Source organism: Lucilia sericata, unplaced genomic scaffold (genome assembly GCF_015586225.1).
Source record: "Lucilia sericata isolate MDLA Ls3-8-SP2 unplaced genomic scaffold, ASM1558622v1 Contig000118F_arrow, whole genome shotgun sequence".
NCBI classification, from domain to species: domain Eukaryota; kingdom Metazoa; phylum Arthropoda; class Insecta; order Diptera; family Calliphoridae; genus Lucilia; species Lucilia sericata.
Window position 1 is genome coordinate 1 of NW_023994150.1, and position 432,500 is coordinate 432,500.

Here is a 432,500-nt window from a genome sequence, read left to right on the forward strand (position 1 = left end):
CAAAAGTTTTTAAGACAAATTTCCATACTAAATCTGTTATTTGATAAATTGTTATGAATTTAGTCTATAGTCTAGTCGCATGTAACTAGAAGCGTGGAGGTATGACAATGAAATGTTTTAACGCGAAAATGCGTAGTTTGGACATCCAACTTGATTTTAGTGACGGAGTATCGAATCGATATGCAGAATACGAAAGTTGCCAAAGGGAGAAAATTTCGTTTCGAAATTCAGAATAGGGATAATTATTTCTTCGGTTTCAATTGCCTATACATACATATGTACATACATACATATGTACATACATACATATTTTCTTCATATTGTAAGCAAATCTATAGAACTTTTGAAGTCTTTTGCGCTTTAGACTAGGGTGGCTACAATTTAAAGTACATTACATCCAAATTTTTAACTCAACAGTTGCCTTAATGAAAATATTGAAGAACTGTTTATTGCTAAAGGTTAATGTATTATTTGAAATTTAGTGAGAAAATTATTATTCACATTTTGTAATTGTTTGTAAATTTTTCGATTCGGGAAACGTTCTTATAAAAAAGAATTCGTTAATATGTCTAGAAAATTTAGTTCAGACAAAATTTGTACATTATTTTTTGTATTTTTTATTATTTTGTTAACACTTTATTTTAATAGTGATATAAAATTATTTTTAAAATGCTAATAATAGCTTATAGTGGTTCCTTATTTAAGTAGTTCCCATTAATTAAAAATATTTCATTCATATATTTTTTTTTTCAATGTTTACTAAATATTTTTATACAAACTTTGTATACTCATCCATTAATGTATCTATGTATGTATGTGCTTATTGCTGTTGTCGATTAGTCGAGTTTAATTTTAATCGAATATTTTTTAATGTTTAAATTAAGATATTTTTAGTTGCATCAAATCTGAATAAATACACCGATGCCTCCATCCAAGTGCCTCAGGTGGGAATCGAACCCACGACACCCGGTCTGATAAACTTGATACCGCAGGTATTTTTAACTTTACGGGAATAATATAGAATTTTTGCAAAAGAAGTTTATTACAATTTGGCAAATCCTTCTATCATATTTTTATTTTTCTCAAGATTTTTTTAATATTTTAATCGATCATTCGAATATTCGAATGTACATACATTAGCAACCCTCTTAATTATGTATCTACATATCTGCACTATATTATTTTTAATCAACAATTTCAATGCTAATTAGATAATAATTTAAAATTATCAAAGTATACAATTAAGAACGATTATCAATTAAACTCGTATATTTTATAGGGTATTTAAAAAGTATGTGTATTTTTTTCAAATTAACTTTATTAATTTCGAAACTTTATTAACTATAAAATTTAGAGTAAGTGTAACCTTTGGAAAATTGTTTTTATATGGATCATGTGATTATGACAACAGCTTTTTCATAAAAAATTTAAAAGTTTCCAAAAAATATGAATATTTAAATTTGATTTTAAAACCGAATAGATCTTAAATACAATACGGTTCTCTTTATTATTGGTTTTCAGATCACCTGCTGTATGAAAGTTAAATTTTTTAACACCTTTAAATTAAATACAATAAGTAATAAATACATATTTTAAAATATAACAATAAGTTTAAAAAATTTGTTTAATACAGACAAACAAACAAACTGCTAGCCACCCGATAATATACGATTAATATTTACGTTAAAAGTCATACATTTAAATTCGAAATATTAAATGCGAAATATGTGTATGTGATACCAAATATTTATCAAATACAAACACGAACGAAAAATTCCTCTAGCTAGAGAACAACGTAACGATAAGTTCTATAAACAAAATATGTACATTAAGGCGGTACCGTTTTAAGGTGGTATATTTCAGTTCTTCCATTTCTTTTGAAAGTTGAGTTAAATTTTATTTCCCGGTTACACGGTTGTATGTAATGCCTATACTATAATTAGTCTATAGACTAAACTATAGAATAAATTCTAGACTATAGACTAGACTATAGATTAGACTAGACTATAGATTAGACTAGACTAAAGACTAGACTATAGACTAGACTATAGACTAGACTATAGACTAGGCTATAGACTAGACTATAGACTAGGCTATAGACTAGACTATAGACTAGACGATAGACTAGACTATACTATACTATTGAATAGACTATAGACTAGACTACAGATTAGACTAGGTTATAGAAACGCAAGTGCGCACTAGTATCAATTTTTTAGGGAAGGGGTTAAAACGATTTTTAACTACTTTAGTCAAGTGGTTAATCTTAATATTATTTTGTGTAAAAATGGTTAAAAAAATTATTAGAATTATTGATGCCCCGCTAATGTACATACCTTTCTGATAAATGTGAATAACTGTGCAGATAGAGGGTTTAGCAACATGTTGCTGACTAGTTTAGTTGTTAAATAATTAACAATATTGTAAAGCACGAGAATACGAGTGATCTTACTATAGTATAGAATTTTGTTCTACAATAGAAGGTGGAATTGCTCGAAATCGTCTTATTGGCGCAATAACACTTTAGTTGAATTTTGATATTGCGACAAACTAGAAGTATTTTTTTTTTTTTTGGTGCACTCTGCACAAGTGAGTAATTGTTATATTGAGATAGTATGCTTACGCTCGATTTATTTAATGTTGTAACAAATGAAATTAAAAATAAATAAAAACAAATAAAAAAAATAAAAATATAGAGAAACTTACATTGCATCGTTCGTAAAATAAACATTTGTACGCTCAAACAGATAGCACAGACAAAAAATTATATTTATTTCTAAATTAAAACGTTTTTAAGAAACAATAAGAAAAATTGCGGAACAATTGTAAAAAGTGCAAATGCAAAAATATAAAAAAATAATAACAAACCCACATTAAAACCAAGCAAAATTTAGTGTAATATTCACTCAACTATCATTACAACTACTATATAAAATAAATGTAAATAACTAATTTGAAAACAAAAAAAAAAATAACGACAACAATTTAATTTTAATAAAGTGTTGGATTTAATTTATGTAAAATAACAATAATCCTTGATATTAGTATATAAAACATAAATTTACTATTTATATAATAAATAGATAGATAAATAAATATATAAATTTAATATGTCTATGTACATATGTGTATTTAACTGTTTTAGCCAAAGATAATATACAAATGATAATAGATTCAAAATGAGCACAACTACTAAAAATTGGTTTATAGTATTTTGCCTAGTTTTAGGATTAATTAGCAAAGGTAAGTGTTAAAATTAGCTCTTGTATCATAATTAAAGAAAGAAAAAAATTATTTAAAATAAAAATAATAATGCAAAAACTAAAACAAACATGAATATTTTTACACTGCAATCAATCGCCATACAATTTAGAACATTTTCCACATAAATATAAAAAAAGAAACATCACATACATTCGTACATACAAAAGTACAAATTTAATTATTATTACATTTTATAAGAATATTCTATAATTTTTTGTCTGTTCTATATCATCAATTCACTCTCTCATTCTCTCTCACTCATTTTTTATCTCCTCTAAATATTGTTTGTTCACTTATCTGCGCATATTTGAAAACGAAAATGAAAATAGAAATACACGTTATTTAGCCGATAGTGTTTTCGACAGAAAAATAAACCTACTACTTGCCAACATCGTGCTTGTTTGTAAGTTATGTTATCTTATCAGAAAGCTTATCCATTATTTGTGGATATACATATGTACATACATTTATATGAACTTACGTTGTTGCGTTCATACGTCAAACTACGTAATATTTTCAAAATTATGCCATTTATTTAGGAAAATACTAGAGGATGTAATAATACACTGCAAAAAACGAAGGTCATTCCTAAAGTTTTTTGTAAATATTCAATAAAAGTTGGGTACAAGCTATTTCATATCATGCCACAGCTAATGTTTAAAATGTTATTTCAATATTATACAAAACCATGGATTTTAATAATTTTCAAATTTTTCGAATGTATACATATCCCTCATTTTCTACAAGACTGGCAAAATGACTTTTTTTATTTATAAACAAAAATAAAATTCTCTTAAAAAAGGTAGGCAAACAACTTAGGGGATTCACTGTGTGTATGTATGTTAGAAATCTGACGTTTTTACCCAAGAATGTTACAACGTTATAAACCAACTACGATATATTTAAGGATCCACGATTATAGGGTCAGAATTAAAAATGTAAATTTTTTGTTGTCTTAGATTTCAAAATAATTTTGGCAAACATTTTATAATTAACTTACTTGAATAATGATTCGAAAAGCCCTCTAAAATTCTCCACGTTATTTTCACAGCTCTGGATGCAATAATAGAATCATCACATACATATAGTATGTATATTAAGACAATTAAGCAGTAATTATTTGTAGTAATGAATGAATAGTTAATTAGATCTTTTATCTAAAACTCCAAAAGTAACATATTATTGTACCTGGAATAAAAATTTTAGTTTTAATTAATATATTGTAATATAATTTATGTATATATTTCTCAGATTCATACAACAAGTATGACTTAAAATAACTTATAAAGTTGATTGATTACATAGTAACAGTATAAATGTTCCTATTATCATAATTTATAATATTTTTTTGCACAATTTCTAACATAACATAATTATTCACCTTTAAGTCGTACGTTTTTTCGTTCTCTTTATTTTAATTAAGTAATAAGAATTATAAACTTTTGGAAAATTGTTATAATTTTTACTTTAACATAAAAAACCGTATATACATATAAAACATTTAATTTGTATACCATTATTTAATCATCATAATTCTAGGGTTTTGAGCTAAAAAATACGAACATATGTTGCGATATGCTGCTTTAACGAAAGGAAATTCATTAAAATTATTTAACATTCATTTTCTTTAAATCACTATTAATTCTCATTGTGCTTCGTATGTTATAAAGTAAACAACACGTATTTATTTTTGAACAAGTTTCAGTTAAATATTAACCTCTATACATATCCCTCGACTACTTTAAGCGCAATGTGTTGCCAAACGGGCATTAGAAAGTGAAAATTTAGAGGATGATGATGAAAACTATGATTATATCGACTATGACTACACTGGAAATTATAATGACAGTGAAAATGATAATAACGATAGCCATGATTCAAAGTCAGCAATGACATCAATGGGACACGATCCTCCGTATTTTGAGCAGACAAATGTTCACGTAACCGCTGATCCAAATAGTGATGTGATATTGAACTGTGACGTGAGAAATTTTCATGGTAATTAAAATACTTATTGTGCACATTCATTATTAAAAGACTTTAATATGTGTTCAATTTATTCTCTTTTGACAGTGAATAATGTTGTGATTTGGTCTAAAGATGAAACTGTTTACGCTAATGGTCAATATACTTTAAACAAACGTGTAGAGACTTTAAAAAACAATTCAATATTATTGAAAAATATTAAACCTAACGATGCCGGCACTTACTATTGTGAAGTTCTTCCCGAGAAAATACGCCTGGAGGTAGTGCTAGATGTTAATAAAATGTTAAATATTCAATGTGATGGTCGTGACGTTATTGATCGTAAAATAGTTTTTCGACAAGGCGAGTCTCATATTTGTGAATGTAAGTCAAGAGGATCAAGTGAAGCCAACATTAAATGGTCGGTTAATGTAAGTAGTTTTTATTAAAAAAAACTATTTTTACATATTTTCTATATTATTTATTTTCTATTTATTTAGGGCAATCGTTTCGATGAAACTCTTGGCGAACTAATGGATGGTTCTATTATACTTAGCGGTATAGAGGATCATCACAATGGTATTTATCAATGTCTGGATGATGATGGCAGTGAAAAACCTAAACATGGCATGTTTATTATTGAAGTGCTTTTCCCACCTAAAGTAACCACACATCGACACCATATTAATACAGAAATGGGTGGAAATGCCGAATTATATTGTGATTACAAAGGAAATCCTATTGCTATTACCACTTGGCTGAAAAATAATCAACCAATTAAATATTCCGAAAAATACATGATTTCCTATGCAATGGAAAAACATTTTAATCGCAGCACACTTACTGTTAAAGATGTGACCATGGAAGATTTGGGAGAATATATATGCAGAGCTGAGGTATTATTTTTCTCATTTTTAATTTAATCAATTTAAATTTGTATGTGCCTTTAACGTTATTATTTAGAATTCTATAGGTTCTAATGAACTTAGAACACACTTAATGCTCGAACCCGAGAAAGGACAATTGGAAAATGTGGTAATTGATGGGAAAAAAGTTACATTGCATTGGTTGGTACGCAGTCTTCAACCATTGTCAGAAGCAGTGCTTGACTACAAAATGTCTGGGGTGAGTTATAAATGTTTTGGTTAAACTTTAAAAAATATATAAATATGTAATAAGTAATTTCAAAGTCTTACACATGGAGTTCGACCACAGTTATACACACGCAGCGTCATGAGAATGGCATTTGGAAAGTAACCCATGAAATGGAGTTAATAGAGGGTGAATGGCAAACTCGTATGAAGACTAAGAACATTATGGGTTGGTCGAAATTTTCCGCACCATTTATATTCAAAATTGAAGATGAAGGTAGGTAAAAACTTTTACATATGAACTTTAAATAATTTACAACTTTTTCTTTTTATATTCAGATGATTTCAACAATGAGACCAGCAATGAAAAGTTGGCAATGGCTGGATTTGGAGTTACTAGAAGTTCTTCTACAACTGTTTTTAATTCATTACTTCAAAGTATTTTAATATTAACATTGGGCGTGCAAATCTACATGCTTTAGATTTTAGTTTAATAAATATGTTGTATATTGTCAATTATTTTTTCCAAAAATCCTTTAGAGAGGAATACAGGTGCAATCCTATTTATTATATGTATTATAGACAAATTTTAAATAATAAATTAAATTCATAATATTTATTTATGTGAATCTTACAGTACAATTGAAATGAGTACGATTTTGAAAACTAATTTTAGATGCGCATAAACACATACATATACATATATGTATTTTAAAAACTTGAAATTCTGAAAATACTTTTAAAGTATTTAACAAATTAGATTCGAAATAGGAAAGGAGTTGTTTTTTAAACAACTTTAAATTTTTTCAAACATAAACATTTTGTTTTATAAATGCTCAAGTTTGAGTTACATATTACAATTTTCGAACATAACTAAAAATTTAAAGTTCGAATAAATATTTCATTGTATCAGTTGTATTTTTCCAATCCTTTTAAGCCATTTTTACATGTAGATGTAGTTTTTTATAGAATAAACTTGCTGATTATAAGTTGAGGCACATTCACACCTATCAAATTTTTGCCGAAAATTACGTGATCCCTAAAAAATCGACATATTAATTTCCTTTAAATAAATATTTATTTCCTCTTTGAAAATATCACTTTAAAATGTCTAGCTTCGACATTATTTGCAATTAAAATAATCACGTAAGATCAAGAAACTTCTACAAAAAATAGTGGATACGTCTTTTTCGTCACATATTTGATAAGTGTGAACTTATATATTAATTTACTTTCATTACGTAAATTTACGTTTACGAACTATTACGTAAAATTAGTTTTTCTATGAATGCGAAATGGTCGTGATAATGAATATAGTTCGAAGAGAATTTTGTTAACATAAACACTGATAAAATTAAACCAATCCTCGTATTAGTTTTGAGTGGTTTTTGTAAAAAAAGTATGGTATTTTTTGGGAACAAAATAAAACCGGTTATCTATTTTATAAATAGATGGTCCGATTTTTATCAAATTTTGTTAAATTTGTACACATACTTAAGTATACTATATAATTTTTAACGCTACAAACATCTGCCACAAAAACGAATCCCTATTATTACAGTACGTAACGTTACGTTCCAGTAAATGTGTCATCAGCATAAAGGTTGGCAACAACTCAATCAGCTGTTCATACAATGTCTTTTTATTATCGTTGTCACTGCATAGGTACTTTTGCTTTCCAAACTTCTCAACAATAATTTAGAATAGATTTTTTTCGTATTCATTATACAACTAGAGAAATTTCGTCATAAATTTTTACATGTTTATTAAACAAGTTTCTTCAATAACTTTTTGTTGTAAATTTTTGAGTAAACCGCCTGCTCTATTCACACAACGCAGGTGAGTTCCACAATTGCAATGAGAAGTTGATCAAGTAATTTGTGAATGTATTATTTTGAGTGACTAATGAAATTGTTTCTACTTTGCTTTTTTGTTTAGCAAAAATCATTTAATTAAATTTTTGTCAACGAGCTATCTTCCATCAGTAGTTTTGAATCAAAGTTTCAGAAGAGGGATGAGTAGCTCAAGTCCTGCTGAATTTGCAACTGTTGCAGGAGAGTCTAGGGCGAATAAGATGCCTTCAAAAAGTGGCTTGGATTTAGAACCAATATTAAGGTAAGTTATTGTAAATACTTAAATTCAAGGCTAGTATAAAATTCAATAATTTTCCTTTAGGCTAAACAACATAGAAAAGAGTCAGCAAGATACACGCGACTATAGAGGGCTACAATTGCAGAATGGTATTAAAGTCTTACTTGTTAGTGATACTAAAACTGATGTGTCAGCTGCCGCTTTAGCAGTACAAGTCGGGTAAATTGAAAAGTGTATTATAATATGTATTAATATTAAATATAATTAATAATAATTTTAGTCATATGTCGGATCCTGATAATTTGCCAGGATTAGCTCATTTTTGTGAACACATGCTTTTCTTGGGAACAGAAAAGTATCCTCACGAGAACGGCTATACAACTTATCTTTCTCAAAGTGGAGGTAGTAGTAATGCAGCTACTTATCCTCTAATGACTAAATATCATTTCTATGTGGCCCCCGAAAAATTGGATGAGGCTCTAGATCGATTTGCTCAGTTTTTTATTGGACCCCTATTTACACCAAGTGCCACGGAACGAGAAATTAATGCTGTAATATAATTTAAAAGACTATTTTAGCAACTAATTGCATTTAATATTTCCTAACAGGTGAATTCCGAACATGAGAAAAACCTTTCAAGTGATGTTTGGCGCATAAAACAGGTTCAAAGACATTTAGCAAAAGCAGGCCATGCTTACAAAAAATTCGGCAGTGGTAATAAAACTACCCTATACGAAATTCCAAAACAAAACAACATTGAAATTCGAGATGAATTGCTTAAGTTTCATAAGCAGTGGTATTCATCCAACATTATGAGTTTGGCAGTAATTGGAAAAGGTATTTGTTTAGTAGATAATAGTATTATTTCAATGTATATTACAATGTCTATTACATTTTCCAGAGACACTTGATGAACTGGAACAAATGGTTATGGAAAAGTTTTCAGAAATTGAAAATAAAAATGTTGAAGTACCACACTGGCCCAGAGAGCCTTACGATGAAGATCAGTATGCACAAAAGGTGATGATTGTGCCAGTTAAAGATCTGCGTTCTCTAACAATTAGTTTCACAACCGATGATCTAACTCAATTTTATAAATCTGCCGTAAGTAGTTTTTTTATCAACGTAATTGTTTTGATGTAATAAAATAGATTTTTCTTTTATTTGAATATTATAGCCAGACAGCTATTTATCACATTTATTAGGTCATGAAGGTAAAGGCAGTTTATTGTCGGAATTGCGACGTTTGGGTTGGTGCAATGAGTAAGTTTGTACTGTATTTTTGCAATTATGTTTATTTTAATTGAAAATATTTACTAGTTTGTTGGCAGGTCATCAGAATACCTTGAATGGTTTTGGTTTCTTTGAAATTTCCATAGATTTAACTCAGGAAGGAATTGATCATGTTGATGACATAATTGAAATAGTATTTCAAGTAAGAACGAACTAAAAGATTTCCATAATTCTTATTAACTTATATAAACTTTAGTACCTTAAAATGCTACGTGAGCGTGGACCACAAAAATGGATTTTTGACGAGTGCGTGAAAATTAATGAAATGCGCTTTAGTTTCAAGGAAAAAGAGAAGCCGGAACGTTTGGTTACTGGTGTTGTAACTTGTATGCAGGTATTAAGAAGAAATATATTTTGTTTGTAGCTCATGAATTTCTAAATTTAATGTTGTTATTTGCCTTAGGTTTATCCTTTGGAACAAGTTTTAACTGCCCCCTATCTCAGTGATGAATGGAGACCAGATTTGATCACCAAACTCCTGGATGAGTTGGTGCCATCTAAATGTCGTGTTATAGTTATTGGCCAAAATTATGAAAAAGAAGCCAACTTAGTCGAGCCTTACTATCAAACTAAATATGGAACTTGTAAAATTGATAAAAACACCCTAAAGGTTTGTTAATTGATCGCATTTCAATTGCATACATAAGTAAGAGTATATATATTTTTGCAGAAATGGGAGAATTGTGCTTTGAATGAAAATTTAGACTTGCCCTTGCCAAATGCCTTTATACCCGAGAATTTTGAATTGGCACCATTCGATAGTGATTTATCAAAACACCCGGTTATTATCATGGATACCCCGATTTTGAGAGTTTGGCATAAACAGGATAATTTTTATTTGAAACCAAAAGCCTGTATGTCGTTTGATATGTCAAATCCAATTGCTTATTTGGACCCATTGAATTGTAATTTAAATTATTTGATGGTGGCCTTAATAAAAGATCAACTGAATGAGTATCTCTACGATGCTGATCTGGCAGATTTAAAACTGCAAGTTGCACCCCGATCAAATGGAATTGATGTGAGTAAAAGATAAAAACATTATATTTCAATTACTGAAACTAATAATTATTTACACTAACAGTTTACCATCACTGGTTATAACGACAAACAAGTTGTGCTATTAAAAAAACTTCTTGATCATTTGTTTGATTTCAACGTTGATGAAAAACGTTTCCATATACTTAAAGATGAATACAAACGTTCTCTAAAGAACTTCAGTGCTGAACAACCTTACCAACACTCCATATACTACTTAGCTCTGCTATTAACTGAAAATGCTTGGGCAAATAGTGAACTTTTAGATGCTATGGAACGTTAGTATTCGCCTTATTTATTTGTATCACAAAATTAAATGAATTTTTCAATTTCAGTTGTAACCTTTGACCGTGTTCTCAATTATGCAAAAGAGTTTTTCTCCCGTCTACATACTGAAAGCTTTATTTATGGTAATGTAACAAAACAACAAGCTCTCGAAATAGCTGGTCTGGTAAATAAACGCTTGGAAGGAACAAATGCAATGGTATTGCCTTTGCTGGCACGACAGATGCTTGCCAAAAGAGAATATAAATTATGTGCTGGTGAGTATCATTTACGAGTATTAACGATAAATCTAGATATATTTGAAAATTTTATGAAATTTCTTCAATCAGGCGACAGTTATTTATTCGAAAAGGATAATAATTATCACAAAAGTTCTTGTGCTCAATTATACTTTCAATGTGGACCTCAAACAGATCGCAGCAATATTATGGTCAATTTAATAGCACAAATTTTAACGGAGCCTTGCTATGACTGCTTGCGGACAAAGGTATTTGAATTCTAAAATATATAAAAACAAAACTCAACTAACCAAATATTAATATTTTTTCAGGAACAATTGGGCTATATTGTGTTTAGCGGTATGCGCAAGGTCAATGGCGCAAATGGTATACGTATTATTGTACAATCATCTAAACATCCATCTTATGTAGAGGGTCGTATTGAAACTTTCCTTGATAACTATTTGGTGAGTTTTTTATATTAAAATCAATTTGTGTTTCTTCAATAATCAAAGTAATAATTTTTGGTCTTGTGGTTTACAGAAAGCAATCGAACAAATGTCCCAGGAGGAATTTGATCGACATAAAGAGGCTTTGGTGGTGAAAAAACTGGAAAAACCGAAAACAGTAAATTCACAATTTAGTTTATTTTACAATGAAATTGCATTGTCGCAATATCATTTTGAACGCAGTGAAGCAGAAGTTGAAATCCTTCGTAATATTACCAAGGACGAATTACTTGAGTGTTATAAAGTAAGTTTTTTTTTAACAAATACTAACTGCCAATATGACAGATAGTAATAATTCACTTTTTCCATATAGACTTTTATAGGACGTGATAGTCCCGAAAGACGAGTACTGGCTATTCATATAGTCTCAAATCAGAGTCCACAGGAAGACAGCAAGGACGTTGAAAAACCAACGGATGATGATAATGTAAATGCTGTATTGGACCGACATGCTAAAATCACAGACTTGGTTGCTTTCAAATCAAGCAAAGAACTTTATCCCTTGTGTTCACCATTCCTTGACATAAGGGCCAAAGGAGCACGCAGCAAATTATAAATTAAGTTAATACGATACTTTAAAAATTGTATTTTAAAATAGAAACTTTTGTAAAAAAAAAGTAAAAAACTACTGTAATAAACTTTATTATCAAATAAAGAAACTGTTAAGTAAAAGTTCTACTATGTGGTAAAGTCTTTTTTTATTTTATAACTACACTATTGCAGATTCAAATCTTGAAGAAATAGAATTTAAAAATATTGAGAGACAACAAACAATTTTTTTCATGGAGGCAAAAGATCGAAAAAATCAATTTCTTCAATTTTCTTACTAAAATAAGCTAAATAAAATAAAGGTTATGAAAAAATAAATTAATAAAAATAATTCTTTAAACTTTTAATACTTTGTGGTGAAAAAAGGGAAAATGTCGGTAATGCTGTTCGAAATAATATGGCTTGGTGTAAATATCTGTTACCATGGCACTAAGAGAAATTGATTGCCACAACAATAATATTTATAATAGGAATTTTATTAAAATTTCATTGATTTAATAAAGAAACTGAAATTAATTGAAATATTCATATTAATTCCTTAAGATAAATTATAAATATTTAAATGTCGAAAGTTCTAAGAAGTGATCAATTAAAAACAAAAAAACAAGTAAGCAAATAGTGTTTGAATTATTAAATATACATGTTTAACTTGTAAAACATCATGACTCAATCGCCATCTTTTCCAATTTTTATTAAACATTTCTTAATAATGGTTCATTTAAATAATAATAGTCTTTATTAAATTCTACTCAATATTAAACTTTTTAGGATACTAAAGTATTACGATCTGATGTGGCAGCTAACAAAAAAGCTCTCGTAAAAAAACCAACTACATCAAGTACTTTAAAAACATCAGCTCAGTTAAAAGACAGCAAACCGACAGCTAGCGAGGAAAAGGAAAGAAGCAAAACAAAAATAACAAACGTTGCCAGCAGCACCACATCAAACAAAGCTAAAGTGGCAGTTAATAAAATACAACCACCAAGAAAAACAGCAGGAAATTTACCAACAAAAGCCTTGGCATCGCGAAAGGTCAGTTCAATTTCACAACAAAAAGATTTACCATTACGTGCCAAACACTTGACGACCTCAAAGGACATAAAAGAAATCAGTAAAAGTTATACATCACCTAAAACAAGCATAGAAAAAATAGATAAAAAACCTGTTAATAAAAAACCAAATGCAGTTTTAGATACTCCCCATAATGTTACTGTAGTCTCACCTCCACCCAAAAGGAAGAGTATCGAAAATGTTGAGACTGAACCAAGCTTCAATAAATCAAAAAGCAGCAACATCAAGTTAACCCGAAAAGGAAGTAGAACTTTAGCTCCCGATGAAATCGTTGTATTAAAAAGAGAATCGGCTAAAAAGAGAATTGAGGAGCAAATTCGAAAAGAAAATATAAAAACCGAGCAATCCGTAGAGACTGTTGTAAAAGAACCGGTAGCTTTTGAAGTAAAATTTGAAGAAAAAGAAAATGTCACAAGAGAGAGGTCAAGATCTCGTGTGAAAACAAATACTACCCATATAATAGACAAAAACGATGAAGAACCTCAATATTCAGATGACTTTGAATCCTATGAATCGGATTTTGAATCTTCTACACACTCTTTGGTCTCATCAGAACCATCAAGCGTGGAAAGTGAAGATGTATCAAATTCCACTGATAATGAATCTGATGAAATAGAACATCAAGAAGATTCTCTAAAAAATTTAACTACAGATGAAAGTGAAGACGAAGATGATGATTCAGAAGTGACCCAAAATCCCATAACAGTTATTCAGCGAGACAAAGAGCGAAAATTAGATTCCGGACACTATGACATGAATTCTCGCAAAACGATTGATCCCAAATCATTGGATATTTCTGCGCAATCTACACAGCCTATAACAGATAGCTTGGAAGCATTTAGTTTAGGTTTGTCGGAACAGCTCGATTCTGGTATATCGACATATGCAACTTCAATTGTTGCAGCTTACAGCGATGCAAATGTAGAAGTTATATACGGAGGTTATAAAAACTTTAATATCAAACCCATTATAAATCAAAGAGGCTCCGATCTGATGTCAAAAATTCAATTCGATGTCTTAAGTTTTACGTTGCTTGATCTGAAACCGATTTCTTATGACATATTTATGCAAATCTTTGGCAAACTTAATACAAATCAAAATTTCACACAAACACAGGGTAATCTAATGAATGTTGAACAACAGACAGACTTGCAGGAAACTCGTTCTATATGGACGCAACATCCACCTCAATATGATTTAAAAATCATTAAAACTTTCGATAAAACCGGTATATACAGTCAGAATTGTTGTGGCGAATCGATTGATGAATTTCAAAACCATTTATTGCCAGAATGTGAACTGGAGCAAAGTTTAGATATGTTAAAGCAACTTAATAGTCAAAGTTCTAAACGAACGTACCAAAATTATCAAAAACGACAAAGAAAACCCGTAAACTATGAACATTTAAATTCATTCCTTTTGCGATCGTCTCTTGTTATAGATCAAATACTGGGCTCCTCAAATAACACCACTATCAACAAACCAAAACCGAATTCTCCTTATGAAAATGACCAGGTTTTATCGCGTGTGTCTGAAAAATGTTTTTACATAGATTCAAATTTCCTCAATACTTTACAAGTTGTAAAAATATTCTCTAACAATAAATATAATTTACTTATAACGGTGCATGAATCATTACCCGATACTAATGTGTACAGCTCTGACTTTACGAACCTTCTGATGGTGTGGTGCACCAACACCTGTGATAAGCCGTTACGTCTTTTAACAACTTGGAGTCAGGTTTCGAAGGTGGAAATATCTAATGATTCGTCGGATATAATTGTTGCCGCTTTAAGAGATGGTTCCATAGCTTTATGGGATTTGAGAGAAACGCACTCATTTTGTTCTAAACTCGATGGGTATTTAACACAATTTGCCGCCACACAATCACTAGTACCTTCTTGGAGTGGAATTAAGGATAAGACCACCTTAGTAATGGACTTGGGGGCATGTTTAGATGTAAAAAGCTTCAGAAGCCAGTCTAATAACATGTTAGCTCAAAGAACATTCCCAAAAACACAGGTACATCCCATTAATACATTTCTTTTGCGAAATACAGTAGTATTAATCTATATTTTATATTTCAGTTTATTTCTCTTCATGATTCCGGATTTGTCACAGTTTGGACTTTAGTGGAAACGTCGGAAACACCTATCAATTTTTCACAAATGAAAAAATATGAAAAACCCAAAAATTCTTCAAAAATGTCTCAAACATTTGAATTTACTTCTCCGTGGGCCCGAGTAAAACTTATGCAAAGTACTATAGTTAATATCAAAGATTATTTGGAAACGAAATCTCATCAGATTCAATCTCGATTTGACAAAACCAAAGCATTCTTTCAAAAGGATATTTACAGTGACGAGGCATTAAAAGAGCTCAATGAATGCAATGCAGGTGTAGGACAGCAAGGTCTACGATTTACAAGCTTAGAATGTGGTTCAGAAAACGTATTTATCTGCACAAATCGAAATTATATATTAATTTGTTCAAAGGCACTTAAAATGGACAAACTACAACGAATTGTGATAAATGAAAGTCGTTTCTTATTTCCAACAGCTTTAAAAGTGCTGAGTAATGAGCACTTCTTAGCGGTGGGACTTTCTAATGGAGCAGTCATGATTTTAAACTGCCAATCGAATAAAATTATGCATAATAACAAATCAGCTAAAACATCAAATTTAACTGAATCTATACCTCCCAGCAGAGACCTAATGTCGGATATAAATCCCATAACGGGAAAATCTTGTGCCATACAGAATATACTATTGAATGTGCAAAAATCATACGAAGATATGGACTTTGATCCAGTTTATCGCCCGAACACTGCAGCATGTATAGCATTAATTGACAGCAATCAAAAACCATTTGAGTTAAGAATATTTGATCAACAAATCATTATGAACGGATCAGTTTTAAGAAAGAACCTTATTAAATCCTTAGAATTATCCTCAGATGGATGGCGTTTATTTGCCCTGACAAATGGACACATAAGGATTTATGACTTTTATTTAGATCAAGAAATAGACTATCAAGAAGCCCAAGAAACAGGCAAAATTATTGATATTGCAACTGCTAAATGCGGTTGCAAGGAAAATAATTTAATGATTCTAAAGCCAAACACAGAGGTCGAAGTTCATATTTTAAACAAATAAATATTACAATGAAAAAAATCAATATGTGATTAAAATTGTATATTGATAAATGATAAAAACAATAATTTTCATACTTTTCATATATTCGTATATATGTATGTACATATATACATATATGTACTTGTTGTATCTCTATCCAAAAACGCTTATTGTAAACAAATCAATTTGTTAAAAATACTTGAAACTTTAAAGATATGTTTATCATATTTAGACAATTTGTCATTTGCGTGTTTCAATTTTTTGGGCGTCTTTATCTGTAGAGTTTTCAAATGTTATGTGTATAAAAAGCCTTTATGTGTTTGGATTTGAACAGAATTACTTCGACCACCAAATAAAATGTTGAAATTAACATTAACAATTTTGGCCGCCGTCCTCCTGGTCACCCCAGCCTTTGGCAAAGTTTATACACGTTGCTCATTGGCTAGAGAAATGCATAAACTTGGTGTTCCCAAAAATCAATTGGCTCGTTGGACGTGTATTGCTGAGCATGAATCTGCTTACAACACCAAAGCTGTGGGTTCAATGAATTCAAACGGATCACGCGACTATGGTATCTTCCAAATCAATAACTATTACTGGTGCTCTCCACCCTCCGGTGCCTTTTCTTACAACGAATGCAAGATCAAATGTGCTGATTTCTTAGTTGACAGTATCGAACCAGCTGTTAAGTGTGCTCAATTGGTTTTGAGACAACAAGGCTGGAGTGCCTGGTCTACTTGGAAATATTGTGATCATACTTTGCCCAGCATTGACGATTGTTTTTAAAATTTAAAACCCAAGTTAATAAAGTTGATAAACTAATTGGAAAATATACATATATAAACACATACATAATTATCGTTTTACATACAATTATATCCCTAAATGATTAGTGCAAACACTACACAGTGTCCTTATAAATTGTAATCAAGTTATATTTTTTTAATTAAGTTTATATTACATAATTATAAAAATCAAATTGTTAAATTTTGAATAAAGGATTTTATTAAATCAAATTAGTAAACATTTTCCTAATTGATGGGATTTTATGGGGTGTTTACCGGGTGATGAAAAAAAAACAAAGAAGCGAATAATGGGTAAATTTGTTAACCTAATAGTTTAATTTTTATAAGATTTAAAAAAACAAATTACCTGAAAAATCTTACTTCTGTGCATAAATGGTTAAGATATGAGTAAAATTCCCAAAAACGTAAATTTTCCATAACATAATGCATATTAAATGAAAGGTCTTTCGAATATCTTCCGTTTGATAGACACACATATTGCCTATGTATGTATGTATGTACATTAGAGTAATGACCAAAATAAGACCCTATTACTACATGGTAGCCAGTAGTGCCTTTCTAATAACGAAAAACTTCCGCGGCAAGTTTCCTTCTACTAAATTTGGAAGATGGATAAGCCGCAGTGTAAGTGTGAGTCAAACCATTACACTTGTTTATAATAAAAAAATTCCGACTTTGTATTAAAAAACATTTAAATATGAATTTGCTCATATCTCCTCTATTTATGAGGCGATTTTGCTGATCATCAATAGCACACATCTCGAAAGTATGTCTGATAGAACTATTGAAGATTGGGATCCGGAATTTGTATATGTACATATCAAACATCTAGACGCACAACGCTAAATTGACTTCTATAAGAATTCCAAAATTTATAGAGTCGGAAAATTTTTATGGAAATGACCATCAAAAGGGGAAATATCTTAAAAAAATATTAATCTGCTATATATCTCTATTTTATCATAAAAAAAGAGTTTTAAACAATGTTCAACGTAATAAATAGTCTTATTAAATTTAATGTTTAACAAAAAAGTTTAATTTTATAACCGGGTTTCTTTATTATTTTCAAAGACATTTATTTAGAAGCAATCATCAATACTGTGCAATTTACCGTCGCAGTATTTCCAGGTGGACCAGGCAGTCCAACCTTGTTGTTTCAAAACTAAACGGGCACACTTAACAGCAGGTTCAATGCTATCAACTAGAAAGTCTTCACATTTAATATGACATTCATCGTAAGAGAAAGCACCAGAAGGAGGAGAACACCAGTAGTAGTTGTTAATTTGGAAAATGCCATAGTCACGGGAACCATTAGAGTTCATTGAACCAACAGCCTTAGTATTATAGGCAGATTCATGTTCAGCAATACAAGTCCAACGTGCCAATTCGTCTTTGGGAACACCAAGCTTATGCATTTCCCTGGCCAATGAACAACGGTTGTATACTTTGCCGAAGGCTGGAGCCACTAAGAGGAAAGCAGCCAAAATAACGAATGTAAACTTAAACATTTTGCTAATGTAGTAGGAGTGATACTATGAAAATACTGAAATTTTCGAACTTATATACAAAGTGTTAACTATATTTGTTGTTGTCTAATTTATATCGCAAATTAGATAAGAATTGTTATTAGTTATTGACAAATTATTTAATATAAATAAATTAATTGACATGCATTATGAGCTCTATATTAAAGTTTTTCAATTTTGAAGTCCAAAAATAATTATGAATGATTTCCCCGATAGTTTTACTGATAACAAGGTAGTCTATCAGTCTACAGGTTGCAGGCCCCAAATATTTTAAATTTGTTAAAGCTCTTAAGACAGATAAAGACAAATAATTCCTTTCTGTTTTACATACATATGTATGTATAAACATGTTTACATAATTTTTACTGTCATTATATATAGAACGATTAAATAAAATAATCTTAGAAACCAACATTTGAAAATTAAATCATGTCTTTCTATTAATTGATCAAAAATCAATTACCATTCTTATCTACTTAAGTACTTTGAGATATGACCAACTACAAATATATTTATTCAATTTTAAATATAAATAGGCTGTAAATTGTAGACTTTTATTAGTATTACAACTACTACTTCATCAAAATGTTTAAGTTTACATTCGTCATTTTGGCTGCTTTCCTCTTAGTGGCTCCAGCCTTCAGCAAAGTATACAACCGTTGTTCATTGGCCAGGGAAATGCATAAACTTGGCGTTCCCAAGGACGAATTGGCACGTTGGACTTGTATTGCTGAACATGAATCTGCCTATAATACTAAGGCTGTCGGTTCAATGAACTCTAATGGTTCCCGTGACTATGGCATTTTCCAAATTAACAACTACTACTGGTGTTCTCCTCCATCTGGTGCTTTCTCTTACGATGAATGTCATATTAAATGTGAAGACTTTCTAGTTGATAGCATTGAACCTGCTGTTAAGTGTGCCCGTTTAGTTTTGAAACAACAAGGTTGGTCTGCCTGGTCTACCTGGAAATACTGTGACGGTAAATTGCACAGTATTGATGATTGCTTCTAAATAAATACCTATTTGTACTTGTGAAGATAATATTTAAAAATACTTAATAAAGGTTCCGTTTATAAAATTAAACATTTATGGCAAAATTTTGATTCAACTTGATCGTTATATACAACTTGATCGTCATATACATATACACCCACGATTTTGCTACATATTTCTAACAAACAGAAAAAGCTATGATTTTATTTACCTATGTGCTTGTAAAATGTTTCATATATTCATCTCTGCTATATGCTTTTGATTCTTGTTGAAAATATATTACAAATGTTTAACAACTAAAGTCATAAAAAATAATTGCTTACAACAACTTACAAATATCATGCTCGTATAAAATTATGCCACTAATGTTTTATTGTATTTTTCTGAACACATAATTCATTAGGGTCTCTAACACGAATCATACCTAATATTAGGGCAGTGTTTACTGAAGGGAAAGTAAAGTAAAATTTTGAAATGTCATATGGAATCTCGTCCTATAAACTATCAGCTCATTCCCAAAATATATATTTCAATTATCAACTAAGATGTCACCCTAATGTTCGCTTAATTGTCAACAATATTGGTTATGATTCGCTTTTCCCCTGTTGACATTTTATTGTAGTTTTTTTGTTTCTACTTTGACAAAACCTACTGGTAATATAGTTTCTAATAGATTATTCTGCAATGATTAGTGGCGCAACAGAAACAAAAAAAAAAAAACGGAACATAAATAACACCTGCTCCAAATCTCATGCGTGTTTAAATATAGTGATGGTTTTTTTGGTTTAAGGGTTAAGTGTGATTTAGGTTTATACATGAATAAATATCTATGACACCAACGAATTGCTGCAATTAGTGATAATAAAATTATTTATACTGATTTTGCAGTAGGTCCATGTTATACTATTTATTTAACTCATTTCAATATATTGCAAGAATTCGAACAAAGTTATGGAAACTAATATTTATGTTTATTAAAATTTCGAAATTCTAAATCAGACTTCTTAAGGAAATATTTTTTCAAATATGTTACAAAACACTGGACCAATATATACTACATAAATCCCCTTTTCACGGAAAATCGATTTCTAGATTTTAAAAGTTCGATTTTTCACTAAAACTTTGATTTTATTGAAAATTAGATTCTTTACTAAAATTCGATTTTTAACATTTTCAAAATTTTTACTAAAAATTAATTTTTTACAAAAATTTCTATTCAAGACCCGAATTTTTACAAAAAAATTTATTTTTTTAACTAAAAATTTTATTAAAAAAAAAAATTAATCAAAATCTAAACAAAAAAACCTGTTTTTATAAAAAACTCACATTGATAACAATCGAGATATTTTTAAAACACCCCTTATATACATAGTATGTATGTAGACCACCCTTCCCCCCAATTTATACAACACACATGCCCAATTTTGTTTAGCCTCTAATTATAGCTTAAAAACAAAATAAAAACAAATTTACTCCTTTTTCGCTGTAGGGTTAAGTGTTAAAAAGGATGTTTCCTAATGTCTCGTCCTCATGTGTGACATAATTTAACCTACAAAGTAAATCACTAAAACTAAAAAAAGGACTAACTTAAAAACATATGTTTCATTTCCAAAAATAAAGCACGATATTTAATGATATCCACAGTCATCCCTTTTGATGGCCATATGTATATTTTTATGAAATCATAACCCTTGTATGTCCTTTAGCTTTTGCTCGTCAATAACAATTAGTCTAGAATAGCAGCCGCATAATAATTATGTCCTGTATTGAAATATTACCATTAATTTGTTTAAATATCCGAACATTGAGTGTAATATATTGCAGCAATTACCTGTTCGATTATTGTCTCCTTTTGTCTAGTAAATGGCTTTTTATATATAGTGTTTTAATATTTGTCCTTTTGTTCGGTGTATTTTCGAAAGTAGAGTGATTATTTGTCATAGAGTATATATGTGTTAATGTGTGGTAATTGGTGCGTATTATTTTGTCAGAGTTGAAATATTTTTTTTAATAGTGTAGGAGGTTTTCAAAATATCTCATTATAATTTTCACTTGAAGGTGCTCCAGCGTTGTTCACTATTTAAAATTACAATTCAAACAAAAATGAGTTACAACTTGATGTTTATGACAAAAAATATCTTGGTCTTACAGAAGATATTTTTAGTACTCAGAAAAAAAATTAGTTTTGTTTAAGATATTTGCTAACCACAAATTTTATGAGGGAAGTACCATTTATACAGTTGTTTTGCGATTTATCACACTTCTGCCTTAACTCTACTATTTAACATTATCAATTTTAAAGTCATCAAATTTGACCACAAATATTTTGTAAAATAATTACCGCAAAAGGTTTTGGGTTTTGTGGTAAAAGGCATTAAAAAAGGTAACCATTTGATAAATAATAGAGCGTGACCTGTAGTTTTTCTATATTTAACATGGAAAGTTATTTATATATTAATAAACTAGTACTTATTAAATTTAACTGCAAGAGCGCATAGAATATGATGATCCTAAATTCATACAATTAATTTTTTGCATTTTATTTAAACGTTCCCAGGCCACATTCTGCTGGTGTGGTGTGCGAGCTAAAGCTAATTTAGCAAATGGGCCCAAGGTGCGATATCCCTGAGAAACAAAACGTACAAAACCAATAGACATTAATTCCTTTAAGGCCATTCGCACTTGGGCTTCTACATCGCCGGTAGCAATATCTCTAAACAATTCAATATAAAATATTAAAAAGTAGTGTAGCCACTATCTCTCTTGCAACTTACTCTTTTTCTAATAAGCCTACTATATGACTCTCCTTTAGTCCACCAATATATTTGGGGTGGTCTTGAAATAAACGTATAACATCGAGCACAAACAATGGTGTATGTAAATGATAATCATTTCGTCTTAAGCTGGAGGTGGTAGGTTCCACGTCCCGTATATTACAGCGCAATATTGACATATTTCGAAATTTTGATTATTAGCGTATAAATATTTATATAAAAATAAATGCAGAGTATACGAATACAACAAATCAAGAAAAAATATTATTATTATTATTATTATTTATGAATGACAAATAAATCATGTGTTTAGAAACAACAAAATTTACTCTTACTATATTTACTACGGCAGTTTATTATTATGTTCTAATTATACTAAACTAATTTCATCTAATTAAAGGTGTCATTAACAACTTGTTTGTATGTAGTATGCACATCTAATAGTTTATATAGGCAAGAATATAGATAGGCAAATATTTGAAGAAATTACACCAGGACATACAATCCTTAAAATACACAAAAGTTGTAACAATTACTACGCTCGAACGATTAGATTTTTATGATATACATACGTACAAATAAATATACATACATGGGTGTAAAGCTACATATTTATAGTATGTAAATATTTATTTAGTAATAAATGAATTACAATAGGTTTCTCTATCATTTAATTTTCCAAATCAACATTTAAAAAAAATCGTTTTTATTAACCAAAGTAGGTATATGTACGCCTTTTACACTACTTGTTCTAATTTTAGACCAATAACCATGATAGTATGAAAAAATTTCTTTATACAAATCTCGATACTCGCGTCACTTTCTTTCGATACAAAAAAATTATTTTTTTAAATCGCTTAAAATTTTATAATAATAGACACTTTCAATTACTAATACTTGAACTATCAAAAATAAATTTAATTTAAGAAACTGTTTGACAAGGTTGAAAATGAAAAGCACTCTTTAAAAACGTGTGAAAAATATGTATTAGAAAATTATCGGTCAAAATTCTAAAAACAAAGTACTTTGAACTTAAAATTTGTGTCTAAAAAGTAGACAATGGGGCATTACATAAGAGTTAAAGTATACTACGATTATTATATTGAAATCCCATGTGAAAAAATATGTGAAAAGTTCATGATTATATATTATGCTCGTTTTTTCTCCAAACAATGCTTTTTGAGTTATGTCAGTCGTAACGTGACCAGACATTTCCCATTAAGAATTACATTTTGAATGTAAGTTCCACCTATAGCAAAATATCTCGACTTTTCAATCCTTCATAAACTCAAGTTAATTGAACCTTCAAATAGAGTATATAATTGCCTCGATTTTTAAAATAAATCAATTTTTGGACTAGTAAATTTTTCCCACCCAATTTTTTCCTTCGAAATCCCACTTTAAGTTAAAAACTATCTGGTCACGTTGGCCGTTACCCTCTGTCGAAAAGTAGTGATATGTAGTACGAATTTGTCAGTTCGTTTGATTAATGGATGATAAATACTTAAAAATAATTAAAAACAAAGCTAAAATCAAAACAATTTGCCATTATGTTATCATCAAAATTAAATTAACTGCAAAAATATTTTGTTAGTAAACAAAGCCACGCATATCTGTACAAAAATTACTTAATAAAATTAAAAAAAAAAATAACTAATTGTAAATCAGATATCAATAGAAATCAGATAAACCCAGTAAGATTATGAGCTAACTTAAATCTAACTCATGGTTAACCACAAATGAATCAGTAGTGATTCAAAATATAACCATTTTGCTTATACTTAAAACCAATTTTTCAACGTAATGTCATAAGAACGAGTCATTTCTTCACGCACTCTATATCAGTTACCTCATTATGAGTTAGCTTCTGGTGCATAAATTAAAGAGCAGCTATGAGATAGTTACATACACAAATCTATTTAATTCAAATTAAACGTTTACTAGTAGCTGTCACAGCGAACAGAAGGAATCGTCCCTAAATTCTTAGTGATATATCAAGTTTTTAGGATTTTCTATGTGCTTCTGACATACGCTAACGGTCAGTCTTCATTTATTTAAAGTTAACAAAATATAAGTTGTTGACAAAACCCAACAATTTCTAAACTTTGATAACAGGTGTAAAATTCTCACAATATGTATAATTTAATTTATTGTTCAATTTTTAGCATAATTATTTAGTTACATTTTTAATTTTATTAAATATGCAAAAATATGTATAAACTAATAAAATAACCAAATGCGTGATAATTAATTGGAAACTTGTGTAATATATTTGGTAAGAAAATATTTTTGCAAAATCATTCATTTTGATGTCTTTTTTACATACTTTTCTATTGTTTTGCAACAAAATAGAGAGTTTTATGTGTTAACATTAAGATGACTTCAAAAAATGTCAAAGAGGAATAATAAAGTTGACGCTTACTTTGTTAGACTAGATTAAGACTACTTTAGTCTAGAGTCTAGTCTATAGTCTAGTCTATAGTCTAGTCTATAGTCTAGTCTATAGTCTAGTCTATAGTCTAGTCTATAGTCTAGTCTATAGTCTAGTCTATAGTCTAGTCTATAGTCTAGTCTATAGTCTAGTCTATAGTCTAGTCTGTAGTCTAGTCTATAGTCTAGTCTATAGTCTAGTCTATAGTCTAGTCTATAGTCTAGTCTATAGTATAGTCTATAGTCTAGTCTATAGTCTAGTCTATAGTCTAGTCTAGTCTAGTCTAGTCTATAGTCTATAGTCTAGTCTAGTCTAGTCTAGTCTAGTCTAGTCTAGTCTAGTCTAGTCTAGTCTAGTCTAGTCTAGTCTAGTCTAGTCTAGTCTAGTCTAGTCTATAGTCTAGTCTAGTCTATAGTCTAGTCTAGTCTATAGTCTAGTCTAGTCTAGTCTATAGTCTAGTCTATAGTCTAGTCTAGTCTAGTCTATAGTCTAGTCTATAGTCTAGTCTATAGTCTAGTCTATAGTCTAGTCTATAGTCTAGTCTATAGTCTAGTCTATAGTCTAGTCTATAGTCTAGTCTATAGTCTAGTCTATAGTCTAGTCTATAGTCTAGTCTATAGTCTAGTCTATAGTCTAGTCTATAGTCTAGTCTATAGTCTAGTCTATAGTCTAGTCTATAGTCTAGTCTATAGTCTAGTCTATAGTCTAGTCTATAGTCTAGTCTATAGTCTAGTCTATAGTCTAGTCTATAGTCTAGTCTATAGTCTAGTCTATAGTCTAGTCTATAGTCTAGTCTATAGTCTAGTCTATAGTCTAGTCTATAGTCTAGTCTATAGTCTAGTCTATAGTCTAGTCTATAGTCTAGTCTATAGTCTAGTCTATAGTCTAGTCTATAGTCTAGTCTATAGTCTAGTCTATAGTCTAGTCTATAGTCTAGTCTATAGTCTAGTCTATAGTCTAGTCTATAGTCTAGTCTATAGTCTAGTCTATAGTCTAGTCTATAGTCTAGTCTATAGTCTAGTCTATAGTCTTCATAGTCTAGTCTATAGTCTAGTCTATAGTCTAGTCTATAGTCTAGTCTATAGTCTAGTCTATAGTCTAGTCTATAGTCTAACAGAAAAAATTTAATTTTTATTAAAAACACCAACTAGAGATCCCATATATAGTCTAGTCTATAGTCTAACAGAAAGAATTTAATTATTATTAAAAACACCAACTAGAGATCCCATATATAGTCTAGTCTATAGTCTAACAGAAAAAAAATTAATTTTAATTAAAAGCACCAACTAGAGGTCCCATATATAGAACTAACCTAATGTCCTTTAATACTTTTAATATGTCAATGTAGGGACAAAATGTATAATATGTAATGTCTGTAAGTATTTATTAAAGAAAAAATATGTATAAAAAAATACATGTATTAAAACATGCACACATACACATGCATGGAATAGTTAGTTCATATACCTAGGTATATTATAGGTAATATTATGTGATATTTAAAGCTCTATTTTGATTGGTTATCACACATTTTACTTTAGTTATAAACCCCTCCTTATATATTTGCTACACTGATTTTTTTCTATACCAGTATTGTCATGCATAACAGTGTGTAATTATTACCTCCCAATTCAAAGTGTAACAAAACAATCTACATACACACATACTTTAATAAAACGCTTACAGAAATGCGAGGGAGGGTAGTAATTTAAAAATAATAAAAGAAATATGTAAATTATAAATTAGGGTGGCACCGTTGAAAATAATTAGTTTTTTTAACTGAATAATAAAAAATATGTGCCATTCTAGAGTCGTTTATTTAGTTTTGTCTATTTTCTACTTTTCTACCTTAATCTGATTTCATTTTTCAAATTCCATGATTTCTTTAAAATTTATTTAAGAAACTGTAAAATGTCATTAAACATTTAGAGCGGTTTTTCTCGAAACATTCTCTTTCGGATTATGCCAGCCTTGTAGTAAATGAGCTATATGAACTACTGGCAAATTCTCGTAGATTGATTCTCCAACCAGTACAACTAAGTCTTATTAAAAATTCCTTTACATGTCACTCGAACAACCGTCCATTATTACAAGATATTTTTGTGTTCTTTTTTTTGTTTTTGAACATTAAGGGGTGTACATAAATGATAATTTTTATTGTAACCAGTTATATGAAGTCCTTATAATCGCCTGTGCCACACACACATATACTTACACAAAATAAATCAACTTATAAAATTCATGTCATTTTGAAAGTATGTAAAGTGTCATGCAATTTACGTGGTAATTACTAGTCAACATTGCGTGATTGGTTGAATCAGAGTCACTGGTAGGTATAGGTGGTTGAGTATCCTTATGGAGTATGTATGAAGTTCGATGTAATTATCTATATGTATGTATGTACAACAAACTCTAACTAACACTACGCAATAGGTTAGACAAACGAGGGAGAAATTCGTTTTATTAATAATAAAACAAACCAAATATCGCTACTATTTTTTAAATAATATTTCAATAAAAAGTGTAAGCGTTAGTTATTATTTTGACGTTATTAGTTTTGGTAACGAAAGACGGTTTATGTTCGTTAAAAAAAAAAATCAAATAAAATATAAAAAAATATCATGTGTAACACATCTTTGCATCCAAGAAATTTTAGCAATTTAGTAGAACCATTATCATTTTCTACATTTCAATTCTTACGCACACGTAATCGGTTAATGATTCCTAATGCTGCAGGTAATTCGAGATTTTTTAAATATACAATTTATTGCCAAAAACCTTTACGAAAAGACGTTGGGTATAAAAGTAAACATACAAAATACATATACATTTTTATAAGTCGAAGAAGTGGAATATGTCATTAAATTTAAGTTTCTTCTTAAATGTATGTGCATATATATGTATGTGCTCTTAACATTCAAATCGATGAATATATATGTACATATATATAAACTTTAATAATAGTTTTTGAATGTCCAAGAAAACTTTAAAAACGTTGATTCATTTTAGATCCAGTGCCATAACTTTTTGTTTAAAAATTAAAAAAAAACCATTCAAATCAAATGTTCCAAATTAATAAACAAGAAACATGAACATATATTTCAGATTCAACCACATCTTATCATAATTTAATAAAAAATGCACAAATTCCACCACAGCTAGATACAATTTTACCGCACAACTATGAAATGGAGAGAACGCCACCAACCTCTCCGATTTTGGATGTAATAGATAGCTCAACATTGGAACAATTACCGACGGAGTTGGAAAATACAACAAGTTCTTTAATACAAACAGAAACTGTCTCGAATAAATCACAACAGTTCTTAAAGTCAATGGAAGTTGACACTACGAAGCTGCCTTCAAATGATAATACACACCCCTTGCCCAATATAAACGTTTTACCTTTAACAGGAACTTCAACGACCCTACTAAATCATCAGACGACTTTGCCAGCATTTGAGTATTTGACGCCAGGAGTTCGTAATATTAGTCCAGTTGATTTTCCATTAATGGAACTAAATCGCGTCGGTGGTATGTTTCCATCATTTTTACACCGCCGTCCAAGAGGAGAAAAAAGACCAATACCAGACGAACAAAAGGATGATAAATACTATGAGAGAAGAAAGCGTAATAATGAAGCTGCAAAAAAATCACGAGATGCTCGTAAAATACGTGAAGATCGTATTGCATTCAGAGCGGCATTTCTGGAGCAAGAAAACTCCTTATTGAGAGCACAAGTAATGGCACTAAGAGATGAATTACAAACAATGAGACAAATAATTGGAAGAACCAATTTGAGTCAGATTTGAAATAAAACCAGTTATATATAAATATGTATGGAATTGTTGAAAATAAAGTCCTAAAAATGATTTTATGTACATATACATATCTATGTGAAAATATGAATACATTTTTTAGATAAAATACTATTATTTGATTAAAGAGTCTAATTTTTTAATTATAAAGATGGAAATCCTCCAATATAAGAAGAAAAATGCAAGATGAATATGGATAGCAGTCGTTTCTAAATATGATTATGTATGCAAATTTAGTTCATTCCAAATTTAACACATGAAAAATAAATATCTTAATTAATTTATATTAAAAAACAAAAATATTAAATTTTTTAAGAAATCGAGTTTAAATTATTTTCTATTATTTTTAACAACACTGTACATAAAAAGGAAATTAAATCCTACTAGTAGCAAAATAGCGAGTTATACTGTACTTATTATTTTCCCACATCTATAGAAAATTTGTCAGAAATAGCCACTTTGGGAAATACCTATCTTTGGAAAGTTAAGTACAAGTGTAATTCAACAAGTTCGTCAATAAGATGGAGCTAAAAGTAATCTTTAATATATATTGTTATGTGTCTATATTTTTTGCAATATTTTAAAAGCATTGTATTTAACACACAAAGTCGTACCAAATTTTCAAAATCTTTGAAATAAATAAATTTCACTTACCTTTACTGCTCTTATAACAAGTTAAAGCTGACTTTTTCACTAGTTAAGTCATTACAGTAAATTATTTGTTTATTTATTCACATATTTTAATTAAAATCAAAATTTACACAAGAACTTTTCTAACACTACATTTTACTAAACTTAAAAGAATGCACTAAAACAGAGTTGCCAAAATGTTATCACAATTGGCGGTTTTTATTATTGTCGTTGACATTTCATTTAAGCACATAATCACCCAACAAACACTAAATCAAAGGTTTTCAAACACATATAGTGGATTATTTCCAACAAATTGTCAAAATAACATGCTAAAATAACGTTATCCTGTGTTTTTTTAATATTGTTATTTTAGTGTGTTTATAAAATAACTGCCTTTAAAATTTACAACTTCTTTTAATATTAGATCATTTGCAATATTGATTTTTAACATTAAATGTTTGTTGGGTATGTATACATGCAATAAACAAAGCTGTCATTTTTTTGTTTATTTGTTGATTCCAGATTTTTGTTAACTGTGTTATTTTTTATTATAATAAATAAATTCAATATGTACGATAGACTGGATCAAATATTCCAACTTCAAAAGATGTGTCTTAATCAGTTGGAGGAAGCACAAAGGAATTCAGAACAATATTCATCGAACATGAAAATGTTGTCGGAGAATATGAAGACCAATTGGCAAAAAAGCAACTACTTTTTAACGGAATATGATTCTTTTGTTACCAACATAACAGCTATAATGGAAGTCACCAGAAAGTATAATCTTCAAATGTATTTGCATAATATAAAACTAACGGAAATGCAGGCCTTATTTACAAAAATAAACCAAAAAGGTGAAACACAAAGTGGCAGTATTAATAAGAGCAAGTTAAAGGAAGCCGGAACTCATTTGTACCCAGCTGAAGTATTCGACATAAATTCAGAACCACCTGATGAAGATTTCGTATATCCCCGATTCAATTTGTCTGAAGTTTATAAAGAAAATGCAATAATAAGTGGAAGAGTGACATCCATTAAAAGTTTAAACGATTTGACTTTTTACATATTTGACAGGTCCTCTAAATACCGGGATACTATCGTAGAACTTGCTAAATCCTTAGAATTGCGCCAATACCACGATATGCCCCCAGCCAATGAAGTTTTTGGATATGTATTAGATAAGCATATTTTCCGTGCTGTACTAAGTTCTAAAAATCTTTACGACGTTGAAATGGACGAAGAGATTTTTCCTGGCTATATCCTAGATACTGGAGAAATATTACCTGTAAAATCAAATAGTATTATGTATAGATTAACGTTTGAACAGAAAAGTATTCCAGCACAAGCCATACCATGTCAACTAATAACAACCAATAAAAACCCATTTGTAGCTCAACAAGAAATGGAAGAAAAATTAAGGTCATTAGAATATGCAAATTGCTGCCATTTTAAAATAGTGTCAATAGAAGACAATATTTTGCAAGTGGAGCTCGCCAACACTGACCCCGATAAAACTATTGATAATAGTTGCATAGATCCTGTAAGTGTAAGTTATGCTCCCTTAAATACAGGCCCAGACAATGTGAAATGCAAACAATTAACAGATGACGAATTAGAAATGCTGTATGAAGAACCGCTAAACACTAGTAATGCCATGAAAGCAGTAATGGGTTATGATCCTCAAGACGATAAGCGTATATGTCGTTTTTATGACCCTGAAATCGGAGGATGTTTTAAAGGTGTAAACTGTAAATTAGAACATACTTTACGTCAACCCGACGGCTGGACAAAGGATGTTATACCCGCAGCATCAATAATAGATTGCCGACATCCCACAACCATTTTTCCTCCTGGAAGTATAATCAATATAACACCCACCTATATCGGTCGATTGGACAGATTTTATGCAATAATCAATGATCCTCTCCAAACTGCAACTCCACTCGTATGGAATGACGAAGACATACCCTCTTGGAAACATTTAAAAAAACCTCCTCATATGTTTGAACTCGTTTTATCGCGTTACATAGACGATCTATGGTATCGAGCTAAAATCATGTCACACGACGACGATTATAAAATGTTTAAAGTCCTTTACGTAGATTATGGAAACTATCAGGTGGTACATTTACGAAATTTGGCTTCGATAGATATGAGTATAGCTCAAATGCCATATCAAGCTATTCTTTGCCGAATTGAAGGTGTTCGTGAAAAGCAATCTCTTTCAGTCGATGAACGCAAAAATGCCATAGAAATTTTATGTGAAATGATCCTTAACAAATCCATGGATGTTAAAGTTACATCGCACTATGAAGATTTATTTATTTCTTTTATAGACACTAATGAATACCCCATACCCCATAAATTTGTTGAGATGGGTTTTCTGGACTATAACGAAATTTAAATCAAAATAGCTTAAGTCTATTCTATTATACTATAATTATATATAAGAAAGTATATGCATATATACGTGAAGAATATGTATACTGTAATATATCTTGAAATAAACGTTTTTTATTTATTTTTACTAACTCCTTATTTTCTTTTAATAAAATTCACCTTAAAATTAATATTTATTTGATTATTGAAACAATTATACACCATCCTTCCGAAGCTGATTGCAGGGCACTTGGTAGTACTGCTCTGTAATTTTATTTGTAATATTTGACATCACTGTTTAACCTGTTGGCAATACTAAAAAGTTACAACCCTGTTTTTGTCACACCGGTTTATCTTCTACCAACATTTTTGCGGAAAAATTTGTATTATTTTATTTTTTAATTCTTGCTGAAGTTTTCTTTTAAAAATAGCACACAATAAGTTATGGATGACTCAAAAATTGCTGTTTTTGTAAGTAAATGTAAGTAAAAATGTTCGGCGATATTTAAACTTAAATCATTTTAAGGGCATTGTGGATCCATTAAGTACACGCTATGGCAACACATTGACGGGACAGTTTGTTGATGGTAGCAAAATATCATTGAACGCTTTTAGACCCATAACAGCCAGTACGCGGGATAAACCGACTGAATATGCAGGAAAAGATGTAGTACAAATACATCTCCTGCAACCAGAATTTATCTTCGATGATCCAATTTTAAGAAGCCTTATAGCGGAGGCCAACTCAACATTCGTAGCCCTACAGTCACTGAAAAAGAAAGGTTCAAAGGCAGACTATACTAAAATATCTAGAACATATCGTAGTATAATTAGAGCATGTTTGGAAAAATTGCAGGATGCCGCTGGAAATGCAGAACTTGAAATGCCCGAGAAATATGAAAAGTATCAACATTTTATTTCTATATTTTACTCCATAGAATGTATTTGGCATTTAAGTGAAATTCTATTTCTGGATCAGACGGCTTCAAATGTCATAGTGCCGCAATTACTTGAATGGGTTCGTTTCCACTTTCCAGCGGCCGAACGAATGGCGACCGATTTATTGATACTCAGTCGTGATGCCAGTGACAGTGAGGAATACTGGCCTGCGCTGAAAGGTCTAATAATGCAAGGTCAAGTTGATGTGGCTCGTGCCATTCTTCAACTTCACCCTCAGGCTGAGAGTACAGCATTTAAAATGGCGGAACAAATTTTTAAAGCGATGCCCACATACAATGTAAGTTTAATCCAACGACTTCCTATAAAGTTAAATGTAATGTTTTGGATTTATATTTACTTATTTAAAGGTGTATGGCGGATTTTCAATACAAAAATTTAGGTCTCAATGGCAGTACTGGCTTACAGACACAGAACGTAAACTGAGCGCCAACATTCTAAGCATCGAACCCTTATTGGAGGAACTTGTACAACTGGTGACTGGCAACACGGCCGTATGGAATACTCAAATACAAAATTCAGAATATTGGTATGAATATTTGCCCGGATATCTCTTTTACACGAATCCAGCTTGCAAGCATTTTGAGTTGGGTACCGCTGCCAACACCTGGTTAGACAGATGGGCACGATTCAAATCTCAACAGGGACAAGAGCCAAAACTTAAGCATTTGGATAAAGTCATATTGTCACTAATGGAAAACGAAATGCATCAAGTTATTCACTCAATACAGCTGATGGCTGACAACCAATGGTTCGTTACACATCTCACTGATTTGCTATATAATTGTGGTCAATTGCAAGTGGTCGGAGATCATCAAATGAAGTGGGTGCATATAAAAGTTAAAACTAAAATTGTGTTTATTTGTTGTTTTTTTTTTAATTTTAGTGACTGCATTAAGTTAAGAGATTCATTGCTTTTTGACTTCGGCAGTTGTTTAATGTCTAGAAATTCTTTATGGCAATTGGGTATGGATTATTTGGAATTTTGTTCGGAAGAAGGTAAGTAGCAAAATAGGTAAATTGTTTAAAATGATGTTAACTTACATACACGTCTGGTAGGATTAGCTGCTTTGGAATTATGTATAACTAAAATACCAATTAAAACTGAAAAACAAGCTATGAAGGTTTTGGAAATCTGCACCAAGAAAAACTTTGTAAATGCTGAACAGGAAATTTGCAAAGTTCAAGCCAAAAAGTCATTAGATGGTCATCGTTATGGAAATGCTTTGGAGTGGGCCATTCGATCAAAAGATACATTATATGTCACCTCAATAGCTGATTTCCTTTTAAAGGTTTGTTTTTGTTTATTTTGTATTTTATTATTACCCATCACCATTGACTTTAACAGCATTATTCTCGTACGGGAGACATGTTATGTCCGGATGTTATTGCTAATATTGGAGCCAAAATGTTTATTTCGCCGAGATTGGTGTTTTTAGTAAAATACTTCGATTTCTATCAGTTTTATCGTAAAAGAGACTTTTTGCCAGCTGCCGAATTGTTGGTAAATTTGTTGGAATCAAAAATAACTCCAGAATAGTAAGTTGAAAGAACTTTAATTTGCACAAATGGGGCTTAAAGAATTCCAATATTATTTTTTCAGTTTCTGGCCCTCATTACTAATTGATACCATTCCGCTGTTGGAGTCAAAAGATCCGAAAATACTTTCAAAAGAAACCAGCGCCATTTTACACCATTTGGAATCGGAATTGGTGCCACTGATTGAGAAGAAAAAGAAACGTTTGGAGAAATATCCTGATGTAATTTTTTACTATTCACTAGATGTGGCTTTATTTAATTATTATTATTTATTAATTGTTTTCTTTAAATTGCTCTGCTACAGGAACCTGTTAACATACTCAAGGACTATCGTATTGAAAATATTGAAGAAATCATAAATTTATTACGTTTGGCTTGTGCCCGCAATCTTTCACGGGCGATCATTATAGAAAACACTATGATGGGATGAATATATATATATATTTATTTTTAATAATAAGTTTTATTAATTATAGTTTTTATTTTTTGTAATGTTATCTTCATTTTTTTCTAATAAATTGTTCATATTACATTATATTTGTCTGGGTGGTTTTGTTCGAAACTACTACTCTCAAAACCAGCAAAAAATTATTTTAATACATTATTGGGATTTAAATTACTAATTTTGTTATCTCAACAAGGTTTCATCTAATTTTTAAACTTCTTTTTAACGTTTAAAGATAATTTTTATTTTTTATACATTTAGGAAATCATTTGCGCTCATTTGTCACACCTTTTCCTTCCAACTTATTTCGCATACTAATTTTCAGTAAAATTTGGAACAAATTTTGGAGTAATACCGTTACTTTAAAAAATCTTAAGAATAAAAGAAAATTTAGTTGAAATTTGTCGCAAGTGAGCGATGTCAATTTGTTTAGCCACTTTTATTTATTAAAGTACGGTTAATGAAATTAAATTATTATTTTTTTTTATAAAATTCAAATACTGTTAATAAAATTTCTAACAAAAATTATAAATCATTTTATCAGAAGTAGAATATGAATACTCAATCGGTCATATTCTATGTACATATGTATATAAATTGTAGTAAAAATAGATGTTTGAAAACGCAAATTAATAATTAATAAGTTATGCATGCCATATACAAAAACACAATATCAAACAAATAGTTCATTGAGATTTTTATGAGGTAAACTATAAATATGCGCAAATAGGGTTCACTAAACATGGGCTACGAATAAAAAATTATATTTACTAGCCATTCTTTATTAATTAATTATTGGTTTGTTTATTTATTTATGGTTTTCTATTTGTAATGTGTGTATAGATAGACTTAAGTAGGAAGATGTTTGCATGTACTCGTATTTAAGTAAATTTTAAACGAAACTAGCATCATTCATTTAGGCAGCTTAAGTTTAAACGAATCATACAAAAAAGGCTTAATCTTAAATTAGCTGCTTTTATATGTGTAGTAGTATGTATTAATTTTGTTTTTAAGTAGAATGTGTGTGTGTGTTTTTTTTTTTTTTTTTTAATTTTTGCAAAGGATGGGCAAAGATAGTTTTCATGTGATGATAATACTTTATAATCGAGTTTCTTTCTATTAATTTCGCCATTGAAAATTATGGTTAAAACAAAATATAAATTTTTTCTTTAATAGTTTTGAGATTACTTAATTTTTGTTGTTGTTTCTTGGAATATATTGTATGTAGTTTTTTAAGATCTAAATATCAATTGTTTATATCATGATTTGTATAAAGTAATTTTAGAGTATTATTGTTTATCGTATAATGTAGATTTATGTTTCTTTTTTAATGTTTTACTGATTATTACTTAAAGTAAATTTAATAGAATTGAATTAATTTTTTGCATTGGCAGCGGTAGAAGCTGATGAGGCGACAGCCGCTACACTTGCAGCACCAGATATAGATCCAAGGCGTGATAATGAGGGTTCACGCTTTGGTGGGACTATTGGTTTGTTAGGAGGTATGGGTGGAGGAGCACCTCTAGCGCCAGCTGGTGGAACAGTTACAGGCGGTACCGCTATGGGTACAGGATGAGGCGATGGAGCTTGGTCAAGTGAGTGGCCTGCCGCTGCAGCAGCTGCTAATGCTGAATATTTACCACCGGGGGCACGTTGTATTGTTGCCGTGGGTTGCATTTTAGCTGGGGATGGCGATGAAGGAGCTGCCGTTTGTGCTTTTTGTGCAACAGATGCCGAAGTAATAGGAGCCAAAACAGTTCCTGGTGTTGGTGTGCATGAAGTGGCATCATTACCAACTGCAGACGATTGCACAGCTATTGTTGCAGCTGCAGCTATTTGAGGTAAAGGTGTTAGATTTGAAGGAGCCGTAGCTATACCCGTACGTAAGTTTATTGCTGGGGTAAGGGATAGAGCTATACCAGTTGTGGGCCCAGACACAGGGACACTAGATACTGTCGCCGTAGGTTGTACAATTTTGGCTATATTCGCCATTGGTGTGGCACATCCATCTTCTGAAACATTGTTAAATATATTGTTTAAACTATATGAACACAGAAATGTGTGTATTTTCAAAATAAAAAACGAGGAAAGTATAATGTTTTAATAAATCTAAGTGAATCATACAAAATATTAAATGGTTTCATCACTTGAAAAATACTCTGAACAAATATTTATAACTAGTTAGATAATACGATGTTCGATTGAAATGTAGACAGTTACGAACACTAAAATTGAGTCATATAAAATGACATACATATTTTAAAACAATCATCATTAGAATTCAATCATCTCCGTTCGCCAATTTTTACTGTTCTATAAATTTAGTCCTTAAACCGTATAAAATAATTTAACTTTAATATATATTTTTCAATTGATTGTAATTATTTAATCGATTTTATTTAGTGTCCATAACTGTTGGTCAAAAATGATAAACAAATATGTGCGGCATCGTGTTTTTTGAAGTCAACGATCGAAATCTGTAACATTTTAATTTTACAATTTATAAAAAAGATACAATTTAATCACAAATTACAGATTTTGACCGTTTACATCTACACAAATACAAATATGTAGTACATCCATATGTACATATTATACTGAAATGTGCTTTTTTAATCAATAAAAAAGAAAGACAAAACAGATTCAGAACAAAAAAGTGAAATAATAAAATTTAAGAAACAAAAATCACCTTGTTTTCTATACATTTTTCAGATATCTTTTTAATTGTTGTTTTATGTAGTAGAATATATTTATTTTTTCGTTTTGAGGAAAATAGAAGGTGAAGAAGCATAAGAAGGAGATTTTAATTAAGGATTATTGATTTAAATTTTGTTTTCAAAAAGTCTTGCAATTTTTTTTCTAACAAAATATCTCTGTATTGAAGAAAATTAAAAAATTATAAATAAAATCATAGAAATATACTAAAGAAAAATTTGATTTCTGTTCATATCTTGCTTAAAGATTGAAACAACATTGACTTACCAGTAAACGCTCTAGATTTGGAGACAGTATTACTGCTCATAGTGGCATTTTGTTTTTTTAAAGCCTCATTTTCAGCCCTTAATGTCAGTAGCTCCTGTTCCAGTTCTTTGACTCTAAAGATATAACAAACAAAAAAGAAGTGTATGAATTAATACTTAAAATTCTACAAATGTCTATTTGTATTCCTTTACCGAAGTTCTTCTTTAGCAAGATTTGCTTTAATAAGTTTACGTTCTTGTTCAGAAGATGCTGCTTGCTTTTCCAATTCTTCCTCCATACGCAATGATTTTTTGCTTTCTTCTTCTAAACCCTCTGCTATATTGTCAGAACGTTGCTTTTCTTCAGCTAAGATTTGAGCCAAATCTTCCGAACGTTTTCCTATAAAATATAATCTAATATAAATATGTTTTTAATTCACTGGCTCTTAGAAAGCTTACCTTCTTCTATGTATTTCATCATAATCTTTTTCCTTTCTGCTATCAATAAAAGTACAATTTGCTTTTGTCGATTTCTCTCAAAATCCAAAGTTTCTTGTAACTTTTTTAAATCTTTTTCGAGTTTTTTCACCTGAGCTCTTTCTTCTTCCAATTCTTGCCTCAGCTTAGTTCGTTCCATTTCCAAGCCGTAAGTTATGTCGTCTCCTTGTGCAGTGTCGTGTTCGTGTTTTCGTTTCTCATCTTCCAATTCCTGCAACATACGTTGATTATTTTCCAATGACTCTGTCAAAATATTGACCATTCTTAAGTGTGTAGCTCGCTGTTTGTTGACCATTTGATACAGCTGTTCCATTTGTTGCTCGATAATTTGTCTGACTTCCATTTCAGCTTGTGCAGCTTGTGTAGAAGATTCCCTAGATATTAAGTTGCCAGACAAGGCGACCTTATCTCGAAAAATTGCTACATGTGGGTCACTAGGCTGGAGCCTTTTGCTTTTAAGTTGAGATATATATTGTTTGACACGTTCGTTACGTAAGGCCGCTATTACAACATCTCGAGCCTGCAGTTCACCTTCAAGATAGTACAACATTTTTACCAATTCACTGTGAGGTATTTCGGTGCGTCCGACTTGCTTAAAGTTGGCGCCTGCTCCCGGTTTCATTGTCTGAAATTCATGACCAGCATTTACAGTGCCAGCTGTATTGCTGCTTACAATAACAGAGCCCCCAGCTATAGCACCATTATCAAGGGAGTGGTCCCCGCTTACCACTCCGCCGCCTACAAACCTAGCAGTGCCACTATTTTCAGATGCAAATGGATCATTTGCATTTTGTTCCATCTTACCCGCGACCGATATTTTTCTTATTAATATATGTAACTGTTCTTTACAAATTTTCTACGCCGACTTGTTTTTAATAATTTACATGTATGATCCTTTGTAAAATTGAACAAATTTTTTTCGTTCTCTTGTACTATGTATGTACTATGTTGTCTCTACTTCGTCGGCTGATACAGCGAGTGTGTTCAACCCCTGATTTGATTTCTATTGGAATTTTTTCACGCAAATATTTTTAACCAAAATATTGTTTTTACATTTCATTTATTTCGCTCACAACTTGTTCAAGTAAATATGTTGTAACTCTGCCTCCTTTTAATTTTTTTTAGAAAATTATATGAGAAAAATTACAGGATTTTTTGCCTTTGTTTTTTTTTATTATATTTTATTGAACTGTCAATTTTTTTCATTCGTGGAAAAACAGTTTATACATAGGTGTACTATATAATACAACTGTGATTGTTAGGATATAATACTATTTGTAATCAACTCTGATTATTTATGACGATAACGAGTAATATTTCTTAGGTGATATCACTTCGGACAATATTATTGTTTATTTTTATGTACAAATGCAGTTTGACAGTGTCAATATTTTTTACATATAGAGTTTGACATTTTCAAGAAACAATATAATAAAATAATCAGCTGGTCACATAACATTAACTGGTTAATATAAAGCATATTAAACATTAATGTTTTTTAAGCACCGTTAAAATAAAATTCAAATTTTTAAGGTTTTTTAATCAAATGAAATTTTCATTCAAAATCATATTGTAAATACAAATTTAACACACTATTGTCAATTTGTGAAATCGATTGATTTTTGTATCAACTATTCTAGTAAACTGTGGACAAAGTTATGTACTAAATAGGTAGGTAAATAGAATTTTTTTTATTGTGCTTAAAATTAAAACAGTATCATTTTTTAAAAACAAACGGCTTCGTTGTATTATAAGCTAAAGAATTTCGTATTCTTTTGCCAATTATTCGTTCGGCATAGGGAACAAGTGACGGTGCTCTTAAGAATATACCTCTTGCATGTGGTGTCCAAGCACGAAAAACGCAATGAACATCTACCGGTGCGCGTATACCAACCCAACCAGATGACGAGAGAATAATGTCTCCTGAACAATTAAGTTCTTTAGTTTTGCTCTTTAAAACGTATCCTTTTACAATTAAATCTTCAGTGGAACACTGCAAGCCAGGCCATCTTCGTAGGCGCTCCTCATCACCCATTGGAACTTTCATTAGTGGAGTATTTAAGTATTTCTTATAAACGTCCAAGGCATGTTCGGTTTCAACAATCATTGTTGGAAGATCAAATGAAGCAAATAGAAATATTTGTACCCAATCCAAATCTTTTGAATCGCTCTTAATAAAGTCCAGTCGTCCTAAGCCACCTACAAATAAACTCATACCAAGTTTTAAACGATAAGATCGAGGAGAAATCATTTGCTTGGGTTGTAATTCTCCCAACTCTTGTGGTGTTAACAAGTTGGTTATTTGTTCAGGGTGTAAAACACCTGGTGTATCATAGACCCATCGTGACTTTTGATATTCTTTACTTCTTTCATTGAATGTTGTTATCGGTTGCGTTCCCTTACTCATAGCAAAGGCATCATCTACATCATCAATATTTTTTATGAAAGTACGTCTAATTGTGCCCACTGGTACTGCATCAGTTATATTTCCAGTTTTACGAGCACTTTCTATGCGGAGTTTTTCTTCTTCGGCTTTTATAAACTTTTCTGATTTCAGTCTTTTAAAGCGTTCATAGATTCGTATTTCCGATGGTCTAAATATGGGAAACTTGAGCATTTTAAGAGTTGTTCCAGGCCATGGACAGGTAGTAGCTTTTCGTATTAAATCTGATGTTTCCGGTCGACAGTAATCCGAATTTAAAAGAATATTAAATAATGAACTTTTGCCCACATTTGTACAACCCAACAAATAAACATCTCCTTTATATGCCCATATTTTGTGCAATTGTGTAATAAGTTCTTCAATTCCATAACCAGTTTTAGCCGAAATCAAACTCACATGTTTCACATTCAATCGATCGAAGCCAGATTTGAGGATTTCCTCCGTCAAACATTGTTTTACATGATCCAAATAGCTGTTACTATCCCGTGGCAAGAGATCAACTTTATTGCCAACAATAATAACAGGTCTTTTTGATCCTAATAATTCATGTACTCCAGGCCATATTGAACAAGGAAAATCTAGCAGGTCAACCATAACAATAGCCAAAGCGTATTTATCTTTAATACTTGATATGGTTTCGATATAAGATTCCGTTGTGACTTCGATATCTAAAGCTACATTATAGTTTTTTAGAAAATGACATCGTTGACAAGTTAAACTTTTAAGTTCATTTTCCGTTCGTCCCTTAAAGATTTCGGTTGGTAAAAATCCTACAAAAAGTTTGTATTAATTATAATAATTTTTAGTAGATACAATGTACTAACCTGGACTTGTCTGGTGTTTACAATGTAAAATGGCACCACATCCATTACAGGGCACATTTGAAGCAGGTATATTTGGATCAGCAGTTCCATACTTATTTTCTTTTAATAATCCATTTTCTCCATTTGTTTCATTGTAGTACTCATAATCTTCCATCCAATCTTCAGGTACATCTGAACTATAACAATTTAATGTTTTTTGTTCTTTACGGTACCGTTTTAAATCTTTTTTGATTTTATTTTGTATAGATCTTTTTAGACCGTAACTCATGTATTCATCTTGTAGCTCCAAATGAGAACTATAAAAAATGTGCTGGTGGTTTTCATATCTTTGTTGAGAATCCATCCATGATTTTTGACGCAGACTTAACTTGGTATTTTCTTTAAAATCTGTGGACAGGAAACGTGAGAGCTGTGCAGCATATTGTATATTCTTAATTCTAAATAAAGTTGAATTCAACTTTATCATAGTAAATTTTATTAATAATATTAAATACTTTTATTACTAGAAGTTACGAACATCTGACTAAAAAAATAAACACAGAGTAGATTTCAAAAATACTACATAAATTAACAACTATGAGAAATAAATTCGCCGCAATTGTGACAAAAAAATAAAAAAAAGACATTTTCACTTTAATCTATAAGCCCCAAAACTACACTGCTTTTTTAAAGCTGTAAACCAATTAAATAAACATAAATATATGAAATATCTAAATAAACATACTTCTGTATGTATTATTATTTCGAGTTAAAGGAATTGGTTTGTTTTTCTTAAATAAAAATCGCTAAAATTCCTGTTATCGGTAAAAGTCTTTTCCCTACTTAACTGATTTTAAAATCGCTAGATTTAATGGTCAAATTACCACCACTGTACACGACTTTCATTTCGTTTTTCTCCTTCAAGCTCTGTTTTGTTGTTATAAACAATTTTTTTGCTTCCAAAATTCCACTTTCTGATCTCTCGGAATCCGTTTTTATTTAAAATCGTTGAAAATTTAAAAATTAAACGTAATTGAAAACTTAGCCGGCTTACAGTCGATTTTAAGCCGCCACCGACATATTTAGTGTTAGTCGCCATTAATATTTGTCGGCGCAGGACTCTGATTACCACCACCAGGGATGGAAAATTAAATGTTTTCAGTATCAAAAAATATTTCAGAGGGTACTTTTTTGGACCTCAGAGTACTAAAATATTTTTTGGCTAAAAACTAAGATAAACATATTTCTAAATGACTAGTTTGATCAGGATAAAATTAGACATAGGTTATGTTGATAGGATGATGTATATCAAAGCCGAAGAAATACACCTAGGCCACTATCAGGCCTGTTGTGCGCACCTTTTCATGAAAAAATTGGACATATGTAGGTGTAGCCAATTTACACCACAAATTATACAGGGACGGCGCAAGGGGGGCTCAAAGTACGGTACCTTCGAAATGTATTTTTTTTTAAACTAGTTTCTCATCCAATATCAAAGATTTTTATATTTTTGCAAACCAAGGAAATGGGTTCATGGTTTCTCATAGCTACCATACAAATATTACACCGATATTTTACTTTGTAAATATAATAAATTTAAAAGTCATGATACATTTTGTTTTATATCAATATTTCAGGTCCTAATGAAAATCAGGCCACATATTAAATTAAAATTCGGCGTTCATACATATGTTAAAAAATCAATTGTTCTATCAAATTCCATACATTGCGCTCCATGTCATATATATATTCTAGTACATCCGATTCTGTATATGAAGCAATAATTTGCTTAAAATTCAAATATTTTTTACCAAAAACTGTGGTTAAATTCTTAATTTCAATAAATATTAACATATAAAATACTAGATATACATAAATTAAATCATTCGAGTTTTTATCATTTGAAAATCATATGTTTTAAAGTCAAAAATTTTTGAAAATTTTGGAAATTTTCTCATAAATTTTTGAGAAATATTTATAAATATGTATGTGCCAAAATATTCTTGGAATTTTAAATTTGAATATGATACAGGAGTATCAAATAAAACTCGGAAGTACCAAGGTACTTTTCAACATCAAATAGTATCAAAAAAGTACGATAGTACCAATTTTGCCAACCCTGACCACCACTGTACACGACTTTCATTTTGTTTTTCTTCTTCAAGCTGAAAGAGCCGGGACGGATTATCGGAATAATTTATAAAGAAAAATTCTGAAAATATAAAAAAATAAAACTAGACAAAAAGTGCATTGAAAATAATTACATAAAAATAAACATCAAAAGTAACTCCGTTTTACAAGTGCTAAACCGAAATAGGTTTTCTTTTGAAGGAAACAAAAGAAATTTCGAGTGAAAGAAGTGTAGAATATTAGAGCAGACTACAAACGGTGAAAAAAGTACAGTGAAATTTTTCTGAGTAAAAGAAAATTATTGTTGTGTTAGTGTGCATTGAGGTAAATGAATGCAAGAGACAAAAAAATTTATGTAGTATATTTCTTATAAATAATTAAAATAAAGAAGTATACAATATTGAAAAAGGTAAGAGTTATTTAATTGTCTAGAATGAATAGCAAAAAAGGTATTGTATATAGCTAAAGTACACACTCTTATAGATATTGCGAAAGAAATGAACCGTTTTTGTGTGACGATGTTTTATTTTTTGTTGGTGTACTTTGTTGTTATTAACAAAAAAACTGAGTAAAAAAAAAAACAAGTGAGTGTGTGTATTATGTGTACATATGTGTGTGTGCCTTTTTTGTAATTTGGAGTACGTACGCAAAAAAGTATTTTCATTAGAAAAAGGGAGCCCCAAATAAGAGAGAAAGAGAACAAGAGATCATCTTTAAAGACAAACATCTTTAAGTTACCAGACTTTAAAGGCAAACAATTTTCTTTTTTTTACTTTTTAAAATATTGAAAAAATTTCTAAAATGAAGAAAGATTTTAATAACAGTTATAATTTAAAATTAGAGAGCTTTATTGGAAGCAAATTTTAGAATTTACTTAACTATTTTTTGAAGGTTTAAATAAATGAAATTTTGTGTAAACAAAGATATGGTAGCCCAATTTTAACAAATACCTACAAAACACAATACAAATGAGACAGACCAAGGCGACCTAAAAAACATAATTTCTACTTTTGAATCAACAAAAAGAAGTTGTTTTTCTAGAAATGTAAGTTGGTTGGTAGATTTGTGTTAGCAGTATATAAAAAATATATAAAATATTAAAATCAGCTAGCTATGTATGTACGTACGTATGTATATTTGGAATGGAAATGATTTTTAAACAACAACAATGCATTAAAAGAGCCACTTAGTTTCTTTATAATTACTCTTTCTTTTTTACCTTCCACGTTTTCCTTTTTAATTTCTTACAATTTTATTTTCAATTGCAATTACATACAATGTGTACATATGAATGTATGTATGTATAGTGTGTATATGTTTAAATGTGAAGTAATGCCATTTGGTATTTTGCAGTCACTGTTGCGAAATACACAACAGAATATACAAATATCAGTGAAGAGAACTGTAATTGTTTTTCTTATTTTCTTTCTTAAATCCTGTTTTTGTTGTTTTATATAATTCGAAAATCGAAATTCGAATGCATCAAATTGCTGGTAGATAGATATGTGGGTGTATTTTCTTGTCTTTAAATTTATTAATGTTTGCTGCAATAACTATCGAAGTAAAAGTTAATAAAATATATATTCTTACAGTGGTCCGGTAAAGAAATAGTAAAAGTATTCCTTAACTTTGAAGAAGTTTTTGCTTTTTTTAATTCAATTCATTTTAAAAGAAACAAACTATTGGAACAAAAATATTGATTTTTTCTGCTGCAAGTGAGCCTCCTGCACATCAATTGCAAAAGAAAGAAACAAAGTGCAATTTAAAAAATAAAGCCAATACAAATATAAATGTACTAACTGAAAAAATTAAACAAACAAAAAAAAAATATACCTTTAAACATTTTATTGTTCATCGTCATCAGTATCACCTTTGTTTTGAAAATAACTTTTACCGACTGCATACATATTAGGGTATTCAGTTATTAAGGTGTTAATGTAAACGGTTATTTGAACATATTCGAGATTTTGAGTAATCAAATGATACAAGTTTTTGTTAAAATTTTGTTTTGTTTCAAATTAGATAAATATTTAATGAAACAGTACAATTTTGGTGAAAATTTCTCTATAGAATTAACAATTTTATCGTTATCTTTAAAGAAACTTTGAGGGATTCTTTTAAAAAACTACAAAATTAATCGGTTAATCGAATGAAAGTTAAACTACTAAATGCCCTAATACATACATACATATAAGATATACAAGTAAATAAAACATATTTTTCTATTACTTTAGATTTCGATGGGTTATTTCATTGAAATTTTAAGAACAAAGCTTTGAATTAGAAATGGCTTAAACATGAGAAAAAGCTTATGTTTTTCCAACAAGAAAATATTTCGGAATTGTATAAGGTTTATTATTTTGCGCCAAGTATACAGTAGCTTCTTACTCTGCGTACTCCCCTAATAAAGAAGAAAAAATCAAACAAAACAAAAAATAAATATGCCTTTCACTTTTCAAGGCAATTTCTGCACTTTTTAATGAAAACATTTAAATGTATCTCACGCTATACGAGAAATTTGATAGAAGCTCTCATGCAAACAACAATAATAATATTGTAATAAAGATATTATTTCAAATAATATCTGAAAAAGGAAATAAACATAAAAATTCTTATTAACAACTAGTTTTAAGTATGGTAACAACATGAATCGAAACATATTTAGTTATATTTTTAATATAGTTTCTATGTACAGAACTTAGATAGGAGATAGGGCCGTATGTATTTCTTGATTGAAAAAATAAAAGCATAAACAACTATCCAAAATACATATTAAAAAAATGTTAAGTTTTACTAAATATTACTTTGATCCAACATTATTCAACTAATACAATTAAATTACCCATTTCATTTTAATTGCAGAAGCTAATGTGGATTGTTTGTAACCAAAGCATAACCAAAGATTATTGATTTTTTACTGACTACCGGATGTTTCTGTAGGGACATATATTAAATATATATTTCCAGAAAATTACTACAACAAAAATAAATCTTTGGTTAATTCTCCTAACTGGTGCCAACCAATTATAACAAACAAGATCTTAAACAATATAAACTTCAATAAAATCTTAGGATCTTGTGTTTATTTTACTGAAGTTAATTAAGAAGAAAGAACTACTTTCACTTACAATTCACATATATATTTTTGGAATATAATATTTAAAGACAAATAAACGGCTTTTTAATGATGTCGTCCGATCAACAGTTCTTTTTAAAATGGAACGATTTTCAAACGAATATGGTGACATCGTTTCGGCACTTAAGGGATGAAAAAAGTTTTACAGATGTAAGTATGTAAACAAGTTAGAATAAATAATATTCTAATTTAAATCCTTTACTGATCGAGTAAATAAAGTTTTTAATAATAACAATACAATACATATTTAATAAACTATTAATATTTTTTAGGTAACTCTTGCATGTGAAGGACAAACATGTAAAGCACATAAAATGGTTTTATCAGCATGTAGTCCGTACTTTAAGGCATTGCTCGAGGTAATATTTTTCTACTAATTAAACAAAAATCATTACTTATAGTTTGTGGTATTCAATATTACGAATTTACACAAATCTAAGCCCGCAATAATTTTTCGTAATTATCTTATATTTTCTTGCAGGAAAATCCATCCAAACATCCTATTATCATACTCAAAGATGTTTCCTACATACATCTGCAAGCTATTTTAGAATTTATGTATGCTGGCGAAGTGAATGTGTCACAAGAACAGTTACCTGCATTCCTAAAGACAGCTGATCGCCTCAAAGTGAAAGGCTTAGCAGAAACACCCAGTTCTATAAAAAGGGAAGGTTGATGGTGGTAAATGCTTAAATTTTGAGGTCCTTACAAAGATCTACCTTCCACAAAAGAAAACAAAAAAATAAGCAACAATACATTTAAAATGCAGCAGCACACACGTACACCCGCAAGATTTCTTCACTATACAATAAAACATATTAAATTTATCATTGATCCCTCTTTAAATATATCTCCAACTTGATCTTCCCCTTCCTTTTATTTGTGAATTATTTTCCTGACTGTATAAGATCGTTAATCAAAACATCAATACAAAAAAACACCAGCAAAATTTCAATTAATTCGAAATTAAAAACAAAGTAATATGTATACTTAAATTTATGTGCAACCACCCTCCAATAACAATGTAAAAGAAAATCTGAAAATTTTATTAAAACATGAAACTGCAAAACGTTGCTCTTTAAGAAAAAATCAATATGAAAAAACAAAACATTTTATAAACATTCGATAAAAACAACTATGTTAGGATTCTTATAAAAAAATAAAAAAAAACTCAAATCCATTGCATTCAATTTTAAGTTTTGCTTCTTCTCAAATCTGTGAAGTAATTAGTTTATTTTCTCTTATAATTTAATATTTAATTTGACATATACATTAATATCTGTATCTTAATTTCGTATTATAAATATTTTTCATTTTCTTTTTTTAATTAATTTATATTTTTTTATAATATTCCGTGTTTTCAATGAAACGTTCTTTTTTTACTTTAAAAAATTTTCATTTTCTTCAAAAACAAAAAATGTATTTCATTTCTCAAAAACTTAAGCAAGTATAATTAAAACTTGAATATTATCATTTAAATATTAATTAAAAGCATAAATATTAATTTTAATTACTATATATTATATATAAAAATAAAAATGTGAAAAAATAAAAATAATTTAATAATGGAAAATAAACAAAAAATCTTTTACTGAATATTTTTCTCCTCATTCAAGGTTAAAAAAACAAATTTTCATGATTATTAACAAGATCCATTAAGTTCACTTTTTATATATGTTTATGGAATCGATTTTTATGCTCAATAAATATCCAATGTTTGACATATTTGACATATTGAGGATAAAATGGAATTCTTCAGATTTACAATTACATATGATGTAATTTGTTTCTTAAAAAGAATTTTACTTGACTTGTCTGTGATTCCACAGACAATAGTAGCATTCAATCTCCTAAAACACCCTGTTTAAGTAAAAATTTTAACTTTGTATTTTACTTAAAATTTTAATTAAAAAAAATTGTTGCTAAATAATACATTTTTACTGAAAATTCGAATTTTTGGTAAACAATTAAATTTATTAATTAATTTTACTGATCTAATGGAGTTCGTTATAACCAAGATTGATTGTAATAGTTTAAAATAATGTAGCTAATTTACTACAAGACTGGCATAACTTAAAATTTAGTGTTTTTCAACAGAGTATTAAATTCTTTGATAAACTTTGTGTTACAGTGATTCTTCCAGAAAACGTCAAGAGTAAAACTCTAGTTTTTTCATATATTTGGTACATAAAAAATATAGTTTAAGTTCAGATTAGAATCATAAAGGTCTATACTTTATATATTTGGTTTTCTGTTTTAACTCCGATAATTTATTTAAGAGCCATTTTACTCGGAACGGCGTTTTTTGAATTATGACAGTCTTGTAGTAAATGAGCTATATGATGTTTGACAGGCTGTGTAAAAATCAATCAGCTGTTAAAAATACACCACCATCCATGAATTTACAAAAGTGGCCATAGAATTGTTCATTAATTCCTTCTCAACACTGAAAACAATCTAAAAGATAAACAAAATAGAGCAGGACATGCGCGTATATATGACAACAACAATAATAACAACACACGAAGATTGGAAAAAACAAACAAAAACAAAACATGTTACAATTGTAGAATACTGTCAAAAAGAGTAAGAAGAAGTAATGTAAAAAAGATACATTCGAAGAAGAAACATTAATTCTTTACCAGGATCAATCAATACTTTTCGTACATGGTACAACATTATAGTGTATTCTGTTTTTTGTGGATTTTTTAATATTTTAACAATTAAGAAAAAAATTAAGTGAAAGTGTATTACATTAAAACTATTAAAAAGTTTAAACTACTATGGATCGTGAAGGATATGGGCCAGAATTTGGTAAGTTTGCCCGTAAACAGTTAATATTACAATAAGGGAGGAAATTTTATAAATGCAAAGGGGTGGTACTATCTATACTAATAAATATTAAAATAATTTGTTTATTTTAAATTCTAGATGATCGTTTGATAAAATTAGTGAAAGAAAATTCGGCCATTTACGATGTCAGTCATCCACATTACCGGCGAACCCCAGTGCGTATGGCAATATGGGATAATATAGCCAAAGAATTAGGAGCACCATGTAAGTAAAAGAAACGTACAAAAATGGTATAGTTTCTTTGTATTGACACGATGACTACAAATGTTTAAGGGTGGTTGAAATGTTTGGGTTGCTGCTTACTACTTTATGTTTGTTTCATTTTTATAATTTTGTTACATCAAATATACTTGTATTCCAGCTCGTTTTTTGCAAACAAAATGGAAGAATATACGTTACAATTATCTACAGGAACAAAAGTGTCTGGAAACGGGCACCGTTAACACAAACATAAGAAAGAGAAGATTCACAGAAGATTTATCCTTTCTAAAGTATACAGCTTATCGAAGAGATGGCACTGGCCCCATAAAATCCAATTGCAACGGATCGTAAGTGGAATTAGAAAAGAAAATGTGAATCTAATATGAGAACAAAAACAATATTCTATTTTTTTCAGTGATGACAGCAACAGTTATATGTATCCCGACAATTTAGCCCCTGCTAATAGTAGTAATACTTATGAAGTTATCGAACTCGACCGCAGTGATGATGAATGTGACGATTTTTTGCCGGATGTTTCGGCATTTTTAGCTCCAATGAATGATATAACACAAACCTGTCCACAAGATCCGTATGGTCTACCTGATAAACCCGAAGAGGCAAATGTTCAAACTAAACAAGAGCCTGCTGTAACAATAGATCACAGCTCAGGAGACAATTCAAAACGTTCAGTTTCGCCGACAAATTCACAATGTTCGAATCGGTCATCACCACTGCTAACACCAATTCTAACAACAATAACCAAAAATGGCAATGAAATGAATAGTATTAGTAATGGTAATACCCAATTATATTCTGAGGTTACAATCCAGCCTATACTACGAGCTCCGTCACCTTTAAAACGTCCCTTAACAATATCACCGACTCAAGATCAGATGTTAACAAATAGCGTAAAACGTAAAAATACTTCTGCACTAGCGACACTTAATACTGATCCAATTGAATTATATTGTCTTTCCTTGGTTGATTGTTTTCGAGCTATGCCACGTTCGGAGAGAGAGAGGGTCAAATTCGAATTTGCTAAAATCCTTAAAGATGCCCACTATAAAGATCAAATGTAAAACGCGACTTAACTATTGCCCCTTATTACAACTGCTGTTGTTGTACTTTTTTAATAAAACGACTCGTAATAAAGCCGATAGTCTTTAGTGAAATTTCTTTTATACTTATGTACTTTGTAACTCAACTTTCTTGAGATAATATTAACATTTAATAGGTTGCATTTAGACAACTAATGACGGAACTCAATTATAAGTTTTACTATAAAGAAAACAGTGTACATACATAGTAATTTTTATGTACATATTATCACCTAAAATCTATGCAAGAGACCATCAAAAAGAAAAAAATGTGGTTAGTATTTCCTTGCCTTTTTGAAGACGATAGATACATATGTATGTAGCAATTAAAAAGTAATTTATTAAATACAATATTATATAATTTATTTAAATAAAAGTATAAGAACCATAATGTTTAAGTTCTCGTGTATTTTTTGAATATAAGTATTCTGCATAAAATCATTTATTACACTCGATTTAACAAACTATTTTTTCAAAAAGAAATTAGTTGGTAATATGTTAATAATATTTACATATTACTGGATGTAAATATATGTAAACACATATGTAAGTATGAAACACACGTTGGACTTATTTTGAAAGTCGTTAATTTGATTCGGAAGAAAAAACTTTTCGAGTTATGTTAGTGTTGTTTGGATTCTAATATTATGTACACATTTTAGGGATTTTTTTCAATTATATTGTTAACTGGATTTCAAAAAGCACAAAATGGGGGCTAGGGGGGATAGATGTCTCATTTTTATACCGGGATAGCGGAAACGTTAGTGAAATGGGTCTCATATTAATACTTACTTTATGAAGAATCACTTGACATTATGAAATAAATTGTTTGTTTGCTTTTGATATAAAGTGATGTACGACGTCATACTTTTTTTATTTATTTTGTTCGGGTTTTATTAAAAAATACTTAATTATATAATAATGTTAAGATAAGTTCTTCTTTCCCTTATTATTATTTTTTTTGTTATATTTAATAGTTTATTGTAAGTTTTACTTTTGTTTTTTAATTAATTCAAATTCTGTTCTTACTTTTTTAAAGTATTTATTTAAACATGAGAGTTAAATAAAAAAGCGTCTGATTCTATCATTTGCAAATATTCAAATAAATGTATTTTTAGTTAAATAAAAATAATAGCGTTGTTTACGTAAAATAAGAGAAAAACTACAGTTAACAAAAAATAAAATACAAAATATACACAAGTATTGAAATTTATAACGGTTCATAAATTCCATAACTAAACGAAAATTTCTGTTGTTTTATTATTTTTGTAAAATACATATGAATACATACATACATATTTAATATAGCAAAAAATATTATTCAATTGTTACAACATAAGGCGGCCAAAATTTTTACTTTTGAAGATAAATTCTCAATTTCTTGCTTAAAACAATTGTATAAATTATTTCAATTTGTTAAACAAGTTTTTTTTAAATATTTTTTTTTTCGTCATTAATACAGGCAGCTGGCTGAAATTATGACGCCTCTATCAATTATAACATAAAATTAATAAAATTCAATAATAAATTAATGTTGCATTGATAATTGTTCATTTGAAATATTGGTCATCAATTCTAACATTTCAATTAATTGTGTTTAAAAAAATATACATATATTTTCATTTCAAAACATTAGATTCATTTATAATAACATTTCTTATAATGTGAAGCCAATTGGTTGTTATTAGTTTCCAATCATATTTTGCAATTATATTTCAGAAAGTATTATTTTAGTTATATGTATAATATACCGAATAAATGTAATACCTATTGGTATGTACCTGCATGGATACATATTATAATAATATTACTACCTTCTACATTCTTAATAATGTTTTGTTTCATATTTAAAACAGTCTTATTACTTCACTGGTTGTTTTTCTTCAAAGTGTTAAATAAAAATACATTCTTTCAAAAAAAAAAAAAAAAAACATATTAATATACCTATACTTCAAGACGGGTTTCCACAATTCACTTTAGATGACAACAATTTAAAGTCAAGTCTTTTACCTTAAAGTGAATTGTAAAATCCGTCTTTAGTATACATACATATTTCGAAAAATGTATTATCCATAAAAATTAAAAAATAAATCCTAAATTATAAACATATAAACAACAAAAACATGTAACGTACATCTCAACATATAATTTCCACCAACTTATAATCTATTTATATTATTAAATTATGTATAAAAAGTTACAGTTAAATTCGTAAATATTTTTAACGAACAAATAACTGTAAATATGTGTTTAGCCTATTTAGTTATCTAAACCTAAGTATTAAACATCGTCTGAATAATGTTAATTAAAATGTATTAATAAAAAAATTTAACATTAGATTTTTTCTTCTATTGTGTGAATCCAGAATATTTTCCGTCGTCTTATTAGTAATTTGTATGCTTTGTTATACACTGATTATAATATTGTTATTTTTATAGTGACTGGCATTGATAACTAACTGTTTATTACAAGGGTTTTTATTCATGATAGGGTGTATTCAGTACCGAACCATATTCCTGTTTAGGTTGTTGTTGTGTTTGTAATGCAGAAGACGGCGACATATTGACATCAGCTGAGGAAAAAAATTACAATTTTTGGTTTAAGGATCTTTTAGCTATAACAAAAAGAATGAATATAATATTTTTGTTGTTGATTAATACTTTTCCAACATAAAAACTAAACAAAACTTATGATGCGCCATGAGATCATGAGGAAAATATTACCGAAAGCCAATATAAAGTAGAAATCTTGTTTTTAATTTAATAATTATTATGAAAATACACCTCCACCGTAAATGGTTGTTCATTGGTTTTATACTTTATATAGATTTTTTTTTTGGAAAATTAGGACAAGCTTAACATAATTCCTCTATTAAATTTATAACCCCAATATGTATGCATGATATAATATTAAAATGTTATTTAAAACAAAAATGTTAAGAATAAACACATAAAAAAAAAAAGAATTAAATCCACTTACCCTCTAAATCATTTTGATCATTTATTATATCAGATAAATCATACATGGGTTGGTATGTCATCAATTCTGATCCTAAAATAAAAAAATATATATTTTTTATATTTTTAAGTATAAGGATTAAGTTTAATTGTAAAATATATATTTACCCTTTTTATCATTGCCATCATTGGGTAAATGTAAACCATATGGACCCAAAATATCCGAATCATTAAAAAGCTATATAACAAAAGATTACAACAGATATGATTTTTAATAAAAGTTCTTTAAATTAACATACATACTGAAATGAAAAAAACTTTTTTTGTTGCTAAAAATGTTTTATCAATATGTATAAATAACAGTAGTAAGTTTTAAATAAATATGTATAGAAGTTATTATCAGAAATACTTTATTAGATTGTAAACAAGAAAACAATGAATTATCTTCGAAGGTAAGAAGAAGAAGATTAAGTGACATTTAATTAAAATTTGGAAAACTACCGTTAGTTGTGAAAAAGTAATTGTTTTGTAGTTGAAGCATCACTTTGATTATTTTACGATTAACCGAATACTGATTATTTTTTTCAATTTATTTTAATTCATTGGTTTTTTGTTAAGGCTGACCTTATTTAGAATGTCCTCTTCCATAGCTGGCGGCAAAAATATACGATGATTATTGTTCTCAAATGTATTGAGATTTGAATTCTGTATAGAGTTGAGTCCGTTTAAAGGCATCTTTTTTATTTAATGTTTTTTTTTTTTATTTTTTATTGAAAATTTATTTTGGTTTACATGGTTTTTTAAGATTTAATTAATTAACATGTAACATAGTTTGTTGTTGTAATTATTTGATACGTGTATCATTTAGTTTGTAATTTTGTTTTATTGGGTTGAGAGGGAAGCAGTCGTGTTAGAATAATTATGTGGAATCCATTTATTTTAATTCAGTTATATAAAATGAAAAGATGAACGATTTCATAAAATAAAAAAGTATGGAAACAAGTTGAACAAAGAGCATGTGAAATTAACAAATTAAGAAAGGAAATTTATTCGTTTGTTAAACTTACTACAGTGTTTTTTCTTCTTTTTTTTTTTTTTGGTACATAAAATGTACATTTTTAATACGCACATACACTTGTGTATGTTAAAAATTGAAATTCATTTAAAAAAAAATAAGTAAAATTAAAGAGAACGTATAAAATTATTAACAAGAAATTTCTAAAAAAAAACACGTGCAAGTCTTCATTTGATTTGATTTGGTTTTCTGTTTAAACCTACTCTAGATCATTGAATAGTGATTCGTTTAAGAATTGCAAAATTTTGTAACGAGTTTGTTCAATGTCATCATCATTATCGTTTTGATTTGAATTGGAAATTTGTTTACTGCCAGCAGTTAAATTGTTAGCATCCTCATAATTTGTTTCTTCATCATCATGTGCATTTAAAATTGGTAAACTTACACCAAGCAAAGTATTGTGATCCAAAGAGTAAACATCACTTCGCAGTAAATCCTTCAAACCTTCCAGTTCGTCCTGCACAATGTCTAAATGACCGCTGACTTCATTACTGTGAAGTAGAAGAGAAAATAAAAAAAGAAACAGAAGAAACACGTTTAGTATTTTTATAATTCTTAAGTGCAACTAAGATTTCTCCCAGTTACTAACGCAGTACTCAACCGCATGACATCTTGATTATTCTTGTATTTAGCTATAGCCATGTTACTGCCATTCTCATTCTTCGATGTGCCTGCAGATTTTTCAGAACTGTTCTCGTTGTTATTGTTGTTGTTGCTATTATTTGTGGATGAAATGGCTGCAGCAGCTGCGGCAGCTGATGTAGACGGTTGTGAGCTACAATTTCCAGATGTTGAACCAGACAAATATGTTGAAAATTTGCCACTATTGACAGTAGAACGACCAAACTGTTGTTGTAGAGCCTGTTTGAAATTGTCATTGCCACCAATGTTACTATTTTCCCCAGCAGATATTAGGGAATTATCCTAAGAAAAAGATTTTATAACCAGCCAGTAGAAGGGAATAAAAAATGTACTTACTTCAAATATATCAGCGGGTATATCGTTAGTAATGAAACTATTTGGGTTGTACAAGTCAGAACTATTGCCTGCCAATAGGGCGTTTTCTGCTGATGAAGCTGTGTTTGCAGATGACGTTGGGGTATTAATCAAAAAACTACCCGTGGTGTTTGAATTCGACTGACGCGAATCTTCGCTGAAATTGGGTGAAATTAAATTTGGGTCCGGAGTCAGGCCACGATTTTCTGGGTAGATATTCAGGAAAAGCATGGGATCTAAAGCAGCATCTTGTTCAGATTTAATTTGTATAGGTTGAGGAATCTGCTGTGCTAATTGTTGTTGTTGTTGTTGCTGATGTTTTGGTGATGCTTGCGACTGGCTGGCAAGACGCTGAACTTTAGAACCGGAAGTGCCAGACGCTTTAGCGCGATTTTCCATTTCGTATTCATTTTTAATGCGTCTCTGGCGATTTTTCTGTTTTAACAATTGGTTTCGTGCCATCTCCTCACGCACCATCGGTGTTGTCAGCACGTTATCCTCATTGTAGCTAACGGGACTGATGTTTGTTTCTTGAGGTTGCGCATCAGGCACTTCAGTTATGTGATAAAATATTTTCGAGCCATCATTATTGATTGTATGTACAAGACCGTCATTCGCAGCAGCAGCTGCAGCTGTAGCGGCTGGACTTAAATAGCCAGTATCTTCTGCACTCTGATTGGAAAAATCATAGTTTTGAGAGATCATACTACCACTTGAATGGGGCCGTTCAATATTATGTGGCGAGTGGGCTACGTCGGGATCTGTAGAGGGAGTTGCCGGAGTAGCAACTCGAGCAAATGGGCTATTCGGCACCATTAATTCAGGTTCAACATCAGCTACTTCATCGAGCAATTCTTCGCCCAACTCATGAATAACCGGTCCACCATCCGATTCCGACTCACTAGTCTTGCGTAGTTTCGACTTATCCGGTATGTCGTTTATCATTAACTGCATGTGCCGTTTTACACTGGTCATATTACGTTGTGGCTGCACAATCGTTATTAAGAATTGTATAAGTTTATTTACAATCTGCTGCTGTTTGGCATGTTTCTGCCTTAATGAAGCAATTTCACGCCATAAAGCCTCATTTTCCTGTTTCATCACCGAGAAACGAGAATCCAATGAATCTTGCCGTCCGCGCATGGCCTTGACATCTTGCAAAACTTTTGTTACAGCTTCTGGCTTTAAGGCAGACTTTTCATCAACCGATTTGGTTGAAGCAATCTTGCGCTTAATGTGTTCCAATAAATATGGACAATTTCGTTTGAAACAGGGATGAGTAAATTCCATTTCATCTCGATCAAATTTTAAACCACCATTATCAATGGAAGTTATTTTATGAAATCCATCTGTAATATTTGAAGAATAAAATAAATTCCACTAGAAATTTATTTAAATATTTTATATAATGCTTACACATATTTAATTGCCTTATAAAGGAGGCCATATTATTGTGTTTATAGTTGAGAGGCAACAATTCTCGAGCAAATTGGGCCTGATTTTGGATAATAAAACTGCGTCCATCCTAAGTAATAAAAAATGATCAAATATATTGGAGATATACATACATATATAAAGTAGTTTCATATTTTTGTGGTTTTTAAACCATTTTTTAATATATTCCAAATTTAATGTTGTTATCAATAACAAATACGATTAAATGCGGTTAATTAATGTATTTATTTATAACCATAGAAACCATGCTTTCTTTAGATACAACAGACATTTTTCTATTGTGGATAACGAGAGTCTTCCAAACACACTATCTTAAGGTTTTTGAGAGAAATGCTTTGTAATTAAACTATCAACCAATTTCAACTTTATTTTAATTCATGATTATTAATGATTATTATACATACCTTACTCCAACAAATGAGATTATTAGTTTCGGGATCTTCAACTAAACGCCAAAGCTTGGCCAAAAATGCCGGCACACCGGCGCCCGTCTCACTGAATGTATGCATTCCTTTTCCCTTTAGACAGTTATTTTTTAGATTTTGCTCTATTTTGAAAGAGTTTTGTTATCTATTCACTTGGTATTTGTTTATCTTCAATAACTAACAGCTGAAAGAAAAAATAGTAAAGGCGAATTATTTACTCTGTGAAATAAATAAAAAAGGCAAGCGGTCAAGAATTTAAATTTTCAAAATCTGTAAAAAATCGAACTTATGTAGAAGAAACATGATTTCTTCAAATAAATGGACTTTGGCCGATCATAAGGCTGATATTAATATATGTACAATGCAAAGGTACTGGCGAATTCTGGTATGGTAATTATTATTCCATTTCATATATGGAGTTTAGCAAAGTCCGCTAACAGAAATTTCGTATACATAAGATTTGAGAGTCTCGTTAAAACGACAACTTAGACGAGTCTACAAAATGGCAACGAATTCCTTTTGATCGTGTTTAAAAAATGGAAGCGACTTCATGGACGAATCTATTAGCTCTATGTCGAATAGGGGCTTCACTGTTTTTTATCGTTTTATCCGGGTCCGACTGTAGTATTAAATTTCACAATATATGTATACACATGTGTGCATAACATTACTTACATTTAAAAACGTACATACATATGTATGTATGTATATGTTCCAAATGTAATTTATGAATTAGTAACTGTATACATTTAAATGTACAAATGTCGATGAATGAACGAAAATAATAATAATAATATAGTAAATGTAATTACGAGAGTTTTTAATGCAAATCAAAGTGTAAATAAAAATACAATACACAGAAAATGTAATACACATTTCTTAATATGATAAATAACTAATTTGATTTGCAATATTCAATACAATTTTAATGATTTAATAAATTATTAGTTCTTTAGTTGTTATCATTATAATTATTAAAAGTTTAACTAAAAATAACTATGAAAAATTTATGAAAACCATACACAACGAAACTAAAATGAAAAAAATAAGATTTAAGGCACAATCAAAATCCAAATGAAGCAGCACCTAAATTGGTTTTAATTTTTTTATTTTTCTTTCGTATATTTGTTGTTGTCAACTTTGTAGTATAATTATTAACAATATGCAATTTAATGGCTACTAAAATAAAAGCACATACACAAATGTCGACAACATAAGAGGCGATGATGAATATGACGACGAAATGAACAAACGAAGGGAAAATTTTTTTATTTGTATCAAGATAAATGGATTAATTTCTTACAATTTTCAGTATAACTTGATATAAAACACTTTCAATACACTTTATAAAGAGGTTATATTAAAAATTATTAATTTTATTAGCCTTGAATTAAGAAAATTAATTTTTTTAACAGCGTAGTTAAAATTTTCACAAATTCGTTTTCTTTACACACGTACTTTCAACAAATTAATACGGTTGATATTTTTAGTAGTAGAAACGGGTATAATTTATCACAGGAATTAAGTACTATTTACAATGTGGCGAGAGTATAGTACCATTTAAACAAAAGCAACTCTGTGTATGTACGGTGTGTGTAGGTCGACAAAATTTTTGTTACCATGATGTCATTTCAAAGAAGGTGGCCATTTTAAATAACCGTTAAATTTGTTTTAGTTGTATCTAGACTATTTGCTATGTTATTTCAATTTTTGACAAAAGTATTTTGAATCTGTATTAAAGGGTTATTACTTAAAACTTTATTTTTATTGTATTACAATACTGTTGTATGTGGCTACGAATGACCATTTTTTATTAATTTATTATAGTGATGGTAATATATAACAATATGCAAAGATTTTAATTTTGTTTTAGGTGAAGGAATTTTTAGGAATGTGCGCTTTTTTATGATACGGTAAATATAAAAAATAGCAATATGGCAACTAAAGATTTTTTGACAGAACTAATTTTGTTGTTTTTATGAATGCGCCATCTGTTTGCGGAAGAAACATTGTGAATTTCGATTTGTGTGCTGGTGAATTAAAATAAAATTTTGAAGTAAAAATGGTTTTCTACTTTAAAAGTAATGTAGTTGATCCTCCAGCTGTGTTGTATATGGGACGAGATAAATATGAAAGTAAGTAAACCAAAAACTTATTTCACTTGAAGAATATTTAAGTCTCAATTCATTTGCAAATTTTACAGATGAAGACTTGATCAAATGGGGTTGGCCGGAAGATGTTTGGTTCCATGTACACAATTATTCTTCCGCTCATGTTTATCTGCGTTTGGAAAAGGTAAAGTTTAAAAATGCCATAAATATAACATTAACAAATAAACTCTATTGCCATACTAGGGTCAGACCATCGATGATATACCCACCGAAATTATAGAAGACGCCGTTCAATTGGTAAAAGCCAACAGTATTCAGGGAAATAAGTTAAATAACATAGACGTCGTTTATACAATGTGGGAGAATCTGAAGAAAACTCCAGACATGGAGGCTGGTCAAGTGGCCTACCACAACGAGAAAGCTGTTAAGAAGATACGGGTGGAAAAGCGACGCAACGATATAGTAAACCGACTGAATAGAACAAAAACAGAGGAATACCCAGATCTTAGGCAAGAGCGTGAAAAGCGTGATTCTTTAGAAAGACAAGCTGAAAAGGCTCAATTACGTTCGCAAAGAGAGATTGAAAAGGAACTTGAGAAACAAAGAGAACAAGAGCGGGAGCTCCGAAGCTACACATCGCTACTAAAAGCTGAAAATATGACCACCAATTATGACAATGGCAACGATTCCGATGATTTTATGTAAATACATACATATGTAATAATAATTTTTGTTATCTTTTTATATTATCCCGAATAATAAATGAATTCCTTTTTCTTTTTTGATTACTAGATATTTACTTTTATTACTTCTGACACAAATGCGTTTTTACGTGTTTTACAAGATTTTTTTTTTGTTAGTGTACAGGATTTTAAAGGGATTATTTTGGTTTTCTATACTTGATTTTAACCACACATTTAATTGGCATTAATTTTGTTTTTCATTTTTTTCTTCTAATATTCTTTATATAAATTTTGAGAGAAACGGCATGATGATACCGCTATAATGTTCATATTTTTTCATTGTTGATTTGTGTGTAGTACTATGATAATTAATATATTTATATAATTTTTCTCGTTACGAACTTAAAAGTATAATTTTCGGTTGTTGTGTTGTTGTTTTTAATACTAAAGTTGATGCTAATTTGCGCCATTTGCATTTTTTTGCATTGAATTGCCACCACTTATTATGTACATCGCTTTGTTGCCATCACGTTCGCTTCCATAAATTTTTCCAGCCTTTTTCGCCATCGAACCTAAAAGTTCTTGAGACACTTTGTGCGCTGAACGTAAAGAATAGGCCCATTCTTTCAGACCGATTTCATCCTACAAGATGATTTTATTAATTGTAAATTATTACAAATAGTAAAACTCAATAAACTTACGGAATTTGTTAATAAAATGCGACCATCACGCGAGCCATCATTGACTCGTATTTGAATACATTGTTCACCCTTGTATGTGACAAAGTCTGAAGAAATATCTTCGATTTGATCCATAAATATCAATTCGGGCTTGTTATTGCCACTCTCTGAGTGTAACTCCAATCTTAAAGAACAAATTTTAACATTTATAGATTATTGAATACTTATGTTGAATATGGATTCTTACCGATTGGGATACAATTTGGCATATTTTGTTTGCCATAGAGATGCAAAAGAGCCACCATATTTCTTTATGTAGCCATGCAAAATACAATCGGATTCCTTTTCGTCGGCATCAAAGTGCATTTTTTGTTTGGCTTTTTTCTTCTGTTCAATTTTATCCGTTTCCTGGTTAATAGTTTCATAAACAGTTTCTATCACTTCTTGCTGCCATCTGAGAGAACATAAGACATTTAATATTGGAATGCAAATCATTATCTAACTGTTCCTTACCTTTCTGATATTGTTAAATTGAAATTCTTATACAGTTCCTGATCAGATTCTGTGAGTTTGATGCCTTTGGTATCTTCTTCATCAAATGAACCAATATCAAAGGCGTCAGCTGCATTTACCTCTCCACGAGGTGGTATTAACGGCGGTGTATATTTATGCATATACACCTGGTGCCAATCGATACCGGAAAAGAACGGGTGGGATTTCACTTCTTCAGCCCTGAAATCAGAGTAGTGGAATTATTAAATTATAACTTAAATAGGATAGAATTGTGGTATGGAGAAGTGACTAAAAGAAGCAAACATACCCATTGCCCATACAACCCAGACGTTTATCAACATCTCTCTGAAGCAGTAACTCTAATAAATTTTTCAGTTCTGGACTAAACGTATCGGGAAGTTCTACGTTCTATGTAATTAAATGACAAGTTAGAGGCAAGTATTAATTAGGAGCTAAGTTAAACACTTACCATGGTGAGAGTCATTTTATCGATTTCATGCTTATCTTTGGTTTTGTGCTGTCTAAAAGGGGAATGGCCTTTGAGCAATTTGTAAAGCATGCAACCAAAACTGAACCAGTCAGCACAAGAGTCGTATGCAGTACCTTTTGATAAAACCTCGGGCGCCATATAACCATGTGTACCCACTGAAGCATGAGGCTTCTTTCGCGAAAAATCACAAGCTAAACCCAAATCCGAAATACGTATATGACCATTTTCATCTAGCAAAATGTTTGCCGGCTTCAAATCTCTATACACAATGAAACGTTTGTGCATGTGTTCCAAGCCCAATATGACCTAAACAATAATCGATTAATACTTGAGCTTTCCATGATTCCCTACCAACATTTACCTCTGCGGCGTAAAATTTCATTTCGTCCTCATTAAAGACACCATGCTGCGACAAGTGATAATGTAAATCTCCACCATTCATAAGATCCAATATAAAACACAATTTGTCCGGTGTATGAAAAGCATATGTCATGCACACAATAAAAGGGCAGTCATTCTATAATGAGAGGGAAATTAAATTAAAATTAAAAGATACGTATGTATGTGAAGAAGAACTTTTATTTATACATTTTATTAATACTTACACCAGTACTAACAACCTGCAACATTGAACGTTCATTCAATGCTAACATTTCTCCCTGTTTCATTTTAATTCGTTTTTTATCCAAACATTTCATGGCATACATTTTCCCAGTATCAGCTTTACGACATCCATACACTTCGCCAAAACCTCCTCGACCAATAATTCTGTGAACACTAAAGTCATTCATGGTTAACTGTATATTTAGTTCTAAGTTCTTCCATTGACAAAAACGTGTGAATTTTTCACTAAAAAGAAGTAAAAATAAAATATTCGTTATAATATATACATATTATTCATCTACTACGTTTAAATATTATACCTTTCCAAGAATTTTTTAAATGGCTTGCCCTTTAGATAACTAAATATTTCCTCAATGTACGGCTAAAATATTTATAATTTTATTAACTGCAAACATTAGTTAAAACTTAATAAATCAATTACCTCAAATAAATTTGTGGGTACTTCATTTTTAAGCAAATACTTCTGTACGCTGCCAACTGCATCTTTTGAATAATCCTGTGCAATAATTAAAATAATATAAATAGGTTTTTCTAATGATTTCACAATAAAATGTTATAATAGATTTAAGAATAATTTCTGAAATTAATGAAGATATGTATGTAATCACAGGATTGTGAATAAGATGATGATATACTTACATATGTGTGAGTTAGCAATTCTTCCATAATAAAATTATCATAGATTTCTCGAGCCATCTTCTTCCTTTCTTCATAACATTCGGTTTTTTCAAATTGTTTTATCTAAAAATCATAATAAACCATAATTACTGCACGTTTTTAATGTAGTTCTAGTTATTTAACATTTACCTGTTCATAAAATTTAAATTGTTGTATAGGTTCGTCAGAATCGTTTTCACAAAAATCTTTAAACAGGTTGTAACCTTAGGAAAAACAAAAATCAATTACAGTAAATAAATCTAAAAGGGGCTTTTTACAATTGTTTACCTATAACTTGATTAAATATTTTGTAGAACTCCAGTTCACTTTCCTTTTCTAAATACTTATACATAACACTACGAACACTGTAAATAATGTGTAAATGATTTAGAATTATTAAACTAGCAATAGATAATTATATTAGATACTCAGCAAGTTTTTTGAGATATTAAAGGATTATAACGATAACTTAATTTCGTTTTTAATAAGGTTAATAGAAGTACTCTATGGAAGGAAGTGCTATAAAAGCATACCAGTAGCAGTGACTTTTATGGAGTGTTCTTTTTTATGATTCCTATTCAGTACTTTTGAAATTATGTAGGTAAATCGATGAGGAAATGTTGACGGTATTTGCAGTAATGAAGCTAATAATAATCCCCATGTAAGTGAAACATTTGTCTTTATTATCTTCCGGTTGAAAATAATTGATATGCCTTCATGTATATGAATTCGACTTTATATGTATTAAAATAGAGGAATAATCACAATAGTTTTACTTTTTGAAAAATTCGAAGATCTCGTTTCTTTTTTTGCTGGTTATTTTAAAATATAAACATTAGCAAAAAATATAAACAATTAGATTTAAAATGCGGACTCAATTGTTTCTATAATTTAGTTTTAGATATTTTTAATCTCTACTTATGATTTAAAGTTCTTTTACAAATAAACAACTTCGATAATAACATCATCAAAATTTTTTCAAAATAAAATATTGGATTGATAGGTATTTAAAGGAAATTTAAAAGAAGCTATTGTTACTTGTAAAGACAATTTTGTTTACTTTATTATGCCTACATACGTAAATACATACATGTATGTACATACACATGCATACATACATATATTTTGCGAAATTGTTATTACTGTGGAATATTAAAATACAAAATGTGATAAACCTATTAATAATATGATATTATTTCAAGAATTACAAAAATACTATTTCAGTTTAAATCTCACAGATTTCTTTGGTATGTATATTACGCCATAATAATGAGTATTTTATGATGGATCAACAAAAAAACCAACTGCGTCAATAAAAGTTGTGTTATTTCCAATAGTAGGTACATATATTATTATTGTTATTATTATTTATAAATAAACTGTTATTTTGTTTACTTTAAAGTCATTGATATTGTATTCATATGCACATACGAACCTTGGATCGGGCAAAATTAATTTCTTGCTGGCCCTAGCCGCTGGAGTACACTTGGACTTTTCCATGGCCATCAAGTAACTGACATCTGCCAAAACAGCCTCTAAGTCTGCCATCTTGTATTGTATTGGTAGTTTCTTCTTGTATTTATTGTATATTTGTTCTAAATTATATTAATATTTTTTATAAAGTCCATTGATACAAGTAAAAAAAAAATAATTAAAAGAAAATACAAATTTCCATCGTGAATATTACAAATAAAAGAATTATGATGTTCATTCAATTGAATACAGTAAATGTATCACATAAATATACACACGCACACACAAACAAATGTACAAAATCTCTTTTTTCGCTCACACTCCTTCTCTCATTCTCTTCATCTTTTTTATTGTTCATACAAATATTTATATTGTACATATATTCATACATATGTACGTATGTACGTACATATGTATATTCAATCAACACCTCAATGCATCAAATAGATTTTTATGTATATACTTATGTATGTATGTACTTATTTATATTCAGTTGAAATATTTTTTCATTTTATTTTCACTGTCACAAAACTTACACTTCTTACAAGGAATTCATGTAATTTATATTCTAACTTGTATTAACTATTATTATGTTATCAATGAGTTCTCTTTTATTTTAGTATTCATAATTAGAACATCCAATATATATTAATATTTATCTACACTAAACCATGAATAATACACCACTTCAGAAATAATAAAGTTGCTTTAAAATTGAAATTGCTGCTGAAGAATAAACATTTCATTAACGGGGTGACTTATATAAATTTAAAATAGTAACATTAACAGGATGATTACACAAAAAAAAATCGCTAAAATGGCATCTCATACATTACAGTTGCTGCGAGTGGCAATTACAATGAATACAGTAACACTTGTTTAAAATATTTTGTTTAAATTTTACGTTATTTGTAAATCTTCCCATACTGAACGTCAACAGAAACTTGTTTTTTTAATTTTTATACTTTTGTCTACCAACCAATTATGGGGCCTGCAGAAAATGGATTGCAACATAGTATTCTTTAATTTTTACTTTGGAATATTATAGTTAGTATACATTTTAATACATTTTTAAATGTTAAGTTGTCTACTTTATTTATTCTTCATTTTATTTTTTAGCATATTATAAGCTGATCTGTTATAAAATAAAAAAAAAATAATTTAAATCTTAAAGGCATCACAAAGTAGTGGACATACGAATTTATTTATTTATTTTGTTTTAATTGCAACTGTATAATATTTTTACAGTGATTCGAGAATTCACACGCCTACATCCTTGTGAAACCGTAATAATCTAAATTAGTTAAAAAAATAATAAAATACTTAATAAAATAAAGTGTGGAGTATATATGTATACTAATATTTTTGCAATTAATAATTTAATCTAATATGTTTTTTAATGTATGGTAAGTAAGTATGTAGATAGTTATGTATGTATGTATATTGTATGTGTAGTATGTAAAATATATATGTATGTTGTATATGCAAAATTATTAAACTCAGTATCATACAATATTAAAGTATTAATTTGTTGTGTATATGTATGTATGTTGTATATATATATAAATTATTATCGATCGATATCAATATCGTAAAATATGAAAATTTTAAATAAATGTATTTATTATATTTGATTAGTATGTGGTATTATGCATGAATAGATATATATTTATGTTTGTATATGTTAATATGTAATTCGAATTATGTTAGATTACGACGTTCCATTCCGTTCCCTTCTAAATAAATAAATCCTTTTATTTGCCAATGAGATCAGTTTTAACAAGTTAATCTCTCTTTTAGTTTGTTTTAAGTGAAAGGAAGCATTCCCCTGGCATCACTATTACTCTTTATCTCTCTATCTCACTACTGTATTGCACAAATCTAGGTATGTTGCTCAGAAAATATGGAAAATATCGAGCGTAGTGAATGTCACTGCTGATTTCCATCATTCATAAGTTGAGCACTAAAAGATAGCTCATCCTGAAAGTGGAAAATGTTTATATTTTGAGAAATAAGGAGATTTAAATAAAAATTACCTCGAACATGTCTTTAAAAGACGACGATTCATTGCCAAATGGACTCGGCGACCGAGATTCTGAATAATTATGTTCTGATTGCTGATCATGCATTGTGCTTTTTTGCATCATTCCTAAAAGAAATTAATTTTCAATTATAAATAAATGTATGTACATATATAAAATGTTAACGTATTTCCTTACCATTGTTGTGACCTATTTTAAGTTGCCTGAATTGTTTCAAAGAAGCCATATCAGGCTGTATCATACTTAACAATTGACTACGAGATTCATTAGGACTCTCAATGGATGTTGGTAAATCCAAAAGACGTTGATTCTGAATTCCATCCCCTGGACCCATATGCGATATATGATTAAAGTTTGTAGGCGCTGAAATCATTTTTGATCTTCTGTCGGTGCTATTAATTAGCAAGAAAACAAAAAATAGTAATCAAATAAGTGAATTGTGATTGATTTCAAAAAATAATAATTAGAAAAATACAAACTTTTTAATAGTTTTATTAATTTCTCTCATTGAGAAACGACGTTTAGTGTTAACGCCACTAATGCGTTTTAGATTTTTGGACTGGAATAAACCCTCTGTAAGAAATCAAAACAAAAATACCACTGTAAAACATCTAATGCTCCGCGTTATGTAACTTCGCTTTAAATCTTAAATAAACAAAAGAAATGTAAATTCAACTTACTTGTGTGAATATTAGCTAAATATACAACGTTTGGTGTATCATTGACATGTGTTAAAACTATATTTCCTTGTTGACTTAGTGGCGATGATCGTTTGAGACCAATCGATTGTACCCATTCGGCTGTCTGTGTATTGAATATATCCAGATGGGTTTCTGAGAAAACCAATAAGTGTCCTTCCGAGTATGCTACAAAAGAAAGGCAGAGTTTATATAGTTAACAAAAAGTGATTAATTATTATCTTCTCACTTATATTTGTAGGAACAGCGGGATACATAATCTCACGGTCACGCGACTTGCGACCTTGTAAATCAACATAAATGGCGAGAGTTTGGAAGACTAACAGATATTCTCCATAACCTCCTCCCGCACATTGTATTTCAATTACCCGTATAGCATCCACGCCAGAATAATTTAGAAAGGCACAAAGTTGATTTTCGGGATGAATTAACGCTGAAAATAAACGAACATGTTTATTACACGCTCGAATAACTTGACTTAGATTATTGACTTACACATGGCTGTTGCTTCTCCTTGTAATAGATAGGCGGTGAAGCCACTTTGATGGCCTATGACCAATCTCATATCGGAAAGTATTTGAACACATTGAACTGTATAGGCCACAGTGAATTCACACATTTTTTGGTGTCGCAAGCGATTACGATTGATTTCATAAACAATTATTTGGGTTTGGTTGGTTGGTTTCTTTAGGGCCACCACAAAGCAATAAACTAACGTCGGCATACGCTTGATAATGCCCGTGCAAGCAGCAACGCAATTCTTAGAATCGACAACTTTGATCCATTCTACATCGCTGCATTCGAGAGCGCGTATAGGAAGAAGACGTATGTGCCGCTGCTTGCCGCAAAGCAATACTAGAATGTGCTCCTCTTCAATGTACCAAATCTGTATGATTTTCTTGCTATCGCCAATGCGTGCAATTTCATATTGCTCAAAGTTTATGCAATACAGTCCGTCATCGGTACCCAGTAACAATTGATCTGGATAAACGATAAGAGCACTTAGTGCATTGCGCATCAGAGCCAAAGAACTATCTAGAATTTCATTAACTTTATATATTGCTGTGTTTGGAAGATTATTTCGTTTTAGAATTCGATGTAATTCGCTTAAGGCAACAACCCATTTGGTTTTCTCCGATTCATTATCCGCCAACATTAAAGTATTTAAGCATGGACCGCCATCAATTAATGATGTTTTTATCTGAAATTAATGTTATTTTAATTTACAAAACAAAAGGTTTCAAAGTGGTTATGGCGGGAGATACCTTAAATATACATGGCACATCCTTTTTAGCAGCATGAATGACATCGCTTTCTCTCACACTTGTTACGGCAAACTCGGTATCTCTCATATCCAAAACTTGCGAGACATTCACACAAGGTAAAGCACTGCGATCTGCCGAAATGTCGTATAGAAACAGCTTAAAATCACAAACTACCACAAACTGGCGTACCCAGCCGCGCTTAACAACTCCCTGTTTGGGTACCTTCACATAGCCCTCATACGCAGTTCCGATTCCGCGAGTTGGATCGATGCCTAACGGCCGTTTGGTTTGATCATTTGGTACTGGACATATTGTAGGAACCTTTTGACAACAGTTTGTATGGCAGGCAAACCCACAAATCTCACATACAACACCCTGTCTCGTCAGACCCACCATTAAAGATGTGCAATGGTTACATTTGGTAGGGCTGCTAAAAGTACGAACCAAAAACTGATGAATCTTTTGCTTATGCCCACCGGATGCTTGCTGTTGTTGCTGCTGTTGTTGATGAAGCTCTGTTGATTTACAACTCAAATTACTTTTTGAACTTGAATTACTAATACGAGTTTTACCCTCTTCCCCATAAGATAGATTGTGTTCCGGCGACAAGTTCATTGGATAACTATTACCACTGAACATTGATGACATTTGTTGCAACTGTTGCTGTCGTTGTTCATCATCCGAAAAGAATATATTCGATGAGGAATTCATCTAATATTTAAAAAAAATATCGAGTTTTTTACTAAAAGTCAACTAAAGATTAAAATGCTTTAAATATTTTTGGCAAACTATGCTTTTCTTTTTCTAATCTTTCTTACATTTGCTTCCAACTAATTCCTTAAAAGGTAAAATAGTTTAATTTAAATTTTTTGTTTATGGTTTTAAGTGGTTCAAGTTCGAAAATTATATAAAGCTATTAAAAAAGAAAATTAAGTAGTCATCTTTTATAAATTCGTCGTATTAATCCGAAATGGCAAATGTTTTCGTTATTTAAGAAAATATAAAACTATTTTTAGGGATATTTTGGGTCCCAAAATTTGGGACTTTACATGTTTGTTTTTTATCTTAAGTTTTATATTGGTTTACGTTAAATTAGTATGTATGTATAAATATAATAATTTATAGATGGAAACTTACCATTGTATCTCCTAGCGACATACCACATATATTGGGATCTGATTCTTTGAAAATTGCTGCTGCTTCTTTATTGAAATAATTATAAGATACCTGTGAATTTGATCTCTCCAAAACTGCATCATAGTAAAGTTTGGCGGATGGAAATGATTGATTGTATTGCAAAATAAAAGAAACACACACGCAACGTTATGTGCAAGCATAAGTTTTGTTATGTAGATAAATTGTTTATATAAAATAAAAAGAAAACATTAAACTTAGTTACAAGAGGAAAATAATAAAACAAAATAATAACAGATTAAGGGACAGCCACTTTTAGACATAATTAATTTATAGTTTTAATGACATATCCCAATGAAGAATGGAATGACTTTTTGGTATTTTTTTTTAGAATAGTTAAAATGCCTACAGTCATTGTAAGTATGTACTTATTAGGAGGACAAAAACAAGTAAAATGAAGAACAAAAAAATATGATTGCCAAATAAATATTAACAACTTGCTTGATTCAACATATAAAATAACTAGCGGACATGCAACGGGTCTCTTCCACGTTTGTTTGCACAACTATATTAATGGGGGCCAAACACACATTTATCAACATGAAGCAGCATTTGCTTTATAAAATAAGTTCACAAATAGGAATACAGCAATTGGTTATAGCCACAAAGTTGGAAATACATATTTAACGTTCGAACATTTGTAATTAAATAGAAATAGAATAGAAGCGTAGCAATAACAAAAACAAACATTTTAAATAACTAAATATGTATGAAAAGAATCGAAACCGAACACGATGCCAAAATTGAAATTCTATTTCTGTATATTAAAGAACAAAGGTACAATTAGCAAACATAAATCAGTTGACGTGTCAGTGCAGGATATAGACAATGAATGTTGTTGCTTTTGCTTTCAGTTAGGTTTACGTACGGTACGGTTCGATTTCAACCCTTTAAATCCAAATACATTACCAGAAATATAAAATAGTAGTCGATTTTTTTTACACTTTGAACCTAAGAAGACATTTTAGAAAAGGTGTTTTTTCGACCGACCAAAAATGAGATGAACGATTTGAACGATTGATAAATAATTGACGACAAAACTATATTTCTTTCAACATTTAAATATAGGTACATATAAATATAAATAAAGGTGTATGTGGTAGTAGTAGTAATAGGTATGAGTATTCACTATTGTACTTAAGTGCTTTTCGCCCAATTGTCTATTGCATTGCGTTATTGCGAAAGAACAGATACAACATGCCCAGAAAACACGACGTAAATCCAACCCAGGTGTAGACTTTATTTTGTGACTTTATATCTTTCATGGTATTTTTCATCGTCGTCGTTAGCGTTACATTCGAATCGTTCAATACAACATCGTGTTTGTTATTACAGCCGGAACTCGTTGTTTGTGGTCTGGTAGTGCTGTTGATGTTTGCGCTTTGACAAAAAAACTGTTGTTGAATCTCGGGTTCATTTTCTGATTTTAAAATGCTTTTGAATTGTTCACTAGTTCGCGTGTACTGATTGCACTTGGCACACCTAGTAAATTTTGAACGAGTTTGCTTTCTATCGGTTAAGGTGAAATTTTCCAAACCTTTAAATTCAGCATTTAATTCGTTGACATTAGCGTCTACAGGGGCTTTAAGTGAAGTTAAAAAAAATTAAATGCCATTTAATTTCTATAACGTAAGAATGTAACCAATTGAAATTGTATAAATCATGCAGCGTTGGAAAAAGACAGAACAACAGAACAGATTATGATTATTACATGTTATTAAATTTTTAGGTTAAGCGGTGACGCTTTAAAAACTTCAATCAAGCAAGCCATCTTTCTCATCATCTAATGCCAATTAATATTTCTTCATTGGGTTAAAATTAACGAAAATAAAAAATCAACTCGAAATACTAAAAACTAAAGGTAACAACTTGGAATTTGAATACTTACAGCCCTTTGAAGATTCCAAACCCTTTTGAATATCTCTTAATTGATTTTCCTTAAAATGAAGTTCGTACATTGCCGATTCGCAACGTTTGCGACATTCATTCAAATCCCTATAAAATAAATTTATATTAGTTTCAAATTTATTACTTTTGTGATGATAGTAGGGGAACTTACTTTTGGGTGCCAATCAATTCGGCACGAGTTTTACTTAATTCATCCGATATAGCTGCCTTTGCTTGTATTTCCGACTGCAATGATGATTGCAAATTAAGTAGTTCCATTTTGTCCAATTTCTGTGATCTTCTATTTCTCCAATTCTTATTGTTGTCGTTGTTTTTCTTATAGAAGGGACCTAAATTAAAAACATAAATTTTATAATTTAATAATAATAATTTTATAAATAATAAAATTTTTTAATAGAAATGTACTTACCAGAATGCTTCAAATACTCTAATTCTTCCGTCATCTTTGTTGCTAAAGCTTGCAAATAACTTCTTGCATCCTTTTCATCTGATACCCACTGTATAATTTCAGACATTTGCTTCTCCCATTGACTAATTGCCTGACGTTTAGATCTATTAATGCAAACAACAAATGCATTTAGATCACAAGTTAAATAAATAAATTGCTTAATACTTTGTACTTACTTTAGCTCTTCAAAGTTATCTTCAAATTCACTTTGCTTAGCCTGCATTTGAAGAGTTTTTTGATTTTGTAATTCAACTTCCATGAGAAGTCTCTGTTTTTCTTCCATCCATAAATTCCTTTCCTTGTCGTAGTCTTCTTTGAGTTCTGAGATTGTGTCTGTTGTATCACTAAACGTATCCAGTTTGCTCGATTCATATTTCTCTCGATTGTGTTGTAATTCGTTAAGGAGAGTCTCCTGATATTTTTCGGCCTCCTTTAGTTGCTCTCTTAGAGCTGAGATTTCCAGATTATATCTGGCCTGTTGCTGGTTTAACTTTTCGGTACATTGTATTTCAATGCGTTCGATTTCATAACGAGATGCGTCAGAATTGAAATTGGATCCAGCATATGAGACATCTGAATTCTTCTTTTTATTCAATTCATCCTGTAATTGACGACAAAATTCTTCCGTGCGTTCTCTTTGCTTTTTCTCTGTTGCAATGTCGGTCAGCGCATCCTCAATGCGCATTTCAAGCTCTCTACGACTTTTATCCGATTTTCTAAGATCCTGTCGCAGGCTGTCTATCTTTTTCATAACAGTCTCGAGTTCTTCTTCCTTATCTCGTACCTATTATGTTGAATAGATAAAATTTTTAGCGCAATGTAGTTTCATACTTATGTTTCCGTACAAGTCAGCTCTTAACCCGACTGGTATGTAAACTCGTCGAAGATTTCTTTGTTTTAACTTACCTGTCTTGAAAGCTTTTGTTTTTGACTTCTAAGTTCAGAAAGTTTGTCTGTTACCTCTGAATACTCCATCATTGCTAGATTTCTTTGGCTTATTGCATCTTTTAATTCTGAATCCTGTTGTTTTATGCGTTCCATAGCATCGTTATACTCCTTTATTAATTCTAATTTTTCACGCTTTAGTTCGATAATCTCCTTATCGAGTTCTTGCAGTTGAGCCTTCGATGTGCTATCGAGCTCTAGAGATTCCGTATTTAATGATTGGGTTTCTTTATCTCCCACAGATCTGCTGCCCTCAATTCCTTGTGAATTTTTGCTAAACATTTTGATTTCGTTCAAAATTTGTCGTGTGGATTCGGGAGACAAATTCTTTTCGCTTAGTAGCTCCTGTTTGAGAGTATTCAAGAACGAAATATCGATGCCTTCGCTACTTTCTTTTCGAGTACCAAGTATGTTTATATCGAGTTTACCTAAATCGGAGAGACAGCTGTTCTGTGTAAATGTAAAACCAACAAACGGGAGGTGAAAGCCTGAAAATGCCGGATTCGAGGTTGGTGGTACGCTTTCAGAATGCCTTATTGTATTGTCATCTACATCGAAATTTGACGTATCTGTTGGACTTGAAACATCGGGTACATATGGAGCTGGGCCCAATCTCAAGTGATCCCAATCGACTCCTTCGAACCAAGGATGTGATTTAAAATCTTCTAGACCATTTCGGCCTAAGCGAAATTCAGGAGCACATATAAGTCGTTTTATAAGATCTTTGGCAGAATCTGAGACCTTGTGCGTACTCTCTTCCGGCGGAAAATCAAAACAATTCTGATGATTCATAATTTTTCCATAAGTCTCGACTAGACTTTCAGCGTAAAAGGGTGTCTCGCCGTAAAGCATTTCATACATACACACTCCTAACGACCACCAATCGCACTCAGCACCATATCTACCCTGTCCATCCTCCATTGCTCGAAGAATTTCCGGTGAAATGTAATCAGGGGTTCCCACAGCCACATTGGACTGAACTTTGCCGTCATTTCCCAGACGCAAACATGATCCAAAATCGGCCAAACGTATGTGTCCATTTACATCAATAACCAGATTATCTGGCTTGATGTCCCGATGGACATATCGTAATTGATGGATACTGTGAATAGCCAATATTATTTCGGCAATATAGAATTTTGCCATGTCTTCTGGCAAACGATCTTCGAATTTGCTGAGTAGCGTTAACAGATCTCCTCCACAGTAGTAATCCATGACTAAGTACTAAAAAATAGAGCATATTTTTAGGGGATTCTTTAATATTCATCGGTCACATGTATATACTTACTAAATTCGTATCATCCTGGAAGGCGTAGTGTAAGTTCGTTATCCATTGACGGTCACCGTATACCAGAACATCGCGCTCCTCTCGAAAACAAGCTGTTTCTGCTCTTTTTAACATTTCCCATTTATTAAGGATTTTCATGGCATATATTTTTTGGGTACTGATCATACGAACTACACACACCTCCCCAAAGGCACCTCGGCCAATAATTTTTATAATTTCAAAATCATCCCGGGATAGGCGTAACTTTTTAACTAAAGATACCACAGGTTTGGCTATAAAAAAATAAATAAAATAATAAAATCAATTTAACCATTGTTATTTTCAATACTTAAACGCACACACACCTATTTTAATAAAATCGGATACCGTCTTTTCTCTTCTTAACGAGGAGTTTGAACATTCATCGTAGAGCAAGAGTAGTGCATCCAGCAATGTTTCAACTGAAATCGCTTTGCCATGCGGTGGTAAGATTTCATCTTCGCTATCCTTATTGTCAGCCACCAAGAGCATGCCCTGGGACATGCCATGTTCCAATATGACAGATTCGAGTAACTTTAAGCGCCTAGTACACGATTCTTCAAGAGATTCTAGGTGAAGAAACAATAAACATAAACAAAAACTCAATAACAGTAAGAAATATTGAAAAATAAGCAGAATGATTTTATATTGGAGTCTATTACTCATCAACCAATAACAAGACTAGCGGCTTTAGTTCGGTCCACTAATGGTTACATGTCCATCATATTGACAGATGTACACAGACACGCCTTTTACTCGTAAGAGCATATAAAAAAGTTCCAACGGAATCAGACATATTCTCCCACTCTTCAAGTCTGACGACTTGGATCACAATGTTTGAAAAGTAGCTCTCCATACGAAAGGCCAAAGCGGTGACCTCAATATAGTTCCCAAATCGAAATCTTTCTCTTTGTATAGTATAAGTACGAGGGTGACAGGGGGTAAATTTCTTGCCAATAATAGACATATTTACACATGTAGGCGTTAATCTTTTTGGCCCTAGCCATCGTACCCAAATGTTGGGCATAATAAAAATAGCTTTAATGATATTTACCACAAAGTTCAGACATTTTTTTCTTATTTCACATTTGTCAACTTTTTTCTTTTTTGTCCAGATTTTTAACACCAAAGTACAAAGACTAACAAAATAAATATCGCCGTCCAAGAATTGACAACAGAGTTGCAAAGATGTTTTCTTTTCATCAGAGATTCTAAACAAACACGAAACTAAATATGAAAAATATCCAGTAGATGGCAGCTAAATATTTTTAACACTTTTTAAAATAATCTGCAAAATTTAATAATTATTTTATTTACTCTTATTTTGAAAACAAAAACAACAAATAGTTAGTTATAGATAATATGTTATAATTTTTTAATAAAATTGTTTTCATAAAATAGTTTTTTTTTATTTTTTTAGTAATTTTACATATATTTCATTCGAAAGACATCTTATATTGTTTTATGGGTTTGAAAAATAAAAATTGTCTAGTATGTATATTGATTTTATAAAGTAACTGGCAGCTCTGGCAACATGACACATTGAAAAAAAGTGTGCTGCCAAGTTCTTTGTTGTTTTGTTAAATTTGTCAGCACTGTTTGGTTTTCATCTTCCCTCTCGCTTTCTTTGCGGGGTTCAGTTTCACCTCTGTCAACTCTCTGTATTCTGTGCGTCAGTCTGCCAGAAATTTTTTTAGCGTATACACGCTGCAAGTTCGTCGCATTTTTTAAATTCGCATCGTCTACACCCAAATTTTTTAAAAATGGTAAGGAAAAACTTTTGCTGGAACCATAACTTTTATCATTGCATCCACAAATTCTCTCCAAAATGTAAAAATTATCCAACGAAGAAAACGACCAAAAGGAAGCAAGAAATCGGTAAAAATGGCAATGTATATAGACGGCAAAAGTTACACACACATGCAAACAATATTGTTATACATACTGCTGCCGACAAATGGAAAAAAAGAGACATGCCTTTTAACAATGCTACGGTCCCATCGAAAAATGGCCAAAAAGTTGTTTAAAATTAATTTTTAGAGGTTATACCATCTAAAAATATATGTATATCCATATATATTTTTATATGAAATTCATAAATTAGACGACGACCACACGCCGTTTATAAATAGCCTTATAAGGTCAGAAATGTATCGCATCAAATAGAGAGGGAGAGAGTATAGTGAGAGGCGTCTCACCATTTTGCAATAATAAAAAATGGCGAAATTATCATTCACGGCTTTTGCAAAAAGCTTTAAAAAAGAAATTCTTTTTTATATCTTTTTGGAACCGAGGAAATAAATGATGTGATAAATGTAAAAAAGAATAAATTTGTTAGGTAGAAAGTTGTACATAATGTGGCTTGTAAAATGTTAATTTGCCAATGCCTTTAAAAAATATATATATGTACATATGTATGTATATATATTTGTACATATATGGTAGACGTGATCTCTTATGCGGCCGGTATATTTTTTTCTTTTACATTTTGGGGTGTATATGTTCTGCAGCATTGGGCGTGGTTTAACAGTATTCCGATATTTTTTTCCTTCCATAGGCATCAGGAGTCACCGTATCTGATGTGTGCAAAACTACATACGAAGAAATCAAGAAGGACAAAAAACATAGATATGTTATCTTTTACATTCGTGATGAGAAACAAATCGATGTAGAGACTGTGGGTGAGCGTAATGCTGAATATGACCAATTCTTGGAAGATATTCAAAAGTGCGGTCCCGGAGAGTGCCGGTAAGTTCAACAACAAACACTCAATCTTAAAAACAAGTAGTTAATTCATTATTTTGTTTTTTCTTAAAGTTATGGTCTCTTTGATTTTGAATACATGCACCAATGTCAAGGTACCTCAGAAAGTTCCAAAAAACAAAAGCTTTTCCTTATGTCCTGGTGCCCTGATACTGCCAAAGTAAGTAAACAATTTAACCAAACAGGTTGAGAAAAAATATAACTGTTTTTCTATAAAATTATAGGTCAAGAAGAAGATGTTGTACTCCAGCTCCTTCGATGCCTTGAAAAAGTCTCTTGTCGGTGTCCAAAAATACATACAAGCTACCGACTTATCTGAAGCTTCCCGCGAAGCGGTCGAGGAAAAATTGCGCGCCACTGACCGTCAGTAAGATGAATGCTTTTTTTATTAACACCACTCTACCACCCAATCCAATAAAATTACATCAACCACAACACAATATTTGTATTTTGAAGCAGAAATAATGAAACATTGAATTTCAGCTTTTTATAAATAATAATAAAAATTAAACAAAAAAACACTAAAAATTACCCCTTTACAAATTGTAAAATTTATTTTTTTATTTTTCTAAAATTTGGATGGTTCTCTCCCCAAAAGAGATAAATACGAATATGTGAGAAAGTTTGTTATTCAGTGACTCATTCAATCGTGAGTCATTTTCTTTTTTGTTTTTCTTTCTTTGCCCTATTATCAGACAATTAGTCATTTTTATAATCAGAAAAAGCAAACAAATACATTTATTAAAGTGCACTTGATTGCAAAAATCAATCAGTTTGAACGATAATGATAACGACCAACTTTCATAAAAACACCATTGCAGTAGGCGACTATTTCACCAGTGTAGTGGAAAGTTTCATTTGAAGCTTTTGCTATCAAAAGGCGTCCGATTATTGGTGTATGTGATGTTCGGAATCTTTGGAAGTCATCTAGTTCCAACAAAACATTGTCATTCGCATCGACTATACGCAGCCTTCTAAAATGATTTTTGGAGATAGTGTCAGGATAATCCTTACTTGTTCTTGAGTTTAAATAATCATTTAGGAAATCACATTCTAGTAGCGAATGTCCTGTGATCTCAAGCCAAGTAGAAAATATTGAAGAATTTAAAGACATTAAGCACGACATCATTAGACGAATATTGCGTTGACAGTAATCCTTTATATATTCTATCATTTGATGGTCTCCTGTAAACATGTTATTATATTCTTGTATCAAAAGTTGATAAACTTCTGGTTCGGCAATCATTATGTCGACACGCTCCTTTAAAGGTATATTTAGGCCTAAGATAGTGCTCCAAGCAGACTTGGCATCGAATGGTTCTAATATAAAAACATGACTCCCCACACTTAACGGAAACAACATATTAAATATGTATCCAACATAGGAGCTATGAGACGATGGGCAAATATAAAGTATTCTTTCGTTACCAGATATATTCAGTGCTTGTACTGCCTTTCTTATTTGAGCGTTTAAATGTTTATGAGACAGCAATGTAATTCTGGTGGTTTCTTCACTTTTATCGGTGTAGATACACAGTGCAGCCGAGTTATTATAAAAATCATTAAATAGAACTCCTTCGAAAAATGCCTTCTTCCGAGTAGCCAAAATTTTACTATTCTCTTGGTTTTCTTGATCAGTTTGAAGAAACTTGTGGTCTATTTTTATCAATGGAATGCTATTGTCACAAGCTATTTTACAACTACAATTTTCATATTTATCCGAAGATATAATAAGCCTTGTTTTATTTGTTTTAAATAAACTGACAAGTAAATTTTCTCCAAGATCACGCTTCAGAGCCATAGCTGTTTGTCCTGACATCCATATCGCCCATAAAATTAGCACCGTCAATACATCATTAGAATAAAAGAAAGCTATGGATGAACCGGAGCCACTACCTAAAGTAATAATTACTTAACTTAAAACAATTTTCCAAAACAAACTTATTACCACATATGTTGGAAATTTGCCTAGATAGTCTTTTCGAGTTAGCATATAATTGCATATAAGTGTATTGACCATTAAAATCCGTTATACAAACTTTATCGGCAAACATTAAGCCCTTTTTAAATAACGGAACTATTTGATTTAGTTTCTCTGTACAATCCTTACATTCATCTTGTAACGTTGACGATTTTATGACCTTCAAAAACATTTTACACAAAAAAAAAAAAAAAACAATTTTATATATTTTAAATACATCATAACTAATCTTATACATATTTACTTTCGCACAAAATAATCGCCTTAGATTACGATGTCCAAATAAAATTTGTTGCAACTGACGATAATTTTTCATTATTTTGTAAACGATTGACGTATAAAAAATTATTAGATATTCGTATTACGTGCAAGATACAGTAGTTTTTTTTAATAAATTAAATCAAATGCTTTTTTACGTATTTTATTTTTCGATGAATAGAAAATTATTATAATTACCAAAGAAGAGGAGGATAATTAGAATAAAAGTTATTCTCCGTAACTATTACTGCTTAAAATAGTTAATAGAACCCTTGGTGATTTTTTTATATGGTCTCACGCGAATACGTTTGGAAAACGATTTTATAAAACTCTTTTCTTTGTTGTACTCTAGTGGCTGATAAAGAGGTCCCTCTGTTTCGAGGAATATATCAAAGCTATACATAGTACGTAATAATTGTTTTGCCAATAGATTTAAAGATGGTGGCTTGGAATCATTTAAAGAGTTTGTATATAGTTCCATTATCTAAAATGTAAAATAAAAAAATGTTATTAAAAGTTCACAACATATTTAACAACCAACATGCCTTAATCGAGGAATTATTCAATGCATTGTGATGACCATTCCAATGCACTGTAATTGTCCACAAAGGTATGTTGACGGGGTATTTATTGGAAATACTAATAAGACATTCCATTTTTGCCGAACTCAGTACTATAACAGCTCTAAAAAAACTACAGGTTTCGTCAGCCAGTTTCTGGTTTATTAGTTGTTGTGTCGTTTCAGATCCTTCATATTCCTCCCATGAAATTGCCGACCACTGTACCAATGCACAATTCGGTTTTGTACATCCCACTTTAGTGTCAATATATTCATCGAGGTTTTTATTCATAAAAGACCGTATTTGTGTTATCAATATTAAACGAGAATTCCAATAACTTTTTATTTTTTTCACACAATCGGATGTGAAATCTTTTAATTTTAAAATCTTATTGTGATTGTTTTTAACACTGTTAAACGATGTATTTCCACATAAATGTTGAAGCCAACGGTATGGCTTCCCCAAATTATTTTTAGCTATTTTTTTATAAAATTCATCCAAAGTTATGTTGTGATTTTGAAGCTAGATATATATAAAATAATTTACAGTTAATTTAAGTTTTTTATGTGATATTCTAAATTTGCTAGAAAAATCCGATTTTGTTGAAAATCGAATTTTTTTAAATCAGATTTCTAGGAAAGAATCGTTATTATATAAGTTAAAAAATCGATATTTTGTAAAAAATTCAAAATTTTGCGAAAAAAATTACCAAAAAAATTTTTTTCTAAAAACTTAAAGAATCGAAATTTATTGATATGTATACATATATGTAGAAAAACTTACATTTAAAGTTGCAGTAGAATATGGTAGCGAATCGCCCATATCGTCTTCTCCTATAAACTTCAGAAAATCTTGTAAAACATTACTTTCCGAATGATTTATTTGATTTTCATTCAAATAGATCTCGCAATGACCAGTAACAATTTCAAGTAATGGCAAATAATATACTTTAACTGCAATATAATCATTTGGAAAACTTGCATCTGTGAACTGTTGTTAAAAAAGATATTACTAATACTCATAAAAAAATAATTTTGCAGACAATACCTTAATTTGAAGAGAAAGCGGATGAGGTTGAAGAAAGGACGATTGATCTTGAAGGGAACTTGTTTCATTTTTCTTCATTTCATACGTTTTCAATTCATCTTCTTGTCCCAGAACAACTAGATCAAATCCTCCTTCTAGTTGCTCTATTGCCCGTAAATTTACGTAAGCCAAATACAATGGTTCCGGCAACATGTGTACCTTCTGCTCCAATTTCCATTTTTGTTCTATGGGCATTTGTAATGCTTCCTGCAGTGGACGAGTAGCTTTCAAAAGCGTGCGCAGAGAAGGAGCAAATGTTGACAAATTTTCCATTTTTACAATAATTTGATTGAAGACCATATTTTTATCATTCAACAGTTTGTTGCAATCATCCGACAACTTTTTACGCAAATTTAATTCTCTTTCCAAACGCTCAATTCGATCTTTATGACTCAATTTTGATTCAGGAACAGAGTCAATTCTCTGCTCATAGATGTCAATGTCTTCATCTTGACTTTTAAACCTGTAGCAATGCTTTATTTCCCGTTTTAAATAGTTGACTTCGTATAAAAGATTTTGTAAATGCAAACGATTGCAGTCGACTAAAGTTTTCTGTGCTTGTAACTCCTCACGGCCAGAGCGTACTTTATATTTAACCAAACGATTTATTTTCTTTATTACTACAAATTCCAAGGATCCGATTTTCAACTTTTCATCCAGATCAACTTTCTGCAAAAACAATAGCATTATCAAACGCATATTCTCGTAAAAAAGTAAATAACATTACACTAACCGTATCCTTTATGTTGTTCTTGGCATTCAAACAATCGGTAAATAATTGTTTTAATAATTCAAAATTTTCATTTAGCATATTAGCCATTTTTCTATTATTATTATTTTTGTTTTATTTCTGTAATAATTATATTTTGTGGTCCACGATTTTTAAACAAACAATTTTGACATCAAGTTGTCAATATGGCGTTGCCAATTTGATTCTAGTAGGAAAAGTAAATAATTGTTGGAGGCTTGTTTACACGGTTAAACTTTTTGTTAGATATTAACAGTAAAAAATGTTTATAGTTTATTTCGGAAGTTCGTGCAAAATGTTTACAATTAGGTGGGGTGTATCTAAACTTGTTTTTAGCAACACTAATTCTTTTCTATTTATGTTGTGAAATGTGATTATAAGTAAAAATATCAAGTAAGTATTTTTGTAATAAAATTATCAAAAAATTTTAGAATTGTAATACGCATACTGGTATTATTTGTGAGTTGCCAACTAACATAATTTGACAATTTATTCTATTACTTTTTCTTTGAAAGGTAAAATAACCGGTAGTGTTCAGTTTGTCATCAATAAAATAATTGTTTTTATTGGAGAACAAGAAATCACAGTGACACTAAAATGTAATTAATTAAATTCTTTAAACTGTTTTGGAATAATATTTAAATAAAGTGTAAATTAAATTAAAAATTAACAGTTCTTTCTAAACCAAACCCTTAAAATAATGTAATCCATATTATTTTTCGCTCATTGGGTTAATCGCATACTTTCATTGCATTTATAACTAGCAAAAAATTTATTAGTATTCGTGCGGGAGTGTTAGAATAAATTAAATAATTTGATCAATTATTTTATTAAATAAGTGTTTATAATTTTTCTACATTTTAAAGTTGTTTAAAATAAATTTCTATGAATTACATAAGTCTGGCGTAATTGTTATTTTTATAAGTGTTTTATTTTTAAAACGTTATTTTGAATAATTACATAGAGAAAGACCGTTAAGATAAGCGACTGAAGGACTGACTGACTAACTAATAGACTGAATGACAATTCATATAAATTAACAAAGTCATGGTCGGATACTAGTTGATTACAATAAACAAATACTACAATGTTATCAGATATACTACTTAGATTATTTGCTGAATCATGATTGACCCTCAACTGAGAACTGTGATTCTCTCATTTCATTGATCCGCATTGTATAGAATTAAATTAAGAAAATACATATTACTTCTTGCGTACAATAAGAGATAATCCTCATTATCAATATTAAGCTCTAACAAAACTAAATGTACATACACTTATATTTTAGGTTAAAGCAATTGTTGCACATGCAACATTGTGTGGGACATTTAAAATAAGAAATACTGGATATTCATTCACGTTCGCTTACTAATCAAATATACATATGTATATATTTTTTCTAATTTCAGCCCGCACTAAGTTATAACAAAGCTAAATAGATATGAATTTAAAGGCTTGGTCCGCAGTGCTGGGTGTATTCATTGGGTGTTGTAGTAATGTGATATTTTTGGAACTTTTAGTAAAGTATGTTTTCAACTTTATAAGGTATATTAAATAATTCACTTTTTGTTAATTATGCAGACATGATGCCGGTGCTGGAAATCTTATTACTTTCTCACAATTTTTATTCATAGCCGTGGAGGGTTATATATTTACTTCGAAATTTGGCACGGTTAAACCCGTAATTGGCTTTAAGGACTATGCCATTTTAGTGCTTATGTTTTTCGTTACCAGTGTTTGTAATAATTATGCTTTCAACTTTAATATTCCTATGCCTTTGCATATGATATTTAGAGCGGTAAATTTTGAAAAATCATAACTAACCATATCATTTTAAAATCTGAGCTCTTTTATCTGAGTGATATTAAAACTTAAGATACAAATTTTGAATAACCAATTGAATAACCATTTATCAAGTTGTGTTGAGATGATATTTTGCGTGATATATGTTTTTACTTTTGATTTTTCTTTCAAGGGCTCTTTAATGGCTAATATGATTATGGGTATTTTGATACTTAAGAAACGTTATGGTTTTTCCAAATATCTATCGGTAGTCCTGATTACTGTTGGTATTATTACCTGTACATTGGTTTCAGCAACAAAAGTTGTAAGTAGAAGTAGTATTCGGTATGAAATCTCTGTTATTTTAAGATCTCTAATATCATTTTCTATATATTTTAGGAGGACACAAGTAATCCCAAATTTAAAGATAATACAGTTGAGGACAAATATTCGGTAGTGTTTTGGTGGTGTGTTGGCATTGGTATTCTAACAGTTGCTTTATTAATATCGGCGTGTATGGGCATATATCAAGAAGTATTGTACAAGAAATTTGGAAAAAGATCAAGAGAAGCTTTGTACTACACGGTAAATTTTAAAAGCCTTGAATATATTTATTCCTTTTCAAACTAATGTTTTTATTTTAGCATCTTTTGCCATTGCCCGGCTTTATGTTATTGGGCAAAAACATTTGGGATCATTTAGTGATATGTGCCACCAGCGATGCTCTTGTTGTAGCCGGAGTTAACACATACTTTCCTGAACAAATATTTTATTTAATCTGCAATATGATTACCCAGTATGTCTGTATTAGCTCGGTTTATGTGTTAACAGCTGAATGCAGTTCATTGACCGTTACGTTGGTTGTTACTTTACGCAAATTTGTATCTTTGCTATTTTCCATTCTCTACTTTAAAAATTCATTTACCCTTTATCATTGGATTGGTACAATTTTAGTATTTACTGGTACTATTATCTTTACGGAGGCTTATCCAAAAACTTTGTTCTCGGCCAAAGAACAGAAAAAATCAAAAACATCCTAGATCTAATAGATTTTAAATTATTAGTAAAAAATTAAAAAATATAATTTGTATGCAATCAGTAAGTCCGTCCTAGTCATAAATAATTACGTTCAAACTATATATTAACGTAATAAAACTGTGACTAAGACAAAACTTATTTTGTTATAATATATAGACAATAAAGAAAAGTAATTAAATTTTGTTAAAATTTCTGGTTGTTTTTTTAACTATGTACATATGGATTTAAAAGATATATAGAAAAATTTTAATGGAACGCAAAAAATAAATCATGGATCAGTATGTTTAGGCAATTTAATAATTAAAAACAAACGCACAGATGTTTGCAACAACAACAATAATACTAAACCTATTAAGTAAAATTATCTAAAAAGTGAATATGTACGTTATTTTACAGTAAAATAAATCAGATAATTATTAAAAACAATAGAATTTTGCTTTGCCACCTCGCAAATTTGTGTAAGTACATACATACGTATGCATGTATTTTATGCAAACCTTCTTTCCCTTGTGTTTTTGTTTGTTTTACGACAATAAAATTTAATTTGTGGGAAAATATAAACAATTGCATTTAGAGAAAAGCTTCAACTTCCAAAGGTTTTGGGAACTAAAGTCTTAAAACTTTGTACATATGTCATTTGCTAGAACTTATTTAGTATAATTTGTTAGTCGAAATGACACAGTCAGGGCGAAATATAAGCTTTAAGATTTTACAACTAGTACGTGTTTCCTAGACTTAATAATGCACTATTTATTATCATTATCATATTCTTCATAATTTTTTTCTTTAGATTGTGTGTATAGGAGCAATAATATTTAAAAAAATTACGGACAATAAGGCGCATATGATTTCGAAAATAAATCAAAAAACTTCAAACGAATGGAATCTTTTGCAAAATGTTACATGGTCAGCAGAGGGTAATGACTTTAGTATATTTGCTTATGCTGGCTACACCTTTATAATTGCGGTTTGTCTATTGGACCGGTATGTATATTGTGGAAAATTGTTTGGTGTATATAGTGTTGCTTTTGCAAGGTTATCTTATTATACAACATGAAATTCCAGAATGATCAATTTTAAGAAAGCATCAACTACAACGGATACATTGTTCTTGCGTTTCGGTGTAATTATATTTTTCATACAAGGTTAGTTGATATATGATTTAGACAATTTAAAATTATGAAGAATTTTTCAAACTCCGTTTGTATTATAATTTAATTCAATACATATTGAAGAACAAAATGTTTAGTGAATTTTTTTAAAAATGTTTTAATGTTGTGTTTGGTGCATGGTACATATTTTTGAAATTTCAATAAAATTTTAATCTTAAATTATTTTTCATTTTATAGGCATAATGGTATTCTATTCGGTAGAATATGTGCCAGAAGATATTAGAATCAATGCATACATATTAGGCAGCCTTTCATTTTTAGTTGGAATTTTATTTTTCCTTGAAGATTGTCTTACGATCAAGGGATATGAAACATCAAATAAAATAATACAAACAGAAAAATTGGTACGTTTAGAATACACACATATGTATGTATGTACTTGATCACAATCCCATAAATATGTACACTAGGGTGGTTCATTAATTAATTAATGACAATTTCAAAATTGAAAAAGTGAGACTACAATATTAAGATTAGATACAGTATTATTGCAAAATAAAATTTTTTTGAAGTGTTCTTAGAAAGAATTTATTGAAAAGATATAAGACATATAATTTTAATTTCATTACCATTAAATATTATCAATATTGGAAAGTCAAAATCATGAATTAACTTGAACCACTTTAATGTACATACACACATACATGTACATACATATTTGTATTGTTTTGATATTTTCATTTTATTTTAGAAACCAATTTCATCGATCCCCTTAAAATTGACAGAGGATAATATACTCCATACTTATGTATAAATTTTATTATTATGTAATTAATTTAATTAATTAATTCTAAATGTATATACAATAAATTGTGAAATATGTATATAAAGTGTTCATGGTTTATTCAATAAAAAGACAGTTTTTCTAGTAAGAATGAAATTATCTAACTTAGAATAGGAAAATAAAGAAACAGATTACTTTTTTATGTTTTTTTTTTTTTTTAATTTTTCTCATTAGTTGGTTTTTATTAAAAAGAAAATTAAATTTCCTTAATAGGTAATTTAAATATATATATATATTTATTAAATTATATATGTATATATGTACTTTATAAATTTCATTTGTATGTGTTTTTGTTTTTTTATGTAAATGCTGAATATGAGCATTTATGTGTGTATGTATTTATATGGTAATTTGAGTTGTGGTTGTTCATGTCGAAAAATCATTCCACGACTCCTTTTATTTCTTGCTCTTCTTCTTCTTTTTCTTATCTGATTTATTTTTCTTTTTGCTTGACTTTTTGCCGCCATCGCTGTCCGGGGACTCTGATCGTTTGCGTGATTTTTTGTCACTTTTTGAATGTTTACGCTTGCGATCTTCATCATCTGAATCGGAATTTGAGGAGGAAGGACTTCGTTTTCTTTGGACAACAGCGGGTGAAGTTGAGTGATGTCGTTTACGTGAAGTACTCTCGTATTCGCGATGTTCTCGCTCAGAACTATGATGGGCTTTATCAGTTTTCGAAGTTTTTTGATCCCTACTTTTGCTATTTAGTCTGGTGCGGTCAATATCGGTTTCATGACCGTGACGGTCTCGAGTACGTTCACGAATTCTATCTTTATCAAGATCTCTATCCTTATCTATGTTATCTTTATCCCTATGTCGCTCGCGTTCTTTATCTTTACCACGCTCCCTGTCCCTGTCTCTTTCACGTTCTCTGTCTCTTTCCCTGTTCCTCTCCTTATCTCTATCTTTGTCCCTTTCCCGTTCTCTGTCTTTATCTCTATCTTTGTTTTCTCTTGCTTTTTCCTTGTCATGACTTCTTTCCCTGTCCCTATCTTTTCCATGACGTTCACGGTAGTTTTTGTCGATTTCACTCTTTTTGCTGCTGACTTTACTATCCGTACTAATCTTCTTTCGCCGATCACTGTCTGCGTCGCGATCGGCATTGGCATAGCTCGATTTGTACGTGTGTTCCGGATCTCTTCGGGTATCTGCAAGCTGTGAATAAATCGGTTGACTTATCTTACTGCCTAAACGATCTTTAATTGATTTCTTCTTTTCATTGTTCTCAGTTTTTACTTCGACCGAACGATCTTTATTGATATTTACAGGCAAAGTTATTTGTATATTACGAATGCTTTCGTGATCGTCACTATAGCATTTGGAGGATCTTTCTTTAGATAAAGATTTTTTACGTACTTCTAGAGGACGAATAGCGTTAATAGCTCGCGCAAAAATGGCCTTTTCAGCTCGTACAATTACATCATTTGTTACTTTGTTGTCCGCATTGTTCTGAGTATGGGCACCGTCTGTGTTGGCTTCATTATACTGGTTTGCTGCACCAACCTGGTCTTCCAGTTCCCATTTGGATGCTTCGGGTACAAGTTTATTTGCGCTCTCCTGCAGTTTGAAACTGTTGTCATCAAAATCGGTTTCGTATTCGTGAATATCTAGAACAGCATCGAAACACTTTATATCCGATGACGTAGGAGTTTTCTCTTCGTATTCTGTCGTTGGTTGCTGGTTCTTAGGAGTGCTTTCACCCTGATGTACAACTGAACCATTTTGTTCAGTTTTTGGTGTAGAATTATTGCCTAAAACTTTTTCTATACTGTGATACTCGCCACCCTCTTCTTCGAAGTCCTCTTTCTGATGTTCCTTAAATTCCTTTTCTAATTTGTTTTCCTGCTCATTTTGGTTTTCAGCACTATTAGTGCTAGTATTATGTTCGTCGTTTTCATCATCTTTGCTCGCATCTTCTGACTTAAGCCTGTGGCGTTCCTTTTTGGATTTCTTTTCTTTTTTGACCTTTTTACGCTCGCTCTTTTCTCTTCGTTTCTTCTTACGATCCTTAAGTTTTTTGTCAGATTTTTTGCTTTCTGACTTTTCTTTGTGATCGGTTTCAGAAGATGTTTGATGTTGGTCACTTAGCGTATCTTTTTGTCTGGGTGGTGTCATACTGCGTCGCTTTGACTCATGGTCGTTTAGCTCCTTGTCCTTTTTACTGTGTCGCTCTTCGCTTTTACGCTTACTGTGTGAGTGACTTCTAGTAGTTAAAGTATTATCCTTTTCCCGTTTAGTGTGTCCATCGCTTGGCTTTCCTTTCGGTGTCATACTCCTATGAACCTTTCGACGTTTCTCACTTAATCTTAAGCTCGATCGCGAACGAGATCTGGAACGAGTGCGGGACCTGCTTCCCGATCTCTGATCACTTTTGCTGCCAATATTATACAATTTGTTTTCTTCCATATCTTGTGAGACACATTTTTCGTAGAGATCTGGAGTGTTGTTACGTAACGGTCGATCTCTTTCTCTTATAGCAGCCGGCGGCGGAGAAGTATTATTGCTGTGGAATGGATTACGTGATGATTGCACTTCAAAGCCTGGAGGCGGTGGTTCCGAGTTTTCATCATTTATGTTATAGGGTCTCCTTAAAAAATGCAGAATTAATAATTTTCAAATAACAAATATTTAAAGATCAATCTTACCGGAGTTCCATATTCTTGTCCTCGTGGTCTATATGTTGTCTACTTCCTCCTCTGGGATCCAAAGACTTTGGAGGATTTGTCAATGTCCTATTAGAATCCCTTCTTTGCCTAAAATTGTATTAATCTCTTAGTAACTGACAAAAAACTTTGATTTATAAAGTAAAATGTACCTTTCAAACCCTTCTTCTTGTTGTTCATCCAGTCTAAATTTCTGATGGTAGTGGTGTTGATGCCTAAATGTAAATGGGTGTTAGAATTGCTTGTTCAAATCAAATCAAATTTAAGGCCATAATTTCTACTTACTTTTCGTGAACACTGTGTGTTTTAGTGTTTTGAGGTGATCTATACCTTTTGACGGGAGGAGAAAGAGATCTTGACCTAAAATGGAAGAAATTTAAGTACAATGTTTTGATTTTTTGTATTTAATATTAACCTTGAACTTCTATCTAAAGATTTCGAACGTCTAGTTCTATAGCCTTGATCTTTATCGCGCTCTCGGTCTCGCTCCCTTTCTCTATCACGGTCTCTTTCACGCTCTCGCTCCTTATCCATGGGTTTTCCGTATCGTGGCCACCGTCGGTCATTATCTCGATCGCGCGAACGGCCCCTTTTATCGTGATAGCCATGATCTTTTGTGCGATTGTTGTAGGGGGATGTACGAAAGTTGCCCCTTACATGTCGTTCCTTTGATCTACGCCGACGGTCGGGAGAACGGCGTTCATCTTTCTTTTTTTCCTTTTCCTTCATAATGCGGTTAAATGCTTCCAATGGATCGTCAATTATCCTAAAGAATTATAATAGGCATTTCAAAATATAGTTTCTACTAATGAAAGTAACTTGGTAAAACCGTTCTTACCCCACTCCAACTTTAGCGGCCACTTCCTCATAAACAGACGCAATATTATTAAAGGGACGCATTTGATTAGGAGCTTCAGCCTCTCTAATGGGATAATTAAAGCGATTCGGCATCGCAGAGGGAAAACGTTGATATCTGTGAATGAAACAAAGAAAAAGAACATGCTTGGTGTTAAAAAGAAATGTGTATTTTTGAAACAAATTTAAAACACGTTCACAGTTTAACCAGGTTCCAAGCTAAACCACCATCGTCAGATCAAACAACTTACAGTGTCAATAATTGTTCACGTATTGGACTGAATCAGCACGAACTTACCGGAAAAGTCCATAAATTTACCCAAAATATCTCAAATGAAGTCCACAAAGACGTGCCCAGTTAAATTCCAGTTAATATCAGCTCTCTGCTAAACTACTACAACTGTGTATAGTATACACACATTCAATATGCATCAATTATATACAATAAATTAAGTTTTCTATTCGATTGATCAATAACAAATAGTAGTAATTATTATAATTCAATTAGAGATTTTTTATTATACAATATTTTTCTTTTTGTTTTTACTTTGTATTGTAATTAATGTTTCATTGATTGTTGGTTGGTTAATCCATATAAAAACAATGTTAAAAAAATTATATTTTATTAGCAAAACTTAAATAACTCTTAGTCTTTTGTAATCATCATGTATTCTTCGTAGTATCTTGACTTACACATTATTTTAAACGTATGCATACATACATATATATATACTACCATATACATGTGTTTATGTATGCAGATATACATATATACATTTAATAATATACATATTTATATTAGATTTGCTTAAAAGTTAATATTGGTTTCCACAGAATCACTATTTCTTTTAGTTTTTTTGTTTTTCAATTTCATTTCTTTCTTACACACAAATATTTATGTCTGTCTAATCTACGTTTTTATCAGTAGGCAGGATACAGTATTCCATCCAATTCCAATCAGGTTTTCATGTTTTTTATGCATTTTCTCATGGTACGAGAATTAAGTTAATAAACCAAACCTAATTCTACGGGAGTATAACGGTTAAGTTTATTAAAAGCAAACCGATTTAAACACAGAGACGGCCATAGTTAAAACAACATAAATAATATATGAATATATTTTATTAAATCGAAAAAAAGTATTGTTGGAACTACAAGAGAAGGCATTAATTATTATGTAAAAAATATATCAAGAAGACATACATATTTTAATTGATTGACTATTTCGTGGTAGATGTAAACGGACTTTAATAGACCATTTTATATACGATATTTGTATATATATCAAACAATAAATGTATATACTGACTAGATATTGATGGAACACTGTATGTTTCTTTTACATAATAAGTTTGTTCAAAATGTTCAAATATTTTCTTTGATTTTAGACTTTACACAGAGAAAGAGAAGAACTAAATATAGTCATAGTTTAGAACTGCATATTTAGACTCATATAAATTCTGAGACACTCCATATTGATGTACATACATAGTACATATGGATGTAGAATATTCTTCATTATGACAAAATGAATGACGTTTTCCGTATCGCTCGGAAAAGTTTAAAAGGAAATCAATCTGATCTACAAAGAAGAAGAAGAGGAAGCTCACTTACCCTGGTGCCACATTGCCAATTTGATTATAAGTTGGGTCGTATGAATTTATGGGCGGCATTGGTAAACGCATTTGATGTGGTGGATGATGAGGAGGCATATTTGGATGTGGATATAGAGGCGGTCGATGCATGTGATTGTGGAATCCTGGATGCATATTCATGGGCCTTATGGGTCGTTGTTGTTGCATATCATATGGTTGATGAGAAGGATACAAAGGAACTGGTACCGGATTAGCTCCGGGTGGTTGCACATTATCTATTGATTTAGACGGCGGCATTGCTCTGCTCTTTTCATACATGTAATGTTCGTTATTGGCATTTTCGTGATGGTCACGAACTTTTTCTCGAGATGAATTTTCCCATTCCTTAGTGGAATGGCTAGAGGTCTCACTGGATCTATGTGAATTACTTTCCTGTTGATAGGGAGATGCCTGAATTTAGAACAAAATCATATGCAAAATTAAATATTCTCAATCAAACATCCCAAAAAACACAATTTCAATCTTATCAAGCTATAATAATATAAAACAAATGACAGTAAATACCTGATGTTTATTTTTCGGAGAACTTTGCTCAATACCCGGAGGTTTGGGATGTGAAGTGTGACGCCGACTAAGATATTTTTCTGTACGAGTATCCGATGCCGATGGAACTGTTACAACAATATTGTCTTCAAAATCGGAATCTTCATGAGCTGGACTACTATTGACATTAGTTGATTTATGCCTAACTTCAATGCTTTCGATATTTGAATCGGCAGTTGGCTCCTCTATTGGTTGTGTCAATGCTTCGGTATCGACCTCTTTATTTTCTCTGCCTTTAGGTTCAATATTTACTTTTTCTTCTAATTCAGGCTCGGGCTCTTCTGTTTTCGTAGTTGGTAATTCTTTATCCTGCTCCTTATCATTCAAATTCTCAGGTTGTTTGACCTCTAATTCTTCCTTGGATTGCTGATTTAACTCTGAAAGAAACAAGTTTATGTTACATTTACATTCTTGATATGATTATTTAATAAACTTCTTACCCTTTTTCGCCTGACTACTGGCTTTGTAACCGGTACGATTTTTAAAAGCATTAACGGAATTTCTTAAAAATCTATTCGGTATTAATGATCCAGGTGAACTGCCCTTTTCTTTGCAATCGGGACACTCATTATCCTCAGATTCGAGTAATGCTGTTCGTACACCTGCATATAAGAAAATATTTAACATTAGATGAAAACTCATACGACAAATAACTTTTAAAAAACATACAATCATCACAAAAAGAACTGCCACAACAAGGTATCATTACAGCATCCACAAATAAATCATTGCAAATGCCACATATCAGGTCCTCTGGTATTTCCTGTTTCTTATCCTCTTCCACAACTGGTTCCTGACTTTCGATCATCAATGCCCTAAATTTAAAGGAAAACATTGATAATGGGGTTTATGGTTATGTTTGTTATTCTCAAATTACCTATCATCTTTGTCTCTAAACGATTTTGGAATTCCTGTCGTCCTTTTTTCCACCGTATGTTCCTTACTTATAATGTAAGGACAATTTTTAATCCAATGGCCTCCTTTTTTACACTTGTTGCAACGATAAGTAGAAGGAACCTCGCCTGTTTGCGAGTAGCCTCTAATTTTTTGGTAGCTATAGACAATAGTGGCCACGTGAAAGTAGATGTTTGTAAAATTTCACCTGATCATTAGTAACTTACCTTTTGGGGTCATACTCAGCAGTACTTTGTAACATCATAGCCTGTATTTTATCCTCCTCGCTACCTTCCATTTTCGATAAATCAAAGTCAGCTGATTCGACTTTAGATGGTATTCTAGGTTGCACTGGCCTATTCGTTGGATCCCATGACTTTTTTGTTTGATTGGCCACCGGCACACGCGATATTATTAATGAGGTATTTTTAGGTATCAAACTGGATTCATGTTGATATTCTGCAATAAAAACGTTTTATGCCAAAAAAAATTTTAACCAACTGCCACGCCATCAAACATAATCTATATACATTACCTTCCTTAGTTTGGGCATTAATAATTTGTAAATCAAAATCAGTAATTTTACTGAGACGCTTCTGTTGTAGAATGGCTTTCTTTAGATCCGCCACCGATATATGTAGACCATCAAACGTTATGGTGTCATAATCGAGAGTACTTTTGAATTTATAATGCACAGACATCGTGCCCGCACTTTATTTATTTATTTCAACTAGCACAAACTCAAAACTTTTCCCGAATTTTACAAAAATTTTATGGAAAAGAAAATTATTATGTAGCAATTGCAGCTACATTAGCTATTTTCGCATTGTGTAAAATGAAATTAGTATTGTATAGAGATACACATTACTCAGGTACTCGGTTACTCGATGAAAGTGTCAACAAATAATTTATAATAATGATGACAGTGAATATTTTTGCTTTTTTAGTTTAGTTGTTTTCTATCCTTTTAATGTCAAAAAAAGTCGATTAATTAAAAAATTATATATTTCGATATAACTAAAACAATTTTTATTTATTTATTTATTTATATTGGTTAAGTTATAAAATAAATGTGTCTATTACACTAATTACTACTGGAAATGTGTGCTTTTCAATGAAAAAATAATCACTGAACATCCGTCATAATCGTTACAGATTAAAGTAGTTATTTCTCTGCAACATCCTGTAGTCATATATACGAATCACCCTTAAAAATATACTAAATGCACAAGGTGATTCCGGATTAGAGTTATTGTATTGTTTTCTTTTTCGTTTTTTATAATTTTTTCAAGTTAAAATTTAATATTACATGCGTTTTCATTAGACGTACCTTTCTATATTTATTTTAAAAGAGAAACAGTACATACAGAATTTCATAAAAAACTTTGTGTTTTTCTCAAAACCTTGTGTTGCTCTGTTGTTACATTATTTGTGTTGCCACAATTTAAAGTTCATAGAATTTTACAGGCTTAACTTGTAGCGATTTTGTATAAATTTTTATTTTATTTATAAAGTCCGAGATATACTGTTAAAAAACTAGTTTTTAAAAAAGCAGAATGCGATTATTCTTATTTGAACCAATTTATTAAAAAAATAACAATTATATACAATTTGCAAATCTTGAGTTGTAAGCAATCATCTTTGATTTTATAATTATACTACTATTGAGTTCATGAATTCATTAGGAAAATGAAATACCTAGGATTGAATAGGCAGTTGTATTGCTGTTGAGTAGGTTTTTATAATCAATATTTGTTAAAATGTGCATTTTTATAGGATTCATTTTATTAATGATTACATTGGTAAAGAAAATATTTTACGAAACCTTTGAGATCTGATGGGAAACCCCAATTTTATGGTTACACAAAGTAATTTTTGAAAAAAATCAAGTAAATTTCAATTTTATATAGACAACTTTTGTAACTTTGCCAAATGTTTAAATTTACAATATTATAATTACAATGTAATTTTCTTTTTTCCTTATGGATAACAAATTTGTTTACAGTTTGAAACCATTTGGTAAGATCCGAAGAATCGAATTTTAATAAGCATAATTTTGTAATTTAACGCAGTTTAAGGCTTATTAAATAACGCTAACACTAAATGGGATAAGTCGAGAAGCCATCTTCCTATCAACACTTCAAATCAATATTACAAACAAATTTTTCTTTTACTTTTTTAGCATTTATTTTTTAATATGCTTATACAGAACATTTACTTTCTGGCTTGGTTGCGTTGCATATCCTTGGGGAAAGTTCTGACTGGAGGAGTACGAATACGACGGGCCTCCTTTGATCTGTTTCTTACGACCTTAGAGTGGATAGCGCAAGATACACAGTAGTGCAACTTGGCGTATAATTTGGGTAGAATGTAAGCTAGAATAGATAAAAATTTTATCCAATTAATAAAATAGAACAATGTGATAAAATCCAATTAACTTACAATCCCAAATGGAGGCTTCAGAGATATCACGGACAGCAGCAGCTTCAACAATGTTACGGATTACAAACTTCTTGATGGCCTTATCCTTAGGAACGCATCTGGCACAGTTGGTGCAACGGACAGCCTTAACGTGTCCTCTGTTGTGCTTGCAACGTCCTCCATTACGGCGTTTCTTGGTCTTAAATCATAAAATAATTCCAATTAAAACAACTTAGATAAAACAATTGTTATGCAAATAAACACATCACAACCAAATATTGTATATTACAACAAACGATTGAGCTCAAAAATAGTATTTTGTTTACAATTTAGAGATTTTTTCAATATTTTTCACAATTTTTTTAGTAAAACGCACCATTTTGATACAGTCTTCTTTGGCCGGAAGAAAGAAAAAGAAAGAAATGTACGAAGCGAAGTTAGATGTAGTTGACAGGGTTGATATAACCCGACCAAAAATTATTGTACTAAAATGTTACCTAGCACGTGTCTGTCAAATTTACTGGGTTTACACAAAGCGATTGTAATAGATTGTGGGTTAAATGAAAATAAATGAATGTTATAAATAAATTATTAATGAAATTAAAAAATTATTAAAATTAAATATTTAAGTTTACATTTTGTATAATATTATGTACATACATAAAAATTAAAATGTACAAGAATAAGAAATATGAAAATTTTTTATTATATTTTATAAATTTGTAATAGATTTTTTATAATTATTTTTTAAATAATTTATAATAAACAAATTTAATGTACACTTTTAAAGAATTGTAGATAATTATCATGTACATATATGACAACAAAAAGCCAAAGAGAAATAAGTTTTTTTGTATATTAAATATGAAACTAATTTTCATATTTTTTAATATTTGAAAATAATAAAAAGTAACCGTCATTTATGATCCCTTGATGGGATAATATCCCAAATACACAAATCTCGGTGACAAAAACAACCATGTAGAAGTGTTTCTCATTTGCGTAAATATGGTTATAGATAATGCGTTCACTGTTCAAATTGAAAACAGTATAACAATGCCATGTAAGAAAAAGTCTGGTTACTGATTACCACAACTGATTTCTTATAATTTTTATTACTTGGTTCAATTGAATTGTTTTTATAATTTAATTTTCAAAATCTACTGCAACAAAAAATTTCCCCAAAAATACAAAAAAGTATAATCTTTCTCCAGCATTATTGTAAAGTGTTTCCAAACTTGTAGTAAACATTATTAGTCAGTCAAATGAATGCATTATGTGAACAAGAAGGATAACGAAATCTCGAACATAAAGAAAAATGAAATAAAAGTGAAATTAGTAAAAAAACATAAACGAAAGATAAAATATTTAATTAAAAATAACAGCAGAATAACCACCAAACAACAACCCATCCAAAAGGGTCGGGGAGTAATTTAACAACAAAAAAAAAAAAAAAAAAAAATCAAAGTAGACCAACATACATATTGGTATTAAAAAAACCAATGAAATGGCATTAACTAAACGTATAAAATGCTTCAAATATATGGTTTACTGTTATATTATCCTATTAGCGGTAAGTCCATAAATATTCTAAAGTTTTTAACAAACTTAAAAAACCATTGCATCTTTTCGAAATTGGTATTTGTGAGTAAATTAAAATAAATAAATATTGAATTGAAAACATGATTGCGCAACACACCAACCAACATACTACATATTTGTATATACATACATACATATATAGTACACATTCATTCAAATACACACACACATACTAATGCTGTATGTGTAAATAAACAATAATAGATATGTATGTATGTGTGTTTAAGTGTATGTAGGGTATGGATTTCAGAAGAGCATGTTTTGGATACACATCTTTTGCAAAATATAGGCAAATGACCTTAAATGCCATTTTCTATGGCAAACAAAGCAAACTCTATGGAAACATCAATAAAAACAAATAATGATTAAAAAACCATAATTAAAAAAAAATAACAATCTTAAAAGGAAATATTTGTATGCATATCTAGTATAACAATAATTTTATGTATCTGTAAAAATTATTTTTCAATACTTATTACAATAACAAATGTATGTGTATAGGTAACGGGATGTACTCAAATATTCTTGGGAACATCTCTATTGTGGGGCCATTCGGGACACTATGGAGTAGTGCAAAATAGGTTATGGGCACCAGCAGCTTTACTATTGTGCTTAGGTCCTGGCACATTTATTTTGTGCTGGATAGGATGTCAGGCTACCAACCAAAAGAAACGTTGTCTTTTGGGTATGGTAAGTAACCTGTTTTTTATTTTAATAATAAATTTAAACATTTACAATAATAAGTATTTATTTACATATACAATCTTCTTTTTATTTCTTTAACAAACAAACAAAAGTTTGCTACTTTCCTGGTGATTAACATCTTAATACAGTTCTTATTGTGCGGCTGGTCATTAGCCATGCGAGAACATTTGCCATCATCTGTAGAGATTTATATAGATGACTCTTTCGTCGAGTTCTTGGATAAATTCTCCAGGACCAAGGTTGATAACCAACATTTGTGGAATAGAATGCAATCACAGGTAACCTTGAAAAAGTATAATATAAATATAGGCTATTCATATACATACATACTTTCATATGTATGTAGGTTTTTAGTTTGTATCTAATACACACATAAAAAAATCACGCACTCTAATACATAAATATACATACATTAACAACAAAAAACCCAGTAAGTTGTACAAGGTGTCAATGCAACCCTTTTATACTGTATTTTTGGGTTTAGTCAAAAGGAAGTCAATAGTCTCTTAAGTGTCCTTGGTCAACATAACTTTTAACCCTCCAAGTCAAGCTGACTATTTTTAAAACGCAAAAGTAACAAAAACAACAAGTTCAGTAACAGAACTGAACTAGAACTGAACTAGAAACTAGAACTGAACTAGAAGCTAGAACTAGAACTGAACTAGAAACTGAACTAGAACTGAACTAGAAACTGAACTAGAACTGAACTAGAACTGAACTAGAACTGAAACTAGAACTAGAAACTGAACTAGACTGAACTAGACTGAAACTAGAACTGAACTAGAACTGAACTAGAACTGAAACTAGAACTGAACTAGAACTGAACTAGAACTGAACTAGAACTGACTGAACTAGAACTGAACTAGAACTGAACTAGAACTGAACTAGAACTGAACTAGAACTGAACTAGAACTGAACTAGAACTGAACTAGAACTGAACTAGAACTGAACTAGAACTGAACTAGAACTGAACTAGAACTGAACTAGAACTGAACTAGAACTGAACTAGAACTGAACTAGAACTGAACTAGAACTGAACTAGAACTGAACTAGAACTGAACTAGAACTGAACTAGAACTGAACTAGAACTGAACTAGAACTGAACTAGATCTTAACTAGACCGGAATTTATATTTGTAATATATTTTTTTTTATTTAAAATTAAAACTAATTTTACTATTTTTTCGAGATAGTTTTAGAAGTATACAAGGATTTTAAAAATGTTTAGTATATAATCCAATGAAGAAAATTGTTGAGCATTTGATAAAATCCAAAATGAATGCAATTTTCAAGGTTTTAATCTAAAAGTAAAGTTAATTTTCTATTAAAATTGCACTATTTAGAAAAATACGTATGAGTAATCTGCATTAAATATACATAACTCATACACATCTTCATATAAGATATTTATACATACTTTATGAATATTTTATGAATTGACGTTGACATTCGAGTTGTTTACATATAATTAGCAAATTACTTTCGATCTTTGGTGGCTAAGGATGTTGATCACTGTTTGTTAATAATTTATAGGAATAATTAAGCTAGTTTTCATCAAAATATACGAACATGTGTACAAATGTATAGGCAGACAATTTCTTGCATAAAATAACCATTACACTTACATAAATATTTTATTATATTTGTAATTCTATCCCATAATAGTTGCAATGCTGTGGTGTAGATGGACCATTGGATTATCGCCGTTTGTCCTTGCCATGGTCTTGCTGTTCCAGGCCAGAACACGCATACGAATCAGCTTGTGATACGCACTACAAAAGGGGTTGTTTGGCTGTAGTCTCAGAACAAATAAAATACTCACTGTTAATAACAGCATTCGGAGCTGCCATCATTGCCATTTTACAGGTAAAAAAAAACTACAAATAAAACTTAAACTTCCAGACATAAACTATAATATTCCTTTTTACATTTCTAGAGCCTTGGTCTGTTTTGTGTTGTTCATCTGGCAATTTTATATGGAAAACACGAAAACGGTTACGAAAACAATAAGCTGAGCAAGAAACGTCAGCAACAATTTCTACCACTTTCCATTCAGGATAAACGCCAGGACATACCTTCACCTTTAAGTTTGTCACCAACAGCACCAGGCCATCGTGTGCTAAAAACCTCCGTTCCCGGTGGTAAAAAATGACAGACGATTAGCTTTTAAGTGTTCAATTGAATTAAAATTAAAAACAAAGAAAATTATAAAAAGAAGTTTTAGATTACTATTCGTAATAATATCTACACTACCTAATACTAAAAAACAAAAGAAAAAATACTATTCTACTAATTTGAGATGGAAAATAATAAATGTGGCCCTCAATTTATGTTGTTGTTATTTTGTCATGTTCAATGTACAAACAAAATTCAATTAAAAAAAATTAAGAAAATAAAAGAAATTCTTAGAATTAGACATTTCAGTCAAAAATCTATCTAAATTTATCTATATCTCTATCTGTTACTCCATTTGATATATTTAGTTAATAGTTATGTATTTATATGTACTATATTATGTAAAATATACATATATAGTATATATTTATGTAAATGAGTGATTGTACAATGTACATACATACATATGTATGTAAAGTGTGTATATTACTCGTGAAATGAGTTCAAGGATAAGGTGTTGACATGACATGTACATTGTACGTACTACATAAATACATAAATTCATACATACATAATATGTACTTGTATTTAGCACAACATAATGACAAGGTCATTTTAAATCTGTTAAAAAAACTAAAATATTTGATTAATTTGGATTTTGATGACATCGTAGTTGGGCAGTTATATGTTATACATCTAAAATATTGCCCAGGGATTGTTTGAGGTATAACTATCTCCTTTTCAGATTTAGATATGTGTATGCCGTTGGTAAGTATTAAATAAAATAATAAAATTTAAATTGAAATTATGTTCAAGGACAAGGACACCAATAAGTTTGTTTTTTTTTTTTTTTTCAAATTGATTCTTTGAATATGAACAAAGTATGATCCAATAATGCCTCCATTTGCATCAAACCGTATCACAAACTGTGACCAACGAACTCTTATTATCTTTGAACAATTATTCAATCTTAAAAACTAGAGCTGAACTAGAACTGAACTAGAACTGAACTAGAAGTGAACTAGATGTGAACTAGAAGTGAACTAGAAGTGAACTAGAACTGAACTAGAAGTGAACTAGAACTGAACTAGAACTGAACTAGAACGTTTTCCGAAGTTTTAGTTTGTGTTTGTTTTTAACCCATTTACGGTCGCTGTGCCAATTTGGGAACACTTAATTTTTAAGGCTGTATTAAAAAAAGGTTAACTCTGGTTTATTTATTTTTGCATTATTGAGTAGAGGAAAGTGCTCAGAATAAATATAAAATCAAACAATTTAACTAAATTCATTGTTATTGTTGTAATAATCTATTAAACTTCAGTGGCCAAAAATATACTAAAAACATGTTATAAAATAAATTTGTTATAATTTTTTAGACAAAGTATGCCAGTTATTAATTTGAAACAAACGGTCTAAAAATAATCTGATAACATAGTAATGTCCGTGTCTGCCATTTCACTCTGTTTCTAGTTTCTGTGACGGCTCTAAGCCGTTAAAAAACGCGAGCTACATAAAAACGGAAATTCCCTCTAATGTCCTAATTATTAATATTTTTTAGCATTTTTTTTACTTTTCTACTTTTTTGCATTGTTGAAAATAAATATACCTTGAAGTTTCAAAAATTTAACTTGTACTTTTTGATTGGCTGTAAATGGGTTAATTATACCCTTCCCCTTCGTGAGAAGCGTATATACATATGTATATGTAAGTTTGTCATTCCGTTTGTAATTTCCAAAATATAATTTTCCGACCCTATAAAGTATATATATTCTGAATCCTTATAGATAGCTGAGTCGATTAAGCCATATCCGTCTGTCTGTCTGTTGAAATCAGTTTTCTGAACACCCCAGATATCTTCGGGATCCAAATCTTCAATAATTCTATCAGACATGCTTTCGAGAAGTTTCCTATTTAAAATCAGCAAAATCCGTCCATAAACAACGGAGATATAAGCAAAAATCCGAGACACCTCTGAAAATTTCATAAAAATAAGCAACAACAACACTGTTTATTCATTGCGTTGTGTATTTTGTTTTTGTTTTTTTGAGTTCACGTTTCGTATGTTTGGATGGCTGTGTTTCATTGCCTTGTGTATGTTGTTTTTGTTTCTTGGTGCATTCAGTTTCGTATGTTTGGATGTCTGTTGGTTTGCCTGCCTTGTGAATTTTGTTTTTTGTGTGTTTATTTCGTTTAGCGTTGTTGTTGTTCATTATGTTTTGCTATTGCTATAATAATTATATAGTCGGAAAAATTAAATAAATTAAAATTTTATAAAATTGATATTTTTTAAATACACTACATATGGTGAAGGGTATATAAGATTCGGCACAGCCGAATATAGCACTCTTATTTGTTTTCTCTCAACTGATTTTTGGATATATAGAAAATTTTTTTGGATAATCAGTTTGTTAACATTTCTGATGCAATTAGTTCACACAAATAAAACTCATTAATATTATTATGTTTGTCAATAACAAACAGATCGTTTTAAAAATATTCTCTGTTTCGATATCGAGATTAAATTTACATTGAATAATTTTAAACACTTCTAGAAGAAGTTCAAATATTATGAATATGTTTTTATGATTATTATACATCATTTGACTTAAATATAATAAATTACAAATACACATCCATACACACATTATGTATAAATGATAAAAGTAATGCAAGCAACAAGAAAGTGTAATGAAATTAAATAATTAGTTTTGGTTGATAACTGAATTAATGAATTGACTTGACTGACGACTGTGACTGTTTGCTTGTGGGCAGTTTTGATTTGCCCTTTGCGAACATACACACATACATACATACATACGTTCATTGTATTGTTGTATGGAAGCAATGTTATCTAATGTTAAGTGTTGTCGTCCGACCAACCATTGTCAACAACATCTCCATCATAACATCTGTAAATTTATGGTTAAGTTGATTTTACCGCACCACATTACATTTATTATGAGTAAAGAACATTTAATGAAAAAACCACAAACAAATATTTGTTTAAATATTATTTTTTTACGCCAAATATAATGTCGGCTGATGTTGTTTATTTGATCATATGGCTTAGTGCAAAAACACTCTGAAACAAATCCTTAAAACAATAACATTTAGTTACTAAAATATCATTTAATACTAAAGTAAACCGCATTCTACTAGAATACCCATGATGAGTGGGAGGAAATAATATGAATGCTAGTACTAGCAATTGAACTAGCTTACATACTTCTGCCAACCACTATGTTTGAGGATGTGATAATGGGTATACTACATATGGACTAATGTTTTAAATTATTTATACTGAAAACTACCACAAATATTATTATGAAGAATGTATGAATGTGTATCACCGAAAGAACTGAGCTTCTAGTAACGGGAATTATATAAAAGGAAGAAATTTCTAAAGATTGCCACACAGTGAATCGTGAAACGTACAAGAGTAACAAACCAGCTAGCTCACTTAACAATTCTTACTGTTAAATAAAATAATAATATTCTTTAAACAAAATGAAAGTATTGTATCTAGTGTCAGTATTCATATACATTGCCGCTGTTATGGGCATGCCACAAAAGGTAATATATTCATTTACATTTCAAACATTAATCGATCAAGTTATTAACTGTACACCATGTTTTTTAGGTATCCTTAACGCCTTTATGTAAGTATTTAAAAATCTCAAATATATAGTTCTAAAACTATATATTCAATTTATTCTCCTCAAATATTTGTACACAGCTTCTGAAGAAGATTTTGGTTCAGTGAGGGGTGGCTCTTTACAAAATCTTGCCTCCATTCATGATCGTTATCCCATCTATGTGCTTGGACCCTATCACAGTGAAGATCGCCAAAGGCCTAATTTAAATGCTTTACGAGGTTTGAATATCTATGAATTACCATTTGCATATCCAAAAAGATTTGTCGATAAGAAAAGCTTAGATAGTATTGGCGGAGGCCATTTAATCTAAACTAATATTGGACGCCAGCATGATGCATGACTACTAATACTAACATAACAATTAAATCTTTAAAAATTGCATGTGTTCTTGTATATAATAATTAATATTATTTAATTTTAAGTATTTAGTATATGTTTTAAAAGGCATGTCAGACATATACAATGTATTAATGTAATTTAACTAAGGACAATAATTATTAACCTGAAACTAAAACTTATACTGGTAATTGTATTATTTCTATTTTTCAACTTATCAATTAGCTTACATTAATAATTTAAATGCGGATTCAATAATGTTAAGGTAATTTAAACAAAAAGAAGTATTATAAACCGTGATCATATCTTTATAAATTAAAAATAAACTAAATTTAAAAAAGGTACATTTACAATTAATTATTTTAATTTTCTCAATTACAGAAAACTCTTGCTATCGAAATTAGTTGCTCAATGTGCGAATCAAAATCAAAAAAATAACAATCATTTATGTAGTCATATTTTCGATAATGATAATAGTAATGTCTATTTCACAGTTTCTCCTGAACTTCAATTATCGAATGAATCGTCCAAGATCAAGAAGAATTTCGATGAAATCGACAAAACCTCTGCCAGTTTCAGCACTCTCAATCAACTGATATAAAGGATAAAAATGCCCTCTAAGGAAGGACATGTTTCAAAAAATGTTAATGCGGAATTTGGATCAAGCAGCTCTCGAGTACATTAATCGAATCTGGTGTATTGTAATATTACGAAACTATACTTTATGTTAATTATAATTTTCTTATACAAAGTACTTATTATATTTAGAAAAAATAAAAAATTGAATACAAATTTTTAAAAAATAATTACGTTATTTGTGTTTATTATTAATTGTGATTTTTAAATGACTTTAAAATATCATATTCTCAATTTAAATGTTGTTTTAGGTTATAATTAATCTAAAAACGAATTTGTTAACCAAGAAAACATGCGCTTTTTTTAGATAATTAATTCAAAAATAACAGGAAGAGGAAATAATAATAATGTGTAAATAAAATAGTACATTTGCATGTTTACCATTGTCAAGATTTAACGAAACATTTATAATAAAATTAAATCTATATTGAACACCCTGTTCCACTACGATTGTCAACAACAGAGTGATGCAATAAAATATCAAGTAGTGTAAAGAAAATACAATACAATTTTGCCGAGTGCATGTGTTTTGTTATAAATTTAGTTAAGTAATAGACAATTATTAGAAAAAACAACATAAAACAATGAACCGTCTAGTGAAATTTGCACATACAACAATAAATCTTTCTTATAAACACTGTAACAAATATATTTTAAGTCAAAGTATTCGCAATTTCAGAAGTCAACCAACAATATCCAAGGTAATGGACGAATTTTTTGCTCTTATAAAACAAACAACAACAAAAAACACAAATTGCTTTTAATTTTTAGCCATTATTAGAGTCTTTTGCTATAAGAAAAACACCGGTTAGAATATGTCATAGCCAGCAAGTTAAACCACATGACAAGATTGTGGGCAAGTGGTTGATCGCTTGTGGTGGTATGGTTTATTTAGCGGTGGTACTTGGAGGTGTTACAAGACTAACAGAATCGGGTCTTTCCATGGTTAGTTGGAAATTGTTGGGTGAGAAAGTACCACGCAGCGAGTCCGACTGGAAAGAGGAATTCGCCAAGTATCAAGAATATCCAGAATTTAAAATGTAAGTAGAGAAGTACTGCAGTAAAGTTTTAAAACAAAGCAAATCGTCCACAGGAAAAATGCGAATATGACTTTGGAAGAATTTAAGACAATTTTCTGGATGGAATACATACACCGCATGTGGGGTCGTGCTATAGGAGCGGTATTTTTGCTGCCCGCTGCTTATTTCTGGAAAAAGAACTATTTTAATAGTGGCGCTAAGAAATTTGTACTGTTAATGGGCACTTTAATAGGTTGTCAAGGTTTAATGGGCTGGTATATGGTAAAGTCGGGTCTTGAAAATCGTTTTGATGATGTTAACGATGTACCCCGTGTCTCACAACATCGTTTGGCTATGCATTTGGGAGCTGCATTTGTTCTTTATACTCTATTCCTTTCACAGGGTTTAAAAAGACTCTTGCCAGCCGAGTCTTTCAGTACTATTTCAAGTAAAGCTTTACGTTTCAAGAGACTTGCCTACGCCGCCAAGGGCCTTATATTTTTAACTGCTTTTTCGGGTGCATTTGTAGCCGGTTTGGATGCCGGTTTAGTGTACAACTCTTTTCCAAAAATGGGCGATAAATGGATACCAGATGACATTTTAGCTTTAGAACCTGTAAACAAAAATATAACCGAGAATCCCACAACTGTCCAATTCAATCATCGTCTATTGGGCATTTCCACTTTGACTTTAGTAACGGCCATGTGGTTGTTATCAAAGAAAACTAAGCTACCACGCCGTGCTTATTGGGCTATAAATGCTGCTGCTTTGGTAGGCTGGTTACAGGTTACTCTGGGCATTACTACCCTTCTTCATCACGTTCCAGTACCTTTGGCTGCAGCCCATCAATCTGGTTCACTGCTTTTGCTGTCATTTGCTGTGTGGTTAAGTCATGAGTTGAAATTTTTGAAATACATACCAAAGTAATGAAGAAAAAAAGGTAACAAGTTTATGTATTTATTAATTAATTTAGTTTTGTGATTTCACCATCTCTTTATTTATTAAAACAAAATTAAAAAATAATCAGATAATTAAAATTTAACATTAACGGAAAGGTACTTGAAATCCAACAATATTTTGTATATAAAAACAAATAAACAAACGTATGAATGAAGATTGTATTATGTACAACTAAAAAATTCATTTATATTCTAATAAATACATACATATGTACAAATATGTGGGCGGCAAAGTAAAATCGTTCAAATTGCTTACTGGAATTTGTACGATGTGATCACGATTGGTTTGTGTAGATAATTATTACATACGAGTACTGTTTTTCGCTTTTATTTTTTAAAAGTATTATTAAAACTATGGATGCCGATTTTTTACATTTTATTTTGAAATAAATTAAAATTTACATTTATGAATTTAGTAAATGAGTATTTTGTTTGTGAATATTGAGTATTTTTAATGCAACAATGGGCAAATAACTTACAGATTACATAGAATGAATTGTTTGGGAGAGAATAAACGAAAAAGTAATAATTAAATAATGAACGAATTGATGTTTAATGAAAGGGGAAGAGGGATAATAAATGTAGTACATACACATAAGGTTTCCTTAAGATTAGATACAATGATGAAAATCGAAAATAATGCACTATTTCAAATTGAAAATTTTAAATTTTACTTGATGTCAAATGCTAAAATTTGGATATATTACGTTAGAGAATCTTATGAGCATGTATAATAATTTGATAAGGAATGATGTTAACCTAAATATGCAAAAGGATTATAGGGTTGAGGGAAAAATCCTTGGAATGGATTGGCCGTAGGTTGGACAGGCACTGAAGTGGTCACATACATGGTCTGCACAGTAGGTACAACTTGCGTAGAATAGAGCGTGGTGTAAGCGGTTTTCGCACCGAAAGTTAATTTTAATACTTTGCTCTCAGTTTGTGTAACTATCGTTTGTTGGACAATGGGTGAAGTAATCGTTTGGAATTGCTGAGGCAGAGGCAATAAGAAGGGATTTATTGTAGATGGTGGTAGAATGGGAGGTGGCACCGAAAGTGTTGTGGTCTCTATAACATAATCAGTTTTCTCTACAACACCCTTTGCCTTAGATAAGGTTCTAAATGTGGTCGATTGACCATTGGTAATTGGCACCACATATGACTCCCATAGGGTCTCTAATTTAATCACTGGACGTGAATTTGTAATTACATTTTGTGATGGCAGATTTAGCACTCCTGTAGTAAATGTTGGTTGTATTTGTTGGGTTGTCTTATTGAATCTTGCACCTTCAAAGTCGTTTTTATGCGATTCACCACTGCCATTCTCCTGGTTGCCTTCATCACCAAATTCCAAGTCTAAATTGATTTCAGAACCTGCTTCATCTAAGTTGCCTACAAAATCTTTAAAGCCATTGAATTCCTTAGTTTCCAAATGGGGCGATGTGGTCTTTGTAACCGTTATCAGGCTGGTCAAATCGATCGTCTGCACCAAAGTATGATAAGTAGTCTCATTATCGTTTTCATTGATAACGGGCAGAATTTGAGTTTTCAATTTCTTGTTTACAATACTAAAAGATTCGGTTATAGTTTCTAAAATCGGCGTATCGGTTTCACCATTAACATAAATAGGTGGCAAAGTTGTTATACTGCCTACTAGCACTCCTTCCGCCTTGGTCGAAGCGGCTAAAATATTCTCTGTCAAAGGTTCGTCATCATTTCGTGGCTCTATAGAGGGTTCTGGCGTTAGATATTTTTCAATGGTCGAGGTGACCGTAATAAAACGGGTCTTTTTCAAAACACCAGCCTATAAAGTTATAAATAAATCGTTTATAAAAACTATTTGCTTGCCATTAAACTCATTGACTTACCTGGAATATAAATGGTTTCTTAATAGTTGCAATTTCATAGTAGGTGTCTTTAAAGTCAGCTGGTGTTGATATTTCAACATTTATGGTTTCGGTGAAAACCTTTTGTTTACCCTCTTGATCGATATTGTTCAAGATGGGTCCATTTTGTGAGCCGGATATTTCTAAATCGGTTTGATTGTAGATAACATTCTGGTTTAAGAAATTTCCATTTAAATTATCACTTAAAGCTGATTCGGCAAAGACATTCGAATTGCTGTTGCCGGCAGAAGTAACATTGCTTAAACCACCCGCTCCATTGGCCTCAACAGCTGGTTTTCGTATATTTACTCGGGGTTTGGGTGAAGTTTTATATTGCCAACGACCGGGAGTACGGTTAAGTTTTGTTATATGCAAGTTATTACTATCTAAGTCCGAGTTAGTTACCTGCAATTTAGGTCGGAATGCTCTACGCAGGGTTTGTTCTGTGGTAGTGGTAGCACTTGTTGTTGTAGAGTATCTGGGTTTGGAGGTGGTTGAATTCTTATGCTTATTTTTTCTGTAACAGTTAAAGGAGTTAGTTAAATTATTAGTGTTTTTAACTAGGAGATATATACCTTTTAGGTTTGTTTCTAGTGGTAGTAGATTTCACTATAACTACCTCTTCCGGTTGAGGAGTGGTAGAAGTAGTTCCTCTATGACTTGATCCTTTTTTACTGCTCTTACGGGATGATGAGGTGGAGGTGGACGAAGACGATGTATTGCGTAGTGTGACTTTATTATTACTGCTGCTTTTTTGTGGTGTAACAGGAGCGGCAGTTTTCAATACTTGCAGAGTGCTGGAAGCTCTTACCTTATTCTTTTTGTTCTTATGCGATCTCGAGGGTGCTTTTGAACTGGTAACAATACTGCTGGCAGTGTTTTTCTCAGGTGTAACAACAACTGGGGTTCTGGAATTTTTACTATTGGATTTTAAATTTACAACACGATAAGTTTCCTCTATAAATTGTGGCGGTTGTCGGGAAAGTAAATCATATTCAGGATCCTGTACGTCATTATCAATAGTAAGGGAAGTCTGGACAATTTCATTTGGTATGACGACATCTTGAGGCGTAGAAACCGGAGCAGCAACAGATGTAGAAGCATTAGGCGGTTTTAATTTATTTTCGTTGCCTTTCGAAGTAACTTGGGTTTTCGATTTTGTATTAACCGTTTTTAGTTTAGTAGGATTTATAGCATCATTCGGTGTAATGGGGGCCACATTTTCAGGTTTTGTTTTTATAACAGGTGCTATTATTTCCGGTGTTATGACTATGTAATAAAATGAAAACAAATTGTTTACGGTATGAAGTTATTTTTTTTTTATATTTTGTATAATTACCTAATGATGGAGCACTTTGTGGTGAAAAAACCATTACTGTATTACCAATAGTAGTGGTAAAATCCAAAAATCCATAAATGGTCTGCGTTAAGAGAGGGCCATCATCGTTCGATAAACCAACTTGCGCTATTTAGGATTGTGTATGATAATATTAAAGTAAATCAAAAAAAAAAAAACATGTTAGTTAATGTAATATTTTGTGCCAAATTAACAGGTTTTCCTACGTTAAGGAAATATCCTTCTTATAAAGTGTGAACAAAATTTAAAAATTTTCTGGTTACTAGAGTTATTTAGGTTATTTATGATATAAATAAACTAAAGCTAAAACATGTTAGTTAATGTATTGAACTAGTTTTACAATAACACCTAATATTTATTTTGTGTCAATGTAACAGGTTTTCAAAGTTAAGGAAATATCCTTCTTATCAAGTGTGTAAACAAATTTTTTAATTTAACTGTTTACTTTTTTGAAATTTTCATTCATTAGTTAACTTTTTTAATGAGTAATAAACGGTTTTGTTAGGAAATCTGTTTGAAATTTTCGATTACGCATAACTAGACATAATAATATTATTTTTTGTTATCAATAACTCCTACAATTTTGTGTATAGATTATGAATGAATCTTGTGAATTTTAAATGAATTAGTTTGTTGTCTTGCGCCACATTTAAAATACACGTTTTTTAAACACACTTTTTGTTAACTTTTAATTTATTTACTGACAAACATTATAACACATTGATTTGTTAAAATAGGTGAATAATTAAGTTTATTGTTTATTAAAAAAGTTTATTAGTTGTTTTACCTTCCTGGAGTAATGAACGACTATTACAGCCATAAAAAAATTGTTAGTAAAAAGTAATAGTTGCTTTAAAACTATCATATTATATTCAAAATTACGCTAGTTATTGAACAGTTTATCTCAATTTTGTTTAAAATTTTAGTTATAATATTTCTAAATATAACTAATTAATTGGTTTTGTTAACGGATTCTTTGCATAACGCTGCATAAATCTTTTCCCAAGTATTAGCTTTTCGGCATAACTTTTTGAACATTTACAAAATTTATGTTTATAAAATTTGTATATTTCAAAATTGGCAAATAACTTTGATCACAACAATAGATTTTCTGCTGTTTATTTAATTATGCAGGTTTAAACTTTCGTTTTCATTTTGCTTACCATTTATGAATAAAAACAAGATTATGGTCCAAATATTCATTTTGTTTTTTGTTAAAAAAAGGCCGTGTGAAGATTAGCTAATATAATTTATTGATGATGCTGCTGCTGGTTATGTTTGTTTAAATTAATACATTAGTAACACAAAACAAATACAAACAAATAAACGTATAATTGGCTAAAAAATAAAAACAGAAATAAAAAATCAATTAACAAATTAAAGAATTATAACAATATTTACAGATTTAAAGTTGATCAATGCCAAACGAGTTCATTTATTTTTGAAAAGATTTTGATTGATGAGGTGATACATATGTATGTAGATATCGTTCGTTAAATAGGAAGACTATTACAACTTAAAAATTAATAAGGGTGTTCATGAAACGCGTGTGCTAACTTGCACATTTGTACAAATTGCTATCTGTATTATTTAGAAGAGAACCTTTTCGTTATAAAGGATCAGTTCAAAAAGGCGATCAAATGTATCAGTGTTGTGGAAGTAAAAACCCATTCAATTTCTGACAAATTCAATGTAAAATTGAAAATGCACATATTGCACTGTTTGCGAGGCTTTTGAACGTAAATTTAAATAATAAAAAGCTAATAATAAATACTTTTGTTTATTACAAAACTGAATCAAAAGAAACGATTTGAATGTAAATGTGTAAAAGGAGTTCTTGTGTTTTTAATGCAAGAAATCCATGAATTTACAACAAAGCATTCTTAATTTAGAATTATTAAAAAAATAAGGTTAAGATAATCAAGTTTATTGACATTAAAGTGTCGAATAGGTCGGTTTAAGAAATTTTCTTTTAAAATATCAGTTAAGCTGTATGAGCTTCAGTAGAGTAGCTTTGCTTAAAGTTCCTTCTCCATTGGCTTAATTTGCGGGATTCCATATTCTGGCTGAAGTTTTATGTTGAATTTCTTGTGCCTTAGATTAGAACAGTGTTAGGCCAAGAGCTCTTCTATAGGTTTAATGGAATCTAATGTAAAAGACATTATGTTTGTTCCAGTATTGATTAGATTAGTAGGTTTTTTATAGTAAATCATTTCCCGTACTTCAAATTTCAATATACATACAATATTTTTTGTTTATCTGATCATATTTTTTTATAGGTGTGTTCCCCACCTTATGAAAAAATTACCCGGTTTTAAGGTAATATTTATAATTATAAAAGTTTTTACTAATTTTCTAGGTTGAAAAGTAAATATTAAAATTTTTTAATGATTTTCTCTAGTTAATTTGAAAAATGTTTAAACAATTGTTTGATTGTTTGGAATTTTTCACACAAAACGACCTATTTAATTTAACGCCACTGTTTATTACTTTTTTATTGTAATCTAACAGATTGTACTTATCAAGTATTCACATTAAGCTGAATCTAGTTAGGTAATATTTGGATTTTTTCCTTATACCACCAGAATTACTTACTGTTGTTTTTATTTTTTTGTTATTTGTTTCTTTAAGTTCAATTTAACTCAAGGTTATATACTTTCAAACATTTTTTTCTTAGATCTCTTTTTTTTTCTTCGTTTCATTATTTTTTTATATTTTAAACTTAATTGAATATTAACGTCAACTAACAACAGAAGAAATAATAACAAAAACAACAACTATATGCATACGTATGTACATTCATATGTATAGACAAAGAAACTAATATACAGACATACTCATAAGTATGAATAACTTTAACAATATGAATAGTTAAAGGTAACGGACATTATAACCAAGTACAAACAGACAAACTAATAAATAATGCTAGAAGCACAATTAAAGCACAAGCATATAATTCTTATATAAACATATATAGACATACATATGTACATACACATCTTGGTATATAAGTTGAAAAGCTATGCTATATGCATAAAATTTTGCTAACAACATACAAATTTACATAAGCTTGTATGTTTGTATAAATGTCTGTAAATTTTATTCTTTTACTTAAGAATGAAGTAAATAAATTATAATAACAATTCATTCATTGTATGTACTGTCCACGTACCATAGTTACCGCACGAAGTATGTATATATGTTTATATTTAAATTTACGATCACTTTTATTCCTATTGGCTTTATCGTAGTGATTTTGTTTGTAAATGGAAGTAAAAGCACACAAATTGTTGTATAATTAATAAAATTTTTGTAATACAAAGAAAAAAAAAACCGCCTAAAGAAATTCTGCATTTGTTGCTAATGTTTAAAGAAATATAATAAATATTACCGTTGCTGCTAAAACCGTTAATATAATTGGTTATTGTTGTTGATTTCAATACTATTGCTGCTGCTGCTATTGTTGTCTACACTAATGTATATATAACTCAACACACATAACGCTTATTTAGTGTAAAAACGTCATAACTCATAATTTTTAAGAAAACAACATTTTCAATGTCATTTCATTATTCTCTTTATAATATTTTTTTGTAAATTTTATTGTTTAAGGAAAAAATTTAAAATAAAATTTTAGCAAACATTGTTTGAAATGTTTTAAAACTAAATTTTAAATTTTAACAAATAACGTTTTTACGTTAAGTAAGCGATATAACTTTAATAATGTGTGTAAAATGTACGTTTTTTTCTTTATTTTTTTTTGGTTTGTGTGTTTAAGAGTGAGTATCTATGGCAGCAGAGTATTTTTATTTTGAGTAACGTAAACGTGGGATCAAAACCCAAGCAAGCGGTGTTAACATTCGAAAAGTAGTAACAACAACAATCACTGCTCGAAACAAGTTACAACATAAACAACAAATTGCACTGCACTTATATTGTATAAGTATGTATGTGAACGAACGAACTGAAAGGCGGCGGGACGTTGAAACTGAATGTTATTGCTAAAAAATATTTAACTATGTACATATGTATGTATATATGGTTTAATGTTTGTAGTTGTTTTATGGGCTTCTGTGTATATAAGTAGTACATACATAAATTTGTTTTTTTTTACCTATATACCTATTGTTGTATAAACATTTAACTAACTGAACGATATTTTAATTTGTATCTATGTACTCATAAATCTTTTTTTTTTTCAAATCTTTGGATTTTAAACTATTTTAACTTTTTTGTAGTACATATTTCTTTATTTTTTTTTTTAATTTTATTTGGAGTAGCTACAATATTTTTTTCTTTAAAATGTTGAAAGAAACTTGTTTATCAACAGATACACAGTTTTTTTAATTTTATTTTACTTATTTTTTTTTTTAATTATTTCTTTTTTTTATTTTGTAATTTGTAACTTTATTCCATTACTCACTTTTATTATAAATTGCACTTTTTTTAATTAAATTTCTATTTAATTTTAAATTTATTTTTTAATTCTATTAAGTTTTGTGTTATAAAAATTTACAATTCAACGAGTACTAACTAACTAAACTAAATAAGTAAAAACGTATAATATTTCTTTAAAGCCGTAAGAAATTACTTTAAAATAGTTACACTATAAACACAATAATAATAATAATATTAAAACAAAGTCAGCCAGCAAGTAAGCGTCTTTGCTGCAACGAAGCTAAGAAAACAATAAAACTGGTTATGTTAAATACGTTTTAAAAGCTGGCTTTTTAATTATGAAGTTGTTGCTTGCTTGCTGACTTGCTGCTGTTGGCTTTCGGACTCTTGCCTGTCTGGCATTGTAAATAAAACTTTACATAACTTTAACTTTATTTCTAACAAACGCTATGAACTTTATTTTCTAAGCTTTGTACTGATGCTCTATTAGAAACAGTTGACAGGTTTTAACAAGTCATTTTTGACCAACATTTGAAAACCTTTTTTTTTCATTGGTCATGTTCAAAATAATTTTTCAAGAAAAAAGAAGTCCACGAATTTTGTTTCAGCCCCTTAGTTTGTAGCAAAATCTTGTTTAAATCTGTACTTTACGCTCCTGCTAGAAGACTTAAGCTTTTCTTGAGCTTCTCTTACACACAAAAGAAACTTGCTGGATGTGTCATAAATTATTTAGTCTGTGTCGGCGATTGTTGCTTATTCACAGTTCGCTAGCAACCACCATTGATTCGCAATCATTCGTGCTTATGTATATGTATAATTGTTCTGTGTGAGAAATAAATTTTAGCCAAATATTTATCTGCAAGCAATCCATCTAAAATATTAAACAAAGCTTACACATGGCTTGCTTCTCAGTAATTTAAACATCATCATCATCATCAACTTACTTAAACAGTAGAATATTAACGAAATTTTAACAAACATACATACACAAAGATGTGTTAAAGATTTTGAAGATTTCAAATATCTGCTTTTGATTAGATATTTGATTCATTTCAAACACAAAACTTAAAGTCAAAATCCTTTTGAATTAGTTAGAAAAAGTGCGTACGAATAATATTATTGCATATCTTTAGGCTTATATTTATGCTCAAATGATTAATACCGTTATATTATTTACATTCTATATCAATAACTAAAATAATATCAAACTTCAGCTTATTTTAATTTCTCACTATTTTAAGATTTACAACTGGTATTACGATTTCAATTACAATCTATTTAGCAGGAAAAATTATACAAAAAGCTATTTGTATATTAGAGGTATACGATTTTCTGTTTATTTATTGCTTTAGACTTAAAAAGATAGTCAATATAAAATTAGTTGATTTTAACAAATTCTTTATCATCAACGATTCGAAATATGTCTTCACGAAAATGTAGTAAATCATCTAAAAATCTTCGACTGCTTTCGTTATGCAAGGCGGTCATTACGGGTTTAATATTTTCGATATGAGCCGTTTCGGCCAAATCATCATAGTAAAAACCCTAAAATAACGGTATTATTAAAAATGAAACATTAAAATATAAAAAATAATTTAAAACCCACCTGTTCCTCGCCCATCATATGGGCCTGACGTTTCCTAAGACCCTTGGCAAAACGCTGCTGCATTTTACTTTTAGTATCCTCCAACATTTCACTTTGACTGGGTAAATTTTGCCTACCCGTCCAATAGGTCAAAACAAATCTTGCCTGCAAATCCATCATTTGAGCCGCACACACATAATATGGTATACCAATAAATGCCATCGAGGGATGACGTATATTAATACAATGTTTATACAGATCTTTGACATAATTATCATCCACATAAATGCCACAATCCACGGATAAAAATGGAAAGGCATATTTATAGCCGGTGCAATAGAACACTATCGTATATTTATCACTGGAAGCATCTTTGAAATATATAGTATCACCTTCAATATGAGAAACATCAGGTTTCTGATTAACATTTGATTTGAATATTGTTTTGGGTGTCTCGGCCATATGATGACTGAGTGTAACTTTTTTCGCTACTTTTGATATTTCATTACACAAATCCATGCCACTGGGACCGGCTCCAATGATTAGTACGGTTTCATCTGCAGTGTATGAAAATAAAAATGATATTAGTTAATTATAAATTCTAGGAAGAAGATTTCTAGCTCAAAGTTTTTTTAATCTTTTGCTATAAACCCATTAAATTCAGACATCATTTCAAATTTCTTAAACTTTGAGTTATACTTATTTTACTTTACCTTTAAATCTATTGGCATTTTTATAATCATGGCTGTGAATTTGTAATCCTGTAAATGTATCGGATCCTTTAATGCTGGGATACGATGGTGTATGATAGTGACCATTGCACACCAAAACATAATCGTACGATAGAAAATCTACCGCTTGAGTTTTTAAATTTTTCACTATCACCTGGAAAACCAAAACCAAAGAGAATTTTAATAATATTAATAAATTCAAAGTTAATTTTAAGACCAGGGGCTATATTAACGTATACGTGATCGAGTAAAATTGATCGCAATTTTCCTTTCTGATTTCGATATTAAAATTTATTTTAATTTAAATGAAACATTAGTTTCTCACAAAAGAATTTGCCTTTCATTAGTGATTAACGTTTTAACAATTTCTTAAAAATTCTTTTTAAAAACAAATAAACATTTTTATGTGACCATTCCTAATGGACATTTGTATGTATGAAGGCAGCTAGTCAGCAAACTCTTTCAACTCAAGAGAACGAATAATTGATCCGTACATTTAAATCAAGCATTCAATGCTCGTAATCAATTTATTTAGATTTATTTCTTAAGTTTTATTACGGTTTTGTTTATTATCAAACATAGTATAGGTGTGTTAAACATTTGTATAAATGTAGTTGTATTAAACCCGACCCTTTTCACAGAAATACTTTTAATAGAAATCAAAGATAATTCAAAATGTTTAAAATATTTAGAGCCGGTCTAATATTTTTGTATTATATAAGAGTTAGAAGGAAACATACCTGCCATTTATCACATCTTGTTGGTGATATTCTTATAACATAATGCAAAAATTGTATGTGTTGCAGCAAATTGTGGGCGTTGCAATAATCATTTAAAAATTTTTCTATAACTTGCGATGGTACATAAGATTCTTCCGAACGATCAATCGGAAAATCAGGATAGCCCATTACCTCTTTGGGTAGATTTGTTCTTAGACCCTGATACATGCTGCTGTGCACATCAATACCATACTCATCTTTACCGATTTGATCCGTATATACCCATGTACCGCCAACACTATTTGTCTGTTCGTAGATGGTAACTTGAAAACCATCGTCTAAAGCTCTGCGAGCAGCGCAGAGACCCGCTGTACCAGCTCCAACTATGCAGATTCGCTTCATTTTTCCAACTAATTAATTTAGAACAATTCTCATTGAATTGATGCCATGCAATTAATTATACGTTATACTTAATCTTGCTAATAAAATAAATGATAACAGAAGCGAAATAATAATCATAAAAAGACAAGTGTTTTTAATAAAACAACAACAACAACAAAAGATCGGACGTACGTACACATATTTTTGTACGAGTAATAATATTTATTTAAACACAAACATTATCATTGTTAATCAGAGGTTATGCTTTGAGATACTAACCCTCCTAGTAAACTGATTAATTGTACAGCAACAATTACATGTTGTTGATTTTTTAACAAAAATGTTACAACTCAAACATTTTATATATTTTTTCAAGTAGATGATAAAATAATCTTGTGTTATTTTTATATTATTCTCCACTTGTAAATGTCATTATTATCAAAGGTCTTGCTTTAAGCTAAAATGTCTGCATGTTTATCTTGCCCTGAAATGAAAACCCAATAAACATTATCTTCAGAATTATTAAACAAACTTTAAATTATATGAATTATGGTTTGCTTGCAGAAAGCTGGAAAGATTTGTTTATTGGGTAGGGTATGTTCATATAAACAAAAACTATTATCATACGTGTGTGTGTATGTATGTATATAGATTAGGGTAGTTCCTAGCTAAAATTAAATTTTAATTCATTAGCTGGATTAAAGCATTAAAAGTTCGTAAATTTAAATAAAACAACAACTATTATTTATATTGACACATACAATATCTATTTTATTATTTATTTTTATTATTTTTTTTTTTTGTTTGATAAAACTTTATTAATTTCCTTTGAAGGACATCAAGTGAATAATAGTTTAATAAGAATAATTATTTTTATGTGTGGGTGTGTGAGTGTATACCTACTAATAAGAAATGTCACGAATGAAAGTAATTTCTATAATATATATAATTTATTATATGTTTGTGTCTTCTTCACATATTCCTCTTTGCATAGATTCCACCGCTCGTCCATAAAATTCTATTTTATAAATTTAAGCGGCTAATTATGGATTTACTAGAACTCAGCCTACTGGCCTATTTAAGCCAGTAGTTGAACAAGTTTCTTTATTGAGTTTTATTTATATTTCTTAAGCAGTTTCTTTACCATTTCCAAACAATAATAAAAGTGAAAAAAAATCTAAAAAATATAAATTGTAAAAAAAGGATTTAGCGTGTTTTGTTTAATACACATTTTCCATGCTTTGAGCGTATAATTATTACTCTCACTCGTATGTAACTTATGTATTCTAAAGTACTTTATGATGAGGCCAAAATACGGGGGCGACAGTGGGGGGTAAAGAAAGAAGGGACGTTGTGTTGTTTTACTTTAATTGTTATTGTTAAAAAAATGTTCATATCAAGCTAAAATATTCAATATTTTAACTTGTTTTTCTTTTTCACTTATCTTCTCATGGGCGCATTTAAAGATATATATGGAGAGTAGGTAGAGTACATTGAATTTTGTTGGGCTGCTCTTTGTATAGCGCATGCATCTTGATATTGAGATTGCATATTCATGACACCCATTTGCATTGGTATTTGGGAATTTGGATATTCGCCACCGGTGGAATAACCAGATGACGGGCCCTGTTGGGCAGACATTCTATAGCTATTGATGGCGCTATAGGGTGTCATTAAATTCGGTGTAATGTGGACGTTAGCAGGTCGGCTACTATTGGGTGAAGAGGTGGAGGGCGAAGAGGAAATGTGTTGAATTGGTGCCGATGCAGTATTGCGTACTGAACGACTGATACTCTGTGGAGTTGTTGTTATGGGAGCAATATTCATGTTGCTCGAATAGTACTTGTACTGCAAAGATGCCATTTGAGATTGCAGCATATTGGGCGAAGTATTGGGGTTCCTATTTTGTGGAACTATCAAGTGGGGTGGCGGAGTCATCGAATTATTCGCCAAGCCATGTTGTGGCGGTGAAGTCATGTCGACCTGGCCTATAGGTGAAGTGTTGCATGGTGGTATATCCAAACCATTAGTTAACTGTTGCAATCTTGAGAGGCTACTCAAGTTTCCGACAACTGCTGGCGAACCCGCCTGAGCACTTGGCAATGATTCAGATCTGGTTTGCTGTTGCTGCTGTTGTTGCTGCTGCTGTTGCTGTTGTTGTTGCTGCTGTTGCTGTTGATTCAAAGAATGTTCATTAGAAGAACTAGCTGTGGAAGAGCCTCCCGATGGTATAGAAATAGGCACTCTAGCTGCATTATTCAACGATTCGTTAGCAGCCAAGTTGTTTTGCAAGTAAAAGTTATTGACAGCACAAGAAGGTGACGACTGTTCCACGCGTACTGATCCTGCATGCGAATTGATTGCGCTGTTAAGTGACATTCGTTGTTGTATAACAGCCGGCATGTTGGCGATTTCATTGTAATTCGAAGTGTTACCGGCATAATTTTGTCCCAAATGAGAAATGTATATATTCTCGGAGCCCTGCATGTTTTGATGATGGGCATGTGCATTCAATTGGCTAAACTGTATGTTATGCAATTGTTCTTGATGCTGCGATTGCTCCGAGCTGTTTTGATTGGCATGGTTTCCAAGAGCCTGTTGTTGCTGCTGTTGTTGAGTGAGACTATTGTTTAGAGCTTGTTGCTGCTGTTGTTGTTGTTGCTGTTTAGACTGTCTGTGCGCATTTGAGGTTGATGTATTTGTGTTGCGCATTAATTTTGGCGTAGTTGATCTCTGAGCGGCACTAGAACCTGATGTTGGGTTTTCATTCTGAAATGGTAATTATTATTGTTTTAGTAAACATATAGTTTGTCCCATATCTTTTTTTTTTTTTTTTGTAAAAAGACAAATTTTTGTGAAAATATTGAAATTGTGTAAAAAGATGTAAAAAAATATTTTTTGCGAAAGTATTGAAAAAAACACAAATTTTTGCATAAAAAAACACTAAAAAAATCAAAATTTTTGTAAAAGAATTGTAAAAAATCTAATTTTTAAAAAACATGTAATTTTTGCAAAAAAAAAAAAAACCTTTTTAAAATTACTCACCTGATTTATTTTTCGATTTTGTTGTGTATTATGCTGTTGTTGTTGCTGTTGCTGCTGTTGTTGATTATGTCCCAAATTGTTAAGATTTTGATTATTAATACTCATATTATTTTGTTGCTGCTGCTGTTGTTGTTGCTGTATATGTTGAGGTGTATGTATGGACATATGCATGGGTGTATTGGTGCCTTGATTTTGCATTGAACAATTCGAAAATTGTTGTGTCTGTTGCATGTGAACTCCACTGCCCGATACATCCGAGGAATTTTGTGTTATATCGCTAGCGATACTGGCTGGTGAGTCCATACCCATTGGTACATTAAGACCACATTCATAATGATGCATTGCATTGGGACCATTGTTGGTGTTGTTGTTAGCAGCATTGTTAGTGTTGGTGTTGTTGCTGCTATTGTTTGAGCCAGTGGCCGCGTTATTGTTATTATTAGCGCCTGAAGTTTCGTTGTTATTACCATTGTATACCATTGGTGAGGGTATTTCTGGACTAACGGTAGCCGAATTATTAGTTTGCTGTTGAGCGTTGTTACTCAAAACAGAAGAGCCGGTCGCTTTCATCTTATTATCCTCATTGGGATTTATGGGATTTGTTGATGATTGAGCACCAGTCGATTGATTGATATTCTGTTCGACTTTAGCTTTCTGACAAGTTGCTTGTTGCTGCTGTTGTTGATGCAATTGCTGAGCTGCCAATAGACTTACTGAACCTTGCTGTTGCGCATTATGGTATTTGTTTGCGGAGCTCTGATGATTGTTGATAGTGGAACGTATATGATGATGTTCGGATTGAGTTGTTGCTCTATTCTTCTGAGCATTAGCGTAGTGAATTTGATTGTTGTTATAACTACAAGCGGAGTTGTCTTCGCGCATCATTTCGTTGACACTGGGTGTATGTGTATGATTTTTGATGGCTTCCTCCTTTTTAAGAGGACTTGTTTTACGCTCGGCCTTCAACTTATCCTTGGGATGGTGTTGCTGTTGTTGCTGCTGCTGTTGTTGTTGTTGCATATGCTGTTGGTGGACATGTTGCATGGCCAAATTGGCCGATTGGTATAGATTTTGTGTAAAGTTGTTGTAGGCCATTGATGTGGCTAAATCCTTGTGGAATTTGTTTTGACTTTTCTGTGCGGTTGCATCCAAATGGGAAAGATTGTAACCATAGTAGTCCCACTGCCAATACTGAGAAGTGTGGTAATTGGAGAGTTGATTTAAAGGAAATTGTGGCGCTATTTTATTTAGGTCGATTGGATTCAAGTTGTGTTCAGCTGTGGGTTTGAAATGCAATTTATCATGTACCCCAGGTGCTGTAGACGAAGATACTGAAGCTTGCAACATTCTATCCTCTTCTTTAATTTGTATGGGTCCATGCAAAGGCTTCACACCTTGCGTTTGAGCAATTAACTTGTTTTGTTGCTCTTGTTTTTCGCGACCAGCGTGCAAGGACTTACTTTTGGATTCAGATGTCAATTTTGTCTCCATCTTATCCTTCGACTTATTGGACGATTTAATGTGTTTTTCATGCGTTGTTGTTGATCTTTCATTGTTAACAATGCTGGCGACATGTTCCGAAGTACCTCTTTCAGTTTTACATTTAAACTTGTCAGCGGAAGTTTTCAACATACCACTACTTGAAGAGTGCAATACAGTTGGATGTGGCTGATGTGATTGATGTGCCTGTGTTGGCAATTGCAATTGATGTGGTACTTGAATGTGCTGTTCGGTAGGCTGCAATATAGACTGAGACAAAGGTGTGGGAACTAAAACTGGTTTAGTGTCCGGTATGTTTACAGGTATGTTTACAGGTGCAGCGACTTTTGGAGGACTTTTCAAAGCGGGTTGCTCTTTTTTCGGTTGTATTGGTTCTGTGTTTTGCACTTGAGTTATTTCTGGTTTTACAACTGTCGGTAGTGAATTATTTGAAACCATATTCTCTTGTGGCTTTATTTCAATTTGCTTTGTCTCTTCTAAAGTTGAGTTTTTTGCAACTTTTATCTCGCATTCTGGAGCGATAGACTTTGCTGGTTCATTTAATGGTTTTATATTAGCAGGCTCTTGAGCGGCTACTGCTGTCTCGTTTTGACTGGGACTTATGCGAAGTGGTGACAATTGTTCCGTTTTTAGAACTTCAGTTTCCTTTTTTGGTTCTGGCTTAGTCTCTTCGATGAATGCTGAGTGTTTTACCTCTTTAGTAGCATCTACACCAGTAGCACTTGGTATTTCTCGATTTTCCACTGGGACCTTCGATTCGCTAATGACTGACACATTACAATTTGCAGTGGGTTGGTTAATTTTTGTTTCACTATTATCAACGGAAACATTTTCGACAGCAGTTTGTGTAATGGGGGCTTGAATTTTCATCTCTACATCGTCTTTTTCCTCACTCTGTTGCGGTTTATCTTTCTGCTGCAACGGTTCCATATCGTTTAGTTTGGGAACGTCAGTTACGTTGGTTGTTTCTATCTCTGGTTTAACGATGTTTTCAGTTTCATTAAAAAGAGACTTTTTCGTTTTCTTTGCAACAGCTTCGAGAACTTTTTCATCATTTTCAGTTGATTTTATAACTGAATTAGGGGGAGATGCAGTGAATGAAGACGAAGGCGGATTGTACTCAACTTTAATAGTTGATTTTTGTAGGTTTTCATTTGTTGCTTCGTCCATTTTTGCACATGGTTTCGTAGTTTCTAGCATGCAATCTTTAGGCTTTTGTTGGATAGTTTCCATTTCTACATCATTTGCAATTTCTTCATTTATTTTACCCGAATTTTTTGCTCTTAGTTTGGGAAACAAATTCGGAACACGCTTATCATTTTTTGATTCCACATTTGTGGTAGATGCTTTTGCAATTTTCTCTTCTTCTTCTGAAGCATTAGCATTTATTTTAACAGCGTCCTCTTTTTCCTCTTCTTTTGGTACGTTGCTTTCACTAACGGTTTGCGCAACAGCTTCCGAAACCGGTTCCTCCACACACGGTTCTGGGTTAGTATCTGCTGGTACCTCTATAACTGAATCAGGCTTTGATTCGTCTAAATCATCGTGCTTTCTTTTAAGTGGTGGCAAGACGGCGCCTTGTTTTCTATTAGCTAAGCGTTGGGAACGATTAGAACTACTTTTAGAAGCATCAATTTGTTCTGCTTTCACGATCGGTTCCTCTTCTATTTTCTGTTTAATTGGCTGATTATCCTGATCTGGTTCCTGTTCCTGCTTGGTTTGTATTTCCTCTACTGGTGAACAGATATCCATATCTTGCTGATCGTCAAAATTGTTAGCATTTATAGTAATTTTATGCAACTGTTCTACATCCTCCTCTTTTGTTTCCTTTTCGTCCTCTTCTAATTCGCAAGGACTATCGGTTCTCTTGCGTTTATTCGTACATTCGCCTTCATTGTTGTTATCTTGAAACAAAGTTTCCGAATTCGTAAGATTTCGGGAAACTTCAAGAACAGGTTGGTCATCCTTGGACACAGACGATACATTTTCAGTTTTGGGAACAATGCTGCTAGTTTCATTTGCTTTGGGATTAACACAGGATATCTTTTTAATTGTTTTTGTTGCAGATGATAATGCTGGCGATGTTTGCAGCTTTTGTTGTCTCTGGTTGCTTATTTTCGGCAAATTTGGGGATTCTTCAATTTTTAAAACATTTTTCCTGGGCGACAAGCTTTGTCTGCCAGACTGGTCCAATGAATGATTGTTTTTAACATACGTTAATAGTGGACTCCATCGTAGTCGTTCTGGCTCAATATGAATGCGATTATTCTTTCTTTCAAGTCTGTCATGGTGATCCGTTACCTTTTGCCAGTCCACTTTTATGTTAATTTGATAGCGTATGTCATGCTCGTTCTTACGCAATTTTATAAAGTCTAAGAGCTCTAAGGCGAGTGCAATGTCAACAACAGTTAAACCAGTTTCTAGAGCTATTTCATTAAATGTAATCTTTTGATCATTTCTGTGGTCATACATGTACTCCAAGAGAATAGATTTCCAGTAAGAGAAATACGAGAGTCTGCCCAAATCCGACAGAGGTTTTTCAGGTGTACCTAATTGACCTTCCTCTCGGCTCAAGAGATAACTGAAATCAATGAGAAATCTGCCAAAACCTTGCCTTTGGAACTGAGGCATTGTTAGAATACAAGAGACGTTGTATTTTTGAGCACAGTGTTTCTCTTTTGAGAAATAACCAACTAGATGACATCCTTTATTATCGTTCTTTGTGAGAACGTAGAAGAGAAAGGGCTCTACGTCATAGTAGAGTGTTTTGTGGTCCAGAAAGAGCTTGGCTAAGAGGCACAAGTTTTGACAATAGATTTTGTTGATATTCCCATCAACCTCGAATACCGAAAGGTCTTGATGCCGATATATCTCTGTCCCGGGTGGTTGTTTCCATGAGCATTTATTCTGGTGGCGATCTAGAACTGAACGGCTTTTCGTATACTTTAAACAAAATTCGCACAAGTATAACTTTGCCAGCCTGAAGAGGAAAATGTTTAGAAATGTTTAGATAAAATATTTAGTTTAATGATAGAGAGAATGTTAGAAGTACCTGGCATATTCTTGGGGAAAGGGGCTCGAGTACCAGGTTTCTATATGCCATTTTCCTATTTCGATTGAACCGGGGCAACGTTCGGCATTTGAATTAATAAAGGTTGGCTTGGCAATTAATTTGCTGGGACTTTCCATAGCACCGGTTATTGCTTTACGGGCTCGTTCCCTAATCACTTTGTAGACATCATAGTCGGCTTGTGACACACCATTTGGTAGTGGTTGTGAATCAAAGGGATTTTCATCTGTCTTTACCTCCCAGGGATGTTTTTCTTCTGGTTCCTTTGGAGCTTCCTCTATTTTCTCTGGATTTTTTGCTTTGTCTATATCTTCCAACATTTTATATTTGATAAGGTTCTTTTGTGATAGATACGGTATTACATCCTCGTCATCTTCATCTACCGGTTTTGGAACAGGCTTCTTTTCTAATGGCATAGACTTTAGCAAGACTGCTTTCTTTTGCACAACCGGAGCATCTGCTTTTTTAATCAAAGTTCCATCTGTAGTTGGTTTCGGTTTGTATTTTATCATCATAGTTGGTTTTTGCTCTACTTGAGTCTGAGTAGGAGAATTGGCTGATTTATTCTTATTTTTTTCTGAATTTAATTTTGAATCGTTTTGAACAAAATTAGCATGTGTTGGATTCACTGTAGCAGCTGGGTGTATTAATGAAGATTTCTGTAGCATTTGTTGACATTCAATTTGATTTTGTTGTTGCTGCTGCTGCTGATCCTGTTCTTGGTCTTTGGTTAGTAAAGTAAAATGTTCGGTAATTTTTCGCTTTACCGATTTTAAACTTTTAACAATATCGCTACTGCTGTTTCCAGTATTACTGTTGCTGTTATTTCCGAAAATATCGGGATTACTTTTGGCCACAGCAGCAAATCCCCATTCCTCCTCCTTCTGGGGCTGAACTAAGCTTAAATGCTTACCCATCGCTCCAGCACTTAATAAACCCTCACACTTTTGCTTTTTATAAATTTGCGCCAGCATGACATTCGATTTTGATTCACTATTTTCTGAATCGTAGTCATCGTCGTCATTATCATCATCATTGTCGTCACAATCAGAGCTGTCGCTACTACTTTCAGACGAGTCTGAACCACTGCTGCTGGTTGAGGAACATGAGTCCGAGGATGAAGTATCATCATTATCTTGGTCATCACCTTCGTTATTCTGATCGTCGTCACTGTCACTTGAAGAGCTGGATGAAGATAAATTTGATAAAGTTCTTTTACGACTTTTCATATTTTTCAGCGACGATTCCTGATAGGCGCTCAACTGTTGCTTAAACGTTTCTTCTGCATTAGCTTGAGCTCGGGCTTTAGCCATTGCCGCAGCTGTTGAAGTGGCTACAGCTTCAAATACGTTAGTTTCTACTTTGATGGGCGTCGTTTTGGCGCTGGCCTTACCTCTGGCGACAGTCCATCCCTTTTCCGGCGAACTATTGGGTGTCGTATTCGATGTATTACTCAAGTTTAATTTTGAGGAAGGCGATGAATTTGTTAATTGTTGTTTAGCAGTTGCGGCACTAGATTTTAACAGAACATAAAAAATAGAGATCTCAACTAATGCATTAATTACAATTACAAACACTTACCGACTCTTGGTTAAAACCATCTTCTTTTGCGCATCTTTGCCTTTAACTAATCGAAAAACGTCGGTATTTAGTTTTAAACAAGTACTGCATCGATATGGATGTTTCGGTTTCTTGTCCGGTATAGTGTCCAAGCAATTCAAGTGGAAATTCTTCTGACAGACAAAACATTGCAAAAGACAGGGACCCTTATTTCCCTTACCACAAGCATTGCATTTGACACAATTTTCGCAGTACCATGAGCTACCCTTGGTTACAAGCATATAAAGTAAGACAAATGACTGTGTTTTGCATTTTGCAGCTATGTTAGCGCAAGTTGTGTGTAGCGAAATGCCGCATTGTTTGCATGAACTCAAAGGTTCGGGAATACCATTTAAATTTTTCTGAGCATTTCCCGAACAATGTTTGCATGTGTCGTTTCCCTATAAAATATGTTGTAATAAATTTGTGCATTTTACGCGAATATTTATACTTTAAACTTACAATTTGTACGGGTATATCAGCCGATGCATTTGAATTTCTTGGTGTTGTTAATGAACGTCCTTTTTTGTACAGTTTACCCTCCTGTATGAGAAAACCAGCTTCAACGGCTTTTTTAATCGACTGTTTTATGACTGTTTTGTAGTCTGCGTCTCCAACAAGTTGAATATTATTGAATTTTTGTATGTAGTTTTCAATACTCTTTACACTGGATCCTTCGCATTCGCCTAGATCGTGTACAGCTCTTGCGACTATCTTGCACAAATTGGTATTTTTCTCAATGCAGATAACCCGCTTTGCCATGGGTGCTTTATACGAATGCAATCCCTTATTATAAACTTTAATCACGGCGCCAGTTTCAACAATTTGTTCCAACTTTTCGGCGACAATGTCTTCGTGAAATTTATGATGCGTACCAATCGCCTGACAAATGCGCTGTACGCTGGGTCTCTGCTTCTGCGAACGAATTTTGGAAATGGCTTCCAATATCCATTTCTGCCACACATCCAAACTTATTTCTTGGGTGGAGTCAAACATTTTGCACAATATCTGTGGAGAAAAAAAGCAACAAAACCAAACCTTTACTATACATATACACACCACATATGAACGAACGTATATGTACGTTCAAACGTTGTACTACAACGTATTTTACAAAAAATGCGTATACAAATACGGATACATATCTTTTTCACTGTATGTAGATATGTACACACAATTATTTATTAATACAATACTCTTTACACGTACATATTGTTCCTTATGAAAATGTATTTAATGTTTTTGCGAACTTTTGCTTGATTTTACATTGAATTGTTTTTATTTTAATATATTCGTTATAATAAAACTGAAATTCTTTTTCTCCAAACTGTGTTTACAAGACAAAATGTTGACAGCTAATCGTTACATCGAAGCAGTTGCATAAAAAGGTGGTTGTTAGTGATGTACGAATAAACAAACGGTTACTTGGGTTTGCATAGTAAAACTACCAAGGCCACAGAATTTATCAATTTTAATAAACAATTTACACACATATTTGGAAAATAAAAGTAAATTTCAACTTTTAATTATATCTTCTCTTGGAATTATTACTAAAATGTTGATTATAATGGTTTTTTAGTGGGAAATCCCATTTTGGAAAGTAGTAAATTGACTATGTTTTTATAAAATGCAACCCTTCACATTTGTCGGCATAGTGTAGAGAAAATTTTTGTGATTGTGAAAATAATTCATCAAATGGAGACTTGAAAGATATGGCAAGGCCGTGATTAGATCTGCTGTAGATTTTTGTGAAATTTGGACAAAGCGAGAAGAATTTCTGCCAATAGTTGGTTGTCGTGTTTATTTTTAATTGATAAGATGATGTTTTGTGTGAAAATATAAGAAAAGTTTTTATCAAGTATTTTTGTGAAATAAAAATGTTAACAAATAAAAAACGAAAAGAATTAATAAATCGTAGAAATTCGCAGGTGTTCTGCTTGTCCCCCGTTCACACTTCGTATATATTTTAAGAACGAACTACGACTCCACCACCTCTACCACCACACCACTACCACCACCACTACGCCAATTACGACGTTTACTTTATTTCAATTCAACTAAAACTCTCCAAAGGCAGGAAAGAAAGAAAGAACACAAATCACGAGAAAAGAAAAAAATAAGATAAAAAGCAAACGATTTTTTTGTTTTATTTTTTCATAAATCCAATAGTGCAGACATAATACATACAATTTATTACAAATTTTCTTCGGTCCACACCATTTTGCATATCTATCTATTAAATTAATTTAAAAGTAAAAAAAAAAAAATCAAAAGAACAACAACAATTTAATTTATATACATATATACAAGTACGTATGTATAAATGAGTGTGTGTTGAGCGTGAATGAGTGTATGTGCGTGTATATATAATACATTTATTAAATTTGCTTATTCAACAAACAAAAAGATCAAAAAACAACTTAAAGATAAAAAATAAGTTATTACATCAAGAAGCTCCAGTAAAAAAATAAATAAAGTTATTTTAGCCCTTAATCGAACTCTCAAGGCAACTAGTTACAAGAGAAAAAGAACTAAATCGAACTAAGATCCTCCTTGTGGCCCGATTACTAACAGTGCCGACGACAGTAGCAGCAGTAGTAGGTAGTATCTAACAGCAGCAGCGGAGGCAGCAGCAGCAGCAGTCAAAATCATTATCATAAATCATCAGATATGCGTGAATTCAAAGTTGTTGTTTTGGGGTCCGGAGGTGTGGGCAAATCCGCTCTAACCGTGCAATTTGTTTCAGGATGTTTTATAGAAAAATATGATCCAACAATAGAAGATTTCTATCGCAAAGAAATTGAGGTTTGTAAAAGGATTTTAATTTAACTTTTTTTGTTTGTTAAGTTATAGTGATATAACTTGGTAATGATAACTTGTACCCTTTTAGAAAAAAATAAAATATCTATATTACAGATGCAATTACTATTTATTTAAAGAATCAATATTGGCAGACATGTTTGCAATAACTATTTACTTCACAATCAATTTAACGCCCTGCTGCAGTAGAATTTTTGCATTTCACCTATTTCAGAAATTATTATTATTCAGTAGGTATAAATACAAAAACAAGTCTTTACTATTTTCAAATCCCCTTAATATTGATTGCATTTTTTGCATAAATTTAAATTGCCAAACATTTTTGCAAGTGAGCATTCTCATTAATTTGTTTGAAAAATGAAAATTTGTAGTTTAAATTTCAATTTAGAATGGAACATGGATGGGACAAAGATGGGCGTGGTCAATGTTTTTTAATGTTTTTTTTTTATATTTTTCCTACATTTTCAGCTAAATAATTATACATACTCAGTACATCACTCCTTGATCGCATAGTTGAATCTTTAGATTTGATCTAAATTGGTATCTATAAATAGTACTCCCATGTGAGCTAACTAAAAGTTTTTAAGCCGGTAGGTTTAGGCTGCGAAACGTGGGTTTTGTTGGCCCTTTTGTGATACCTGAATAGATAATAAAGCAGAATATAAGAGAGTGAGTGGGAGGGGGTGTGTATAGTATGAAGTTAAATTTAAGCCGATACCTGGTCTAAAATTTGTATAGTATTGAAGATACACTCGTACTGCCTAACGGAAGAAGAGTTCAAATCGCCTTTTCCACTTCATATCAATAAACAAGAATATTATTGAGCGAACTGTGATGGTAAAATTTGTCGAAAGCACAGCGAACTGGTGATTAAAACTTTTAAGAAACGCTGACAGCAGAATGAACATTTTATAGGGACCAATCGAAAATCAATTTATTTATGGAATAGTATAAAAATATCCACAAATATAAATATAATTTAAAAATATAAAATAACTGACTAATTAAGTGATTTTTGCAGTCTTGATCATGCATTATAATTTATTTGTATATATTTCTGAAAAAAGACGTTAATATAAAACAACAGTTAACTAAATAACACAATTTTGTATTTGTTTAAAGGTTGATAGTTCACCATGTGTACTAGAAATCCTAGATACTGCTGGTACAGAACAATTTGCTTCAATGAGGGATCTCTACATTAAAAATGGACACGGATTTATCGTTATGTATTCGTTAACAAACCATCAAACATTTCAGGTAATTAACCATAAACTATAATGATAAAACATATTCTAATAACTTTTGTTTTTCTATTTAAACACATACAGGATATTTCCAGCATGAAAAATGTTATAACACGTGTTAAAGGAAGTCAACCAGCACCTATTCTACTAGTCGCTAATAAATTAGATTTAGATTGCCAAAGAGAAGTTTCGACTGCCGAAGGTTGTATAAATGTTTTAAATTAAAATTTTTATTTAAATTGCATTATGATAAAGAAACATCATCCTGATTTATATAATTTGTATTTCTGTTTTTTTTTTGTATTATAGGTAATGCCCTAGCACAACTCTGGGAATGTCCATTCATAGAAGCGTCTGCTAAAGATCGTATTAATGTCAATGAAGTATTTGCTACAATAGTACGTGAAATGAATATGACCCAGGATAAAAGACAGAAAAAAAGTTATTGTTGTTGTGCTCTTTTATAGAAGGATTTTGCTAATAATTATTACAACTATGCACACACGTACATATTATAATATAAATTAACTAACAATAATACTATAATAATTTGAAGAAAAAAAAGAAAAGAAAAAATAATTATAATAATAATATTAATATAATTATAATTATAATGATAATGTTAATTAAATGAGGGTCAAAATTATAATAATAATAATAATTATTTAAATGATGAAATGCATCATCATCATCGTCACCATTATCATCATCAACATTATACATTCATTAACTGTTTAGCTAATGATAAATATATTTTGTATGTCAAGATGTAAAGCGAATTTAGCAAACATAAAAACACACACACACTCACACACATAAGATAAAACAAAAACAAAAAAAGTAAAAACAATAATAATTTTGATTTACTTAAAAAGGAAACAGTCTTTGTTTCACAGACTTATCCAGCAAATAAAACACTAAAACAGTCTCACATTTAATGCAGCATTGAAAGTTAAAAACAAACAAAAAAATGTTTGCATTCATACCTTCGTTCGTTCGTCCATTCATTTATTAACAATGCATGGATGGAAAGATGGATGGATGGATGGATGTCAATTGAAAATGCATTCCCCTCATTTATGTATGTTAAAATGTAAGTTTAAAATTGAAACAAACAATTTACAAGGATCATTTAAAAGCATTTTTTAAAACTGACATGCTGTTTACTAACATTATATATTTTTGTTTTTTTTTTCATTCTTTGAATATAAGTCGGCAATATTATTATTATTTTTATTTACTTCCTTTTACATGATCCCAATTAATAAATGTAGCACGAAATACATACAATATTAAACTATTCAAACATTTCCCATGCAACTCGGAAATTATCAATTATTTGTTTTGTTGTTTCAACCAAAAAAAAAAAAAAAAAAGGAACATCGATCTTTTATTTGCTATTTTAAGTGTAATAAATCTAAAGCCAATTCCCAAGGTTTTGGCAAAATTAACAAAAGGACAATTTTAAAAACGATTCGATTAAAATGTTTTCAAAAGTAACTGTTAAATACGAGTATTATTAGTGTTGATGCAAGAACTTTATTAAATAAAGTTCTCTTCTCACCATTTGTCTGCCATTAGTTATGAAAAAAGAGAAACAAAAAGGAGAAAAACAACAACGAAAAATAAATAATTGATAGTTTCTCTAATACTTATTTTCACAATTGGAAGTATCGATTTAATAATTATTAAAACTACCAAACTTTTCCTACACCATTTAAATGGGCATTTCAGATTTTTTTTAGTTATGAAAAAATATTAAAAATTTCTTTATTTGTTATTTCGTTTTTTAATTTTAAGATTGTATTTTTTTTTTGTTTATTTGTCTGCTAGAAACGAAATTAATTAATATTTTTAAAAAATTAAACAAATATTGTTTACTTCTTTTTAATTTTTAAAGAGATTAATCAAGCAACGTATTTGATTGTCTCTTAAAGACACATTTATACACATATATCTAATAATTCTAATATAAATATTATAAAAACAAAAAAAGAAGAGAGAAAAAAGAAAAAAAGAAAAGAAACCACACATAAACACTCTTAAGTATTGAACAGTTTATAATGATTTTTAAATTACCAATTTTATTAACGTCTCTTAATGTAAGTCTCATGAGAATAATAATGTAACATATTTTTGTAAAATATCTGTAAAGAAAAACTAAAAAAAGAAAACGAAAAAAAAAAGAAAAGAAAAACAAGTAATATTATTCCTAAAAGATCTTTAGGATATTATACAACCATATTAAAATTTAAATATGCAGGATTTTTTAATTTTTATATGCATGTATGTAGTATGTCATATTTATATGAAGAAAAAGAACTAAAAAGAAGAAAGAACGAAAGAAAAAAAAAAATAGAAATTATAAAGAAAACAACATCATTTATAATTGTAAAATACTTTATAAATCTTGCAAAAAATTTTGACACAAATTTCTAAAAATATGCCATAATAAACTAAATAAATATTTGTGTAATTTTGATATGTGAGTTGCATAAATATAAAAATTTATATACACAGACATCCCCACTTTTATACTACTTATTAAAGTAAAACAATTAAAAAAGAGAATGAAAAATACTTATATACAACAATCCTATTTACACTGTTTCAATGTATATTTTTTCTTTTTTGTTTTTTTTACTTTAGTACATACATGCTCTCTCTATCTACTCTGTACATACTTATGTGTAGTACTTTTTATACTGAAGTTATTGTCTGCTATCAATTCCCCCCAATAAGTGGTTTATTTTATGCTAGAGAAGACAAAAACGTAGTGAATTCGAATTTAACAAAATCACCAGTAATAACAAGCAAAATTCCTTCTGAAACATTTGACAAGATATCATGTTATATTAAACTAAAATGACTGAAGATATATAGCTGGATATCATCTTAATAAGTATTGGATGTAATGGGTAAGTATATTTGGACTTTATTTTTGAAAAAGTAGCTTGGTTCTTTTCCTGGAATATGTTCCCAATCTCTTAGTAGTTCTTGACATATGTAGTACCAATTTGAAGAAAAACAATTCGTTTTCATAGCGATAAGGAGGAACATTTATGTATGATTAGCGTTTTTTTTTTAACTCTGCCCATTAGGAATCTTAAAAATAAATATCTATAATAATAATATCTCTGTTCAATAACTGAAAGTTGTTGAAAAAGAAGTCATTTAGAAGAGCAAACACCAAGAGATTAAACATTTTCTCTCCTTTTACTACATTTTTTAAAAAAGTATTAATCCACAGACCAAAGTATACTAAAGTAATGATCATCGCCAAATCTGAAACTGGCTTTAGGTTAAGATATCTCGAAGATGCATGCAGATATGACGGTGATTAAACCTTATTTTTAAGTCGACAGATGGGACTTTCAGATGACATAAAAGATTTAAATACAAAAATGCCTACGCGCTGTTATAATGACTCAAATATAGCCAAAATATACTTTGATTTTTCAGTTTATATGACACGATATCTCAAAAACCTGTTGTGATGGAAACCAGATTTCGATTTAGCCAATCCTTTAGAAAAGTATACTTTGGTTGTGCTATCCAAAAGACAATTTTGTGTAAATATTTAAATGTCGCTGAGAATTCAAAATTTTGGTAAAAGTTTAAATTTTAGTTAAAATTTAAATTTCTCGATAAAGATACGAATTTTTATAAAAATTTTTAATTTTGTTAAAAGTTTCAATTTTTATGAAAATTTCGGTGAGAATTTAAAATTTTGGTGAAAATGAATATTGAGACAGAAATAAAATTTCTGTAAAAATTAAAAATTTTTAGTGAATTTTTTATAAAAATTTATTTTTTTTTTAAGAATTTTTTATGAAAATTGGAAATTTTAATGAAAATGATTGAAATTACAAATAGCAAGTAAAAATTTAAATGTTTAATAAAAATTTTAAAGAAAATTATTTTTTTTTTTAAATTTAATGAAAATTTAAAAAAATGAAATTTTAAATGAATTTTGATATTTTAGAATGTTGGGTCAATTAGTAAAAATTTAGATTGAATTTCGATCGTTGCGTAAGAAAACGCGGAAACGTATAAAACCCTTCGTTTTAAAGTACTCACCCCTATTCTGCTTTTTAATTCGAATCGAAATTGTCTCCGTTTGATATTCTGGATTTCGATTCGACGTTCTGTCACTAAATTAACAATTTACAAAAAAGTATGTAGTTACGATCGTTATGCAAAGTAAACATAATCGTAAATCATTGAAACGAAGTAGAATTGCATCTTCTTTTTCTTACGATTCAATTTTTTGTGGGAATAACTTTTTCGATCGTTGCGTAACAGAATGCGGAAACGTAATCGAAATGCAGAATAGGGGTGAATATATAAATCACTTCGTTTTCAAGTGTTGTTTCTGAAATTTCACTTTAAAATTTCATTTCAAAAACACAAAATCAATTTATATGAAAAATTGATATGAAAAAAAATTTTTAATTAGTTTCCTTTTTTTTCAATAGCATTTATTTTTTAAAATATTTGTTAATTTATATTTTTTTTTTAGTTTTTGTTTTATTTTTGTATGTATGTATATAAAACTATGTATATGTATGCACTTCATTGATTTTACTTACACATATATTATGTATGTATATAAAACAATAGTAAATAATAATGTAATAATTCTAGTATTTTGTTTGTAATTGTCTCATATTCGATAAACATTTCTTAATTTTTTCTTTTTGTTCATTTTTCATTATTCTCACATTCTTATGCTTTAATGCTTAACTATAAATGTATGTATGCATTTTTTTTTTTTTGCTTTTATAATCAGGTTTGTTTCTATAGTAAACTATGAATATGTATAAAATATATAAAAAAAATAATAATAATCATATATATATGATGTATATATACATTATACATATATATTTCGCAATGATCGTTTGTTTGTTACTAAAATGTTCCTCAACAAGAATTTCAATATATATTGTATAAGCGTTCGTTAAATAGGGGTCGTAACTTCCATTTGTTTAATGTTGGTGTAGATTTACAATACGATTAATTATTTTTTGTATTATCATTTTGTTTGTATCGTTTGTTCGTTTAATTAAAAGTTTTATTTTAAATCTACTACTTTTCATTATTTCGTTTCTTTTTATCATTTTAATTTTACGTTTTTTTCGTCGTTGTAGTGGTATTTTTGTGGTAGGCGATTTGATTTGAATGGAAATGTTTTTTTTTTCATATTATTATTGTTGTGTAACGCTTAAGCCATAGTCAAAGTACCGGCACCTAGACCATAACCAACACCTTTGGGACCAAAGTTACGACCATAACAAGCTCTGCAATATATATCACCATCGGGACCATCGTTCAAGTTGGTCGAGTCCAATGATTTCCGACAATCGGCACAGTGGAAACATCTCTTGTGCCAGATACGGCTCTTGCTGATCATTTGTTCGGCAGCAAAGACAGCGAATCCACAGCGAGGGCAGCCACCAGATGAACGGGCGCCAGTCAAAGGTTTACCATCAGGACTAAAAAAATATGATATAAGTTAATTTTCTGCATAAACAAAAGAAAATTGGACACTTACTATTGAATGGTAGATTCGCCAGTGGTAGATACCAAGGTTGGGGTGTGGCCGTAACCAAAGCCTTTAGGTCCAAAGTTTTTGCCATAACAAGCCTTGCAGTAGATTTCCTTATCGGGACCATCACAAGCCAACATAGAGTCCAAAGGACGGTGGCATTGGCTACAGTTGAAACATTTCTTATGCCACATTCTGCTCTTGGACAATTGTTGTTCGGCGGCAAAGACGGCACCACCACAACGAGGACAACCCTCACCTTCGGGAGCCTTAATTGATGTAGTATCAGGGGCTGCGAAGGGACGGTTGGCAATAATTTGCTCCTCACTAAGGAATTTATAAAAATTTTTACATCACACATCACAACAATTGTCATATAAAAGTAGAAAAACTTACGTCAAACCATCAGTTTGCAAAAATCCAGATCCACAGGCAAAACCATAGCCATGAGGACCCCATTTCTTGCCATAGCAAGTTCTGCAGTAAACTTCCTTATCGGGACCATCACAAGCAATGATCGAATCCAAAGTCTTGGTACAATCCCTGCACTTGAAGCACTTTCTGTGCCATTCACGGCCCTTAGAAAGTACTTGTTCAGCAGCAAAGACTACACCACCACAGCGTGGGCAACCCTCACCGGGACGAGCTTGAATTTTGCTAACATCAATAGCAGCTGTACGGGGAGCCATATCACTACAATTTTGTCAGATGTAAAAGTTAAAGGTAAGTACATATATTATTTTATAATAATATGTTTTATAAGGCAGTTTAACAATCATTCCTATTCTGCATTTAGATTTGAAATGCAGAATAAGGTTGAATATGTATAGAGGAGTATACTATATTGTTTTTGTTTTTACATTGTTTAAACAAATTGATCATGACATGACTAAATACATTGATTTTGTATAACATGAAAAAAGGTCATTTACTATTGGAACAAAAGATTATTTTAAAATAACTGCAATAATTTAACGATTTTGCTTGATGATCCTCTAAAGAACAAATAAAAACCTAATGACAAACAATATATTTCATAGTTTAGACGTCGCTGATTTAAATTTTATCAAAATTCGAAATCTAATAGATATGTTGCAAAATGTTTCAAACGATTCACCTGGGACTGCGTATTTCGATTCGAAATAAAAATCTTTACAAACACAATATATTTAACATACAAATTCGAAAATGTTTGCTTTCAAATCGAATTACAGAGTAAACCCCCAGAATTCAATGGGGTTTCTGTAAAATGTAAATAAAAGATGTGAGCTAGTTTGCTAAATATTTTGCCAGCAATTCTAAGATAGAGAGTTATGCATATTGTTCCTCGATATATTGCGCTGCCGTTAATATTAAATGTTAGAGAAAACTTTTTTAAATTCTCAGCATTTTAGTTTTATACTGAAAAACAGAGTAAATAAAAACACCTTAATAAACAAAAAACCAATTTACGAGATACATTCAAAGGTAAACATTTACGAATTGTGTATTTTTTTAAAACATATTATACACATTTGTTATTATTGACGATTTTTCTAAATTATATAAGATTTCGATTTGTTTATATTCGAATTGGTACATATAAATAAAATCTAAATTTATTATAGCAATTATCTACACATGTATATAGGCATCACTTCATATGTGTTTGTACATACAAATGTATAATATACAAATATGTATAAATAATTTTTTTTAATAGAAAATTAGATGGATAACAAAAAAAATGTTTAGTTCTCCCACATAGATTTCTGTAGACAATGAATAATGTGATACATTTAGAAATTCACTTATACATTCACACATAAGTTTTGGAATATTTGTATCTAAATATCTACTTTGTGGATACATATAACACATTCCTGTGTATATAGTAAATATTTAGTAGGTACACATTTAGAGTATGATCAGTGGAAAATATAAATTTTTATAACCAAACTATACCTTTGCCATTCAACATCTTTTATATCAGACATTAGACCTAATGATGACATGCCTATATGACCATAACCTCTGGTACCAAATCTTTGAGCGTAACAACCTTTAAATGTAGTTAGGTTTTTAATATAAAAGATTTGTTTATTTCAAAGAGTTTGTACACATTACAGACAGGGACAGACATATAGACATATAAAATATATTATTACAAACACTTACCCATTGGCATAACAGTCAGATTGGAGGGCGCCACCGCCTTGGCCATAGCCGTAACCTTTTGGACCGAACTTTTTAGCATAACAAGCTAAATTTAAAAAAAGACACAAAACACCATGTTAAAACACACATATAAAACACAGAGTGTTAGTGTAAAGTCAAACAAATCCCTCCTTTTTGCTTATCCCTACTTTTGCAATTCCAAATTTACTTACATTTGCAATAAATATTTTTGTCAGGTCCTTCACAGCATAAAATGGAATCTAAACCCTTGGCGCAGTTACCGCATTTGAAACACTCTTTATGCCAAGCCTAGTAATCGGTAGCAACAAAAAACAAGGAGAATAATACAAAAAAAAAAAAAAAAACAATTAAAAAACAAACACCACAAACATATAAACAAATATGTATTACATACTAAAAATGATTCATAATTATTTTTTAAAACACACACATGATCTTGTTCCATTTAACTAAACTTGTTTTTATTTACTAACTAAACACCTGAAACGGGTTATCACACACAAGTTACACATAAGAAAATAAAAACATTCTTTAGAGTTTTACACATTAACATGTAAACGAGTAACAAATACCAAATAAACCGACTGTAAAATATACAAATTTTGTCTACCTCTGCAATAGATTTCCTTATCGGGACCATCACAATGCATTGTTGAATCCAATGTACGATTGCAGAGCAAACATTTGAAACATCTTCTGTGATAACCCTTTTTTGTGTTTTTTGGTTTTAATTTTCTTTAGTTTTTGTTTAAATAATATATGTATGTCAATTTGAAATTACTTACTCTGCCTCTGGCCAACATTTGTTCGGCGGCGTAAACGTAACCACCGCAACGGGGACAACCCATACCTTCTGGAGCTTTAGCAATTTTTTTAGGTTCAAGACGAGCACCATTGCGTACGCCATCAATTTCTCTAAAATAAATAAAAGAAAATTTATTTTATTAGAAAATCGTATAAAATTGATCGTTAGTTATCGAACCAGATGTTGGTAAAATTGTTCTTTGTTATATGCTTTAAACTTCAATAAACATTTGCGTGTAATTTAATTATGATAAGGTGTTTTTAAAAAAGATCTCATATCAAAGTCTCAGAACTAGACTTCAAATTTAGGGATCAATCTTACAGTATTTAATAGAGTTCATATTCTAATAGGAATTAATATTACTCATTTGCAACTAAAATGTAATAACTTAAAATAGTATATAGTAAAGCAAATAACTTTTACAAAAATCATCGTTCAGATGGATATTTTGTGGTAATTAGTTAAAAAATATCGGATTTTATTTAAATGCAAATGAGCGATATATTTATTCAATGTGCATTGAATTCTGCTAGATATATTTATATATGTGTATATATATCACAACAAGACCATTATCCGGACCCAAGTCACTGGCCGGCTGCCTCAACAACCTAACATATGTATGTATAATATATAATAGCGCCCTTTTCGGCAGATATCTTATATATAGGCCAAGGTCAATTAAGCATATATCTTCTCTTCCAGTTATCTCTTTTTTTCGTTTCCAATATTGTTTTAAAATGTTTACAGAAAACTAAAACTTTTCTTGGATAGACTTTTCTTGGACGAATAAATATTTCGCAATAAGTTAAATAGTGTCTATGTTCAGTTCAACGTACTAAGGTGATATAGAAGTGCTGTTAAGTTTATTTTTCTCTTTGAAATATGAAAATTTCTGAATGAAATTCTGCTACTTCTAGTCTAGGGTCGAATTTTCTCTATGATGTTTTGGGGACCACTAAATATTACAGATCCAATACATTTCTTCCTTGCTATTAACTAAATCATGTGTATCTTGAAAATTCAAAAGCGTACTTTGTTCAAAAGTTCACATGGATGGTCAATCAGATAGACAATTTCATATTACTTATTAGCTCAGAAAGTTATTCTTTATATATAAAAACTTTACTCTTTTGTATTCATACATGATTCAGATTTATTCTTGCGAATATTTTAAAGATTCACATGCCATGTTCTAATATCATTACAATATTTTGAATTGAAATAGAGAAAATAACAATTCTAATTGAAATTTCAATATACAGGGCGGTCAACAGAACTTTAACCCGATCGAAATTGGAATAGTTATTTAGTTAATATATTGACTAAATTTTATAAAAAGCAATAATTACACAAAAATGTATTTCTGAAGAAATATAATAAGACAATAATTCCACTTTCGATCGGAATGTAATTCTTTGACAGGCCCCATAATATCAAACAAACAGTATTTCAATTGTCTTCTATTTACTCATTTTCAAATCTATATATTTTTGAGCTAATCTCTAACCAAACATAATTTCGGATACATGTATGAACACATTCCTATATGTATATGAAATGAAAGGAACTTTCGAAAAAATTGTGACATTTTGGTAATTTTGCTCATATCACTTCTTGAAATCTATCTCTAAAGAAAGGTATCTGGGATCTTCATGAACTTGATTTCAACAAACATACGGACATAGCTAAATACTTCCCTAACTATATACTGTATACTGTACGGGATCGCAAAATTATAGAAATTGCTAAGGGAAAGACAAACTTATAAATACCATCACAAAGATGAAGGATATAATAACAGTTTTTTTTTAATCTGATGGACTATTAACTACGAAATTGAAAATATTACGAACGGACAGACATAATGTTTTGACACGCCTGTATTCATTTAAGTATGATTCTCATTATGTTAACGTATAATTGATATACATTTTGTATGTTAAATATTACTCATACGTAGTGGTAAAATTGTCATAAAAAAAAACTGGAAAACAAGTTAGAATCTATTTAAAATAACTTCTATTGGAAAATTAACGAAGAAATAGCAAGAAGAAGAAAGAAGTTGAAATCTGTTTAAAATAAGTTCGATCGAACAATTCCTATCAGACTGTTTGACATGCCTTTTTTGTATGTTTTGTTTACATTAATTGTTTCTTTTCTCACTTTTTAATGTCTGCTTCTCATCAACTGAACCTATGATTGATATTATTTATAATTAATATTGATCATACGTTTAGGTGACTATATTTTGATAGAGAAATGTGCACTTTTTCACAAAACTTTTTAACATTTCTTCTTGGATTTCAACTACACAGAGAATGAACTCAAAATCTCATTCAAACTATTGAATTAAGCAACAACTTTTTGAAACAATAACCGTTTAGTTTTAGGAACCATAAACGATAAAGTTTTTTTTATCGAAGTTTGAATATGTTTTTTTAAACATTTCTATATTTTTTTTAAATTTTAAATTAATATTTAAAGTAATTAATATAAGTAATATAATTTGGCTTTCTAGCAGTTAATGTTTGTTTAAAAATATTTCAATTTTCATAAAAATTTTAAGGAAAAATGCCAAATACTGCAATGGACATTTTTCTAAAAAGCGAAAGTATAGTGTACACCAGTGTTGTGATAGAGTTATAAGTGAATGAATGTTGTAGTTATTTTGTTTTGTAAAAAGTTTTTTGTTTTGTTATAAAGCTGTTTTGTTATAAATTATTATTTTTGCACTACATTAAGTATTAATTACAAATGTTTACATGTATTTATATTAATATGTTGTTTTGGTTAAAGTTATTTTTTTTTTAAATTTGTTTGGCTAAGCCATGCGATTCTTTTTTTAATATTTTTGTATTTAGTAGTATTAATAGTAGTATAATTAGTAAGTAGTAGTAGTATATATATGACAACTTCAAGTTTATGTTTTTCTCACCGTTTATCTTTTGTTTTACATTTAAACAAATAAAATCAATTAATTACAATTACATTTTGGTTTTTTTGTTTTGTGTGTGTGTGTTTTTTTCATAGAAGTCTATTTTATTTGACAATTTCATTTCATAACAAAAATATATGTATATATTTATATGTATAGTTTTCATTATTTTATAAAAAAGACGCAAATTAATAAAATAATTATAAAATTATAAAATAATAGTAATTACTTTTAATTTGTAACAAGACTACATAAAATTTTTTTGCTTGGACAGACAACAAACACATCATTATCATCACATCTAATGCAAAAAAAGATTATTACAAACAAAACAAAGAAGATTAAATTAATGATAATTATAAAAAAAATACAAAAAGTGATGTAAATAAAAACAAAACAAAAAAATAAATTATATATTTAAATGTATATAAGAGAGAAGAATACCACTTCGTATGTTCTGTTCTGTTTTTTTTTCTTTGGTATTTCTTTAGATATTGTACATAGAGGGAACAACGGTAGAGTAGAAGGTGGTAGAAGTAGTAGTAGTAGTATTGGAGTAGTAGTAGTAGTTGTTAACAACAAATGGACTAACTGAAACATAACATTTTGAAACTGAAACAGATCAAATCCTGAATTCCATCGTTGTTGCGTCTATAGAATTCGCCAGTAAGTAATTTAGTTGCTGTGATAATACGAAAAATTAACTTAGTATGTGTTTCTTTTTTTGTTTTTTTTTTTTTTTTTTTGTGATAATAATATGTACTAAATAAAACTAAAAGCTAAACTAACTAAATATTAAACTAACTAATTACATACATATACTACAAACATAAATACAAATAATTTCAATTAAATTAAAAACAAAACTAAATAAAACTTTCAAAGTTAAAAGAAGAAATAGCAATAGTTTAAAGAGTAGTAAATGCTAATAAGCAATTTCGTATACAAATAGTGATAGATAGATAGATTGATTGATAGATAAATAAATAATAATTATAATAACAATATCGTATACATCTTATACATATATATATTTTTGTTGCACAAAATGAAAGAAATGTGTGTATGTGTTTTCATACGTATGCATGTACTTTTTCTTTTCTTTTTTTAAATTTTTGTTTTTGTTTTTTTTAACAAAAAAAAATGTCGAAACAAAAACGGAAAAAATGTAATTAAAAATAAACGGTGACACAGTTATATATGTACATAAATAATTAAATAAATAAATAACAACTTGCGGCTGTCATAGTAGTGGTGGTGAGTGTAATATTAAAAAAAAGAATTGTGTGTATGTGTTTTTGTATATGTACGTGTGTGTGTGTTTTGTTATGTATATAGGTATATATGTAGTATTTTGTGTAGTATCTATGTAAATAACGGTACATTTTATGGATAATATTTAAAAGTTTCACTGATCTCATCATACACATTTGCACTTTTGTTTGAATTTATTAAATAGTTTGTCATATTTACGTATGATTCATATACATACATCTGTAGAAGAGTGTGTCAGTGAGTGAGTGCACTTTGTACTTGTACATACATAGATACTTACATACATACATATATATTTTTTAATATATATATAGAGAATTTTGGCAATATTTACATAGTTACTTATATACATAGTAAAATATATGTATGTATAAGTATATATAGTTATGTTTTTTTTTCTTTCTGAGGACTTTTTAAGGGTTAAGTAACTAACTAACTGACTTGTTTTTTAAAGTTTTAAAGTTATAAACTGTTTTATTTGATTTTTTAACTTACTCTCTGTTCAAATGAGCACCAGTGTCCATGGAAAGGCAACCAGCACCGCCACCGAAACCGTAACCCTTAGGTCCGTATTTGCGGGCATGGCAATTTTTGCAGAACAATTCCTTTTCGTGTTCTGTGCAGTTTGTGGAGTCAAGAGCTTTGTTGCACATTCCTAAGGAATAAATAAATTTTTAGGTTAGTTTCACTTTAAGCACATTCTATTTTATTGGTTCATTCGTTCGTTCATTAGTTTTATTTTTCTTTTAAACAATTTTAAATGTGTAATTAAACAATTTGATCACATACCACATTTGAAGCAGGTCTTGTGGTATTTGTATCCTCCGGCAACGCGTTCTTCGGCAGCGTATACGGATTTGCCGCACTTGGGGCACTTTGGAGTTTCGACGGGAGTGAAAGGCATTTTGTTTGTTTAAATCTATGTATGAATTAAGAATTAAAAACAATTATTATATAGTTTCACTAAAAGGGTGAATGAATTCAAATTTCAAAATTCTATTTGAATCAAAATTATTATTTTATATTTAAAAAAATATTTCACTTTACCGCACTGAGGTACCACTACGTGAAAAATACCGATTTAAAATGAACTTCACTGATACTCAGCGCAGGTAGTCTTTATTTCATACTGCACACGGCACAACACATAATAGATACAACATTAGAAAAAGATGTATAGAAAGAGAGAGAGACACACATTTTCCAAGCAAGCAGGCAACAAAAAAATTCCCTTCATTCACCAAATTTCACTTGGTTGGTCGGTCTCTCGATATCTCTGCTCCCCACTGCCACAGATTCTTTGTACGAGCAAACGAACATTTTAGAAAAATGCACACGGAGCTCTTTACCACTTTCATTTACTTTATTCTCATGAGAAAACATTTTCTGTATCTTCTGATGATATTCAATTCAAAACTTTGAGAAAGCATCCATCCCAACACTCAGCACCCAACACCCTTAGCCTCCCCCGCCTGGCAAATCAAACTAAATTTTTCCTACAACATTTGGAGTATGGAGTAGGTTGCGTCTCTGTTGATTTTTTCTCCAATATTTTTGTGTAAAAATGAAGAGATTTGATACAATATTTTGTTATTTTATTACGTATAAAGATTTAATGCGGAAGAATTTTAAATGTAACTGCTGCCCGCCCGTATTCTCTTAGTATTTTTTGTTTGTTTTTTTTTTTCATCTTCCACTAGTTGTTGCTTAATTTTTAATATTTTTTGTTATTTGTTATAAATAACAAATCTATTTTTAATAATAAACACTCATTTTTGTATTAAAAAAATATTTATGTATGTATACATCATATACTTTTATTTCTACATATATCTCTATATATGTATATAAATTTATACGATTTTTATATACTATATGTATATTTAGAATGCATACGTTTGGTGCTACCAATATGGATTTAAAATGCGAAAAGATACTTTAAATTTTTCGATGCATGTATAAATTAATTTGATTTTTTTCTTTTTAACAATTACTTATTTTTTCCTTAATTAATTATTATTTGTGTTTATTAAGTGAAAAAAAACAGAAAATTTTCAATGTTTTTTTTTTTTTTTATTTGATCATCAATATATGAAGAATTGTATAGAATTAATCAATTGATTTGCAAGCAAAAAAAAGGACTAAGATTTTTCCTTGCATAAATGTGGACCGATTTTGCCCAATTTCAAATATCTATAGAGAGCTCCTCTCGTTTAGGTCCTATTTTGTTTTCATCATATAGACAGAAGAATGGACATAACTTGATTATCTTTAAAACGAATAAGGATCCAGAGTAGGTTATTTAGGCAGTCGGCCATTTGACCGATTCACTTGGGTCCTAGTGGTACCGTTGTCCAGAGTATATGAATACTAATTTCAAAACAACATCTTTGCGACCGGTTCTAAAGCTTCCCTAGAAGTAGTTTTAAGATTTGTTGTTTCGAAACTGATAGTTTTGAACTGAAATCATTGATAAATGTTACAGCATTGATTTAAGGCTTTACTATCTTGTTACAGAAACTTCTAAACAAACGATTTGCAGTAAAAAAACTAGTTCCTATCTGCGGTATTTTAGAACCTACCAAGGAGTCTCTCACACTTCTACAGAACTTTTATCCTAGCTCAAGAACGATTGCGAGCATCTCTATTTATACTATAGACAGAGATCGGAATGTACAGAAATACACGAAGAGTAAAGATTGTTATTGTCGGAGGGACTCGCGGTAGGTAATTATGGGTTAAGGTATATAAAAAGATTACATACAACTTCCATGACAAATAAATTTTAAGATTAAATCAATAAAAATTATTTATTTTATAAATATTTATTAAAGAAAAAAACAATAATGAGCAGTTAAATACATACTAACTTAAAACAAACGTAGCATGACTAAAATTTAGGAACCTTAAAGAAATAACCTTATAAGTCTTTATTCTACAAATGGGTTAAACAAAACTAAAACCAAAACCAAAACATTTTGTTACTTATAATATAAAATTTTCTTTAAATTTGCATTAAATTTAAAAAGCATTATTCATAGTGTACTCTTAAAATTATATGATATTTGTATTATTTATTACAGTTTTTACTTAATTGCAAAAAGTACTTTTATATATTTTACGAAATTTAGGTAAAAAAACAAATATCTTATACAAATTGTACAAAAACAAGACAACTAAACTTAGTATTTAATTTTAGGCAAAAGATTGTTCATAAAAATATTTTTAGTAACTTATTTGAAGAAAAAAAATATTACATTTTAATACTTATTTAAAAACTATAAATATATTGAGTTAAGATTCTTTTGTTGCAAATGAGCAATATGTAGCTAAATATGTATGTATATATATGTACAAAATAGTTATTGTATTAAGTATGTACTTAAGAGTGATAGATTTTCATTATAGAAGATATGGTTTTATGCACTTTTTCGTATCAAAAGTTATTAAATATTCCTTTCGATATTTAGAAAATATCCACCAATACTCATACATACTTACTTTTATCTATAACTAAATACGTTACATGTAAAATCAATATGATTACAATAATATATGTATGAAGAAATAGTATTATTAATCAATATCATCCATGTTTTTTCTGATCGTAGGAATGTAATGGCTTTTTATAACGAGCAAAGATTTCTTTTTTGAAAATCTCAAAGCGTTTACTATTAAAGGTATTCTGCTGTTCGCGCCACGATGGACGAGCATTTTTCTTTTGTAAACCCCAATGACAGGTGAATACAGGAGTCAAGACATAAAATGAGTAACCAGAAACATACATCTCGTAGACCTTCAATCAGAAACACACACAAACGCCAACATTAAAATTGAAATGGACAAATCGTTGCCAAGGCAAGGGGGTAAGTTTATTAGACATAAAGAAAAGAAAGAAATAAAATTTATTAAATATGCAATTATTATCGTTATTAATATTAAACCTGTGAATTTCTTGTAAAACCATAGCCCACGAAACGTTCATCGTGCGGGGGCACATTGTCCAAAGCCACATAGAAAGGTTCATAAAAAAACTCATAATTTGTCACTTGGTGACTAATGGCGATCAGTTGGTCATCTGTGTGACTGTTGGCAAGCCAACTGTAAAAAAAGAAGAAAAATACGGGTAAATAAGAAAAATTATAAAAACAAACTGAAAAACGAAAATGTAATCAAAGAAAACAAACAAGGAGGAGACGGAGGATGGTATGTCGTAAGACGGACAATATGGGCATACAGACAGACGGTCAAACAAACAAACAAATAAAGACTGTGTGATTCATAATGAATAAATAGAAAAATAATTATACATATGGTATATTAATAGCTCGCACATACAACTGCACTAAAATCTACAATAACTACATATATACAAATATAAATATCTACATATGTATGTTTTTTCACACCTTGAAAAATTTGTAGCATATTGATTGTAGATGAAGACTTTTTCATGGAAAGGCCTTGCCAAACCTCTCTTCACCAGCCGCAGTAGTTCGGTTTTACTGGATGGAAATCGCACGCGATCATCAATTTCTAATGTGGGTATGACGTAAGCACATAGACCCGTCGCACATCTGGCCGTAGCAAGAAATTCATTTAGCAATGGCACAATATTATTGCTCGGTACTATGTCGACATCTGTGAGAAACACATATTTTGTTTGACAGCCTTTGCGCGCAAAGTTGCGCAAATGATTTTGTGGATATAGATTGCGTGATCGCCAACGTATGGTCTCTGTCGATCGCATTTGTAACATGCTGTGCAGGGTCTTTTGAGGATTTCGACAATCGAACATTTGTAGCAGTTTATAGGAGTCGGCTGTTTCATGTTTTGGCTTGCGATCATGAGGAAAGGCCAAATGAAAAGTTACATTTGTGCGTACAAAATCAAAGCAGAGTCTTAGATAGGTAACATAGTGTTTCAGTATAGTGAATTCTTCGCTGCCTGAAACAAAAACTGCAACAGATATCGGTCCCAACCACTTTTTGGCGACCTCTGCCACAGACAGTAAACGCTCGACCGAGGTCTGGGTGGCTAAACATACTAGACCGCTTAGTGACGACTCTTCATAGGTATCACCGATTAGTGCAAAATCAAATAGTTTATATACACGCTGATTGTCCCATCGACCCAAATTGAGTGCTACATTTTCAAAGGCCAATCCCGATGACTCTGATTTTTTGACACCATTTGTTGGAGGGTCTTTATTCAGGCGATAGTTACTAGAATTGCTATATAAACGACCCGCTTTCAGAGAGGCTATATGGGCTGCCGAAATATTTTTAATAAAATGATGTGATCCAGTTGTAGTTGTTGTATTACAGTTGCTTGATAAATACAAATGTAGGGACCATAATAAATTACCAGCCAATAGAACAATAGATGAGGTTTTTACGGATAAATATTTTTTAATAATCTGCAAAGATAAAAGATCCTACATTATACATTATATAAATACAGAGAATTCAAATCGCCAAATTGACTTTGATGTTTATAATCTCATGACTAAATGTCATGCCTTACCATATTTATTTCTCCCCTTTTCCTTATTGAACTTTGAACTCTATTAAACTGCAGACTTATGAGTTTGTATATATAGAAGGACCATTTCTTAAAAAGCGCTTACAAAATAGTTCCACTTATACATACATATACTTATACTTAAAACTTTGTACGTTTCTGATTTAGGAATATTATTAAAATTGTCAAAATGCAATTAATTTTCTAGGACCAATATTTATAATACAACATAAATAAAAAACTATAATATTGTTGCACAATTTTAAGAATTCCAAAACAGGCAGCATTATCTAGACGATTGTATATTATAAAAGTTCTTAAGAAAAATAGTGCAGGACATCTGTTGCACTACCAATCTGGGACATTTTTAATTCATAACTTTTTGTAAACTGTTGAATATTTTTAGGATATAAAACAATTTATTTTTATAATACACAACATTTTTTAAGAATTATAGTTTTTTAACAAATTATTTAATATCCTAGAGTTTTTAATAGCACCCTTTAAAAAGGAATATTTTTGCTGCAATGTTTATAAGTTTTTATTTTTAAGGGTTGGACAACATATTAGTTATTTTCTTATGTATTTTATAAAATGGTTTCACAATTTTGTTATAATTATTTTAACTTGTAGAAATGTTTAAAGAAAATCTATTATATTTAATTATAATGTTAGTTTTTCACTTGACATTTTTTTCTTTTTAATTAATTTTTACTGACACTTGCTTTGACTTTTACTTCTTTGTAATGAAATATCCTCTGCTATCCTTTGTATATATGAAACGAATGAAATGAAACACTCCCAATATGCATATACCCTTGTAGTTTAAATTGCTTACTCTGAAAGCAGGGATGAATAAGGAATGTTAAATATGTATTTATTCCAAGGGATGTAAACTTCATTTCTATATTCGTACATTTGCAAAATTTAATACTAAATACCTACTAGTTATTACTTATAATACCATTTTCAATGTGTCCTGTAGTATCAAAATATATTCGTAATATTTCTATAAATTAATTTATTCTAATTTAAGAAACTTTGTAAGAAATTACAGAGAAACCTCTTCTTACTAGATTTCCATGCATATATTTTTCCTAAATTTATAATAATCAATATTAATTCCAAAAAATTTCGTTATAACCTAACATTTTTATAAATATAAAATACAAGTTCAAAATTAAATAAATTACTCTTAAGAATATATAGAAAATGTAACTGATATCTCCACCACCTACAATGGCACGTGATATCTCAATTTCATGCAAATTCTGTAAAATATCCTGACCTACTAAGCTCAAAGTTTGTTTATTGTTCACGTGTAGGTATATGATTTCCTAATTGGCATGTTTTTTGGCAATTATCTTGTAATATAGGTTATGTTCAGTTATATCAATAATTTCTATTGTTGCTATGGCAATATACTTGCATATATCAATGAATTTCCAGTTGAGCTTAAGAAAATTCCAAATTTTAAAGATTAGTAGTAAGTGTATTGTGGATTAAAGATAACGTTTCGGCTGTAAGCAAAGAATATTTACAGTTTAGCAATTGTTTATCAATATGTAAGTTAATTTTATATACAAATATTGTTATTGGGTTACTTTGATTCTTAATATATATTCCACTTATTCCAATTTTTAAATTTATCCAACTTTTATTTACCAAAATCAAAAATTTGGTTTAAAATTTTGAAAAAATATCTTAACAAATTGAAAATAAATTCAAATTATTTTTTAATACAAAATGGGGGTTACTATATAGCTCGATTTAAATGTTTTGCTGAAGCTTAGCTTTTGAATTAAAATACGGAGTAACCCCTATGGAATTGTTTGATTGCTAATTGGTTCTTAACACTATTGAAAGTTTTTAATACCAAATTTAAGTAGTTAAAACGAATTAAGTGCACAATTTTAACAGAATATAACCATTCCAGAGAAATTACAAAATTTAAAAGATTCTAAAATCCTAATATATAAATTGTTTACTACAGTTCCAGCACAATGTGTGACACATACATCTCTTGTTGCTTCCATGATTCCTACTACTCTTTGTGTTCGCCATACTATTGTTGTTCTCACAGTCACGTCAAGCTGTACTGTCGTTGCAGTCGTCACCGTCATTGTTACTGTTATTGCTGGAAGAGAAAATGTTTGTTGTAAAAATCTTAAAATTTGGAATGATGATATAAAACGTTAAAAATGCCCTTAGAAATGCCTTTTTAATTTTCTTTTTGTAAACAATGAAAAACGCTCTGTAAAATTTGTATTTATTAAGTTAAATTATATCTAAAAAACTATATCTATAACTATTAATATAATCAATAAAACTCTTAAAATGAAAACAGTAATAAGGAGTTTATAATAGAATACCATTCTAATCGAAAATTGAATTAATTTCGTAATTGTTATGTGTATTAAAGAAAATACTCGATAGTGATAATATTTATGGAATTGTGAATATTTCGAAGGAATATGTGGCAGGCTGCACTTTGTCCAGTGGATTTATAGACGAATTTCATACAAGTAACATAATTTTTAGGTCTGGACCTCAATGAAGAACCACCGGATTATGTTATTGTATGGTTTTATCTGTTAGATAAACACAATGTTTTGGAAAAGTGTGTAATTAATTTCAGAATTGTGCAATGAAAAAAGAATCTAAGCATAAAACAAATTTTACCATATCAATCGTTATGAGTGATAGTTTATACATCTTAACACATATCTTTATTTAATTATTGTTTTAAATTGTATTTTTATCATTTGAGTAGTCGGTTATTAATAATTTATAATTTTTTCTGTATTTAATATTTGAGTCGTCTTATTAATTTGAAATTTCTCAGTATAAGAGTCATTCTGTTTTGTTTTCTTTTAAGATAATCATTACCCAAACGTATCGTACGTTGACTTCAACTTCTCGTATCGTAACAAAAATACTTATTTACTTACAAGGTTCATTTAACAAACCTTGTTTACTTATTAATGAAAAAAATAAAATTTTAATTCAAAGGCCAGGTTTAGAAAAAATATTTTAAGCAATTTTTATATAATAGAGTTTTACAGAAACTGGCAAATATTATACTTCAAAAAACAACAAATTTTAATGTAATTGGTATATTACATGCAAATAGTTTTTGTTTATTCTTCTAAACTATGTTTAAACTTTCGTTTTAAAAAATAAGTCTAAAATACACCAATCCGTTAACCATATATTTTTACCTATAAAATATCTTTCAGATACTTTCTATTTGAATTAAATAAAATGTCAAATATCTTATGTTCTTTTGGCGATGCCAACCTTCGCGTAGACATCCAAGTATTTTCGAATTGCTAACTTGTGTGTTGACATAAAAATACTTGGCTATTTGATTGTATTGTATTATAGTGTTGTTTGAATATACAAGAGAATTGTAAATTACAGAAAATAAATAAAAATATGTCAAAAATAAACTTTTATATTAGTTATTAAGGCAAAATCTTTAAAAGAAAATACAATTAAGATAATAAAAAAATAGTTAAGTGAAAAACTGAAATAGTTGTATTTAATCAAAAGGTGTGAACAACAAAATTTTGCAGAGAAAAAGTCTGTATCATAAAGTAGTCAATATGTATCTGTGAAGAATGTTGATAGTTTTTCATGCAATTTGCAAGTTTGTTCACTTGAAAATTAATTAGTTTATATGAAATAAAAGTATGTTGAAAATTGTTAATTGTGTAAAATTGGGATAATTTCAAATGAAAATGGAGTGAATATCGTATTATTATCTACACGCCTCACCCTTGTAATGAATAAATCTGTATCTCGTAGTTGCCATACACTAGTTTGTATGTACATAATTGAAAGAAAAAAATAGGACCACTGAAAAATTGTGTAAATCGAGTCCAAGAATTAAAAGGAATTACTAAAATTACACTGTAAATGCTAAAGATTGAAATACACAGTAGAGTAGAGTATTTTGAAATCTAAGTGTTAAAGAACTAAACATGGATAATTTGGACAAATTAAATTATATGGTGGCTAATAATCCTGTTAATAATCCAATGGCAGAGGTTTTAAAACAACAGGAGGCATTTAATCAGCCGACAACAAATTTGCATGAGTTTCCTATTGCTGATCCTTTAAACGAGGAGACAATAAAAGATTCCAAAATGTCAACCAATAACGGTAGTTATTTTGATGTTACCCCGGCAAACACAGATACACTTGATTGTACTCCCACATCCGCTAATCCTGCTTCACTGTTGAAACGAGAAATTCCTGCAGATGTCGAACTACCCCCAACATATCCACCAACAGATATGTCCGAAAGCCAGAAGCGTAAATCGCCTGTGGAACCCAATGTTGACAACAGTCATTTGGCCAAAAAGCAACAACTTTGCCAATTAGCAGAGGAAAAGAAAAAGTCCAACTTGAGAAAAAATATTCGAGAAGTCATGGACACCAATCAATTGGATACAAACACGTTAAGGGCTCAGCATGAAGAGTCTGAACGTTTGGCTCGTGTAGCCGAGCAGCAAAAACTGCTTAGAGAATATCAACAGAGAGAAGCGGTTCTCACCCACTTTGATCGATTTGTTAACGAGCACAGGGTCAGAGATCCCTCTGACCTTATACCGGTGCAGAAAAAGGCCAGCTTACATAAAGTTCCCGAACAAAACGATTTAAAGTTAGAACAAACTGCTACCAGTCAATCATTTGAGAGTACGGAAACAGATACTGATGCGGTGAAGAGTGCTGACGAAAAGGAAGATAGTGTGCCGGCTGAAGTTGTCACCATAGAAGACAGCTCAGATGACGATGATTGTATTGTGTTGTCGGATGATGAAGCAGATCTCGAAGAAGACAACGAAAATGATGATCCCAATAATAGTGGCATGCATGTCAAAGATGAGTTCAATGTTCCCGATCACCTGGGAAGAGTTGTTATCAATGTTGGCCATCCCGAGGACGAAGAAGACATTTTTATAGCACCACAAATAGCCCGCACTATTAAACCCCATCAAATAGGAGGAGTACGTTTTCTTTTCGATAATATTATCGAATCGATTAAACGTTTTAAAACTTCTGGTGGATTTGGTTGTATTTTGGCGCATTCAATGGGTCTGGGCAAAACTCTGCAAGTGGTTTGTTTTTGTGATATATTCCTAAGGTATACCCCTTCCAAACATGTGGTATGCGTAATGCCTATTAACACCTTACAAAATTGGTACGCTGAATTCGACATGTGGATACCAAAACACTCCGACAATCCTGATTACATAAGACCTCGTCAGTTTGACGTCTTTGTACTTAATGATCAACAAAAGACTCTAACAGCTAGAGCCAAAATTATTCTGCAATGGAAGGAAAGAGGTGGTGTATTACTGATTGGCTATGAACTATATCGTCTATTAGCGCTTAAGCTTAGTACGACCGGAAAAAGGCGCAGTAAAAAATTTCAAAATACAAATGACAGTTTTCCCGAATCTCGTAGTCGGGTCATGGATGAGGTGTACGAAGCTTTAGTAAAACCGGGGCCTGATCTAATAATATGTGATGAGGGTCATAGGATAAAAAATGCTCAGGCCGGCATTTCTCAGGCTCTTAAGCAAATAGGAACTCGTCGACGGATTGTTTTAACGGGATACCCCTTGCAAAATAATTTACTGGAGTATTGGTGCATGGTGGATTTTGTACGTCCCAACTATTTGGGTACAAGAACCGAATTTTGCAACATGTTTGAAAGACCCATACAGAATGGACTCTGCATAGATTCTACCCCGGACGACATAAAACTAATGCGCTATAGAGCACATGTATTGCACTCGCTACTTGTGGGCTTTGTCCAGAGGAGATCGCATACCGTATTGCAGCTATCTTTGCCGGAGAAGCAGGAATTTGTGATTCTTACTCGAATGTCTGAGTTGCAGAAACAACTGTATGACACATTCATGAATGACATTGTACGTACAAAGAACGTTCCCAATCCACTTAAGGCGTTTGCAGTATGCTGTAAAATTTGGAATCATCCAGATGTTTTGTACGATGCTATGAAGATGGCCGATTCTGGTCTAGATTGGGACATTGAAGAAGTCGATGAGATTCCGATTTCATCAAGTGTAAATAAAAATGGCTTCCCACCGCCCGTGCCTGCCAATACTCCTGCAACTGTTACTACATGCCTTCCTCTTAACCCTGAGACACCTGTGACTCCGTCTCACACACAATCGTATCAGTCGCTCTTAAAATCATCTGTGCACGATTCAGAAACTGGCAATCAAAAACTGCAAAATCAAACTGATATAAATGAAACAACACAAGCAGTATCACAGGCAGTTTCAACATCAACCCCAAAAGATAACAGCTTTCAGGGGTATGTATATAAGGTTTCTCATAACTCTAGTTAATCACTGTTAAAGCTTTATAAGAAAAGTTTGTGTCCTTTACATAAGTGTTTTCTAATAATACTTATTTATACCTTTCTTTAGGCCATCACTTTTTTCAGAAATGAATCAATTTGAAAATCCTACTCTAAATAATGTCCCCTACAATCAAGACATGCAATCATCATATTTTTCCTACCCCACTATGATGAGTAACATGGGTCGCCCTTTGCAACCCAACTATGTGGGCTGCATGCTGAAGCAAAACGAAACAAGTAATACAGACGATTCGCACAATTCATCTTCAGAAATAGTCGATTTGGATACGAATGAAATTCGAACTATTGAAACTGACATAGACATGGACAAAAGTATTCCTTTAAATAAAGATGAAAAAAGCGAGAAGCAGAGCACATCAACTGATAATGATAGATCGGAAACGGATAGTCATTTTAGTAGTTCAATTGGAGCATCTGAAATCAATGATGTCGAACAAAAAAAGGGCTCTGAAAAGATCACTTACGACTGGGCGATGAAATTTATGAAGAAATATGAACCTGGTCTAATTTCAAATTCTCCTAAAATGGAAATATTTTTCTGTATTCTCAACGAAAGCGTTCGCATAGGTGATCGTGTCTTATTGTTTAGTCAAAGTTTACTAACATTAAATCTTATTGAAAAATTCCTGCAAGCCAATCGTATTCCTGGTGAAGATTCTAATTGGACATATAACAAACATTACTTTCGTAAGTGAGCAACAAAAAGAAGTCTTTTATAAAGTAATAACAATTTCTTTGTGAATATTATAATAGGTTTAGATGGTTCAACAACTTCTCAAGAAAGAGAAAAGTTTGTCAATGAATTCAATTCGAATACAAATGTTAAGTTGTTCCTTATTTCAACAAAGGCTGGTTCGTTGGGTATCAATCTAGTAGGAGCTAATAGAGTAATAATATTTGATGCAAGTTGGAATCCTTGTCATGATACGCAAGCTATTTATCGTATTTATAGGTAAATTCCAACAAAATACTGTTTAGATTATTTACTAATTTTCCATTTGTTCAAAAAAGGTATGGTCAGCGAAGAGCTTGTTTTATATATCGTTTAGTTATGGACAGATGTTTGGAAAAGAAAATATATGATCGGCAAATAAAAAAACAGGGCATGTCTGATCGTGTAGTCGACGAGTGCAATCCCGATGCTCACCTTTCCATTAAGGATGTTACAAATCTCTGTTACGATTACGATGATGACGATGAAAAAACAAACACTTTTGAATATATAAAACCTTTGGATTCCTACACGGATACAATAATGAAATTGATTTTAACCGATTACAAAACATGTTTAACCAAAGAACCATTCTTCCACGAAAGTCTATTGATTGATCGAAAAAATGATAAACTATCGCAGGCCGAGAAGAGAATGGCACATCGTAGCTATGAAATGCAAAAGAAGACTTCAGCAAAGACAACAATTTATTCAAACTCCAGCAGGATCCAATATCAGACGGTGCGCAAAGATGGTTCATTAATTACCAGACCAGTTGCTTCGGTATGCTACACCACAAACTTTTCAATAGATTCACAACTTTTAATTGTTAAATTTTAACAGGTTCGCCCAATACAGGCGCCCAGAAGTCAAACAACGCAAAAGAATAGCAGCGGCCTAAGAACTACTAGATGGATACCTGCAGAAGTATGGCAAAAGCAAGGAATGACGGCCCAAGAAATGTCATTGCCACTTGGTACTAAAATACTTTTGTATTATTTAAGAACTTTTAAACTAATCATTTTTATGCATTATTTCACTTAGATGTTGTCATACCAACAAATTCAAGCAATAAATCAAAAATTATTATCAAGGCTGGCCAAAGAGTTATGGTACTGAAGTCGGCCAAAGGCATTTACATGCAACTAGATAGTGGAAAAATAATAGCTATAAGGACACTAAACAAACCGAATGTTGCGACAACAGAGAAAAGTGATGTCATCGATATAACCGGAGAATCGGAAACTACATCGTCGAAAGAGTCGCCAAAGACTGACAAATCCGAAACTGATAGTGCATTATCACCTGCCAGCAAAGGTATTTATTGATTTCTTAAAATAATCCGTTAAGTCTTGTTATCATACTTTAACTCTCTCTTTTTATAGAAGCCGATTTAAAGCTTAACAGTTTGGTAAATAATGGAAATGTTAATCAAAATGATGATGCTCCAAAGGAAACATCCAATCAATTGAATCTATTTAATAGTTCTTCTAATGTAGAAACAAATGTTTATAGCAACAATAATACATCAGTAGAAACAGAAAACAAATCAAAATCGAATCTAATGATTAGACCAAACAATGATACTCAAGAACAAAGTACATCACTACATTTTAGTCAGCGACAACAGACAACACAGATTCAACAGCAACAACAACAACCAGCTCAAACTGTGCAAACACAACCACAACAGCAGCAGAATACTACGCATGTTTCTCATACTCAAACTCTAAACGAACAACCACAACAACATTTGCAACAAAATCCTCTACAGATTCAAACACAAGCACCAACTCATACGCCATCGCAGATAATGCATTCCCAACCACCAACCGCTTACAGCCAACATCCAACATATGCTTACACACAACATCCAACATTACGCAATACAGCCGCACATTATACAGCCGTACGAGCCGGCGATTTAAATTCATACAATTCCTATCCACAAACCCCACAGTATACAGACTACTCATCTTATGGATCTCAGCAACAAAGCGCCCGTTATCATCCGACCAGCAGTAGTTCGTCACATACAAACATTGCACCCGTCGTTCATCCCCCACCCCCTCCTCCACCTGCAACAAATCCACAAACAGCAGCAACCTCACATCCTCCATCGCTTTCAGATTTCTATGGATCATATTATCCGCAATGGTCGACATTTATGTTAACAACGCCTACCCAAGCGTCAAATGAGAATCCTCATTTGATGCATAGCACATATCCACCGCTTGCAGCTCAACCTCACTCACATTCCCATCATGCCAAAGTGCAAACAAACTCCCATCCCTGGCAACAATATCATCCATAATAGTAAGATTTTAAATTCCTATGTATATCGTTATATAGGATCATACATTTCCCCACACAACTCATACACGCGTTTGAAACATACAACAATTTACAATTTATAAATAAATTTATAAAAATTTTACTTTAATGAAAAAAAAAAGAAGGAAAAAATAATATTATAATGAATATGAATATAATATTAAGAATACATTCAAACAAATACCTAGCTTAGTAATAATTGAAATTAAATTAATAAAATTAAACAAAAAAAAAATAATTTTAAAATATAAAAAAAGTATTTAATGAAACTGTGCGCGCTCAAGTTGGACTTTCATAAAAATTACCCCCCGGGGCATGTTATCTTGGTGACTTTTCCACACCTTGGTATTATTGCATTCTGGGGTAAAGAGCTGCTCGGTTTGCAAGGCGTATAAAATTGTGGATACTTTTAACTGTCAACTCATCAGTGTTCCTTATTGGTATAGCGGCAACATAGGTTAATATTGCCAAGCAAAATCTCTTGTTGGATAAGAAGAATTCTTTGTCATAAACAGAATCCAGGAGTACTACGATCTGAATTCCTAATAAACTTTTAAAATTTTAATCCTGTTCCGCATTAATTTCAAAAAATTCCTGAAAAATGTTACAGTGGATTCGTTCTTAAATCACGGAAGTCAAAATTCTAAATTTAACTGCAACTGGACTCTTATGGTAAGTGGATATACTTTTTGTTATATACATATATAAATAAACATTTGCTAAATCTGGTTTGATTCATCAATTTAAAACATTCTAACAAGGGACGAATGATTTAGTTTTTAAAATAACTCAAAATGTTTAAAGTGTATCAAAAATGTCAATCTGATAATCTACTACAGAATGTATGAGTAATCACAAATCAAACTCATTTCCTTCCTCTATTATATAGATAACTTTTCAGAAATTTTAATGATTACAGTTCGATCTTCTTGTCTCAATTAAACATTTATTAACGATTTTAGATTTTAACTCATTTTGATCAGGGATATAAGGAGATTAGGAATTAACGCTTTTTTAACAAATTTTAATTTTAAAAATTTTGACATCTTGAATCGGAGATTAAGTGATCATATTTGTAAACAATCATTTGATTAAAGAATTATTTACAAATCTTAAAACAATGTCATTTTTATCTGAACCATGAGTGATCAAAGATCGCGCTAATTTTCTCTATTAAAAGCTTATTTATGTACATGTGTACTTGTTAAGGGCTTTATTACAACAAACTTAAGAAGTTTTTAAAATAATTTTAAAATTTTTATGAATTTTAAAGTATAAGTAAGTAAGTAGGGCAATTTTTAAAAGTTTAATTTTATTTTGTAAAATATTTTTTCTATTTAAATAGAATAAATGATTTAAATATTTTACTTGTTGTGAACAAAGAAAAACGTGAAAAGTAATCGATTATTTCCGAATTTTAACAGGTATGTATTGAAATCAATAGTTGATTGGATATCTATCCATTTTTGTGGCTCTACTATAGAATATTTCTTTCTATTTCTATAATTTTTAAACAATTTCCAAATACAGCTTATATTTGTCAACAGTTAGTTTTAGGTAAAAATTGACTCGAAAACTATTTTTTAAGGGCACATCTAATAAACACACATGTAATTAAGAAAATTTATGGAAAATACAAAAATTAAAACAACAAAAACAAAACAAATTATAAAACAAGGAAAATTTAGCTACTGAAGAAAAATGAATGGTTCAATGACTTGACAACCTTAAAACACCTTTCGTTTGTGGCACGTTCTATTGTTTATCAGTTCGTTGAATTTTATAATGTTAATTACACAAACATACACACATGTTCAATTTCAAACTGATCATGTGCAGCAGCATGTGCAACATAAGGGGGTAGAATATGATAAAAAACGTATGCATGAATGTATGTACATATTCATCAGATGTGTGTGCATTGTGTGGAAAGTAAAAGGCAAACAAAGCATGACTGACTTACTGCTGATATTTTTCACTCAAAACCTAAGATACCATTAAATTTGAGCATGTTTCATTCATTCAATTTCAAAACATTAAACTATGATTCTATTTTGTACAAAAAAGAAACAACCACTATAATAGGTATTTATAAATTGTAGATATAGACTTACTTCTAGTTTTACATATTTACCTTCATATGTGGCCCTAAGTAGTCATATTTACAGTTGGTGATAAAAATTAACGTACATATTCAATTTTAAAAGACAATATCATTTAAAAAGACCAGTTATCATTTATCGTAAAAATATCTTTTTAATTAAGGTAAAAAGATAGATATATAGATAGATAGATAGATAGATAGATAGATAGATAGATAGATAGATAGATAGATAGATAGATAGATAGATAGATAGACAGATAGATAGATAGATAGATAGATAGATAGATAGATAGATAGATAGATAGATAGATAGATAGATAGATAGATAGATAGATAGATAGATAGATAGATAGATAGATAGATATATAGATAGATAGATAGATAGATAGATAGATAGATAGATAGATACATATATAGATAGATAGATACATATATAGATAGATAGATAGATAGATAGATAGATAGATAGATAGATAGATAGATAGATAGATAGATAGATATATAGATATATAGATAGATAGATAGATAGATAGATAGATAGATAGATAGATAGATAGATAGATAGATAGATAGATAGATAGATAGATAGATAGATAGATAGATTAGATAGATAGATAGATAGATAGATGATAGATAGATGATAGATAGATGATAGATAGATGATAGATAGATGATAGATAGATAGATAGATAGATAGATAGATAGATAGATAGATAGATAGATAGATAGATAGATAGATAGATAGATAGATAGATAGATAGATAGATAGATAGATAGATAGATAGATAGATAGATAGATAGATAGATAGATAGATACATATATAGATAGATAGATACATATATAGATAGATAGATAGATAGATAGATAGATAGATAGATAGATAGATAGATAGATAGATAGATAGATAGATAGATAGATAGATAGATAGATAGATAGATAGATAGATAGATAGATAGATAGATAGATAGATAGGTGCATAGACATATTGACATAAATAGATGGAAGGAGAAAAATCAAAGCAAAAAAAATGATTAAATTTGAGCTCAATTACTAGTGTAAGTACCGCAATTCAAACTTCAAAATAAATTCAAATATGTAATAGTAATGGGTTCGAATAATTTCATCCCCAACTGTACACAAATATGAAATATAAACATTATACTATTTTAGTTTAATTTTCTTGTTTGTTTTTTTATTATATTATTATTTTTCTATTTTCTTCAAAACCATATTGTTGTACAATTTATAACAATGTTTGTATGTATTTGTATAAATGACACTCATGAGATACAAAACGATCGTACCATATCCACTCTTCTTCCTTTTGACCAAAAACACAATTTATACGCCTGGCAAGCAAGTAAACAAGTAGGCAAGCAAATTTGAGTTGTGTTTTATTTTTTTTTATTTTTGTCTTTAGGTTTTCTTCTCCTTTGTCTTTTTTGCGCTCATTGCCAGTCAGTCATGTTTGTGCAAACGGTTTTGCTGGGCAGCCAATTGGAACGAACTATACGTTATTTTTGTATCGCACTCAAAAACGCCATAAAGATCGTACACGATTTTCGCTCAGTTATTTAGTTGTTCACATTTCGATACATTCTTCTCGGTACGGTTAAATATTTAGTTCAACTATTTTCAATATTTTGCGTTTTTAATAATTTATATAAAATTTAAAAAATAAATAAAAATTAAAATTAAAAGAACTAAATAAATATTTATTTTATTTTTTAAATTGTATTTTCGTTTTGTGGTGGCAAATAATAAAAAATAAATATGAAATTGTTTTTTATATTTTCACTTATTTTAAGTGTTTTGTACGTTCAAGGTAAAATTTGATTTTGAAATTTCCAATGTTTTCTTTTTTTTGATTTCAAAACGCAAATGGTTACATATCTATACATACATTCATTGGATAATATCTATAGTTTGAATATATATAATTTTTTTATTTTGTAACGTGTGTATAATTTTCGAGATTTGCTAAGAAAAATATTTAAAATAAATAAGAAAATTAAACATAATTGGTGAAGTTACTAACAAATATTATTTGTATATGTTTTGAAAATTTAATTTTTTTATAAAAAAGAAAATTAGTGATTGATTTCCTTTTAATATTTTCCTTTAGTTTTACTTTTTATAATTTAAATAAAAAGTTATTTTTTGTCTTGTCTTGGCTAATTTATAACGAAAATGAAATTAAGTTTTATTTAAAGAAAACGAGTGTGTATGTGTTTATTATTAAAGTGATTCATAACAATATTTGGCCATATGTGATATAAAAAATATAAATTTAAAATATGTATGAGTATGCAAACTATGATTTGCGAGATAATGTAAAAAGTTTGTTAGAGGGTTAGAAAAGAGTCCTTGGAAAAAACTATTAAAAACTATATTTAAACTATAAATTGTTCGCTTTCACTTGTTTACTACAAATTCTCAATTTTCAAGAAACTTCTTTTAACTGCCTGTTAAAACAATATTTATATATAGTACGTAAACTGTCATTATGTATACCGTTACAATAAAGAAATATTCTCAGAAGAGCCACAATATATATTTAAGTTTTATATATATTTTTTTAATGTTTTATTATATTTCAGTCATAAATTGCCTTGTTTTACACGACATTGAGGTACCAGACTTGGTTAAAATCCAAAGAGACGACGACGATGATATGGAACCTATTAAATTGGATTGTAATTATGAACTGGAAGAAGATCCCTCCTATTTAGTTGTCAAATGGTTTAAGGATAACAACAATATATATCAATGGATACGTGGTAAACCCCCTGCAGCGCTGGTAAGAATTTTTATTAAAGATCTATAGTTTTAAAGTTTTCGCTTCAGCAGTTCAGCCAACTATCGGACATTTTGAAATTGAAATTTTTAAATTCGTCCCATTAGTTCTTGTGTTTATTAATTACTAACAAGAGATAGAGAGATAGAGAGATAGATAGATAGATAGATAGATAGATAGATAGATAGATAGATAGATAGATAGATAGATAGATAGATAGATAGATAGATAGATAGATAGATAGATAGATAGATAGATAGATAGATAGATAGATAGATAGATAGATAGAAGAGGAGGTAAAGTGAGATAAAGTAGTAAAAGACTCATCCAGATTCGGTGCAATCAGATGTTACTATTTCCGATGCAATTACAGTGCCAGATGTAATCGTTGAGGTAGTCCAGTCTTATGCTAAATGGTTCGTACATTTTATCGTAATATCGTTTTCCTTATTCTTATAGCTAGAGTCAGGACAAGAACATATAAGGCAATCGATTGATTTATTCAGTGCATACTTTTGGACTTGATTCATTTTTAGCTAAAACGTTTTTAATATTTCTTCCACATTTAGTTTTAGTTTTCCATTTAAATATAAAGTACGCGAAAAAAGTTTTTTTATGTTAAAAATACCACAATTTTAACTGCATGCATATTGTACAAATGAATGATCTCATTTTAAAATGTTCAAAATATTAAACAAATGGCAGCATTTTGAGTGAAACTAATATTTTTTATATATTGCAAAGAAAATAACTACAAACAATAATGGGGAGGTGGCATTTGCTAAATAAATAATAATAAGAATAATAACATCTTACTACATTTTAAGATAACGATACGCGGCATGAAGGACCAAAAGTAGACATTTCTTAAAAAAAAAAGATTTTAAACATTTAATTTGACAGGGCAATAATAACAATGAAATATAAAATGAATAAAAAATATTTTATTAATTACAGCGCTACTTCAGGCATCATATTGGAGAAATCGAAACCACATCGTCGGATAAAAACCATGAGTATCGTGGCTTAACACTAATCAATCCCTCAATCGAATTAAGCGGCACTTATAAATGTTTAGTGCAAACAGATCGTGACTCAAAAGCCATGGAAAAGGAATTACATGTGGTTGATATTAGTAACAGTACATTTGTGTTTGACAATCATCCCGTACAAAATGAAACCTATTTAGAATGTAAAGTAACAAACATATTTCCCCGGCCCAGAATACATTTAGTGTAAGTATTTAACTTAAATAACAAAATTTTATAACATATAGAATTTACATATTTACTACAGATCTCCCGATGAGAGTATTGTTTTGTCTAGTAATGAAACACGCATAGAAAAGCTTAATAATGATTATTATGATGCGTCCATGACCGCCATCGCTCAAAATACCGATGACGATGCTGATGATTTTTATTGTTTCATTACATTTGAAGGCATTAATCTAAATCTTACCGCCAGTACTGTTAGATCGGCTGTAGGTAGAAATTCTCTAAACTATAGTTATCTGTGGCTAATATTTGTTTTGGCCTTTTCAACGAAATTGTTAAGTTTGTTATAATTGTAGATATTTGTTGCTTGTTTTTAATATTATTTAATGTTTTTTTTTATGTAAAAAAAATAAAAATCTAATCAAACGATTATTTACAAATTGCATTATAAATGTATGTACATAATAAATAAATTATTTATAATTATCTGTATACAATTTTTAAATAAATAAAAGATGTATGTTTAATATAAACCATTATGACTTTCCTTTTGTTTTATCATTGATTCTAAACTTTTTAACATTGGACAATTTTTACACAGAAAAGTCTATACATTTAGTTATTACAAAAATATATGTATTTATAACAAATATATATACTTATGTATATAACGTTGTAAATAACATCCGCGAAAAAATCAAGAATATGTGTCTATATTGGTAGAAATGTCCGCCGTCCGCACAATGTGAGGTCATACCTAACAATATTCTAAATACTTATTTTTAGCTCGCAGATGTTTATTAAGTTGGCCCCAACAAGTATTTTTTTATTAAACATTTAAAAAAACATTTATTTTACTTTTATACTTTGACAAGTTGGATCGAAACTCACCAAAGTAATAAAATATGTTTTTGATCGCTACCCTTCCCTGGTCCACTTGCTTCTGATCAAAAATTTCAAAATATTTGAAACCATTAAATAAGCTTTTAATTGAGAAAAACTTTTTTTCAATAAAAAAAATGAGAAATGTTTGAAAAACCGCGATCTCTCATATTTATCAAAATCTAAGATCACAAAAAAACAAAATCGGAAACATAAAATCTCCTATTCAACATTACGGTTACGTTTCCGCAACGTTTGAAAAAAAGTATACCAAAAAACGGAATCTCGTTTTGTTAGTTGTTCATTCCTATTCTACATTTCAATTCGAAATTTTCTCCGTTTGGCAACTTTGGTATTTTGCATTTCGATTTGACTCTCCGTCACTTAAATTTCAAATTTCAAAAACGTAACTAACAAACGAAATTGTATAGCTTCTTCTTTTTATTACGATTAAGTTTTTTGTTGGAATACCTTTGCGTAACTGAATGCGTTAACGTAATCGAAATGCAGAATAGGGGTGGTTGTTTTTACGAGAAAATTAAGAAATTTTCTATTCAAATTGAAATTCAGATCCGGCATGAATAAATCATATATATGTATTTTAAATCCTGGGGAGTTATTCCGTATTTCGATTCGAAAGAAAAAGCTTTCGAAACAATGTATTTAACATACGAATGCGAAAATTTTTTCTTTCGAATCGAGTTACAGAGTAACCCCCCTGAATTTTAAAGCATTTTCAATATAGTTGCAGACTAAAAGCTTTTTAAGAATATTCGAATTTAATATCGAACTTTTTCAAAAGTTTAAAAGCTTTTTATTAAAATAAATAAGTTATTCAGATAAAAAAGGCTTTTTGCATGATAATTCACAAAATCAAATGTTCAAACATACCAAAAGCTTTGAAAAAATTCTTAAAATAATCTGTCCAAAAAATCTGGGACACTTAAAAGTACTTTTAAACATACTCGATCTTTTCACTAACAAAAATATTCAAACTTTTTTATAAAAAAATGTCTAAAATCGTTAAATAAGTTATAAGAGAGAAGAAGCTTGTTGTAATCAAAATCAATCGTTAAATAAGATAATTTCTGACTATAAAACAATATTTTACGATCAAGTAAAAAAGTTTACTTCTAACTAGTTGAAATGCATAACGTCGTAAAATTGAATTTAATAAAAATAAAACACATTTACTTTTTTTTTTTTATTGATCATATATGTACGTATTAACATATATGAATAAGTATATGTATATTTATTGAATTACTTTGTTTTCTGGCGAATACTTTTTTGTTTATATATTTATAATAAATAAAATATAATTTCACTATAAATGAGTATATATGTACATAATTGTGGTTGTTGTTGTTGTTTGTTATTTTGGTGTTTTTCTTTTCAATCATTGCTCCAACTAAGGATCGTTAATAGTTCTATAGTAGTAATAGTAGTACATTGTACATACATATATACACACACTCAACATTATTAAAGGTAAAGATAAAGATATTTATTTAATTATTGGTTTTTATTTTGTTTTTTTTTATACTTTTTTTTCATTTGTTTTGTAAATTCTTTATTCCTTCAGGGTTTGTAAACTGGTGCGGATCATCTAAGTTACACAACAAAATGTTTTATGTTTATTTGTATTGTAGGAAGTAGAAGTAGTAGTTGTAGAAGATTCACTTATAAGTTTAAATTTGTGGATTAATACGCTGATCGTGAATAGATCTAGATCACCACTTGTCAACGACAACATCAGGAACTATAAAATTTTTATGGATAAAATTGAATACAAATAAATATTAATTTTAAATTTCTTTAAATTATATTTTTTGGCTAAAAACTAGGAAATCAAATAACGGTTAACAGGTCCTTGTTTGGTTTGGCATAAGTTCGCTGTGGGTGGGATTGTTTGGGTTAAAGCTGTAAGGAGAATGGATTTTTTTTAAAAAAAGAAGAAAACAACTGCAAACAATTGCAATTGTAACGTATTATATTCATTCATTCTTTTTTACTCTTCAACTACTGTATATGGTTTATAGCAAGAGTCTTGGTGGTGTTGATATTTTATACATATTGGTGGTGTTGTTACCTTTTTCTATGTAAAGAATTGTAAATAGACAGCAGTAGGATAGTAGTAGTAGTATGAATTGTTTAATTGATGTAGTGGTAAATGACAAAGTTTACAAGATGTAAAATGATTTTGTTTATTTTTATTTAAAACTAAAAGTTGAAACGCTTAGATTTCTGTTTAATGTTTAATTTGCCCAAATTCCCTAATTAATACAAAAATGAAATTTTGCAATCCAATTTAAAGAATCCCTTTTGTCCCTTTTTAAATTAATAATAAATGATTGTATTAATAGGCCCAATTTTAAAATTTTGTCTTTCATATTGATATTTTCAGTTTAATATTACGTTTTTTTTGTTTGTTTTGTTTTTGTTAATAATGTTTATATTATTATTTGTATTTTCGAATTTATAAAATGAAATTACAGGATTGGGTTTCGTGTTTTCCGTTGCCTTTTTTTGGTATCTGTTTTATTACTTAAGCAGCTAGCATCTTAGAAAAAAATTATATATTATTTATGTTTTTATTTTATGAAATACATCGGGGTTGGGTTGTTTGTTTGCCTTATTTCGTTAATGGAAGTCGGGGTTAACTGTAAGGGGGGAAATGATTTAAAAGAAAATAATTATTAAATTAATATTAAATTAAATAATATGGTAATAAGGAACAAACGTAGTTACATATGTTGCTATATAGTTTGTTAGTACAGCGTTTTAACCCAATCTTTAACATTCTCCGCAACATTCGAAATTTCCACTTAGGAAACTATAGAGTATAAAGCTTTAAAATTGGGTTAGGACATCATGACCATCATCATAACTTTGAGCAACATGTTCAAGTGTTTTAACGACTTTTTTTTTCTAAATAATGCTGCAAAATTGTAAAAGCCGGCTTATTCTGAGAGGTTGTTGTGAAACAACATTCTTGGATTAGTTTATTTTGGTTTATTTTTATGTGTCTTTTGTGTAGAAACAGAAAAGCTAGCTTTTTTTTAGAAAAAAAAAACAGTTATTGTTTGTTTATGTTAAAAAATTATAAAAATCATTTCAAACTATATTAATGCTAAAGAGTTTTATAGAAATATATAGATAGATAATTACAATGTAATTTCAATTAACCGCTGTGTAGGAAATTGAAATGTTTTAACATTACAACAACAATAACATTCTAAAGATTATGTAAGAATAAGCGTTCTTGCAAAATATAAAATTTTAAAAAATTTCAATCACTTCTAAAAGTTAATGAATTATAACTTTAGAAATTTTTGTTTTTTTTACTAAATCATGAAATGAAATTTGAAAAATGTCAACTACAAATTGTGTTAAATGCATTCGAATTACATACATTCAAATTTCAATAATTGGGTTAATTGAAATTTCATTGCAAATAAAAACGTTACATTTTTAAATTGTTTATTTCTTTGTTTTTCTATCCTTATTATTCGTTTAAAATGTAATGCAGATCCTTAAATGAAAGTTTTTTTGTTTTGTTTTAAATAATTTACATTTTTGTTTTTTTTTTTTTTGTTAATTACCACTATTTAAACTAATTTTACTTGTTTAAACTTTTTTTGTTTGTTTTGTTTTCTAAATCATATTCTCTCAATCAAAAGGCTATTTCTATATATTATATATCAATATTTAAGTCACAATAATACTTCTAAAACCTACAATAAGTATTAATAAAGAGTTAATGACAAAACATTAAAAACATTTTATTTTCTTATTTGGCTGTATTCTTGTAACTAGTATATTTTTAAAAGTTCTAGTCCGTGGATTTGAACAAAACATTAAACTCATTTTCACGAAAAATTAAAATACACTAGACTAAAGTCTTTTTTAAAATTACTGTTAAAGAACAATTACGAGAAGATTTAACAAACTCTTGTAGATTTGTTTTAAAATGTTTTTACTGTTTACTCTTTATTTTGACACTATTATTATTATTATAATTTATTTTTGTTTTGTTTTTAATTTTAATAAATTTCTGATAAGTACCGAATAACTTTTAAAATTAGAACAAAAAAAAATGGAAACCTAATTAATTTTCTTTTTCTTTTAGTTTTAGTTTTATTACTTTTCTCTTGTTTGGGAAAAAGTGAAGAATATTGCTGGATTTTTTTAATGATCTTATGTACATTGAAAGGAGTAGAATTTTTTTATAAAACAAAAAAATATAGTTCTTTTATTTTAAGCCTTTTCCTTTGCACAATAAAAACTTGTTTATATTGTTATGAAAACCAATGAAATTTAACAAAGAAAATTGGGAATAAATTGCACTAATTAAATTAAAAAAAAAGTAAAAAGTTAAAAAAAGAAAGTTATTAAAGAAAAATAAACATGTATGAGAGCAGCTAAATTTGAAATTATACACAGAGATTCATTCAAAACATTCATAAACAATAAAGCAATCCTCAAATCCCATCATATCGTAAATCTTCTTTTAGCTATAAACACAGAAGATCAGATATGATCATGGAAAATAAATATTTCCGCTATTTTCAGATTAAATTAAAGCTTATTATTTAGTTAGTAAAGTGAACAGAACAGAACAAAAATAATAATAAAATTAAATAGTTTTGATTTTTTCCTTATTTTTTTCTTTTCTTGTTGTAGAGTTGATTTTTTGTGTTATAAATTAATTTCCATTTTCTTTTTAAAGTATTTATATATATATAAAAAAAGGATAAAGAAGCGTAAGATAAGAAATTATTAGTGGTATGCATAACGATGATTATTTTAAAATTTAAAATTAGAGGGCTTTGTTAAAAAGTGTAGTAAGTAGTAGTATTATTATTATTTTTAAACTTATATATATTTAAGACTGCATAACAAACAAAAGGCCAAAAAATACGGCCCACATTAAAATAATCCCGTGCACTTTATAAATGGGATTCTCACCGTCAGCGATCTTTCTAGCAACAAATTTAAGTGTTTCATCTAATAAAACTACGGGAATTGAGAATTTCATCACAGTTATCCATTCATCAGTGCCCAATGGTGTCACTTGGAACACGGTCTAAACGAAAAAAGAAAAAGGAAGAAAGAGAGGGAGAGAGAAAACCACGAAAGTTTGGAAAGATATAAAAATCAATTATTATAAAATATCAATTATGTTTGTAAATAATTTTGCTCAATTTAAAATGTTAACTTACAGAAAGTACTTCCACATGGAGGATGACAAAGTGCAATGAGAATGACAAGGCCATTGAGCCAATCAACCACATGTTGGACCATGGAGGCATGGAAATCAAAGATTGATTTTCAGACAAACTGTAAAAATAATAAATTGTTAGGTTGGAAATACATCATGTTTTAGTGCGAAAAATTTTACCTGTTCATGGCGTTCAACATTTCAATGGTGACCAATACGGAAAGAGCCATGGTCATGGCATGGGGATCGCTGAAGATCTTGCAGTCAACACCCTTGAAGTCATCACCACCACCCAAGCAGGACAAGTGATGAGTGAGTTGCCAGTAGGTTAGATGAGGACCAGATTCGGCGAACAAGAACCACCAGGCAGCGGAACCGACAGTAGCAGCGCCTACATAACCACCAATAGCCATATAACTGTTGACACAGAAACAGTAAATGGTTAAGTACAGGGACAGCATGTTTTTTGTTTTAACTTAAACTTACCGGAAGAACAACCATCCAGAAATCAAACCTTCATCAGCCTTGCGGGGTGGTTTGTCCATGATATCCAAATCAGGGGGATTGAAACCGAGGGCAGTAGCTGGAAGACCATCAGTAACCTATTGGTATACAGCAATAAAATATATGTCAACAACTTGTATGGCGATGAGAAAGAAAGCTCATTGAACTTACCAAGTTAACCCACAACAATTGTACGGGAATCAAGGCTTCGGGAAGACCAAGAGCAGCAGTCAAGAAAATGGATACGACTTCACCAATGTTGGATGAGATCAAATAACGGATGAACTGTTTCATGTTGTTGTAGATGGCACGACCTTCTTCAACAGCAGATACAATGGAAGAGAAGTTATCGTCAGCCAATACCATCTCAGCGGCGGACTTAGCGACAGCAGTACCAGAACCCATAGCAATACCAATTTCGGCCTTCTTCAAGGCAGGGGCGTCATTGACACCATCACCAGTCATAGCAGAGATTTCGTTCATGCTTTGCAAATATTCAACAATCTTTGACTTGTGTTGGGGTTCTACGCGGGAGAACAAGCGAGAACGAGCGCAGGCAGCCTTTTGTTCAGCAGGGGACAAATCGTCGAATTCGCGACCAGAGTAGGATTTGCCAGTAGTGTCTTCATCTTCACCGAAAACACCGATACGACGGCAGATAGCTTCAGCGGTGGCCTTGTTGTCACCAGTGATGACAATGACGCGGATACCAGCAGCACGGCAGCGGACAATGGAGTCGAAAACTTCCTTACGTGGGGGATCCAACATACCGACGACACCGACAAAGGTAAGGTTGACTTCATATTGGTAGAATTTAGTGGAATCACCCAAGTCCATTTCATCGGGACGCATTGGGCTATCGGCAACAGCCAAAGCCAAACAACGCAAAGTATCTCTGCCAGTACCATATTGACCAGTCAAAGCGAGGATCTTGGCCTTCAAGGCGCTAGTAAGAGGAACCTTGGAGGTACCAACGCGAGCGTGTGTGCAACGATCCAAAACACCTTCGGGAGCACCCTTGACAAACAATTTAGGACCAGTTCCGAGACGAGAAGCCTTAAGGGGTACACAGTATGAAGACATGGATTTACGATCGCGAGAGAATTCCAAAGTGAATTCCTTCTTCCACTTGGTTTCGATTTCTTGGCGGACAGCAATGGCAGCAGAACGACGATCCAAACCAGCTTTGTTGACACTGAAGGGGTTCATTTTTTCAGCCAAAACAATAAGGGCAGTTTCGGTGGCTTCACCAACCTTTTCGAAGCATTGTTTGAATTCATTGTAATCAATGGCGGAGTCGTTGCACATAATGCAGATAGTGGCCATTTCTTGCAATGCATCGTATTCAGAGGCCTTGACGCGTTGACCGTTAAGGAAGAGTTCACCAATGGGTTCGTAGGTGGAACCAGTCAATTCGAATTCCAAGAAGCTGCTGTCGCTGCCTTCAACCTTGTCGAAGACAAACATGCGAGAGACGGACATTTGGTTGGTGGTCAAGGTACCAGTCTTATCTGAGCAGATGACAGATGTGCAACCCAAAGTTTCGACAGAGGGGAGGGAACGGACAATAGCGTTCTTCTTGGCCATACGACGAGTACCCAAAGCCAAACAGGTGGTGATGACAGCTGGTAAACCTTCGGGGATGGCAGCTACAGCCAAAGCGACGGCAATTTTGAAGTAGTAGATGGCACCCTTAATCCAGGAACCACCGTGGGCGGGATCGTTAAAGTGACCAATGTTGATGGCCCATACAGCAACGCAAATGATGGAGATGACCTTGGACAATTGTTCACCGAATTCATCCAATTTCTGTTGCAAGGGGGTCTTGATTTCCTCAGTCTCGGACATTTCGGTTCTAATCTTACCGATGGCAGTGTTGAGGCCAGTGCCAATTACAACACCACGAGCCTTACCTGCGGCAACATTGGTGCCAGAGAACAAGATGTTCTTTTTGTCTTGATTGACAGCGCGTGGATCGGGAATGGGATCTGTGTGCTTGATGACAGACACCGATTCACCAGTCAAGATGGACTGATCGATACGCAAGGTGGTCGAGTAGATGTGTGTAATTCTAATGTCAGCTGGGATCTTATCACCCACAGACACCTCGACAATATCGCCAGGTACGATTTCCTTCGCTCTTATTTTTTGAATACCTGCTTTGTCCTGACGGACAACTTTTCCCATTTCAGGTTCATATTCTTTAAGGGCTTCAATAGCAGATTCAGCATTTCTTTCTTGCCAAACACCGACAACAGCGTTGGCTATTAAAATAAGTAAAATTACTAAAGGTTCTACAAATGCAGTGAACGTATCTTCATGTTCTTCAAAAAGTGCTAAAACCTATAAATATCAACAGCAAATAAATTATAACACAACGAAAAACAAAGGAGTTAATACAAATTTGAAAAGAGTTTTTGTGAATATTTTAATGCTTACAAATGAAATGATAGCAGCCAAAAGCAAAATCTTAACCAACAAGTCATCGAATTGTTCTAATACCAACTGCCAAATAGATTTGCCTTCTTCAGTAGGCAACTCTGTAAGACAAAAAAAAAGAAATGAAAATACAATAACGGAAAAGGACAACTTAAAGAAATCATTCCTGGGAAAATATAAACATACCATTTGGGCCATATTTCTTCTGGTTATCTTTTACTTGGTCAAGAGTAAGACCTCGTTCTCCATCTGTACCAAAGTGTTGTAATACTTGTTCGACGGTTTTAGCATGACCGTCTTCCATGGCTTAGCGGTAAGAAGCACTTAACGTAACTGTAAGTATAGAAAAATAATAAAAATATATATTTAATTATACAACCATTTAAAAAAGTAGAATTTTTTATAAAGATATCATTCAGTAAATTAAATTTTTAATGCATTTTTACGTCTTTTCGGTAAAAGCCGAATTCATTATAAGTTTTATATACATATAGAGTTTATGAGCGTCGTGTTAACAGTCTCGGCTGTTTTAATCCAGCTGTATAAATTCGTCTTGAAATTTACGTACAATTCTAGTACCTATACATTTCTATACAGTAAGGGTTGAAAAGTGGAATATGCAGATGTTTATTTTTAATTGTATTAAAATCTTAAGTTGTACAGAAATTCACTTAGAAATGTTGAAAAATTAAATACTATAATATAAACATTTCCATCTCTGATATATTAACATACAAGAAATTCATTAAAAAAAAGATTGGTAAAAGTTTTGCTATAGAAATTACCAATAATTTTAAAAGATCAGACGATACCTATACAACTGTTATGTGAACGTTTTTGTATTAAAAAAAAAATTTTATTCCAATTCACTTTCATTAAATTTCTTAGCAAATGGCGCCAATAACTTTGGGAAATGTTATAATTTTATAAACTATTTTTTATATAGAGTTATTTCATTGCAGAATTTATTGCTAACATTTTTATATTAAAACATTAATCTTGTTTTTTTTTTAACTAAAACATTTAGCATTATTTTTTCCGCTGTGATAGTGTCGCAAAATTAAATACTTTTCAAATGCATATTAAACAAACACACAATATTCCTCGACCTAGTTAGGTACACGTAAGCGATTTCAGATAGAAAAAGTAGTGGTGATTAACATTATGAATATTCTTTATTTTTTAATTATATCACTAAATCTTTACGAAACAAAAAAGGTTAATGTGCGATAAAAACAAATAAAACAATAATAATGCAACGTATTATTTTAAACAAAAATAAATTCATAAAGAAGCCACAACTACAAGTACACACACATACCTATATTCATAAGTAAGAAGGTATCTAAAAAAAGAAAACTTATCCCCAATTCGGAATAGTAATAATTAGTGAGTGGTGACCCCATTCAAAGACAACTATGTAAGGTATATTTTGTCACACACAAACGCCTATTGATAAGATTTTGCAAATTAGGAAAGTAATTCCCTTATCTTAATTGAAATAGTTGCCAGTTAAAAAACAAAAGATTAGGTAGTTTACAAAGCGCCTTCAAAATATGCATAACTAACTGCTAATTAAATTTTAGTCAACCTTTTCAATCAATAGTTTAGTTTTTCTATTATTAACAGAAATTAAAAATTATTAAAATATTTATTCTAACTGTTAGTGTATGGATACATGTATGTACATACATACATATGTATGTATGTAAATATGTTGGTATGTACGTTTCTCAGCTACAACTAATGAAATAGTTAAATAAATAAAAATGTTATCTTTCATTTATTAATTAAATAGACGTAGCCTAGCACATTTGCCTACATTTAGGAAATAAAATAGAAGAATTTTCTTTAAGCCAAATATTTATTTTCTACTGAGAAAGTTATTTAAATTCAGCTGCCTGCCATGTAATAGATGACTTGGTAACATTTCGAAAAGAACACGTGTAACTTAGAGATTTTGCAAAAAAGAAATGTGAAAAAAGTACAAAAAATACTGTATTATTGTACATTCGTTTGTTTGCCAAATCGTCGTCTACGTTGTCTCTATATATTTCTTACTATTTGCCGCTTACCCTGAACTACTGCTAACGAACGAAATGAAATGTACGTACGTACGTAAATTTCTGTCTACCATTTCTAAAGCGACCAACCAACCAGTCAACCAACCGCATACAATTTCAGAATTATTGCGCATTCTATTGTGGTTTTAGTTTTTAATAAATTGTTTTTTAGTTAAAATATTCTAAGAACAAATCACTTGACACTTTTCGAAACATCATTCTTGATTTTTTCACTTAAATAAAAAAAGAAATTTGCAATAAATTCCCTCTAAATTGCGAAAGTATAGTAGTGGACATGAATAAATGTGTTGGTTGGTTGGTTGATTGATGCCATTAAACTTTTTTCTTCCCTGATTTATTAACATTCAATAACATTTTTAAATACCTGTTGTTGTAGTAGTTGTTTTTTTTTTAATTTATAAAATTTATAATTATAATATTTTTTCACTTATTCTATTAATAAAATTTCTTAAAGTATAAAATATAACTTATGATTTTGCAAAATGTTGATTTGCTGATTTTCTCTTGACTTTTCTTTCTTCTTTTTTTCAAATTCAGAGTTATTGTTCAGTGACTTGCTTTCCTCTTGTGTGCTTCTTCTTCTTAATGTTTTCTTGTCAAAAAATACTTATATAGAGTTTGCCTGTCAAGGTTTAAGTAAAATGTGTAGTAAATTTACTATAAAAGTAGTAAATATAAAACTTTTTAATGCAACTCTGAAGAAGCCGTTATGTGAAACGTTATATTTTAAGAAAAATAATGAAAATAGTTAATTAATTAATTAACTAAAAATATACAATAGCGTCTTAGTTTGAAATCTAAACTGCTATTTAAAAGAATGTATTGAATATTTTTTATTTACATTATTTGTTATTAAATTTACGTTTGAATTTAAATGTAAAATGAAGATTTTTCGAATTGAAGCCATTTTTTATTTAATATGGAATTAAAAATTTTGAAATTTCTTTCAGTAATTGTTGTTTTTTCTTTAAAAAAAAGTTTTAATTTAATTTTCGATTGGATTTCGACAGAGTCAAAAGTTCCGATCGCATCTAACAAAAATTATGATTATTAATTACTACGCAGTAGATTTTATTATTTTTAATTTGATTTTAGAAGATTGTTTATCCTAGTAAATCTATTGATATTTTCAAAACTTCTTTAAAATTTGTTATAAAAATATGGCTTATCATGCTACAAAATCACCTAAATGTTGAACAATTGAAAGAAGACAAATAGCTGGCCTATTTTAAATTTCACAAATGAAAAGCAGGTGTTTTTCTTAAGTGATTTTTCCCGGGCCTTTAAAACGCACACATACGCATAATATTATGTACATATGTATATGTATGTGTAGCTGTTTCAATTTTTTTTAACAAACTTATAAATAAAAGTTATAAAACGATTTAAATCTGTAGCTGTAAAATAATTTATAAATGTAATTTAAAAAAGTTACTGGAATTTAATTTATGTTTAAATTTTGGTAATTTTTGAGGTATTTTAAAATTTATATTTAGAATTATTGTTAAAATAGGAAATTTTAAATTTGATTGACAGCATACATTATTAATTAATAATAATGTCGTTGTTTTAATTGTTCTGTAAACTAATTATTTTTTACGTATTAACTTAAACTTATGCATACATTTGTACATATATATGTATATTGAGACACATACATACATATGTACATATTTTTATGTTCATAATTTTGCCAAAAATAATTCGTTATTATGTAATAAGAAAATATGAAAAACCAAAAAATATACCAAAGAAAAAAAAATAATAAAAATATACTCATCAAAAAATCCCAGCACTTTTTTACCTCTTTTTATATTTTTATATATAAATACAAGCAGCCACACACACATACACATATGGCTGAAAATTTTGATATGCCTTGACAACTGAAATTTGAAATTTTAAGGTGATTTTCTTAATTTCTTCATAAAAAATAATAATTTATTATTAAAACATCGGAATTGTGTTTTCCTAAGCGTTTTTAAAAATTTTGATTTTCTTTTTTTGCTCAAATCACCTCGAAAATTTTCGAGGAGCAATGACAAATATACATACAAACATACATACGTCTATATGTATGTTTAAATATATAAAATCTAAATTAGTAGAGTAGGTATATATAAAAATATATCATATATATAAAATCTAATGAAGAACAAGCATATATCTACATGTGTTTGTGTGTATGTATTGAAAGATTTTAGAAACCTTGAATATATTATGGTTTATTTTTAATTTTTTGTTGTTTTTTTTTTCTAAAATTTTATTTTGGGAGAGTGTCTTTCTAAAAAAGTGTCAGTGTATATGTGGAAAATAGGTGATGCCAATAATTTGTGAGCAAATCTTACAACAACAACTAATACTAAAAAGAAAAGCATTTAGCTTTCGCTCGAAAAGTTTAGTTTAAGATATTATTTTTTACGTTCTTAAAACAACAACAGAAAAACACTTTATTAGCACCACTGGTAGAAATCTATAGACTTGCTTGTTTAAATATTCAAAAATTAAAAATACTATCTAAATGAGTGTTAATGATTTCTTTTACATATTTCGACAAATTACAAAGTTTTTGGGATTTTCTTTTTGGTTTTTCGAATACTTCATACACTACAAATAACAACTACATATTTTGTTTAATTTTTATTTAAAACGTAATTTTTACATGAATACGTACATACATATGCATATTATCATCATCATTATCATGTACTATGCATACCTACATACATATGTTTAATTAAAACGTTTTTTTTACGAAATATGAAATCTTTTATATAACAACTTAATATATTTATTAATTTATTCCATATTGTTTTTTCTTATTTTAATATTATTTATTTTTTAATTTTTTTTTCGAAACTGTTTTTGATGAGTTCTTTATCTTTGCCTGGGAGTTGATGTTTAAATTCTTTTAAATTTTTCTTGTTTCAACTTTTAAGTTGTTGAGGTATTTTCTGTTTTTTGTGGTTTATTTATTCTTAACAATAATGAAGCACTTAATAACTGTATAATATTTAAAACTATTTAGTACAGGAAAATTGTAGCACTTTTTAATATCCTTTTGTAAATGTTCTTTGTTTTATTTTTTGAGTTTTTTAAGTTATTACAATTATTTTAGTTGAAACTTACAAAATAATTGTTATTAAAATGCTGTGCGAACCGAAATTTTTATATAATTGTATTTTTTATATTTTTTGGCCCAGCCAAAAAATTAAGAACTAAGGAAAAGATCGCGCTTTTGAAACGATCGACGGCGACTAAACACAGGGAGAAAGTGCTTGATGAGAGTGTCTATCTGAATTACAGAATTTGTTGCTTTTGGCAAAATTCCCAGACAGACGTAAACTCTCTACTGCCCGGGAAAATACTTTTAGCATATTAGAAAGAATCATCATCGTACCGATTGTACATCTGTACATACATACAACGTACAATATAATACAAAGGCAACAACAATAACAATAAGAACAACAACAGCAACTATATAAAAGCGACCACAGCGAGCAAAGAAAGAAGGCAGCCCGAAAGTCAGCCAGGCTAGCTGCTGCTTGCTTATACTATTCGATGATGATGCTGGCGGTGGTGGCTAGTGTGCTTTTAGCTGATGCCGATTCTGATGCTTGTTGTTTTTGTTCTTGTTTTGTTTTAATAATATGAATGCATATATTCCTGTAGATGATGTTTATGTCGTTTTTCTTTTTCGTTTCGTCGTTTTTTTATTGCTGTTGTTGTTTCAAATGATATTCATAAAGCTAAAGAAAACAAAATGTGTGTATTGTGATGGTTTCTACTTATTAACGTAGCTAGTGTAGATGTATCCATCTATATGTTGTTGTTACCGTTGTTGTTTTGATTTTTTGAAGCATTTTTTTAGACAGTGCTTAAGGTTATTATACATATTTGTTTTTTCTTCTTCTTCGTTTGCTTTTCCAGCAGAGACGTTGAGTTGGTGGAAAACTTCATAGGGCAAATATGGTTTTGAATCTGGAACTGTACACATTTATAACAAGTCGCTAATGACTAGTTAAATGTTACTAACAACATTCTTGCTTTCCTGTCTATGTAATTCAAAGTAAAATGATAACCAAAGCAAAAAGACAGTTAAAAACTAATCAACACTACTTTTTCTAAGCTGGCAACGCTTTTAACTTAGATTTTAATTTCCGTTGTTTATCTATCCGGGCTGCCACACTTCTTATAATTGTACTTTTTTGGCATAATTCGAGCCTATAAAAGTACAACGGTACGTATTATGAATATATAATGCAAAGTAAAATAAAAATGGCGTTTCTTTAAATTCCAAACTTTTATTTATTTATGAATCAATATTTCTCAGGATTTTATACTTTTATATTTAACCTTTGAGAGTTTTTAATTTCTTGATATACATCATCAGGAGGAAAGACATCAGTTTTTTCTAACATTTTCATTCAAAACTTTTTTCACATTTTTTTTTTATAAAAAACTTTTCTGAATTTTTCTTAACTACAAACTTTCCTTCCAAAATCTGTAAAAATATTTTTTACCAAAAAATTTGAAATCAAAATTTTTTAAAAATTTAAAAATATAATAATTTTACCCCCACAAAACTATATTGCCAATTGACGCCCCTGATTGCTAAGCACTAAATGAAACAATAACAAAAGTAGAAAAAATATTACAGAACCTCATACTTATTTTAGATATAAATAAAAATAAGGCATGCAATGTCAAAAATTCTAGTATTCGAAGGATAGTACAAAAATATATATCTATATAGATCTATACATACAAACATATATGTATGTATGTATGTATTAATATATATTTCTATAATTTTTTGTAGATAATATAAATTTAAACGTACTTTGTACATTACATACACACATACAGTTTTAAATATATACATATATAAAATATTTATGTCAAATTACTCTTGAATAATAATCCTTCCTGATGAAATCTATCAACAAATTTATAAATCACAATGGATTAATCAATAAACAAAATATATAAAATTTTTAAAACATTTTTATATCTGTGTTAATAAATCATAAGTTTTATTTGTATGTGCTTATGTAAATAAATATTACATTTATATACTTACATACATAATTATATATGTATATCGATGTTTACATACAATACAAATATGTTTATATGATGTATTAATTAAAATACATATGTATTAACGTATTTATATATTAAAATTTTTACCCAAATGTCTTTTGAAAAGGTCAAGAAACTTTATAAAATAAAAGTTTACGTTTAATTTGAGGGGGTGGTTTCAAAAAGAACTGCTGAATAATTCTTAATTGTGTTTTTTTTTTTTTGTTTTTCAATTATAAACACTATAATATAAAATATATTTCTTAAATTCTTATATAATTTCATATAATAATGTAATAAGACAAATGTATTTTTTAAATAACATAACCGACCGTTACCTTAATGTACTTGTCATATTGAGCTACCTAGTATATATATATTTTTTTTGTTTTTATATCCACATATTTAATATGTACTACATTAGTATTGGTTTTTATTTTATAGAATTTTTTTAATTTTACTAATTAACGTCGACCTTCGGTGTTTTTAAGAAATAATAAGATATTTTTTGAGTTGAATGTTCAATTATTATTTAATTTTAATATTTTTTTATTTATTACAAATTTTTCTTAAACTTTAAAATTAAAAGTTGATTTTCTTTAAAAGCAAGATTATTTAACGGTAAATCTATCAGTTTTTTGATATGATGTCTATCAGTTTCAATTGCAAATAAGATTTTTCATTTGATATTCAGAAAATACTATTCATTTAAAATTATGACAAAAAACAATTGAAATTTTTCATTTCTTATCACATTTAAATTAATTAAAAATTGGTTAACATTTGAATTTCCGAAGAGGACAGTTGAAATTGAGTTTTTTAAATTTTGAATTCGGAAATAACATTTGAATATAAGATTTTCTATTTGATATTCAGAAAGTACAATTGAAAATGAGAAGAAAACTAACGATATTGGGAATAATACAATGTATAAATTAATTTTCTAAAATTCAAATAAAAAACCTAATTTTCAATTGTTTGTTTCCGATTCCAAACGAAAAAATCTTGAATTTTAATTGTTAAATCTCAACTTCTATTGGGCTCCTCTAAACATCAGGTGAAAAATCTTAACTGAGGTTTTATGAATTTCAAATAAAAAATTAAATATAAAATAAATTTTTGGCCAAATACATTAGTATATAACTAGTTACACGAAAATTTTATTTTCGAATTTCAACTCCTTTTGCAATTTTGTTTGATTTCAAAGATTCTATATTTTAAAAATTTTCAAGGAACATAACGCAAAACAAAGATATCGGAGATCTTTCATCTGATATACCTATAATCTGGGCAAAAAATATGATTTTATTCATATTTTAACCATTTCATTAAAATATAATATTTTGATGAGTATATGAGTGTATGCTTGTTGTATTAAATCCCGATTTTTTAAAATATTTTCTTCAAAAACTCCGTTTTTAATATCTCGGATCTGGTTTTTATTCAATATCTTTGAAAAAAAAAAACCCAGCTGAAAACTTAGCTAGCTTACAGCCGAATTAAAGCCGCCGCCGAAGTTGTTAGTGTCAGATGTCGCCGTCGTTTATTTTTGTTAGCGCAGGTCTCTCGATACAACACTGGATTAATACATTTTTTTATTTACACGTATCACCTTGTTTAAAAAATTTTCTTTTATTTCTGTCGACATTTCATTCAATCGATTTGGTTTTTGTGTTAAAAAAGATTTTCTGGTGAAATATATTCTTATAATTTAATCGGAAGTGCGCGCATAAAGATAGTTCAGAGATCGGTAAGTATTAAATGTATATATATTTTAGTATTGTTGACTTTCGCAATGAAAAAAAAAATAAATATGGCGGTGTTGATGGTGGTCAATTTTCACAATTTAATACATGATTATGATAAATGCCTGTATTTGCAGTAAAATGTCCGACTCTGAAGAAAGTAATATATCGGACAGTGGTTCCGAAGATGGATCCGTTGGATCGAACAAGTCGCAAAAGAGTGCGCATTCCCGATCACGGTCGCCAGTACGGTCCAGGTCGGGAACGAGGTCTAGATCTGGATCAAGATCTCAATCTAGATCCAGGTCACGTTCTCGATCGCGTTCCCGTTCAGTGGGCTCAGAATCCGGTTCGGATAATTCTGTAAGAGGACATAAACAACGATCCCGGGATGACGAGGAAGAAGAGGATGACGTCGATGGTGATGATGTCGATTCGGAGGAATATGAAGAAGATGAAGACGATAGACCAAGAAAGAAAAAGAAGAAGGATCGTTTTGGTGGTTTTATTATCGATGAAGCTGAAGTAGACGATGAGGTAAGGAAACCTAAAATTATTAATTTTCAATTGCAAGTTAAAAATATAATACGAATTAGGTTGATGAAGATGATGAATGGGAAGAAGGTGCCAATGAGTTGGGTATAGTTGGTAACGAAATTGACGAATTGGGTCCAACAGCCCGTGATATTGAAATAAGACGACGTGGTACAAATCTATGGGAGTAAGTATAATTAACTAAAAACAATAGGAATACAATTTTACAGATATATTTCTTTAACTTCTAAAGTACACAAAGAGAAGACGAAATCGAGGAATATTTAAGAAAGAAATATGCTGATGAATCTATTGCTAAGAGACATTTTGGAGATGGAGGAGAAGACATGTCCGATGAAATTACCCAACAAACTCTGTTGCCTGGAATTAAGTGAGTTACAACAATAATTTAAATTTAAAAACGCTTTTAAACATAAAAATTAAATATTTTAAAGGGATCCTAATTTATGGATGGTCAAGTGTCGCATTGGCGAAGAGAAAGCTACAGCTTTGTTATTAATGCGTAAATTTTTAACTTATCTAAATACCGATGAACCATTGCAAATCAAATCTGTTGTTGCACCCGAGGGTGTTAAGGGTTATATATACATTGAATCGTATAAACAAACCCATGTCAAGACCACTATCGAAAATGTTGGTAATCTTAGAATGGGAAAGTGGAAACAAGAGATGGTACCCATCAAGGAAATGACAGATGTATTGAAAGTTGTAAAGGAACAAGTGGGTTTAAAGATCAAGCAGTGGGTAAGATTGAAGAGAGGTCTTTACAAGGATGACATAGCTCAGGTGGACTATGTTGATTTGGCTCAAAATCAAGCCCATTTAAAATTATTGCCTCGTATTGATTACACACGCATGAGAGGTGCACTTAGATCAACTGCAAGCGTAAGTTATAACAGCAATAAAAGTAAAAAGACAAAGTTGATTGTTTATTTTTATATTCCTTAAGGAATCCGATGATAGTAAACGCAAGAAAAAACGCAGGCCTCCTGCAAAACCTTTTGACCCAGAAGCTGTGAGGTAAGCTTTAGGTTAAACTTTTATTTAACAAAATTTAGATAACATACTTTTAATTGTTAAATAAAGGGCCATTGGTGGTGAAGTTCATTCTGATGGTGACTTTTTGCTGTTCGAAGGAAATCGCTATTCCCGCAAGGGTTTCTTATACAAAAACTTTACCATGTCAGCTATTCAAGCTGAAGGCGTTAAACCAACTCTGGCAGAATTAGAAAGGTTTGAAGAACAACCAGAAGGTAATTATTCTTTTTATTAAAAAAATACATATAGAATGAATAAGTAACTGCTGACGATTTGTTTTATAGATGTAAATTTAGAAATTGTTACTGGGGCTAAAGATGATCCCACTGCTGGACATTCATTCTCCATGGGTGATAATGTTGAAGTATGTGTGGGTGATTTGGAGAATTTGCAGGCAAAAATCATAGCCATCGACGGTGGAATGATTACTGTTATGCCGAAGCATCAAGATTTGAAGGTAAATTAATAATATTCAGTATTCGAATAAACAACATTTATAATTATTATCGTATATAGGATCCTTTGGTATTTAAAGCAAACGAATTGCGAAAATACTTTAAAACTGGTGACCATGCCCGTGTTTTGGCTGGACGTTATGAAGGAGAAACAGGTTTAATTATTCGTGTTGAACCCACACGTGTGGTTCTTGTGTCCGATTTAACAAATCATGAATTGGAAGTGTTGCCTAGAGATTTGCAACTTTGCTCAGATGTTGCCACCGGTGTGGATTGTCTGGGTCAATTTCAATGGGGTGATTTGGTGCAACTAGAGTGAGTGTTCCTATAAATGAAATTTTAAAAATATTTGAATCTTTTTTCTCTGTTGAAATAGCGCACAAAATGTGGGTGTTATTGTTCGTTTGGAACGTGAAAATTTCCATGTTTTGGGCATGCATAGCAAGGTTATTGAATGCAAACCTACTGCTCTACATAAGAGGCGTGAGAACAGAAATACCATAGCACTCGATGCTGATCAAAATCAAATCAGACGTCGCGATATTGTTAAAGTTATGGAAGGTCCTCATGCGGTAAGTTATAAACGTTATAATACTGTTGACATGTTATAATGTCTGTTCGTTTATAGGGTCGATCGGGAGAAATAAAACATTTATATCGCAGTTTAGCATTTTTACATTGTCGCATGTATACGGAAAATGGTGGAATATTTGTGTGCAAGACCAGACATCTTCAACTTGCTGGTGGTAGCAAATCACAAACCAATAATTTTGGCCCGCTCGGTGGTTTAGGCTTTATGTCTCCACGTATTCAATCTCCTATGCATCCTTCGGGTGGACGAGGAGGTCGTGGTGGAGCTAGAGGTGGCCGCGGTGGTTTCAAAGTTACCAGAGATCGTGAACTGGTGGGCAAAACAATCAAAATTAGTGGAGGCCCCTATAAAGGTAATTACTGTAGTGTTGGTGTAATGCTAGTAAACACTGATTTCTTTTTTATATTACCTCAATTTAAAAGGTGTGGTGGGTATTATCAAAGATGCTACAGAGAGTACAGCGCGTGTGGAATTACATACATCGTGTCAAACCATTTCCGTTGATCGTAATCACATCGCCATAGTTGGAGCAGCAGGCAAAGATGGCAGCCTCTCTTCGTACGGACGCACTCCAGCTCGTACTCCTGGTTATGGTTCTCATACACCAATTTATGCTGCAGCTGGATCTAAGACTCCATTATTGGGTAGTCAAACACCCAACTGGGACTCTGAAGGTCGCACACCTTATAGTAGTTCGATGACACCGTTGCATGATGGTAGCATGACGCCACGTCATGGAGCTTGGGATCCGAATGTTACAAACACACCAGCTCGCAGTAATGACTTTGATTATTCACTTGAAGAACCAAGCCCAAGTCCTGGCTATAATCCCAGTACTCCTGGTTATCAGATCAACACACAGTTTCCACCACAAACGCCAGGAACTCTTTATGGCTCTGACCGCAGTTACAGTCCCTTTAACCCTAGTCCAAGTCCAGCTCCATCACCATATCCTGTTGGCTATATGAACACACCATCTCCTTCTAGTTACTCGCCCAACACTCCTGGCGGCGCTCCCAACTCACCCTATAATCCACAAACTCCTGGCGCAAGCTTAGAATCACCAATTGGTGACTGGTGTACAACTGATATTGAGGTCAAAATCCATACCCATGACGATGTTGATTTAGTGGGCCAAACTGGCATTATTCGCACTGTTTCTAATGGTGTCTGTTCAGTTTTCCTACAAGAAGAAGATCGCAGTGTTTCGGTTGTAAGCGAACATTTGGCACCCGTTCCGCCAGAAGTTGGTGATGAATTTAAAGTTATTTATGGCGATGAACGTGAATCGGTCGGTAAAGTGGTATCGCATTCTAATAAAGACACCAGCATATGCCAGCTAAATGGCGAAATTAAAATGATACCAACTGCCTATTTGAGTAAGATGAAATCCATTGATTAAAGTAAAAGATTAATCGCAATATGAAAACATTCAATACGATGGGATATCATCAATACTTAATGGTAAGAATACATTTATCCGTTTTTTTTTTTAACTCAAGTTTCAAGAAAACCCGAACCCGAACCCATACACAATATACTTTCATATATTAAAACAAAACAGAAAAAAATATACAAAAAAGATTTTAAAAAATCTTAAGAAAAACCATTTTTTATTTCTACTCATACAAAAATATGGGTGGTATGTATTAGTAATAACATAACATATGGAATAGTTAATGGGGCCCTGTACCAATTAGAGAATATATATATAGATAATTTCACTTTTTTAGAAGTGTTTGATGATGAGATTTTCCAAGGCAACGGCATCAACTGCAAACTTACGAATACCCTCAGAAAGTTTGTCGGTTGCCATGGCGTCCTCGTTAAGCATCCATCTGAAAGTAGGTTCATCAACAGTAATCTTCTCAAGATTTACTTGAGCTGCTTGTTCAGCATTCAATTGGGGAGTAATTTCTTCAGCATCATTCTCGAGTTCCTTGAGGAGAGAGGGTCCAATTGTTAGCAAATCGCAGCCAGCCAAAGCTTTAATTTCGCCGGTGTTTCTGAATGAAGCACCCATTACGACAGTCTGATAACCAAATTTCTTATAGTAGTTGTAGATTTTTGTGACGGAAACCACACCGGGATCCTCTTTAGATTCATACTTCTTTTTATCTGTATGGGCGACATACCAATCGAGGATGCGACCCACAAATGGGGAAATGAGAGTTACATTGGCCTCGGCGCAGGCTACGGCCTGGGCAAAAGAGAATAATAAAGTCAAATTACATTTGACATTATGTTGGGATTCTAAGATTTTGGCGGCTTGAATACCCTCCCATGTAGAAGCCAATTTGATGAGAATGCGATCCTTTCCGACTCCCATGTCTTCATATAAGGAAATCAATTTCAAAGCCTTCTTGACGCTCTTCTCGGTATCAAAAGATAGACGAGCATCGACTTCAGTAGACACACGACCTGGTACAATTTTCAAAATTTCGCAACCGAATAAAACGCACAAGTAATCCATGGCTTCTTCGACCTTTTCCTCGGTGGAACTACAAATAAAATTATTTAGTTATTTGTTGTTGTTTGTAATGTGCGAAATTTACTAACCCTCCAGCCTTGTTGCCATATTGTACAGCTTTTTGTACAATCTCCTGGTACTTTTCCATCTTGGCGGCATTTAAAATAAGAGAAGGATTTGTTGTAGCATCAGTAGGCTTGTAAAGCTTCATGCCTAAAAATCCGGGGGGAAAGTTTTAGTTTTGTAAGAGTAAGCATTTTAAGTAATTACTTTATCTATCTTTATCATGAAGTGTTTACAAACAAAGTACATAGATACATACATCCATATGTATGTACGTTTGTATCTGTGTCCATTTTACTATCTACATAACAATCTATAATGTTTTCATTCTTTATTCTAATCTAAGACAATTGAAGGTTAGACGACGCTGTTTGAAAGTTGTATGTATGTAGTATCTAAGGTTACACTTTTTCATTTTTGCAAATCACATTTTGCAATCTCACATTTACACCCGAATACCCGCACACGTTTACATTGCAAATGTTCCTTGCCCCCCACTAGGTTAAAATTTGTCTTAATCCCTAGGCGGATTATATGTTTTTTGTTTTTTATACTCACTTTCAAAGTCACCAGTATCAGCTACAATAGTAGTGTATTTTTTTAATTGCTCCAAAGCCGACATTTTCGATCTTTTTTGTTTGACTTCAGGATCCATTCTAAATAAGCCGATTGAACAAATGTTCTACTTGGAAACTACTAAATTATCACGTGTTGCAAAGCTGCTTAAAAAAGTATGGAATACAATTTAATACTAAAGTATCTCAAGTATTCCATACTTTTTGTTATCGCTTATTTGCGTGTAGATTGTCATAAGTCAGAAAAATGTGAAGTATCGAGTAAAACAAACGAATTTCATAGATATAGATACTTTTAACAGCTGTTGGTTGTTTTCGTATTTAAAAAAGTAAGAGGAGAGCGTATGCTGTCATTTTTTTCGTATGGAGTTTTACAATTCAAATCAAATTGGAGTTGTAGTGTTGTATGTCATAATTTTTTTTACTAAAAATATGATTTCGAAACAAAATTATAAAAACTGTGTTTTGACCATTTTTCAGTAACAATTTCTCTAACTGAATTGCAACACTAAATTCCAAATTGTAATGTTGGCCATTTTTATTCAAAAATTAATGAGTTGAAAATTTACACATAGTAGTATAAACAAACCTTTAAATGCCATGATAAAGATGTATGTATTACTTGTAACGTAGGTTTTAAATAATTTAATAATTGAAATAGTTTTTTTATTATTTTATATTAGTGGTACATTATTAATTTATTTATAATTTACATTTTCTCATTAAATAAAAAAAGGTAAAAACTGGCAAAGTAAATAATTTAGAAGCTAACAGGTTTAAGTCATTTGTTTTTATTGTTACTTGAGTGCTATTGCATTTACTGTGTCGTCTGTCGAAGTCCGATTTACAATTTTGTCTTTTTCATCGAAATAAAAAAATATTTATTTTTTATCAGATCGATTTTATATAAGAAAAAGAAAAATAAAAGAACAACATAATGAATATTTTTTAACAATCTAAAAAGTTTGCAGCCATCAAAAGTTCCAAAGCTATTTCAGGGGCAATCGGGAATTCTGGAATTTCTGTTGAGCTATTTGTATAGCGCACTTTGTAGGTAAAGTAAATGCAAACCTTTTGCAAAATATGAGAGCTGGAAGAAGAAATAACATAAAAGTATTAGTTTTAATTATATATGTACATACATACATATAAATATAAAATGTTACACGAAAATCTCGTTAAAATCAATATTAATATAAACGTCAAATTGATTCTCGAAAGAGGAACTTTTATGGAGTATTGGGTCAATTTTGGATCGAACTCTTCACTCACTTATTAAAGCATAAGTGATCGCTTTCGTATTTTAAACACATTTCGATATTGAAATTAAGTTAAAATGTACAAAATTTCGATATCGAATGCCATCATCGAAAAAAGGAAAATCACGATAAATTTTATCCGGTCACATATGCGTAAATTCCTCTCCAATATCATGAGGGTTCAATTTCTAATAGCAAATCATTTTCGTTTGTTTTCACTTAATACCATGATTTGTAAAGGGTATATAATGATTTTCTGTAAAAGGGGTTATATGAAGGTGTGGACAATTATTAATCGATTATAATTAAGTAGGTAGATTTTGGTCTGCCCATCTAGCTCATCCCGTTTAAGCCCTAACGTTTAACAAACTGGCGGAAGATAGCTAGATCGTCTTAGAATCTAATAAGAACTCATTTACAACCAATATCTCAGTGGGTAATACCCACCATGAAATCTTTTTGCTTTTGAGTATAAAAAGATTAGTTTATCGATCCTGCAAAGTAATCAAGTACCTATGTTTAATAGCAAAATTAGCATTTAGTTTTTTTAACTACTCTGGAAGTGATTTTAAACAACTTCCAAAATGGTATTTGTAAAAAAGTTAATGAATGCATTTTGTTTTTTTTTTTCTACTTTAAGGTTATTGTTTTAGTAGTAAATTTTCATAAATTTCATTCCATTATTTTATGCACTGCAAATTAAAGAATGATGATTTATGATTTGTTTCATACACTTGAGACATGTTACTAAAAATAGCTGTTTGTTTCTATGAAAGGTTAAAGTTCACTTTTTAATAATCCCTCTTAAAAGATTTTTTTACAATAAATAAAAAATGGTTAGAACTGAATAAACACGGATGTTTTAAGCGAAAAAAAAAATAATCAATGACAATTTTCCAAAATATTAAGAGGTATGATGAGCGAACAGTCTTCATGATATATACAAACATACATACTATGTATGAGTATATATATTGTACATATTAACATTCATTCATACATATACTTTTGTACATAGAATTGCATTTGTCATTAGAAAATAAACTTTTGCCTTCATTTATTGGCAATCTCGAGGATATTGGTAATTAAAAGCTAATTGAATTGCCTGTCAAACACTTACGGTATCTCGCGAAAATGTACTTCATTGGCTTCGTTTTCTGCAAACTGTCCTGGTCCCGACAACATAGCCTTAATGGTGCCAGAGGTTAAAGCATGTTCTCTTTTCACTATAAATTCGTGTCCATCTGAAGATATAAGCTTTACATACATGGCATCAGGACCTTCACATCCTCCATATATTTTATCGCTGCGTTGTTCTTCCATAATTTTATTAAAATAATTAAATATATATAAATTTTCTACTTTTTTTACACCGTCTTCGTTTTGATTAAAAAAAGTATGTGAATTATTCTATTAAGTTACCAGATTGTTATGTTTATAAGAGTTGCCAAGCAACTATAAAAAAATCAGTCAATTGTTTAAATGTCATTAGTGTAAAATATAATTTTTATAATTTTAATGTATTTTAAAAATATTTTCAACATAAACAATCACAAAGTTATAAATATACAAAAAATATCAATTTAAAAGTATTTTTGAAATATAAAATATATTTGATAATTGTTAATTCGTAGTCACCCTGTGATTAATGTTTAGTTGGTTATTCATGGGTTAATATTTTAATACAAACGGTCAGCTAAAAATTTAAAGCCAAAATAGTATTTTTCTACTGATTTTTGCGCTAAAAACAGAAAATGGCTCAGCATAAAACTTTAATAATAGACAATGGTAAGTATTTTCGTTAAATTTATTGTAAATATAGTAATTTATATATTTTCAAGGTTCATACAAGTGTCGCATTGGTTACAATGATTCGGAGAAGCCATTGTTGGAATTTCGGAATCTAGTCGCCAAACCACGTAAGGACAAAAAGAAAGAACCGGCCGCCGCGTTAAACGAAAATACCTTTCAGATTGGTGATGAAATAGATGTGGACGCCATGCGTTTACTAGTTAAAAATCAGTTTGAACGAAATGTTGTTACACATCCCACTTACCAGGAGCACATATTCGACTACATATTTGGCAAATTAGCTAAAAACGAGGTGGATTGGAAACCACATACGATATTAATAACAGAACCTTTGGCAAACCCTAATTATTGTAGGCAAAGTAAGTGTTTTCCTTATTAGTTAGCTTTTATTTAAACTTTATTGTGCTGCTTCCTCAACTCTCAGCCATGAACGAATTGCTGTTTGAATGTTACGGTGTATCATCGGTGTGTTATGGTGTGGATTCGATCTTAAGCTGGCAGCACAACAAAAGCGATAACAATGAACAGGATTGTTTGATTATAAGTTTTGGTTATCACACCACACATGTGGTGCCCATTTTGAAGGGTGCATTGCAACATGATAAAGTTCGTCGTCTAAATTTGGGTGGTTATCAAATGATATCTTATCTATATCGTCTACTACAAATGAAATATCCAGCACATTTAAATGCTATATCCTGGACCCGTATGGAAGATATATTTCACAATCACAGTTTCGTAGCATTGGACTATAGGGAAGAATTAAGAAAGTGGGACAATATTGAGTATTATAATCAAAATGTTAAAAAAATTCAATTGCCGTATGTTCAACCGGCTGCTTTGAATCCAATGGCTGCTGAGGAAAAACTGAAAAAACGGAAAGAACTAACGAGAAGGTTAATAGAAGCAAATCAAAAAAGACTTCGAGAGAAAAAAGGCGAAGAGGTATCTTATTTCATTTACAAAGCATGTATTGTAGACATTTAGTTAACACTTTTTATTAATTACTAGCCCACATCGGATGCTGCAGTTGTGCCCGCAACAAACCCGGTCACCTCAAGTCGAGGTTCAAAATACAAACCACCTCCTGGCATTCCATTGGAAGATTGGCTAAGAGACATTAAACAGAAACATATGGATATAATAGAGAAAAAATCAAATCGTAATAAACGGCGTCAGGAAATGGCAAAACGCCATACGGTGGCGTCCCAAGAGCGTATGCGTATTATTTCCCTATTGGCATCGAATGAAAAGGGTAGCGACGAATTCGGCAAGGATGACAAAGATTGGGATGTGTATAAGAAAATAAGCAACGAAAATGAAAGTGATAGTGATGCTGAAAACGAAAAACTTTTAGAATATGACAATATTATGAAGTACCATCATGCGGTAATGGATAAAGATAAAGAAGCTATTGAGAATACTGCGGAATTATATCAGGTAAGCTTTTTAAGCTTTAATTTTATTAACATATCAATATAACGAACAAAGTATTATTCTTAAATCAACTATTCTAAACCAATTTCTCTAAAATGTTTGCTTAAATCTTTGGATACTGGTGCCCAAGACATCATTTTCATTATAAGTTATGTGAAGTGGAGGTATCAATGCGGTGGCAACCATTCTATTTTCCGCATTTAAGAAATTAAATGTAGCACATGCCTAAAAGTAAAAATAATTTATTAGAAATTCAGCTATTATAGTTCATATAGGTACTTACTTGCTCCGTTCTTAAAACTTCCACATTAATTTTGTACTTTTTCATAAAACCTAGAATCTTTTTTGAGAAACTAGGTGTAGCAGTTTGATCTCCTATACCTATGATCAGTAGATCTAATTTGGGTTCCAAGGCGGTAAATAGAGACAAACTTTCTTCGTTTATGTCATCCACCGATTCTACATTCCATGACAGCAGGGATCTTAAAGCGAAATATGTTTTAAAAAGTGTTATTTGATTTGATTATATAACTTAAAGTACCTGGGAAATACAGCCACTGGACCAATAACAACCATATCGTTGTTCATGCGGAAACCATATTGACTGTAGCCAGTAATCATTATTCCCAGATCCTGTTGTGTGTTGAATATGTTTATTTTAGTTTTGCCATCGTGGTCATAAGCCTTGCTACTTGATCTGGGAAGGCTTGTGTATATATTACGTCTTATTAAATTAGGAGCAGCTAATGTGCAACGTTTTATCAAATTGCTTAAAGACATTTTACAACGGCTGTCTGTCCACCGAGACTGTGCAATCAAAATAAATAACTGGACAAGGTGGATATAGTTGACTAAAAGTTATTCTACTCTCTGACAGGGTAATTCGGTTATCATTTATTTTTTAAACACAATTGTACCGACAGGCATTAGGCGACAACTAATATGAAAACATCTATACAGTTGATAAATTATTTATTTTTTTTGTAGCTTCATGTTGGAGTTGAATCATTAAGAGCTCCTGAATTATTATTTCAACCCAGTATGATTGGAATGTCCGAGTGTGGTGTAGCGGAGCTGTTAAACTTTGTTTTCAATTTGTTCAATGCGAGTGATCAGCAAACTTTAGCTAATAATATCTTTATAACTGGAGGTTGCTCAAAATTACCAGGTAATTTATAATAATAATTAACTAAACTGTTCTTTATTTTTATTACAAACATATATTCGATATAGGTCTTAAAAATCGTCTACTTAAGGAATTGCAAGAAATGCGTCCATTTAATTCATCGTTTTCGGTAAGGGAAAGTAAAAATCCACTTTTAGATGCTTGGTATGGAGCAAAAGATCTGGCAAATTCTTCAGAATTTAAAAATATCTTAACCAACAAATCGGATTATTTGGAAAAAGGTGCTGAATATTTTAAAGACTTTCCTACAAGCAATAAATATTTGCTAACACCCAAGAATATACCCAGTTAAATCGAGCAATCCAACACTTTAAATCACCCAAATTAGCACTTAAATCATCATATTCATGGTAAGTATTGACTAGTATACAAAACACTTTTCAAAAAGTTTAGAATAAAAAATGTATGTTGTACAAATAGTTAGTAACAAAAAACCAAAATATTGCATTTCTTTCATAAATACAGGACAAAGTCAATTTTTATTCTCAAAAACTTAATTGTACAATTTTACCTGTGTTAATGTTTAAATTTCTGAAATAATATACAACATATCAGTAACGATCATATAAGGAAACTTGAATTAATTTTGTCAACAAGCCAATCCCAAGCTTTGAAATCATGGTAGAAATTGTATATAGTTTGATTCAAACATCAAAGTCGTTGTATAAATATTATTAAAAAATTTTAAACAAACATTTTTTGTTTGAATATGGCGTTAAAATCAATTATATGTCAATTCGAAAATCGATAACCACAATTAATTTAACATACGAGTGGCCCTGTTATTTGAAATGTCAAACTGTAAAATTTTGTAAACAATTGTACCTTGTTATGTCATGAAATTGAAGTGTCCCAAAGTGAGGAGAGTGTAGTTCTATTGGTATTACATTGGGAATTTGTGAACAATGTTTCTTAGATCGAAGGGATTTGTATGTCCAGCATACAGAAATATATCAAAGAGACTTCTATCCAACGAAGTCAGAGAAGTGCTTAATGCACGTTTGGAGCCGCCAACTGGCACCAATGGAAATCAAATGCAACTTGCTGTTGTCACTAAGAATTTAAATGCACTTAACCTCGATTTGTTCGTAAATAGTCTTAGCAATTATGAGGACAGAAGATCCGCCGTTCTGGATTTGTTAGCAAAGTTGCGATCAACGAAATTGGCTAATACTTGTTTGGAATCTACACATTTTGCAGTCGTGAGACATTTGTTGGAAAATTCGAATGTACAAGAATTAGTTCCCATTCTTTTGGATCGCCCTCAGTATGGAATATTTTTAAACAACTTTACCGGTTTTGCGGTAACCCAGACATTGCACGATGAAAAGGAATACATTTTGGGTTTGCCATTGGCCTTAAAGTTAGTGTTATTGGACGAATTGGATAGTGTATTCGTTCAGGCATTTTGCTTAAAATCCTCAATGGAAACTTTAAAAAAAGAACTTTCAAAGGAACAAACTAGCGAAGAGAATGCTCCTAGCCCACCCAAGGGCAAGGTACAAGAGGTAAGCTTCAATGAAATTCACCTGAATCGGATGAAAAATTGTTCTTTTTTTTTCTAGAAAAAAATTCGTGTACATTTTCTGCGTAATGTTGAAGAGGTTGATCAACACAAGGAGATTGGCAAGGCCGTATTAAAAGTTGCTTCTAAAGTTTTAGAGGGCAACACCCAAGATAATGCTAAAATCTTAGGTCTAGTGCTAACAGCAAACTATGCGGAATTAGATAAAACCTTAAGTACGAAAACGATCGAAATAAATGCGGATATAGCTGATATCTGCAAACAACTTCTATCGGCTGCTGGTCAAGCCGATTATGTCAATAAAATTGAACAACTGCAATCTCAAAAGCAGTTTGGAGATTTAGTTGACGGACTTTTGACAGAAGCTGCCACCAAAGAAGCCATCTCTTTGGCTGAGAAACAAAAGAGTTTACTACCCAAATGGCAGGAATTGAGAAATCAGAAAAAATTAGAAATTGAAAAAGAAATATCAGCTAAGGAAAGAATAGAGAATATTGAAAATATAAGAAATGAAATTGCTACGAAAAAAGATTTACTTTGGTTCTTCGACCAAGAGGATAAACTTGACTTGGAAATCTACAATAAGCGTGTCTTCTATCCAAAGAGATGGTTTGGCAAAAAGAAGAAGCCCCGTGTTGTAGATGAAGACTATGTACCACCCCAAATAAGAAAAATAAACTAAATTTTGTTCTCTTAAACATTGTATGTTTGTATTTAAAAATATAAAAGTGTTTTTATTAAATTTTCATACTCGTATTTTAACTTTAGATTTATGTTCGAGTAAAAGCACATAAAATTATAAAGAAATGGCTAAAGGTAGATAAATAGATATAAGATATAAGTGGATGACTCGAAAAAATGCACTTTTTAGCTTAATATCGGCTTAAATGTTAAAAATATTTAAAATTACATGTATAAGAAATGGAGATATAAGGAACCGAATCGAATTTTAGTCAGCTGTTGCTCCGGGATATCTCTCGAGGAGCATAGCAACACCTTGACCGCCAGCGGCACAAGCTGATACAACACCGAATTTGCCATCTTCTCTGACCAGACGGTTGGCAGTGTGCATACACAAACGTACACCAGTAGCAGCGAAAGGATGACCAATGGAGAGAGAACCACCCCATTTGTTGAATTTGTTCATGTCAGGAGCTCCGTATTTTTCACTTAAACCCAAGTAGGTCTTGCACCACCAGTCGGATTCCAAGGCCTTAATGTTTGCCACAATCTGGCCGGCAAAAGCCTCATGAACTTCCCAAGTATCGATATCCTTAAGGCCGAGGTTGGCCTTTTTCAACAACTTAGGAATACCATAAGCAGGACCCAAAAGCAATTGATCGACGGGATCTTGAGAAACAAATGTAAAGTCACGCAAATAAGCCTTAGGCTTCAAGCCCAATTGCTTAGCTTTTTCTTCAGTCATTATGAGGCAGGCAGATGCACCATCGGTCTATAAATACAAAAATTTTAATTCATTTCATTGGACAATTAGTAGTAATGTATTTTACATACAAGAAATGAAGCATTGGCAGCAGTTATGGTGCCATGAGGCTTAACGAAAGCAGGTTTCAATTTACCCAATTGTTCTTTGGATGATACACGAATACCATTATCCTTAGATACCAACTCATCAACACCAGAAACTAAAATTTGATGGGGTTAGTAAGGATTTTACAAATAAAATGTTAATGTTTACCTTTGAATGGAACTAAATCTGTGAAGTAGCCTTTTCCTTGAGCTTCATGAGCCAAAGTGTGAGATCTTAAAGCGTATTCATCCTGCTCTTGACGTGATACATTAAAAGCGGCAGCCAGACGATCAGCAGAATGACCCATGGTTTCTCCAGAAGAAAATTCAGCAACTGCTGGTAGTTCGGGTACCAAGAAATTTGGTCTAAATGTCGAGAGCAAGGCCAAACGTTGACCCAATGTCTTGGCTTTATTGGCCTTCAGCATAAGGGAACGCATTTTGCGTGAAAATCTAATAGGAACATCAGACATGAACTCAACACCACCAGCTACAATAGCATCATAAGTGCCGGTAGCAATTAAACCCATACCTGTGGTAATGGCCTAAAATATTTCAATAAAATAAATAAGAGAAGTGTTGTGTTATATCATCTCCGAAACACTTACAGCATTTGAACTAATGCAAGCCATGGTAACAGTATGGGCAGGAGTTTTGTTACTGAAACCTGCAGCTAAAGCAGCTTCACGAGCAATATTGGAGGTCTTAACTTCTTGGATAACAGTGCCATAAACAATATAGTCAACGAGTGATTTGTCGACTTTGGTTTTGCGTAAAAGGCTCCTAAAAATTTTAACAAATGTCAATGACTATCCGGATTTTGTTGAAAGTCAGTTGTAAATTGGTGGAAATATTGTAATTTTGTCCTGGGTTTTTGTATAATACTTACAAAAGGGAGTGGCGGGCCAATTCATGAGGCATCAATTTGGAATAAGTCGTTCCAGATAATAAAAATGGAGTTCTGACGCCATCAACAAGTACAATATTGTTCTTTTGGCTTGGGGCACTAGCCGTAGGGGTGGAGAAATTGCGCAAAGCTCCTGAGAAAGTTATCAAAATAATTTTTCATTTTTAAAGTTTTTTAATACGTCTACATGCACAGATATGAAAGTATGTCGTCTAATCGTAATCAAGTAGATGATTATGATTGTACTTTCATTCTGTTATTTTAACATATTGTTATTGTCTAGCCGCAATCTTATTTATTTGGACTTTGACCGGTACTAAATACTAAACAACAAAAATGACTAAACTTGATGCTAAATTAATTAACAACAAAAATAAACTATTTTACTGTTATTTTTCTTGTATTTATTATAATTTTAATGCCGATAATTAACTAATTTGTAGTGATTTCGATTTTTCTATAAAATTTATATTATACAAACATATCATATGCACTTAATTATACAATTTTTTTTTAAATTGCATATAAATTTCATAATTTAATTTTTTATTGTTATTTTACTTACCAATGGTGCACAATTTCTTGGCAGAATTTGTAACTGCAAACAATTTGATATTTGCCAACATTTTTGTAAATTTCGTTTTAAAGTTTATTAGTTAAAGTATGAAATGAAAATATATTGTATACCGGGTATATAAAAAATCAAACAAAACTTAAATTTAGTACACGGTACAAAGATCACTGCGATTTGCGAAATGCCTCTGTTTGTTGGTAGATTCCCTACAAGAACAGTGACAGTCATTTGATAGGTCATTTGACTGGCACTACTGATGTATTATTTCTATCACAGCGTAAAGCAAAGTTTCTATCAGTTTCTTAAGGCAAATGGACAAAAGTGATGGAAACATTTGTGTACATGTGATTTTTCTTCTCCCTTGCACTTATGAATTCTATCGACTTTAAAACATATATTTGAGCTCCTCACTCTTTTGTTGTTTACTTACCAAGGATGACATAAATATTAGTCAGGATTGACTGATCATGCTTGATGGATATATCTATCACAGTTAACAAATTAAAAATGATGTATTTATCGGTCATTGTTGACTAATCATATGTGATGAATATATCCGTCAAATGTGACGGCTATACCAATTTATAATAAAACACAATTTATTAATATTTTAAGATATATATTTGTTAATTTTATTAATATAATAAGCATGTACATAAATTAACAATCATTTCACCATTTTACATACCTCGCAGGATCTTAAATCCGCTGATGCTCCTTTTAATTTGTGGAAATAAGTTGTCTGTAAGAAATACATATGAATATCGAAATATAAAAATTAAAAGTAAGTAATCATGTTACCATAGATTGATTAAACTCCGAAGTGTTTATCTTCAGCTCCACTTCCTGCACTATTTTTAAATTCTGTTTATAATAATTCTCTTTATTTTCAATAATTTATACACTTTGTAAATTTTAAAATTTTTCGCTTCTTGATCTTTGGCTTTTACAGAAATAATTAATTTATAACGTCGAAAAATATAACTCTAAAACACAGTAACAGTCAAATGTAGTTGTTTCACTCTTTCATATGCAAATGAAACCCTTTACCACACATTGGGTACATCAACAGTCATTTTACCGGTCATTTGACTGTCATTATTGATGGAATTATCCATTAACTATTTTTTTAGCAATTTTATAAAAAAAAATATTGCAAGAGTGTTAGTGAAATCATTTTGTATGTGTTAGTTTCGGTCATACATTTCTTGTAGGGTTGATACGTCAAAAGAATTTCGAAAACAGCTGATAACGAGTTGTATTTGTCACAAAAAAATAACGAATATTTGCAGGGGAAGTTAGCAATGTAAAGCCACATAAATAAGATGTTGATTTCAGAATTTTGGTCCAAAATATCTTGAAGTAATATGTTAAAATATTTAGTCATGATTCATGAACCTTCTGTTTCTATCGTGTTCTAAACGTCTATGCCATCAATATATTAGATATACAGCGGTGATAGGCTGATACTTTATAAGAAACAATACTATTATTAACAAAATTTTTTCACTAAAACTCAAAATTTTATGTAAATTTTTATTTATTCAAACTAAAACCTCTAAATCTGACTAACACTGGAACAGATAAATATTTTAAATTCGATTAAAACTACTTGCTTAGAAAGAAAATAATCTATTTTCGCTTAGATTTATCTTTTTTGGAATGATGTTTTTGATTTTTTAAACGTATTTGCTGTATCAGCCATTGTACACCTTCATCCAGACCATCTCCAGTTTTAGCACTACTAGAACTGATATGCCATGGTTTATCCATTACAGAGGTTAAATCTAAAGCAGCAGCAATATTGACGCTGGATAAAGAATTTTCACAATCATTTTTATTAGCATAGAATAAAATAGGTATTTGACGATCTACTAAATCAGGGTGTTGTAATAAGATATAAAGCTCCTCTTTAACAACCACTAAAATAAATAAAAATTAATAATGAATTTATTAGATAACTAAAATGATTAGATGATGTATTAACTTACCCATTCTCATGTTATCACTGGAATCAATAACATAAATTATACCCTGACAGTTTTTGAATTGATGCTGCCATAGATTTCTATATTTCCAGGCACCTGACATATCTATTACGGCAAACTGTACCCCATGACCTATGTAGAATATACATAACATTATATTGTGACACATTTTTGTAATATTTAGAAAAATCACTTACTACAAAATTCCTCATTTGTAAAACCTACGGTAGGTACTGATATATACGCATTGGCTTCATTTTTCCTTTTAAAACTGTTAATAATGCTGGATTTTCCACTGTTGTTCAAACCTACCACTAGCACTGTCATTTTTTCTTTATTAATCTTTAGTAAACTTAAAAAATTATCAAACATTCCCATAGTTTGATGTGTTTAAGATTAATTTAGATAAAAAATTGGTTGAGTTTTAAAGCGACGTTTGTAGTTATTACAAAATTAAAAAACAATAAACAATGCCCTTAACTAATGAACCTGTAAAGTTTTTTTTTGTAAGGATTTGTTTTCGTTAGCTTTGCTATGGTAACAGAATATGGACATTTCCATACAATTTTTTAAATCATTTATACCACCCTAATGTAAACAGAAGTATGAACTAGTTTTTTTTAATAAAGCCTAAAACTAGGCAATGAAAACAAAATTTAAAGAAACGAATAAAAAGTTTATTAAAATGATCTATTAACCGATAATGATATTTTGGACTTAGTATTTCTGATGCAATTTGCCATATTATTTATAGTATGGTATTTTGATAGTTGAGAAAAATGAACAGCTTTTTTCGCAAACGTTAATGTAAATAAAAGTTTTGGGTTTGTTATTGTGTTGCAATGACTACCAACCACCAAGTCATGTAAATACCTTGCAACAAGTGAAACTTTTATTGTTATTTGTGTTTTGCTAATAGTTCTACTCTACATTATACATAAAATTTAATGTATCTTAAAAATTTAAGATGTCAATTCAAGGTCTTTTAAAGTGAAAGTCTTTATCATATAAAAAAAACACGCAATGCCAATCCAATACGTTTTATAAAAGCAATTAGTAGTGTAGTTTTTATAAATAGGTATACTATACACAAACTTAATTGCTAATTTGCGTTAAGAGCGTCATTATTAAAATAAATAATATTAATAGTTTCGATAATTCAAATATTGTTTAAATGACTTTGCATAAAAAGTTCTTATCAAAGCTACAATTCTAAAAAGTGTGTTTTTCTCTTCCATATGATGATATTAATTCTGGTTCCGAATTGCCATATTTGTGATCGAGTATTATTGATCACTATTTTTCCATTTGACATTATTTCATACGATGTTTAACAGGAAATCTAATTACATTTTAATATCAATTTCAATATTAAGATACCTAATCTATTAACAAAGTTAAAAAAATGTTTCAAGAATACACTTTTATCAAAGTTTGATCATAAAATCTAAAATAATCTAAAAAATGAAATAAAGCTTTTTGGGTTCTGGCGATCCTGTCACAAGTCTGCAATGAATATATAGATATATTTATATTTTTATTCATATCATTCACACGAGAGAAAATATGAAAAACTAAATAAAGCTAATAATATCTATTATAGATATAACTTTGACGTACATACATACATACATATGCACATACTTATGTCTATATAAATCTTCTTAAAATTTCGCTTTAAAATTTAAAGTGTAATGGAAAATACCGATTATTTTTTATTCTTCAATAAAATGCTAGATGCTAATTTCTGCTTTAAAAAAATGCTTATACATATAAATTTTTTATATATTATGTACTTGAATTCATGTGCTAGCGCTATACACAAATCGTTTTGAATTTTTTTGTTAAACTTGTTTATTCATTATCATAAATGTCGTGTCATCGTTTTCCAACAAAACAAAAAAAGAAAATAAATAAATTTATACATTAACGACACCAATACTTACCTCAGTTACAGAGTCTAAAAGAAATGTATTCTTTATGATTCAAATATGCAAAACGAAAGAAACTTTTTAGATTATACAAATTTATAGTCCTAATGAAAGTAAATTAAGAATGTTTTCTTTTACACGTCTGATTACTGTTAAAATAATTAAAACATCGAAATATATTTTAATCACATGCCACCATACAATTCATTTATTTCGTGAAAATATCAACTAAAAGTTGAAATTAAACAAACGAAAAAAAAAATAAAAATAAAATAACAATTAAAAAGGCCATAAATAACCAGTGGTTATACTAAAAACCATTGAATGTATATGTTCATATATAGCATTTTTTATGTATATAAGTAAATAGATATAGATATATTTTGGTTAAGATAAAAGTAATAAAACACAATTACGAATTTTGTCCATATACATATTATAATAATGGTTTTATATTAAAACATTGACATCATTTTTGGCAACGTAGCCACTACCATTATTGTAAATTTGTTCTTTTTTAAGTTTCATATCTAACATCTTCCATACTTCCTTCAAATCGTTGACAAGTTGATTCATCATTTCGACATTGTGGAATGGCGTTGGGGCCAAGCGCAATTTCTCTTCGCCACGTGCAACAGTTGGATAATTTATAGCCTGGATATAGTGACCGAATTTGAACATAAGCAGGTCAGAGATTTTAGAACTCTTAAGGGGATCTCCTATGCGAATAGGAATAATATGACTGGGCGTATCTTCAACGGGGAAACCTAATGTTAGAAATTGCATAAAGGAAAAAAAACAAATACATATGTAAATACAATTGATTGGTGTTAAATAATAACAAAAAATCGTGCCAAGTTTTCTTAGCTGTTTTCTCTTTAATTTGAACATATTTTTAACCTACCTTCAGCACGTAAAAGATTACGCAAGTAGTTGACATTTCTTCTATGAAGTGCCCTCAATTCGCGACCTTCCTCAGAGGCTAAAATATCAACGGCCTGAAGAGCTCCACGGCAGACAGTAGGAGGCAGGGAAGTAGTAAAAATGAATCCGGCGGCATAGGAACGTATCATATCAACTAAATTGTGAGAACCTGCAATGTAGCCACCAATGTTACCGAACGCTTTACCAAGTGTTCCAGATATGATGTCCATTTTGTGCATAACATCATCTCGTTCGCCTATTCCCGCACCATGATCTCCATAAAGACCAACCGCATGAACTTCGTCCACAAAGGTAATGGCTCCGTATTCATGAGCAATATCACACATTTCTTCTAGAGGGCAAATGTCCCCGGTCATGGAATGTACTGTTTCGAATGCAACTATCTTGGGGATTTTCTTGTCCAATTTTTCCAACATACTCTCCAGATGATCTACATCATTGTGGCGGAAAATATGCTTGGGTACACCACTATTTCGTATGCCTTGTATCATCGAAGCATGATTTCCAGCATCAGAAAATATGTGGCAGTCAGGTAACAGTTTAGCTAAAGTAAATAAAGTCGAATCGTTGGCCACAAAACAGGAGGTAAATAGGAGGGCAGCTTCCTTTTCATGAAGCTTGGCTAGTCGAGCTTCCAACATCTCATGGTACAATGAGTTGCCAGAGATGTTACGAGTGCCACCTGCTCCGGAACCATGGCATTCCAAGGCATCAGCTACGGCCTGTTTCACCCTTGGATGCGCCGACATACCCAAGTAATCATTAGAACACCATACGGTAATGGGACGCTCTTCTCTAGTTGAGTACTCCATGGCATGAGGAAACAGACCAGAGCCAGCCAAACGATTAACCTTCTTGAAAACACGATACGAATGATCTTGTTTCTTTTTCATGATTTGCTCATGAAAGAAGTTGTCATAAGCGAATTGGTCAGTTGTTGCATTTGCTGACTTTGGCACAGCAACTGGCACTTCCTCCTTCTTGGTTGGCAAAACCACCTCCTCCTCATTATGAGCATTCACATTCGAAGTCACATAGTTTCGGGTCGAGTTGACATCAAACTGAGCCACCTCGTTAGACAAAATAGCTTGACCATTATTCCGCAACACAGGGCAATAACGACTATAGACTTGCATCAGATTCTCCGAGTAATTACGTACAAAATTAGCACTCAATCGATTTAGGAATGGGCAAGGCATATTGTTTTCTTCTTTTTATTGTTATTTTATTATGGAAAAATCCTTTTTAAATTTTCAACACGTCACTTTGATTTAGAGAAAATTGCGTAATGCACACTTTGTATTTTCTATCTTTTGTAAATATAATAATATTAAAACAGATACACTTTTTTTGTTCCAATCAACAACCGCTACTGCAAGTGTGCTGATAGCCGAACGAAATGAAAGAAACTAATGAAAAATTTGGGGGGCTGCGCCAGTGTATATTCAATAACAGTGATGGAAGTGTTGAGACGATAGTACATTTTTGTTGGTACTTTTCATTTAAAAGTACTAAAAAGATATATGTACATATATTTTATATATTTTCAAATTTCTAAAAAACTTCGATTGTACCAAGAAAAGAAGACCAATATTTTCTCAGTTCTAATGCTAAGCAACTATTAATGTACATAAACTTGAAATACTTAAAAAATACCCGAGATTTGTAAAATCCCTCTGAAAAATCCCACACTAGTTTATAAAATAAGTATAAAAAAATCCCCCAGTTTTCAGCTATTTAACTGATAAAACATGCATCAACATTTTGTTGTTTTTATATACAGTGCAATTTAAATTTACTGGGTTTTTTAATTTTAAGCAAAAATTATATTTATTATCAGATGGTAAAATTTGTAATCTATGTATGTATATGAATTTTGACTTACCAACACAGGAGTTTGACATTTATTTGCAAATAAAATTTTACAATCAGCTGTGAAATTTATAAAAATGTTACAATTTATGTGGGACCACCATGTAAATAGAATAACATCACTATGTTCACTCTGTCTGGCAATATTTTATACCATAATAGAAAAATAGAAGGTAGTGTCAATCTCTCTTTATTTTTTTAAATTCTACATCTGACATGCTTAAGGATTATGAAGTTTTCATAGAAATCGTTTTACCATATTAATTTGAAAAACTCCAGTTTTCTTTGAAGTTTGTATAAAAATTAAACAAAATTGAATAAATTTAACAAAATATTTGCATTTAAATTGAATTCAATGGTAAGATTAATAACATATTTAATATTAAATAGAAACTAATTATTTAAACAATTTAAACAGGAAAATATATTGAAAACTTGCAAGAAGATTTGCTAAAAGAGCTGGTGATGAGTTTGCTTTATATAAAAAACAATGCAATATCCACATTGTTAAAACGAAACTTGTCAAAGTGCAAATGTTTCCAGCATTACCTTCTTCTGTCTGGTCGACAAACGGATTGAATTTCCACGCAAACTAGACTATTCAAAACACAGAATAGACTAAAATTCAGCCTTTAGTACAGACTATATCCTGAATACAGACAAGACTATTGTCCAGACTACAGACAAAACATTAGTCCGGACTATGCTATAGTGCAGACTTAGACTAAAATATAGTCCAAATTATAAACTTGACCAGCCTATAGAATAAACTATAGTCCAGACTACAGGCTAAACTTTAGTTCAGTCTATGCACTAAGCTATAGTACAGACTGCAGACTAGACTATAGTCCAGACTATAGACTAAACTATAGTCTACTTTTGCATCAATATAAATATTTAAGACAAACTTTGATGGACCTGAAAGCTTTTAGTGTTACGAACCTCAAATTTTGCCAGAACTACATTGGCATCTAGTTGAATAATTGGAACAAATGGATAGTCATATATAGAAAAGTGTGATTTCATTATTCGTTTATAGCAGAAAATTATAGCCGTAGTTTAGTCAATAGTCAAGTCTATAGTTTAGGGTTTATTCTAGTCTATAGGTTGGACTATAGTCAAAACTACAGTCCATATATGAATATAATAAACTCATTATTGTAATAAAAATAAATTGAAAAATGTCTTATTTAAATCAGTGTGTTTTCGTTATCAGTACGTCGCAAAAATTAATAATAGAATAAATCTAATAATAAATTACAAATTCTTCACTAAAAATTCCTAGGAACTTAGCATAATTTTTTAAAATATGGCAACGCTTTATTCAGTTTTAATAAAAAAGGAAACTTCAAAAAACCTTATTAAAAATTAAAATTTTTGATTGACACTACCTTCTTTATTTTTATCATGTTTTATACTATTTGGTAACTCAGGGATGGAAAACTAATTCTTTATAAAGTTCTCATTAAGAGAAATAATAATAATAATAATAATAATAAAGAGAAATATATAATAAAGTTAATATTTCAATCAAGTAAAATTTATTGTATTTAAAAAAAAAAACTTTAAAATAAAATTTCAATCAGAAATAATTACGATGATGAAAAAAAAAGTGTAGATTTTAATATTTATTTATTTATTTAACGAATTATTTAAAAAAAATATGCTTAATATGTTTATTAAATAATTATGTATATACATTTGATTGATTTATGGACGACATTTTTGCATTAGTTCTCAATAAAGTGGCATCACTATTATCAGTGTTAACTGTAAATTGTTTTTAGGATAATGCAGTGCCTGTTCTATAATTATGTATATGTGTGTGTGTAAGTGCATGTTGCGTGTGTTTTTTATTTTGTGCGGCAAAAATTAAAGCCTAAAAATTTGTTAAGAAAAGCTTCCTTTTGTTTTGTGTTTATATATTTATATAAAATAGTGTTTTATAGTAGTTTTTGCCAATCAGTTTATAACATGAATACAAATTTTAATAACATTTATAATTGTGTACGTTAGAGAATACGAGTAAAAGAAAATATTTCGAGTAAAATAATAAATACAGTAATAGTTTATTAAGTCGTTGCTTGAAAATTATGAGTAAATTGTACTTTCGATCCATTCATCCATAGTAAAGGTAGCGGTTCCGGTATGCTCCGTATCCTTGTCATTAAAAATGTCTAAAAAGGAGGCAGATAAGAAAAGGTATTGATATTAATGAAAACTTTAACAAAAATATAAAATCATTTTATCTAGTGTACGGACGCCATTAAAAATGGCGTTGATTTTTTTTATTAAAAAGTGAATTGTTGTTGGATTTGTGGTTTTAGATAACAAGTTTCTTTTTGGTAAATAAACAGCTAAACACAAAACATACATTTTAGAGTATGTATGCTAGATTTAATCAGATAACATGTGGTTAATGCAAATACAATATTCGGAATCACAGTGGACCATATGGTCTCCAAGTGGAGAGTACACATCCCTTCTAAACTAAACTAAGCTTCATAATATCTATTTTAGTACACATATCAATAATTTTCTTTAATACTTACCCATATATGTTTTAATTTTAACAGCACACATAAGGAAATCATCAAATGCAATTTTTCCATCTCGAGTACCATAACGATGTGCCAAGGCATTTAAAATGTGATTGTTAAGATGATAACCGGCTGAATTTAAGGCAGCACGTAATTGAAAACCATCAATGCGTCCAGTTTGATAGACATCGTATACTTTAAATACCGCCTTCCATTTGGCAATATCTGTTAAAAGAGCCTCGAATTCTTCGAAACCCAGTTTACCCGACTTGTCCGCATCCAACATAGCTACCATGGCACGACATACATCTTTGGAGAAACCCTCAGGACTAGCCATCATCACTGCAACAAGATTAATAAATGGGGTAAGTGGTGCATTCAATATTTTCATAGCTATTTCAATAATTTAAAGATATTTATCCTGGCTTCAAAACAAAATGGTTTTTGTCATTTTGATAAACTCAAAATCTTAATTGGATTCAAGTTAAATGTATGAAACAATATAAGCCAACACCATAATTTAGGAGGAAAGTATTCAATTATAAAATATATATAATAATATGCATCTGTTTTCTAAAAGTACGAAGTAGCTCACCGGTGTTATTGGGGTCGTCAGTGGCATTATGATCCACCAGACGTTGAGTAGTATTATTTTGCTCATCAAGTCCAAGCATTTCGTCAATATTGTTTTTATTACAAAGTCCACATAGCAACGAAATGATGGTATTCACAATATTATTACCATCAAGTTCGGTAGTATTATTATTGTTTGGTCCCTCACCATTTTCCTTGGACAAAGGCGCATAGTTTTCTCTAACATTTTGTGCAGTAAAATCTGACGACTTGGGCAAATCTATATGTATATGTATGTATTTATATATATATATAATTTTAATATTGGATTATGTGAAAGAATTGGCAAAAAACAAAAAAGTTGATTGATTTTATTTACTATAAAATTATTTAAATACTACTTTTAAATCAGAGGTAACAAAAACTTAAAACAAACGATAATTATTAAAACTAAAACAAAATAATTTTATTTAATTAAACATGCAAAAATCAAACCAAGCTACTGGGGGTGTGGGGGAGCATAAAGGGGGTATTGTGAGATAAATGATTGATTCACTAATTATAAATACAAGTTATTGCAAAGGTTTATGCATTAAAATTTTGTATATGAGAGTGAGTCATGATAACATGATTGTGTTTAAGAGAAAAATAAGATTTATAAAAACCCAAATATAAAAGTATTTATGCAAAGTTATAAACAATAAAATGCCACTACTATTCTACTAACGCCGGTTCTACTCTACTAGCTAAGTGCTAATAATAAAATGAATTGAATGTGGAAAGTACTTATTTTCAAATGATTGAAAAGGTAAAAAAGCAATTACAGCTTATTATATATTTAATTGTATTTAAAGTATCACGTTTTACCAAGGAAAATATGAGATTTTTTAACGACATACCCCAATTTGTTAGATATAACTGTTTTGTTCTGGGTATTTTTGTCTTTAAGGATTTTGTCTTTGGTTTTTTGTATCGTTTACAGGTTTCGTAATGTTTTTAATTTATGTCTAAAATGTAGAACCGTTTTTTTTTACTATTTTACTGTTCATAACTGCATAAATATTTATTTGTTTAAAATATTATTATCCAATTCACAACTGGTGGCTGTGTGGGGTTGTTTTTTTTTTTTTATATAGTTATAACTTTTTCACACTATGGGCTCTTGAGCAAAGCTTATATTTATTCGATTCTCTCAGAAAAATATGTTTGTTTCCCAAATTTTTTAAACTGGTGATTTTGGCAAAAATTTTAATTTATCACAAATAACAAATACTCTCTTGTTTTCTATTAAATATTCAAATCACAGAAAAAGTAATTTGTTTATTGTGTTTTTGCAAAAGTTTGCAAGGCTGCTAATTTGCATAATTATGTGTTAAACGATTTTTTTGGCGTTATAACAGAACCAGTTTCAGTTATGAATTGGACATATTTATGCTTTTGTAATGATACTAAAAAAATAACAAAAACGAAACGTAAACGTATTTAACTTCCTTCTCATATGTATGCAAAGTAATAGTTATTACATACATATTTTTGAAGAACGCACGATACACTTACCATCACGTAGAGAATGATCCAAAATACGTTTCAATTCCATCCAGTCAACTTCCATATCGGCACCAGCAACACTATTGAAAAGTCGTTGTAAGGCATCTCTCTGGGGATCAACAGGTTTCACTGGTGAAGGCATACTAGGATAAAGCTATAATATACAATTTGTTAATTAAAAATAATTGAAAACAAAATAAATCTATAAAACACTTAGAGAATTTCTTATATCTGCCTGAATCTACAAGAATCATGCATTATTAATTAAATAACTACAAACTTATAATCATAACATATAACTGTACTACTTACTGGTGGTTTGACATCGTTGTCAGCATCTCCATAACCCACATGATCATCGTTTTCTCTAAAATAATTTCAAATCAATTAATACCAACAATATGTCTATTAAAGCTATAAAAACTCAATAAATAAGGACGATAACAACTACAAAATTGCATTCCCATAAAATAATAATAAAAAAATACATAATTTTGTTAATACCAAAACATGTTATTTAATAGAATAAAATAAAAGTGTAACAAATATTACAGTAATTAATGCATAATAATTAATATACATATGTACATTTATAAAAACTACAAACAAAGCAAAAGATTTTGCAACTAAGATACATACTCCATGTTATTTTGAGTTTCAGAGAAGACACGAATAATAAATTCTCCTTCTTCGTTAGGATCGAAGGTGGAGGGTACAATTAAATAATGACCAGGGGGTAATCTAAAACGAGCTGTAACCTATAACAAAGTAAAATAATAAAAAAAAATGTTTTATGCAATTTAAAAACATTTTCTATTTACCTCTCGGGTATTAATGAAATGAGGTGAACGTGCCACGGAAGCTTTGTATTTGAAGAAACTCAAGCCCTGGGGACGGACTTGTAAATCGCGTTCATTTAGATGATAAATAGCAAAACCTATAGTTAAACACTCCATACCCAAGTTACGTTTGGAACGACGATTCTTTTGCATTAAGGCTACAATAACAGTACATTTGCCATCATCATCTTCCTCATCGGGATCTTCCAGTGAGATAACATATTGAGGATTGTGCCAGAATGTATCAAGGAAATTACGACAACCACCCGCTGTAACACCTGCTGTCCATTCACCCTCGAACATAGACATTTCCCACTTGCGTTTACCATCGTTCTGTTGGGTTTCCGTTAGAGAATCAGGAGACAAATTGCAAATTTCGACACGTTCAAAGTGATTCAAGAAATCTTGGAAAGACATCCAAAATTCACCATCACGATCGAAATTCAAACCAATTTCATGTTTTTGATCATCAGGTATATAACGCCATTCAGGGGAACTATCACTCCAGGGGCCATTCCACTCTGCCTCATTACCCCAAGGATTACGTAGACGTATCATGGGTATCTTGCCCTGGCGATTTGGTGTCACTATATCAATCATGCACACTTTGGTAATGGAGTAGGCATGTCCTCGTATAAGACCTTCTGGTGTTTCAGCTTCTAAAACATTGGGATCGGCTTCTAGAGAACAACCCATCATAGAATTACGTTCAGCCGCTTTGGCGAGAATGTTGAAGAGATTGGAGGGAGCTTCTTTCAAATCATACCATTCAGTAACACCACCTGTAAAATCTTCCATAGCTTCACAAGTTGAACCTCCCTTAAGGGCTTCATAAGAACCGTGTAATCTTTATAACAAAATAAAATATCAATATGAATGTTTACCAGATAAACGAGATATTGATCTTACTTGGCATAAGCTTTCTCCAGCAAGGCACTCCAGAATTCATTTTTCTCTGCTGAATGCATATACATTAATTCACCTCTATATGTAGGCAGTCTATCGTCTATGACTACATCAATCCATTTGCCATATTGCCAAAAGCAAAAGTGAAAAACGCCGGCATAACTTTCATCAAAACTTTGATCTGGTGGCACAACGCGGAAGAAGAGATTCGAATCCTGAGTTAAATTTGCGGTAGCAGCCAAAAGCCAACAATCGCCTAATTCTCCCTGTTGCACATCAAATCTAGAATAGCCTTCTACGAAGAATTGTGGATCATCGACAATTTCCTAAAAGAAAATTTAAAGTCATTAAATAATTTAAAATGTTTAGAAATGTTTAGCACTTACATGAGGTCTTAACCACTCAATATGTCGATCTGGACGCCGGGAAAACATTAGAGATTCATTGCTAGCCGTGAATAGAGGATCTTCAAATAAGGAACCATTTTCTAAACATTGACGACGTATTGTTTCAAAATCCTGAACTTCAGTTTGTGGCCTATAACTACCCAAGGGTCTTTCACCAAGCTGTAAGATTTAAGGGATTTTTTTTTAGACATTTATACTTAAATATTCTCTTTGTTTTAGTACTAGTTCGATTAAAAGGTTTCAAAAAATACAACAAATGTCATTACTAGTACTTAAAACAAATTTCATTAAATTAGTCATGTTGCGAACATAATAATTATGTCCTTCATCATAGTTGTTACCTCACTAATCAATAATGTAGGAATTACAATTAGATGTCCATGATAAAAAGTGTTTTAGATTTATATGTAAATATTAGTTAAATGAGTTTTAGTTACATACCACCAATCGTTTACGTTTTGAAATCTTTAAAATTTTATTAGAATGAGTGGGAGGAGGATGAATTAATATTATTGATAAAATAGTTGAACACACTATAACTTACCACTCTCATATTTTTAATACTGGGTAAGATTCTCTTAGTTTCGGCCTCTTTCTTTATAAAAATTTCATTTATAACCGAACCCATAACTTCTTTGGCAGCACCCATGGCTGCATCACCGGCCGCATTGAGGAACTCTTTGCCGGCTTGTCTAAAAAACCCTTTAATTTCATCCATTTTGTTTAGGGTTTATGAAGTAATTCTAAAATTATAAATTTTAAATTATATTTATTATGTTTGGGGCTAACTAAAGAGCTGTTAATTTGTTTTAAGGTGTAAATTTCCATAAGGGGAGATTAGCTGTATGCTAGTTAGCAGTTATTATTCAAATTTCAAACATATAGTGTTGAATTAAAGTCATAAGTTATTATGTTTGTTTGCTGATGATGAAAGTTCTTTGCGTGAGAAATTTTCATTTAAAATTGAAACTTAATTCGTTAGCTACTACTGTCAGTCATCATTAATTGTCCTTGGTTTTTAAAATAAATTTTTTATGGTTGGGTCTAAGATAAATTTGTACAATTTAAGTTTCTTCAAGGGGTTGCTTCTATTATCCCATTGTTGTCTGACACTTTAATTTCAATTACAATGAATGGATCTTTTGTTATAGGTTGATTCTAATATCTAAAACAAGTGGAGTAAGAAACGTTTTATTTAAACTTTGGTTCCAGTTAGAAACTTAATATATTTTTTATTTTTTGGTTTTTAATACTTTTTTTTGTAATTTGTGATTGTGTGATTTCCGTTTTGTTAATTATTTCTGAAAAGTTTATTCGTAAATAAACACTATGAGTTATTGTTATCAAAACATAGATTTTAAATTAAGTATAGGATTTGTTAAACATGTCTGCTTGAAGGGTTTTTAAAAATGGTCTTAAAAAATAATTGTTTTGTTGACATTTAACTAAACAAAATATTTTGTTTATTTATTTGTTCCTTATTTATACTTTAAGCGTTTTTTGCTCTTAATATTTCCATTTTTATTATATGAATTATATGATTTCTTGTTGAAAATTTAATTAAAAAACAAAATTTTCATTAAATTTTACAAAAGAAAGCTGAATCTAATAAACAAGTTTTTTGTGGAAAATTGTATTTTTCATCGAATAAATGATGAGTGTCCTAATGAAATAATAGAATATTGAAATTAAATTAATAAAATTCCCAAGTTGTGGTTAAAAAAGCCGTAGGAAGTTATTTATTAATTCTTTCATTCATCATTATTTTACAAATTTATGCAAACTCATGATTATATAGATTAAAGACTTTTAATTGCTTTCATTTCTTTCTTTGTTAGATATGAGTGTATCTGCTTAAAACTTTTCTCTTTTTTTTTTTCTTTAAAAGTTATTATTGATTTGTAGCTAAAGATTTGCAATTGAAAAACTTACAATGTATTTAATATAAGGTTTAATTTGTGTTAAAAATTTTACTAATTAAGTTATTTTAATTATCGTATATAAAACAAGATTTATATAGAATTGTTGTTGTTTTTAAAACATAAATTGTTTAAAACTAAAAGTAAATATTTAGAAATGTATATGAATCATTGTCTTTATAGCGTGCAGTATACAGTGGTGGCGAGGAATTGAGGTACTTTTGTTTTAGTTTTTATTTTTTTGGCAGCATTCTTTGATTTTTAACCCAGTCTAGAGGACTGAGCAGCTCTAAATCCAAATTCAAATCAGTTCAAAATATGGCGTAATAAATATACAAAAATACCGTTTTTGACCATATTTGAGATGATATAACAGCGCGAAAACCTCTCTGCCTATAAATTCAGTTATTTCGTCTGTAAGTCCATTATATCGATTGAAAGTTTTTACTATTGGAATATGTCATTAAAAAAACCCCGTTTTTGGTCATATTTGAGGCGATATAACAGCGAAAAGATATCTCTGTTTATAAATTCCGTTATTCCGTCTGAAAGTCCATTCTATCGACTTTAAAAAAAAGGTTATGACCTGATGGGAAGTGTCGTCTCCCTATATAAAATATATGGAAAAATTGGTTATACTTTCAACGCTCTATATACCGGCTTTCAGAATTTCTCGAATGAGATTTTATTAAATATTCACAATATTTTTCTTAAAAAAAAGTGACCACCACTGTATACATGAATTCATGACGCATTTTCTTATTGAAAATATATTTCGTATACAATATTGAGAGTTCATTTTTTTTCGGTTCTTTATAAAAGCCTTCAAAGTGTTTTTCCCCCAATGAATCTTTTTTTTTTTTTTTTTTTTTTTTGTTTGTTTGCTTTAAAGAAAAGAGTTGTTGCCCAATTTTGAGAGAAATTTTATTACTGTTTTCAACATTAGAAATATTTTATTTGGAACACATTTTGCTTATAACAAAGAAGACTTGTCATCTAAATAATATTTTTTCTTAAAACATATTTATTTATAAAATTGAAATTTAGACTTTTTAAACTAAAAAGTACTTAATATTGTACAATTTATAACAGCACTATTTTCTCATATAACTTTTCAATTTCGTTTCATTATTAAAAAAATGATAACAGAAATATTTTATATACTCAATAATAAATACTATTTTGTTTACGTTTTCATTCTTAAATGGTTGTTTTATATACTGACACCGCTCTAAACAATAATAATCTCTTTGTATTATTAACTCTTTAAACATAAACAATTTATAAAATTTATTAATTAACTATACCCGGTACTTAAAAGATGAATAATACTAAAACTCAATACGTACGAGAGTATTACCTGAAAACTTAAATTAAACCTTGAGGAGTGGCTACACGAACATTTTTTTTAGACTTATGAAAACCATTTAATTTAAAAATGACATGTTATGTTTGTCAGAAAGACATACAGACAGACGTACTCTTGCTAATATTCATATTCATTCATATATATTATACTAATGTTGAATATGAATTTTTGTCAGTCCAGTCAGTAAATGTCGCTAAATAGAGCAAGCTATTTAAAGAGAAATCGTTTTTCCATTTAAGGGGCTAATCAAGAAGAAACTACAACTTTCTGTTTGTTTGTTGTTTTAATTTGTACCCTACATATGTAGTACCGAACGGAAACTACATATGTTTTGTATTAAATGTTTGTGTTTTGGAACAAATCTATTATTGGAAATCTGTATTTAACAAACAGGTACATAGTTTATACATCCATACATATGTATTCGAGACTAATTTATTTGTATAAATTAATATAAAATTCCATCCATATGGACTGTATGTTATTGTTGTTGTTAGTTTTCTAAACTATGTGTTTTTTGTTGCCAGTAGATAAAAATTGCAATAATTGCTTATGAATAAGCACCGACAAATAACTTTGTTATTATTAATATTAAACAATTGTACACAGTAGCAATTTAATGTTTATAGATTTATATAAATGTTTGTATATATTTTTTTATACATATGTATATATGTATATTTGTTTAAATCAAGGGATTTGGGTGCGTATTTTATATTATAATTATATTAATACACTTTATTTGATGACATCATCTGTTTTGTTATATTTTTTCATAAAATTAATAAATTTTAAAGTGTTGCTTCAACAATTACTCTTTTTTGTTAGGAAAGTAATATAATTTCACCGCTTTTATAAGTTCACCAGTCTACTTTTTATAAAAAAAATCACAAGTTTGATATTAAGAAATAAATAATATAGCCCACAGAAACACACACAGACAGTCACAGAAACAAATACAAAACGCACCTACAACGTACAGCAGAATTTGCTTTCAACAACCGTTTCACAACAAATTTTATAAATGACTACTGGCTCTCTGCTTGAAAGTGTGATTTTATCGTATTTATTATTATTTCTAATGATGTTTTAACATCACTAGCAGGGTTGAAAAATTTCGTATTTGTGTACAAATAGTACGTATTAAACATCACTGTTAACAAACAGTGTTGCACAGATTTCAATTTTAAAAACTAAATTTTTAAGTTAAATTAGATTTTTTTTTTGAAATATCGAAAATAACGATTGTTATATGTACAGCGAAATCAAAAGATTATCGTCTCATTCTTATATTTGTTAAAGAGAGAAAATCTAAGAATGACCAATATATTAGAACTTTAAAGTAGAGGAAGGTCAAGTACTCTCTTATGAGCTCTTATGCTTTTATAGGTACTTAATCTCACTCAGAAAGTAATAATTCAACTTATTTTAATAAAAGCTTTTTACGTAGGGAAGTAAAAAGATGAAAAGCTTCTGCGTTCTCGAATGGCCAATATACTAGAACTTTATAGTTATGCCAAGAGCTCTCTTATGAACTTTCTCTTTGCTCAATCGAAGCTCATTTGTCACAGTCTTCCAAGGGAGCTCAAAAAATGAGACAATTCTTATATGGCAAACGTAAATAAAAAAGAGTCTTTTTATTCTGTGGTACCTTCAAAACAGGTATCGGCTGAAAGTACAAATGATCTGTTTGAGTTTACGTTGGTGTTAAACAACAAAGCTCATGAGATAGCCTCCTAAAACATTAAAAAACATGTTTTTTTAATGTATTTATTTATGTATTTCGATTACGGTTTACACATTCAGTTACGAAACGAAATTGTAAGAAAAAGAAGAAGACATTCCATTTGGTTTCAATGCTTTACATTTGCGTTACGATCGTAGGTATGCTTTTATAACCGATTCGAATAGAAATTCATTTTGGATCGATTTAATTTCGAATCCCATAAAGATTAGCGGACTTTTACTTTTAAGCTTAGGGAAACATCTGATGAAGAGTCAAATATCCGAAATAATTTTCAAACTTAAGGGATTCATTGCTATATTACATTAGTTAAGTTTAGAAATGTCTATACTTACCAATGATATATTCGTTCGGGTATTCCAAAAGCCCATTGTGGTTCAATTTTAATAGAAATTTGAAAGTTATGAAAGTCATATATAGTTATATTCTAATTTACTGCCCCATTATATGGTAAGAGCTCTTATTGAGAAGTTATCGATTATCATTCCTGATGTCATCCTTTCTAAACCAATTCTGCGTGTCTTGGACACTGCAATATGCTATGAATGAAGATTTTCGAAGATCAATCTATCGATATGAAGATTTTCGAAGATCAATCTATCGATAATGACGGATCGAGGTTTTTGCCCCATCACCTGATAAGAAAGAACACTTTCTTCTGCAATATCATTACGCTATTGTTAACATTTCCACTAAATCTCCTAAAAGGTTTCCTGCAGTCTTCCGCTGCAGTTGTTCCTGATCGCAGGTACCATTTCAGATCCATAACTGAAAATAATTTTTCAGAATTATCTTAAAAATATTCGATAAATAGCTGAAAAGGGACCAAAGTTTGATCGAAAATTGAAATTAAGAGTCTAAATGGTAAAATATATCTGAAAATTTTAAATTATTTTGACGCTTTAAACTGGGAAATTTTCCGAACATTTTGACTCTGAACTAAAGTTGCAAAACGTATGAGTTATATTTAATGCATAATACTCATACGTCAAAATATATAAAGTTTAAACAAAAACAAGTGTTTTACAATATTTTTAAATGGAATTTATTTAAAACATTTTGAAACTCTTCCGACCAAATTCGAACCAAACTATTCGGGATAATCCGAATATTTTTAAAATTTTTGATTTCAGAAGATTGTTGAGGAAATAGTTTTCCGTGGTGGCATTAAATGTCTACTAAGTTCGTAATAATGTCTTTTTGTCGAAAGTTGTCCTATTTTAAATATTCAGATTTTGTCCATAATTCAAAGCCATCTTGTGGTGGAAGCTTCATATTGTTATTAAAAATTTTCTAGCCCTAGCTGTAGACTTGTTTATTAAGCGTGATTGAGATAATTCCGTTAAAATTTAAGAAAAATAATATTTTTATTCAAAAAAATCCGTTTTGATAAACACTCCGTGTTTTTTTTATAATTCAGTTTTTACAGGTGGCTTTTCAAATCATAAGAAATAATTAAAATATTCAATTCAATTAAAAATAAATACTACCTGTTATCTATTAAACAAATATACATACGAATAAAATTAAACGTATTCTTTTTTTATAATAAAAATAAAATCAAAAAACAAATTTCCATTTACATACAATAAATAAAATTGTATGTATAACAAAATATGTAAAAAATGTTCATTTGTATTTTTTTCTTTTAATATTTAAAATTTGAATGTTGTATTACAATTTATAGTATATTACATACATCATACAATATGTATAAAATAATAATAATATAATAATAATAAAAAAAAATCATGTATACGATGTAAAATTTATAGTGTAAAATATACAAAAAAAAAGTAGAAAAGAAGATGGAAATGTTAAAATTAACAAAATGCATAAATATATATTTGAATGTGTATATAGGTGTTATATACATACATACATATGTATATTTAAGAGCAATTTTTTTGTTTGTTTGTTGGTTGGTTTTGTAAAAGTACTAATCGCGTAAATTTTTTGCTAGCAATAAATTGTTATGGTGGCCAGATAAATGTCGGACCAACTCTTGTACTGATTCGAAATACATTGAACAGAAGCAGCAACAATAGCGGGTGTCATTGTCGTTGCCATTTGTGGTGATGACGTTTCTATGAACTGAACACAAGTGTTTTAATAGATGGGCCTTTTGTTTGAACATCGCTATGCAGAGACGGCAGGCGAAGGGCTTCTCGCCGGTGTGAACTCTAAGATGGGTTTTCAAGTTCCAGGACATGCCGAACTGTTTGCCGCAGTACTCGCAACGATACTCTCGCACCGAGTTCTGCGTGTTATTGCATAGGCCTGTGTTGGGGCTGTTTTGATTGCTGGAACCTTCGAGACTTAGGTTGATCTCTGAAATAGATGTAAGGCCAGGTTGTAGATGAGATAATGAGGACATATTCGAGTTGTGCGTTGATTGCCATTGGTATACCAATTGTGGTGGCAGTTGTACTGTCTTTTCAGGGCTGTCATGTCGGGATATATTTTTTTCTAGTAAATTTCGATTTTGGGGCAAAATATCAGACGGGTTGATTACGCTCTCTTCGAGTGGCAGTAGTAGGTTTTTCTCCGGCAAATAGCCGGTCATTGGTGAAAGGGACGATTTAGCTGAGCGGAATTCATCAAGCAGATTTTGTTGATACGATACGAAAGGCTTGTGGCTGGGCGAGGAATGGAAACCGGGTCGCCGTTTTCGATGTGGCGTGACAACGTAATTGTCCGGCGAACTGTTCAGGTCTCCATGATCTGAAAGTGGTTTAAGACAATCCTTGGCTGAGTCGGAGAAAAGTGTTTTGCGCTTGGCGCTTTCCATTATATTGAGAGAATCATAGTCTGGTGAATAGCTGCTTTTGCCACGGAATATATTTTTCATACTGTGCTCTGATTTTGTGCGTATACCCAACGATAAATTAACCGGATTCAGGCCACTAATGTTATTTGCATCTGAAAGGCTGTCTATGTCATTTGTATCTTTATTTTTATTCAAATCTGCTGTGCTGTCGCTGTCAATGTTCAAGTTGTCGTCTTCATTTTCTTCGGAAATGTTTTTCTCGGAGCTGGATGATGATGGAGGGCTCTTTTTTATGTCGCTGCAATTTTCACTTTTAAGTTTCTTTTCACATTCGGGACTTTCGACTGAATCCGAAAGCTTTCTATTCGAATTTATTTGATTACTTGCGCTATCTGAACAGGTACCGGTGCCGCCACTACCACTGCCAGCCAATGTCGTATCAGTTGTCTTCCAGTTATCCGATTTGATCTGTAGCAACAGGAGCAGATCGTGCAAATAATTGACATCCCGTGATGTAATGCAGGTCTGGCCGGAGTACAAAAAGTCCAATAAGAATTTGAAGTATGTGGCATTTACATCCGGGAAATACACTGTCGTCATACAGTCATATAGTTGAGTATCTTCCAGAAGATTTCTTAAAAAATATACAAAGAATAAAAGAAACATTTTAGAATTAAATTGTAATATGGACATTGTTAAAGTTTTAAATTACCTTATCAAGGGACTTGCTGCTGCCAAAACCAATTTGTGAGCGTGTAATTTCACTTTGTTCTCACAGACAATTGTCAAATCAGCGGGATGTTCTCCACGAAATGCAGCTCCAATTTCTTTAAGAATACATTCGCCATGTTTGCTGTATTGCAACATCAACATTCTCGGTACCTAAAATGAAATTGCCAAATGAAAGAAACAAATTCATAAGTAAAGCACAGACTTTATAACATCTAGCTACAAATTCATTTCAGGCGTCTTGAACAGAAAAGTACGCCATAAGACAAGTTAAGTTAAGTTAGTAGTAAGAGTTAGATAGTAAGAGGCCTTGGATTTTTAAATTATTATTTTTAATTTTCATATTGTATATGTATGTATGTATATTTTATTTTTTATTATATTTTAAGACTTGATCAAAACTACTTTCTAAAAATGGTTTACATCTCTTTCTTCGTAAGCTCTCATACAAACACACACACACATATACACAAATATAAACACACATAGATACAGGCTGACTTGAACAAAGAGAATTTTGTAGGAGTATCATTATGGTGAGAGAAACGATCGTTTAATTTAGCAACCAATTTATACCCTTGTTAATTGAGTATACACTTATAGAGTGTTTTTTTTTTTAAATTTATTTATTATTTGTAAAACATTTTAAATTACCAATGAAATGGAAAGCGTTCTTAACTTGAATCGATGGTTTATAAAACTTATAAATACACACAACAATAGTCCTTTTAGTATTTTATGAAATTATTTAAAAAAAAAATTAATGTCAAAATAACATTCAGCAGTGGTATTTTATTTTAATTCATTTCAGTTTCACTAATACACTTGCGCATGCTCTTTTGATTCGCTAAAAATGTTGCCACTCATTGTCTGTCTGTCTCTCTGACTACTGTCGACTTGCAAGCGAAGTATGGCAGCTTTTTTTTTGCCCATATACATTCAAACATACAGCCATACATACATATTCATTTTTTAGAGAGTTTAACGAAAGCTTACCAAAACTCTCTTATTCTTCCGTTTAACTTCTTTCTATCTACAACAATAGTGTACATAGTAGTAGCGTTTATAACTTGGTGATTTTTTTAAGTGTTTTTATTGGGAAATAATTTTGAGTCAGTAATCGTCGATCGTATGTACTTCAGGGACAAGTTATTGCTCACTCTCGCAGTTTTCCAATACGACTGAAAGTGGAATTGTATCCGTCTTTTAATTCTTAAAAACTCAGTCAGTGATCTTCTAACAGTAAATCTTCAGGGACAAGTTATTGCTCACTCTCGCGGTTTTTCTATACGATTGAAAGTGGAATTGTATCCGTCTTTTAGTTCTTTAAAATCAACAGCTATGCCACAATATTCTCTTACGAACGAAAGACGAATTATTTCCGCATTTTGCTTTTTCAAAAATCTAAAACTTTTATGAAAAAACTTAAATGTGAAGAAAGTAAAACATAATCGAACGAACAGTAACTACGAAATTGAATCGAAACTATTCCGATCGGAATGAGTGAAAAAACTGCATAACGTAAAAAAGATTTTTTTCTTTGGGAATACGGAATTGAAACTATTTTCAACGAAATTAGAAACAGTTCTGATAATTTTACAGATTTAAATTGTATAAGTTATTTTACCCGACCTTGAATTGATAAAAACAGGTACATAAATCTTAAATTTCGCCTTAATTTCATAAAGTGGTGAAATTTTTGCCTTTCTAACCCCTAAACTATTTTAAGAGCTTTTTTTCGAAAATTTTACTTTTACTGTTTTTTTTTTTCGAATCGAAAGATGTTGACAACTCTGTTTTATAGTGCAATATCTCTCAATAATCTACTCATGCCTTTCACGAAAAAGCTCCGAGTAGTCGATTACGTATGCGTAAAAGATATTAAGCCAGACAGTCAGCCAGCCAGCCCCACAGACGCAGTAAAAATTATAATACAAATACATACAACATAAACATTCATACATACATATTTATGTATCTATGTATGTATTTAAACATATAAAAACCAAAAAGACGTGAAATCCAACACACTCTAACACAATGTTTATTAAGTAATCTATGAAATTGTAACTGTAATGGCAAACCTTTTTTGGTGGTAACAACAACACAATACATAATACCATTTAATAATAATGCTTGAAAAGAAAAACTTTTTAAACTGCCTTTTTGCTATTTCAAGTGTAGATAGAAAGAGGGGCTCCATAAAAATAGTTTAATCTTAACAAAAAGTGTGTATTTAAGTTAATGGCACAATGTGCCTTATGTACGTCACACCAGTATGTTATTGAAAAAAAAAATATATATATATATATATATGTATATAAAAATGAAAAATCAGTCTCTATTTTGACTTGACTTGTTCGTTGAAATGCTGAAATGTTAGGTCTGGTTAGGTTTTGCAGCTCTCTTTTGTTGTATGTATTTGGCATACCTTTCGTTTTCATATGAATACATATAGACGTGTATAACTAAGTATGTGTTTAATTTTTAGTAATAATGCAAGAAGAGCAGTAAATATATCCCAGCAAACCAAACATATTAACTAACATTTTTAATTTTATATCTTTTCATTTCAATAGCAAAATTATAAACTTTACTATCTTCAATCAAAAAAAAAAAAAAGTTATTAAGGAAAATCTCCCAAAAAAATTATTTTTTGTTTGAAAATATAAAATCGACCCTATGCATTCAACATGGTGCCTATAAAGTTTTCAAAAGAATACAACTTTTCCCTATAAGAATACGTTATGTATATATTGATTGCCTTTTTCCGATTCCGAAACTGTTCATCAGTATGTACAGGTTGTGGGATAATCAAGATTTTTGGGCTATTTTTTGGTGTTTGTGTAATTTTCGGTATTACTCCTGCTGAATTCGTAAAAGTGAGGATTACGGCGTTGCTTTCTTACTCTTCTAAATTATCTCTAGATTATACTAAGAACTGCTTTCTATTACTACATTCAAATTCTTTGTAGTTTTGGAAATATAATGGAGGCTTCAAATTCTTAAAATTCGAAAAACGTTTGACGTTTTCTTTAGATTTTGATAAAACTTTACAATTTAAAATTAACTTAGGTTAGGTTGATAGGAGGATGTATCTAAATCAAATCCGAAGAAATACACCTAGGCCTCTATCGGGCCTGTTGTGCGCTCATTTTAAAATTAACTTAATCGATCTTTCTTTGTTTTTTTTTTTTTTTTAGCAGAATTGTATTAATAAATTTATATCGTTCAACACAATATTGAGAAAAACGCAAAAAACATTTACTTAAAGTTTTCCCAAAACATAATTGACCAAATGTTTTTTGGAGCATATAATACAAGTCCCTTAGTCCTCGCCCGATTAGGGAAAAACATACATATCTATCCATTTAAAATCCACCACAAATAATTTCTATATACAACATAAAGTCTCACTGTGAAGTTTACTTACGATCGGTCCAAAATTCGTCAGCTGACATGTTTATGTAAATTACTCTAACGCCAAAATTACCCCACAAATCTTGATTGATCATTCCGAATCGGAATGAGGATCTCCATATCGTATTTCTAGGGGTCAAACCTATAATATACTGATGATATATACTAATAAAACATATAGAAAGTTAAATAAAATCAACCTCAATTTATATGCTGGTAATAGTAATACTTAAAGATTTATGAAGTTTTTTCCTGAACAGATAGAAAATCATTCGGAATTATTTATTTTGTTGCAAAAAGGTTGTTTCTGTCTGTCAGTATAAAGATCCTTTCAAACTAACAATTTTTTATCAATTATTTCGTTATATTGATGTAGATTTATTGATCTCTGAAAAATACTTATTCGACTCTAAAAATTCTTTATAAAGAATAAAAGATTATCGGATAATGCCTCTTATGTAGACTTTTCTACCTAAAAGTTCTAATAGAAGACGTCAAATGCAATGAAATCAATGCAAGTCTTTCATATAAGCGATGTTTATTTTTAATTTCTATAAATAGCTTTAAACTTATATTAATAGAAGTAATTTTTACAATATTTTAAGGAAGTGAATTTGCTGTTGTTTCAAAAAAGGGAAGAAGTGAAATGATAATATCACCCAAAAATGGGGGAATGAATAATGGTTGAAAAATATGTTTGTTTTTTACCTTTGATATTATTCTGACGGTTAAAATAATGTTTGTATGAAAAATTTTTAAGCTTAATACGCGTTTTAAATACGTTTAAGTTTTTTATACAATTAGTCTGCATAACTCGTTCCTTTTGAAGAGTAATGTTTAATTCAGGCTACATCGAAATTAAGGGGGTTATTTTGTAACTACATTTTCCTCACTTGATTTAATTTTTCATGAAAAATATCAGTGCAATGGAAAAATAATGTACTATAGCTCGAAATTAATTGTCTACAGAAATGTAAAGCCGTAGGAGTCTACATAAGAGAGATATTTGTAAAAAAAAACTTATTTTGAGTAACCTTTGACCACCAATATCTCGCTTAGGGTACAAGGTGAGATCCTGTGCGAACTTTAATTTAGCTATAAATAATTTCCCTACTTTGTCTGGGCTATAAATTGTTTTTGTATTTTTAAAAATGTTCGTGAATATATTTTCTTTCAACTATCTAATAGCATTTAGTTCAAAGGTCATTCTCACCTTATTTAAAGCTTAAGCACCCTTAATATTAATGATGGAAAAACTGAATTAGGAAATCTTTCAAAATTTAGAATAACACGTGTGAATTTTTTAAACATTTTCTTAAATTAGAAAAAAACATGGTTTTTTGTTATGAGTTCATAATTAATTATTAAAATATTTTAGAATGACCTTTGACCTAAAGAATAAATAAATTGTTTTAAAGGAACAAGTTTAATTTGGTTACAATATTCCAATAAATTCAGGATGATAGCTCAGGGTAAATAGGAAAGTGCAATAAAAACATTAGAAAAGTACTTTATTACTTGGAAATTTCAAGGTGACATTTTAGAGAAATGTCATCAATTAATGGTGAAAGGGTTTAGTTAAAAAAACAGCAACAAATTATTATGCTCAGTTTTAACAAATTCCGAACTGATGTGAACAAATTTATTCCAATGGAAAAAAGATTGAAGGACAGACAGAGTTAATGTACCATTACAAACATAAATTTTAATTGCTAAATATGCGTGAAGAGAAGTTTTCCTTTTTAACACTTTTTGGTTGGCTGGGATACATGTATATTTTTCATGTATAAAGCAATAAGCTTATGAATGTACGAGTTAGTACATTCATATGTTTGTTTGTATGTATGTTTTTAGTTGTGTGGTAATACCTCCTAAGCAAGCAGACAAGCAAGTAAGCAAAGCAAAGCGAAGCAAGTAAGCAGCAGCAACAACTTTTCGAAAGTTTGTCATTAAGAAGTGTATGATCGATCTACTACTTTTTAGTAACGCAGAGATTAAATAAAGTCTGCCTTTCACAAAAAGCTCTAAATCGTTGTTTGTCCGACGTCGTCGTCGTAGTCGTCGTAATAGTTATTTAGTTGTATTCATCGGTACCGATGTGACCGACATCGTAGTCTGCTATAACAACAACAACAACATAACAAATGTTCGTAAATAACAAACAAACATAAGTGTGTAAGTATGGGAGATGTGATTGCATTAATACAATAAAAAAAAACCAACAAAAAAACATTTCGTAAGTTTCATTTTTTGTTGTTGCTTTTTGTGAAACTTTGAAAAGTGGTAATATTTATCGCAAGCATTTGTTGTTGTATGTATTTCTTGTTTTTATTTCTGTTGTTTTTTATAGTTATTGTTGTTGTTGGTTTTTTTTGTTTTTGTCTTACTTTTTCGTATAAAACTTCTGTGAAGACCAACCAGAAAAAATAAAGTAAAATAAAACAAAGAAACTATTTATGTTAAATATACGCAGAAATGAGAAAAAATTCAAATTAAAAGAAGAAACTTGAAGTGAAGGTCGTATATATGTATCTATGTCTATATATTTATATGTTTGTGTGTGTGTATATGTAATAAATGTGTATATTTGTTGAATACAATTCATGTAAATATGTATGTACGTGTTTTAGTTTTTATTATGTTTTTCCTATGTATGCGTGCGTGTATGATGAAGAAAGATGTAATAATAATAATAAATACATACATGTATACCCGACCTACATAAAAGAAAATTATTCACTTTAATACTGAACTGAACTAACTTAACTCAACTCAACTTAACTAAACTTACTCTATCTACTACGACTGCGATTACTACTTACCTCTTTCATTTACAATGGTTTTTGTTGTTGCTGCTGCCCAAAACGCAAAAAAGAGTAATATTCCTTGAAAAATTGTTGCTGTTGTTGTTTCACTTGTTTTTTTTTTTGTAGGTATTTTGTAACTTTTTTTATTATATCTATTTTAATTATAATTAATATCTTTTTGTACACTTTCTTAATTTCTTGTTGGCTTTTTTATTGTAATTTTTTTCTATGTGTATGTATGTATGTATTTTTTGTTATTGTGCAAACGTTCACACTGATCGGTCACACTTTTACATTAAATGTTCCTTTATTTATTAATTCCATTTAGATTGATCACATACAGATCGTTTAGGTATAATATATTTTTGTAATTTAATTTTTATTTTATTATTTCTTTTGTTTTGCTTTCAATATTTTTTCTTTCTTTCTTATAATTATTGCTGCATACCACTAATTTGTATGTGTCCTCAAATCACTTTTATTGTTTTATTGTGAAACAACATGGGGGGAGCGCAATAAATTCCACTCACTTTAATGAACAAGACAAGACAAACAAAAAACACAACAAATAAAAAAGAAAAATCAAGAAATAACACTTTCCAACACCCAACAGGTTTTCCGATCTGCTTGCTTAAATATCACTTTTCTTACTGTGCCGAAACTTTTAAGTAAACACATTTCGTGGTCTAAAACACAACTGCAGTAAAACTTCATACTTAGCTTTTATTTTTCAGTTCAGTTCAGTCAGTTAGTTTGGTTGGTTTCATATTTTGCTGCTGTTGTTGTTGTTATTGTGTTCACCATCTCTTTTTTCAATGCAATTGTACTAGATACGTTTTATTTTCTCCTTCTTTCAATGTGATCTTTTCCAACCTAAAACACACACTCTATGTTTGTGTGTTTTGTATGGAGAATTTAAATGTTGTTATTGTTGTTGTTGGTTTTCCTCCATCGTTATTGTTTCAACTTTCGTGTGAAGAGCCATATGATTGTATATTTATTACTCTCCAAAAGCTACGGTGAATGGTGCTCTAGTGCTCTCACTTTTTTGCTTTTTTCCAATTCTTTCGAATATGTGTGTGTGTGTGGTTATTTCTTTTAAAGTTCACTTTGGCGACGACGAAGAGCTTTTCTCAATTTCTCATTTTAATGATGGTGATGATGGTGAATCATAATCACCATTCTCTACTATGGCAGTAACGAACGAACAAACATAACAACACGAATGTTTTTGTATGCGAATGAGTGTGTGCATGTTTATTCGATGGATAATATACAAACTTACAATTTTTAGTTTATGAATTTAATAGAGTAGCAGCCGCAACAGACAGTGTTTACAATTAGCTTGCGAAAAAGAAATGACAAATAAAATATCTCTACCAGGAATAGGTACATACATATTTACTGTTATTATAGGGAAGCTTCTTTCTAGTGATGCAAAAGTTTCTTTTAATCACTCTCTTTTTGAATAATAATCTTTCACGAATATTTGTTTACATGTTTTATATGTATGTAGATCTTTTATGGAGACTTGGGTACGATTTTCAGCATTCGTGACAGAGTAAAATAGATTTTAAATTTCTTTTGGGGGATTAAGGTTATCTATATCGAACAAGAAACTCGGGGACCGCTTCACCCTATTCGTGATCGAATGAGTTTTCGAAAATTAAAGTAAAATCTATCTATTAAAGTAAATTTATCTATCGAACAAGTCTGTTAAATAGTGTAAGTTCCAGGCTATGAACTTGTCTATCGACTAGGCTATAGTCTGGTATTTATTAAGTTTGAAATTCAGTCCATCTTTGATCGGCATTATTCCAAAATAAAACACAATAATTGACAATGTTTTAGAAGTGAAGTTAAAATTTCATTTATTAAAAGCAAACCAAATACAAATCTTAAATTTAAGAAATACTTCCTTATGTACCTTCCAAATACTTCTCGTAGAAAATCATTTCCTTTTTCGACAAATTGTAGGGATAATTCATGCTGGTAGGAACAAAGATATCACCTATCATGTCGCTATAATTATAATTTGTTTTTATAAATATTAAAAAATATTTTATCTATTATAAAAAAAACTTACTTATAACCACCTTCTCTATAGCCCACTGTAAAACCATTTGGTAAATTCTTTATTGTTTTGCCTCTTTCACACCATTTTGGTGATTTTTGAAATGCATAAAATGGAAAATCAAATGCATTTATATAAATACGTGGACATAGTCCATGACTACTAAAATAGGGTTGACTTAATATAGCCGGCTGTGTGTAACCACATTGACCTAAACGTATATTTTGATGACAACTATGAAAATGTGAACCCTTATCGAGACTGGTATAATAACATTGAATATTTTCGGCCGCCTCACTGTGATTTAAATAGCTGAGAAAGTCAAAACCGGGACCAGCCATATCACAAACTAGAATTTGAAAAATATTTTAAAATGTAAATGTTTGAAATCTGTTTAATAAATGTTTAAAAGTTTCAATTAAAATTAAAATGTTCACTTAAAATTAAAATTTTTACTTAAAATACAGTATGAATTTGAAATTTAAATATTTCACTTAAAATTTTTACATCTTCGCTAAAAAATCTCATTTCGATTAAAAATTTTAAACAAAAATTTTTAAAATTCACATTTTTTATAAAAATTCGCAATTTAACTAAAATTCATATTTCGCTGAAATTCTCATTTTCACATAAAATTCATTCTAATTCTTACTAAAAATTCTCATTTTCACTTCTAAATCGCTATTTCACCAAAAAGTCGTATTTCACTTCTAATTCATATTTTTGCTAAAAATTTTAATTGTCACAAAAAATTCACATTTTCACTAAAAATTCACATATTCACTAAAAATTCACATTTTCACTAAAAATTCACATTTTCACAAAAAATTCACATTCATAAATTCATATTTTTACTAAAATTTACTTTTTCACTAAAATTCTCATTTTCACTAAAAATTCACATTTCACTTAAATTTTTACTAAAAGTGCCAAAATTTACATTTTCACAAAAATTACAATTTCACACATTTTCACTAAAACTCATATTTTCACCAAAAATTAAAAATTTTTACTAATATGTAGTTAATTTATTGGAATGTCACTAAAAATAAATATTTTTCATTAAAAATTGAATTTTTATCCAAAAATTCATTTGTTTCAGAAACCTACTATCAATTTTTTTAATATTATATTGAGGTTTCAACATTCGTCCAATTTTCGAAGCTACTTGTCCGCCATAACTGAAACCAAACATGAACATTTTGCTCGGATTAAAACCGTTTTGTATTAACTGTAAGACTTCTTCATATAAAATCTCACTTATAGGATCGAATTTCTGCAACAATTCTATATAGGATTTCTTAGACCAGGAACTATAATCCACACAAACAATACAGCCACCACGATGAAATGTTAAACCTAGAAAAATATACATAAAAAACAAAATATCGTTCTTTAAAACTTTTGTTATTTTTTTTTTTTTTTTTGTTTAAATTTGTTTCATTTTAACAACTAGCGAATAATAAGTTAAAAGCAAGAGAGTGAGAGTTAAAATTTTTTTGTATTATAAAAACCTTCAAAGAATAAAAGAAATTTACTTTTGTATTATTACTTTTTTATGTTTACGAAACTGGTCGTCCCTGACCACTCTATAGCAGGCTTGACAGATTGTATTATTTAACATAAAGAATATTTTAAATTATGGAAATTTTATTTCAAAAACTTTTTATTAAAAAACAAAATTATGTTGATTTTAAATGGATGAAACTTACGTTCTATTAATTGAGGCACCCATTCGGTATAACAACTTTCGGTCCAGCCATGGAAAATAAAAGAAATCTTTTCATTAACACATGATTTTATAACATTTGCATATGAGGCATATGCAGCTGGAAGGCTGGGAGTATTCTTTAATAACACTTTACCATTTCTAAAAATATTAAATGAAAGTTATAAGTAACAAGTACTAGAAGGGCCCTAGTTAGGCATTTGGGTGGTAACCTACTTGTAGTAGATAAAATGTAAGTTTTTCTGCACACCATGTTTAGTGTTTTGATAATTTTGTTTTATAGCATTTAAATTTCTAAAACTTCTGGCCGTTAAATAACGGCTTTTAAAAGGAATTATACCAATAAAGTTTTTACTTTCGAGCGTTTGATTTTGAATGTCAAAGTTCATAAGCTCAGCTGAACTAGTTGTAATATAAAAACCCGACCATAGTATCACACATATTGTTGTGTAAATAAACAACAAAATAAAATTGTTAATACAATTCTTATTAAAGATTTTTAAAAGACACATAACACAAAGTACAAGGTTAAACAGGGGGGTTTGTGTTAATGTTGTTTTCAACTGCTTATGGTAACATCTCAGAATGAACTAAAACATCATCATAGAGAAAGGTAAAAGAATTATGAAATAATTTTCACATAGAGGTATAACCAACAGCTGCCAATACAAATCTTTCAACTTAGTTTTAGGAAGAGAAAGTAACTGATTTGTTGTGATTCCTGTTTTTAAAAAAAAAACTAAAAATACTCAAAGAAAAATGCTAAATTCCAAGAGTAACAAATAAATAAACAGTTTCAGCTAAAGAAAACATTAATCAACAACTCATTAAGTGTTCGAAATTCTGTTTATATTCTTCGTTGTATTATTATTATTGTTATTATTTTATTTTTTGGGGAATTTACCATCATTTATAGATTGTCATTGAAAAGTTAGTGCTCAACAGAATGTGAATGTATGAGAGACATACCAACTTATTGATATATACATATATATATGTTTGTGTGTAGGTATATATTTAGTAAATAATACAAATAGTAAATATGTATATCCGTTTGTTTTTGTAGTTGTTAGTACTCTTTACTTTTTAGCAATCAAACAAAAGTTATGTTGTTTTATGCTACTTTACTATAACTATACATATGTAGGTATATGTATATGTATGTATGTATATACGAGTATTATTATAGAGTAGTATAACTAAAGTGAAGGTGGTCAAAACTTGTTTTGTTTCATCACTTAAGAAAAAAAAAGCTTTTTTTCGTGAAGAAAAATTTAGCTAACACTAGACAAAAAAATAAAAATATAAAAATTGTAGAGAGGTAACAGCAAAACAATGCAACGATTTTAAGATTTAAAAAAACCTAGTTACTACACAATACATACGAAACTCCATGTAATGTACAAATAGGGGTTTTCTTATGGTTAAGCTTGGCTTAATTTTTTTCAAACATCTTTTCCCTCATTCATGGCAAATACTTAATTAATTTCTGTTTAAAACGTTTGAAAATTTTATTGAATTCAAAAAAAGTTAAAACTAAAATTATGTTTTTATATTTTTTTCTCCTTCTTAAAGCCATGGATGCCATGCCGGATCCATGCGACATAAATTATCATGATTTGTTGCCTGCTGCAACAAAATAGAAATTTTCTTTGATTCGATATTATCGAAATACGAGATTGTTGTTAAACGATTCAGTATTGCATTTACGGCCTTATTAACCAAAGTTATCATATTTTCCGTTATATTCGCATCAGTCACACCATCTTCCATGGCATCGATAGGTTTATTGTCACGCATGCGTTTTTTGTGCAAAGCAATGATTTCATCTCGTAAAATCGTTCTTAAAATGGATGAAAGCTTATAGTTGGGATGTACAAAACAGCGTGCTGTTGCTATAATGGCTGCAGACAAGGGTCCTGAAATGCCTATGTTAGTTAGAAATTCGGCAATGTTCGGTGTTAGGCGGAATGGTACCGGTCGACTATGATCTAGTTCCTCTTTTTCGTCATTAATATCAAATTTAAAGTAGGAAACATTCATCAAACCCGAATCTTGGTGTATGTAAATCATGTCAGTATTAAGGCGGGTCAAGTGTAAAGCATATTCACATAAGAAAGCCAAAGCCATTTGCAGGGTCATCTGTAAAGCAAAAGTATAATAAATTACAAAATCTAATATCTAAATCAAATATGTTTAATCTATGTACCATCTTCCGGAATTGCCAAAAATCTGTGGCTGAAACAAACGTTTTAACGGCCCACTGTTTAAACAAAGTCTTGGGCACCATTTTAGTTTGTATCTCCTGGAATATGTCGCGCAGCATGGCGTGTGTTATTTGTGCTCCCTGTGATTGTACTTCTGACAAACGTTCATAATACTTCATAATGGGCAAATCATGTTCCACATCCATTTTGGCGCAAGTGCTTTTGTATATTTCATATAGAGAAATGCTGGCGGGATTGTCTTCGGCTAAACGCATTTGTGGTGAGATGGGTACCACACGTGGCACGGTAATATTAAGGAAACGCCTTGTGGTCTCCTTTTGTTTTTCCAAATAATAGTTCAGCATGCGCAAGAGCTGTAAAACTCTTTCTTCTCGACGTGCATCTCCTAGACCAGTGTCGATAACTACCAAATAGGGATATATTTTACCGTTGGTGCCTCGTATATGTAAACGTCTAGCGGCAGTATTATTTTTTTGTACAATTTCTACTCTGGGCATAAAACGCGAAATACGTATGTGATAATGGGAGGAGGAAGGTATGAGAAATTCGCCTGGCAACTCGACCTCAGCAGTTTTTTGACTAAAGTTGGACAAAAATCTGCATTTGTCTTCGATTAAGAAAGAGGTCGGCAGCTTTTTGACCTTAATTTCCAGAGCCTTTATCCAGGACTTGAGTTTTGTAATTAAATTGTGCAATTTCATTGAGTCTGGTTTTGTGAAATCAAAATCACGTGTAAACTGTTCTTTCATCATTTGGAAAGCGGGATCTTGGAAAGTAACTTGGGCTCTTCGAGCCAAAGACTCGGACGCTGCCGAATTGGATGTTGAAGAGGCCACTGTACCAGGTATATTTTCAATGCCTATGCCAAATGTGGAACCCAGTTTTTTAACAAAATGCAAAGTGTGAGGCGTTATAGTGGCCTCGCTCACCGTACTTCTTGTCTCAAAGGCAATGGCATAACATTTGATTAAACCTTGCCGTAATTGACGTAATACTTCTTCAGTCCAGCTCTCTCTAAACCAAACCATTTGATCAACAATACCCTCTAAAGAGCTCAAGATTGTGGGATGAATTTCCCTTTGTACATGCATAACTTTGGAACACCGCCACATGGGAGGAGTAGCCTTAATGGGATTGAGAGGTGTAGGTCCTGAAGTCGATGATGAGCTGGTATTGGTGAATACTTGATTCATATTTTCCAAATTTTGCTAGAAAAAGTTAAATTGTTTTTGATATAGCAATGAAAATGGAAGAGAAATCTTCTACTTACATGATTTTGTGGTCTGCCTGAAGCCTGCTCAGCAGTCTTATGTTTTTCTCGTTGCTCAATTTTTAAAGTTAAATACAGCGTGCGTATAGGGAAGTAAACAGCTTGTGGATACAAACGGCCCACCTACAAAAACAAACACATTTAGTTTAATGAAAATGTTCTTCCTGCTGAAAGCAAATTTTATATTTACATGACTCAACAAATTCAGAATAACACTGCCATCATATTGCACTAAACAGCACAGCAATTGAGGTATCCAGGGAAGCCAGTAGGAGGGTGGAACCCCAACTACATACTTCTCCAGAGTACCCATTAATGTATTGCTTGCATTGTCGTACGATAAGAACCACAATACTTTGGCTAAATATTTTCGAGTCTTGCTTTCGCTCTGGTGACGACAGGCATGTAAATAACACGTGAGTGCACTGACTCCCAAGGCAATTTGTTTGTCACGCAAGAACATTTGTTCCATAAAATCACCCCACATGGCCCAAGCCTTAGTAAGACCATCGTGTAATTGAACAGCGGCACTAAATGCCTTGCCAGCTTCTTCCGAACGTCCAATTTTAGCCAGCAACAAGCCTTTCAAGGCATAGAATTCCGCATTCATTTCAGCAGTGAAATATTTAAGATTTGTCGACTCTATAACCTCCAAAGCTTCGTTTAGATCATTACGACCCGCTGATGAAGCTGTTTGTATATAACATTTAACCTGTTGACGTATTTTCTAAAATAAAACAAATTTTGAGATTATTTATATTTTCGTTTGAATGGAAGTCTGTTGTATGTAATACCTGGAAACAATCTACAATGGGAACCGAAGGTATGGTATATATACGCGATAAGGTTTCCTGACAAACACCCGTCAAGTTATGTTTCCTGGCTATTTTACCAAAATAAATAATAGCCTGCGCCGATGCATGCACGCCCAACATGGTATTTCCTTGATCGGATTGTTGTTCGAGATGTTGTGTAATAATCTGATAATGATGTTGGCGCCAAGTGAAAATATCTGACCAATGTGAAAGATCATCTGCTATAACCGGCAAACGGTTACGCCAAGTTTTTACAATTGCCTTCATGTCATGCAGTGAAGTATTACGAGATTGCAATAGACCCTGATGTATCTGACTGGCCTCGTGCAGTTCGATGATTTGTTGGGCAGCCTGCAAGTATTGTAAATGTATATGCGATACAATATGCGGCAATCTGCCCCATTCTCGAATACAGAGTCCCGACGATATTTCTACATATTTTTCCACATTCGCTAATTGTCGCTCTTCGGGATGAAGTATGGCCAAAAAGCCTTTGTATAGATTAACCTTGTAGCCAAACTGTTTCGAATAGGCCTGTTCTATTTTAAGTAAAGCTTTCTTCATAAGACTCCAATCGGGCACACGCCAAGCGCTCTCCATAATAAGAACTTCATGTTGCTCGCGATTGGTCTGAGCATAGTCGAGCAATATATCCCATTGATTAAGTTCTTTGGCACAACGTATCCAATGATTTTCCCACAACATTATTTCACTGTTCATATTGGAGTTACAAATTCCATTCGTTAAGTCCTCCTTAAATTTCGACATTGCCAAGTCATAGGCGCCCTGGGCCTCTTCAAAGAAGCCCATTTGTTCATAAGAAATGGCAACATTTGTTTCCGTATATTGAGCATATTTCATCCATAAACCTGCCCACAAATCCTCCTCATGCATGGCCGAATACATTTGCGACAAAGAGTCGTGAACAGTTGTTTGATTGCCATTGGAGTCTTGCTGTTGGTCATTATAGTCCATTAAGGAGGCGGCATTATTAATATTTTGTTTGGCCACCATCTCCTCCAACACTAGAGTCATACGATGCCACAGATTGTGGGCTTTTCCCAAGTATGTACACAGGTTGGGGGGAATGTAAATTTTGGGATTACATTGAGTCAAACCCTCTACAAACGTATTTATAGCACTGGGGGAACAATCTTTTTGTATGATATTTGTTCCGGAAGACAAGAAGGGTATGACCTCTTTGACAATAGTATGCTGTTGATCACTGCTAAATATTGACCATATGCGTGGGAATATCGACAGCCAAACACTCTCTGCCAAACTGGTATCCATGTGACACAGTTGTGAAGTAGCTACCAGTAATTGATCGGTACGAATTTTGCGATTTGTTTCCAAAAACTCTATTTGCTGATGAATCAATTTGCATATTTTCATTTTTCTTGCGGGTAACATGCGTTCTCCTCCTTCTGGTTGATCTGGCTGTGCGTTAATAAAGACATCAACATCAAATTCTTCATCTTTGTCATCTACACCATGCGGCATATCCATACAGTCCGTTTGCGATGAAGTGTAGATGACAAATTGACTCTTTTCTTCGTTGTCGCCCATATTGATAATGGAAGTAATGCTGGGAATTTTGTGCATGTCATTGGCATTTTGTATGGGAGTCATGGTGTTGGCCGTTAAGACTAATAACTCTATGCACTGTTTAATCCAATAATGTGTGCCGATAGAGTCCCATGCTTGGGAACATATAATGTACAATAAACGATCATGTAGACGTCTTCTCATAGAGGCATCTATAATCTCAAAGAATTTCGACCTAATGGCAGGATTTTGACTTCTCAGACCTGTTAAGAAGGCTCCCTCCAATTTGGCACTCAATTCGGTTTGTTTTAAATACTCATCCCTGTATATGTAGTTGATCATTTCCAAGAACTGTGTATGTAATTCACTTTCATCAGAGAATTTCTTTTCCACGTACTGCATAAGCTTAACAAGTAAAACGGATTTTTCACGTATAGAGGGTATTTGAACCACGGAGTTTTGTTCTTTCACTCTCACCCAATCGTCCAACATTTTAATAATACACTTCATTATCTTAGTGTCCATACTTTTCTCTATCAGATTCACTATAATGCTGCCAATTAGAAGTTTACGCACCTCAACGCTCATTATAACAATGCGATTTTTAATCATATCCAAGGATAATATTAACAATTCCAATGATAAGTGATTATTCTCTGTGCTGGGATTGATAGAGGCCTGTGTATTGTTTTGCAAAGCAATGTGTTCTTTAGTCAAACGATTCAATACTCTTATAAACTGTAGCATTAAACGATCAATATATTCAGGATTATTGGCACAACAGGCCTTTAAAATCATCAATGTTCCAAACAGTGAAGAGGGATTTGGCTGGGGGCTCTTTTCGTACAATGTTAAATTATCCACAATCATTTTGCTAATAGCGCTATATAAAATCTCTAGTTCATCATTCTTGTGTTGTGAATCGGGTGGAAAGATTGTCATTAAACGTGAAATGAGAACGTGCATAAGACGAACAATTTTTGTATTTTGATGTATAATACATGCAGATAGACCTTTTTGTATGGGTCTTATAATTGCCAGTAGTTGGTCGGGTTTCATAATATTTGTCAGAAATGTTAAGAAATCTAAAGCTGTACAAATATTATTGATATTTGTATGAGGAGATTCGATTGTAGCGAAAATCTTGTCCATCCAATTAAGTTTCAATTCAAAAGGTTGGGGCCAAACGTCGGGACGCATGGCAGTTCTAAGTAGTATTATGCATCTGGAAAAATATTTTTAATAATGTTATGATTTATATAATTTATTATTTATAAGAAATTTTGGATGATAAAATGAAAAAAGTGAAGATAAATTGAAGAAATTATTTGAACTTTTTTGAATAGAAAAGAAACTGTTAGATAAATATGTATGCCTCTTAGACTATTCTTTAGATTGTTAACTGTATAATTGTTTAACAAAGTACCTTCTGGATAAATTATCTCCCGAATTGAGAATAGTAGGTTGGCTGTCATTGACCTGGCAGGCCAATCGTATTAGGAAATTTAAAACTGTGTCACAATGCACTTTTCCTATAGAGCGACAACTTTCATCTACTTTCGTACTTAAAGAAGCTTCACTGGTACCTAAAATTCAAAGGAAACGCGTTAACTAAAAGTACCATTTAAATATAAAATTATTTAACTCACTGCTGCCACGAACACTGTCTGTTTGTAATTTCTTGCGTTGCGATTCATTAAAATCTTCACTGGAGGTTCTTTTAATAGAAGTTTTGTCATCCAATTCATCGTCAATAGTAGAATTTAAAAGTTTGTTTTCACTTTCATCATCTTTAATACGCTGCAACTCCCACTTTATAATGACTTCAGCCAAATCTACGGATAGTTTTTTATGTTCCAATGAGGCATTGGGTGGAAAGCCTAAACGTTGCATATAGTTAACCAGATGTGTAACCAATTGATGTCTTACCGGGAAATAAACCTATTCAAAAAATAAAACAAAAACTTAAACATTTCCAACAAACCTGTAAGCTGTCACAACGAACCTTATAATGTCTAACAATCAGTTGTAAAATGTGGAAGAGTTGTTGCATTGAATGTCCCTCCTCGACAATTATTTTCTTAGTCCAGTGTGTAAGCATAGTATTACCATCTTCCATACGTAGTGGCATGGCGGGTGTTAAAACATCCAGAGCTTGGCGTACCACCGGCCTGGCCTCTAAAGCGTGACCTTTGAGCAATGAGTGGAACACTTGCAATACAATTTTCTTGTGTATAGCCAAGCGAGCAATTATGTGTGCCAATAGTAAATGACCATGATAACGTGCCGTAGGATCCACGGAATTTTTACTCAACAGACAAGGCCAAGCAAAAGTCATAAGTCTTCTTAATTTATTGCCTTGCCTCTTATTGTTGGCATCACCATCGTGTATATGTTGGGAGGCTCTCTCCACCAAAAGGCAAGCAAATTGTAGTAAAGCAATTCGTACTGCATCATCGTTGGCGTATGGCTTGTCTGGATCAAACACTTTACTTATAAATACCGAAACAATGTTGCTGTCGTCCTCCTGAAAGGGTGTTGGGGGTGCTCCAATTAATTTGTTGCCCTCACCCTTATCAAAACTGGCTATAAAACATGGCACTAGTATAGATGTTATAATTTTTGCTTTCAACTCCTCTGACAAGGAGACATTATTGAAATTCTCCACAAAATAAAAGAATGCCTGGCGTTTCCAATAGACCGTGTAGCTTTGAGCAACGGTGTTTTGTAGAAAATCTCTTAGAAAATAAAAGTCTGGTATGAAATGCAAACATAAAGCTCTCGACAATTGGAAAAGTAATTCAATTTCATTGGTGTTAAGTGAAAAGTACTTAAGTAAAATCTTTCCTACTAAATGCCACTTGTAGCTGATTACATTGTCCTGGCAACTATTGCTCAAGTTGAATTGCCATAGATTTTTTAGGCAGTTGATCAATTCCGTTTGCGTGGCTATCCATTGATCATCATTTTCCATTACTGTATAAACAATTTTAATAGCCTGTTCTTGGGCCTCCTGCTTTTGGGCATCAGTCATAACTGAACTGTCGATTTGGGCACCACTTATCAGACGTATCAAACAATTAATGTAGGACTGGGTTTTGAGCACATTATGGAAGGGCTGACCATCTTTATGCTTTAATATATGTATAAAAAATCTATTCCACTGATCATCTATTATATACACATCTGAGAGGAAATAGTCAACGGTCTCGTTTGGAAAACGCATAAGGAATTTGAGAAGTGGAGCTCTATAGGGTGAAGAAGATTCTATCATAAGATTTTTTTCTGTCTGCAAAACCAATTGACATAGATTTTCTATATATTTGGGAGTGGCGGCAGTAATCTGATGGAACATTTCTATAAGACAAACAACTTTTTGCTCATACTCGCCCCCTCTAATGGCAGCAAAAAAGTTTCCTCCCTGTTGACCCTGTTTGCAAATTTGTATGGAAATTTCCAATAGTTTTCGGCATAATTGTAAGATTTGTTCGCTCAACTTTTCATTGAAGATTTGGGGAAACAGCTGAGTAAAGTATGATAAACGTTTGGTAGCCGTCAGCGTCAGATTACGATGGTCACCCAGCGTCAGTAGCAGTGGTCTAATACAGTTGTGTATTTCTTTCTTGTCAATTTGTATGCCTGCATTAAAACGTTTCATGCACTTGAAAGCAGCTTCTTGAAGTTCAGGTTTTTTATGTTCCATTAGTTTGAATAAGATGTTTATAATCTTGTCCTTGTGAGTAGTATCCGTTATATAGTGACAAGCTGCCAAGGCCCTTAAAGCACTTATTCTTAATGGAACCAAGTTGGTGACATTTTTATAACAATCCAATTTCATGAGTGTAGAATCCTCAGCTTCTGAGAGAGTGATTAACTCGTGGAAGAAAAGTTTATGATAACTGTTGCCTAAATTGATGGTAAAAAGTCTTGGCTCCAAAGTGGTACAAAAAGTATTTCCCTCCATTAAACCAATTTGAGCATTAACAGGCTGATGTCTGAGCAAATGTTTTTTGGGTGGTATAATATCTGCCAGAACCTCCTTGTGTGGATCCATTACCTCTGACACAGTGCGGTTTTGAAGAGTGGCAATATATTTAAGTGAAGCCATCGATTCTTGTCGTACCAAAGTATTTGGACTTGTAACTTGCCTCACCAGTTCGTGTATAACATCATATATGGCTTTATTCTTAATAGTGGTAATTTCATCATTTTCTTGTTCCTTCGGCGTCATACACAAATCCAGCAAAGATCTCAGATTTGTTTTTGCTATATAAATGGCACCATTTGATACTTCTCCTTCGAGGTCCATTAGCACAAACATGAAAGCTTTTACAAAAGAAAACAAATGTTGATAGAGCGAACGTAAAGAAAAGTGTTGGTACAAAAATTGTATCGCCTTGCAACCACCAACTTTGGCATACCAAGGTCTTTCATAACAGAGTGCAGTCATTTTCTCAGCCAAATATTGCATTAAAGGCAAACGACAAGCTCTTTCCTTACTACCCAAGATATTGGCTGCAGTATCGAGAATCAAACCTATACACAGTTGTCCCGGTTTGCATAATTCCTTTTCCTCGTGGCCCATGCAAATAGCCAAGGCATCGATTAACACCAAAGGATCAATACCATTTATGGAGTAGTATTGCTTGTAAGGGAAGGGTCCAGCTTGTTGTGCTATTGCAATCATGGTGTAATGACGTACCACTGCAACCATGACTGGGAAAACAAATTCTCTTAAATCTTTAGTTGCCGATGCCACTAACATACCAGTCAAAGCATTTTGTAAAGTTTTACGTGCCTGAAAATCTTCAATTTTACTTTGACTTACAGGCATATTTACAATGTTGTTTTCGAGAAAACTGGGATGTAGGAAAAACTTTTGTAGAGTATGTTTTTCATCGTCCAAATTTATAGATGCGGCCAAGAAACAGCGTATAACTTCCCAACTTTGGCGGCGATAAAATGAGTCCGTAGCATTCGAACTTAGAGCAGAAAATGCAGTTTCTATAGCTTTATCAATGGGAAACTCTATGGGCTTCTCTAGTTCTTGGAAATAGGTGACTACAGCAGTCGGCTGGATCTCACTGTTGGTATATTGTATACTTTGTGGCTCTGTCATCATTTTTCGATTGCCACCACCAAATTTACCCAGCACGCGAAAAGCTACTAGGGCTGCATTGTCTTGGTTGCGCAGTGTCTTCCAAAGAGCCTGCATAAGGGCCGCTCTTACCGGCTGGATGTGATCATACAAGAAATCGGGTTGTAAATTGTCTACACACAGTTCCAATGTCCTCAAGCCCTAAAAATCAAGTGTGAATCTTGGGAAAACATTAAGTAACTTTTAACACTTACCTGGCTGACTAAAGTAGCCGATCCATTAAGTGCGGACACTAAGGGATCCATTAGCATGGGTAGATAAGGTAAAAGTGAGGATAATCTCACTGGGACTGTCAAACATAGTTCCACAAAAAGATCTTTCATGTGTTGTTTGTGAAAACCGCTTTGTAAACGATTTAAACCTTCTAGTAAATTTGGCAATAAAGGCAAAAATTCCTGATACAACAGATCATGTGAACCACCACCAATCGAACGAAACAATGCACGCAAAAGTAGAAAATAATTGTAGGGTTCTTCTGCTGTTAAAGCCAATTCCATTGATTGATTGACAATATTGTGTAAATGGGGTTTCAACATTTGTTCATTCTCTACCGGAAAAAGACTAACACTTCCAAATACTAATTTAAATAGTCTCAAGTAGAGGTTAGATCTCTCAACATTTGTACCCATTTCATGCATTTTTCCCAAAAGATATTCCACTAACACCGTAGCAAACAAGGGTGATGTAGTAGGATTGGCCAGAAAAGAATTGGCTACTATCTGTAGCGAAGGGTTTTTGTGTATACGTTCCACCATAAAATCTATAGTAGTGGCAAAAACTTCTTGGAAATTTTGCGAATGCATCATTATAAACTAAATGAAAGGAGTTCAAATCATAATAATTAAATCAATTTTATTGAAAATACTTACGATGCCACTGAAATGTTCTAGGACCTCTTTTTCTTCTTTTGTTCTTGGTATAATACCAGAAGATTTAAGCTGATTAGCAGTGGATGTGTTAATAGAATATATATCCAAAGCTTCCATGGCCCAATGTACTAAGTCGATATATATACTAACTTCATAAGGTTGAAAGAGTTTCTCCTGTTTGTTTTTAGTAATATCAACTGAAGGGGACTGTGGAAATAAAATAAACTTGTTAACAATGGATGAAATTTTAATCAAAATATAAACAACTTACCTTGGAACTAAGAAATCCCCATGTTATAGTTTTAACTCCACCCACCAAGGTTTTCACCAGGCTTCTATATTCCACTATATTAAGAGAACAAAGCATTTGATTTCCTGCCAAATTAGTCTTTGAAATAGGATCAGAGGCATTGTCCTTTAAAAAAGATAAAGTTAAATAATTTGTATTCATAATTTTTTTCTTTGACGCTCTAACTTACGTTTATATTTTCTTTATTATCCAATACCGCTGTTGAGGAAGATGTGGTGGAGGCTGGCGAAGTTTGTGAAGCAGTAGTTTGAGCTTTTCTGTAAAAAAGAATTTGGGCGGTTGGAAAATTGTGTTAATTACTTTATAATTAAACTTACAATCTTTGTGTAATGCTGGGCAAAGTAATTTTAGCAATTGTTTGAAATTTATAAACAAAAACTTTTAACAATGTTGTCAATAAACTACGAGCCTTAATCGGCTCTACCTCACTGTGATGACGAACACAATCGACGAGATTTAACAATAGCTTACAGGACATGGTCTGTATGCCGGTGGCTAAAGATTCATCATGTACATTTTTGGAAAATAATTTAATAGCTTTTTCCAAGACATCTAAACTTAAACTTTGTCGCACATGATGGGCCAAATCAGCCAATGTTGAATAAGCCAAAGGACGTATTGAATCCAGGGTAACACCCTTGCCAATTAACAAATCTTCATCGAATAAACGTTCAATTGAGGGTATGAATTCTAAGGAAAACCAAAAATTATTTCTGAAATATTTAAACTCATATGTTGTATATACTTTGTCTCAAGTCTGTGGCAAAAATATGTCTAGCAGCAATTAATAGTTCTTTTCTGAGATGAGCTGCTTCTTTGGGACATAAATGCATTAAACTTAAAATTCCACTGGTTACAGCAGCAGAATGTGTCATAATTGTTTCCTGTAATATATAGAAACGTTTCAAAGTTTTCTTATACAAATAAGGAAGGAACATTTTTGTAACATACCTGAAATAATCTTACTATATAAGCTAAAAAGGAAAGTGTCTTTATTTGAGCTCCCATAAAATCAATAAAAATTTCTTTATTGAAAAATTGTGAGTTCCTAAAAAAGAGAAATGGAAATTACATATTTATACTTTCACATTATAATAGAAATGTATATTTTTACCTATGAACCATAGAAGGCTGCAGATTAATGGTAGTCATTATTAATGGTATAAATTCGGATACTTCTTGGTGCACGGCATTCTTATAAATCTGATACATAAGTACCACAATAATGGGTAATTCTTGTAATACCCTTAAAGATAACATGCCTCTAGGCAATAGGTTATACTAAAACAAAATGGGAAATTGTAATATTTTATATGTATGTATGTGTTATTTTTCATGTCACATACCATTTGAAATGTTACTGAATCTGTGGGATTTTCCACATGTATAGATTTTATAGCATAGGTCTCGGAAAGCAATTGCTCCATATTGAGTTCTTTTAAGTCTTTAATTCTGATTTGTTGAGCCGGTTCAAAGATTTTATTCATGTGATTGGGAAGCTCTGTGTAAATTTTCTTTACCAATGCCAAAAACTGTTGGACCTGTAAGCATAATTAGTTAAATTAGTATTATATACCTATGAATGCAATAATTAGTATTATATACCTATGAATGCAATAGAATATGCATAAAAACTTGATAATTAAAAATTATGATTTTTATCCATTGCTACTTACCTCATTGTTGAAGGAGGGGCGAAAGTTTTTATGCAACTCTATAATAATCCTTAGACAAACGAGCACATTTTCCTCGTTATCAATTTGTAAGATTTTAAGCATTAACGATATTATTGACTTAACATGCTGCCTTAAGTTCTCACTAATGGGCAAACGATGTATCATTTCCAAAATTAATTTACGCACCTTTAAGGAAACAACAACAAAAAAGCATGGCATTTTTCACATTAATTTCACAATGAAAGAAACTCCACATTATTGATAACTACCTGATGTGCCTGATATTCTTGTATGAATTGTGGCTCTCCATCTTGCAAAAAATGCATAAAAGCCTTAAGGGAATGTTCCAAAAATGATGGATACGATGAGCTTTGTACAACCACTTCAAAATGTTCACTCAATTCTTGGGCCGCCCGGAGTTTCTTGTCATCCGTGGCTTTAGCATCTCCCAATATTGTTACATAGCTTCGAAAGGTATTAAGCTGAAAACTTTCACTATGAGCCATTTTATTTCAATTGTTTTAGCTCATTTATACAATTTTCTTTAATTTTTTCAATTATTTTTAATAGCAGCATAAACAAAATGTGCAACAAAAATTTTCAACTTCTGTCAAAACAAAGCGTCTTGCAAAAAAAAATGTCTACAGGGTGGCAGGTAAAATTTACAAACATATATAACAACCCTGTGTTAATAACAGTGGGTATGTAAATAGCATATTGATATTCTTTTGTATGAAATTAATTTATTCGAGAAAATAATATAGAATAATACCAGATCTACTTTTAATTAAAAAACAAAGAACTTCAAATCTTGTTATTAGATTTTCGACTTTTGTAAGCATAGCTTTTTGTATTTTTTTACATTTAATTATTTACAATCTGGCAACATTTTCTTATAAAAAAGTCGACTTTCTGACTTTCTTACCGCAAGTCAATTCTTTCCCTACAAGGATGTCGACTTTGACTTTTTCTGATAAAAACAAACTGTTATTCGATTTTATATTTATATAACTTTTTACAAAGTTCGAAAAAAAGTCGTTTTCCCTCTAAATTTTTCATATTTCTTCCTTAAATAAAACTACAAAAAATGAGTTAAAGAGATGAATTCGTTTTGTACTTGTATTTTGTATGATTCTAATAGAATATCTTTTATTTTTCTGTCTATACAATATAAATTCAAACATATTAATTATTTAACGACATCACTTTTTGTTGGAAAACAATGCCGCCATAGGTTGTTGTAAATATAAAATAAAAATACATAATACAATTTATATTATTTAAGAACAATAGATGTTTTTCTCTTTTTTTTTTTTTTTTTTGGTAACCATAATTTATGTGCGTAACAAATGAAAATGTTAATGTTTTATTTTTCGTTTTTAAGTAGTAGTATTTAATAAACTAAATAGAGTTATATATAGACCATTTTTTAACTTTTTTTCTTTTTGTTTGATGTCATGAAGTGATATTAAATAATAGTTTTTGAATTCATTTTTAATACAAGTGTTTTTTTAATTAAAATAAGACCTATTTAAAGAGAGAGAAAATAAATGGCTTTTGAGCTAAATAAATAAACTTCTCAAAATACATTTTATAATTTTTCTTATTTTTTTCTTTTTGTTCAAGATAATGAAATATTAATAAATATTTCAAGTGATAACATGTTTCTTTTTTATATATTTTTTTTTTTTTATAAATGCTCATTTTCATTGCAATGCTTATTTGTTGTTTCGCACGAATAATTTTCCGTGTAAAAATAAAAACGATCTTATTTCGAAATTTATCCACAAGATACTGATCGTAAATTTAAACAAATAGAATGCAAATTCCGATGATCGTGATCTTAATGAATTAATTACATATTTCTATTTATCTATCGTTTAATCGTTAATTTAACCGAATTACATTTCTAAAATTTATCAATCTAAATACAAAATAATATTAAAAATTTTAAAAAATAATATAATTGTTATATGCAAATATGTATGTGTATGTATGTCGTCTGTATGTTTGTTTGTATGTAGTATGTGTGTGTTGATGATGGTTGGTTGTACGAGTATGTATTTATATAGTACAAATTGGTGCAATGTGTTTCGATTATTGTTGTTGCCCCGAACAAATCCTATTTCAAAGCGGACTATGTTCAGAGTCATCACGTTCCTGGATAGCCGTTATGCTCTGCTGTAAGGCATTTGGAGTGAGCCATTCTCTAAAGAAGAAACATTAACAATTAGTTTATTATGAAGATAGTGTTTTTAATGAAATTTACTTTGGCAAGCATCTTTGCAAAAATGGTACACAAGAACTAAAATGGGCTAAACGGTTTACCCAGCTGGGTATTTCTTGGCCACAAAGGATCTATAATTAAATAAATATTTTTTTATAAATTTAAAACTATTTATATTGGTAATGTAAACACACACCTGAGTAAGAGCACTGGAGAAATGATTGCAGTTGTTGTTCATTAAATGATAACGGTCTCCTCGAAATTGGTTGCCCAATTCTTCAACGATACGTCTAACTTCTTGGTACGTAAAATCTGTACAGCCAATTTGTATACTTTGTCTAAATTGAAATTGTTCACCCAGTTCGTCATGGTCTCTGGGCGTGATTTCAAAAACACCAGTAAATGGAAATGGATGCCCGCCATAAGCGAATTCCGTACCAAATACTTCTACGCCAGAATGAAAAACACCCAAACCAATCGAAGTCGTATATTCGTTAATCCAATACTGTGGAACATTAAAACAAATTAATTTTTACTTGAAAATATAGCTTTAAAATGAATCTTACCATGTCGTATACATTTAATATAACTGGTTCTCTATTGCCAGTATTGGAGGGCAGCAATTCATCATTTCCACTGTCTTTCGATATGCCTAGACAACTGGGAAATGGTAAGTTGCAAGGAAGACCATTAGAAAACATCGTTTTTGGTATTTTCTATTGACTGAAAGCAATTACAACATAATTCAATTCAATTAATAAATTATTTTCATATGGAGCAAAACACAATAAACCATTCATTCATTACTCTACTATCAAACCACACAACTGTCATCAATTAGTTTTCAGTGAATTAAAAAAAAAACAAAAAGTAAAAAAATCAATGCTACATAATAAATTCAATGCAATAATAACAACCATATGTACATTTGTATGTATGTATACTCGAGATTCCCAAAAAAACACAAAAAATAATTAATTCAAACAAATTATGACAAACAAATTGTGTCAAAATATTGACCACTTATTTACGCATTTCGCTTTCAATACTTTTTATTATGTTTAAACAAAGACTTTTTATTCTTTTCTTCTTATTCTTGAAAATAAATCTTTTGACAAAAAGAAAAAAATAGTAGATACATATATACAGCAGATTGTAGACGTCGTAAGATAACTCTAGTACCTTGGAAAATATGGTTCGATTTTAAAATAAAAACTGAAACAATTAATTGTTTCAACTGTAGTGAATTATTTTCTTTAAACACAAAACTCCCAACAATATCATTCAAAAAAATTTATGTATCACTTTGTAATAAACATGGAAAATGTTTATTTTTAGTAAAATTGTAGCTAAATTATAAGATTTCGATGGTGCCACTAACTAGCAGGGTGATGACAATATTTTAAAAATTTTTACACTAACAATATTTTAGGTGAGACATGCTGTAGTTAATGTGGTATCTGGTACTTTTTTAATATTACATCATTTCAAGGGTAGAAAATAGCAACAAAAGGGATGGCACTTTTCATTACTGATCTGTGATCACTTTTCATTACTGATCTCTGATACTTCTCTCGATTTTTATGTAAAAACCATCACTCATATCATAGACTGTAGCATCTTAAATAACGCACCAATTGAGAAATCTTAAATCAGCTGTAATTTCTTATAAAACGCTCCAATTGAGAAAATAACTAAAATCTGTGATCACTCATATTTCCCACTAAAAATCGATTTTTATAAGAGAAATCTAAAATCGGCTGTAGTTTCTTAAATAATTAATCCAATTGAGAAAATAACAAAAATCTGTGATCACTCATATTTCCCACTAAAAATCAATTTTTATTAAAGAAATCTTAAATCGGCTGCAGTTTCTTAAATAACGCTCCAATTGAGAAAATAGTTTAAATCTGTGATCCCTCATATTTGCCACTAAAAATCAATATTTATACCAGAAATCAAAAATCGGCTGTAGTGTCTTAAATAACGCTCCAATTGAGAAAATAACAAAAATCTGTGATCACCCATATTTCCCACTAAAAATTAATATTTAAACCGGAAATCTAAAATCGGCTGTACTGTCTTAAATAACGCTACAATTGAAAAAATAGCTTAAATCTGTGATCACTCATATTTCCCACTTAATATTAATTTTTATATGAGAAATCTAAAATCGGCTGTAGTTTCTTAAATAGTTATCCAATTGAGAAAACAAAAATCTGTGATTACTCATATTTCCCACTAAAAATCAATTTTTATTAAAGAAATCTTAAATCGGCTGTAGTTTCTTAAATAACGCTTCAATTGAGAAAATAGCTTAAATCTGTGATCGCTCATATTTCCTACTTAAAATCGACTTTTATATAAGAAATGTTAAATCGGCTGTAGTTTCTTAAATAACGCTCCAATTGATAAAATAACAAAAATCTATGATCACCCATATTTCCCACTAAAAATCAACATTTATACCAGAAATCTAAAATCGGCTGTAGTTTCTTAAATAACGATCCAATTGAGAAAATAACAAAAATCTGTGATCAGCCATATTTCTCACTAAAAATCAATATTTATACCAGAAATCTAAAATCGGCAGTACTGTCTTAAATAACGCTCCAGTTAAAAAAATAGCTTAAATCTGTGATCACTCATATTTCCCACTTAAAATCGACTTTTATATAAGAAATATTAAATCGGCTGTAGTTTCTTAAATAACACTCATATTTCCCACTTAAAATCGATTTTTATATGGAAAATCTAAAATCGACTGTAGTTTCTTAAATAACTATCCAATTGAGAAAATAACAAAAATCTGTGATCACTCATATTTCCCACTAAAAATCAATTTTTATTAAAGAAATCTAAAATCGGCTGTAGTTTCTTAAATAACGCTCCAATTGAGAAAATAACAAAAATCTGTGATCACTCATATTTCCCACTTAAAATCAATATTAATATAAGAAATCTTATGTCGGCTGTAGTTTCTTAAATAACGCTCCAATTGAGAAAATAGCTAAAATCTGTGATCACTCATATTTCTCACTTAAAATCGATTTTTATTAAAGAAATCTTAAATCGGCTGTAGTTTCTTAAATAACGCTTCAATTGAGAAAATAGCTAAAATCTGTGATCACTCATATTTCACACTAAAAATCAATTTTTATTAAAGAAATCTTAAATCGACTGTAGTTTCTTAATTAACGCTCCAATTGAGAAAATAGCTAAAATCTGTGATCACTCATATTTCCCACTTAAAATCAATTTTTATATAAGAAATCTTAAATCGGCTGTAGTTTCTTAAATAACTCTCCAATTGAGAAAATAGCTAAAATCTGTGATCACTCATATTTCCCACTTAAAATCAATTTTTATTAAAGAAATCTTAAATCGACTGTAGTTTCTTAATTAACACTCCAATTGAGAAAATAGCTAAACTCTGTGATCGCTCATATTTCCCACTTAAAATCAATTTTTATATAAGAAATCTTAATTCGGCTGTAGTTTCTTAAATAACTCTCCAATTGAGAAAATAACAAAAATCTGTGATCACCCATATTTCCCACTAAGAATCAATATTTATATACCAGAAATCTAAAATCGGCTGTAGTGTCTTAAATAACGCTCCAATTGAGAAAATAGCTTAAATATGTGATCACTTATATTTTTCACTTAAAATCGATTTTTAAATGAGAAATCTAAAATCGGCTGTAATTAACGATCCAATTGAGAAAATAGAAAAAATCTGTGATCACTCATATTTCCCACAAAAAATATATTTTTATATAAGAAATCTTATGTCGGCTGTAGTTTCTTAAATAACACTCCAATTGAGTAAATACCAAAAAACTGTGATTACTCATATTTCCCACTTAAAACCGATTTTTAAATGAGAAATCTTATGTCGGCTGTAGTTTCTTAAATAACGCTCCAATAAGAAAATAGCAAAAAATCTTCGATCACTCATATTTCCCATTAAAACACGTGTTTAATTTGAAATATATTTTACATTTTTATTTCTTTAATATCATTGGGATATGAAATAAAATAGTAATTCGTTAAATTATCAAGAAAGACCCATTTGAAAATACTAATTAAAGTTATTTTTTTGTCTTTCTTATTTAAATTGACGATATTCTATTCTTTCACATTTTGTATTTGTAGAACTATTTTATATAAAATATTATAAGTAATTGTTGTATATTTAGTATGAAGGCGTCGATCTGCTGATATGTATAGAATGTCTTTCCTGTTTTCGGAATTTAGCTCTTCGATTCTGGAACCAAACCTAAAAACATATTTAAGAAATTAAAACCTCAATATTCATGAGTTTATTTTTTTAATTTATCAAAGGCTTATAAAAATTAAATATAATTTTTTGACAATCAAAACGTTATTTTAAATATCGCCAAAAAACTGTAGCACAGTGTAACTAAGTAATAAAATCATACTGTATTATCTTTTCTTTCTTACCTGTACCCGGGCTTCGGTTAGATCAATTTTTGTTGCAATTTCTTCACGTGTATATATATCGGGGTAATGTGTTTCCTGGAATATTTTTTCCAGTTCCTTTATTTGGGCCGAACTAAATGTGGTACGCATTCTTCTTTGCTTTTGTCGATCTGCATGATATGATGATGAATCATTTTTAAAGTCTGTAAGTAGTAGAGAGATTATTATAATGGATTATATATAATGGACCAATTTTAACCATATCCTAGTGTCAAAAGAAGAGTATATGCAGTCGATTGGTGTACTTTAAGGTGGTGTAGGACCAATATTTTTTGATGTTACAAACATCAGCGCAGACGCATAATACCCTCCACAATATAGTGGTGTAGGGTATAAATAGTATTTATATATCAATATAAGATTCTGCTTCTCTCATAATAACAATAATTTATTTTAAAATTGGTGATTATCAATAGTGGTGTAGGGTATAAATAGTATTTATATATCAATATAGGATTCTGCTTCTCTCATAATAACAATAATTTATTTTAAAATTGGTGATTATCAAAAATCAATTTCAATTTAAAAATTTATCTCCATGAACACAAAAAAACATTGTCCAAATTTTAATTAAAAAAACTAAATCTTGGAATCGATGAACTTTGCAAAAAAAAAAAAATACCAACTATTATCGTTAAAATTAAAAAAATGTGCACCAGATTTGTTCAAATTCAGGCCATGGGTTTTTTCAGGGTATTTGAAGTTCGGAAATATGTTTAATGAGTAATATATGACGAAGTGCTTTCTTCAATGAAGAAATCAGGTGGCAATTTTTGTACATGGCTAAAGCCGGTCCATGAACAAGCACTTTGCTCGAGTACTTGAGCTATCCAATCTCTGACCATTGCTGCCCCGTTGCTTAACTTCCGAGATGTAAAACATCACTTCCGTTTACAACCACACAGATGGGATAGCTTCTGTTGATTCGGCAACAGCACTTAGAGACGTAACCGGTAGACCGAAGTACGTATCCATCAAATAAGCCGAGACTTTGTTCTTACTCACAGTGACACACTGTGGTAATTCTGATATGAACAGAGTTTACTCTTTAGAGTTTATCTGGACAAGGAAAGAAAATTCAATGGTATCATTTGTATATGATACCTTTCATCCATCATCATTCAACCCAGCACACTTCTCATTCATCCGACACATTCATAAAATAAAAACATACGACACACTTATTCTTGGTAAACGTGTGGGTGAGGCCCGCATACCCCAGATTCATCCCGTACCATATACAATTAACACCAACTCATTTCCAACGCTTAGTCCCACAGTCAATCCTCTGTGGGGTATCTGTTGTCTCGGCAACAGCTTACCTCAGTCCTTCATCAGCCACTTACTCTCCCCGCGAATTTGGATGGATCCCGAAGGAACCTCAACCAAATGACCAGCCAGGACATAGTCCTGCAGGCAACTGCCTACCCGTAGTACCAGATTATGTGGTTCTTTAGGTTAGACCCCATGTCAAATCATACCAAGGACTAGCCGAGGAGTGAAGTGACATCACCAGCTTATAGTCCCGGCAGACTAGAGGTGCTGGTTGCACCTCTATACCCCGAGATTGCAATACATCATGGAAACATGCCCCGGGGGGTGGTTTTAATGAGTAAATAAGGCTCTATGATATTTAACGATGGATGCTCAAAATTAAACCACTATAAGTCAATTAACAAAAAATCATTGCGGTAAATCTCCGCCTTTTAGGTGGAGATGTTAATTTTTGAATATCATTCCGATCGGAAGTAGAATTATTTAACATTTTATTTTTTTAATGAGCATTTTCCGAAAGGATCAGCGATATTCGAAAGAAGAAAATTAATCGGAATCTAAAGAAATTAAACCAAAATCGATCCGAATAATAACTACGGAATTAAACCCATTCGGAATGTAAGACAGACTTTATAATTCATAAGTATATTTTAAATAACTCGAAAACCTTTACCATTTTGATTTGTTCAAAATTGATCCTAGCCCGCATAAATGATTTAAAAAATTAATTCATTGTCATTTCCTTAAATACGTTGACAATAAGATAATATTAGTTATTTGTATTATTACTGTTATATCAAAATCTACACAGTTCGGTCCATAATGTCTCTGATATATAGAGTACTTTCTAATTACACTTAGAACTTATAAAAGATTTCACTCTTGAACGAACTATCATACTCTAAAATATAGATTGAAAGTTGAACGTTAATAAGTTGGCGCTACGTGTCAAACGGCGACCGCAACCATCGATTTATTTAAATCAAAATTTGGGGATAACTTGGTTTCTACAAATGCAGTTGTCACTTGATCTGACACCATTCGATTATTATCTGAAGGGCTAGACCAAGTCATTAGTTTATGTTGGCAAACAATTGGGAAGTCAACATTGGCATACAGCGAAAAGTGAAAAAGTGGACGACCATAATGCCGTTATTTCCGACATCATTTTCATCATACGAGGACAAAACAATGATTAAAATTTTTATCGAATTTGAAAAAAACACTTGATATTTTACGATTTGATTTTATGCCGTTTCCGTAACTCAAATTTCTTCCGACGCACCTTTAAATGTATATTTAGTAAACATCAAAGGGAAATACAATGATGTTTAAATATTTTTGATCTTATTTAACATGGATTAGGAAGTTTATGAAACATAAAAAAATTGTCTGACTAACAAATTTGACATATTACTTATCCGAATGAATAAATTTCAAAGTATTCAATTTTTATTTCCTCCCCTGAAATCAAAAAAAAAAAAAAAAAACATTTTTTGTTTTTAATTTTGTTGTTTGTATAAGCGTGTCATAAGCGTGTTGTAACAACAAACAAACAAACGGACGGACCGATAGACAGACAGACAAACAGCAGCCAATTTACTTAAGTGTTTTGAGTGGTAACTTGTAGTAAAAGTACTAACGCTGTAAAAGAAGGTCGCCCATCAGACACATCTGGTTAAATATAATTTTACTATGTTAAAGAAAATGTTAACATTCGTCGGATTGAAATATCTAACTTGGTAGACATTCATTGTACAAAAATGTGCGTCCGTGTGTTTATTTGTTTGTGTGCTTCTATGCGAATAAGTGTTAATTTTATTTCTGGTTAAGCGCTTCTATTAGATGAGGAACAAGTAATAGGATAACAATATTCATAAGGATTAAGATTAACAATCAAACAATAGCATATGTACATATGTATGTAAATATGTATGTATGTATGTACGAATGTGTGATGTTACGTTTGATTTTGAAATTAAATTTGTTAATGAATTACAAAAAGGAAAAAAAGAAGTAACTCTAGACATACCTGAAAACTGATTGCTTGTAGTTGTTTGGGAATTAAAGTTGAAATATATATCCGATTCCTCTTGATTTTCATATAGTACTTGGGTATTGACATCATTAACTACTGTACTATGATGATGTGCTGAGGAATGACTGTGACAATTTTTGAAATGATCCATTACCAAATCATAACTGGTCAATATGTCTCTACCGATAACATTAGAACTATAAAACGTTTTTGCGGAATCTTTAAGATTTTCCGAAATCACAAAATTTTTCAATGAATACTCCATTTTATGATTGTTAAAATTTTTCTTTGTTTTTTTTTTTTCTTGTTTTAACTTAATATCAATTTAGCAAAATATATAATATAATAAAAAAGGAATTCAATTTGAAAAATAACTTTATTAGCACTATATTATCTGAAGGATGCAATTAATACTCATATTACAATGCTACACGCTTTAAAGCGAGTAATTTGATAAAACAACAATAAAAATAAACAAAAAATGAAAATCAACTTCACACAAATAGGCGGTGCCAAAAATTAGGGGTGGAAATCAAATTTTCCATAAGATGCTACAATTTGCTCGTTAATCATATTAGACATTTGAAGCAGCATGCATTCTTTGTAGCATTTTCCATAATTAAATAACTTTTCCTGGAGTTTTCTCTCAGATAATTAATTTTAAATTAAATGAAGAATTCATGTTCTTTCGAAAACATTTATAATAATAAGGAATTTTCGTGTTTATATCACAGTAAAATAGGGTTTAAATGTTTAATCAACCATAAACTACCACCCAACTGTTGTAGGGTGACAAGTGTGAAAATTTTTCACATTCTGGGCAGTACCGTTTGTTGGTGACCTACAGCAAATGAACAAAGTTGTTTAGTTTAACATACATTTTATTAATAATTACTGTTATTATACACCATTTTCAATAAATCCGATTATGTTGACATCTTATGTAAGTTATTTTTCAATAATGTTGTAGAATTAACTTAATGATGATGGTGGTGATTATTATTATTATAACGATATCACCATATGGATGAAATTTTTGAACATTATTGGATCATATTTGGATCAAGTGCTTTTAACCAATGACTTTGATCAATTTTATATAGTTTTACAGTTTTAGAAAATAATACTAAGACTCTCAATATTGAATATTATTATTACTTCTACTAAAACCATTATATTTATGAACACATTCCAAGTAATAGGAAAGACCTTTGGGGGAAGTTTGTTCCACGTACGGACAGTACGATTTAAGAACGAATTCTTTCTGCAAATGAATATGCTCTCGATGAATGATCAGTGTTGCGTTTAACTATGCGACTTTCGGGAAACAGCTCCCTAGTTTCAGAAAATGACATTGCATTGTAGTATCGGTAGAACAGTAAAACGCACTCACGCTGCTCCAGAGTATCAATAGAGTTGGAAACCCTACTGTCACCGATACTTTCGCCCTCTCCTGTACGTGGTCGAGTAGCCGTACCGACCTATTATACATAAGAGTTTTATTCCATTTTAGATCGGATATATGTAAGTGGTATAGTAGTGAGAGGGAATGATACTGCACTAGTCTTGCAACGTTTTATAATACCGAGACAATTGAATGCTTATTTCGTCATTCAAGTGTCTAGTGTTTAGTCCAGCGAACATCGCACTGTATTCTCATGTCCAAAAAATCAAGAGCTTCTAATTCTTGTACGATTGTGCGTTAAAACACTACATTGAGTCCTGCGAGCATTAAAATTAACTCTAATAGCACCACCCCATTCAGAGATTTCCACTAGATTTTGATTTACTGATTCATTCATGTTTTGCCCCATTGCAGCTAACTGCAAAGGGTTTGGCATATAAGAGTAGATAGCGTTAAAATGTTGACATAGAAGATCATTTAGAAAGATAAGGAATAGAGTGGGAGAAAGAACTGAGCTCTAAATTTATCTTGAACTCGTTTGATGAGATCCTATCTAACAACTCCTATAGAGCGATTCCTGATAAAGCTCGATCAATTAGTTTTGGTAAAAGTGCACCGTGATACACCCCATCAAACGCCTTGGAATTATCTATCTATCTATCTATCTATCTATTTATCTATCTATCTATCTATCTATATATGTATCTATATATCTATCTATACATATATATATATATATATATATATATATATATATATATATATATATATATATATATATATATATATATATATATCTATCTATCTATCTACCTATCTATCCATCCATCCATCCAACCATCTATCTATCTACCTATCTATCTATCCCTCCATCCATCCATCCGTCTATCTATCTATCTATCTATCTATCTATCTATATATCTATATATCTATCTATCTATCTATCTATTTATCTATCTATCTATCTATCTATCTATCTATCTAGCTATCTATCTATCTATCTATCTATCTATCTATCTATCTATCTATCTATCTAGCTATCTATCTATCTATCTATCTATCTATCTACCTATCTATCTACCTATCTATTCAGCACATTCCATAACTTTGGAAAGTGCTGAACAAATTGCATTTGGCGATAATTTTCAAGATTATTAGCCTATCTCTTTTTGGTAATTTTTAGTAATTTTGGCTAATGGATGAGCTAGCATCGAAGAGTATTCTGGTCCAGGAGACCTACATATTTATAATGAGATCTGCTAATACCTTTTTAACTGCACGAGTTCAAAAGAATATGTTTGGCATGGTTACAAGTACTCTTTCGAGCTCGGGCAACGGTTGATTGCTTTCTGGCAAGCAAGAGTTACAATACATTTGAATAAAATGATCCCGCAGTTTCCTACTCTATAAAGCTATTGCAATCTTGAGCTTAAAAGATGTTACTAGTAGTTTCTCGGTGGAGTTAATATGTAATGGCTGATTTCTTTTATAACCGGATTCAGCCAGCCCAATGAGACTGCGGTAACTGTTGAGCTGTTCATTAGAAAAATAATCCGTCAAAAAATTTATAACTCGAACATTTAGCAAAGTGTTTGTCATTCAGCTAAGCATGGTGTTCCCAAACATACTTTCAAATTCATTTCTATGCTGGGTGATTAAAATGATAGATGTTAATAGGGAGTGATGGCAGGACTAAAAACTTCTGGGCAAGTGCACGAGATTTTGAGCTTTAATTTCTGAACTTCAGATGATTCATTCAGTCCTAAAACTAATTAAGTATTTGAACACATATACAGAGCGCTCATTTACTATAAGTCTGACATAACTCAAAATTTGAGTTTTTAAAAGCTTGTTGTTAAAAAACGTTTTTAAAATAAACTTTCTGTCCATTATTATATATTTTTTAAAATGCTAGTAAGTAACTAGCAGTCGAAAAATAATACTAAAATGTGTTTTCGATTACACTGCCACAATGCAACAAATTTATCGATAATCATGTAATTTGGAACTTTGTGCGCATGTGTTATCCAGTGACTCTTTAAACACTTGCTTACCTGGGAGCATCTACACAACTTGTGAAGAAAATAAAATAAATAAATTTCCACAAATTGTTTATGTATTTATTTATACATAAACATACAAATTGTTATAAATTAACCATTTAATAATTGTGCAAAATATTCAAAACGTTACTGACATTAATTTGTGTTCGGAAATTAGGTAAAAGTTACGAATTAAAATCGAAAAAAAAACTATATATGAAAATGCCTTTACAGTCATTGTCTTGCAAAAATATTTTGTGTATTTGTCTGTCCTAAGAATATTAAAAAATATTGTGGTAGAGATTTTGTTTGGGGGCATTAAAATTTGCTTTTAAAGTTAAATGTCTACAGGAAACTCCAAACAGGGGAGATATTGGTAAAATATAATGATTAAAGGATTTTTAATGTTAGATTAGAAAAGTGAAAACAAAGAAGAAGCAAGGACGAAAAAAACACAAACAAAACATCAAGTCGTAGTGTGAATTAGTGGTATTTGTAATTAAATTCTCAAAAAAGTGAATAACGGAGTAATCATTCCAATAAGAATTGAAAATATACCTTTTGGATTGATGTATGTAATGAATAGTGTTGCATTTGTGTCTACTCTAGGTTTATATAAATAATTTTTTCAAAATTGTTTTTAATAAATATTTAATTAATATTTGAACCCCTGTATATGAATGTACGTATAAGTGAGTGTATTTGTTTTTACGTGTTGGTGTATGTGAATTTATTCTTACGTCGCTATTTGTCCACAAGGTTACAACGTTACATACATACATGTGCATATAGCTATGGATAAATGTATGTTCATTAATACTGCTCCCTTTTTTAGGGGAAGTTTTAAAAATTTCATTTATTTTAACTTAAACGGTTTCTATTTGGTTTAGTTTAATTAAGAATACCTACTTATTCATCAATAATTAATTTTAAAAAATCAATTGTCTTGCAAAATATTAATTTGCATACAATTTTTAATATACAAATTAGCTAATTTAGGTTAAATTGGCGACATATCACAGAATGTCTAAAAGAACTTCAAAAGTGACAGCCACCATCCCACTGACAGTTAACGCACTAGATTTCTCTAAATTCCACTTGCCCTTGGATATAAACTGGGCTCAAGTGATAACTTTCAGATCATCAATTTCTTGTACTCTTTGGATCAAATTTATAACCTCTAATAGGGTTTCTTAATAATACTCATCAATGGCTCTCAAATTTCTATTAGTTACTTTCTTAGTTACCAAAGAACACGCAGGAGACATGTACAGTTTTGAGGGACCGGCCTAATGTACTTGTATATATTGCAAAAGGGAATAATAACTTGTAATATAAGTATATTATTTCTATGTTTATGGACTGTAACCTTGAAGATGATGATGATAGGCTACGAGTAGCTACTCAGTAAAGGTAAAGTTGAATTGGATTTTAAATCGAATTATATTGTACCTCTAGGTAGACACATACATTTAACTATAGATGGATGAATGTACATATTTTTTATTTCACACGATTGTAACGTTGTTATGTTTGTTTGTAAACTGCTGCTGCCTACACATGTAAAATATGTGTGTTAAAAGTTTTAACACATAAATATATCTATTGATATTTGTCATAAGTACATAATTTCAGATGTTTAAACATATATACATCATTCGTATATATAATGATGTCTATATGCAGTTAATGCAAATATCAAATATGACATTAAAAATACATATTAATTACGAGGTTCTCCGGAAAATTTATTTATTTAGAATGATTATATTTTGAAGAGAAGAATGCAAACTGAATTGATGTATACATACTATATAGATACATAGATATATAAAAAACTAATAATATTTTAATTTTAATATTCATAAATTAAACATCATTACTAGAAACTACTAGGTGATCAGCAGATCCTATTGAATCTACTAATTATGAGAAAAAGTATTTTAAAATCAGAGCAAAATAAATAGGATATAATTAAAGGTTTAGCGCCTAAACACACACGACACACGGAAGATCGTGACAATAAACGAAAGTAACAATGATATCTGCAAATAATTTGGAGCCGGTAAGCCTATCAAGTGTAAGGCCAACATTAGGCACATGAAATAATAAATATTATTTATTACAGTTAACACCGCAACGGCACTTGGACATGAGTAGTGAACAGAAACTAGTGACTTGTAAACGTGTAGGACAGGCCATAAATATGGCTGTCGATCGTTTAGTGACAATAGGAGAAATTATAGCTGAAGGATTTCAGGATATCAAGGCTGATATGTTTGACTGTTGCAAAGATGCTAGAGATACTGGTATGAACTTAAAGACACATATCTGTGTAAAATTTCTAATTATGTATATTCGTTACTTAGGTAAATCGATTGAACAATTATGTATGTCTGGAGATTTGATTAATGAGGCTAGCAGTTTGGCCGTGGGTATACCCAAAACTTTTGTTGATCATACTGCCATAATATTGGCTTCACGCTCTTTACTAACCTCTATAACTAGAGTCCTGTTGTTGGTTGATATTATTGTCGTTAAACAACTATTTACCTTTAAATATAAAGACAGTAAATGTCCCCAGAATCTGGAATGTGTTATGAACTTTACGAAATTTGTGCAAGCTTTTTCGGCTTTTGGTACAGAAATGGTAGAAATGACATGTTTGACTTCAAACGTTGCCAACAACAGCTTAAAAGAAGAAAGAAGACGTTCAGAAATTCTCTCAGCCCGCCAGGTTTTGGATCATTCTGTAAAGGTATTGATAACTTCATCAAAAGTTTGCATGATCCATTATAATTGTGTTATAGCAAGAGAAAATCGCAATACAGTATTTTGTCAAATACGACGTGGCATGGATCACATACATTTTATAATCAAGGATGCAATTCTAGAGTCGGAATGGCATTCCTCGAAGCAACACTACTCCTATTACAACAACGACGAGCGTGGCACCATACATGCAACCATACAACACTTTACCTATCTAATGCAATGCTGTCGCTATAAAACGAAACACAGTGATCCCTATCTAAATGCCAAACTTAATCACAGTGTCTATAGAAAAAAGTCGGTCGAAAAGCGTTGGGCAATTGACAATAAAAGCAAAAAATTATACGACTCTGGTGGTCTACCCGAGGGTGAACGTTTGTTAAATGAATGCTATGGCCTAGATCATTATTCCACCAGCAGTAGCAGCAATAGTCCTAAGTACAAGACAATCAGTCCAGATTGCGTGTGCGGTGATCTGATTGAAAAGATCTTGATATCCTTCGATCGGATATTGGAAAACATACATGATTTCACAGATTCTCCCTATACCAGCCATGAAATGCGTGAAAACATTTTAATATATTGTGATCACTGTACCAGAGAACTAAATAAGTACCTAAGAAATGTTGTTGCCAAACAAGGAGAACAGCAACAATATTCCAAAGATCATTTTCAAGATGAATACATTGACACTGTGCTAGCTACCGTGAAAACACTTTCAGAACAATTAATAAATTCGGCCATTGAACAATCGCGTGAAATGTTCAAGGCTCTGAAAGTGTCTACGGAACTCGTCAACAACCTTAATGTGGCCATTTCTCAGCAAAATTTGCCGCATTTTACACAACAAGTTAATGAATTTCATGAACATTGTGATCATATTTTAGAAGTATGTAAGCTACTACGACATATAGCTGTCCAGGATGCTTTAAAAGAGCAGGCTAGTCACGTTTCGATTAATCTAAGAATCTATGGACCGCAAGTGATATTAGCTGCCAAAATCCTAACAAAATTTCCTTTAAGCAATGTGGCTAGTGAAAACTTTGATGCCTTTGTAGAAATGTGGACTTGGCTGGTATCTGAGGTTACATTGGTATCGAAAAAGATATTAGAGTCAACGACCGATATAAACGATCATGATTTGAAATATTTATCCATGGGAACGGTGTGTTAATTACTTATTTTCCAACAACATACTTCTCAAATTAAATTAAATATTATTATAAATTTCTTATAGAATGTTGCCGCTGAAGTTAAACCAACTAAAACAGTAAATTTTCAAAATGATTTACCTGAAAGTGGTAAAGAGTTGGATTTGGAAACTGAAACTGTTAGGAAAGACTTACAGCCACGTTGGAATGAAGAGTTATGTGATAATGATATAATAAAGAGAGCTAAAAACTTATCGGCCATGGCGTTTTTAATGTATCAGTTTACAAAAGGCAATGGTTCCCTAAAAACTACACAAGATCTGTTTACTCAAGCAGAATATTTCGCTGAGGAAGCAAATCGTTTATATAAGATTTTGAGACAATTTTCTTATCAGGTATAGCAAGTTTTTAAATTATGTTTTATTACATTTCTATTAATATTTGTTGTTGTGATAGGTTCCTGCAAGTGCACACAAAAAGGATCTATTAAACGTTTTAGATCGTGTGCCGACATTTGTACAATCACTACAATTCACTGTTAAGGACCATACCGTAGGTCCATCAGCTACCTATGTGAAAGTAGATCATGTTATCAGGGAAACCAAAAATTTAATGTGCGTTATCAATAGTGTTGTGACAAAGTGCCTAGAATGTGCTACCAAGGTAATTTGCAGATTTTTATTTATTTATTTAAATTTCAGGAAAAATTTTCTGTATTGGTACTTCGATGAAAGCACCTAAATGTTTCTAAATTTTTTTTAAACCCAGATTATTGATTAATACATTCGTACTTATTTTGCTAATTTCATATGATTTATAAGTAGGCTATAATAAAATTGAAATATTTTAAAAATTGAATTCTTTGCTAAGTTAGCACTTTTAAACTTGAGTAATCAAATTTTTTTTTTTTAAATCTTGCTTGTCAATAGTTTTAATTAGGGGTAATTAATAAATCAAATGATTTTTTTTCTTCAAAAACATAATTTTCGCACTCATAAATCCATTTTGATTGGCGTCTGACATAACCTTACTTAACTTCTAAAACTTCCAAAAATTATGCAATATCAAATATTTTTTACTACTCTTGGAAATATACTACCATGTGAGATTTAAACTTTCAACAATAACTTGTTTAACTGAAAAGAATTATTAAACGTTTTTTAGTTTATGTTTTAAAGGAAATTGTCGTTAAAAAGTCATAATTATTCAACCATGTATTTGTTTCAAACTTTATTCCATTTCAATCCAATTTAGTACAACTTGGACTTTAATAGTGTTGCCGGAGGCATAACGGCTGGTTCTATGGGTGCCGATGATTGTGGCGGTGGAGCCATGGATTCAAAGGGTACCAGCAATAGCACCGAAGGAAGCATGTGACATTACGGGATGGCTCGAAGAGCCAAAGGTGACACGCGTCGAACTCGTGTTTCATTTTTACTTTTCTGATTGTTATTCATCGAAAGTCTAGTTGTTATATTTCTGAAAACATTTAAAATTCCTGTATGCTATTTATCGGTGGATTTAAACGTAATGTACTTCGTTTAGTGACAAAACTTAAAACTCTGTGGTTTACTTATAAGGAACCACAAGACATATACATACATATTTACATTCTTACATATGTTGTACATTAGGAGTATGAACCATTTTTTCAGGGATAGTACCAAAGGATTTTTAAAATGTTTAAAATAAGTATTTAAATATATTTTAGAGTATATAGCCGACATGGTTAACATCCTCTTTGATACAAAGTTACCATTACATATTTGTAAATTCGATTCTAGTAGAATCCATTAGCAATAACTTTTTTAGAGAACTCTTTTGTAAACCGCACAAAAGTAATTTCATTTATTATTAAATGCCAGTTTTCATTTGTTTAATAAAGCAAAACTTATTAAAGGTCAATCCCTAATGTACATTCATAAAAATCAATCGTTGTAAAAAAAAACAGAATTTTTTTCTTTTTCAAATTACCTATCTAAGTAAGATTAATGTTTGTTTACATACACATACTAAATGTATTTCTTAATCTGTATAAAAAAAGAACATAAACAAAAATGTATGAATGAGTATAATAATAATTAATATAAAAATTTCTTAATTTATTAGAAATTATAATTTTCAATTTGTGGAACGTAGAGCTTAACAATATTACCTCAATGGTTGTTTATAATTGTAGTCCTGAGTACAACATTAAAGTAATAATTATAAAATATATAAAATATTATTAATAATATTAATAATCACGATATTAAGTTTATATTTAATAATTCAAATAATAAATAAAAATATTGAGAGAAATAGACGGTTAAATTCGAACAGTATAGTTAAAATATGTATGTATGTACTATAACAGTGTAGTATGTATGTGACCTGAAGGTGCATAAAAATAAGATGAAACTAATATTAAAATTTTTTATTCAATTATTTCCTTTACTCTTTCTTATACATTTAAACTCGTTTTTTTAATTTATTCTTTGTCCATTTTTTTCTTTATTATGAATTTTAAACATATTTTTCTAGATAAAAAACTTATTAATATTAAAATAAGATTTGAAATCCTTGTAGTATTTACTGTGCATGTCTTCTTAGAAATCGAGCTAAAGTTTTTTCCCCAATTGCAAATTAACAATCTATAAACAAAAATCATATTTAAATATAATTGCTTTAGTATTTATCTTTGAATTTCAAATTTATTATGTGAATTAAATGATTTTAAAAAGAAAATATAAATCAAAATATAATTCGTTTTAATAAAAACTTAATTATGCTTGTATTAAGGTAAGAAATAATAATAATTAAACATTGATTAGTTTTGAATTTAATTTATTAAGTCAAAAACTAAACAAATAATGCAACATATGGATTAGTTTTGAATTTCAGTTATTTTCTTTAGATGCCAATAAGAAACAGATAACGTAATTATTTTAGAAAATGTTGAATATGTACATCCTTCTGCATTTTTTTTTTTTTTTTTTTTTTTTTTCATTAAGTAAGTTTTGATCTTGGCTCGAATTAAAATTTTCAACAGTTTTAAAATGTCATTAGATCATCAAACATAACAGACTTCATATTTAACGATTAACCTTTAGAGCCAATTATCAGGTTGTTCTTGAAAGTTGTTTTTAAATACCCGATTAGTAAATTAATTTGCTAGTTTAAGCGGCCAATGAAAGTGGTTTAAACATGGGCCAGATAAGCAAAATGTTTGTGAAAATGAACATTGAAGGCTTTATGTCATGAATTAGATACATTTTCGAGACTAAGCTAACTTTCCACTTAAAAACTAGCCTGCCCGATGCATGATATTGTTCGAACGGGAAGAGCTAGGGTTTTGAAATTTTCTACAAATATTCGTTTGGTATTGAAATCTGACAATACATATTTGTCAATGAGAGGCCCCCAAAATACTCTTTAAACCTAAGTTTTTTTTTTATACAATTATAGAAGTTGTGCAAAAAAGTGGTAATTTTAAAAATGCTTATGTATATAAAGTAACAGTACTAGATCTGGTTCACAATTTCAAAGAACAAGTAAATTTTAGTAACAGATCCCTCATCTCTTAAACACAATGCATACGATTAGTACTTTTATTTTCGCCCTTAACAATATTACACAACACTGTTGAATAATGATTAAAAAGAAATGAACTGCTCAACACTGCTCTACCAATAAAAATGACATTTTAAAAACTCACCACTAACAGATTTCTAGAGGTGCGTCCGCTGCCGCCGTTAATTTTTGTCGGCGCAAGTCTCTGAAGGTGCGTCTAGACGAAAGTAAATTGATTGATATATATTTTTTGCGGAGGTGGTTGTTGTTTTTTATACTATGTGATTGCAAAATATATTTACGAAATAATATTACAATTAAAACAAAAAAATGTTAAACTAATCAACAATCATAATGAATATTTAGTAAATTCACTAAAATAAATTAATTGCTATCTGTTAGCCGTGCGTGTGTGTGATAAAGATTTTCTACATGTTAAATTTGTGTGAAGAAAAAAAGAAAAAAAAAACTACAGAGTAAAAAAATTGTGCACATAGTGGTATAACGCCTTAAAATACAAAAATAAACATAAATTATTTTATTACAAATAGAAAAAGATCGGGTGTATACTAAGTTTTATAAACAGCTTTTAGAAAATTTTTTTTTTTGGCCGCCCGGACAGACGGTGCCAACTGTTTAGCAAATATTCTATTAAGTTTTATTTGGTTTAATTTCCTTCCATATTCATTTGACAAGCGTGTGCTCATTTTTTTATTTTCATCTATAGTATTTTTACTGCTATGAATACATATTAAAAATATAAAATGATAATTTAGGTACAATAACCGCAAAACAAAAATGTAATAAGTTGTGCTGTGCTGAGTATTTGTTTACACACATCCATTCCGTTCCATTATGCTCCTCTCCATAATAATAATTTGATTCTTTTTAATATATTTTTTTAATTCATCCTACGTATATGTACATATGTGTATATCTATGTATATCTGTATATTTAATAATGTATTTACATATTTACATACAAAAATATTATGGAGTGAAAATATATGTATGTATGTATTTTACATATGCATGCTTAAACGAAAGTTTTTTTGTTTCTGCATGAAACAGTTGGACAAGTGTTTGATGACAGTATACAATTTTAAATAAAATATTTTTGTTTCGCACTCATCTATTATTAGGAGATTATTTAATGTCTATGCTAAGTCATAAACCGGCTTAACATTAAAATGTTGTAGATCGATTACAACTCTTAAAAAGTGGAAGATAACTCTTAACCATACGGTCGCGAAAGTCTTAATACTGCTTTAAAAATGTGTTAAGTCTAATTTCAAAACTTTGGCCATGTTCAAATTTCGGAAATTCTTTATAAAATTGTGTTATCATGACCCGGTTAACGAATATTTATGTATCGATCGATGTGAACTGAATTTTCCAAAAGTCGCTACATATTATCAGTGTGATGCTTAAGTTTTAAAATAATCATACGGTTTTCAACGATACCACTACATTTTCTTCAATAGCAAACCTTTATTCTAAACAGATCCTTGGTTGTATTTATTCTAGTTCAATCTTAAATATACTTATTTCCGTAACAACTTAAACATGTCAAATTATTAAAAATTTAATTGTATAATAAGATCGCAAAGATTTTAAGCGAATGTATTTATTGGAAGTTTTCAATCTAAAATATCAAGTTAAGTAAACAGCAGAATCAATCGCTAAAAGTTTTCGATTAAGTTTATTTTTAAAAACGATTTCGATCTTCAAGCAGATAAAACTAAAAAGAACTTTGTAGTTCTAATTTTTATGCTAAAACGGTGTATATATTGCTAAACATTCCTATAACTGATATCGAGGGTGATCATTTCACAAAAAAAAAAACATTAATAAAAAAAGTATTCGTTCTGAAGTCGTTCTTAATAAGAGAATTCTTCTAAGTAACCACTATGTGCATTTAGGAAATATTTACAATTTTTTTACCTTAGTTCTACTATTTTAGGTTTAATAGAAATAATTTATCATATTTACCGTTGAAAATGTTATAAATAGAAAAATTTTAAAAAGAGTTGGAGATCATTAAAAAATATAAATATAATGAACATTTTCTCTTTTCATGTCTCCTGTAGGTACAACATTTAAAAGTACTCAACAACACGCATGATAATATGAACAATTAATTTAAGGCTCAAAGTTTTTAAGACATAGGGACTTTATATTATAGAATAAGTTAAAACAAAAGCATGTCTCAGTCCTTTAATAAAAATCATACTTTTAATCAAGGTAAGTACTAAAGAACGACACGAACATTGGTAGTATTTTAAGCAAAATTATCTCTTTTAAGCAAATATATCAACAAAATTTAATTTGAACGTTTACTGGCCGAACAATCAACATCATGCGGTTTGTGTGGACGGACACAATGACACCGTTCAAGACATCATTGAGAAGACGGTGGCGATGGTGCCCACTGGCCCGAAACCGAATCCCCAATATTATGCTTTGCGTTTGCAAAATATGGTAACAAAAGAAACATTGTGGATGAATAAGACGACTAAAATAGAAAAACTACTTGAACACATATGGAATTCAGCCTGTCCGAATACGGAATGCCCGCAGCAAAGGTCACAAAATACGCCACCAACCCTAAATGTTAACGACAAACTGAGCGTTTGGAGACCCGAACTACGAATACGTTACTTGCCACACAGCCTCAGAGAACTTTATAATGAAGATAAAATCACATGTTATTTTTATTTCGATCAGGTATGTTAAAGCTCTATAATAATTTCTTGTAATTTACAATTATTATTATTTGTTATTGTTGTGTATTTAAGGTGAAGCAAGATTTTATACAATCAAATTCAAGCAGTATAGATTTTGATAGTGCAATACAACTTTGCTGTTTGAGTATGTTGCACTATTTTCGTAATGTGACGCGTCCAATACCAGATAAGAAGCAACAACATGTCGAGCATATTGACAAGGAAGTAGGCTTTCATCATTTCCTACCAAAAACTGTGATATCTTCAACAAAGCCAAAGAATCTGAAAAAAGTGATACATACAACATATAAAAAGATGTACCAACTAACAGATGTCGAATATATAACAAAGTGAGTAAAAGTTAACACAGTTTCACTTATATAATGGTTTATATAAATAAATCGTTCGTTTCCAAGGTATTTTGACATTCTCAACAAGTTCTATGAGACAGAGTATGAAAAGTTCTCCGTTACTTTGAGTTCGTCCTGGAACATATCGGGTTATCTTTATGTTGGACCTAAGATAGGTACTATAAGATGTTTTTGTTGTAAAAGGAAACTATAAAAAGAAGTATTATTTCCATAACAGGTCTTTCATATCAAACACATCCGCAAGCAAATATGATACAGGTGGCCACCTTTAAAGACATAAATCGAATAACGACATTATTTTTGCCCAAAGATGATTTACATTCCAATAACGAAACGAGCCCCAAGCCAGTAGTACCTACTAATGACGATGGCACACAATTATCCAAAACCTGCAGGTGCCGCGAAATGAAAACCCAAGTTCGAATTACAACAAGCAGTAATGATGAAGATTTAGTAATAACATGCAACGGTTACAATGTAAGCTGAAATTTTCATTGCAATGCTATTTTTCACGTTAACTTAACGTTTTGTTCTTAGACGGCTACCAGCATAGCGGATCTCATTGAAGGTTACTGTCTGTTAATAAGCAAAAATCAAGTTTGCACTCTTTGGAATCCTTTGAGTCATCAGAGAAATGATAAAGCTAATGATCTTACAATTCCTATATCGACCTTGCAAATCAGCAATGGTGAACAAGTGAACGATAAACCGGATGAAAACTCAAAGCCCAAATTGAGTGAAGACTATGCCGAGCTGGGTCTGGTAGATGAAGAAGGCGACTATTCCACACCAGCAGGTATATTATTAATCAACTTTCAAATTAGGTTTACTGCTAACAGAATTTTTAACTTTACAGTGCGCAATTATGAATTGGATAGATCGGAAATATCTCTTAAGAATACAATTGGAGTGGGACAATTTGGCGATGTTTACATAGGATCCTATAATACCAAAGTTAAATGTGGTGCAAAAGGTGACAAAAACGATTCAACGAATTCAGCTGTAATACAGGTAGCGGTTAAAACCTGCAAAGCCAACGATGATCCTGAAAAAATGGAAAGGTTTCTTGAAGAAGCTTGTAAGTTTTGTTGACCAAATTTCAATATATTGCCTGTGAAAAATTTAACCTTTTCTTGTCATTACAGATGTTATGCAGAAGTTTGATCATCCCCATATAATACGACTAATTGGAATTTGTAGTGAATCTCCAGTTTGGATTGTAATGGAATTGGCGGAATATGGAGAACTTAGAGCGTATCTAAAATCAAATGCCGAAAAGTAAACTGAAAAACTTAAATTTATTCTTATTTTATTATATTTAATCCATTTTTCGTTTAAACTCTTAAACAAGGCTGCGGAGAGAAACTTTACTGCTGTATTGTTATCAACTATCAACCGCTCTAAGCTACTTGGAATCAAAGAAGTTCGTACACAGAGATATAGCAGCTCGTAATGTTTTAGTTAGTTCGCCCACTTGTATAAAGGTGAGTAATTAAATAAAACACCTTTTTAAGTGTAAATGGAATAATGAATGTGTTTTGGAATATTGTTTAGTTGGCCGATTTTGGTTTATCCCGCTGGGTGTCTGAGCAATCGTACTACCATTCCAGTATGTGTATGTTACCTATCAAATGGATGGCACCAGAGTCAATTAACTTTCGACGCTTTACAATAGCCAGTGACGTTTGGATGTTTGGTAAGAAATTATTAATATAAACGTATATTTAAGAACAAATTTTAATGGATTTTGTGGTTTTCTAGGTGTCTGTGCTTGGGAAATTTTAATGTTGGGTGTAAAACCCTTTCAGGGTATTAAAAACAGCGATATTATAACAAAATTAGAGAATGGTGAAAGACTACCTTTTCCCAACAATTGTCCACCCCGATTGTATTCACTGCTTTCACAGTGTTGGACTTATGAACCGTCCAAACGACCGAATTTCAAAAGAATTAAAGAAACTTTATAGTAAGTAAAATGAATAACTTAAAACCGTTTAAATGTTAAAACGAATCTTCATTTTAAATAGCGAAATTCTAATAGAAGAACGAGCCAGTGGTTTCGATAGTATGAATAAGGAAAATGCTCGTGTTTTATCGATGATTATGAGTAATAATGAAGATGGTGAATTGCCACCCACAAAACCCTCGAAGATACCACAAAGCCTGGGTGGAGGAGGTATGTACAATCATTAGTTTCCTAATATATATTTTCCAATTAAATTAACTTGGGATTCTTTCTCGTAGACAATAATAAGCTGACAAATGACAAAACTACTGCCCTCAGTCCTCAAACGTATATAATAGCACAAAATCCCGAAGTGTTAGCCCGTTTATTGAAGGAAAATGAGAATCGTTGTATTAATCCAGCAGCTTATACAACACCAGCCTCGGTATTTAACAGTTTAGCGGTTGATGTAGATACTACTAAGACAATTAACAATGATTTAGCTCTAAAAACGACAAAACTTCCCGTATCGGAATTTCTAAAGTTAGACAACACTATAACTAGGGATGAAAAGGCCACGGTCTTACAGAGACTTCAACAGGACAAGATTAATATAAATTTAAACGAAACGAAAATGTCACAAATGCCGCCACAATCGCACTCTCAAGCTCAAGCTCAAGTTCATACTCAAACTCAAATACCATCAACAATTCCATCTCAAATGATGGCCAAGGGTACAGCAAATCATATCTGTCCCGTTCCGCAATACATGCGTCAAAGTGATAATACGCATATAGGTTCCATAGATCCACGTTTTACCGCACATCAGTTTTCTTATAGTGATAGTACAGATTTTGAAGGTTCTCTGCAATCTTTGCCCTCGGGCAGATCTCCTTGTTTAGTAGGTAACGAAGATAGAACACAGGTTATTTACGACTTTGGTCGTAATACTCCAGTCAATAGACAAATGGGTAGTGTTTGTGGTAGCCTCGAACGTAATGTCATCGCACCAAATTTTAATAAAAGCAGCGGCAGTCGTTCTATAGGTGGTTCATTAGAACGTAACAAATCGTTTATTAATCCGGTTAATCCTCCGCGTAAATGCGTTCCTCGTAGTGCTAGTCTGGAACGTTCGGTTTACAACAGAGACTTTCCGAAATCTTATTCACGCTCTGGCAGCTTAGAAGCCTATTCGTCGTTTTTAGCCTTTAAAAATCACATGAAGAATTCTCCCGACTACAAAGCCTTCGAAGAAGAAATATATGATGTTTGTCCGGCGGCAAATTTGAAATGTTGTCCAACTACGGGCCAAACATATATACCGATGACTCCTGGCTGTGGCTTTGTTTACCCCACTAACGATCAAAGAATAATGATACAAAGTATGAATGCCAACATTCCCATTGATCAGCCGCCTCCCCAGCAAGAGAGAGTCCAAGAAATGGATTCGTGTGGAAAAGCATTTTGTTCTGAAGTGAATAATAGTAAAGCTATGATACAAATGATGGCGGAGGTTTGAAATTTTAAACTCTTTCGACTTTATAATTTGTTAAAATTATAATTTTTTATACAAGTGTTTTCTGATTTGTTTTTTATAGTTTATAGATGAACGCACGTTTTACATTTTATTATTTTACTTTTTATATAGATTTGAGTTTTATATTTAACTAGCATTTGTTGTAACCAAACTAAAAGGATTTGGGGTTTTATTTAAAATTAAAACCAAACAATTCTTATTAGCATGGATACACAGAAAATTTTGTAAAATTGTAAAATTAATATAAATATTTTATTTCAATTTAACAAATCTAGAAAAACCGCAAAACTTCTGTTGGTCATGACATAGAAACGCCACATTATCCGTTTGGATTGGTAAATAATTCTGGTTGTGATAACGTCTCGACTAATAGTTCTTACAGCTTGGCGGAAAATCAAAGCTACAACTCCCCTTCGAATACAAAACTGAACACACAAAATGTAGGCAACCAGTCTGCATCTTATACGACCGCATCAGACTCTTCTGCTGCATCCAGCCGGCAAATATCTGAGGCACAAAAAAATAATCTTCGACCTAATTTGAATCGTAATAGGGACGATGTCTATTTAGCGACTAAAAATGTGGTGAAGGCCATCATAACGCTGTCACAGGTGGTGGGAGAGAATAAAGGCAACAACTACTTGGAATTAGTTAAAGACATTGGTTTTGAATTAAGAAAACTGTTGCAATCAGTCGATCATATATCGCCTTTAATACCAGCAGAAGCATATAAGTAAGTTGTTTTTAATTCTACTTTGTTGTTGTTTTCATCACTTTAACGAGTTTAATTTATTTTAAATTTCTTCTTACAGGGAAGTCGAAATGGCACATAAAGTATTACCTAAAGACATGCACGAATTGGTGGCAGCTATGAAATTAGCTCAACAATACAGTGATACCACTTTAGATGTAGAATATAAAAAGTAAGTTTTTGTTAAAATTTCAATAAGCATTCTTTTAGTTTTATCGCAAAACATTTACACATTTTAGAAGCATGCTTTCGGCTGCCCATGTACTAGCGATGGATGCAAAAAATCTATTAGATGTGGTAGATGTTATACGACAGAGATATGAATCCGTATTTGGTGAATATTTTGAACAAAATGTAAGAAGCCTTTAATATTACCTAAGATTTGTGTTTAATATATAAATAATTCTGTTGTAAATTGTTATTTATAGGATTCCTCATCGACCACTACAACCAGTAATACTCCCATTGGCGAATTAATGAATGAGGATGGTTATCAAATAATGCAAAATCATCCCATGGAACCCTTTTACTTAAACAGTGCTGTATGTAGTTGCATATTCTAAATACGTTTAATATTTTAACTTTATAATTTATTTCATTTGCAGGAAGCTCACAATATTGTAGTTAATCAAAATCTAGTCCACAAACCTGATAACTTTCATAACGCAAGAAGAAATTCAACATTCAATGCTGACCTAGTAGGCGTGTCGAATTTTACTAATGAACAACAACAACATCAAGCATTAAAAATAATTGAAGATACTAATGATTCAAAGACTCTTAAATTATAATTATAATTAATTAAAAATAACCATTGACCACTATGGTAATAGTGTAATAATAATAAATTAATAATAATACATTTTTCATATTACATAAAATTAAAACTGAATATTTAACATACATGTATTTATTTAAAATGCAAAATAATAAAAGAAAACAAACCCAAAAATATTTTTTTATTAATTTTTATTTCATTTATTTTCATTTCATTAGGTTTCTGCAGCATTTTTCCATTTTTTCATGATCCCGGTTTTCATTTGATATCCTTGGCCTTGGCAACTCTGGCTATTTTTCATTTTTAACAAAATCCAAAAATCTGCTAAAATACCAGGTGAACAGAATCAGTCAGCAAGTGTCATTTGTTTTTATTTTGGTGAGAGTTCTCTTTTACTGTAATTCCTTACATTGTTTATATATCACATAAGATAACCGTGCGTTAGAGTGAGACAACTATAGTGTAATGTTATTTTTTATGTTTTTGTTTTTATTTTGCAATGATGTCAGCTGTTTTTTGTTTTGATCATTGCTTCCTCTCTGTTTACATTCAATTGTATATTTGTATTGAGGTATATAAGTAGAAAAAATGCACACATATTACATTATGTTTGAGTATGTGTGCATGTTAAAATGAAATGAACTTAACAGTTAAATCAACTTATTTGCATATTCATTCACTGAAATTTGTTGTTTTTTTAGCTTAATCTAATAAAAGTTTATCCTTAAAGTTTATTTATGTAATACCTATTAATATAATTAATTATGTGTGTAACCAATTGTTACGTACTGCAAAAATATTCAACAGGAACTCGCCTGTTTTGTTATCAAGTTGTATAGCGACTCGGCGACTAGAGACAGCTAAAAATATGGAACTGCTATTGCTGATTTGGTTTCTGAAAGTAAAAAAAAGATGTAACATGTACCTACAATGTATTGTATTTGTTTTAAACTAATAACTTGTTTTGTTTTAGATTATTTATCACAATATTTTGGGTCCAATGAGCCATCACTAGACCCCCAAAGATTGGTAAATAACAAAAGGAAATAAGGACTATTCTGGAGGCTAACAAATATATATTCTCTAATGTTTACATTTAACACAATCATCTAAAATAAAACTAAACATCTCCATAATATTTCCTCAAATAAAAAATATTAAAAATACAGTGGACGTCCAATAGTACGTACACTCTTTATTACGAATATCCAATAATACGAATGGCAAAATAGTTGCATTGTCTACTCTATAGTACGAATAAAGTCACAATTTTTCTGTTCGATAGTACGAATAACGCATTTTTTATGGGAATTTTGGTTTTATTTACGTATGAATGAAGTTTTTATTATGTTTTTATTTTATTATTTCGGTATCATTCACCTTAAGCTCAGTAATTTTGAAGTTTTTTTGTATTTATTACAAGTGTTTTGTATTTTTAAAAATCCTATACACACAATTTACTGCATGTGTATTTACAAATCAACAATTATTTAGTGTTATTAATTTATTTTATTGGAATTTTGATGACCCAAGAGAAGAAATTAAATTGGATGATAACGCCAATGAGGAAAGTATTTTATTAGTTCCCGACAATAACTCTGCTGAGAACAATATTGAAGCCTCAAAAGCGCTGTTATTGAAAAAGCCGTAAGAATCATTTTACAATGTAATAAACATCGATGTTAAATGATGGATTTTTTAATAAGTAAAATGATATTTATATACATATGTATGTATGAACTGTTAATTTTGAAAGTAGTGTGACTCCACATTCCAAACAATGGGTTTAAGGATAACTATTCTAATTTTTAAGAGAAAATTATAAATTAGAGAATTGTGGTATATTCCATTCAAGTTTCTAATAAATGTTTTATGTAATCTGAACATTTTAATACATTTTAGAACACATATGTAAATTGCAAATTGTCTTTGGCACACATCTTTTTAAAAACATTAAAATTTAATACCTTCTACATATATCTCATTTCAACCATTGGACTCACGATACTTTCAAAATTAACAATTCATATACGTAAATATGTCCCTTTTATGCCTGTTTATGTACAAGAAATTTATTTAAAATAATACACATTTATTATATTTTGTTCCGTTATGTAATTTTTCATGAAAAATAAAACAAAAATAAATAAAATCCAATATTTTATGTGTATTATTTGAATTTAAACATACAAAATGTGTTGTTCAATAATACGAATTTTTCGGTATTACGAAAGGGCCTGACACTATATAATTCGTACTAGTGGACGTCCACTGTATGTATGATTATTACTTACAGAATATCGATAAGACCAATGTCACATTTAAAGCAGAAATGCAACTTTAACAGTCCTTTATCCCATTCCGCAAGAGCAACGCCATGTAGATAATCCGGATTCAATGAATATGAGATGACAAAAGTTAATTTGTTTTCTAGAGCTGTTGGCGATAACATGGCAGCCAGCAAATGATACCATTCACTATTATAATAACTATTATTATTGTCATTCATTTCATTGTTATTATAGATCATAAAAAATTGTTTGCTTATTGCTGCAAAACTATTACGATGATTTGTGATTTTATAACATGATTTCGTTAATAAAGTATAGGCACTATGATTCATTATAAATTGATTTGGTAATGCTTTGGGTCTTAAGCCAATTTTTTCTGGTTGCTTAAAACCATTGGCAATATCCTCTTGTGTTAAGATCTTTTCAATGCAATCGAATAATTTCGAGTTTTGTGTCAAGGTAAGAATATGATGAGGTCGTTTGTGACTCTCTAAACAACCACAATATTGTAAATAATTTTCGTACATACTGTAGAAACTTTGTCGGGTTTTTAAAATCAATTGAGCCTCCTTGTGGTCTGCAACGAAGGATATCCAATCATCTATGCGGAAGTGGCAGCGCTGATTTTGCAGTTCTTGTTGTTGGTTTCTTATAAGCTGAATGCTGGAGGATGTTGTCATTTTAGTGGGTCCTAAGGGAAAAGGGTGATAAAACATTATTAATGATAATAATGGATCTTTCTATAAAAATTTAGTTTTATAAATACAGTTAAGTCTAATCTACAAAAACTCACCTGCAAACAAAGCAACTGTAATGGGCGTCACAACAGTATTACATTCGATACCATTACAACTGGAACTATTTGTTTCTTTTCCGTACACTATCCAGGGCGAGCCAAAATTCAACGAACTCATCGAATCTAAATCCAATGGTCGCAAAACAGAATTTGGATGTAAAACCATTTCCCTTTTGCAGGGCGATTTAATACGATTGACTTTAGAATCCAATACACATATATTAGGATACATTCCACCAACTAGGGCGGCTTTGATGACAGACCAACAATTCGATTTGAGATTTATATAATGCATACTAAGATCTCCTTTGCTATGTATTAATTGTGATGATCTCAAAGAGCCAACCAATTGAGTACGCATATTGCACACCTGTTCCAACAGGCCATTCAAAATGAAATGATATTCATTCAAATCCAAACACATTTCCTCATTTCTAAAATTATTTTGCCATTCTTGATACAGACGCAAATACATTAAATGATCGGATGGAATTCCCTCGGATAAACGTTGTTTTTCTTCTTTAATATTATGACGCAATAAATCCCTAAAGGGTTCATTTAAATGATTCATATAGTGTGATAACTCTAAGGGATCTAAAGTCGACATAAAGCCCACAATTGTTAGTACCGGATCCAAGCATTGCAACAAAATTGCAAACACCAATATTTTGCCCAAATAACATTCCACCGGCACATCTATAAGACGACAGCCTAGCCAGGTTATATCCTCTAGGTCTGTGAAGACGTTTATTTTCTTTAAATTTTCTACAGTCCGATAAATTTGTATGAAAGGCGGCTTAACAATTGTTTCTTGTAAATATTCTGCCACCATGGTATTTGGAGACAAGAGCTTGACTGAGAGACACACACGATCTAAATTTATATTCAATATTTCGGGTGTAGGAAAATCCGGTAGATTTCCATAGACGCTTTTGGGTATTAAACGAAAACAAACTCCGCCTGGAAAAACGTTTTCATAGTTATTAAAAATTTAACTTAATTAAACCTAACACTTGCCTGTTTCTTGGCACAAAAGCAACAAACGATTTTCCATGCTATCCTTTGGTGACCATTCATAAAGGTACTCTTTACACATGCTACGATAATTATAAATACAACGATAATGGCGAGCGGCATCGATGACATATTGTATATCATCGAAACACATTAGACTTTCAGCTATATCAGTGGCTAAGATTAATTTTACCATATTGGGCCATTTTTGTATTATGGCATCTAAATCAGTTTTATCAATCGAATTGTGTAATAAAAATACCATAATTTTTTCGGGAATATTACCCAAGAGCTTTTGCTTAAGTATTGCATAATTAAGTTTTACTAAATGTTGGTATGAGGGTAAAAATACAATTATGTTGCCTGAGGATTAAAACCAAGAATTTCAAAATTATAAGTTTACGACAATGTAACGATAAATGTTATTTTGGATCTTTTTATTAAATATTATATAATGCTACTCACCATTTTTCCAACGTTTATTAGAATTTATCATTTGTAGAATATCTAAAATAAGATAATAATCAATATAGTCCTTTTTTAATCCCTCTACTGATGATAATCTCTGTTCATAATGTGACATTTGCAAGATATCGACACATTCTTTATAACCCATAGATATGGCCGCCTTTAAAGCATTTGTGTTTTGATTATCACTTATATAAGGATCAGCATTTAGTTGTAAAAGCGTTTTAATATGAGTCGCTTTGCCAAGGAGAGAAGCTATGATTAAGGCAGTTCTACCGGTGGCCGAATGGCGATAATTAATATTACAACATTCACCCTTAACCATGTAGAGAAATGACTCAAAATACTGATCAGATGCCATTCTCTCATAAGACTCCAGACATCTGTCCAGATGTTTACTATTAATGTTATTTCTGGCGTTTTTTACAGGTAGAGCATAAAACGCTTTTGTTATACCAGAAGAAATACGTGTTTCCGGCAAACACTCTAATATATCCTCTAGATATAAAACATCAATATTTTTCCCTACGTCATCGTTGGTTTTGTCCAAACATAATTCTTGACCCTCGCCAAAGTAATTGAGAAATTCCATATTGTTGCGCGAGCTTGAAAGCAGTATGACCTTTAAGTGTGGATGATACAAAAGAGCCTCTTTTAATTCACGCAACAGCAGATCTGCATAAGCCTCATGCAGATGCACATCTACCACAACTACATGAGAAATGTGACGAAAACTATCCACTATCGATTGCCCCATTAGTACACGTAAAAGAAAAAATGAGGTTGTATAGACCAGATTTGATGAATCGCTAATGCGGCTTTGAAGTTGTATTTGATAAGCTACGGTTTCACCAACTTTTTCTTGAAAACGTTCAGCTACTTTTTCACTATTGTAGATGGCCACCAAATGTTCCCTTTCGACACATATAATTTTGCAATGAACTTTCTTTTCGGCACAGCTATTTATAATGTACATGGGCAGTATGGTAGATTTGTCACATTTGGGACCACCATTAACTATAACTACGCGATTGGTTTGTAGGCTATTCAATAGAGCCTCCTTGTATGGTTGGAAAGGGCAACCATTTTGACAGCTCTGCATGGCATAATTATTGGGACGCGCTAACGATTGTTTCAAGGGGCCCAAAGAAAAACGATGTTGCGGTACCACAGGTGTATTACGAGGATTATTAAATCCGGAAATTATCTTATCTTCTTGGCCTGTACTAGAGTCGCGACAGTTTAACACGTACATATCCTTCACAGATTCCTTTTGTATTTTCAAGCCTGTCGGCTCTTTCAAGACGTGACAACAACTATCCTTAAACACAATCACATGCTCCTGTCCGTCATAGACATAGGTCTGCATTCCTAAACTCAAATCATTGGTGGACTTGATGAAATGCTGACGATCCAAAGAAAACAGAAATCCCAAAAACTTCATGCAACATCTTTGTCCAAAACAAAACTTGTATAACTGTTCCGATACATATAGCTGTAAAGCTTGCGTCGACATTTTCACAATTATTTTCAACAAAATACGTAAAACTTTATAATAAAAAATAAAAACTTTTATACTCCAACACAAGATAAAACGCAACTCAATAAAAGATCCGTTACTTTAAGAATTACAAAAGATAAATGCGTAAAGTTGCCACTAGTATGTGCTAAAATCAGCGCTGCCATGTGAAATAAAAAATGTTTGGAAAAATCGCCAACATTATTTAAGCCAGTGCATCTTCACAAAAAATTTAGTTTTGTAAAAATTAAGCCAAGATTATTGCACAAAAAGATATTTTTGCAAATCACTGGTTAAATAGAAAAAACTTTAAAGATGGCGCGAAAAAATTCTTGCAGCATAATTTTTTTCTAAGTCGGCAAATAAGTCAACAGCAATCTCCATATAAAATACACATGTTTGATGTACTGGTCTTCTATGGATGTCAAGCAGCAATGTATTTTTGTGCCATCATGTTGACGCTGCCGACGCTTCAACAAAGCTTGTTTGACGTTGAAGCAGCAGAGAGATAAATCCATAAAATTGTCTCTATCAGTGCTGCCATGAGAAATTACAATGTTTGCAAAAAATCGCCAATTTTATTTAAGCCCTGTGCATGTTCACAAAAAATGTCAAATTAAACAACTATTTTAGTTTAATCTCTATTTATTTGAATATTACTAAATTAAAAAGCGTAATGTTTAATGTTTATAATAATATTTAGATAATATTCTACTACATGGAGCTAATTAATTGATATTCTTAAATGCGAGTGATAATTTAAAATGGAATAAATTATCGGTTTTAAATATTTGCTACTACATACATACACATATATTTTGTTTATTACCCTTTACTAAAGATTGAATTAATTTTTCAAAATAATTTCAGTAATTAAATTTGTACTTATTTTCATATACCGTTTATAAGGTACCCATGTCACTAAATCTCTTTAACTTTTCTGGGAAATTGTCTTTAAATAAGACAGGATCTGCTCTAAATTCCACCGAACGTAGTGGCATTCGTCCATAGATATGTGAAAATTCATCAATACATCTTGACCTTTCGCGCATGTGATTTAAATCGGCTGATAACATTTCATTGTTTGCGCATTCGGGACATTTAAACTTTTTTCGAGGAGTTACTTTTATTGGTGGTTTATTGGTGACATTCGACACTAAAAAGTTCATTGCGATGTCCTCACAGTTCATGCGGCTATCTACAATTTCCCTTATAACATCAGGCATGCGATATGTATACATATGACTCCAATATTTATGATGAAATGCTGCTCCAGTTAGAACCATAGAGATTTGATTTGTCCATTCAGACTCATAACGCCAGTGAGAGGTTAAATTTTCCCATACATGTAAACGACTGGGAAAGCCTACTATTCTATCCGGAAATTCGCGCCAAACCTCATAGCTAATCAATCGAATTTCAATGTTTTAATTTAAATTTCAGGCACAGTTAAATTTTTCTTACCCAAATTCTACTTCATCGTCTGTTAACATGTTAATATCATCATCAATTGTCAATATAGCTTCAGTTTCTATATCCTTGTAGGGGAAAAATCGATTTGAAAGTCTATTATTACGTGTTTGTATAATTTTTATGGGTCTAGAAATGGCGGGGAAACTGGACACTAAAAATATAATGTAAAGAAAATTATATACTTTCTTCAATTGCTCATATATACAAGTTACTTACATAAAGGTGGCGACTTTTGTTGATTATTCCAAATGACCAGTATTGCATGCAATGAAGGTACTAAAGATAACTTTTCTATCAATATGAAAAGACTTTCTACACGATCATACGTCAAAATAACTGCAGTAAAGCCATCTGCTCGACTTACAACACGCGATAAAAAGAGAGGATTTAGGGCCACCCCATTAGAGCTATCCACAAAGTTCCAATGCTTTGTGTTACGTTCATTGTGTGGAAACATACGAGTTTGTAAGTATTCTAATGTTGTCATTGTAATAGAACGTATGCTGTTAAAGTAGTTATTGTACAATAGACGACCCTGGCGTTTCATCTCTTCGATTTTATCCACCGATATTCGCTTAATTCTTTCCATAATCAAGTGTAAATCGGGTTCGCGTATTCTTATGGATGCCAAAGACCAGTCTATAACATCTTCAAAAGGCAAAACATATGTGTCTATCGCGATTATTGGTATACAGTTTAAGGCGAGCATTTCCAAAAGATCGGGTTGTCCCAGTCGTGCGCTAGCACCCAATAAACAAAAAGTTCCTTTGGATAAAACTTCAGGATATTCAAACTTATTCTCCTCATTATTCTCTGCTAAGCAACGTTCACCACGTATGGCTTTATCATTACACTGTTTTAGAAACAAAATGTCGTTGGGATACTCATCTAAGAGACTTCGCACTGTCCACAATAGTTTTGGCAAAATATTAAGTTGTGCCACCACTAAGGTATATTCACCAGACGTTGAAGTTCGCGCGGTGGGATGACTTCTTAAGAAAGGACTCCAAACAGGTATAGAAACATCAAAACCTCGTCTATATGACCATGAGTCAAAACCAGCTCCCACCACAATAGCATTATCCGAATTCACATCAATCACTGTGTTGAATGTGGGATAGGAGCCGGCGAGCATATTAAACAAAACATGATTTCGTCCATCGTTCCAGTGCTCCAACGATGCCAGTGCTCTATTCACCAAATCAATATTAACATTATTCTGATTTATCAAATCAATACTTGGTACAAAAAGACATGCCTGATTTGGATTTGAGGTATAATATGGACTCTTAACTATGGTGCTTAAAATTTGATAAAACTCCTGTGTTAAAGGCGCAGCTTCAGCACCAGAACTAGCATCAATGTACTCCACTAAGGGGTAAACATAAATACTAATCCGGTCATGCCCACAACGATAAGGATCCACACAAGTCCATATAGAACAATTCTGGCGACGTTCCTTCGATCTGTCTGCGCTTTCGGCTAATCTCACCTCTGTAATGTCATTAAAGTCCAATGATATCTTATTGTAATACTTTAAATCATTTTTCAGACGTTGGACTCTAGTAACAATATTGTACACAGATATACCACTTAATGCAAAGGCCGAGATCAAAAGTATAATGTAGATATGATGTTGACACTCATTGCGTATAAAAGCAAGTTTATTAATAATCATCGTGAATTATTTTATTATTTCTTTCAATAGTCAAACTTATTTAAGATGCAGAGGAACATTTTTCGATCACTTATTTAACCTTCAACACTAGCATCTTCCACCAATAAATAAGACCTTCCCTTAGGGTTATCAGTATCTATCACCAAATTGCAAACCGGACAATGAAGACAACCACAGATGTAACAAAACAACAATTGTTTTTTTTTTTGTATTTACGATTGCTCCACACGCATTTCGATAACTCGAAAAAAAATTGTTTTTTATATTATTATTAGTGTTGTCAACTTTTGAGTTTTGAAATAGCGCAGGGTTGTTAAATATGCCATGATATAGCGGTGAGAAATTTGGCCACAAAAGTTGTAAAAGATATTTCTTTCGTTGGCAGCTTGTATGTAAATAAATATATTATTATTTTTTTTTATTTACCATATATTGAACCGGATTGCAAAATAATGATTCTATATATTTTAATTACAAAATTATAAATATTAGCACAATCGGTAGTGTTATTTATTCTTATATAAAACTTATTTGAAGTAGTTATGGGCTAAAAGTCACAAATCGGCAGGTCCGATATATTTAAGATAAGAATTTGTATGTAATGAATGAATTTGTATGTGTTTTTACAGGTTTCGTTTCAGGTGAACACCCATTTCCTCTACATTTGGGTGTTCTTGTCTTGACTATTGAAAAAATTTGCTAGCCGAGACATGAATCTCATATACATATTAGAAAAATCTTGATGTGAAATTAAATTTTGTGGGATATTTGGTTCAAAATTTTTTAAATTTTGGAAAATTTTGAGATAACATAAAATGTTGTAGTAAAATCGGTCCGAAATACGGTTCGGAAATTTTGATGAAATATTGGTCTCATTTTCACTATCAGTTAATTTTCGGATTCAGCCTAAGTACTAACCTTAAATGTTAAATTTTTGCAGCTCTAGGCCTCAAGACCCCCATACAACACCACAAATTGTTTAAAATAACAAATTTTCGGGAATTTTGATGAAATATTGGTCACACGTCCATTCTGAGTCCATTTTCGGATTCAGCATGGGAATAAAATAAAATGAGTTTCCAACCGGATTCGGCCAGTAGTTTTCGAGATTAAAGCAAACAAAAAATAAATTTGAAATTTTGTTGGGGTGTGGGTCCTAGGTCCAACATTCATCAAAATTTATGATTTTTTTTATTTTTGCTTCAAACTCGGAAACTACTGGCTGAATCTGGCTGCAAACTCACCTTTCTGGTAAAATCCCATGCTGAATCCAAAAATCGACTCAGAATGGACGTGGGACCAATATTTCATCAAAATTCCCGAAAATTTTTTATTTTAAACAATTTGTGGTGTTGTATGGGGGTCTTGAGGCCTAGAGCTGCAAAAATTTAACATTTAAGGTTAGTACTTAGGCTGAATCCGAAAATTAACTGATAGTGGACCTGAGACCAATATTTCATCAAAATTTCCGAACCGAGTTTCGGACCGATTTTACTACAAAATTTTCCAAAATTTCCTCTACATTTGGGGGTTCTTGTCATGACTATTGAAAAAAATTTGCTAGCCAAGACAAGAACCTCACATATTAGAATAATCTTGATGTGAAAAGAAATTTCGTGGGATATTTGGTTCAAAAATTTTGAGCTGAAATTTTTATGAAATATTGGACCTAGCTCAATTCTGAAACCATTTTCGGTTTCAGCATAGATTTTAGTCTATGAAAGACAAGTTTCAGTTTCCCTCGGCCTTAAGATCCCGAAATAATAGAACAATTTGTTCAAAATAAAAAAATTTCGGGAATTTTGATGAAACAATGGACCTAGGGCCATTCTGAGTCCATTTTCGGATTCAGCATGGGAATTCACCAGAAAGGTGAGTTTCCAGCCGGATTCGGTCAGTAGTTTTCGAGATTGAAGCAAACAAAAAAATAAATTTGAAATTTTGTTGGGGTATGGGTCCTATGTCCAACATTAATTAAAATTTCTGAATTGTAGAATCTGTTACAAGCTCTACTGATCGGAATGTTATTCATATTAGACTAAATTCTTTCCAAATTATAACTTACCATTTAAATAAAATCGGTATTCAAAAATAAAAAACACATTTGGCCAATGGTAATAGATTACATTTATTTATTCATTTGTTTTTTTTTTTTTAATTATTATTAAAGAAGATGTAGTAAGAATGGGGGTCTTTTATATCTTTTTTTTATAAATATGTATACTGTATATGTGTTTAATGTTTCAACTATTTACTTTATTTTACAAAATCTTTATTTTATGTATGGATATATTTTGAATCTATGTATTTATGTAAGTTTATAATGTTGAATGTGTTTGTTTCGTTATATAAAATACTACTACTAATATTTGTTAGAAAATCATAAGCAGATATCTAAATGTATATAGGATATAAGTTTCTAATTCTTTAAACTTCTTTAGTGATTATATTCAGCATCAAATTAATATTTTGAAAACTTTTAAAACTCTATACAACGAATTTTAATGCATTTTCTGGTAATATTTATATTTTATAGATAGAAAAAAAATAATAATAATAAGTGAAGCTCATCCAAAATAATTTTAATGCAGAATATAATTCAGTATTATTGGAAAATTCTAAAGAAATGTATTTTAATTGCCAAACATGTACATATTTTAATTTGAAATCGTATTTCTAATAATTTTCTTAGATCCTTCAAATAAACTTTTTTCGAGGGCAGATTTGATCTACAGACATATATTGATAATCTACTTTAAGAGTGTCCTTAAGTCTGGAGATATAAACTGAATACTATAAAATATTGTTGAAATCCTTGAAATTCTTTTCAAAAATTTGTGCTGTTTCCATTCCTAAGATTGTTTGTTATAAACATCAAATCTCAAACTTACTTATATTTAATTTAAAAAGCAATAGCAACTGCTATATATATGTATATTCGGTTTTATTTTTATATATTTATTAAAAGTTTAAAAAATATTTGAAAACATTTTAAGCCGTTTTACTAAAAACGTTGATTTTTTAATTAGGACACTCTTTATTTTAATTTTGTGCTACACTGAGAAAAATATTCGAACGTTAAACGTAAAAATAATAATAAACAGTGAGAAAATTATATTTTACGAAAGTTTCAACTTAGCTTCACGAAACAACATTAAAAAATAAATAAACAAAAAATAAATAAATAATACACAAACTTATAATCCTATTACGGTTAGACCTTTCTTAATGATTAAAATTACTTTTAAATTAAATAAGATCAGCGGGTCTGTCGGCTCTGGTCAAGTAATTTATTTGTCATTTATTGAAAGCCGCTCAAACAGCGAACCTCCGAATACGAATCTAATGTTTTTTTTTTTTTTTAATTTATTTCTTTTCTTTTAATTACAGAACAAATAAAAATGTGATATATATATGAAGAATGCATTTAATGCAACGTACATTATACATATACATATGTATATATTATAAGTATATATCAATTTAATAATTACTCAATTCAATTAAAATAATAAAGAGGTTTCATATAAACTCATATTCAACACCCCAATATCGTAATATGTCTGTTGGAATTAGCGGACATACATACTACATAGATAGTATGTATTCATTTATTTCAAATAAAATGTGCGCGAGAATGATGTACATGAGCTTAAGTGAATTCCGCTAAATTTTGTATTTTATTTTAGTTCTTTTGTTGTTGTTGTTTCTTTAATAATATTTGTTGTTTTCTCCATTGTGCATTTATAACTTTATACTACTATAATGTATATATTATTTTTTTGTTCTTAGAAAATCTGTTTGTTTTACACATTACTATACATACGAGATGTATATGTATGGTACATATATGTATTTTAACAAATTAATTTTGTTATTTAAATATTTCTTTCATTCTTAATATTTATATGTATGTGTGGGTGTATGTGTATATATTTAGAATGCCTTAAGAGTTTTATCCTGTCGGGGTTTTACTCTGTAATTCGATCAAATTCTTATTTGGAAAACTTTTTCTTATGGATGAAAGTTCAACTATTAAACAATACGTATTAATCAACTGAGTATGTAAAATTTTTGTGTAAAAAGTCTTCAGAGTCCCAATATCGAATGATTTCGATATTAGGAATATTTGAATGCGTCGTTTGTTTTATTTTCCTTATTCAGCTCAACATATACGTTCCGTTTAGGTTTTCTTGAAGAAAAATTCCTATAGGACATTCTAATATGTATATAGTAATTATTTATGTGTGTGTGTGTGTATGGATGTTCATATGTATGTAAATTGTGCATGCACTATTGTGTTAATTAAATGAGAAATTAAAAAAAGAGAAAAATATAGTAGAAGTGTAAGTGTATGTATGATTGTATATATGTGGTTGTATCTAGGGATATTATAGTGATTTGATGAGAGAAAAAGGATAGTAGTAGTAGTTTGAATTAAGATGGTAAGGGGTCTCTTTCAAAAAGTTGACTCGTTACTTTTGCTTAGACTCCCCTTCTCCTGACAAAATCACAGACGTAGATCAAACGCAATACGTGACGCAATATTTTTGAAACCTATGCTAGTGCCTAAAGATGATTGAAAGGAAAGACATAAAAAAAACATAAAAATTATATGTTATTTCTGTAAATTGTTAATTTGTATTATAATGAACAATTACCAGAAATGCGTTTAAAACGAACTCCATTTAGTGACAGACGTGGTAGCTTACAAACTTCTATTTCCCACTGTACTAACGAGTCAGTATTAGGATCGCCATGAACACACCATAAAACAAACCTTCAAACAGAAAATGAAAAAATAAACAAAATACAATACAAATACACAAAATTGAATTGACAAATTTCTTTGTTATGTTAAAAATTAGCTGGGAAATGTTTGAATGGTTAGACAAGTTAAATCCGTACATACGAAGACTAAAAATAGGATTTTATTTAAGAAAGTCTATTGATATAAGAATAATATACATATCTCAAAAACCTAATGTAATGGAGAATTTCCAAAGTCAAATTCGAATTCAATGTAGTCCCTGAGTTTCCACTTTATAATGTGAAATTTACACTTATTGTTAGTGGATTGTTTTTAGTTTTTGGCTTATCTTGTTTTCTAACTACAGAATTAAAAACATTTCGATATTTTAATTTCACTTTCAAAAAACTATTGGATATTTAAAGCATTTTTATAATTTACAACTAATCTACATATTTTTGTCCTAATCTATGTAACAACTTCTACTTCATTAAAAATTAAATATTTTCCGAAACAAATCATTGTTACAATTATAATTACCTTTCACGTTGTTCGTAGTCACAGTTGTTTTGATCTAGCACCTCTCTTATCTTTTGCATTATTTGATCGGGCATTAAGGGCGACGTAGTTTTCATCGACCAGGTAAAACGCAGTACTCTGGGCTTAGCCGATTCTTCGGTATTCGAATTGCTGCTATAAATTGTGTAAAATAAATTCAAAATAAGCAATAATATACATATATGAGGTTGTATTCTTTTTGCAAATTGTTTGTTGGTGTCATTATAGAAAAAGAAAAAACTTAGTAACTTTATAGGTATTTATGTAGGTGCTTAAAACAAATGTAGTGATTTTTTACACGTTCAACAGATTTTTTCACTGTATTTTTTTTTTTTAATTGTATCACATTTTCTTATCACACCACTCTAAGTTTTATATAATTTCATAAGTGGAATTATGTACAATCGGTTTGTTTAGTATGTTTTTCTATTTATTGTTTTATGTACATTACTTTAATGTTAATGTCATTTCAATTAGTGGTTTAAATGCGCAGATTAGTGGTTTTTTTTATAAAATTAATAAAAGCAGTTTTTGTTTTAATGGAATTATAATTATAATTTTATCTCAACACGAGTTAATAAATTAATTAAGCCGCTTGTTAGTTAAAATACTTTGTTTAGCACAGTTATAAGTTATTAATAAACTGTGCTCGCTTAGATAATCATGTATGTATGTATTTCCCTATTATGACAAATGTAATGGCAGCGTATACGTAATATTGTTTATAAATAAAAATACTCATACGTTGTTTTATTGTTTTGAATGCAAAGATATTTGGCGGATTTGATTAACAGATTATATTTTGCCTTGATTTTACTATAATTTTTAGGTTTAAATTATTTAAGAGTCTTGTTATATGTACATTTTCTAACTTTTAATATGTAGTCCACTTAGTAGTCAGTCTATAGTCTACCCTATAGGTCTAGTCCAAGATCTAGTCTATAGTTTGGTCTATAGTTTAGTCTATAATATAGTCTATAATCTAGTCTATATTCTTTTCTATAGTCTAGTTTATAGTCTAGCTCATAGTCTAGGCTATAGTATAGCCTATAGTCTAGTCTATAGTATAGCCTATAGTCTAGTCTATAGTATAGCCTATAGTATAGTCTATAGTCTAGTCTGTAGTCTTGCCTATAGTCTAGTATTTAGTCTAGTTTATTGCCTTTAGTATAGTCTAAAGTCTAGTCTAATAGAAAATTAATTTAGTATTCTGAAATCTAAAAAGTACTATTTTTATTATAAGTTATTATTACTCTTTCAAAATTTCAATTTTCCATGCCTGATATACATATACTTTAAAAACATCTGGCAAATATGGATAATGTAAAAATAGTATTCTTTTAATGATTTTAATTTTATATACTTTAAAAATTTCTACTGCCTTTAACCAAATTTAAAGAGAAATTATTTGTGAATAAAAATTATGTGTTGTATTTATTTTGTATTTGTTTTTTGTTTTGTTTTTATTATCATTATTACCATCATCATAATTATACTTATTTTCTTTTATCATTTTGTTTTTATACGCATATTTGTTTTCTTTGTTTTTGTTTTCTTTTATTTACTTTATTGTTATAATTATTTATTAATATTTTTATGTATATAGAACCTACAATAAAATTACATTTTAATTGAGATTTGTAACAAAACTCTGAGACAACAAAAGACGCGTGAAACACAGCTGTAGTAGAAAGAAAATAAAATGATCATAACTCCATTTTACAAAGTTTTTCAATGCCAAAACACACAATTTATTCATATATTTTTTATTATTAGTTCATTTCGTATTCATAAAAATGTGTTTAGTTTTTTTTTTTAAATTTCAGTATTTTTCGTGTTGTTGTGTGTTTTTTAGGTGCAAATAAGTTGAGTAGGAGATCTATTTTAAAAAATGGCATTTATGCAGAGATAAATTGGTATGAATGTGACAGTTTGAGTTTGATTTCTGGGTATAAATCGTATAAAACTTGTTAAGCTGTCGTTTGTTAATTTTGAAACTAATATGTAGTAGTATTTGTGGTAATAAGTTAAAAGAAAGTAAGAAAAAAAACAATTGTATTAACAATTAATATAATAAACTTCTTTAATCATTATTATTATTTCTTTTTGTTGTAGTTGTTGTGGTTGTTGGTTTCATTTTTTTCATCTACGACATATTTTTCAAATACTATTTAAATAAAGTGGCTTTTTTTGTTTTCGTTTTCTTGTTTAACAATTTTAGGGATGTTGGTGTAAATTTGTCTATATAGATTTTTTAAAATATAAATTATAAACTAAATAGGATTAAAGGAAAGTTTAAGAGTAGTTAAATTATAACTATTATTAAATAATTATAATGATAATGGTATAAATCTATTTATATATTGTTTATTTATGTATTTATGTATGTATGTAGGTTTGTATGTATGTATAGTATATTATTATTTACTTTTTTATGTGCAACATTATTATCATTATTATTATTATTATGTATTATTAAAAACATAGTCAAACAATTAACAACAATTGTTGGCATGTTTTATTATTTTTAAGTTTTATTTTCTCTTTTTTATCGAATTTATAGTTATAATAACGGAAGATTTTTTTAAATAATATATGTATATATAAAAATAATAATAAAATAGCCAAATAATATAAAAGTTAGGAATTATTAAAGTTAAATTACATATAAACTAATTAATTACTACCCAAAGCATAATACAATGTTAACGGTTAAAAAAAAAAAAAAAGAAAAAACTAAAGTTTACAAAAAAACACAAAAAGTTGCTATTCTTTTTTCTTAAGAATGTTAACCTTTTGTGTTTTTTCTTCTCAAAATTTTCTTCAATAAATGATAATAATAATAATAGTACATAAATAGTATGAATCAAATTTTTGTTACGCTTTTTTCTGTAAATTTAATACCGAAAAATAAAAAAGAAAAAGCTAAAATTGAAGTTATTATTGATAATGTTGATTTTTTTAGTTTCTACATGCTTAAATTGTAATACAATAGTTTGTTTTAACGTAGAAATAAAATGGTCACACTGTTTGTTTATTATTATTATTTTTAGTAGTAGTTATTATTATTCTTTTTTCTTTTACTTTTTTGTTGGTTTGAAATTATTTCAATTAAATAATTTTAAGGCTTAAAACAATGTTGTCACAATTAGATATGAGCAGTGAAATACTAGTGCAGGAATAACGTGACAAGTGACACAAAACATTAGTTAATTTAAGTTTTTAGAAGGTTTGTTTGTTGTTTTGGTTGTCTTATGGTATAAGTTACAATTCCGTTTCTTTTAAATCTTAAATGTTGTGATTTTTTTTTTACACAGTTCATTTTAACTTATAAATGAAAAACAGAGCAAAACAATTATTAGGAAGGAGAACTAAACTAAACTAAACTAACAGTAAAAACAATGGTGATTTCTTATTTAAATTTGTTGTTCTTGTTGTTTTTTTCTTTCATTTTTGTTGTTGTTTAGTCAATAGAGAATTTACATCATTATCATTAAATTTAAGTTAAAACAAAATGGAGGATATTGTTTTTTTTGTTTCTTTCAATGTTGTAAGCTGCTTGTTTGTGTTTTGTCTCTCTTTTTCTCTCTCTCTCCCTCATTCACAATGTATCGCCCTCACCATTCTTCTCTCATTTTAATCACGTTAATTCAATCAGTTCATTCAGTTAACAATTACAATTTATTTTATAGCATTAGTATTTATTTACTGGTTTGGCCTAAAATTAAAGAAAAAAGTAATTATAAAAACAAATTATTCACATTATAAGAGAAATAATATATATGTGAGAATATTTAAACAAAAAAAAAAAAGATTTTTTTTCGCAATAAAAATGAAAGAATACGTTTACGATTTTATACGACGACGACAACAAAAGATTTAGAAGGAAATTAATAGAGAGAAACATATTAAAAGAATGAATAATAAAAAAAGTAGTAAGAAGAAAAGTAAAAATAGTCTGTCGTATTTTAAAGTTAAAAAAAATGAAAAAGAAAAACACCATATAAAATAATAAAAGCATTACAAAATAATACCAAAAAGAAATGAAAATATAAAAGAACAAATACAACATTTGTACGCCTACACAAAGATTAGCTCTTTCTAGTTACAATTGCAGCAAATGGCTATAATTAAATTACATACATCATACTCACTAACTACTTTTACAAACAACATTTTCAAAAAGCAATTTTTGAAATTAAGTTAAGATATTTATTTTAAAAGAAATGTTTGTTTTGTTAAACCAATCTCTTGCCCCATTAACTTAAAAAAGTGTTAACTATAGTTAACAGACTTTATTGTAAATAGTCGTTGCTGAATGTATGTATTTTTAATTGAATGACCTATTGCTGCATTTGTTGTGTTCTTAAAATCCTTCATTCCTTTCAAATAAAATGTTGAGTGTTTCTTTGTTTTTGTTTCCTCCAACAGATCACTTAATTGTCTATTTAGCAATTAAATGATCATTTTGTTAAACATACTATATACGAGATACATTTATAAAATACGCATTTTTACTAAAAAAAACTTACACTTTATTCCTTTGTCAATTAACTAACCAAACTATACCACTAACAACTAACACTATCCAATGTGAGAGACAAAACTAGAGTCAGTTGATTTTCATTTAGAGTTTTTTTTGTTTTGTTTTGTTTTCAGAAAATATATATTAAGCTCTTGGTTATATTGTTGTTACTTTTTTTGTTTAATTGAAATTTCAGTTTTTTTGACGCATGTGACCATTTTATTTTTACAACTACAGTTTATTAAAATATGTTATGAATAATAGTAGATGATGAACTTTAAAATTTACATTTAGGTTTTATAATAAATAGGAATTTTCAATACATACATTATTTTGCATTAGAATTATGATGGTTATTATGTTGAGAGGAGGAAAAAAACTAATAGGAAACAGTTATTGTTGTTGTTTAAATTACATTAATAAAGTGTTTATCATTTGTAGTTTATTCAAAATAGAACATTTTATTTTTTTTTTTCATATTGTTGTTAAAGTGAAAAAGTGTTTGAAGCAACAATCGTTTAAAGGGGGTGGTAATCAATATCTTTACAAACATATTTTAAATAATACTAATACATAATAATAATAAGAATAAATTTAAATTAATATTACACTAAATACAAACTTACAATTATAAACTTATTAATTTTGCTGAAATCTAATTAAAATTATAATAATTTTTGAAAATTATTTGGCCAAAAGGGGAACAAGAAAAATTTTTTACAATTAGATTTGAAAATATTTGAGAAAAAGTTTACTATTGATTGTTTTACAAAATCAATTATGTCAAACAAACATCTGGACAAGATTTTTACACAAAATATAAGTTTTTAATAAAAACTATGGAAGAGAAATCCAAACAAATATATATTTAACAGGTTTTGCAAACAATTTTTTTTTTTTTTTTTAATTAAAACTGAATTTGTTTTTAAATAATTTTTCAATTTCATTAATATTTTTAATTTTGGCAAAATATTTAACAAAATATGCATGTGTGTAAATGTGTTTGTGTATTTGTATGTACAACTGTGTTTTGTGTATAGTTTAGTTTTGATTTACAAATTAAAAAAGTTTACAATAATATTCTATAAACTAACAGGCTCTCCAGATGATGATATCATGATGATTATGATGTTTTTTATTTCATTTATCCTGTGGACAATTTCGAGAGCATCCATTTTATGCTCACATATAAATAGTTATGTCTATTTAATATACAATAACAGTAGTAGTAGAAGTAATAGTAGTAGTAGTAGATATATAATTAATAATTGTATTTTTATTTTTGAAATTTAATCATTTATATCATCATATATTTTGTTATTCATACAGTTTTGTAGGGATTTGTTTTTCTGCTAATTGTTGCCTTTTTTATTCGATACGATTCAATTTAATTCGATCTTATATAAATTAATTTTTTATATATATTGTTATTAGTAGTATTATAGTTCTTAACTAGAACTGCGTTTCCTTTGGTCTTCTCAGTGATGCAATTACTTTCATTCATTCTATTTTTATCATTTATTTGTATTGTATAGTTAAAATGTGGCACATGCGATCCAAAATACAAATATCTTCTATTTCTTTTTATTTTATTTTATTATGAGTTTAATATTATTTTATTACTTTTCTTTTTATGCAATCAATCCATCACTTTTAGAGGAGGAAGAGTGTTTGTTTGTTTTTTATTCATATCTTGCTTAATGTTTGAGTTTTTGGAATCTAAATTAAAAATGGGGTGCTTGTTATAGTAAAATCCATTGAGCCATATTTAAAGTTAAATAAAGGATTAACAGGTGGGGTTAGGGAAAGCAAGGATTAAACAAATCAAATGGTTAACACAAAATTAATAATTAAGTAAGTAAATAAATAAATAAATAAACAAATGTTTGTTAATGGTTACACAAAGTCAAATCAAATTAAAAAAATAATAATAATGAACAAAACATAAACATTTCATTTATTTTAAATTCCTTTATGATGATTGCAATAAAAAAATGTTGTTTTACATGTTGAAAATGTTTTAAAATTAGGAGAAAAAGCTTAGCAACTAATTTATTAACAGGTTCATGTTTAGTTTAATATATTTTAATAGATTTTTTTGTTTTTCTTTTAATGAATAATTTTAATTTAATAAATATTTATAAATAAATGTAGAGGAGTGTTGTATACTTAGAATATTTTACAAGTACTACTACTACACTTGACACAACAAAACAAATACATATATCAATCATATTTTATAAACGTATGTAGTACATATGTATATGTTAAGTTTGAAGTTTTATTTTCTTTTTTTTTTTATTATTTTAAAGACATTCTCTACCTCTATCACTTAAATTAAAAGCTAATGCAATTTCACTTACCGCTTACTGAACCGCGAGGAGAGTTTTGAGAAGAAACTCATGCGACCTGGATGGGGAGATTCCCCGGGCACACCACCTGTGGCTGAGTACTCCAAAGCAGTGTTATTACGTGGCCTAGTTTGACCTACGGAGTTCAATTGAACAAAAAAAAAATAGGAGAAAAAGAAACAAAAACGAAAACAAAATCAATAAATATATAAAATAATTAATATGATGATAAAATCAATTTGATTTGCACAAAAAAGCAACTTATACAATATCATAAAACGAGAAACCTTATCTACTAATAATATAACAGCCTATGACAAAACACTTGTGTAATTTTGTTGTTGTTTAACTTATCTTATGTTCGAAGGACAATATATATAAAGTACAGAATACATTTTACTATATCGACTGATAACATTAATAATTAAGCTTACATATACTATATATAGCACAGACTAGGTTCAAACGCTAAAATGTATTACAAAGAAATTCTAAAAAATGCATCATTTAATTGTGTATTGTATTTACAAATCTTAACAATTCAGAATAATTCCATTAAAGTATATTTAAGTAATAATACAACTATTTGGATCACATTTTTATTATTAGAGCTAATTACTTAATTGTTCCCAAGGTCTAGTTAATTGTAAGGTATCTTGGGGACTAGACCAAATGTGGCTCGTTTTGTACAATAGTTTATAGTTTGATTCCTAAACGTTTAAGACAAATTATTTTTAAATTGTATCATATATGGTGCATTTAACAATCCTATTCAGAGATCATTTGCGTGGAGTCTAAGTAGAATTATGATCAAATTTTAAATTTTAGTCTATAGTCCAGTCTATAGTATAGTCTTTAGTCCAGTCTATAGTCTAGTCTATAGTCTAGTCTATAGTCTAGTCTATAGTCTAGTCTAGTCTAGTAGTCTAGTCTATAGTCTAGTCTATAGTATAGTCTATAGTCTAGTCTATAGTCTAGTCTATAAGTCTAGTCTCTAGTCTAAGTTCTATAGTCTCGTCTATAGTCTAGTCTATGTCAGTCTATAGTCTAGGTATAGTCTAGTCTATAGTCTAGGTCTATAGGTCTAAGTTCTATTAGTCTAGTACTTATAGTCTAGTCTATAGTCTAGTCTATAGTCTAAGTCTATATTCTAAGTCTATAGTCTAGACTATATTCTAAGTCTATAGGTCTAGGTCTATAGTCTAGTCTATATTCTAGTCTATCGTTAGCTAATTCTAATATGTTCAGTCTATAGTCTAGTCTATAGTCTAGTCTATAGTCTAGTCTATAGTCTAGTCTTAGTAGTCTCTCGTCTATATGTCTAGTCTATAGTCTAGGTCTATAGTTGTCTATGTCTATAGTCTATGTCTATAGTCTAGTCTATAGTCTAGTCTATAGTCTAGTCTATAGTCTAGTCTATAGTCTAGTCTATAGTCTAGTCTATAGTCTAGTCTATAGTCTAGTCTATAGTCTAGTCTATAGTCTAGTCTATAGTCTAGTCTATAGTCTAGTCTATAGTCTAGTCTATAGTCTAGTCTATAGTCTAGTCTATAGTCTAGTCTATAGTCTAGTCTATAGTCTAGTCTATAGTCTAGTCTATAGTCTAGTCTATAGTCTAGTCTATAGTCTAGTCTATAGTCTAGTCTATAGTCTAGTCTATAGTCTAGTCTATAGTCTAGTCTATAGTCTAGTCTATAGTCTAGTCTATAGTCTAGTCTATAGTCTAGTCTATAGTCTAGTCTATAGTCTAGTCTATAGTCTAGTCTATAGTCTAGTCTATAGTCTAGTCTATAGTCTAGTCTATAGTCTATAGTCTAGTCTATATTCTAATCTATGGTCTAATCTATAGTCTAGACTATAGTCTAGTCTATAGTCTAGCCTATAGTCTAGTCTATAGTCTATAGCCTAATCTATAGTCTAGTCTATAGTCTAGTCTATAGTCTAGTCTATAATCTAGTCTATAGTCTAGTCTATAGCATAACTTCGATAAAACTACCTAATATTATGAACTTTTTTAAATTTATTTCAAAATTTTTAAGTTCGGAATTGGAAAATAAAAGAAATGATATTATATTTTTATGAATTTTCATGAAATTACTTTAAAAGTCATGAAACATTTATAGTAATTTTTAAAATTTTGAAGTTCGTATTTTGAAATTTGTTATCCTAATATCATATTTTTATGAATCCTTATAACTCAGAGACCATTCAAACATAAGTTCGAATTTTCGAACATTTCATAAAAAGCCTATATTCTGATACTACATTGAAAATACTTTAAAATTTATGAAAATTTAAAAATTATTTTCAAAATTTTTAAGTTTGAAATTGTAAAATATAAGAAATTGGCTCTTAATTAAAACTTAAATCATATTTTAACGAATCCTCATGACTTTGAGACTATTTTAACAGCGTTAATATTCTGAAACTACATTAAAAATAGTTCCAAATTCATGAAAATGTTCCAAAATTTTTCCAAATTTTGAAGTTCGAAATTGTAAAATGTAAAAAATTTGGCTTCTAATAAAAATATGATTGGATTCTATGACAACCTCGATTAATTGAAATAAAATCAAGAGAAATCTTATTATAATATATGGTATTTTATAAATTTTTATTTCAAATATACATATGTATGTTATAAAATACAGTTATAATATTAAATAGTTTAGTTTATGGAAAAATTGAGTTCAAATAAAATTATTGTAATAAAAAAATGAATACGGGCTCCGTCGTACGTCTTAAGCTCGCGGCGTCTTCTTTTAAACTAATGTTGCTCTCTGTTCTAAACTTCAACTGCAGCTACTCGTTATTATTGCAAACTTCTCGCAACTTCACTCCTACATCTCGGCCATCCTGCGGGCTTACTCATCAGGCTCATCCTCAATTTCATCTGGCCATGGCTTCATAAATTCTGCGCATGTTGTAGTACGTTTGGGGCCTTCACATTCACTGGATTTGACTACATCATACGTATCATTCTGCTTAACCTTAACAATTTGGTATGGACCCAGGTATTTTGGCCTAAGTTTAAGACCTCCTCCTAGCTGAGTCCTTTTAATAGCGACAGAATCATTTACATTATATTGTCTGGGCGGCTTACGTCGGATATCATAATATCGTTTGTTTTCGGCTTGAACCTCAAGTAATTGTTGTTTAGCTGCTCGTCTTATCTCGTTTCTTTGTTCATCGTAGTCGGCTACTAGTTCCTTCTCTACTAGTTCTTTGAGTTGGATGTCATCTTTAGTTTTCATTTTGGTTCCAATAAGCATCTCAAACGGTGTGGTGTCAACGCTCCTATGATAAGTCGAATTAATGATTTGCTGCACTCTTCCAACGAATTTATACCACTTGGAGGGGTCATCAATGCTTAGTTTGGACAAGACAGAGATGATCACACTATTTAGTCTTTCGACTTGTCCATTCGCACGAGGAAGACCAGTTGTAATAAGAATGTGGTTTATCTTTTCCTCTGCGCAATAAGTTTTGAAGTCTTCGCTAGTAAAGGCCGAACCACGATCAGAAATGATATGAAGTGGGTTACCAAAAATGACATTCTGTGACTGCAGTCGGGAAATTGCATCCTTCGCTGATGTAGTTTTTGTTGGATACAACCAACAAAATTTCGTGAAAGAATCAATTACAGCAAAAATGTGATTGTACATCTTATTCGTGGATTCGAGTGGGCCAAGGTAGTCAATGTGGTATGTGTGTAACGGTATTGCCTCTTTGCTTAGTGGATGTAATTCTCCTTCTTGTCTTCCCCGTTTTCTGTTATTTATGATGCACGGGATGCAATTAGAGATGAGTTTTTGGATCTTTTCTTCCAATTTCGGTATGAAATATTCCTTGTATATCAGCTCTTTTGTTTTCTTGATGGAAAAGTGGCCTTTTTCATGTGCTGTTTTTATAATTTCGGCGTACATACCTTTTGGAATCACCAGTAATTCGTAATCATCCGACATTTTATATAAGACATCTCCTTTCAAAAAATACTCATTATATGATGGCTTGTTCTTTAGTATCTCCCTGATGATTTTAAGATCCTCGTCCTGATTTTGCAAACGTATAATCTTCGAAATCAAACTATCTTCTGCAATGATCATGATTGGGTGTCGGCTTAAGGCGTCTACATGCCGCATTTGAGAGCCTGGCCGATGTTCCACGATATAATCGTATTCTTGTAAGAATAGTATCCATCTAGCAACCCTTGTACACAAATCCTTTTTGTCCAACGTTTTAGTGAAAGCATTACAGTCAGTCACCAATCTGAACTTCAAACCAATCAGATACACTCTAAATTTCTTCAATGCCTCTATGACCGCTAACACCTCCAACTCGTAACTCGTATATTTCCTTTCCTGTTCGGTTGTCTTTTTGCTCATATAGTATACTGGATGTAAAAGGTTGTCATCTGGAGATTTTTGTAGCAGTACTGCGCCATATCCGTCGATGGATGCGTCAGTATGCACCTCAGTCTCATAATTTTGATTAAATATACTCAGTACTGGACCATTACTCAACACATTCTTTAAAGTATTAAACGATGTCATCTGTTCGTGTCCAAATACAAACTTAGCATTCTGCTTTTTAAGATCGGTAAGTGGTTTGGCTATAATCGAGAAATTAGGAATAAATTTCCTAAAATAGCCGGCTAGGCCAAGAAATCTTTCCAACTGTTTAACATTCATAGGTGCTGGATAATTGACCATTGCGATTGTCTTTTCAACTGATGGCGATACATGTTGATTTTCAATAACATGACCAAGAAATTGAATTTTCTTCATCAAAAAGTTGCATTTTTTAATATTAATATCCAAGCCGTAATCTTTGCTGATATCTAATACACGTTTTAAATTGAGTAGTGCTTCTTCTTCGTCTTTTGCAGGAATGATGATGTCATCGATGTATGGTAAAGCTATCCCCTCACGAGTCAAATCGCGAAATATGGCATTGACGTGGCGCTGGAACACACCCGGAGAGTTCGATAGACCAAATGGAACCTTTTTAAACTGATATTGACCATTATGCGTAACAAACGATGTGTACTTTCGGCTTTCTTCGTTTACAGGAACATGAAAGAAGCCGTTTCGTAGGTCAATTGTACTAAAAATATATGCATTCTGCAAGCGATCAAGTTGGTCTTCAATAAGGGGTAGAGGATAACGGTCCTTGACGATAACTTTATTAATTCTTCTAAAATCAATACACAGTCTTGGAGTAGAATCTTTTTTCTTGGTCAAAACTATTGGACTGCAAAATTCCGATTCTGAAGGTTCAATAATTCCCTCGTCCAGCCACTGTTCAATCTGGCTGTCAACAATGTATCTTTCCCTTATTGGTAGTCGTCTGGGATTACAAAAAATTGGTTTCTCGTCCTTCAGAATTATACGCATTTCAATGTTAGTTGTCTTGCATTTGCCTGGCTTATAGTTATGTATCATTTCGATTACCTCGCGCTTAGCATTTTCACTACTGGTCTCACCAATATTAAGAGTATTTACATTATCATCAGCACAGACATCCATCACCATGATACTATGCACCTCTTCAGCTATTTCGTCCTTAATCTTCTTTATCTTCAGGCCATCAGGTGAAATTCCAATTTCAGCAAATGAACAAAATTCGTTTCCTAATATAATTTCGACATCAATACAGGCAAATGGAACTACATGGAAAGTCAAAACATACTCCTCACCATAGACTTCAACCTTGGTTTTAAAATTTCCAATTGGTTTAATTTTCCTATCGTTCGTAGTATTACCAAAACCAATCAGATAAAAATCTGATTTAAAAAGTTCAGGTTTATTCAAAGAATTGTACACTTTCTCAGTTACAACATTAAATTTGCTGCCAGTATCAAATAAAGCCATCCACATTCTATCCGATAGTTTAACATTCACCATCATAATATTTTCAACAGCCAATTGCCTGACATTTGCCTTGTCTACTCTAACTGGACATTCTCTCGATATGTGGCCAAATTTGTTACAGCTGAAGCACTTTATACCTTTCTCTTTATCCTTGCAATTTCTTGATGTATGGCCCTTTTCACCACAGTTGTAGCAAAGTATAGCCTTCTCATTTTTAGCAGAAGTTTTATTGTTGTTAGTTGTTCTAGTATCAACTTTTTTAGAAGATCTTTCCTGCATCGTCTCATAACATTTAAGTTTCTCCTTAAACTCCTTCAAATTGCATGCACCGTATAATATGGTCTTATTAATTGTCAAATCTTTTATGCCATCAATAACGTACTGTATCAAAGCACTTTCCTCTATGTTTCCGCGCGAAGCCATTTCCTTCATCTTCAAAAAATATTCGTGAATAGTCTCATCCTTGTTCATTTTCCGTTCAGTTAACATTTTATGTAGCTGGGCACTGTTGGCTGTAGTTTTATATTCATCAATTAATGCTTGCTTCAACTTAATCCACGTTGTTATGCCTCTTTCACTGGCAATAAATAATTTAGCCAATCCCCTAAGGGATTTTTTAGCAAAAATATATTTCTGAAATTCATCCCAATACATTACAGCCGAAGTTTCCTCAAAATCATTTATCCAACCATCAATGGGAATAGTGCCACTTCCATCAAGTGGTCTTATTGAATCTTCAATATCACGAAAATTAATCGAAAATCTTGGCGTATTAAAAGATGACATGTTATACTGTTCCACTGCATACGTCTTATTCTGTTCCTTCTCGTTACTTTTGTTCTCATTAACGTATTTTCTCATGCATGGTTTTGTTTCTAATAATTCGTTATTTTTATCACCAACACTGCCGCCGTCATTAAAATTTTTCGTCTGCTTTGACATTTTCCTTTCATCTTCAACAACAACAGCATCGTCGCTTTCAGCATTATCGTCCACGTCGTTGCGCATGTTTACCATTGTATGCTCGCCGTCGTCGTCGTCGTCGTCAACATTAGCTTCATTACTTATTTCATCTTCACCATCGTCTCTCTCATCTACGTCGTTCGAATTTAATAAATTTCCTTTTCGCATGTTGATAAATATGTGCAAAAACAAGTCGTCGACGTCGTAGTCCAAAGACAAAATGTTGCAAATCGACACCAAATCAGCGGTACTCAAATTCTGCTTAACGTATTTTGTTTTCTCTAGAAACTTTTCGTCTTCTTCGGTGAAGTCAAAACCAACGAATTCTCTCAACCTCTCTCTATTCTGACGATCACCCTCATTCTCAAATACTAGTTTGTGTAAGGCTACAACAACAGCACGTTTAGCCGTTGACAAGTTTTTCCTTATGGTAACAAAATCGCCCAATGCGTACATATTCATCTCGTTCAGTTCGACCGTTACAAATGTTCTCCTTTTTTCTTTTTTCCTAACTTTCCTCGACGCGTACGCGTTTGGTTCGTAAATTTTCTGTTCGTTCGTTTGCTTATTTTTCCCGGATTTAAACACTCACGACAAACAATCCGTGTTGAGTCCCCAAATTTATGGTATTTTATAAATTTTTATTTCAAATATACATATGTATGTTATAAAATACAGTTATAATATTAAATAGTTTAGTTTATGGAAAAATTGAGTTCAAATAAAATTATTGTAATAAAAAAATGAATACGGGCTCCGTCGTACGTCTTAAGCTCGCGGCGTCTTCTTTTAAACTAATGTTGCTCTCTGTTCTAAACTTCAACTGCAGCTACTCGTTATTATTGCAAACTTCTCGCAACTTCACTCCTACAAATATAAAATTGCAGATTTTACAAAAAGTCAAAAACCAAACTTCAAAAACTTTTACAGCTGAAGCAGATAGCTGAGTTTATTATATTGGAGCTAATTGATTTAAGCAAAAGTGGCATATTTCCAAGAGTAGCAAATATGCCAACGAGTTTTTAGGCTAGGAAGCGTGAAGCGTAGTTTTTGGTCGTAAAGAATGAATACCACTAATCTTTTCTTCAGACATGTGAAATAAAAGTTATATTCTACACACAATTATCTTTTTAACAAAATAAATAAGATAAGCCCTTTAAAAACAAACATTTGATAAACAAATCATGTAGTAGTTTCCGTTGCATATAAATATGTTATAAATATGACTGAAATTTAGTTGATTTATAGTTGATATTGTAAAAACCTTAATTTGTTTGCTGCAGTTTGCAATATTTAATTGAACTCGCACAAGCATTTATTAATCGATTTCATTAGATAATAAGCAACGATATTGAACACCCTCCAAGAAAATTTTTTATGTGTCAAAAAATAAATGTTATTTATTGTACAAAATAAGAAAGAATGTTTACTTTGGCATTTGAAAAGAAAACTATTCTACGCCTTATTTACTAGCAGTGATAATTTCTTAATTAGTCATTGCTATTCAACCAACCCCCTGTTAGAAAGAGGTTAAACAAATTAAAAAATAAACATGATGAACAAGCAAAACTAAAAAAAAAACTAAAACGAAATATTAAATTATTAAAAATACATAATATGTTTATATTAAAACAAGTTAATAACTTAAATTTAACGAGAAAAAATCAATAAAATTAATATTATTACTTATAATATATGTATGATCTCCACAAACAAACTATAATAAACAAACAAAATATGTAAATGTACGACATAGTATGTAGTATATGAATATAAAGAAAGAAAATGATTTGAAATGATATGAGGTAGAGAGAGAGAGAGGAGAAATTGTTTGCGATAGCTTAATTTAATTTGATTGTTCGTTTGCAGCAATTTATTTATTATTATATTTATATCAATTATCATCGCATAACCAACCAGAAAGAAAGAAACAGGTTAGAGCAAAAAAGATTTTTGTGTATTTTGTAGTTTAATAATAAATATATCGAGTTAAATAAATATGAAAATAATATGTAGGTATGAAGAAAAGGAATACAAAGATATTTTTTTTATAGTATAGATAGGTAGATACAGTTGTAGTAGGGTAGTAAGTAGTAAGAATAGTTAGTGGTAGTAGTGGATACAGAAATATACATGTAGTTGATGAATACACAATACAATCTAGCAAAAAAAAGTGCATTCTTCCCATAAAGTACAGAACAGAACGTTACGGTACGGTATACAACAGAACAACAAGAGAACTTCTTACATACATATGTAAATTAGATTCTTTAGCTTTTTTTTAGTTTTTGGTTTATTTTTAAGTTACATTTTTAACACGCCTGTTATCAAATCAATTCAAAAATTTATGTCATATACAACGTTAGATAAAATAATATTATTTCATTATTCTAATACGTCATTATTATTATTATTGTTAATTATAACCTGTTTTAAAATCTTCAAATTAAAATTATCTTAATTGTAATTTAAAAAAAAAAAACTCAAAACTTTTTTTTTGAACAATCAAATTATGAATTGTAACGATTTGTTTTTTAAAGCAAAACTCACCCGAATGAAAGGTTGAACGTGATGGAACATTCCTGGGAAAATGTCTGCCAGATTTAACAGCCGATGTCACTCTAAGATCGTTGAACACGCTATGGGTTCATATTCATTCATTCATAATTTTTGTTTGGTTTATTAAGGCATTTTATAGTAGTGGCATTTTGCGGGTTATTTTTTATTTAGATTTTTTGGTTTTTTTGTTTGTTTAATATACACAATCATATTCCAAAAACAATCAGGTGAAAAAAATACAATAAATAGAATTCATTTCAATATTTTTAGAATAAATCATGCGAGCAGCGACCAAAGCAATTGATTATTATTCATTTAGTTTAATATTATTATTTTTTGATGATGAATTTGTTGTTGTTTGGTGAACGCGATTTATTTATATTTTTTTTTTGTGGTTGGTGTCATCATGCAAAAAGAAAATTATTAAATAGAAAGAAAAAAAGAAACAAAAATGAAATCAAAATCAATAAATTAGGAACATGTTATACGTTTATATATATTTATAGAGATTAAAATTAAAATGTAAATATGTACGACACATTTTCTTTAAAAAAAATAGACTACGACTACTACGAAATATGTACATACATATGTGTGGCAGTTGAACAGACGACAATTTACAAAAAATAATAAAAAAATAAACAATAAAAAAAAAACACACACAAAACTAAATCTTGTGAAAAAGGTGAAAATAATAAAAATATTTACAAAATAAATAAAAAAAAACAAACGAAAAAAGAAAACACATGAAACAAGTTAAATTTAAAGTTTCACAAAGTTAGTGAGTGATACTTGATCATCACCAACCCAAAAATTATCCTCTGACATCTTTCCTACTTTCTTCTTAATTGTCTAACGTATCTGTTAAAAGTTAAAAGAAAATTTGCTACTGAACACCCTTCACTATGTATAAAACCTATATTAACTCCTATTAACTCCATTTTTTACAACAAAAATAAAGAAAATTAAAAAAACTATAGCCCTTTTTGTTTTGTTTTAATTTCATATAAGCAATTGGTAATTAATTTAGTTTTAGTTGTAGTTAACTCTTTTGTTTATCAGTTTTGTTTTTATGATTAACTAGTATTGAATTTTCTTAGATTATTTTTTGTATACTCACCGAGATGTGTATTATTTTTGAGGGCATTTTTTGAATTGTAGAACCATTTTGAAGATTTAGAAGTATATGTAATTTTTTGTTTGCAAAAGAAGTTTTACAATTGATTTAATGATAAAAATAAAAAAAATAACAAGATAAAAATGAAATATCAAAATAATTAGTGCTGTCAAAGTTGATGGTTTTTAATGTGAGATTAAAAAGAGCAAAAGGCCTAAAAATAATAATTTGTTTTTTTTTTTTTTTTTTATTTGAATTGATTTTTTTCAATTGATTTATTGCTAATAAAAAGCCATAATAATTATACGTGTATGCATGTTTATTAAAACTGACTCAAGAGCAACAAGTAACTTTATGGAGTTGATGTTGATCAAGTTGTTTTAATGCTTTAATCCACCAATTTACAAATAGGTTTTTTATTTAAAATTAGTACGAGTGAGTACGAAAAATGAAAGAGTTTGTTACATAAATGAATAGATTTACGAAATTTGTTATTTTGTTGCTTAATTTTTTGTTTTTGTAAATGTTTTTTTAAACATTTAGATGAAAAGTGTAGTGAATTTGATGAATGAAATGTGTGATTGATAGCGAATTTTTCTTTTGTTTTAAGTATGTACTTTGATACTTAAAATGACAAAGAAGAATAATAAGAAGAAGAATGTTGAGGATGGGGAAAGTTATAGGAGTTGGAAATGAAGCGAAAAAACATTTAGACACGTATACATACTTTGAATCTGTTGAAATTGCATTTGTTTTCTCGGTTGAAGAAGTCTTCTCGTATAGTGTTGTTGAGCGTCGTGGCATCATGCTAACAGTAGCCGAAGGACGATTACTGTTTGGTGGATCGTATTTGGGCGTAGAACGGGGTTTGGGACTACTAATAGCTGTGAGTTATTTGAAAAATAAATAATTATTTACATATATTTATAAGTATAAATTAAACTATAAAACTTACAAGTATCTGCTGTTGCTAATAATTTATGTGTGGCAGATGCCGGCCTCTGATTTTGAGCCGAAAGACGTGCTGTATTTTCTTTGATTGTAGCTGAATCTATGGTGTTTTGGCGCTTAAAGTTGCTACTTCTGTAAAGTTGATAAAAAAATTTAAAATTTATTTTCAAGAGAATTTTTAAGTTCAAAGTTGAAAATTTTAAGAAATTAGTTCCTAAATTACACTAAAATTATGTTTTTATGAATCCTCATGTTTGAGAGTTAATTTTTACAGCTTTAAAATATTTTCGAAGATATGTTCGAATTTTCGAACTTTATTAAAATTATGTTTTTATGAATTCTTATGGTTGGCTGATTAATTTATCAGCTTTTAAATGGTTTCGAACATAAGTTAGAATTTTCGAAATTAACATAAAAAGCTTATATTCTAAATCTACATTGAAAATACTTAAAAATTTAGGAAATTTTTCAAATTCAAAAATTTAATATAGAATTAAAATTATAGATTAATGAATACTCAAGATTGAGAGATTTCGAATTTTCGAAAATTTCACAAAAAAATCTTATTTTCCGAAACTGCATTAAATTTATTTCCAAATTATTTTATTTTAAATTATTTTCAAAATAAAAATAAAATAAAAGTTTTGAACTTACATTGAAGATCTTTCTGCAGATGATCCAGTACCAGCAATTGCATAATTAGTGCTGGACGGAACGGTACCAGCTGTTCCTGTGGTAGCAACTTGACCAGCTGTATTACCAGGAGCAACACCTTTAACAAAATAGAACAAAAAACAAAATTGAATACAAAAATTTCTCATTACATAAAGAGACAGAATAAAAACACCAACAACAAATTGCAAAATACATAAATTATAATAATAATAAATACATAAAATAAATATATAACGTACGTAGTGTATCAGCCCCTGAAGATGCCCTTCTACTTGGTTTTGTACTAGAAGCAGAAATGCTTCTATGGACACCACGGTGTGTTGGGCTTTGCACAGAAGCATTTGCAGATATAGCTGTCCCATCATTACCAGATATATTGCGCAAAGAAAGTGAAGAGCCAGATCGAGAACCATCACTTTCAGGCTATAATTAAATCATCATCAACATCATCATCAACAATCATTATTAAATTATAATCTTCATCATCTTCAATTGATTTACACAGAGAGAAGAGAGTATTTGCTACTTACATCAGTACTTTTTCTTCCCAGCAATAAATACGTTGCAAACACATCATCATAACGAACTTGTGATAATGAAGCTTCGATTTCCTGCCTATTATAGCCCATTGCAACAAGAGCTTCTATAAGGTGTTTTAATGTCCAAATCAGTTCAAAAGTGGAGAGAGAAGACATGCGAAAAAGACATTGAAGCATTAGAGGGGCGTTTTTGTTAAATTTAAAATACATATTACATATTAAAAAGTAGTACATAGTAGTAATAATTCAACAAAATAATTATTTTCTTTTTGTTTAACAATAACAATTTCCACACCTCCAATCAAATCAATTGATTTTGAGTTAAAAAAACATAAAATTAAAATTGTACTCTATGAAATTTAAACAATCCTTGATTTTGTTTACCATGCCAATTATGAGAATAAATGAAACGCTACATGCTAATAGTAATAATAATAGTAGATATTTTTATATTCTTTCTTTTTTGTTTAATATGATGTAGGTATGATTATTTTTGTATAATAGTAAGTAGTAGATAGATAAATAATTGTATAAATTAACACAGCCGTCGACGTCACTCGCAAAACGAGTGCAAAACAAATTTAACTACTATAGTCTTTTCTATATTGCTATAAATAAACGGAAGTTTTTTGATCAACTTTCTTTAATTTCTGTTTCTTATTTTTTGTTTATTTAGACTATAATAGAATGATAAAATAGTAGGTATGTTTCTAAGTATGTAAGTACTTATTGTAATATGCGTATTAAGTGATTTAAGAAAATCCTTTAAAAATGGCTAAAACTTTTGTATATTTTTTCGTTAGCCATAGTTAAAAAGTAAAATGAAATTTACAATATGTATACATACGTAACGTAGGAAGTAAGTATCTCTTTAACTGATAACGAGACAAACACATTACGACTACGTACTCAAGCTGATGAAGTTTATTTTGAAGTAGAATTAGAAGGCAAGGCTAGTGTTTGTGTAATACATAATATTGAATTGTGAGGAGTTCGTGAGCTAATAATAGTGATCGTTTGATAAATAAAACATTTTGTTACAAATTTTAAATTCAAAGAAAGTAAAAAACAAAAATACAAATACATTTACAACAAACGATATATAATAATCCAAACTTGTGAGCGCTACACGTAAAAACAAGAGAAAAAAAGTAATATATACACTTGGAACAACAAAGTGATGGTTGAGGTTGAAGGTTCCGATGTGCCATAGCTGTATAGTTTTGCTTTGTTTTAATTTTTATCTTTTTTTTCATATATTGTTGGTGATGGGATGAACAAATGTGTTATAGATGATAATGATGTTGAGCATATGATATGTAATGGGTAGGTCAAATGAATATGAGCATGGTATACCTTTTCTAACAAACATTGAATGTGGAATGTGATAACAAATGATCATAGAGGATTGTCATAAGATAAAATAGAATTGTGGGAAAATGTTTCACATTAAAATTGTAATATGGTGTGTAAGAAAGAAAGATAGAAAGAATGTTAAAATGAAGCTTTATAAATTATTTACACATGATTTATTACACTTCAAATGCTTGTTAGAAAAGGTATTTAATAACTCTATCTATTGATTTCTGTTTTATTCTTTCGTTCGTTCGTTAGTTAGTTTGTCCGTTTACATTTCATTTTGGGAACAACAGCTGTACATAATAATGTTTGTTTGTATACATAAAACAGTTAAAAGTGGAAACAAGAAGTTAATTATAATGGCATTGTATACAGTACCCGTCTTACCTATCCGTTTGACATCGGCTAGGTCTTGCTTAGGCTCAATATAGGGTTTCAGTTCATCATCTTCAAACCCCATATTCATCCATTTATCACTCATGATGGTTTCGAGACTAGCACGTTTAGCCGGATTCAATACTAAAAATTTACGCAAAAGATTTTCACAGTCAGTAGACATGTAGAAGGGAATCCTGCAAATTTTGAAATTGTCAAAAAAAGAATTCATTTAATTAATAGGAACAAGAGCTGAAGATTTGTTGTTAAAAAAGAGAAGGATTAGTGACCTATATTTGCCTCTGAGCACACGTTCCCGCAGTTCTCGTAAAGTGGAGCCATCAAAAGGCAATGACCCACTTACTAGGGTATAAAGTATAACACCCAGGGACCAAACATCGACCTCAGGACCGTCGTATTTCTTGCCCTGAAATAGTTCGGGTGCAGCATATGGGGGACTGCCGCAAAATGTGTCCAGCTTAGAACCAGGCGTAAATTCATTTGAAAAACCGAAATCTGCTATTTTTATATTCAACTCACTATCTAACAGCAGATTTTCGGCCTTTAAATCTCTGCATGGAAGGTACAAAATATTGTATTAATTTCTTTGCATAACAAATAGAATGTGTTTAGGTGTATGTGTTGTATACCTATGTATTATACGTTTTTGATGACAATATTGCACAGCTGAAACAATTTGCCGGAATTTAACTCTTGCTTCTTTCTCTTTCATGCGGCCATGTAATACCAAATAATCGAAAACTTCACCACCAGAGGCATATTCCATTACCAAATACAAAGTCTTTTCGGTCTCAATTACTTGGAAAAGTTTCACAATATTGGGATGATCAAGCATTTTCATAATTCTGACCTAAAATTTTTGAACAAAAAATTAAATAAAAACATAAATTATCTTAATTAAAACGAACAGTCGTTTGCTGTTTAATTAATGAGCTTTTTAATTTATTGGCAATGCTGCATTGATATTTTAAAACTAAATTTAAAAGCTTATTTAAGTTCTTTTCATATTGTTTTAGTTATTGCTTTTATAGGTTGCACAATGGTCTGCTATAACATTCATTAAAAATAATTACTACTTGCAACATAACCAAAAGGCAATACAACAAATTACCTAAATGTCAAAATTAAACATGAAACAATCATTCATATACATATGTAAGTAAGATTGTGAAATTTTAAATTGTAAAACATTGTGAGCTTTATAAGCTCATGAGAGTTTGAGAGCTACAGCTTACTCAATTAAGTGAATTATTAAATTAAACAGATTCTACTCATTTATATTCGCAATTAAATTTTAGCGACCTTTATGTTTTGAAACTCCAACTTTTAGTCTTTAAACTACCCATGACCATGGTACATACATACATTACTTGTAAATGTTGAAGAAAAGTCAATATAAATGATTTTTCTTAAATAAACATAAAATTAAACTTACCTCTCTAAACAATTTTTGTAGCGAACCCGGATTCAATTGGGTTTTGTCAATAATTTTTATAGCCACCTCTTTACCGGTGGGCAAGTGTTTAGCTAGTTTAACTTTTGCAAAATTTCCTTTGCCAATTGTCTTAATGAGTTTGTATTTGCCAATATGCTCTTCGGTAGCACGCCAACGCATTGGTGCACTGCTGCGAATAGCCATATTAGGAGATCCCTTTAAAAAGTTAAGAAAATAAATTAAATAAAAATAAATAAAATTGTCCAAAAACTTGGCAGTAAAAATGTAAAATAATGTGAGATTTTAGAATTTCCGAGACAATATCATAATTATTTTAATATTAAGCACAAGTTAAACTTTTAATTAGCATTTGTTTTAGTAAAAATTACCTTTTTATTTTTTGACTTAGCTGAACTATCCGATTCTTGTTTTTTAAATTTCTCCGCCTTACTAGTGGCCACTATGGGCAGACCACCATTTTCCATCATTGTTACCACGACCTTATTATTTGTAGACGTCCCTTCCTTTACAGGTGTCAATGTTGTGAGGCCATCGTGTTGTTTTAATTTTTCACTTATCTTTCTCTCAATATAACTAAAATCCTTGTTGTAACTGTGTAATTGTTTGATGGTAGCCGGCGTATGGGATTTGGAACGTTTTAAAAATTTCAACATTTGATTCTTTGCTTTGGTAGGTGGTGCTTGTGATTCTTGCAGTGGCATCGCCTGCAATTTATCTCCTGCCGTAATAATTGTTCGGCTGTTATTGTTTGTACTACTGCCATCATTGCTATTGGAATGAATTGTTAACGAGTTGCGATTGAAGTTGGTATCCAAAAGCTTTTTGCTCACATTGGCTTTATCGAGTACGTGTAAACGACGATAGTTGCCATCAGCTAAACGTACATAACAACCCTCGGACATTTTGTGATATGAATCGGTGGGCAATTTATGGAAGTTGCCCTGAGGCGTGCGATAGTAGCAGTAGTCGGTTTTATGATAACCATTCTCAATGGCTGAACTCATCTGCTGTTCATTTGTCTGCTTCGAAACAATTTCGAGTTTTTTTAACTCATTTTCGGCATTAAAGTTTAGGGTGGCCGCAGCCATGGTAACGGGACGTATACGATCGCCTGCAAGGAAATGTAAATCAAGTACTTTGCGATTGGTAGCACCGTCTCCACTTGCGGCATTTTTTCCCGGTAAAGTGGCATTTTTCCTGTCGCGGTAAAGTACTGATTGGCTGCCAGTAATATCGACATTGTTGCTATTGCTGTGTGTGCTACTGGTCTGGCCCATATTAATCAAAAACGTCTTCTTATGTACTACAAACCAGTTTCTCACATGGGCTCATTTCTCCTTTGCTTTCTGTGATTTATTAAATATGTTGAATTTTTTTTTTCTTTAAAACTTTTTTTCACATTTGTTAAGCGCTTTATAATAATTTGTTCTCTCTTATAAGTGTATTTTAGGAAATGAAAAAATAAAGAAAAAAACTAAACTGAAAAACGTATTTTTCCTTTTATTATTATCTTATTATTTCTTTGCGTTTGCAAAAACGTACGAACGAATGAACGTGTGGTAAATAGATAAAAATACAGACGTAATTAGTAGTACATGTAGTTGTTGTTGTTGGTGTTGTTGCTTTTGTTTTTGTAGGTGTCTTTAATTTTCAATTAGTAGTAAGTAAACCACTATGCAGAAATTACACAAAAAATACTGATAAAAAACCAAACACTTTTAACAAGTTATTAACTATTTATGTATGTACGTACGTAGTATATTGCCTTCTTCAAGTAAATATTTATATTTCAGTTTAAAGTTTAATAACACTTATTTTAATTAAAAAAAAATCTCTCTTTTCTTATGAGGGTGAGTGACTAATACTTATTAAAAAGAATTAAAAATGAACAAATTTATTTTTAATTATTTCAATATTTGTTAGATGAATTATTGCTGCTATTGTTGTTGCTGTTTTTATAGATGTCACAGTTTTTTTTTTTCACTCAAAGATCAATAATACAAATGATTTTATCAATCTAAAAACAAAAACAATACGAAAAGAGGAAGTATTGTCAGTCATCAGTTAGTGTAAATAGTATCTTCTAAGTCAGTGTTTAATAGCAACGATTTGACTGATTTGTAATACAAGTATCTCTCTATCTACAAACATACAAACAATATTCATTCATACACATGCATGTAAAAAGGTGTGATGATCTATCTACATTGTGTTGTGCATATGTATGCACGAACATCTAAACGTATGAATAATGTTCTTCTCATATGAATAAGCTTTTATTTTAAATTGAAACATACTTACGTATACGTAAGTAAGTAAGTATGAACGTGTGTATTTAAATATACATATGTATGTTGATATGTAGCTCTATCTACGTAAGGTATTTTTTGTATCTGTTAGTTTGTATTATTATATGTGTAGAAAATGTTATTCATATTGGTCTTATCTGTGTCTCATTCTCTTTTTCTCTCTCTCTCTAGTGTTTCCACAACATTAGCCCTTGCTGCACATTTTAAACAGGGATGGAAAATTTTTTGGGATTTTTTTAAACATAACTTATTAGTATGCTTAAAACGTATTTTTTTTATAATTTTAATAATATTTAACAACATTTAATAACAAATTGTTTTCCTTAGTTCACAATTAAATATGCAATACGGTGTTTAAAACTTTTCAGAAGCCCCTTTCTTTTATCTTACTCTTTTTTAAAGAAAGTAAAAGGTTTTTTGTCAATTCCATTCAAAGTGTTTAGTATTTAATTATACTTATGGAACAGATTCTATTAGGAAGTTATCAAAGTGTTCCAAAACTTCATTTTTTTATATATTATATTTGATTAAATATAATTTTTATATCTTTCTTAAACAAAATGGAACAGTTTCGTGAGAAGTGTCTGCAAAAATTAAGTTTTTCTAAAACACTTTATAAACAACTCAAAAATTCCAAAGTTAACATTGATTAAATATCAGAAAAGTTAATTTCGTCGGCAAGGTTTAGTATTATATTAAGGAAATCCTGAATTCCTAGTCCGATTTTTAACAAGTTTTATTACTAAAAAGTCTTCACACAATATCGGATACATTTCAGCACTATTGTTTATAAAATGAATAAAAAACTTAAAATTACATTAGAAATTACTCCACAACTACATACTTTCACCAAGATCAAACTGTCTAAAAGGTGAGAGTGATTCTGCAACAAGTATGTACAACATTTACAAAAACAATAAGAAATTTGTTGTTGGTTTTGCTAGATGTGGCTATCATAATCTGCCTATTGTGTTTACGTTTGTTGTATATGACGGTTACAGATAGCAAGAAAAATATGTCTAATCAGCTGGGCTATCGACTTTACCTTCTAGACAAGTTCACTCTGTTTTGAGCTTTTTCGAGATTTCATTGCAACATTATCAACTGTTACAATCTTAAACTTGAATTCTTTTAATATGTTGACTCTACTTATGTAATAAAAGGTCATAGTTGACAACTTTCTGTTAATCTCACTTTTAAACAAAACTGTGTTTCTCTAGTTATAATTAAAATGTTATAAAACTTGATTCAGTACATCTTCTTTTTGTTTTTTTAATATTAAATCTCTTGAGCTTTCACATTTTATTTTGTCACTGTTCACATTTCTATAAATACATTTCTTTATCAGACATTAACATATTTTGTTTTACCTCTAAAATTTAGATTAAACACTTATTTACGTGAAATGAATTTTGTAGAAAAGTTGCTATAAAACTACTGGAAAAGATTTATTAAAAACGTTTTGCAAATACATAGTTCTTCTACTTTCTTTAAGAACATAAAACCAGATATTTTAAAAACATGTAGTTTCATAATTTGTTTTCATTTCCATCCCTGCTTTTGTACGCAGTATCATCACTCAATATACTATTTATTTATTGTCACTTGTTTATTTTTTGTTGTTATTTATTTACATTCATACATACATTCATGTGTACGTTATACATATATCGTAATGTATATTTGTATATTTAAGTGCGTACAATTTTAACATTAAAATTTCTTTCATAAAATTCTTAAGCCAATTAATTACTTTTTCATGGTTGATATTTTATTAATTATGTATTCTCTCATTTCACTCAATGCAAATTATGGCAAATAACTGTTATTTGCCACAATATTTATGTATGTGGGATAAATTATGCGAAAGAAAATGTATGGCTTTATTTTTTCGCAAATTTTCAAAATGTTAGTTTTTAAACGTAATAAGGCCATTGAGCTTTAAGTCATATATGGTACCAGGTTGGTATTTCTACTTCCCTTTTCTTAATTGTAGTTATAAATAAATTGTAATAGTTCCCAGCAGTTTAACTAGGAGTCAATGTATCTTGTTTTTGTATTACAAATGTCTAACTAATTGATTGACATAAATTTAGTTCATTTTGGGTCATTTGTCAAGTATTTGTACAATTTAGAGAAAAACGTAAACTTTAGTTAAGTATGTATAAGTAAAGCAAAGAACAAGTTTAGTTTCCTAAGTAATGTAGAAAGAAATAGATCCAAACATTTCCCTTAAAAGCAGTTCTTTAGACCTCCCAGAGTAATCCAATAATTTGCAAATTTTTTAGTAGCTGTAGGTTGTCTCCTATGGAAGTTTCTCTTAGTAGAATCTAATATTTTAGCCAGAAATATAGTTAAAATCACTGCAGGGTTATATGTATTAACATTACAAACACATACAACAATAAATGAAAACGCTTAAAATCACGCATAACTAAACTACTAGTTTATAAACTTTTTTTATTTCACTTGTTATTTGTTTTAAATTATATTTTATGTTTAACATTGTTTTATTATCGTTATTGATTATTTTAACAAAAAAAAAGTAGGAAAAACAAAACAAACGAAAAAAACCCTCTTTAAAAGTGTTACGTAGAAAAGCTAAATTGGCATCACTAAATGAAATCGAGCTTATAAGTCACATTCACACACATTAACACAAATAAACAAGTGAACATGAGAATTTTTTTTACAAGTATTTGTTGTTATTGCTTTTGTTGTTGTTTATCTGTTCATTACTTCATTCGTAGGTTCAGTTTATCATCGTTTTTCGTTTAAGTTCGCGTTTTTTATTCGTGTTTTTTTTTTTTTGTTTTTAGATTTTTTAATACGTTTGTATCTTTTTTGCTTTTCTTATTTTACCCAATTCTTTATTTGAAATCTTTTTTTTTTTTTGCACTTTTATTTCAACGTTCTTTCTTCATACAAGTTCTTTTTTTTTGAGATATTCTTCTCTATTGAATAAATAACTTGAACATTTGCTCATCACCAGCCAACCATTATTATTAGTATTATTATCATTAACAAATGGCCTTTGTTATCTAACTATATAAAATATTTTAGTATTATTATCAATTTCCAACCATCCCATCATCATACTTGAAGAGGAGCTTAATAATACAATAACAATCAATGATTACACTCATCAATCTTTTGTAAATACGAGTTTTTTTTCGTTCTTTCTTTCTTCTTAAAAAAAGTAAGTGAGAGAATATTTTATATTTCGAAAGTAAAAAAAAGACAACTACTACTTTTAAACTTAAACACAAAAAAAAAAAAAAATATCACAATCACAAATAACGAATAACGTATTCGAAAAACATATCTTTGCGTTTCGAACACCACAACAACACAACACAAGTCTGACTGTCTGAGTATAGTAAATTGGCAATTTATATTTTAAATTAACTACTACTCTATATGTACGTTTTTTTTTTAATTTTTTTTTTTTTTATTTATTTTTATTATTTTTAATAGTAGGTATGTAGTATCTCATACAAAGCTCATACAAATGTATTTAACGTAGATATAGATAGAAAGATATATAGATAGAAAATATATATAAAAAAAGATAACTAACTACTAAAATGTATTTACTCGTTGTTGTTGCTATTTTTGATACGATCGCGTTAATATAAAAAGTATTATCTAAGTAATGAGACTTCTTGAATATTAATATAATAATAATTACGAGTACGAATGATGATGTTGATTATAGTGATGATGAGTGTTTGTTTCTTCGTAAGAGTATTTTGATTTATTAAAAATTTGTTCTATTTATTGTTATTTATTTGCTGTTGTACTATGAGTATTGTTATTATTATTTATTATTATTAATTTTATTTTGATATTGTCTTTTGTCGTCGTCGTTGTTTTTTTTTTTATTGTATTATTGTGGTCGGTGGTGCCGTTGTTTAATGCTAACTTTATACTAAAAATTTAAATTGATTTTAGCTGCTAAAAAACATGTCTCAATACGAAACCAGTCAAGTGTTTTAGTAGAGACTGACTGCCTTGCTAGCTTGCTGGCTGACTGGTAATGGTATTTGTTTGTTTGTATGTGAATATTTGTAGATTTAAACACACAATTGCAAGTAGACCTTTGTGTGTATGTAGTTACACATATACAAACGTATGACAATGAACTCGTCGTCGTCGTCGTTGAGCTTTTTTTATAAATTTATCTGTCTCTTCTTTGTGAAAGCTTTTTTTCTTGTTTAACTTATTGAGTAGTAGTAGGAATATGTCTCAAAACTTTTTTTTACCTACAATTGATGATTGTTACTTCTTAGATACGTTAAATTCCATATCCGTTATTTAATACTCGATACTATAAACAGCAGTTGCGGTCAAAATTAAATTGAAAACTATTGATCATTAATATTCGTATTTACATTACACATTGTGTACTTTACAGATCATTAATGAATAATATTTCATATTGATGATTTATATATTAATTTCATAATATGCTGATGCTGGAAAAATTCCTTGAAGAATTTATTTTTCTTAAAGATAAAACCAATTAAGATCAATATTCTTAAACTTCTCTTCCTATTCGAAAATATAAAAAATAACAATAACTAGAATTACATAATTTATACGTATCCTCACTATTTAAAGATTATTATAAACAAGCTTTAAAATTTTTCCGAAAATAAGTTTGAATTTTCGAAAATCTTCCAAATCTAGAGATTATTTTGACAGCTTTAAAGCTTTAGAATATTTTTTAACTTAAATTTGTATATTTATTATTTTAAAAAGCTTATTTATAAAAATGTTAAAATTATTTTCGAAATTATCAATATTTTATTAAAAATATTGAGAATATGTTAAAAATATTCAAAATTTTTAAAGTTCGAAATTCGAAAATGTAAGAAATTTTCCATAAATAAAATTAAAAAATTATTTTATGAAACTTTATAATTATTAGAAAAGATTATGTCTTTTTTTGGGCTGCGCTATTAATTTGTTCACTGCTGTTGTATGTATGTGCTAGTAAACTAAAAACCTTTGTTTTTATTTTCTCTCTTATTTTCATGCACTTATAGAAATTAATTTAATGGACAGTGTTGCCAAACACACAAAGAAATTACATTCAAAAATTGAATTTAAATGAAAGCGGTAACATCTTTATTTTTGATTTTTTAAAAATTCACTTCATATCATCTAGATTTAAATTTGCTGTTTTCGATTAAAAGTTTTAATACAAAGAAAAATACTTAATCGGTTTATTTATAACTAGTTTTAACTAAAAGCATTGTACATTTTTTAAAAAGCAAACAAAATATTGCACTGATTTTATTTTATAAATCTAACGTTAAAGATCTTTAAGACTTTAATTCATGATTGAAATTTAATTTATACTAAAATCTTTTGTAAGATAAATTTTACCCATTTTTCTTATAAACACCAAAAAATCGGTAATACTGTTTAAAAAGAGCACAAGTAAAAATTGCTCTCATTTTCTGTTTCATTGAAAAATGTTTATAGTTAAGCTATTCTTATAACGTGACAAATAGTAATTAAATTAATTATTCAATAAAAAGCTTTTGAGCATAACAAGTTTATTACTATTCAAACAAGTTATAAACAAATTCAATACAATTTTATTAGCTTTTATACTCAACTACATAACTCACTCTCTCAGCTTTTTTAATCCTTTATGTTAAGAGTAAACCCTAAGCTTAATGTGAAAATATAAATGATCAATTGAAATTGATCCCTGAGCTGAGATGATCAATAATAAATAAAAAGAAACAATATTAAGCAAACTTTTTCGGCATGCAAGAAAATTTTAAAAATGTTCAGGAGTGAAATCTTAAAAAACTAGTTTTTACTAAAATCTTTTTCCGCAATGATTTTTCTTTATAAAAAAAGCAAAACTGAAATAAACTTTGAAATAACATAAATGTGTTTCAATTTTCCAACCCTGTAAAGAAACTAAAAAGAGTACATTGCAACAAATTAAATTATTAGTGCACATTTCTCACTCTACATACAACATTCATATGTACGTTGTTGTATCATTACTTACATACATTGTATTTATGTATGTTAATAGTTTTGTGTTTATTACAACATCATCAAACAAACGTTCATAATTTTAACTTGTGCTTTTTCTTGTTTTGTTTATAGTGTATGTAAACAATATTTAAAAAAAATAGTATAATTTTTTTAATAAATGAAATATTATACAATTTTACATCGTATTTAACCCAAAACTTTTTAGTATATTGCCAAAACTTTTAATTAAATCTAAACTTTCTCTCATACACTTTTTAAAAATTATAGTTTAAAAAATGAGAAGAAAATAGAGATCAACTACTTTACTATTTTTTGAAATTTCGGGTAATTTTGTTGAAGTTGGAAGAAAAGAAATTATATAGCTTATTTTGCAGGACATTCCAATGTTACCCTAGTAGTCAGTATTTTATATAAACTCACAACAAATGGTTAATTTTATTAAGATCACACTAAAGGGGTCAATAATGTATATATGGAGATAATATCTTCGAAGTCTTCGTTTGTAATCGTATGACAACTGCACTACAATTAAATATGTTTCGCAAATTTGTCCAATACAAACTTTTCAAAAATAATTATTTGCCTTGTTATTATAATTTTCTCGGAAATTCTTTGTATTAATCTCTAAAGTAAATAAATTTATGTATAATTATAACTTACCTTAGCTGATGATGAAGTTCTTTGTTTTAATGCTGCCGCCGTTGAATTTGAATGACCGCTAACAACATTTTTACCTATGATTGATGCTCCGCCGCTACTAACTACGGCATTACCACCACCACCGCCATGATGATGATGGTGATGATGATTAGATGATGCCGAACTGGAGGAATTTATAACGGCTGATGAACGTGAACCGTCTGTTACGGAATTTGCTCCGGCATGGCAATGATGGGATTGCGATTGGGAGGATTGTGACGGTGTTGTCGTGTGGTGTTGCTGTTGTTGCTGCTGTTGATACGAACTGTTGTTTTGTGTCTGATTTGCATTTGCTAGAGTTGTCGATACAATTGAAGTGCAAGTGGCCGCGTTATTGGGTGGTGTTACAGTATTGGCAACGGTTGTTGTTGTGGTGACAGTCGTAGAAGGCAGTACAATGGTGTTTGCGTTTGTAGAATCATGTTGCTGTTGATGAGTATCCTGTACCGATTGCACTGAACTATTGACACTATGATGTTGTTGCTGTTGTATAGTCGATTGCGACGAACTCGATTGTTGTTGCGCTGTTTGCTGTTGTTGCGACGTTGCCGCATTTGTCGTTGGGGTTGTTGTGCCATTCGTAGTTGTACTGACGCTGTGTCCTGATGTTATAGATGATGTGAGCTTTGACGTTGCATTGCCATCATTGGCTACACTATCGGCGGGCAACGACTCAGGAACTGTTTGTAATGTCGTGCGCATTGTTGTTGACATTATTTTTAATTCATTCGTCGTCTTAATTACATATACATATACAAATTGATTAGTTGATTATGTCAAACGGGATTTACTTTCTAAATATTGTTTGTGTCTTGTCTTGTTTTGCCTTTCGTTCTTGCTTTCTTAACGAGATTTGGTTGGTACTATAAAGAGCGAACGAATGTAGTGATATCGGTTGCGTTTTGCGAATTAGGAGGGGATATTTATTATGATTTCCAATTATCTTAAAATACTTTACAAGCAGAGAAATATGCTTAGCCAATACAAGAGGTTAGTTTCTTATATATTCCATATCTATCCCCAACATTTAGTGGAAATGCAGTATTGTTTTAGTTTCTGTATATTTTTCTACTTCTCTATACTATAATAAGTACTTTATGTTTAGTTATTTATTTTATTTATGTTTTACTTTAAATTCATTTTAACACAACTCGATTCTTTAACGTAAAGCAGATGCAGATGCAATATATGTCTGTGTAGCTCAAGAAATCTCCGAAAAAGGTAACAAAACTATACACCAAATCCAAAAAATAATTTCAAATGTCTGAAATGAGATAATAAATAATTTACAATTAAATATACATTTAGATTTATAAGACTATTTGTCTCTTTATTTTGTTGACAATGTAATCGCTTATAAATAAATTCAACATATTTGCAGACATATTATCAATTTTAACTTTACACTGCAGGCTACGAAGAATCAACAACTCAGTGTAAATTTCATGGTCTATATAGGGACGACGTAAAAGTGATTCAATTTTATTATAATCATTTCCTGCTAATGGTTCTGTCTGAGTCATTAAGTGACTGATATCAGAAGGATGTATGCCCAACCATTTTAATTGAGGACATGTTAGATTATTTGCATTAAGGCTTTGAGCCATAGAGCCGTAGCGATAAATAAGCATAATTTCAATGCCAAATGGATCACCATCAACCAATGCATAAATAGCCAAATGATTTTCTGTCCATAATTTGTGTAAAATCCATCTGGTGCTGATATCAGGATAACCTCGTGCTGTTACCAATATTATGCTGCCATTTAACATTGAGAATATACCGTTTACTATAAGATTTTCAAAGACGGTGTCCTTTTCAACAACCAATACAAATTTGGCCGTTGTTACAAACTTGTCTATATACGTGAAATTTGGTGGCATCAAAGTTGGTCCCTTAAATACATCACAGTCGATGACGTCGCCATTACTCATATGCACAAGTAAAGGTCCTACAACAAATTGGAATTTGGTTAAGTAGTGAGGCCTTATTTTTGATTATAAAAATATGTATTCACCTCAGGAATTGTATGTGAATTACAAAAATTTATGCGTTATTTACTATTGGTTTGACATTTAACAAAAATACACACAAATACTGTAGTGAATTTATTTTTTTTCAATTGAAATTTATAAAGTTCAAAGTTAAATTCTATTAAGCATTCTTATATAGCTACCTGATATAAAACATTTTCCGGCTGCAAATATTCCCAAATTCCACGATGTTGTACCTAAAGCCTGACAAACATCATTGACAGCACATTGTATTTGCAATGTTGTGCATTCAATATTAACATTCCTATAGTACAGTTGACGGTAAGTACAATGGCTCCGAGACAGAAATAGATCATGTACTTCAGCTAGAACATATAAAAACGATGCAAATCTTTTTCTACTACATAAACGCCCGTAATAAAGCTTATCTAATGATAATGTTGTTGCTGATACTAATGATCTTCCTAGTGTTGATGTTGTTATTGCTGTTGTTTGTCGTTCATTGCCGCATGTATAAAATGTATTACTATTATCGTTTACTTCAAGTTCATTGTTGTTGTTATTGTTATTGATATTTCTATTGTTGACATTAGAGTTATTTAAGCAAATTTCCGTTTTATATCCTTGTGACAAAAAATCGTTTAATAACAATGTGATCAAATTTTCAATTTTATTTAACATTTTATATACATTAAGAGGTAATGAACATGAAAACAGATTTTAAGAAATGCTGAATATACCGTTATATTGTCAATACAGTACATGACTGCTATTTAGGAACAAATTTCTTATTTTCTATAAACATCTACATTAAAAGAGATAAATATCTACCACTAAAACGATAAACTAATTAGGCAATCATATACATACATATGTAATCTATATTAAAGTAGACAACTGAAGTGAGAAGGAGGTATTTTAATTAAAAAATATAACAAATCATAACAAAAATCTGTAGATGGGTTTCAACAGTGGAAAGTCTTTAAAACTCATATTAAAGTTTATATCCAAAATTGACTGTCTCTGAAAAAGTAGCCGCCACTGTACATATGCATAAATATTGAAGTTGCCAGACTGCATTTATGATATTGCAATAGTATTAATTAAACTTGACTTAAAATATGTCAAAAATTATGTTAACTAAATTTTGGAATTGAAAAAATATAAAACAGGAAATTGTTTTGAAAGTTATTCTATTGAATTTGAATTTAGATATTTTAAGTCCATTAATGTTAATGTTTCAGAAACTATTCAAAAATTATTCAACGATATAGGTACCTACTTAGACCTACTGAAACATTTCCCTTTTAGTAACCAATAAAATGGAATTACCTAAATAATTTCCAAAATTTCGAAAACTTTTATAACTGGCCCAAGCCTATATATAAGAAAAAATAATCGGTTCATTCGTTATTTAAGAATTTTGCAATTTTAAAATGCAATTAGTCAACCAAATTAAATAGGATTAACGAATAAGATTACTCAATTGAACCTCCTAATTTTAAACAAAACGTAAAGCTAAGTACATACCTATTAACAATCTATTTTTAAACTATCAATTAACCACAATCGAAATATAAATATACTTTCAAAAATCAAGTAGTTAAATTCAACTCTATGGAAAAATCTTTAAGAGTTATCGATTATTGATACACCCTAATAAACACATGTTTTTTACAAAAATATATACATAAATTAACTGGGTAATGGTTTATTAAGAACTTTTCAAATATGTATGTTCCAGACACAACAATTGTTTGATAAACCGGATTTATTATTTAGAGGAGTATATTTTCTGGGCCAAGATAAAAGGGATTTTCTTCAAAAAGACATGAAATTTCGAGCATTTGAGTTGACATCAATATATTTTTAGAAGAGAGAGAAGAGGGAAAAGAGACAAAAAGAAATCGTCGTGATTATTGTACCGACCGACATAGCAGACATGTACCTCTACTACATCTTGCTGTTTGTTTGTTGTATGTATGACCCAAATAAATAAATACATTTATTTGTTTTAACAAAAATAGAAAACTTTTTAACAAATCTTTACTTACTGTGCTGCTTGTATTTAATAATTTTTATATTTAGAAAAATAAACGATATCTGTCTGACTTTTTTCTTTTTTTTTTCGTTAATTGTTTTCTAACTTCTTTTTTTGCAATAATGTTTTCTTAATTTTTTCTTTTTATTTTTTTGGATTTTCTTTTATTAAACAAAAAGCTGAAATAAAACTATCATCATTGGTTCGGGTCGTTGTATACACACAATAAAAAAACACACAACTACACAATTTATAACGTCAACGAATGGTTAAGAAGAAAATGAAACGTAATAATTTTCTTTCTTTTTTTTTTTTTTTGTTACTTCACCATCACACGAAAAACCGAGGTAGTTTGCTATTTAACAAAAAAAGAGATATCACCACTTAATAATTTTCAAAGTACTTTTTATAATCGATGGTTTATATGTATTTTATTTAATATCTTTTAGTACACGACGAATTGATTAAAACACTTTTTGATTGTTATTTAAGTTAGTTTGTTTCTGTCATTATCATGAGTGTCCAGAACGAGTAGTGACCTAATCCATAGTAATATACCAACCACCATTAACTATTTTCGATGGGGACTTTTGCACAAAACGATTTGATAACTTTAATAAAAACTTTTCATAGCCGCATAGCAGCCAAGATTTATTAATAATACAAATTTTACACCAGATATGATGAAGAAAATATGTATATGGTTATAAGTATATATATACATCCATAGTTCGATATATATACATATTTATATATGCATATTTATATATACATACGTACGTATGTATGTAGGTGTATATGTGAAAGAGCCTCTGTAGATTGCAAGTTTTCAAGATTGTGTGTGTGTGTGCTAAGAAAAACCTTGGTTGTAGTTGTAGTCGGGGTTCCGATTTTTTCTTTTCAGTTTTTCCGAGGTATTTTTGCAAGTTTTCATAAATTTTATTTTAATTAACACTTCACTTACATTAGATCTTAAGCGTTAAACAAAATTCTAACAAATTTTTATATTTATTCACTTTTAAACTATGACTTTTCCGTACGCACACTGAGAAATTCTCCACTTCACAGTAAAGCATCCGCCATATTTGATTTTCATGTATTCGTAAAGTGTTGGTAACCAGTGTTGCCACAAAACAACCACTCTCACACAAAATATTTGCTAAAATATGGACAATCAGAAAAATATTTAATTGTGTTACCATATCATAAACAGAGTTGTATTTAAGGAGTTTTTTACAATACATTACACGTTAAAATAATTGTTACATTTTTGTAAGAATATAATAAAAAAATAAAAATAAATATTCCCAAATAATTTCTATTCTGATGAAAATTCAATATAAATCTTATGCATTTATTAATCGTTAGATTAATAATCTAAAATAATAATAATTGATTTTGAAAATAAAAAAATTAAAATTTTTTTTTTGTTTTATTTATTTTTGAGATTTGGAGTAACAAAACTTCAAAGTTAAATTTTAACACATAAAACGGTAACCCAAAATATTTTGATATGCAAAATCTGCATTATTATAAAAACCGTTATTGAGTACATCTTTGCGCTAAAGACCGGCTTTCCGAAAATTGTATATTAAGAGAAAAACAAAGTTTGTTTTTAATATATATATAGTATATATTATATACATATGTATAAGAAAAAAGTATTGTTTCGTTATTGTGAAACAGCCAGAAAGTATAGTTAGCAATTGCAATATAAAAAAGGTGAAATTTTTCTGTTTAAGAACAGGATTCGAACACGTAAACTCGAGTCTTAATTAAATTTATTCGGTTTTTATAGAATAAAAAAACTTTGCAAGATTGCCATATTGTTACAAATGTAAAATTTCTTTGTGCTGTGTGAGACTCTCTGCCAACTGTCATCTATTTGACATTTTTAGTGAACAGTAACTAGCGTCTCAATTTTTTTCTTTGTGTACTTTTTGAAGAGACTAATACATAAATTTATAAAGAAAGAAAACAAAAAATAGCAAAAAAAATATTGAAAATGGACGAGATATGTTTTTGAAGATATATTGATACAAAATTGAGAAAAAATTGCAGAAAATAAATTGCAAAGTAGTTTTAAATGTGTAAGTATTATTAATTGGAAAACATCGCCGTGTCTACATACTATATGTATTCATGTATGTATATAAATGTATATACATATGTACAGGTGCGGTCAAAACAATAGCTAATCGTAGTGAAAGTTAATTGCAAATTCTTTTACTATTCAATTGAAAATCAAAAAAGAAATCTATCCTTTGGACACAAAGGTTTCATTTATCATTGAGAAATTTTTGTAAATATATAAAACCTATACACAATCAGATCAAGTGAAATATGAATATGTATGTAAAAATGTTTGTAAAAAGAAAATGTTCATGTTCTCGGACTTTTTGAAAAAAATCAATATTATACAACGACGAATACACTGCGTACATGTAAATATGCATGTTTGTAAGTATGTAGTGTAAATACTTATGTACATTAGAGTGGCCCTTAAAAACCATAAATGCTGGTTTAAAAAATGCTTTTTAAGAAACTTTTTTTGAAGATCTAAAATTGTTTGAACAAATTTTCAATCAATTTCCAATTGGCCTTAAATGTTGCTTCATATAATAGAATAATACACATCCAACGGAAATGTATTTCTCTAAGGGCTTGTCTAATGTACATGTGTATGAAAGTATGTGCTAACGAACATTTATATTCATTCCTATATCCATATGTATGACTGAATGTATGTTGGGTACTTTCAACGTTGAATTGTAGAAAAAAGAAAAAAACATTTTTGTGCTGCGGTGGTAAATTTTGCTCGTTGTCTCGTTCGTCGTCTTTTTGTGCTGCTGCTGCTTGTTCTTCTTCAATTTCATCTTGCAACATTTGACGTTTTACGCCCAAATTTTTCAATTTCATATTATACATAGACGACGAACGATGGCACCAAATGCCATTGTAAATGCATTTACGCATTTTGCAAAAATTGCATCGAACTACAATTTGTTAAAAAGTAGTCTCATTAAAAACAACGATACATTTTACTGAATAACTAAAAAAATTTTGCTCAAATAAAAAACACGCCCCCTAACGTATCCTGGAATGAGCAGTGTAAAATAACTCGAGTTTCCTGTAGTGAATAAACAAATATAATTTTTGTTCAATATTCGATTACAATTTTTATTTCATTTTAGACGACAAGTGAATTTATAAAATTTTGTGTGTTGGGACAACAAAGTTAAAGTAATTAAACCGGAGGGAGGAGATTCACTTTGAAATTGAATATTGAATACTGCAGCAGTATAGACAGAATGGAGCCCTCGGTATGTATTCCTGACGAGGCAGATTTTGATGGTCAAAATGCACCAATGCAGGAATATGGTCAGTATACCACAGTGTACCCGAATGCTCCACTATATGCTACAAAAGGCCCAGCCGGTATGTCTGTAGGCCGCATGGGCTCTCAGTGTTCTTATCGCACCGATCATGCCTCGGCCAAAATACTTGGTTCACAAAGTAATTTAACCAGTTCGGTGCAGGAGCTCAATGCCGCTGTTGGTGTACCCACTGATCAGGGTGCCATGATGGCCTCGAATCTGCGGTACATGCAGCCATCGCAATATGAGGAGATGTCGGAATATGGCATTAATCCAGTTATTCCGTTTCCCTCGGAATCGCAATATGGAGAAGACACACCAGTAGCGTATGGCTATGTTTCGGAAGCCAATTATGTTATGCCTTCGGTAAGTGCCAAACAAAACGCGTATGTCTCGCGGCCACCTATGTTCGACGACAATCGAAATGGGGCTGAGGTTGCGAGTGCTATGGGTCTGGCACAGCAGGGCTTTGAAGATGCCCACGATTTTCAAAATAAAATGTCACAGCTTACGATTAGTTCGTTTGGCGTCGTCTCCCAACATATGCGCAATGGTGGAAAGGACGAAATCGTGGACGGTTCATGCAGCGACATTTGTTCAACTATGCGATGGCGTGATCCCAACCTATCGGAAGTCATTAGTTTTTTAAATAATCCAAACAATGCAATTAAAGCCAATGCAGCCGCCTACTTGCAGCATTTATGTTACATGGATGATCCCATCAAACAACGAACTCGTATTCTAGGTGGTATACCTCCCCTAATTAGGCTATTGTCTTACGAAGCACCAGAGATTTACAAGTAAGTCCTTTAAACTTAACTGTCATACTGCATGTGTCGGTGTTAATATGAATTTTATTGTAGGAATGCTTGCGGCGCTCTGCGTAACTTGTCTTATGGACGGCAAAATGATGAAAATAAACGTGAAATTAAAAATGCCGGTGGTTTGGCGGCACTGGTCAATTTATTGTGTCGTACACAAGAATCTGAGGTGAGAGAATTGGTGACGGGAGTTCTATGGAATATGTCGTCTTGTGAGGACATTAAACGTTTCATCATTGACGAGTGCTTAGCAGCTGTTGTCAGTAATATAATTCATCCACATTCCGGCTGGGATCCAGTATGTCCCGGCGAAACTTGCTTTTCTACAGTATTTCGCAATGCATCTGGCGTTTTGCGCAATGTCAGCTCAGCTGGCGAATACGCTAGAACGCAATTGCGAAATTGTGACCACTTGGTAGAATGTCTGCTATACGTGGTACGTCAAGCCATCGAGAAGAACAATATTAGTAATAAGACCGTTGAGAATTGTGTGTGCATTCTGCGCAATTTATCGTATCGTTGTCAGGAGGTAGAGGATCCCAACTATGATAAGCAACCAATTTCAGTACCCACTAGAGCTTTATCGTCTACTAAGGGTAAATATATTGTACTTAAATAAAATTGACCAAATCATTAGTTTCGTCTGAATTTCATTGCAGGTGAAAATCTTGGTTGCTTTGGCACTAGCAAAAAGAAGAAAGCTCAAGCTCAATTGGAACAACAGAATGAAAGCGTCGGTGCCCAGTCTGGTTCAACAAAAAACACATCGGATTCTGCGAATCGAGGACCTCTGAAAGGATACGAACATTTGTGGCAGCCCGAGGTGGTGCAATATTATCTGGCTCTGCTACAGAGCTGCTCCAATCCTGAGACCCTAGAGGCCGCAGCAGGTGCAATACAAAATTTATCGGCCTGTTACTGGCAACCCAGCATAGACATACGGGCCGCCGTTCGCAAAGAGAAAGGTCTACCCATTCTTGTGGAACTTTTGCGCATGGAAGTCGATCGAGTGGTATGTGCCGTGGCTACAGCTTTGCGCAATTTAGCAATTGACCAGAGGAATAAAGAGTTAATCGGAAAGTATGCAATGCGGGACCTAGTACAAAAGTTGCCCTCCGGCAATCCCCAGCACGATCAAAACACCTCCGATGACACCATAACTGCCGTGTTGGCCACCATCAATGAGGTTATTAAGAAAAACGCTGAATTCTCTAGGTCGCTACTTGATGCTGGTGGCGTGGAGCGTCTCATGAATATTACAAATCATCGCCAGAAGTACACATCTTGTGTTAATAAGTTCGCTAGTCAGGTCTTGTTTACAATGTGGCAGCATCATGAGTTGCGAGACGTTTACAAGAAGCACGGTTGGAAGGAACAAGACTTCCTAACAAAGTTCATCGATTCACACAGTGCATCTGCTCATTCGCCCAACAACTCGAATAGTACACTGAACAGGCCTATGGCATCACAGGGACGTACACGTTACGAAGATCGAACCATACAAAGAGGAACCAACAGTTCCGGCCGCAACAAAGACCAGGATCAACAAACCCAACAACAGCAGCAGCAACAACAACAGCAACGACCTTGCCAAGACCCACAAATGCTCCGACAAATGGTATCTTTCTAAATCGAACATAAAAACTTCGAATACCTTGAAATTTTTAACATTGGACTCTAGAACCATCAATTATTAATTTTAAAATTTCACTTTTGCAGGTGGACGAATTCTCAATGAACGGTGTGGCTGATGACACTTACCAACGGCCTTCTGCATACACTTCCGCAGTACCTTTGTATATACCCAACAGCGACAGTACCCGCAATCCGCCTAACTAAATCAAACAACTTACAATTACCCTAGCCCATCACATATTATTGTATATACATATATATAAATATTATATAGAACGAAAGAAAACAGAAAAAAAAAACAAAATTTTACTTTAAAAGTGCGCACATATGGGGCAAGAAACATCAACAAACATCATCTAGAGTGTAAATCAAGAGAAAAAACAACAAAACAAACGCTTTCAAAGTAATTAATAACATCAGCAATTTAAAACATTTGTCAAATTTTATTAAACACAAACACAACATTAAAATAATATACAATACAAATTTATATTGCATAACACGATTGAATTGCAATAATTAATAATTAAAAAAGAAATCAACAAAAACAAAAGAACATACTGGCACTTACAGAGCAAGCCGTATCCCAAAAGAGAAAAAAAACAAAGAAAAACATTACCATTGCATTTAATAAAACACCCATAAATTCTAAAAAATATCATTGAAAGCTTTTATTTGAACGGCGAAAAGAAAGGTAGGTAGTTTCCGGATTATTTAGTTTCATAATAGTGTGGAGCTAGTTCAGACAACCATTCTTCCTTAATAACTGTTACATTATTCATAAAAGTCTTTGTATTTTCATAGAGATTACAATAAATCAAATATTTTGGTTGAGACAGACTATAAATCGCCGAATCTCGATCTATATAGAGATCAGTTTTACAACGCAATCCCCGGTAGACTCCAGAAGCATGTAGATAAGCCACGTTCATGAAATAGCTAGAAGCGATACATTTTAGTATTCTTTCAACATCTCCGTGGCATGAAATCAGGGACATTTTATATTTATTTAGTAAAGTACTAGCAAAATAATTACGCAGCTTATGAGCACGCATTAAACTGCGATAATTCAAATAGTATTTCCGGCAAAATTCCTTACTTTTATCGTTTTCAACAAATGCCGTGTAGACATTTAATAGTGTTATTAGATCTCCTTCAGCAGCTTCAAATGCTCGTCGGGCCACCTGTTTGTGACTATCGGCCATATGATTAGTGGTAATTATAAATACCGATTCCAATTGCAACATTGCAACTATTGTTAGAATCTCTTCGGAGCACTGGAATTCTATGGAATTAAATAGTGCTTTACTTAAACGTGGACAGAAGGGTGCATCGGCCATGAAGAAGCCTAGGGGATTAGTTAATTGACCTTGATCGTCTAAGGCACCTGCAAATGGTTGAAAGCATTAATTAATTAAGTTAATTTGTTTTTGTATATTTTTTCCAAGAGGATTACCTAAAGCATACAAAGTTTCCAATGCCGAAAGTACATTTTTTGCTGGAGGAGGAGAAGGAAAATCAAAGCGTAATATATTATCCACAGCTAAAGTTTTTAAATACAAAATAACTGAACACAAATCTGTTCTACGCATTTTGGCAACTGATCTCTCTGGCAGATTGTTAAAATCCTCTTTGGTATAAAGACGAAAAACTTTGGCAGTCCTATATTTATTTCTCCAACTAGCTCTTAATTCGGCCACAAATTTACTTACCGGTACAGTTATTTTACGACTCTTATTACTTTCAGCCTGAAACCAATTCAACTGCATAAATCCGCAATCGATCACTGTAAAAAAGTTGAATTGTTACCAAAGAAAAGACAGGCTTTAGCATTTTTATTTTACCATAGCTAATACGATCTTGAGTTACCGAATCCTGATGCAAGTCCTTAGTGAATATGACATTACGTTTACCCGCTTGTTTGGGAAAAAATACGGACTGTTTTTCTCCATTAACATGCGATAACTTAAAATAATTGACATTTTTAATGTGATCCATGTTGATGTAATTTTTTAACAATTCTATGGCTTGATTAATTTCATCGTCATCAGCTAAATACACTAATACATCACCATCTAATGGCTGTTTCTGATGAATATTCCTCAGAGTATCAATCGATTTGCTGATATAGTCCGGGCAAGGAGTTTGTAGATAAAATATAGACTGCTTTTGATCTACATCATCGATCGATAGCACAGCACAAGTAAGTTGCTGGCTTTTGTTGCGCTTGTGTGTATTAAAATAGTCGGCGAAAAAATTAGCTTCTTTTGTATTCGATACCAATACAATTTTCAATGTAGAACGTTTTCTAACAATCTTTTTCAATAAAGCCAAAACGGTATCCGTCAAAACATGACGTCTGTGAACATTGTTCACTAATATAACACCATAATTCGTGAGTATAGGATCCAAAAAAAGTTCTTTTAAGAATTTTTCATTTGAAATGTACTGAGTTTGCATAGAAATATGTGGAAGTTTGTTAATACAAATAAGTTACAACAATAATTATTTGTAACTTACATTGATTTTGCGAAAATCTGCATTTTCATAAGGGTTAGCAGTGAACATTTCAGTTTGAGCTTCATCATTATTGTGATCGATTACCGCTATATTACCTTTTTGTGTCCAACCCAAATCTTCTAAATACTAAAACGAATAAACACAACATACAAGTATAGTACAAACACGATCCAATTGGAATATAGCAAATCCAAAGGAGAAAAGACATAACCGAATTGTTTTCGAAATTTTCCTTGCTTTGTTTTATTTGAACTTTTGAAACCCCATCTTTAAACATTCCCACAACAAAAGAATACACCCGGAATAATTGATTGTAGTTGCTGTTCTTATTGTAGGTACATTCATAGACGTAAGCAAAACCAAAAAAATACAGTAATTTACACTCAGATGATTTTACATTTATAACACTTTTCTTTTAATTAGTAGGAAATAAAAATAAAAAAAGAAATAATACATACATTATAATAGAGTAGTAGTAATAATAATGATAATAAAAATATAAAATAAGAATCTCTAAACTATTTATCAAAATGATGTTATATTAGTGCTGCCACCGCCACCGGCATTAAATATAAAGTTATGTGCTTCCAATAGATGCATTTCCGTTATACAAATGCATACCAGCAATATTACATAGCCGCTATACTGGATGGCCTTAAGGAATTCCCACAGTTTGTCGCAGAAAATGCTGAGCAGGACACAATGTAAAAGCGAGTGAACATTGACGATACGCCACAGCCAAGCAATGCAAAAGAACCACGTGGACTTGAAGACAATTTGTTGGCGAGATAGTTGCAGGGGCGTTACATCATTACTCTCGAGCATATTTTGATAAACAGCGATATACCGATTCCAAGCTGTGGAGCTGAGAAGCAGTTGACCCGTAAAACTTATCACTTTCTTGGCTACCTTTCGAGTGGTGGGCTTTAGTTTAGTCTTTGTTGGAGCGTCCGACACCCGAGTGTCGACCATGGGCAACTGAAGATAGCCTCGTCTTGGTGGATTGTTTTTCAGGTAGAAAAACATGCCCAGAATAAGAGCTATACAGCCTAAGCCATCACAAATGCCATCAACATAATATCCTGTTGTTCCTACTTCGGAGCGTTCACCTCGTATATTTTTCTTTACGCGCGCCACATGACCATCCAAGTCATCTAGAAATGTGCGAAACTGGAACATAACTACACCTAGTCGTCTGTAGCCCAAGCTATCGGACGACACTAGTTTTCCAGCTACACAAGCTACTCCCACGTGGAAAAATGATATCATGTTGGCCGTAATAAAAGTGGAACGGGAAAATCCAATAATATTGTCAAATATCGTGGCCAAGGGGGCAAATAAGTAATGATTGGTGTGATCCAAAAGTATAGCTTTGACCGTTACATGGCACAAGGGATTTAGTTCACAGGACAGCCAGGTTTCCGACTCATACGTCACATCACTACGCTGAGGTATATCGGTGGCGGTATTGGCGTTATTGGTGGTGATTGTAGTTGTGTTAAAGTGATAATTTCTTTCTAAGGGATAATTTTGTATACGCAGGTACAGCTGGACATCCATGTATATATAGAAAATAATCAGAGCTATTAAAAGTCCCAGTAAAAGTTTACTGATTTGACTACTTGGGCCCACCATTTTTTGCACTTTTAAATTATTGCGAGTGGCAAGTGAGTCAGTCAATAGTTTTGATCGATTAATCGTATTTTTACAGATTGCCTTGCACTTTTAATAATCGTTACGGTTTAACAATCTTAATACAAAAGAACTGAGAGTGTTTTACTCGTAGTAGAGAAGATGCTAAATGGCAATTAAAATGTTTGTATTGTGATCTGAAACAGAAATAAATAATCCAAATATATACACACTTCCATATAGATTAAATTACTTTAAATCATTCCTGCCTACAAGTGAAACTTCTCATAACGAGTCGAACAAATTCGGTCATGTCTTTTCATTCTTTCTGTATTTGCTTGCTTAATCTCAAAAGTTAATTAATTAGTTGATATAGTGTAATTTATTTATTTACCTGAGGCAACTCTAGAGTCCCTATACCAAATTCTGTCGCTAGTATAGTTATTTGATATTTTTCGATACAGAAAACAATATTATTTTTAGCTTTTTTCTTATCTGAGACGTCCGAAGGGTTAGTATGCCTTATATTCTGATAGCCGGCTAATAACTCTTCTTCGTTATCTGCAATTGAAATGGGTTCATTCATTTTTTACTAAAGTATTACTAATGATTTTAATATATTTTTTAATTGCCCTGCCAGTTTATATTCCAAATTAAACTAAACATAATTTTAAAAATTCTGTGGTCTTGGGACATAAATAAATAAGTGTAGATCGGTCTATGGTCATAAAATTTTCTATATTATAGAAATTTACAACGTTAGTAGTGTTCATTTAATTACATATGTATATATGTATGTTGACTAATTCTATACATAGTCGGGTGTTGTACACCCAGTTGATCTACTTGAGCTAATTGTTTGTCAGTTTACGTCATAGTTGTTAGTAGCAAATTTAAACGTTTGATTTGCCCTTATAACAGTTATTAAAACGGTGGTCCATATGTTTCCGTATGAACAGTTTCTCTATTTAATTTATCCAAATCTGAATCAACAATTAATGGTGGTAGTTATAAGCTAATAGTACTATTCACTTTTTTCTATGGCCGCGAGTTTTGTTCTATAAACAAAATTTATTCTTGCATATGGAGGATTCTTGAGAATATTTTCGTTTTATTAAGCACAATAATAAATACTACATACCTGGCTTTAAGAACTGCACACTATCACGTTGAAATGAATTCATTACTACTTCTTTAAGAACATATAATTATTGCTGAATTTTATTACGAATTAGTCAAAGGTAGTAAAATAAATTGTTTCACATCAAATTAATAGATTTATGAAAAAAATGAAAAGATAACACAATTAGCTGTCATTTGAATATGTACATACACACGCACACACATATGCAAGTACTCAAATTATTTGACAGTTGCTTTACTTTGATATTCGTTGTTTGCCTTTGTAATTTCAAAAATAGCTTGTTTATTAATTTATGTATGTTTTTTTTTTTTATTCTTTTAAATGAGGATTTATTTAAAGCATAATATTTGTTTCAAGTTTAATTTCTTTATTTATTTAAATTTAAATGAAATTTATATAAATTGTAGAGATATTTTGTTCAACTGGGTGACTCATATTAAATGTAAATAAAACTTTTAATGAGTTGCCATATTAAAGGGTATTTAATCAAAATATTTAATTGTTTTCTAACTTTACTTTTTTGATAAATAAGAAAGTAATGTATTTTGTTGATGTTTTCTTTGGGTTAAGAAACAAAAAGGTAAAATAGAAATTAAAATTTGAAATGGTTATATCTGGTCTAGCTTTTTATAGTAAAATATCGACAAATCTGGTAGCACCAAAAATCACTACAATTATAATACAAACTTGCTTTCAAAATCACTGGACAGTTTGAGAAAAAAAAACTAAATTAACATCACCGCTTATGGTCAATCATTTAAAAAATACATGGTTATGTGCGATTTTTTCAGTCAAATTTGCATGAATACAGCAAAACTGTATTAATCTGCCAAATGAATGAATAAATAAATAGACGTATTTTAGAGATCTAATTTAATAAAAATCTAAGAAATTATTTATAATTGAGAAATTCTGAGGAGTTTAGATTTTTCTAAACTTTTCAACATAAATTCTTAATATGTATTTAAAACTAACGATAATCCCGAAGAACATTGCTTGGAGAATAGGTAAAAGCATAGAAATATTTCTTTGGTCTTAATTTTTTTAGTTAAAACTTTAAAGCCTTCATATGCAACAAATTTCATAGAGTATGTATTTTGAAAATTTGCGACGTGTACTTTGCAAACAAGGTTTACATGACTAGTCTGTTTATAGTTTATATGGACAAACTGCCAAACGTACATATGTATATAGCTTAATGGAATAAGAAAGTGATTCTAAGGCTCCACTGAAGCGGTATAGATGATATCTCATGAAATTAATATTCTTTATAAACAAAATTGCTTTAATTCCTTTGCCTAATAGATCTTACTATTTATTAACCAATTTTTTTATTAAAAATTCTAAAACCAATAAAAAAACTAGTAAACAAATGACTAATACACATTGAGTCTTTATAAAATATGATGATGTCACACATTTTTTTCATTAGCATTTTAAACTACCACGTACATATTATTATAATACCATACTATATACAAAATTACACATGGATTTGCAATTTCCTACTGCATCTTTATGAATATATGTATACTTGTATTTAATACATTCTTTTGCCGCTAATCTATATTTATGAACATGATTTGATGAAAAAGTTCGATGCACTTTTACCTTTAATAATAAAAATACAGTCTATCTCACATACATCTAAATTCGACCTGCGAATTTGAAAATGTCTTACGTCATATTTTGTCTACACTTTATATTCGTGCAAATACTTTAGTTCCACATTTGGAATTGAATTCCAAAGACGGACAGTTCAATGCACCCTACTAATTACTATTTTTGGCTCAATATTGTACTTATCGATACATTTTAAACTTTTAGTTTAGTTCTTTCTTTTCTCCACAGTTTCTATTCGAAAGTTTTGCAAAACTATTACGCCCAAAAACAAACCAACAAAAACACAATTTGTATCCATACATACATACATATCGACCGACATATGAACTTATGTACATATGCGTGAGAACAGAAAAAACGGAAATAAAAGTCATTAGAAAGTTATGTTAAATGTTAAATTAGAACATTTCTTTTTTTATTTTGTTATTTTTTCGAAATTTGTTTTAGATTTTGCTTGGGGAATTCTGTTTTGTTTTTTACGATGTTATTTTTAAATACATAGTTTAGTTTTCTTCGACTTCAGCCTCTTGTTCTTCTTCGAATTCGGCATCTTCATCGGCGGTGGCTTCTTGGTATTGTTGGTATTCAGAGACCAAATCGTTCATGTTGCTCTCGGCTTCTGTGAATTCCATTTCATCCATACCCTCACCAGTGTACCAATGCAAGAAAGCTTTTCTGCGGAACATAGCAGTGAATTGTTCGGAGATACGTTTGAAGAGTTCCTGGATGGCGGTGGAGTTACCGATGAAGGTGGCAGACATTTTCAAGCCTCTGGGTGGGATGTCGCAAACAGCTGTCTTTACGTTATTGGGGATCCATTCAACAAAGTATGAGCTGTTCTTGTTCTGGATGTTAAGCATCTGTTCGTCGACTTCCTTCATGGACATGCGTCCACGGAAGATGGCGGCTACGGTCAAGTAGCGACCATGACGAGGATCACAAGCAGCCATCATGTTCTTGGCATCAAACATTTGCTGAGTAAGCTCAGGAACAGTAAGAGCACGGTATTGTTGGGAGCCTCTGGATGTAAGAGGAGCAAAACCAGGCATGAAAAAGTGAAGACGGGGGAAGGGAACCATGTTGACGGCCAATTTACGGAGATCGGCATTCAATTGACCGGGGAAACGCAGACATGTGGTTACACCAGACATGGTCAACGAGACCAAATGGTTCAAGTCACCGTATGTGGGTGTGGTTAGTTTCAAGGTGCGGAAGCAAATGTCGTACAAGGCTTCGTTGTCGATACAGTAGGTTTCATCTGTGTTTTCAACCAACTGATGGACTGAGAGGGTGGCATTGTAGGGTTCTACAACTGTGTCTGATACTTTGGGGGAAGGTACAACGGAGTATGTGTTCATGATTCTGTCGGGATATTCTTCGCGGATCTTTGAGATGAGCAAAGTACCCATACCGGAGCCGGTACCACCGCCCAACGAGTGAGTCAATTGGAAACCTTGTAGGCAATCGCAGGATTCGGCTTCTTTGCGTACAACATCCAACACAGAGTCGACCAACTCTGCGCCTTCTGTGTAATGACCCTTGGCCCAGTTGTTACCGGCACCAGATTGTCCGAAAACAAAGTTGTCTGGGCGGAAGATTTGACCGAAAGGACCGGAACGCACTGAATCCATGGTACCGGGTTCTAAATCGACCAAAACGGCACGAGGTACATATTTGCCACCAGATGCCTCATTGTAATACACATTAATGCGTTCCAATTGTAAATCGCTGTCGCCATGATAGGCGCCGGTAGCATCGATACCATGTTCATCAGAGATAATTTCCCAGAACTAAAATGAAAAAAAAGAGGAAAGTGTATGAGTTATATTGATTTTTCGTTTGATTGTGTATGTATGCATAATGCATTTATTAGTTTCATGAGGGTATTCGCCTAAATGTTCTAGATATATTTTGGAAATGCAGCTGTGCAGACTTATTGCACCGTTCTGTTCTGTTAAAAAAGGAAATTATGATGAGTCAGTTTTTTGTGTTGTCTGTGTCCTTGTTTTTAAGGGTTGAACAGCAAGTACACGAACAGTTTCTTGGCAACCGTCCAACAACTCACTCACACCTAACTATGACTCATTTTTATATTTCACAACATCCTACTACTTTTTCCTTTTTATAAACTTACTACACCTCCTATTGATTTTTTCATACACTTTCCAAAATCTCCATGAACAACATGAATACTACTATACTTGTTTATTTCTGCAAACAAATAGAATATGTACTATGTGTGGTGCTGTCTGTTAATTGCATACACAAAAAACTCTTCCAATTTGTTCTTATTATAGCTTCAAATGTTATGAACGACAAATTTAGTACTTGACACAAGCATTTTCCAGTTAATTGCTGCTGACATCACTTTATTTCTTGTTTTAAGTTAAAGAGTGCCATATTTGGCTGTTGTTTAGTTGGCTGACTGACTAGCAAGCAACTTGCAGCTTTTAGCCGGCCAATCAATTTATGTTTATGTAGGTTGTCAGACGACGCGATATACTACAATTACTCTCGAATGTTGTCTTAAATATGCCCACACATACAAATGTACATAAATAAACCTGCTTAAGAAATTTAAACAAGGTTTCTACTACTCAACCTACTTGGATATGGAGATAGGTGGGTGGGTGTATATCTGTTTAAGTGTTTTGTTTGTTTCTTTTTCTATTAAATTGCTAAATAACACGCTATTTATTTACTTTTATAAACCATCTGTCATGTCATATTCTACATATAAGTCGCTGATAAATCTACGCTTCCACTACTACCACACACTATTTATTACTCTACCTCCAAAGCCAAGCGCGCTATGACACAATCATTCAAGCGCAAGCAATTAACAAACAAACGAATGTTTTGTGGAGGTAGTTAATAAGGTCGAGTGAGATCACCATCGTCATCATACCAACCAACAAACCACCATATGGTGTTTGTTTCTGCTGCTTTTCTTACTTTTATTTACGACCATAGTGTAATTCATTTAACCTTCTTCTTTTTCTTTATTAATAAGAATAACTTTAAACTATTAAAAACAATTAAGGTCTATTGAAGATTTTATGACGATGATGACGACAACTGTCGCAACACCCACCCTTGTTACCTAAAAACATCTGTTATACGAAATAATTGTTTAGAAAATAAAAGTTGAGAAAGCAGCTGTTTTTAGAAATATTTTTGATTAATTTAATATTTTAATTAATCAAACGGCCAGTCCTAGATTGTTTCTAGTTTTTAAGTATATATTTGTTTACTTAAATGTTTTGATATGCAAAATTTACGATTCCATAGTCGAATTTGTAAATAACTTAATAAATTAAACAAAAACTTTGTTTATAGGTATTAACACAGAATCTTTGAGAAAACTACTAATCTATTGTAATATGTAATTCCAAACTACCTATGATATGCCTAAATATTTGGTTTGTTCTAGGACTCTAATTTTAAAACTGTTTACCGAACTATTACTAAAATACTGACTGGAATTTATGAATATGAAATTTTCTGTTTCAAACTTACTTTTTGTTTTTAAGTTATTCATATTTGATTGATAGTGTTTTATTAACCTGGTATTTAAATAATATTCATATCTATAAACTGCAAATGCAATTTTCTTCATTATCTTTCATTTGCTATCTAATCAATAAAATGTATACTAGTGTTGTTACTTTTTTCAAATATTAATAAGTAAAGGATATTTACTATGTATGTTTTATCTATATACATTTACTTTGCAGAACTGGGTATGTACACTTATATTATTTGCAACATTCCAATGCAGATGTTTTACTTCCAGTCAACTCGTCGTGTCCTACCCCTCACTATTTAAAGTTGTGGACAAAATAACACAGTGGATGTAAACCAAACCGCACCCATTAATGGTATTTTCCTTTACTTATATAGTGTACATATGTAAAATATATAAGTAGAAATCTATTACATTAGACGACGACTTCTTTTTTTTTGCAATTCCTATTTCTTTTTAGCATGATTCATACAGAAGAAGCAAACTCTGTACATTTGTATGTATTATTTCTTATTTTTTTTCTGTGCAGCAAAGTAAAATGATTACGATTTTAATATGTATATCACATAGAAAGAAAAGACGAAAAAAATTTGCAATGTGTATGAAAAACCAACACTTTTTGCAACAACTGTACTTGAAAATCTAAAGAAATAACAATTCAGAAATCATCTAGGTTATATTGATTTTAATTATTAGTGAAAAACTCGAAAATAATAAATTAAACACAATAATTTGTACCTTGTATAAAAACTATGTATGAATAACAACTATGCCGGTTTAGCAAAGGCAATAGAATAGAGGGGGGAAGGAAGGAAACACAAAAAAACAAGTTTTAAACATAGCGTCACCATTTCTTTTTATAAAAATAGCGGCATATGTGTGTATATAAGCAAAAACACAAAAAAAGGTAAAAACTAACAATTTTGCAGATAACAAAATGGCGGAGTGATGCTTAAATAGTTAAGTGAACCAATTAAAATTTCAAAAGAAAATCTCTAAACTAATTTGCCTTTCACTTTATAATAAGAAAAACTTGTACTTAAAGAAAATTAACAGAACATTTACGCTATTCCCTAATTTATTGATTATATTTGTGGTACATACCTTGGCTCCAATTTGGTTTCCGCATTGACCGGCTTGAATGTGTACAATTTCTCTCATTTTGTATTTGGTTTTTTTAATATATCTTTAAAATAATTTATAACAAGTTAAAATGCTAATCTGACAAACTTTTTGCGCACAACCACTACGGCAAACTGTCAAACACTTTCTGAAATGCCGACAAGCAGCTCGGAGGTATTTATGCATACAGCCACGCCTTTGCAGACAAGTCTGCAGTGTGCAGATACAGCGTTGTTTATTTGAAAACAGGGTAGTATTTTTATTAGCAAACAGGGTTGGAAACCGCAATGCTTTGGTATTTTTGCAGTACTTTTTGTTAGTGGAAAATATTTTCCTCCTGGTTTGTTTATGTTAGTAATGCTTGTAGATATTTGTTTTGTTTTTGAATATTGTGTTATTATATTAAATGAAATGCTATTTTTAATATAAAATGTATTTTAAAAGCTTTTTCATTACGATATGTGTTAAGAAACATAAAACTTTTGATGCTAAAAAAGTACTCTTTGTTGTTGCAGTTACCAACATTTCAAAATATCGTTTTTCCATTCCTGCTAGTAATAATTCAAATGTTGACAATTTTTATGATATTTAAGCGTTTTTAAACGATATTTTATTGAACTTAAAGAAATAAATTGATTTTTCTTTAATTTTGATTATCATTTCTTAATTTTGTTTTAATTAACGAATTGATGATTTATGGCAGTTTTATTTATTTGTCCCTTATTTTTAATAGAAATAATGATAATTTTTACAATTCTTAGGGAATTAAAGCATTTTTTAGACAGAATTTGTTGGACTTAAAGAATAGTTTGTATAAAAATATAATCTTGGACTAAAATACATATAAAATGAATATATTTAAATAAGTATACTGTTTATATAGATATTATTCTTTAAGGATTTAAAAAATAAATAGATTTTTTGTTTTATAATTTTGAAAACCATTTGATTGTAGGTACATTTTGTGTAAATAAAAAAACATTTTTACAATTGACCTATTTGAATAAATAATTAATGTTAATTTATTTTTATTTATTAGTTCTAACTAAGTATAATACCTATATATACTTAGTATTTTATATATGTATGTATAAATATGTACAAAAGACACACCCCATAAAAACGGTTTACTTCCTTAAAAACTACATAGGTATTACCCAATAATGGCTATGACATAATTAAAGCCCTTAAATTTAAAATGGTCTAGGTTTTTTTCTAAATTAAATCTCTCAATTTAGTCTATTAATAGGACACTTATATAGCATTTACAATGTAGTTTTACATAAACATTGTATGTATGTACATACATACATATGTTTTATATAGAAAGGACTTTCAAAAAGATGGGTATTTAGTTAAAAATTATTAAAAAATTAATAGTTATGTTATGAAAACCTTAAAGAACACATTTTTATAATATTGTACATATATCTTTATGTGCATACATGCATATATGAATAAGTAAAAATTTTTCCAAAAGGACACACCTTATGGATTTTTTCTTATTTAAATGTATACTTGAAAAAATCATGAATAATTTTAATTATTTAGAAGAATAATTATTTTTAGGATATTATTTTATAAATAAAAATGTTTTATATTTAAACAAAATTTTAATTCATTTAAAATATAAAAAGAAAATAAAAATATCCTTTTCATATGGTCTCTATATAAACGTAGTACATAAACAAACATACCCACATAAAAATATAGAAACCCACATATCTAGATACATATGCTTGTAGTTACATACATTTACAGACATACATACATATGTATGTACATATAAAACCAAGTTATGACTAACTCAAAATTGATTTTTTAAAGAATTTCTTTAAAAAAATTATTTTTTAACTAAAATAAAAAATTTCCTCTATATAGGTATTTTCTGTAAATTATTTCATATAATTTTTTTCTAATTAATCTTTGTTGTAAAATTCATTGTTGTTAAATTCACCACGGTTATGTAGTGAATGCATCAATTTATCCAACCACCTGAACCAGTTTTAACTCTAAAGATAGTAAGTAGTAGTATTTCTTTATACTATCTCTCCAGTGGAGTTTTTTTGTTAAGATTTTTACGCTATATGCATTTAGAGAAACATTTTATAAAAAGCCAGTCAATATGTTGTCATTTTTTTAAGAAAGCATAAATTTATATTTAAATTAATAAAATAGTCAATTATTAAGTATGTTTTCCGAAAAAAGTTCTTATCAAAACATGAAGGTAAATATGCAATTGTTATTTAAAAAATAAAAAAGCATTAAATCATGGCTAATACAAAAATTTTACGCTTGAAAAATGAAAAAAATGTTCCAAAAACGATTTCTCCACTAAATATTTATATGCAAATAAACAACAGACAATAAATAAACATTATGACTATTGAATAGATTATAAAAAAAAACACAATAACAACATTTTACCGTTATTATCGATATTTGTTAACAATTTTTTATTGATGTAACAAAATTTCTTATAATTTTTTTATTTAGAGTGATAAAACGCCTTTGTGCTTTGTGCCCATCAATACTCTCAACGATGTACAGGCTATACGTTGTGCAGAGTTTCATCCGGAGGGTAAGATTTATGCAGTTGGCTCCAATTCCAAAACTCTTAGAATTTGCATGTATCCCTCACAAATCAATATCAGGTATTAATAGCCAATTATTGTTTATGCTTCAGTATATAATTTCCATTCTAAAAATTTCCAGCAAAACCCAAACATTTCAAACTAGTGTTATATTTAAACGCACAAAACATCACAAAGGTTCGATTTATTGCACTGCCTGGTCCAAAGATGGCAAATTTATTGCCACTGGCTCCAATGATAAATCGATTAAAATCATGCAATACAGTGATGAAAATAAACAGCTGGAAGGGCGTGAAATTGAGTTGACCATGCATGATGGCACCGTGAGAGATTTGTGCTTTTTAGAAGATTCTTCCAATGAAAGAAAACTATTGGCTAGTGGTGGAGCTGGTAATTGTAAGATCTATATTACGGATTGTGGAGTGTTGTCGCCAGCACAAACCTTTATAGGACATAGTGGACATATTTTTTCAATTTATAGTTGGGATAATAATATGTTTGTTACTGGATCACAGGTGGGTAAAAAATTTATGTTTATATTTGTAAATACTTCATTGGAAAGGGCAATTTTTAATTTTCGTTTAAGAAAATGTTGATTATTAGTCTACATTTCTGGTTATAGTCTAGTGCATAGTGGAGACTATATTCTAGTTTATAGTTTGTATTATAGTTTAGTCTCTGGACTGTAACCTTGTTTAAAGCTTGAATTATAGTCTAGTTTATAGATTGGACTATATTCTATAGACTAGTTTATAGTCTGTACTAAAGTCTAGTCTATAGTTTCTTCCAAAACTAGTCTATAGTCTAGTCTATATAAATGTCTATAGTCCAATATATGGTCTAGTCTGTAATCTAATTTATAGTCTACTCTATAGTCACTCTATAGTCTAATCTGTAGTATTGTCTATAGTCTAGCCCATTGACGAGTCTATAGTCTATAGTGTAGTAACAGTTAATGTTTATAATCTTATATATAGGATTTTTGATTTCTTCCACATTTATACCTTATGAACAATAACAGTTATGAAATTATACTATAAAAAGGCATTTCTTAAAAACACACATTTTACAGGAAGGAAATTTCTATAAAATATAATCGTCATTATACTTACTCATTAGATGCCTAACATAGGCCATTTTTATTTTGTATTTGGTTTAAAAATAAAACATAGTTCGTGCTAAACTCTAGCAATTTTTGTCATTTACCTACCTGCTACTTTAAAACATCTGCAATCTTACTAATTAATATGGCCTAACAATTGCTGGAAAATGTGTAACAGCATTCGTAGTAAAAATACATACATATGTGTCATATTTGCGTGTTTCTGAATCGAACTCAACCGACATGACCGTCATAACTCAAAATATACCAATTTCCTTAAAATAATATTATTATAATATTTTTAAAATTTTTGCATTAGGGTCTTATTTTCATCTTAATTTCACCCTTCACTTTATATTTTTATTTAATTGCAACAAATGTGATAACGATTTTTTTCTTATCTCTAATTACACCGAAACTGTAAAATTATTTTTCCTCCAGGGTTAATGAAAATTTTCCCATAACTATATAAACATAACAAACCAGCATATTACAATTTCTTCAAAGAATTTACAAAAATTATAATTTTGAGTTATAACTTTCTTGTACAAAATGAGAAGGATATACATATGTACATACATACATACATATATAGAAACGTTTGTATATTTAAAGGATACATACAAATGTACATACATCCATACATATTTACCTAAGTTACCCACTTTTTTTCTTAGAAAGTTCAATGTACAATTTGTATGATTCATAATCCTTCATCTCATTGAAATATGTACTTCCTTTTTTTGGCTGTTGCTCTACTGTTTTGAGTAGCCGCCCTTAAAGTTTTGATTAGTCAACAAATTTTGTAAACGTAACGTAATCAGCTAGAGTATAGTTAAGTTAATTTCTTATCCTTTCGTAGTCTTTTAAAAATATCGTAGAATTTTACGATATACACAATTTGTCATCTTGACAAGGATTTATAAAAAGTATAAAAAGGAAACAATTTTCTGAATTTTCCCCAGGCAAGATAAAGCGAGAATAGTTTAATGGTTATTAACAACACATAAGTTTTAAAGAAAAATTAATTTATTAAAAAGTTAAGAAACAAATAATTTTTCTTAAAAAAATTCTTGATGAAAAATTAAATTTTCAATAAAATATGTTAAAAATATTGTATTATAAAATCTGTGTTTTGATGAAAAATAAATATTTTTAATCTTGACAATAGTATAGCCTATAATCTATAGACTATAATTTAGTCTATTCAATAGTTTTGTTTATAGACTAACCTATAGTCTTGACTGTGTTATAATCTATAGTTTAGTCTATAGTCATAAGCGTAGTCTAGCCTGAATTCTTAAAGTTTATAGTCGAGTCTAAAGTCTTGACTATAGTCTAGGGTGCGGTTAATATCTTAGTCTTAACTATAGTATATAGCCTAGTCTAGTTTACAGTGTGGTATATACTTTAGTCTAAATTTTTTAGTGTAGTTTAGTATACAATCATGACTATAGTATACAGTTTTATCTATGGCCTAGTCTATAATTTAGTCTACAGTTTAGACAACAGTATAATTTATAGCCTTGACTATATACAAAAAATGTAAACTAAAACTAACACGGATCCAAAGTAATCGATTGAATATAACACCCCCTTAAATAAATTCAATAAATCATTAAATTAATTAAAATTATATAAAATGTGTAATTTTTTAAAATAATTTTTAAAAAAAACTCAATAATTTTTATTAAATATTGTACAATGTACATTCATATACAAATAAAACTTATCTAGGATAAAACTGTACGTTTTTGGGATCTACGAGTAAATGAATGCATCAACACTGTCTTGCCATCTTGCTACTATGACTCAATGGGTTCACCGGTAACTTCAGTATGTGTAGATCCTACTGGACGTTTATTGGTGTCGGGACACGAGGACAGTTCATGTGTTTTACACGATATACGAAGGAATCGACAAATACAATGTTTCCAACCACATTCTGCTGATATAAGGTATGTTCTATAATACTATAAATGAAAACAAAAATGTTTGTAAATTTGTTTTAACTTGTTTTCAGATCTATACGCTTTTCACCCTCGGCCTATTATTTATTGACCTGTGGTTATGATAATAAAATTGTTTTAACCGATCTACAAGGTAATTTAACACAATCCTTACCTTCGGTAGCTGTTGGCGAACATGGTGACAAGGTTATATCGGCCAGATGGCATCCACAAGATTTTTCTATATTAACTACATCGGCTGATAAAACCGCTAAGCTATGGGCTATACCAAATATCTGATACGTTAGGATAAAACTTGTTTTATACCAAAAAAGCGATGATGATTTAAAAGAAAATCAAATACTTTTTCAACTGGACTTATTTTAATAATAAAAAAGATTCCACTATTGAAATTTAAATTATCAAAACAATTTTTTAGAGGTTTTTGAACGAATATGTATTAAACAAACATTACTTAAAGTCATGTTGTTATTTAACGGAAAACATTAATAGTTTTAGATACAAATTTGTCTATAGAAATTTAATAAAAGTAAATAAATAAAATCTTTTATATAACATATAAAATGAATGTGAGACAAGTGTGTGTGTATTAACTAGCATTGGGGAACTTAAAATATACTTTCTAATTTTGTTTATTAGATTTTAAAATTTATATTAAATAGTCTAGTCTATAGTAGAGTCTTTAGTCAGGTTTGTAACCTAGTCTATAATCTAATCTATAGTATTGACCATAATCTAGTCTATAGTCTGGTTTATAGCTTAGTCTATATATAGTCCAGTCTAAGTATTGTCTATTAAATTATCTGTAATCTAGTCTATCGAAAAGTTGGACGATAGACAGAATTAATAATTTAACATGAATTTTTCTCTTTTTATGAAAAATTTACTTGTGGCAACTAGAAAGGTCCTTATTTTAATAAAAATCTTAACGGATGCCTTAATTAATTAATTAAACAAAATTTTCTGAATGAATAGTAGAAAAAAGGTCTGTTAATAGAACTCTTAACAGAAGTCTAACCCTCGTATTCATAAAGATATTAATCATTTATTTCCCCCACAAAATTTCTACTCTAAACCATCAACAACTTTATTAAACCTTTATGAATATGGAGGTTAAAAAAAATTTGGATGTGAGAAAATCTTAAAAATATTAATATTTAAATTTAATTACCTTGAAAATGAATATCAATTTAAAGGAAGTAATTAAAGAAAAGAAAACGTTGATTGATTAGTTGTATTATTTGCACATTATTTTTATTAAGTGATTTTTTGTAGAATAAACCTATAACAATTCATACTGACGAAGGTGCATTCTTTGAATTATATCTCGACAATCATTGAATACTCTCTTGATATTCTCAGTATCTACAGCACATGTGAAATGTGGATAGCAATAGTGTTTGCCATCACCACTTGCAGTAGAAATACGCTGGAAATGAAAGAAAAACATAAAAATCATATATTTCACAATAGATAAACTAAATAAGAAAATAAATAACTGCCGAAATAAACATACCAAAAACTCATCACGTATGAAATACTTAGCTCTTATGACTTCAGGATCATCTCCAGACTCGATTATTGCATCACCTGGAACAGTAATTAAATGCAAAAACACATTAATTAGAATTTGAAATAATGAAACTAAAGAGGGTAAAACTTACTTGGTGTTTGATATTTATTAAATTCGGCAAAATAATCCGAAAGTTTGCTTTTACCAGCTTTTATTTTCTCAGCTAACAAATCTTGTTTGTTGAGAAATAGAATTACAGATATTGTACGTAACCATCTGGAAAAAATCGCCAAAAGGAATATGTATGTAAGTATTTAATAACATAATACTAAACTAAAATAGGTTTGTAGAATGTTACCTATTGTTCCAAATGCTTTTAAATAGTTCCAAGGATTCACGCAAACGATTTTGTGTTGGATCTTCTCGTAAAACCATGTTATAGCTAGAACATGCTGTCACAAATATAATTGCAGTAACGTCATTAAAGCATTGTATCCACTTTCGACGTTCATCCCGTTGGCCTCCCACATCAAACATACTGCAAAATAAATTAAAATATTATTAGTATTTTATTTATTTGTTGGCTTTTTAGAAAACTTACTGAAAATTGACTTTGTCAACTTGAAATCTTGTTTCAAAAATACCAGAAGTTAAAACCCGACACCGCAATATGTCTTGCTCGTTCGGTGTATAGTTGGGTTGTTTAATTATGCTCACACGGTCCAAGAAGCTTTAAAGTAAAGTAAATTCATAAGTCAAAACATTGTTGCCGTTAAAATTAACTTGAGTTCGTAAAATACTTACTACTTTGCACAATCGATTAATTGATATTCATTTGATCTTTCATAAGTTGCCAAAACACCCTTATCTTTCCACAACTCCTCTGTATGCTCATAAAATTCTGGCGGATAGTTGAAATCTGGACCTGTAATAATCGTATAGATATAAATTGCATTAATAGTCTTGTTTTAATTTGAATATTTAATTTCACTTACTTGAAGCATAGTCCTGTATATATTCAACTCTGGCTTCGTTTTCTTTCTTTTCCAATGGTATAGGTGGATTTAATGTGCTCATGGCACCAGTAATAGTCTGCAAAAGAAATAAAATAATAACATTTTACAATAATTTAACAACTGACTTATGTATTTGAAATAATCGATATATGCATTTGGTCCATTATGAATTAGACTAAAAATTAAGCTATGGGCCAAGGAGTATCAACGAAAGATTATACAACTAAGCTTAAACTATAGAAAAGTAATTAATTACTTAGGTTCTAAAGACATCTATTAAAATCTTCAACTTACCAAAATTGCATCACGAATGTTCTTCTTAATGTCATCAATTTTTTGTTTTTTCTCTTGCTCTGAAAAGCCATCAACGTGTAAAATACGCATTTGCTTGACTATGGTTGATTTGCCGGATTCACCAGCTCCTAGCAACAACAACCGATGGGTAGCCCGATAGAGCTGTTTATCCTTTTGTAATTGTTTGGAAATGGCATCACTACGACGCTTCTGACTTCTTGTATCTTCAGAATTTATATCAGATTGCTTAGAGCTTGGTGAGCCAAAGCAACCCATTGCAGACCAGGGTATCCACCAACACGCTTCGCGTCCTTCTTGGGTACCGTCGGGAGACTCAGCGCCCCCGTTTTCTTCGTTTTGAGCCAGTCTAAATAAGCTCTAACTTGTTAAAGTTCCTTAAATTGTCTCTACGAAAGCCAGAGTTGCTATATAATGTCGTTTATATTTTATCCAGTTTTTTTTAGTGTATGTGTTAAAAGTTTGTTTTTTTTAGTTTTTACTTAAAAATATTCTAGCTCTCTTTCACTTTATCTCTCTCTCTCGTTTTGTTGTTTATTTTTGTAGTTTAGTATTTTTGCTATATGTAATGGAAAGTAGTTTCTTTTCTTTTAAATCTGCCCCCTTTTTATTTTAGATTAATTTGGTATTGTTCTTGTTGTTAGTTTTACTTGTTATTTTTTTGTGCAATAATATTTGTGCTATGGCAATTCTGAAAATAAAGAAAGAAATTCAAATTATTATTATATGTATTTTGATTTAAATGTTAGCGGATTTTTTCTTTGGTTAGCGGTAATACATAAACAGTTTGGTATATTCTGTGACATTTGATAAGCCCTAATCAGTAAACCGTTTACAATTTTTGGGACTGGTCTTACAGATTTTTATAAACGTTTGATTCTATTTTTAAGTTGTTAGTAGACACTTGTAACAATTTTGGATTCCAAAGGTTCTTATATATTCCGATAATATCTCATATATGTATATTATATGATATTTGCTCATTTCAGTAATGCTGGATCAGACCTTTTCTAATTAGTGCGCAAAGTTTGAATGGGCTACATTTCCAATTAGAACACTTGAGGTATTAATCTTAATAGAAGGGATTAAGTGAAGGATATAGGTTGGATGAAGTGAAGGACAAAGTTTATCTGAATTTTAATGCCGGAAGAGGTTTATTGCATTGAGAGGCTTCTATTCCACACATAACTCTGAGACAAAGACAATAATAATTCAATAATATAATTCATAAATATGAAGAAAGCTGCCCTAAAGGTTAATTCTACTGGATCTTTTGGGTGAGCACGGTCTACGCGGGACCAGTAGGCGTTGAGCTTGTTGCTTCCACCCGACACATAACCAGGTAGAATCACTACAGAGAGTCGCCAATTTTATGCCCTGAATTGTCATTGAAAGAAAAATTTCCTTGTTTAATGACTTTATACTTTAAGAGTTCTGATAAAAAATATAAATAACCCAACCAACCCATAAAAATGTAAACAAACTATTCCAATAAGAATTGTTAAATTGCAAAGTGTAGTGAAGATTTTGTTTTGTATGTATGTACATACATATGTATGTATGAAGTTATAAAGTGTTAGAAGTAGTATATTTTTGTAAGGAAAGTTAAACATTCGTAAAAAGAAATCCCTACGAAAAACTCCCTACAATCTTTTACGCGCCTGTGTTGTGTATTTTTATACTAACTACTACGAATATCTACTACTCTTCCACACTCACTCACTATTAATGTACTATACATACAAACAAACATACATATGTATATATTTATACGAAATTCTTCCAACATATTTATACAAACAACTAAACATACGGAGAGTAGAGTACATAAATACATTTGTATGTACGAATGTTTGTTTGTATGATTGTTTTTTTAACGGGTGCGGGTGTGTTTGTGTTGATTACGACGAGGGGTACAAAAATTTGTGTATGCTTTTTCGGTAGTCGTCTTCCTTTTTTTCTATTTAAGTTGCGGCATCTGTTTTTTTTTTTTAATTTTTTTGCTTATTGGTATCTGTCGTCGTTTGGTAGGTCAGTCAGTAAGTTAGTGAAATGAATTTGAATTGGCTGATACATATAGACACACAAACAAACACACACATTAGTTCCATCATTTATACACACTTGTATGTTTGTCTGTATGTTTAAATTAACACTTTTTTGTCATAATGATCCATTAATTTCAACTATCCAGATTGTAGGGTGTTTGCCAGTTGTTAATGTTTAAAATATCTAATACGATATAAGGCGGTAGCAAGCAAAGCAGCCAGCAGCAGAAGATAAATCGACACTACCTTTTTTGTTTTTTTTTTTTTTATTTTTTATTTTAAATGTCGTTGATAACACTGATATTTTTTCTTTCCTTTACATACATACGAATATATCGAATAAAAGTATATAGATACATCCCATTTGAGTTATTTTTTTATTATTTATTTCTATAGGTACATACATATATATATATTTATACATATATGTACATATAGATATATGTATGCGCGCTGCATACATATATAACTAAATATATTTAATAATAATTTTATAAAAACAACAAATTTGTTTTTTAAATATTTTCACTTTGCAATTTTTCTCTAACCTCTTCATCACTTTTTTTCTTCTTTTTTCCATTTTTTTCATTTGACGTTTTATGTATATATAAACATTTTATCTTCTTCTGATGAGAGCAGAATATAAAAAAAATATAGAAAATATATGAAAAATTATTGAATGGTTATAGTGTTTTAAAAATATCGTCTCGTATTGTCTCATTAACAAATAATAATAAATAAATAAGAATCTGAATCTTTCTCAGCATACACATTGGGTCGTCGTAGGTATGGAAATGCACGTATAGAAAATATATAATTGAAAACATAAATCAAATCCACACTGAAAATTTTTTCTTTTCTTCTTTGCAACAAAATATTATCTATCTATCTACCTACCAGAGGAGTGTGTAGATATAAATTATTAATATTTTATTTCTTCTCTTTATTATTTATTTTCTTGTTGGCGTAGGGGAGTAGAAGAAACCAGCACTGGTATTATATTTTATATCTTTTACAATTATTTCACACAAATTTTGCCATTCCAGCTGCTCTGGCTGGTGGGTATTGTATTGGCATGTTAACGCAAGGTTTTAGAAAATTTTCTTTTTTAATTTTTAAAAGAATAAAAAGATTTTTATGAAATTTTACTCACTTTACTTTCCTAGTTTCTATGTATTCATATAAATCACTGCGAAAAGTAGTGCTGCGAAAGTATTCAGTACATAGGTACATGGTTAACGGTTAGTATTACGATACACTCGCCTGAAAGTAACCATTGGGGTGTAAGGTGCGAGTGAATAAATACAACTCTGCGGTGGAGAGTAGGGTTGGCAAAGCGAAGATGGCCAGATTGTTGAGGAAAAATTGACATTTGTATGTGACAGCTGTCAAATTGACAGGTCCAGTGAACAGTAACTCGCGTGGTAGAGAATTTCTTTCTTTTCCTTTTCCGATTTCAATATGACGGTGCGTGTTGTTTTTTATTATTGGAAACAAATTGAGAAAAACTATGAAATTTAATAAAATTTTCACTTGTAAATTTGTGTTTATCTATAATTGTAGGCCGCTACTAAAGAAGCTGGAAAGAAGATCAAAAGAGATCCCGCCAAGAACCCTATGCGCGATCTGCACATCAGAAAATTGTGCTTGAACATTTGTGTAGGTGAATCTGGTGATAGATTGACTCGTGCCGCTAAGGTAAAGAAACTAGTTTCAACATGATAATTGAAATTAAAAATGTTATTTTAAAAAAGGAAGAGCAAGTGTTAATGAATGTGTTGTATTGCTTCTAGGTGTTGGAACAATTGACTGGCCAACAACCCGTCTTCTCCAAGGCCCGCTACACTGTGCGTTCTTTCGGTATTCGTCGTAATGAAAAGATCGCCGTACACTGCACCGTCCGTGGTGCCAAGGCTGAAGAAATCTTGGAACGTGGTCTTAAAGTACGTGAATACGAGTTGAGACGCGACAACTTCTCTGCCACCGGCAACTTTGGTTTCGGTATCCAAGAACACATCGATTTGGGTATCAAATACGATCCCTCCATCGGTATCTATGGTTTAGATTTCTACGTTGTACTCGGCCGTCCAGGTAATTATTCGTTTTGTTTATTGAAATGTTAACAATCTGTGTGCACTTAATTAGGTGTTTTAATATTTAAATTGATCACCAATTCGTTGGTGTGAAATGTTTTCCATTTTTAAGACACTCAGTCAATGTGCACAAAGTAATAAAGAGACTCCTTTGGGGGTCTCTTTAAGAATTGCTTAATGTGTTTTGAGCTAATTTGCAGCTAAAACACACGGTGATTTTTGGACAATTTATTAACACCCCCTCCATCCTCGGGGGTGTAACCCATATTGAAGTGTTTAATATTTGTGTTTAGATGTGTTCTTAAGAAATAGTTTGTTATTTTTAAAAGAAAATTAAACTAATTTGTTGTTTGAAATGCTTAATTAGCAAATTGCCAACTTAAGTAATTTACAATGTAAAATAAATGTCTTCCAAATTTAATATCAAATTTAAATGAATGGTTGATGCATGTCCCTTGTGTGTGGAGAATTAATTCAAATTCATAAAATTTCTATTTCAAAGTTATTTCTGAAATATCTCAAAGTTATCTAGAGTGATTTAACGATTTTTTATATAAAATAAAAATTTGCTTATTTTGCCTGTCGTTAGCAACATCAATCAAAATCTTTAGATAATAATAGGAAATCACCGTTTTACATGCGTCTTTTCTCTACATAATGTTTTTTGCAATCAGATTTACAATTTATGTATTTTTAATTAAAAATTTGATTTGGTCCATTGCAAACAACAAATATTTGTAAACAAAAAACAAAAAATGAACACAACAAACATTACTCAAATACCTATATACCAACATTTAAATTTACATTTAAATATGTTATAAAATTAGTTGTTTCATAATTTTCCTTCTATTATTTTCAGGCTACAATGTTGCCCACAGAAAACGCAAATCTGGTACAGTTGGTTTCCCCCACCGTCTTACCAAGGAAGATGCCATGAAATGGTTCCAACAGAAATACGATGGTATCATTCTTAACAGCAAGAAATAAATGGCATTATTTATTTTTAAGTAACATTCACAATAAAACTAATATTACAAATAGACATCTTGTAATATAGTTGTATTAAAAATAAATACTTTTTCTAAAACAAACGTTTTGAGTTCCTTACAAATTTATTTCGCAATAAATTACGACAGTTAGGACCTCTTCGTCTAAAAGCGAACGGAAACTTCCTTTCTCATACGTATTTGTAAAGAATGGAAATTTCGTTTTCATTTACAGGAACAGGCAGTTAATATTATTAAAAATAAGAAATATTTTACAAAATCTTGTTATATGGTTGTTGATCATCTTGTCGCTTTACTTTAAATATATTTTAAAGATACATTTTTTATGTTTTCACTTAAACTAATGGTAGAACTAAACACTAGATATACATGATAAGTTTTTTTTTTAATTTTTTCTTTAAATCGATTGCCACTAGAAAGAGCTACCACGTAAAACGATGCGCACAAGCTAAACATTTAAATTAGCCAGCTTTGGAACGAATTGGGTAGTAACTCTTCTGCTGGTACTTATGAGGAAAAAATCCAACTTATTTGCCATATGGATATATGAGTGTATGCAGGCAACTTTGTCATTCATTCATTAAAAGTGGGAGGCCATTTTCTCACCAACATTTGCTTGCTGGTAGTGTTGAGGGATGGTTTAGATAAAACTCGGATTTTCGGGTAAACTGTTATTAGGTCTGGACCAACTGCCGCCTTTTGAGACATTCGACGCGCTACCATTCTAAATAGGAAAATGATAAAACAATATTAAATACATGTACAAATAAGCCTTGCGAAGCGGTAATCTGTATAATTAGTATGGCATTACTTGCGAAGCATCATTGCAAGGCGAACCGGTCGACGGTTGATTCACTGAGGGAGACCTGTTGCCATTGTTGCTCACTTTATTGTTGGGATTGTTACCATGCATGTTATTGCTGTTGCCCGCATTATTTGTGTGAGCCATCCATGAGAGAAAATTACCAGTCTGTAGAAACAAAAAAATATTATTTTAAGCATAAACTTTTCCAATTTTATTGTCCTTACCTGATCTTGAGGTTGATTTTGTAATTGATTACCTAAAATACTCCATTGATTGAGCGCTGCTGCCACTATGGCTGGATTCATGGGTAACGAATTTAGGTTCAGTCCCACACCCAATGAATTATTCAAATTTTGGGCTGCAGACGTTGGTTTAGGTCCCTGAGAATTAATTCCTAAAGTCTGCAGATTTGGCATATCTAAATTTCGATTATGATTGTTATTCCAGCTGCTATTGTTGTTACCGCCATGGGGTCCATGCGGCCCCACCATATGATTATTTACATAATTTCCTCGGTTGCCTCTTTGGTATGGTCCGGACATGTTGTCGGAACGATTCATAGGGGGACCACCGGGACCCGAGTTGTTGCCCATGAGCATATTGCCGTTCATGCCGCCCATGTTATTGCCTAATGGATTGCCAAATGAGTTGTTGCCACCACCGCTGTAACTATTCGTGTTCATGCCATAACCTCTCATGCCTAAAATGGCATTCTGATTCATGCCATTATTGTCTCCAACACCTCGATTATTAAACGAATTTCTAGGATGATCCACTATACTACCACCGCCACCTCCTCCGCCACGAGCATCACCATAATTCATGGAATCTTGATGAGGTCCCATCAGAGTATTCGAGCCGGGAGCATTGCGGCCACCAACTGTTTGGAAATTTTGCATAGAGTTGCGGATTTGTTCAGCCTTAGGAGCAGCATTTGACACATGCACAGAAACACCTATGAGAATTTAAAAATTATACATTTTCACAATTATATTTCTTGTTTAGTTGCTCTTACTCACCCTTTACAATATGATCCTCACCGCACAGTGACTGCGCCACATCGGGATCCAGAAATGTTACAAAACTAAATGCTCGAAACGGTTTGGGTATAAAAACATCAGTAACTTCACCGAATTTTGAAAAATACTCTCTCAAATCTTCTGCATTTATATCTTCAGTGCAACGTCCTACAAATACCTTACAAGGTACTTGATGAACCATACCCTGGAAATAACAAACAAAACATGACTTGTTATAAACACTTAATGGCACAAGTCAGTCTTAGTACTTACTTTAGAATTGGGCACTTTAACCTCACACCAGCGTCCATCGATTAAATGTCTTGTTGATAAAACTCTTCCTTGCACATCGTACGAACCGAAGCGCACAAAACCAAAACCCTTTGATTGTCCCGAATTGACATCTTTCTTTATTTGTGTCATTAATACTTCACCATACGTCTCAAAATACGTACGCAAACTTTCCTCTGTTGTCTTCCAAGGCAGTCCTAACACTATTAAATCTGTACAACGCGCTCTCGACTCTATGCGTTTTGTTTTGGCTGTCGAATTCTCTAAGTGATCATCACTTTTACGTTTATTTTCTAAAGAAAAAACACAACTCTAGACATATTACTCATCGCTTTTCCTTTATTTTAAAGTACTTACCCTTAGGAAACACACAATGGTATATGTGTGTACCCCAACCGGTTTCAGTGTATGGTGGAAAGAATTTACCCTCATTTGAGCGCACTCCACGAAAGCATTTAGTTTCTTCATTAATATATTTGAGACCACAAGCACCAGGAAACTGAGCCTGCAAAGTTGACAACAGCAGACTGCCGTCATCTTCTGTTGGCAATTCAATGGGATCATCTCCATCTTCTTCTACTACTTGTATAAATTCCATTATCACTTAATTTTTAAAATTGCAAGCGGCCACTTAATTTTACTGATAATTGGAATTTATACACAATAAAATTCTTAAGTATATCAAAATTGAGATTTTTTTCTGTTGTTAGAAAAAGTCATTTGTTTTTACTCTATGCGAGTAATCGTTACTCGATAGTGTTGTGTAATATTGTTTAGGGGGAAAAATTAAAGTACTATTTGTATCTACTGTTGTGGAAATTTTATCATATAATACAGCTGAATATTGTTGCTTTTATGAAATTTCGTATAATTTTTTTACTTTTTTGTATCAATTATCTTTTTGGGGATGTGGACAAGTTCTAGTACTGATGAAAGTTATATGAAAGCTTATGAATAATTAAATTTAAACTAAAAATTAGATTATTTAAAATCTTCAAAATTATTTATTATGTCAAGTTGCCAGATGTATTTTTATTGTCTATCTATAAAAATGTAAAAACGCCCTTTAAGGACAGAGATGGAAGTTTTAATATTGTTAGATTTTATTTGAGCTGTATTATAAATTATTTTATATTAATATTATTCTACGAAATATTTTAGAACGTATTTGATAAAGAAATAGTTAAAATTCAGTTCTATATAAATATTTAGTTTATCTTAAAATTTTAATTAGTTTTTTGAACTAAAATTTTTGTTGAAAACTGTAATTTTAAGTAAATAATCGAATTATCGCTAAAAATTAAAATTTTAAAACCAAATTTAAGTATTTTAATTGTATTTTTGGTTTTGTTTATAAGGCAACTCATAACGGACATAATTTGAATAGACATTTAGTGTTACCAAACGAAAATTAGTAAAAGCCGTTTCTACATTTCTGCGGCATTGCCAGCTTAAAAAGCAGTTGTCATAGCAACTCTATGGCAACGTTTGACGGTTACTTAAGAAACTTGTTATTTTAATAAAAAATTTCAAAAGTTCTTAACTAAACTTTAATAAAATATTTTAAAATAATTTAACAAAATGGAAGAAAATACTACACAAGAGAAAGAAGAAAATAATGAATGTGCAGTAGCAACCGAAAAGAATGTTTGGAAGGAACTAATTTCACAAACAAGAAATAGAAGCAGCAAATTTGACAGCAGGACCCAATTAGTTTTTGATGCGTTAAGAGAAAAACTTAAAAAAACGTAAGGATACAACTTAAAAGTCATTTAGAGAAAACCAAAGTTCTTATTCATATACTTTTATTTGAATTTTAAGAACTCAAACTAAAGATAAAACTGACATTGAAGTACAACTGGAAAATAGTGAATTGCATTTGGAGGAGCTAATACAATTTGGCAATGAACTGGTTAATAATATCAAAAGTGCCAATGAGCAACAGGAATTGTTGCAAAGTCAGGAAAAACATGCCAAAGATATGGGTAAAAAATAATATCAGAAAATTAGGTTTAGTCTAAAATTTTCTATATAAAATTTTCAGAACTGCAAGAAAACTTGCGCAAGGAAGCTGAAATATCTTTGGGACAATTTCAAGACATCAATAAGAAATGGCTGGAAATGAATAATTTAAAGGAACCTATGGCCATTTATGAAAATATGCAAAAACAAAGAGAAAATATTTCCAATTTAATGGCCAGCAAAGATGAACTCATAGAACAATGCCAGCAAGAACTCAAGCGCATTAATCAGAAATACTATTTTGATCAAGATAAGCAATCGCAAGACATTTGTTTTCTGGTGGAGAGAATAGATCAGCAAATTGAATTATTAAAAAGAACCTACCGAACAAGTATTTACGATTTACAGAATACCATTGACAAGGAAAAACAGAAGATTCTCTCTGTGGCCCAAGAAAAATGGAATACTGTTTATGAACACCTCACGGTAAATGAAGCACAGAAAATGGAATTGGTTAAGGACAAACAAAAGTTCTATGAAAAAGAATTAGAGAATATACGCAATAAGCAGGAAGAGATCACTAGAACTACTAGGATAAGGCTGGAGAAAGATGCTGAAATATTGGAACTGGAAATACGTAAAACACGCGCCAATATTTTAATGAATTCCGAAAAGATTGATTATAATTATCAGGTTTTGCAAAAGAGAAATGAGGAAAATATTATAATAAATAATCAGCAAAAGAGAAGAGTGGCTAAATTTAATGAATCTATAGTGGTGTTGAAAAGGAAATTATCAGAGCTTAAGGAAAATAATAGACTTGCTATGGAGAGATTAACGTTGGATATACAAAAACTACATGCCAGTATAAATGATCTACAAATAAAAGCCGAACATTTTCGTAAAAATAATAGAACCAAGGTGAGTGAAGTGGTGCGCCTTTTAAGCATTCCTTAAAATATTAAATTTATTTGATTCAGCTGGCCAAAGTTTGGAATATAAACTTTAAGGAAATCAAACATTTGGTGACACGTGTTTTTGAAATCGATCGCATATTGTATGAGCAACAATTGGCCCGCAAATGGTTTCCACCAGATATCGACCTAGACCAATACGACTATGTAAAGGAAACACAAAACTATCGGAAACCTAATAAAATGTTAATGAAACAAGCAGAAACAATTAAATCAAGTACATTGCAATCGTGTCATAAACAATTGCATGATATTTTACATAAAATATCTGATCGTGCTGGATTTTTGGTGGAAGAGAGACTTTTGGAAATCCTAAAACCCTATACTGACGATGAGAAATGTTTGGTTAGAATAGAAAGTATATTTTCGGTAAGTATTTGTTAAAAAGTTGTTTAATTAAAATTTTTTAGGATTGCTAAATAATAAAAATTTAGGCCCTTAATATAACAGATATAGCTGTAGTGGAAAGCTTAGTGAAATATTTTGAGCCCTACTCTTGGTGTCCCAATTGTTCTTCAGGTTTGCCAGTGGGTTCTTTCAAATCATTATACTCTTTTAAAAGACATTCTGAGGGTGAGATTGGGGAAGAGAAAAATTATCAAGATAAAGCAATAGAGGTAAGTTAAAAGTTATTCAGATATACGAATTTTCTAAGTTTACAAATTTTGTATTGTTTTTCGTAAAATCTTAAAATCTGTTTATATTTTTTAAGAATTCAACTAACAATTTATGCACGAATCATATGCTCTGCATGGAACCGACATTGGTTTTAACGGCCTTAAACGAATTCATCAGTAAACAAGTAAATATGGCGGGTAAATCGGTGGAAACAAGGTAAATATTAGTTTAAATATAGTATATAAACAGATTTTTTCACATTTTTTGGTATAATTTTACAGAAAATTAAATAAAAATCCGGAAGTGGATTTGCTACAATTTGACAAATCACAAATAACCAGTTATTGGCAGCAATTCTCCACCTATATGTCAAAAGATCAGCAAAACATTTGGAAAACCATAGAACATGGCCTCAATCATTACCTGGAGGTGTTAAAGAAGCGTCAACAAATCGACAGTGAATGTGTTTTCCTGCAAAAACAAAATGCGGAATTGAAACATTTATTGCAAAAGTTGTAAAAAGTATTTTATTAAACATTTTCTTTTCAATCATCCACCAAAAAATTTCACTGCATTTTTTTTCTTTAAAAATTTATGTAAATCATTAGCAGCTACATTTAAATATTAATGAAATACCAGTTTAATCAAATAAATAAAAATTCAAATATGTTGTGTTATTTTAATTTTATTTATTTTGATTTTATTTCATTTTATGCAAAGTGTAAAAGTGTGAGCGAGTGCATATTAAGGCGTTTTTATTAAGCTTGTTTGTCGACTTAGTTTTTTGTGTGTTTTTTTGACAAAGTGCTGGTAATTGATCACATTTTGATTCAATGATAACGCCAACCACATTAATTTATTTTGACATTTTCGGTTGTAATTTATACAAAGTATGTATCTCTGTTTTTTTAATAAAAAGCTATTCGAATCGTTTCAATTTAACTTGACTTGAAATGGCTATAAATATAATTTATTGATATTAATACACTCCGCATAAAAAACATAAAATCCCCATCATCACATTTACATTTATAGTTTTGACTTTAGTCGGGTTGGCTGCTTGGTGTTGTTGTGGTTCATTAAGAGGAAAACATATTTATAAATCAATTAAATTGATGTTGTTTCTTTTATTAAATATATAGGTTTATTCTAGACTAACTGATTTAAATCTTAATTTTTGTCTAAGCTTTAGAAATGTTAAATCTAATTAGAGTAGGTTTGTTTATGTTTACATTTATTTAGGTTAAGTTAACCGGAAACCAGTTTTCTTTTAATAAAAGAGCGAAAGAGAGTGAGAGCGGTTGTTAGATATTTACAGCATTGCCATATTTTAAAATGGCAACACTGTCAGACAAGACAGACACAAGACAGTTATATTTTTATTGAATTTAAATTAATTAAAAAAATAAGTGAAATTGTACAATTTATTAATAAAATTCAAAGTTTTTTCTTTTTCTTTTAGACATTATTAGTTAAATATTTAAGTTAATAAACTTAATAAATATTTTTAACAAATTTTTATTTGTTTTTATTGAATCGAAATTTTGTTTAACATATATTAAGTTAATTTACATTGTTGTTTAGGTAATTTAAACAAATATTTGCCTTATATAGCATAAGTTTTATGTAAATAAACCATATGTATTTTCTGTTTCTTAAAATGCCTAAATACCTACTCAAAAAAAAAGTTATTTTTTAACACTTTTATCTAATTTAAATATCAATATGTTATATATTGACAATAATCATCTTTATGCTCCATATTTGGCGCGCAACAACATTTTCATTAACATATTAATGGTTTATTGTTAAATATTTGATTTATGTACGAACATGTTTTGCCATGTTTGCACATTAAAATGAAAACCCTCAGCCAGCACGACTTTGATATATTTTTATATGCCATTTAATTATTTCCTAAAGCTCTATTTTAAAACGATCTTTAAGAAGAAGAAAAAAAAAAAACACAAAATAAATAAAAATACCTAGAGAAGAGGGGGAGAATTTGAAGTCCTATCATGTCTGGTCATCTCAGAAACATTTTTATAAGTAGAAAAAAAAACTTAACGAACTTATTTAATAAAGCATTTAGGTATAAATGGGTATCAATGGCATCATTGATACTGGTTCGATTGTTAATCAGGATTATTCGAAAATAATGTTGACAGTATACAAAAATAGCGTTGGCAGCATACGCAAGCTTTAAGTATTATTTCATTCGGCATTTAAAAGTCATGCTGTTGATACTAACAAACCACCTGGTAATCCACAAACATACGACACTCTACTATAATAAGCTGTTTTACTTTCGGACGGCTTGATTTCAGCAACTATGTTAAAAAAAAAACGGATTGGAATTTAACTCCTGCTGTTTTTCAGAGGTATTGGTAGTTTATATTTCGCACTTTAATGAAGTTATCATTTGACTTAACAATAGTATCTTAAAAATATTTACTCTAAAAGGTTATGCTGTCATTTCTTAAATTCCATAATAAGGGATACAAAATTCATATATTTATCTTAAATCAGTAAATAGAAAGAATAAATTCTTCATTTTAGAAGTGATTTTATTTATAATGACATTTCTGTTACAAAATTTCTAAAAACTTTGTTTAATTTCATTCAATTTTAAATTCCTAGTGAACAAAAAACTGAACTTGACACTACTTCGACTCTTATCCGTTTCACTTCTTCTTTCATTTCCTTTAATATGTAATAACATTTTACTCTAAAAAGTATTTCCTTTACATTAAACACTTGTTAGGGTAAACCTAATCTTTGACACTTCCATTAAATGTCATAACCATATTCTTGTCCCTTTCTATTTTTCTAATGTTTCATCACTTTCCTTTTTCTTCCTTTTAATCTATGTTTACGATATCAAATACACTAATCACAACAAAGCAATACATCTCTAAAATGTTCATCTTCTTAACTTAAGGGCGATAGGTCTCTTAATGTCATTAAACTTTATAACAATACATCAAATCAGTCTACTTTACTAAAAACACTTGTTTGTCAACTACTAAACTTTGACACAATTAAACTTCAATTCAAACAAACAATGTCACATTAGTGTCATTGTTTTTTGTATAACCCGCTCTTTTGTCCTCTTTTTCATACTTACCTTTCAGTTCGTCTTTTCTTTTCGCGTGTGCGTCAATAGTTTAGTAAAGTGTTTGTATAAAATTGTTAAATTTAACAAAAATAAATAAGTTAATTGCTTGCAACTAATAAGAAAAGTGTTAATAATAGTGTAATTAATGAAACAAAAGAAAAATCATTCAATATAATGAAATAAATCAAGTGGGAAAAAATTGGTGTCTGCCGGCTGGCCTGCCACCAAATTGGCAACTTTTTTCTATTCTTTTATAAATAATTGCCCCCACCTTATTATAAAAGTGTTAATAATAGTATAATTTAAGAAATTATATAAAAAAATAATAGTGCAATCAAGTAATTTACTAATATAAATCAAATGTAAAAAATTTATGACTGCCGGCCACCAAATTTGCAATTTTGTTTTTTGTTATAATTGCATACACACCACTCATGCATTTTCATGCATTCATTATTATTTGAGTATGAGAGAGTTAGTAAAGTCTTTGAATGAGAGTTATTTTTTATTACCAATTCCTTTCTCTTATTTGCTGCTTAATATAACCCATCAAATCAGTTTACCTTACAACAAACACTTGTTTGTCAACTACTAAACTTTGACACAATTAAACACCAACTAGAACAAAACAATGTCACATTGAATGTCATTATTTTTGCATATCTCGCTATTTTTTCTTTTTTCATATTCACCTTTCAGTTCGTCTTTTCTTTTCGCGTGTGCGTCAATAGTTTAGTAAAGTGTTTGTATAAAATTGTTAAATTTAACAAAAATAAATAAATAAATAATTGCTTGCAACTAATAAGAAAAGTGTTAATAATAGTGTAATTAATGAAACAAAAGAAAAATCATTCAATATAATAAAATAAATCAAGTGGGAAAAAATTGGTGTCTGCCGGCTGGCCTGCCACCAAATTGGCAACTTTTTTCTATTCTTTTATAAATAATTGCCCCCACCTTATCATAAAAGTATTAATAATAGTATAATTTAAGAAATTATATAAAAAAATAAAAGTGCAATCAAGTAATTTACTAATATAAATCAAATGTAAAAAATTTATGACTGCCGGCCACCAAATTTGCAATTTTGTTTTTTGTTATAATTGCATACACACCACTCATGCATTTTCATACATTCATTATTATTTGAGTATGAGAGAGTTAGTAAAGTCTTTGAATGAGAGTTATTTTCTATTCCCAATTCCTTTCTCTTATTTGCTGCTTAATATAACCCATCAAATCAGTTTACTTTACAACAAACACTTGTTTGTCAACTACTAAACTTTGACACAATTAAACACCAACTAGAACAAAACAATGTCACATTGAATGTCATTATTTTTGCATATCCCGCTATTTTTCCTTTTTTCATATTCACCTTTAAGTTCGTCTTTTCTATTCGCGTGTGCGTCAATAGTTTAGTAAAGTGTTTGTATAAAATTGTTAAATTTAACCAAAATAAATAAATAATTGCTTGCAATTAATAAGAAAAGTGTTAATAATAATGTAATTAATGAAATAAAAGAAAAATCGTTCAATATAATGAAATAAATCAAGTGGGAAAAAAATTGGTGTCTGCCGGCTGGGCTGCCACCAAATTGGCAAATTTTTTCTATTCTTTTATAAATAATTGCCCCCAGCTTATCATAAAAGTATGAATAATAGTATGAATAAATAAAATAAATAAAAAATAATAGTGCAATCAAATAATTTACTAATATAAATCAAATTTATGACTGCCGGCCACAAAATTTGCAATTTTTTTGTTTTCTATTTTCCCTGTTTGTTATAATTGCATACACACATGCACTCATGCATTCATTAATATTTGAGTGTGAGAGAGTTAGTAAAGCCTTTGAATGAGAGTTATTTTATATTACCAATTCCTTTCTATTACATCTGCTTCTTAATAAACCTTATTATGTATAACCCATCAATTCAGTCTACTTTACAACAAACACTTGTTTGCCAACAACTAAACTTTGACACAATTAAACACCAACTAGAACTAAACAATGTCACATTAGTGTCATTGTTTCTGCATAACCCGCTCTTTTTTCCTTTTTTCATATTCACCTTTCAGTTCGTCTTTTCTACACGCGTGTGCGTCAATAGTTTAGTAAAGTGTTTGTATAAAATTGTTAAATTTAACAAAAATAAATAAATAATTGCTTGCAACTAATAAGAAAAGTGTTAATAATAATGTAATTAATAAAATAAAAGAAAAATCATTCAATATAATGAAATAAATCAAGTGGGAAAAAAATTGGTGTCTGCCGGCTGGCCAGCCACCAAGTTGGCACATTTTTTCTATTCTTTTACAAATAATTGCCCCCACCTTATTATAAAAGTGTTAATAATAGTATAATTAAAGAAATTATATAAAAAATTGAAGTGCGATCAATTAATTTAATAATATAAATCAAATGTAGAGAATTGGTGACTACCGGCCATCAAATTTGCAGTTTTTTTCTTTTATATTTTTTCTGTTTGTTATAATTGCATACACACATGCATATTCATGCATTCATTAATATTTGAGTATGAGAGAGTTAGTAAAGCCTTTGAATGAGAGTTATTTTATATTACCAATTCCTTTCTATTACATCTGCTTCTTAATAAACCTTAATATGTATAACCCATCAATTCAGTCTACTTTACAACAAACACTTGTTTGTCAACAACTAAACTTTGACACAATTAAACACCAACTAGAACTAAACAATGTCACATTAGTGTCATTGTTTCCTTTTTTCATATTCACCTTTCAGTTCGTCTTTTCTTTTCGCGTGTGCGTCAGTAGTTTAGTAAAATGTTAGTATAAAATTGTTAAATTTAACAAAAATAAATATATAATTGCTTGCAACTTATAAGAAAAGTGTTAATAATAATGTAATTAATGAAACAAAAGAAATATCATTCAATATGATGAAATAAATCAAGTGGGAACAAAATTGGTATCTGCCGGCTGGCCAGCCACCAAGTTGGCAAATTTTTTCTATTCTTTTATAAATAGTTGCACCCACCTTATTATAAAAGTGTTAGTAATAGTATAATTAAAGAAAATATATACAAAATTAAAGTGCAGTCAATTAATTTAATAATATAAATCAAAAGTAAAGAATTGGTGACTACCGGCTATCAAATTTGCAGTTTTTTTCTTTTATATTTTTTCTGTTTGTTATAATTGCATACACACATGCACTCATGCATTTTCATGCATTCATTAATATTTGAGTATGAGAGAGTTAGTAAAGCCTTTGAATGAGAGTTAATTCTATTTCCAATTCCTTTCTATTTTTTGCTGCTTAATATAACCCATCAAATCAGTTTACTTTACAACAAACACTTGTTTGTCAACTACTAAACTTTGACATAATTAAACACCAATTGGAACAAAGCAATGTCACATTACGTGTCATTATTTTTCCATATCCCGCTATTTTTCCTTTTTTCATATTCACCTTTCAGTTCGTCTTTTCTTTTCGCGTGTGCGTCAATAGTTTAGTAAAGTGTTTGTATAAAATTGTTAAATTTAACAAAAATAAATAAATATTTGCTTGCAACTAATAAGAAAAGTGTCAATAACAATGAAATTAATGAAATAAGAGAAAAATCATTCAATATAATGAAAAAAATCAAGTGGGAAAAGAATTGGTGTCTGCCGGCCGGCCAGCCACCAAATTGCCAAATTTTTTCTATTCTTTTATAAATAATTGCCCCCAGCTTATCATAAAAGTGTTAATAATAGTATAAATATAAAAATATATAAAAAAAATTAAAGTGCAATCAATTAATTTAATAATATAAATCAAATGTAAAAAATTGGTGACTACCTGCCATCAAATTTACAATTTTTTTGTTTTCTATTTTCTATGTTTGTTATAATTGCATACACACATGCACTCATGCATATTCATGCATTAATATTTCAGAGTGAGAGAGTCAGTAAAGCCTTTGAATGAGAGTTATTTTCTATTACCAATTCCTTTCTATTACATGCTGCTTCTTAATAAACCGTAATATGTATAACCCATCAAATCAGTCTACTTTACAACAAACACTTGTTTGTCAACTGCTAAACTTTGACATAATTAAACACCAATTGGAACAAAGCAATGTCACATTACTTGTCATTATTTTTCCATATCCCGCTATTTTTCCTTTTTTCATATTCACCTTTCAGTTCGTCTTTTCTTTTCGCGTGTGCGTCAATAGTTTAGTACAATGTGTGAATAAAATTGTTAAATTTAACAAAAATAAATAAATAATTGCTTGCAACTAATAAGAAAAGTGTTAATAATAGTGTAATTAATGAAACAAAAGAAAAATCATTCAATATAATGAAATAAATCAAGTGGGAAAAAATTGGTGTCTGCCGGCTGGCCTGCCACCAAATTGGCAACTTTTTTCTATTCTTTAATAAATAATTGCCCCACCTTATTATAAAAGTGTTAATAATAGTATAATTTAAGAAATTATATAAAAAAATAATAGTGCAATCAAGTAATTTACTAATATAAATCAAATATGCAATTTTTTGTTTTCTATTTTTTCTGTTTGTTATAATTGCATACACACATGCACTCATGCATATTCATGCATTCATTAATATTTGAGTATGAGAGGGTTAGTAAAGCCTTTGAATGAGAGTTATTTTCTATTACCAATTCTTTTCTCTTATTTGCTGCTTTATATAACCCATCAAATCAGCTTACTTTACAACAAACACTTGTTTGTCAACTACTAAACTTTGACACAATTAAACACCAATTGGAACTAAACAATGTCACATTGAATGTCATTATTTTTGCATATCCCGCTATTTTTCCTTTTTTCATATTCACCTTTCAGTTCGTCTTTTCTTTTCACGTGTGCGTCAGTAGTTTAGTAAAATGTTAGTATAAAATTGTTAAATTTAACAAAAATAAATAAATAATTGCTTGCAACTAATAAGAAAAGTGTTAATAATAATGTAATTAATGAAATAAAAGAAAAATCATTCAATATAATGAAAAAAATCAAGTGGGAAAAGAATTGGTGTCTGCCGGCTGGCCTGCCACCAAATTGCCAAATTTTTTCTATTCTTTTATAAATAAATTGCCCCCAGCTTATCATAAAAGTGTTAATAATAGTATAAATAAAGAAAATAAAAGTGCAATCAATTAATTAAATAATATAAATCAAATATAAAAAAATTGCTGTTTACCGGCTACCAAATTTGCATTTTTTTCTTTTATATTTTTTTCTGTTTGTTATATGTACATACACACAGGCACCCATGCATATTCTTGTATTCATTTATTTTTGAGTGTGAGAGAGTTAGTAGAGCCTTTGAATGAGAGTTATTTTCTATTGGGTCAAAAAGTGCAAGTAATTGTTGTGTTGTTAGAGTAATTTTATGGTGTTTGTTTTTGTTATGATTTTTGTTAGTGCCGCGTTTTAATAGAGAAAAAAGTAGCTATTTATATATTAAAATCGTTAATTAAATAAAAATAAAAGAGAAAAGCTTATTAAAAATAAATAAATAAATAAATAAAAAGTAAATATAATTTATATATTATAAAGTGTTAAAAAATTAGATTAAATAAAAGCTTATCATGCAGCAGCATTCCAAGAACAAATTTGTGAAAAAAATTGGTGAGTTTTGTTTTTTATTACATATTTATAAAATTTGTTATTTGCTATTTAAGTATTAATTTGTTAAATTTGTAAATTTATAAAAATGTCTGTTTCACTTTAAAATATGTATTTTTGTTGCTTTCCCCACAGTATTTTGCAAAATTTTTAAAATTGTTTGTAATTGAATTAGCTGAATCAGTGATTGCATATTCAGTCATCTGCTTTAGTACATGTTTTTATTATTGACTAGACAGAGGGTTTGATAATTAAGTTATCGACACATTATTTGCTATTTGCAACAGTTTGCTTAATAAAACAGGGTGTTGTTAAAAGAAATGTTAAATAGTAGAGGCATATTATGTAATTTTCAGGCATTTTAGTCATTTTTAAACTTTTGTTATAAAAAAAATTCCACTAAAAGTTTAAATTTTCATTCAAATTTAAAATTTTCTTAAATAAATTTAGATTTTTAGCTAAAATTTAATTGTTTCTTTAAAAAAAAACTATTTTTAAATTCTAACAGAATTTTTGTCCAGGTAATCTTAAAAGATTTTTTAATTGATATTTTACATTCGAGAAATAGTTTGTTTTCAAATAATTCTTTACATGAAATGAAATCTTCATGTCTCAACAATTACATACTGAAATATTTATAAAAAAAATACCATAACCGGTAATAATTAATCGACTTATTACGGGTATGTATATAAGTTTTTCGAATTCATATAAATTTCTTTGTGCCTCTGTTGGCAAATACTGCTGAAATGTTATGAACTGATTACTCAGTTCTCGATTACACTAAAAGCAACTTTGTGGCAAAATAGACTGCTTTTGGTTGCCTTTATATAAATAATTTAATTTTAAATATAACTATTGTACCCTTTACGGTAAATTGCATGAATTAAGGTTGTAAATTATAACTTTAAGTGCATTTAAAAGGGTCCTAAATACTTTAGGAGGAGGACTTTGAACGTATGCTAAAGTTGTTTCTCATTGTTGTGACACACACATGAATTCTTAATGATATTTTTTTAAACTTTAATGTCATATTTTTGTTGTTGTTGTTATAGTTTTTAAAAATATGCCTTAGGCGACAATCACTTCTGACAGCATTAAGTTTCCAAACAGGCTACAGGCGGTTATGGTCAACCAAAGTGACATATACGTTTATGAAAAAGATGGATACGTACACACATACATATGTACACACTTATCGTTATAGTATGTAAATGCTATATGCTGCATCTGAACATGTATCCAATTATAGATAAATGTTGTTGTTTCATATCTTCATTTAAACGCAGTGGCACTTTGAAATCATAATACGAGTGTATACAGTGTGTTGTAGCAACTTATTGATACACAGTTTTACAATTATGTAAAAATTTTGTGATTTAATGCAATCAGCCGGGTATAAATACAAATATATTTAAATTTAAATATATTTAAACGTATACAGGGTGGTCCAAAATGCTGTTGAAGTTTAGAGAAATTTTGTAAAGTTTTAAAGTCCACTTCAAATCTGAAATATTTTCTATAGATTTAGGAATTTCATTGTAATCCTTTAAACTTCTAATTATGCGCAAGATTTACTTGATTTAGGTCTTAATCATTGAATTTTGTAGGACTTAGTTAAATGCTTGGATACTCTTCCATTTAGCTACGATAAGTTTATTAGAAAGTTCTTAAAGATTATTGTGAAGTCATGACCATTAAAAATTTCCATTAAGCAGATCAACTCTTTAGTGCAGATCAAATCACAAAATTTTAAGAAGATTTCCCGCTAACCGTTACAAACGTTATTTTAAGAGATTTTTTTCTTTTGCCATTTCTTGCTCTTAAACTAGAACTAAATAAATTTGCTTTAATATACGATGATGATGATGATGTTTTCTTATGGCCAAATATATGTATGCAGGGGTTTTATTCTTTATTTATTTTGTTAAATGTAGATAAAGATGACACTACACGGTGGAGGTCGGTCAGGCGATGCACAAGGCTTTTAGTTCAAGAGGCGGTAAATATAAAAAAGAATAATCCTCTTCTAGTGGTTTTTTAAATTCTGGCGATCGAACGTTTGGTTGGTCGGTCGATCGTTTGATTGTCAAAGTATGGACTGGCTACTATACTGCACAGACATTGCTACATATTCTTACAATAATTGTTTCCTGTTAAAAAGCCAGTTTTAAGGCTAAAAATAATATTCATAATACTAGCGCACCAATATGTATGAATGGCAGCAGGCACCTGCTACTTCAAACAAACACCAAAATGTTTAAAATGAAAATAAAAGAGAAAACTTGCATGTATGCGAAATTAAACATTTTAATAGCAAGGATTTGGGTCTTTGGGTTTTAATTAAAGAAATCCGACATGAAAACAGCCAGCAAGAGCTTACTAAAAGGTCTTAAAACATATACCGACACACATACACGTTACTACACTAGCAAGCACCCTACTAAACACTATCAGTGAAGACATTTAACAAAACCTACCGACCAACGACGACTAACAGAGACGATAAAATGCTACTAGTATAGTTTTAATTTACCTTTTATATGTTCGATGGTTTACAGTGGGAAATAAAAGTGGCTAGGGAATTCTTATTAAGGTTGATATCACACGTTCTTATCTATTCTTGCCCCTTAAGAGCTAGTTTCGGAAATAGTACTTGTTCAATTATCTTCTCCAAGCTTTTTCCCTTTCAGTTTTCTGACCAATTTTGTTCCTAACTGTAAAATGCATGATATACCTATATGAGAATAAAGTCATATATATGAATATGTATATCAGTAAATAACAGAAAAAAAGAATACGTTAACATTTTTAAGACCGAATAATTTAAATGCCACATTTTCCTTTCATCAATGTTGCCAATATTCACACACAAAAAGAACCCATTTCTTATTTAAAATAAAAAAAGTTTTTAATGCCATGTTGTCCACAATTAAGCAAAAAGACTACATTGATTATGTTATGGTCATAATATTTTAGAAAAATTAAGCCAGCCTAGTTTTAATTAGTTGTAAGATTTTCAATTAGGGACATAAATGACATATAAAGCAAAAAACGCAGCAATTAAAAAATAAAGCTTTTATGAAATTTAAACGCTATTATGCTTACTGCAAGAATGTGTGGTCTCTTAAGCTTTGCTAGCTACCTGGGTGGTCCTTTGCTTCTTTTTTTATATAAATTTCTTGTTATTTTTTTACTTTTCCCACAACAACACTTTAAAAAAATTCAAAAAATTTAATTAAAATCTATGTAAATTTAGTGATGAATAAATAAACTTGTTATAAAAGTAGAAAGACATTAACCTGAGTTTTTATTATATTTTCTTTTTCTTAATTTGGGATTGTTTGCATTTGGAAACTTCTCTTTTTTTGTTTTGGTTTATATCTAAACTTATCAAATTAATTTTAAACAACACATACACTACGTGTTAGATAACTTTGCTGCTGCTGTTGTTGAGACTTCAGCAAGAATATTTTTGTTTAATTTTCTAATAAAAGGTAATTAAGAGAAAACAACAATATAAAACACAATAATATGTATTTTTTATTGATATCAATGTATAAAAATTAAAAAAAAAAATCCCCTTTGCTACTATTCGTAGTTAACTTCCGGTTTTGTGAGGAGCCTGCAGTTGTCAAAAACTGTTGATAATTTTCTTCATACTCCACTTTAAGTTTTTATTTGAGATCAAGAACTTTATTTATAGAAGTCGTCTTGATTCTAGTTCAGTTCAAATTAAGTTCAGTTCTAGTTCAGATCTAATTCAGTTCAAATTCAGTTCAAGTTCAATTCTAGTTCAGTTCTAGTTCAGTTCTAGTTCAGTTCTAGTTCAGTTCTAGTTAAGTTCTAGTTCAGTTCTAGTTCAGTTCTAGTTCAGTTCTAGTTCAGTTCTAGTTCAGTTCTAGTTCAGTTCTAGTTCAGTTCTAGTTCAGTTCTAGTTCAGTTCTAGTTCAGTTCTAGTTCAGTTCTAGTTAAGTTCTAGTTCAGTTCTAGTTCAGTTCTAGTTCAGTTCTAGTTCAGTTCTAGTTCAGTTCTAGTTAAGTTCTAGTTCAGTTCTAGTTCAGTTCTAGTTCAGTTCTAGTTCAGTTCTAGTTCAGTTCTAGTTCAGTTCTAGTTCAGTTCTAGTTCAGTTCTAGTTCAGTTCTAGTTCAGTTCTAGTTCAGTTCTAGTTCAGTTCTAGTTCAGTTCTAGTTCAGTTCTAGTTCAGTTCTAGTTCAGTTCTAGTTCTAGTTCAGTTCTAGTTCTAGTTCAGTTCTAGTTCTGTTCTAGTTCTGTTCTAGTTCTGTTCTAGTTCTGTTCTAGTTCTGTTCTAGTTCTGTTCTAGTTCTGTTCTAGTTCTGTTCTAGTTCTGTTCTAGTTCTGTTCTAGTTCTGTTCTAGTTCTGTTCTAGTTCTGTTCTAGTTCTGTTCTAGTTCTGTTCTAGTTCTGTTCTAGTTCTGTTCTAGTTCTGTTCTATTTCTGTTCTAGTTCTGTTCTAGTTCTGTTCTAGTTCTGTTCTAGTTCTGTTCTAGTTCTGTTCTAGTTCTGTTCTAGTTCAGTTCTAGTTCAGTTCTATTACAGTTCTAGTTTAGTTCTAGTTCAGTTCTAGTTTAGTTCTAGTTCAGTTCTAGTTCAGTTCTAGTTCAGTTCTAGTTCAGTTCTAGTTCAGTTCTAGTTCAGTTCTAGTTCAGTTCTAGTTCAGTTCTAGTTCAGTTCTAGTTCAGTTCTAGTTCAGTTCTAGTTCAGTTCTAGTTCAGTTCTAGTTCAGTTCTAGTTCAGTTCTAGTTCAGTTCTAGTTCAGTTCTAGTTCAGTTCTAGTTCAGTTCTAGTTCAGTTCTAGTTCAGTTCTAGTTCAGTTCTAGTTCAGTCCTAGTTAAATTCTACTGAAAATCAGCTAATTAGTTGCCTGAATGGCTGCAATATATTTATAGGGAATTTGTATATCAAATGAAAGGTATTTCGAAGACATTTCTATGTGTTAAATTAAATTAAATCTTACCTTTAAAGAAAATCTTCGAAATTCATCATTTAAAAGTCTTTTAATTTATGTCTTTGTTTAAATATTGCATTTTATTTTAAATTAATAAGGATTGTTTAGTTTTTTTTTATTATTTTGTTTGAGACGTTGAATATGAAATTATTATTTCTTGTTTTTATTTTAAATTCATTCTTAGATATTTTACGACTTTTTAGGATTTTTTTTTATTTTCAATAATTTAATTTATTAACTTTACACTATTTTATGTCTGTCATCATTTCGAAAAACAATAAAAGAAAATGAAAAATCTTTAAAACAAAAGAATTTATTAAGTATTTAGTAATTTGTTTATTTATTTCTTTAAATTTTCTTTATTATTTTTTTATTAATTATTGTTGTTATGGTTTTTTGTTTAGTTAAATTTATTTTGTTGTTGTTTTTAATACTGTGTGTACATATGCATATCGTACATATTTCTTTTTTTTAAGGTTAAAGTTAAGATTTCATCAAACCAATATTTTGTTTTAATTATAATCAATTTTCAGTACTAATAATTAGAATAATAATAATTTTTAATAATAGTTAATTAAATATAATCATGTTTGTTTTCTTTTAATAATAAACTTTTGGGGGAAAATACATAGAGTAGTTGTGGGGGCAGGAGGGGTTAGAGTGTGTGTTAGTTTAGGCGAGCGCAAATAGTTTTTTATATTTTATAGTTTATTTTATTCAGTTGCCTTTTTAAAAAAATCTATTACTAATATTTGAACTATTTATACATAAATACAATTGAAATGATAGAGTAGTAAGTAGTACCTAGTAAATGATTAGTTTTTGTTTTGTTTTCGTTTAGGTGAAGTAAATGAATAGTACAATACATACATTAATTAAATTATGTAATTAACTTTTTTTAAAACTAAAATTAAAAACATTAATACATTAATAGTACAAATAAATAATAAAATATCTACAAAACTTAAGTTTTAAAGTTTTTAATGCAATAATATAATACATTATATACTTAAATTAATTAAATTAAAATTAAAAATAATAATAAGAAAAATTACATAAAGTTAAATTATTAACGAAACAACTAATACAATAGAATTTACACAAGAAAGTATTTTTAAAATAATGTTCGCTTTTCTTTTATATCGTTTTTTTTTTGCACAGTTTATTCTTGTCAATTATAATGTAGTTACTGCCAGCGAATTAAATTTCAACAATTCAGGCCGTTTACAAACAAATTTATTTATTTATTGAGTCAGTAATTAATTCGATTAAAATTACTTAATTGCAAAAAAATGTATATGTTGATGAGAATGAGTTATATTTAACTTTCCGAGCAGGGATGGAAAATTTAGTAATGTTGAACTTTTTGGCAATGATAATTAACATAGTACCCATAGGATATATATGGTCTATTGACTGGTCTATAAATTAGTCTATAGACTAGTCTATTAACTGGTCTATAGATTAATTGACTGGTCTATAGACTAGAACTGAACTAGAACTGAACTATAACTGAACTATAACTGAACTATAACTGAACTATAACTGAACTAGAACTGAACTAGAACTGAACTAGAACTGAACTAGAACTGAACTAGAACTGAACTAGAACTGAACTAGAACTGAACTAGAACTGAACTAGAACTGAACTAGAACTGAACTAGAACTGAACTAGAACTGAACTAGAACTGAACTAGAACTAACTAGAACTGAACTAGAACTAAACTAGAACTGTAATAGAACTGAACTAGAACTGAACTAGAACAGAACTAGAACAGAACTAGAACAGAACTAGAACAGAACTAGAACAGAACTAGAACAGAACTAGAACAGAACTAGAACAGAACTAGAACAGAACTAGAACAGAACTAGAACAGAACTAGAACAGAACTAGAACAGAACTAGAACTGAACTAGAACTGAACTAGAACTGAACTAGAACAGAACTATTGACTTGTCTATTGATTGGTCTATAGACTAGTCAAATGATTGGTCTTTAGACTAGTCTATTGACTAGTATATAGTCTATTCAGTAGGTGAGTCAATAGTTTAGTCAGTAGACTACTCAATAGATAAGTACTTTTAATGCTAAAAAAGTACTATTTTTGAAAAAAGTTAGTTAAGTATATTAAAATATCAATTTCCATGCTTGTCTCGCAGTGTGTGGATTTGTTATGATTACGGAAGGGATGGGAAGGGGGGAAAGAGGTTGATTGTTTGGTTTTTGTTTAATGTTTGGTGATGCTCTCATCGTTTCTCCAAATAAACTTTGCACAGAAGAAAGAGTATTTAAGTATGAGTGTGTATGTGTGTGTTTGTATGTGTAAAAGTGGAAGAGGAAATTAAGCAACGGTATTTTTTATGTTTGTATGTGCTTGTGTGAGTAGGAAATTCTAGCCAAAAGTAATATTTTTTATTTTGAAAAAGTGTTTACGCATGTGCTATTCAATTCGAATTTGTTGTTAATATTTTGTTGCTTTTTTTGAATTAAATGTTTTTTATCTTTCCTGTTTTCGAGTTGCTTATTATTTTGTTCGAAAGGCACTAATTATAATTTTGTTTTGTTGTTGTTGTTGCTTTTTTAAGTACATGTATTAGAGTGTCAGATTGTAGGTGATGTTGATGTTGTCAATGTGTGTATGAGTGTTTATTTAAATGTTCTGTTTTCTTTTTATTTAGTATAAATTAGAGCTTAAGCAGTTGTTTATTCTCTGTGCCTCGTTTTTTTTCTTCTTCGTTTTCTTTTTGGAACTAATAATATTCGAAAATAAATTTTGTTTATAATTTTAGTTTTCATTGCTGGTTAATTTTCGAAATTACATACAAAAATATTAAAAATAAAATTGTTTATTAAATGTTTACAGTTACAGTTGTTAATTGTCTTTTTATATGATTGTTTTCTTCTTCTTCTTCATCTTCTTAATTTTTTCTTTGTTATGTTTAAAGTGTTTCAAGCATTTCAATTTCATTTAATTTCTTTTGTTTTATATTTTTATTTGTTTCTCAAGTGTCAATATATATTTTTGTTTTATTTCACGAATAAACACATTTAAATAGTGTATGTGTGTGCCGCATAGTATTTGCTAAAGCGTTTTTTTTTATTTTATTACAAATTTTTCGTTATTTTTAAAATACAGATACATAGATGCTACTACATACTTTACTCCTTCTTCATTTAATAATTTCAATGATTTTTGTTTAATTTAAATGTATATTTTTGTTTTGGTTTATATTATAAATAGTAATTGCAGGTTTTTGTTTAGTTGTTTTTTTGGTTATTTAAAAAAACAAAAGCTGGGGGCAACTAATTAGAAATGTTTCTTTAAAATACTTATTGTAATAGAACGTCATTTCACTCCATTAGTCCGCTGGTTTAGTTAAAATATAATAGAGCTTTAAGTTTAAAAAGCTTTTTCAAGTTTCACATCTATTCTTGTGTTTTGTTAGAGATGAAACTTAAGAAAGCTTTTTTGGAAGCAAGAAAACTTTGCACAAAAAATATTTGTCGTTTTATTCAAACAGTCTTCTGGTTTAGTTAAAAACTTTGTAAATAGGTTGGAGGTTAACCAAAGCTTTTTGGTAAAAAACAAAACTTTTTTTAAGTTTCATTCTTTGTCTGTGCTTTCGACGAATATAAACCTTAAGAAAGCTTTTTTTGAAGCAAGAAGCTTTGCACCAAAACTACTTGGAAAAGTGTTGCTATTTTACACAATCGACCTCCCGGTTTATTTGAAAGCATTACAAGTAGCTTTTTTAGCTTCACCCCTTTTTTGTGTGTTTTTGTTAGAGATGAAACTTTGAAAGCTTTTTTGAAGCAATAAAGTTCTACTTGTCATTTTTGTCAAATTGTCCTATGTTTATTTTAAAAAGTAGGTTAATTAAAGCTTTTCTAAGTTTCATTCTTGTTTTTTTTTGCTTCTGTTAGAGATAAAACTTAAGAAAGCTTTTTATAACAACTACTTAAAATGTTCTAATTTTACTCATATAATATAATTAAAGCTTTTTGTTTTAAAAAGCTTTTTCAAATTTCAACTCTTTCTCTTTACTTCTGTCAGAGAAAAAACTTAAAAAAGCTTTTTAGAAGAAAGCTTTATACAAAAACTGCTAGAATGTTGCATTTAACTCAATTAAAAGCCTTTGTAAGTAGGTTGTTGAATAACAAAAGCTTTTTGTCTTAAAAAGCTTTTTCAAGTTTCATCTCTTTGTTTCTATTTTTGCCAGAGATAAAACTCAAAAAAAGCTTTCTTTCTTAGTGCAAAAAACTTTACTTTCATGAAAATTAATTAGTTTTTTTTTTTTAATTTGTTGGATGATTTTTAGACAAATTTTTCAAATAGAATCCTATGTCCAAGCTCAGTAGTTGAAATCTGTTCAAAGACATTGAATGCGTATTTCAGTGAACTATTTGAAACCTTTTAATCCTAATAATTCAAAATCTATTTATACAAAATTTTAAACATTTGTAATTAGTTGCTCTCAGCTGTTTCAATAAGTAGTAAGTGTATGTATGTTAATGTAGATGTTTGTATGTTTCTGTGTATTAATTTAAAAATTAAGAAACGAAATAAAAACACAAAATATCAAATTCATTGTAATTGAAATACAAAATGATCACTTAATAAAAATGAGTGATGGCATGATTGAATGAGCAGCTTAAAATAGTTTTGGTGTTTGTTTGCTTTTCATTTTTTTTGTTGTTTTAATATATTTTTTTTTCTATCTCTCTCGCTCTCTCTTTCTAATTAGTAATAATAAATAACTAAATGAAATTCTAAATTTTGATATTTTCTACTATTTACCTTTATAGTTTTTCTTTTTTTGTTAATTTTTTTAGCATTTGTTGTTGTTTTTACTTAAGAATAATTGTTGTATTCTATTCTGATTAATAGGAATTTATTTAATAAATTATTTGTATTTTATAACTTTGAATAAACGTTTATTTGATTTTGTTTGCTTTTCCTCTCGATTTAATTGTTGTATATTTGATTAAACGAATTATTTGTTTATTATTTCTTTTTTATTATTTTATTATTATTATTTTTTCACTAAATTCTCATAAAAAATGTAACAACTGGAAGTGGTGTTTGGTGTGCGAATTGTTTTTCATTATTTGGTTATATATAAAAAAAATTCCCATAGTACTTATTCGATAATTATTTAATTTAATTTAATTAATTGTTTCATCATTTGAACAATAAAAAAATGAACTTTTATAGATCGTTGCAAAGTTACGCATTATAATTATGCCCATGTATGTATGTATCTGTGTGTGGGTGTGTGTATTTGTTTGTAACTGTATCTGTATGTGTATATGTATGCTGTTATTGTCATGGCTTGAAATATTCCTTCAGATGAATACCTCAAATTCTTATCAAAGTGTTCAACTCACAATAAATGAATGAATGTCCTGCTAATAAACAATTAATCCTAATTATATGACGCAACAGTCCCTCATCATAATTAAACAAATCAACCTCTTACTTGTCGTTTAATAATTGTCTCTTTGACCACTTAAGTGAAATTTCGTTTTCGAACATGTTTTTTTTTGAAAAGTGCATTAATGAGTTTGTTTAAGTTTTCGACTTAGAATTGTATGAAATGAGAATCGATTAGTTTAACAATTGACAGCTACGCATAATTGCCAACATTGCGTAGACGTAACATGCGCTTACGTTCACGATTAATTTTAATTTTAGCAATACGTATCGATTCGGGTAGAGTTGCAGTGGCTGAGGTTGGCAAATAGCCACTGATCATGGTTAAACGACTAGTACTGGGTTTCACTAGTGGCTCATCGTTGTCGTTATCGAGCAGTTCAGGATATATGCTAATGTTATCGATGCTATCGATATCGATATCACCGGCTTCGTTGCGCACATAGGTTAGCTGATGAAATGGTGTGGCCAGCAGTCTTTGTGTAGATTTGCGCAAAGTTTTTCGCGTGGTTAAAGGCGTAGCTGGTACTGGCGCTTTAGTCGACTGTAGAGTCGAGCTAAAAGCTGTTGTTGCTGATGTTATAACTGCTGTATTGCTTTCGGGGGATTCCCTGACAAATGGTGTGGTAACGCTTTTCTCTACAGGATGTTCAAGTTTCAATGATGTTACTGAAGGTTCCAGTAATGATGATAATAATGATGGTTGTGTTTGTATTGTGGTTGATGTCGTTTCAGGCAAACTTGTGGTTTTATCACTTCTTATGGGTATTGAGTTTAACGTAGTGCTGCTAGTTGTCACTTTGTTTGCCGTTTCCATTTTGGAAACTTTATAAATTTGTGTTGGGGAGGTTTCACCTTGTTTGTGGTTATTGGCAATGGGTGCAGTAGTTTTCGTTGCAAACATGCAATCAGTCATCGTTTTACTTCCGTTGTGAGTGGAAGCAGTGCTGTAGGCACAATCATTTGTATATGTTGTTGATGTTGTAGTAAATGTTGCTGCCTCGCTAGCATTATCATAATCCCTGCTTGAAGTCATTTCTCTAGTAGAGCTATCTGTCCATGTTGTGTCACTTACTTCATCGGTAGTTCGATCCGTAGGAGGTGAGCTAATCTCCTCATCTTCAACGTTGTCATCTTCTGCAGTTGTGAGGGTTATGGCAGCTGTAGAATTCTCTAAATCTTCTTTATTGTGTTGTGTGCTTAATGCTGTATTTGAGTCTTCCCAGATGGCCTCATCATCATCCTCATCCAAATTAAGTGTATTCTGAGTATTCTCTAGTTTGGGGGTGGCATAGGTGTTAAATGTCTCCCTAGTAAAGCCATCAACTTCAGCATCCGCTTCCGTATTGTCGTTTAGCCTGGTAGACCAAAAATCAGTTTGAGTAAAGGTTGAGGTATTTGTTGTTGTCGTTCCTAAGTCTGTAGTTAGCGTGGGTGATATAGTTTCATCGATGCTGTTCTCCGTTAAAGTACTTGTAAACACTGATGTTGGAAGAGGTACGGATGTCTGCGAAGATAAACTGTTTTTATCTAAATCAGTCGTCATTGAGGATGATTCCAGAGTTGTGGAGAACCGCCTATCGATATTCGTTTCTGTGACTGTAGAGGCTGTGGCTGAAGAGCCCGAGGAATAGTCTGAATCTTCATCAGTGTACGAAGTTGAGGAAGAGGGATACCAGGTTTCCCACGTTGGTAAGCTGGCCGATGTCGGCTTTACCGATGACAACATAATATCATTGGTCATCCAGGCATAATCAGTAGAGCTGGTTATAAACTCCTCCTCCTCGTCATAGGACGGGCCCATCGATGAACTGCTTATATGCTCTCTGTCTGTTTGTTCTCTAGAATATTCTCGTTCCAGCTCCAATTTCTTTTGTAAGCCTTTTTTGTGCAGCTTATCACCCTTTCTTCTTCGGCCTTTGCGTTTCGCCACCACGACAGTTGATGACATTGTATTACGACTGTCAGATGTAGCATCTGTAGATATAGATATCGGAACCACACTAGTAGGATTTATATCCGAGTAACTAGAGCTTGGAGAGTGATGAGGTTTTGAGGAATTTATTGCTTTTGCTGTAGTTATTGAAGTTGTTGTTGTTGTAGTTGTTGACGCCACCGCTGTGTTAAGCGCAGCGGAAGCAGAAGGACTAGGTCGAACACGTTGACGCAATTTAGTTTTTTGCTTTTGGTCATGCTGTTGCCTTCTGGCCACCTTGTTAGGATCATTGTGATGATGTCGGACCTGATGGTTTTGAGGCGGGTGGTTGTTATTGTTGCTGTTGTTGTTATTATTATGTTTTTTGTTTGTGTGGTTGTTTATACTATGCTGACTTAAGACTAAATTTTGCCTAGAACTATTTAGGTAAGTGCTATTTTTTGGGTTGCTTAAATTGTAGCTATGGCCTCGAATTTGTTGCTGTTGCTGCTGCATCTCCTGTTTCTGTTGCCGTTGTTTATGGCCGTTACGCTGTTTCTTAAACTTTTTGTTGCCGTTACCGCTACCGCCACCACTGCCACTACCGCTGCCGTGGCCATTGCCGCTGTGATGATGCGTAACAGAGTCATCTTGACGTTGAGGATTCTTAAAGCGATTCGTTTTTGTTCGCCCCCCTCCACCACTGCCTCTCCCCGCATGGTTGGTATGGGGCGTAGGGTGTGTGTATTCTGTTTTTGGTATTTTTGTTGTGGTGCTTTTCGTTTTGGGTGCTGAAAAGTGAGTGTGTTGATGGAAAAATTGATCGGTTGGTATTTTGGTGAACATATAACAAGCATCGTTAACAATTTTCTTGGGACCAACGGCTCTACCTCTTTGCGTGAAACCGATGCGTCGCTGCAGATCGACTACAGACCGGAACACGAAATAACCGTGAACAATTGCTTCGTTGAAATAGCAGGTATCTTGGAGTTCTTTCTGTAAATGATATAGAGTAATAAACAGATAAAGAAAACTCTACTATAAACAACTAATTAAAAAAAACATTATTTAATTATTATGTGTTACGATAAAAGGGTTTTATGTATTTACAATAAGTGCCACCTCATAACTTTTCTAGTTTTGTTATTAAACAGAAAATGGAGCAAGTGAAACTTACAACTACTTCCTCAATTGCAATCGAATTGTCATAAAAAGCAGTTGCTTATTTTTATTTATTTCTTTTATATAGTCTAGAGCGTCTGCGTAAATGTTTTAATGAGTCCGACTTTGACACTAAACATTCAACCAAAGTGTTTGTTTACAAAACACTCCAAAATTCGAGTATTCAACAGTTTCGTTTACACATTGTTGTGCAGCTCTTGTTTCTGTTGATCTGCATTGGCTGTTTTTTTTAATATTTTGAAATCTTGAGGTGACAATCGAATCTGAGTGCATGAATTGTAGGAAATCTTTTAAAAGTCACAATATTATGTTATAAATTTTAAGAGATCTTTTAGTGGTTTTAAATAAAGATTTAAAGACCTCTAATAGGAGCTGTATGTTAAGCATATTTAGGACGTTTAAATACATAATATTCAAACTTACCATTCCAACTAGTTTCCAATGATCGTTGAAACACAGATATCTTTGTGTCTCTTTTGCATACAGTGCTATTTTGAAATTGTTGTTCACAAAATCCGGGCGGCCAACTATTGTTATATTTTCTGCAAAAAGAAAGAAAAACAAAAAAGAATTTAACATAAACTTACAAATTGTTGTAATTTAGAATACATTTTAATATACAAAACTATTATACTTCTTATTGTAAGCAATTTTTGTTAAAGTTAATTTTTAAAGAAACCTTCAGTTATTGTTTTCCTGATGAATTTTTGTATAAATAAACAACAAATGTATATAATTAATATATTTTGTAAATCTGTTCATATGCATGTATATAAGATTATTTACTATTTATTTATTTTAACCACAAGCCTTTCATCAACTACTACTAGTAGTACGTTTCTCTTTGCGTCTTTTTGTTTTTGTATTTTTTGTTTCCTTTTGTTTTATTTAGTTGTTGATTTCATTAAGTGTTTCTTCTGAGCATGCGTAAGTGTTTGTTCATATACTATACGATGATGAGAAGATGCGAGTCTAAAGTTTAAATATTAAACTCGTATTTGCATATTTCTACAGACTTTTTTTTAAGCACAAATATTTATCTTTCATTTAGCAAAATATACATTATACTATGTATAGACAGTTACATACACGTACTTTTCTACAATATTTTGTTTATAAATATCTGTCTGATATTGTCAGTTCTCAATGCGTTTGTATTTCTATGTGTGTTAAAAAGATCAATAAACTATAGAAAAACAATAATTACTCAGTTTTCAATAGTATTTTCTTTATTTTCATTTTTTTTTCGTTTTGTGAAAACAATGCAACTTTGTGATTTTCTTTCATTTTTGTTTATGTTTAACACAGTTTCGTTATTACACCATTTCAAAGGAGATAAACTTCACAAATTAAATTTAAGTTCTGACTATCTAAAGATAGTTTAATTTTCATTAATCCTCAGTTATAGTGGTAAGTTACATGGACGTAAACTAGTCTATGAGTTTGGCTGTTGCACAAATTGATCTTAAGGTCGAAGAGCTTCCTTGAATTTGGGAGTTTAGGGCTCGACACTACTGCTGAGAAACAGAAGTACTAAATAACTTATCGCCCCTGCTATACTTTCTACGTGATGATTTCGTTTTACTACTTTATATTTACGACCTAATGGGAGTTTGAGTTCTTACGGAAGTTGTTACAGATCTAGGTCGGACACTTCGACCCAAATTTAGGAGTTTCCAGTTTCCTTTTTAGCATTACGAATACTACAGTCAGACCGAATGATTTTGATTTTGGCATAGGGATGATATAGTTAAGTTTTCTTGAGAGAACGGTTCCAATATTTTTCAATTTTTTCCGAGTAACTAGACTTAAAGTCTTACGAGATTTTGAGGAGTTTAATACTTCTGCTGTAAGTGAAATTCTTGTAGGTCTAAGTTGAAGAATTTAAAGCAAGTTAGCTATTGATGATGAAGTTCTTTCCGGATCTCCTATTAGGATCAATATGTATGTTTACAACTCAAGAAGGGAACGGTTTTAATACTTTATATGAAAGGGATCTGTGATTATCTCGAATCAAAAGTTCTAGACATTCTGTGGTAGGTTTTTGGACTAATCTACGCGAGGTGCTTCTTCGTCCACTAAATATTCAAACTAGTCGTGACTGGTTCTTTAAGGTTTACGGTTCGGTTCTACTTCTTATACTTAAACATGAAGATTTTCTAATTTTAACGACTGCTGTCTGAATTAATTATATTTTAAGACCGATATGGTTGTATTGAACTAATATTTCAATGAAAGTATTTAATACTCTAACAAATTCACCACCTTCTACCAAGTATTAGAATTTTAGATTTCTTCCAACAATATTTTTTGGGGCAACAATCGGACACTTTTTTCAGTTTCATTTGTGGGTCCGTTAATGCGGAACCAAAATATGTATGTGGTATGTCTGACAACAACAGCAGAAAAAAAATAATATGATGAAGTTTGCTAGTTACAGCAATTGCAGCAAATATTGATGACTGACGACCGACTACTTCCATACCAACCAGGCAAATCTAAAAAACTGCACAGTGTTTGTTATTATTATTATTGTTGTTGTTGGTTTTTAGTATTTACGTTTTTTTTATTGTTGTTCTGTTTCAACCATTTGCGGCATTAGTTGGAGTTTATAAAGAGAGTATGTTGAAGTGCCTATGTATATTTGCCATGAATTGTTGTAATGTGGTTTGGTCATAGAATTTAAGACCTAACAACAACAGGCAGGAGGTGAAGGTGTTGTTGGTTAAGCATTGGCGTCGTTTACTTATTTACAGTTTGGTTGGTTTTATGATTATTTTTCTTTAGTTCTCCTTTTCCCCGACTTCCCTAACTGACTGACGGACTGACTGACTTTGTGGCTGTGGTGGTGGTAATTAAATTTATACTCTTTGTTAAAACTTAGTACGTATTAAGCATACACTTTTATTATTATTAATAATAATTGTTGTTGTCGTTGTTGTAGCTGTTCAATGTTTAAACTACAAGTCAGCATAATTGTTTGCACATACTCAAATCATTTTTGCACTGAGAAAATTTGTTGTTTTTGATTTTAATAACTCGTCGAGTCGTCATAAGCTGCTTAAGATATGTGGGAATATTTAACTGAAAAAAAACTAGACCACTAAAGTTCGGTGCTATAAGGAAAATATATGAACAGTAATTACTGCCAAAGTTAGACAGGATCAACGTAAACTTTGTTTACGTTTTTTTTCATTAAATATTTGATTGATGTGAACGTATTTTTAAGATAAATTTAATATTTATGTTATTACGTTTTATTTTTTTATATATTCTTTAAAAAGTTCATTGATATTTTCACATATTTATGATAAATTTCTAAATATTTTGCCATTTAAAAAAAATATGTTTGTATAAAATTGATTAGTAATATTACTATTGATGGTTATGAACAAATTTATAATTATTCATTTAAAAGAATTGTATAGTTTTTTTGTTAATTTGAAAACAGCATTTGAACTAACAGTTTGTTTATTTTATACAAATATTTTGAATATATATTTAACAAATAGTTCGTAATTATAAGAAAAACATAATAAAGAATGTAAATAGCTGAAAAGTTATCAGAATTAGCTTTCATTTGATATACAATTGGACTAAAAACAGACAATATATTACGTTTTGGATATATATATAGAATCCGTCTCCCATCTCTTAATGGTTCGTTTTTGCAGACGCTTTTAAATTGAAGTCTAATAGTTCAAACAAAGTCTTGGTTTCGCAATTTCATTTCAAGAAACGATGAACATTTAAAAATTGTAGAAACGGTGATAGAGCTTTGAACATAAATTATATAATTCCTGTTTCGTAGAACAACTGAAAGAAATTCCATTCTAAAGAACATACTCTCATTGTTATTATTACCCATTTGGTAATTCCTTTTCTCTAAGTGTTCTTTGCATACATGCAATAACAAAGTTACACATGTCTCTGTCTGATAAGTTATGAGTATCATTGTATAGAGACCCTTCGTAGTCGTACGAGTACAAACATAAATGAACTTTCTGCCAACTTCTACATATAAATTTTTTTCTAAACTTTACTTTTTCTTCTTCTTCTTCTAGTGTTTTTTTTTGTCGTTGTTGTTTTGTTTTCTGTTGAATTTCTCAATTTTCTTTTGGTTTTTTTTTCACAACTTTTTTTTCCATTTTGCAATCACTGAGCTCATATTTCATAATTTTCATATTCCTGGTAGTCGTACAATGTGTCATAACTGTTGTGGACTAGTAGTAACATAGAGTTTGGGTTTGGAAAGTGTATGTGTCGTTTTTCAAAAAACCAACCGATATACAATAGAGTGTATGGTTAGAGTACAGTAGTTGCTCTCATTACGCGGATTTTTTTTGTTTGCAACAAACATGTTTCATAGTCCACAAATTAATTGCTTTAGTTGTAGAAAAATTTGAACTTGAATATCAGTTCACCGACATTCATTTCTATATGTGGACTATAAAGTGTTAATTTGTGAAATTTATAACAGGATTATATTACAATTGGCTATTGAAAGTTAATTTCAAATTTTTATTTTATTGATATAATTTGCCAAAACACCCACAACTCTCATGGCTAAACGAGTACCAAGTGTAATGGACGGGACTGAAATGACTTCTGTGTCTGGTCTTTGGTCTTTATTTGCCATACGTGGTAAATTGAGTGCTTGCTGTAGGTTTATGCCGACCGCCTGAGTGATTTTCTTTTTAAGGAATTTCAGACTTGACAGGTAATAAACTTTGTGGTCTCTTCAAATGTGAATCATAATCACAATAGAGTTTATGACTCGTACGAAAAAATTTATATTGCATTAATAATAACAATAATGTAGGAATATGTATGTATGAATGAGGGCGCGAGGGGCTTTTTGGCTATGGCTTAGTTACTGTTACTTACAAAAATTTCCTATTAATCCTTGTTTTATCACCTTTTTGACATTTTAGCACTGAAACTTCATTAACACTTCAAAGAGTTGTCTATGTATGCAATAAATGTGCATTGACATTAAAAACAACTACTACTACTAGAAAAATTTTGTTTAAAATTTATTGTTTAAGCCTTTTGGCATTATTACGGTATATGTATAGCGGCGGTATAACATAAAAATTGGAAATTCATATGCCAATAAATCGTAAGGAGAGTATTGTATGGAATGTAGAGACAGGTGTGGGCAATACATAGTTCGTTAATGGTTGATTTCAGAAAAAAATCTAAGAATGTAATCAAATCTTTTGATTTGTAAGAAATTGGATTCTCTTAATGAAGCTGCTTTCTAATTGTCATCTTCTAGAGAAGATAATGATTTGAAAGCAAATAGTTGGACAATCTAACTTGGTTAGTTGTATTTGGAATATATTTGTTGTATTAATAAACCTTTTACAGTTGCAGTTGTAGTTCATTATTCGTTTGATAGAACAAAATCTTAAATTTTGATCGTATTATTTGATTCCTTTGAAGAGTAAGATTTATGTTATCGATTAGTTTACTTTGTTGGCTCTCTCTATTTGTCCACTCTCTTTTAATTGAGAATAGAGAACGGAACTAGAGTTGTAATTGGTTCTTTGGGAATAGAAACTTTTTTCCTTAAGTCTGCTTCCTATTGACTCCTCCCGTTTGATCCTTTTTGTTGGCAATATAAATCTTAATTTTTGATCGTATTATTTAATTCTTTTAAGTTATCGAATAGTTTACTTTGTTGACTCTCTCTATTTGTCCACTCTCTTTTAGTTGAGGACAGAAACGAACATAAAACTAGTGCTGTGAAAGGTTCTTTGGGAATAGAAACTGTTTTCCAAATGTCCTTAAAGTCTGCTTCCTATTGACTCCTCCCGTTTGATGTTCTTTGTTGGCAATATACAAAAGGCTAAATAGCTATTCGATCGCCTGATTGGCAAGTTCTTAAGAGAGGAGGCTTTTGGTAACCCTTGAAGACTATCTACTGTCTCTCTTTCTGCTTTCCATAATTTCGCTCATGTTGCGGAAAGGTTTTACATCGTAACATAAAGCAGAGATAGGCAAAAAGCTCCCTTATGCGTTAAGACGGTACTCAAAGAAGAGATTTTCGAAAAGCTTTATTATTAGCTTTCTTGCTCTCTTGATTTCTTGCTTTCACACCAACGTAAGCTCACACCAGAATAGAGAACAAACGAAACCAGCGAGAGAACACATTTGTGACTTTGCGTATGTTTAGTTAAACGTTAAAATTTCGATTTTAATTAATCAAAACTTAAATGTTTAACTGTTTCTGTTCTTCAAACTAAATTCTACGAAATCTAAACTAACCGTTTATAAACGTTGATCAAATTCTGCCGATTTAAACTGCATATATAAACAGCAATTATAGTATTGAAAATTTTATAGTTTTTTAGAAAAAGTGCTAAACAACCAACATAAAATCTGTCACGTTTCCGAGAAATGAGTTTGATTTTTGTAGAATTCATAATTAAAAAAAATGGAGGAAAGAATGCAAAGCAGATTATCAATACTAACACGATCTCACATAAAAGAACCGAGTAACAGTAGCTAAACGCAATGGAAATTTAAGCTGAGTTGTTGTTGTTAACATTTGATGATATGCATCGTATAACATCTGTTGGAAATATAATGGAATTCAATAATTGTATTAATGAATGGTATATTCATATTATAAACTTATGAATTTATTATTTCCTCCTCACATGCTAATTACGTTTACACGTTTCACAATTCTTTTAAATGCTCTTATTTACAATTAGTATCATTTTAACTGGACTAATATTTGTTTAACAAAAATACTCCCCTCTATCTCTCTCTCTCTATTTCCTTAATATGTAAAATGGTGTCTAAGACTTGCTACATTTTCATTATAAATGTTTTATATAGTTTCAATTTTAAGTTTTTTCTTAGTTATTCTCTAGTCTTTTGTTTTCTGTAAATAATTTGAAGGCACGATTGTTTAACTGTTGGCAGAGAATTTTTGTTTTAGCTGTGGGTAGCAACTGTTTTAACAACTACTACTACTACTCTTTGGGGGCTCCCCGGCGTGACATTACACTGGCGTTAATTCTTATTTAAAGGCGGGTTTTGATTTGCTTTTTTTTGGTTTAAACTTTTGTATTTTTCGGCGCCTGCAATTAATTAGTTATTTAACACTTTAATACAATTTGATTTTGTATTTATTAACTTTGTTTTAAAAAATTTAATTCAATTATAGTGTGAAAAAAAGGTTGGTCACCCTTCACTGACACCGTGGTTGCTTATACAGAATACTTAAAACTAAAAAGCCGTAAGGTGTTAACAAGTTTACAGTATAGATTGGAAAGTTTTCAGAAATGTTTCTCTTTTTGTGTGTCTCTAGCGGAACTAATTAAAATCCAGGTGAGAATTTAATTAAAAAAAGATTCATTCAATCACTAAACAAAAAATCAATAATGAAATTTTGTAACTAGTTAGGTAACTAATCCCCAAAAGTATAACAATTCCTCCCGGTTCCCCTGGGTTATAAAATCCAAGACAACTTTTCTAGACTTTTTATTAATTTAAATAGCTTTCTAACATTTTTTTCAAAGTTCAATGAATCGCAAAAATTTTAAGTTATTTTCAAAACTTTTCATCAATAAATGTCGCCCCCCCCTTTTCAATAAAACAAATCTTTTCAAACAATTTTGTTAAAATACTGAAAGCGTGTGCTGTCTGTTTATTTTTTTAAATGTTTGTATCTTGTAATCACATCATTTTCAGTTGCTTCCATTTTTTTTTTCAAAATTTCTTCGACACAATCTTTAAAATTTATGATGCCACTGGTCATGACATCGTTCTTCTTGCTCTTGTTTCTAATGTTTTTAATTCTGTTGCAACAAGAATGATGTTAGTTGGTGGTGGTGGCTATGGCGTGTGTGTGTGGGCGTAGAGCTACGTGCCTGTCACTCAGCCAAACAACCAACCAGCCAGTTCGCAGACATACATATATACCTCTAGAGTAAAATTGTAAAGATATGTAAACTTTAGTTTTGGATCACTTTTAAAATGGGACATTATTAACAACAACAGCGAAAAATATGTGAAATTAATTTTCAACATTTTGTTGTTGAGAATTTCTTGAGGATGTTGACAAATTTTAGGTCAAATTCAACGCCATTTGTTTAATTGATTGGTCTATAATTTACCACATTAGTTGAATTTATTAGTTGCTATAATAAAAAGGGGCACTAATTGGTAAATTTGTTGATGTTTTGTTGTTATACCATTTATAGGTTTTTTGTGTAAATTAAAATTCTTGTTAATTTTTTGTAAATAAATATTTTAAAAGTAAATAGTTTAATTTTAAAAAAAATTTTGCTGCGAAATTGTGAGAACAATTTAAGGAAAGTGAAAACAGAAATTGATTTATGTCTTAGCATAAGATCCAACTTTCTAGTGTAAATGATCAATTTGAGTTACGAATGAAGTTCACACTACTAATTTGGGTGATTGGCCCAACGTGGAGCAATCGCAAAGTAACTGATCGTATATCTTAAAAGGAATTAAACAGAATACAAGAGTCTCCTCTCTCCCAACACTTCGTCTCTCTGAATCCCAGTAAGACACAAACCAGGAATTTGTGCCACTACCAAAAGGACCAATAGAACGTAGTAAGCTAGTTCTACTTAATCTCTCTCAAAAAGCTTAGGAGTCCGACTAGGATCTCACTATGATACTATGGTTTTAGTCCATAATTAGACTAAAAAACTAGTTCTCTGTCAGCTTTTCTTGATCTGGGAAAGCACTAGTTTTCAAAACCGGTCTATACTAGTTGGGAGGATAGTGAACTTCTCACAAAAATCCTAGGGGTCCGCCTAGGATATCATTATGTTAAAGTGACGGTTTCTTCTTATAAAGCTTAATATCTTGTCGCTTGCTAATCAAACACAAAACTAGTTATCTGTTAGCTCATGATCTACTAAAGTAATAGTTTTTAAAACGATTCCTATTATCAAATCAATCGTTGAACTAGTTTAAAGGTTAGTTCTTCTAAACTTGTTATAGAAAGCCAAGGAGTCATCCTAGGATCTTGTCATGCTTAGATGGCAGTTCCCTTAATCGTAGAGTTTTACATCAGGAACTAGACGCTCCCTAATCAGAGACGAAACTAGTTCTCTGCCAGCAATCCTTGATCTATTAGTTTTCAAAACTCTTGCTACTCCCCAAAGATCCAATCTTAGGTTAATTCTACTAAACTTGTCACAGAAAGCCTAAGAGTCCTCCTAGGACAGGCTTTCCTTGCTCTAGGAAAGTGGTAATTTTAGAAACAGTTTCCACCCCCAAAAGAACCACTTTGGGTACTAGTTAGGTGGTCCTTCCTATTCGAAAGTAACTTAATACTCTTTAATTACTTTTATTACATACACATGCCAAATTTTCGAATATTTTTGTAAATGTGTTAAAGGTACAACACTTTTTTTTAAAGAAAATTTGGTCAATAATCAAGAAGGTGTTAATAATGTGGGAAATATTTGGCACCATTGTAAAGCCATCAACGCACAAAACATAAAATACTTTACACGTGTATGCATTTGTGAAGTTACCTGCCTTGTAAAATACAAACTAAATACTTCAACAAGTGATTTCTAAGAAATCGCACCAATTTCGTTACAAAAGCAAAACCCTCTAAACCTTGAGATAGAAATGAAAACAAAAACCCATTGAACCTGTTAATAATACAGGAACACTTGCAACACGTTCAAAATGTTGTTGTTGTTAGACAAGCGGGGAGGGAGTTTTACAAGTGCAGTTTGTGTTAAGGTGTAAAAAAATACCTGGTAACTAGTGGACCGTTGAGTAGGAAAAAAATGCTTCATAAATAAAATCTACAAATGTAAAATGTATAATGATTAATGATGTTAAATCTATAGATGTGTGGCTTTTTATAAGAGTAAAAAAATCCCAGGGAATAAATGCATTCAAATCAATTATCATTAGTGTAAAATTGTACAAAAAAGTGAGAAAGATATTCAACACATGAATACATTTGTTTAAAGACTCCAGCACTTCAAGGTATAATGTCAAAATAGAAATCCATAACTCTAGAGCTGGCCAACACACTGACATTTGAATAAATTTAAGGGAATTGGTAAAAACGGTGTCTTTAAATAGGAATTTCCGTACAAAAAAAATTTTCAATGTTCAAACCAAAATCAATATTTACAAAAACAATTATAGACAAAAATAAACACACCATACAACAATAAATGATAATAATAATGAAACTACTTCCAAAAATTATATATGTATTTAAGTCTATAATAAAGTAGAAATATATACTTTTATATAAATACATGCATATGTATGTTTATGAGTATGTAAGCAGTATTTGTTGTTATTATTATGTATGTAGTTATGTATATTTAATTTAATTTATTTACATGCATATAAACCTTTTTCTTTACCGTTCTTACAAACTTACATACATACGTATGTACGTTTGTATGTATATGAACATTGACATGAGTTTGTGTATCTATGTTTGTAGTAAGTGTATATTGATTACCTACCGCAGATCTTAAACCCTTGTACTTGCCAAGAAACAATCACACGATTTCGTACGTTTCGAACACAACAACGCACTTATACTTACACCTTTAACTACACCTGAGCCATGTTTAACCGTTATACTCAATTTTCTTAGTAATTAGTAAAACTAATTCATTAAAAAGTAACTGACATAAAACTAGTCCTTAAACTGGTTCTTTGGGTTAAGTTTTTACACTATTTCTAAAATGATCATTTGTACAGCTCATTAGGGCTACTTGACTAGCGAATGAAGCATATGATCAATTTAGGTAACGAATCTCACAATTCTGGTTGGATATGACTTCAAATTGTTTTCATGAAACCTAACGTGTCAAAGACCACAGGGAGATAAAGACACTTTCCCTTGACAACTTGACAAAATACTTCATCAGTCTCTGATCATAAATGTCTTTTCAATGGAGAAACCAAAAACGCTCAATCTACTAATAGTTTAATATGAGAGTGTCTTAAACGAACTAGTACCATGATATATTGAAGAGTCCATTCAATTGAACTAAATTTGATAGAGAAGTGTCAGTTTTCCATTGCATTCAGTATTAATTTGATTGAAAAAACTGTTGGTCATTTCAATCCATGCTTATTGCCTTTTTTAAATATCCAAAGAGTGCCCAAAGTTAAGTCTAGTTCTGGGACCAGTTACAAAATGTCTATCACTTCTGGAACATCTTCTGTTTATAAAATAATCCCGAAGTATTTAGATCATGTTACTATAACTGAAGAATTATTCACAATACTTTAAAAGCAGAAGAATTGCAACCTCTGGCCAACTCCTAGTAGTTAGTCTGATAACTAGTTTTATAATCTGAAAAAGATTCTATTTAAAGGGACAGCTTTTCAATCTATTTTGGAATTATTCCGTTAAAAAACTATTGATTAATTATAATCCACTAGAGTTCGCCCAGCGGTCGAAATTCGACCAGAACCAATGCTGGAAAAATTGCATAAATAAGCTAAAATAAAACCCTATTTTTGTAGTTCAAATCTGTGGTAAAAAATTAACTTTATTGATATTATCAAAGTGTATAATTTGCTTTGAATAATGTTTTCTTTTAGAAAATGTGATGGGTTTTAGTAAAACTTCCATTAGAAATTTAAAACCTCAATTGTCAAAATTAGTTATACAACTTGTTTTACAAAAGTATTTCAACTATTTTAAAAATAATAAAAAATAACGAACATTTCTTCTATCGACTTATTATCCCCTACATATTTACGCATCGTTCACAATGCTGGAGTACTCTACTGTACAGTGTACACACCAGTAAAGAAATGTTAGCTGTTCAAAATACAGAGTTGAAATGTTCTAAATAATTTGTGAAAACAGTAAAAATATTTAAAATAAATAATGTCTTATCTAATTATAAATAAATTTTATTTGGATGTCATTAGTAGTCCATCCAACAGGTATATGTTGTATAAATTTTCCCTTATAACACTCGACAAAGACTTCAGCAGACATACATTTATTCAATTTTAATGTCTTCTAATAGAATTTAATAGTAGATATTCTATGAGGCCTTCTAATGGGCCTTTTATTAGCCTTCATATAGAACCGCATAACGATATACATTGGCTTCCAATTACACACTGATTTTGTATATGCATAATAAGGCCTTAATTTCTCAAGTACTGTTTTTAGTACTGTTTGAAAGAAAACATTAATAAACTATAAATTTCAGTCTTTTGTTAATATATGCAAGCTTTAATAGCAAGTAAATGAATAATAAACGATAAATTGCTAAGTACGGTTAAACACTCTTCATCCCAAAAGACATGTTTATATTTAGCAGTTTCAACTTGTATCTATTTTTATATAACAAATAACCATCACATATTCAACTTACAGTTTTCACTTTACACTACTATTTCCTAATTGGTTAGAATAGCCCAAAAAAAGAAGAATATCATCAAGTCCTCGCTGTGCTAAACCTGCATATAAGCGATATACATATCCATTTATTGCGGTGTATCATATACCGGCATGACCAACTAAACTTTACTTATATTTTTTACAGGCTATTTTTATTTCTTACTGACACTGAATCAATTCGTTAATCCATCATTTAAATCTTCCAAATCAATCAAAACTAATAATTATGTACCGCAATTCAGTATTTTTTTTAACTACAACATTTTGTCGTTATGTGGTTTGTATTCTGAACTTCATTTCACCGATTTTTTTCTTTAAACATAATCGAAAAAGTAAAAAATAAATTAAAAGTTCACGTTAATAATTTTATATTTTAAAAATATTTCAATACATAACTTTTGACATTCTTATATTTTTCCGATATTTGTCTTTAAAATATTCTACGGTTGTTAAAAAGTTAGGGAAATTCGTTAACGTAACTGATATTTGTCATTACTTTTAGATATCAATACTTAAAATTAAAAAAAAAAAAAATTACTGAATTCCGGTACTGATGTCCTACCAATAATTTTCCAGTTCAAACACCAATATCAGTACATTGTTTGGCATTTCTTTAGGTGTCCCCAAGCATTATTTACGCATGTTTTTATATTCCCAGTTCGTTGTTTCCTCGGGAATGTCCTTCAATTTAACTATTTTGAAAAGTTTAAATAACGAAAAACTTCCAATCGAAAACTCTGAATATAAAACTGAAGTCCTACTTCTTATAAAAATATTCCTTTCGATTTGGTAACAATCGTAACGATATTATAACAAAATAGATCATTATCTCATTCACAACTTAGCACTTTACACAAAAATATAAAACAATAAAATCCTATTTTCGCGTTGCCTAAGCCTTATTAAAAACAACAACAAAACCAATATTATGCAAAATACAAAAATCAAACAGCAACAGAGAAGTTAAACGTTTCTGCACTCTCCTCTCTTTTTTCAAAAAGCCGTGTTGTTTACTTTTTTTGTTTTGTTTCTTGCTTTGTTTGTTTTTAATTTCAAGAATACGTACGTGTGACTATTGTTTCTATGTATTAGTAACAACTTTAAACTCTTATAGCTCCTAAAATTCTGAACCGATCTCATTAATATATATATTGTGCACATCTGCGAACAAATACCTTTAAAATGATATAATTTTTGCCAAGATCAGATGTATACTGTAAGAGTAAAAGGGGTCACAAAAAATCGTCTTGCCTATTAATTATATAGATATTTAAATATCCAATCGATTAGTCCACAGATCTGTCACGATATTCTAAAAGCTGCCTTGAATGTTGTTGTTGTGTTTAAGGTCAGATTTACTTCATATAAAGTGCTATAAGTAAAATAGGTTTCCCCCATGTAACAGTGCTCTAAAGGCATCGTTACATGGGATTCTGCTGCTTTATAGTAACCAATTAGGTAACTAGTACTGACTGATAGCCATCTTAACTTCAGAACTGTTCTTTAGTCCTAAACTTTCCTATTATTTCGCCTCATTTCAGCTGAAATTGTTCCTAAAATTTCCTCTGGAAACCTTTCTATCATTAAAGTTGCTTTCATCCCCTAGTAATCAGTGTGGTAACCAAATCCCTGTTAGTTATCTTATTTTCAAAATTGTTTTGAACTACTCTCCCTTGGTCCTTTCAAAACCAATTTGTTTTATTTTTTTTTTCTAAAATCAATGATTTTACACAGGCCTCAGTGTACACGCCCATGTCCATCTTAAAAGCGGCAGCAGTAACATCATTTAACTATGAAATGTAGTAGTAGTTATGCTGTCGTTTTTTAAGTTGTTGTTTTTTGCTGCTGCTGTTCCTACAGTTGTTGTTGTTGTTCATTGTGTTCTGCATGTAATACACTAAACTTGGCTTGTTGACCATCAGCCAGCTCCCATCAGCATATGTCCATACACAGGCCACTGTCCAGTTTTTATTATTTTTTGATTTTGTTTTTCTATATTATGAGTCTAAGTATCTAAACGATCGCCATTATTTATACGAGTATATTTTTCAATATTTTCGTTATCATAATGTGCTGCCTGTATGCGTGTGTATGTATGTATGTAGTTGTTGTTGAAGAAAAAAAGTTGGTAAGAAGAGTTTTTTTTTGTTCGTTTACTTGTCCACCGGTCAAAACGATAACAAAACGTTTAATGAACGAACGCCTAAACGATCGATCTATTGCTAGATCGATTGAACAAGCAAATGAACTTTTATTTTCTAGTTATTTTTTCTCTTTGTATTTTTTAATGACAATCATTGATTTACACTTGTAAAACACTTGAGTTTATGGAGATTTTCTAAATGTTTAATTTAATGTGTGTGTGTGTGTGCGAGTTTCCGTGTTATTGTATGCGTGTGTATGTTATTTTTTCCCACAGTCGATCGAGTGATAGGTCGGTCGGTCAATGGACAAACGTTCACTCATTCACTTACTGTATGTCATGCATATTGAATTGAATAATTTTAGTTGTTGTTGCTTTTCCTGCTTGTTAATTTTTTTGTTTTGTTTACGTTTGTATGGCGGTACGTTTTGATGCAAAGAAAATACACTTAGAGAAGTACGAGATTTGGAAGGTGATGTTGTAGAGATGGCTAGGAAATGCAATGAATTCAATGTGCATTAAGTATCTCCCTGTCATGGGGGAAAATCCTTCGTCTGTCTGAGGATACATTTTGTACTCAACATTGGGTAGAATTCTCTCCATTCTGATCGAATGATCGTTTTTATAAAAAATAAATTTCATATAGGACTTGCTTAGAACTTGCTTAATAACTTTTCAAACTACCCACTGTCTTTAAAAGAAATCCTCTTTATGCTTGATCTGTGAATAGAATATTGGAATATTGTACTGTTTATTTCATTTATTATTGTACTCGTAATCATCTTTAAACAAAACACCATAAGCCCTTGAACAATAGCGCTCACCTATTATTATTGTTGTTGTTATTGAAATTTCTAATTATTTTTTTTTTCGAAAAAAATTTGGTATGTCTACAAGAAGCTGAAAAGGCATCACGCAGCAATGAGAAGAACAACAATAAACAAGAAAAAACCATAAAAAAAACTACGAACGTTTTTTCTTCATCATCAAATCAAGCACTTCAAATAAATCAATATCAAGATGTGATGTGATGCTGGGCTGTGCATTATTCATTGAGCGTTGTTGAATGGTTGGATTCAATAGATTCAATGGTAAACAAACATCAACAACATCATCCTCACTGTCGTCGTCGTCGTTGTAGTAGTCTTCGACATCAATTCAATTCATGTGTATTTTTATTTTCAAGTGCTGAGAGAGTTTATCGGCGCTTAATAATTGTTCAGAGCATTATTGACAAAAAAAGTTTGTAATAAAAAATAATACGCACACACATACACAAGTAAATAAATATACATATGTAAATAATAAAAATCATGCATATTTAAAAATAATTTTTGAAAAAAAAAAAAAAAATTCCATTGAAATTAAACTTAAACTATTCAATTTAAAATCATATTTACTCGTGCATTTTTTATTAATGTGTGTTTTTCAATATTTTACAATACAATTTTAAATTTTGATTTTTTCGATAAAATTGTTATTGAAGTTTGTTATTTATCATACAGTTAGCAACAATGGAGGCTTTGAAATTTTACTACTATTTCCGGTAGTGTCAAAGTCAGGTGTGCTTTTGGCAGTTATGATTAATGTGAGAAATGTCATTTAAATATGAAAGTGTAAATTATGTGTTTAAGTCTTATATAATGATGCTTCTGTCGACAGATTTAATTTGTAACCGATTCTTTTATGGCGGGGACTTTTCTTTAGGAAATGCCATGCTGTGACTAGAACAGAACTAGAACTGAACTAGAACTGAACTAGAACTGAACTAGAACTGAACTAGAACTGAACTAGAACTGAACTAGAACTGAACTAGAACTGAACTAGAACTGAACTAGAACTGAACTAGAACTGAACTAGAACTGAACTAGAACTGAACTAGAACTGAACTAGAACTGAACTAGAACTGAACTAGAACTGAACTAGAACTGAACTAGAACTGAACTAGAACTGAACTAGAACTGAACTAGAAACTGAACTAGAACTGAACTAGAACTGAACTAGAACTGAACTAGAACTGAACTAGAACTGAACTAGAACTGAACTAGAACTGAACTAGAACTGAACTAGAACTGAACTAGAACTGAACTAGAACTGAACTAGAACTGAACTAGAACTGAACTAGAACTACTAGAACTGAACTAGAACTGAACTAGAACTGAACTAGAACTGAACTAGAACTGAACTAGAACAGAACTAGAACTGAACTAGAAACTGAACTAGAACTGAACTAGAACTGAACTAGAACTGAACTAGAACTGAACTAGAACTGAACTAGAACTGAACTAGAACTGAACTAGAACTGAACTAGAACTGAACTAGAACTGAACTAGAACTGAACTAGAACTGAACTAGAACTGAACTAGAACTGAACTAGAACTGAACTAGAACTGAAAATAAATATCGCCATTTTGTATTTATAATTCTTTAGTTACACACAAGAAAATTACATGTTTTTTTTTAACGCCATCACAAACTTATTGCTCATATTTTAGCCCTAAACTTCTACCAAAGAATTTTAAAGCTCTAGAGATCCATTATTTAATTATTTTTTTTACACCTTGATCCTAAAGCCACATGTGTTCAGCTGTTTTTATAGCATTTATTTACATACGAGAAAAAATTTAAACATTTTAGCATAAACATCCTTGTTAAATAAAAAAAACACAACACAAATCCTTGAAATAACAACAGTCCTTTTCATTCTCCACATAAAATCTGTGCGTAATAATACTGGTATTATGCCAACCATCATTGTGTGAACGCTTAAGCCAGAGCAACCTGAAACTGAAAATTGCTACTTAGTTTAAATTAAGGGGATTAAGCAGATTTATGGCATTTTCATTTATAATCTGCTAAAAAAATAACAGAGAAAATATGTTTCTACCGTTGTGTGGTCATTGTAGGCGTAAAATTGACAAAAGGACTTTTCACACCAAGCAGGATTAAGCTCGTAAATGCTCGTAACTGCAAACAATTTAATTATGGGATTTTACGTGTCAGACAAGTACTTATTCAATGCATGATGCTTTAGACTCTCAAGTACCGCTGCTAATGCTAAATTTTCCTTCTATGGCTATGCAAGTTCGTCCGTCCACTTCTGGCCCTGTGTTTTTATAGCTTTCTTTTCTTTTTCGTATCTTTTTTTTGTTTTAAAACCATTAGTCGATAATTTTTGCACCTGTAGTCTCAAGAGGCTGCTGCATGCTACAAACTGAAACAAATTTCCAAAGAATAAATTGTACCTTTGCACACACCGATACATGTCGATACATACAAATATGAATACAAATGCCACGTACCTAAATAGTGATGCGTCAGTTAGTTTGTTTATTTGATGTTTTAGAACACGTTTTAGTTTTTACTCTGAATTTATCCTCTAGAATCATCAGATGAAACTGCAGGATGAGTATGAAGAAAGTGTCTGTGTTTATTTCAATATTTTTATTTAAAAAAGGTTTTTGGCAAACCGTTATGTTTTCATTTTTGTTGTTAGTTTAAATTCAAAAGAAAATAATATCCGTCTGTCTGTCTCTCAGTCTGTCTGCAACTGTGTTTGTTGTGCATGGAAATTGTGTGCTTTTTAGCTCGTGCTAAATTTAGTCGAAAACAATAGGCGTTATAGTAGTAAACAACTATAATTGTACAAAACTAAATTTGTTATAATAGCAATTTAGCAAAAAGGATGAGGTCAGCACAAATTTCAAATGAATTGCAGATGTCTTGATATGCAGCTGCTGACTGTTGCTGCTGCCAACTCAGACAACGCCAAGCAATGTTGTTGTGCCCTCGACTACATACACTTATACTTACACTAACTAACTAAAATGATCCTTAATTAGTTTGAAGGTCATTTGTGGCCTTCGTGCTCTTAAGAGAAAGTTACTTTAATTATCGAATTTTAGTATAGGGGCTTTTTTTGGGAAATAATTTATTGTTTTAAACAAGAAATACGGGCTTTATTTTAGTTGTTAACTAAATTTTGTTTTTAATTAACTTAATTCACATACGATATAAAAGAGGGAGTTTTAATTAATTCATTAAATCAACGTTATCGTAATGATCTTTAAAATAAAATATGTGTTTTGAGTTTAATCAAAGTTACAATGGAATTAAAGAAAAATTTCTGGTTTCCATGAAAAGTTTTTAGACGCGTTTTATGGAAAATCCAAGAACTCAACTAGAACGGAACTAGATCAAAACTAGAACTAAATTAGGACAGAACAGAATTAGAACAGAACTAGGACAGAATTAGAACAGAACTAGAACTGAACTAGAACTGAACTAAAACTGAACTAGAACTGAACTAGAACTGAACTAGAACTGAACTAGAACTGAACTAGAACTGAACTAGAACTGAACTAGAACTGAACTAGAACTGAACTAGAACTGAACTAGAACTAGAAATGAACTAGAACTGAACTAGAACTGAACTAGAACTGAACTAGAACTGAACTAGAACTGAACTAGAACTGAACTAGAACTGAACTAGAACTGAACTAGAACTGAACTAGAACTGAACTAGAACTAGAACTGAACTAGAACTGAACTAGAACTGAACTAGAACTGAACTAGAACTGAACTAGAACTGAACTAGAACTGAACTACTAGAACTGAACTAGAACTGAACTAGAACTGAACTAGAACTGAACTAGAACTGAACTAGAACTGAACTAGGACTGAACTAGAACTGAACTAGAACTGAACTAGAACTGAACTAGAACTGAACTAGAACTGAACTAGAACTGAACTAGAACTGAACTAGAACTGAACTAGAACTGAACTAGAACTGAACTAGAACTGAACTAGAACTGAACTAGAACTGAACTAGAACTGAACTAGAACTGAACTAGAACTGAACTAGAACTGAACTAGAACTGAACTAGAACTGAACTAGAACTAAACTGGAACTGAACTAGGACTGAACTATTTCCATTCTGGTTCTGTTTCACTGATGCTTTGTTTGTATCGTTCTTTATTTTTTTCATTAAGACCGTAAAGAATTTTCTCACGTTTTTCTCCCAAACTTTTTACACAAACATCATTTTCTTTTAATGAATGAAAAGAGTTAATGAACATTTTTTGTGTCACAATTGCGTTCTGAGAATTTCATTTTAAATTCAAAGGAATTCAGCAGCCTTTTAACGTGAATTCTTAATTTGAAAATGAATGAAAATGTTTAAGAATCTGTCTGCCTGTAAAAAAGGCTCGGTAAATTTTAAGGTAAATTGAAATCTGTTGGGTTTATTATTGTGCGTGTTCAGCGGTGTTAATTTATTCATTAAATAAGAAAATTTAGAAATATTCTCTACAATTATACACACTAATATCAAATTTCTTTTACATATTTTTAGGTGTAAAAAAAACAAGACTTGAGAACCCAACAATTGGGCAAATAATCATTGTCATTGTAGTTATTTGTAATTATGATTGCTATATTGTTGTTATTGTTGTTATCATAAGTTATTAAATGTTTGTAATTCCCAGGCTTATTAACATTTTCATAAATGATATTTAATTAACTACCAAAATCATTGTCATTGGAAACGAACGTTTTGTCAATGATTAATTGCTTGTATTGTATCTGTAATTTGAAATCAGTTGTTTGTTGTACTTACGTGTTTGTGAGATATCGGTCACTGAGACTGTTCCTTCTGCAGCTAAGTTTATGGCTTTGTTGTGTGCACACTGTGACATTATTACATAATCTTCTACTGTACATAATGCACCAGAAATCACCACCTGCAATAAAAATAATAATAATAATAAAAAATTTAATTAATAATTATTTGTCTTGGAGCGTTTTTACGTGTCATTAATTTTAATTTTGTTAAAATCATTAAATTTTATTTGAAAATATGTACATGTCAGCGATAAATTTTCTAGAGCAATATTTATGTCAAAGATAAATATGCAAAAATTGTCTTTATTTTGCTCAACACTGTTAACTCTGCCATTTTGTGTTTGTGTGCTTTTATTTTAAAATAAACAACTAGCATACTTGAAGGTAAACTCACTCACATCCTCTTAAACTCATACATTGTATAGACATTTTAATATAACGGTATTTCTACATACAGCATCAGACAGTGAACGAACCATTCAGCCATCCAACCAACCCACCAACCCATCTGACGAACTAGTGAACATGTTTTCATTTCGTTATCTTACACTCTACATCAATGTTAATTATGAAAAACATATTGTCATCAATTTGTTTTCTATCACAACAAATAAAATTAAATAATTTTTGTTTGCTTATTTATGTATATTTTTTTTTCTCTTGTCAAAACAACTCTTTAAATGTTCTTCTCTGCCTTTCGGCTTAAATTCCTTTGTATGATGCATCAATTTGTTTTCGTTTAGGGTTAAATTATCTTATTGATCGGTATGCGGTCCCATGTTGGCCAAACCCTTTAAAATTTTGGAATTTGCCAAGTTTTTAAGAGAATTTCGCAGTATATTCATTATTACAATTTGGTTTTGTTAGACTTGCCTTTTCAGAAATATGTAGTAAGCTGTTATTGTTGTTGTTTACAAAAATATTTCAGATAAGAATTGGCCTATAACGACGTTTTTACTTGGAATTGTTTTTGGATTCCCCAGAAAAATTCCAATTAAAAAAGAAAAACAAAAGAAATACATAATTTAAAAATATTTAACTAATGTGGGTGGGTCCCCCTAAAAGAAACATTTTACATAGAAAAAAATGTCGTAAAACAGATAAATTGAGGAATTTTGCAATCGCTTATTCGATAGCGATCGAAATATTAATAAAAATAAAAAGAATTTTAGAAATTTTTAACGCATTTGAATTGATTAGTTCTAGTTGATTTCTAGTTATGTTCTAGATTAGTTCTAGTTCAGTTTTACTTCAGTTGTAGTTCAGTTTTAGTTCAGTTCTAGATCTAGTTCAGTTCTAGTTCAGTTCTAGTTCAGTTCTAGTTCAGTTCTAGTTCAGTTCTAGTTCAGTTCTAGTTCAGTTCTAGTTCAGTTCTAGTTCAGTTCTAGTTCAGTTCTAGTTCAGTTCTAGTTCAGTTCTAGTTCAGTTCTAGTTCAGTTCTAGTTCAGTTCTAGTTCAGTTCTAGTTCAGTTCTAGTTCAGTTCTAGTTCAGTTCTAGTTCAGTTCTAGTTCAGTTCTAGTTCAGTTCTAGTTCAGTTCTAGTTCAGTTCTAGTTCAGTTCTAGTTCAGTTCTAGTTCAGTTCTAGTTCAGTTCTAGTTCAGTTCTAGTTCAGTTCTAGTTCAGTTCTAGTTCAGTTCTAGTTCAGTTCTAGTTCAGTTCTAGTTCAGTTCTAGTTCAGTTCTAGTTCAGTTCTAGTTCAGTTCTAGTTCAGTTCTAGTTCAGTTCTAGTTCAGTTCTAGTTCAGTTCTAGTTCAGTTCTAGTTCAGTTCTAGTTCAGTTCTAGTTCAGTTCTAGTTCAGTTCTAGTTCAGTTCTAGTTCAGTTCTAGTTCAGTTCTAGTTCAGTTCTAGTTCAGTTCTAGTTCAGTTCTAGTTCAGTTCTAGTTCAGTTCTAGTTCAGTTCTAGTTCAGTTCTAGTTCAGTTCTAGTTCAGTTCTAGTTCTAGTTCAGTTCTAGTTCAGTTCTAGTTCAGTTCTAGTTCAGTTCTAGTTAGTTCTAGTTCAGTTCTAGTTCAGTTCTAGTTCAGTTCTAGTTCAGTTCTAGTTCAGTTCTGGTTCAGTTCTAGTTCAGTTCTAGTTCAGTTCTAGTTCAGTTCTAGTTCAGTTCTAGTTCAGTTCTAGTTCAGTTCTAGTTCAGTTCTAGTTCAGTTCTAGTTCAGTTCTAGTTCAGTTCTAGTTTAGTTCTAGTTCAGTTCTAGTTCAGTTCTAGTTCAGTTCTAGTTCAGTTCTAGTTCAGTTCTAGTTCAGTTCTAGTTCAGTTCTAGTTCAGTTCTAGTTCAGTTCTAGTTCAGTTCTAGTTCAGTTCTAGTTCAGTTCTAGTTCAGTTTGACATTTCAAAGATTAGCTGCTATATTTGTACACATAACTGTTAGTGTAAGCTTGAATGTGTATCTGTATGGTGCATAAATAAATAAGTGTTTAGTAAACACGTTGCAATTGCAATTTTGTGCCAAAACAAGGACATTTATCAAGTGATTTATATTCAGATAAATACCGAACAGAAAAATGTTGAAAAAAATGTAAACAAATAAGTACATACACTCGGTTTAATTCCAACATGTGGAAATGTGTAAACCAGTGGAAATGGTTGGCTGGTAGCTTAAAGGTGTGTTGGTGTGGCATGTTCAAATTTTATACAAATTTACAAAATTTTACTAGCTGTTTTTGGTATGTAAAGTTGTATATTTTTTAAAAGTTTTGAACCAATTAATATAAATCTTTATTTTTTTCTCCCCATTTACCACCATATATAGAAAAAAGTGTTTAAGTAAAGTAGTGTACTTATAAATATCGTGTTAAATTTTTAATGTATTTACTTGTTTAAATACACTTACATGCATGTAATTATATTCTTATCTAACGATTTAAACTATCGTTTTCAATTTCGTTTTCTTCGATACTTTTAGCGTAGTACATTACCGTTTGCCCCTCTCACCCATTACAATGCGCCACTAGTAAATATTTAATTATTTATGACTGTTTCCTAACCTAACCGAAATAACCTCGTTTTTTTCGATTTCTATTTTTTTTGTTAAACAAACTTACAACTTTGTAACAAGAATGAACAAATATTAAAAAAAACGCATTATTTGGTAATTATCGACAAAATTCTATGTAATAAATAATCAAGTCAATAAGTTTGTTAAGGGAGAGAAAGAATAAAATGATATATAAAGGTGAAATGCCTATGAGAGGTATATGTTTAAGGGGGTTGTGTGGGGCAGAAAATGATTACAATTATACCTTAATAATAAGAATGTTACAAACAGTTTAGTTGTAATGTTTATAAAGAGGGAACCCGCAAAACATTTTATGACTTAATTGTATTGTTGTTTGTTTTGTAGAAGTTGCCAATTAAAGTTCAAGGTAAATTTTTAAAAGCGTTGCAGGTTTATAAAATATTCCATAGAACAAGTGTGCAAGTTTAGATGAAAATTGTGTTTTTGAAATTTTGTTATTTTAACAATTAAATGAAAGAAAGCTTATGTTTTAATTAATTAATTATCAAATGTTGCGGTAAAATGTATATCTGCATTAAAGAATTTGTTGAATTGGATTATGAATTGAGTTTTTGAATGTATTACCCATTAACTATATCTTACATTCTAATTTGAATTTCCAATTTCTGATCCTTATACATTTCACATTTCTTTCCCAATCTTTGCTCTGTGTCTATCCTCTTTCCTTTTTCTTAAAATCGTCTTAAAGCTATTTACAAAGGGACCTAACGCACCCAGTTGAAGGTGTTTTCAAAGTGTAGTACAGCAGCCTGTGAAAGCCTATCCCAAGCTGTAGGTACTATGGTCCATACTAGATCAATTATTATGAAAATTTCATAATATAATTATGAGATATAAAAGCTCTAATTGAAGGATCTACTTGTATGACAGCTAGGTGAAGTAATGGATCTATTCCAATCAGTTCTATAGTTGAAATCATGCTTTTCTTGTGACAAATTTCATCAAACGACCTGAACTTTGATAATAAAGTTTACATGGACGGACGGACATCATTAAAACGAAGTTATTTTGACTTGATCGGTGTACTTTAAGGTGGATGAAGGAAAAACAGTTTAGTGCCTTACAAACATCAGCAGAAACGTTTAAGACCCTTCCCACTATAGTAAATGTTGTAATTCGTCTGACAGCTTCTGTGTAAACCAACTAAAACGGATGGACGGACATCGTTGATACAAAATGATTTTGACTCCATCGGTGTACTTTAAGGTGCATGAAGGAAAAATAGATTAGTGCCTTACAAACATCAGCAGAAACGTTTAAGACTCTTCCTACTATGGTAAATGTTGTAATCCGTTTGACAGTTTCTGTGTAAATCAACTAATTCTTTGATGCAATTTGTATTTCGATAATAAAGTTTACATAGAAGGACGGACATCATTAAAACGAAGTTATTTTGACTCGATCGACATACTTTAAGGTGGATGTAGGAAAAATAGTTAAGTGCCTTACAAACATCAGCAGAAACTTATAAGATCCTCACCGCCACAGTAAATGTTGTAATCTGTCTTAGAGTTTCTGTGTAAAACAACTATAGCTTTGAGGCAATTTTTTTAAAGTTCTAAATTCTGTATATCAATAATAAGTATATCATATGCAAGGTATTGCGAATGCCTATTCAAACTTATATACTTGAAGCCTTATGCATAAACAAATGTTTATTTTCTAAACTGTTTATAAATCAAATTTTGTATGAATATGAATTTCTACCTTTTTTATACAAATTTTATTAAAAATATAGTATGATTGATAGTAACGGTTAACTGAATAACCTCCAAGTTTAAGGAAGTAGTAGTGAGCAAGTTTAAAAATACTATTAAACAAACTTATTAATAACACAAACCCCTCCCCAAAAAACCACCCACACACAATGCAATTAAGTTAAGATCATAATATGCAATATTTTTTAACAAATGCTATGAATATTTAAATATTTATTTCTAAGTGTTGTTTTTTATAGTTATTATTACTATTATTATTTTTTTACTTACAAATAAAAATAACAGCCTTAACTGATTCGTCATTCATTCGGTTGAAATTTAACATAGTTTTTTATTCAGCCATTAACTGCTTTGCAGTAAATTCTATATTTTTTTTGGTTGTAGTTTTTTTTTATTTGTTATTTTAACGTTTTGTTGCCGATTTTTTGTTATTATTTTTTTGGTATTTGTTGTTATTTTATGTTTAACATTAAATATTGTTTCACACCCCTTTTAAAAAAATGTAATAAATTTTGTCATGTCATGAGAAAATATCAAATAGTAGATCGAAATGACAAAAAAACAAACGTAAAGAAAACAAACACTTTTTCAGCAACAATGACAATGACACCAACAAATTACAAACCAAATAGTTATAATAATAAACTAATAAAAATAAATATTAGTAACAACAAAAAAGCACCATAACAATAATGTTAAATAATAAATGAATTTTGTATATTTATTTCCACTTAAAATACAAACTCACAAATCTTTTCTTTCTTTTTATATAAAAAGGGGAATTTAATATTTTTTCTTTAAAAATTTATTGACATATTTTCATAATGGTCATCATTATCATAAAAATGATAATTATAATCATCACTATTACACATACAACACATCAAATCAAATCAAATCCAATCTCTTAGTATCGGGTCACATCACATATCATATCATATCTTTATTTTTTTGTTTATTATTTATGAGATTTTCTACACTTTTATTCATATTTTCTATAGCTTTTTTATGATCATTTGATTTGAATATTTTTTTCTTTAGATATGAGTTTGATTGGTTTCTTTGACTATCAAAACACTATCAACAAATGTTAACAACAACAAAAGATCAATTACATTAAAGGCGGCTGTTGTTGTTAGTGTTGTTGTAGTAGCACTATGGGTCATTATTATATATAAAACCACATTTGAAAAGCAACTTCGAGTATTAACGGTTTTATTATGCACAAGAATTATTCAAATTTTGTGTTTTATATTTCCAATAATTTTCTTTTTTGGTTTATTAAGCAAAGGCGGTCTAAACGTTTTGATAGAACTGTCACGACTAAACACAAACATTAAATATCTCTTAAACAACTTTCAATCTTGCTGCACTCATAAGAAAGACGAAAAAAAAAAAAACAGCAGCAGCATGAGTAGAAACCAACAAACAAACAACAAACATCAGCAGTTGGATGACAATAAAATTGTAATCGTTATTTTTACTCTATAATCATCAATACTTTTTTTCTTGCTGCTGCTACTTCCTCTGCTTGCTTCTGTCCAAAAATTTTCTTTTGCTCATTGAGCATTTTCTTTCTCGTTACATACAATTTAGTACATATTTAACATGACAAAAGTTGGTGCTTGCGCAGGCATTAGTAGTACCAACCAATAAATAAATACAATTTACAATTTTACTTTTACAACAACTAACATCACCTCACCATCATCATCATTATACATCTGCATTAAAACTTCAAATATTTTGTCTTTCTTTCTCTCTTTTTTTCTTTTCCTCTTCTCTTTTGCTACCTTTCTTTATTTAGCTCTTAACGATGTTTTCTCTTAAGGTCCGTCTGTTTGCCACAAATTTCCCTATAAAACTCAAAAGTTTGCTTATGTCAATATTAACAACAACACTATTGTGGAAATATGTAAATATATTTTGAGTGTTTATGTTGGTTAAGAAATATATAGGTAGTAGTAGGTACTTTTGTGTTAACATTAGTAAAAGTATTTTTGGTACTATTTTATGAATTAAGCGGTTTGCTTGCAAAAAATCTAGAAAATTCTTAGGATCATTTCAAATATGTGGTTTGAAAATCTAGTTCAGTCTATTAGCTATAGTTCAGTTTAAAGATTAGTCTATAATCTAGCCTATATATTGATCTATGGTCCATTTAGAAGATTTAGTTGAAAATCTCTTTAGTCCAGTCTATGACTAGTCTACAATCCAGTCTCTGTTTCTAGAGTAAAAGTCTAGTAAATAGTCCTGTTTATAAATCACTTTATAGAATAGTCCAAATCTTAGCCTCTAGATTGGTCTATAGACCTGTATATAGACTAGTCCATAGTTCAATCTCTAGACCAGTCAATAGTTAAGTTTATAGCCTATTTTAAAGTCCAGTTTCTAATCTAGTCTATATTTCAATCTCTAGGTTAGTTTATAGATCTGTCTCAAGACCAGTCTATAGTCCAGTTTCTAGACTAGTTTATATATACTAATGTATATCAGACTCTAGACTATTATATGCTTTATAGTCTAGTCAATAATTCAATCTCTGGACCATTATTTAGTCCAGCTAGTTAGTTACTTCAGATTGTTTAAAGTCCAGTTTAAACAAGTTCTGTTTATAGATTAGATAAGAGATCAGTTTATGGCCCAATCTAAAGTCCAGTTCCTAGCATAGACTCCAGTCCTGTTCATATACCAGGCTTCAGTCTACTTTATAGTCCAGTCTCTAGACCAGTCTATAGTCCAGCGAGTAGAGTAGTGTACACTGCAGTCCCGTTCATATACCAGCCTTCAGTCTAGTGTATAGTCCAGTATTTAGACTAGTCTATAGTCCAGTGAGTAGAGTAGTCTATAAATACTTTTATAGATCAGAATATAGACCAGTTTATAGATCATTCTATTGTACAGTATCTAAACCAGTCAGTGGTTCAGCCTATCTATAGTCCAGCTTATAGATTAGTCTATAGTTATAGAACAGTCTAGGTTATAGACCAGTCTATAGTCTCTAGTTCTATACGCTAACTCTTAATGAAAATTATTCAAATTGTATTAATTTTATTCAAATTTTAACAAAATTATTTAAATTTTATGAAATTTATTCAAAATTTTAAAAAAGTGTCAAAATTTGTAATAAGTAGTAAAAGTACTCATTTAGTACTTAATTTCAATCCCTTAAATTGATCACAAACACAGTTCTAACCACAAACAACATTTATCATTTCTCTAGATTTCATACAAGTATGAAGCGAACTTAGAACTAAATCATTTCGTTAGATAAATTAAAGAGAGCAGGACTGCAACAACAAAGTCTTTGTATGAAAGCAACATGTTGTATACAACATGTTTTGTATGATTATATTAAACATTACATACCTGTGATAAAAAATAAAATTTTGTTCGTCTATTGAACTTTAAAATTAAAACATTTAATAACGGTTTTTTGTTTTAATCATTAAAGAAAAAAATCAATCAATAATATAAATCAATACACACTTTAAACAAAAATAGAATTTGTTAACATTTTAACAGTTTATTTACCCTTTAATTTGTCTATAACTGAAGGTTAACAGAGTTTTAATTAACAATTGTTTCTTCTATTATTGTTTTAAAAAAACATTTGTTTTAAACACAAGTCTTTGAACTTTTTTTCTATGAATAATAACTAATTGAAAGCTCTGTACTCTTCATTATCAACATCTTCAACATCATCATCATCCTCTTTATATACATCTAGAGATTTATTGGCGTCGTCTTTGAAACGTATTTGTTTTCTTTAAGGAAAGATAAGAAAGATACTTTTTGTTGGTGTTTTTTTTTTTTGGTTTATTTGGCAAAATATCAAAAACATTATTGCCAAAGATAAAATATAATTTAAAACAATTTATAATAAAGTCGTTTTCTGGTCTTGGAACAAGTATTTCCTTAAATGTAGACAAAAAATTGTGCACCAACATTAAAGGTTCTAAAACGGAAATATAAACAGTTTTTTTTATAACAATTTCCTGAAATAAATTGGTTTTTTAACACGTCTAAATATTATTTAAAACGACGCTAATGACTTTTTTTAATAAATCTTGTAATTTTATTTTCGTTCCCTGTTGCCTTTGTCAGACCAACACTGTTTTGTTATAGACTTCTTCATTTTAATTATAAATTCTGTTTAAAAAATTCTTCATTTTCATTTCCTTATAATTTTTATCAGCAACATATTTTATTGATTAATTATTTTTAACTAAATATTTGCATTATTAAATAATATTCTATGAATAGTTGATGAATTCATTTTAATTAATAGAATTATATATTCAAACTAATTTATTTATTTTAACGTATATTTCAATTTCATTTTAATTATTTCTTTTTTAAGTCTCTCTAAGCTGAAGAATTATTAAAATTTAGTGGAAAAAAATGCTTATTATAACGAAAAATTTTGGTATTTAAATAAGCGTGAAAGTTTTTATATAGAGTCCAGGGTTTCTCACATTTTTCTGCCTGTAGACATTAGATTTAGCTATAGACTATTTTATAGACAGGACTACTCTCTATAAGAGACTAAAGAGGAGTTTATAGACTGTACTATATATTGGACTATAGACAAGTCTATAGACTAGACGATTATTGACTATAATGGACTATAGGCTAGACTATATATTGGACTATAAGTTAGTATGTAGACTGGACTGGGCTCTAGACTTGGCTATAAACTACATTGTTTATACTAGTTTAGGACTGTAAACTAATCTATACTAGTCTGGGACTATAGACTAGTTTATAGATTGGACTATAGACTATTCTATAGACTGAACTATAGACTAGTCTATAGACTGAACTATAGACTAGTCTATAGACTGAACTATAGACTGGTCTATAGACTGAACTATAGACTAGTCTATAGATTGAACTATAGACTAGTCTATATACTGGACTACAGACTAGTCTATAAACTGGACAAAAGGCTAGTCTGAAGATAGGACAATAGACCAGTCTGTAGACTGGACTACAGAGTAGTCTATAGACTGGACAATAGACTAGTCTATAGATTGGACAAAAGACTAGTCTATAGACTGGACAAAAGACCAGTCTGAAGATAGGACAATAGACCAGTCTATAGGCTGGACTACAGACTAGTCTATTACAGACTTGTCTATGGACTGAACTATAGACTGAACTATATACTAATCTATATATTGGACTATAGATTACCATATAGTCCAGTCCAATGACTGTACTATACACTAGTATAGATTGGACTTACTACTAGAAGAAGAGACTACATGACATGTTTATGGATGGGCCTATAGACTACTCTATTAGCTGGTCTATAGTCTTCCTTAGTTTTCCTGATTTGCGAAGAAATTTAAGATGTTAAATATTTTGCAATTATTGTCTATAATAATTTTCAAATTGGGGCAAGTTTCAAAGCAATTTCTCTTAGTGTATTTGTTGTAAACCAAGTTTATTTCCCCCTTTTTATTTATACATTTTTCCCCCAAGTGTCTTTTAAAGAGCACAGCACTTTATCGCTCAATCAATCTCCCCCTCTCTGAGTTTTTGCTAATTATTATCCACATCAGCAGTCACTTTTGATTGGTCATTGTGATTAATAAATATTTTAAATTCCTCAAAAGTTTAAGAACCCCCTGTTTTGGCAAAAATGTCAAAACTGCTTCACTGGACATTTTTCCCCATAATTAACGTGTTCGCACACATTCATTGTATACTTAAGGTTTATTCTTTCATGCCATTGTTGTTATTTAATCAAAGATTATAACAATTAAATTAAATAAATATTTATATATAAAGAGGTGCAAAAATGTTTTTAAAAATAAAATTAACAAGAAAATTGTTGTTTTAAAAAAAGAACACACATACTTGAAAAAAAAAAATTGTTAAAATATTTTTAGGAATTCCCATTTATCAATAGTTCCTATGGCATTTATTATACTTCCAAAAAAAAAGAATTTATTAAATAAAAAAACAGTAAAATATAAAAAAATGCGCTATTAACTGATAACAATTTTGTATTGTTAATTGCGCAGCTATTCATTATTTAACTCGCTCGTACATACCTCTTGCCACAATTCTATTTATTATTGTTGTTGTTGGTATTTATTTACGGTTGTATGGATGTGTGTCAAATCAGAATATACTTTTTATAACGGATGTTAATCGTAGCGTCTTAACGCCTTGCACAGTACTTGGCCCATAACACTTCAAGTTGGGTAAACATTACTAGGCACTTTACAAATATATTTATAAAGTGAAAAATTGTGGACTTTGAGTGCAAACGTTTGCAAGTAGCCACGTTTAACATGGAACTTTGATCATGGAAAGAAATTTTAAGGTCGCATTAAATATATATTTTGAATCCTTATAGATAATACAGGCAATGTAATAATGTCTGTCTGTAAGTTGTTTTGAACCTACAGTTCGAAGGACCCACATTATCTGAGGGAAGCAAATCTTGATAAAACTTGTTCGATAATTTTGCTATTGAAGCATCAGCATTTAGCAATCAGCCTTACATGACAATAGATATATCAAATGAAACCTTTTACATAAGAACTTTACAACACGTTTTCAGAAAATAAAATTGTATATCCTACTTATCATTTTCGTACCACTGTATACCCATGTGTGTGTTTGTTGGCGTCGTTATTCAACACATAAATATTTAAGTGTTGAAATTATAAATTATTTTATCTTTGATGGCAATAAAATAAAATTGACTTAAGCTTGTCGCTTTTTCTGCTTAAATGTGTCGATATTAAGTAAAGGCTCATTCTTATGTTATCAGAGATACTTACAGTCCATCCACCTAATACGCGGAAAAACTTCTTTTTCACACACACTTTTTTCACTCTGTCATTCTCTCTTAAGACTTAAGCTATTGTCTTTTTGTTTTTTATTGTTCAATTCCCCAGGTCCATGTTAATCTATAAACAAAATGCCGCAAATTTTTATTTAAATATTTACGCTGTTTATAATGACATTTATTCTTTATTTTATTTTGTAAATAATTTCGTTTTTTATTTAAGTAAATCACCGTTATAATGACAATTTGTTTCCCCTTTGATTTTGAATAAAAGTAATTGTCGGCAGTTAATAAATGTCTACAAAAAGATTTTGGCTTCTCATATTTCTGGTGAAGATTATAAATTTCATAAAGAAATAATTTGCTTGGTGTTATAAACATTAAATAAATAAACAATTAAGGGGTTTTAAGAGTTAAAAGGAAGCCGCCATTTTTTAAGACTATAGCCATAAAAAAATGGGTGTAATTGTTTTATTTTTAACATAAATTTGAATATAATGCAATATTTTGAAATATGTAGTTTAAAATGTTGCAATTGTGAAATTGCTGAAGAACATTTTAAATAATTTATTAACTTAAGTATGGTGTAAGTACTTTTGAGCAGATAGTACTTAAACAATATTAATTCTAATCATTCAGTTAGCAATCTACTTTGTCTGCACATTTCAGTTCAATTTTTATTCTTTAGATTTTTTTGGTGAATAATATCGAAAATTTGCAAATCATGTTTCATCATCGAGACTCTGTCATATAACTCACGTATTGATAAAGAAAAATCTTTGTAAATATATATGAAGGGGGTTTTTTGTGAATGGAATTTCGTTATCAACAGGAAAACGAAATTCCATTTACGAATCATAAAAATAAAAACAGTTAAGAGCGCAATCTTTAATCTATTTGGAACCATATTCGAACATTTGGAATTCAATTCTATCAACATTTAAATAAAATAACTGAATCATACAATCGTAATGAAATGATATCTATTAAAATTTGCTATTCTTTTATAGAGAACTGGAACACAACTAGAACTAGAACAGAACTAGAACAGAACTAGAACAGAACTAGAACAGAACTAGAACAGAACTAGAACAGAACTAGAACAGAACAGAACAGAACAGAACTAGAACAGAACAGAACTAGAACAGAACTAGAACAGAACTAGAACAGAACTAGAACAGAACTAGAACAGAACTAGAACAGAACTAGAACAGAACTAGAACAGAACTAGAACAGAACTAGAACAGAACTAGAACAGAACTAGAACAGAACTAGAACTGAACTAGAACTGAACTAAACTGAACTAGAACTGAACTAGAACTGAACTAGAACTGAACTAGAACTGAACTAGAACTAAACTAGGACTGAACTAGAACTGAACTAGGACTGAACTAGAACTGAACTAGAACTGAACTAGAACTGAACTAGAACTGAACTAGAACTGAACTAGAACTGAACTAGAACTGAACTAGAACTGAACTAGAACTGAACTAGAACTGAACTAGAACTGAACTAGAACTGAACTAGAACTGAACTAGAACTGAACTAGAACTGAACTAGAACTGAACTAGAACTGAACTAGAACTGAACTAGAACTGAACTAGAACTGAACTAGAACTGAACTAGAACTGAACTAGAACTGAACTAGAACTGAACTAGAACTGAACTAGAACTAAACTAGGACTGAACTAGAACAGAACTAGAGCAGAAATAGAACAAAGCTAGAACAAAGCTAGAACAGAACTATAACAGAACTAGAACAGAACTAGAACAGAACTAGAACAGAACTAGAACAGAACTAGAACAGAACTAGAACAGAACTAGAACAGAACTAGAACAGAACTAGAACAGAACCAGAACAGAACCAGAACAGAACTAGAACATAACTAGAACAGAACTAGAACAGAACTAGAACAGAACTAGAACAGAACTAGAACAGAACTAGAACAGAACTAGAACAGAACTAGAACAGAACTAGAACAGAACTAGAACAGAACTAGAACAGAACTAGAACAGAACTAGAACAGAACTAGAACAGAACTAGAACAGAACTAGAACAGAACTAGAACAGAACTAGAACAGAACTAGAACAGAACTAGAACAGAACTAGAACAGAACTAGAACAGAACTAGAACAGAACTAGAACAGAACTAGAACAGAACTAGAACAGAACTAGAACAGAACTAGAACAGAACAGAACCAGAACAGAACTAGAACATAACTAGAACAGAACTAGAATAGAACTAGAACAGAACTAGAACAGAACTAGAACAGAACTAGAACAGAACTAGAACAGAACTAGAACAGAACTAGAACAGAACAGAACTACACCATTTCAAGTTTAAATTGAGAAAATCCAAATTTGTATTGTGAAAAACCAAAATGAATTTCAGAAATCCAATTTAATGTTGAGACATAACAAAATTAAATTTAGGAATCAAAATTAATATTAAGAAAAAACAAATTGAAATTTGAAATTCCAACTCAATATTGAGAAAAAACCAATTGATATTGAGAAATCGAAATTAATATTGAGACAATACAAATTGAAATTGATAAAATACAAAATGATATTACGAAAACCTAAATTAATATTGGTAATATTAATTTTGTATTGAAATTTATAACATTTTAAATACATATCCTATTTAAAAGATTTATAAAAAAAAGTATTTTCAAGTAATTTTATACAAATTTTAAATATCTCATTATCATTTATTAATTTCTCAATTTTAATTTGTAATTTCTTAATATAATGTTGGAATTCTGAATTTCAATTAGTTTGTTCTCGATGTTAATTTGCATTTCTTAATTTAATTTTATTATTTCTCAATATTAATTTGGACTTCTCATTTTCAAATAGGGTTTTCTCAATATTAATTTAAATTTCTGAACTTTAATTTGTATTTTCCAAATTTTAATTTGTAATTCTCAATATGAATTTTTATTTTCTCAATTTAAACTTAAAATGGTGTAGAACAGAACTAGAACAGAACAGAACTAGAACAGAACTAGAACAGAACTAGAACTGAACTAGAACAGAACTAAAACAGAACTAGAACAGAACTAGAACAGAACTAGAACAGAACTAGAACAGAACTAGAACAGAACTAGAACAGAACTAGAACAGAACTAGAACTGAATTAGAACTGAACTAGAACTGAACTAGAACAGAACTAGAACAAAACTAGAACAGAACTAGAGCAGAACTAGAACAGAACTAGAACAGAATTAGAACAGAACTAGAACAGAACTAGAACAGAACTAGAACAGAACTAGAACAAAACTAGAACAGAACTAGAACAGAACTAGAACAGAACTAGAACAGAACTAGAACAGAACTAGAACAGAACTAGAACAGAACTAGAACAGAACTAGAACAGAACTAGAACAGAACTAGAACAGAACTAGAACAGAACTAGAACAGAACTAGAACAGAACTAGAACAGAACTAGAACAGAACTAGAACAGAACTAGAACAGAACTAGAACAGAACTAGAACAGAACTAGAACAGAACTAGAACAGAACTAGAACAGAACTAACAGAACTAGAACAGAACGAGAACAGTGATCAAAAAAGCTTGATACAAAAGCTTTTGTATCAAAAATCATTTCAATATCGAGATTAAGTTAAATATATAAGATTTCTTGTCCGATATCAAATGCCATCATCTGAAAGGAAATTTACGATACATTTTGCTCGATTACGTATGCGGTAATTCGGACCCAGAGTTTGTTTTTTTAATTTTCCATGAAAATTATATTCACTGGGTAATTTCTGCATTTTCAGGAATTCAATGGCAAACAAATATTTTAATCTTAAGAAAAAATAATTAATCGGGAGTGCTCTATTAAATACGCCTAAACATGGCGTCAAATTGCAATTTACGTAATACGACTGTATAACTTCAAAGAAGTTAAAAAATTTTCTACGAAATATAGATCGTTATTTACTTGGTTTTCTTTCAAGTTCCCATTGGGCAATGTACGCTTATCAAACCGATCAAAAAGTGAAGGCGTTGCCTTTAATATGGAGTAGTATTGTTTCGTAGAAAAATGTTTCAAATTCATAGAACTAAAATTAAGTGCATTTGAAGTTAAACAATACTGGTTTTTACTCGTTGGCCAACCCCTCTAAGCGTTTGTTTATCACTCTCTAATCGTATGCGTAGTATGCAAAAAACACGTGTACAAAAAGTGCTTCAATACAAAGTAGATAAAAAGTACACTACAGTCGGTACATAAGGCGACTGGTAGTGTTAAAGGTATTGTTCGGTAATTATATTTAGGTGGCGGTTATTTACACGTACCTGATACGAATTACGAAACGGCAAACCATTCAAAGCCAAATTTGCACTTTGAACTTACAACAAAGCTTTGCAAGAGCTTTGTAGAAAGCTTAAAAGCTTTGACCATATAGAAGAACGTATAAGAATCCTTTTCTGCTGATAACTGTTTAAAAAACATTTTTTTGGGAAAATTATAGTAAAATAAACGTTAGGTGTATCTAAACCTTAGATAAATTTAAATGACTTCCTTCATGTTTGTAGTGTCCGACAGAAAATTACTGAGATTAATAAAATAATGTCTAGCCAAAAATATTTTGAGGTTGAATTTAAGATTGCCATAAAAATTCTTTATTTTCATAAGAAATATTTATTGATTTCTTATCGCTCTTTATCGTTTACGATAAGAATGATAAATTTTCAATTTTAACTTTATTTGTCCTTAAGTTTTTTATTATTTTTTTTTTTTTTTTTTGCTTTAATTTATTTTCGAAAAGCATCATGTAATTTAATGACGTATAATGAAAATGTGCATTGCTGTTAAATTTTTTTAAATTTTTTTTGTTTTATTTGTTTTTATTTATAAATTTCCTTAACTATTGATTTATGGTTTATTATTCTTTAGATTTCTCAAGAATTTATGGGGGGGTTGCGATAGGTTTTGATTTCACAAAAACTGCATTTCAAAAAGCAAATCGGGCAAATATGGTATGATTTGCAACCGCTCAAAAATAGACATGATTTATCTGGCTTAAAATATTAATTTATAATTGTTTTGTTTTTTTTTTTAAATTAATAAACAAAAATATGTTAATTATAGCTAAAACTTTTAAATTTAAAGTTTAGCTGACCTTCTTAAAATTTTGAAAAACGTGATTTTAACGTTTTCTTTGCTTTTTTAAAGGGGGTTTGATTATTTGGCCAATTAAATGGCAGTAAATCAATGATATAATTTGTAGAATTGCACACCCAATTGAATAAATAGCCAAAATATAATAAAACAATATTTTTTTTGTAAATATTGATTAAAAAACGTGGAACATTTTATAGATAGAAACAATTAAAAAAATGTTTATTTCTCTTTGGAAAATATTCTTGATGGTCAGTCAACCTTCAATTAGTATTGTTGTCGTCGTTATTATTCAAATAAAAATGAAATTAATTAACTTGGTAACAATTAGGCAGCTAAAATTTTGTTGTGTTTTCTGGTTTTGTTTCTTTTTCAATAAATCATAAAGTTTTGGAAATTAATCACTTTGTATTTGTTATTAAAATGTTGGGGAGAAATGGAAAATTTCTTTTTTGAATTATTTGTGATTAATAGAAAACAAAGACATTGTAAAATTGGGTCATTAGGCTTCTGCGGTTAATTTAGCTTTTATTTTCTTTAGACTTTGTACGGTTTTGCGGTTTTATTAACTAAACTATTTTGGGGGCTAAAGTTCTATTGCTTTATTTTAATGTATTAGTTTAATAGCTTAGATTTTCTTTAGCATGACTAATTGTTAAGAATTTGGTCTCAAACAAATGACAATAATAATTTCCTTTAGCTACTTAACTCTCTCAATATTATTTTTAATTCATAGTAATAGTATTGAGATCAAAACTAGAACACAATTAGAAGAGAACTTGAACAGAACTAGAACAGAACTAGAACTGAACTAGAACTGAACTAGAACTGAACTAGAACTGAACTAGAACTGAACTAAAACTGAACTAAAACTGAACTAGAACTGAACTAGAACTGAACTAGAACTGAACTAGAACTGAACTAGAACTGAACTAGAACTGAACTAGAACTGAACTAGAACTGAACTAGAACTGAACTAGAACTGAACTAGAACTGAACTAGAACTGAACTAGAACTGAACTAGAACTGAACTAGAACTGAACTAGAACTGAACTAGAACTGAACTAGAACTGAACTAGAACAGAACTAGAACTGAACTAGAACAGAACTAGAACAGAACTAGAACTGAACTAGAACAGAACTAGAACAGAACTAGAACAGAACTAGAACAGAACTAGAACAGAACTAGAACAGAACTAGAACAGAACTAGAACAGAACTAGAACAGAACTAGAACAGAACTAGAACAGAACTAGAACAGAACTAGAACAGAACTAGAACAGAACTAGAACAGAACTAGAACAGAACTAGAACAGAACTAGAACAGAACTAGAACAGAACTAGAACAGAACTAGAACAGAACTAGAACAGAACTAGAACAGAACTAGAACAGAACTAGAACAGAACTAGAACAGAACTAGAACAGAACTAGAACAGAACTAGAACAGAACTAGAACAGAACTAGAACAGAACTAGAACAGAACTAGAACAGAACTAGAACAGAACTAGAACAGAACTAGAACAGAACTAGAACAGAACTAGAACAGAACTAGAACAGAACTAGAACAGAACTAGAACAGAACAGAACTAGAACAGAACTAGAACAGAACTAGAACAGAACTAGAACAGAACTAGAACAGAACTAGAACAGAACTAGAACAGAACTAGAACAGAACTAGATGTACTTTGGGAAAAGGCATGTTTGTTTCGGCAGATTTCTGAACTAATTAGTTTTGTATAAATCGGTTTTATCTCCTTCCGGGAAAAATTTCTGAAATCATTTTTAAAAGTTTGTTAATTGAGTTATATTTTAATAATGTTATACAAACATATTCATGTTTAACAAATCACAAAAATTTTTGCGACAATATTTCTTTTTATATTGCGCACATTTTTTTTTTTTTTGTAAGTTTTCAGTTTTTATCTCAATTGTTTTATTAAATTGAGTTGTTTGGTGTGGCATTAAAAGTAGTTGTTGTAGAAGTTGAAGTTGGATATAGAAATATATACACAGACAAAGATACTTAATGTATCTATATCTTTAGCCTGTCAATAATGTTCGAATAAATACTTTATTCGTTTGTATGTATAAATACACGCTTATTGTATCTGTATCTCTGTTTATACTCTCTGTTTGTCAGAGTTTTACTAATGGGTTAATTGTTTTAACTTTAATCTTATCAATTTTATTATTGATTAAAAAAATAATAATAAAACAAAAAACTACAAAATACATTAAGTGCCAATACTATCTGTAAAACAGAGTAAAAAAAGACACCCACATCTTATGGGTCTTATGGTTGACAACCCTCCTGATGCCGTGATTCCTTCTCGACACCAAAAACATTTGAATTGTTGGACAAGAAATGCCATTAAATTATTGTCGAGGGTGGGGGAGTGTTAAAAATATGGAAAAATGCTCGTTACTATAATGTGGCGCTCCAAATAACAACAAGAAATAAAGATAGATAGACCCACAAACCAATGTTTGTGTTTTACGGTTCGGTTTGGCTAAATGAATGGATGTTTTTTCTTTTTTCTTGGGTTGTTGGCTGGATGTTACGATGGCTGTGGTTCGTTGGTTGTACCCATTTGAATTTTTGTGTTGTTTTGGTATTGTTAAAAATGAAAAGATAAGCTTTTTGACAAGCCATTTGTTTACTTTTTTTTTTTTGCTTTGTTTTTGTTTTATACCATTTCATTTGTTTACCACAAATAAATTGTGTTTTTCAACACACATTTATTTAAACGTGTATTCAATGATATTTAGAAGATATTTATTTTATTTATTTATTTATTGTTAGTTTTTGTTTTAAAGTACTATTATTTATAATTTATTTCCTGCCAATAAGTAGTGTGAACTAAATGCCGGTGGTTTTTAAGACTAAACTTTAAATATTAATTTAATTTAGTTTTATTTCATTTTATTGTTGCTGTTGTTGTTGTTTAGATTTCATTATTACTATTTTATTTTGTGTTTTTAATGGAGTTTTAAATATTTTTGAAGTTTTTTGTTGTTGTCTGAAGTTGATTTTATGGTTAGACCATGTAAATGATAAATAAACGCTTTTAAATGTTGACATAGATCAGGGTTGGGAACGAAAAAATATCTTGTTTGTAGTTATGTTTTCAGTTTAATTATTTTAAAACATTTTTGTTTCCAGTTACCAAATAGTCTGCTTGTTTTGTGTGTGTGGGTGGGTGGTTGGTTGTAATGTATAACAGGAATATGAACTAAATGGTTTCATTTATTTGAGAAATGTGCCGTGGCGTGTTTATGGTTGGTTCTAATGCCGGACAGGGCAATGAGTGAGTGCGTTTTTTAACTGTCAACACAAAAGGAAAAACATTATTTTGAAATTTTGCTCCCTTGTTTGTAATGAAGAAAATTCCATTAGCCCGCAGTTTTTTAGGGGTCAATGTACCAATTTTACCCAAAAATCCAAGGTTTGTAAATTGTCATCCTCCTCAACTGAACTACTGGGTAGTGTTTATTTTATTATGTCATGATAAATGTTTGAAACGAAACCATTTTTCACTAACCGTTAATGGGTTAATGTTGTAATATATAATGATTCTTTAGTATTTAACCTTAACTAAGTACTTAAAACGACAATGTCATTATTCATTGCAACTATTTATCACGCAGACATAAAAAATAGAAACTTAAACAATGTCATTAGATTGATATTATTAAAATAGGCAGTCAGTCTGTGACTGGACAAAAAGATTTGCATGACTCAAATGACCAAAACTTTATTAATTATGGGCTTCATCAAAGTTACCCCAACTTTTTGTATATGAAAAGCAAACCAGAGTTTAGGTCCCAATTTCATAGTATAGTCAATAGTCTAGTCTATAGTCTAGTCTATAGTCTAGTCTATAGTCTAGTCTATAGTCTAGTCTATAGTCTAGTCTATAGTCTAGTCTATAGTCTAGTCTATAGTCTAGTCTATAGTCTAGTCTATAGTCTAGTCTATAGTCTAGTCTATAGTCTAGTCTATAGTCTAGTCTATAGTCTAGTCTATAGTCTAGTCTATAGTCTAGTCTATAGTCTAGTCTATAGTCTAGTCTATAGTCTAGTCTATAGTCTAGTCTATAGTCTAGTCTATAGTCTAGTCTATAGTCTAGTCTATAGTCTAGTCTATAGTCTAGTCTATAGTAGTCTATAGTCTATAGTCTAGTCTATAGTCTAGTCTATAGTCTAGTCTATAGTCTAGTCTATAGTCTAGTCTATTGTCTAGTCTATTGTCTAGTCCATAGTCTATAGTCGAGTCTATTGTCTAGTCCATAGTCTATAGTCTAGACTATAGTCAAGTCTATAGTCTAGTCTAGTCTATAGTCTAGTTTATAATCTAGTCTATAATCTAGTCTATAGTCTAGCCTATAGTCATGTCTGTAGTCTAGTCTAGTCTATAGTCTAGTCTATAGTGTAGTCTATAGTATAATCTATAGACTAGTCTATAGTCTAGTCTGTAGTCCAGTCTATAGTCCAGTCTATAGTCCAGTCTATAGTGCAGTCTAGTCTATACTCTAGTCTATACTCTAGCCTATATTATAGTCTAGTCTTTTGTCTAGTCTATAGTCTAGTCTAGAGCTTTGTCTATACCTTATAGTATTGGCTATGGTCTTGCCCATATTCTAGTCTATAGAATATCCTATAATCTAGTCTATAGTTTAGCCTATAGTATAGTCTATAGTCTAGTCTATGGTCCAGTTCATAGTATAGTCAATTCCAGAGTGTAGTACATAAACTGGTCCATAGTGTATAGTCCAGTCTTCAGTGCATATTCTGCTATATATTATAGTGCTATATATTATAGTATGGTCTATAGTCTAGTCTATAGTCTGTTCGGTGGTCTGGCCCATAGAATAGTCTATAGTCTAGTTTATAGTCATGTCATAGTATATAGTTCAGTCTTCACTCTAGTGCACAGTGAAAATTCGATTCATAATGTGAGTAAAAATAAGGAAACATTGTAATAAGTAATTACAACCATAGAGATACACAATTTTTTAAATTCTTAACATGCCCTTCCAATAAGTCTACTTAGTTTATTTTATAGGCCCCAATAAATATTTGAAGATAATTGATAAGTTAACAGTTTTCTTTACATTATAAAAATGTAATTTAAAAAATTCTTTTGTTTATAATTTATAGTTTCCTTAATAAAAACTAATTTCCAATTATTTGCACAAACTTAACTGAATAAACACAAGTGTAACTACAACTAAGTGCAGTTAAACCTGGTTTATTTATTTAGCTCATTTTACATTCTATTTTGTGTGTTCTTTTCTCTAATGATTATGTAATAGTAGTTTTCTGTTTTAAATAGAACAATGTTTTTTTTTCTTCCTAAAAATAAAATAAATTGTTCATGACATCATGGTAAATAAAAACAGAATAGTAAATTGTTTGTTATGGAATAGTTGTTGTTGTTGTTGTTTTTAAGTGCAAAACATCTAGCAACATCAAATGACAGTTTGGTTGAAGTAAATCTGGGTTAAGGAACTTAGGAAATGAGAGAATATTTTATTTTTAAATGAAATTCATACAAGAACTGGAATAAATTCTGAGAACTTTTTAAATCTTTTTGTAATTATTACAAATATTTTCTTCTTTGCAATTTCTATTTTTGTACTTAAATTTCCTAGAAACCTTTTAAAAGGTCTTTTAGATTACTTGTTAATTATCAGGAATTCATGCAATTAACTAGTGGTTTAAAATTGACTCTCTAACCTTAATTGGTTTGTGGCCATTAAGTTTCTAATATTTGTTAAGTTGTTTACAACACCAACAACAATTTGTTATCAGTTTCTAAATAGTAGTTAGTAAAAAAAAGAGGGCTTGTTCGATATTTTGTTTAGCCACAAACGTTGTTAAACGCTCGTAGTATTTAATTTATTATTAGACACGTTTATTTAGACTGATATTTGTCAAAAGAAATAAAACAAATATGATTGACTGTTAATAAGTGTGTGTTTGGCAAGAATTTACTCGATTTATGTGACAAAATTTATCGGTGTTTCCAGGTGCTCAGAGTCCACATTTTGCTCTTGTTTTGTGATAACTGTCATTTATATGTCAGCCCCCAAACAAAGTTAAGGAATTTGTTTTCAAATTTGGAAGAAAGTGTGTTATTTTCCACTTCAAGGCTGAAATCATATTTTTTTGCTTTCTTTTTATAATCGTCATATAGTCTACATATTAATTAGATTTGTTTTTTTTTGGATGGAAAATACAATTTAAGTAAACAAATTTTTTTCTGATGAAATTAATCAAAGAAATTATATCATTTATTATCAAGCGAAAAGAAAGAAAACGTGGGTGGAATGATATGGAAAATTGAAAACTATTTAAATAGCGTAGTAGTATACAATAGTCTACTATATACTCAGCACTATGATGATAGTTTCTTATTCTGTCTTGACTATAGTCACGTCTACATTCAGGACTACGGATTAATCTAAGGTTTATTTAAAATTTGGTCTATAGTTTAATTAATAATATAGTCTAGTCTATAGTCGAGTCTATAGTCTAGTCTATAGTCTAGTCTATAGTCTAGTCTATAGTCTAGTCTATAGTCTAGTCTATAGTCTAGTCTATAGTCTAGTCTATAGTCTAGTCTATAGTCTAGTCTATAGTCTAGTCTATAGTCTAGTCTATAGTCTAGTCTATAGTCTAGTCTATAGTCTAGTCTATAGTCTAGTCTATAGTCTAGTCTATAGTCTAGTCTATAGTCTAGTCTATAGTCTAGTCTATAGTCTAGTCTATAGTCTAGTCTATAGTCTAGTCTATAGTCTAGTCTATAGTCTAGTCTATAGTCTAGTCTATAGTCTAGTCTATAGTCTAGTCTATAGTCTAGTCTATAGTCTAGTCTATAGTCTAGTCTATAGTCTAGTCTATAGTCTAGTCTATAGTCTAGTCTATAGTCTAGTCTATAGTCTAGTCTATAGTCTAGTCTATAGTCTAGTCTATAGTCTAGTCTATAGTCTAGTCTATAGTCTAGTCTATAGTCTAGTCTATAGTCTAGTCTATAGTCTAGTCTATAGTCTAGTCTATAGTCTAGTCTATAGTCTAGTCTATAGTCTAGTCTATAGTCTAGTCTATAGTCTAGTCTATAGTCTAGTCTATAGTCTAGTCTATAGTCTAGTCTATAGTCTAGTCTATAGTCTAGTCTATAGTCTAGTCTATAGTCTAGTCTATAGTCTAGTCTATAGTCTAGTCTAGTCTAGTCTATAGTCTAGTCTATAGTCTAGTCTATAGTCTAGTCTATAGTCTAGTCTATAGTCTAGTCTATAGTCTAGTCTATAGTCTAGTCTATAGTCTAGTCTATAGTCTAGTCTATAGTCTAGTCTATAGTCTAGTCTATAGTCTAGTCTATAGTCTAGTCTATAGTCTAGTCTATAGTCTAGTCTATAGTCTAGTCTATAGTCTAGTCTATAGTCTAGTCTATAGTCTAGTCTATAGTCTAGTCTATAGTCTAGTCTATAGTCTAGTCTATAGTCTAGTCTATAGTCTAGTCTATAGTCTAGTCTATAGTCTAGTCTATAGTCTAGTCTATAGTCTAGTCTATAGTCTAGTCTATAGTCTAGTCTATAGTCTAGTCTATAGTCTAGTCTATAGTCTAGTCTATAGTCTAGTCTATAGTCTAGTCTATAGTCTAGTCTATAGTCTAGTCTATAGTCTAGTCTATAGTCTAGTCTAGTCTAGTCTATAGTCTAGTCTATAGTCTAGTCTATAGTCTAGTCTATAGTCTAGTCTATAGTCTAGTCTATAGTCTAGTCTATAGTCTAGTCTATAGTCTAGTCTATAGTCTAGTCTATAGTCTAGTCTATAGTCTAGTCTATAGTCTAGTCTATAGTCTAGTCTATAGTCTAGTCTATAGTCTAGTCTAGTCTAGTCTATAGTCTAGTCTATAGTCTAGTCTATAGTCTAGTCTATAGTCTAGTCTATAGTCTAGTCTAGTCTAGTCTATAGTCCAGTCTATAGTTCAGTCTATAGTCTAGTCTATACTATAGTCTACATTATAGTCTAGTCTTTTGTCTAGTCTATAGTCTAGTCTGCAGTCTAGTCTATAGTCTAGTTTATACTCTAATATATATTCTAGTCTAGTTTTAAGTCTAGTCTAAAGTCTAATCTATAGTATAGTCTATAGTATAGTCAATTGTTTGTTCTATAGTCTAGTCTTTTGTCTTGCCTATAGTTTAGTCTGTAATCTTGTCTATAATCTAGTTTATGATGTAGTCTAGTTATAACCTTTTCTATAGTTCAGTCAGTAGTATTTCAGATAGTAAAAGCCTAAAATTTAATATGAGTTTTCGGTATTCAAATTATAAAAATATTTAACAAAATTTTGTTTTTTTTTTTCGTTTCAGTACTCACCATCAGGAGGTAAATAATCTTGGCATAGACCATAAGCTGTAGTAACCTGTAAGTAGAAAAAAATCACTTTTAAACAAATTTTTTATAGAAACTATTTAGAACTTTAGAATAATATAAATTTTAACTAATAGTCAAACTTTAAGTCCTTCCAAAATATAAAGACCCTGCGAAAGTTCAATGAAAAATATTTATGTATCTTAATCTTTTATTTTATTCAAAAAAATCTCATATCTACAACTAATAGAAACACCATATCTTCCTTTTTCGTCTTCCTTTTGCCATAATAGTAGTTAACATTCATGCGATAATCGCCAGGTCTCAAATACGCCGGTATACCATTCGTTTCCAAACGCATATTACGTACATAATAGCGGCCCTAAAAAAGTACGAAAATTGATTTTAACATATTTACTTTAACATTTAACCTAACACTTACTATAGGCACTGGACAATTTTCCATTAGATTGCCATATTTTAAAATATTTCTAAACCAAATGCGTATTAAATTTTCACGAAATACCTCATTTAGCACTTTACACATTTCAAAATCTTGGTAAAATAAAGTTTGGTACTTTTTGGAATTATCAATTCTATGTTGGGTCTCAATATTGATGCGCAAACCATAGTGTAGAATACGTATAGTGGTCATGTCCACATTAAGGGTCCCCTGATCTATAAAAGCTGTTGCATTGCTAAAATATTTTGTATTATACTTCAACTGGGCCTGGGAAAAGTTCATAAAGCGGTCTAGTGGGAAAAAAGAAGGAATTTAGAAAGTTTCATACAAAAACTCCAGAACTTACTCATTAAATTGCCAGCTTTAATATGTATGGTTAACATGTCGGACCAAATAAATATTAACAAAATGAAGAGAGCTGATCTAATCATTGTTGTTCGTATAATATTTACTTTGTATTTAGTTTCAATGTTGTTTATCAAATGTTTAACATTTTTGTTTTAACTGCCAACAAAAAACATAATAAATCAAATTTGCATATAAAGGTGTATTGATTTTATTTTTTTATGCGCCCTACTGTGGGTAGTGAAAGTTACAAATCAATGTGTATTAATTTCACAGCAGTTTATTTTAATGTTTAAATTTGTCTTTAATTGTGATTTAATCTGGATTTAGCTTTTGAGACAATGGGTGGGCGATCTGCGCTACGTTGTCTTAAATTACTTGGTCGTTTGACATTGGCTTGTCCTCACTTTTACAAGTGTTATAAACTGGTGGATTAACATATGTATCTGGCGGAGATCATCCATCGCTTTTAAATGTGAATAAAAGGTTTTGTGAATTTGTAATAAAGTGTTGGTATTTGACGCCCGTGGTTTAAGTTTTTAATTAAATATATTAAGTATTAGGCAATTTTTTTGAGAGTTTAGGTTTATTGATAAATAGTTTTGAAGATTTGTAATCTATTGCAGAATTGGTTTTTGTATTAACTATATTGTTGAAAATCTTGTTAAATTTTAAATTGAATATATATTTTATTATTGATTTAATAACAGAATAATAGAGAAAGTTTGTCAAGTTTTAACATTATAATCACCTCCATAGACTGAATCTTAATTAAGATCAAAAAATACACAATTTACTGTAGAGAACTATAGACTAGACTATAGACTAGACTATAGACTAGACTATAGACTAGACTATAGACTAGACTATAGACTAGACTATAGACTAGACTATAGACTAGACTATAGACTAGACTATAGATAAGACTATAGACTAGACTATAGACTAGACTATAGACTAGACTATAGACTAGACTATAGACTAGACTATAGACTAGACTATAGACTAGACTATAGACTAGACTATAGACTAGACTATAGACTAGACTATAGATTAGACTATAGACTAGACTATAGACTAGACTATAGACTAGACTATAGACTAGACTATAGACTAGACTATAGACTAGACTATAGACTAGACTATAGACTAGACTATAGACTAGACTGTAGACTAGACTATAGACTAGACTACAGACTATACTAAAGACTAGACTATCAACTAGTATGTACACAGTATGGTGTAGAAAATACTAAAAGGACTATTTTATAGACTGCAAGATAGTCTAATCAATAGCCCATTCTAGACTAAAGATACTTGAGCCAAGTCTATACTCAAGATCAGACTATTTTGGAAACTATTAAAAGCAATTCAATTAATGTTAACTATTAAACCTTTAAAAAAGTAAAAAATACCCTCTTCCGTAATAAAATATTAAATTAAGACTTTTTCCCAAAATCAGTCATGGTTACTTGAAAACTCTATTAAAATGCCTGCTGCCCTTTATAGGGGTAATTAAACTTCGTTATTACATATACAAAAACATGTTTTTGCCTGCCTTCAATTACATTGTTTTAACTTAAATTATTTATTATTAGTTTTATTGAATTTTAGTTTTTTATATAAATTTTTTATTACAAGCACCATTAATTGAAAAAGTCATTAGTGAAAACAACAATTTATATATTAATATTTTCTCATTTTTGGTCAATTCCGGCCTATTATTAATGATAATAAAACTAGCTGTCATTACAGTTAGTTGGCATTTGCTAAAAAAAAGTCGATTTATAAATTTAGTGTAAATCGAGTGGAATGGTTTTAAAGTGTTATTGCCTCGAAAATATGTCAACTCAATAATATGGGGACAATGAACTTTGTTAGTAGAATGTTTTAGATAAATTTATTAGACCTATGATCTAGAATATTACTGAGGAAAATAGCATTATAAATCCCTCTTTATTCCTTGTTGGCTCTATGTTTTACCAATTCCCAGAAATGGTACATCCTATGTAATTTCAAAATTTCTAGAGTTTGGGTTATAATTTGACATGACACGTGCCCACCAACCGCTTTTTCAGTTTAATTGACGTCACTAACTCTGATGTTTCATAATTGTTTTCCAAATATTGAAAAAAAAACAACAACAACAACAGCCACTAATGACAGCATATCAAAAATCAATTAAATAAATACTAAAATATTAACTACTCTATAGACTTCCTTCATTATTATTTATTATTTAGTTTTTTATTTTTATATTTTAACTACTATTTATTTTGAATTTAGTTGTTGAAGTTTGCACGACCACTTCATAAAATATTTAAATAGTTTTTAACAAATTTATTTCTGTTTGACATTAATTGCTCCTTATAGAGACAAATAAGTAAAAATAAAAAAAGATGTCTTCAAATAAAATATGCAGCAAAACAAATAGTTTTCAAATATTATTCAAAATAATATGCAAAAAAAAAAAATTTGTCTCCAAACGTTGTCAAATTTGTAAGCAGAAGCCAAAGCTTAGTCTTTAAAATTGCTGCATCATCATCAACATCATTTTGTATGTCATCAACGTCATTTCTGTAGTCATCAATATTGCAAAACTGTCGGCTAATTGAGTTGTTAGCCACCACTCTGCCACACTAAACCAACCAACTAACTAACGAACCAACCAACCAACCATCACACTGGTCATACATTCCGTCTTCCACAAACTTCTTTTTTTTCCAGTTCGTCTTCTATCATCATGTTGAGGACAACCGTCAGTAGCAATGATGTCA

At 30.5% G+C, this 432,500-nt stretch overlaps 69 protein-coding genes and 1 long non-coding RNA gene across 166 annotated transcripts in view; 31 read left to right on the forward strand and 39 right to left on the reverse strand.

Annotated features, from left to right (window-relative positions):
- Positions 1–2,466: 2,466 nt before the first annotated feature.
- On the forward strand, positions 2,467–6,962 carry LOC119600669 (hemicentin-2). Of its 3 annotated transcripts, none has more exons than XM_037951086.1 (8): positions 2,467–2,589; positions 3,146–3,243; positions 5,011–5,262; positions 5,338–5,660; positions 5,730–6,125; positions 6,193–6,354; positions 6,420–6,597; positions 6,660–6,927. In XM_037951086.1, exons 2-8 carry the CDS (start codon positions 3,180–3,182, stop codon positions 6,800–6,802), a joined length of 1,518 nt encoding a protein of 505 aa, XP_037807014.1. In that variant the 5' UTR covers positions 2,467–2,589; positions 3,146–3,179; the 3' UTR covers positions 6,803–6,927. The 3 variants fall into 3 exon arrangements, with proteins under 3 accessions (XP_037807014.1, XP_037807015.1, XP_037807013.1); XM_037951087.1 differs by having other exon boundaries at positions 2,522–2,940; XM_037951085.1 differs by lacking the exon at positions 2,467–2,589 and having other exon boundaries at positions 2,769–3,243; positions 6,660–6,962.
- Positions 6,963–7,970: 1,008 nt separating this feature from the next.
- LOC119600668 (insulin-degrading enzyme) lies at positions 7,971–12,435 on the forward strand. Its single transcript, XM_037951084.1, has 17 exons — positions 7,971–8,159; positions 8,259–8,435; positions 8,496–8,630; positions 8,692–8,962; positions 9,020–9,248; positions 9,313–9,515; positions 9,589–9,674; positions 9,732–9,846; positions 9,901–10,038; positions 10,108–10,314; positions 10,375–10,725; positions 10,789–11,020; positions 11,078–11,284; positions 11,357–11,514; positions 11,578–11,712; positions 11,789–11,998; positions 12,068–12,435. Exons 1-17 carry the CDS (start codon positions 8,080–8,082, stop codon positions 12,308–12,310), a joined length of 3,177 nt encoding a protein of 1,058 aa, XP_037807012.1. The 5' UTR covers positions 7,971–8,079; the 3' UTR covers positions 12,311–12,435.
- A 239-nt stretch (positions 12,436–12,674) lies between these two features.
- On the forward strand, positions 12,675–16,529 carry LOC119600635. The gene is made up of 3 exons (XM_037951018.1): positions 12,675–12,680; positions 13,072–15,396; positions 15,462–16,529. Exons 1-3 carry the CDS (start codon positions 12,675–12,677, stop codon positions 16,527–16,529), a joined length of 3,399 nt encoding a protein of 1,132 aa, XP_037806946.1.
- Positions 16,530–16,817: 288 nt separating this feature from the next.
- LOC119600673 (lysozyme 2) lies at positions 16,818–17,360 on the forward strand. The gene has a single exon (XM_037951090.1). It carries the CDS (start codon positions 16,866–16,868, stop codon positions 17,292–17,294), a length of 429 nt encoding a protein of 142 aa, XP_037807018.1. The 5' UTR covers positions 16,818–16,865; the 3' UTR covers positions 17,295–17,360.
- Positions 17,361–18,327: 967 nt separating this feature from the next.
- Positions 18,328–18,872, reverse strand: LOC119600671 (lysozyme 2-like). Its single transcript, XM_037951089.1, has one exon. It carries the CDS (start codon positions 18,820–18,822, stop codon positions 18,394–18,396), a length of 429 nt encoding a protein of 142 aa, XP_037807017.1. The 5' UTR covers positions 18,823–18,872; the 3' UTR covers positions 18,328–18,393.
- A 510-nt stretch (positions 18,873–19,382) lies between these two features.
- On the forward strand, positions 19,383–20,193 carry LOC119600670 (lysozyme 2-like). The gene is made up of 2 exons (XM_037951088.1): positions 19,383–19,893; positions 19,940–20,193. The coding sequence occupies exon 1, from the start codon at positions 19,426–19,428 to the stop codon at positions 19,852–19,854; it is 429 nt and encodes a 142-aa protein (XP_037807016.1). The 5' UTR covers positions 19,383–19,425; the 3' UTR covers positions 19,855–19,893; positions 19,940–20,193.
- A 2,016-nt stretch (positions 20,194–22,209) lies between these two features.
- LOC119600674 lies at positions 22,210–22,873 on the reverse strand. The gene is made up of 2 exons (XM_037951091.1): positions 22,611–22,873; positions 22,210–22,549 (listed from the first exon to the last, which is right to left on the reverse strand). Exons 1-2 carry the CDS (start codon positions 22,787–22,789, stop codon positions 22,315–22,317), a joined length of 414 nt encoding a protein of 137 aa, XP_037807019.1. The 5' UTR covers positions 22,790–22,873; the 3' UTR covers positions 22,210–22,314.
- A 4,789-nt stretch (positions 22,874–27,662) lies between these two features.
- On the forward strand, positions 27,663–28,853 carry LOC119600636 (transcription factor VBP). Its single transcript, XM_037951019.1, has 3 exons — positions 27,663–27,777; positions 28,147–28,320; positions 28,420–28,853. Exons 1-3 carry the CDS (start codon positions 27,663–27,665, stop codon positions 28,851–28,853), a joined length of 723 nt encoding a protein of 240 aa, XP_037806947.1.
- Positions 28,854–29,969: 1,116 nt separating this feature from the next.
- Positions 29,970–32,023, forward strand: LOC119600656. Its single transcript, XM_037951049.1, has one exon. The coding sequence runs from the start codon at positions 30,061–30,063 to the stop codon at positions 31,894–31,896; it is 1,836 nt and encodes a 611-aa protein (XP_037806977.1). The 5' UTR covers positions 29,970–30,060; the 3' UTR covers positions 31,897–32,023.
- Positions 32,024–32,167: 144 nt separating this feature from the next.
- On the forward strand, positions 32,168–34,943 carry LOC119600685 (nuclear pore complex protein Nup75). The gene is made up of 8 exons (XM_037951113.1): positions 32,168–32,342; positions 32,398–33,108; positions 33,179–33,651; positions 33,715–33,827; positions 33,888–34,120; positions 34,177–34,367; positions 34,432–34,588; positions 34,672–34,943. Exons 1-8 carry the CDS (start codon positions 32,316–32,318, stop codon positions 34,795–34,797), a joined length of 2,031 nt encoding a protein of 676 aa, XP_037807041.1. The 5' UTR covers positions 32,168–32,315; the 3' UTR covers positions 34,798–34,943.
- An 866-nt stretch (positions 34,944–35,809) lies between these two features.
- Positions 35,810–39,500, reverse strand: LOC119600687 (CTTNBP2 N-terminal-like protein). 2 transcript variants are annotated; one of them, XM_037951115.1, is made up of 4 exons: positions 38,232–39,500; positions 37,986–38,172; positions 37,795–37,907; positions 35,810–36,824 (listed from the first exon to the last, which is right to left on the reverse strand). In XM_037951115.1, exons 1-4 carry the CDS (start codon positions 39,067–39,069, stop codon positions 36,187–36,189), a joined length of 1,776 nt encoding a protein of 591 aa, XP_037807043.1. In that variant the 5' UTR covers positions 39,070–39,500; the 3' UTR covers positions 35,810–36,186. The 2 variants fall into 2 exon arrangements, with proteins under 2 accessions (XP_037807043.1, XP_037807044.1); XM_037951116.1 differs by having other exon boundaries at positions 35,810–36,821; positions 38,232–39,493.
- Positions 39,501–39,795: 295 nt separating this feature from the next.
- Positions 39,796–42,085, reverse strand: LOC119600686 (nitric oxide-associated protein 1). The gene is made up of 2 exons (XM_037951114.1): positions 41,538–42,085; positions 39,796–41,483 (listed from the first exon to the last, which is right to left on the reverse strand). The coding sequence occupies exons 1-2, from the start codon at positions 42,001–42,003 to the stop codon at positions 39,988–39,990; spliced, it is 1,962 nt and encodes a 653-aa protein (XP_037807042.1). The 5' UTR covers positions 42,004–42,085; the 3' UTR covers positions 39,796–39,987.
- Positions 42,086–43,652: 1,567 nt separating this feature from the next.
- On the forward strand, positions 43,653–47,962 carry LOC119600649 (longitudinals lacking protein-like). 3 transcript variants are annotated; one of them, XM_037951038.1, is made up of 4 exons: positions 43,653–44,055; positions 46,509–46,932; positions 47,055–47,141; positions 47,264–47,962. In XM_037951038.1, exons 2-4 carry the CDS (start codon positions 46,831–46,833, stop codon positions 47,456–47,458), a joined length of 384 nt encoding a protein of 127 aa, XP_037806966.1. In that variant the 5' UTR covers positions 43,653–44,055; positions 46,509–46,830; the 3' UTR covers positions 47,459–47,962. The 3 variants fall into 3 exon arrangements, with proteins under 3 accessions (XP_037806966.1, XP_037806967.1, XP_037806968.1); XM_037951039.1 differs by lacking the exon at positions 43,653–44,055 and adding an exon at positions 44,669–44,691; XM_037951040.1 differs by lacking the exon at positions 43,653–44,055 and adding an exon at positions 45,011–45,151.
- A 1,231-nt stretch (positions 47,963–49,193) lies between these two features.
- Positions 49,194–51,139, forward strand: LOC119600601. The gene is made up of 4 exons (XM_037950977.1): positions 49,194–49,596; positions 49,714–49,839; positions 49,997–50,183; positions 50,252–51,139. Exons 1-4 carry the CDS (start codon positions 49,566–49,568, stop codon positions 50,913–50,915), a joined length of 1,008 nt encoding a protein of 335 aa, XP_037806905.1. The 5' UTR covers positions 49,194–49,565; the 3' UTR covers positions 50,916–51,139.
- An 819-nt stretch (positions 51,140–51,958) lies between these two features.
- On the reverse strand, positions 51,959–59,328 carry LOC119600600 (heat shock factor protein). Of its 6 annotated transcripts, none has more exons than XM_037950972.1 (10): positions 59,145–59,328; positions 57,821–58,025; positions 57,378–57,486; positions 55,944–57,310; positions 55,555–55,889; positions 55,351–55,456; positions 54,515–54,625; positions 54,059–54,128; positions 53,913–53,984; positions 51,959–53,505 (listed from the first exon to the last, which is right to left on the reverse strand). In XM_037950972.1, exons 2-10 carry the CDS (start codon positions 57,923–57,925, stop codon positions 53,411–53,413), a joined length of 2,370 nt encoding a protein of 789 aa, XP_037806900.1. In that variant the 5' UTR covers positions 57,926–58,025; positions 59,145–59,328; the 3' UTR covers positions 51,959–53,410. The 6 variants fall into 6 exon arrangements, with proteins under 6 accessions (XP_037806900.1, XP_037806902.1, XP_037806903.1 ...); XM_037950973.1 differs by having other exon boundaries at positions 53,222–53,505; positions 55,567–55,889; XM_037950971.1 differs by having other exon boundaries at positions 53,222–53,505; positions 59,040–59,315.
- Positions 59,329–59,787: 459 nt separating this feature from the next.
- Positions 59,788–60,745, forward strand: LOC119600609 (coiled-coil domain-containing protein 25). Its single transcript, XM_037950986.1, has 3 exons — positions 59,788–59,976; positions 60,045–60,136; positions 60,196–60,745. The coding sequence occupies exons 1-3, from the start codon at positions 59,904–59,906 to the stop codon at positions 60,655–60,657; spliced, it is 627 nt and encodes a 208-aa protein (XP_037806914.1). The 5' UTR covers positions 59,788–59,903; the 3' UTR covers positions 60,658–60,745.
- LOC119600608 (G protein-coupled receptor kinase 1) lies at positions 60,730–65,781 on the reverse strand. Its single transcript, XM_037950985.1, has 15 exons — positions 65,609–65,781; positions 65,035–65,194; positions 63,888–63,964; positions 63,750–63,823; positions 63,582–63,683; positions 63,364–63,438; positions 63,242–63,303; positions 62,924–63,167; positions 62,680–62,835; positions 62,298–62,624; positions 62,136–62,236; positions 61,829–62,047; positions 61,563–61,769; positions 61,337–61,499; positions 60,730–61,277 (listed from the first exon to the last, which is right to left on the reverse strand). Exons 2-15 carry the CDS (start codon positions 65,145–65,147, stop codon positions 61,092–61,094), a joined length of 2,106 nt encoding a protein of 701 aa, XP_037806913.1. The 5' UTR covers positions 65,148–65,194; positions 65,609–65,781; the 3' UTR covers positions 60,730–61,091.
- A 476-nt stretch (positions 65,782–66,257) lies between these two features.
- LOC119600593 (serine/threonine-protein kinase Genghis Khan) lies at positions 66,258–76,072 on the reverse strand. 2 transcript variants are annotated; one of them, XM_037950922.1, is made up of 18 exons: positions 75,933–76,072; positions 75,205–75,447; positions 74,861–75,132; positions 73,534–74,796; positions 72,804–73,411; positions 72,589–72,731; positions 72,331–72,508; positions 72,160–72,266; positions 70,215–70,327; positions 69,650–69,788; positions 69,078–69,592; positions 68,308–69,013; positions 68,042–68,245; positions 67,795–67,980; positions 67,594–67,687; positions 67,292–67,506; positions 67,109–67,221; positions 66,258–67,052 (listed from the first exon to the last, which is right to left on the reverse strand). In XM_037950922.1, the coding sequence occupies exons 1-18, from the start codon at positions 75,946–75,948 to the stop codon at positions 67,002–67,004; spliced, it is 5,166 nt and encodes a 1,721-aa protein (XP_037806850.1). In that variant the 5' UTR covers positions 75,949–76,072; the 3' UTR covers positions 66,258–67,001. The 2 variants fall into 2 exon arrangements, with proteins under 2 accessions (XP_037806850.1, XP_037806849.1); XM_037950921.1 differs by having other exon boundaries at positions 69,078–69,788.
- Positions 76,073–76,414: 342 nt separating this feature from the next.
- On the forward strand, positions 76,415–78,172 carry LOC119600605 (cofilin/actin-depolymerizing factor homolog). Its single transcript, XM_037950981.1, has 4 exons — positions 76,415–76,644; positions 77,436–77,626; positions 77,696–77,801; positions 77,866–78,172. The coding sequence occupies exons 1-4, from the start codon at positions 76,642–76,644 to the stop codon at positions 78,010–78,012; spliced, it is 447 nt and encodes a 148-aa protein (XP_037806909.1). The 5' UTR covers positions 76,415–76,641; the 3' UTR covers positions 78,013–78,172.
- Positions 78,022–80,141, reverse strand: LOC119600604 (malonate--CoA ligase ACSF3, mitochondrial). 2 transcript variants are annotated; one of them, XM_037950980.1, is made up of 3 exons: positions 79,867–80,141; positions 79,590–79,782; positions 78,022–79,537 (listed from the first exon to the last, which is right to left on the reverse strand). In XM_037950980.1, exons 1-3 carry the CDS (start codon positions 79,936–79,938, stop codon positions 78,411–78,413), a joined length of 1,392 nt encoding a protein of 463 aa, XP_037806908.1. In that variant the 5' UTR covers positions 79,939–80,141; the 3' UTR covers positions 78,022–78,410. The 2 variants fall into 2 exon arrangements, with proteins under 2 accessions (XP_037806908.1, XP_037806907.1); XM_037950979.1 differs by having other exon boundaries at positions 79,590–79,965.
- Positions 80,028–82,529, reverse strand: LOC119600602 (THO complex subunit 5). Its single transcript, XM_037950978.1, has 5 exons — positions 82,260–82,529; positions 81,488–82,195; positions 81,224–81,430; positions 80,426–80,962; positions 80,028–80,364 (listed from the first exon to the last, which is right to left on the reverse strand). Exons 1-5 carry the CDS (start codon positions 82,344–82,346, stop codon positions 80,125–80,127), a joined length of 1,779 nt encoding a protein of 592 aa, XP_037806906.1. The 5' UTR covers positions 82,347–82,529; the 3' UTR covers positions 80,028–80,124.
- A 260-nt stretch (positions 82,530–82,789) lies between these two features.
- On the forward strand, positions 82,790–85,286 carry LOC119600677 (UDP-xylose and UDP-N-acetylglucosamine transporter). Of its 5 annotated transcripts, none has more exons than XM_037951097.1 (6): positions 82,790–82,873; positions 83,687–83,801; positions 83,859–84,075; positions 84,253–84,384; positions 84,459–84,644; positions 84,704–85,286. In XM_037951097.1, the coding sequence occupies exons 2-6, from the start codon at positions 83,719–83,721 to the stop codon at positions 85,097–85,099; spliced, it is 1,014 nt and encodes a 337-aa protein (XP_037807025.1). In that variant the 5' UTR covers positions 82,790–82,873; positions 83,687–83,718; the 3' UTR covers positions 85,100–85,286. The 5 variants fall into 5 exon arrangements, with proteins under 5 accessions (XP_037807025.1, XP_037807026.1, XP_037807028.1 ...); XM_037951098.1 differs by having other exon boundaries at positions 82,851–82,976; XM_037951100.1 differs by lacking the exon at positions 82,790–82,873 and adding an exon at positions 82,905–82,923.
- A 136-nt stretch (positions 85,287–85,422) lies between these two features.
- On the forward strand, positions 85,423–87,150 carry LOC119600678. The gene is made up of 5 exons (XM_037951102.1): positions 85,423–85,815; positions 85,888–86,081; positions 86,163–86,242; positions 86,447–86,613; positions 86,961–87,150. Exons 1-5 carry the CDS (start codon positions 85,771–85,773, stop codon positions 87,021–87,023), a joined length of 549 nt encoding a protein of 182 aa, XP_037807030.1. The 5' UTR covers positions 85,423–85,770; the 3' UTR covers positions 87,024–87,150.
- Positions 87,151–87,167: 17 nt separating this feature from the next.
- On the reverse strand, positions 87,168–94,533 carry LOC119600676 (E3 ubiquitin-protein ligase RBBP6). Of its 3 annotated transcripts, none has more exons than XM_037951094.1 (13): positions 94,202–94,531; positions 93,894–94,125; positions 93,650–93,826; positions 93,442–93,587; positions 93,213–93,374; positions 92,734–93,149; positions 92,189–92,619; positions 90,558–90,692; positions 90,135–90,485; positions 90,005–90,079; positions 89,872–89,934; positions 89,702–89,809; positions 87,168–89,643 (listed from the first exon to the last, which is right to left on the reverse strand). In XM_037951094.1, exons 1-13 carry the CDS (start codon positions 94,365–94,367, stop codon positions 87,450–87,452), a joined length of 4,656 nt encoding a protein of 1,551 aa, XP_037807022.1. In that variant the 5' UTR covers positions 94,368–94,531; the 3' UTR covers positions 87,168–87,449. The 3 variants fall into 3 exon arrangements, with proteins under 3 accessions (XP_037807022.1, XP_037807024.1, XP_037807023.1); XM_037951096.1 differs by having other exon boundaries at positions 87,252–89,643; positions 92,189–92,601; positions 94,202–94,533; XM_037951095.1 differs by having other exon boundaries at positions 87,253–89,640; positions 94,202–94,533.
- A 1,295-nt stretch (positions 94,534–95,828) lies between these two features.
- On the reverse strand, positions 95,829–96,628 carry LOC119600658 (40S ribosomal protein S26). The gene is made up of 3 exons (XM_037951051.1): positions 96,464–96,628; positions 96,109–96,286; positions 95,829–96,041 (listed from the first exon to the last, which is right to left on the reverse strand). The coding sequence occupies exons 1-3, from the start codon at positions 96,464–96,466 to the stop codon at positions 95,881–95,883; spliced, it is 342 nt and encodes a 113-aa protein (XP_037806979.1). The 5' UTR covers positions 96,467–96,628; the 3' UTR covers positions 95,829–95,880.
- A 506-nt stretch (positions 96,629–97,134) lies between these two features.
- On the forward strand, positions 97,135–101,100 carry LOC119600675 (23 kDa integral membrane protein). Its single transcript, XM_037951092.1, has 5 exons — positions 97,135–97,660; positions 98,191–98,379; positions 98,487–98,672; positions 100,059–100,259; positions 100,330–101,100. Exons 1-5 carry the CDS (start codon positions 97,595–97,597, stop codon positions 100,543–100,545), a joined length of 858 nt encoding a protein of 285 aa, XP_037807020.1. The 5' UTR covers positions 97,135–97,594; the 3' UTR covers positions 100,546–101,100.
- A 2,830-nt stretch (positions 101,101–103,930) lies between these two features.
- Positions 103,931–105,294, forward strand: LOC119600650. Of its 3 annotated transcripts, XM_037951042.1 has the most exons (6): positions 103,931–104,081; positions 104,149–104,167; positions 104,245–104,382; positions 104,726–104,765; positions 104,882–104,913; positions 104,995–105,294. In XM_037951042.1, exons 1-6 carry the CDS (start codon positions 104,016–104,018, stop codon positions 105,099–105,101), a joined length of 402 nt encoding a protein of 133 aa, XP_037806970.1. In that variant the 5' UTR covers positions 103,931–104,015; the 3' UTR covers positions 105,102–105,294. The 3 variants fall into 3 exon arrangements, with proteins under 3 accessions (XP_037806970.1, XP_037806969.1, XP_037806971.1); XM_037951041.1 differs by having other exon boundaries at positions 104,882–105,294; XM_037951043.1 differs by lacking the exons at positions 104,726–104,765; positions 104,882–104,913.
- A 291-nt stretch (positions 105,295–105,585) lies between these two features.
- Positions 105,586–107,294, forward strand: LOC119600698 (cytochrome c oxidase assembly protein COX15 homolog). Its single transcript, XM_037951129.1, has 3 exons — positions 105,586–105,837; positions 105,908–106,176; positions 106,230–107,294. Exons 1-3 carry the CDS (start codon positions 105,721–105,723, stop codon positions 107,080–107,082), a joined length of 1,239 nt encoding a protein of 412 aa, XP_037807057.1. The 5' UTR covers positions 105,586–105,720; the 3' UTR covers positions 107,083–107,294.
- Positions 107,133–115,975, reverse strand: LOC119600695 (mucin-5AC). Of its 3 annotated transcripts, none has more exons than XM_037951125.1 (6): positions 114,781–115,975; positions 111,521–111,695; positions 110,340–110,465; positions 109,576–110,269; positions 108,983–109,517; positions 107,133–108,918 (listed from the first exon to the last, which is right to left on the reverse strand). In XM_037951125.1, the coding sequence occupies exons 2-6, from the start codon at positions 111,558–111,560 to the stop codon at positions 107,869–107,871; spliced, it is 2,445 nt and encodes an 814-aa protein (XP_037807053.1). In that variant the 5' UTR covers positions 111,561–111,695; positions 114,781–115,975; the 3' UTR covers positions 107,133–107,868. The 3 variants fall into 3 exon arrangements, with proteins under 3 accessions (XP_037807053.1, XP_037807054.1, XP_037807055.1); XM_037951126.1 differs by lacking the exon at positions 114,781–115,975 and adding an exon at positions 112,953–113,638 and having other exon boundaries at positions 107,135–108,918; XM_037951127.1 differs by lacking the exon at positions 114,781–115,975 and having other exon boundaries at positions 107,135–108,918; positions 111,521–112,723.
- Positions 115,976–116,061: 86 nt separating this feature from the next.
- LOC119600697 (senecionine N-oxygenase) lies at positions 116,062–118,262 on the reverse strand. Its single transcript, XM_037951128.1, has 4 exons — positions 117,812–118,262; positions 117,054–117,225; positions 116,362–116,897; positions 116,062–116,300 (listed from the first exon to the last, which is right to left on the reverse strand). Exons 1-4 carry the CDS (start codon positions 118,190–118,192, stop codon positions 116,133–116,135), a joined length of 1,257 nt encoding a protein of 418 aa, XP_037807056.1. The 5' UTR covers positions 118,193–118,262; the 3' UTR covers positions 116,062–116,132.
- A 652-nt stretch (positions 118,263–118,914) lies between these two features.
- On the reverse strand, positions 118,915–128,760 carry LOC119600694 (histone acetyltransferase KAT6B). Its single transcript, XM_037951124.1, has 6 exons — positions 128,595–128,760; positions 127,848–128,393; positions 127,368–127,786; positions 125,769–127,298; positions 121,217–125,696; positions 118,915–120,940 (listed from the first exon to the last, which is right to left on the reverse strand). Exons 2-6 carry the CDS (start codon positions 128,379–128,381, stop codon positions 119,612–119,614), a joined length of 8,292 nt encoding a protein of 2,763 aa, XP_037807052.1. The 5' UTR covers positions 128,382–128,393; positions 128,595–128,760; the 3' UTR covers positions 118,915–119,611.
- A 354-nt stretch (positions 128,761–129,114) lies between these two features.
- Positions 129,115–133,637, forward strand: LOC119600699 (ras-related protein Rap-2a). The gene is made up of 4 exons (XM_037951130.1): positions 129,115–130,190; positions 131,328–131,465; positions 131,537–131,654; positions 131,762–133,637. Exons 1-4 carry the CDS (start codon positions 130,056–130,058, stop codon positions 131,917–131,919), a joined length of 549 nt encoding a protein of 182 aa, XP_037807058.1. The 5' UTR covers positions 129,115–130,055; the 3' UTR covers positions 131,920–133,637.
- A 2,464-nt stretch (positions 133,638–136,101) lies between these two features.
- LOC119600646 (muscle LIM protein Mlp84B) lies at positions 136,102–145,529 on the reverse strand. Of its 2 annotated transcripts, none has more exons than XM_037951034.1 (9): positions 145,247–145,529; positions 144,989–145,118; positions 144,695–144,854; positions 139,967–140,096; positions 139,373–139,469; positions 139,161–139,245; positions 137,400–137,696; positions 137,010–137,330; positions 136,102–136,950 (listed from the first exon to the last, which is right to left on the reverse strand). In XM_037951034.1, exons 2-9 carry the CDS (start codon positions 145,101–145,103, stop codon positions 136,680–136,682), a joined length of 1,476 nt encoding a protein of 491 aa, XP_037806962.1. In that variant the 5' UTR covers positions 145,104–145,118; positions 145,247–145,529; the 3' UTR covers positions 136,102–136,679. The 2 variants fall into 2 exon arrangements, with proteins under 2 accessions (XP_037806962.1, XP_037806961.1); XM_037951033.1 differs by lacking the exons at positions 139,161–139,245; positions 139,373–139,469 and adding exons at positions 138,948–139,044; positions 139,792–139,888.
- LOC119600648 lies at positions 137,595–152,044 on the forward strand. Of its 2 annotated transcripts, XR_005231159.1 has the most exons (4): positions 137,595–137,726; positions 146,717–146,922; positions 147,811–148,065; positions 151,716–152,044. It is a non-coding gene; the product is annotated as an uncharacterized LOC119600648 (long non-coding RNA). The 2 variants fall into 2 exon arrangements; XR_005231158.1 differs by lacking the exon at positions 146,717–146,922 and having other exon boundaries at positions 137,602–137,726.
- Positions 147,407–150,527, reverse strand: LOC119600647 (beta-1,4-glucuronyltransferase 1). Its single transcript, XM_037951035.1, has 5 exons — positions 150,189–150,527; positions 149,726–150,078; positions 148,609–149,618; positions 148,144–148,300; positions 147,407–147,995 (listed from the first exon to the last, which is right to left on the reverse strand). The coding sequence occupies exons 2-5, from the start codon at positions 149,726–149,728 to the stop codon at positions 147,786–147,788; spliced, it is 1,380 nt and encodes a 459-aa protein (XP_037806963.1). The 5' UTR covers positions 149,729–150,078; positions 150,189–150,527; the 3' UTR covers positions 147,407–147,785.
- A 1,033-nt stretch (positions 152,045–153,077) lies between the features above and the next one.
- On the forward strand, positions 153,078–159,430 carry LOC119600633 (helicase ARIP4). Its single transcript, XM_037951011.1, has 7 exons — positions 153,078–156,077; positions 156,193–156,833; positions 156,900–157,098; positions 157,158–157,641; positions 157,702–157,834; positions 157,903–158,175; positions 158,244–159,430. Exons 1-7 carry the CDS (start codon positions 153,709–153,711, stop codon positions 159,170–159,172), a joined length of 5,028 nt encoding a protein of 1,675 aa, XP_037806939.1. The 5' UTR covers positions 153,078–153,708; the 3' UTR covers positions 159,173–159,430.
- A 602-nt stretch (positions 159,431–160,032) lies between these two features.
- On the forward strand, positions 160,033–165,839 carry LOC119600637. Its single transcript, XM_037951020.1, has 6 exons — positions 160,033–160,040; positions 162,670–162,903; positions 163,106–163,122; positions 163,898–164,097; positions 165,052–165,329; positions 165,391–165,839. The coding sequence occupies exons 1-6, from the start codon at positions 160,033–160,035 to the stop codon at positions 165,659–165,661; spliced, it is 1,008 nt and encodes a 335-aa protein (XP_037806948.1). The 3' UTR covers positions 165,662–165,839.
- A 1,860-nt stretch (positions 165,840–167,699) lies between these two features.
- Positions 167,700–180,223, reverse strand: LOC119600634 (calcium-transporting ATPase sarcoplasmic/endoplasmic reticulum type). 5 transcript variants are annotated; one of them, XM_037951012.1, is made up of 9 exons: positions 179,574–179,871; positions 174,547–174,693; positions 174,361–174,461; positions 172,093–174,264; positions 171,904–172,019; positions 171,598–171,834; positions 171,419–171,536; positions 171,165–171,282; positions 167,700–167,955 (listed from the first exon to the last, which is right to left on the reverse strand). In XM_037951012.1, the coding sequence occupies exons 2-9, from the start codon at positions 174,662–174,664 to the stop codon at positions 167,927–167,929; spliced, it is 3,009 nt and encodes a 1,002-aa protein (XP_037806940.1). In that variant the 5' UTR covers positions 174,665–174,693; positions 179,574–179,871; the 3' UTR covers positions 167,700–167,926. The 5 variants fall into 5 exon arrangements, with proteins under 5 accessions (XP_037806940.1, XP_037806942.1, XP_037806941.1 ...); XM_037951014.1 differs by lacking the exon at positions 179,574–179,871 and adding an exon at positions 179,164–179,180; XM_037951013.1 differs by lacking the exon at positions 179,574–179,871 and adding an exon at positions 176,809–177,067.
- Positions 180,224–183,079: 2,856 nt separating this feature from the next.
- Positions 183,080–187,517, forward strand: LOC119600682 (transcription elongation factor SPT5). 2 transcript variants are annotated; one of them, XM_037951109.1, is made up of 12 exons: positions 183,080–183,282; positions 183,415–183,814; positions 183,874–183,998; positions 184,065–184,202; positions 184,267–184,717; positions 184,782–184,852; positions 184,919–185,085; positions 185,155–185,327; positions 185,387–185,640; positions 185,702–185,897; positions 185,954–186,269; positions 186,340–187,517. In XM_037951109.1, exons 2-12 carry the CDS (start codon positions 183,419–183,421, stop codon positions 187,317–187,319), a joined length of 3,267 nt encoding a protein of 1,088 aa, XP_037807037.1. In that variant the 5' UTR covers positions 183,080–183,282; positions 183,415–183,418; the 3' UTR covers positions 187,320–187,517. The 2 variants fall into 2 exon arrangements, with proteins under 2 accessions (XP_037807037.1, XP_037807038.1); XM_037951110.1 differs by having other exon boundaries at positions 183,173–183,278.
- On the reverse strand, positions 187,489–189,276 carry LOC119600683 (probable transaldolase). Its single transcript, XM_037951111.1, has 3 exons — positions 189,009–189,276; positions 188,477–188,600; positions 187,489–188,418 (listed from the first exon to the last, which is right to left on the reverse strand). The coding sequence occupies exons 1-3, from the start codon at positions 189,103–189,105 to the stop codon at positions 187,647–187,649; spliced, it is 993 nt and encodes a 330-aa protein (XP_037807039.1). The 5' UTR covers positions 189,106–189,276; the 3' UTR covers positions 187,489–187,646.
- A 524-nt stretch (positions 189,277–189,800) lies between these two features.
- On the reverse strand, positions 189,801–191,724 carry LOC119600684 (elongin-C). Its single transcript, XM_037951112.1, has 2 exons — positions 191,405–191,724; positions 189,801–190,115 (listed from the first exon to the last, which is right to left on the reverse strand). Exons 1-2 carry the CDS (start codon positions 191,605–191,607, stop codon positions 189,974–189,976), a joined length of 345 nt encoding a protein of 114 aa, XP_037807040.1. The 5' UTR covers positions 191,608–191,724; the 3' UTR covers positions 189,801–189,973.
- A 203-nt stretch (positions 191,725–191,927) lies between these two features.
- On the forward strand, positions 191,928–195,159 carry LOC119600654 (actin-related protein 5). The gene is made up of 6 exons (XM_037951046.1): positions 191,928–192,072; positions 192,126–192,455; positions 192,521–193,041; positions 193,108–193,536; positions 194,521–194,701; positions 194,767–195,159. Exons 1-6 carry the CDS (start codon positions 192,039–192,041, stop codon positions 195,009–195,011), a joined length of 1,740 nt encoding a protein of 579 aa, XP_037806974.1. The 5' UTR covers positions 191,928–192,038; the 3' UTR covers positions 195,012–195,159.
- Positions 193,528–194,386, reverse strand: LOC119600655 (NADH dehydrogenase [ubiquinone] 1 alpha subcomplex assembly factor 3). Its single transcript, XM_037951047.1, has 3 exons — positions 194,075–194,386; positions 193,817–194,015; positions 193,528–193,758 (listed from the first exon to the last, which is right to left on the reverse strand). The coding sequence occupies exons 1-3, from the start codon at positions 194,311–194,313 to the stop codon at positions 193,624–193,626; spliced, it is 573 nt and encodes a 190-aa protein (XP_037806975.1). The 5' UTR covers positions 194,314–194,386; the 3' UTR covers positions 193,528–193,623.
- Positions 195,160–195,505: 346 nt separating the features above from the next.
- On the forward strand, positions 195,506–196,990 carry LOC119600607. The gene is made up of 2 exons (XM_037950984.1): positions 195,506–196,227; positions 196,285–196,990. Exons 1-2 carry the CDS (start codon positions 195,625–195,627, stop codon positions 196,924–196,926), a joined length of 1,245 nt encoding a protein of 414 aa, XP_037806912.1. The 5' UTR covers positions 195,506–195,624; the 3' UTR covers positions 196,927–196,990.
- Positions 196,928–199,514, reverse strand: LOC119600606 (trifunctional enzyme subunit beta, mitochondrial). Its single transcript, XM_037950983.1, has 6 exons — positions 199,247–199,514; positions 198,664–198,814; positions 198,383–198,557; positions 197,944–198,319; positions 197,760–197,890; positions 196,928–197,697 (listed from the first exon to the last, which is right to left on the reverse strand). Exons 1-6 carry the CDS (start codon positions 199,305–199,307, stop codon positions 197,194–197,196), a joined length of 1,398 nt encoding a protein of 465 aa, XP_037806911.1. The 5' UTR covers positions 199,308–199,514; the 3' UTR covers positions 196,928–197,193.
- Positions 199,515–200,887: 1,373 nt separating this feature from the next.
- Positions 200,888–201,621, reverse strand: LOC119600657 (ADP-ribosylation factor-like protein 6). Its single transcript, XM_037951050.1, has 3 exons — positions 201,441–201,621; positions 201,247–201,375; positions 200,888–201,177 (listed from the first exon to the last, which is right to left on the reverse strand). The coding sequence occupies exons 1-3, from the start codon at positions 201,619–201,621 to the stop codon at positions 200,888–200,890; spliced, it is 600 nt and encodes a 199-aa protein (XP_037806978.1).
- Positions 201,622–203,320: 1,699 nt separating this feature from the next.
- On the reverse strand, positions 203,321–205,530 carry LOC119600641 (5-aminolevulinate synthase, erythroid-specific, mitochondrial). Its single transcript, XM_037951025.1, has 2 exons — positions 204,079–205,530; positions 203,321–203,941 (listed from the first exon to the last, which is right to left on the reverse strand). Exons 1-2 carry the CDS (start codon positions 205,316–205,318, stop codon positions 203,625–203,627), a joined length of 1,557 nt encoding a protein of 518 aa, XP_037806953.1. The 5' UTR covers positions 205,319–205,530; the 3' UTR covers positions 203,321–203,624.
- A 2,499-nt stretch (positions 205,531–208,029) lies between these two features.
- LOC119600661 (calpain-A) lies at positions 208,030–217,146 on the reverse strand. Of its 10 annotated transcripts, none has more exons than XM_037951063.1 (12): positions 217,062–217,146; positions 213,349–213,547; positions 213,246–213,269; positions 212,784–212,963; positions 212,401–212,723; positions 211,474–212,338; positions 211,292–211,410; positions 210,965–211,019; positions 210,662–210,806; positions 209,127–209,384; positions 208,544–208,873; positions 208,030–208,168 (listed from the first exon to the last, which is right to left on the reverse strand). In XM_037951063.1, exons 2-12 carry the CDS (start codon positions 213,520–213,522, stop codon positions 208,083–208,085), a joined length of 2,559 nt encoding a protein of 852 aa, XP_037806991.1. In that variant the 5' UTR covers positions 213,523–213,547; positions 217,062–217,146; the 3' UTR covers positions 208,030–208,082. The 10 variants fall into 10 exon arrangements, with proteins under 10 accessions (XP_037806991.1, XP_037806993.1, XP_037806994.1 ...); XM_037951065.1 differs by having other exon boundaries at positions 217,066–217,102; XM_037951066.1 differs by having other exon boundaries at positions 217,073–217,093.
- Positions 208,777–265,376, forward strand: LOC119600662 (alpha-catulin). Of its 3 annotated transcripts, none has more exons than XM_037951075.1 (7): positions 208,777–208,896; positions 260,619–260,797; positions 260,861–261,041; positions 261,102–262,669; positions 262,742–263,050; positions 263,112–263,318; positions 263,910–265,376. In XM_037951075.1, the coding sequence occupies exons 2-7, from the start codon at positions 260,771–260,773 to the stop codon at positions 264,030–264,032; spliced, it is 2,415 nt and encodes an 804-aa protein (XP_037807003.1). In that variant the 5' UTR covers positions 208,777–208,896; positions 260,619–260,770; the 3' UTR covers positions 264,033–265,376. The 3 variants fall into 3 exon arrangements, with proteins under 3 accessions (XP_037807003.1, XP_037807002.1, XP_037807004.1); XM_037951074.1 differs by lacking the exon at positions 208,777–208,896 and adding an exon at positions 258,749–258,910; XM_037951076.1 differs by lacking the exon at positions 208,777–208,896 and adding an exon at positions 258,749–258,910 and having other exon boundaries at positions 260,629–260,797.
- LOC119600663 (transcription factor Ken) lies at positions 219,190–228,384 on the reverse strand. Of its 2 annotated transcripts, none has more exons than XM_037951077.1 (3): positions 227,578–228,384; positions 221,319–221,488; positions 219,190–221,240 (listed from the first exon to the last, which is right to left on the reverse strand). In XM_037951077.1, the coding sequence occupies exons 1-3, from the start codon at positions 227,584–227,586 to the stop codon at positions 219,776–219,778; spliced, it is 1,644 nt and encodes a 547-aa protein (XP_037807005.1). In that variant the 5' UTR covers positions 227,587–228,384; the 3' UTR covers positions 219,190–219,775. The 2 variants fall into 2 exon arrangements, with proteins under 2 accessions (XP_037807005.1, XP_037807006.1); XM_037951078.1 differs by lacking the exon at positions 227,578–228,384 and adding an exon at positions 221,541–221,603.
- Positions 229,402–231,951, reverse strand: LOC119600665. Its single transcript, XM_037951079.1, has 5 exons — positions 231,582–231,951; positions 231,349–231,506; positions 230,747–230,995; positions 229,649–229,985; positions 229,402–229,584 (listed from the first exon to the last, which is right to left on the reverse strand). The coding sequence occupies exons 1-5, from the start codon at positions 231,875–231,877 to the stop codon at positions 229,482–229,484; spliced, it is 1,143 nt and encodes a 380-aa protein (XP_037807007.1). The 5' UTR covers positions 231,878–231,951; the 3' UTR covers positions 229,402–229,481.
- On the reverse strand, positions 232,852–245,745 carry LOC119600659 (transcription-associated protein 1). The gene is made up of 19 exons (XM_037951052.1): positions 245,509–245,745; positions 245,240–245,425; positions 244,910–245,104; positions 244,678–244,844; positions 244,515–244,611; positions 244,309–244,447; positions 243,881–244,253; positions 243,733–243,820; positions 243,525–243,668; positions 243,254–243,460; positions 242,579–243,196; positions 239,232–242,525; positions 238,876–239,167; positions 238,653–238,812; positions 235,658–238,451; positions 235,054–235,590; positions 234,864–234,986; positions 233,575–234,801; positions 232,852–233,507 (listed from the first exon to the last, which is right to left on the reverse strand). The coding sequence occupies exons 1-19, from the start codon at positions 245,743–245,745 to the stop codon at positions 232,935–232,937; spliced, it is 11,451 nt and encodes a 3,816-aa protein (XP_037806980.1). The 3' UTR covers positions 232,852–232,934.
- On the reverse strand, positions 246,328–248,841 carry LOC119600666 (deubiquitinase DESI2). 2 transcript variants are annotated; one of them, XM_037951080.1, is made up of 5 exons: positions 248,649–248,841; positions 248,033–248,189; positions 247,663–247,971; positions 247,509–247,597; positions 246,328–247,448 (listed from the first exon to the last, which is right to left on the reverse strand). In XM_037951080.1, exons 2-5 carry the CDS (start codon positions 248,165–248,167, stop codon positions 247,367–247,369), a joined length of 615 nt encoding a protein of 204 aa, XP_037807008.1. In that variant the 5' UTR covers positions 248,168–248,189; positions 248,649–248,841; the 3' UTR covers positions 246,328–247,366. The 2 variants fall into 2 exon arrangements, with proteins under 2 accessions (XP_037807008.1, XP_037807009.1); XM_037951081.1 differs by lacking the exon at positions 248,649–248,841 and adding an exon at positions 248,393–248,417.
- On the reverse strand, positions 251,656–255,550 carry LOC119600667 (ALX homeobox protein 1). The gene is made up of 3 exons (XM_037951083.1): positions 255,280–255,550; positions 251,934–252,115; positions 251,656–251,748 (listed from the first exon to the last, which is right to left on the reverse strand). The coding sequence occupies exons 1-3, from the start codon at positions 255,548–255,550 to the stop codon at positions 251,665–251,667; spliced, it is 537 nt and encodes a 178-aa protein (XP_037807011.1). The 3' UTR covers positions 251,656–251,664.
- Positions 265,377–266,389: 1,013 nt separating the features above from the next.
- Positions 266,390–274,483, forward strand: LOC119600660 (focal adhesion kinase 1). Of its 9 annotated transcripts, none has more exons than XM_037951062.1 (19): positions 266,390–266,434; positions 268,298–268,451; positions 268,513–268,934; positions 269,006–269,283; positions 269,350–269,459; positions 269,522–269,781; positions 269,842–270,100; positions 270,161–270,382; positions 270,450–270,582; positions 270,656–270,788; positions 270,859–271,000; positions 271,066–271,270; positions 271,332–271,480; positions 271,549–271,694; positions 273,062–273,519; positions 273,599–273,709; positions 273,777–273,891; positions 273,966–274,079; positions 274,143–274,482. In XM_037951062.1, the coding sequence occupies exons 2-19, from the start codon at positions 268,412–268,414 to the stop codon at positions 274,326–274,328; spliced, it is 3,483 nt and encodes a 1,160-aa protein (XP_037806990.1). In that variant the 5' UTR covers positions 266,390–266,434; positions 268,298–268,411; the 3' UTR covers positions 274,329–274,482. The 9 variants fall into 9 exon arrangements, with proteins under 9 accessions (XP_037806990.1, XP_037806988.1, XP_037806981.1 ...); XM_037951060.1 differs by having other exon boundaries at positions 266,392–266,465; XM_037951053.1 differs by having other exon boundaries at positions 266,404–266,465; positions 271,549–272,762; positions 274,143–274,436.
- A 521-nt stretch (positions 274,484–275,004) lies between these two features.
- Positions 275,005–280,400, reverse strand: LOC119600651 (benign gonial cell neoplasm protein). Its single transcript, XM_037951044.1, is given in 4 exon segments — positions 275,005–275,210; positions 276,610–277,297; positions 277,400–278,779; positions 278,882–280,400. Coding segments are annotated over 4 exon segments (3,720 nt in total). The 3' UTR covers positions 275,005–275,077.
- A 636-nt stretch (positions 280,401–281,036) lies between these two features.
- On the reverse strand, positions 281,037–283,791 carry LOC119600640 (exostosin-2). Its single transcript, XM_037951024.1, has 3 exons — positions 282,093–283,791; positions 281,868–282,027; positions 281,037–281,807 (listed from the first exon to the last, which is right to left on the reverse strand). Exons 1-3 carry the CDS (start codon positions 283,552–283,554, stop codon positions 281,306–281,308), a joined length of 2,124 nt encoding a protein of 707 aa, XP_037806952.1. The 5' UTR covers positions 283,555–283,791; the 3' UTR covers positions 281,037–281,305.
- A 3,266-nt stretch (positions 283,792–287,057) lies between these two features.
- LOC119600595 (serine/threonine-protein kinase MARK2) lies at positions 287,058–325,854 on the reverse strand. Of its 40 annotated transcripts, none has more exons than XM_037950967.1 (16): positions 325,661–325,854; positions 320,623–321,925; positions 311,606–311,821; positions 310,800–311,020; positions 310,440–310,721; positions 310,153–310,346; positions 308,407–308,519; positions 308,116–308,299; positions 307,856–307,973; positions 307,206–307,333; positions 306,978–307,134; positions 305,125–305,213; positions 295,751–295,874; positions 288,845–288,994; positions 288,216–288,334; positions 287,058–288,123 (listed from the first exon to the last, which is right to left on the reverse strand). In XM_037950967.1, exons 2-16 carry the CDS (start codon positions 321,373–321,375, stop codon positions 288,065–288,067), a joined length of 2,907 nt encoding a protein of 968 aa, XP_037806895.1. In that variant the 5' UTR covers positions 321,376–321,925; positions 325,661–325,854; the 3' UTR covers positions 287,058–288,064. The 40 variants fall into 40 exon arrangements, with proteins under 40 accessions (XP_037806895.1, XP_037806864.1, XP_037806867.1 ...); XM_037950936.1 differs by having other exon boundaries at positions 288,845–288,997; XM_037950939.1 differs by having other exon boundaries at positions 288,845–288,997; positions 310,162–310,346; positions 325,661–325,804.
- Positions 321,972–324,695, reverse strand: LOC119600598 (meiotic recombination protein W68). Its single transcript, XM_037950968.1, has 2 exons — positions 322,838–324,695; positions 321,972–322,612 (listed from the first exon to the last, which is right to left on the reverse strand). The coding sequence occupies exons 1-2, from the start codon at positions 323,334–323,336 to the stop codon at positions 321,972–321,974; spliced, it is 1,140 nt and encodes a 379-aa protein (XP_037806896.1). The 5' UTR covers positions 323,337–324,695.
- Positions 325,855–326,580: 726 nt separating the features above from the next.
- On the forward strand, positions 326,581–331,185 carry LOC119600680 (catenin delta-2). 2 transcript variants are annotated; one of them, XM_037951104.1, is made up of 5 exons: positions 326,581–326,786; positions 327,891–328,873; positions 328,937–329,490; positions 329,554–330,512; positions 330,614–331,185. In XM_037951104.1, exons 2-5 carry the CDS (start codon positions 328,008–328,010, stop codon positions 330,731–330,733), a joined length of 2,499 nt encoding a protein of 832 aa, XP_037807032.1. In that variant the 5' UTR covers positions 326,581–326,786; positions 327,891–328,007; the 3' UTR covers positions 330,734–331,185. The 2 variants fall into 2 exon arrangements, with proteins under 2 accessions (XP_037807032.1, XP_037807031.1); XM_037951103.1 differs by having other exon boundaries at positions 326,593–326,786; positions 330,611–331,185.
- On the reverse strand, positions 331,176–336,156 carry LOC119600681 (ceramide phosphoethanolamine synthase). 3 transcript variants are annotated; one of them, XM_037951105.1, is made up of 6 exons: positions 335,823–336,156; positions 335,076–335,242; positions 333,050–333,175; positions 332,374–332,977; positions 331,986–332,315; positions 331,176–331,916 (listed from the first exon to the last, which is right to left on the reverse strand). In XM_037951105.1, the coding sequence occupies exons 1-6, from the start codon at positions 335,863–335,865 to the stop codon at positions 331,240–331,242; spliced, it is 1,947 nt and encodes a 648-aa protein (XP_037807033.1). In that variant the 5' UTR covers positions 335,866–336,156; the 3' UTR covers positions 331,176–331,239. The 3 variants fall into 3 exon arrangements, with proteins under 3 accessions (XP_037807033.1, XP_037807034.1, XP_037807036.1); XM_037951106.1 differs by lacking the exons at positions 331,176–331,916; positions 331,986–332,315; positions 332,374–332,977; positions 333,050–333,175; positions 335,076–335,242 and adding an exon at positions 333,354–334,878 and having other exon boundaries at positions 335,823–336,041; XM_037951108.1 differs by lacking the exons at positions 331,176–331,916; positions 331,986–332,315; positions 332,374–332,977; positions 333,050–333,175; positions 335,823–336,156 and adding an exon at positions 333,354–334,878.
- Positions 336,157–337,829: 1,673 nt separating this feature from the next.
- LOC119600594 (tubulin beta-1 chain) lies at positions 337,830–342,301 on the reverse strand. The gene is made up of 2 exons (XM_037950923.1): positions 342,079–342,301; positions 337,830–339,238 (listed from the first exon to the last, which is right to left on the reverse strand). The coding sequence occupies exons 1-2, from the start codon at positions 342,133–342,135 to the stop codon at positions 337,952–337,954; spliced, it is 1,344 nt and encodes a 447-aa protein (XP_037806851.1). The 5' UTR covers positions 342,136–342,301; the 3' UTR covers positions 337,830–337,951.
- A 1,828-nt stretch (positions 342,302–344,129) lies between these two features.
- LOC119600691 (WD repeat-containing protein 47) lies at positions 344,130–348,238 on the forward strand. The gene is made up of 5 exons (XM_037951122.1): positions 344,130–344,323; positions 344,593–344,750; positions 344,812–345,205; positions 347,530–347,750; positions 347,816–348,238. Exons 1-5 carry the CDS (start codon positions 344,288–344,290, stop codon positions 348,039–348,041), a joined length of 1,035 nt encoding a protein of 344 aa, XP_037807050.1. The 5' UTR covers positions 344,130–344,287; the 3' UTR covers positions 348,042–348,238.
- Positions 348,239–348,986: 748 nt separating this feature from the next.
- LOC119600690 (guanine nucleotide-binding protein G(s) subunit alpha) lies at positions 348,987–353,933 on the reverse strand. 3 transcript variants are annotated; one of them, XM_037951118.1, is made up of 9 exons: positions 353,805–353,933; positions 350,586–351,294; positions 350,271–350,367; positions 350,080–350,200; positions 349,877–350,005; positions 349,634–349,813; positions 349,427–349,551; positions 349,279–349,352; positions 348,987–349,191 (listed from the first exon to the last, which is right to left on the reverse strand). In XM_037951118.1, exons 2-9 carry the CDS (start codon positions 350,859–350,861, stop codon positions 349,045–349,047), a joined length of 1,149 nt encoding a protein of 382 aa, XP_037807046.1. In that variant the 5' UTR covers positions 350,862–351,294; positions 353,805–353,933; the 3' UTR covers positions 348,987–349,044. The 3 variants fall into 3 exon arrangements, with proteins under 3 accessions (XP_037807046.1, XP_037807048.1, XP_037807049.1); XM_037951120.1 differs by having other exon boundaries at positions 353,549–353,829; XM_037951121.1 differs by lacking the exon at positions 353,805–353,933 and adding an exon at positions 353,200–353,217.
- Positions 353,923–355,838, forward strand: LOC119600692 (60S ribosomal protein L11). The gene is made up of 4 exons (XM_037951123.1): positions 353,923–354,118; positions 354,215–354,349; positions 354,445–354,742; positions 355,607–355,838. The coding sequence occupies exons 1-4, from the start codon at positions 354,113–354,115 to the stop codon at positions 355,732–355,734; spliced, it is 567 nt and encodes a 188-aa protein (XP_037807051.1). The 5' UTR covers positions 353,923–354,112; the 3' UTR covers positions 355,735–355,838.
- LOC119600689 (TAR DNA-binding protein 43) lies at positions 355,712–358,610 on the reverse strand. Its single transcript, XM_037951117.1, has 6 exons — positions 358,227–358,610; positions 357,852–358,162; positions 357,579–357,783; positions 356,784–357,514; positions 356,566–356,724; positions 355,712–356,478 (listed from the first exon to the last, which is right to left on the reverse strand). The coding sequence occupies exons 1-6, from the start codon at positions 358,465–358,467 to the stop codon at positions 356,395–356,397; spliced, it is 1,731 nt and encodes a 576-aa protein (XP_037807045.1). The 5' UTR covers positions 358,468–358,610; the 3' UTR covers positions 355,712–356,394.
- Positions 358,611–359,382: 772 nt separating this feature from the next.
- LOC119600653 (dynein regulatory complex protein 1 homolog) lies at positions 359,383–361,942 on the forward strand. The gene is made up of 7 exons (XM_037951045.1): positions 359,383–359,617; positions 359,691–359,854; positions 359,914–360,752; positions 360,812–361,174; positions 361,240–361,422; positions 361,518–361,639; positions 361,705–361,942. Exons 1-7 carry the CDS (start codon positions 359,451–359,453, stop codon positions 361,940–361,942), a joined length of 2,076 nt encoding a protein of 691 aa, XP_037806973.1. The 5' UTR covers positions 359,383–359,450.
- Positions 361,943–370,110: 8,168 nt separating this feature from the next.
- LOC119600644 (probable E3 ubiquitin-protein ligase bre1) overlaps positions 370,111–432,500 on the forward strand; it is a 188,554-nt gene continuing 126,164 nt past the window's right edge. Inside the window, exons 1-2 of the mRNA XM_037951031.1 lie at positions 370,111–370,181; positions 428,915–428,969. The gene's annotated coding sequence lies outside the window, so the exon portion shown is untranslated. The remainder of the gene's footprint in view (positions 370,182–428,914; positions 428,970–432,500) is intronic.
- The window catches only part of LOC119600643 (serine-rich adhesin for platelets), a 68,664-nt gene continuing 14,423 nt past the window's right edge, over positions 378,260–432,500 (reverse strand). For 2 of the 3 annotated variants that reach the window (XM_037951028.1, XM_037951029.1), the window contains exons 3-6: positions 428,922–428,967; positions 403,849–403,972; positions 384,102–384,220; positions 378,260–383,492 (exon numbers count right to left, since the gene is read on the reverse strand). In XM_037951028.1, coding sequence (XP_037806956.1) covers positions 380,775–383,492; positions 384,102–384,220; positions 403,849–403,972; positions 428,922–428,967 — 3,007 coding nt within the window. In that variant the 3' untranslated portion in view covers positions 378,260–380,774. Of the gene's footprint in view, positions 383,493–384,101; positions 384,221–403,848; positions 403,973–408,859; positions 409,056–428,921; positions 428,968–432,500 lie in introns of those variants that run through there. The other variant, XM_037951030.1, reaches the window with a different exon arrangement.
- Positions 429,136–429,761, reverse strand: LOC119600599. Its single transcript, XM_037950970.1, has 3 exons — positions 429,725–429,761; positions 429,358–429,668; positions 429,136–429,297 (listed from the first exon to the last, which is right to left on the reverse strand). The coding sequence occupies exons 1-3, from the start codon at positions 429,759–429,761 to the stop codon at positions 429,136–429,138; spliced, it is 510 nt and encodes a 169-aa protein (XP_037806898.1).

What these genes read in the sequence shown, in the direction of transcription:
- LOC119600669 (XM_037951086.1), top strand. Translation starts at nt 3,180, where the DNA reads ATGAGCACAACTACTAAAAATTGGTTTATAGTATTTTGCCTAGTTTTA. An exon ending in TGACGTGAGAAATTTTCATG is followed by an intron (nt 5,263 to 5,337) that starts GTAATTAAAATA and finishes CTCTTTTGACAG; the next exon opens with TGAATAATGTTGTGATTTGG. An exon ending in AATATATATGCAGAGCTGAG is followed by an intron (nt 6,126 to 6,192) that starts GTATTATTTTTC and finishes GTTATTATTTAG; the next exon opens with AATTCTATAGGTTCTAATGA.
- LOC119600668 (XM_037951084.1), top strand. Translation starts at nt 8,080, where the DNA reads ATGTTTATTAAACAAGTTTCTTCAATAACTTTTTGTTGTAAATTTTTG. An exon ending in AGAATATAAATTATGTGCTG is followed by an intron (nt 11,285 to 11,356) that starts GTGAGTATCATT and finishes TTCTTCAATCAG; the next exon opens with GCGACAGTTATTTATTCGAA. An exon ending in CTTTCCTTGATAACTATTTG is followed by an intron (nt 11,713 to 11,788) that starts GTGAGTTTTTTA and finishes TGTGGTTTACAG; the next exon opens with AAAGCAATCGAACAAATGTC.
- LOC119600635 (XM_037951018.1), top strand. An exon ending in GAACATTCCCAAAAACACAG is followed by an intron (nt 15,397 to 15,461) that starts GTACATCCCATT and finishes TTTATATTTCAG; the next exon opens with TTTATTTCTCTTCATGATTC.
- LOC119600673 (XM_037951090.1), top strand. Translation starts at nt 16,866, where the DNA reads ATGTTGAAATTAACATTAACAATTTTGGCCGCCGTCCTCCTGGTCACC.
- LOC119600671 (XM_037951089.1), bottom strand. Translation starts at nt 18,822, where the DNA reads ATGTTTAAGTTTACATTCGTTATTTTGGCTGCTTTCCTCTTAGTGGCT.
- LOC119600670 (XM_037951088.1), top strand. Translation starts at nt 19,426, where the DNA reads ATGTTTAAGTTTACATTCGTCATTTTGGCTGCTTTCCTCTTAGTGGCT.
- LOC119600674 (XM_037951091.1), bottom strand. Translation starts at nt 22,789, where the DNA reads ATGTCAATATTGCGCTGTAATATACGGGACGTGGAACCTACCACCTCC. An exon ending in GTAGGCTTATTAGAAAAAGA is followed by an intron (nt 22,550 to 22,610) that starts GTAAGTTGCAAG and finishes TGAATTGTTTAG; the next exon opens with AGATATTGCTACCGGCGATG.
- LOC119600636 (XM_037951019.1), top strand. Translation starts at nt 27,663, where the DNA reads ATGTGTAACACATCTTTGCATCCAAGAAATTTTAGCAATTTAGTAGAA. An exon ending in AATGATTCCTAATGCTGCAG is followed by an intron (nt 27,778 to 28,146) that starts GTAATTCGAGAT and finishes CATATATTTCAG; the next exon opens with ATTCAACCACATCTTATCAT. An exon ending in GGAGTTGGAAAATACAACAA is followed by an intron (nt 28,321 to 28,419) that starts GTTCTTTAATAC and finishes ATGATAATACAC; the next exon opens with ACCCCTTGCCCAATATAAAC.
- LOC119600656 (XM_037951049.1), top strand. Translation starts at nt 30,061, where the DNA reads ATGTACGATAGACTGGATCAAATATTCCAACTTCAAAAGATGTGTCTT.
- LOC119600685 (XM_037951113.1), top strand. Translation starts at nt 32,316, where the DNA reads ATGGATGACTCAAAAATTGCTGTTTTT. An exon ending in AAGCGATGCCCACATACAAT is followed by an intron (nt 33,109 to 33,178) that starts GTAAGTTTAATC and finishes ACTTATTTAAAG; the next exon opens with GTGTATGGCGGATTTTCAAT. An exon ending in TCAAAAATAACTCCAGAATA is followed by an intron (nt 34,368 to 34,431) that starts GTAAGTTGAAAG and finishes TTATTTTTTCAG; the next exon opens with TTTCTGGCCCTCATTACTAA.
- LOC119600687 (XM_037951115.1), bottom strand. Translation starts at nt 39,069, where the DNA reads ATGGAACAAAATGCAAATGATCCATTTGCATCTGAAAATAGTGGCACT. An exon ending in CTTGCTAAAGAAGAACTTCG is followed by an intron (nt 37,908 to 37,985) that starts GTAAAGGAATAC and finishes TTATATCTTTAG; the next exon opens with AGTCAAAGAACTGGAACAGG. An exon ending in CAAATCTAGAGCGTTTACTG is followed by an intron (nt 36,825 to 37,794) that starts GTAAGTCAATGT and finishes ACAATGTTTCAG; the next exon opens with AAGATGGATGTGCCACACCA.
- LOC119600686 (XM_037951114.1), bottom strand. Translation starts at nt 42,003, where the DNA reads ATGATAAAGTTGAATTCAACTTTATTTAGAATTAAGAATATACAATAT. An exon ending in TAAACACCAGACAAGTCCAG is followed by an intron (nt 41,484 to 41,537) that starts GTTAGTACATTG and finishes AACTTTTTGTAG; the next exon opens with GATTTTTACCAACCGAAATC.
- LOC119600649 (XM_037951038.1), top strand. Translation starts at nt 46,831, where the DNA reads ATGATGTCGTCCGATCAACAGTTCTTTTTAAAATGGAACGATTTTCAA. An exon ending in ATGAAAAAAGTTTTACAGAT is followed by an intron (nt 46,933 to 47,054) that starts GTAAGTATGTAA and finishes AATATTTTTTAG; the next exon opens with GTAACTCTTGCATGTGAAGG. An exon ending in ACTTTAAGGCATTGCTCGAG is followed by an intron (nt 47,142 to 47,263) that starts GTAATATTTTTC and finishes ATTTTCTTGCAG; the next exon opens with GAAAATCCATCCAAACATCC.
- LOC119600601 (XM_037950977.1), top strand. Translation starts at nt 49,566, where the DNA reads ATGGATCGTGAAGGATATGGGCCAGAATTTG. An exon ending in AGGATATGGGCCAGAATTTG is followed by an intron (nt 49,597 to 49,713) that starts GTAAGTTTGCCC and finishes TTTAAATTCTAG; the next exon opens with ATGATCGTTTGATAAAATTA. An exon ending in CAAAGAATTAGGAGCACCAT is followed by an intron (nt 49,840 to 49,996) that starts GTAAGTAAAAGA and finishes CTTGTATTCCAG; the next exon opens with CTCGTTTTTTGCAAACAAAA.
- LOC119600600 (XM_037950972.1), bottom strand. Translation starts at nt 57,925, where the DNA reads ATGCATACATTCAGTGAGACGGGCGCCGGTGTGCCGGCATTTTTGGCC. An exon ending in TACCCGCTGATATATTTGAA is followed by an intron (nt 55,890 to 55,943) that starts GTAAGTACATTT and finishes TCTTTTTCTTAG; the next exon opens with GATAATTCCCTAATATCTGC. An exon ending in AAGAGGACATTCTAAATAAG is followed by an intron (nt 54,129 to 54,514) that starts GTCAGCCTTAAC and finishes TTTGTTATATAG; the next exon opens with CTTTTTAATGATTCGGATAT.
- LOC119600609 (XM_037950986.1), top strand. Translation starts at nt 59,904, where the DNA reads ATGGTTTTCTACTTTAAAAGTAATGTAGTTGATCCTCCAGCTGTGTTG. An exon ending in GGGACGAGATAAATATGAAA is followed by an intron (nt 59,977 to 60,044) that starts GTAAGTAAACCA and finishes CAAATTTTACAG; the next exon opens with ATGAAGACTTGATCAAATGG. An exon ending in TTTATCTGCGTTTGGAAAAG is followed by an intron (nt 60,137 to 60,195) that starts GTAAAGTTTAAA and finishes TTGCCATACTAG; the next exon opens with GGTCAGACCATCGATGATAT.
- LOC119600608 (XM_037950985.1), bottom strand. Translation starts at nt 65,147, where the DNA reads ATGGCAGACTTAGAGGCTGTTTTGGCAGATGTCAGTTACTTGATGGCC. An exon ending in AATTTAAATTTTATGAACAG is followed by an intron (nt 63,684 to 63,749) that starts GTAAATGTTAAA and finishes TATGATTTTTAG; the next exon opens with ATAAAACAATTTGAAAAAAC. An exon ending in TGAAATTTTACGCCGCAGAG is followed by an intron (nt 62,625 to 62,679) that starts GTAAATGTTGGT and finishes ATTATTGTTTAG; the next exon opens with GTCATATTGGGCTTGGAACA.
- LOC119600593 (XM_037950921.1), bottom strand. An exon ending in ATTAATAAAACTATTAAAAA is followed by an intron (nt 67,507 to 67,593) that starts GTTTGTATTTTT and finishes GCTAATTAATAG; the next exon opens with CACCGACAGAAGATCAAAAA. An exon ending in CTTTTAAAGACATGTTCGAG is followed by an intron (nt 67,053 to 67,108) that starts GTAATTTTTATT and finishes TTCCACTTTCAG; the next exon opens with GATGAGCTATCTTTTAGTGC.
- LOC119600605 (XM_037950981.1), top strand. An exon ending in TGCGGTCCCGGAGAGTGCCG is followed by an intron (nt 77,627 to 77,695) that starts GTAAGTTCAACA and finishes TTTTTCTTAAAG; the next exon opens with TTATGGTCTCTTTGATTTTG. An exon ending in GGTGCCCTGATACTGCCAAA is followed by an intron (nt 77,802 to 77,865) that starts GTAAGTAAACAA and finishes ATAAAATTATAG; the next exon opens with GTCAAGAAGAAGATGTTGTA.
- LOC119600604 (XM_037950979.1), bottom strand. Translation starts at nt 79,938, where the DNA reads ATGAAAAATTATCGTCAGTTGCAACAAATTTTATTTGGACATCGTAAT. An exon ending in GCAAATTTCCAACATATGTG is followed by an intron (nt 79,538 to 79,589) that starts GTAATAAGTTTG and finishes TTATTACTTTAG; the next exon opens with GTAGTGGCTCCGGTTCATCC.
- LOC119600602 (XM_037950978.1), bottom strand. Translation starts at nt 82,346, where the DNA reads ATGGCTAATATGCTAAATGAAAATTTTGAATTATTAAAACAATTATTT. An exon ending in CGCTTTCTCTTCAAATTAAG is followed by an intron (nt 81,431 to 81,487) that starts GTATTGTCTGCA and finishes TTTTAACAACAG; the next exon opens with TTCACAGATGCAAGTTTTCC. An exon ending in TGAATAATTCCTCGATTAAG is followed by an intron (nt 80,365 to 80,425) that starts GCATGTTGGTTG and finishes TTTACATTTTAG; the next exon opens with ATAATGGAACTATATACAAA.
- LOC119600677 (XM_037951097.1), top strand. Translation starts at nt 83,719, where the DNA reads ATGAATTTAAAGGCTTGGTCCGCAGTGCTGGGTGTATTCATTGGGTGT. An exon ending in TGGTTTCAGCAACAAAAGTT is followed by an intron (nt 84,385 to 84,458) that starts GTAAGTAGAAGT and finishes TATATATTTTAG; the next exon opens with GAGGACACAAGTAATCCCAA. An exon ending in GAGAAGCTTTGTACTACACG is followed by an intron (nt 84,645 to 84,703) that starts GTAAATTTTAAA and finishes TTTTTATTTTAG; the next exon opens with CATCTTTTGCCATTGCCCGG.
- LOC119600678 (XM_037951102.1), top strand. Translation starts at nt 85,771, where the DNA reads ATGACACAGTCAGGGCGAAATATAAGCTTTAAGATTTTACAACTA. An exon ending in GCTTTAAGATTTTACAACTA is followed by an intron (nt 85,816 to 85,887) that starts GTACGTGTTTCC and finishes TTTTTTCTTTAG; the next exon opens with ATTGTGTGTATAGGAGCAAT. An exon ending in TAATACAAACAGAAAAATTG is followed by an intron (nt 86,614 to 86,960) that starts GTACGTTTAGAA and finishes ATTTTATTTTAG; the next exon opens with AAACCAATTTCATCGATCCC.
- LOC119600676 (XM_037951094.1), bottom strand. Translation starts at nt 94,367, where the DNA reads ATGTCTGTGCATTATAAATTCAAAAGTACTCTCGATTATGACACCATA. An exon ending in CAGTTCTTTTTGTGATGATT is followed by an intron (nt 93,375 to 93,441) that starts GTATGTTTTTTA and finishes TCTTATATGCAG; the next exon opens with GTGTACGAACAGCATTACTC. An exon ending in ACACACAGTGTTCACGAAAA is followed by an intron (nt 89,935 to 90,004) that starts GTAAGTAGAAAT and finishes ATTTACATTTAG; the next exon opens with GCATCAACACCACTACCATC.
- LOC119600658 (XM_037951051.1), bottom strand. An exon ending in TGAAGCCTCCATTTGGGATT is followed by an intron (nt 96,042 to 96,108) that starts GTAAGTTAATTG and finishes TATCTATTCTAG; the next exon opens with CTTACATTCTACCCAAATTA.
- LOC119600675 (XM_037951092.1), top strand. Translation starts at nt 97,595, where the DNA reads ATGGCATTAACTAAACGTATAAAATGCTTCAAATATATGGTTTACTGT. An exon ending in GGAATAGAATGCAATCACAG is followed by an intron (nt 98,673 to 100,058) that starts GTAACCTTGAAA and finishes ATCCCATAATAG; the next exon opens with TTGCAATGCTGTGGTGTAGA. An exon ending in CCATCATTGCCATTTTACAG is followed by an intron (nt 100,260 to 100,329) that starts GTAAAAAAAAAC and finishes TTACATTTCTAG; the next exon opens with AGCCTTGGTCTGTTTTGTGT.
- LOC119600650 (XM_037951041.1), top strand. Translation starts at nt 104,016, where the DNA reads ATGAAAGTATTGTATCTAGTGTCAGTATTCATATACATTGCCGCTGTT. An exon ending in TAATTTAAATGCTTTACGAG is followed by an intron (nt 104,383 to 104,725) that starts GTTTGAATATCT and finishes CTTATCAATTAG; the next exon opens with CTTACATTAATAATTTAAAT. An exon ending in GCGGATTCAATAATGTTAAG is followed by an intron (nt 104,766 to 104,881) that starts GTAATTTAAACA and finishes TCTCAATTACAG; the next exon opens with AAAACTCTTGCTATCGAAAT.
- LOC119600698 (XM_037951129.1), top strand. Translation starts at nt 105,721, where the DNA reads ATGAACCGTCTAGTGAAATTTGCACATACAACAATAAATCTTTCTTAT. An exon ending in GTCAACCAACAATATCCAAG is followed by an intron (nt 105,838 to 105,907) that starts GTAATGGACGAA and finishes TTTAATTTTTAG; the next exon opens with CCATTATTAGAGTCTTTTGC. An exon ending in GAATATCCAGAATTTAAAAT is followed by an intron (nt 106,177 to 106,229) that starts GTAAGTAGAGAA and finishes AATCGTCCACAG; the next exon opens with GAAAAATGCGAATATGACTT.
- LOC119600695 (XM_037951125.1), bottom strand. Translation starts at nt 111,560, where the DNA reads ATGAATATTTGGACCATAATCTTGTTTTTATTCATAAATG. An exon ending in CTTGTTTTTATTCATAAATG is followed by an intron (nt 110,466 to 111,520) that starts GTAAGCAAAATG and finishes AATCCTAAATAG; the next exon opens with CGCAAGTTGGTTTATCGAAC. An exon ending in ACTAGAAACAAACCTAAAAG is followed by an intron (nt 109,518 to 109,575) that starts GTATATATCTCC and finishes TAACTGTTACAG; the next exon opens with AAAAAATAAGCATAAGAATT.
- LOC119600697 (XM_037951128.1), bottom strand. Translation starts at nt 118,192, where the DNA reads ATGAAGCGAATCTGCATAGTTGGAGCTGGTACAGCGGGTCTCTGCGCT. An exon ending in CAAGATGTGATAAATGGCAG is followed by an intron (nt 117,226 to 117,811) that starts GTATGTTTCCTT and finishes TTGGTTTTCCAG; the next exon opens with GTGATAGTGAAAAATTTAAA. An exon ending in AAATGCCAATAGATTTAAAG is followed by an intron (nt 116,898 to 117,053) that starts GTAAAGTAAAAT and finishes CATACACTGCAG; the next exon opens with ATGAAACCGTACTAATCATT.
- LOC119600694 (XM_037951124.1), bottom strand. Translation starts at nt 128,381, where the DNA reads ATGTTTGACTCCACCCAAGAAATAAGTTTGGATGTGTGGCAGAAATGG. An exon ending in TTTCCCCAAGAATATGCCAG is followed by an intron (nt 125,697 to 125,768) that starts GTACTTCTAACA and finishes TTTCCTCTTCAG; the next exon opens with GCTGGCAAAGTTATACTTGT. An exon ending in AAAATCGAAAAATAAATCAG is followed by an intron (nt 120,941 to 121,216) that starts GTGAGTAATTTT and finishes TTACCATTTCAG; the next exon opens with AATGAAAACCCAACATCAGG.
- LOC119600699 (XM_037951130.1), top strand. Translation starts at nt 130,056, where the DNA reads ATGCGTGAATTCAAAGTTGTTGTTTTGGGGTCCGGAGGTGTGGGCAAA. An exon ending in TCTATCGCAAAGAAATTGAG is followed by an intron (nt 130,191 to 131,327) that starts GTTTGTAAAAGG and finishes ATTTGTTTAAAG; the next exon opens with GTTGATAGTTCACCATGTGT. An exon ending in CAAACCATCAAACATTTCAG is followed by an intron (nt 131,466 to 131,536) that starts GTAATTAACCAT and finishes AAACACATACAG; the next exon opens with GATATTTCCAGCATGAAAAA.
- LOC119600646 (XM_037951033.1), bottom strand. Translation starts at nt 145,103, where the DNA reads ATGCCTTTCACTCCCGTCGAAACTCCAAAGTGCCCCAAGTGCGGCAAA. An exon ending in CAAGACCTGCTTCAAATGTG is followed by an intron (nt 144,855 to 144,988) that starts GTATGTGATCAA and finishes TTTATTCCTTAG; the next exon opens with GAATGTGCAACAAAGCTCTT. An exon ending in TTGCAAACTGATGGTTTGAC is followed by an intron (nt 137,331 to 137,399) that starts GTAAGTTTTTCT and finishes TAAATTCCTTAG; the next exon opens with TGAGGAGCAAATTATTGCCA.
- LOC119600647 (XM_037951035.1), bottom strand. An exon ending in TATGCTACAAATTTTTCAAG is followed by an intron (nt 148,301 to 148,608) that starts GTGTGAAAAAAC and finishes CTTTTTTTACAG; the next exon opens with TTGGCTTGCCAACAGTCACA. An exon ending in GTTTTACAAGAAATTCACAG is followed by an intron (nt 147,996 to 148,143) that starts GTTTAATATTAA and finishes TTCTGATTGAAG; the next exon opens with GTCTACGAGATGTATGTTTC.
- LOC119600633 (XM_037951011.1), top strand. Translation starts at nt 153,709, where the DNA reads ATGGATAATTTGGACAAATTAAATTATATGGTGGCTAATAATCCTGTT. An exon ending in AGAAATGTCATTGCCACTTG is followed by an intron (nt 157,835 to 157,902) that starts GTACTAAAATAC and finishes TATTTCACTTAG; the next exon opens with ATGTTGTCATACCAACAAAT. An exon ending in ATTATCACCTGCCAGCAAAG is followed by an intron (nt 158,176 to 158,243) that starts GTATTTATTGAT and finishes CTCTTTTTATAG; the next exon opens with AAGCCGATTTAAAGCTTAAC.
- LOC119600637 (XM_037951020.1), top strand. An exon ending in GTAAACCCCCTGCAGCGCTG is followed by an intron (nt 164,098 to 165,051) that starts GTAAGAATTTTT and finishes TATTAATTACAG; the next exon opens with CGCTACTTCAGGCATCATAT. An exon ending in CGGCCCAGAATACATTTAGT is followed by an intron (nt 165,330 to 165,390) that starts GTAAGTATTTAA and finishes TATTTACTACAG; the next exon opens with ATCTCCCGATGAGAGTATTG.
- LOC119600634 (XM_037951012.1), bottom strand. Translation starts at nt 174,664, where the DNA reads ATGGAAGACGGTCATGCTAAAACCGTCGAACAAGTATTACAACACTTT. An exon ending in TCCATGTGGAAGTACTTTCT is followed by an intron (nt 171,283 to 171,418) that starts GTAAGTTAACAT and finishes TTTTTCGTTTAG; the next exon opens with ACCGTGTTCCAAGTGACACC. An exon ending in TGCTAGAAAGATCGCTGACG is followed by an intron (nt 167,956 to 171,164) that starts GTGAGAATCCCA and finishes AAAATTTTATAG; the next exon opens with TTCCTGATGTTGTCGTTGAC.
- LOC119600682 (XM_037951109.1), top strand. Translation starts at nt 183,419, where the DNA reads ATGTCCGACTCTGAAGAAAGTAATATATCGGACAGTGGTTCCGAAGAT. An exon ending in CGAAGCATCAAGATTTGAAG is followed by an intron (nt 185,328 to 185,386) that starts GTAAATTAATAA and finishes TATCGTATATAG; the next exon opens with GATCCTTTGGTATTTAAAGC. An exon ending in TTATGGAAGGTCCTCATGCG is followed by an intron (nt 185,898 to 185,953) that starts GTAAGTTATAAA and finishes GTTCGTTTATAG; the next exon opens with GGTCGATCGGGAGAAATAAA.
- LOC119600683 (XM_037951111.1), bottom strand. Translation starts at nt 189,105, where the DNA reads ATGGATCCTGAAGTCAAACAAAAAAGATCGAAAATGTCGGCTTTGGAG. An exon ending in TGATACTGGTGACTTTGAAA is followed by an intron (nt 188,601 to 189,008) that starts GTGAGTATAAAA and finishes CCGGATTTTTAG; the next exon opens with GCATGAAGCTTTACAAGCCT. An exon ending in TATGGCAACAAGGCTGGAGG is followed by an intron (nt 188,419 to 188,476) that starts GTTAGTAAATTT and finishes TTTTATTTGTAG; the next exon opens with TTCCACCGAGGAAAAGGTCG.
- LOC119600684 (XM_037951112.1), bottom strand. Translation starts at nt 191,607, where the DNA reads ATGGAAGAACAACGCAGCGATAAAATATATGGAGGATGTGAAGGTCCT. An exon ending in GTACATTTTCGCGAGATACC is followed by an intron (nt 190,116 to 191,404) that starts GTAAGTGTTTGA and finishes TTCTTCTTCCAG; the next exon opens with CTCTCATATTTTGCAAAAGG.
- LOC119600654 (XM_037951046.1), top strand. Translation starts at nt 192,039, where the DNA reads ATGGCTCAGCATAAAACTTTAATAATAGACAATG. An exon ending in GAGAGAAAAAAGGCGAAGAG is followed by an intron (nt 193,042 to 193,107) that starts GTATCTTATTTC and finishes ATTAATTACTAG; the next exon opens with CCCACATCGGATGCTGCAGT. An exon ending in ATACTGCGGAATTATATCAG is followed by an intron (nt 193,537 to 194,520) that starts GTAAGCTTTTTA and finishes TTTTTTTTGTAG; the next exon opens with CTTCATGTTGGAGTTGAATC.
- LOC119600655 (XM_037951047.1), bottom strand. Translation starts at nt 194,313, where the DNA reads ATGTCTTTAAGCAATTTGATAAAACGTTGCACATTAGCTGCTCCTAAT. An exon ending in CCAGTGGCTGTATTTCCCAG is followed by an intron (nt 194,016 to 194,074) that starts GTACTTTAAGTT and finishes TTTCGCTTTAAG; the next exon opens with ATCCCTGCTGTCATGGAATG. An exon ending in AAGTTTTAAGAACGGAGCAA is followed by an intron (nt 193,759 to 193,816) that starts GTAAGTACCTAT and finishes TTTTACTTTTAG; the next exon opens with GCATGTGCTACATTTAATTT.
- LOC119600607 (XM_037950984.1), top strand. Translation starts at nt 195,625, where the DNA reads ATGTTTCTTAGATCGAAGGGATTTGTATGTCCAGCATACAGAAATATA. An exon ending in CCAAGGGCAAGGTACAAGAG is followed by an intron (nt 196,228 to 196,284) that starts GTAAGCTTCAAT and finishes TTTTTTTTCTAG; the next exon opens with AAAAAAATTCGTGTACATTT.
- LOC119600606 (XM_037950983.1), bottom strand. Translation starts at nt 199,307, where the DNA reads ATGTTGGCAAATATCAAATTGTTTGCAGTTACAAATTCTGCCAAGAAA. An exon ending in TTGGCCCGCCACTCCCTTTT is followed by an intron (nt 198,558 to 198,663) that starts GTAAGTATTATA and finishes TAAAATTTTTAG; the next exon opens with GAGCCTTTTACGCAAAACCA. An exon ending in CTTGCATTAGTTCAAATGCT is followed by an intron (nt 198,320 to 198,382) that starts GTAAGTGTTTCG and finishes GAAATATTTTAG; the next exon opens with GCCATTACCACAGGTATGGG.
- LOC119600657 (XM_037951050.1), bottom strand. Translation starts at nt 201,621, where the DNA reads ATGGGAATGTTTGATAATTTTTTAAGTTTACTAAAGATTAATAAAGAA. An exon ending in TACAAATGAGGAATTTTGTA is followed by an intron (nt 201,376 to 201,440) that starts GTAAGTGATTTT and finishes TATTCTACATAG; the next exon opens with GTCATGGGGTACAGTTTGCC. An exon ending in CAGTGATAACATGAGAATGG is followed by an intron (nt 201,178 to 201,246) that starts GTAAGTTAATAC and finishes TATTTATTTTAG; the next exon opens with TGGTTGTTAAAGAGGAGCTT.
- LOC119600641 (XM_037951025.1), bottom strand. Translation starts at nt 205,318, where the DNA reads ATGCCTTGCCCATTCCTAAATCGATTGAGTGCTAATTTTGTACGTAAT. An exon ending in TAATCTTTTACGTGCTGAAG is followed by an intron (nt 203,942 to 204,078) that starts GTAGGTTAAAAA and finishes TTCTAACATTAG; the next exon opens with GTTTCCCCGTTGAAGATACG.
- LOC119600661 (XM_037951063.1), bottom strand. Translation starts at nt 213,522, where the DNA reads ATGGATGAAATTAAAGGGTTTTTTAGACAAGCCGGCAAAGAGTTCCTC. An exon ending in ATTTCATTAATACCCGAGAG is followed by an intron (nt 211,411 to 211,473) that starts GTAAATAGAAAA and finishes ACTTTGTTATAG; the next exon opens with GTTACAGCTCGTTTTAGATT. An exon ending in GAAACTCAAAATAACATGGA is followed by an intron (nt 211,020 to 211,291) that starts GTATGTATCTTA and finishes AAATTATTTTAG; the next exon opens with AGAAAACGATGATCATGTGG.
- LOC119600663 (XM_037951077.1), bottom strand. An exon ending in GCAGCAAGTCCCTTGATAAG is followed by an intron (nt 221,241 to 221,318) that starts GTAATTTAAAAC and finishes ATATTTTTTAAG; the next exon opens with AAATCTTCTGGAAGATACTC.
- LOC119600665 (XM_037951079.1), bottom strand. Translation starts at nt 231,877, where the DNA reads ATGTGTCTTTTAAAAATCTTTAATAAGAATTGTATTAACAATTTTATT. An exon ending in TTACATTTTATCTACTACAA is followed by an intron (nt 231,507 to 231,581) that starts GTAGGTTACCAC and finishes TAATATTTTTAG; the next exon opens with AAATGGTAAAGTGTTATTAA. An exon ending in TATAGAGAAGGTGGTTATAA is followed by an intron (nt 229,585 to 229,648) that starts GTAAGTTTTTTT and finishes TTATAATTATAG; the next exon opens with CGACATGATAGGTGATATCT.
- LOC119600659 (XM_037951052.1), bottom strand. Translation starts at nt 245,745, where the DNA reads ATGGCTCATAGTGAAAGTTTTCAGCTTAATACCTTTCGAAGCTATGTA. An exon ending in GGAGATAATTTATCCAGAAG is followed by an intron (nt 238,452 to 238,652) that starts GTACTTTGTTAA and finishes ATATTTTTCCAG; the next exon opens with ATGCATAATACTACTTAGAA. An exon ending in TTCTGAATTTGTTGAGTCAT is followed by an intron (nt 234,987 to 235,053) that starts GTAAATATAAAA and finishes TTGTTTTTGTAG; the next exon opens with GTGGGCCGTTTGTATCCACA.
- LOC119600666 (XM_037951080.1), bottom strand. Translation starts at nt 248,167, where the DNA reads ATGTTTTCTAATGGTCTTCCTTGCAACTTACCATTTCCCAGTTGTCTA. An exon ending in TCTCCAGTGCTCTTACTCAG is followed by an intron (nt 247,598 to 247,662) that starts GTGTGTGTTTAC and finishes ATTTAATTATAG; the next exon opens with ATCCTTTGTGGCCAAGAAAT. An exon ending in TTGCAAAGATGCTTGCCAAA is followed by an intron (nt 247,449 to 247,508) that starts GTAAATTTCATT and finishes TTTCTTCTTTAG; the next exon opens with AGAATGGCTCACTCCAAATG.
- LOC119600667 (XM_037951083.1), bottom strand. Translation starts at nt 255,550, where the DNA reads ATGGAGTATTCATTGAAAAATTTTGTGATTTCGGAAAATCTTAAAGAT. An exon ending in TACAAGCAATCAGTTTTCAG is followed by an intron (nt 252,116 to 255,279) that starts GTATGTCTAGAG and finishes TACTACTTACAG; the next exon opens with ACTTTAAAAATGATTCATCA. An exon ending in TAACCGAAGCCCGGGTACAG is followed by an intron (nt 251,749 to 251,933) that starts GTAAGAAAGAAA and finishes ATATGTTTTTAG; the next exon opens with GTTTGGTTCCAGAATCGAAG.
- LOC119600662 (XM_037951075.1), top strand. Translation starts at nt 260,771, where the DNA reads ATGATATCTGCAAATAATTTGGAGCCG. An exon ending in AATATTTATCCATGGGAACG is followed by an intron (nt 262,670 to 262,741) that starts GTGTGTTAATTA and finishes AATTTCTTATAG; the next exon opens with AATGTTGCCGCTGAAGTTAA. An exon ending in TGAGACAATTTTCTTATCAG is followed by an intron (nt 263,051 to 263,111) that starts GTATAGCAAGTT and finishes TTGTTGTGATAG; the next exon opens with GTTCCTGCAAGTGCACACAA.
- LOC119600660 (XM_037951053.1), top strand. Translation starts at nt 268,412, where the DNA reads ATGTCTCAGTCCTTTAATAAAAATCATACTTTTAATCAAG. An exon ending in TAACATGCAACGGTTACAAT is followed by an intron (nt 269,782 to 269,841) that starts GTAAGCTGAAAT and finishes TTTTGTTCTTAG; the next exon opens with ACGGCTACCAGCATAGCGGA. An exon ending in ATACCAGCAGAAGCATATAA is followed by an intron (nt 273,520 to 273,598) that starts GTAAGTTGTTTT and finishes TTCTTCTTACAG; the next exon opens with GGAAGTCGAAATGGCACATA.
- LOC119600640 (XM_037951024.1), bottom strand. Translation starts at nt 283,554, where the DNA reads ATGATTATTAATAAACTTGCTTTTATACGCAATGAGTGTCAACATCAT. An exon ending in ACAAAAGTCGCCACCTTTAT is followed by an intron (nt 282,028 to 282,092) that starts GTAAGTAACTTG and finishes TTATATTTTTAG; the next exon opens with TGTCCAGTTTCCCCGCCATT. An exon ending in GACGATGAAGTAGAATTTGG is followed by an intron (nt 281,808 to 281,867) that starts GTAAGAAAAATT and finishes TCGATTGATTAG; the next exon opens with CTATGAGGTTTGGCGCGAAT.
- LOC119600595 (XM_037950924.1), bottom strand. Translation starts at nt 303,036, where the DNA reads ATGAATATGTACGCATTGGGCGATTTTGTTACCATAAGGAAAAACTTG.
- LOC119600598 (XM_037950968.1), bottom strand. Translation starts at nt 323,336, where the DNA reads ATGTTAAATAAAATTGAAAATTTGATCACATTGTTATTAAACGATTTT. An exon ending in CGGAAAATGTTTTATATCAG is followed by an intron (nt 322,613 to 322,837) that starts GTAGCTATATAA and finishes AATTTGTTGTAG; the next exon opens with GACCTTTACTTGTGCATATG.
- LOC119600680 (XM_037951103.1), top strand. Translation starts at nt 328,008, where the DNA reads ATGGAGCCCTCGGTATGTATTCCTGACGAGGCAGATTTTGATGGTCAA. An exon ending in GAAGCACCAGAGATTTACAA is followed by an intron (nt 328,874 to 328,936) that starts GTAAGTCCTTTA and finishes ATTTTATTGTAG; the next exon opens with GAATGCTTGCGGCGCTCTGC. An exon ending in CACAAATGCTCCGACAAATG is followed by an intron (nt 330,513 to 330,610) that starts GTATCTTTCTAA and finishes ATTTCACTTTTG; the next exon opens with CAGGTGGACGAATTCTCAAT.
- LOC119600681 (XM_037951105.1), bottom strand. Translation starts at nt 335,865, where the DNA reads ATGAATTCATTTCAACGTGATAGTGTGCAGTTCTTAAAGCCAG. An exon ending in TGTGCAGTTCTTAAAGCCAG is followed by an intron (nt 335,243 to 335,822) that starts GTATGTAGTATT and finishes TTTCAATTGCAG; the next exon opens with ATAACGAAGAAGAGTTATTA. An exon ending in GGACTCTAGAGTTGCCTCAG is followed by an intron (nt 333,176 to 335,075) that starts GTAAATAAATAA and finishes TATTCGTTTTAG; the next exon opens with TATTTAGAAGATTTGGGTTG.
- LOC119600594 (XM_037950923.1), bottom strand. Translation starts at nt 342,135, where the DNA reads ATGAGAGAAATTGTACACATTCAAGCCGGTCAATGCGGAAACCAAATT. An exon ending in GAAACCAAATTGGAGCCAAG is followed by an intron (nt 339,239 to 342,078) that starts GTATGTACCACA and finishes TTTTCATTTTAG; the next exon opens with TTCTGGGAAATTATCTCTGA.
- LOC119600691 (XM_037951122.1), top strand. Translation starts at nt 344,288, where the DNA reads ATGTTTTCCGAAAAAAGTTCTTATCAAAACATGAAG. An exon ending in CCCTCACAAATCAATATCAG is followed by an intron (nt 344,751 to 344,811) that starts GTATTAATAGCC and finishes AAAAATTTCCAG; the next exon opens with CAAAACCCAAACATTTCAAA. An exon ending in TGTTTGTTACTGGATCACAG is followed by an intron (nt 345,206 to 347,529) that starts GTGGGTAAAAAA and finishes AAACTTATCTAG; the next exon opens with GATAAAACTGTACGTTTTTG.
- LOC119600690 (XM_037951118.1), bottom strand. Translation starts at nt 350,861, where the DNA reads ATGGGTTGCTTTGGCTCACCAAGCTCTAAGCAATCTGATATAAATTCT. An exon ending in GTTGACAAAGTCAATTTTCA is followed by an intron (nt 349,814 to 349,876) that starts GTAAGTTTTCTA and finishes TTTATTTTGCAG; the next exon opens with TATGTTTGATGTGGGAGGCC. An exon ending in AAAAGCATTTGGAACAATAG is followed by an intron (nt 349,552 to 349,633) that starts GTAACATTCTAC and finishes GATTTTTTCCAG; the next exon opens with ATGGTTACGTACAATATCTG.
- LOC119600692 (XM_037951123.1), top strand. An exon ending in GATTGACTCGTGCCGCTAAG is followed by an intron (nt 354,350 to 354,444) that starts GTAAAGAAACTA and finishes TATTGCTTCTAG; the next exon opens with GTGTTGGAACAATTGACTGG. An exon ending in CGTTGTACTCGGCCGTCCAG is followed by an intron (nt 354,743 to 355,606) that starts GTAATTATTCGT and finishes TATTATTTTCAG; the next exon opens with GCTACAATGTTGCCCACAGA.
- LOC119600689 (XM_037951117.1), bottom strand. Translation starts at nt 358,467, where the DNA reads ATGGAATTTATACAAGTAGTAGAAGAAGATGGAGATGATCCCATTGAA. An exon ending in TTAAAGTGCCCAATTCTAAA is followed by an intron (nt 357,784 to 357,851) that starts GTAAGTACTAAG and finishes TGTTATTTCCAG; the next exon opens with GGTATGGTTCATCAAGTACC. An exon ending in CTTGCAATGATGCTTCGCAA is followed by an intron (nt 356,479 to 356,565) that starts GTAATGCCATAC and finishes TTTCCTATTTAG; the next exon opens with AATGGTAGCGCGTCGAATGT.
- LOC119600653 (XM_037951045.1), top strand. Translation starts at nt 359,451, where the DNA reads ATGGAAGAAAATACTACACAAGAGAAAGAAGAAAATAATGAATGTGCA. An exon ending in AAAACATGCCAAAGATATGG is followed by an intron (nt 359,855 to 359,913) that starts GTAAAAAATAAT and finishes TAAAATTTTCAG; the next exon opens with AACTGCAAGAAAACTTGCGC. An exon ending in GAATAGAAAGTATATTTTCG is followed by an intron (nt 361,175 to 361,239) that starts GTAAGTATTTGT and finishes ATAAAAATTTAG; the next exon opens with GCCCTTAATATAACAGATAT.
- LOC119600599 (XM_037950970.1), bottom strand. Translation starts at nt 429,761, where the DNA reads ATGTTAACCATACATATTAAAGCTGGCAATTTAATGA. An exon ending in TAAAGCTGGCAATTTAATGA is followed by an intron (nt 429,669 to 429,724) that starts GTAAGTTCTGGA and finishes TTTTCCCACTAG; the next exon opens with ACCGCTTTATGAACTTTTCC. An exon ending in AAAATTGTCCAGTGCCTATA is followed by an intron (nt 429,298 to 429,357) that starts GTAAGTGTTAGG and finishes GTACTTTTTTAG; the next exon opens with GGCCGCTATTATGTACGTAA.